At 36.2% G+C, this 545,405-nt stretch overlaps 32 protein-coding genes, 1 long non-coding RNA gene and 2 other non-coding genes across 55 annotated transcripts; 18 read left to right on the top strand and 17 right to left on the bottom strand.

The window, feature by feature from the left end:
* Positions 1 to 41,935: 41,935 nt before the first annotated feature.
* LOC149374962 (uncharacterized) lies at positions 41,936 to 44,362 on the top strand. Its single transcript, XM_089590700.1, has 2 exons — positions 41,936 to 42,197; positions 42,451 to 44,362. Exon 2 carries the CDS (start codon positions 42,563 to 42,565, stop codon positions 44,192 to 44,194), a length of 1,632 nt encoding a protein of 543 aa, XP_089446826.1. The 5' UTR covers positions 41,936 to 42,197; positions 42,451 to 42,562; the 3' UTR covers positions 44,195 to 44,362.
* Positions 44,363 to 52,835: 8,473 nt separating this feature from the next.
* Positions 52,836 to 95,619, top strand: LOC106641967 (uncharacterized). The gene is made up of 15 exons (XM_089591658.1): positions 52,836 to 53,112; positions 53,451 to 53,584; positions 53,869 to 54,007; positions 54,442 to 54,692; positions 55,337 to 55,436; positions 86,435 to 86,474; positions 86,541 to 86,708; positions 86,763 to 86,862; positions 90,952 to 91,366; positions 92,015 to 92,364; positions 92,716 to 93,160; positions 93,337 to 93,595; positions 93,675 to 93,860; positions 93,937 to 94,078; positions 94,169 to 95,619. The coding sequence occupies exons 1-15, from the start codon at positions 52,865 to 52,867 to the stop codon at positions 94,399 to 94,401; spliced, it is 3,210 nt and encodes a 1,069-aa protein (XP_089447784.1). The 5' UTR covers positions 52,836 to 52,864; the 3' UTR covers positions 94,402 to 95,619.
* Positions 57,269 to 61,135, bottom strand: sud1 (Prolyl 3-hydroxylase sud1). The gene is made up of 3 exons (XM_089591659.1): positions 60,565 to 61,135; positions 60,279 to 60,424; positions 57,269 to 60,197 (listed from the first exon to the last, which is right to left on the bottom strand). The coding sequence occupies exon 3, from the start codon at positions 60,172 to 60,174 to the stop codon at positions 57,610 to 57,612; it is 2,565 nt and encodes an 854-aa protein (XP_089447785.1). The 5' UTR covers positions 60,175 to 60,197; positions 60,279 to 60,424; positions 60,565 to 61,135; the 3' UTR covers positions 57,269 to 57,609.
* Positions 95,620 to 96,847: 1,228 nt separating the features above from the next.
* Positions 96,848 to 99,270, bottom strand: LOC106641948 (LHFPL tetraspan subfamily member 2 protein). Its single transcript, XM_014356543.2, has 4 exons — positions 98,981 to 99,270; positions 97,883 to 98,158; positions 97,427 to 97,540; positions 96,848 to 97,244 (listed from the first exon to the last, which is right to left on the bottom strand). The coding sequence occupies exons 1-4, from the start codon at positions 99,108 to 99,110 to the stop codon at positions 97,102 to 97,104; spliced, it is 663 nt and encodes a 220-aa protein (XP_014212029.2). The 5' UTR covers positions 99,111 to 99,270; the 3' UTR covers positions 96,848 to 97,101.
* An 11,998-nt stretch (positions 99,271 to 111,268) lies between these two features.
* LOC106641950 (uncharacterized) lies at positions 111,269 to 113,575 on the top strand. The gene is made up of 7 exons (XM_014356545.2): positions 111,269 to 111,832; positions 111,908 to 112,100; positions 112,191 to 112,239; positions 112,317 to 112,687; positions 112,767 to 112,835; positions 112,910 to 113,013; positions 113,120 to 113,575. Exons 2-7 carry the CDS (start codon positions 112,053 to 112,055, stop codon positions 113,298 to 113,300), a joined length of 822 nt encoding a protein of 273 aa, XP_014212031.2. The 5' UTR covers positions 111,269 to 111,832; positions 111,908 to 112,052; the 3' UTR covers positions 113,301 to 113,575.
* Positions 113,576 to 113,861: 286 nt separating this feature from the next.
* Positions 113,862 to 115,364, top strand: LOC106641932 (putative gamma-glutamylcyclotransferase CG2811). 3 transcript variants are annotated; one of them, XM_014356517.2, is made up of 4 exons: positions 113,862 to 114,370; positions 114,646 to 114,795; positions 114,961 to 115,082; positions 115,272 to 115,363. In XM_014356517.2, exons 1-4 carry the CDS (start codon positions 114,161 to 114,163, stop codon positions 115,306 to 115,308), a joined length of 519 nt encoding a protein of 172 aa, XP_014212003.2. In that variant the 5' UTR covers positions 113,862 to 114,160; the 3' UTR covers positions 115,309 to 115,363. The 3 variants fall into 3 exon arrangements, 2 of the variants coding, with proteins under 2 accessions (XP_014212003.2, XP_014212002.2); XR_016292950.1 differs by having other exon boundaries at positions 113,863 to 114,370; positions 114,961 to 115,200; positions 115,272 to 115,331; XM_014356516.2 differs by having other exon boundaries at positions 113,863 to 114,370; positions 114,961 to 115,364.
* A 506-nt stretch (positions 115,365 to 115,870) lies between these two features.
* Positions 115,871 to 118,847, bottom strand: LOC106641933 (protein CDV3 homolog). 2 transcript variants are annotated; one of them, XM_089591256.1, is made up of 3 exons: positions 118,372 to 118,847; positions 117,358 to 117,761; positions 115,871 to 117,222 (listed from the first exon to the last, which is right to left on the bottom strand). In XM_089591256.1, exons 1-3 carry the CDS (start codon positions 118,558 to 118,560, stop codon positions 117,084 to 117,086), a joined length of 732 nt encoding a protein of 243 aa, XP_089447382.1. In that variant the 5' UTR covers positions 118,561 to 118,847; the 3' UTR covers positions 115,871 to 117,083. The 2 variants fall into 2 exon arrangements, with proteins under 2 accessions (XP_089447382.1, XP_014212004.1); XM_014356518.2 differs by having other exon boundaries at positions 117,358 to 117,764; positions 118,378 to 118,843.
* A 1,138-nt stretch (positions 118,848 to 119,985) lies between these two features.
* Positions 119,986 to 132,886, top strand: Pdk (pyruvate dehydrogenase kinase). Of its 3 annotated transcripts, none has more exons than XM_014356599.3 (7): positions 119,986 to 120,558; positions 128,867 to 129,074; positions 129,153 to 129,337; positions 129,983 to 130,147; positions 130,382 to 130,551; positions 130,624 to 130,848; positions 130,937 to 132,886. In XM_014356599.3, exons 1-7 carry the CDS (start codon positions 120,456 to 120,458, stop codon positions 131,123 to 131,125), a joined length of 1,245 nt encoding a protein of 414 aa, XP_014212085.2. In that variant the 5' UTR covers positions 119,986 to 120,455; the 3' UTR covers positions 131,126 to 132,886. The 3 variants fall into 3 exon arrangements, with proteins under 3 accessions (XP_014212085.2, XP_089447419.1, XP_089447420.1); XM_089591293.1 differs by having other exon boundaries at positions 130,358 to 130,551; XM_089591294.1 differs by having other exon boundaries at positions 129,983 to 130,152; positions 130,375 to 130,551.
* A 403-nt stretch (positions 132,887 to 133,289) lies between these two features.
* Positions 133,290 to 136,035, top strand: LOC106641924 (uncharacterized). 2 transcript variants are annotated; one of them, XM_089591303.1, is made up of 5 exons: positions 133,290 to 133,425; positions 133,974 to 134,412; positions 134,752 to 135,257; positions 135,326 to 135,659; positions 135,721 to 135,871. In XM_089591303.1, the coding sequence occupies exons 1-5, from the start codon at positions 133,399 to 133,401 to the stop codon at positions 135,786 to 135,788; spliced, it is 1,374 nt and encodes a 457-aa protein (XP_089447429.1). In that variant the 5' UTR covers positions 133,290 to 133,398; the 3' UTR covers positions 135,789 to 135,871. The 2 variants fall into 2 exon arrangements, with proteins under 2 accessions (XP_089447429.1, XP_089447428.1); XM_089591302.1 differs by having other exon boundaries at positions 133,292 to 133,425; positions 135,326 to 136,035.
* A 406-nt stretch (positions 136,036 to 136,441) lies between these two features.
* On the bottom strand, positions 136,442 to 139,055 carry Sil1 (Sil1 nucleotide exchange factor). 4 transcript variants are annotated; one of them, XM_014356537.2, is made up of 5 exons: positions 139,013 to 139,055; positions 138,588 to 138,757; positions 138,118 to 138,404; positions 137,776 to 138,038; positions 136,442 to 137,705 (listed from the first exon to the last, which is right to left on the bottom strand). In XM_014356537.2, exons 2-5 carry the CDS (start codon positions 138,706 to 138,708, stop codon positions 136,973 to 136,975), a joined length of 1,404 nt encoding a protein of 467 aa, XP_014212023.2. In that variant the 5' UTR covers positions 138,709 to 138,757; positions 139,013 to 139,055; the 3' UTR covers positions 136,442 to 136,972. The 4 variants fall into 4 exon arrangements, with proteins under 4 accessions (XP_014212023.2, XP_089447246.1, XP_089447245.1 ...); XM_089591120.1 differs by having other exon boundaries at positions 138,588 to 138,771; positions 139,013 to 139,044; XM_089591119.1 differs by lacking the exon at positions 139,013 to 139,055 and adding an exon at positions 138,896 to 138,958 and having other exon boundaries at positions 138,588 to 138,771.
* A 3,840-nt stretch (positions 139,056 to 142,895) lies between these two features.
* Positions 142,896 to 148,838, top strand: LOC106641939 (uncharacterized). Of its 4 annotated transcripts, none has more exons than XM_014356525.2 (8): positions 142,896 to 143,142; positions 145,169 to 145,318; positions 146,048 to 146,184; positions 146,281 to 146,401; positions 146,465 to 147,473; positions 147,712 to 147,955; positions 148,216 to 148,452; positions 148,527 to 148,838. In XM_014356525.2, the coding sequence occupies exons 1-8, from the start codon at positions 143,060 to 143,062 to the stop codon at positions 148,598 to 148,600; spliced, it is 2,055 nt and encodes a 684-aa protein (XP_014212011.2). In that variant the 5' UTR covers positions 142,896 to 143,059; the 3' UTR covers positions 148,601 to 148,838. The 4 variants fall into 4 exon arrangements, with proteins under 4 accessions (XP_014212011.2, XP_014212012.2, XP_014212013.2 ...); XM_014356526.2 differs by lacking the exon at positions 142,896 to 143,142 and adding an exon at positions 143,384 to 143,469; XM_014356527.2 differs by lacking the exon at positions 142,896 to 143,142 and adding an exon at positions 143,456 to 143,506.
* Positions 148,839 to 149,473: 635 nt separating this feature from the next.
* On the bottom strand, positions 149,474 to 152,445 carry Srp72 (signal recognition particle 72). Its single transcript, XM_089591011.1, has 9 exons — positions 152,365 to 152,445; positions 152,199 to 152,295; positions 151,962 to 152,079; positions 151,622 to 151,877; positions 151,049 to 151,528; positions 150,612 to 150,974; positions 150,221 to 150,525; positions 149,930 to 150,136; positions 149,474 to 149,801 (listed from the first exon to the last, which is right to left on the bottom strand). Exons 1-9 carry the CDS (start codon positions 152,395 to 152,397, stop codon positions 149,669 to 149,671), a joined length of 1,992 nt encoding a protein of 663 aa, XP_089447137.1. The 5' UTR covers positions 152,398 to 152,445; the 3' UTR covers positions 149,474 to 149,668.
* Positions 152,446 to 161,681: 9,236 nt separating this feature from the next.
* On the top strand, positions 161,682 to 164,763 carry LOC106641936 (cytochrome P450 4C1-like). The gene is made up of 11 exons (XM_089591027.1): positions 161,682 to 161,798; positions 161,887 to 161,977; positions 162,052 to 162,237; positions 162,342 to 162,438; positions 162,726 to 162,825; positions 162,988 to 163,090; positions 163,148 to 163,254; positions 163,364 to 163,432; positions 163,524 to 163,692; positions 163,772 to 163,951; positions 164,031 to 164,763. Exons 4-11 carry the CDS (start codon positions 162,350 to 162,352, stop codon positions 164,195 to 164,197), a joined length of 984 nt encoding a protein of 327 aa, XP_089447153.1. The 5' UTR covers positions 161,682 to 161,798; positions 161,887 to 161,977; positions 162,052 to 162,237; positions 162,342 to 162,349; the 3' UTR covers positions 164,198 to 164,763.
* A 13,159-nt stretch (positions 164,764 to 177,922) lies between these two features.
* Positions 177,923 to 272,295, bottom strand: LOC106641977 (disintegrin and metalloproteinase domain-containing protein 10). The gene is made up of 17 exons (XM_089590750.1): positions 272,116 to 272,295; positions 262,993 to 263,140; positions 247,405 to 247,523; positions 209,718 to 209,961; positions 208,230 to 208,370; positions 206,412 to 206,608; positions 202,314 to 202,454; positions 196,579 to 196,703; positions 192,309 to 192,437; positions 191,319 to 191,487; positions 188,928 to 189,097; positions 186,974 to 187,141; positions 186,078 to 186,205; positions 183,940 to 184,189; positions 180,886 to 181,110; positions 179,485 to 180,164; positions 177,923 to 178,875 (listed from the first exon to the last, which is right to left on the bottom strand). The coding sequence occupies exons 1-17, from the start codon at positions 272,201 to 272,203 to the stop codon at positions 178,368 to 178,370; spliced, it is 3,630 nt and encodes a 1,209-aa protein (XP_089446876.1). The 5' UTR covers positions 272,204 to 272,295; the 3' UTR covers positions 177,923 to 178,367.
* Positions 272,296 to 289,025: 16,730 nt separating this feature from the next.
* TRNAV-UAC (transfer RNA valine (anticodon UAC)) lies at positions 289,026 to 289,098 on the bottom strand. Its single transcript has one exon. It is a non-coding gene; the product is annotated as a tRNA-Val (tRNA).
* A 3,263-nt stretch (positions 289,099 to 292,361) lies between these two features.
* Positions 292,362 to 295,779, bottom strand: abs (ATP-dependent RNA helicase abstrakt). Its single transcript, XM_014356534.2, has 10 exons — positions 295,460 to 295,779; positions 295,129 to 295,390; positions 294,705 to 295,050; positions 294,483 to 294,616; positions 294,246 to 294,402; positions 294,009 to 294,171; positions 293,630 to 293,930; positions 293,402 to 293,551; positions 293,139 to 293,321; positions 292,362 to 293,053 (listed from the first exon to the last, which is right to left on the bottom strand). Exons 1-10 carry the CDS (start codon positions 295,496 to 295,498, stop codon positions 292,917 to 292,919), a joined length of 1,872 nt encoding a protein of 623 aa, XP_014212020.2. The 5' UTR covers positions 295,499 to 295,779; the 3' UTR covers positions 292,362 to 292,916.
* A 322-nt stretch (positions 295,780 to 296,101) lies between these two features.
* TRNAE-CUC (transfer RNA glutamic acid (anticodon CUC)) lies at positions 296,102 to 296,173 on the bottom strand. Its single transcript has one exon. It is a non-coding gene; the product is annotated as a tRNA-Glu (tRNA).
* An 886-nt stretch (positions 296,174 to 297,059) lies between these two features.
* LOC106641957 (uncharacterized) lies at positions 297,060 to 301,486 on the bottom strand. Of its 2 annotated transcripts, none has more exons than XM_089591541.1 (4): positions 301,151 to 301,486; positions 297,823 to 301,074; positions 297,545 to 297,750; positions 297,060 to 297,470 (listed from the first exon to the last, which is right to left on the bottom strand). In XM_089591541.1, the coding sequence occupies exons 2-4, from the start codon at positions 300,921 to 300,923 to the stop codon at positions 297,106 to 297,108; spliced, it is 3,672 nt and encodes a 1,223-aa protein (XP_089447667.1). In that variant the 5' UTR covers positions 300,924 to 301,074; positions 301,151 to 301,486; the 3' UTR covers positions 297,060 to 297,105. The 2 variants fall into 2 exon arrangements, with proteins under 2 accessions (XP_089447667.1, XP_089447666.1); XM_089591540.1 differs by having other exon boundaries at positions 301,161 to 301,486.
* Positions 301,487 to 304,439: 2,953 nt separating this feature from the next.
* On the top strand, positions 304,440 to 307,808 carry LOC106641941 (armadillo-like helical domain-containing protein 3). Its single transcript, XM_089591552.1, has 2 exons — positions 304,440 to 305,077; positions 305,187 to 307,808. Exon 2 carries the CDS (start codon positions 305,205 to 305,207, stop codon positions 307,221 to 307,223), a length of 2,019 nt encoding a protein of 672 aa, XP_089447678.1. The 5' UTR covers positions 304,440 to 305,077; positions 305,187 to 305,204; the 3' UTR covers positions 307,224 to 307,808.
* Positions 307,809 to 309,810: 2,002 nt separating this feature from the next.
* Positions 309,811 to 312,938, top strand: LOC106641954 (serine/threonine-protein kinase pelle-like). Of its 2 annotated transcripts, none has more exons than XM_014356548.2 (4): positions 309,811 to 310,090; positions 310,207 to 310,638; positions 310,700 to 311,142; positions 311,693 to 312,938. In XM_014356548.2, the coding sequence occupies exons 1-4, from the start codon at positions 309,994 to 309,996 to the stop codon at positions 312,035 to 312,037; spliced, it is 1,317 nt and encodes a 438-aa protein (XP_014212034.2). In that variant the 5' UTR covers positions 309,811 to 309,993; the 3' UTR covers positions 312,038 to 312,938. The 2 variants fall into 2 exon arrangements, with proteins under 2 accessions (XP_014212034.2, XP_089447348.1); XM_089591222.1 differs by having other exon boundaries at positions 310,700 to 311,146; positions 311,697 to 312,938.
* A 2,595-nt stretch (positions 312,939 to 315,533) lies between these two features.
* Chchd2 (Coiled-coil-helix-coiled-coil-helix domain containing 2) lies at positions 315,534 to 318,065 on the top strand. Of its 3 annotated transcripts, XM_014356535.2 has the most exons (4): positions 315,535 to 315,725; positions 315,806 to 315,851; positions 316,344 to 316,726; positions 317,827 to 318,065. In XM_014356535.2, exons 2-4 carry the CDS (start codon positions 315,811 to 315,813, stop codon positions 317,838 to 317,840), a joined length of 438 nt encoding a protein of 145 aa, XP_014212021.1. In that variant the 5' UTR covers positions 315,535 to 315,725; positions 315,806 to 315,810; the 3' UTR covers positions 317,841 to 318,065. The 3 variants fall into 3 exon arrangements, with proteins under 3 accessions (XP_014212022.2, XP_014212021.1, XP_089447263.1); XM_014356536.2 differs by lacking the exon at positions 317,827 to 318,065 and having other exon boundaries at positions 315,534 to 315,725; positions 315,789 to 315,851; positions 316,344 to 316,743; XM_089591137.1 differs by lacking the exon at positions 317,827 to 318,065 and having other exon boundaries at positions 316,344 to 316,743.
* Positions 318,066 to 319,163: 1,098 nt separating this feature from the next.
* On the top strand, positions 319,164 to 321,398 carry Uxs (UDP-xylose synthase). Its single transcript, XM_014356506.3, has 5 exons — positions 319,164 to 319,398; positions 319,488 to 320,060; positions 320,157 to 320,270; positions 320,395 to 320,715; positions 320,824 to 321,398. Exons 1-5 carry the CDS (start codon positions 319,341 to 319,343, stop codon positions 321,090 to 321,092), a joined length of 1,335 nt encoding a protein of 444 aa, XP_014211992.2. The 5' UTR covers positions 319,164 to 319,340; the 3' UTR covers positions 321,093 to 321,398.
* Positions 321,399 to 352,644: 31,246 nt separating this feature from the next.
* Lop1 (long wavelength sensitive opsin 1) lies at positions 352,645 to 359,848 on the bottom strand. Of its 2 annotated transcripts, none has more exons than XM_014356540.3 (6): positions 359,657 to 359,848; positions 354,822 to 355,153; positions 354,462 to 354,709; positions 354,138 to 354,393; positions 353,886 to 354,052; positions 352,645 to 353,784 (listed from the first exon to the last, which is right to left on the bottom strand). In XM_014356540.3, exons 2-6 carry the CDS (start codon positions 355,140 to 355,142, stop codon positions 353,646 to 353,648), a joined length of 1,131 nt encoding a protein of 376 aa, XP_014212026.2. In that variant the 5' UTR covers positions 355,143 to 355,153; positions 359,657 to 359,848; the 3' UTR covers positions 352,645 to 353,645. The 2 variants fall into 2 exon arrangements, with proteins under 2 accessions (XP_014212026.2, XP_089447887.1); XM_089591761.1 differs by lacking the exon at positions 359,657 to 359,848 and adding an exon at positions 359,438 to 359,553.
* On the top strand, positions 359,490 to 369,702 carry LOC149374961 (uncharacterized). Its single transcript, XM_089590749.1, has 4 exons — positions 359,490 to 359,509; positions 359,644 to 359,927; positions 362,230 to 362,323; positions 365,704 to 369,702. Exons 1-4 carry the CDS (start codon positions 359,490 to 359,492, stop codon positions 369,686 to 369,688), a joined length of 4,383 nt encoding a protein of 1,460 aa, XP_089446875.1. The 3' UTR covers positions 369,689 to 369,702.
* Positions 369,703 to 373,543: 3,841 nt separating this feature from the next.
* Positions 373,544 to 376,164, bottom strand: LOC111643694 (rhodopsin-like). The gene is made up of 8 exons (XM_089591580.1): positions 375,798 to 376,164; positions 375,325 to 375,563; positions 375,147 to 375,253; positions 374,606 to 374,712; positions 374,365 to 374,512; positions 374,172 to 374,285; positions 373,920 to 374,086; positions 373,544 to 373,854 (listed from the first exon to the last, which is right to left on the bottom strand). The coding sequence occupies exons 1-8, from the start codon at positions 376,052 to 376,054 to the stop codon at positions 373,719 to 373,721; spliced, it is 1,275 nt and encodes a 424-aa protein (XP_089447706.1). The 5' UTR covers positions 376,055 to 376,164; the 3' UTR covers positions 373,544 to 373,718.
* A 1,903-nt stretch (positions 376,165 to 378,067) lies between these two features.
* LOC106641927 (COMM domain-containing protein 2) lies at positions 378,068 to 379,447 on the bottom strand. Its single transcript, XM_014356508.2, has 5 exons — positions 379,278 to 379,447; positions 379,106 to 379,183; positions 378,718 to 378,800; positions 378,481 to 378,654; positions 378,068 to 378,394 (listed from the first exon to the last, which is right to left on the bottom strand). Exons 1-5 carry the CDS (start codon positions 379,342 to 379,344, stop codon positions 378,188 to 378,190), a joined length of 609 nt encoding a protein of 202 aa, XP_014211994.2. The 5' UTR covers positions 379,345 to 379,447; the 3' UTR covers positions 378,068 to 378,187.
* A 106-nt stretch (positions 379,448 to 379,553) lies between these two features.
* Positions 379,554 to 380,473, top strand: LOC106641928 (MRN complex-interacting protein). Its single transcript, XM_014356509.2, has 3 exons — positions 379,554 to 379,718; positions 379,798 to 379,866; positions 379,988 to 380,473. Exons 1-3 carry the CDS (start codon positions 379,668 to 379,670, stop codon positions 380,471 to 380,473), a joined length of 606 nt encoding a protein of 201 aa, XP_014211995.2. The 5' UTR covers positions 379,554 to 379,667.
* Positions 380,474 to 381,631: 1,158 nt separating this feature from the next.
* On the bottom strand, positions 381,632 to 445,755 carry Sulf1 (Extracellular sulfatase Sulf1). Its single transcript, XM_089591268.1, has 16 exons — positions 445,043 to 445,755; positions 408,188 to 408,651; positions 406,192 to 406,431; positions 402,774 to 403,095; positions 395,720 to 395,870; positions 394,885 to 395,060; positions 394,574 to 394,684; positions 393,570 to 393,835; positions 392,383 to 392,754; positions 390,304 to 390,530; positions 389,882 to 390,052; positions 388,708 to 389,304; positions 384,563 to 385,352; positions 382,438 to 382,635; positions 382,261 to 382,354; positions 381,632 to 382,178 (listed from the first exon to the last, which is right to left on the bottom strand). The coding sequence occupies exons 2-16, from the start codon at positions 408,492 to 408,494 to the stop codon at positions 382,088 to 382,090; spliced, it is 4,113 nt and encodes a 1,370-aa protein (XP_089447394.1). The 5' UTR covers positions 408,495 to 408,651; positions 445,043 to 445,755; the 3' UTR covers positions 381,632 to 382,087.
* On the top strand, positions 386,312 to 387,736 carry LOC149374960 (uncharacterized). Its single transcript, XR_016292951.1, has 3 exons — positions 386,312 to 386,585; positions 386,675 to 386,970; positions 387,616 to 387,736. It is a non-coding gene; the product is annotated as an uncharacterized LOC149374960 (long non-coding RNA).
* On the bottom strand, positions 445,046 to 453,870 carry LOC106641955 (uncharacterized). The gene is made up of 8 exons (XM_089590748.1): positions 453,702 to 453,870; positions 452,895 to 453,135; positions 452,592 to 452,698; positions 452,381 to 452,494; positions 451,388 to 451,453; positions 451,223 to 451,301; positions 445,732 to 445,845; positions 445,046 to 445,202 (listed from the first exon to the last, which is right to left on the bottom strand). Exons 1-8 carry the CDS (start codon positions 453,772 to 453,774, stop codon positions 445,046 to 445,048), a joined length of 951 nt encoding a protein of 316 aa, XP_089446874.1. The 5' UTR covers positions 453,775 to 453,870.
* A 2,021-nt stretch (positions 453,871 to 455,891) lies between these two features.
* Positions 455,892 to 462,971, top strand: LOC106641930 (ecto-NOX disulfide-thiol exchanger 2). 2 transcript variants are annotated; one of them, XM_014356513.2, is made up of 10 exons: positions 455,892 to 456,026; positions 457,403 to 457,652; positions 457,725 to 458,296; positions 458,387 to 458,604; positions 458,687 to 458,881; positions 458,953 to 459,136; positions 460,298 to 460,404; positions 461,805 to 461,999; positions 462,120 to 462,435; positions 462,510 to 462,971. In XM_014356513.2, exons 1-10 carry the CDS (start codon positions 455,969 to 455,971, stop codon positions 462,725 to 462,727), a joined length of 2,313 nt encoding a protein of 770 aa, XP_014211999.2. In that variant the 5' UTR covers positions 455,892 to 455,968; the 3' UTR covers positions 462,728 to 462,971. The 2 variants fall into 2 exon arrangements, with proteins under 2 accessions (XP_014211999.2, XP_014211998.2); XM_014356512.2 differs by lacking the exon at positions 455,892 to 456,026 and adding an exon at positions 456,836 to 457,001.
* On the bottom strand, positions 462,880 to 464,118 carry LOC106641931 (N-acetyltransferase 9-like protein). Of its 2 annotated transcripts, none has more exons than XM_014356515.2 (6): positions 463,907 to 464,118; positions 463,727 to 463,836; positions 463,590 to 463,646; positions 463,380 to 463,520; positions 463,231 to 463,325; positions 462,880 to 463,146 (listed from the first exon to the last, which is right to left on the bottom strand). In XM_014356515.2, exons 1-6 carry the CDS (start codon positions 463,981 to 463,983, stop codon positions 463,030 to 463,032), a joined length of 597 nt encoding a protein of 198 aa, XP_014212001.2. In that variant the 5' UTR covers positions 463,984 to 464,118; the 3' UTR covers positions 462,880 to 463,029. The 2 variants fall into 2 exon arrangements, with proteins under 2 accessions (XP_014212001.2, XP_089447093.1); XM_089590967.1 differs by having other exon boundaries at positions 463,380 to 463,460.
* A 2,977-nt stretch (positions 464,119 to 467,095) lies between these two features.
* Positions 467,096 to 468,326, bottom strand: LOC106641956 (uncharacterized). The gene is made up of 3 exons (XM_089591442.1): positions 468,240 to 468,326; positions 467,763 to 468,041; positions 467,096 to 467,626 (listed from the first exon to the last, which is right to left on the bottom strand). Exons 2-3 carry the CDS (start codon positions 467,940 to 467,942, stop codon positions 467,189 to 467,191), a joined length of 618 nt encoding a protein of 205 aa, XP_089447568.1. The 5' UTR covers positions 467,943 to 468,041; positions 468,240 to 468,326; the 3' UTR covers positions 467,096 to 467,188.
* A 2,826-nt stretch (positions 468,327 to 471,152) lies between these two features.
* On the top strand, positions 471,153 to 477,640 carry LOC106641980 (mucolipin-3). Its single transcript, XM_014356600.2, has 4 exons — positions 471,153 to 471,903; positions 472,040 to 472,429; positions 472,629 to 472,914; positions 474,071 to 477,640. The coding sequence occupies exons 2-4, from the start codon at positions 472,290 to 472,292 to the stop codon at positions 475,568 to 475,570; spliced, it is 1,926 nt and encodes a 641-aa protein (XP_014212086.2). The 5' UTR covers positions 471,153 to 471,903; positions 472,040 to 472,289; the 3' UTR covers positions 475,571 to 477,640.
* An 11,274-nt stretch (positions 477,641 to 488,914) lies between these two features.
* Ktl (BTB/POZ domain-containing protein Ktl) lies at positions 488,915 to 521,622 on the top strand. Of its 2 annotated transcripts, none has more exons than XM_089591032.1 (3): positions 488,915 to 489,386; positions 494,253 to 494,766; positions 520,099 to 521,622. In XM_089591032.1, exons 1-2 carry the CDS (start codon positions 489,045 to 489,047, stop codon positions 494,637 to 494,639), a joined length of 729 nt encoding a protein of 242 aa, XP_089447158.1. In that variant the 5' UTR covers positions 488,915 to 489,044; the 3' UTR covers positions 494,640 to 494,766; positions 520,099 to 521,622. The 2 variants fall into 2 exon arrangements, with proteins under 2 accessions (XP_089447158.1, XP_089447157.1); XM_089591031.1 differs by having other exon boundaries at positions 494,250 to 494,766.
* Positions 521,623 to 545,405: the final 23,783 nt, after the last annotated feature.

The raw sequence follows: 545,405 nt of genomic DNA, 5'->3' as shown, positions 1-545,405 counted from the left end.
TTTCTCTTGGTTCTATCTACCCAAGTAGCTGGGAAATAAATGAGCGAGGGGGACTTGAACTTTCGCGCTGTACTGCTTGCTGCACGGGTGGGGAGGAAAATAAATCGACATCCCAGGGGTGTCAAAGGTTTGAATGGTGGGGCCCTTTTTCGAGAAGGCACTCGCGTCAACTTTTTTTTTTTTTTTTTTTTTTTTTTCCTTCCAATGGAACCGCGAAAATTCGCAGGTGGAGAGTAATTTTTTTTGCAAGCTCAATGTCGCAAAAACTGCGGGACTGTAGGATTATCGCAACCGGCCGAAACAGAACAACGATCGAGTACCTACGTTCCATATACATATAATACATGTAGTACGGGATGAACAAACCAGAGGAGGGGAAAAAACACGAGCTCTCCGTTGAAATGTCTGACGAGCTTGCACATCGCTTTCATGTATAGATGCAATAAAATTATAAAATACATTTTATGCTTTTGTTCAGCGACGCGCGTTATAATACCTGCAATGGACCGCAAGAGCTAAATGTTGGTACACAGGTGTTGCAGGATATCATCTTTTCGAAGCGAGTCGCAAAATATATGTAAGTATATATTATTTACACCCACGCCAAAAAAAAATTACGTAATTATAAACAAGCCCAAGTTTTTCAGCCCAGCAAGTCAGGAATTGCCTAGATGTCAAGGTCGTTGTCGGGGATCGAGATTCACCCGCAAGGTAAAACTAGTGTACTCGAAGTGTACCTTGAAGTGTTCCATTTTGCGCACCAGGAGTCGCAGGATCAAAGAAGGAAAATACTTTGTCTTCCTCCCTCAAGCTCTCTCTTCCTCCTTTTATGTATCCTTATTTATCTCTTTCTGCTTACAAATACACTCGTTCATTCTGTCTGTAAATGTACGTACAAAAGTTTCATTCGCGTTCCTTTCGGACTGTTTGAGGAATACAATAAACATACATTTGTTTATTCAGATTATCTTGTGCTTTTATCAAACTACCGGAATCTACGCGATAACGAAGCCTTTTTTCAAAGTCTATTGACCTCGTCACTTGTAGAGAACTACACGTAGGTCTAGGATCATGTCAGTTCATATATAGATTCTTATCGATGTGGAATTCCCATACTTTAGAGACCATTAATATATGTGGACACCATAGTTGACAGCCCGTACTATCTACACATCAATATACGACCGTCCACTGCAGTTACGGAGTTACGATTTTTCGAAATCGTTTGAGTCTGACGTAAAAAAAAAAAAAAAACTGGTTCATCACTCGAGGCTATAGATTATGTATGATTTACGAATAACGAAAGACACCGATTTATGAGTCATCGTCGCTCGGCTGGTGCTTCTCGAGGAAAAGTTTTCGAATGTACTTTGCTTACGGTCGAATAATTGAACTTCTTAAAGACACGCCACCGATCACGACTTGTTTATCATACAATATTCGTTGTACTCGAGGAAAAACTTGGTGAGCCAATTTTTCTTGCACCTTTCACCGCAACTCAGTCAAGACTTTAAATTTTCGTTTATTTTTTCATTACAACAACAAATGATGGACGCTCAGCTAAAGAACTGCATCCACCATTGTTGAAAACGTTTCGAGCTTATTATCGATCATTTGTTTAATTTTTGTGCAACAACATCGGACGCGTTACCCTTTCAATCGAATCATCCTTAGTCATAATTCATCACTGCAGTAAATACACGTGTACGAGGACAATGAAAACATGCATATCCTTTGGCATTGGCGCACCAAAATAAATTATTTATTTTACATCATATGGACACGTACGCGCTTCAAGTTGGTCGAACGCCGAGTAATCGCACTCCTCAAATCCGATTGCTCTATTACCAGCTTTATGGTATATGATGTAGGTATGTTCTTGCATTGAAACTCAAAGTTCATGGGATATTCGTAACTTCCACACGTTTGCAATCACGTGATCCACACGAAAATCTCACCCGACCCAAATACCACAGCATTCACAGGTTCCATTCCTCAAGAATGGCTTGCAATTTTCTCGGAAACGCGGGACGCAACCCCATTCATATTGTCCGTACACAGCATTGTTTTCTCCCTTTCTCAAAAACTCGATTGGCGGAGTACTTGCAAATCCATTGGATATACACTTATACACATACACTCACCAGGGGGTATGTATAGTTTTCCTTCTCGCGCTGCTCGCCGATCTTCCCCATCCATCCCGAACGATTGTGTTACACAAGCTGTAAATGTGTGCTCGTGCACCTTCTGACGTATAAATATACATCCATCGCCATGACTCCATACAGCTGGTTATTTTACTTACTCGGGATTGCGTCCGTGTTCTATTGTTCGAGGGAGGGGGGGACTCGGAGGTGAGGCTACTTTACTCTCAAAAGAAAAAAAAGAGGAAGGGGGCCTTGAGTAAGATTTCATGAAGGAGAAGGATGTGATTTTTTTTTCCTTCCTATGAATTGAAAAGGAGTCAATTTTGACGAAAGTGTTTTTAGGGGGAAGGGGAGGACTAAGGCGTGTAATTACTCGAAAACCTATTAGTATTCAATGTTGGATCCAGCATCGACACTTGCCCAAGCTTCGAAGGGATAAAAAAAATCATTAAAAAAAAGAATAAATAAACATATACCAAGCCAAGCTATAAAAAAATACACCAGTATTATCTCACTGGAATCATCAGGCCCCCCCCCCCTATTTCTATACACGCGTAACCTTACGTCAAGTTGTTTCCATGTAAACCAATAGTATACATGTATTTATTATAAATGCCTCCACAAACGGAGAGTCCAACTCGATTATTTCTTCTTCTTAATACTTCCCTCTCGTGCCTATATCGTACCCTCTCATCGCATGTATACACGCGCAAGGACACGCGTGTCCTGCCAACACGAGAGTAGCCTTCGCGCGACATATATCTCGACCAGCGAGAGGCTCATCGGGGCGTTCACCCCGTTCGGGGTCTAGACGGGCCTATAAATATTTATTTTTCGGCTCTTGATTCTTTTTTTTTTTTTTTTTTTTTTTTTTGACACATTCGCCTTCCCGTATAAATAGATGCACGCGTGTGTCCCGAGTTTGAGCCATCGTTATAATACACACACATGCCGCGCAGTGCGAATTGATGGAAATGTATATATGGACGTGCGAATGGAATTTCGTCCCTCAAAACGATACTTTCCACGCAGACGGCAGTAAAATACACCGAGACGTTTTTCGGAAAAAAGGTTTTTTTTCTTCTTATTTAGGATACCTTCTCTTTGACGACTCTCGCCTATATGTACGATCCATTAAACTATCGCAATGGAAAAAAAAAAAAAAACGACTCTGACATCCAGACACACGTGTGAGATCGCTGTATAAATATATACGGTGTAAGTGCGTATTGTAAAAAAAAAAAAAAAAAAAAAATACCTTCCAACCCTGCACACGCGTTACGCAACCTCGGAGAAATAATTACAAACGAAGCATTATCGCGCTCTATTATTCGCAATTACCGTCTAGTCGGCGCTGGTAATTAATATATATTTCGATCCCCACCACCTCGAGTATTACCATGTACGGCACCATCGCAAAAAAAAAAAAAAAAAAAAAAAAAATGTTCCGGACCGAAAAAAAAACAGAGAAGCACTCGAACAAGAGAGAGACAAAAACAAGGAGGCACAAAATTTATTCCGATTACATCAGGTGTTTAATATCGCCGGTGAGCGGAGCGCTGTAGGAAAATCTTATGGTATACTTTATCCTGCCTCCTCGCGATGACGGGCTGCTTTTGTGCTCCTTTCACAATACCGAGAGAGAGGAAAAAAAAAAGGAAGCGTACGGGCAGAAGCAAAAAAAAAAAAAAAAAAATCTTTGGCACGTGCGACCAAGTCACTGACGCGTCCGTGGGAAAATTGAAAAATCAGCGCCGGACCGATTAGGACGGGAAAAAGACTAATTGCCGATAGGGCCCCGCTAATTAGGGGCCGCCGGGAATCGTTGCTCGTCGTCCGAGCGCAATTTAACGAACAAACCGCCTTTCTCCCCATGCCGATTGCTGATCTATCTATAATATACGTACATGTATAAATGCTTGTGTATACCAATGCTCTACACAGCTCCTAATTGGACTGTTTCCGTCGTTCGCGAATTCGAAAGCGCACAAAGTTTCTTGCCCTGTGACAAATCAATTGCTCTTTCTCTTCCTTTGTCGATTGATCCTGGTACCATTTTGATGCCTCATTTGCCAACCAGCGACAAAGTGCCTTGCAGTGTATGGTTATTATGTGCAGCGAACTGTTTGGCAACAGTGGCCGTTTGGTTTATACAGAGGAAATACTTAATATGATGCGAGGAGAAAAAATATTTGTGTAAGTACACCAAGTGGCAAAAAACCGAGTGCTAAAACGTTTCGAGCTAATCATCGGTGTGTGTATACGCCGCGCGAGAGCCGAAAGTGAAAAAGTTTTTACAACGCTATACGGGAGACAGGTCGCCGTTGCGAAAGGAAGAGAGAGAGAGAGAGAGAGAGAGGAAAGGAGCGCTGTAATAAAAGTGGCGGTGATCTTTTCCTATAGCCACTTGATCACGGCCTCGGACAGCCAAGTGGTATTCATCTGGATTTATTCTACAAAAAAACCCAAGTGTTTTTGGGACAAAGTTTTTTTTTTTTTTTTTACATTGGTTTCCACAAAAACGTGGGAAAACTCTTTGGTTTTTTAAAGCATTGGTACTTTACCTTTCGAAATTTAATACAATCTTTTAACAAAAGAAAACTGTAATTCTTACTACTCGTAGATATAAATTGATATGTAAAATGGTTTTTTTCGCGACAATCAGAATAACAACAATGTGTGGAGAAAAATTACTTACGCTTTGTCACGTGCGTTAATTTCAGCGAAAATCGGTTTTTTTTTTTTTGTGTATTCTTGCATCACAGAACATTAAAATGATTTTTTTCCCCTTAAACCGGCATCTGCTGTGTAGTTTTCGTTTCGCCCTATAAAGCTCGTGCCCCTCCTTTGATCTCTTTGTGAGCGAGATAGCTACCGATTGCCGTCCCTTTTCCCCCTCTGTCCCTTTCTTGTACTCTTCGAAAGAAAAAAAAAAAAACTTTGGTTTGGTCTCCTGCTGAGCAGTGGTTTTGGTCGAGTATGGCGCCAACTTCGTCTGGTCAATCCGACACTGTATATCCTAGGTTTTCCGGACCAAGGATCTTTTTTAAAGATCTCCCCTTTCTTGCCTCTTTGAACCAAAATTTTTTTTTTTATAGGCAATAAAACGATTTTTTCCCATGAAACTTTTAACTTTTTGGGGGAACGTGTAAGGTAGAAAAAAAGTTGTACTTCAAACAAATTGTTTCAACTTTTCTTCGAAACATACTCGTGTGAAATGTCAATTCACAACTTTATGGTCAAAAACAAATTTTAATGGTAAACTTGGTGGGAATTTCATTCTAAAAATCACTAAAAAAATGTACATTTTATACGTCGTCTATGCTTGGGATGCTATAACAACGAGTAAAGTGCCAACCGGTTTTTTTTTTCGCGCGGCAAAGTGTTTCTAATGATTTGACTCGAGCTAGTCGCAAGGGAGTTACGTGCTCTGAGACGTTCCTTCGATTTCTAAGATGACTAGGCGACATTTCGACAATCCAGCAAAACGAAGTGGACAGTCACGCGGAAACTGCGTGTTGTGTTCTCCCATACCCTGGCCAATGGACTTGGCTTTCGAATCGACGATGTTTTTCCTCTCGTCCTTCGTTGCATGTCCCGTCCCAAGAGATTGATTGTCACGTGACTTTAGCTTTTTTATTCGTCGTGTCACTGGTCAGGACTGGTCACATGGTTTATTTCGCGAGTTTTTGTAAAAAAAAAAAAACAAAAAAAAAAAAAACAACAGGAATATATTGCAGCAACGTTTGAAATGAGATGCTTTTTCAACGCATCTTTAGTTTTTTCTAAAATCAACAGACAAAAACTCTTAATGTAAGCTAAGAACTTGACACTGTATAATTTTACAATACCCCTATGACAACGCAACATAAAACTACGTATATAAGCAATTGTAAGTGTATAGTCACAATAATAATAACTACATCGCTCGAAGAGCGTCCAACACGACCAGTTTTTTTATAAAAAAATTTGGTGCAAAAATGTCCCAGAAAAAAATGTCATTTTAGCTGTGTCGATACTTTACGAGATTGAGAAAGCCAGAGATCAACAATACATTGCGTGAAAAATTGTATCGCAGCCCATGCATGTTGTATAAATTAATGTTACAGTTTTGCAGATATTAAGGAGGTACATCGTCGAGGTCTCGCGTTGAAAACCAAAAATTCTCAATGTCATCTCCACTGCGTTTGATTGACGTGTACGTGACATAAGCACACGAAACGTTCGGCTGATCGATAAACACTTTATCAGCCATTCATATCCCAAGGACGAACTATAAACTCCGTTCCGCGCGATTGCAAATAATTTTACGACACTAGTGGACATATTGCTCATGCAAAACGAGTATAGTTTTTTTTTTTTTTTTTTTCATTCGATTGATCTTGGCTTTTTACCCTGAGACGAGTGTACCTATACTACCTATTGTCCATCACCTGCGAAGGAAGATTTCGCACCCCGACATAACCGATGATCGAAAGCTCGCAACCTGCAGCACCTTTATAGTTACATGTGCAATAAACACCAAGCGACTAATGGCGCGCGACAGTTTAACAACTCAATTTATCCGTACGCTTTTTATTGTCATTATTACACACCTATCCGCGCATGTATTTGCGAAACGCTCGTAAAAGTGCAGCTATACGAGAGAAAATACCTCGCTGCGCGATCCTTGCAGCCACCACCTGTATTATATTGTACGGTAAAATGAAAAAAAAAAAAAAAAAAAAAAAAAAAAAAGCATAGATACGCGAGTATACAGCGGCCAATTCGACACGCAACGTAAATTCGCTTCTCGCGTTGTACGCGATAGCTTTGCCCTTAGTCTAATTAATAAGCGATCAGAGGCGCGAGAAGTAACTTTTTTTTTTTTTTTTTTTTTTTTTTTTTTCTTTTTTCTTTTCGTCACTGCCGAGCTCTTTCACTTCCGCACCTGCACGTAGCCTATTAAATTTATATCCGTAGAGCGACGAGTGGAAAGTGCATCCAACGTATAAGTGGGTATACAAAGAGGGAGGATAAAATATATATACGCACAAACGCATAATCGGAAGGAAGGAAGGGAACGCGCTATGAGTTGGCCCATGCGAGCGGGACGATGAGCATCTGTTGAGCTATATTGGTTTGATGCGCGCGGATTCCTCTTCGTTTGTTCCGCGCACTGGCTTTTTTCTTCTTTCCTGTCTACGCGGTGTGTAAGCTCATGCCCATGTATACTTACGAGACCATTCGCCAAGAAGCCACGGCGTCGAGTGTATATGTGTATATACCTTTGTACAGGCATATAATACATACCTATATACCAGAGCCAAGCTTTTTCCTTCCAACACTTTGCAGTCCCGTGTACCTACGTGTAAATATATATATATATATATATACGGAGGAGGGTGTTGTACCGTTACCCGGTTCCGTGGTATGTATAGGCGGACCTGACGCTCTTTTCTGGAATATCATCACACCGATGTGCGAGCTATACAAGGGCTGACGTTTCTCCTCTTCCTCCTCGTTCCCTCTGCGGCTGTACCACCCTCCTTTGCTCTAACGCCGACTGCGCGCGTGTAATTTATTTTTCAATACTAGTACACCACCTTCCCTTGCCTCGCCGATCGTGTCTTTTTAGACGTGACCGCGCTCTGTACTCGAGCTTCTTGTGTTTTAACGTAGGTGTTTCTTTTTTTTTTTTTTTTTTTTTTTTTTTCAAAGGGTTGTCGTCTTACCTATATTTATGGATTCAAAGGATTAAAAGCTTCCTTTCCTCGCCTGCTCTCTAAAGAGTTGAAGTATAATCGCTGCTAAATACATATACCACCACCGTCGTTTTTTCTTCCTTAAATTTTAAATTTTCTTTGTTACTGCGTTTATTTTTCATCTCAGATTTCTATGTTTTTACTGATTCAATTTTAGGAACTACAAATTCTGAGTTTGGCAAAAAAAAGACGTCAGAACGATGAGAGCGAAAAGATTTGCAGTATGATTGAGCAATTTTAACCACGATGTTACCAAAACAAAACAAAAAATATGTTTTTTCTTCGCTAAAATTTATTCCCAATATCGACACCTTCATTGCTATTAACGCATTTCACGACTAAAAACCGTGCTCAGTGAATTTCAATTTTATCGCTTTATACATATATGCCCTTTAATTAGCGATTGCGATGGAAAAAAACCCCGTCGCTATACCTTTGCTGGTGATTTTTTTTTTGTCTGCGAAAAAGTGAAAAACAAGTTATTCGGGCTCGGCTCGTGCGCTGTTAAAATATTCAAATAGTTTTTTATGCGCTTATCGCGTCACTCGAGCAAAAATTATGCCGGCAAAAAAAAAGGAGGAAAAGAAGAATTTTCATATATAGGGTATTATACGTATACTCGCCTCTGGATCTTTATGAGAAAATAAAGTAAAAGAAAATTTTTATTCCAACTAGCCGTGTTTGCTTGAACAATTTTAGAATGCGTGCAACATTTGTAAATTCGTGTTAGACGGAAAAAGAAAAGAAAATAAAAAACTTATGAGCATACTAATAAGATAAATGAAAAGACTTGCAGAGAGACTCGATGGGAGTGTTTCCTTTTCAATATTCATCGTATTATTTGACGAAATTGTAGCAGTGATTTTGTGAATATTTTTTCGAAAGAAAATATTGAATACAATTCAAAGAATCGTACCCATCAAAAGAAAAACAAAGACACCTCGATCTAAATGGCCCCTGTGGTATATACCATTCTTACAGATTATTTTAATTGATTATACTATTTTATAAAAATAATAGTACGCGGCTACAATATTCCTTTGCAAAAGAAAGAAAATGTAAGAGTCATCTCCCTAGAAATATTAAAAAATAAAGGACGATCAAAACCTCGAACTTGACACAGCTTAAGCCAGACATGCCTCGGTCGATCGAGATTTTCGTTGAAGAAGAAGAAGAAGAAAAAGAATATTCAAGCTCAATACCATCGGAAAACATTATTCTCTCGATACGGTGTTGGCACACACGCTGACTTGGCTCTCTCTAACGCGCTTCCATTCACTTTCTCATCCAACTCAACACAATATCACACTCACGTGTGCGACGATTGTACTTATTTTTCTCCTTCTTCATCATCAATAAATGATTGTGTTTGGAAAAAAAAAAACTTTACTCAAAAGCAACCTCGTCTCTGATGACATCCGAACAAACATATCATATACGACGCTATTGTCCGAACGAGGAGTGATACCTCGTATGTGCAAGTCAACTGCAAGCTTCACCCTCGCATAAAAGAGAGGATGATGGCCCTGCCCAAATTTCAGCATATCCCAAAAAATGAAGGGACGAGGAGCCTCGAGTATACTCCCAACCAGTTCGGATTCTCACCGCACGCAAAAATAACCGAGTCACTGGACAAGTACAATTTGGCAAATCCCCTCGTTCGTTTTCTCTCTCTGATGCTTACCTTTTCCAGCAGCGGCGTGTGAAAGGATGCGTCCATCTCTCCTCTCGTTTGACTCTCGGGTTGCCAAAGAAAAAAAAAATATATATATATTCCTTGCACACGCACATATACAAGCGCGTTTGATAAGAAGAAGAAGAAGAAGGAGAAGAAGAAAAAGGAAAGCCATAAGAGCGCCACGAGGCGTGGGAGCGAGAAGGAGAGATTGATAAACGGGGAAGAGAGAAGTGCATCGATTGGCCAGCCACCTGTTGCTCGAGGCGAGCCGATTGGCCAGCAGCTTGTGGCTATACAATACATTATATACACATAGTGTGCTGCTTACCATGTATTAGGTTACATCGGAGCCTCTTACACACGTATACGCGTGTGGGTAACACGAAACGAGTGAGTGTGTGTGCGTCTACTAGGTGAGGATGAGGAGATCGAGAATGATCGACGACGTGACGTTAGAGAGGACCCTGCAACGGGATGTTCAAGGACGATTTTTCCGATCGACGTGTGTGATGTACGACGACAGAGTATATTTGAGAGCGGCGGGCTATACTTGATAAAATTTCATTTGGCGAACTTGATTGATACTTACCATTTTGCTTTCCCATCTGAATGGCCTTGATGGATTTTTCCGACAATTTTCTCAAGGATCTTTTCGAAGATTTAGACAATATACCTAATGATATATATATCTCGACCTTATCGTTGATTTGAGCGAATCAAATTGCCACTCGGGCTTTTTGTACATCATCAAAACGACGACTTCATCTGATATCTGTAATACAATTGAAAGAAATGAAAAAAAAAAAAAAAAAGCTAATGAAATTAGTAAAGTTTCCAGGAAATGTAATTTTTTTTTTATTATGCCATTGGTATATTCATCAGAATGAAATCTGCAACCTAATCGCCACGAGCACTTCGATTCACTTATGACGAATGATCTCGCGCAAAAACAACTTTTTCTCTACAAGCCTCGAATTCATTTTTTGCCCACCCTGTACTTTTTCACCAGGAAAAGACGACCACTCGTGTCTCCATGAGCATTAACTTTTTTTTTTGCATTCCCCCACCAAGCAAATCGGCAAACCTGATGCAACGAGCGTAAAAATAAACAAAACGCGCGTATTTTTTGCTTTACCCTCGCGCAAATTGTCACTCACGATTGCCGATCTAAAATTATACATAGCCGATTGAGTTTCGCAAGTGCATCGCGCAAGATATAGTTTATCGAAAACTCGCGGTCCCTTGGACGGTAGATAACCTGCGCGTTATCCATTTGCATCCGACACCTCGGCATTCCTCCGTGTACGGATGGATCGAGCGGCAGAAATGTTACGACCAAACGGCGTCGGGCAATAAGTCACCTTGCAGCGTTGACACCGAACGCGAGAGGAAAAAATCGGTCCGATGGCTGCTGCCGATCATTAAAACAAGAGCCGCAAAAAACCGGCAGGGAAGGCTAACAGGATCGAGAATACGGTGTATATGTGTGCTCTATGCAAAAAGTCCGTATCACCACAGCTAAATACCTATACACGAGCTTACGGTACATCGAAAGATTTCGCCATCGCTCGGCGGACTCCTCAGACACTTCAATGGCACGCGAGCGTCCATACGACCAAGGCTCCTCGATACTCTGCCGATTTTCTTTTTTTTTTTTTTTTTCTTCCTCCCTCAATTGTTGTATACCCGTATCTGCTTATGTAATAGAGATGAGCCTCTGCAGCGTCCGTGAGAGAAAAAAATTACCGATCGCTTTTCGCTCCCGTGCGTTTGGATCTGCCGGTAGATCGAGGCATGAGCCGATCTGCTCTGTTTTGCCATATCGTATACTCAGTTTTGCGACTGAAAAAAAGAAAAACAAACCATTGATAACGATTGATAATGAATGAACAAACTAGAAGCATGAGTAGTCGAGAAAAGGCCCACAGCTTCGAAAGATCGGCAACGTCATCGGCAGCGTTCAGGAACATCATACCGATCGCATAATTACCATACGTGTGCGTGTAATCTGGCCCTTCTCTCCGTACCAACCACCCATCGACGAAACCCATTTTTAGCGAGCAACAGCGTATACACACATAGACAGGGGTACCTAGGTATAATGTGCCCGTGCACCGCAGCATTTGAAAAAAAAGGCATTTGTAAGTGCAGAGAGGGTTCACTTGGCGCGATATATATATAGGTACACGCGCGCACGCATTACATTAGGAACAAGCACGCGCGAGTGAATAACGAGGAGTCGCTGTGTGTTGTAGGTATACCTAGAGTCGCGGAGGCGCGCTTATTGCAACGCGAGTGTAAGTAGTGTACACACACGTACAGGTGGGTTTCGCGAAGGTAGGCGCGCGTACGTATACATATACGAGAGGAGGGCACTTCCGCATTCGCCTTGGATCGTCGCAAACTGATATACCTATACGTATACTCACAGTGCCGAGGATGTGTGTTTTCTTGTTGGTGGGCATGCAGAGTCCTGCCGTCCTGGAGCCCTTTCCCTCCTGTGTACAGTCGCCGTGGGATGCACTCTCGCTCTTTTTCGTTCCACACCGAGCTTTGTCTTCTTCGAATTTCCGCGCCTATACTGCACAACATACACGTACATTCATGGTCACTCGGTGTGATTATTTTCTGTTTCATTGCACATTTTTTTTCATCTTTAACGATGGGCTACTTGTATAATTATATTCTCACCAAATTTTTCATCAATTAAATTGTGGCCAAAAAATATTACGCAAAACTGTATACATTACCACATGCTTCTTGTTCTGAAAGACAATCGGCAGTAGATTCATTTGAAACTTTTACGCTACACAAGGTAAGCGCATCTCTCTTCCTGTGTGGCACAATGTGTGTTATTATTACCTTAATGTTCGTAAAATAGTAGTATATTACATAAATGTTGGAAACGAACAACTTTCAAGAGTATCAAATCTATAATGTTTCGTATTTCCTCGGAAGCAAAGTCGCGAAAAATCTAACCGGAAGCCAAGATACACCATAATAGGAGTAAATAAGGCAACGCGTTAAAAAACGCACATACAAAATCAAAAATACAAGAATTTTGTAAAAACGTTAATTTGACGTTTCGTTAAACTTCAAACGAAATTCAAGAGACCACAAAAATACACCGCAACGAAACCTCCCTCCGTACAGGTACGCGCACGGTGAAACGAAAAAAGCGCGTATCTAATCTGTCCGTCGGCCGTTCGCCCGAGCATATCGAATATGCATCAACAAATCATTGTCGGAGAACATCATCTCCCCCACCCACCTCCTCTTTTCCTGCTCCTCTCGAAGAGGAGATATAAGCGCGTGTACCGTTAGCTCGACGCTACCGCGACGTTTTGTTTAGGCTCCATCTCGTCTCCTTCAGGACGGGCTGTGTATGTGCGGGATGTGTACAGGGAGGCGCGGGAGATCGAAGGCCCAGATAGCCCCGGCGGGGGAAAAAGATATCAACGGCACTCGCTGTGTGTGCAAATAAGAAGGGGAAAAATCATGGGTTTTGCCGTCGTCCGATGCGTGTGCGGGCAGGTCCGTTAAAACAAAATGTATATGAGCTAGTTGTCGAAAATTGAAGGAAAAAACGTTTCCATATGATCTTTTTTTCGATTAACCGAATCGCTCGGTGTACGTTTTTTCAGTGCCATAGTGTGTGTACATCATATTATATGTATACGATGAAACCATTGAAACAAAAAGAGTCCGAAAAGACGCGTGGCATTAGAGAAATAGCGGAAGAGAAATAAAAAAAGAGAAAGGCAATGGCAGGGTGTACACAATAGAGAGGTAAAATAATAATAAAATGAGAGAAGACGAAGACTGAGTGATGGGGAGAATAATGGGAGATTTATACGTGTAGGTGTACAGGCTTCTTGTGTGTGAATCTTAGAGCTTCGACATCAAACAATACACCGATCCGCCTTGCACGTACAGTCCCATGTTATATTTATGTGTACTAAAAGATTCGAAAAAATCAAGTTTGCCATCGTCTTTTGATAAGCTTTGGCGAAGCTTTTATTACCTCTTACGTGTTGAAAAAACAATTTACTTTCTTTTTCATGCAAAGGATCCAAACAACACACTACCCGATGTTGAATCATTCGTTGGTGGCATTGTTCAAAGGACCGAGTAATTTTTCCCCCAGAAATGTCACACTTGTAAAGCACAAGCTAACATTTATCGTCCTTCGAGATTCTCCCAACACCTAACGAAAAGGTATACTGTCCCGTTTTTTTTTTTAATTTCCATCCCATATCCACCGTAAAGGTTGAATATGAAATGATCGAGCGGTGCAACTACAGCGAGTACGGCTCTATTGTACCATAAAGTGTCAATTGTTTTCCTTTCATATATTTATATAAGCGCGAGTGCGTTATTTACAGGGTGCTATAAATTTCACGAGCACCGGCTTACCGATGCGTGCGTTACGTGTATACTCTCGCGTACACTTTTACCCTCGTTGTAAAAGTCTCCATACCTCTCCTCCTTTTTTGGAAAGTTGCTTCCGCGCGAGGGTCAATTGGGTTGTCGAATTTACTATAATCATGTGTAAGAAACTAATTTCGCGTATCTAGCAAAAAAAAGTGTGTACCAGTGTATTGGATCGCGGTACGGGTACACGGACGCGTGCCCGCGTGGAAAAAAAATGATTGAACAATAATTTTCCAAGTTGTCGCAAGTGTATAATAACCAAGTACAACATAATATAATGAATATGTCTCTCGGGAGCGCTTCGGTAGATTCCAAGCGGTCCGCTGCATATACTTAAGCGCTCGCAATGAACGCGATGAAGCTGGAATATCAAACCCCCTCCTCCTCTTAGTGCGTGCAACTGCATTCTCGATGTTGTGATTTGAAAAATTCATCAAATAAAATCACTATATCACCGGACACGCGTATAAGTTTGCCTCGTGATTGCTTCACCCTCTAAGTATGCGCCGATTGTAAATAATGAAAAATTTTCCTCGGTAATCGAATATAAGTACTACATGCACCTGTTTATAGTTCGAATTCCTCGATACTGTTTGCCTAAAAATTGTTGGAGAAGACGTTAGCGTTTTGATACATGATACTGGTGTACGCAACAGTTGCGAAAAACATATAATCGATTTTTAATGCATTTCCAACGAGTTCCAACGATTATCGATCTCGTAAACTAATCCATAATTGCATTTTTCCCAGTGCAACTTTCCCATAAATGGCGAACAACGAAGAAAAAAAAAAAAAAAAAAAAAAAAAAAAAAGTTTAATTAGCGCGCATACCCGTCCATTGCTCCGTTAACCGGCAACAATGAGAATAAGCCGCTTGTGTACACATTATAGAGGAGGACCAGTTCCTACAAGAGTATATATGTATAGCGCAATAACTTGTTCCTCGCCGATATAGTTACGTACATGTATAGTCTATACCGAGGGTACATGGAAAAATACCTTCATCGATCATTCGGAACCTCGCGATGGCAATTATCCCGTTCTCGTACTGTATATGTACGTAGGTGAGAATGTATATGTACTGTACGCGTTCAAATTGCGTATACGAAACAAGCACACCTACATAATATAATGTTGTAGCCCTCTTTCTCTCTCTCTCTCGGGCGATCATAAGCACAGCATAATGGACTTCCTATAGACCCGATTCGTATATCCATCTTGCATTTGCATGTATAAGCTACCGGGTACACGCGCTATCATGGACTTACGTAAGGGTCGGGCAAACGTAAGGGAATAGGAGAAAAAAGCCGAAGGTATAACCAAGAGGGAAATTGAAAAATCAAACGCCCGGACGCTTTTCGTGCGAGATAGATCTGATGGGGTTGCGTCGTTGGCACGCGAGTGTTACGAGTGTAGTGTTATGTGTTCCTCTGTGTGGAGTTAGCGTGCGTCGGAATCGAGGGAAAAAAAAGGCTTGATCGACACGCTGAGCCATTTTTTTTGCGCCCAAGTCACGATTTTTTGGCGTTTATTTTTCAAGGCTGATCGGTAATGAAGATGGTTTTCTTTTTTTTGAAAATCGGTAAGGATATTGTAGACAAGATTACTTATTTGCATTAGAAAAAAACCTTTTTTTTTTTTAATCATTGTAGAAATAAAATTAAATAGCACATAAAGATATTAGCGAGCTGGTATGAGGAAGCAAGAATAAAAAGTATATTCATACAGTCCCGAATCATTAAAATCCAAAGATGGAATTCGGAGATATGATAACGACAGCATAAATTAATACGTATACTGTACATATCGAATGGATGACTATTAACTTTTGTCTTGAATTTACTTGCACTCTCTGGGATGACCAATTCCGATATGAAAAAATATTTGCACGTAATTTCATCAAAATTTATGCCCCTGGGCCCCTTTTACTTTGAATTTCTCTTAACTTCTACGGTTGGTCGTAGATTTTATTAAAAAAATGCTTTGCAAGCATAATGCAGGGGTGATCTTGCTTTTTGCCAGTTACAAAAAAACTCGTCCCTCCCAGAAGTTGAAATTCAAATACCCAACCCCAATATTTGCAACCATCCAACAAAAAGCCACCGAAACGGGGCTCCATCGTATAAAGAGTCCAACTTCGGACTAATAATGTATTCGTCTCGCCATCCCGCGCATTTGCAAAGTTACAACAGGAGCGCGCTTTGAGCGCCGAGAAAAGTGAATTATCACTCGTGCGTGATCTGAGAAGCAAAGATGTTTGCTTTCATGGCGCACGTCAACAATAAAAAATAGTAGTAAAATGCCCAATACGTATACGTCCTCCTCTTATTAATGAACTCTGTGGCCTCAAGCTGTATCGCAATCATGTTTGACATGGTCATTTTTTTTTTTTTGTTTTTTTCTATTTTCATGCTTTTTAAATATTATTTTCAAGTTTAAAACGATGATGGTCCATTAGCCATACTTGTTACCTATAGTTTCCAAACACCTTGAGATATGGGTGGTTCATCAATGAAGTTATACCCACGTGCAGTGGTTAAATTGAAAAAAAATGACTTGACAGATCCTCGTGGCACACGAGAAGGAGCGATTATTCCTGCATTTTCGAGGTAATAAAAAACTGCGTAAAATTACGTTAGGTTACCTGAACCTATAACTCTCGATTTCCATCAGCTAAAATAACGCTCTGATTCAATTTTAATTAAGACGCAACGCTACACACCGACATATTCTTGTTAACCAATGTACCTATACTTGTAAATCGCGAGAAAAAAAATTTTAACCAGCCGTTCACAAAAGCAACTTTTGTACAAGTTTTCACGTGTCCCTACACCCATACATAATACTCGATATACAAGCAGTTGAAAAAGCACGGCTCCTCAAGCTTGACGCTCGTACAATTTAGCGCACATATTATATATAAAACAGTGCAGGGGTAACACGCATATATACATCATATGATCGGCCAAACATAAGAGCGACTTTCCCCCTACATGGCGAGGACATATTAAAAGTCAAACTGCGTGTATATTACGTATACGCGCTGTGTACCGTGGAAGCAGCGACAGGTGCCCCAGCCAACCGCGCATGTATACCTATACGCGTTCTCTATAGAGTAGAACACCGGCATTACGTAGGAATGCCACACCGTAAACAGTTAGGATCTCCCTTTATGTGCCGGCTGCATAGGTATACCTGTATACATCACCTACCCAAGCTCAAGAGGGAAGAAAAGAAAGAGACACACGGGCCACCTCCTTCTCTCTCTCTTTGCCATTCATTTCTCCTCGTTGTACGTATATTATATAGGTACCTACTCGGCCGTCCACCGAGAGGCCAAGTACCGCTTGGATCTGCTCGTGGTGCATTACATTACCCACGTATAGTGTATGGCGCGGTGCGAGGAAAACCTCACCGCAGCCTCCGTATATATATACACGTGAGGCCCAATGGGTGTATATGTATACCCATACCACCATTGTGACGGCCTTTTTCCAACCGATCGGCCGATGGAAAAATTTTAGCGTCTCGCATAGCTTTTACCATCGAAGCTGTGCTATATATATTTCATCCTGCTCCGGAAGATCACGGGCTTTTGCTCCATTGTTCGTGTATTTCCATACGATTGGGGCCGAAAATGGCTTGGCTCCTATAATTGGTGAGAGGAAACAAGCTGTTACTAACTCGCAGCTTCGCTATCTCGCAAGTAGTACTTATAAGTACGTACTCACACGACACCATTACTCGAGCGCATGTACATATTATATACATATAATATTAATAAGCATCCTCCGTTAGGCCCCATCACGCACGTACGGGTAATTACACTCTCGTATACGTACGTTGTGCATGTATCCCATGCAGGGAGTACCATTATGCATGTGTATGTATTGTCCATTGCAAGCTGCCAACGGGAACTTTTGCAAAGCTCCAATGTTTTGTTACGTAGCTATATTATCCTTGTTTTTACGTCACCGCTCGGGGCCCCGAACTATCGATCGATCGACACGTTTTTTTCATTGCTTTGGCGCTCTTGTATATATACATACACCTACTGCTGCGTTGCTATCTCGAAATTAATGTGTTGTGTGCGGTATAGTGATATTTCATGCGCGAAGAAAATTAATTGCTTCTGTAGCTCGGTTTTGCTTTTTTTTTTTCCCCCATCTATCGACGTAGTGTTTTGATCGATAAAACTACGGGCCGTCGTTGCGTAATTATTTGGGTGGTTGTAATTTATTTTAATGATGGTAACAGCTTTTGTCGGCCAGCGCAATTTAGACAACTTACGGGGAGTGTGTGTATAAATATATATTATAGGTTCGCACGTAATACATTGAACGGAGAGCGAAACCATACTGATTTGTATGTGCGTGCATGTTATATGTGGATGGGTTTGCGAATCAGACCTTGGATTTCGGGCACATCGGTGCAGAGAAGCTATCGAAAGAATCTTTTTTTCCTTTCCATAGCGTCTCTGCAATTTTAATTTGCCAGATAATTAAATCCAAAAGACCGATTTCGGCTGTACACTGTATGCCACTCCTGAGAGATAAATAATTTGTGCGCTTAATCGTTACCTTCGTCAGGATCAAATCACGTGATTTCCCTGATAAACCAACAACACCTCGTAGCTTATGAATCTTTCTGAATAAAATTAATTGATGTGCTTGTAAATAAAATAGCATACAAAAAAAAGTAAGTAAAAAATTTCGAGTCCAGTTGATGCAATATTGTCTTGGCTGAACCATCGATCGGTATAGTAATCCAATCCATGATACGATAATAGTGGTACACGCAAAAGCAAACTCGTACTCGGTATCTCGACTAAAGAGTTTTTTTTCCAAAAAAAGAGTGCAAAGGTAAACTTTACCCAGCTTAGAAGACGCCACACCTCCGCATAGGTACACCAGCTCGACACAAAGGGAGCACCTGTCTCTGTCGGTCTCCATCTGCTCGTTTCGTCGAAACCCTGTGTATATATTATATAACATGTATAATATATATATGTGTGTACCCTTACCTCCCAAGCTTCGCCCAAGGAACAATGAAACGATTCCCCTTCCTTATTCTGCTCCCTTTTCTTTACCCCGTAAATTTGAGCATAATCACGCAGTCACTTGTACAAGCGCGCTGTAAAACAAGGACTCATCTACAGGCCCTTTCGGCAGCAGTTATTTCCTTCGTCCCCCTCGACATACCTACCTATATACAATACCGGGGTGTATCGATTTTTTTAAATTTATTTCTTACCACCAAAACATACAGTTATTACAAGTTTTTTTGTTTTTTTTAACTTTAGCCCATGTGATATCGCTCGATCGAGTGAGTATACTTACCACAGCTAAAACTCCCTGAAATACAAATCACAGAGCGACCAAGCAAATATGTAAAACCAGCCGATCGAGGCGATAATAAAATCAACACGTAAGCCCCGAGCCCTTGGAAAAATCAAACAGTCGCACCATCGCGGGGGAACGGAAATCGACGTGTTTTCACACAGTATGCGCGGTACTTACACAGGTGACAGAGTATAAATAATGACAGTACCTGTATGCTCCGATTTAACGGCACCACCTGCTTTCTCTTTTCAAATGGTTAAGTAGGTGCACCGTGCAACAATCCCACCCTCGTTACGGTGATTCCTTCGATCGCCGTGCCTATACACGCGTGCTTTGAAAATGCAAATGATCCTTTATACACGTGTGTACGTATAGGTACCTACTGCGTAACTTTACGAGCTCGGCGGTGCATATTATAAGTTCGTGCATCAAAGGGAAACAAATGTGCAATGGGTAGTCGTACACGCACGGGCTTCCACCCTTCGATGAAAAAAAAGACGCAGTACATGTGTGCAGGTTTTCGAATATCAATGTCATACTCGAGAAATAATGTACGTCCAAAGCTCGGCGTTTACCGATCATCAACTTGAAATATTTCACGCAGAAAAGTTACAAGGTGTTTTGATTAAATGATGGGGACTGACCAGTGTGGAGGCATTTGTTTTGATGAGGTAAGAAAAAAAATATGAGCAGCTTTTTGTAGGACGATAAGCAAAGCGTCGCTCATTCGAGTGGGATTACGTAAGCCGCGTTTGGTTATGCCGATCGGCGAACTGTTGGACTCAAAAGCACGCGTGAGATGTCAACTGTCTGTCTGACGTTAGATTTCGTTTTTGAATTCAGCAACTGATTTTTCTTCTCTCCCTCTCTTTGTTGAATTTATTCTCGGGTAACGATATAACATGTACGTACAAAATTGAGTGCTTTGTCTCTTTGTGGAGTCTTTACAAACTCACGAGCTACTGTCGTTTGATGATAAAACTTTGCGACTACAAAGTAAGATTAATGTTATACCTACTGAATAGTATTTTTTTCCTTCCGGGTGGCGGGTAAATAAATTAGTTTCCCGTTTATTTCGTTTTGTTCGATAGGTCACGAATTTCGAGCTGGTGATTAAATTTCTTTTTTTACACAGTATTCATCCATACGGAATATTGACATGAAGCTTAAATAAAATATATACTATGTCAAGGCCAGGCGAAAATAATGGGTTGGAGGACACAAAAAAAAATATTATTGCTTCTATAAAATTGAAGAAAAAAATTATTTCCGAGTCAAGTGTTTCTTCATAGTTTGTCCTTTCTTTAATTGAGCAGGTGCTGTAATTTTTATATATAAATTGATGGAAGATCACAGATCGACAGGGGAATATTCACTAAATTTGGACGTACAAAAGACACTCTGCCCACGTGCAAGACAAATTATCGACGCGACAACTCTCGAGTGGCCAAAAATCTCGAGGATGACGGATGCTCGCTGATTTTTTCATCTTTAACGTCTTTTGTGTCGCAGGTATATAGTCACACACGTCCACGGGCAAAAGTAAAAAATCATCAAAAAGCAAGTAACCGCGGTGGAGAGCAGCAACGAGGCGAGTCGCATTTAAATTTCCAATGTCGCTTGTGCTCGGACAGTCGCCACCGAGTCGGTATATAATTTTCGCGATTGTACCGTGTCATCTTTCGACGAAAACAATCGTCGATGCTGATTCCCCGACAACTTTTGCTTTCCGCTTGATTTACGAGGCGAGGGGCCAGAAATCAGCGATGGATGTATACCGTTTGCTCTGCGAAGGAAAAAATCAAAATATGACGCGACGAGAATTAAATTCAGTACTCATCGTGGTGCTACTTACGACGGTTTTTAAAATTTTTTTTTGTTTTTTCTATTGGATCCATAAACGGCGAACTAGAAGAGCAGCCCTAATTTACGTCTGGCACATCGACGTGTTAATTCAATCTTGTTTTCAAAGCTCATGGTATACGCGACGCAAAAGAAGAAATACTTTTGCAACGTAAGACGAAGTAAGAAAAAAAGAGCTTCTACGTATGAAGTAGAAAAAAAAAAAAAAGAAACGAGTCCCGCTTTCAAATCGCATAATTAGCGTCGTTGGAACAATTTATTTAAAGCGGGTAGTATTTTTCTTTTTTTTTTAATCTTTCCATCGTCCCATTCAGGCCAAGGATGCGACCTCGCGTTACATACATACGGACTAAAACTCGTTAAACGGATCTTTTTCTTTTATTTATGGTATATTTATGTGTGAGTGTATGTACCTTATTAACGACGCAAGTACTTCCCTGTAGCTCTGTAATTACGGCTCAAGTATATATATACAGATAAACATAGCAACACTATAATATATATATATATATTTATTATAATCATACACCATCACTTTGTGGTGGTGAAAGAGGAAATGACGTTGAATTGTACGGGGGAAACCATACTGTTACAATTTGTTTAATTTACTCCTTCTTATTCGATTAGATTCAACGTCTCATCATTCATAACGCTTGTTCTTTTCCAAAAAAAAGGAAGGAAAAAAAAAAAAAAAAAAAAAAAGAAATATCTCACCACCCGCACATTTTCTGAAAGGAAAAAGCCAGCAATCCCCACCGAAAACTCGTCCATTATTGGCAATCTCCCGTCTCCCGCGCGCCGTAATTATCGAGTTCCGTTGCTCTCCTCCCCGTATCCTCCTTGTTTTCGGTTGTATAGGCTTTTCTCCCGCGCGACGCTTCATTTCTTTCCATCCCGGGATTTTCGCATCCTGCGCGTATAATTTGCCACGCGAACACGTAAAATAGAGGCTAAGCACATCGCCCGTCAGTCTATCCTTCCGCGAGCGGGCAGGGGGAGAGCCAAGGGAGATTAGAATCCATGGGAAAACAATCGCCGAGGGAGACCGAGGGTAAGGGTATATATATATATATAATTTATACGTTGTGTACACGAGACCGCGAGCATTCCTGTGGGAAGCAGAGGCGCGCTTTTGCACAATTTTAATGTATTGTTGCCTCGTTACATTCGCGGGAATCGGGAATATCGTCTCGAGTTTTGTACGTGGTACGCGGTCAAATCCAATGGGAATCGGTGATTTTGAGCTGCGTGCGAGTAATTAATCGGCTGCGTGCGAGCTATACGATCGGCGGAGGAGGGTGTTATTGTGTTTCATGTAGTTTATACACTGCATGCTTGTTCTTGCCACTAGAGATTAAAGATAATGATATAAATATATTGATGCACATACGAGCAACTTTGGTAATTAGCTTTAATTACTGCAGTATATAGTGAGTGGGGGACCTGCTGTTTTAGAAATTCGATCTATGGTTTTCCATCGATGGATTCAAAAAAGTTTATCATACAGCTCTCACACAGGATTTTAACATTTCATGGGGCACAAATACTTTTTTTTTTTTTTTTTCTTTTCAAAGCAAATCTTTACGCAACTGCGTCCGATAAGTTGCGTAAAATAATTTAAAACAAAGTTCGGCATTTTCTCCATTCCATACAGATCGGAGGTATATGAGGCATTAAAACCTTACCCGATTAACCAAACACAAGGAAAGTATACGCGTGTACACGAGTTGGATTCATTTGCAAACAGTGGGGCTTTGCGAAACTTTCGAATTTTTCCTGCTCACGCGTTTCCCGGGTTTGCGTGGCGCGGCTCGCGTTGGAGCGCGGAAAAATAACTTCGTACAAAACATATTAGGATAATCTTGCGAGAAAAAGCAATTTTTTCATTTTAATTTACCCATAAAAATTAAATATCAGATCTGATCGTATACCGAATCCTCGTGTACAATACGTACGTACCAGCAATAACTTGTTACATTTTGCTCCACCAATGGATATATCGGTCTTATTTATCTGTACTTGCGCGTACTACTGGTAATCCGGGCCAGATTTATAACACACTCATACATATACCATACACGTATATATATGAGAGTCGCGTGCAAGGTCCGCCGGTGTTGTTGTATCTTTCCACGGTCGTATGGAATCGTACACGGAGAAAAGAAACGGAAGATCGGAAAACAAGAGCAACTTTCCAGCTAAAGCCGCGAGTGTGTTGTACGTGTGTGTGTGCGCGGCCTAGGAAATTCCTCGGCGGAAATCCGGTGGGGCTCGCGGGAGAGAGCGAAAGAAAAAGTTTCCCCCCTCCCGTCTTGTATACGGCTTTCTTCGTCTTTTTGGTGCTTGTTCTTTTCCTCGGTGATGATTATACACACCGGCGCTGGAGTGTTGGGTGCACAGTGTATACGAGCGGTTTCGCGGAAAATTTTCCTCTCATCGGAAATTTTCTTTGGAGCATCCTTTTGGGTTTAGGAAAAGGAGAGCGATTTTTTTCAAAATTATGATGCAAATATACGGTAAGAAAACGTTGAAAAGTTACCTCACTCGTGTTGTCGAGTTTTCCCGTACTCTCAGAAACACACGTGAAAGATGAAAAGGTGTGTCTCTGAAAAGTTTTTTTTTTTTTACCGATTCCAAAGAGCTTTTCACTCGATTTTTTTCTACAGAATCTCTCGTGCAATACGATCGTTCGAGAGAAAAAGCAGAAAGTCGCTTCACTCTCCGCGCAAAGGAAAGGTGTCATCTATACATAGAAGAAAATCGTCTACAGAAGACAGAAAAGAAAAAAAAATACAAAGAGTATCGTACGAGAGTTTTTAAAATAACGGCAATCACGCATCGTTTGTATGATAGGTATATACACGGTGTACCACGTGCATCTCGACGTGCATGGAATTTTTTCTAAATTACCGCTCTGGATCGCGAAAACAACGAGCTTCGTGCTCCAATTGGAAGTGTTTCTTATGCGAGTCTCGTTGAGAAACATAATTTTCATTATCTCTCCTGGACAGAATGTCATCTGTCACTCGTTAATCTATAGAGACATTTTTACGTGATTGCACTACACTGTACGAGCAATCAACATCGTCAGTAATCGTTGGTTTTCTTTCTTACCGATTTCTTTTTTCCTGAAAACATTATCATCACGATTCTTGTACAAATAGTGATTTGGAGATAAAAAGGTGTACCAGTTCAAAAAAACTGCAAACAAGATACATTTTTTGTTATTTATATCTGGGATTAATTGGCTACACGTATTGAGACTGCCCTCTTTTTTTGATGATAAAAATGCCTCTTGGAAAGCTCGGCCGATTTCGTACCTTTTTCCTTTCAAAAGCGACGAAACATCAAATTAAATGACGAAAATGAGGTCACTGTGATTCGGTGCAGTGAAAACCCTCGATTGTCCACCGATTCGGCTCGAACCGGTACAAAGAAACAGGAATTTCCTTGACAAACAGCCGATTTCCCGAGACCCACGAAACTGAAATCCGGTTACTCGATACGCGCGCGCGCGCTCGCCCAATGTAATCCTATACAACGAAGAACAAACAGCTTTCTACATGACTCGCACTCGCGTCACGAAAAAAAAAAAACCCAAAGCAACCACACCACTCCGGTCTCCCTCTCAGTCCTCCTCATTCTCCACACAAAGTATCGACGATTCCTCGACACGCAAACGCGATCATCGGCATCCCTCTCGATAATCGACTCCCCCCCCCCCTTCCTCCCGCGAGACTCGTATGTCCGGTTTTTCGAGCGCTCCTCGCTGCGCTTACGTAAGAAAAATATACCCGACCATTCATCCGTCCGCCGTAAAGCTGTTTCTCGAGACATCTTGGAATCTCAGCGTAGTGGACATATATGTGTACCCACTGCTGCCGATGTCGCACGTTACCGATCCTTACCGATCTATGGGCCCTACCGCCGATCCCCCCCGAGGGATAGCAAAGCCGAGCGCGTGGGAGATGGAGAATATACTTTTACGAGCCGATTGTGAATGATAAAGTGACATAGCCGAGGGTTGCGATGTTTTCTCGCGCGCGCGGGCTGTTTCGTTTCATCGATAAGGACGAATTTTATCAATATTCGTCTCGGGATTTGTTCGACTCCGCAAGATTTACGGTACTACGTGCGGAGAGCACTTTTATCCGATCTGCGTTATATTTGTCCCGTGACGTTTGATTTGTTGGGCTACTGTGCAGATCGAGATGAAAAATTTCTCAGATCGAATGGAGATATCGATATCAATGCAATATTGGAAAAACGGCAATCGGTTTAATCATTATCGGGCTTGTCTTGCTCCTCCGTATACGAAGCAGCTCGAACTTGTGCATTTTTCGACAGGACACCTGTTCACCCGTACATTGACGGATAAAACGGCTTTGATCGGTATATAGGCGCCACTAAACCGCAGCCGCGTAAAATACACAACAGAGAGGGTGACACTTGTATGTGAGTTTACACCTGTCCTCCTCTTCTTTCTTTCGCGTCTTTGATACGATGAACGTGGAATCTTCGTCTCGAACAGCTTCGCATACTGATGCAATAAAAGCTTGGCTCGAAAAAACATTTCAAACTCGAGATGCACGTAAAACTTTGAAAGCTTCGTACGCTAATATAACGATGATGGTCGCAAAAATCCAACCCATTTAATGCTCGGCGAGGCGTATTAACGTCATAATATAATATCCTCGTGTAACATACAGGTGCGCGGCGTATCTCAAAAGCCCATTTTGATTCGTATGCCACATCGTTGCCTAGTTACTTGCAATAAAAGTCCTCTCCATTCGTTCGCTAACGGGACACGCGGTAGATATACATACCTATGTGATGCGAAAATTTCGATCAGCCGGCTTATATTGGTTTCCGAGATGTGGGCACATTTACCTTGATAGACAACGCAAATGCTACCCGAGGTGGAACGTTGGAAAGTCACGAGTTTAGTCAATTAAATTGCTCTCAAAGACTTCAACGACTGTACATGGAGAAACAAGCTTTTAAGGTGATACCGGCGATTTTGACGAAACGTCTGTATTTGCAATTTACTCATTAACTTTTCAACGCCGATTATCTTGTTTCCTCCGCTCCTCATTGATTGTAAATTTCACCTCCAACGGCAGCAACGATAAATGTATACATATATGCCAAAGTATCCTCATTACAGTACCCAAGTCGCAGCCAGGATTTTCTATCTCCCGAGCGCTATGGATCACCATAGGAATTGTTCTCTCAGATATCGAGGAAGAGCAAGTGGTGGTCATTTTTCGGGTGTTTAAAGCTTCCTGATGCAAGTGGTGCGAGTCGAAAATACTTTGTACATCATCATCACATACAAGGTACAGTTAGCGAAGAACAATCGTTTTCATCGAAATTCAATAGCGTATTGTGTTTACTGCCTTTACGCCACCATACATGTACGTGCTCTTACTCCCTTTCTTGCAACCATGGCAGGGAAAATAATATGTACCTGTACGTTACTATTGCCCAAAGAAAACGGAGGAAAAGAGTCGGTTTTACCCGTGTAAGTATACACCAAATCGTCCCACCGATAAAACATATAACACTACATTCGTTCGCGTGCTTGTTTTTTATTATTTATTATTTTTTTTTTTACTGTAAACCTTATCAGGAGCTCGCGTTTTTTCGCTTTCCGTCTCCGTATGTAATAAATATGTGTACATGTAAGTATTATACAGTACATACACCAGAGAGAATATTATTTTCTCTATCTGCCGGTCGTATCGAAACCGAGATAAGGAAGACGCGTCTGCGTATCGGTGAACGGGAGATTGCGCGCGCGTTACCGATCCATTTTTCTTCTTCTCCTCCTTGACTCGCGCGAACATGTATACGTAAGGTGTATAAAAATATTGAACAACTGGAGGAAACGGGGATGAATCAAATTAGCCGGTCTCTCGGGAAGAAAGTCCGCGGGAACGAGACCGATCGGCGGAGAGGGCGCGTCCTCGGCTACCGATAAGAAGAAGAAAACGAACCGTGAGAGACGAGAGAAAGAGGGACCATCAGGGAAAAGAAAAAAAGAACACGAACGAGAATTACTCCACGTATATTATATCTCTCGCGAGAGGGAGAGTGGGGAAGAAATGAGAGGAGAGATCGGTAGGTATACATATATATACGTATACATAAAAGAGGAGAGGAGGAAGAAGCAGCCACGTGTACCTATATATATATACACGAGACACGAAAGAGAGAAGGATGAAGCAGCAGCGACCGGCATGGGCCTTATATACTTATATATACACCAGCAGCAGAGTCGCTGACCCGCTCGGAACGTTGACTCCGCGCTCTTTCTCTTGCAACCGTAGATTATTCCCGTGTACAGGTATATACGCCTCTCCTCCTCGGTTTGATATACCCCCTCCCCCCCCTCTCTCTCACTCTTTCCTCCGTTCTCATCGCGGTGTATACATGTACACGCACCAGGCTCTCTTTTCTAAGCTCGTGTACAGGATACTTATGTATAGCTTTCGCGGCGTTGTGCTCTAGGTGCACGTCCCTTTCTTTCTGGGTCCGCGTTTGATCTCGAAAGCCACCGCGGAGCAGAACGCGGAACGGATACAACCATGGACGGTGAAAAATCGCTACATTGCGCTCCCTATACGTCTTTCCTCGCTTTTTCCTTTTCCTACGGCTACGTGTATAAACTTACTCTTTTGTGCCTTTCGCATTGGATTTGCAGTGTCTATGTGTGTATGACAGGTTGGCTCGCTGTGTTCGAGAGTTTTGTACGTATACCGTTGTACTCGAGAAATCGAGGGTCTTGTTTGAACTTTGATTGCCAAAAAAAAAAAAAAAAAAAAAAGAAATGTGTTTAGGGTGAATCAAGTTGTCAACGATGTCGTTTTTTTGTTTTTCTCGCATTAAAACAAACGCATGCACGTTTTTTCATTTTAAGGGGGTATTATGTCATGGGCCGACCAGACGCAGTGAACATTAACGCCAAGTGAAAAAAAAAACACTCCGAATATCTCAGTTGCAGCATCGAGCGCGCGGGATTTCTTCTTCTTTTTTTTTTTTTTTTTAACGAGCAGCGCCACACTACCATGCACGGATATCGAATGGTACATATATATATACCCGTGCACGTAAAACACGGATAATTATCGCCATGCCAGCGTGGAAAGAGATAGGAAGAGCCGGTTTCGTCGTTCATTCCGCTTCGAACGGATTACATTCCCCCCCCCCTTTCATACACTCGTGAAAAGCCCGTGAGAGCTTGGGATTAAAAGTCACGTATATACGTGGGCCTATGCTGCTGAAAACGGTCCCAATGAGCTCTGATACGCGTATTAATATAACCCTTTCCGAGATCCACCGAGAGAGAGTGTATACCCTTGCGTTTGGAAATTCGATTTACCGTATTCACTGTGATGGATTTGCATGAATATCGAATCTTCAAGGAAAGGTTTTTGCGCGCCAGATGTTCGGGTGCCTTTTTGCACTTTCGATCTTTCTCTTAACAATGTTCTCCAACGCATCCTCCACGACAGTCTTTTTGTACTTTTTTTTGGGACTTTTATTCCTTTGTATTTATCTAGTATGTCCTTGATCTTGATGACCAATTCAAACTTTTTCACTACTTTTGCAAATAAAAACGTTTACAATCGTTTTTGTGACTAAAAAACTCTTGGGATTAAATTTGATGAAACCATAATCGCATACAGCAAAAAAAAAAAAAAAAAAAAAATTGCTATCCAATTAGTATCGATTTCGATGAAACCACGCAGTAAGCGATACAGACTATTGTTCAAAGTGAAATAGTAACTGCCACAACCATAAAAGACCCATTTATCAATAGTTGTACGTATACCGATTATTATCCACGAAAGCTTTTACACCCATCTGTGAGAGCAAAAAAAAAAAAAAAAAAAAGGACGCACATACGCGTGGCTTGAGGAACCAAAAGAAGCAATTCCCACGTGACCCAAACGGAAAAAAAAAAACATTGAAAAGTATACCCACACAAGACGTATCGCCGTCATCTCCAACCCACGCAACGCGTACCTAACACACAACATCGTCCCACATACACATCCGTACTCCAAAAAGCTCTTGCCAGCTCTCACGCGGTCGGTCGAGAATACACTTAAAATCAAAGCCGTCACAATATTGTACACAAGGTGTATACGAGTAGGTACAGCTCGAAGCCCGAGTCGGCCGATCGGAAGATCGGCAAGGCAAGCCAAAGTACAAGACACCGCGCATGAGAATTCACGTACATCTACGCGCTCCTGTCTTTATATCATTGTTATTACCTCGGAGAGATGTTATTACGCGCGTGCGTGTCGAGAAGACGGAGCTTTTTATCTCCCGCCTATCTCTGAGGACCGAGTTGCCCGCGCGTACACACTCACACACCGCTCGGGAGATCTCTGGGTTTGATAAATAAAAAAAAAAGGCCCGCTTGCTTTTGCGCACTTGGGTACGTGCCTGCGTGTGTTGTACGTCAAGTTGGCGTAGTTTTTCGAGCTTTTTTTGGCGAAGATGTATGTACAAAGACGCGCTCTTTGACGAGGAAAGTTTTCCGAGTGTCTCTCTCTCTCTCTCTCGGGTAATTGTGTTCGGTAATGGTGCAATCAATTTTTTGCCCCTCCCCCCCCCCTTTCATCGAGAAGAAAGTATATGTAGTTTTCGATAAGAGAAAACACTGAAGGTTCCTCGCGTGTTTGTACAGGTAAGCACTTACGTGTGCCGCGCCTCCACAAGGAAACAATTTTTAGTTCGTTAATGCAATCAAATGAGTCTCGATTGATTACATATGCGCTTCGGTAATTGGATAGCTTTGGTTAAACAAGAGCTTTCACGTTGGATTTTCTGAAATGTACAAAAATACCAGAATTGCGACGCTTCGCAGTGAAATTTTCATGAAATTGACGAAAAATTGCGCGGAAGCTTGATTACACTATTCTCACACCTGCACACGAAATAACCTACAATGCCATTATCTCTCTCTACGTGTGTGCAATCTACTCGCGTCCCGGTATAATAATGTGGAAAATCAACCTAAAAAAAAGTAAGAAAAACAAAATCCCAGACACACTGAGGCGCGAAAAATATAAAAGCGACCAAGAATACGAGTACACAGAAGGAGCGGAGGACAACAGGAGTCGGGTATAACTCGCGCGCCAGTGTCACATAAATTGCGGCTAATAGCTCGGGAGCGAGAGAGGCACATACCTACGCGTGTGTTGGTATACATAATTGCGCCGGTTCTCAAGATTAGGCTGCACACACCGCCACAGGTGAGAAAATGGCCAAGGGTATATATATATACATTTCTCTCTGCATTTACGTACACACACGTTGCGCTGTGAAATTTCGTGCTTGCAGCTGCTGTGCCAAGGATTTACCGATGATACGGAGTAATGACTTTGGGTAATGGCTTTTTGGCTTTTTTTTTTTTTTTTTTTTACAAGAGAGAAAAGTGTGCACCCCATGCGAGGCAAGATGAGTCTATACGGTACAGATGGTGCGCACAACCGTCGAGGTTGACGTGGGCATTGCGAATTATTTTTACAAGACAGGGAAAACAATTTCACAAAGCTGCGTCTCCGATGGATTCCCACAGGTTGGTATGAAAAAAAAAAAAGAAACACAATCCTTCTTTGCCTCTCTGAAAAATAGTTGAAGAGCAGTCTCGTCGACGATGGGAGGAGAAGAAGAAAAAAAGCAGATCGCACACCTAACGGGGCATCGAAGCGAGACATGTACACCTTATTATACCCGTCTGTGTACAGCTAGTTCGTCGCGACGATGTTTTTGTTACCTTTTTTTTTTTTTTTTTTCGTTTCATCGCTTAGTCATCAGCATTGCAGATAAGTACACGGATATGGCCCGTACTTTTCTTCTTGCGCTCGTTATCTGCGCCTCCTCCTCCCTTTGGCGCGCACCGCACCTATGCGTGATGAACCGCGTGGGTGTTATTTTTCCACGGCTCGAGAGACACGTGCGGTTTGAGATTTCGTTGAGATTTTCAGTGACGCGAAGGTGAGGCTTTTAATTTTCATACAAAATGATAGTTTTCAGGAGTGCAAGGTGACACGTATGGAGTTACCAAAATGTTGGGAGCACGTACAGACGTAGAAACTGTTGGTGCAGTTTACGAATAACAATGCGCGCACGTTTTCTCGCTGGAGATTTGGGAAAGTGAAAGAAAGAGAAGAAAAAAAAAAAAAAAAAAAAAAAACGACACCATTGAATTGAAGGGAAAATGCCATCATTGAAGTAAATGGAGGAAAAAGGCAAAGAAATACTTTTTTTTTAAAGAATCATGTATTTTGGATTGTTTCTCTTTTTTTTCCTTCCACGACTTTTGTACGTGGGCGTTCACTAAGTAAAAAATATAAAGAAATCTTGAGAATACCATACTACTGTACCGTTGATAGAAAATTTAAAAAAATAGTGAAAACGATACTGGGAAGCTCAAGAAAATTTTAATTCAAAAAGTACACACTCACATTTTGGCGAAAATTCGCTCATTTTAAAAAGAAAATGAAACCAATTATAAAGACACTAGGATGATCATAATGACAGTAAAAAAAATGTTAGCAAGGAAAACTATACCCTTACAGCCATCATCGAAGGTTAAAAAAATAGAAAAAATCGTGCAAATGAAATAGTACCCGCTCCTCAAAAGCTAACGTAAAAGGAGCCAATGAGAGAACTTTGGTAGCTGATAAAGCAGAGATGTGCACAGGTACATGGGGAAAGAAAAATCGTATGCAGAAAATCATAGGAAAAAAAAAGAAATCATACTCGAATGAAGCCGAGTCACTTTATTATGAAAGGATATGATAAACTTAAATTCTAATCAATAAAAAAAAAATTCGTAAATATAAACATATAAATGAATGTATACGTTCACTGAGCGCACGCCCTTTCGGATACATATACCTCGCGAGCACCGCAGCTCGGTGTCTTTCACCTCACGCTCTCGCTGGAATTTAATTATTTCCGCCATTAAAGCACCGGCAATCAGCGCTCTTTCTGCGGTTTTCTGCGGCTCCCGCGAAACAGCCTCCTTTTCTCTCTTTATTTTTTCTAAGCGCAGCTACACGCGCTGCATCAGTCACCGTGGAAAGTGTTATTTTTCCTGAAAGTAAATTAAATGGTCTTTTTTTTTTTTACTTCCACGGCTCTGATTAAAGTATGTATTATAGTGTCGAATAGCTGTGTTGTCTCCCTACGGTTCATTAATTTAGTTTTTTTTTGTCTCTTTTGCTTTTCTTATCTTCTGGCACTCACTGATTTGTGGGCGTTGTTCGTTGACACTACGGAGTAAAAGTCCATACTTGCCTGCAAAAAAATTTTAAGGAATGATTACAAATCCTATAGTAATTTTTTTTTTTTTTTTTTTTTTTACAATGTCATTATTATGCTTGTAGTAAGAAAATTTTGTAACTATAGATGTACTAGTATTTCAATTGGATTTTTTTCTGTATGTTTTAAAAAGTTTTCAACACATTTTAATATTTATGTATAAGTGTGTATTTACCAAAAAACTGAATTTAAATATTTTTAATAAAGCATCTGGCTAGTGACTTGCTATGTACTTAATTAAATATGATACTCTAATAAGTGCTATAAATTAAAATTGGTAGATTAGATATTTTTTTCATATCCAAGAAAGTAATGAAACTAAAATAAATATGAAAAAAAAATTCATCTGTCTTCCACAAGAAATGTAATCTCCTCTCACTTACTACGATCGAGTGCTTTATAAAACATAAAATACAATTGATTTTCTCCACTGTTATTTTAATAATAATTTATTTAATAAGAAACATTTCGAGAAGAAAATTGTATTAGTACTAAAAGTTGCAATAAAAAAAAAAAAAACAAGAAAACCTCCAAATTTTTACTTTTTTTTGCGATAAAAAATGTTCCGACTCTTATCATATAAGAATTTCTTCGAAGCAATCATTGCTGGATAACAAAGGCATCTACCATGTCGCTCGAGTTGCTCGCCTGAAGCACGTTCATACTGCGAGATGTCAGCCTCTGTATCTGATATTGCCCCCAGCACCGATGATTTTCTGCAGCAGTAAGTACCCCAGTCAAAATACAAAATTCAAATGTACGCTTCGATATTCTTTACACAATATGCAAACAAAAATTAATATCAAACAAAATTTTACAGCTGTAAATGTGTTTAAGAAGGGCTGAATTGCTCTGCCAAAAAGTGTATAAATTTTATAGAAATTCTGATTTGACTTGAAACCGAAAAATAAGCATAATCTCCTATTGTACAGTAGAACGCCTTGTAGAATGAAAGATTGGCTGGTTCATCAAAAAAGGCTGGCCAAAGTGCTTAAATGAAGTAGGACAAGGATGTACGTAGTTAAAGAATAACAAAGCGACTGTAAGGGTAATTGATCTATTTGTGCCCAAGAACAATTTTTTAAAACGAATTTTGTTCCTGAAGTAATGAATTTTGAATTCGCGTGGGTTATAATTTATTCTGATGAAATGTGACGGCTCACCTTTTATTCTACAAGTTTTGAAATAAGAGGCTATTCGCTAAATCTCTCATTTAAAAGCCCGGAATTTTTTTTACTTTATACATTTTTTGCCGGGATTAGCCAAAAGTGATAGTTTTCTTCCCACGCGAGTGAATAAGAAAGCCCACTTCCTGACTCTACTACTTGTAATCGTATATCAAACAAACAGTATACATGCATGCATAATTAATAAGTATATATTCGCAGACGCGTTGTTTATTCGCCGTTATTCGATGAGTATAATCTCAAATTTATGTTTAACCAGTTACTTTTTATGTAATGCATAAATTATTCTTACAAAAAGATATGTGCAAGTCACTACTTCTATTTGGAACGTTTTTTGATGTTTTTAGATGATTTATTGTGTACTTGTACATCAGTAGATTGCACTTATTCATTTTTTTTCTCTCAAAGTATTACAAACCTTTTGTTTTCCAAAAAATCCACGAAATATCATACAATGAATAAACAATATGTTCAATACGTTGCAAGGATGTAAATTTATTTTTTAAATAATATTATCAGAAGTTAATCAATAAAAACTATTTTAACTTTTGGAGAAAAATAAAGACCTTTATACAAAAAGTTAACAATCATAATTATAATTTAATTGTTATGTACTGTATACTCGCAAAATAGGGAAAAAAAGGTCCTCAGCTACTTCTCGTATCGGCACGAGAGATCAACAATGAAAGAGCTGATTCTCGCAAGTTTCAACGCAACTTCCGTACGAGATGATCTGTAGCAACTTAATGACTGTCTTTCACTTTTTTCTGTCTTTTTTTCAAAACGTTTTGAGAAAAAATGCACGACCCACCCTTTCCAGAAAAATCTCCAATAACCAGCCTGCTTCCAATCCACTCTATAAAAATCCCCCCCCCCCCTAAAAAAAAAAAAAAAAAAAAAAAAAAAATCTCTCATGAGCAGTGGACCGACGTTACCAAAAATGCCAAAACCACAGCCGCCCACCCAATAACCGAGTCCCCGCGGCATGGCAACCTATAAAAAGCTCCCCACCTCGTCGATAAGGGCAACGGCGGTACATACAACCGTCGCATAGGTGAGACAGGGGCGCGCGAATAAAAAAAAAAAGGTCACTAGCCGGCTTGATAGCACTCGGCCTAGTGTTGCCTGCGTGCGCAACTCGCGGGACCAGCATCCGCGAGGTTGGAGCGAGAGATGACGATCTCTCAGTGACCAGACGAAGAGGACGTGCAGTGCCGTGGGTACTGCATTGTGTATATATGTTCAAAGAGGAGAAGTAAGGTTGGAAAAGGGAGGAGGGAGGGCCCCGGAGGCAAGAGGAGGAGGAGGGACGCGTGTATACCTATACATATGTAAAAATATACCCGCCAACAACACACCGTGTGTACACCTATGTTATATATAGGTATACATATATATATATACCCGAGAGAGTTCCTCAGTTGCCGGCCAGCATCCCATGCAAGCGCCGATGATTACCCGCTCGTGCGTACCTACACATACACCTGCATCCCCCTAATCGGTAAATAAAGTCTCCTTCCTCGGTTCACCGCCGCTTTCTTGCGCCCCTTTTTCTTTTCCCTCCTTTGTTATTTACCTCGGCTCGTTGCCGCGGTGCAGCGAACTTGCAGTTGGCCCGGCCTTGCCGTGCGAGACTCGAGTGCGCGGGATGAAACAATAATGTAGTGCCCGAGTGCTCGTATACAGGGCGAGATGAAGGAAAAATCGCCAATCTCAAAGTGGACGGGCTTTGGTGTGCCGGAGGTATCGTCGCCCGATGGAAAACGCAGTGCCGGAAGAACAAGAGTGAAGGTACGCGTCTACATATATAATACACGGCGCGAGCCCATGTACTTAGTTGCCAAACGCGTGCACTCTTTGCTCTCGCGATCCTTTGAAAAAAAAAAAAAAAAAAAAAAAAAAAGAGAGAGGGGCTGCACGTTCAGGGACTCTCTCTCTCTCTCTCTCATATAGTTTGCTCCTCCGGCGTCGTCGTAATGATGTCTCCTCGCGCAACAGAGCTTGCGCGGTGTGCACTGCTTGTTACATGTACCCCCGAAAAGTACACGCGGTCGCATTGCAGTGGCATATCGTGTGCGCTCACGAGCTTTCGGAGCTTTTCATTTTTTTTTTTTTTTTGTATTTCATTGTACGTAAAAACATTGTAGAAGTGATGGGTAACGTAGGCGTGCGAATATGACGATAGTGTACAACTGGAGAGATGAAAGAATTTTTTTTTTTTTTCCCGTGGGAAAAGGGTATTTTTTTATTTAAACGATGACATATGGTGCTTCGAGGGTAAAGAACCGCAAATAGTCTGTTGAATGAAGTGTCAGTGGCTTACAGGTCGGTGTACAATCCAGCACATTTTGAACCTCATTTAGCAAAAGTGCCCTCGACGCGTGCACCGGCTACACGATTCATGGATAATCTAGTATATTTTGCTTGGTATTGTTAATTCGAACGAGGCACAAGTACCTTAGAGTGGCTACAGAAATATATGCGGCAACGAATAGTGGGCACATATTAGTAAAACAAACAGTACCTTGATACCATGGAAAAAAAAATTGTAAACCGAATTGTCGAAAAGGAAAAAAAGTCTAATACGATTGCACATATGTGAATAGTGACTGCAAGATGTTGTCAATTTTAACGGCTGAGGTAACGCGCAGTGCCTACTTGAGTTCGCACTAGGTATCGGGTGTCAACTGCACACGCGCGTCATACCTTCTCGCAATTTAACTCCAGAAATTCCAGTTGCAGTTTTTTTAATCTTCGATCGAGATACTAATAAGAAAAGGAAAAAAAAATTTTTGTTTTTTATAAAGATTCCACAATTGGGATTCCCGTGACCCATTGTCGCAAGCAATAAATTCTTATCCCATTAATTCGAGAGTTACATATATCACACACGCATTGTGTCTTACCCACTGGGCTTTTTCTACTTAAAGAGGCGCGCGCGCGCTCTCGTCTGACCAATCACGATCATAACATACTCATGTTCCGCAATGTTTTTTTTTTTTTTTTTTTTTTCTACCTTCGTAAGTAATCTTTATCAATGTGCTCTTTCAGTTGCTTATTAAACGCTTTGTTTCCTTTTCCGGGTATCGGAGTGTGCACCGCGCGGGTGTACCATATTATACCGTTGTGGGTGTCTTGATGTTTTTACGCGCTCTTCACCCTCCCCTAGAGCGTATAAATACTGGGTTTGTCGCGCTATCGATGCACGAGATCTGCTTTCGTTTCCCCAGTTATTAAACATAGTAAACCGTACAAATGAATGAGTTACAGTTTTTTTTACGTACGTATGGAGTATTGACTTGCAAGATTAATCGTAGAGGTGCATCGCAATTATTGATGTTCCGATTTGTACCTAATAGGCAATACAATCATCGAAACTCACTCAACTGGCTCACTTTAATGCCACAACACTTTTTTTTCCACGAACACTTGATATCTCGTCCTACTTAGTGTCCATATCATACTGTACATCATCCACATATACTCTCAACAAACGGATCGTTTTACCAAAAAGGAGAACCTAAGGGAAAAAAATCGTTTTCCCAGTTCTTGCACTTGCTCACCACAAAATAAACACGAGAAGGCAGGTAAAAAGAAAAATTTTTAAAAAAATGAATCGAGCGCATGTGACACGGGGAGTCAAGTAGTGAAGCCCAGCAACGGCTTAGCAAAGGCTCGTCGCGGTTTTCAAGTAGTACATATGTATTATGTTGCTGCATCTATTGTAAAAAAGAGGAAAAAAAAGTAAGAGTCACAAGCTGACAAGTACACTCGCAGCTCTAGACGCGACGGTAATATACATGGATATACACACACACACGTGTGTGTGTGTGTGTGTGTGTTTGCAAGCAATAATAAAAGCTGCCTTTTGCCGTGCTGATGTCGCGCAATAAGAGATGTACACACGTATATGTATAAAGCGCGGGCGTCGACGCGTTGTCAGCCGTACATAATATGCGAGTCGTCACTGCACTTGTACATGCATACATAATACGGCGACGCGAAGCTTCTGTATATTATATACCTCTCCATTGGACCATTCAGTCCTTTGTTATATTGTTGTATAAGTACTGACTGTTTATTTTTTTTTCTCCAAAGACGCGCTTTTCTGTCTTTTAGTGAACCGGTTACTTTGAATAAGTGTGACTTTCACTGTTGAGAGTAAAGTCATTAAAATTAGATTAAAAAAAAAAAAAAAAAAAAAAAACAGAGCCACTCTGGAAATGTAGACCAAAAGCTGGTTATTAATTTTATTTTTTCTTCATCCAAGTACGTCAAGGTATACTTCTATACTATGCGTATCTGTACGTGGTCTCGAAAAATCAGCCGATCAATTGAGCGCATGCACTTGCGGCGTATGCTATGTGTTATATGCGCGTTGTACGACAACTCGAGAATAATATGCTAATGGAGATATACCAATCGCGCACAAGAGGGGCAATTTAGGGCTCGTTACACTCGCGCCTCGGCCTTTGTTTGGATTGTGGGTGTATATAGTACGGAATTATCATCAAGAGAGCTGAAAAGACCTGAATCTGATAGTTTTATGGAAAAAGATCGGTATTTTTTAATTTTTTATTTGATGCATAAATATTACCCAATATATAGCATATGTAGGTGAAAATCATGTTTAATTCAGATTAATCCACTTGTATCATATAAATAAAACTTTCTGTCGTCTTAAACTCTTTAATACACCTTCAATCAAAGCACTCGCGTTTTCTTGCCTAAGTAAGCTTTCGAAGTTTTCATACAAACTATGATTTTATCATTCTGGTAAAGAGAGCACGGTGTAAGATATACGTGAAGTTATTTGTGTAGTAATTATAGTAATCATTACTGAATAGTGCCATATGGTCGATTTTATTAAACCATGTAAGTAGAATATCTATACTTTTAGAGGTAAATTTTCGGGTGAAAAACGAATTGTCAACTTGCCGCAAACAGCACCAATCACGTCAACTTTTTATTATCTATCTATGAAATTTTTTGCGGCTGGTTTATAAATAACTATATGGCTCTGCTTACTTTAAGTAGTAATAATTATTTTGATCAGCGCCATCTAGCGGTATTTTTTTTTCGCCAAAAGTGGCCTCTAAAATTCTGAAACCGAGCATTAGCGCTTAGAGCCATTTAACTAATTATAAACCAGCCGCAACTCATCTCGTAGCTACAAAATTAAAAAATAACAATACGTGTGTTTTTGGCGGCAAGTTAACAATCTATTTTCTACCAAAAATCGACCTCCTTTGTATTTATACTTTTGAAGATAAATTTTTGAGTATAAAATGTATTGTTTACTTGCCGCCAAAAACACATGTATTGTTATTTTTTCATTTTATAGCTACGAGATAAGTTGCGGCTGGTTTATAATTGGCTAAATGGCTCTAAGCGCTAATGCTCGGTTTCAGAATTTTAGAGGCCACTTTTGGCGAAAAAAAAAATACCGCTAGATGGCGCTGATCAAAATAATTGTTTCTACTTAAAGTAAGTAGAGCCATTTAATCAATTATAAACCAGCCGCAACTAATTTGGTAGGTAGATAATAACAAGTTGGCATTTTTTGTAATATTTGCGGCAAGTTAACAATTTATATTCTACCCGAAAATCGACCTCCAAAATCATAAATATTCTACTTATCTTATATAGCTTATAAAATTGACTACTTAGTAGTGATTACTATAAGTACTACTATTTTACTATTACTACTATTAATGATATTTGTTCATTCAAGGGTGCCTTATGTAGGGGGGGGGCAAGAATCAAGATGACAATTGCATTGCACACACGTTTAATTGATTGACAAGAGATATCACGTTGTATTTAACCTGTTGTTATTATCTATGAGTAACGTGTTTGAATAAAGCAAATATAATATGAGCATGATAATGTTGATGGGTATATCCCTGCATGCCATAGCAAACGTTTACTTCAAACTAAACATACTTATTTAAACACTACTGTTGTGATGATAATTAGGAAATCAAAAATATCACGAGGTACCACACGAATTTATGTACTTTAAAAGAATGCAATGAAATTGTATTCATAAAATTCAAAAATGTTTTTTTTCCGAAAAGTTCATGATTTCAAGTAGTATATCTTAAGGAAGTTACCAAGTTTTAGTCGTATAAATGTGTGTTAAGGACAATTAATGTTACTTAAAAAGCCATCTGTTTACTATAATTATTAAATTATCTTCCGATATTAGTAAGAATTACATATATGACATGTTTGTGTGTACACTTGTTACCAAAAAAAAAAAAAAACAACAAGAAACTTATACAAACTTTGGATAATCATCCATCAATATGTTTTCTTTGATTTTTTTCTAGAATATGAGAAATCGTGCGTGTTATTATCGGGTACATTTAACTTCAATGAGTTGAACTTTTTTCCTTGTATTAATTCATGCAAATATACTAACGATTACATGGCTCTACTGTAATTATTACAATTATTACAATTTACAGTAGAGCCATGTAATCGATTATAAACAAGCCACAACTAATTACATAGGTATTAAATAAAAAGTTAACGTTGGTTGTACTATTTGCGGCAAGTTTACAATTTATCTTTTACCTTAAATCTACTTCCAAAAGTATAAATATATAGGTCAATTTTCGGGTAAAAGATATATTGTAAACTTGCCGCACATAGCATAAACAATCTTAAATTTTTATTTTATATCTATTAAATTAGTTGCGGCTGGTTTATAATTGACTAAATGGCTCTACTATAAGTTACAGTAATAATTAAATGGATCAGCGCCATCTAGCGTTGGGGATTTTTGAACTAAAAAGTGGCCCTAAACTTTTGACCCACAGCATTAGCGCTTAGAGCCATTTAATCAATTATAAACCAGCCGCAACTCATCTTGTAGCTATAAAATAAAAATTTAACTGTACATGTGTTTTTGGCGGCAAATTTACAATCTATTTTCTACAAAAAATCGACTTCCTATGTATTTATACTTTTAAAGATAAATTTTCGAGTAAAAGATAAATTGTTAACTTGCCGCCAAAAACACATGTATCGTTATTTTTTTATTTTATAGCTACGACATGAGTTGCGGCTGGTTTATAATTGATTAAATGGCTTTAAGCGCTAATGCTGTGGGTCAAAAGTTTAGGGCCACTTTTTAGTTCAGAAATCCCTAACGCTAGATGGCGCTGATCCAATTAATTATTGCTATAACTCACAGTAGAGCCATTTAATCAATTATAAACCAGCCGCAACTGATCTTATGGATAGACAATAAAAAGTTGACATTGTTTATGCTTTGTGCGGCAAGTTTACAATATATTCTTTACCCAAAAATCTACCTCCAAAAGTATAGATATTCTACTCATATGGTTTCAGAAAATCGATCATACGACACTACTTACTACTTAGTGATTACTACAGTTACCACACACAACTTCACGTAAGTATATCTTACACCGTGACCGTGCTCTCTTCACCAGATTATACCAGAATGATAAAATCAGAGGCTGTAATTAGATGTATTATAGGCTACAGTAGGCTAGCGCCCTGCGCCCGCCGTTTCGAGGTATCGAGAAAATCGAGATTCGAGCTTCAACATGCAGTATATAGTGTAAGTTAATTTTTATTATTACGTGTGAAGGTGTGAATAAGTATGTATTATACATCATTCTTGTGTATTGGTGTGCTTCGATTTTACTAAAGTTTGATGGGCTAATCACTCAATTTTGTTGACTCAATCATTCATTTCTTACGCTCAATGTTTAACGAAGTATCGTTAAAGTCAATCAATTTGCCTTGTCTCTGAATCATGTAAGCAACAACAACACCAAAAAATTTCTGAGAGGAAGTGTGACCGAGGACGTTCATCTGTGTTGTACAGGAGTATTAAAAAAGTGTTTTATTGCATCGTTGTCATGAAAATTGTTTACACCTTGTCGTTTCTTAGTCCGATTTTGGTGATAATTATGGTGAATGTACATGTAACCTCAAACTGATAAGCTTCTTGTGTCAAGATAACAGAACACGTGACAATAATGTGTTAGAACGAAGTTTGCATAGGTGCCTATTAATGAAACAATTGTTCAAACTCCCACTGAGTGATAGAGTAATGAGACGTAGAATTAAATACAAGTTTTTCAAACAAACGTTTTTCATTTCCTACAAAGCAAAGTAACAGTGAATTATTATTACCTAAACTGTAACTTATCTGTGAGAGCAGTGAATTGTGTTTTGTTTTTTGAAGTAATTAAGAAATTTCCTTGGTTTATTTTTGTTGATTTGATTCTGGAAAAGACCTTTTTGTTGTGCTTGAATGTGGTATCTACAATTTTCCAATTAAGATACGATAATTTCGAGATTATATGCATCCAAGTACGTAAATCCAAGTTCATTTTATGATGTCAAACAATTACCAACTTTAAATTGAAGTAACGGAAGTGGGCCTTGATCGATGGATGTAGTAAAAATTGGTAAGGCTTATTTTATATGTCAATACATCAAGCACTAAATAAATAAAATGTTCTCAATTCTTATTATTTGTGCTGATTTATAAATACCTGACTGATAATTTTGAACTTAACTGTTTGACTGGGAATCCTTTTATAAGTTTGAAGCTCAGATTGAATCTCACAACCGCGTTTTTTAAATAAATTTTAATATCGTCCTATTCTCTCTGACCATTAAATATAAATATAAAACTTTATTTAATACTTTTCATTTCAGTCATTAGATCAAGAGGTTCAAAAATCAGGTGCATTGAATTGAGATCAACTACATAGTATCTTTGTAGTATCATTTTGACAAGAAGAAATCTCAAAAGAAGAAGAAAAGTAAAATGGAGTCAAACGAGCATACTGATTCTGAATTAGGTGATTTCAAGTGTGAATTCTGTGAACGTTCATATGATAGTCAGCGCAAGATGGATATCCACTTGGTAGAAATACATGCTAACTTGAAGCCTTTCAAGTGTGAAAGTTGTCCTAAAAGATATACGAAAAGGTATCACCTCAAACGTCATATGCTCAACCATACTGGCAACCGTCCTTTTGTATGCGAGGTGTGCCACAAGACTTTTGTACTAAGACACCTTTTAAACTTGCACATGCTTGTACATAATCTCGACAATACCTACAAATGCAAAGAATGCGGAAGAATTTTTCATCAAAAAGCGTATTTACAAAGGCACAGTCGTATACACCTTAGCAACCGTCCTCATAAATGTACTCTGTGCCCCAAATCTTTTATTCTTAAAACTAGTCTTGAATTACACATGCGCATGCATAACAATGATCGACCCTACAAGTGTAAGCACTGTGAAAAAAGTTTTATTCAAAAACGCCATGTCGAACATCATGAGATTACCATGCACTCTACTGAACGTCCTCATAAGTGCAATCAATGTAACAAGAGTTTTGCATTGATATACAGTCTCATAGTACACATGCGTTCACATACGGGTGAACGTCCTTATGCGTGTGACATGTGCCCAAAAGCTTTTGCTCGAAGATATAGTCTAACGAAGCACAAGTATACTCACACTGACCAGAAACCTCATCAGTGCCAAGTATGTGGAAAACTTTTTGCCATAAAGTATAATCTTGTGGCGCATTTAAAAACACACGAGCGTCGTTATAAGTGTGAAGATTGTCCTAGTGTTTTTACCGAAAGATCTCTTTTCTTGAAGCATATGCATATACACAGCAACAAACACTTGTGCGAAGAATGTGGAAGATCTTTTTCTAAAGAATATAATTTAAAAAATCACAAATGTTCGTACCCAGGGAAGAAGCGTCATTTCGATTGTATCGAATGTGGAGCTTCTTTTAAACGGAAATCTCTTCTCACACAGCATATGCGCACTCATAATGATGAAGATGCCATAGATGAACTCGCAGAGCCTATATTCGATCATACTGATGAGGGGAATGAGGAGACAAACTTTACAGAAGGTTGGCCTCTTAATACTGATGAGGATGTCATGGATGCAGAGTTGAAAGAGAATACACTACCTTATACTAACGTGGATGTAAAACCCAAAAAGAATACGTTTTCTTATACATACGAGGGAGACGTAGTTCCGGAGTTTGATGTGGGTGTGAAAATCAAAGAGGATTTACATCCATACACTGACGAGGGTAACGTAAATGCGAAGTTTGCAGAATATGCACTTCCTTGCACTATCAAGAGGGAAGTGGATGCGGAGCTGGCAGAAAATGAACTTCCTTACATTGTTGAGGGTGACGTGGTTGCGGAGCTGGCAGAAGATGGGCCTCCTTATACCCTCGAGAGTATTATGCAAGCGGGGTTCACTGAAGACGTGTTTTCTGTCAAAAGTGTCCTCGATAATGATGTAGTTTTGCTTGAAAATCCAACAACTGATGACAGCACCTTCGTACATGTACTTGAGGGCGTTCCTTTGAATTCAGCGTATACCGTGGGACGCATTTGTGTGCATCCTCAAAAGTAATATTGAGACTATCCAGAAACGCTGTGCCTTATACCGTATCGTATACTTAATGTGTATTAGTGATTTCCTAATTTTTATTAGATGCAATTTTGCTTATGTTCCTTAAAAACTACATCCTAAACTGATTTGAATAATTTTTCAGTAGTAAGATTGTTGTTGTTTTTTCGTGTAGACCAAAGTTTTTTACAATAATTTTTGTGAAATCATTTATCTCAAGATCTTTATTATTAAAACTTTGTATTAAAATACTGTTAAGAGAAGAAATTTTTAAATAATTGATTTATGCAGATAGAAACTTATTATGAAAAACTTTATATCTCAGAAAAAGTAGTACTTTTTTCGTGACGAAACCTGATGTCTATTTACTTAGCATCTATATCACAGTGATAATTTGTCATTACTTGATGACACTTGTTCTTATTGTACAATATTTGTGCAGATACTTGTCTAATTTTCGTTCAATTTAACTTTGTAAACGGTCAATGATATTTTCTATGCCAAAAAAAACAGAGTGTGTTATAACTAGTTTTTCTTTAAAAAGTTTCAAATTTTTTAAACTTAGTCTTAGTGTAAAAATTTATAGTCAATGATACAACAAAAGGTTACATTTAAAATAACTAATGTATTTGCTTGGACATGAAGTCTGAAGTTACAAATGTTTTTGTAAAAATTAAAAAGTAGAGTAATATTTATTGACTAGATATTGTATTCCATCATTGGCTATAACTCGTTAAGTAAATTTTTATAATTTTTTTGTTGTCTTAAATTTGGAGTTCCCTAGTGAAAGACATACATTTGATTTATGTGTTTCATTTTTACTGATGATTGTTGACAGCCAAAATTATTAAGTTTTAATGGAGATGAGGATAATTTTTATAAAAAACCGTAACTTTAAGTGTTACAAATTTTATTATAACCCTTACACGCTTAATAATTTATTGTAAAATAAGGAGATAAAATTCATATCACCTCATTTTCTAAGAATCGAGAACTTTTACGTAAAAAAACACTTTAATGTAATTATGTTAAATAAAATTGTAATAATTTTATAAAAAACCTGTTTGTATATTTTCTTCAAATTTCTTTGATTATCCATCTCTAAGGAAATTTTGCACTATTATTAATTTGCATTTGTCGAATGGATACTTACTTCCTATTACATATTTTTTTGTAAACAAAAATTGATCGTATGTTCTCCTCCCTCTTACTTATTACTCAGGTATACTTAATCATTCTGGAGATAAAATCAAATACAAAAGCGCCCTTTCATACGGAAATGATTTACAAGACTCGCGTGTTTCGCTAACACGTATTTTTTCCATAAACCTTGCCATAAAAAGTAATTCATGCGGGAAAGTAAAACAAAGCGTGGAACAAGAAGAAAAAAAAAATTACCACCTATACTGAGCCAGAGGAAAATCGAATAAAAGCTGTGCAGGGCAAGCATTATCAGGAAAAAGGGAAAGCCTATCTATATTGGCGTAGAACAAACAGCAGAATCTCGTACGTATACATATTATACAATTCGACAGTAGTCGCTCGTTTAATGGTTTCGTGTAAATACACGCAAATCGTTATCTCGAGACAAAGAGATGGTATGGGCTTTGTTTTCGTACAATGGAGAGTAATGCGGAGAATCTCTCGCTTTCAGTCCCAAACAATTACAATAAACTTGTAAAGCTTTGGGCTACTCTGTTTTGTCTTAGTATTTTTTTTTTTTATCAGCGATACGTGTGTTAAATAAGGGGAAAACTTGACCGCGATTTTTAGAAAATCATTTTTTTGATTCGCTTATTTAATTTATCAAAAAAAAAAAGTAGGTCAATTTGAGCGGTAGCTTTGGAACAGGAAGAATTTTCCTGCGACAATGAACCGATTCCTCGAACGACCGGTCACCAATATAGAGTGTATGTATTATATAACGAAAAACTCCAAAAAAAGACGTCAAAGCCCATAGAGGCATCAAACACAAGCTTCACTTTGATCACGTCCGTTCGAGCGAACCACGACACGCTACTTTGCGATGCTTCGTATTATTTTTAGTATAGAAAAACGGTGGGACAAAAAAAGTAGGTTGTCGCAAAAATCGTTCCCGTAGGAAGTACGAAGTAAGTCCCACCTTTTAACCCTATTAATTAATTACACATATGAAAAAATCAGCTCGAGCGCGCCGTTACAGGTACTTGTATACGCATAGGCAAATAAGATCGAGTATACTTGTATACGACACCCACCCACCTGTATCGAGGATAAAAAAACAAACAAAAAAAAAGAAAAAACTTTCGCGCTGCGTATAAAGTTGTACTTATCACTGTCGCGTATCTCTAGCACAGTAGTGTCAAGCTGAAGGTCGCCGAGATTACGAGAAAAAAAACGAGTACGTATGTAGTGTAGGTATGTATTATGTGTACATACACCGAGGGATCGGCGCCTTATCACCGCGCGACGATGCCGTAAGAGCACCTCGGGACACTCTCGGTAGAGTCGAGTGGTGACTTTTTTTTCCCCACTTTTAGTGTCGATCGCGTACGGTAAGGTGTGGTGTGCTCTTTTTTTTTTTTTTTTTTTTTTTTTCTCGTCACGATTAGTGGTGATTGAAACGTGTGCCAAAGTGGTTCGTGATTCGTTTCGGTGGGGGATCGATTGGTAAACGGTGAGAATATTATGTTTATGGATAAAGTAGGCGATAGCAGCGCAGGTGTGAGGGGTGAGGCTTTATGAGCTAGATCGGTCGATTTGAGCCTATATATGTGTATAATGTAATGTTGACGCCGTTTTTTTTATGTGCTGGTTGCCGGTATGTGTGTATTGCAATATTGAACGAGGAAATAAGTTTCTTTCGTAGAAAAAGAGTGTCTGGAAAATTTGATTTCTAAAAAATAAAAGTTTGGTTCACCTGCACCCATTTTCCATGTAATTTGTATTGTGTACATGTAGACAGATTTCTCCATGTAATTAAATAGTTCGCTGCCATGAAATCTACACTTTTTCATTACAGTTGTGGATATAGTATATTTATTTTGGCAAATTTTGTTACTACTATCGTTATTTATTGTAAAGTGATAGATGTTTACGTTACACGATAAACATGGACGTCATTAACATTTTCTATGAAAAAAAAAAAAAAAAATGCATGTACAACCATACCGATTTAAAAGTGGCTAACGATTTAAAAAAGCGCTTCTAAATAACATTAGCTTACATTCATCGTTTACATAAGTAAATTTCACATTATTTTATCAACCGATATTTTAACGCGTAAGTACACACAGAACTCAAATCATCGTCATCGGCCTCACCGATTTTTTTACAAACACTTTAGACAAAACTCTAATCCCTTGTCGCTAAAAACCGGTACTGAAAATCGACTTATCGACTTGGGTATACACTTACTCATTTACCGATGCATCTCAGCCTTATGTGCTAAAAAAAAAAAAAAAAAAAAAAAAAAAAAAAAAAAAAAAAAAAAAGCACAGCTTAACATCCCGGCATCCGCCTTCACTCGAGAATCAAACCGATTTCCGCTCGAAAGCAGCAATGCACACGCCGGCTCTTTCTGCACCCTCCTCAATTGCAATGTATATACCGTAACAGAACATGAGGTCCTTTTAAAGGCCAAGCTGCTGCAATCGAGACGGTCAGTCGCCGCTCCACCTTCGAATAGCGAAGATACTCACAATCTGTCACGCTCACGTGCGTTTTTCATGTGATGTTGATCTTACAACTCATATATGCAGTACTCAACCATCGCACACTTATACGTAAGAATAACTGATATTTTGTTTGCTTGGTATACACATTTATATATAGTTGCGGGGGAGTGACGTCCGCCGAAGCGTGAGGACAACACAACAATCCACAACACACGTTCTGATATATATATACGTAAAGCTTGATCACTTATATATATTTTCTCTCTACATATGTATACTCCCTTCCCATTTTCATATCCTCAGTATATATACTCCGTTTCTCTCTCTCTCTTTTAGCGCTGCTCCTCCGTCCCGATGTCGAACGCTCGCGCGCGTAAGTCCACCTCAGTGTTCAATCCGCCGCGCTGACGTGATACCGATATTTTTATACTTAATGCGCAGATCGGTTAGTTTTATTTTACCCAAATTTTTTTTTTATATTTGTAAGTAAAGCATCATTTCTCGTTGACCGAGATATTATCGTTAATTTTTCAAAGCATCTCTGACGATACGATCGTCCATGCGATGTAGTACGGAACTTTCGTGCGTCCAATTGTGCCGGTTACACACGCGTATGTTATAATGTGCTTACACGCCATACAGATATTAAGCCCACATGTATAAACAGTGTAATGTATATAATTGGCTATTCATTCGCAGTGATAATTGTTATGTAGACCGAAGTAAGTGGGTAATACGCGAATCGCGGAAGTAAACATTTGCACTCCGCAGCACACGCCTCGTGTACAAGTGTATCTTTGAACCGAATGATCGATCGTCTTGATGCTGTTTTCGGACAAACGTTACATGTAAGTTTGTATTTATTTAAAAAACGCTGTTTTTACAACATTACAACGCGGTAAAACTAAATTTCAATAATATTCTGAAAACGTTATGAAATTATTGAAAATGTACGGTATTTTTTTTTAATCAAAAATCATTTTTGTTAAAGTATACCGTGCGGCATTAATTTTCTTCTGATTGGTCGCCTACATAGGTGTTATCATTTGAATGAAAGCACCTTAATTTATGATAATTTTCATCAACAATTAAACTTAATTCTATTAATTTGCATAACATATAGAGATTTCTAAACATATAGAACACGTCAAGATCTATCGTGGCCATGCACGAATTGAAAATTAACGTAAAATCAATTGAAAAATGATTTTTTGGTGAAAAAATCGGCCAACCTTGTGACTATTTTTACAATGTTTGTACAACGTTATTGCAACATCAATTTACAACTTCTCATATCTGTACGAATGACTTTATGAAAAGGTTGTGTGGTGTTATGGATACATATACACGTGCACACGTGTTGCAGTTGGACGGATATACGTGTTAACGCGCGGGGAAAATGTTCTAATAATAGTGTGTCCCGACTCGTGGAATTATTGATCCACAGGTTGTGTGTCACCAATAAAATCTGTGGGGATATAGCCCGCGAGTTGTTACAACTAAACGATCGACATTTACGACTGATCGACCTTTGCTCGTGTCTTTGTCGATCACGAAAGATCGGAGTGACTTTGATCATTTGTTTTTGAGTATACGTGGTTACTTTTTTTTTTTTTTTTTTTTTTTTTTTTTTTTTTTTTTTTTTTATATATAAGTATGATGGAAAGTAGTTCAAGTGTAAATGCGTTCGACCATTGGGTACAAGTGGTTGAAGCATTGCGGTAAATTGAGAAACAACCACAAAGTGTGCCCTACCTGTCACGGACTGTATCTACTGAAGGAAACGTGAAAACACAATAGCGGTGAATTTTTGTGCATTTCAAAAAAAAAAAAATTTCACTTTCTTCTTGTCAATATATCTCGTGCTCTTTCATCCAGAAATATTATTCACGAAACGATCTACATTCATCGTAAGAAAATTCATAATTTGAGTGAAATCCAAGCTTTCTACACTTCGCCTAGAACTTTCATTTAAATCGTTTTCTATTTCAAAGGAAATTTTTTTTTTTTTTTTCTTTCAACTGATACGCCAAGTGCTTCACTGTCACGTGAGGACCGGTTTCTAAATATTCGTGCTTTGGTTTCGCGATTGAGTTAAATAAATAAAGTTAATTTTCAACGAATAAGTAAAAAAAATGTCTAAATTGATTAATTGATCCACGTCATGCTTGAATGGTCGACTTTCTTATATATTCTGCTTGCATGAAAAAAAACATTTTTTTTTTTTTAAATTAAATTTCTCAGAGTTAGGTATGAGGATTCAAATAATTTCTCTTAATAATCACGAAAAATAATTTCTCATTCAACTGTTTTCGAAACAATTTTCTTCCTCAATTTATCGCCATGAAATGAAGGTGAAAAAAAAAAAAAAAAAAAAAAACATTTTTCATGTCCATCATTTGCTCTAAAAAGAAAAAGATGATACTTGAAATGATAATCTTAAGCCGGAGCATCTCTAATAAGCACTCCAACGCGAATAAAAAAAGAAAAGGGAAAAAAAGTCCAGACGGGCGTTACTCTCGAGTACACCTACATACTTTGCACTCCATCACAACCATAAATAAACACACCGCTCGCAAGCTCATCTTCTTTTCTCTTCCGCCTCTGTGACTATATACACAGCCGTTCTCGGGGCCGCCGACACCGCCCATATCAACCGCTCAATTCATAATGACCTCCCGAGGAAAAAAAAAGGAGACCCCCATCGCTTCCTACTTCCCTCTCCCCTTCTTCTGTGCGGAACATGGTCTTTTTATTTTATTTTTTTTTTTTTTTTATCGCGCTTTTCGCATCCCCGGATGCCGAGGACCATCACATAAATAATCCATACGCCATCGTTCCTTCTTTCGTCATCTTTTCCGCGACATTCATCGCCAAATGATAGCTCAACGATTACAATTACTCCTTTATTTCTCACGGAGCGTTTTTCCTACGATCCTACTAATGATTTTTCTGCAGTTTCATAGCTGGAAAAATCGCCTGTCAACTGTATATAGGTATCTTAAAAATGTTGATCCAAAATATGTATTTTTTTTTTTTTTTTCATTAAAATTTTATGGATATATACATGTGCGTACGTAGGTATACAATTGACTGATGTATTACATCCGTTACGGCCTACTTGCCTTTAAATTTAGGTAGCTTATCGGCACGTAAATATATATATATATTATATACGTACACGTATAGATCGAAAATTGACTGCGTGACGTACGTTAATCGAATAATCAATATCCTCGGTTAACTCATTCACCACAAGTTTTTGTACGATTCACATTGTTTATTCCCTAATTTGTGACGGAGGCAAGGTACTCTCGTTTATCTATAAAAGAGAAGCCTATAATGTATTTTTGTAACATGTATTTTTAAGTACAAAAGGTACGCCTGCTTTTTTCAATTGTCACAATGAATTTGCAGAACGAGGCCCTTGACCCACTTTGACGTGATCAATGTATTTTTTGTTGGATCATCTGCCCATTAACTGTGCTGTTAGTTATACCGCGTGGACGTGCCCAATGAAGGTTATTTTATTTATAAATGCCAAATAAAAAGCAAAATCTTATATGTTGCTGTCTGTGAACAATCCACATACAAATGACTTTGTATTTAACCAGCACCTAATGTCCATATTAGAGAGACGCATGCACATTGAGTATCGAATGGGAATTTACAATGGATGGTTAATCAATTATCGCCTCCTCACGAGGGATTCACGATGAGTGCATGGCAGGCGTTGCGAGATTAGTTGCTAGTATCGTAGCTGTTTAGCATTAGGTGTGTCGATGATATGTAACGTTGAGGAGAAAAAATTTCTTTTCATTCAATCCCACGTGAAAAAAAAAAGAACTAAAAGCTTTCTGAGATCTTGAAAAGACAAATTTTAAAATGTGATGATTAAAAAATCTTTTGCAGTTACATTTCAATGAAAAAATAGTCAGTGAAATTGAAAACGATGAATATAAAATAAACAAACTTCCTTTTGTACAATGGGTAATTCCAATAAAAGAATCAGCAAACACACAAATTTTTTGAATCTTGTATTATTTAAGAAAATTGGTTTACAAAATATTACAAAGATCTTTGAAATCTCTCTCACAACTGTGGTTTTTGTTTTCAATGACCAAGTAATACAACTTTTTGGGACAATTCGTTCACTCGCTTCATACTTCTGTTAGAGCTCACCCTAATTTACAAATGTTTTTTATGCGAAAAAATAAAACCTTTGATAAAAAAACCCCATGAATTATCAGACCCGAATCTATTTGTACATATCACTGATGGTTAAATAGACAAATTTCATAAAAAAATTAACAAGCGCGTGGTGTGAATAATCACATGTAAACATAACGAACAGCCCACCTATTTCCACACACATTCCTATTGCTAAAGAAAAAGAAAAAAAAAAAAATTTCTCCCATTCACCGTGTCCAACTGCACTTGTTATTAAACACCGATGGTCGAAAATTCGCATACGTTCGTCAACCTGCACGTCCCAAAAGAGTAGATGGGCCATTCTTGCACCCGAGCTTGCCAATACCAGCACAATAAAACCCCTCTCTCGCGGACCCAAGGGCATAAATATCCTCATTAAAAGCGAGCGAGCGAGAGAAAGAGGAAGCCGAAGCGGGCAATTAAGCTCGATTACAAGCTCACTCCGGCGTTTGCGTATGAAATGGCTCGTATACGTGTATACATACATGTAAATATGCGTGTTGCAGCCACTCGAGAGATGAATCAACACCGAGGACGAGCATCATCCCGCGCGGCATTCCGGGGCTCATCTCGGGATTAACAGTCCGGATCTACGCCTAAAACTGCGGTGGAGGAATATATTGGCGAACCAACGGGGAGCACGATGAGGAGGCGCAAGCACAAAGCTCCATCTCTTTGATTGAAAAAAAAAAAAAAAAAAAAAAAAAAAAAAAACGGCACGATAAAGCCGTCCGCGGTCACCGGAGGAATCACGGGGGCGAGCGTTAAAAAAATATCGAGGAGGAGGGGGAGGGGCGACGACACGATGATGGAGCCGTTGGTGCGGGTGTCCGAGTGCGCGCGCCCGAGGATCGAGATAGTGCGGGTGCCGTCGACGGAGCGCGCCGGTTTCCGGCCCCTCGACGGTGTACAGCTGAGGGCGGCTTACAGCCACGTGCGCGTCGGCACCTACTGCCCCGAGCCCCAACGGCCGATTGCCAAGCCTGAAACCGGCGCCACGAGGAGGACCGAGTCCAAACCGCCCGTCGAGCTCCAGGCGCGCAAATACAAAAAGTACTTACACTTTCATTGCCAGTGCCAATAATAATAATAATAATAAGGGGTTTTGTGCTTTTTTTGGAAAAAGGTGACGACAGTGGATGCTCGAACAAAGAGATGCGCGTGCAACTACATTTTAGACCATACATTGATTAACGCTACGCGCACAGAAGCAAAAATATCATGTGTAAACTTGTTTGTGCTCCAAACAAGTGTTAATTAAGGCATTCGGGTCTTTGGGGAAGATAATCGAGGGTCCACGTGTGCAATTTCACTGTAAAAGGCACAAAATCCTCAATTTAATCATCACTCGAGTGTAAATATCCATGGCATAAATATATTGTTATCCATAGAAACTTGGGACCAGTGTCGAGACTGCTTAGACGTCGCCACCACGCGACGAGCCTTGCGACGAAATCCTGTGATAACATATACAGCGTGAACAAGACGCACAGCTTCTTCGATTGGAAACACGGCCACGATCAAGGTAGACCACTGCATTTTTTTTTTTTTTTCCTCCTCCTACGTGTTTACCCGACTCATGTACGCATTGATATGTCATGCGCTTTGATTTGCGTATAGATGAAGCGCATAAATATAATTTCCAGAGAATCTCTATTCTTTTGTTTCTCCGGCCTTGTCCAGTAATCATTCGTCAAGTTATTCGATCACGCATGGTTACTTTTTTTTCAACAAATCGAATCAACTCAACTAAAGTTAGTTGTAACAATAGTAATCAATATGATGTATTAATGATAATCCGTGTTGCAGGTCGACTGAGCAGTAGCTTGGACTGGCGAGTTGGCCGTAGCATAGACAAAATAAACTCGAGTAATTTGGAGTACCGGAAGGCTTCGCGTAGCGCCGAGCATCTCTCCAGGAGTGGTACCCTTCAGACTTCGAGCACCAAGTACATTTTTTACATCTCTCTTTTGTTCACTCGCTCATGTATACATCAAAAGCCATTTATCGTCTCCTTAACGTTCATATATCGTATATAATTATATGGCACACGCTCGTTGGTTTACCTATTTCAGTTTTTTAATTATTTGTTACATTATACATTTTCACATGTATTTTACGGATGTTATTTCGGTGTTTGGAGTCATGGAATTGCACCCATTGCTGTTATAAATACACATAATAAATAGCAAAACGATCGATTGTTGGCATTTTATCAAAAACTATCATTATACATGTAGTGTACCTAAATATAAGTTCTTACATCACGTGAGAGTATAACTATAATGTTTATTTTTTAATTTTCATCCGAAAAAGTTAAGAAACAAAAAAATGATTCGATAAAAACCCTTACAAAAATCACACGTTCGCAAAATTCCGCAGGTCGAAAATCGTGTCTCTCCTTAAACGCCTGTCCCCGCGTTTACCCCGACCAAACGGCAAAGGATCGCTCCCCTCGTCCCCGAGCATATGTCCTTGGGTCCAAGTCGAGTACACGAGCAACGGCGTCGACGCTCGGGACGGCCAATCGCAGCCACATACCCAACTGGAGAACGACTACAGCTTCCAGCGCGAGCTTCAGCTCAACGAGATGCGCAAGAGGGCCATCAAAGCCAACGACTCGGCCAAAGTGAGTGATTTTACATTCACGTCCCTTGTTTTTTTTTTTTTTTTTTTTTTTTTCTTTGCAAAATAATGTATTATTTTGTGTCTTTCACTATATAGTCAGGGTAGACAGTTTCCATCGGGCTGTGAGTAGTGGACCGAAAAAAAAGAGGGTTCGGTTTCGGGATACGGATGAAAGGGTACAAAGTATTGGTCGAAGCTCGTGAATTTGCATGGATATTGTACAACCCCCTTTTTTTATTCACTGCCGTGGAGTTGAAAACAGTCGCGGGACTAGATGGTCCCATATTTATTATTAGCTTGCAAACACCCTTTGACACGCAAATTTACTTGGGCACTGCCGATTTTTCCACTCCTCTGCTGAGTCGAAAATTTACTTTTGGCGAAGCGAAAAAAAAACAGCTTTGCAAATCCGATGAATTCATTACTATCAAATCAATGGCAATTTGTGACAAACTCAAACTGATGGTCACTATTTTCTCTTTTGGCCAAATAATATGTACCCGTAACCCCTAATACACGTTAAAATATATTTTAACAAAAAAAAGAGTGCAATATTGCACGGTAATCTCCATGAGAGCATGTAACTTGTACCTGAACTTATCGCGTATGAATTATGATAATTTTTCATTTTTTTTTCCGCAGAAAGAAGCAGCGAGCGACGCAAAGATGGTAACGAAAGATAAGAAAATTCTACGCGCTTGTTCGCCGCCAAATGTACAGATACGGGATTTGAATCAAAACCTGCGAGCGTAAGCCAAAATCAATAAATTTTACCTTTACACAGAGTATATTATAATATATACATGTACACATACGTAAAGGCTTTTTTTTTCGTTTTCATGTTTTTGCTACCACGTAATTTTACGTGCACGTGTATAAACATTTTCCGTGTACATGTACCTGCTACCAGTATTTTTTTTTTCTCGTGACACCCTCTTTATTATTTATAGATTGCGTATGAAGCTATAAGACTAACAAGAAATAAAGTGCCTACCTATATTTGCATATAATATACAACATTGTTTTTTTACTAATCCAAATGTCGTAGCTTAGAGTAACCCAATTAGTTTTTAGTAGATTTTTCCAAGTTATTTTTAAATTGCATTTGTAATTTTCGTAGAAAACTTGTAAATACACAAAAATACTAACAAGTGTTGTAAATATACGAAATCAGCATGCAATGAATTTCGCAAAAATACAAATTTTAAAACAATAATACTACTTACGTGAGAATAATACATTTGATCATCCGATAAAGTCAGTCTAAACAGGAACCCATGAGATGCATGGAACAAAGTATCGAAAAAAAAAAAAAAAATGTATTTAAAAAAAAAACTCGGAATTATAACTTAAAAGTATACAATACAACGATTAGTTAAGATATTTGAAATAAGTAGATAAAACCTTATGAAAATTAGACAACGTATGTGTAGAACGAAAGAACAATGTTTCAAATGTTGATGGATACAATTATTGCTTATTGATTCGGCCGTTGCATATATTGCAAAAATATTAATGATGATGTCTCTCCCAACATTATAAATACCATGTATGAAACCAGTTAGAGAAATCTATAGTTTTAATAGCAGCACATGCATGTATGTATTAATTTATTGTATCGGCAAAATTGCGGCAAATGGTCGACGATCGGCCCCTCGTGACCCTCGTCCTCCATTCATAAAACGTAATATATATTACGCTGGCAGCTTCGGGGGCTTTTGCCGGCTGATCAATGAAAACGACAACGTGCGTGCGCAAGCTCTTCCGGCTTCGCTATCCAAGCGTGCACGCATTTTTTTTTTTTTTTTTTTTTCCTTGCCTCCTCTCGTGCAGGGTCTGAATCGATGCTGCATCGTACCGGATGTTCACGTGTGTAACACATCTGTACAGAGAAGGTGAGCAACTTCTGGTACACTGCGACATTTCTTACACCATACTGTGCACTACGATTTTTTTGAGCCGAATTTTTTCTTTTGTCGCTGAATGTGCGCCAAGGACGATCGAGCTTTCATTCGACCTACAAATGATTCTTTTTTTCCTTTTAAATATTATTTATGGACTAAGAGTTGCTCTTAAAACAAAAAGATATACACCATAAGTTAATTCAGGTCACCTGTATTTCTAGCGTGAGCTAACCGGTTTACGCGCGTCACGGGATTACCTTATTTTTCCCGCAGAAAACGTGTCCATTTGTTTACATAAAAAATCGCGCGGACGCCTCTACTTTCAACAATGTAAAGTAGGACAGCGTTTCTAGTTAATAAACGCCACGAGTAGGTATTCGATGTTGGGTCGCGTCCAACTATAAACACCAATATCGGTTTTCCATTCGATGGGCTTATTATTGAATTTTAATATTTGTATGAGCGCGTGTGACTTTTCATTTGTTCCAGAGATTAGATAGAAATTGTTTTTGTACCTGTTTATTGGCTCTTTCTTTCTCGTCAAACACATCGTACATTTTTAAAATCAATTGTATATTTTTTTTTATTTGACGTAACTTTGTTACGTCTATAAACTACGAAAGTTAATTTAAAAAAGAAATGCTCGACAACAAATTTATGTTACTAATCACAAATACTGAAAATTTTTATTTAAGTAAAATCTACCTTACGTACAACAGCTTAATGATAAGTATTCAAAAGTGATTTTTCGCTACTTTTAAATAAATTACATCAAATCGTCTTTTTTCCAATTATACACAGCGTTAAATTTCTTACAAAATTATATAACAAATAATCAACAATCCTGAATATTCACTAATATTTAAAAATTTTTTGCAATTAATAATTCACTGCTCTTTACAAACTTGTTGAATGTGTCACTTTTTTTTTACATTGAACGTAAAACATGCAAACAGTTATTATTATTATTTAAACAATATTTAAGACAAAAAATCTTGAATCTCGTATAAAAGAAATTTTATTCCTCATTGCTCTCGCAGTCGGCATCTTCACCATCTACGGGTTGATCAGCTGCATTGAAGGCGTTCTTCTCGTGATAGGTAATCACCAGATTGTAAAATTCGTGGCTAGCATAGTGATTAATGTACTTTTGTACGTGACAGATGTCCTTTTCTTTGTACACGATACTGAGGTAGTTAGGTTTCATGGGTACACTGATCAAAATGGCTTTTTTGGAATCCTTCTCTTGCGGATCGATGTAGTACACGTACTGCTTTTCGGCTCCCATCAGTGGATTGAACGGCATCATCACTTCCAAAGAACATTTTGGCAAATCTTTTGGATCAACTTTTAAACAAGTTCGGGTGTTTTTGGTATTTTCAATCTCTCTCTTAACAATGTCCTCGTATGGATCCGCCGTGAGAATCTCAAACTCACCACATTTCTTGTCCTTTTTTGGACCGAGACTTCCTTTTTCTATTTCTGCGTATTCATTCAGTATTCCATTGATAACCGATTCAAACTTTTCTTTTTCGTTGTTAAACTTCTCCACTACCTTCTCGCAACTCTCCATCATCTCCAAGTCATCGCTATCAGCTTCGATCAAACTGATATTTTCAAAGGCTTGATTGGCCTTTTCTAGTTCGAATTCATAGTTGAAAATAAACTTGTAGAACTCCTCCCTATCAGCGATCAAATCTCTAAAGGTATCTTTAAACGGAAGCACAACCTTTTTATTTCTGATCATGTACATGAGGATCTCATAATTTTTTACAGACTTTTCAACTTTGAGAGTTGCACCGCGCTTGACCAATGGGTTAGTATAATCATCTTCTTCGTCAGTAACTTTTTTTGTGGTTTCCTGATTCTCGTTTGCAGGCTCATCATTGTTGAATTTTTTATCGGCGTCATTCAAAGACTTGTCAATAGCAGAATGGTTTTCGATGTCATTTTGGCTCTCTTTGCTGGTAGAAGCAGAAATGGTCTCATCGACTTCTGTAGACGACGGCTTAGAGCTACTAGGAGTATCTATGTTTAATTGTTCAGAAAGTTTACTGGTTCCGTTTTCACTATATGTTCGATTTGAAAGGTAAGGATCAAGTTTTTGTTTTTTGGCTTCAGAGGGCCCGTCCTCGTCCTCGTCTGAAGTATCGACACTGGCTTTATTATTTACACGTGAAATACTGTCGCGAGATCTTGATGGACCAGCATTTCGATTGCTATTGCTACAGCAAGGTTGATTTACATCCTCTGTATCCTCATAAAAATCCTCCACGTCGTATTCACTGTCCATATAATCGTCTATACTAGTACTTTCATGGGTATCGTCCGACTCACTGGGAGCTTTGTCATCACTGCTGCTTTGATCGATAAGTGAATAAGAGCCTTTTGACCATTTCTGCAGCTCTACGTTTATCTTTGGTGTTGAATTATTGTCTGGTAATATATCGCACTCTGTGTACCAGTGAAGCAAAGTGAGGAAAGTCTTTGACTTGAGGAAATTAATGAAACTCCTGAGAACGTTGGGTAAACTGTCAATGTCGGCCACTTCATAATTTCGAATATCAGGTGGTCCTACTCTAGTCCACTTTATATTCTCGTCTCTGACGTCGTCGCTCAGTGCCAAGTACTGATCTGTTTGTAAAAAGTTCGATAACAATGCAACAGAGCTTTCATCGAGTTCTTTGTTAATCTCATGTCCAACGGTTCTACTAAGATAATTTTTGTCCAACCAAAAATCCAAAAACGTGTATTGATTCCACAGAGATTCAAAGTACAGCTTTGGACTGGGCCTTTTTGGCCTACTTATAGTTTCAGGCAGAGGTCCGTGAAACCAGCCGTTGATACTCCATCTACTTTTATCTTTTGTGAGAACTTCCAGTACTTGATGATAAGAATTGTTAACTACCTCGAAAAACACTAGTGAGTTGTATGCAGGTGTTAATTTTTTGACTACGTTTCTGGGCAAGCCATTTTCATCTGTATCAAAAAGAGCTAATTGACCGCCGTATTCATCCTTCCAGTCTTCACTTAAATAAAAAATAAAAGCAATTCTGCGATCCTCGTTGTTGTCATCGTGACAGAGAAGATAATCACAATCGTGATACCAAGAACTGGACATGGATAACTTGTTGCTCAATTCAATTTTGGTATTGTTTTGCATCCACTGTGAAAGTTCCGTTAAAAATGTATCACGCAATGCTTTTACACACGGACTATCCATGCTTACAAAATCCCCCGTTTGTTTAAACTGATACAGATCCATATTAGCCTTTGAGGTATTCATCTGCTTCAATTCTGCCTTTAATTCTTGAATGAACTTATTATCGTTTAAAAAATTAAAGATCCTGCAGACACGAAATGGTTTGGCTATGACTTCTAAATTCTCTGTTTTGTCTGAGATCCCGGCATGCCAGTGTTTATTGAAAGATTTCTGCAATTCAATGCTGTTTACATGATCTGAGATGAGTGAAACTGTGTGTGGTTTTGCGCCTGCTGTTACCACCTGATCTTGTGTAATTTGATTTTCCATATCTATTGTAACTGTTGCTCCTTTGATGTATAAAAATGGATAATAGCCCATCAAATGCTAATCCGTTTATTATGCTGTACAAAAATAATTAAAAAAAAAACTTAATTGGAATTTTGTACATTAGTTAAAAAATATAAAAACAAATTTTACGATACCTTGGATAAAAAAGTCTTGTTGTCCAATAAAATCAGTCTGTAAGGCTTTCATATCTTATGGATTCTTCAACCCCTGTGTGGACAGTAAAGTTGAAGTTTCACACCCACCTCCGGTACTACTATTGATTATTACAGCATGCAGTTAACTGAAAACACATAACACGAGGTTTCGCAAAATAATCCTTTTAATTATGTAAACATATGATTTTCTTAGCTAAAAAATAATTCACCAAATCAATAATTAAACGAATAAACTTGTAACGAAATAAACGTAGGAAAAACTTACGCACAACGCGCACGAGAACAATCTGTTATCTGAGAAAGGAGGTGCAGACCGGCGCACGTGGTCGCAAAATTTCTGATTCTCTCTCTAACCACCACCATCAGTATACTTGTAACTATTAAACTAATTTGTAACAGTATATATATAAACACAGATCAGCAGCTGGTGCAGGAAAACTCGACCTTTACATCACGTGCGCATATTATTACTGGAACAAACTTTGGCCAATTCCTATTATTTTATTAACTATTCATTGGGGAGCAGCGCAATATATCTTTTGCAGAGCCGGTTTTCGCGTGGACGCGCGTGCTCGTGCCATTGCAGGTGCCTCTGTGCCGTTGCCTCTGCTCTTGTTGCCCGGCGGTCGATGCAGTGGCGTGTAGGAAATAAAAAAAAACAAAACGTGCGAATGATAATAATGATAATGGTAACCAACCAAACACACGGGGATCAGGGTGGAGAGGAGAGGGCACCGGTGAGTGTGTGGTTAATGATTGCGATATTTCCTCAGCTGCCATTCGTAGGAGGGCGTATTGTTGTTACATCGGCGACAAAATAAATAACAATACATGCAACCTTTATTGTGTAAAATTACGGAGCAGCAGAAGCCAATCCTACGAATGTCCGTCATGGCTGTCGTCTGCTATTTTGAGAGAAGGCGGCGACGTGAGCGCTATAGGGTGGGAGCTTTGAAAAGTAGGCAAAAACGCGCCTTTGATTTGAATTGGAAAAGATAATTGTTGATTTATCATTTATGACAGTCACGTTGTGTACACGTCACTATTTTAGTTTTTACTAGTATTGCGTCATTTTTCGTTGGTTTTATTTGTAAATAAATACTTTTTTATTACAAAATCAAAGTATTATTCAATTTTTAACGTTATTTCATAATCAGAACGGGCTACGCCACATTTCACTTTATTGATTAATATTAATGTTCTTCATATTGTTAGAGATAAATTTTCAAGTAATTTACAACCGTTACGTTTTATCGAACAGTTTTTAAGATGTACATATCATAAAATATAATTTACAATTTTTATCTACAAATTTTTATCACAATTGCAGTTTAGATACATTTTTGTACTTTGCACTGACAAACTCGTCAGCTTTAAAAATAAAATCGTCGGGTCATCTTTTATGTGGCGATGAAACAGTCATTGCTTCTAAAAATAAAAATAAAAATATACTTGCGTGGCCGAAACAATGCGCGATTCGTCAACGAAATTAATGGGGCGTACGAACAATGAAAAAAAAAAAATTGAAGCATCCACGTGATTTAAGAAAATTAACGAGCCCACACGAATTATTGGCGTTCATCGGTGCAAATAATCGTTTGGTTATTATCTGGAGTAACATGATCCTTACAGCTTGCACTAAATCAAATTTATGTCTGTCCTTCATCCTCTGTTATAGTTAAATATTTTTATTTGTACTTGTGTACGTTTAAAATACAATCATAAAAAAAAACCACGAATCGTTGAATTCTAAATAAAAAACATTACACGGAGTCTCACTCAATCCTCTTTTTTTTTTTTTTTTGCTTCTACGAACGAACAAACTTCATGTTACGCAGCAATAGTGTTTCTCACAAACATCAATCAAAAATTCAGCACAAAGGCCTCCCTTTGCTCCTTTCAAATTTATTACAGCCTCGAAGAGCGAATTCCGCAACAACTGACGCTTTCCTTCGCATAAAAGCGTTTACGACGCGTACGCAGGAATCTCCCGCTCACCGTAGAGTTCGAATAACAATAATAGATTAGACAAAAATATAGTTTCTCCAACGAAATGACTGTGCTCTGCACGAAAGCGGCTTATTCGACCTCCTATACTATATTTACACTTTTAGAGGTAGATTTTTGGGTAAAAGATAAATTGTAAACTTGCCGCACATAGCATAAACAATGTTAACTTTTTATTGGCTATCCATAAGATCAGTTGCGGCTGGTTTATAATTAATTAAATGGCTCTACTTACTTTAAGTAGTAACAATTATTTTGATCAGCGCCATCTAGCGGTATTTTTTTTTCGCCAAAAGTGGCTCTAAAATTCTGAAACCGAGCATTAGCGCTTAAAGCCATTTAGCCAATTATAAACCAGCCGCAACTCATCTCGTAGCTATAAAATGGAAAAATAACAATACATGTGTTTTTGGCGGCAAGTTAACAATCTATTTTCTACCAAAAATCGACCTCCTTTGTATTTATACTTTTGAAGATAAATTTTTAAGTAGAAAATAGATTGTTAACTTGCCGCCAAAAACACATGTATCGTTATTTTTTCACTTTATAGCTTCAAGATGAGTTGCGGCTGGTTTATAATTTGCTAAATGGCTCTAAGCGCTAGTGCTCGGTTTCAGAATTTTAGAGGCCACTTTTGGCGAAAAAAAAAATACCGCTAGATGGCGCTGATCAAAATAATTATTACTACTTGAAGTAAGTAGAGCCATTTAATCAATTATAAACCAGCCGCAACTAATTTGGTAGGTAGATAATAACAAGTTAGCATTTTTTGTAATATTTGCGGCAAGTTTACCATTTATATTTAATCCGAAAATCGACCTCCAAAATCATAAATATTCTACTTATCTTATATAGCTTATAAAATTGACTACTTAGTAGTGATTACTATAAGTACTACTATTTTACTATAACTACTATTAATGATTTTTGTTTATACAAAGGTGTCTTATGTAGGGGGGGGGGCAAGGATCAAGATGACAATTGCATTGCACACACGTTTAATTGATTGACAAGAGATATCTTACGTTATATTTAACCTGTTGTTATTTTCTATAAGTAATGTGTTTGAATAAAGCAAATATAATATTAGTGTGATAATGTTTTTGTGTCGCTCTGTGAAAAATAATGTTGATGGGTATATCCCTGCATGCCATAGCAAACGTTTACTTCAAACTAAACATACTTATTTAAACACTATACTGTTGTGATGATAATTTGGAAATGAAAAACATCACGAGGCACCACACGAATTAATGTACTTTAAAAGGATGCAATGAAATTGTATTCATAAAATTCAAAAATGTTTTTTTTCCGAAAAGTTCATGATTTCAAGTAGTACATCTTAAGGAAGTTACCAAGTTTTAGTCGTATAAATGTGTGTTAAGGGCAATGACTGTTACTTAAAAAGCCATCTGTTTACTATAATTATTAAATCATCTTCCGATATTAGTAAGAATTACATATATGACATGTTTTTGTGTGCACTTGTTACCAAAAAAAAAAAAAAAAAAACAACAAGAAACTTATACAAACTTTGGATAATCATCTATCAATATGTTTTCTTTGATTTTTTTCTAGAATATGAGAAACCGTGCGTGTTATTATCGGGTACATTTAACTTCAATGAGTTGAACTTTTTTCCTTGTATTAATTCATGCAAATATACTAACGATTACATGGCTCTACTGTAATTATTACAATTATTACAATTTACAGTAGAGCCATGTAATCGATTATAAACAAGCCACAACTAAATACATAGGTATTAAATAAAAAGTTAACGTTGTTTGTACTATTTGCGGCAAGTTTACAATTTATCTTTTACCTTAAATCTACTTCCAAAAGTATAAATATATAGGTCAATTTTTGGGTAAAAGATATATTGTAAACTTGCCGCACATAGCATAAACAATCTTAAATTTTTATTTTATATCTATTAGATTAGTTGCGGATGGTTTATAATTGACTAAATGGCTCTGCTATAAGTTACACTAATAATTAAATGGATCAGCGCCATCTAGCGTTGGGGATTTTTGAACTAAAAAGTGGCCTTAAACTTTTGACCCACAGCATTAGCGCTTAGAGCCATTTAGCCAATTATAAACCAGCCGCAACCTAATTTGTAGGCTATAAAATAAAAAAATAACAGTACATGTGTTTTTGGCGGCAAGTAAACACTTATCTTTGACTCGAAAATTTATCTTCAAAAGTATAAATACCTAGGAGGTCAATTTTTGGTAGAAAATAAATTGTTAACTTGCCGCCAAAAACACATATACCGTTATTTTTTCATTTTACAGCTACAAGATGAGTTGCGGCTGGTTTATAATTGGCCAAATGGCTCTAAGCGCTAATGCTCGGTTTCAGAATTTTAGAGGCCACTTTTGGCGAAAAAAAAATACCGCTAGATGGCGCTGATCAAAATAATTATTACTATAACTTATAGTAGAGCCATTTAATTAATTATAAACCAGCCGCAACTGATGTCATAGACATAAAATGTAAAATTAACATTTTTTGCACTATTTGCGGCAAGTTTACAATTTATCTTTTTCCAAAAATTTACCTCTAAAAGCATAAATATATAGGAGGTCGAAGAAGCCGCTCTTGTGCAGTGCACGACCGTGTCATTGGAGAAACTATATTTTTATATAATCTATTATTGTTATTCGAATGCTACGGTGAGTGGGAGATGCCTGCGTACGCGTCGTTAACGCTTTCATCCGTTTGAATGCACGGGTGCGAGAGAGATGATTCATCTCAGATGAAGGATCACTCGTCCTCTCTCTCTTGCACTCGCGCTTAAAAATGGATTGCAGATTGCTATTGACATAATGTCTGAACGCACCTTTAGGGGTACTTTTTAGTTAGATATCAGAAACGTGAGATGGCGCTAATTGTAAATTAAATCGAGCTGCGGGCTGCGGGTGCCGGCGGGCGTCCATGAAACCAAAAAAAAAACAAAAAATCTCGCAGCAGCAGTCAGTACGCCACAGGCAATATGGCAGTCTAGCAGCAGCCTTCAAGCGTCATCGTCGTCGTCACTGGGGCACACCCCCTGATGGGCCCTCTCTCTAAATTATCAAGTGTTTATTCGTAAATAATTGACACGAAAGCTCATCCTTGATCCTTTACTAACTACCAGTTGAGTGTTTTTTATTGTCTCTACGTGAATACGCGATATAACCCCAATTACGCTATTTTTGCTCTTCCGCGCGAAAAGGAGCAAAATAGCTAGGATGCATTGCGAGAGCCTCGTGTCCGTGTGAATAATAAGGAATAGAGAGGACGTGAGTCGACGTCCGTCAGGACGACTAGGACGTGGAACCGTGCACGAATAGTTCATTGCACTTAAATCATTTCGGAGCGACACGTGAGTACAGTTATTGCATTGTGCATAATATACACTTGTATATAAATAGTTTGTCTCTGCATATATTATATTGAGTAATAAGTGTGGGATCATTGCACGCATGTCTCCTTTCTCTTTTAGTACTTGCTATCCTTCTGTTCCCACCTTTTTTCTTTTTTTATTCGTTCAATGATGGCACATATGTTTTACGAGAATGAGACCCCATCTCCAGGACTTATTTATCAACACACAATTCTATATAACCTGCGAACGACGAAATGTCAATGAGAAAATCTCTAGTGTACTTAGAATGTGTGTCGTCCTTTCCCAGGCTCTCTTTTTCTCTCCCAGTCGCCGTCTGACTTTTAACGTGTCTTTTGACCCGTTATATCCTACATATATGTATATACCCGTACACGTTATAATAATGCACTTGCTCCGAACGAAGCGACGACGTTTATGATTCTTATAAAACGGAGATAGATGGGTATCGTGGACCACATGCATTACTCACCAAAAGAAATAACGGCATCTTATTTCTTGATTCGTTTGATTGAGCGCAGCGATTGCACATCTTATACGTGTTGTTTTTATTACTGTACCATGTAACGTCGTCCCTGCATCTCCCACGCGCAAAGTATATTACGTGTACACCCAACTATGCAATGTATATAGTAACCAGCCTCAACCTAGACCTCTCAAATGTAAATGAAGTAGTACTTATTTAAAAATATATTTGTGAACTCACATTTGTTGTCTCTATCATATGGTCTGACGTATCGATACATATACAAGTACCGCGTGCTCGTTATTGCGACATGTAAACAACAACTGAGAGGTGAGTCCAACTCGTACATCAGCTGGGGGAGGTTGTTGCCTCCTCTACTTACTTACCTAACAATCACTGCTGCAATTAATACGGTAGTTCAAGGGTTTGGCTCGTGTTGTTACATCAGTGCACGTATACTTTTTATGTATAGATGTAACGACGGTGAGGCAGACCACGTACAGTAATATATATGGCCAATAAGGTCGATTATAATGGCACTTGAATAAAAAAAAAATAGTGTAAAACTATGTGATGTGTACCTATTAGATTCGTCCGCTGAACGTTGTACAATCTCGCACTCCCACTCACCTGTTAGTATTACATATGATGTAAATCTCGCAAATTAGTCGACACTAGTGCAACACATACCCGTGCCAGAAAATAATTGCCAAGACTCAAATATTGCTTGAAAGCTCCGAGTATAAAAAAATAACTTGGAAAACTTTAATCAATAGATTAATTAGCTAATCATTACTTTGTTTCATCCTTACATACGACACCAGTCCATTGTTTTTGTTTGTTCCTCATCGCCTCTGCGCTTAGATCTTCGTAACTTGTTGAAGTTTTTCGAGGAAAAAAACCAATGGTTACCATCTAATATGTACATAGCAAAGAAAGGATCATCCTCTTGTTCTTACGTTGTACTCCTCGCCTCCTCTTTTTTTCTCTCTCTTTCGACTTGGCCTTGAACGGTACGTACCCAAAATATATACCTATTTCTCGAGATGCGCGCGCTCGCTATTCACCTGAGCTAGAGAGAAAGTTTGCACATGTACCTACGTATAATATATAATATGTTCCCGTTCTCCAATGCTTCGCCAATAGTGCAAACACGCACACAAATCCGCAACTAGACACAAAATATGAGTGCTCTTATTGCATCGAGCGATTGGCCGAACCTTTTTCTGCTCTTCCTCTTCTTCCTCTTCTCTTCTCTCTCGACAGTCCTTCAAAATTATCGCAAAGGCGAGCTACACGTTGGCAAGAGTGCAGCTATTATACTTTCAGCGGATTTTAGGTGTTGGAACGTGAAGAACACGCTGGGGAGTTCGCATATCTTGCGTCGTCGTGGTGAGCTCCTTTGCCGATCTCAATTTCGGAGGAACAGATTTTTGCCGATCGCGAGATCTCTTGTGCATATGGAGAAGGCTTATTTACTTTGAAATTAAAAACGACGTTGTCGACTGGTTTGTTTTTTTAGACGATGGTATCGGTTTTTTATTCCTTTTTTTTTCTGTCCCTGAAACGACAAAGAATGAAAAAACCAGTCATTGTAAGACGAAAAATCGATTCGATGCTGAAAAAAAAGGTACAGCTACGTCGTTCGGAATTTACATCACGGTTTTTGTTTAAAAACTCTATAATGAATGTGTATAGCTTGGTAAGTTATGCTTAATCGATTTAGGAAGCTTTTTTTGTATTCCATTCTCAATAATTTCACAATCAATGCCTTGCCGATTTAAATCGTAAAAAATATTACTGGGCGACGTCTTCCTTGTAGTGATTCAATACATGCGAACAATCGTGCCTTGGAGATATGAAGCTTTTTTAATATCTTTTTTCCTCTCCGCAGGTGAAATTTGCAATACGCATCCACCTCCAACCCGCACTGTTGTAGCTATCCACACGCGTACGAAAAAAAAAAAAACGAACACAGAGTCATACTTATCGATCCTTTTGTTTCTTCGATTCTGCATAATGTAGGATGTGAGTGCGTATAGCGTGTATGCTTCCAAACTACCATTCCTTCTCTTGTATAGGTACACGACGACGCGTTATAGCCTTGCACTTTGGCAGAAATATTTTGCCCCGAAGTATATGTATGTATGTATTCATAGCAATCGATAGTAACGCGCCGAGCTCCCGTGGAAACGCAGCTGTTATCGTCGTCAGTTTACACGCGAGCACAGGTACGGGGTGGTGCTTGGTATATATGAATGATGGTGTCAGTTGTACTTTGAAGTGTGGCAACGCGTGGGTAATTTCGACATTATTTAAGGCGTTTGGAACCTCATACAGAGCAATAACAACGAGTGAATATATAGTGCAGACCATGAGGTACTTATTTACGGAGCCATCTTCTGATTTTGATTTTTGTTAATGTGCTTTTTTATCAATCTTAATTTAAAACAGAGAGGAGAATTTGTTTGACACGTAAATAAATTCGTTTTTTTTTGTCGAATATACATACCAAGCGATGGATGAAGATCGTGGCTTACAAACGTTTTAATTCATGATTAAAAAGGTTTTTTTTTCTTCTTTCTATTGACCTTCTCACGCGAGTTCACTAAATTGTAAGAGCTGAAATATCATACCACCTTGAAACAGTAAAAAAAATTCCACGCGCTCGTGCATTATTTTTTATTCCCCCAGTAAGTATATACGTGCACCATCAGCGTAAGCTCATTTTTCACTTCAAACTTACCTCACGCTTAATTTCAAAGCTCACATGTAATGATGATTCTTACAACGTATAGAAAATCCATATACAGAAGCACAAAAGAACCTCCATGTACTAACGGAAGGCACGCGTTTGCTGAAAAGAGTGCGATACGAGTCATTTGCGCTGTGGCATCACGGAAAATATATGAAATCCAGCCGATGTAATCTCTACGCCAACCCAATCATTTTTTTTTTTTTTTTCTGAAAAAAAACAATGGCTCTGAAAAAGAGATCCTTTTTTTCATCCTACGCTTCGCGAAAGAGAGTAAGGAACAAAAGGTCGTATCGACCGGATGGCGGAGGGGCGCGTTTGCGGACTCAATTGTCGTCTGCGTGGCCGCCGGCCGGTTAGCATAACAATGATCCGCGGCACGGGTCTGCTGCCGGTATACATATGTATAACAGGGCACAGCTGGCATCGTTCGCCACTGCACGTGTATGTATATGTAACCTGGTGGGTTAGCGAGCGAGACTCTCCTGCATTTTTTTTACACGAGGTGAGATATCGGCATCCGATTCATACATAGATCGTCGCGAATTTCGACGATAACGGGAACTGCAGCTCTCTCTTTCTCCTTTCGATGCGAGATTCGTTTGTATAATGGCTCTATGAGGCTACTAATGCGTGCGATCGGTTACTCTATGCATTCAGAAAATTGGGAATTCTGGATCATTAGTGTATAAGTTATTGTTTTTCAACCCGAAAACAACAATTTAGTTCATTATTAACGTGGTTCGTAGTGCAGTAGGTCCATTTAATTTTAACTTTTTTATCGATCGATGATTAATAATATATAATACGAGTGACCTGAAGAGGAGACGATAGAGTCTTGAATAAATTAATACTTTTTTTCGCTTGTGCTAATATTAATTATTAATATTAATTATAATACTATAATATATGTGTATAAGTTCACGCTTGAATTACAACGTGATACTTGTGGAATTGTTTTTTCGTGTAATTTAATAGTAATTTTGAAAAAGTTTATTAAGTTCGATTTTCAATGAAAACTGGTTATGTAATTAATTATTTTTTTTCAAATCAAAAATTTTGTATACCACTTTGATTAATTCTTAAATTTAATAGTATCTTGATATTTAATTGATGAATTTCTCGCGCTGAGAAAAAATTTTGCTTTGGTAAAAAAATGTTTTGTCTTTGACAATTTCTGTCTGGCAGTAACAAACATTGTGGCCATCTCTAAATGCGAAAATAACTTGCAACCTGGTACAATACATTAAAGTAATGGACACTCTCTTTTTACATTTGACTTCCATTGAGATAGATAATTCGTTACACTCACAGTAAGTGATATATCAGTTTCAGCTGGACAAAAGAAATTCCAGACCACCATTACCGCACTTGCCTTTTAATAAAAGAAAATTTACTACCAACCGTACAGCTTCTGATTCAAGAAGTAATTAAGCAGGTACACATGAGAGTCAGGAGTGGAGTTTTGTCTAATTTATAAATTTATAAAAAATAGTGTAAACAACGAAAAATTATTATTACCAAGCATTCATTAGTTTAATTTGAGGACCAGAAAGAACAGACGTGATGGTATAATCAATACAGTAAGAGTTTCATGAATCGTATAATAACGCAAGTTCTGGACTTTGTAGGCTCCATACATCTGTAGTCGAATACAGTTTTGGCGTGCAAATCTCGATAAGAAAGTTGCATTAAAAGTTCGGTTAAAGAAAGCAATTGTATACATTTAGGATTGTCCGGAAAAATTTTTCCCCCTCTGCTTTACTTTTGCTACAATTGAAGTACCAAACAAATTCACTAGCTATTAGAAAGAAATTTTTTCAAATGTCAAAATCAAACAATGATACACGCGACAGTTCCCAAAAAAACAATGAGGAGCAAATCAATGTGACCTACAAAGCAGAGCCGGCAGCAGAAATATGGTCGAACGTAACAAGGATGCCTTAAGCTAATTGCCCACTTCCGAGCTTACGGTATCCAAAAAGTCAATCGGGGAACTTTAACGGGATCCCCGTCAGTGTAGCAGCAACGAATCGAGTCTCCGCTCCTTTATGACTGGGCCGCTCAACAGCAAGTCACAATTTCGTTAATCGAAGATGGAAAAATAAACGATGTACCATCAGCTTAACCATCCATTAGCATAAGCACATGTCAGATAACCCTCTCTCAAGACGGTCTAGTTATCTAAGCTCTCTCCAACTTGACGTTCCGTAGTGCAATTCTCCCGAGTTCGTATGTAAGGCTCTGTATATTTTAGCAGCGCACGCTCGCACATAGGTATCCCCCGGTAAGTTCCTTACTTACTTACTTACTTGCTTAATAAGCGATGGTAGTTAGACCATCGTCGGCGGACATATATTGTGTATTGTATGGAATGAGGAGAAGTCGAGCCCTCCAGCAACCAGACGTATAGTCTAAGAGTAGATTATTAGAGTCACTCACATTACTTACTATTCGTACAGTTCATCGTATTTTTTTTTTTTTTTCAAGATATCAATAAATTTAAAATATGCTCGAATTAATCGTGTAACAAACAAAGTAAAAGCCTGTTAAATAGATGATGATGTATAGCATGCTGAACCTTATAACTCATTATTGGTTTACTGGCGCGTGCATACGTGAAATCGTGCCAAAAGGTCTCCAGACGGAAGCTCTGAAAAGTAAAAGAGAAAAAAATTTAAGTACAGGTATCCCGTTCGCTATCTAGCGCCATTGTTTTCTCTCCCAACACACACGTCCATTAACTCGAGCGCTGATCCGATCCATATATGTATACAACAGTAACCCAAACGATCGGAAACCCTGATTTGTTAGTCCGCGTGTGTATTTCAATAATAATAACACCCCCTCCACAAGCGCAGACTCCGATAAACAGGTTTCTCCTTTTATCAACCTTTAAAAATAAGAACTCCCTCGCAACTCCTCTGTATTGCTTGTACACGTGGCCATCGGACAAACGGAGCGCCCGTGTGCATAATTTACTGTACGTATATTGTATACTTCAAAGTAAAACTGCAACGCGTGGGCATGGCCGGCAAATGGTAGCAGCTGATGGTAACTCCCCCTGGCGCACTGATTCGCTTTTTCCTTCCTTTTTCGGAAATCTGGTTCTCTCTCTCTCTCTCTCTCTCTCTCTCTCTCTCTCTCTGTCTTGTCTTTCTATCCGTTAATCTCGCGTGTTTCCCTCTCCGACTGTCTTTTTTACTACTTCCCCCTCGAGTATATACATTCCCGTTAATTCCTCTTTACGTTACCGATCTCTCACCGGTCGGTTGCTTGCCTTGGTACTCGACTCGCGTTTGAGCGAAATAATGGCTCTCTTATGCGTGGCGAGGGTTTAAAAGAAAAAAAGATCGTGCGCCAACTGCTCATCCGTATGCGTGGCTCATCTCTTTTCTATAATTATTGGAGCTTGCAGCTTCATTACGTGATCCAGTTGGCACTTTCTCGGGCAAAAAGATTAACGATCGGTCGAGATTTATATGCGGTTGAAGGGAAACAAACACGAGTAGGAGGAGCGAGAAAAAAAATTAGCACGTGCGACCGCATGTATTATCAACGTGTGAAGGTGATTGAAATCTTACATACAAGCGCTGGGTGAAGCAAATGTTTTTTCGACTGTTGGATGAAACAGTTACAACTACTATAGTATATTTTTCTTTTCAACGATGTACAAGTATATATTGATCAAGCTTTGATGTTTGAATTTTCTTGCTCTCCAATAGCAATTAAAATTTTATCATATAATAAATAAAATCTTACAGTTTCAAAATTTTATTGAAATCAGAGAAGTAAAATCATATGATGAAAAATTTTTTTTTAACGTTGCACTAATTACTATTTCATTGAAGTGTTAAGAAACATTAATAGTAATTTTTATCAGATAACAAATACGAGGTTAAAATTTTTTAGGTATTAATAAATATATTTTAGTAAATTTTTAATACAAAGTTAGGTACAAATAACTTTTTATTTATGGTAAATCTATTCTACATTATTAGCGTGATATACAATGGTTTCTCTATATTTATAAAAATATTCTGCAATAAACTGCTACTTTTTTGTCAATTCATAAAACTTTTATTTCCGTTGAGTTTATGTTACCAGCTATATAAAGCTAAAGTAATAATAGTGGTGTAAATCAATCATAAACTGCAAAAATTAACCTACAAAACGTAACTCCGTACTTGTAAAGTCAGTTCATCTAAATAATGAATTTTCTGAAGGTATACTTGCGTAACATTGCATTGTTCGTTTCATGGACGCACTTTCGCAATCCACGTTCGATCTCCCTCTTGTTTCGAACAGGGATGGTTAGTCACTTCTTTAGAAAGATGATGTACATAAATTTTTTAATTATTCGTTTAAAAAACAAAACTGGTTAGCCATGGCAGTTTGAGTTAATATCAATTTTGTGTTACAGTCTCACTTGGCTTAAAACTTAAAAATACAGTCACATACAATTATATCAGGTCAGGATGTATTTATAATTGCAATATTGATTATCGCCTTGAAACGCGAGTTTAAACGTACATTTAAGTATTGTTTTCGTTAATTGAAACGTAAAATACCAATTTTTTGTTGTAGTAAATTCGTAACTATCTGCTCGACTATCTGCATGTACCGTGTGCTATATACTGCCTCTGCTGCTTGTTTACGCACGAGTAAAATCGTACACGACGATCATCTTACCTGTTGGCAACCCAACCACCTAGTGGTGGTGATTTGCGGTGAGAGATTCATATGACAGCGTCCAGTTGATTTCCTGAAACGCATTTCATACTACATCTTTCAACCCTTTTTCTTCTGCATTTTTTAAATATTGCCACTTACATGATTGATTAATATACTTTCGTACACAAAAAAGAATTATTGTACGAAACATCTTTCATACGTAAGAATTAGAACGGTCATAGAATCAAACATATTTTTACAATGATTAAACTGCAGTCGTTTTAATTCAGACAAAATACTTGACATATAATTTAAAAGGTACTAAAATTACAAATTAAACAATTACAGATTCTGGGTAGTAAGAAAGTTGAAATACACTATTTCGCATCAACAATTTCACTTGCATATATATGTATCTAGACATTTACATTGTAATTAGTACAAACACAATTGGTCTGAAAATTCGAGTTCCCATAACAACTGAGAAAAGTCAAAGAAAGAAAAAAAAATCTTATTTCCCACAAATAAAACGAATCTTCATAGTTTCAAAGGCCACAGCAAGGATACCTTTAATCACACGCACCAGAAAGACTCATGACTCCAAGCAGCCATTAAAATGAAAAAAAAAATAAATAAATAAAAAAAAAATATCGTGAATGTAACGTGAAGCGACACATCATTTCGCAATACTACTTTTTCTTATTCTCAGATTTCGTACTCCATAAACGGTCCACGGCAGCTGTTCGCGCTTCAAAATTCACGCGACCCACGCCTGCGATCTCTCTTCCGTTCATTTTTCATCTCAAACGACGTATCGATTCATGGCCCTGTCTCGCATACATATATTCGCGTATTTATGTACCCACACCAGAACAGAGAAAGAGAAAAGATGCAACCTACTCAATTACGTCTGCGTATTTTTATTTCGTCGTCGTTACTCTCGGTATCTATACTCCATTAAAAGTGTGTGTGTGTGTGTGTGTGTGTGTGTGTGTGTGTGTGTGTGTGTGTGTGTGTGTACATGTTTTCGCATTATATATGCCACAAGGGCGTACGCGCCACGCACTCCCACTCGATCGTGCGGTCTCTTTTTTTTACCTGACACTGCTGCCGTGCTGGCCACTGTGTGCATGTCTCGAGTGTTGTTTTTCTCTATTCCTTCGAGAGCTGCCTGTCGCAGTCGTAGACGCGATCTCGGTGAGAAAACCTTCATTCACTGGTCGGCGCGTTGGTTTTGGAATTTGATACCACACGTGTTCCGAAAAACAGTTATTGCACTCCATTTCTAGTAGGTATATACACTCGTTTGGAGAGAATACGTGTGTTATTCTGTTGTTAGGGTACGATGTGCGTGGGAGCAGAACGTGCCATTGAGGCATTTACTCACCGAACTTGATTCTCACTCGTTGCTTTTTTCGAGAGAGTGAGTATAAGTGTAGGTATATGGAATCCTGGTGCACTGCTCTTTAAAATAAAAGAAACAAAGCTCCTTGTGTCATTAGGACCTCGATTAGGACTGTATTCTAGATCAGGCTGGTGTGTGACATGAAAATGTACAAAGTCGAGATTTTTTTACCAAGTGTAAGTATGGCATGTATCTAGATTCACAATTCAACAATTTAGTGAATAGTTATAATCAATTGTCTATTGGTGGATTTTCACTTTTTTAATTTAAAAAGCTCTCAGTGCTTGTAGTGACATTAAATGTTTTGTTGAAGTATCCAGCATACGTTTTTACACACTCGCCCAATGTAATGTATAAAAATTTATAACTTACTCCTATGTGTTTTTTTTAATGGATGTATGCTTGAAATACTTTGTGTTAAGGAGGACGCACTAGAAATATATTATTAAGGAGTGATTTCATTGATGTTATAATTATATTTTCATTTCAGACTATTATCAAGCTAACGGTTAGTTTTCTATATCCCAAAGATACCACTTTTATTTTAGTTACAGTTTTAAAACAATGGTATTTTTAGTAACCACAAAAAACATGGCTTTCCATATGAAAGATTCAAGCTACGTTTATTACGTATGGTTAAAAAACATTTGTCATTCGCTCTAGGTATAAAAAAAGAGCATAGTTTTAAAACTGCGTAACATTACAACAACGTAACAATAACATAAAATACGCAAACAATGCATATAATTATGTAGACATGATATTAATGTTGCCATTGCTCAGATTCTAGTGTAAAGAGAGGGAAAAAAAGGAAAAATTAAGGGAGAGGGAATCCCGAACGTTAATTCGCTTTTGGCGACAGTGGGAACAAGAAAAAAAAGAGAAAGAGCTGACGAGTCAGTGGAAAGGATTAAAAGATAAAAAAGAAAGAAAGAGGTGAAGGGGATAGGCTCGCGCGGTTCAAATGTCAAGAGGGTTTTATTTGGCGTTTAAATATAGAAACTTGGGAGTTCACCGGGTGTCACTTACCTCGCGCTACACCACCACGGCTCTCTGTTTCTATCTCCAGAGTGCATGAGGGACCGACCACAGGGAAATGCTACTCGCACATATCTCGCATCCGCCAAGTTCGGGAAACGCGTCCCTCCACAGCCAAGTCCGCGAAGGAAGTTCTTCTTTGCACTTCTACTGTTTCGCTCGCTTTCTCCAAAACACCGTAGCGTCTCGTTATTTTACACCTGTTCGCTTTGAACCTGTCTTACCTTCTTCACCCTTTCTTTACTCGCAAAAGTCCAAACGTGACGAAACGCCATTTAGATTGTGGGAATGGCCACCATACACCAGTTGGGAACGCAACGGGGCTATTTTTGGGACCCAGAGTATAAAGATGATTCTCGTGAAGAAACATTTCTATATCTAGTGCATCATCGTAACAAGTACCAAATGATAAAAACACACAATTCACGCTACTAAGATCGTCGATAATCATTACAAGGTATACACGCGCAAATTTTCAATCAAGATTCTCGGTAACTTGTAAATCAAGTACCCCCCCCCCCCCCCGTAATCGGATGAAATTAGAAAAAGCATCGTTGCGCGGAATTGAGTTGTTTTTACGTTATGGGATTGCACGCCGTTTATATAATAACGCGTTGCGTTGTTGGGATTCTCGAGATTGCTCGTACACCCATGAAGTTCTACTCGATAAATAAACAAAAGTACATGTTGCATACACTCGGATGCTATGGTGATAATAACCGTAAATTACAGTGCCCAATGGTTCAGTGTTTCTTGCAGCTCGAAAAATAAAAAGTAAATTTATTCAAAAACGCAGCATAGCATATGGTGCGTTAATTTTTTTCATTTTCTTCCGAGAACTACGCGCACAATGTGTATGCTCACATAGTATGATAAAAGGAGCATGTGTAAGGTATAAGAGCGCGTTCGTAGCGCGAGTCAGTGTCCAGCGGAGGGTTTTGAAGCAATAACGGTACGTCAGCGAGCAAAGGAACGCACTCGCTCGCGCATATATTGTACAACGTAAAGTACACGGTCCCTCTCTTCCTCTCTCTTTTCTCCTCCGCGGATGAGTGTACCTGCAGGTGTCGATATACGCTATATGCGCCGTGGAGGTTCTCGATGCTTCCACCGAGTAGGTATCCATACGCTACAATAATAATGACAAAGTGACTACTGTTATACATATGTATCAATGAGTCTTTGGGCACATGTTGCCGCTTGAATTTTTTTTCTTTTTTTTCATCCTCATTCTCGGGCGCGTTTTACCATTGACGTGCCGTTTGCGTTTCAACGACGGGATATGTCAAGATTTATGTAGCGATTTGCTAAAGCCGTCGACGCTTGATGATCGGCGAAGATGAGGGTGATTGATTTCACGCTGTCGAGCCTGACGTGGTTGCGTAATGGGAGCAATTTCCAAGCGTGCATGAATTGCGTTACGCACACACGTCTAGCAATGATGCTCGTACAAACATGCGAGGAGGAAGGAATTTAGGTGTGTTTGAGTATAAGTAACAGCCATGCAACATTTGTTTTACATTGTGAACTGAACCACGATTTAAACATTTGTTTCTCTAAAAATTTGACACGAAGCCTTTGACTGACTTGATATTATCAATTGAACTACTATAATAACTTGATAAATAATTAACTAAAAATGCAAGCTACGTTTTACCGTCAAGTTGGTTGCTTGTAAGAACAGCAGCTATACCAAACTATTCTTAATCATTATTCATGAAAATTTCTTCCATGCGGAATAAATAATTTACAAGCACAAAAAATGCGTTCACTCAGTACGAGCACGTTACTTTTGCTTACCCGTGCAAAATCAATAGTATTTACACACAATGGGCGGAATCTTAAAGACTCATTGGACTTGCGCGATCTCGACTCTCGACAAAGAATAACTATACCGTAAACCAATTCAGCCCACCAAATTCCAATAGTCAGTAACGCACAACGCGATCGTCGCGTTAATTACTCCCTCCGATATAGTAACCAAACTCACCTAAATAATAACCTTTTGCGTGCATCCAGCAACCATACTTACACAGTTATCGACGAGAGTAGAAAAAACTACACTTATGGATGCCCACGCCATCGCCGCGAGCAGCAATATCAATGACAGCTGGTTCTCGCTAAATAACCCCCCCCCTCCCCCACACAGACACATGTGTACGTAATACACCCAACAACTAAACCGCATGGAAAGCCGAAGCCGAGAAAGGCCGCGGCAAGTGCAGCGATCATCGGTATGCGCGTACCGATTTCTCTCTCTCTCTCTCTCTTTCTATCTCTCTGCCGCAACAACTGCTGTTGTCGGTGTCTTCCTTATCCGAACCGCTCATCGTAACGACCGAGTACATATTGCATACGTGTGTACCAACACGCGCTCACGGTACATGTGGTGCAGCGGACCGGCTCAATTACCGCATTGCGCGCCGATTGGGAATCCGGTTTTAAAATTGTACACGTAACACTTGCGGCCCAACGGCAACGTATCGCTAATATATATTTATACTTACCACCGACTTGCCGCATATATTATGGGCTCTACACTAGTAGCGCTACTAAAGTTCTCCTTATTTTTTTCTAACGCCCCGATCTATTTTTTTTCTCTCTCCACTGCACCCCGTAGGGAATAGAGACACGCGCACTCGTCGATGTTGCTCGGGGTTTGTTTGGCAAATCCGTGCGTGAGCTGAAAAATTTATAAGAACCTTCTTTTGAGCGGATTACGTGTACCTATACCTTGCGTATACCGGTCGTTGCGAGCATTTGCGAAAGCACCGGTAATTAACGCGAGTTTTACAGCATATACTGTTTGGTTGATGTTGTAACTATATACGTACAGGTACACTTTTTTTCTCTCTCTCTCTGATAAAGTTAGTTCACGTGGACGTCGACAGTGTGTTATTTTAAACAATCGGTAAGAGTTCATCTTATTTTTCAATGGAGCATTTGCCCAATTGTTTTCGTGTTGGTTGAAACAATCGAGAACAATTACACGTATGTATGCCAAAGCCAATTTCGACACGTTGCGGTTTGAATTTATGGACTTTTAAAAATTAACGAGGTAATTTTTACAGGCAGTATAATTAAGTGGTACCCATTTAATTAAAACCGTTTCAATTGCTCCGATGTACACGACTTTTCGATACTTAATAAATTGGCTGGAGATCTCGGTAGCGATAACTCGATGGGAGAAAAAAAAGGTAAAATGAATGCCTGAGAGAGTTAAAGTTTTTCAATAATTTTGCTGCCCGCTTAACGGGAGAACGGACGAGTAGTCGGCCAAATTTATTCCCGACGAGAACCGGTTGCACTTGACTCTTCCTTCTCGATTTCTGAATTTACGGTTGAAAGTACTTGGACGTTATCGCCTGGTATACACTTCAGAGACAACAGTTATATCAATTGTGAAAAAACGGTGTTCCCTGTGGGACAATTCAAATTCATCAATTTACCTTCCACACGCCCAACGAGTCGGAAGCTGCAAAAAAAAATATCGATCAAATCCCACTCGCAATTGTTCGTCTCCTCTTTGGTTCTACCGCGCGTACATCATAAACATATACTTGAATAATCAACTCGACGGCCTCATTACGACGCCGTTAATTCAGCTCCGCGCTCTTATTATAATTGACCGGCTCTATGGCTCTCCTGCGCCAGTTCTCTCTTCCATATTATATATCTTTGGCTTCTATGCGGACGGGAATGCATAACAACTTTTCTTTTTTGTTGTTGTTCCATAGAAATCAGCACAAAAATATATTACTCACAAGGATGCACCACTTACATAGTGTACTTAATACCATATCTAACGAAGTCGGTCGGACGAGCTTACCCCGGGACGATGATTATCGCGATCGTCTTTCTCCCTGTCATCTTTGCGCTTAATACGGTGTAATCATGCATTGCGGCTATAGTGTTGCAAGAGGCGGGTAGAGAGAGATGCCGCAAAAGGAGAAACAGAATCGCGCCAGAGAAGGAGAAAAAGAGGAGCATTTTCTGCATTCCCAGACGGCGGGTTTTATTCTTTTCGCGCTTGATCCTTTCTTTCTTCTTCACTTTTGGCGATCCCGTAATCTCAGGGAGTGTGTATGCTTTACGAGTTTTCTCGGAGAGCACGCCACTTCTTTTCAAAGACTTCGTGAGGTTGTGTACTTTTTTTTTCTCTCTCTCTGTATAGTTTATTTTCTTTCTCGCGAGAGCTTTTAATGGTAGAGGTTTCCCTTTGTCCGGTTCGTTGCTTGAGCAATGTTGTTGTACGACAGAGTTAATCAACGCCTTGAGATCTCTTTTTCCTGATTTAGTGATCTGTTTTACGTATGTCTTAGAGATTTTTTGATCTTCAGCGCGAATAAAGAAACTCTTTTTATTAGACTTATCTGTTGTAAGTATAAAACTGCTCGAGAATAGTTCATTAAAATTCATCCGGTCGAGTTAGCAAAGGCGATTGGATCGAGAAATTTGTTGAAGATACAAACAAATGTTAGAGACATCACTTTGCATTGAATTTACAATTCCTAGTAGTCGAGATGTTCAGATAAAATTTAGTCTCTTGATGTGAAGCTTGATATGAAACTAACATTTTTGTCAACTTGTAGTTCTTACAAACAGTTGAATTTTGTCAAACATCGATGAATAGTGAAGAAAAATTATTTTTTTCTATAAAGATTAGATATGGTTACAGCTTAGTTTTCGCGACACGTAAATTGATGCGTCCTGAAATTCACACTTTTGATGTTAAGTTACAGGTACAAGGGTGTAGATGACATATAATGCCTGAAGTAAATCATAGAGACCTAGTTACGATCACACTCCTTGAAATTAGTTTATTAAGTTCTCATTTAAAAGTATATGTGTATACATAAAATGAAATTGTACCAGTTATGTGTATGCACTTTGACGATGATATACCCTCGTGGGGAGACATGAATATAAACTGACAATACACACCCCATACGCAAGTCCTGTAAACGTATGAACCATCCGCCCAAACCCACAAAACGGAAAACAACGTTTCCCCCCTGCTAAATCGGTATCTTCGAAAATAACCATATGTACACTTTCGGATTTCACCCAGATTTTTCGACTCCGAGTTTTTTTAAAAACCCTTTACCCTCGCGGGAGAAAGTATAGCGCGAGCGCCAAGCAACACAGCCGTAAATCGTGTAAAAACGAGGAGCGCAGCGCCTGCTTCCGGGCACATAACATGTCCTATTTTTGGACGCGACCGCCTGGAATTTCCGTGGCTGTCGTCCCTCCCTTTTCCTTACGATTGACGAAGACGCGCACACAGAGGAGGGCCATCGTCCTCTTGTACCTACACGAGTGCGCTGTACTTTTATGAGGTGCATCCGAGAGAAGAGCAAAAAGAATTGCTGTGATGACAGGAGGGGCTGTTGTTTTCCTCCCCTCGAGCGCAGTAATGTTGATGCTGGGTGTAAATAGGTGAGCGTTGTATTTATGACGTGTTGAAGGATTAGAGAGTCGGTAAAGGTTGTGTGCTGTACGAGACCTAGAAAAAAAAAAGAAAACCATCGTATAGCTTGAGAATTCAATGAAGTAGTATTCAAGTGTGTGAATTCGGTCGATGGACGATGTATAGAGATAATGATAATAAGGATGTGGAAAGATAAATAATTCGGGAACGTGGATGCGTGCAAAGAAACCAACCAATGGTACAAATAAAAAAAAGAAGTACCTATAAAAAATTTCTCACGGGAAAAAAGGGAGCAATCTTGGTGTGTATTCACATACGTACCCCTTACGGCACGGCCGATCGAATGTAGACAAAAACAAAACAATCAACACTAGAGAAGGTACAATATTACAATAAAAGAGACAGTAATGACTCATCTCTATAGTGTAATATGATGTATACGGTGTCCCTCTTTTTCTCTTGTACATCTCGAGAGAACAAGATAGCACTGCACACGTGTGGTAAAATGATAGTACTTATAGTGAATAGGTATAAAGAAAGTAGAGAGAGAGCGCGAAAAATGCCTAACGGATTAGCAGCTCGTAACCACCACACAACACACACACTATGCGGGGTCATCAACATTGCGGCGTCTCTTACTCTGTAGTCTGTACAGCGGCGGTACATGGTAACCCACACATGAGAGTGTACATAGGTTCGTGCATATACATTGTACAAATGCACGCCTGCTGTTGCTATAGCTTCTTTTGGCAGGTTAAAAGCTCCGTCAACCCGCACGTATAATGTATCAGAGACACGTATGTCGGAACATTTGCGCCAATCGAGATTTCACATGGTTGTATAGTAAATCCACGTATATCTGGCGCAACGCTCATCAGAAAAAATTCTCGTAGAGCTCGAGTAACTTTTGACCAACAGGAAGAAAGAAAATCAAAGCAATGTACACTCTTATCACCGATTTCCGAAACAAGTTTCAAAATCTTTTGTATCATATACACCAGAGATCGGTATGTCAAAAGTAACCTGCGTTCTCGTATGTATACAAGAGAAGGGGAGGGGGGACGATGATGATGATGATGATAGGCACCGGCTCGCTTGGCGGTTAAATATACACGTGTGCGCGCTCGCGCGTTCCCAAAATACGTGGCGTGCGTGCACCGCCGACGAGACCCAACAGCAGAGCGGTAGGTACGCTACCTCGTCTTCGACGCCGAGAAATCGGTCGAGCCAAGAGAGTCTCGAAGTTTATGCTGCTGAGGTACCTTCAGTGTCTGGTGTACTCGCCACTGCCGCGGGCACGGATATATTATTTCGAGGGGCCGCGCACCGTGCGATTTTCTCCCGACTGTACTTACCGATTGCAGCGGTTTGTGTGCGTATCGTCTCAGTGCGGGGCTGTGATTTATCTTTTTTCCCTACTCTATCTGTCCCCAAAGGGGTTCTGGTGTGTCCTAGAGGACGAATCGACGCACTTTTTGCGCCATCGTGAAAATTGGTGTTTCCCGCAATCTGCACTTAGTGGTTGGACGTAAATTTAGATCGGTGGCGATCGAAAAGGCAGAGCGGTGTTTTGCATTTTTCCTCGAAACGCGACTCTTGTAAATATGGTCGTGTACTTCCTGCCTCGTTAATATTCGCTGAGATTCGCGAACTATACAGACTCTATATTGCTTTTCATCTGCAATGTTGATTTTCAAGTGAAAAAATCGCGACCGATCCGCAACCGATCTTTACGTATACATAACCCAAGGGAAATTAAGACTCGTCTATTTTTGACTCCCAATAAAACGCAACATCCAAATCTCACGTGAAAAGAAAAAGAGAAAATTATTTTTATCATCAACACACGTAATTTCCTCCAATTAACCCCAAAGAGACAAACAATGTGCAAATGCAAGTCGGCAGCAGCAGTAGTCCACTGACCTCCTCCCGATATAACGCGACGCGGGTCGTGTGTCTCTAAAAATAACAATACTGGAAATAATCGTAAAATCCGACCGTTCCATGCACACACACGCGTATACAAGAGATTCAGATCGTTACTTTTAATTATAGAATAAGCATCGAGAGAGAGAGAGAGCGTGAGTCTTTATCGCCGGCACGCGCGCCCGATCATCCGCCCACCCACTTATCGTCTTTCGTCGGCCGCAGTACCACTGCAGACATCGGCGAGAAACAAAAAGAGCCCCGAGAGTAGTCACCCTTGGCCCTTTGGTTCGCACGTTGCAGTCGTGAACTCTCATCGACAGGTCTCGGGCTCGGAAAAGTATAAAAGAAAAGCCTGCGCTTCTCTATGTAGCTTGGCTCGTCCGACCGATCGCGCATCACGTTACAATCGCGTGAGCATCTCTTTCTCGTATAGTTGTACATTTTTACCGATCATACATAATTGACGGTATGCCGTTGAAAATCGAGAGTGGCAGCTACGACGTGAACAGGAGGAACAAACGGCCAGACGGTGGTGGCGGCGCGCCCAGCAAAAAGCTCTCCAGGTTCTCGGTCTGGAAGCTACACTGGCGCCGCAGGTATACGACAGATCACATAATTACTCACCATTGCTTGTCTTTACGCGTGTGATGTGTTGTTTTTTTCTTCTTCTCCCACTACTTTTGAAAAAATACTCGCTGTTGTTGCGCGCGTTGTCTCTTTCTTACATGTATGCGTGTGTTTTGTTTTGGCTCCGATCTAAGTAACACGCATGCGATCGGCTGTACAAGAAAGGTAGAAAGAGAATGACGACTGGCAGTGGCAGCACGCCATTGAAGCTTGAGGGATCGTGCAGTTTTTTTTCTGGCACGAGTGTGACTCCGCAGCTTTTTAGAGTGTGTTCAGGGTTGCAGCGTCGCCATGTGCCGCGACAGTGCTTTCGAGTTGATCGTCATGGTTTTGGTAAAGCTCAGTGGAATCGAGCTTCGCGTCGTTTTCAGGAAAAAGTGAGTGCACCTCTCCTAGAGGGGTAATTGTGGGATTGTTGGGAGTTTTTGCCGATCGCGAGGCTTGTGATCGCTAAAAACAATTCCACTCCGCGATCAAAGTAGAACGCGAGGAGCCACGATCTTTTTTTTCCCTCGCAGCGGTACTCGATCTGAATACGTGAATATTCAATCGGCCTCATTGAAACACCCACTTTTTAAATCGGTATTATGGCTGGGAAATCGTCGAGCGAAATACGACCTTTTTTTTATTGTGTCTCACGTTTCATCGTAGTGATTTTGTTCCAATAACTTTTCTCCAAAGTGTGGGTACTTTATTTTTTTAATTCATTCGAAAAAAAAAAAAAAAAAAATCATTAGGCTCCCAAGTGGATGAGCACGCGTTTATATGATAAAGCTCGGGTTTCTTTCCATACGAGCCACATTGTAAACTCTTTGATTAAAGAGAGAACTCATTTTTAGTAACTCGCCCTCAACTCAACAAAAAAAGATCCCATGCAAAAAAAACTATACATCGAAAAGATAATAAGATTCTCCGCTCCCACGACTCGCAGCAAAAGCATCAAGAAAATCGGATAAAAAAAAATTCCCCTAAAGGTAGAGATATCATTCTCCATCTGTATATCCCCAACATTGCACGCAGTACTATTTTTAAGCTAACTCCTCTTCACACGCACGTGTGTATGTACATACACCCGCATTTATATATATTTTATTTATCTACACGTACGACGCACACACGTATTATATGCATACCCACCAGCACGCTACTATAATATATAAGCAAACAAGCGCGAGCGCACTTAATTAATTTATTGTATGGATTCCGATGTATGCAATGTATATACATATATTCCTCTAGCTGTACATTGTGTGTAACATTTTTAGCATTGTACTTTTTCTTTTTTTTTTCTTTTTTTTTTTTTTTTTTTTTACATAGCAATAATAACAATACCACTCGAAAATAATAATGTGCACATTATTATTATTATTATTATTATTATTATTATTATTACTATTATTTATACGCTGTATGCGCTACGCTATACCTCGCATAATAGTATACGTACAAAATTTATGCGTACATGCAACAAATAAAGTGTAACGTGATTGAATATAAAAAGGCACGTGATTTTTGTTGTTGTTAACAATTAACAATTTTAACGATGTCAACGAAGAGAAGAGAGGTGACAAACGCTCAGGAAAAAACCGCGTAACGAGACTTGTTATCATCGTGTATACTTTAGATCAATGAATATGAATGTTATGTAATAATATGTATTTGTGAAATACCATGTTCTTATGGTTTTTGACGCGTAAGTGCATCGCTTATCTCTTCATTAAACTTCTAACAATTGACAAGTAATTAATATTCACTCTAAAAATCAAGCTTTTGTGACCGCTCACTTGTAGTCTACTATATAGATTATCCGGTGAAAAAAACTGGGCTATGAGCAAGGCCAAATTTATAGAAAAAAAAAAAAAATCTGAATATCCCGATTCACACCCATTGTTGTTCTTTTTGAAATATACATGTATCGATTTTACGTGACATTGTAGTTTTGACGGACACTCGGTTTCGCGAACCATTCGTATGAATTTTTTCGGCGAGGTATTCAGTCTGACAACTGATCCACCCCAAACACGATAATCTCCAGTATTATATTCACCTACAAAGTAAACTCTTTTTGTTAACATTCATGAAATATTTTTTTCGGCAAATTCGTTTGTACATTGCTACTTGATGAAACGTGTATTTTAAAGGCATTTTTAATATCACGGTGATACGAATAATCACAGATGGTCGCGGATGGTCGGATTGTTTTCAGTATACTTAATGACCAAAAGGCAATGATTTTTTCCTGGGTGTTTCAAGTACTGAAAGGTAGAGAAAACCTCGAACTCCCCGCGTGCATCATATATACAGAACAACCGCTGCATGCCAGTAAGCGAGTAGCAAAACGTAAAAACATGAAAACGAAAAGGATCGAAGCAAAAACAACAACAAAACCCGTCTTATCTGGACACACAGTGCGCACGAGGATCGCGGGAGCTCGGAGGAGCGACGCGCGGCCGCGAGGCCCAACAGCGTTAGCACCACCGGGGCAGCGGCCGACTCCAGCGTAGGCAGGCGCGAGGTCGCGGGCCTCCTCAATCGGCCCGACAGCCCTGGCGCTTCCCTGCCCCGCACCAGCCGGCGCTCCAGGCCGCACTCACTGGCCGTCCAGCCGCTCAACTACCAGCGCCTCGACCCGGACCAGCAGCTCCTTTGCGAGCACCAGCGCCAGGTCTTAGCGTCCGATAGGGTGCCGCCACCGCCACCGAGGGTTAATATCGTCGTGGCCCCGGGCTCGGGCAAGAGAGGGCCGGATCCTGGCGGCAAGCATCCAAGCATGACCAGTCAAGAGAGCATCGGCAGCTGCAGCCTCGACGTCGAGAAATCCGCCTCCGACCGATCAGGTTGGCAGATTTTCTCTCTCTATTCAACCCTCCGCCCTAGAAGCAACGCACCCCTTTTTTTCGGGTCTCCGCCACGCACGTCCTTCATTTTTTATCACTACATCCTTGATTTTTTGCGTTTATCACGTGTCCAAACTCCACACGTTCTGGTATTACAATCAACATACATGCGATTAGTTGTTTTTTTTTTTTTTTTTTTTTTTTTTTTTTTTTTTTTTTCATAACAACATGTTTGGTATTTTTATTTTCGGACATTTTTTATAAACAATTTATTGACACGTTTGACCCTTAAACATCCCTTTTCGTCGTTACTTTTTGATTACCGATTACTTTGAAACGATGATTTTTCAAGTATTATATCTGCGGGGATAAGAAAGATTAGGATTACTTGTCCATGTCTCAGAAAAGAGATCATTTCCGATAGGTATACTTGCTCCTTTAACTTTAAGAGAAAATACTCTGTAATTTTTAGTTGAGCCACTTTTAATTGATTTACATGCAGGTATGTTTGAAAATAAAAGTATATACGTATAGAGCCATCGATGGTCTCGTTGTACTGTTTGGCCATGAAAAAAATACCCAACAATCCCTATGCACAACCAAAAGATAATATAAAAGCCAACCCAAAGGTTGATTGACTCCGCAAGCTCGGCGAATGTTTGTTTTTGATTTAATACGCTTTGTACACATGATTTTCGTGTGGGAGAGTGGAAAACGCCGAGTCGGTGAGATGGAATTATAAATATACACGCTGTATACCCGAAAAAAAAAGAAAAAAAAAACGAGGATAAGGATCCTCTTCTTCCCCCATTCCAGCAGTGGTGTACACGTGCGACCATTGGTTGTGGAAAAATGCACACACAACACCGCATCACATCCAAAAGCTATTCTCGGCAATATCTCGCTCCTCTCTTTCATCTCCTCTTTCCCGTGTGTACCCACATCCCCTGTACTTGCAAAGCACGCGCATTTAACAAAGTCAGAGATACTTGATACACGCGGGAGATGCCGGACTGGTGAAAATATGTGTGTGTGTATATGTGCAAGCTCCTCCTCGCGTATAAGTACGCGCGGGCGCGCGTGATAAAACGGAACCAAAAGCAGGCGCCGATGAATCAGCAGCCCGATCGTCGAGTGCTTTCTCCCTTCTCCTCCCGAATTGCTGCATCGTCTTTGAGCGCGTGTGTAGTCAGTCGCTCGCACGATTCGCTCCACGCGACACGTCCTCTTGAGCAATGACATTGTCATCGCTGAGTCAGTATAATATATTAAAAAAAGGGACAACAGTGTGTACGGGAGGGGGATGATAATGTCTCGGTGTAATTGCTGCTGATGAGTTTTCGTGCATGGAATGAACGAAAAAAGTTGAGGGTGGCACGCGATTGTTGTTGATGGTCTATGCAGTAAAAAGGTGCTTGCCATGCCGCTGTCGCCTCATGTCCGCAGAGGCATTTCTTGAATTTTATTAGGCGGGGAAAATCAATACGAGAAAATTTTGCCTCACCGCGGAGACATCGTCGGGGCTGAGATGGTATGTTTTTCTTACGATACTCACTGTTTTTTTTTTTTTTTTTCCTATCAAGCTCTGTTATAAATTATTCGATTATTTTAAGTGGCTCGTAATGTCAATTACGCGTATACTTACGCGTGTAAATCGAATTTATATGTGTACATTTTTTTGCTACAAAATTCCGTAATAGTTGATTGTTGGTTAGGTCTAGCTGAACAGCCAAATCGATCTATATTATCAATTGTTTCAGCAGATCTATTAAATTGGCTATTTTTTTATGTCTCAAACAAAAAAAGGAAAACAATGCGAGGAGAGTGTTGTTGAAGGACCCAGAGGTACTATTTTACGAGCTCATTTTCAACATGACATTTTTTATATTAAAAAACACAAAGCTTAACACCCTTTCTTTTTATTGTGTGCCATTACTGGCCATTTACGTCCTCATACTTTCTCGCATCGTCTATATTTTGGAACTTGATCAGATTGATGAGTGAGTAAGTTGATCAGATTATTTTTTGAAAAATATTATCGACATTACTGTAACGTATGCCGTAAAAAAAAAAAAAGAAACTTACCACGAAAGATTGGCATTGAGCGTTGGTGCCATAAAACACGCTTACAATTGTACTAACCGGCCCAGTCAGTCAACTTGCAACAATAAACGGTAGTTAATAAAGATTTAAATCGCACCATTAAGGATGTAAAGTATACACCAGAGACTTTGCACCTCGCGTGCTTAATCTCCTTTCGTCTCGTTCAAACGCAAAAAAATTCTAAAATTAAGACGGCACACAAGTCAAGGGAGGGACGAAGAGTGAGTTAAATAGTCATTATATATACAAAGGGTGAGATATGGTGTGTATACATATGTATACGTACACATACGGAATGCCAGACGTACGCGCGTACAAAAGTTATTCTCGGATGCCCTTCTCTGGCGACATTTTTAAAAGCACGGGGACACTTATATTCCAAAGCCGTGGAGAAATTTACCCTCTCCTTCCTGCCCCTTGTTGTTTTTTCTCTTTTATCGCTTGTTCCGTCTTTGGAGCCGAAAAACATCTAAAATAAAAATAACAACGCGTACGCATACTGAGGATAACCCCACCTTTCTGTACTGTTGTTTATTTATTTATTTATTTTTTTTTTTTTTGCCTTTTTCTCATAAGTTTGTCTTATTCTCGTGTTCTGGGAGTCCATATAGATGTAGGAGCAACCCCAGATATACAAGTGCGAGATCGAGTTTTATGTTTTTCTGAAGTAGTGTAGTTAATACGGTCCCAATTGGCCACGATAGATAGGATATCTTTTTTTTCGAGTGTGCAAGTGAATGAGGCATCCATAAATTGCCAGAAAACTGATCAAAAAGGAACTTGAACCTGATAACTGCATAGTATTCAATTAATCTTTGTATCACCAATTGAACGCATTCAAATGTTTTTCATCGCTCAAGTAAAAATTTGATGAAAATAATAAAAATTAAAATGCTAAAAACGCTCAAAAGGAGTCTTGAGATTTTCTGAATGCTCATACTGTTCTCATAGTTTCGGGAAACGAGAAGACGATTGCATTAATTATTTTTTTTTTCAGCCATCATCTGTTTACCATCACGCGAGTACAAAGAGATGGTACAATATGGTTTGCATGCGTATATATACCCAAAGGGGATAAGGAGGAAGAAAGAGAAATCGCGATGGATCTTTCGATGATTTCGCGGTGATGTGGCGCACAGCTTTTCGTTAGGGAATCCTGCTGTTGGTTGTTAGTATATATACGTAGTATATACGTACAATCCATACACATACACTGGGCCTTTTTAGTAGTTCAGGTATAGAAAGCGACAGCGGAAAGCGCACGGCGGTGCTGCTCCTTTCGTAACTGTGGTCTAGGTCTTTGTGTTTGTTGATAGTAATCGAGTAAGTAATTGCTGCTTTTCTTCTTCCTCCCCCCCCTATTTTTTTTCTTACTCAAACTAGAAAACTGTAATAGTAGTACATAAAGTATGTATCTATGAGTAAATATATTATAATGTATAGGTACACCTGTTTCAAATTGATTGGCCGCTCATTGTTTTCATTGTCGATTTTTTTAGAAAATGCCTCTCTTGTCACTCGAGTAATTTTTCTCAAGTTAAGCAGTTAGACGATTCAAAAAATTGACATTCACATGTAAAACAAATCATCAAAAAGTTACTATTGATAGCTACGCTTAACGAGGTGTCTCCAAATACGTCTCCAATCTCTATACAGTTTTATATACTCGATTGCTTACATTTCATGTATGTATAATATGCTTCCTGATGAGACACTCAACTGATGTGATGATCGTTTTTCCATTTTATTTAAACATGTTTTTTTTTTTTTTTTGTTTTTTTAAACATTGGTACAAAGTTCCTGTAAAACAAAAAGAAAGAATCAGTAAAAACTAGGTCACTCAAGCTCTTATTCTTATTCTTCTTCTTTCTTTTCGCCCCAACTCAGCAGTCTCTCCTTTTCCATTGATCGTGCAAAATGTCCCCGTTAAACGGTCGAAAAAATTAAAAAAAAAAAAAAAAAAAAAAAAAATCCTCAAAATTTCAGATGTAAACGCGGGCTCTCTGTCGGAGCGTACGCTGCACAGCCTGGCCCTGTCCGCGTGCAACGGCCACGACTCGAGCCTCGTCATAAGCGGCGCGGAGCCGGCGATCCGCGTCACCCAAGCCTGCGGCGAGCACCTCGCGAGCAATGGCCACGGCAGTGCCGTCGAGCCAACCGCCACAGAGCCCACGAGCGTCGCCGACAACGGTAGCACGGAGCAGCTGACGAGGATAGACGCTTGCACCGAGAGCTGTACGTCGTCGTCGAAGAAGCCGAGCTATTTGGGCCTCGCTTGCAGTATAAGCGGATACAGCGGCATCACGAGGTACGACAGCAAATTACGCGAGGGATTCCGCTCGAGGGACAGCAGTCCCGGTGCCAGGCTCATCATCAGGGACACCAGTCCGGCCGGTTTCAGGTGACTTTCAACGTTTTTTTTGTTTTTCCTTTGAGTTGATACATTTTTTTTTTTTTTTTTTTTTTTGGTACATCATGCAGTTGATGGTCTTTAAGTCGAAAAAGACACACTTACTCTTTGAAATGACGCTACGGATACTCAAACCTTTTGTTTTTTTACGCGTGACATTCCTAAAGGTTTTTTGTTTTTTTTTTTTCCACGCCTCTGTATGTAAGTATTTCGGTTCACGTTGCACGTCGAGCTCCCAGACCGATAACTCTAAATCGACCAAACTGCGCTAATCGTTTTTCTTTTATCATTAAAGAAAAATAACTTTTTTTCCTTCAGTTTATTTTTAGAAACCTTACCCACTCTTCGGTGTTGAACTACTTATCACGCGTAGAAAGAAAAAAAAAATAAAAAGCTCACGTCGCACTTGCAGTGTATGTTGTTTTTATTTTTTATCAAAAACATGTGGGTATTATACCATAACACTGGCGTACCAACATGGTTTTTTCTTCATCTCATTCACTTGTAACGATTATTCTTCTTGTCGTGATCTTGTCCATAAGTCTTTTTTTTCCATAAACACCTATGATTTTCCACTTGATGAAAATCAAAGTTTTTTCCCTTCCTAAACGATCCTTTAACGAGAAAACATTCCAACAGATCTCAAGACCCCAATCAGAGCCTGACCGCACAACCAAAGAGCCAGTCCATATCGCCCTTAGCGATGGATCGCCAGTGCAACGGTCTCGCCAATGGCGTGCGCGACGCCAAGTGCAGCAGCAAGTACCTAGACTCCAGGACCGCCAGTCCGTACTCCTCGGACGGCTACTCGGAGGTCGACCGGGGCATCGCTACCGGCAGGGACGAGTCCATTCTCGATCCCGTGCACACCAGCTCGCCCATCCGGAAGGTCGCCGGTGGAGCCGGCAACCCCGTAGCTGCGCGCATCGCCTCCTACAACCAGCAGAACAACTCATTTCTGTCGACCTCATCGCCAAAGTGCTTCAACGGTGAGCAAAGGTGTCCCCCCCCCCCCCCGACTGTTTTGAACGACATTCCACTTGATCACCCCAAAAAATTCAAGATAGATTACAAAAAAATGTTACACCAAATAGAATAAAAAAATAATAAAGATAATCTTCATAGATATGTGACCAAATCATTAGTAGGTATATGCGTATACGGACGGTGCTCGAGAATTTATAAACACTTGGCATGAGTATACATATGTACACACAAAACGCGATAACAGCCAAACAATACATCTGTCTCGCTCCGCGCCGACACTGGCGCCCCTTATCTCTCCGTCACCTCTCTCTCTCGGATAAACGTTAAACGTACAACACGATATTTACTTTCAGTTTCGCATACGTCGCACAACAGCTCGTCCGGCGTATTGAACGGCAGCTCCTCGCTGGACCAAGACGCCAGCCTCTGTATCCTGAACGCGAGCTCCGGCAGCGAAAAGTCCTTCATCCAGCAACGCGTCGAGCGCCTCTACGGACCAGGTGCTCTTGCCCAAGGGTTTTACAAGCGCGGCGGCTCGCCCCGAACCAACGGCAGCAAGCTCGCGGCTCTTAATGCCAGTTACGGCGTCGACAAGTCCATCATCGGTAACAATAATCATAATAACAACAACAACGACACGTCCGTTGTAGACGAGGCGACGTTGCGGGACGAAGAGGAGTCGCTCAGGAGCCTGCCTGTGCTCAGACACCTGCGCCCCGAGTTTCGGGCTCAGCTTCCCGTTGTCAGTCCGAGGAGGCCGACCGACGGCACCGAGCAGGTTGTCAAGCCTTTGAAGAGGTAAGTAATATTGTTCTTTTTGTTACTTCGCTCCTAAAAACGCATACGGCGTGTACATACCTACTCGTTTTTAAAAGCAACATCGATCTCGTGTGGTTACTATTTTATTTCGATTTCTCACTACTATACCGATCATTCACACTCATACTAGTTGTTTGCATACTCCAAACTTTTAGAATCTCGATTTCGTCTCAAAAGACCGATACCAAAGAAAATAAAGAAAACGCGGTAAAGCAGAAAAACGAGCCAGTTACGAACGGCACAAATATGTCACCCAGCATCGTGAATGACGCAAATCAACAGCAGCAGCCTGCTGTACCAGAAGTTGTGCATGCTACGAAGTCTGATGTGCTATCGCAAAACAATGGAAACGCTCGAAACGACATGCCAGAACGGAGTGAGGATCAAGAAAAGGATGGCCATTATTACGTGAATGTATGCTCAATTGAAAATATTTGGAATGGAAAAATCGTGATATAACTTGTGTCCTGACGAATTGTCTCAACTTTTTCAGTTACTCAACAGAGAAAAGAGTAGACTGTTGGCGATGTCACAGCAAGCACAAGACGAACTCGACAGTTGCACTGAACTCGGTATTTCAGAGGACGTTGCAGGCAAACTGAGGTCTGCCATTGGAAAAACTGGACTACTGACTGGACAGAGAATGCATCAGTTCGAGGGTCTATGTCAATTGAATATCGTTAGTAATTTTACTTTCATAAATCAAGGACGAAATTTGAATATTGTATGATTATTAGACAATTACTCTTTTGTAGAACAAAGTGCCTCACGAACAGTTTCCAACAACCAATGAAGATCTTGCTGGTTTTTGGGATATGGTCATGTTACAAGTTGATCAAATCGATGGCATGTACGCAGGTATTGAAGCCATGAGAAAATCAGGATGGCAAGAGGTAAGTCCAAATCATTAAATGACTTTCTGTTCAAAAAGAATTTGTAATAACTCAATTTCTTGTAACGAAAAACAGGTACCAGACAGGCCAGCAGTACCAGAGCTAAGATCAGTGCCTTCAACGCCACAGAATGGCACTTCCGCGAGACGACGTCAGACTCCGGCCTCGAAAGCAAAGTCAAGCATGGATACCGAGGCAGCACGCAAGGCGCGCGAAGCTCGAGAGCAGAATCGCCGTCAAATGCTCGAAGAGAGAAGACGCGCGATGCGTGCGAACGCCAGCAAATCTACGGACAATGCCATCGAAATTTTCGCTCCCGAAACGTAACAGCAATAGAAATTAACTCTACGCGGTAAAGATAGTTTTTTGGTCTTGGATGCATGTTGATTCAAAGCTTGTGGAGTTGTCGATTCGAGGTATCTGTAATGAAGTTATGTATTATTCTAAAAAATGCGATTTCTTCAGTTTACAGATTGGATAAGCGTGAGTGAATCAATGGTAATATTTAATGACGTTAAGCTTCGCAAAACATCGATTTGTGTGAGGCAGCAGAAAATCGAGCGTAAAATTTTTTTAAAGATTATAGGAACCTTTTTTTCAAGTAAATTTCGCCAACGATAGAAGAAAAATATTTTTCATAAATTTGTGGTGATTTTATTGTAACACTTGGTTTAATCAAACGTGCGTGTACGCGCTGCTAGATAAAATTTCTTTTTTATTAAAGCTGGCTATTTTACCACGTTGAAGTTGAAATAAAATCTTGTAGTATTATACGGAAGCTTGTAGTCGCTACAACTCACATAATACGTTCAGAGCTTGCAATGTGATCGTGCAAGCCCGATGTTCATGCTATCTTGCAATTACATGAAAGCGGATATTTCAATAAAGTAATAAACATAGAGCTCATGAGCGAGATTGTATCTTACAAGTCTCAGTTTTTTAATTTTAAAATTTTTTTATCAACAAAACTGGAAAGTTACACTGCTGGAACGCTATTTTTTTACGAGTCTCCACAGTTTGTTGTCATCAGCGCCATCTAGCGGACGATTATTTTCAAGAAATCTCATGCCTCCGAAACCCTATATTTCGCCTGATGTGATTGAGTACGTTCTATGTTTGTTATTGTTTTTTTAGTGATCGGCAGTGCGGGTGAAATTTTCTATACTTAACTAAAAATTTATAGTTTCTACAATATACAACAATTGCAATATAACCTCAATCTTAAGGATAAACATAGATTGTTTCTTCGTTAAACACATGCTTTTTCCTATCTTTGCTCCAGAAACTAGGTTATTTTTTACAATTAATTAATGTCTTATATTGGAAATTGATGTTTTTTTATCCATGTGTCATTTTTCTCCCTCTTTTTTACTTCAAACATGCTGAGGTGATTTTACACTTCCAAGATAGAATGAATATTGTACTCATTGAGTGGCATCTACAAGCTTCCATGACTAGCATACAATTTTTGTAAACTCACAAATATTGCATTATTTTCGACATTATGAATGAATGTGTAAATACAGAAAAAAAAAACAAGAAAAATGCGATAAACGCGACAAATCACACATAAAATAATACTCTGGTGCATTGTAATTGTAAATATTCATTCCATAGGCATTTGACAACTGCATTAGAGCTTGTTTTTGTTTTGAGGTTGTCCACTTGGGTGAATTCCTACTATTTTTTATTACGTTTTAAATGTAAAACTACCGACGTACATGTATGTAAAACACGCAATATCCATACCCACACGTACATTAGATATAGATACGACAAGGTTCTTACTTTTTTACTGTCAGTCATATGCGTAATTAAATTAATACTTTAATAATACTCAGCTGGTGATTGATATAATGCGTGAGGCACCTTTTATGGTGCCACCCCCGATTAAAGAGATAACGTATCATTTCTGACGGAAAAAAATGAAAATAAATCAGTTTTGTGTGTCTAAAATTGTTGAAAGTTACGGAACAATTTGGCCTTGAACTCTGTGCAAATGTGAAAATGAGTTGAAAATTGTATATATACAAATCACGAGTGTAATAGGCAATGTAGACCATATTTTTTCCCAACTAGTTTTCTGATTAGATTTTAACAAGTTTTTTTGACAATTAATCATTATCGTTTACATTTTATCCTTTTTACGGCTAATTGTTTTTTTTATTTTTTTTTATTTACTTTTATCAAGCAGTGCTTTTAATTAACGCTTGAATTTTATTTTTTTCTTTCGATGATTAACGAAATAACGAATCTGCGTACAACACGGTAGACTTACGTACAAAACAGATCTTGTTTATAAATTTAACGAGAGCCGAGGGAACGAGGCTTCATGGAGCCTTGAAAAATTTTTTTGATCGAGCAACTAGCTTGCTTCTTGTCTTTTTTTTTTCTTTCAACATACAATTGTATGATTATTCATTAAAAAAAAAAATCAAGTGAATATTAGATCTTGCCGAGGCACACATGGTCGCACGACGCGCGATAAATTATTTGTAAAAAAACACTGTATTGCATAATTTGTAATAAATTTTCGATCGGCATTAACCAAACCCTTCATTGTTATTTTTTACACTTTCATTACCTTGTCTTTTATCAAATTATTACCACAAATACTGAATGATGACATTTTTATATAATTATATTTATTGGGCATATAAAAATTTACGAAACAAAAAATTACTCAGTAAGTATTTAAGTAGATACACGTACAGTCCTCAAATACATTTCGATCACGTCTCGAGTATATGCAATGAGATTCTTACCAACTAGATGTACACTTTTATTATTGATAAATACAAAAATCCGTTGACAGATCGCCAAAGCACGAAAAAAATAGGTATTTTTAACGCGCACGTGGGTGGCACAGTACTAATATATACGCTGCGATACGCATCTCTGTGGATGGCACTTGGAATTCGTTCTAGGAATGGGCTGACTGGTTCTTCCCGTTGATAACGACTTAAGATAAAAGGCCTGCAGATTCGCCCTTTTTTTTTTTTTTTTTTTTTTTATAACAAATTTGTCTCAGACGAGACAAATGAGACTCTTGCCTTCGTTCACTTTGTCTTGAACTTTGTTACTTGCCGTCGACTTCTCGGCTTGGCCGCTGAGTATTGCACACACAAACGTCAGTAGGATACCGCAAACGGCACTGTAGAACGCCCAGCCTGAAATTTTTATCTTATTATATTGTTAATTAGGGACTCTTAGCAGCATCGCTTGATTGATGTGGTACAAGGTTTGAAGTTTAAAAAGCGTAGAGTAAAAAAGCTGCACGAAAGAGTTGGTGTAATTATGCGATTGAAAGATCGATCGGCAAAGGGAAAAAATAAAACCATAGTGTACGCACCCAAGGAGCAATCGGCAAGATAAAACGCATCTGCCTCTGCGCCGCATATTCTCTGGACTCTTTCGGCGCCCCATCCGGCGAGATACAATATCATCCCGAGTAAATAAATTACTCCTGAAACATGAAACAAACAAGCGATTCAGTATTCACATTTACTACAATCCACCCTTGTTGCATACAAAAAAAAAAAAATTTTATTTGCTTCAAGTTTTTATCGTTTTTGTTTTCAGTGAATATAATCTGTCAAGTTTACATATTTTGTCGACGTTTTCGCACCTTTTCAATGCAAAACGATATGAGATTCTAGAGTAAACGAGTAATTAATGAGACAGTAATTCAGTACTCATTCTCAACCCTGGTGCACGTAAAAACAAAATATAGGAGCGTAATTACACTTTCGTGTTTTTCAGAATTTGACATAATAATTAAGAAAAAAAAAAAAAAAAAAAAAATTACCAGCAACACCCTGAGCAAGCCCGGCGAGATTAAAAATACTCTTGCGACCGACGCTCTGAACGCAACAACCGAGCAGGGCGGCTACGATCGTGATGCCCATTACAGCGAGTCCAAGGTCCATGAAGACGAGCGCGGCTTTCCAACAGACCGGAAAAACCGACGGGTCTGTCGCGAAACCCTCGACGTTGAAATTGCCGCAGTGCTTGTGCCCGTACAGCCACGTACACCTGTTGTAGATGCCTACGGTAGGCGAGTAGTGCTCCGTGCCATTGTTTGCTGTAAAGTCAAAGGAGAAAATGGTGAATTTTTATGTGTATTTACACTATGTCTTTTTTTTTTTTTAATTTGCGATTATGATCAATTAAATCCTCACATATCGTTGTGCCTCTGAAGCAGTAGAATATTGAAGAGGAGCTTAACTAAATTACTAAATCAGCCATTCCAAATTATCCCTTATTAATATATCATTGCATTTATTTTATTTTATTTTATTTTTTTCGCGTAGATAGCTTGCTGATGCGCCTATACTAACGAAAAAATATTTGTGTAAAATAAATAAATGATATAAACAATCAGACTTTGGCACATTTATTTTAAAAAACTTAAAATTATTCTTTTTTTGAGTTATGATTTGCTTACAATTGAATGTATTGTTCGTATAAAAAAATTTTTTTTTTAATTACTGCTTACAACACAATGTTAAACAAAATTTTTTACAACATAAACAATACATTGAAATTGAGAGTTAAAAATTATTTGGAAAAAAAAACCAGCCAAAACATTTTAAAAAGTATTTATAATGTATCAGTTTAAATACTTCACAATAAGCTTGAGAATTTGAAATGTTTTGCACTCATCTGTTTTAAAAAATTAAAAAATTTAAATTACTGTATTGTGAATAGTAAATAAAATGGACTTCTATCCATCTTCGCAGTTTCCGATTGAGCATCGCAAAAATATATTTTTATAAAGCCAACCATATCCCACCGATGGTGTCGTACACCCATTTTTCAGAAGTAAATGGGTACATCTGCGTGAATGAATGAAAAAAAAAAAATAAATAAATAAAAATTAACTCATAGCTCACAGTTTACGTACCCGTATTGGTCCTTCTCGGCGGACCAACGAGCCATCGAGGCGTTATGACGGCCGACAGGACGGCCGTGAACGCCAGCAAGGACAGCAGCGTCCAGCAGAGGCTGCGACTCGTCACTATAACGTAGCACATCCTCGATTTGAGTATCAGTTATAGCTGCTCCTTCTTTTTTTTATCTCGTCCTGTTCCTCGCCTCCTTCTTTTAATTTTAGTTGACCAACATCCTTCAGCTTCCTCGCATATACACTTTCTCAGCAGGGCTTCACTGGCATCTCATGTTTATTTTTTTTTTTAATTTTATCTGAAAAATTTTCGTAGATTTTACATTTATTTGTATAAAAGGTACAGTACAGAATTTTAATCATTGTTTTGGTTTTATGGAATATAATGTATGTCTGATTAAAAACTGTTTTTGATCAATAGTAGGAGCTGTATGGCTGATTACTTGACAAATACTAAAAAAATTCATGGAGGTCAATTTTCAAGTAAAAGATACATCATATACTTGCCGCAAATAGCACAGACAACGTTAACTTTTTATTGTATATCCACACAGTTAGTTGCGGCTGGTTTATAATTGATTATATGGCTCTACTGTAAGTTGTAATAATTATTTGGATCAGCGCCATCTAGCGTTGGGGATTTTTGAACAAAAAGTGGCCCTAAACTTTTGACCCACAGCGTTAGCGCTTAGAGCCATTTAGCTAATTATAAACCAGCCGCAACTCATTTTGAAGCTATAAAATAAAAAAATAACAGTACATGTGTTTTTGGCGGCAAGTTAACAGTTTATCTTTTACTCGAAAATTTATCTTCAAAAGTAAAAGTACGTAGAAGGTCGATTTTTTTGTAGAAAATAGATTGTTAACTTGCCGCCAAAAACACATGTATCGTTATTTTTTTATTTTATAGCTTCAAGATGAGTTGCGGCTGGTTTATAATTTGCTAAATGGCTCTAAGCGCTAGTGCTCGGTTTCAGAATTTTAGAGGCCACTTTTGGCGAAAAAAAAAATACCGCTAGATGGCGCTGATCAAAATAATTATTACTACTTGAAGTAAGTAGAGCCATATTATTAACTATAAACCAGCCGCAACTGATATAATATATAGATAGTAACAAGTTGGCATTTTTTGTAATATTTGCGGCAAGTTTACCATTTACATTTTACCCGAAAATCGACCTCCAAAATCATAAATATTCTACTTATCTTATATAGCTTATAAATTTGACTACTTAGTAGTGATTACTATAAGTACTACTATTTTACTATTACTACTATTAATGATTTTTGTTTATACAAGGGTGTCTTATGTAGGGGGGGGGGCAAGGATCAAGATGACAATTCATTGCACACACGTTTAATTGATTGACAAGAGATATCTTACGTTATATTTAACCTGTTGTTATTTTCTATAAGTAATGTGTTTGAATAAAGCAAATATAATATTAGTGTGATAATGTTTTTGTGTAGCTCTGTGAAAAATAATGTTGATGGGTATATCCCTGCATGCCATAGCAAACGTTTACTTCAAACTAAACATACTTATTTAAACACTATACTGTTGTGATGATAATTTGGAAATGAAAAACATCACGAGGCACCACACGAATTAATGTACTTGAAAAGAATGCAATGAAATTATATTAATAAAATTCAAAAATGTTTTTTTTCCGAAAAGTTCATGATTTCAAGTAGTACATCTTAAGGAAGTTACCAAGTTTTAGTCGTATAAATGTGTGTCGAGGGCAATGACTGTCACTTAAAAAGCTATATATTTACTATAATTATTAAATTAACTTCCGATAATAGTAAGAATTAGATATGTATGACATGTACGTGTGTACACTTGTTACCAAAAAAAAAAAAAAAACAACAAGAAACTTATACAAACTTTGGATCATCATCCATCAATATGTTTTCTTTGATTTTTTTCTAGAATATGAGAAATCGTGCGTGTTATTATCGGGTACATTTAACTTCAATGAGTTGAACTTTTTTCCTTGTATTAATTCATGCAAATATACTGACGATTACATGGCTCTACTGTGATTATTACAATTTACAGTAGAGCCATGTAATCAATTATAAACAAGCCGCAACTATTTGTATTTATATCAAATAAAAATGTTACGTTGTTTGTGCGATTTGCGGCAAATTTACAATTTATCTTTTACCTAAAATCTACTTCCAAAAGTATAAATATATAGGTCAATTTGTGAGTAAAAGATAAATTGTAAACTTGCCGCACATAGCATAAACAATCTTAAATTTTTATTTAATATCTTTTAGATCAGTTGCGGCTGGTTTATAATTGAATAAATGGCTCTAATATAAGTTAAAGTAATAATTATTTGGACCAGCGCCATCTAGCGTTGGGGATTTTTGAACTAAAAAGTGGCCCTAAACTTTTGACCCACAGCATTAGCGCTTAGAGCCATTTAACCAATTATAAACCAGCCGCAACTTAATGTGTAGGCTATAAAATAAAAAAATAACAATACGTCTGTTTTTGGCGGCAAGTTAACAATTATTTTTTTACCAAAAATCGACCTCCTTTGTATTTATACTTTTGAAGATCAATTTTCGAGTAAAAAATAAATTGTTAACTTGCCGCCAAGAACACATGTATTGTTATTTTTTTATTTTATAGCTACAAGATAAGTTGCGGCTGGTTTATAATTGGTTAAATGGCTTCAAGCGCTAATGCTATGGGTCAAAAGTTTAGAGCCACTTTTTAGTTCAAAAATCTCCAACGCTAGATGGCGCTGACCCGAATAATTATTACTATAACTTATAGTAGAGCCATTTAGTCAATTATAAACCAGCCGCAACTAATCTTATGGATAGACAATAAAAAGTTGACATTGTTTGCTCTATTTGCGGCAAGCCTTCTACCCGTGTATTTTAGATGTATAACATTTACACGCCTAGGTGGAGTTAAGGCAATCGAGCAACTTTAACGCGCTCGAGACACATACTTACATTCATACATACACTCGGAGAACTGTCGCTTGACGCTTCTCAAAGAGACACATCTGCATGCTCTTCACATTCATCTCTTTTCCATATCGTACCATTCTTTTTCCCCTGTCTCCCTCTCTTCTCACAACACTGAGTTTTTATTTTTTTGTTCCGTCACGTCGCGTCTTTTCTCATTCATATGTGCACCTCGTACTTATATGGCACGGCACGTCGCACGTCTCGCGACACATACGCATCTACAGGTACAAAAATGACCACGTGCGAGAAAATTGCAGCGAGAGAGAAGCACTCGATACTTATATTATAAAAGAGAAAAATTATACTTGCATTTATATTTTATGCTTTCTTTTTTTAAATTTTCCATTGGCAAAATATACTCTTGTAAATTAGTCCTGCCGACGGTGCAACGTTTAATGCACATGTATATGCGTGTGCACACGCGTTTATTTACGTAATTTGTATGTGCATATATACCGAAGCTAACACTCTCATCGTATTATATTACGCGTGACATGAATGCCTGTCGGCGATACGCTTAATTTGTCCGGCATAAGTATATACGTATATACATTGCCATAAGTCGCTCTTGTCATTTTTTGTAATGGCACCAAGGGGTTATAGTGGGAGTTTTTATTTATTTATTTATTGATTGAAAAAAATTTTTATCATTAAAAGTTTGTCAGAATATTCCAACTATTGTAATGATTGCCAAAAATTACTAAAATTTGATACTTTCTAGAATGTATTTTAGTGGAATTAAAAAAAAATCTCACAATAGTTTAACTTAAATTTTATCAAATTATCAACACAAAAAAAATAGTATAATAAAAATAGTAGCATATTAAAATTTTTAAAAAAATGATGCAGAAAATTTAAGATCGAATTTTTGGATTACCACGTTGTCTTTATGTTTATGCATATATTTATAAATCTACAATATACGGTGGAGTAGATAATATGTAACATATATCGTATTTTCAACATCTGCCCTCTAGAACATCTGCCGTGTGGTATAGTTTTTAGGGTATACGTATAGCATCAAGTGTAATAAATTTTGAGAGAGACTAAATGGTTTACTTGATTTTACAATTTTTTTTTAATTTTTTTTAAAGATGACCCATTTGGGCTTATACCACGTAACTGGTGCAAATTGAAAAATCGATGTTTAAGTGATACAAACGTTTCACTTTTAACAATTACGTATGCCACAGTATACGTATATACATACTAGTGAAAATGTGAACGAAATTGGGAAAAAAAAATCATACATAGTCATAAAGTGAAGCATATATAACGTTTTTCTCACTCGATCCAGCAGCTATTAGTAAATTCCACGAAAATGACCGCGAATCTCCTGCACAAAGATATATAATCCTTATAGAGATCTATGTAATAATAATAATAATAATAATATACACGTAAGTGCAAAATATAATCTATGCATACTGCACCGTATCAAGTGAAGGGAGAATAGGCTAATCGAGAGCGATTTTATCGGGATGATTTATCACGATCGCCGCTCACAACTCGGGCTCTCATATATACCGTGGGCAACTGGACATTCCGGATTCGTCCGTTGCTGTAGGTGTACGGGCTTCGCTCCATTTTAGCGCTCCACGTTGTACTTGTACATCACGTACCTATGCTCTTTACTTTTTTGGAACTCTATATCACAGCCACTTGCACCTTCTCTGTTTTTATTGCTTGGTATTTTTTTTACGCTCGTATACTTGATGCGCCCAGTTTGACGCTTGGAGCGACTGCTTGCAAGTTTTCTTTGTTTTTTTTTTTTTTTTTTTTTTTTTTTCTTCTCCTCACGTGCACGGACTTTGTTAAACGTGTACCTATGTATAATGTACCCGCTTGGCCGGGGATGGGGTGTCGTCAATTGCGAGCGACAAATCGTCGCGGTTCATTAAGTCGTAACTCTATACGCTGTGCAGTAGAAAAGGAGCAGAGAGGCTTACCTCGTTTCAATTGATAATACCTGTATGTAATGCCAGACACGCGTATAGGTGCAAGGGGATGGACGATCGTGTTCCAGGTGTACGTTTAATTTCATCGGTATGGTTCGCTATAAAATCAAGGGTGACGCGGATATCGAGTCTATTATTATTATTACTATTTTATTTATTTTTTTCGCGTTGCGAGTGGATCGCTATAATGGCACTTTTTGAGGTAGGGAACAAATTGCACAGCTGTACCATGAGTGCATGTAAGTTTATCTCTTTTGGTTTTTACTTTTTGACGATACAATTACGTTAGATCGATCAAGCTAATCAATTTTGGGACCATGAAAGTTTTTTCTTTTGTTTTTCTTTGGTTCGACTTTGATTTTTACGTATTAATTTTAGTTGTAAATATTATTGTGATGAATTACCAAGGGATAACCGTACCTACTGTGTCACTTTACACGCAAGATTAATTTTTATTTACGCCCCTTTGGCCAGAAGAGAGAAAGAGATCGTATAGTAAACCAAGTAATCGCGGATTTTCGGCATAGATGGCTCAAGTAAAAAGAAACGAACAAAGCTGACTCCATAAACGCTTTGTCTGGGTGTAAGGAAACAAAAGGTGTTTTTGTACAAGTAAGGACTAAATCTCATTTTGATTTCCGGTCACGAGCGCTCCTGCACATCATAGGTGCACGTGCACGCACTGCATACAATTTATGTTACGCATCGATGTCCATACGTGCGCGTACTTATGTGCATTTATGGGTATCCATGATTCCGTATCACCTATATGTATGGCACACGTGCAGTGAGTCATGGTGACCGACGCGCCCACCGTACACACATAACACGTATACCTATCTATTCCAGCAAGGAGCATGAGGAGGAAAAATAACGTGTATTTAAGAAAACTTCGAGGATAGGGTAAATTAATCAATTTACAGGTGGTACCTATACTTATTAAACTGGTCGAGATTGTTTTATAAACAAATTGAAATAAAAAATACCAATTTTTTACAAACAAATTAAAGAGAGCACATGGTACTTTGTTTCTTCGATTCAACATACCTCGCGTTTGAAAAATCCTTTGTCGAGATGTTTTTATTCCCGAGAAGCATGACTCTAGAGAAAAAAAAGGAGTATCATGCTCTCTGTCGACTTGAACGTATGAAAAACATTTGATAAACATTTTTCCTCTAGTTTGTTTTAGAATTTTTTTTTTTTTTTTTTTTTTTTTTTTTGCTCCTTCCATAGACAATATTACGAAACTCCCACAGGCACGCGAGCTTATACTCTGTGGACACCGTCTGCACACACATATCGTGACGCATCTTAATCCAATTAGAAGTACACGCACGACACACCATGCATGTGCTTTCACCCGACTGGAATTTCCAGCGCAACAAAGAGCTCGGTTGTGTGCAGCCGTACAAAAGTATAGATATAGGCCATTATACTTTATCACGGCGTCTATTGGCCCATGGGATGTATGTACATAGTGTGCACGGGATCTGAAAAAGGAGGCTTTTCGATCTATATCCCAAGCACATTATACTTACACACCGCATGATTCGTTGGGTGACGAATCGTGGATATATTACATCTATATATACCTACAGTCAGGGAGATTAAAAGTGTATGCGTGCGTACACACACACATCGAGGGATGACGTAACCCAATAACCATGAATGTTCACAAAGTGAGCACAAGGGGAGAACATATATATATATGTGCTTTTACGCTATAGCGAGGGTTTGCCACAATATCTCGGACCCGCTTGGGTTGTATGGTTTCCAAGGGAAAAGCTCCCGATCGTATGCGACTCGTGACAAAAGATCAACATTTTGATGCCCACATTCGTTTTTATAAATAAGTATATCTCACGAGTTAAGGACACAACGCCAAACTCGATGCCGAGCGAAAAACTAAAGTTTCGCTTAAGTAGCAGAGCCACGATGCACCCAAACGATGGATCAAGCTTTTACAGAGATCTATGGGACATTTAGCTCTGCATAAACGTAAAGTTGCTGCAGGGCCTTGCGAGCTTCAAAGCTCGCGTTTCACTATGATACTTGTAGGTACACAGCGTGTATTTGCAGTGCACGTGCAGCGAATAGAAAAAGAAGAGAAAGGGTGTGTACCTATAAATGCGCTCTCAGGAAGAGAAATAGCGAAAAGAAGAGGCACAGCGCATGCATAAACGAGAGAGAGAGAGAGGGGGGGCTTGCTCTGAAAATAAAAGCTTGCTCGCAAGCCTATAGGTATTATAATAGTGGCCAAGCCCTGTTACTCTCTGCCCACAGTGCCCCGATGAAGGAGTCACTGACACTATGTGTATATGTATAGGTGTAGGTATATAATCGTAGCTGATGAGTCCTCGCACACGCCACACACTGCTTACAGAGATACGGATTACGCGACGCCACGCCAAAAGATTATCATGTACATGAAAAGCTACAATAGAGAGGAGTAGGCGCAGAGCACTCTGATGGTCCGAGCGAGATGGGGAAAACAAAAGTTTACACGTTTCTCCTCTACCTAACTATATTGGAAATGTACTTATTAAGGGTAGCGCCGAAAAGTGCCTAAAAACACAAGCAAATAACTGTCCAGAGGGTAAAGATAACTACCCTCGGAACAATAATTATAATCTTTTCGCCACAAGTGCCATTTAATTACACAAATCGGTACAATCGTATACGCAGTCTCTTTTTTTTATACGTGGGGTCTAATGGTGTTCATCTCAGCTAAGACTTTGATACGATCATATACGTCTCGCCATACGTCTTCCTCTCGCCCTTTTTTTTCACTTGATCCTCGATTGTTCGCATAACATGGCATCGATGTAAGTATACGAATCATTGGATTGTTACTTTTCGGCTCTGTGATCGGTGTATATATATATTATATAGACAAAGGGCTGCGTACCCGTCAATTCGTTAAATACTGAAAAATCTCGAAATACTGAAAAACATTTTAAGTCCAGCGAAAGATTTTAAAAGAAGCATGAAAGTAGTATAATTTTATTAAAGATAGCGCTTATCGAAATAACAACATAACATATGCACAGAAATTTATATATATTAGAAGAGGTGGCTCGAATGAAGCTGCATTTTAATTTGGACGTGATAAGCGTGACCCGCGAAGTGCATAAACGTACGAGAGGTATACATATAAATACGCGTACAAGAGAGCGCCCACGCGTCCGCGGAATCTCTTCCTCTCTGTATATTTTCTCTCTTTTCGCGACTTGTCCGCTCTTTCTCTGCACTTCCGGTTACTTCTACTCAGTTTACAATCACGTCAAATACAATCTTGCTTTTATTCATACGAATGGCTACGAAAATAGTTTTACTCTCACGTGATCCCTGATTTTGCGACGATTTCCCTCGTCACTCGATTTTTTTTCTCCTTCTTTTATTAATTACACGCAGTTCTGTCAAACGGTGCGTTTTTACTTCTTCTATCGTAGATCTCAGTGCTATCGATAACAATTATTTATAAAAACTAATGCTTACTTTAAAAAAATTCAGTTTAAGCTTTGCTTCAAAAAAACAAATCTTTTTCTCGCTAGACTCATTGTTTTGTTTTTTTTTCTTAATCTCAAAATATTATTTGTTACCTCTACCAACGCACATCGTTGAACATGTACGCATTGACTTTTTTCTCCTTCAAACGATAAAAGTCCACCATACACGTGACTATTGACTTTCAGCTTTTACATGTACGCGTCATTTACACTTTGCCACGATAAATCAGCGCAAGCGTATATGTGTGGCCCATTTCCTCCTCCTACGGGTGCTATGTAATCACAGTACACCATCATCCCCTGTCCCTCACTTTTTATTCTACTCATGCATAAACATCACAGTTTTCATCCCAACCGCTCCTTTCATGCAATAGTTTCGGTTTAGTATATGCACTGCACTGTGCCAATTTTTGGGGCGCTCTTTAAGACAAGTGTCGTTGCTGCTTTGCCTTATATTCGTTAGGAAGGGGAAAAAATCGATTACTCAATCTTCTTCATAATTACTAGCGTGAACCGCGTACTCGAGTGAGGAGTAGTGTTCGTTTACGTGCGAGTTTCAAGAGACGCGTCGACGAGCCCTTGAAAACTCTTCGAAAGGCTCTTTCACGAGGGCCGGAGTGATAAATCGTGTCTTTGAAACGCCAAGATGATACATTTTATTGTATATCACACGCCTTTTTCGAAACTACAGTCGGTCCCTCCGGCTCTCCCCACTTATCACGTTTACCCCCAAAAAAGTAAGAATCAAATGAAATATCATGCACGCACTCGAGTGTCGAGTTTTTCCCTTCTGGTGTGTGCATCGCGTAATATACGTATACTGAGATCCACATAATTTTCATGGCTCGACTGAAGAATGAGCGCAGTATCATATTGCGTGAAAAATTTTTCCAATTTTTTTTTACAGCTTATAAGATATTTTAGTTCTGGATTGCATGTACAAAAAGATGTAGGTTACGAGAATGATAAGAAAAATTTGCGATGTTTATTTCATTTAGTCGTGTGTCGTGGCCATCAACTCTAATCGTCTCGTAATAAAATCGTTTTCGGCTATTTTGGACTGTTATTTCTCGTACGATATCAATATCATATTCAAATAATATTATCCAAATTGGTCGTATTTCAAGAAGCGTATAAATATAAAGCCAATAGCGTGTTTACAGCGCGTCTCAGGATCTATCGACGTGAATGTGGCCTTTTATTATCTACTAATATATGTATAATATATGGTAATGGCGCATCGTCAATTTAATAGTGGTGGTGAATTTTAATGTGGAACTTTGTAACTGCCCATCTCAGTATATAGCGTAACTAATTTTTAATATAATATAAGACCAGAAGGTGAAATCCATGAAAATCCGTTGCAACATTGATAAATTAAAAAATGGCAACAAAAAAAAAGTCCCAGTGTATTCATCGGAATGTCGTATTTATACGATAAAGGATTTAGTGATCCAGATAAGCCAAAGGATCGAAATTACAGTCAAACGAGCCATCACAATGGGCAGAATAATTTTTTTTCTTTTCTTTTCCGATCCCACGGATTAAGCCGTCGAGTCGAATTCTCCGCTCCGATCCCCTTCCGCACGGATGATTCGAGGAGAAAAATCGAGCAACGACCACGTAGCTGCTCCCAAATCCAGCCCGCGCCCCTCGAAAAAATCGAGAGAGAGGAGAGAGGTGTGTTTCTCTTGATCGGTATGAATCAAAATGATAATTGCAACGTGACAGGCAGGTACGCGCGGAATCCAAAAAAGAGAAAGAGAGCGGGAAGCGGCGGCTACGTCAAAATGCCGAGGGAGATGCATAATTCATGGAAAAAATCGGGATGATAAAGAAAAGAGAGGAGAGGATATTATACTATATATCGTTCACGTAAACATGCGTCGTTTTGACGTGGTCCGCCCTCCGTGTGTACGTATAGGTATATGCGCGCATACGCAAGAGAACCGTAAATTAATGTAATCGCGATGCGAAGTGCGGAGCCGGAGACGAGAGACGCTTTACTATTCAGAAAGTCGGAGCCACACGCGAGCTTTGCACCCAGACGTGTCATAGTTTTTTTTTTTTTTTTTTTTTTTGTCTCTTTTTACGCATTAGTTCTGTCCATCGGAGTATGGCTTTTACTCTTGTTAAATTGTCGATCGACTTTTATATCATGGTGTATGAAAATTTAAAGAAAATTTTTAAAATCTCTTTTAAACGTAATTTATGACGAGTTCCAGCTGATTGTGGAACTAATGTGTTGTCAAACAATTCATTGGTGAAAAATATACACCCACATGTAGCCAGGCTTCAACGGGTTCTCTGTAGTTCGAAGTTGATCGGTAACTTTAATTTCCAGTAAATCATAAAAAAATAAAAATCTAATGTAGTTTGCATGGTGTGGGTGCAAACTTTTTTTGTTGATTGAAAGAAAAGAATTTAATAAATAAAATGAAATACACTTACCCCAGATAAGGGTCAATTTCGTCGATGATTTCTCAAAGAGCCGCAACATTAAAAAAAAAAAAAAAAAAAAAAAGAAAAAGAAAAAGAAGACTCTCGAGTTACAGCTTCTTTTGCGATATCACCCAACCGAAAGTATGTGATAGACAAAAAGCGAACGCACACAATGAAAACAAGTCAAACTGGCGACGATACCACGCTACAAGTGGACGCCACCTTGCATTGTTCACGTGCGTGGGGTAGAGCGGCGCGAGCCGGCACGTCCGGTGTTCGGAGCAAAACTGCGGACCGAGGAAAGACAAGCGCTCCGTTTCTTCTTTCGTTGGGCGGGTAAAGGGGAGGAGGAGGAGGCCCCCTGCCATATGGTGCCTGTACGGTGTGTCCGCGCGCTGTCTCGGCGCGTTTAATGAAGGACTTTCCTTGATCGGTCGCCGATAATGCGTGGGATGCCCGAGGGTGTTGGAAAATGCTACTTGCGTGTGTAAAAATACTAAATTTTGCAAAGCATGCATGTGTTTTTCCATTGTTATTTTTAGGTGGTTTTTTGGCGGTTGCTTTCCGATTTTTGCCGATCTTTACCGATTTTTTTTTATCAATAACGGACAACTTGATTATGTTTAACGTACAATTTATTAGAAAATAAAAAAATTTACGTTTTCATGTACTACTTTTGATGATTTAATTTACGAGATGAAGCGATAATTATTGATTGCCGCAGCTGACACAAATCGCGTATGTATCCTTTTATCATCGCGTATGAGTTCTGCGTAGACTTTCAATATTCAGGTCAAAAATATTTTGTCGTCAAGGGTACATGTTTTAAATAGTTTTTTGTGTTTTTTTCGTCAGTGCAACATTAAAAAGGAGATACTAGTTAATGTCCAATCTGCCATGGACGTAAGTATTAATTTGCCTTGCCGTCCCAAATCGGCACCGAATGTTTTAGAAGTATTATAAAAACTTCAAATATGAACTGAGAATTTTTTTTCAAAAGTCTCTACAATGTTTCCAAAAAGGTTTTTAAAACATTTGAAGCGACAGCTGCTCTTTTTTGACTGTGAAACTCCTTTTAATCACTTACACGTTAATTTATATAATTGTTGCCTTACCTATTTACATAAAAATTAACGTCTGAGGAATCTAAATGGGATTGACAGTCTAAAAAAGCAGTAAATAAAAACTACGATCTTTTCTTTCAGACAATTAAAAATTGCATTTTATTGGTTGCCCAGATTTTTTTTTGCATTTATTGCAAATTTAAAAAATTCCCACCTGCAAATCATGTATGCTGCCATTACCGAATTCTCTAAACCTCAATTGGCGCGTAAAATCTGTCAAACAATAAACACTCGCCAACCAAACCATTGTGGTAATATTTTGCTCACCAATTCAATCTTCCATTTTTTCCCCACTGACCGCTATAGCTCGCAAAAGTAGTAGATTTATGTTAAAAACAGTTTAAACCTATAGTGCGGCGCACCCAAAGTATACAGATTCATCGGAGAAACGGCACATCGATAAAAGTCAACTCTGTCCCCGTACATCCCCACCCTCTTTGTTTACATTCGGCGAGGCTTACGGAAAACTCAAGTTTCCATACCTACACAGACCCAAGTCGTTAGCAACCAAAACTTCCACGGCCACCAGTTGGTGTACAACACATTGGTAACAGTAATTAAAGCCTCATTTTCTTCGACAATCCGCGAACGCATCCGCAAATAACGAAAGTTGTGTTGTAATTTATCAATTTTTCTCGTTAAACTTGTATCATTGAGCGCGGCGCGTACGTCACAATGTGCCGCCGATGAGTGAAAATACGGTGAATCAATACGTGGTGTATACATTGCCCCGAAATCGTTGAGATAATGCATCGGCGCCCCGAGTGAACATAGACAGCGACAATGAGCATGAGAACGAGCGATAAACGTAGAGAGCAGGTATGGTATTATTACATAGTCGACTCTTGATGCGTTCACCGTATATGTCCCTCAACGTTACACCTCTCGTTACAGAATAACTGATAACACTCTCGGATTACCCACTGACACGTGTATAATAATAATAAACCGCTCGAGCCCGATTTTCACTCAATCTCACTTCTGAAGTTACACGCGCCGTCTTACGCACTTGTACCCAGCAAGTCTGACTAACGTCAATATGGCATCCCGTTGGATCTTTGCTATTGTTGTTGTGCTCTCTATTCTGGTAAGTCCTTTGTTTTAATTTTATCACTGTGGACAATCAAATATTCGTTTTTTTTTGGTTTTTTTTGGTTTTTTTTGTTCAATTTTGCAGAATTCCGATGGGCTGTACTTGAAGCAAACTGTCCCGACTCATCGAACCAGTAAGTGTTATATTTACATTTGGTTGTTTTTTTTTTCTCCCCCCAACGGTTCGGTAACGAAATTTTATACGATCAAGGCGAGGACAACAGCCCGAAAATGGTCCAACTGAGTCCAGCGGGATACAAGCACTTGATGGCATCGCTGTTTGGAAAATCATCCTCCAAACCGAGACCCGATGTAACGTTCGCTCCGAAGCCCCCGTCGGGCGTGGAACGGAGCGAGGATGAAGCCCCGACCGAGTTGGAACCAAGAGCGGACGATCCAGAATTGGAGTACGAGGAAAAAACGGATCATCCGGTGAATTCGACTCTGGAGCCGATCATGGGCGCGGATTGCGACGACCAGACGTTATGCGAAGCGAGTTCGGTGATAAATTATCCCGACGAGGTTGTCCAGTCCGCGTTGAGGAAGAACAGACACCTCATGCTCATGCCTGCCAATGACATTGTGAGTTTTTGCTTTTTTTTTTTTTTCCACCTATACACATGTCAAAAATTTCTCACAATGTTGTGTTTACCTTACACAGATTCGCAGCGGCATGAGCTTGCAAGCTTTTACCGATAATCCGGATGAGATTTCGCTGTGCAATAAAATCGTAAGTTACATGAACTATTTAGCTTGGAATATACGTATCAAACAATTTCATTAATGATATCAATTGTGTTTCAGGAGAGAATCGTGTACCCGCGCGCGGCGAAAAATATTTACAACAAATGGCAGTTTGTGATTAACACCAAGTACTTTAGACAGGGAATAAGAGTCGAGCTATGCACGTAAGTTATGTTTTTTTTTTTTATTCATGACCATTTAAAAACACGTGGTCGTATGGATATTGGGCATAACATTGTTTTTTTTTTTTTTGTTTTTTTTTTGTTGCAGTGACACGGAAAGTCCATGCAGATTTCTCGATTCATTACCGGTGGGTTACAAATCCAAATGTCGACAAAACTTCATCTACAGACAACTACTGACGTTGAACGGTGCAAATTTAGAGATGGTAGCTCACCGAGTTCCCGTCAGCTGTAGTTGTTACTGCAGTGCTTCGCGAGGAAAAAAATAATTATGAAGAAAAAAAATTTTTTTTTGTTAATATGTAAATATAAATATAAATTGTAGAGAATAAGAATAATAGAAACTGCAGGCAATATGCAGTTGTATTCGCTCCGAACGTAATATGAATTTTCGTACATATAGCTCTTACGTTTATGTAGTAAGTTTTGTAAATATCTTTTTTGTGCAAAGAAATTGTTAATTATGTTACGATGATTTTTAACGCAGAACAACTCTGTTCAAATGTAATCCCACGATGAACTATCAAAAAGATTAATAAATTAATTTTTTTCGCACAAAAACAAAGTGGACACGTTTCTGTTTTGTACCACATTACGTATAATTTTCCATATCTTTTTAAGAAATTATAAATGCGTTTGCAATTTATTTTTTGTAATACGAAGGTCGGAAGGTACGAATAGAAACTTCCTGCGCCTCCTAGCGTTGATCGATTGAACGTTGTATCGTGCCGATTAGCCGATAACGATAAATCCTACACCTAACATGTGTAAATGTGTTAGCTATCCGTTCATTTCGTGTTAAAGTGTTTTTCATATAAACATTACGAGGTATGTTTTCGTACGTTTAACAAACAAATAAATCAGATAAGAAAAGTTCACTGTTAACTTTCGTATTTTTCAATGACATCATCACCACGTCTTATCCATACGCTCGTCGAGAAAAGAATTAATTTATACAAGAGAGATTTAACAACGCGTCGATTAAACAAATCACGTGACGCGAATAAATCAACCTGAACCTCGAACCGGCACGTATATAAATATAGACCTTTGATAGGCCGCAACATATACACTTTAACGCCTGCTCCTCCCACACTGTCAGTTGTTTGTCACTCGTCGTGTGGCCAACATGTACGAAAATCTGTTCAAGAGCCCGTTGCAGCGTGTATTTGTTTACGGCACATTGAAACGCGGCGAGCCGAATCATAGTTTATTGACCAGTGCGGAAAAGGGTTACTCGAAGTTTTTGGGCCTCGGAAAAACGCTGCTCAAGTATCCTTTGGTTATCGCTACGAAGTACAACATTCCGTTTCTGCTGAAGAGGCCGGGAGTCGGTAATGTGAGTTTTTTCTTCTTTTACGGATAATAAGTATGTACAAGCAGCTTTTAAGTACAAGTAACTTTGGTTCCTTCGATGTTGCGGTTAATGTAGAGCAAATTGTGGCGCGGTCATACAGAGAACGCAGCTTTTTTTTAAAACATCAATCCACTTGCACGACTTTAAAATAGCCTGAAGTAATTTACAATTTTTAATTGTGGACACTTGTGTGTTTCGGTGAATCTTCATTTAAAAAATCTTCTAACGAAGAGACTGACTAATTTCACCATTTTTAGCAAATAATTGGAGAAGTTTATGATGTGGACTCAAAGATGTTGAAGAGCTTGGACGAATTGGAAGAACACCCGAATTTTTACGTTCGAACTGAGGAAGACGTCTTGCTCGCATCGGAAAACGGTCTCAAAAAGGGGGCGAATTTCGAAGATGTAAGTTTTTTCATGTCATTATTTACTTCACATTTTGATGCTTCTGCTAATCAAATACAAAATGGATCTTAAATCCTTTTGTTTGTTTATAAATGGTATTATAAAATATTGCATCATATTAAAAATTTTGTGGTATGATAAAATTTTCTTTCATTTTTCTCGTAGATTGGGTCACAAACAAAAACATGGATTTACATACTGCCTAGTTTTCGTGAATCACTACTAGAGCTACCCATGTACTCGTCTTACAGCAACGAAGGAAGTCACGGTCTTAAATACCACGAAAGGTATCTGCGAGATCCATCTTTTAACCATCGATGTGAAGTGTCGGCATCAATATAATTTTCAATATTAAAAATCTCAATCAAATTCGCACAAAAATTCAGTGTCGTTTTTCTTATTCAAGTAATGAAACTCATCAATCGAAATCATAAACCAAACATAGCTTGAGTTATTAAATACATTTTTTTTTTTAGTGATTCTGAATATGTGAAACCTGAGGATGTACAATAAGACAGAAACAAAAAATACTGAACGAGAACGTTTTAATGTAAAATATTGGGTTGTAAATAGACGAATAAAAAGACTAAGTTTACACTTGTTTTTTTACCCTTTTATTTATTTATTTTTTTTATTATTATTAAGATGTTAAGTTGTCGTCGTATGTACTACTCACGATTCGTAAAAACGCATACATATAATCGATCTCCCTTTATCAAAGTGGCAATTTTTATTTTTTAAATTTTTTCTTTCAACTCGTAAGTGTGGCGTTAAAATTACGAACCCCGCTCTGTAACAAAAGGCGCATCTTGCAACACACAAACTTTTTTATTTTTGTTCAATATTAGTATACTCATTGTATACAACATTTGTATAATTAGTAGTTCGACAGTTCTTAGCGCGTTGACCACGTCGAGTAAATAATTTACAAACTATAATATGACAACGACTTGAGGAAGGACTCGGTAAAAAAAATTTATCTAAAACTCACTAAAGGATATATATATATATATCGAATGTTATATCGTCTATCCGATAAAAAAGAGTAAATGTGCTGTATAGACGTATGTAACTCTTTTTTATGAGATAACAATTAGTTTAATTTAAACATTGAGAAGTCATACAAAAGTTTGCGAAAAAATCTTAGCAAAACCCGTCCGCTCGTAAATGCACAGCGACAATCTCGTTGCAAAAAAGTCGGATAAGTATCATTGCATGAAATCCACATTTGAAATAATACGTACTTGAACAATTTGCTCATTTTGTTCTTTCTTTCCTTTATTTTTGTTTTTTATTTCGTTTAACTCTATACAGTTGCTTTTTTGCTCGAGATGATCCCAATGAGGCACTATACGCGCACAAAGATTTACAATGTTGAAATGCTTGTGTATCAGGCAGTTCTTCAACAAACTTGATTTTTTTCTTAGGAATTTACAAATAATCACAATTTTTTTCATCTTGCACTGTACAAAAACTCATTTCGGCTACCTAATCAGAAACTTAACCCTCACTTAGCACCTCAACAGTTCTTTTTTTCTTTTCCTAATCATCCTTCCTCTTCTTTACTTGCTCCTGTTTCTCCTTACTGTGAATGAAGAAAAAAAACAAAGGTACTAACCTAACAAACATAATCAAACAAGCATCAACAAAAGCATACACACGTTACTTTTTCTTTTTTATATATGTATATATATATAAATTGTCCTTATATTTTCATCATTTTCGTCAGCACTTCTCTTTCCTTCGACAATGATAATAATATTGTTTGCTTTTACTTTGACTTTTAAACACTGTTTGCGTTAACGGCACCGCTCCGAAGCCCAGCCTCGGAATCTCGCTGTAATTCAAGATGATAGAATATTTTTTACAGAGATTTTTTATTACTTAACTATTAAAGACTTTTGCTTTCGTTGACAAATGCAATGACTTCGCTCTTTTTTTAGATATAATTTCGTGAGCGACATATCGCACAAACGTAAATAGATTTCTTCTAAGTATATACTTTTATTTATCAAAACTCGCGACATATTTTGATACGATTTGTAATAGTACTAGCAATTTTCTCACCGACTTTCGAGAGAAAATTGAAAACATCCAACGATTGAGTAGCGAATTTTCAAAAAGAGAGTTAAAGAAAAAAAATTGTCAATAAATATATGTATATGTATGCACAAACGGTATGCAATTATTTAGCCTAAAAGTATGTGTCTATGGCGCAGCTGGGCCACGAAACGGAGCGAGGCGGTAACGTATATGGTTATCGATCGATTAGACGGTATTTGTTGCTTTCAGCTTTGATCTTGCGATAGCGCCCCGTATTTGTTTCCTAACGACAATTTAGGAGCTTGGTCCTGAGCTTCTGGCGTATTGTAAGTTCGAGTGCCCCCTCGATTACGAACTTCTTCAAAATTTCCTTCATCCTTTTTCCTAAATAAAGAGAAAAAACTAATGTTATTATTTGTCCAATAATGATTTCACAATAGAATTTGATTAGATTTCATGCAAAACATAAACAAATGTTTACAGTCGTAAGACTTGACAATTATTCGTACAATGACTTACTTTTTGCCCCATACTCCAGCCACATCGTTTGTTGCAGGCTTGGCATTTAATGTTGGGAAGTATTCTTCACTGTTGATGTCAGGAGCTACATTCTTTGCTCTGTGGCGACGCAGTGGAGCATCGGGTTGTGGGTTCCTGAGGCCTGGTGGTCTGTAAACACCACCAACTACCTTGGAAGATTGTTGTGCTGGTTCGGGTTCTGGTGCTGGAGGTGGTGGATTATCAGTCTTTTTCCATGGACCAGAATTCTTATTGAGCTCTCCTGACTCCTGATCGGAAGCGTTTTCTCCAGTTCCTCTATCATCATCGACGTCTCGGTCATTTGTCTCGCTCACAGTGAGGTTTCCAATTTTCAGACCCGAGTAATCCTTCTTTTCCTCCTTGAATTCCTTCCACTCGTCTTCCTCCTAAAATCACATATTTTTGTTCTCATGTGGTAAATCTTATGAAAACAATACGTTAATAAGACATCAACGAAAGAAGAAATTGCCCAACGAGGAGTAGAGTTTCAACTAGACATTAGAATATTTTGCAAAAAAAACTAGGAGAGCAAAGGCCTCAAGGATGTGCAAAGCAGTATGCACGTAACAGCTGCCAATCCGGGGGGGCGAGCCGCCTCGGACTACTCCCGGACAGTCCGACAACATAAATAATCCGCAGTAGCGAGAGCCATGCGTTACATAATTCCCGGCTTTCCCCCGGACTGGTTAACCGTTCCTCAGCTTGGAGGAATTCTTCCTTGGAACAAATGATCGAACCTGGAGGTGTGGTGCTAGAAAAGGAGCGCACACGAAAGAAGTTCTTGCAAAGCAAACGAATCGAGGGGGAAAGGAGGAGTGACGTTTGCTAGAGTATAATGCAAACATGGCAGCGGCGTACTTTTCACGTGGACTATGGATGAGGGAGAGCCCCAAAGAGGTGCGAAGAGTTTGGAACTCTTTGGGGGTTAAACGCACACGGGGAGGTTGGTAAGTGTGCGTAAACCGTATACCTGTGGGTGAGTAGCAGCCTTACCCTTACCTCGATCTGCTGATTGTCGTCGTTGCCTTCGGAATTTTCCGGCTTCTCTTTGGGCTTGGGCTTCTCGAGGGTCTTCTTGCCAGTCTCCTCAAGCTTGCGAGCTATCTCATCGGTCGTCGTGAACTTTTTTCCCTTTGCTTTTTTGCGATCTTTTTTCGCAAAGAAATCGTCCAGGTCTGCCATGGTTGCTTTGTTGCTATTTACTACCTGCTACTGCTGCTGCTGTACTCGTGGACTCACTTAACCTGCTGCTGCTGTGCTGCGGCGCGCCGTCGTCGTGTCTCGCACGCGCACGTCGTACAATGTTAACTAAGTAACACTAGAACTGCCCCGTAAAGGAAGGTAGTAAGCTGAGTAAGTACGGTAAAAAGGCACTCCTTGATTTGTCCCGGCTATTCCTTGCCTTGCGCTCAAGATGCTAAAGCACGACACGACACGAGGCCGCCGTGAACGAGAGCTGCAAGCTATACAAGCAGATAGTCCGGGAGCCAGGGTACTTTTCGTAGCCGATGGAGGTCCATGGTTGCACCAAAGTTTTTTTTATGTATTTTGATGCGCTGAATCCGATTTTCGAAGGTGCTTGGCTGTAAAGTTGGCCGATTAATTGTTATAAACATTTTTTACAAACAAATAAGAAATTTTCATTTTTTTGACATAAAAAAATTTTTTTTAGATTCATTGGCCAATTTTAAGACAAAAAGTATTCTTGTCATTTTTTCGTAAAACCCTTCGTTTACAAGTAAAAAATTCACGAAGTTTCGAAAAACAGGGTTTTTCACGAAATTCGACCATACGTTGCACATTCATTAATGCATATTTTTTAATCCAACACGGCTTAAAACTTTCGTATAATATAGTACTACAATAATATGGAATGAGCAATGTATGATTTGAATTGGATTTTTATCTAGCAATGCCTCATCGTTAGGTCTATTGCGCGCTTACGCGGTAAGTACGTACTGGAGACCACGCATGAGAGTTCATTATGTTTATTTATAAAGAGCTGCATTTAAACTTTCTTCCAATATTTTCACTCCTTATTTAAATGTCTAAGGATGCACATCATAAAAATTGTTAGGTAGCATATTGTTAAACAATTTGTTTAAACAAAAATTTTTTTTATTTTTGAAAAAAAATTTTTTTTATTTATCTATCATGTTTTTAGCAACAAGAATCTAATAAATGCATAAATAATTCCCAATAACCCAAATATTTGCGTTATCTACAATTTGTACATTTTACAACATGAAGCATTTAGGTGACATATTAACTTAAATTAACTGAATTCTTAGTCTCAGTTTATCATTTGCATTGCATAAACTTGTTTTACTATACTTACCCTTTTTCCTTTTTCCAAACCAAGCCCCGCTAGATGGCATCGCAAACGTAGCTATATAATCCGGCTGGTATAGGGCTGGTCATTGTGGAATCTACTCAAGATAACATACGTGTAACCAACACATGGTAAGGATTTGTATGGTAATTGTTAAAAATTAGTACTAGTTTTCGACACGGCTACATTTGTCATTGTGGCAGCTGCTTCTCTCTCAACTCTCAATCCCTTCTGCTCTCCAACACAAATATACACAAGCAGAAGCCTCCGTATAACTGTCTTCTGAACGTCGTTTCTCTCGGCGAGCTCTCGTTTCAGTCTGTCTTCGGCTTTATCCGAACCAATAGTCATATAAAAACACGACGCGCTGCAATTAAGTACATTATCATCTCGCATTTTTTATAGGGCTCGTCCCCTCGTCCTTCTCCTCTCCTGTTTTGCGGGATAATTTTTATAGCTGCAACTGTCTAACAAGTTCTTGTACCTATCTATTGTTCGAAAGAATAAGCCTTAGAGAGCAAGTGTGTCAGCCGTTGACAAATTAGGGCCAACAAACAAAAAAAGAACACCAGTACACATAGGTATATCTAGACAAAAATCGGCTTTTCCGAGGAGGTGGTTTTAATGTGCGGCTCGACGAGTGTTTATAACCTGAAGCAATTGAACCATCAAAGTTCCGTGGCACTGGCGAAGGCTATAGTCCAGGTAAACGGCCAGCACCAGCTGAAGCAGCAGCTTTGCAAAAATGAAGCTCACCCAGAGGTGCCTCGGCAACATGGTCAAGATGCTCGACTTTTACTCCCAGTTCAACCCTTCGCCCCTCTCGATCAAGCAGTTTATCGATTTTGGTAAGTCCTTGCTTCTCCTCCTCCTCCTCCTCCTCGACCTTTCGTCGCTCCAGGTGACGATTTTCATTGCACACATTACAATCACCTTTAATTTCTTTAATTTAATTTAATTTTTTTCTTTGATTCTAATATAGCGATCTGTACGTGTATCTAAACAATAGCATTGATTGTTGTTTTATTTAAAAAATTTCGTCCCCTCCATCCCTTGACGAAACTGTTATTGGCGTTGACGAAACCTTGACCAAAACAAGAGGATTTTCTCTATACCTGTACAGGTGATTCACTCCACTTTCTCCGCCAACTCACGCCTTACACAGTTTAGTGAAAAGACAACTACAAGGTTACGGATTTTCTCTTTCCCTAGGGTGTGATTTTCGATAAGTCAAGTTTTCACTTTCGAAACTTCTCATAGATAGGTGAAAATACAAATTCATTTCATGAGTAGGATTCCTTTACTGGAAAAGTTATGGTGGTTAATAAAAGAGTTTTGAAACACCATAAATATACCCTAGACAATGAAACTGTAGATCTTTATTTTTTCGCATCGTAAAGTAGTTACGAAAAAAAAAGTGTCACAAATACATACTGTATACGTAATAACATTACTGTAGTCTCTGCGCGAGATACTTACCTATATACATTATCAAGATAAGTACGTACAGAAGGTCCTTATCGATTATTATGTAGTGGTACGGAAAGTGGCGCATCATTGGATATCAAAATAGCGAGGTTCAGTCTTGTAATGTACAACATGACATGTTAGAGGAAGGAAATTGCAAAGTTTTTTCTTGTTTCGCGAAGAATTTTTTTTTGTAGCGTGTGTAGGTAGTTGAGATCGATTTTTTAAAAACAAAAATACTCAATGTTGCATAATTTAAAATGATGAAATCGTTTGAGTTACTTACAGCTAATATTTTTAAACACTTATATATGTATAACATATTTTTTTATTCGTTGGGTGTGATTGGTTTGTTCGGCGGGCTTTGCAAAAAACCAAATTCACCTAGTTGTAATAATATTTAAATAAGTTGACTATGTAAAAACAATGTAAAAAACATTTACACAAAGTGGATATTACATAGGTAAAGTATGGTACGTACGTTTGCGAAGACGAAAAAGTGAGGGGAAAATTGTAAGCATGATATGGTTTTATTTTTGTTAAAAAAATAAATAAAATAAAGAAAATCACGTAGATGGTCGTGTGAGTAAATTTATAAACTTTCTATTGCGCAATTGTTATGCGGAACAAATTAATCGCGGTATCACGTTGAAGCCGTACCGACGAATTATTTATCTCGTAGACATAAATACGAGCACCCGATTAGAAAAAAAAAAAAATTCACCTCTTTATTTACTTAATTCTCATAGCCACGTGGCTTTCACTTGATAACTCGAATTTTTTTTTTTTTTTTTTTTTTTTTTTATTAACTAGTAAATCTAACTAAAAAATTTGCCAGACGCAAAAAAAAAGATTTTGGGTTCGTTTTTTTCAGTTTTTTTTATCAATCTTTATAAAAATCAAATGAAAACTTGTGAAATACGCTTTGCTCTGTTTTCGAGACGTCGGGGAAAATTAAAAAAACAAATACACTCAGGTTTCATTGTAGAGTCCACTGGTCGTAAGCTTCGTAACGTATAGTGCATTACGAAATAAAACTGGCTACCTGAAAAAGTCAGTTGCGCAGATGTTATGATGTTACCCTATACACCAGGTATGATTTCATCGTCACAAACGATACTCCGCAACGTCACTTGCGCACGTGCGTAAATTTCTTCTGTATCACGCCCCTCTGGACCTCTGTATACACACGATGTAAACAATAACGACAACAGCACTGTAGGTGTTGTGTATACATTTGGGGTATCTATTTGAAAATACGGCCCAGACACCGGAAATCCTATATACTTTGCTTTTGTGCGGTCGGTTTTATCTGACGACCTCTCCTTCTACCCTCTCCAAAGAGAAGACGATAACATTTATCAACAATACTCTGAGTAGGTACATTTACCTCATGAAAATCAATGTGTTGTACAGTAAAAATGACCTCACGACTTTATTTGGTAAGTTCCAGTTGCTTATACGTTTCCAACCGTGCAGATGATGGTCGGTAGGTGCAATCTGAGTAAATAAAAATATCGCTGTGGATACCCTTGGACTGAAAAAAAAAAAAAAAACTTTATCGATGATTCTTACGTCCACGAGACTGCACACTCGTTTATATTTTCACACTTAATTCGTATACCTTAAAAAACAAAAAAAGAGCCTTCAGATAACAATGTGAAAAAAAAAAATTGAACAACATCATCAGATTGTCCACGTCACTGAATCATTGTGTACTTGAACAAAATATCGTGCCACAAAATATTCTGGAATCTAACGAAGCTCGCGTCTCTCCTCCTAGCGATACATCTCCCGGCAAGCTATGCATGTCTAATTACTTGAGGCTTTTTTTTGCGCAGACGGCAAAAACACTTCCATAAATTCAATGCTGCGGCGGGAGTTTACGTAACCGTTACTTGAAACCCGCCGCCGCTCCGTACGAACAAAGGTAAACTCGCGGAAATCGCGCCGTGTACGCGTGCACGATCATCCGCTTCGTCTCCGGTTGCTCACAAATAATTAAAAAAAAACCTGCGATCGAGGCTGTCTCTTTCTAATTATTGTGCATCGCGGGATCAAAACATCAACGGGACTGTCAATGTTATCGTACTCGAACGAGTTTATAAACGACAATTCGATTCAGCCATGAGAATGTTTTTCTCTGGTTATCTGTACCGTTGAGAATACTCGCGAGCTTGAGTCTCGAGAGAAATCTAGTAGCATACGAATGCCAGTTGTATGAGTAATATACTTGGTTTTTTTTTTTTTTTTTTTTTTTTTTTTTTTATTTCAGGCCTGTAATTGACACTTTTTTCAATTTTATTAATTACTTTTTTACTCATTCCGATGGAATATGATACTTCACAGGGGGTATGAATATTTTAAATACGTGCTTATTATTTATTTATTTTTTTTTTTTTCGTCAACGATGAAAAATCTTACAAGAACGACCGAAAGAAGAACCACAACATTACTGATAAATGTAGTCTAAGAGTCAATAGATCACAAAAAGAATTCAGCTGTTTACTACTGGTTGCTTCGATTGTTTATATTTTGGAGATATTAAATCGCGGGTTCTCCATTGCGAATAACCTACTTTGTAAATGATTTTTCTTGAAAAAGGTCAGAAAGATACCGCAAAAACGTAAATTTTTTTTCCAAAGTAGAAAAAAAAAACAATAGCTATAGATATTGATGCAGTTGTATCCGCAATCCACTGAAAGTATTTGGTTCATTGCCAAACTATACCATTTCAAAATGTATATTGTATTGAATTTTTGTTGACGATCCAAGTCATCTTTCACGCGTATATACCTGTAAAATAAGTATACGGAGCACGTAATAATCGATACGAGACTCGAGGATCCAACCTCACAACGAAGAACAACAGGAACTACGTTTACTTGGCTTTTATCTCAAATATTACGTCCGAGGGTATGTCTGCCCGAGTTTGTCGAAAACAATGGAAAACGCGATAAATCGCAGCGTATGTGTACTATAATTTACGATGAACATACGGTATCCGCTTAGTCAACGTTCGTTCAATTCTTTGATAAACAAGGCATCGATTATTATTATTATTATTATTATTATTATTATTATTATTATTATTATTATTATTATTATTATTATTATTTATGTCTACGAATTGTTTTTTTAATTCAACTGTTTTTTCCGTCAAGGACATCGAATTGTATTGCTTTTTACTCAGAGACTGACAGTGCGCGTAATGTTTACCGATCGCCTACATACGTATATATAATATATATGTAACGACACGCGCAGATGTTAATCAGGTTTTCGCGTATAAGCACTTGCGCATACGTTTCAATGGATTATTACGACTTGTTTTGTACCTGAAAAACGTGAGTCATCGCGTACAACTATACTCGCGATTAACTTTTGACATGAAAATAATCGAAGCTAACGAACTTTAATGACTACAATAAAAAACCATACCTATACTAATTGATTCTCGTAAAAAGTATGGATACTCTTTTTTCAATGAGTCATTGTCAATTGAATTTTATTTTAAAAAGCTTCGAAAGTCGACAAACAGTAGTACAGCAAACTATACTTGTAAAAAGCGCGCACAAAGCCCAACGACGTACCCATACTTTGTTATTTTTTCTCGACAGTCGGAATCGCAAGACACTCGGAGGCATGGCTTATTAACCCACGGATACGAATGAAGCGAGCCCACAAAAGTCAAGCACCGATTGGCGGAGCGTATATCGGGCCGATAGCAATGCTTTCGAGAATTTTTTCATAAGTACGTATACACTTAAAATACGTATGACTCGAGTCTCTTGGGAGTCTCTTTCTGCGTATGTGATATTCGGCTTATCTAGGAAGGGTGTTCGTATTTTCGTATTTGCCAGAGATAGGATCAAACCGCGGAAACATTGATCAATGAGGTCAACACGTGCGAGTAACTTTTGTTTTTTCGATAACATGAATTTTACTTACTTCATCAAGTGTTTGTCTACGGTATTTTGCAACTTTTGTTCGGAAAAAAATCACATAAATGCAAAATTAACGAAAATAATATGTGTATCTATAATAAATTTTTTTTTATGATTTTTTTTCTTTACCAACACTGAAAGGCTCATTCACTATTTTCCATTACCTATCAGTACATGGTCCTTTTTTATTTTATTCCGTACTCGCCCGTCACCATATTTAATAGATTATGATATCTGATGTGGAGTAAAGTAATAGTTGGTATAATGACTGTGTAAAAATAAAATGGAAAAACCCCATGAAACGGTATAAAAAACCTTATGCTTTGTTATCGATCAATGGGCTTCAAATATATGCGGATGATAATATTGTGTATTAAAAGTTATAAAATATACATCGATTATAAAATTCATCACATTGTTTTAAAGTGTGCTTGAAATATTAATATTTGGATAATCAATTCAACTTCTTGTTGAAATAACAAAAATTTTTTGTATACTTTTTTCTCCAAATAATTTCTTCAAAAAAATTAACTGTGAACAAAATATTATCTACCATCTATTATTTTTGAATATAAATTGTGGATGGATGTAATTGGAATTGGATTGACGTAAAAACCAGATACTGTAGGTTCGTTGACTCTGTAATTAAATTTTTCGTATTTTTACGAAACCTTTCTCGCGTCTGTAAGATAAGTCAAACAGAAACTGTTATGTATTAAATTTATCATTTCAAATTGTGTACGAAAAAAAAAAAAAAAAAAAAATCAATACAAATACACAATAGGTGGTACATAGTTTAGTCTGTAAATATAGATCCCGCAATAACACTTCCGTGTAAGACATGAGGTGTTGAAGAAATGCGTGTAAAAGGCGATGATGTTAGTTTGAGGCACAAAAGTAAAATTAACGTTGCTTATTAAATTTTTTTAAGTACATAATTTTTTTTTTTTTTTTTTAATTTTATTTTACGATCGATTTGAACCTTAAAAAATTTGATTTTAAAAGACACGTAATTTGATTAATTGAAGCTTTTTTAAAAATAAATGCGTGTGCTATTGGTATTTAAAAAGTTTACATGTTTTTTGTGTGTATTACACAACATATAAATAAAATATAGGTCATTGATTCGTAATAATCAACTACGCAACAACTAAACAAGTATAGGTAGCTACGTGATAGTAAAATTTTGTGCGAACCAATTGAATTAGAATTTATTTATTTATTTTTGCCATACTACTTGCATACGTCTACATGCAGTTATTTTAAGAAGTGCATGCGGATACGTTGAGTTTACAGAGTCTTGAATTGCGCACGAATTATTTTTGTCGGTTTTATTGGATATACGCTGCTGGTATGTGTTTTTAGTAGATATCGCTCGTCATCATCACTTTTGATTGACGTCAATAAAATAGATTCTTCGTAGATACATGATTTTTTACGTTTCTTTTCAAATTAAAGTTTAATTTTTTTTATACAGTCACAAATTTTATGCTATATTGGAATGACTATGACAATAATAAAATATATAATATTTTTAAATTACTGTATTTATTAATTAATAGTATTTTATGTAAACAAGAATGATTCATTTTTAGATATTTTTTAAGTAGCAGTTTAACCGACGTGCTATTAGAAGTATTTAATAGAATGTAATGATGTAACGTTGGTAATTTGATTTGTTAATACACGAAACATCAAATAATTTTTTATGAAAATTAAAAGTATATACCCAGAAACACATACAGCTTATACGTATAAATAATTAGTAAAAAAATTCTCCGTCATTTTATTTTTTTAAATTATTTACCAATAATTAGAGAGTCACCTAAACAATTGACTGTAACTGGCAATCATAAGAACCATACCATTTATTTATTTGGATTTTTTTTTTTATTTTTTCATAATTTTATATCATTAAAGAATTATCCGTATCACTCCATCAACTGCACAATTTCACGCGAAGGTCGCACGTGTAGTCTGCATTATACTTTTTAATGACAATTACAAGCTTTTCCATTAAATGCATTAAATGTGCGTTCCCAATAACAATGACGACGACGCCGATGGCTGATACATTTACACATGACTATGAAAAAAAAAAAAAAAAAAAAAAAAAAAAAGATTAAAATACTGAGAGACCTTTTGACCACGCCATACAATTCAGAGCACAATATGGCCTCTTCTGCTAAACGGAAAAAAATAATTATGTTATTCTAAAACCACAACGCATTCGAGAATAGAAAGTAGTCTCTATATTCGATCGATTTATATCTTCTGGAAACCATAACTCGCAATTTATCTCTGCAAGGATTACGCAACAACCTTCCAACGTTATTGCCATTTAATTAAAAAAAAAAAAAAAAAAAAACAATATTGATAGTCGTAAGGGAATAAAAGCACTTTGAAAATTGATTGAAAATTGTGTAGTGATCCAAAAATAAAAATAAACACTTGGATAAATTAATCATCCAATCCTTCGTCATTTGACGGCTGGTTTCGTTTCTCTTCTGTACTCCCTTGTTCTCTTCGCGCAGATAACTACTAGATTAGCTGTCCTCTGTACTTTATTCAAGATGCATGTGCACACGAATGTGCTTTCTATATATACGTCTCACTCGTGTACGTACTCCATTTTGTCCATCGTTTCAATTTGTTCATCAACGAAGTTATTTTCTGAGCTGTGATAGAAATATCTGTATACATTCTGTCATAACATTTCCGCATTATGAGAGGCATGTTGTATGGTTTGCGGTTTTCTTGATTTCGCACACGAAAAAAAAATTAAGTGTTAACACAATCAACTCGTTACGACGACAAACAGATAAGAACGTAATTTTGAATTTAAGTCTATTTATCAACCTAATGTTAATTATTTCTATCAGTATACATATTCGTATTGTAAAATATTTCTCTTTTAATTGTCTAATCACCTAAACTTACATTTATAAACATTCCAAAGATTTTAATTATAAATAAAATATCTGGTGTAAAGTTTAAACATCACTGTTTTATCACGAAAGAGCAATCATTATTTTTTAAATCTATTTAAATAAAAAATTAGGTGATACGTTTTAATGAAAATTATTTTTTCGTAAAGTAAACAATATTAGAAAAATTATTACTCAAGCCAAACAAGATTAACTTAATTTGCTTTTTTTAATAAAATGTATAAATTACCACTTACACGTGTAATAAGTATAGTTATTTCGTATTATATTTATACGTCTTGAAAAAAAATTTAATAAAATAAAATAAAAATACATGTACACTTCCAGATTAATAAATTTAAAGTATTAACGTGATTTAAGTTTGTAATTATTATACATTTCCATGTTCATACAATTGAATTTCTATTGTAAATTCTTAAAATTGTTACAAAATCGACGAACCGCACATTTGTACAGTTTTTGTACAGTTCGAATTTTTTTATTAGAAAACTGTATTTTAAGGTGATTCAGAGCCTCGGATTTTAAATATAAAGAAATGTCACCGCTAAAAATGAAATTAAACATACGCAGATACGACGTGGTATATTAGTTTTAGTGATACATTCATATGCATTTATTTTTCATTTTTATAAAATAAGTTTACATCGAGGATTAAAGCTAAATTATTTTTTATCACTTACAACTAATTGGAGCAAATTGTGGAAAATAGTATCGTTGTAACCCTTGTGTATGATGTAAAAAAAAAAAAGAAAAGATGATAAACTTGTACTCGAATCGAATTTTCCCCATTTCAGGACTTAGTGCATGCCAGAGAAAGTCTTTCATTTTCCTGAGAAAAGAACTTCCTGTTCGCCTGGCTAATATCATGAAGGAGATCCATCTTTTGCCGGAGAACCTCCTACGCATGCCTAGCGTTGGAATTGTAAATAATTTGTACGCCACTTCTTTCGAAGAGATTATACGCTTTGAAAAGGCCGACGTTAGCGAGAGCACCTTGGACAGGTGAGTTGGTAATGTTTATTTACATTCTTCCTTTTTAAATGTCAAAAAAATCACGCGCACACGAATTTTCGATTACAGATTTTGCGAGGCTCTAGTTAAAATTAGAAACCGACACACTGACGTAGTTCAGACAATGGCTCAGGGAGTCCTAGAGTTGAAAGAATCTCACGACGTGGACGCGCAAACGGAGAACAGCATCCAATATTTTCTCGACAGATTTTACATGTCTCGGATCTCGATAAGAATGCTCATTAATCAGCACAGTAAGTAACATTCACGCCGTTAACTGAATTTGTTTTTCTCTGTTACGTAATAAAATTGAAAGTACAAACATTTTGAATTATTTTTGTTTTTATTTTAGCGTAGGAATTTTTTTCTTTTTAAAACATTTATTGCAGCGGTTGTTAAAAAATAAAAATAAAATTTCCGTCTATCTTTCGTGCACGAGTCAGTAATTGACTGTACTGTACACTCTAGCACGTAGGGCACGTAAAGTATATTGGTTTCAATTGAATGATGAGCAAATACAAGTGCGGAACTGTTGAGTCTATTAAACTAAATGAGCGAGTGATTGCGCAACTTTTCCGACTCGATTTTCACTCGAAACTTGCAAATTTTTTCTGTACCATAAAAAAAAAAATTCATTATTTACTTGACGCTCAAAAATTATTGGTATGTTTTTATAAATTGTACCGAAATTCATAACGTCAAAAAATAAAAAAATAAAAAAACTCATTTGCAGTAACGATAAAAAATATCCAAGCAACGTATGATAGTAACTGCGATACTATTGTTTTCGATGCATTCTTATCAAACAAATAAAACGAACGGCTCAAATTATTTTGAAGAAGTGCCAAAAAAAAAAAAAAAAATATTTAAAAATTCGTTTGGTTTTTAATTTGTTCCAGCATTGTTGTTTGGTGGCGTACTGAACGACAACAACATGCAAATCGGTTGCATCGATCCGAGCTGTAACGTCATCGGAGTCATCAAAGATGCCTACGAGAACGCCCGCTTCCTCTGCGACCAGTACTACATGGCCAGTCCTGACCTCGTGGTCAACCAACACAATGGCAAGTCTGCTTTTAAATAAAGCCATGCGTTGATTGCGATAATTAGTATTCCTTTTGTCAAAATGTTGTTTAGCATGACCTGAAAAAAAAGAGACCATCCATTCTAAAAAATGTATACTATTCAGGTTTCTGAATGATATTTAAACGTGTGGAGACCACAGCTATTAATTATCGTTGAATTTTTTTCATCTACGACTGCGGTTTTTATAGAATCTACGTTTTTTTGTCTTGTAGATCCTGGTGATGTAAAGATAGTTTACGTGCCTAGTCATTTGTATCACATGCTTTTCGAGCTGTTTAAAAACAGTATGCGAGCGGTGATGGAGCATTGCGGTTCCGATGCCGATAACTACCCGCCATTGGTGGTCACTGTTGTTCGTGGTAAAGAAGACGTATGCGTGAAGGTACGTTTTCTCAAACATATTTTCATAGTATAAAACAAGATATAAAAAATTTAAACAACATTTAATTTCCAGATGTCCGATTTGGGTGGTGGTATTCCCCGTTCACAGATAGATCACTTGTTTAAGTACATGTACAGCACAGCACCCCAGCCCAGTAAGTCTGACGCTCACACGGTGCCACTTGCTGGGTATGGCTACGGTCTTCCATTGTCGCGATTGTATGCGCGATATTTTCATGGCGATTTGGTTTTGCTCAGTTGTGAAGGCTACGGCACAGACGCTGTCATTTATTTGAAGGTAATTTTATTTTGTTGAAGCGTTGATTTACTTATTTATTTATATATTTTGTAACTTTTCTGCAATTGATAAATTTGTGTATTTTTAGGCTCTGTCGAACGAAGCTAACGAATTACTTCCAATATACAACAAAACCTCATCAAAGTTTTACAAAACTCCTCTGCCAGTTGCCGACTGGAGTAGCCAATGCGGAAACAGCATGGCAACTAGACAAATGAACATGAGCCCAAATCAGGGTCATAGGCTACCGAACGGCCTAAAAGCAAGCCAGTGCTAGCGAAGCGCCATTGATCTTGTTGATCATTGACTGACTGATACGTATTTAATCCATGCATGTGTTAGAAATTTTTTATATTCTATTATTCGGAGTTTTTAATATATAATTCTCCTGGTTTATGTCACAGCATTGAAATTTCACGAGTATAACGATTCGTTGTACATGCTTTTATTCTACTTTTATCGACTGAACTTCTTTTTTGAAAAATTGAATTTCAGCTCAGTAAATCATGTTATTTTCTACCTTGTACATCCAAAACATACCACTATTTTTCATTTATAAAAATTCACGATGATTTGAAATTTTCATATAATTTAAATATATTTCAAAGTAAAATGTAATGTCGTTATTTTCAAGTAAGTGTTAGTAGCTATTTTGTGTTAACTGTTGGTATTATCGCCGACGAAAAATCATTGTCATTGTTCTTGTAATTTAAGAAAGATGAAACCACTTGCGATTGGTGGATTATAACAAACATGTAATAATTAATCACTGTGATTGTAAGATGTTTATTCATGTTGAAAAATGCTGTCTGCAACCTTGCATAGGTAATTTTATGTAAATTATCTGTTTTGATGATTGATTTATACATGTATAAGAGAATACAATTTTATTTTTTACTTTTATTAATTATAACAATGCATCTTTTTATTTCACATTTAATAGATAAAAAACAATAAGAAAACAAATTTCCCTCAGCAAGATTTTACAACTTATTTTAGTATTTATATGTTCTAATTTATTAATTTATATTTATTTGCTTATCTAATCAAATCTGCATAAAAATTCTTCAAACCCTTAGAAAAATCTAAGTTCTTATGAAATAACTCGAATTTACTCATGTCCTTTCACTTACTGCAGATTATTGCACTATTTATTGTCCCAGTTTTTGTTAAATATTTAATTTAGTTAAAAACATACAATCATTTCGTTTATTTATTGAGAGTTTAAAATTGCTTTTATAAATATATGGCAGCGATCTTCAATAAATAAAAATCATTATTTTACTACAGTATCAAGTACATTTTTAGGGGTTATTTTGCCTAACGTACATCATAAAAATTAATTAGACTGATCGGAAATTCGACAAAACATCGTGATTCGTTAATTAATTTTTTGCACTATACAAAACTTTTACAAAATAATTTAGCACAAAATTTAACTATATTAAAGTGATGGAATCGTTAAAAGTATTCTGACAGAATATGCGTACTAAATAGACATTTAAAATAAACTATCGCTCTGGAAGCGATTATTGACGATTAAAAATAATTTTAGCTTTAAAAATTAAACACGTACTTCTTATGATGTAAATCCAAGCGTATCGTTTCGGATTACTGACAACTGATACACAATTATCAGAAAAGTAAAAAAATTGTGACACGCTGAGATGAAAGCGTTACTTACCGATTTATCATAATGCGCACTTTCTTAGTGTTCACGTAGTCTATAATTATATAGATCTGTTCCTAAACGAAATAACAAAAATCACAAAATCATATGTATGTTTAGTGAATTATATTTTTACGTAAGTTCAATAAATATTTTTTTTTTACACAAAATGTTCTTCGTGCTTAATGTGTAAATGTACGATTTCTCTATTTATATCCAAACTTATAATTAAATTACAAATCGATACATAAACAAAAATGTTTTTTATAATTTGATACATAGCTTCTCCGAAAAATCTTCGACAAAATTAGATTGCGCCTTACTTAATACTGTTTTATTTCCTTCTTCATACCGATTGCTACCTCAGAACTTCTCGTTTTTTTTTTTTTTTTTTTTTTTTTGTTTTTTTTTACTTTTATTTCAAATATATTTCGAATTTCAATGAAGTGTCATTATTGGTAAATTAGTTCTGTAAACAAAGAACGTTGTTTAAAATATGCTTGACTATAAACACATACTCTATTGTTATTTCTAAAAAATAGCTCTTATATATACTAATGTGTTTCTATACTATACTGATAAAGTCTACTCAAGAAATGTAGATACACCTGAGGCCCAAACACAGATAAAAAAGATAAGCCACCATAACAACAAGTGTAAACGGTGATAAACTTCAACGCTGGCTTATCGCATTGCACTTACCTTTCGTATAATATAGTTTATATTTTTGCTCAGTAGTCGTAAGCATATTTTTAAGTTAGAAGAAACAAAAATATACTTATAAAAGTATATTGGTATTTTTCTTTATGTTTCGTGTAAATAAAATTAATAAAAATACAACAGAGTATTGACAAAGCATTAATATTAACAGTTGATATTCAATGACGTCAGAATCTCTTTCGCAAAAGGTATTTTTTTATTTTATGACTTTTAATGCAAATAAGATCAAACTACTTATTCGTTTTATAAGTTGTATGAAACTAAAAATTTATTAACATCAATTGTCTAATGAGCATGCAGTTATTTTTTTATTTATTTCAAACACATATTTGAGTTATTTTCTAACCTCCAATTAACTTCAATGAACACGAATCACATAATTTTAATTTTCTTTTTGACATTTTTTCCGAATTAAGATGTGTCTTTTTAGACGTGTGTAACTGTGTACATGCATATACATACATATATTATATACACACAACTGCTGTAACAGCAAGCTCACACTTTCCAACTTGTTTTAATCCAATGATAAAATATAGATACCTTATTAATGTTTAGTAGTTAAATTCAGTAAAAAATAAAATGAAAATTCAAAACGTTTTGTTTTTCATGCTTAAAAACAAAAAATACTTTAGTTTTTTAAATACAGTTTATTAGTAGTATGTTAAAACTCACATATTTATGTTGTAGTAGTACTGTATATATTAATACTTGAATGAATATATAATATTTTTAGTGGTTCGACGATTTTGAAAAACACACAACCAAAGGTGATAATGAGAAAATTTTTAATTCATTGGAAACCATTTTAGTACCAAGTGCTTATGACAAAGAAGGTAATGGCTTGTTGCATTACACCGCGAAAACAAACAACAAGTCCATACTGGTTCATTTGTTGTCGGTTGGTTGCGATGTAAACATTCAAAATCAGAAGAGAGAATCGCCCCTTGTGATAGCGATACTTTCCAATAACGCAGAAATCGTAGAAATACTTTTGGACGCGGGAGCCGATCACGTAAATACCAATTTTTATGGTAACTTTGGCCCACTGCATTTTGCCGCCGAGAGGGGCTACGCCGAAATTATCAAACTACTTTTGAAAGCCGGAGCGGACGTGAAAGCTGTCAATGTCGGACGACGTACGGCTTTGCATATGGCAATTGCAACAGAATACAGTACAGTAGTTTTTCAAATTCTTATTATCCTTATATTCATTTATAGCCGTAGATCATAATAAACTTTCAATTTTAATTGTGGACAAATTTTTGTTAGGGATGATTATGAACTATTATTAAAAATCAATTTCATAATTTTCACAACTTTTTTACGTGTATAGAGTATACTTCATAGTGGGAAAAATCGATATTAGCAAACAACAAAATTGTGTACTTCTTTTGAGTAATTTTAACGGTCACTGCATGATATATGCCCTTTAAAGTGACGAGTTAATTCAAAGTCATCAAGAAACGTTTTCCTACGTCATTCTCATGTCATCGATGAATTTTCATTCCCAGAGGATGACTCGACTTGCCGCTCGGAGGCCGTCAGGGCGCTGATCCACGCCGGTTCGGATGTGAACGCGAAAGACGATTCAGACGAGACTCCGCTTCACTGCGCCGTCAATTACGACCGAAGCGACGTTCTGGAACTGCTGTTGGACGCGGGTGCTGACATCCAAGTGCCGGATTGCCCATGTCCACCTTTACACCTAGCGATAGAGAGGAACAAGCCACATTTGGCCAAACGACTCGTCGAAGTTGGCACCAACGTCAACAACTGGAGGGACCAAGAGGCCAGGACATTTCTACACTTGGCCGTGGCTTCGGCGAAGCCCGCGATGGTGAAACTTCTTTTGGAGGCCGGAGCCTCCGTCGACGTCTGCGACAAAGACGATCTCGATCCGCTCTGTTACGGATTAAAGACGCGCAGCGCTGACCTGAACAAACAGATGTCCTCGAGGTTCAACAAAGGCCGGCACGACGACTGCGACCACGACATTGAAACTCTTTACCCCAACCTTGTAAGTGTTCATTTTAATTTTGATTTGTGGATGGTTGTTTTTTTATCAAATGTCCCGATCTCCCGTAGCTTCACGATCAGACGGAGTGCACGAGGTTGCTGCTGAAACACGGGAAAAACATCAACCGAGTGAACAAGAGAGGCCTGACAGCTCTGCTCGTAGCTGTCCAGGACTGCAATCACAGCGACGTGGTGCGTTTTTTGTTGGAGAACGGGGCAACTTTCGACCCCAACCACCCGATCGTACGGGACGTCATATTGAGCGAAAACGGTTCCTCGGTTCCTTACCTCCTGTTGCGACACGCGGCTCTGTTCGAAGCGCAAAATCCAAAGGGTGGATCATTGAACTTCGAGGTCAGAAGAGCTTTGAACGGGTATCGGTTGGGGAAGCATCGCGAGAAGTGTAAGCAGGAGTTGGAGTCGATGAAAAACTCGTGGATCTACGGCTCAGTTTCGTTTTTCAGTGTACTCCTTCGGGACAAAGATATCGGACCGTACGTCCGAGACGAGCAGCTCGACAAGGCCTTCGTGAAGCAGTTTGCCGAGAAGAAATTTCCAATTTATTGCGATTTGTTGGTGGAAAGGTTCGACAGGTTGATGGAGATGCGAAGGGGCAACGCGAATAATAATTGTACTGTTATGTGAAAAATTTTTACTTTACATTTTTTTTTGTGTATCATAAGATTCATTAAATTGTTGTTACTTTTATTCTTTAAGCAAAGTTTTTCCTTTTTTTATCGTTATCAATATTCTTAACTGTATGGCATAAGTTGAATTACAAGTGGAAATGAAACTAAATGATCACAGTGTCATTTTAAAATTAGATCACTCGAAAAACCCTTTAATTTTTGTTTTTGAAAAATATTTCAACGGAAAAGAGGCGAATGATTCACCTTAACCACAAGGATCTAACAACGGATCCTTAATTCTTGACCTATTATTGATCAAGGCACGTGGCCCTAACTTCAAGCACCAGGTCATAATACCGGATTTTTTAATTCGGAGATTGAAAAAGCTTTGGAAGAACGTTATTTAGTATAAAACGAAAGGACAAAAATATCGATCACGAGCAGCTCAACAAGGCTTTCGTGAAGCAGTTTAGCGACGTTTATTAGTGGAACGGTTCAATAGGTTGATAAATTTGCGAAAATTCAAGGTTCAAGTAAGACCAAGTTAACAGCATACTTGAAAAATCACTTTCCTTTTTCTTCACAATGAATGTTTACAAGAAGATTTGTTTAACTATTTAATAGTATCAATTTGTACAAAGATCTATTTTTATAAAATTATGTCCAATAATTTAAGCAGTCTTATTGAGTAATAATTTTGATTTTAAACGTACAAGTCACTAATCAACTCGTCATTGTTAAAGCAAACCTTATCAAAACTTTTAATGTTGAAAAGAAACAGGCATTGCATGTTTAATCGCATTATGGGTAAAAAGAAATTAAATAAATAAAATAAATTTCACCTCAAAAAAGATAATCCTCCATCAACTATTTTAAAAATGTGGGAAAAAGATCTAAAAGATTTCACTTTAAAGCCACATATCAAAACAGGTAATAAATATTATTTGCTTTCAGTCAGTCCAGCAGACTAGGAAACTAACATTTTATAAATGCAATTTCAACAAAAATGATCGTAAAAACTCTTCTGTGTCGGTCAATGGTATATGTACAATGAATATTATAAACACCGTGGATTGCTTAATGGCTGCTACAATTCATCGTGTAATTCTTCACCAAGTAAGACTTTTTGCACCTTTTGCAGCATTTCCTGGTTGTGATAACTTAAATTTGTACCGTCTTCGCCTTTGACAGGGAAATCGTGATATAGAACAAGCATCTTTTGAATTTCAGTCAAAAGATCCTTTTTTTTAAGAGCAAGCTCTTCTTTACAAAGTTCGCTTAAAGTTAACATACTATCATATATAACTTTGTGAAAATCATCAATTCCAGATTTCACTCGTAAACTCCTTAGTGCTAGATCTACTAAATTTTCGCAGTATTTTTGCTTGACAATATTGTTCTCAAAATCAATTAAGTCATACTCGTTTGTTCTTTGTATCCTTTGCTGCTCATCTCGAATTGCATCTTTTCTTTCAATGGCCAAATCATTTACTAAATTCATTACTCTGATTTGTACTTGAGAATTTCCGTCCATTAAAATTTCCCCAAATATCTCAAAGCCTCCGTTGTTAACAAAACTCTTCTGTGCGGCAGGGAATTGACGTATCAGAGCTCCAAGAGCAAATAAACATCTAGATTTTATTGTAGCCTTGCTATTATTTATCGTTAGCATGTACAATATTTTCTGAACAAAATCATTTTCTAGTGCCTTTAACTGAACTTTTGGATTTGACTGGACTGCAGTACCCAATAATCTTAAAGCTTCAGCCTTTATGTCAGTATTCGTACTGTTTAAAGACGGAGAAACTACCTTCATCATCCTGAAAATAAGTATTTCCAAATATAGAAAAATTTTTTAAGTAATTTCGTAAGAATCTTAAAAGTACATACCCTCCCATATCTGCAAACAATCGTGCATTATCAATTTGATGTAGAAGGTACTCCATATCATTTAGGATACCCAGTATATCATCGATTTTTTCTGTCTCAAGATTTTCTGATGTAATAGTTTCTTTGTAAGGCTGAAATTGTTCAAATAAACTTGTAAGTACTTCAGCATCAGTGGAGATGTTCATACTTAAACTCTCTAGCTGTTCTTTCAATTCTGAATAACTTCTGTACTCTTTTTGTACAGCTGAATGAACTTGTTCATTCTAAAAAAAGAATACAACGTAATCATTAGATAGGTCTAGGAAAAAAAATTTTTTTTAATGCAGCAAATGTTAAACTTACCGCAGTTTGTATTAGCTCATCTGCCTCATCTGATTTTATTTTCTTCAACATGGCCTTTAATTCATCTAAAGGTACTTTTGTTTTCTCACTTTGTGCATCCTTTGTTGCTTCTTGCACGTCTTCATCCCTTACTGACTTTTCTGGGTGCAATGTCAAAGAGTTTTTTTTACCATCTCTATGTATGTTTTTTGAACTTGCATCCTTTTCATTTTCATCCAGCAATTTTGCTTCTACTACTCCAGATTGTAAATTATGCCGGATGTGTAGGCCAGGAGGGATGGGAGTTCCTGAAAAGTGAAAAAAAATGATGCAATCGTGAAAGGTATCAAAATGTAACTAGAACAAAAATATTTTATGTTAAATGTTATATCCTTATGGAGATTAAAAAAAACAAATTGGTATCCGGATTTTTCGCAGATCTTTGAATAGATTACGACTTGTTAGACAAATGCGATTTAAAAAGAACTCACCTTTTGGCACAATCTGCCATTCCTTGGTAGGAATGAAAACAGTGTCGTTGATTTTCGTATCAGTGGCAATAGCGAAGCTGCAAATCGCGAGGTAACTCAATGTAAAATGCCAATACGTCATATTCGCAGGTGAAAGCTGTGCTTGAACGAGATCTACGCTGCTCAAAACTCTGAAAACAGAGCACTAGAGAAACTATAGAATATTTAATAGTATAAGTACTTGTCGTTTGCTACAAGCGAACTGGTACTGATAGATTAACTTTATACGTATAAATAAGTGTTAGCCGGCTTGAGAAAAACTGATTTACCATATTCATTCATTAAGTCTTACGTGGTCTTTCCCGACTGGTAAGAGTCGTGAGTATGAGGAAGAGGTAATGAGGTATGTACCTATATATATGAGGGTAGGCTCGTATATATATTACCTTTTACGATGTGCTCATATATATTTACATTTTAAGTACTCTCAGCTCTCAGCTGCAACATGTGCAACTCCCGCGGCACTCTACACTTCTTACATTTCATCAGATTGCGTGATTTCGATGATTAAGGGTGTATTCCGCAAATGCTGCCAGCAGTTAAGTTACGTAGGTCGTGGTAACGCCGCATGGTCGGGCAGCGCTAGCGTCAACCTGTACTAACTGTCGGTGGGTTCCGCATGTCAACAAAGTTTGTACAAACTTTGAACAAACTTTGATATTTTTTACTGTTTTCGCTCCCATGCCATCTGATATTTCGGAGTTTGTTGACATGCGGAACCCACCGACAGTTAGTGCAGGTTGACGCTAGCGCTACCCGACCATGCGGCGTTACCACGACCTACGTAACTTAACTGCTGGCAGCATTTGCGGAATACACCCATAGTCCGCAGGCTAAGTATACGTCCTTAACCGCCTTTTTCACTAACGTTTAGAATAATGATTGAGACAATCAATGATTGTATCATGAGTTTTTGTATAAAGTTCAATTTATACAAATAAGTTGGTAAATATAGGCACACATGATTAATATTTAAACATTTTAAGCTGTATAAATATATAACATAGATTCCAAATATGCATTATTACCGCTGGAATATGCTAACAAAACCAAATATCCGTCTTTCTCACCCAGCAAAATAATAGGTATCTGTATAATCCTGTATCAATTTATTGCACACATGCGAAATGTTCAATGACAGTAAACAATGACATAATTTCAAACTTTACTTTTAACTCTTCATTTCACACGTAATTTTACAATGCAATTGATAAATTATTATTCATACAAAAGTATTAATATTCTTATAGGAGGTCGATTTTCAGGCAAAAGATTATTTGTAAACTTGCCGTAAACAGCACAGCCAATGTCAACTTTTTATTTTCTATCTACACAACTAGTTGCGGCTGGTTTTAGCGTTTCAGATTTCTAAACTAAAAAGTGGCCCTAAAATTCTGAAGGAAAGCTTCAGATATTTTAGGCCCTAGAGCCATGTTGTCAATTATAAACCAGCCGCAACTTATTTGACAGATACAAAATAAAAATTCAACATTTTCTGTGCTGTTTGCGGCAAGTTTACAATTTATCTATTACTCGAAAGTATAAATATATAGGAGGTCAATATTCGTATGAAACATACACTGCAAACTTGCCGCAAGTAGCACAATCATCGTTAATTATTTATTTTGTATCTATTTCAAGAGTTGCGGCTGGTTTATAAGTGACTAAATGGCTCTAGGGCTAAGCTGCCTAAAGCTCTCCTTCAGAATTTCAGAAGCAATTTTTGGCCAAAAAAATCACGACCGCTAGATGGCGCTGATCCTAATGATTATAACTACTTATAGTAGAGCCATTTAATCAATTATAAACCAGCCGCAACTAATTTCGTAGATACAAAATAAATAGTTAAAGATAATTGTGCTACTTGCGGCAAGTTTGCAGTGTATGTTTTATACGAATATCAACCTCATATATATTTATACTTTTGGGTAATAGATAAATTGTAAACTTGCCGCAAGTAGCACAAACATCGTTAATTATTTATTTTGTATCTATTTCAAGAGTTGCGGCTGGTTTATAAGTGACTAAATGGCTCTAGGGCTAAGCTGCCTAAAGCTCTCCTTCAGAATTTCAGAAGCAATTTTTGGCCAAAAAAATCACGACCGCTAGATGGCGCTGATCCAAATGATTATTACTATACTTATACTAGAGCCATTTAATCAATTATAAACCAGCCGCAACTAATTTGATAAATACAAAATAAAAAGTGAACATTGTTTGTGCTGTTTGCGGCAAGTTTACAATTTATCTTTCACCTGAAAGTATAAATATATAGGAAGTCAATATTCGTGTAAAAAATGCATTGTAAACTTGCCGCAAACAGCACAAACAATGTTCACTTTTTATTTTGTATTTATCAAATTAGTTGCGGCTGGTTTATAATTGATTAAATGGCTCTAGTATAAGTATAGTAATAATCATTTGGATCAGCGCCATCTAGCGGTCGTGATTTTTTTGGCCAAAAATTGCTTCTGAAATTCTGAAGGAGAGCTTTAGGCAGCTTAGCCCTAGAGCCATTTAGTCACTTATAAACCAGCCGCAACTCTTGAAATAGATACAAAATAAATAATTAACGATGTTTGTGCTACTTGCGGCAAGTTTACAATTTATCTATTACCCAAAAGTATAAATATATATGAGGTTGATATTCGTATAAAACATACACTGCAAACTTGCCGCAAGTAGCACAATTATCTTTAACTATTTATTTTGTATCTACGAAATTAGTTGCGGCTGGTTTATAATTGATTAAATGGCTCTACTATAAGTAGTTATAATCATTAGGATCAGCGCCATCTAGCGGTCGTGATTTTTTTGGCCAAAAATTGCTTCTGAAATTCTGAAGGAGAGCTTTAGGCAGCTTAGCCCTAGAGCCATTTAGTCACTTATAAACCAGCCGCAACTCTTGAAATAGATACAAAATAAATAATTAACGATGATTGTGCTACTTGCGGCAAGTTTGCAGTGTATGTTTCATACGAATATTGACCTCCTATATATTTATACTTTCGAGTAATAGATAAATTGTAAACTTGCCGCAAACAGCACAGAAAATGTTGAATTTTTATTTTGTATCTGTCAAATAAGTTGCGGCTGGTTTATAATTGACAACATGGCTCTAGGGCCTAAAATATCTGAAGCTTTCCTTCAGAATTTTAGGGCCACTTTTTAGTTTAGAAATCTGAAACGCTAAAACCAGCCGCAACTAGTTGTGTAGATAGAAAATAAAAAGTTGACATTGGCTGTGCTGTTTACGGCAAGTTTACAAATAATCTTTTGCCTGAAAATCGACCTCCTATAAGAATATTAATACTTTTGTATGAATAATAATTTATCAATTGCATTGTAAAATTACGTGTGAAATGAAGAGTTAAAAGTAAAGTTTGAAATTATGTCATTGTTTACTGTCATTGAACATTTCGCATGTGTGCAATAAATTGATACAGGATTATACAGATACCTATTATTTTGCTGGGTGAGAAAGACGGATATTTGGTTTTGTTAGCATATTCCAGCGGTAATAATGCATATTTGGAATCTATGTTATATATTTATACAGCTTAAAATGTTTAAATATTAATCATGTGTGCCTATATTTACCAACTTATTTGTATAAATTGAACTTTATACAAAAACTCATGATACAATCATTGATTGTCTCAATCATTATTCTAAACGTTAGTGAAAAAGGCGGTTAAGGACGTATACTTAGCCTGCGGACTATGGGTGTATTCCGCAAATGCTGCCAGCAGTTAAGTTACGTAGGTCGTGGTAACGCCGCATGGTCGGGTAGCGCTAGCGTCAACCTGCACTAACTGTCGGTGGGTTCCGCATGTCAACAAACTCCGAAATATCAGATGGCATGGGAGCGAAAACAGTAAAAAATATCAAAGTTTGTTCAAAGTTTGTACAAACTTTGTTGACATGCGGAACCCACCGACAGTTAGTACAGGTTGACGCTAGCGCTGCCCGACCATGCGGCGTTACCACGACCTACGTAACTTAACTGCTGGCAGCATTTGTGGAATACACCCTAAAATTGAAATCATGTACATCAGCGCCATCTAGCCTTTTCAATTTCGAACTAAAAAGTACTCCTACATACTTACGGTAAGTAACTTACCTACTTTTCACAAAAAACCGAGAACCGAGACAATTAATACCGCTAGATGGCGCTGATCTACCCAAACGCACACATATATACATATAGCCAAAGCCATCAACTATATGTATAGCCTAAGCTATTATAGCCTTAGCCTCCACCTCCAGTAAAGCTAAAGCATATCATCCATAGTCCATGGAAGATTAGGGAATCTGGGGAATATACACGACATCTTTTAGATCTTAGCTAAGAATTGGACGTTTCAATGGTATTTGGTTGCCTTGTTCTCAACCCGTTCGTACGAGTAAGTTATCACGCGAAAAAGAGTTAAATGAGCCTTCACGACAGCTTATTCGCTGAGGATGCGGAGGACGATGTGAAGCACTTTTTGGAGAGTAGCGAACAGCGCAAGAGGTGCGTTTTGAACCTTCGTTTTAACATAGACATATAATATCATTGTAAGTACAGTAATTCAAGTATCTCGTAGCTAATAGGTCATCAATTCATGCTACGTACGGTCTATCATTCGTGTTATTTCATTTTTACAAGCTCAAAATACGTTTACCTGATTTTATTTTATTTTTTTTATCAATGTCTAAAAAATAGCTTTGTTACTGTAGTAATTGTACTTGAGAGTTCATGCGCCTAATGTTAATTCTCTTTGAAAAAATACATTTTATTTCACAACTTGCTATGCTTACAAATTCAGATGAACTTGGAGATAAACCCAAAACAAATCAAGTATGTTTTTCTTAGTTGCAAAGATGAACCTAACCTTGTAGGTATTCTTTTTTTCTTTTTACTTGTGCTCGTGTGTACATTTTCTCATGCACTTTTCAAGAGGAATTTCGCCAATTGTTTGATGTTTTTTGTATAGAAAGGAGGCTAAAAATGCTCTTCAATTTCACGAGAAACGATTAATCGTGTGGATGTTGCGTCTCGAGTATATAGAACTGCTCGCGGTTAGATTATTTTTATGCTGTGGATTCAAAACACAAGTACTTTGTTTAGTTCAGGAAGGTACACGCCCGTGGCCCTGGTGATATTTCTGATTCGCTTTCAAGCTCGTACAAGTTCATGTGACAGTAAGTTACGTTAAAAAGTTTTTATATTCACGTAAAAATTCGTCTTAAGTAATGAAAGTTAAATAATTTTAATTGAAGGACAATTTTTATAGCAATTTTGTCAACAATTCAAATGCATTCAATCGTTTAACTTAGTCACTTGGTAATTACTTAACTGTTTACGTAGGTATGGTGTGAGTTAATAACAACAAAATGTAAATAATTTTGAGAATCTTCTTGAACAGAAATGAGAAAATTAGAAATTTTTTGTTCTATTATTAGCCAAGTTCAAAATCTACAAAAAGTTTGCACAATGATGTTAATTGTTAATTATTTTAATTGGATAACTTGTAATAAACGCAGCTTAACACGAAGTACTTACCCATGATCTATATTTTACTAAAAAAAAATCATGTAACACAATCAGTTAAAAAATCGAGCACCTGCTTAGCAGAAAATTTGAAATTACAAACCTCATTTGTTTCGAAATATTGTATAACACGTAAATAAAAAATTAATCGATTTTTGTTGAATATTGAACGCAAAAGATCATGAGTACCTTTAACGTTCTATGTTACACTAAAAAACATTGCAAAATACATAGACAGCTGCACATAATCTCATTGGAGCATTCATTTTGCAAGTGTAGAAGAGAAGGGTATAAAAACAGAGGTGATAGGGAAAAGAAAAAAATATGTTACGTGTAAGACTTCGTAATAGATCAAAGCGCACACACGCGGGATATCCCGTCGAAAGTGAAAGTTGTGCTCTTTCACCGTCCGCGTGTGCTGTACTTATATGATCTCTTTGTTACATAAAAATAATACTTATTGGGTTCTGAGTTCTGACCTCCGTTGAGGAAGTCTGTAAAGTGCGCGAAAGGCCATCATCTCAGAAGTTGTCATCACCTGAAGGCCACGAATAAAATTTTTCAAGCAGAACACAAGCCCTTTCTGGTAGTTGTTTCTAATTCAATTATTGTTGCTCTGTTTGGCTATTTTTATTGTTGGAGAAAAAGAAAAAAACTGTTTTTAATTTCATTTGTGGCAACTGAAATAATAGTTTTCGTACCTGGTGGCGCATGTCGCCAGGGCAAGCACGAGACCCGAGAGACTCCTTGTGCTTGTCCCTAGTTGGATGCGCACCAGGTGTGAACCCTATTTTTCCTACCAAGAGCACACCCGACCCTCAAATACGCCCAAGGTATAGGAAAATTTAATTTTATGTGAATGTAGGTAAAAGAAAAATCGTTTTTGTTGCACGTCAAAATTGAAAAACAAATCATTTTATTTATTGTGTGACGAAAACAAACAAAAAAAGAAAAAGATTCTCGTGTGTATTTTACTTCTTAAACAATCTTTCTTCTTACATTTCAGGGTACTGATTTTTCCACCAGTCAACAATTATCGGCGCTTTCTTATTCATCAACTGGTACAGGATCGCTTTGGTGATTTGCTACAAACGTTTTCGATTGGCCAAGGTATTGACCGCAGGACCGTCGTTTGCTACAAGTCTGATTTTATTGGGTAGACAACTCTTTTTTATGCATATGTATATTTGCCAAAAAGCCAAACCTGCTGGATTAATCCCGTGTATATATAAATGTATGTGCACATATTATCATGTGCATCTAATTTCCACAGAGTAGGTGTACACGTGCACTTTCCAACCGAAGCAGTAGTAAATAATTTTACTTTTGTATACTACATAAGAATGAGATTCCATGTATTGTCGGTAGCTTTAAGATAAAGACTAAATACATGTTTATACATTGAGATTTATTGCGTACTTGACCTGTTCTATGCCTTCAAGTAAATAACAGAGTTGTTTATTTCTGATCATATTTATTAAAGTTAATTTTCTTATTTCCGTAGAATTTGATGATTAGGTCATCTTTCCCGGCATCTCTCAGACATTTCATCCATCGAGTCACTACAGTGCTCATCAAGTAATATTTTATAAGAAAATTCTACTTGTACCATGCTAACAAGCAATTTTTCGTTTAAATTTTCCACTAGGGTAACATTTTAAAGCACCTCTGTAATCGCTAATATTCTATATCTTTAAAGTAACTTGGTTTTGGTTGGATTGGCTAGTGTTCTCCTTTGTTTCTTTCCAGTTCCTTGCTGTTCCTTTCCCATACTTTGATCGCTAAATCATAATTAATCTCTTAGTACGTAAGTAAATCCATTTGGCTTTGTAATTGAGTTTCAACCCAGACTTCACTCGGGCAATACACCAGTACTTTTTTCCAGGACACCACCACAACTCGATGGTATTACATTGCAAAGAGGAAACAATATCGTCCGTAAAATCTATTGCACTATGGGAATTGAAAGCCAGTGTTCGCCCATGGCGTCACCAGAGCACAACATTCAGCGACCAAAACAAGGTATGCCAGTATCGCAATTTACCTGTCGTTTTGTAAAAAAAACTAGTTTTATGAAAAATTTATTTATTTATTTATTTTTTTCTTTAATTTTACCAGTGAAGACATCTCCTTCGGTGGAAATATACGTGCCACCAGCCTTAAGACGAACTAAAGTGGAAAAATCACCAGCTCGACCAACATCGGTCGAACTTACACCAACTACGGAAACTTCCGTAAAGTAAGTTTGATTTTCGTCACGCACCATTGATTGCTAGTAAACCCATTTTCCTTTTCATTTCAGATCAAATCGACAAAAGCGACCTGATCGCGCGGTGTACGTTCCTCGACATCGCCGTAGTATAGCGGAAACAGACAGCAGCAATGTTTCCGCTACCGAGACACACTCGAAGTCGTCGTCGAAAGAACAGTCCCGCGTTTCAAAGCGTCCGATCGAGCGGGTGCCACCCGTACAAAAGACGTACGAAGAAATTCAAGTTTCTACTGCAGAAAAAATGAAGCCTGCAGCAGAACCGATTGCAATTTGCCGGTATTCTAAGGTCGAACAAGAGACGGTGGCACCAGTTGGAGCTATTAACGTTACAGTTGATGAGACAGCGATTTTGGAATCATTAATGGACGAGATGGAGTCCGAGCTAGCCTCGACAATTAGTACATCTTTGCTAGAAACCAGGAATGAGCAAAAAATCGTGAACAATAATGCAAAAACTGAGATCGAGGTAGAACATATGAATGTGGGAACTAAGGAGGCTGATGTTGTCGAGGCAGTGGCTTTGACAGACAGTGAAAAAAAGGTCGTTAACCACGTGATTAAAAAGAAACTTCCTCACCATTATGCAACCGACACGCGAAATCTGAGAAAATCGGCAGATTCGGATGCTCAGTCGCATGTTAGTGCCGGAACTCGATCTGGTCCATTATCTATAAAATCGGATAGTAGTGAAATAAAAAGTGAAACTGTGAAACATGAGCAGAATTTGGTAGCACCTAAAATTGAATCTTGTGATGATAGTTCCAATGACGAAGTTGTCAAAAAACCATTGGTCTCAAAAGTGTTGATTATTTCAACGGCTGATGATTTAGAAGATAATCCGCAAGAGTCTAATAAGAATGAGCAAGAAATCGCATCACCCATGACTCCACCTGAAAAGAAGGTCAAAAAGATTGAACGGCCAAAAAGTAAGCCAGAACCTCCACCTGCACCACCCGTTAAAATTGATCGTGATGAGTGTGACTGGGACAGTTTGTTTGACGATAATGGCGACTGCCTTGACCCTATGCTGATAGAAGAGGTGAGTCGGTATACTTGTGCTAGACAATAAACGTGTTCTTTTTTTTTTACAGTTCGATTTAAATCACATTTAAATTTATAATTCAATACGATCTAAAAATAAATCAAGTCGTGATAGGGGTATTTTATGCTTCCACAGTTCAATATTAAATTTTTTTTCAAACACTTGATTTTTACGTTAAGCTAAGTGACAAATTATATATTTTTTTTTTATAACTAATAATATGTATACTCTTTAGTTAACATCGTCAGTTGGAGAAGTGGTAATCGAGAAGCCGCGAAGTATCAGTTGGAAATCGCTCCCCCGACCCGTGGAAGTATCGAGCGACGAGTTTGCTCATGTGCTAGAGATTTACAATTTCCCTTCAGACTATAAAACAAGCGATTTAACAATGGTATTCAGTCCCTTTAGAGATGATGGTTTCGAGCTTAAATGGGTCGACGATACTCACTGTCTTGCCGTGTTTAGCAGTCCTCTTGTCGGTAAGTACGAATTTAAGTTTTTACTATAGCACTTTGAGTAGGTATTACATTTATTATAAAATCAAAAATTGTAAATCCTCATACTTTTTTTTATAACTATTATAATTTTTGTTTTATATGAAGTTATCAACGTTAAAAACTTGGAAGTATTTACACAAACTTATTCATTTGTAACGAGATAAATCAATGATTCTGTTTATATCCATCCACCCATTACCTATACACTTCTAATTTTTGCCAACTAAAATTTTACTCATCAGCTGCTGAAGTATTAGCATCAAACCATCCATTTGTAAAAACGAGACCTTTAAGCCAAGCCACTGCTCTCAGTAAAACGAAAGCTCGTAGAAGCTTTGAGTACCTTCAGCCTTACAGAACGCGACCGGAAACCTGCGCTGCTCTAGCGCGACGTCTAGTCACAAAATCACTAGGAGTCACACTCGCGACGGCGAAACAAGAACGCGAGCACGAGAAAATCATTCTGCGCGAAGCCAAAGGTACGTTGTTATCAATAATTATTATTATTTTAATTTATTTATTTCATCTCATTCGATTGTGCGTTTTATTTTAGAAAAAAGGAGGCTTGCAATAAAACAAAGTGAAGAGATCTGGGAAGGCATTATCACGCCCAAGTCAACGACGTAGATATTTTTCAAAAATATCATTACTATCATGCTGAAGTGCGTTGTTATATATGAGCGTATGTGCCTTGTAATGAAAGACTCAGAAGTATGAAAGCAAGTATTTCGTAATATACTTGTATAAATTAGACTGTTTTCGTAAACATTGTTAACATGTATTAATTGTAAATTTGTTTTAAGTGATCCTGAACTGAAAAGGCTGTATACATGCATATGAAAGTTGATAAAATGTGTTTTTACAATTACTGTTAGTTGCTTCGTTTGAATCGACAATTTTTAGATCCTTAAGTATATTTAGCATAAACAAAAAATGCATCATGTAATCTCTTAGATAGTTAGCAAAACTATTTTGACTATTTTACAAAGTACGTTGTACCTCAGAATAATTTTTTTAATATTAAAAAGTTGTGATTAGTGTTTAAGACAATTAATGGTAGACAATAAAAAATTATCTTGAATTAGCCATTGCTAGTACAGATTGCTAATGGAGTTATTTTAAGGTCGTGATTATTTTAATAAGAAAAAACTGTTACTCATAAGATTATCTATCAGTGAATAATGACTCGGTGATTATTTACGCACAATATCCTAGGTATGATTAGAGAAATTTATGATCACAAGTACATGAATCAACATTATGGATTGTAATATTTTCCTAATACTCAGAGCGAAATGAAAAATGTTAGTTTGTGCATATTTTTGTATACTTTATGATTAAAAAATCGTGCAACGAAAGGACCCCTAGTCATTACTTCAGAGAAGTGTGTTACCTATATTCTACGTTATTTTATGGTATATCTGAGAGAGGAAGAGAAATAAAACGTAGTATAGAATACTTAATGAAATAAAATGCTTTATTTCAAAATTATTTTGTTTTTTCATTTGCAACAGTAATTAAGTTGTTTTTCATTATAAAAAGTCCATGACAATATACACCTTTACAGCTCTTGATTAGTTGTCATTGCACATTGTTCTGCAATTGTATAATAATGGTACAAATCCGGCAGCGACATTTCACAACGTGTTAACAATGAACTCACTTGTGAATAAGTATACTTTCGTACATTTTCGATTACCATTTGCCACCTTTTTTCTTCTTTTTCTGATGTACCTTCCTCTGCTGCTGTCTAGGACCTGCTGGTTCTGCAGCTGGACTTTGCCGAGGGTTTGGAGATGGCTTGGAAGCTGACATTTTTGTGATATCACTGAAATTTTAACATTGAATTTCAATTTATTCCACAAAAAATAAAAATTGTCAAGAATTTCGTAAAATTGATAAAATGAGGAATTTGTACAGTTTTTTTTGCATCAAATTAATTTAAAAATTGCTTACAACTGATCGCTTGCTCCTGTGGCAGCTCCCTGAGTTCCTTTCATGGCAACATCGCGATTCCTCCTATCTCGTTTCTTTCTATATCCAGTACGTTCGTGTTTGGGTAGCCACCTTTCTGGATCTAAAGGTACACTAGGGTCGTAATTTTTTGGTAATTTACCTTTACGCTTCTTCCTTTTGCGCTTTTTTTCCATAACTTCGGGCTTTCTAAACAGGTACAAACAATACTTATAAAATTACACTTATCAAAAATAATAGTAAAGTTACGATTTAACATTTTTTCAAGCATACCCTGGTGACGCTTCAACTTTCTTCTTTATGACTTTTGTTCCAATGACCCAATTACTACTTTCCAAGGCATCAATATCCGTCGATTCAGCCAAATTGTGTAGCGAAGGCAACCTCTTGGACAGGCTATGTGCTTTTGCTGGATCAAACTCAGCATAGGCAATGATCAGCTGGGCTAACGTCTTGGTATCCGAAGGCGAAGCCAGCAAAAGCTCCTCCAAACTCGCAGCTGCAACTGCAACTTCTCCGCCTCGCAAATGGAAGTCTGCAGCTTGACGCCACAGTTTTCCAAGACTACCTGTATTTTCCTTAAAAAAAAATTCACGGTATTTTTAGTTTTCATAGTTCTACTGTAATTAAAAACCGGATGTTGCCAATTGTGTTCGCGAAATACCTTATTTTTCTTGTAATAGTTGACAGCATTCTTGAGAACAGCAGAAGCCTTGATTCTATTATTATTAGCCATGTGCAAAGTGACAAGTGTACTAACGATTCCGGGCAACGATTTTTCTTTTTCTCTCAAATTCTCTAGTATCTTAATGGCATCTTCTCTTTCTTCATTACTTAAAAGTAATTGCACACAAGCCAATTTCAAAGGAAGATAATGTTCGTCCTTAGCCTGCTCGTCGAGCAATTTAACAGCTTCCTTAGCCTTTCCTTCTTTGGCCAGTTGTACAGCTTGCACAGTTACGGTTTCTATCATCATATCAGGATAATCTTGAATAAACTTCTTACAAAAGGACTGACATTGTTCCCCCTGAAACGTATTTCATTCAGCATGTAAGAATTAGGTTTTAAAAACAAATTATTAAATTTACATCATGTACATACCTGATTTGTATAAAGTGCCAACAAACACTGATTGTAGCCAATGCTCTTTCTCTGCCTAGAAGTTAACTTGTATTCCAAGCCTTCCTGCGTGGCATTTTTCATTCTTTTCTTGCTGTCAAACACATTCTGATCTTTATTCAAGGTTGCAATGTTGTTACTCGCTACAGCAACCAGAGCAATATCATCAGGCCTTTTCTTCAGAGCAGCAGTGTACAAGGCTTGAGCCTCTTTTTCCTTGCTTTGCATTTGCAAACAATAGCCAAGCTGAACTCTGATGATACCAAGCTCATCTTCGACTTCCTCTTCCGTCATGCCTTCCTCCTCTAAAGATTCACGACACATTTTCTCTGCAGTACGCAGCTTTTTCTCGGCCTTTGCCAAGTTTGATTTGTCCCCATTAGTGATCGTCGCTATAAGCTGGCATGCAGCATTGTAGGTCAACTCATAGGTATGCTCTCTTAAAGATGGAACATCTACTTGCTGTGAAACATACATTCCATCCAATAACATAGGACAGTAATGGTAGCAAAACGATATCTATACAGAATAAAATTGACACTAAATAGCACTTACAGAATCTTCGTATGCTAAATGGACTAGCACAGCAGCTAGATTCGTTTCTCTCTCATCTTCATACTCGTCATTGGAGTTCTTAATGATATCACGATAGACAGCAAAACACTCCTCATATCTCTCCAAGCGATAAAGCACTTGAGCTTTGAGCTCCTTAACTTTTAAAGATAAATTTTGTATGCTTTCGATGATTTTAAGAGCATCTGCAACTTTGTTCAGACGATAGAGACAGTAAGCTTTCTCAAACTCGAGATTTCTGAAACAAAGTACCTCAAAATGACATACCTGTGTACAGAGAACAATTTAGTTAGAAATCAAATGGGAAAATAGAAAAACCAACGGTAGCAATTTGGGAAACTTGTTGATGAGTTGCAAGGCGTCATTGAACTTGGACAGCTGTATGAAACTGACAACCTTGCAGTGGAGGGCTGCTTCGTTGTCCTGCGAGAGACCGAGTACTGTAGATAAAAAGCAAACGATTGATCGGTGACAGAAAATTCAATAAATAAAAAACTAAACATCTGGCAACAATATGTGGGCATGTGGCCGAGTGCACGTTAACATACACGACACTTACTTCGGTTAGCGGTTTTGAGGGCTCGCTCGTACTCGGCGTTCTGGCCTTGCTTGTGCAGCTCCGCAAAGAGATTGTTCATGCTGCTCTCCTTCGACTCCTTTGCAGTCATTATTAATATATTTTATGAGTCAACAAATGATTTTTTTTTTCTTCAACTGTTACTCACTCTTTTTGGATCTTCTGTCAGACGACAGAACATTGTACAGTACCATCTGTTTACTTTAAGAGGATATATTTGCGTTTACGTCTATACCTACATACAGTCATACACAGTGATTTTATATATATTAGCGCTACCTCGCGCGGCTGATTTTGAACTAAAAAGTACCCTTATTCAGCCCTTATCCATTAATCCCTTAATCCCTTACACATGTACCCTTAAAACTTAAAATAATTTATTATGTTCCCGAAAATCGACCTCCTATATATATTATACTTTTGGAGATAGATTTTCAGATAAGAGATAGATTGTAAATTTGCCGCAAATAATGCAAACAATGTTAATTTTACATTTTATGTCTCTAAAATTAGTTGCGGCTGGTTTATAATTGACTAAATGGCTCTACTATATATAAATAGTAATAATTATTTGGATTAGCGCCATCTAGCGTTGGGGATTTTTGAACTAAAAAGTGGCTCTAAACTTTTGACCCATAGCATTAGCGCTTAAAGCCATTTAACTAATCATAAACCAGCCGCAACTTATCGTGTAGCTATAAAATAAAAAAATAATTATATGTGTGTTTTTGGCGGCAAGTTAACAATCTATTTTTTACTCAAAAATTGATCTTCAAAAGTATAAACACGAAGGAGATCGATTTTTAGTAGAAAATAAATTGTTAACTTGCCGCCAAAAACACATGTGTCGTTATTTTTTTATTTAATAGCAGCAACATTAGTTGCGGCTGGTTTATAATTGGCTAAATGGCTCTAAACGCTAATGCTATGGGTCAAAAGTTTAGGGCCACTTTTTAGTTCAGAAATCCCCAACGCTAGATGGCGCTTATCCAAATAATTATTACTATAACTTATAGTTGTGCCATTTAATCAATTATAAACCAGCCGCAACTAATCTTACAGACATAAAACATAAAATAAACGTTGTTTGTACTATTTGCGGCAAGTTTATAACCTATTTTTTACCCAAAAATTTACCTATATATTTATACTTTTGGAAGTAGATTTTAGGTGAAAGATAAATTGTAAACTTTCCGCAAATAGCACATACAACGTTAACTTTTTATTTGATACGTATGCAATTAGTTGCGGCTTGTTTATAATCGATTATATGGCTCTACTGTAAATTGTAATAATTACAGTAGAGCCGTGTAATCGTTAGTATATTTGCATAAATTAATACAAGGAAAAAAGTTCAACTCATTAAAGTTTAATATACCAGATAATAACACGCACGATTTCTCATATTCTAGAAAAAAATCAAAGAAAACTTATTGATGGATGATTATCCAAAGTTTGTATAAGTTTCTTGTTGTTTTTTTTTTTTTTTTTTTTGGTAACAAGTGTACACACGTACATGTCATATATGTAAATCTTACTATTATCAGAAGATAATTTAATAATTATAGTAAACAAATGGCTTTTTAAGTAACATTAATTGTCCTTAACACACATTTATACGACTAAAACTTAGTAACTTCCTTAAGATATACTACTTGAAATCATGAACTTTTCAAGAAAAAAAACATTCTTGAATTTTATTAATATAATTTCATTGCATCCTTTTAAAGTACACTAATTCGTGTGGTACCTCGTGATATTTTTCATTTCCTAATTATCATCACAACAGTATAGTGTTTAAATAAGTATGTTTAGTTTGAAGTAAACGTTTGCTATGGCATGCAAACATACCCATCAATATAATTTTTCTCAGGGCTACGCAAAACCATTGTATATTATATTTGCTTTATTCAAACACGTTACTTATAGATAATAACAACAGGTTAAATACAACGTAAGATATCTCTTGTCAATCAATTAAACGTGTGTGCAATGCAATTGTCATCTTGATCCTTGCCCCCCCCCCCCTATACATAAGGCACCCTTGTATAAACAAAAATCATTAATAGTAGTAATAGTAAAATAGTAGTACTTGTAGTAATCACTACTAAGTAGTCAAATTTATAAGCTATATAAGATAAGTAGAATATTTATGATTTTGGAGGTCGATTTTCGGGTAAAATATAAATGGTAAACTTGCCGCAAATATTACAAAAAATGCCAACTTGTTACTATCTATATATTGTATCAGTTGCGGCTGGTTTATAGTTAATAATATGGCTCTACTTACTTCAAGTAGAAATAATTATTTTGATCAGCGCCATCTAGCGGTATTTTTTTTTTCGCCAAAAGTGGCCTCTAAAATTCTGAAACCGAGCACTAGCGCTTAGAGCCATTTAGCGAATTATAAACCAGCCGCAACTCATCTTGAAGCTATAAAGTGAAAAAATAACGATACATGTGTTTTTGGCGGCAAGTTAACAATCTATTTTCTACCAAAAAATCGACCTTCTATCGGTTTCAGAATTTTAGAGGCCACTTTTGGCGAAAAAAAAAATACCGCTAGATGGCGCTGATCAAAATAATTATTACTACTTGAAGTAACAAATATGCAGAAAACTATGACATTATTGTAATCGTTGAAACATGGCTTACTCATAAAGAAAATTTTAACTTAAAAAATTTTAATGTCGCTAGGAACGACAGAGAGGACAAGACTGGGGGTGGAGTGGCGATCTTCGTCAGGGACACCCTCGTTTTCAGCCGTATTAACTTAAACATTAACACCAGCAGCTTGGAAATCGAATCTATTCTGTTCGACACGACCCTTGGAGAGGTGCTGATTGTCGCCTGCTACAGGCCACCCACCCAAGGTAAAAACTTATCCCCCGAAGAGATATCGGGTCTCTCCGCTGTGGCCACTGGACACGGGGGGGCTCTGATCCTCGGCGACTTTAATTCACACCACCCCCTTTGGGGAAGTGAAAAAACGTGCGCTAATGGCCGGACACTCGTCGACAACCTGGACTTGGAGGAGCTCTTTATCCTGAATAACTCAGATCACACCCACTTTTACTTCCACGGAAATACTTTAAAATACTCGTGCATAGACCTCTCTTTTATATCAATGAATCTCGCGCTGTCTACTAATTGGTCAGTCTTAGACGACCCCTGGGGAAGTAACCACTTCCCAATTGAGATCAATATTAACGCATCACCCGTGCACACATACAAATTAAAATATAAACATAATCTAAGCAAATTAAACTGGCAAGAATTCACCGATAAATTAAACGATTCAAATTCTACTTTTACAAATTTAAACTTTACAAACCTAAATGCTATTTCAAGATACCAATTGTTAACTAATTTCATCAATCAAACCATAGTAGAATCCTCCAACAAACATAAACTGTCAAACCTCAACAACCATCAGCCCTATAAGACCAAAGAAAACAGTATACCAAAAAAACCACACAACCTCTGGTGGAACGGGGACTGCGAGAAAGCCTTGAGAGTGCGCAGAGCGACATACAAGTCTTTGAAATACAAATGTGACTTGAACTCGTTTGTCAATTATAAGAGGATACTTGCGGAGACCAGGAGGACCATAAAGGAAACCAAAAAATCTTCTTTTAGAGGCTTCTGTGAATCAATAAACAGAACCACGCCAATTTCGGCCGTATGGAAAAAGATTAAAATCTTTAAAAATGGCTTAAATAGGCCAAATTTTTCAGAAGGCAATAAATCCTTCCTTACAAATGCAAATAATTGCTTCTCAAGCCTGTGCCAGAGTAAGAAACTCTCACACGAGGCTTTTGAAATCGGGGACTATGACCATGTACAAACCAACGAGTCTTCACTCTTGAGAGAACCTTTTAGGTTTGAGGAATTAACCTCGGCAATCGAGTCAACCAAACCGGACTCAGCACCCGGGGCTGACAAGATTACATACGGTATCATAAAGGTTTTACCAGAATGTATTAAAAGAGTCATATTGGACGTATTTAACGACTTCTTCCACCTAGGGATTTACCCAAAAGAGTGGAGGGAGTATTTAATAATGTTCATTCCAAAGAAAAATAACAAAGCACGACCAATTGCTCTGGCTTCCAGCCTCCTCAAAATCTTTGAAAAACTTGTAAACTACCGTTTAACATGGTACCTGGAACACAATGACCTTCTATCAAAGACCCAGTTTGGTTTCCGCAAGGGAAAATCATGCATAGACAACCTCACTATATTGACAAACGACATACACCAAAGCTTTTTCAGGGGAGAGAAGCTTGTGGCTCTTTTCCTTGACATAAAGGGAGCGTTCGACAGCGTGATCCCAGATCTGCTCCTGGGGGATCTCGCAGACCTCAATTTACCACCAGAATATCTAAAATTTTTCAAAATGCTAACTTACAATAGACAGATAGTCCCTATAAATCTTCCAAACAACAACTCCTCTCACAATGTCACCATAGGCCTTCCCCAGGGCTGTATCTCAAGCCCCCTACTCTTTACAATATATACTAACTTTTTGGACCAACTCATAAACGGTCCTTTTAAGCTGCTCAAATTCGCAGATGACTTTGTAATATACGCTTCAAGTAATGACGCTAAACAATTAGTCTCACTCTTTCAATTGAAAATAAATGAACTACACCAAGCATTAAACTACAAAAACTTAATCCTCGAACCAGGTAAATGCAAACTTATGATTTTTAGCGCGAAAAACATAAAAAAACTACTTGAATACTCGGTAAAAATAAACAACTACGAAATATACCCATCTAAGGAGGTAAAATTTCTGGGGGTGCATTTTGATAAACAGCTAAATTGGGGAGCTCATATAAAATACCTAAAGGATAATTGCATACTCCCGATCAGTATTCTGAAATGTCTTAGAGGCGTGTACTGGGGATCGGACCCCGAGATACTCCTGATGCTATATAAATCTATGATTCGGTCTAAACTGGAGTATGCTAGTTTTTTAATTTCACCAATCAAGGTCACTCATAGGAGCTCTTTGCAAAAAATTCAGAATACAGCCGTGAGGCTGGCCCTCGGCTACCAAAGTAGTACCCCCATAAACGTACTCACAGCCGAATCAAAAGTTCCATATCTTACCCATAGAATCGAATTTTTATGCTATAAATACATCTTGAAACAATTGTCCTATAGGAACAACATCATAATAGACAGCATAGAATCAACGCATGAAATCGCAGAGCACCCACTGCACAAACACAACTTTGAAAAGTCTCTCTTAATCACCTGCTACGGGAAATCCTGGCCAGAAAACGGCCTTATCATACAACACAACAAATACCAAAAATTCTTAACTTCATACTGGACCAACTTCACAAAATTCGATATCGACCTAAATTATGGCAAAAAAATCGGAGCTTCTCCAAGCCCAGTGATTCATTTTAAAAACACCTTTCAAAACTGTGAAACTCAGTTCATTGACATATATACTGATGGGTCTAGATCGCTCGACGACGGCGGGTGCGCCGTCGGTTTTGCGGTCTGGAGCCAACTAGAATTCTTTAGGACAGCAAAAAAAATTTCGAATATGGCTTCTATTTATACGGCTGAGTGTCTGGCGATTATGAGTGCTCTTGAGGGAATCCTCGAGTGGTCAAATCTTAATCCTTTCGAGGATAGAGGGTTTAGAGTCTTCTCGGACTCCAGGAGTGCCCTGGAAGCCTTGAGCTTCTTACGCGGTCTCGACTGGGAGTCCCCCTTGCTGGTCCAGCTAAAAGGCATACTATTAGCACTAAAAGAAAAGAACATCCAAGTCAAGCTCTTTTGGATCCCATCGCACGTGGGAATAGCTGGAAATGAGAATGCCGATACGATGGCAAAAACGGCTGCCACGAGTGGTGCCCTGGCGGTGGTCGACATTCCGTACTCCGACTTAGTATCTAAATACAAAATAATCTGTGATAATAACAATAAAAATCAATTCTTAGACCAGAGCACAGAAAAAGGAGTGCAATATTTTTGTAACTACTTCACTGAATCAAAAAATTCGTGGTTCAATAAATTCAATATCCCTAGAAGAGCAATAACCACAATAAACAGACTAAGGAGCAACCACACTTCACTAAATCACCAACTGTATAAATACAAAATAGTTAATAGTGATAAATGTAAATGTGGAAGGGATCAGGACACTCCGGAACACATCTTTTGGCAATGCGAACTCTTCGAAGACGAAAGGAAAATAATGCTTCGCAGACTACATGAAACCCGAGGCCCTGGCCCCTTCTCCATAGCATCACTACTCTCCAACCTAAATATTATAACAGCACACATTATCTCAGACTTTATTATGAACATAGACATCTACATTTAAAACATACAACAGTCTAAAATAATACAGTACTTAAAATTATCTGAGCACAGAATTTGATTGACAGTTTGTAAAAATCACCACCGAACAATTAGTATATAAACAAAGCTCCTTTTAAATACGATTTAAGAAACCCGCACTCTGTAAACCCATAACTGAACTGTAAATTCGAAGTATATTACTCCACGTATGCTATGTATTTTACTCGCTCTGTATTCTGGCTGTGTAACATATGTTTTATGCCAATAAAAATCATTTTAACTAACTACTTGAAGTAAGTAGAGCCATATTATTAACTATAAACCAGCCGCAACTAATTTGGTAGGTAGATAATAACAAGTTGTCATTTTTTGTAATGTTTGCGGCAAGTTTACAGTTTATATTCTACCCGAAAATTGACCTCCAAAATCATAAATATTCTACTTATCTTATATAGCTTATAAAATTGACTACTTAGTAGTGATTACTATAAGTACTACTATTTTACTATTACTACTATTAATGATTTTTGTTTATACAAGGGTGTCTTATGTAGGGGGGGGGCAAGGATCAAGATGACAATTGCATTGCACACACGTTTAATTGACACATTGACAAGAGATATCTTACGTTGTATTTAACCTGTTGTTATTATCTGTGAGTAACGTGTTTGAATAAAGCAAATATAATATTAGTATGATAATGGTTTTGCGTAGCTCTGAGAAAAATTATGTTGATGGGTATGTTTGCATGCCATAGCAAACGTTTACTTCAAACTAAATAACATACATATTTAAACACTACTGTTGTGATGATAATTAGGAAATGAAAAACATCACGAGGCACCTCACGAATTAATGTACTTTAAAAGGATGCAATGAAATTATATTTATAAAATTCAAGAATATTTTTAATGAGAAATATTATATGAGAAATTTTGCGTGTTATCATCGGGTATATATAACTTCATTGAGTTGAACTTTTTTCCTTGTATTAATTTATGCATATACTCGCAACACAAAAAATTCCATTCATTTATTGAGACAGTTTTTAAATTTATTTTGACTTTAAAATTAGTAAAACTGGTTACTGCAAATATGTAGGAAAATAAAGTGTAGTTGAAAAGCTCAGCGTATAAAAAATTTTAAAAAAAGACTAACAGGTTTCTTCTAAGACGTTTTACGAGCTACGTAATAATTTATTGATTAAATACTAAAAAAAAAATTTTAATAGTGTTAAAAATATATTATAAATATAAATAAATTAAAAAAGCTGTGGGTCAGAGATACTAATTTTGTCATGGGTATCGAAGTAGTCAAGAAACTCATCCACATACTTGGGCATGGCTATTTTTTTACATACTTTAGCAGTAATAAAATTTTATTTTAAAATGTAATTGTGCTAATTTTTTTTTTTTCAAGTATTTATAACATGGTGTTAACAGAAAAAGTAATACATTATAATCTATTACAAAATATACTTAAAAATCAAATCATGAAGTGTCAATGTAACTGAAAAAATGATATAAATATTTAACTTAATACTTTATAATAAAAACCCTCTAAAAATATTTTACACCATTTGTTTAGTGCCAAAAATGTTGTCAAGTAGTGTGTTTTAACTTACAAGTAGTGATGAAAAAAAAAAAAAAAAAAAAAAAATGTTTTCAGCAAAAATTTTGCATTATTTTTTCAGAAAAATTTGTCTATACATGGTGAAGATTCTATGAAATAATTGTGCCTAACTCTGCCGATTCACGTGCATTCGACGTATACAAAATGTGTTTAAACAGTATGACATGGGAAAAAGTTGATTCACAGAAAATTATGTCGTGAACCGCGAGTGCAATAATGCATATTCATGCCGATTATCATTATCGTACCTGTAAGCCCAACATAAAGTTTGAATTACCGACCACTTTTCGAAATCATGCAAAAATTTTTCATGTACCATGGTTCCGAAGATACTTTAATGTAGTGTATATTCTGATGTTATGGTAGATGCCATTGGTTATTAAAATTCCAGAAAATTATAAATTACCTTTTCCTTCACAATCTCTTCGATACAATACCGAATAAAAAGGATAAGAGTTGAACATCATTAATTTCTCTGACTTCATTCTGAATCCAATGTGATTCTGCAAACTTTTAATTTTGGTATTTATTGAAAGGGCTCAACGAGTAAGTAGAAGATTCTAAATATGTATGTACTTTGAAATGATAATGTAGTATTTTAAAAGTGTAAATTAGAGAGGTGTAAACTTTCATTTATGGTCACGTACAGGAAGCTTAAATTAAAATAATTACTTTTCTACTTTTTAGTTCAGTTAGTAAAACTTGGTTACAAACACTTTTAAAAAAATTCAAATTGATTTTTAATTAAACTATCAAAGCATATAATATTATATTACAAGTTTACATAAACAATACATGTAATTAATTTTTAATAATGAAAAAATATATTTTATCTACACGTTGGATCTTATTTTTAAAAAGTTTTAACTTATTCCAATTTAATGTTATAAAAAAAAAAAAAAAAAAAATTTATGAACACAATGCGCAATGATTAGTATTCGGTAAATTTCTTGTAGTTTTATTAATCTACATGACGCGCGAATCTTTCCTTGGTATAATCACCAGCTGAGTAATAAGAAATTGTTGCGCAAGTGATGACGATCAGTTGGAATATACATTTTCATCACTAAGAGTCAGTAGTTTCCTCAGTTTCGTTGAGTAACCATATGAAGAGCGCATTTTTAAAAGAGAACCTATCCTAAATTTTAGAAAATAGATTTCGTTGGGTTCCTTTAATGTAAATTATTTCGTGTGAAATTCAAATAAATGTCCCAGTGATATTTTTTATTCCTAAAGTCTTATTTTACTGTTGAAATAAGTATTAAAATGATTACCACAGCTTTGACAGTGTTATTTTTGGTAACTTTAGTGTTTTACGTTGTTACACATTGTAATCGAAAAGGTCGTCTATTAAGAAGAATACCAGGGCTGATCGATTACCCCATCGTTGGCAATATATGGACGTTTAATTTTAACAATATGCGTTAGTTAACTATCACTACTATATTATTATTAGCGTTATAAAAAAATATATTAGTTCATGAAAATTTTTTTTTCAACTACACTGTAGACGATCTCTGGGTGAAAGGTCGACAAGTCGTCAAGGATTATTATCCAATTACTCGATTTTGGTTTTTACATACTGCTTTAATCAGTGTCCTTCACCCTGACGATTTAGAGGTATAGTATTTTTTATTAATAAAACTGATGAATATGTTAATTGAAACTATATATATCTAATGTTTTCAATTATTAAAATTAATCTTAGATTCTGCTCTCTAGTCAAAAAGCTATTGAAAAATATTATGTTTACTGGTATCTCCACTCTTGGTTGAAAACTGGCTTACTAACGAGTACAGGTAAAAAAAAAAAAAAAATATCTATGCTCAAGTAATTTTGAAAGCATTTACTGAATTCATTTGCTTGTTAATAGGTGAAAAGTGGCGAGAGAGAAGAAAAATCCTGACACCTGCATTCCACTTTAACATTTTGAAAAAATATATTGAAATAACAAAGGAACAAGGAGAAAAGTTCATTGACGAGCTCAAGAGCCAGGGACAAGAAACTGTGAAAAGCCTTATTCCATTTTTTTCGGACATAACTCTGAAAATTATCTGTGGTAAGATCATAGGAATTACTTAAATCGTGATTTTTTTTTTATGAAACTACGTATTATAATTTATGAAATTTATTACTCAAATTGTTTGACATTTTTACTTGCAGAAGCATCTATGGGAGTTGATTTAGATAAAATGAACCAGGAAAAAGTTGAAAAATACAAACAAGCAATACATGATATGGGGAAAATTGTGCTTTATAGGTATATATTTATTAAATGGTGCTTCAATTAAAACTTTTCAATTTTTAAAAATATTTTACGATACAAGAGTTTGAAACACAATTTTTTTACTGAAACAGTAATTAAATTTTTTGAGTTGAGGATGTGTAACCAATCATTAATACCATGGCTGAATTTGATTTTAACATATACTTTTTTTCAACAAAATCAGAATACTTTCTTCTCTCTTGACTTCGAGTGTTTGAAAATGCGTAATCTTAACTACTTCATTGTGGAACGTAAAAGATTTTATTTATAACATTTTGCAGAGCGATGAGACCTTATATCGTAAATATTATTTTTCCTCACACGGCAATGGGAAAATTAAGTTCGAAATCTCTTGACGTACTCCACGAGTTCACAGATGAGGTAATTCATTTATATAGATTTTCAATCGATAAATCATTAAAAAAAAAATTTACAATATGAAATGGAAAAATCATTTAAAAATACATTCCTGATCTTAATTTTAATCAGTTTTTGTAACTATTTATGTAAAAGATTTTACAATACTTTTTAAAATTTCTACAGGTCATAAAGGAACGAAAAAAATATCACGAAAGCACAGGAAATAAGTTTTTAGATGAACACACTTACGAAGTGGAAGACACTGTATTAAATGACATTCACATGGGTAACAGCATTTATGTGCAACATTTTGTACTCATTTGTATAATTTAAAAAATTTTAGGTCACAAAAAAAGATTGGCTATGCTCGATTTGCTCTTGGCAGCTGAAAAAAAAGGTTTGATAGATGATACCGGAATAAAAGAAGAAGTGGATACTTTCACGTTCAAAGTAAATATTTTAAATGATTAACGTGCAAAACATCGTTTGGATTAGAACTGATTGTAGCTTAAAATTTTAATCAAGTGTCCGTTTGAACGATTAATATATATTTCATTAGGGTCACGATACCACGGCGATGGCCATGACTTTTATAGTGGTGCAATTGGCTGAAAACAAGGAAGCACAAGTAACTACACTCATTTCTTTCCGTTTTCTCGTACATTTGGATTAAAATTGCAGAAAAACCTTACATCGATAAAAATGATGATTTATTCCAGGACAAAGCCAGACTGGAAGTGACCGAGATCATGAACAACTCCAGTGGCAAGCTGGGAATGGCGGAAATCCAGAAAATGGAGTACTTGGAATGTTGTATCAAAGAAGCCTTGAGGCTGTACCCTCCAGTAGCCACAGTCGGAAGATACATATATGACGAATTACAATTAAGTAAAATTTGAAGTTTCATCTATTTTTCGAAGTCCATCTCTTATAAAAGTGCAATGTATAATAGTTTTTTCTCTATTAGAACATGCTCTTTTGCCAACCGACTCACACATAATGATTCATTTTTGGGATACCCATAGAGATCCGAATTTCTGGCCTGATCCTGAAAAGTTCGATCCTACGAGATTTACCCCTGAAAATTCTCGAAATCGACATCCTTTTTCTTATTTACCTTTCAGTGCTGGGCCTCGCAACTGCATAGGTTTTTTATTTTTATTGTTATTTGTTTACTGAAAAATACAATGTATTGTTTTTTTAATGTTCATTTAATCGATTTTCAGGTCAAAAGTTTGCCATGATGGAACTGAAGTTACTAACGGCCCGAATTTTGTACGACTTTTACCTCGAGCCAGTTGATCGAACGGCTGACATGAAACTTATCGCTGATATGATATTGCGACCGCTCGATCCCGTTCACACAAAATTTATTAAAATAAAAAAAACCTAACACTTCTTGTGTTTTTCAGCAATTTTTTGATAGAGTTCCTCATTCATAAAGTGGCTTTATTTTGGTCTAAAAAAATTTGTAATGGCAAATTCATAACGGCTACTTAGTAAAATTATTCGTTTTTAGTTAAAAAAGTTTAGAAAGAACAACTAATATAAATGTTGAAATGGTTCTGACTGTGGACGTTGAAACGAGAAGTTCAAATTAATTTGTATTAAAAAATACTCGCCGTAATGTTTCTGTAAGTTTTTCATTTGTTTCTTTTCCCACTGCGTTGAAAGAAGAAATTTTCTGCCGAAGAGAAAATACTATCTCTCGGCACGAGAATAGCAGAGTTGGTAAAAAATCATGTACAACCGGGAGAAAACAAAGAAAGCCTCAGATCACGTTCTTGTTACCCTCGGCTTCATCTCCGGTGTCAAACTTTTCTGTGATCTGAGACATTTTGTATTTTTCCTCCCTAGTATAGGAGCGGAACATAAAATTTTAATAAATCAATTACAGTGAGTGATATGGCGATCAATATGTATTATTTGTCATGCGGCATTTATAAGGCCATAAAATAACAAAAAAGATTTCATTTAAATAGGAACCACCCCACATTCAAAATCAAAAATTAGGATAGTAAATTTACTTAGATTATTTATGCTTGATAGATGGATTCAGACAGATAACGTGCCGTCACAGTAAGCAAAAGTACGGCGTCTTCATAGGCAATTTATTAACAGATGCTTCACTTTTAAAAGCTCCTTAAGAGGCCTTAAAAAAAAAAAAAAAAAAAAAAAAAAAAAACAAAAATGATAGAATGAAAAATAATAAAAGCCTCGATGATACTTGAAAGAAACTGAAGCAAAGACAAGTGAAGAGGTGCTAAGGAGGACAAGAAAGAATCGAGCTTGTTGTGTACATGCATTAAGAAAGCAGGGAGTAAAGAGTCAGAGCGAGGGAAGGAGTCTTCATCGATAAATCAACGTCAAAGTTTCCCCTGTAGGTATATACAAATGCAATGTACGTACACAAAAAAAAAAAAGTTTCTCGCCAACGTACTTATACAAGCTATTCTTCTTTATCTCTTTATGCATAGTATTTCTTCAATATTTGCAAAAATACTCGCAAGCCATATACAACAACCCCCTTTTTTTTATCTCGATGCATCTCTACGACTGAGCTTTTTATTCTGCACGTAGCTCCGTCTTTTCTCGTTGTTATTTTAAGGATATATACTCGTAGGAAAAATAATTATCATAGCACGTACTGTATATCTTGTAATCTTTTAAAATATAATTTTTTTTTAAAGCTCAATTCAATGGTTGAGCATTCATATTACATCAACGTGTTTTTGGACGTGTGTATATTATTCTGTTGTATTGATGTTCTCTCAAAAAACTTAGGTATCAATTATTCACTCAAGTTTTCAGACGATAAACAATTTTTTTCATATCTTTTCGTAAAAAATGTCTTTACTTCACAGATAGAGCGATATTTAAAGAAAAATTTTTTTAAGGGAAAAAAATAGTTATAAAGCTCGAAATAATTTGTTTTTTGTTGAAAACGTAAAAGAAATGTTGACGTTTATAAGTATATTATATTGTAAAATATTTCAACGTCCAACAGTACGTATCACTGAGCTATAGACTGGTAATCTGATACCACTTCGTCATGAAGATAATTTCTGCTATTTTTGTACTTTTCACTGTTTATGTAAGTATTAATTTTCATTGTGATAAACAGTAAGTAATTTCATCGTAGATACAGTAATTTTTACTGTTTGCCCCTCATATAAATTACTGTCTTGCAATCAAATGGTGAAAAAAATTTTTCCAGAATCAAAAAAACACTATAATTTTGGCAATTGTTTTTTTTTTTTTTTTCTTCAGTACACGTGACATTTAACGTCGGTCTATTGAGTTAAGTGGGGGCATACTCGAGTCATGTTTTTTTTCTTCACACACCAGGCATATAATATACAGAGACAGGCAAGCGCTCAAAGGTAATTTATCAATGCACGTACTCGAAAGCTCCCATTCATTAAAATTACCCACCCAAATGAATGACGTACTCGAAAAGTCGAGTTTTCCAGGATGTGCATACAAATAACCAGAATCAGCTCATGTATACATCATTTTCTCTGGTATACTTCACATTTTCTCACTCTCTCTCTCTCTCATTCACTCCCTCATTATGAACTCACCTATCAACACCACCAAATATTTCTGAAATTCGTTTTCACCGGTGTATTAATTTGCCTCCGGACTGTGAGTACAATATCCTGCAATGCTTTGTACGAAGCAAGTTCTCCCAAATTGACGCGTAAGACGTACGTAGATAACATACCTGCAGGTGTTGTGTGTGCATTGCAGCGAGTCAACGTATGTAGGACGAGAGAAGGGAGTCGTCGTAATGGCAGCAGCAGCAGTAATAGTAAAGGAGGGGTCAGTATGTATTATTCATGGCAGTGAGGGAGGGAGGGAGGGAGAGATGAAATCCCAGCAAGCAAGCTGGTCGATATAACTAGAATTTGCATTTCAAGACGCATTGGCTCTGGTGTGCAAGGATCGAGAAGGTTACACCCCTTATATACCCTTAGTCAGTACCAAACTGACATACACACACAATCGTACCTACACGGGGTGCTGCTGTCTTGGCATATGCATACGCTCAAATCCAATTTTCCGACCAAGTGTACCTATACCCTACTGGACGCCTACGGCTATCCAGTCGACTCACCTGTTAACTCGTGCTATGCCCTTATTTTCCTGGAAGAAACAAGGTACCGGTGAATTAATTATTCTTTACTCCCGCGATGAGGGCGAATTTCCTCCCCAAGAGCAGCTTTTAGCTCGTCTTGATGGCGCAAAGAGCCGTATATATTTGTGAATGGTAATTCAGAAGTCGGCCAACTTCTTCTTTAGCTGATGCTGTGTTTTTCAGCCCTTTTTTTAGCAGTTTTTTTTTTTTTGTTACAGCTGGAATCTCCGACTGCTGCTTCTTTCCTTGATCCAATTGCTCTCCGCGAAAAGGATTATCAAGATTTCAAGGGAAAACAATGCACTCCCCCCCCACTTTGCCATTCATTTCTTGGTTTTTATTCGTATGCAAAACAAAGAGACCAAAGTATTAGGAAAAATCAAGAAAGTAATTCTTTTTTTTGTAAAATAATTTACATACGCATTTGTTTATTTTAATATAATACTACACATTGTCAGATAAGAATATTTTCTATTAAATATGATTCTTCATTTTCTTACCGTAGGAAAAAAATAGAAGAGCCAATTTACGATTTTTTGACGTCTAGTGAAATAGTCATATCCGTAAAATTGTATCATGTGTTTGGAATGACAAATTTTGGTGCATAAATTACGTTTTATAATTAATCTCGATTTTATTGCTTTCTTTAAAAATTCCTTATTGAATTTTATTATTTAAAATACTTAGTACCTTGTGTTAGGTTAGGTGATGATTATTATCAAAATATCCAAGTGGAAACCATTAAGTTATTATCACCCTACAATTATTTTCCTTTTCAGACAAGTTTTCTTCCCTTAGTAGCTCAAAAAAAAAAAAAAAAAATAAAATAAAAATAAGTATGATTGACCTAAAACTTGTAACGCTACTCATAATTGGATATTAAATTGTTTTCAACAATATGCTTCTTTTTTTTCTTAATTTCAGAAAGCAATATAAAAATGTGCCATTGGTTTCAACGTTTTTACGAAAATCTCAGTGCGAATGACCACTCGGATCGGCACAAGGATTGAAAAGCAGATCGAGGTAAGGCGTGTTATTCTTTCTTAGCAAAAAATGATTGCACCGTAGAATACTTAGGAAAAAAAAGAGAGAGTAAAAAAAAAGAAAATCGATAGTTTTTAATTTTTAAACACCAAGTTACACGTCATTCGAGAAGAGTAAGCTCTGCTTCGCATCGTCGAACACACTCTTTTCACGTCTTCTTGGCATTGTGGTCTCGTTCCTCATTTACTTTTCTCGCCGTGTTCGCTCGTTCAAGAGGGTGTACGCCGCTCGTTCGTTCGTCTCGGAGACCCATAATTTTTCTCCTCGACGTTCGATTTATCTGTATAAACTTACGAGCAAGACACTTTTAAAGCCAGAGCAATCGATGCCACTGCATGTTGAACTTTGTAAGCTGGAGGCTAATTAAACCACTCCTCTTTTTTATTTCTTTTTGGCCGTACGTTAGTTTTTATTGTTCACGCTATTTTTTGCGTTTATGTATTAAAAAAAAAAAAAAAAAAAGAAAATTTAATACTAAAACTCGTAAAAATAATTTTTTTTTACTGATGATAATTTGACTTTTTCGAAACATGGTGAAGTAAAAAATGTATTCATTGTATAAAAAATGATTAATTAAATTGAGAAATTATTGTAACTGCTTCCATATTTACTTATGAATATTTTTATAATGCATTATTGTATGAGCTTATCACACTACCAAAAAAAATTTTATTAAAATTTTTGCTCATTTTTTTATCTCAACATACGCATATAAGTAAATGTTTTTTTTATTTAATTTTTTTTCATTCTTACTGTGGTAAGAACATTATAAGACTGAAAAATACAATGCATGCAATTTTTTAAATTGAATTATTATTTTATTCATTTAAAGTTTTATCGAAGCTTACATTGGTAAATGTGTTTTTAATTTCACAAACGATAAGTACGACATATGCCATTTAACTGACTGTTAGAATTTAAACATGACTTCTGGCACACATGAATCTTATCTGCAGAATATAATGACAGTAAACAGTTTTTTTTTAGATACTCAAAAACAAATGAAATGCACCCATTGGTATATAATTCGTGTTTCCACAGGACATGGTCAATACAATTCCATATCATTTAAAACCAAATACAGCTTTTTTAGGTATTAAAAAATAAAATATTGTCACTCTAGATGATTTTTTTGTACCACATTATTTTAATTTAATGCATTTCATTTTTTTCCGAGTTTAGTCTTTCAAATAATATTTTTCGACAATACCTCAATGAGAGCTTGCTCGATATTTTAACTCTTCGAGACCGAAAATAAAGTCTAAATTAAATAACCAAATCTATACCATAAATTGAGTTCATAAAAATACCACACCAAAAAATACATCAATGAAAAAAAAAAAAAAAAACTTTGCTTAAATTAATTGTTAGAAATGTCATAAAATGTCACTTTTTTATTTGCTTTCTTGACACAAAAAATTGGATGTATATATAGGTGTTATTTTCCTGCGTCAATGGATCTTCGAAGGGCAAGACATCCTCTCTTGAACTGACCCACGTGTCCAAAGTTTATTTTTGTCGAAGAAGCCCCAAAATGGCTTGACGGTGCATGTGCGACATGAGACTGCGGTATCGGATGAAGCTCTTTTGGCACACCGAGCAAGTGTAGGGTCGCTCGCCGGTGTGGATGTAAGTGTGGTACGAAAGGTCGCTCGCTCGGGTGAAGCTCTTCGAGCACATGGAGCACCGATGAGGTCGCTCGCCGGTGTGGACGCGCTTGTGGTACGAAAGATCGCTCGACCGGAAGAAGCTCTTTGAGCACACGGAGCAACGATGAGGTCGCTCGCCGGTGTGGACACGCTTGTGCACGGACAAGCTGCTGCTCTGGGCAAAGGCTTTCGAGCAATCGGGGCACTTGTAAGGTCGCTCGTCGCTGTGGGTGCGCATGTGTCTTTTGAGACAACTGTTGTCGCTGAAGTTCCAGGGGCACAAGGTACAACGGAAGGGCTTCTCACCCGTGTGGATGCGCGCGTGTCTCGTGAGATCGCTATTCCTGGTGAATGCACGCGAACATTCGGCGCAACGATGCAGAGGCACGCTGGTGGGGATCGGGCCGCTCGACGAATCCACAGAGCAAAAATGGGATGACGAGCCACTTGAGCTTGCAAGACCGATGCTCTGGTCAAGAGTTTGCTGTCCATGGCGTATGGCGCTGGAATCGTAGAGTTGCCCATCTTGATGGATGCTTATGTGTTTTTTCAGATTGCTCGATGAGTCGAAGTCTCGTTGGCTCGTGGAGCACTTGAGGGGCCGGTCATCGGTGTGGAGTCGCGATTGTCTCTTGAGGTTGCTGGTATCGTTGGAGGCTCGTTGGCACGTGGAGCACTCGTGGAGCCCCTGCCCCACGTGTAGGGTACTCATGTGACTTGACAGATATTTAAAATCGGTAAAAGCTCGTTGGCACACGCTGCAGCTTTGCTTTTGACCCTCAGCCATGCTGGTTGATATACTTTGTTTGCCGGTTCTCCTAGTTTTTTTTTTTTTTTTACTGTTTAGTTGCACAAGTGCTCTTTTGTGTCAAGGACGAGGTCTATTAGTTTGAATAATCTTTTTGCTGCGGAAATTAAACAACCATTACTTTATCGAAAACGTGAGTAGACTATCTACAAAAGTGAAAAAATTGATTTAATAACGCTAATATATGGTAAAGTTAACGTGAGAAAACTCGTATGCAAATTATCAATTTAGGTTGATCTAATTATTCGTTCGTATGAGTTATCCAGACAAAAATAATTTTTATCTTAAAAAATTGTCTTAAAAACTTGTCGATAGAATGGCTTGAGGATTGGTTAACCTTGAGATTGTAATTCTTCGTGAACAGTTGGTATCATCTTTCTATTTTCGAAAAAGTTTAGCTTTAAGGGTTTCTAGCGTCAATGTACATTTTTAGAAATTTCATGAATCCTCGAAAAGTTGTTAACAACGTTGAGATGCTTCATTGTAAAAAGTTTCAAATAGTTTTCAGATACCTACTCTCTAATTTTTGAACTTTTGCAAATGTTAAAAGAACCATAAGTTTAAGCAGTAAAAGAATTATTACGTTTTATCACCTTCGATATGTTTGCTACTATTGTTCTCAGCACATGTGTTAACGTAGTTAGGTATTCATATTGGCCTCTCCTCACATAGTGTTTGTACTATTACACCCAAAGTAATACTTTTTGTAAGGGTAACAATCTTTTCGATAATGAAATAAAGAAAACGGGATACTTTCATGCATTGGTATAGGTACAAAAAATTTTACCTTGTGATAATTTGAGGATTGCTGTCGTGAATGCCGTAATGGCCGTTGGCTCCGAAGATTCAGCGATAATATGTTCCTGTAGAATTTCACTTTTTAGGTATCACTTGAGTGAAATGAATTTTAACTTGTGCAATTTTATGGAATACCTCAGCAACAATTAAAATACCCAAGCCCATACTTTTTATATACGATTTTGAAAACTGCGATCTGCATTTGTAAGTGAGCACAAAGCGAATACTTGAACTCCAACTTTCATAAAATGTAGTTCTCTAAGTATTTTAAATTAGTAGTTAGCGACAAAAAATGTCGTTAATTGGATTTCAATCTATTTTTCCAGGCAGTGATTATTTTCCAATTACCTTATCACATACTAAAACGTTTTTTATTATTAAAATTCAAAGTATGACGACGCGTAAAAGATATTAGGTGTTTCCAAAGACAAAAAGATTTTAAATTAATTAAATTTCTCAACATATTTGTACAATTTTACCAGTGTACTAACATCGCATAAGTATTGAAAGAATTTTAAAAAGTAAGTTAAAAGCAGTTTTTTTCCATTTTGACTAAAACTTTGTTGATAAAAAAAAAAAAAAAAAAAAAACCTCGTTGCTCAGGAAATTAGTCTTTAGCCCAACAAATTTATGAACGATGGTGATAATTATTAATATGGCTATTGCCATTGTTAATACAATTACAGTATCAATTTTGAGTATCTAGATTCAGATGGTCAATCCTCTATGCGTGCTGTTCCATATTCCTTACACCTAACATATTATATTATCGGTATATGTTTCGTTAGATACGTACACTACATTTAAATATAATGTACTCATGCATTTTTCTAGAGTTGGAGCTAAAATTCGTCCGAAAATGAACGACTTTAATTTCAAGAAATTTAATGAAAAAGTAAAGGTGTCAAAAAAAAAATCTTTGAATTAGATTGGTATATTTTATTATCGGAGAGTTATCGAAAGTCAAGTTCTAAAAATCGTGGTTTCAGGCACGTACTACTGTTACGTAGTATTTTTTTGCATATAATATACCAAAGCAAAAAATTTCGGACTTTATGAGAAAATCATTTCACATTAACAATAAAAATAATTTTTTAGATGAGAAGGGATAGGTGAATAAGGTATAAAATGTTTTGAAATAAAATACAGTTCATCCTAGAGTTTATTAGTACATTGGTATATACATAGTACAGGAATGTTACAGCCATCGTTAGCGATATTTACACACAAGTCTTGTGTAAAAATACAGCAGTCACCATTTTTTTTTTTTTTTTTGTTATTCCTAAATACGTCAATAATGAACTTTAATCTGGCTAAATATTTCTCGCGATTTCCAACCCAACTTTTCTATCCTTGTTTTTTGTTTGTCGGCTCGAAACAAAAAAAAGACACAAATGCAATTCTTTAATACAGTTGAAAACCAAAAGCAAAAAAAAATTATTTCTAAAACATCGACGTAACATCGATTAATGGATCGCTGCTAGAGCTACGCAGGAGGACACTTTGTCTTCACAAGGGGAGATTCTCCTCTCGAATATAAGTTGGCTTTGTAATTAGTATTCAAATAATTTCCGATTTTTTACTCTTAGCTCCAAAAATCGGCAATTTTTCTCAGACTCAGGGTTAAGAAACAAACAAGTCGATTACGAGTACAGTTTGAACGCTGGATAAAAACAAATTCAGACGGAAGATTCGTCATGTCCGCTACTACGAAATATTCACACACGGAAATCAATGCAATGGAAGACGTAACAGTATACATTATCATTATTATTATTTTTCGTTCAAGTATATAAGAGCACATAAAAACGGAATCTTATTCCTCGAAACTCTAGAACAATAACTACATCTTCCCGGCCAAACGGTTTGGCTCGACGCACCAACGCCAACCAAATGTTCACTTAATCTCTCGTGGGCCTGAAGTAAAAGTGTTAAAAAAAAACCCCTCTGAATAATCGTGTATACACATATCCTAAAACAAGCTTCGAAGAACGGCAACGGCAACGACAACAACTCATCGAGTGGAAAAAAAAAAAAAAAAAAAAAACGCCGCACCATACGTTCCGAGCGCACATCATGCGCGGCTTATATATGACCCCGAGGAGCCATTTCGCTCGCTCGCTCGAGCCGTAAAAACGCTAAAAATTGCGCGCTTGCGCGTAATATACGTATCTACTACTTGATATACATCATCCGCGTTCGACGCTTGCACTTATCGAGCCCATGAGAGATTAATAAATAAAACCGGGGCGCTGGCTCGTTTTTATCCATTTATTACGAGAACGTATGTATATATTATACTATCCGTACACACTCATAAAAGCGTACGCGCGCATATGTACACATGAGAAATCGAATTCTTTTTTTCTCTTTCCCCGTTTTAAAAATAAAATAAGCGATCATCACGACTCATATGACCTAACATTATTGTAATTGTTAATCATTAATTTACAGAGTATTGCATCGGAGCTGGGGGGCAGTACCTGCGAGTGTGTGTGACGTGGACGCTTTTTTTTATTAGGTATACCTACAAGTGGGAGCTCTTTAGGTTTTTTGTCCAAGAAAATGGAAATCGATCGAGGGTCCGTGTCCACCACTCGCATACTTAGCACTTCCACCTTGCATAATTCTTTGTTTGGTTTTCTCATTTTCTAATTTTTTTTTTTTTTTTTTTTTTTTTTTCGCGCAGTGAGAGCTTGGCAGGACACGAGAACTCGTAATGGCCCGAGACGACTGTCGTTTCGTATTACAACGCACAATTGACTAACAATACAGAAATGAATAAAATATATGCCTTCACTACCGTCTACAGCACCAATTTTTTTCATTAATTCCATGGAACAATATACATAGAAACGAAGTCGTTTGGCAAGACGGGCCTTTTAAAGTTTACGCGTTTACGTAGTTTTACGTACATCGTATATATACATACACAATAGAGACAAATAGTCATTGGTCGTTAATTATGAAAGTGAAACTGAAAAGTTGCAGTACTACTTCGCAGCGTCTACGATACACACGGGACATTAAATGCTATGGGTATATTCTCTCGTAACAAAGGACGCCTGGAGCTTTCGTAGTATCCTCATTGTAAGCGTTGCAAAATTATCATATTGTAATTATTAGAATAACAATGTAATATCAATAATCATAATAATAGTGAAAATAACGAGGGCAACAGTATAATACATAATCAAGTTACAATGTGTATAGAGGAATGATGATGATAATTGTCGAAACTGAATCGACATCGGATCAATTCGGTGATGTAAAAATATGAGGATTAATTAATCCTGAAATGCAAGGGGAAAAAAGGGGGTAACGAACAAAAAAAACTAAACTCTCGTTCGTAATTTTTATTGCCATGCAATAAGTATTTTCCCAACAGGGTATATTATGGACTCTTGGGCTCATCCATCCGACGCGAGAACACTTTTTGTTTCATTATAATCTTTATTTTTATCCTAGTATTTTGCTCTCCTTCTATTAACTTTTCATTTCGTCCCTACGTTTCGTACAGATGTACAACGATATATTTACACAATCATCACAAAAATATTCGTAACTCGAGATATATATATGTACTCCCCGTATTCTCATTACACTGTTTATATATGTATATATATGTATGTATATATATAATATGCGCACCGACACACGTGCGTGCGTGTGTACACGATTCAATATATATAATATATGTATATGTATCTAATCGTAAAATCTCGACACATGTATACAGCCGCAAAACGCGTAGGTACACGTATATGCAACCTTGTAAGATACCTACTATAATTATAACGATAACAATAATTATTGTAATAATAATAAAATGATAATAATGATGACAGACCTCGCGCGCCCATGGCCTATAGGCGGGCTGTTTATTCCCCTCGGCTACGTCTGTATGCCCTAAACACGCGCGATCTCATCCCCCTCCCCCAAAATTGCATACATATATATATGTACGGGCTCGACGTGTATCCCTCTGGCTCTGCCTCGATTCAAGTTTAGTTTGCTCATATATTTACATGCAAGAGCCGTGCCGTAATCTACATCGCTGCCTCTGAATTATTGTATCCATACGAACGTCCGTCTTTTGGGATGCCAACCCCGACTGTACACCCACTCTCTCTCTCTCTCTCTTTCTGTGTGTACAATGTGTATAGTATAATGTTAGAAACCCTGTGATAGCTCGTGTTGAGCGAGTGTGAATCCGCGAGTGCCCCTCCCCAATTTTGTGTGCTCGTACAAGCTGTGTGGTATGGATACACTGATCGGATTAACATCCTGTTCCTGCGAATTCGTGTACGTGCATGAGAGAGTTTTTACCCGATTGTACGATTCAATCGCGAGGGAAAGTGAGCTTAGAATTGTTCGATTCGTCGTATTATTGTATACGTATGAACAATTTTTCTTTAAATTGTATTTTTACGAAATATTTATGCAAGGTTTTTTTTACTTTCTTGTTCATTTGGAAAAAGGTGACGCACATTTTTAGAGATAAAAATTATGGCAAAAATGTTTTTTCTGTCGCTTTAACAGAGAAAAATAAACGTAACGTCGGCCTCATCTGTGCTGGTGTAGATGAATATGCAAATGTTGAGTACAGGGTGCGAGGAGACGAATGCGTACGTACAAAGGCGTGAATTTTAATTTCATTTTTAAATCCATGTGTATCCGTAGGCAGGGGTGTGTGCAATTATTCTATAGAGTAAAATTACATGTAAAGCATTGTTTTGCGGTGATTTTTCCTCACCTCCAAGCATCTTTGAGATAATACGTTAAAAAAATTTCTTTATATTTAAATGTATATACAATTTTTCAAATATTTTGACACTCTTGCTTCTTCACTTGTGCTTTTTCTGAAAAAATTTTGTCAAGTAATAAAAGATAAGATGTCAAAAAATGCATTATTTACATTGGTCTAATTATCACCCAAACGTTATAAAAGCTCTATTCGTTGGACGCGCTTGTCTCCATCTCTACAGCTCGAAAAATCAAACCAGAATCATCTCAAGGAAACAACGACCAAATCAATGCACCACCTTCAGTCATCGACGAAGTAACGAGTACAAACATAGACGCGTGCACTTGCTTACTTTAGATTGTAATTGATCACGTTTGATCAGGGGGGAAGGGGCACAAAATAGATTACAAGGCTTAAAAAGGCGATATCCAATGGGTGCGGTGCTATATACATACAGTTCCCTCGCGCAATCGATTGAAACCATCTACTGCGGCGTAAAGATAAAAATTCCAATTTTCCGTCCTCCCGTAGTAACACCCCTCGCCTCGTTGTTTCCCGTCTCCATTCGATTGTTTCGACTCGCCGGGGTGTACGTTACACGAGGATTGTTACTTAATGGAGGCAAAGAGGACGGGCTGGCAAGTGCAGTGGAGCATCCGCGCGACCGAATCCTCCTGCCGGCTAATGTGCCCGCACACCCCTGATTCCTTTGCCGATAATCTCCCTCGGATTCGCTCTCGCGTCCCGTGTGTTATTGCGACGCGGTGTACCAGCTATACAGTGACACGGCCGTGTAGGTATAAGTGCTTTTCCAGTCGATTGCACTGTAATCCAGGTGTTTCTCGATACTATTACAACATCAAAGGGTTGGATACTTGCCACAGATAATTTATGGCTTGACTACGTGAAAATAACTAAGCAGTTTGGTGATCAAATAAATTAAATCAATAATTTGTTATTTCATTTGTACTCGAGTAATTTTTCATAATTAGTCAATTATATTTTCATTATGTTAATTTAAATAAGTTTAAAACCATGTGAAGGGCCCGATTACGTTTTTCGAGAGTGTAGAGAGAGATTCTTTAAACGAAATCGATGCAGTCTCGAATCTAAAGTATTTTTGTCACGCGTGAAATCGAAAAACGATATTTATCACCCGTTCAAATGGTGATAAGTCATAACCATCTGAAAACCTTGGGAAATCGATTCTTTATTTACGGTCGATTAAAAAGTGTACTCTCGATTTAAAAGTTACCCAAGAAAACTTCCATTCCACCAACTCGTGGGTAAATCGGTCCACGGAAAGGTCTAAATTAGCTAATAAAATATTTATTTTGTGAGTGTATGATACAAAAAAAGAATAAAAAATGTATAAAACCCACCGAAGCTCGTCCTCTCGTAAAAGTATCGAAAAGGTCACGCGGACTTGACAAAAAAGAAGCCGAAGCTAAGTTATCGGGTAAGTATTTATCGAGCTTCGACTTTGCCAAAGAAGCCATGGCTAGTGGATAAAAAGCGCGCTTGCGATTTAAAAGAAAAGAAAAAAAAAAAAAAAAATTAACGACAGGGAGGGAATGTCTACAAGACGTGAAAAGAGTCAGTTTATCAAGTTTCTTTTCATTCAACCGAAAGAGAGAAAGAGCCAGAGGGCAGACGTTCTTCGTTTTTTCTTTATTTTTTTTTTAGAGGGAGCGGGGGTTGGGGGTAAACAAAAGACGTAGAGGCCATCCAAAGTACAAATGAAAAAGTTCTGCGCGCGCGTGCCTACAGTCCTGAGGGTGGCTGTTCTCTTTCGTAGGAACATCACCTTATTTTGTATTTACTTTTTCGCCACTCCGAGCCCGTTTTTTCCCATGCTTTTACCTGCAGAGAGCGCACGAGGCCTGCAGGAGAAAAAAAAAAGAACAAAAAAAAAAAGAAACAAACAAAATACAAAAATCACAGCAAACCTTAGACATCGTATGTACAAAGAGAGCGCGAAACTCACACCGCTGCCTTTTGTTTCCTTACACGTGACGTGAGTGCACTCGGCAGTATTTCTCCCTTTATTAGTTTCATTCGTATCTACAACGAGTCTAGGGGAGCTTAGTTTCGATCGATCACTTGACTAAGTACACGCACCGCAATCGACGGAGATTCCCGTAAATCGGCTGTCACGTTTATGTACAATTCATCTTCTATTCTGAAATCGCGGTAGTTTGGATCGTAAAAATTAAATTGGCAAAATTCGGTATCACTGGAAAAAAAAGCTCGTTCATCAATCACTGGTCATCTTATATAATAAACGACAATCCAAACAACCGCGGGCTACAAGCTTACAACTAATGCGATATCACGACGTGGTTCTCACCGGGCTCCTGTGGCCCTCGACGCCGATCACGTGTCCGAGAACAAAAACTCGCTCTCGGACAGCAGGACCTCGAGGTCCGAGGGCACGGTGTGCAGGTCCGAGTTGGCCGGCTCGCCGATGCAAGACGCTTGGCTGAGCTTCGAGGAGGCCCGATTAGGCTTCGACTTGCGCTTGCGCTCCTTGGCCACCGCCGCGCTCCCCTTGCTGCTCTTGATTTTCTTGCCCTCGGCGAGGGTCCGCACGAGCACGCCCGTCCTCGGGGCCGCTGTTGGTTGCTGCTGGTTCGAGCTCCTCGTGGCCGGCACCTGGCCCACCTTGTCGGCTTTGCGCAGCTTCACCGTGAACTTGAACGGCGGCTTGTACAGCACCTGCAGCCGGGCCCTGTCGGTCCGCGGGTTCGCCGGCTGCGGGGCGCTTCCTCCGACGTTTATCGTCGCCGCGGCTGCCGCCACCGCGCTGGTGGTGTCGTTGCGCGCCAGGTTGCCGACGCTCCGCGACTTTGAGCCCGTCAGCCTCCTCAAGGGCGTCACTTGCCTGCTTGGGGACCAAAACGGGGGTGGATGAAAAAACAAAGTGGGTCTCTTTCAACGACGGTCGGCTTGGAATTTGAAAAGTTTTTCTTTTTAATGACGTTTTATTGAAATTCGAAGGGAAGCTTTTTACGATATGCGCGTTTGAAGAGCACTGCCACGTGTCTTCGTAACCGGTGGAGTTTATTTACGACAGTTTGGAAATTTTTCATTCACAACGCGCCGTTAAACGGACATTAAAACGTAACGCTCCTAATTCGTGACGCTACAAGTAGGTGACGTGCACACGCTTTTCCGCGTCACGGGTTTTATACTTTGCATGTACTCGAGACACTTGAATCCCATTACTCTTCCATTGACATGGTTTTCAACTTTACTGTACGGAGCGACGTTTCAACTACATATACGGTATACTCGAAAGCGATTATACAAACGTCACGTTTTTTAAGGGGATGTAACATTCGTTTCGTAAAAAAAGGTACCTTATTTATGGAAAATCATGGTCATTCGAGTGAGTCCCATGAAAATAGGTAAAACATTATTAGCTTGAAAGTGGGAGGTTTACCCGGATAAAAGGACATTTTATTCAGCTGTGGAAAAAAAGGGCACTCACCGTCCATTGCTCCGACCGGTCTGTGGAACGGGCCTCCCCGCCAGTCCCCCGGTAGAAACGACGGCAGGATTCGCCTGGAGGTTCACGGGGTTGCTCTTGCTCTTGGGCAACCCAACGGCAGTGGAGGCAGCAGCGTTAGCCACAGCAGTGGCGGTCTTTGGCGCGTCGACGCGACAGTGGGAGGCAAGCAGCCACGAGCGCACTTTGGTCTTGGGATCGGCTCCGGCGACGGTACCGATGACCACTGGGGCCGGCACCGGGTTGTTAGCCGCGGGAAGCGCCACAGGCATCGACGCCGGAACCGTCGGCCCACTTGCCACTGCCACCGGGACCGCTTCGTTGGTCTTCTCGGCTTGGGCTGCCGAGTAGTCGATCACCTCCTTTTTTTTGCGCAACTGCTGGGCCACCTGCTGTTGCTGCTGGCTGTTTGACTTTTTCTTGTCGGCCGGGGCTTTTTCCGGCTTGTCCTTCGCATTGCGCTTCATGAACTGCTGGAGCGCGGAGGACGACGACTGCGGCGGCGGGGCAGGCTTGCTCGTCGTCGCGTCGAGGACGGGAGGCGAGGAGACCTCGGGCACGACGGCCGAGCCCACCTGCCGTGCTTTCCGGGAAATCTCGTCCGGGGGTTGGACGCCCGCCTGCTGAGCCACGGCCGCGGCTACCACGCGCTTTCGTTTTACCTGATGGGAGGATTTTCTTAAATAAATAAATTGACAGATCTCTCGATTCCATATATATTGTATATACCGATCCTATGCACCGAACGATCATTACTCGTATACCACACGTCGCACACAAGTATCAATAAATTAACAATACATCGGCATCGAGTGGCCGTTGAGTTGTTCGGTGCACGGAGTAGCACCTGATACTAAGCTGAATAACTAAAGACGATCGATCGGCCGGAGGCTTACCCCTATACCGATCAATAATCCAGGGATATAACGAGCACGAATCGAGCGACGATGCAGGGAAGATGATAGCGGATCATACTATACGCGTAGAGAGATCGACCGTGTATACCCCAATAAAGTATTTATTGAAACAAAAATAAACACACACACCCATCCACGTTGGGGCGGATTAAAAACAACCACGTAACATCTGCCCATCAATCGCCGGTGGGAAGGGAGGGGAGCTAAGACCTTTCATCAACTTTGCCACCCGGGAAAGCTCGGTTAAGCTCCATCTCGGGAATATGTATTGTGTTCCTTCGGAGCTGCCGTCCCGGCGAATTACTTTCCGCGCAGCTAGATTCGACGATATACCAGGGGGGGAGTCAAGTTAAAGCAAGCGAAAAAAAAAGGGGGGGGGACGAGATAAAGCTGGATTATCGCTTCCATCGTCGGAAGGACGGCGAGTGGAAAAACAAGGGGAAAAATGTATAAGACTCTTGCTCACCTTGGCCGCCTTGTCGTGGGCGTCGTTCTTACGCTTGGGCCGGCGACGCTTCTCCCGAACTTTCTTGCTGAGGGGCAGCTTCGCCCTCACCGCCGGTGGATGCACCGTCACGCCCTCCGCACCCTCCGGTGGCAGCCTCACCGTCTCCGTCGTCGAGCTGTGGATTATCGTCACCGACTTGAGCTTCTTGCCCTCCCGTTTCGGCAACAATCTCACGACGATCGCCTGCGAAAGACACACGTCATCATCGTCCACGTGGCATATACTATTGTTTGTTTTTTTTTTTTTTTTTTTTTTTTTTTTTATTGGGCCATTGGAGTTTCAATTGGGCGTGGGGAGTAGGCCGGTTGGATTTCACGGTAAATCGGAAAAAACTTTTCCACGTAAGGGATCGCCTATAGCCGATATACATCACCTCCGAGGGGCTCGATTGAACTTTGCTCATTGTTTTTGTGATTCAACATCGGCGGGAAAAACCCGACAAACCTGATTCATGTGTACGGGTAATTGAATGCTCCAGGTGGTCGTGTTGGCGATACAAAATATCGGATGGGAAAACCGTTTTCTTTTTTTTTTTTCAAACTTTTAATGGGCTTTCATTATCGCGCGAACTATATGTGCATTCAACGAGCGAGCTCCTCCGGTTTTGCGCGTAATATCGAAAAAACTTGTATAATCGGCGCGATAAAGTTGCGGAAACGAAAAAAAAGATCCGAGGTTCAATGGTACATAATGACGGGGATCAATTATGAAAATTACACTTTTCACGAGTTACGCGTCGAGGAGGCCGCTGCGCGAAACTTTGTACATACTTTCTAATTAAAAGATGAATTCCCCCCCCCCCCCCCTCACGGATCTTGGGAAACCATCTTTCGCCGCGAGTATTAAATATAAGTAAATTAAAGTTTGAAACTTTAGTGTACACGTATATACATATATATGTATATGTACGGATCGTCAGGCTCGCGTTTGACCCACTTTGAAGGAGTCACAAGGGGGGAAGGGGACAAGGATATACTTATTTCCCGTAATATACCGGGGATGGCAATTACTCGTTTACACAATTTTCGCAACTGCGCCGCATTTTCATCGAATTATCAAACTTGTCCCGCAAGTTGTGCACCCCATAGTCATTTATTCAAATACTTCGGGGGGGAGGGGGGGACTCCTGGAAATAAAAAAAAGTATACCTACCTACCTACAAAAGTTGACGTTATTTTCAAGTTTGAGAGTAATGGAAAAAATAATAAGTAGCTCCTATATAAAAAAAAAAAAAAAAAAAAAAAAAAGAGACATCAACATAAACGTCGAGTGGGATATGCTTGCTGTATACGTACGAGGAGGCAGTAAGGAAGAAGAGAGCTAAGGAAAAATCCTTTTAAATCTGACGGTCTTTCTTTCCACTATTTACTCAAGGAAAATGATACTTTTTTACGGGGAAAATGTTTCTTTGCTAGCTTATTCATTCCTCCAAGCACCGAGTTTTATATTACTTTCGCAAACTACCACTACCCCTTTTAGCGTATAACGAGGCAGTCGGGGATGATAGGGGGGGGGGTAAGCACCAGAAGAACAGGCAGGCAGGCAGGCGTCTTATGAATACAGTGGCCTCTCCGTTCCCGCGTCTGCCTGACAATTCAAGAACTTGCATTATTATTACAAATTACAGTGGAGGGAAAAGGGAGAAGGAGAGAGGAGCCCGAGGAAGAGGGTGCATTTACGCGGGACTGTTATAATAAGTTGAGCAAACGCTCGCTTGAACATCCTCTGTGTATACAAGTATATATATACACACGAGCGCGCGGTGGCTCGGTCGGCTAGGTCGGGGATTGGCACGCGGGAGACCGTGGTTCAATTCCCGGCCAGTGCGACTTTTATGGGCAAAGTACCTCTGTGTCTTTCACATGTGCTTTTTCACCACGCAATGCTCCTCGAGGAGGGTTTAGGCGACCTTCTCGCAGCAAATTTGCCTAATTCCCCCTACCCCCCTCCCAGTGATGGGGAGGCCTCCCATCCCTTTCCTTGTCCCTTTCCCAAGTGCTAAGTGCCCATAGTAGTGCCCTTATTAAAAAGGAGCCGGACGTAGAGCACTATAATATAAAAAAAAAAAAAAAAAATATATATACACACACACACAAATAAGCAGCTTTTGTACATGTAGCGAATCCTACGTTTACTCGGGATCTCGCGAAGCTGTGGATTTTACTCTTTTATTATTACGTACGTTAATTTTGCGGTTTAACTTACTATCAGAATTATTATTAACGTCTATGCACTTCTTCTTTCCCTTTTTACGTCGACGCTGCAAATAAAGCGTTAAGTGATATAAAAAAAGTTGTTGGTTGCGGCTCATTTGCATTTAACTTGAATGGATTTGCTTTTTTTTTTCTCTCTCTCTTTTATTTTGCTTTCTCCGGAATATTTGTCTTCGTGCCGGTTTGTTGCAAGTAAGAGTACCTACTTAGGAATGTTATTCTCAACTAGACAAATTGAGTTACGAAACTGCGGGAATACACTTGCTCAGAGTGCAATTTCAATATGGTCTTGCAGTTAAAAGCTTGGGTTTCAAGTAAACTTGATTGTTTAAATATCGAAAGAGTATATTCGAATTACATATACTTAAAAATTTGTTGAATGACATAAAAAGGATTTTGAGCTCTTTCGTTGAATTTTCTTTGACTTTGTAATGATGATTAATATTTAATAAATAATAATTAAAAAAAAAGTTTTTAGGCACATTCCTTGTAAGTAGAGAGAAAGAGATCATTATTTTTATCACAAGGAGCGAATGGTGTTATATTTGGTTAAGTTATATCAGATATACATCACCACTTTTACCAAAAGCACATAAACATATATATATATATATATATATATATATATATATACACGTAGAGGTAAAATCGTAATAATTTTTAGATTTGACGTGTCTTCAACCACAAAATATATCTTTTATTTTATTGACACACCCCAATAATAAAACCACTTTTTATACGTAAAATCCCCCAGTATGGTATGTAGTATCGAAAAGGAAAAAAAAGGCAATGTACTCACCACCAGAGTAAGAAGAGCGATGAGCACCAACGAGCTGACGTACCAGTGCTCGTACATCCATCGCTTGAAGGTGGCCAGATTCTCGTCGGACAAGAGCAGCTTCCTAAGCGTGGCGAGCGGCCCGCTGGGGTCGACCTCCCGACAGCGCTGGTACACGTCGCAGTAGCCGATGTAGTCGTTGCAGGGCGTCCCCGGCTTAGCGAACATGTCCGGAATGTCGTAGGGCGGCGAGTTCCAATCGAACGACGACCTGCAAACATGTACACGGAACATGACGCGACGTTTGCCGGGCTCTCCCCTCTTTCAACTTTACACTTCCCAAGGCGGATTCACAACTGTAAGGTTTGCACATCCAGCCCCAATACATACTTCATAGCTGAGAGGTACGTCGAATTCCATGGCTTTTGTACGGAGCAGTCCTTCGACCGATTCTCGAAATTGCCTATACCCGAGACAGAGAGCGCATATTCAAAGGGGAAGCTGTGTGCACACAAGAGTATCGAAAGAGCTTTGGGCGAAGGTAGACGTAATACCACATGGACACGGAGAAACTACTCAAAACACAAATCGAGATATTTGGTTCGACGCTTCCATTCCTTTGTTTTTTTCGTTCGTTGCGTATAGAGGAAAATAATAATCAGCGCTCGGCCTTTATTGTCCGGGCCATTGTAGTCCCCTAATGAAACGTCATTGTCCGAAACTTGGAAACAGAGTTGGCCGCTCCATCCGAACGCGAATCACGCGAATGACAATATAAACCTGGCCCTTGGGCGCAAAAAATGTCCTTTTCATCCGATTTACCATCGGGGGTGGAAACAAACAAAAAGCTTCGACCGAGCGAGTAAACTTTTTCCCTTTTTTTGTTACCGCAAACAAAACAAAAAAAACAGCCACGGTGGGTGGAAGGCACTCGCGTGGTTTTTCACGCGCTACCGGTTCACCGAAAATCGCCTCTCCGGCGATGCGAGAGAAGCCAATCGTCGCTTTTGGACTTTGAAAAACATTTGGACGCCCAACTCGGATGCAGTAGGGGGGGGGGGGGGAAGGACTCAGGAGGGAGTTCCTTCGGCCGGAAGAACCGATCGATCGGCTGACTTTTCCCCCCTTTGAATACAAAAATATCCGGCGCGCATCCCACCTCTTTTCCCACGACCGGGCAATCGACGCCTGCGCTCCCCTGATGCATGTGTGTGTACCTTACACGTGGCCATCTCCGTTTCACAAAACCCAGGGGAGTGAGTATTTCTCCCCTTCCTCTGTGCTCGAAAACGGAAGGCAACTTTGTCTCCTCCTCCTCCTTGCGGACAAAATCCGGACTTGGCGAATTTATTTGATTATAGGACCCAGAGACGAGAGCAAGACTGCAGGTAAGCGGGGAGGAAATCGCATTTGACGAGGCGGAGGAGTAGGAGGATATAAGTACGTCCAAGCCTTTCGGTGCACACTGTCTGTCTGTCTGTCTGTCTGTGGGAGTCTTAATCAGGTTACGTCCAAGTGCAGCAAGTTCAGCGGGGGCGAGCTTTGTGACGGTCCTCCTTGCGCGGAGAATTCGATTAAATTGACGCAAGTCCTACTCACTTCTGGAAATCATGCGACTCGACGAGCGTCTTTCTCCCCCCCCCCTTTTTCGTCCAGAATTCCATGAGAGCCACTCGACTTTTTTTCTTTTCTTTTTCCTCCTTATACCTCCCAACTCGCGCGTATTTTCTGATGGGCGTGTATGAATCACCCGTGCGCTTACGACTGATTTATCTCGCGGATTTGGGCAATTCACCGGCACGAGGGTTTATGAAGAACCTTCCCCGCTCTATGTTTTTTTTTTTTTTTTTTTTTTTATCGCGCCTCGTTGTTTAGGTCTAACTTATGTTTGTCCGTTTGTTTCTTCAAGCTTTTCCTTCCAGTCCTCCGACTCGTATAGCTCATGGTTAGTGCATATGTATACAGTGACCCGAGCTTGCAGCCTCTTCCCCCTACACGCGCGATAAGCCAATCTAATGCGACGAGCAACGTCGCTTCTCGGGCGTGACGCCTTCGTGTCTCTTATTTATGGTGGTGACCGTGTATACACGCCTTTTTTTTTGTTTTCGTCCTTTAGGATTTGTTATTCAAAATGGAAAGAAACAAAAAAAAAAACTCACAGGCACGGCTGATTCTCTCCGGGCACGCGACAGCAGAGCTCGCAGGCCTTGGTGGGCGGGTCGTCGGGCAGGGGGATGCACTGGCAGGACTCGAGTCCGTAGGCGAGGCAGATGCTACCTGTGCACTCCTGCGAACGTAAAAAGAGAGAAAAGAGTTAGCGTGATTATACGAAAAGAGAGGGGGGGAGGGCGCGTTTAAACTTTCAGAGGGTTTGCGGCTGTCTGGCGGGCCACGGTTTGCGCGATTGCGAATTTAACGGGGGCTTTGGTCTCTCCGGATTCTAGGGGTGAGAGCGAGTTTTCGAGAGTTGACTGCTCTGCGTGTTGTTACAGTGTTGGGCAAGGACTACTTGTACGCTATACAGCTTTACGCAAGATATTGTTGATGATGTATCAGTTATACCTTTAACATCAACGGGACGTCCCTACATCCCAACGCGTAAAATAATATTGTAACGCGAAAAGCAAAAGTAAAATGGATAAAAAATATAATGCCATTGGGTGCAGCAGAGATAAAAATCCATTACATGTATTCCAAGATGGTTGTGCCCCCAGTGTAGTTACAATAAAATACGCGATTCAAATTTTTATATTTTAAAAAAATAAAGGAGGATTAGCCATTACTCCTATTGGGTTGACGAGCAATTAGCCACGCTCGATGTTTCGAACAAAAACCATGGATGCACGCTTTCGCGCATTGATGATCACATCACCGGCGGCACGGAAACCCGTCAGGCGTCGGAGCTTTAAATTTTCGCGATGTATAGATATCATACGCGGCAAACAGCAAAGCGCGAGCGATTAACGAGTCACTGTATGTATGTGCATGTACACAATGTGTATACACGTATATGTATGTATGGGTGGAAGCACCGGAGCGTGCAATAACGACTTACCCCCATGAAGCAAACGAGCTCTTTGTTGCAGATGGTCTTGTTGGGCTTGTTGATCGAGGGGGGACAGTACGGGGTACGTCCGTCGCAAAAACTCGCGTCCCGACAGCCGTTGTCCTCGCGGCACTTCTCCCCGAACTTCAGTCTGCAGTCGGTCGTGCAGCACGGGCCCTGTGAACAATTAAAAAGCGAGACGCCGCTGGTTACTCCTCGTTTCGCTGTGATCGATCGGTTGAACAGGTGGTGCCCTTGTGTTTTTTCTTTGACGCTCTTTCGGACTAATTGCTCGTGAAGACACGTGCATCGACAAGTTTTTTTTTTTTTTTTTTTTTTTTTTTCCAAAAGATTGAAGATTGTATTGTTCTTTTTTTTTTCAGTGAATCAAACGAAAGGGATTGTTCAAAATATTTTACAAAAAAAAAAAACAAAAAAAAAAAAAAAAAAAAAAAACAAAAAAAAAAAAAAACATTTTTATTGATATTTGACATAGGTGTTTCGTAAAAAGTGGAATTTTCCATCAATAATTAGTATCTTGTACATGGAAATGCAAAGGAAACTCCTTAACAACTTTAACTTTTATAATTCCGTTGGATTTGACCTACAAAAAACTTTACGTTTCAGTTTTTATAAAATACAACACCATCACAACATTTTTTTTTTGCTTCTTTTGTTTAAAAAAAGTGAGAAAAAATATTCTTAGTGAGTAAATTATTGCAGATTGAATAGTATCTATTTAAATAAATGTATTTCGCAATTTTCGGATAAGCTTACAAATGTGTAATACAATTTCTACTTGTACGAATAAAAAATTCAATGTAACTAAATGATAAAAAAATACAAAACAAAATAAAACGAAAAAAAAAGTATAATAAAAAAGAGAATTTGTTGAAATTCAACATAATGTACACATTTACTGTAAACATTTTGAACTTATGGATAGATAAAATATCAATTTTGTTTCTATACCGAGAGGGGGTGGAAAAATAAATATAAAAATAAAAAGACAACGCTGTAAAAGTGTACAACAGGATAAATTTTGTATTCATAGCAGTATTTTGTATCCGATGGCCTTTACAATTTGCAAAAAAACTAACTGGAAATACCATGTAATCAAATTATATTTTCTCAAGTATTTACATCACTGTAAAAATTTTACTATTCAACAAATGTAATAATTTATTCAGCCAGCAGGACACCCCTTGTCCTTATTGATTCATACACGAAGGCTCAAAAAACCTCTTCTATCCAATTTTCACAAATAAAACCAAATCCATCGCTACACCAGGAATTTCGAACACCATAATTCTATTAATACGGACCTTTTCTTTCAATAAACCAAAGTACAAACGAATGAATGAATAAAATACGCAACCCCCCTCCCCGTTCTCCCAGAGTTTGCCTAATACACCTGCAAATACCGAGCCAGCCGAGCGTGCTCCGGTCGCATGTACATTTTTTCTTGCGCGCAGTCGAGCACACTTGGCTCGCCTCTACCCGCATGCTCGTTCACCATGCGATGATTTACGCACCCATGATTCGCACGCCATGCGTCTCCCTTTCCCTGCTATTACATTAAACGTATCGCCCGCCAGCTGGAGCAAGAACATTATTATTACTATTGTACGCGGTCGCTCGTAAAATGTCAACCCACCCGTTACTTACTCCGGTAAAAAACACGAACAAACGATGGACTCGACCACGAATAAGCAAGTCTCGCGTTTAGTAAGAAAGGAATAAATATAATTGTACGAGTTTCGCGAGGGTTTTCCTTCCTCGGTCGGCAAAAAGTAAAGCCGAACAAGCGGTCGCGTCGATACCAATCGTCCCTGAGGTGGACGAGGGGAGAAAAACCGAAGATACAATTTCCCAGTTCGAGCGACACAGCTCCTTGCCTCAAAATAACGATCTGGAAATAAATCAGTTGCCCAGCCCACACATACAGGTGGAAAAAGCTCACCTGGCTGGGACTGCAAATCGAGCCGGGGGTGAGGGTGCAGGGCACCTCCTCGGCGGGTGGGTAGCGCCGTTGGGGGAAGCAGCACGAGTCCCGACAGTCCTCCTCCCAGCCGCAGTCGCACTCCTCGCCGTCCTCGACCACGCCGTTACCGCACAGCGAGGCTTGTGGCTCTGTTAAAAAAATAAAGATATATATTCAAGCTTTTTTTTTTTTACGATTGTTACCAACTTGGGGCGTTTTTGCAAGATAATGGTGGAAACGCAAGAATGTGATTGGTATACAAGTTTGTTGTAAAAAGGAATCGAGGACACGTTAAAGTTGCATTGCTTTCTCAAGTGATCAAATAAATCCTTCGATTGCAATTTCATCCATCAGTAATGCAACTGTTGCTACTTTTACTTTAGCCAAGTCTATTTTCTCAAGCATAAATATTTTGCCCGAGGCACAACACGTACGTACCTACATGTGATTTCAAAGTAATGTTGTTTTTTTTTAACGATACAATTTTAACAGTATTGATTTCCTTGATTAGCCAAGATACTCGATTAACACGAAAAATCACTTCATGCCATCGCACAAGCTACTACGATACGTTGAGCTCATTTCGATTCCAAGTCTCGTCCAGCAAACAGACCGTGTCTATCCCAGGAGGGAAAAGGCGACCCCACGACGCAGCGAATGCAACCTCAGCGAAACTCGGAAAGACGACCACCTGCATCCGTCTTTCTCCCCCATCGATTTATAAAATTCTCGCGCAAGTAAGGTAAGAAGGAACGACAAAAGTCGACAGCATAGGTGCCAGTGCTTGTCACATTCGCATACACGATGCATAAAAGAGTACAGAGATGGAGCGAGCAGTTCTCGTCGCCCCTGAATCTCGAAAGAAAAGGAGACGAGGACCACACGTGCAGGCACCGAGAGCAAACCTGGCAGGCAACAACGCCGGATCATTGAAAAAGACGTTGGTATATATAACACCTATATATACGTATACCGTTGAGTTTCTTGCTTGCTCAATCTCGACCCTTCCCACCCGTATTCCGTTTAGGCTGTGTGTACCCATATAGGTAAACTCTCGCTACGTTTATTTTAAGAATGGATGAGACGAGGGGGGGAAAAATATGGGTGGGCGCGTGTGTTTATACATGACGACGTGACGGGGCAAATAAACGCGAATCGGGTAAATAAAAATGTAAGCGAATCGAATGAGCGCGCAAATATTTGCACCGCTGCTTAATCGTGACTGCCGTTTTCGTTTTGCTTGTCATACATATAATCATGGTGAGGAGATGTAATACAATGGCAGAGCTCATTGTGTCTTATTTTCTATTTTTTTTTTTTTTTTTTTTTTTTTTTTTCCATATTTTACTACAATCGTTTACTAAGTTTGGTATTTATACAAATGCTGTTTTACGAGGAATATTTCGATTGGCTGGGATGCATTGCTTCGAGAGGAATCGCAATTATCATTTGGATTGTGTTAAAATCAATTATTTCTTTTCATGAAAAACATTTCTCAACTAATATCGTCTGGCAAATCCCCTTACGAGAAATCGACTCTTTTCTCCTTATGAAAAAGAAAAATTATTTTCAAAGCAGAGAAATAAGAAAACTCGCCATTAGTAAAGACCGACCCGAATATACTTGTTTCCTTGGTCCATACAATGTATACGTTTCCGGTACACCGTTGTAGATCCTTAATATTATATTTTTCCTACAAAACAAATAACAAAAAACACGTTTGTTGAAAACTATTGTGGAAAAAAATCCCACTTCCTGCAACCATAATACTACAAATTCGTACAAGAAAATGGAAAGAATTGCAACCACGTCCATATGTGCCATGGCACACACACACTCCCCTTTCCACCAATCCAGCGATAACAACGGCACTGCTCGGAGCAAAGGGTGTATGCACATATATACACACGTGTGTGTGTACACAAGGGCACACAGAAGAGCATCAGCATCAACAACAACAACAACAACAACAGCGTAATAGTACACGTGTATACACATAAGGTATAGCGCTCGCTCGGGTCATGGGCTATTTGTCGAAATAAACTCGCACAATCAGGACTGCACAATGGAGCCTCCCAACTGCTGCCCGTGTAGAGGTACCGTTAGTTCCAAGTGTAGTGGCAGAGGCAGTGGGCCATTTCTGCGTGTGCTAGCTCCAGCTCAGACAAACGCGTGTACGACGACGACCACGCTCCGCAATGCCGTAACTGTGTCCGAACGCCATACGGGTGTGTACACGTATACTGTCGAGAGTACACACGCACACACGCATGCAAAGTCGTACGCTTGGAATGAAAGTCAAGTAAACACGAGAATGTGACACATGTGGGTGAGAGAGAGAGATCCTGTAATGTACGTGTGTATACGTACCGGTGAAGCAGCCCTTGGGCGAGCGAGCCTTGGTGTTGAGCACAGGGTTGATGGCGGTCAGGCTGCATGGGCTAAAGCGATTATTGTTGCGCTTGTCGCCGCTCGTCGCACGGGCGAACATTATGAAATTGCCGTCCTCGCCGCCAGGCGTGCACTGCTCCGGGTCGTGCTGAAACGTACGGTAAAACGGCCCGCATTAAGAAGCATCCAACTCTCGCGTTTATTATATACGCTACGGATGATACAGTTTGGGGTGTAGTCACCGCTCGGGTGGGGGTTTAATAACTCGTTGTCTCAGCACCCATACCCGGTCCCGCACGAGTGTGTACTTGTATACTCTGTAAATTTAATGGTTTCTCGTACGAGCTTCGTTTCATTGCATTTTTTTTTGTTCTTTCTTAACGCGCTTATCACGCGCACGCACTGCTATGGCGCGCGGAACGAGCTCTTTCACGACAATGGCTGCTATTTCGTCCTATTGCGAAGATTTTCCGCTCCAGCGGGGGCCGTTGGCTTTTTCTTCCACTTCCTCGTCCTCTACTGCCACTTGTACTTACCTACGTGTTACCATCGGCGTCTCGCTGGAGATTTCTCAGGAGCGGGCGGTTGAGTGTGCGTCTGACCAAACGCGGGCTCGTACTACTTTAAAGTGCTCGTTTGTGCGCCCAAGGGATTTCTTTTATTATTTTTTTCCTTTCCTTACAATAGTTTCTTGCATTGTTTACTTTTTCATTGTTTTTGTGTATAAAAATGAGACGAATGATGTTAACAAACTTGCAGGCAAGTGAGATTGAACGCACGTCTGACCGAACTCGGACTCGTACTACTTAAAAGTGTTCATATGTGCAAACGGCTTCATTTTTAATTTGTTTATTTGTTTGTTATTTATTAACTATTTATCTTCTTATTACAATATTTACACAGAGGCAGTGCTGAATTTGTTATTGTTTTTATGCATGAAAATGAGATAAAAGATGCATACAAACTTACAGGCGAGCCAAAATTGTGTCCGATCTCGTGGGCGAGGGTCACGTGCGAGACCGCGGGTGGCACGTGCTTGCCGTAGTTGAGCAGCGTTACCAGGCCGGTGTTCAGGGATTTCATGCTGCCACGGTAGTGCTGGAATCAGGAAGAATTTTCTTATTTTTGTTATTATTGGATGCGAGTTTGTGGTTTGGAATCGATTTGTTGTTAAAATGCGTTTAGTAACCAAGGCAATGGAGCAAAAGTACGGTTATTGGATTTGATTTCGAGGTAGTGGATTTGTCTTTGACAGAAATATTGGAGGCTACATTGGGAACAAGAAGTTTGTACGAGCGTCGATTTGTTCGACACAGAGATTAAAACATGGTTGGAAACTTTGTAGTGAACATATATTATGTTGAAAATAATTTTTAATCATGTATAATGTTATAAGCTGTTATTTTGGACTCCTAATATATACTTTTTCGCTATAGAAACTTTGGGTGTCGTAGCCAAATCAGTACAGTCTTAGAATCTTGCCATGGACATACATGAGATCCAATCACATTCTTCTCTGACTGTCTATCACAAAATTGTCACATTGGCAATCCATTAAAAATGACCAAAAATTAGTATTCTGATAAATGCAGAGGTCCATTATTTTTTTAAATTTTATTTTATTTTATTTTTTTTTGTTACCAAAGTACAAAGCATTTTTTCATCATGAATGAAAAAAATCAACAATTTACGAAAATACAAATCTCAACTCTAGTCTTTTGATAAAGTATACTCTTACGAATGAAAGTAAAATGAAAAGTTACCCAATTGGCATCCACCCACGCGTTAACCCATATACCAATGTACAGCTGCACGCACGTACGAAAAAAAAGAGAGCAAACATGAAAAGGCTGACCGAGAGCAGCCGTTTGCTCGCCGAGCACAGGGGGGAAGGGTTAATTAAGAGCCCTCGTCCTGTGGCCTACTTCTCACCGACAAGTACAAGCACAGACACATGCCGATTGACGCCGCTCTATTCACTCCCCTGTTCTTTCTTCCGCTGCTCGATTCAGCGAGCGCGTACGTGTGTTTGCTCATCCGTGTCCTAACGAAAGAGAGAACAGAAGTCGTACAGACCCATGTCCACCTGCCACTGGCGATGCTCAACTCGTGTATAGGTATGGTAGCCGAAGTCGACGTTTACTGCCGCTATAGAGCTTTAATTCATGCATACATACATATACATGCGCTGCAAGCGTGGAAGCGGAAAGGAAAAAAAGCCAGAGTCGTAAAAAGGAGGGCGATGCGCAAAGAAGACTCGAACGCCCTGTTGAGCGGAATAACACCAACAGCAGCCAAGTGTTGGCAATTCTTTTCCCGCCACCCTTTTGCTTTTCTCGCTCTCGTGCATATAATACCATACCCGCGCGCATGTGGAAAAAAGAGCACATAAGCCTCGTTTGCTCTAATGCTCCCAACCAACCCCCCGTCCATTTTCTCGCTTTTCTCCTTTTTGCCCCGCTCTCCGGAGCTTTTCGATTGGCTTCCCTCCTATCTTTCTTTCTTTCTGGCTACCGGCTCTCTATCTCTCTCTCTCGATTGAGCTCTGCTGCAGCACCTCCGCCACCGCCTTTATTCATCTCCCCTTCTTCTTCTCCTCTCTGTATGCGCTTGTGCGCAAATCCACGCCTTTTTTTTTTTTTTTTTTTTTTTCTTCTCACTCCGGGAGAGTAGTGCTGATGCACGCCGCGCTTTTTGCCCCCCGCTTCCACTCTCGCGCACCTCTTTTTCTTCTTTTTTACACCCAAAGCGCGCCCATTCAATTCTTCTCTTTCGTTCTTCCTTTCTACCTCTTCCCCCCCCCTTCTTTTCTAATGATGAAATATACCACCGGACTACCCCCTACCCCAAACCCTTAGCCTCGTGTACGCAAGCACTTTTGGCCGAGTGCACATCAGACTTTAAAATTTCGTCGGCGGCAGCTGTTCTCAGCTTTTGAGTACATATATATGTACACCTAAGCGCTTGTGCCCTTTTTTCTTCTTCTTCTTTTTCTACCTTCCGTTGTCTGCGTATGCGAGTTTGAGGGAAAATGGGTCGGATTTCTCGGTGAAATTTCACGAATTAGCAAACCTCCCTCGAGGATCACGTATATATGTACCGTCGTTCTTCTCTGTTTTGTTCGATTGGCACCCATTTCCCTGGGATAAACTGGCGCGTGTTTTTATCAAATTTGTAGAAAGCCATGTTCGCCCGAAGGGTAGCTTTTCCAGGGTATATACGCGGTGTAGCTCCCGAGTGCTAAATGATGTAGGAAAGAAAAGGCACACCAGAAAATGCACTCGGGCACGTTTAACCGTGAAATATTGAGATGGACTTTTTTTTTTTTTTTTTTTCTTCGTCTTCTTTCTACCGCTGAATTCAAAAAAATTACGAAATACCGTCGCAACCATGACATGGCTTTGGCAAAAATGCATATTTCTCGCAACCAGAAATTCTCGCAGCTAACGGAGAAGACCAGAGATACATACGGAATACCCGAGGGCAGGGTAGGGTAAATCCCCACGCGTCTGAAACAGCGGAATCAGAACCCGTCCAAAATTAGACGAGGGGGCCGCGAATCCCGCGGGGAACCGCGAACGAGGTGTATCGTAGACTAACCAATTTAAAATTAACCCAAAGCGTCCCTGCATCTTTTCCGATAAGGGCAAAAGCGAGCTCGCGAAAGACGAAGAATATCGCGGTGCTGCGTGGGCTCACTCGCGCGGCACAAAAGAGTAAACTTGGAAGGGCGAGAGTATGTTGTTGTTGTTGCCAAAGTTCCTCGGGCATCAAACCGCACTTTGGGCGACTTTGCGCGCCACTGGCACACTGCGGAACCAGCGGAACAAGTTTATTAGAGTTTTACTTGCAAAAAGCTGGCGGGCTCCGGTGCATGCACACTGTGCGCGCACATCTGGTGCACTCGTATATGTAAATATTCTAAAGTCAATATGGACTTTGCTTGCGTACCCACGTACATTTGGGAGGTACAGAAGACGGGTGAGGGGAAAAAATATTATTGTTTAGCAAAATCACCGCTTGGCTTTGTAGTTTTGGGATTTCAAAGGGAGGGAGAGGAGACAGTCGTGTGGCTGAAAGTTTTTACCTCGTGCACTCGACACAGTTTGCAGAAAAACGCGAAAGAAAAACAACGGCGAATCGACAATAGCGTCAATTAAAACTTTGTCCCAAGCATGTAAAGAATAAAAAATAATAAATGAAAAAAAAAAAAAGAAAAAAGGTTAACAAAGCCGGTGTTCACTACGGGGGGGGGGGGGGGCAATACCATAATTGCAGGATGGGACGGCGGTGACGGAAAAAGTTCGTCACGCTTCGGTCGTAATAACTTTTTCGTACCACCGAGTGGGAAAAAAAAGCGAGCATAATCATCATCATCGCGCCGCGGAAAAAACGAACAAATCGCCGAAAATCGTCGCGTTAATTAACTACGAGCAAGTCTATGTTTAATTTTAGAAATTTTTATATTTTTTCGGCAACCCTCTCCCGCCCACACGAGGAGGGGAAAAAAAACCTTGGGACGTTGATAACTGCGAGCTAATTAGATTGAAACTCGCGGCGAGTGTAGCCTTAAAACCCGCATCAAAGGGGCGCTCGTGTTTGGCGTTTCATTCGTTACAGCAATTTAACAAACCAAAAGCTGCTCGCAAACTGGTTAATTAACTCGTGATGATGATAATTCGCTTTTTGTCCCCCCTGACCCTGCCTCGATCTGCTGGACGGTGGAAAACAACAGTCCCTCATTAAAACACGGCAAACTTTGATCCTCTGGGGCGCAAAAACTTTCCCGCAACTCATAAATAAACGTAAGAAAGGCCCCGGGAAAAAAAAGAGACGTCGTGCGTCATTTATCAGTCCAGCTCGACAAACCGAATTTGCAAAGTGTCTAAGTATACTTTGAAGGATCGCGAGCGCTCCGGCGAAGGGAGAGGACAGAGGAGGAGGAGAATGGCACTGCGGAAAGGATGTCTACTATTTATCAGGGCGCGCGTGTCTCTGGAACGGCCTCCAGGGAGTCTGACCTAGTTTCTCTTCTCGTCGGCGAGTCGATGCACCTGGCTTCTCTTCTTCGGAAAATAAATATGGCGCGGGAGGGAAGGAGGAGGAGGAGGAGGAGAAAAATAAGCCGGAAGCAAAGTGATTCGTAAGCTGCTTTGAATAAGGCGGGGTGACGAGGAGACAAGTTGATGGGCGGAAACGTCGTCGGATAAAAGGGAAGGAGGAGGGAAAAAAGACTCACCCCGTTCTTTTCGCATACTCCGCCGGCGTTCTTGAGGTCTCCGGTCCAGGCCAATCCCAGCGTGCCCATCTCAAAGTCCCGGTACGTGAACATGTACGCCAAGCAGAACGCGTCGTAGTCCTCCTCTGTAATCAAGAAAGAGAAGGTTATTTTTTTTCCTAGTGTCGCTTCTTTTTTTTTTTTATTTATTTTTATTATTGTTAGCAGTGTTAGCTGTGTTTATGTGGGTTATTTTGTCCGTATAAAATACTTATGCATAAATTGAATTATCAATTCGTTTGATGTAGTTATGAAGGAGCAAATTGATCGGGTCATTACTACTATTGTTTACAAAGTGGTACCTGATTGATGGACCAGGCTACTCTGTAACCCATCCAATTAAACCAACAAACACGTACTCAAAGTAGAGAAAAAAGAAATCGAACGATGGAATAAATAAGATCCGCAGAGGGGGACAGATGTTCGTCCCCCCCGGCTGTAATACATGCAAATGAAGCCTGCTCTTGTGTTTCATGAATTGCAACGAAGGGTATTACTTAATTTTTTTTCCAATCGTAAAAAATCGATGGGGAGATTGAAAAAAAAAAAAAAACATCGCAACGACCTTTGCAATTCATGATTTCTCTCGCCAACTGTTTGCCAAAAAGGAGACCAAGAGGTTCCCCCCTTCTGGCATGGAAATCACCGATTACTTCTCGAAGCCTTAAAAAAAAAAGAAATAAATAAATCCTCGCACACTTGTGGGCTGAAAATTTGTGAGTCAAAAATGATCGGTGACATTAAATTTTTACACTGCCCCCGACCCCCCATTATTTTTCACGAGCACAGCCATAGAAATCGTCCAGCGTCCATCATTATTTTCCAAAACCTCCGTTTCCACAAAAGCCAGCCCCTTCGAAACGACACGCGTGCAGGTAACGGCGTATCGTATACGCACACCCAATAAAATAAACGTCCACCGTTACCCTATACACCTCCTTTCTTTTCTCTCTAAAAACCCAGTCCCCGAGCGACTTTCCTCCACGTCATAAAATCCCATTATCGCAATTTCAGCAGAGCTCTCGTCACCTAATCCGCTGAAACCCCTCCGAATAATCTCCCATTTCTTCGTCTCTCACTGGCTAACGCGGCCGTCTCCGTTTCCGTATAATATATTTTCCGAAAACTGGCGTATCAGCAGCAGCAATGTCGACAGGAGCTCTGAGCGAAATATTCAAATTTCAGTCCAGAGGCCAATAGTAGAGCGCTCAGGGTGTGCCTACTGAATTGTATATATGTATACGTACACCCATACACGTGCAGGTAAGCCGATCGCCCCGCTTATGTAATTTTAAACGCTCTTCCGCAGAGGCCTACATGTATATTACCGACGTGCACAAGGTCGATGTGTGTCTTTGGCATACAGAGATAGGAAGGGGGAAAAGAAGTGGGAAAGGGAGAAAAAAAATCAAGCCACCCCTGGGAAATATCGGGGAAGGACAGAGAGGGAGAGAGAAAGAGTGGTCGTTTCGTGGCTCTGTCTAGTCAGCTGGGTGTATACCGAAGGGGGATGAGATACCGCGAAAAGGCGGCGGCAGCCAACTTATTCCATTTCGAAGTTTTGTGGACGGTGCCTCCCTCTATTCCCCTACCCACCCTCTTCCTTGCTCCGCGGCTACTGCTGCTTATATTACCTGCCGTGCTGTGTGTATATATATGGGCTACTGTTGGCTGCCCGGTCAGCCGTCAATAATGAGAAATGTTTGCCGCCGGGGAATGCGGTCCCACCACAGGCCTCCTCCTCCTCATCCTCTGTTCCTTCCTCTGCGGCTCTCTTAACTTGCCTTTCTCTCTTCTCTTTCTTAGTTGGCTGTGGTGAATACTCTTTTTTGCGGCTTCGTTGAAATACGCGGGTTATTTTCGACCCCTTCCCCCCCCCTCTCCTTTTTTACGAGAGTTATGGCGAGTTTTTGTGCTTATGGCTGAATGCGAGTGTTATTTCTGCTAAAGCTCCTTTATGACGGAGTTTGAGATTAAAAATATTGGGCAATGGAATGGTTTTTGATGATATGTATTCAAAAATGTAGATTATTTGCTCCACGCATTCATGAAGGTGCCTCTGTTATGTCAAAATTCATTTTTGAGTAGTACCAGCCGATTTTGGTCAGCCACTCATCAAGAACTTGTTTAAAAATCAAAAGACCATTTATAGTTTGTTTTAATTGGGTTGTGAATATTAAATAACATTATTTAAGAGTCCATATGATGTCGAAATGCATTTGTTAAGTAGTACAAACCGTTTTTAGTCAGACAAGTCTATTCAGAGCATGTTTGAAAACCATTTTTTTTTTAACGTTATCGTTGATTTTTTTTACTGTGTGTGTTATTTTAAATTCCCATATGATAGCTAGAAGCATTTACTTACGTATAGTAACTTAGTATAAGTCGATACTTAGTAAGTTAGTTAGTATAAGTCGATTTCGAGCAGAAATCTATATTCAATGCAAGTTTGAAAGTCTTGAAAGTTTATTAATTGTTGTGCAGAAATGCTTCATTAGCTGCTTAATGCCAAGATGAGTTTTTAAGTAGTACAAGCTGATTTTAGTCTGACGCATTCATTTAGGACAATTTAAACATTTTACCTTTTGATATTTACTTATGCGAATTATTTCGGCATGTATTACGGTGAGGCACGTTTTCAAGTAGTATGATCCGCTTTTCGTCAGGCGCATTAGTATTATGACTCTTTTAAAAACAAAACGACTTGTGGTATGTTTTTAAACCTAAGTTTACATGTTCAATTAATTTAATTTTAATATGTACAGGTTTATTTGAGTTCCTAAGGGTTTGTACGTCGTCAATTGCGATGAAGCACATTTCAAAAAGGTAAAGTTGACTTTACGTAAGTTTTCGATGTATCGTTTACCTATACAATGTTTTTTTAATGACGGCAGTGAATTTTTAAGTAGTACTAGCCGAATTTGGTCAGACGGATTGATTAAAAACAACGAATTACATATTAGCGAGAAAAAAATTTGTTGAATAATGAGCTTATCAATCCCGTAAAAAATCAGTAAGCTTTGAAAAAGTATTGAAATAAAAATTTTTAGATTAAAAGAAAGTACACTTGTGTTTTATATTACTCGTTGTTCCCTGAGGAATCATAACACTGCTCTAAATGACAAAAATCGTTTTACAGCAGCTATTATTGTTTCATTTATTAAGACTCGATACCAATTCCAGAATCATGAGTAGATTTCTTTTTAAATACAATTTGTTAATTAACATATTTACTGTGTCTTGTTATCTTGTATAGCCAAAAGCACGGGCTCATTCATAAATGTAACCACTTGCCTGTAGTCAAGCAAACAAGACCTTTTTATTCATACAAACCGACTCTATATTATACAGAGGAGCAGACGTTTTAATGCACACAAACACACACACACTCGGCCAAAAGTAGATAAAGAACCCCCCCTTCCTGTACCTTGATTCACTGCACATTTCTCAGCCCTTCGCTGTCTTTGTTTCGACCATTACAAAGAAAAAAAAAGAATAAACTGTAACACACCCTCACACATGTAGACGCCCGACCCACAAAAGAATGAAAGCTAGACGGACCAAGCCTGTATAGAGAGCACACAACGTCTGCCTTACGATTTTTCTCCCCCGCTTTGAGCTCCTACACGCTGTACACACCACACTATTGCCTCCGAGCTCGCATTCCGGTCACGTTTGCAATACAAGCTCGGAACTCCTCGGCAGCAGCCAGCCCTTTGGCGAATATCCCCGTGTGCTTTGCGCGCGAGAGCTCTCTCTCTCTCTCTCTCTCTCTCTTCTCGCGTCGCATACGTTGCAGCCAGACGGTTCGGCTCTTGCGGCTATTCAATCGGATTTCGCCGGGGGAGCGCGAGAGGTAATAACGGACTGACAGTCGCCTCGTGCCCCCGGGGCTTGGAAAACACTGGGAAAACAAACAATATTTTTTCATACGCGCACAATCGATTTTTTTTTTTTTTTTTTTTTTTTTTTTGAACCATAAAATAAAAAGCTCGTGCGACTCGCGGTTGTGGTATTACTCGCAGAGACTGAGTATGACACGCAAAGTTGCGACGGAGTCTGTGAAATCGTAAATTATGGCACGTCATGAATTATACGGGAGTAGGGAATAATGTATAACTAGATCGCGTACGGTTTTGCAAACGCGACAGTGCGGAGTTAGAAGGTGTGGAGGGGGTGGGGGAAGGTTGGAAAAGGGATGGTTAAATGTTACCGAAGATGAGGCTGAGGAGAAATAAACGGGATGTGGCCGCGTCATGAATGATAAACGGGACGAAAGAGCGGGATCAGCAAGTGGTAACAAATTCGTCGGAGAGAGCTGGTGCTTCTTTAATCGACCTTTCGTATTTTCTACAAATGAACGGGGATCAATGGGTTCTCGAGACTTAGGACAAATGTTTGGTTTTTTTTAGTTTTTCGAGATACATAAACAAAAAAAGTTTAAAAAAGTACTGAGTAAAAAAAAAAAGCAAAATTAAAGTCACACAAAATTTCCCATTATTGATACTAATACCAGAACCCATTACTTGAATCAATTAAAATAATTTTACATTAAACAAACGCTGTAAACCAAGCTTTATTTTGTTGATAGAAGCCAAACCTCTGAAAAGATCCTCTCTTATCTAGTACACACTCCAATGACGCCAAGACGTATCAGTAGTAAGATCAACGCTCGGTCAGCCCCAGCTACCACACACGCCATAGTCGTTAGAAATATTTAACAATTGATAAATTAGACACCAGCTCTGTTATTTTGATAAAATTTAAACCTCTGAAAAGATCCTTTCTCATCTAGTGTACATTCCAACAGCTCCCGAGACGTATCAGTGGTAAGATCAACGCTCGGTCAGCCCGAGCTACCATACACGCCATGGTCGTTAAAACTATTTATCAAGCGATAAATTAGACACATCAGTTCTATTATGTTATCCTCTAAAAAGATTCCCTCTCATCTGGCACGCATTCCAATAACCCCAAGACGTATCAGTAGTGAGATCAACGCTTGGTCAGACCCCGTTATGATACGAACATGGTCGTTAAAACTATTTGTCCAGCGATAAATTAGACATCAGCGCCACTACTCCTCGTTAACGATATGCTGTACACTCGTGCATAAATTCGACTGGCCTGTCCATACACAATACCACAGTTAGCGAGGATTGGGGCGAGGGGAGCATTATAAGCGCATTATTCGAATAACACGCTACACCGCTCGGCTGAAATAACGAACGGGCCGAGCCCCTCGTCCGCCTATTACCAGCATTGTTGCTCTCGGAGATCTAAAATCTGGCAGTTAATTATAAGGTGGTGGCCAGTGGGAACCTTCTATACCTGTATACGTTGTACAGTGCGTTGTATGTATAAGGTACTGGTATGATATAAACCTGTTCTGCTCACGCTACTACACGTGCAAACGGGATCTCGGACTTAGAATTTCAGTACAGTACGGCCTTCGGGACCCACCCTGGCATTCGCTGTGGAGGAGCTCTCGCGTAGCAGCTAAAAGCTAAGCAAAGCTCAAGGGTCGAGTATTCGAACTATTTGAATTGCGCGTCCGAGGCATCTCGCGCACGTGTGGGTGCACGTGTATATAGGTGTATTCGAGCGCAGGCACTCCTGCATACATAATACACGGCGCGAACTGCACTGAAGCTGAAAGCGTGGGTGTGTGTGGGTACATGTACAACTACACTCACCGGAAAAGAGCTCGAGGTATTTTTCGACGCCGTAGTTGCCGGGAAATCGGTAGTTCGGGTCCCGCAGAGCGTCACCGCTGTGCACCTTGACTCGCTTTATCATGAAGCTGATGTTGTCCGGTCGCCCGTCTTGATTAAAGTCTGAAAACAAAGGTGGAACTTTATTGAATCGCAATTTTGTAGCGCTGTTGCCTGGTGGGCCGAAAAAATATCGTACGGGCGTGGGGTACACGCGATAATCGGTTCTTGATGAAATTCAAAGGTGAAGGGCTCTTTTGGTAAAAGTTAAATTTTTGTGGCGCCCCTGGGAGAGCAATTCGTAAAGTACTTTTAATGCTTGTATATCGGTCTAATTTATACGACGGGCAGAGCAGTGGTAGCAGAGAGAGTAGTGCGGTCCCCGGCTCTGCAATTAGAAGTAACACGTGGTAATTAAATTTTTTAAACGCCGCAAATTTATCGCACGGGCGCACTGCACGTTTTGTAATTAAAACGAAAATCGGTCGATGTTTTCTTTTGTTTGCTCGAGAAGTAAATTACAGAGCGCGCGCGTGTGTAGCGCGCTACTGTACTTTTATTTGTTTTCCTGATTGAGGCAAAATTAAATTTGCAACGGAAGCTCATGAACATAACGAAGTTCGTCGTAATTTTCCGACTGCAAGTATACAATCGATTCGTCGAGGCCAGAGCTTTTCACGGATTCGTATTTTTATCTCGCCATGAGTTTGGAATAATTAATTTTTAACTCCACAATTTTCGGTAGTATACCTTAATCGGTTGATTAGAACTATCGACCGATTTCAATGTTAAAAATAAAACCTCACCACCTCCCGGACTGTAATAAATTAAACAAAAAAGGATCTGCGTCTAATTTGTCCTTCCCAACCTTTCTCTACGACTCCTTTTCCTTCTACTAACAGGCAAGTCCTAAGACTTAAAAACTCGATCCGAGACCTGATCCGTCAACGCCGGGGGCCGAGCAAAGTTCCCGAAAACTTTCTCTCTCCTTTGCCTCCGCAGTCGGAGATAAGTCGCTTCTCAAATCAACGAACAGATGTACGTACAAGAGACAAAGAGTCTTTGACAAGTCCGAAACACTGCCGTAGATTGAAGGGGCGGGGGAAGAGCCGCAGTACACGAGACTTAGCTTTGGGCCAGTAGTGCAGTGCCGGTGGAACGGGATCGAGTTAAGGGGTAAACTAGTTAGCCGACGCTGCGGGCCAATCGCGAGCGAGCGCTTTCCCATCGAGTCCGAGGAACTTGGTTCCGCTAATTGTCCCGCTCGATTTTCCGGAGCGGTGGCGTCCGTCGTCGCTAGCTTCGCCGCAATTAATCCCCCCCCCCCCCGCCCCCATCGCTTAACCTAGGGCCTTTTTTTTTGGCTTATTATCTCTACCCGATTACCCCGGGATGATTCTGTTCTTTTTTTTTTTTCCTTCCCCTCCATTTCTGTGCCTCAGCCATATCGGCTCTCGCTTGGCTGCATCGCTATACCTCCGTTCATTTGATATGGAAAGCGCATCGGGGGAGGGATGAAAAAAAAAAAAAAAAAAAAAAATTTGACTAGCGAAACGTGTCGTATTTTAAATTTATGCACTCGAAGGGGCACAAATGGCCCGTTTGTGAAAGTAATATCTGCGTTTATTAGGGAAATAAAAGAGAGAGTTTCCTCGTCCCGTGGCTCCGAAAAATATTATTCCTCCGCCGCGAGAATCGTGAGATTTAATTCACGATTTTCGTGGAATATCGCTCGTTCGCGTTTATGGGAGGAAGGGGTGAATTGTGCTCGCTCGAATCATTGAAATATTGAAGCATCGACGGTTTTTACAATCTACAACTTCTCGGAGGTACGAATAAATATTTCCAACCAATACATATATATAGGCAAGAATATTCCGATCGCGTTTCTCCCTTCAACACGACGTCCTTAGTGGGGAGACGTACCATCTCGATTTTTAATGGATAAAGTTGCTATCACAAAAGTGAATTTCTCTGATCTGATTCCACGTGAAACTCGAACTAACTATACTCTCGACGGATCCGAATCTTCTTCTCCGTGAGAAAGGGATGTACTGTATTTGATTACAGATTGAGTTTACTTATTACTTTTGAGATGGTAATTTTTTCTTCTAAACTTTAGCGTCAGAAGGAAGTACATAATATTTGTGTAGAATTTTCAAAAGTTCCATGAAACGCATGCATTAGTGAATAGTGCATGATTAATTTTGAGCGTTTGAGGGCACTGAAGGGTCATCCTTGATGAATGAGTAAACACTTACGTGCAGGACCTGCCTTGATTATTCCACCATTTCCCGTCTCGACATGCACCAATGTCCATACGTATGCAAACACGCTTAGCCTAAAGTGGACACCTAATGGCAGTGCCCACAAAAATCCCTCACGCCAATGATTTTAGTTTTTACCATCACGCAAGTTCTTCCAAAAGCATATGGTTACCCAACTCAGCGACTAAGTGACGGCGTTACACGAACCACGTCCGATTTTCCCTTATTTTCCCAGTGGACGCGGCGGCGAACTTTTCTCGACACGCGCCAAAACCGCCAAGGCGCGTGATACATTTATCTGCAAACGCGCGGCATAAATAACCAAGATTTATTGACGCTTTTCACATTAGACTACGCGCGCTCGTTCACCCCGAAAGTCCGGAATCGATGCTCGGCTCCCGAGAGGAAAGTCATCGGCAGAAGGGGAAAATCATTACTCCTAGGAAGAGCTGACCCCCTTCCGGATCAACGTAAGACCTTAAGCCGATTTCGTACCCCGAGCGACTGCGAGATTTCGTTGCGTCTCGGTTGATAGAGCGCGCGGTTAAGTGCGTGTGGGCGAGTGGGTTACTGAGGGTTATGGAGATTGCGCTCGCAGGATCGTCTTTTTTTACGATGAATATTTGACTGATCTCTCTACTGGAAAATTTTCAAGTATGCAACCACTTGGTGAAAATATTTTACTTTTCGAGTACGCATGAATTTCAATGTACGAATAGGTGGTAAAAAAATGATGTCATTCTATTTTATTTATTTTTACTCTTTGTTAAACTTCAAATCGTTTAAAGTGATTTATTTTCACTGCTATACGTGTATTCATACAATCGTAACTTTAAATCATGAGTTTATAATTGTTTTCAATTATAGAAACTAGGGGAAAATTATTATTAATGAAATTCAGATTGTCCTCGAAAATTCGTGAACAAAAAAATGTCAAATCAGTCTTGGGATTGTGTGTTTGGATTAAAAAAAAAAACCAATGCAAATATCGATTTTTCCAAATTGTAGTAAAACTCTATCGTACAAAAGCATCATCCACGTGTCGTTCCAAAAAAGTGATGACTCGATTAATTTTGTTTTTTCGGCTCCTGCAGGCAAAAGACAATCGTTACACGCCTCGATTATTCGACGCGCGTCCGTGTTTATATGTACACAAGCACCGGCATTTACGTAACCATCGTTCGGAAGATGCACGACTGCGTTGTACAATACTTTACCCTTATCTTAATTGAGTTTTACGAACGACGGAACTCGGGTAACCCATCGAGGCGCGAAATTGCGCGTCAATCAATTTCCGTTAACGTTTTCGCTGTAAAGTTTTATAAATTCAGCGCTTGTCAATTAACGCGAGTGTCCACGATACACGGTCGCGTGTCCGCGAATTAAACGCGACAGCGTTGTTGAACACGTCACAATCCGGACTCCTTTGTCCGATGCGTTTGAGCTTCGACGGGAAAATTCAATGCATATATATGTACACATCAAACAACACATTGCGTTGATAATTTTGCGATAGGAAATTCACCACGCATTTTACCCTTTCTGCGAAAGGAACCTCATAATGTAAGTATATCATCTCGAGAGGGCGATTCCCACTTAATCCTTCCTATGCATACATACACAAGCTTAACGACAGCCTGTTATACAGAGCGTCAAGAGCTGGGAGGGGGATCGAAAAGTCGTAACCACCACGGAACGGAGTCGATTTGCATTTTCAAAAGGCCACCCCCCCAGAGGTTAGTTAAAGTCCTTCCAAAGGACACCAAAGTATATACGTGTACATGTAGAGAGAGAGAGAGAGATGGCGTAATACCGGTGTGCTTGTAGATCTCGTTGACTTTCTGCACGTGCCTGGTCATAACTTCGATGCAGGCCTCCTCCGTGCCGTATCGCGCGAAGAACTGATGGTCCGCCTGGAGATACAGCATGCAGGTCGTCTTGCGTGGGTCCACCGTGTCGCGTTTGTTTAGGTGCCTCGCGTGACGCTCCTGCTGGTGCTCCTGGTATATCCTGCAACAAACAGTTTTTATTTTTTTTATTTATTTTTTTTTTTTTTACATATTGTGTACCTATAATGTAGAGTGTGGGACTTTTTTTTATTGTTTAGGGTCGCTTTTCGAGTGGCCGCGTATTTTTTCGATCGCTTCGCGGCGATTTGCAAAAGCCTCGAAACTCGCTGATTTTGTTGTTTCGGTACACAAACGCCTGTTTGCGTATTTTCTTTTTGCACGTTTTAGGAGGAGGGATCGGCGCATAGAGTGTTGGTAGTTTCGAGCGCTGGTCGGGTGGCTTTTTTTCATTTTATTTTATTTTTTTCATTCAACGACGCCACGCTCGTTATTTTGTTGTTTTCTTTGATTACTGACCGTACGGTATGGGGGGTTGGGGGGCAAAAACACTCGGAATTGCAAATTAAATTTGATTCGGTGGTTGTTTGCGACCGGGTGGGCGAATAACTACCGTTTGGGGAATCCCGAATTTGTTTTGCGACAACTGCGTCCTGTGTACAACGGGTCTGACGGTAATGTTTTAATTTGAAATTAGCGACAAAGTGATTTACACCGTGAGAATGAATTACTTTGCGAGTATTGCACGAGGAGAGGATTTTTTTTACGCTGAGCTTCTCGTTACCTTCCAAAATACTTGAACTTTCGTTCTGGTGGTTTTTTTTCTTTTTTTAAATCTCATCTCGTCTCTTGAAGTATCGTTACATCCGTGAAAAATTGACCCAGATGAGATTTCATGAAGATTATTAGTGTTAACAAGTCTCACTTCGCAATTTGACGTAATTCAACGGATATGACTTTTTTTTGCAATTAAATGTCAAAACATCTAAAACGATACTCTTTTCAGATGATAATTACGCACTTTTTAATACTTACAAATATATTTTATAAGATTAAAAAAAAAAGTTTTACTCACTATACACAGAATACTAGAATATATTTTATTGTTAAGAATTTTCGCAAAACCACCCACCAAATACCTGTGAAATCCCAAGAATGCTAGAAATATCAAAATTACCGAAAATTTTCGGTTTTCACAATCATCGAGACGAGATGGAATTTCGGTTAATCTCGTCCCTGAAATTTTTGTATACGCATGAACTGTACGTATGAATTCCATTTCGACGCATATTTCGCACACACGGGTATACTGTGTGTCGTGTCTGTACAGCTTTCGTATTTTCAAGGTATTTGTTTCAGCATAGCTACGCACTTTATTTTTCAAAGGAATTCATTATTAAATTTGTGTTTTCATTACAGATTTAGATTTTAAAAACATAGTCCATCAAATTTCACACAGCGATTGACTATTAATTAAAATTTTATTCTGCCAACAAGCAAGAGCTTTCAATGAGAAAAATTAATTTACCGATGAGGATACATTTATTTGCCCCACAATAGATAAAATAAACTCTACGCAAAATGTTAACGTGTTCAAAGGGATCAACTCGATTTTTGGAGGAAAAAGGTAATTATATTTTAGATAGGAGTAGTCCGAAAATGTATACCCTGATTCTCCTCAGCCGACGGTATCTATAGATCTCCAGCTTTGGATCAGCGAAGGGAGGGGCGAAATATCTTGGGTGAAATCTTCACTTCGGGAGGATCAAAAGGGTAAAAGCAGCTCCACGTACCTTTCGAGATTATCGCGCTGCACTTCCGGGAGCTCGGTGAACTCCTTCGAGTAGAATCCGCCGTGCGATTGGACCTCATTGTCCAGCAAGTGTTCGTAGAGCGGCTCCGAGGTATCGTTCGACGATCCGGGCCTGTGAAGACAAAGTTAAGGTTATACATACACAAGCGCGGAGATCCATGGGTGAACGAGTAATTTTGTACAAAACCCTATTCTGCAGAGATAAGGTATAATATAACTTTCTTTCAGTGGACCTTTTATTCCCTTTGTTCCCTGGTATCATTTCTTAATTCGATTAAGCGATAAAAGAAGCCGAGGGAAACGAAGAAAATGTAATTTCCGCTTTTTGTGCGGTTCGGGAAGCTGAGCGCTTCTTACTTTAAATGTATACATTGTCGCGGAAAATCAGAATCCAGGAGGGACGCTGTGGTATAATTTTTTTTAATATTTATGAAATTCATAACACCGATGGAGGAAATCATTTACGATTTATGAATAATGCATTTTCTTTAATTCAGGAATTTTATTTTTTTACATTAACCATACAGCTCTTTTTATGTGGAATAATGAGAAGATATTATACTCTAAAGAATTAATCAAGTTAAAATTAAGTGCAATCAGTTGAATTTTGAGATAAGAAAGCTCCCGAAAAAAATTACTATATTGCATGAATCAAATAAAAAAATCACTTATCATCAAAATAAATAAGCTCAATAAGTTAAAACTCACATAGATACTCTAGAAGTGAAAAAAGTCTGTTTGGGTATATATTCTCATTACAAGCAAAACTAATAACTACTTTTCATCTACGTACCTATAGAGTACATTTTTTACATATTCGTGTCTAAGTGACTTTTAGTTCATTGATTAACAAGAAAAATAAAAGATCTAGTATCCGATTTTTTAAAACTTTTTTTATGGTACAACACCTTTGATGAATAAATTAACGTTTTCTACCATTGAAAAATAAAATGTTCCTCTTTCATCGAGCCCATGGCAATAAAATAAATCTACATTTACTTTTGATACTTCGAACATTTGAAGTTTAACACTTGCATCGATTAAATTCCACACGCATCAGTTCTTTTTTGTCGTATGTTCAATAATCATTTTTGTTAAAAATGGCGAGAGTGATTTCGAATACCACTCACCTCCAATCCAGCTAAAAATTCGTACGGAAGGATTTTTTGACGTTTATGGGCATTGAAATTGGTGCAAAATTTTTGAATACCTACAGGTCGCTCCAAAAAAAACGTACCGATATTCTGGCAAAATTTTCTTTTCAAGCATCATCCGCAAACGCGTCATTTAATATAAAAAAGAAAACTCCTACACATTTATTTAAAAAAAAATAAAGGCGAGTGTATTCATTATCTACATCCAAAAAATGCCCAAAAAAATTAAACCCAATGAAAAAGCATCATTGTTCCTATTTCCCGAATAACGATAGCTCAAAAACGATAAGACAGTGGCATCTCACCTCTGCAACGACTCCCGAAGTCTGCCATTCTTGAGATCCTGGCTGGCGCAGCGCAGCGGCTGGCTCGGCTTCTCGACATCGGACTTGCGATAGGCTATGGTGTGGTAGTACGGCGAGGTGTCGTCTTCGTCGCTCGAGTATCTGCTGGACGGCTCGATGTAGTACTCGTCGAGGCTCGTCACCACGCTGCCGTCCAGCAGACCGTCCTCCGTCACGACGGCCTGGACCGACGCGTTCTCGTCCTCTGTAACATTTCAAGGATATGCGTTCCGTTAAACGACTGTACGTGACCACTTTTTTTAGTCGAGATTTATTTTTTACCCTCATAACTCGTGAGTGCAACTAAATAAAGCTGTAATGAATCGTCAGAGTACGAGTAGAGACAATAGATGGAATTGATAATTAGAGAGTGGCCCATGTAAATCAATAATGGCACGTCATCAATGCGAGTTGAATCTAATAGCGGATCCAAGCGAATATCACATCAAAGTGCGAATGGAAGAGTTATCCTATTAATGTCCCGTCAGGCTCTGTTTCGAAGAATCGAAACAATGAATGTAAAAATCGATTGCACCGCGTAACACGACGTAGTTCCCATTGATTTTTGCGCGAGTATGGCAGTGCAAAACCGAAATACGAAACGATGGGCTACGCGAAAATCTCTCGTGGAACGTCACTGACGTTGCCAATCCGATTGCCTTTTTCCACGTTTGGTGAACGTAAACGTTTAGAGAGCAATCAATAGAGCTGCGGTAATGACGTCAAAAAATATTTTTGGTAAAATATCGTCGGAGAGAAAAGTTCCGTAAGTGTGTGTGCTATACAGTACATGATGCGATGTAATTTGTAAATATAATTTATATACTGCAAACATTTTTTCCAACTCCATGTATCGCAAGAAAGTACCAAGAAATAAAAAAATAAAAGAAAGCTTTGCATGATTAGGGTTACTGTTATATACATGATATATATGGAATATGCTTCAATCCTAGTGACTGTTATTTTAAACAAGAATTTGTCCTCAAAAAATTCAAAAAATCCAATGAACGTGATGTGGTTAACTACTCATACTATACAAAAAATTTGTAATATTTTAAAACTAAAACCAAGACATGTAAGGCTAAAATATTTAACAATAATAAAATATAAAAACATAATTTTAATCTCTAATATTTTATTCATTAACGATTACGCAAATAACAATACCCAAAAGTTTCTCCATCAAATGCAAACCATCAAATTTTTATTACAATGTCGTCAATGTCCGATAAAATTTTATAAGCGAGAAAAATAAAAATACATGGCTAACAACGATGATGTGATAAACAAATAAACGTAATATACCCACACATCGAAAATAAATAAGGTTCCACGAGAAGGAGGAGGAAGAGGATTACCATCATCAATTTATTGCCCAGTAGTGCGCGTCATAGTACGCCCACCTTTTTGGAAAGCCAATTTGACTAAATTAGACGGGGGCTTAAGTTTGTCCTTAAGTAAGTGGATATATATTAATGTATTTTATGCTATCTCACGTAAAATAAACACAGAGCGTTTAATCCCCCCGTGAATTAACTCGGGTTATACATTACGTAGTAGGTATACCGTATTCGGGCTCAAACAATGTAAGATTTATTAATGAACCCGCAGGCACTGTGCCAAGATACCAACTGTGTGCTCACTCATCTATTACATAAATATGATGATGAACTTTTTTTTTCCATCAAAATATTTTACCATCCAATAAAGTATACGTATCATATAGATGTCCTTCCCGACTCTCCTTGTATCCTTGCGATCTACTCGGTCCGTCTTCATACCTCCCGCTTACTTCTCCCGTTATATCTACGAGCTCATACAATCAAGGACAAAGGTGGCTTTAACTATCCTTACATAGATAGTAACGGCAAAATTAATACCAAGAGCTATGGGCAAATATATATGTATGTATGCCAAATATAAAATAGCCACGTAATGCCACTAATGCCTTCGCGCGTGAGCGCTCCGTCGACGCGAACGCCGTGATTAATTTCATGTGGCGTCGAAGGGAGAATTCGAGGATGCGGACGAAGGAGAACGTGTACCATTGTCAGGCCGGATTATTGGCTGGGGTGGTGTAATATAATGGGGAAAGTCGCGCGCGCGTGGAGCCATTGTCATCTGGAAAGGCCCAAGTGGAGGCGCTAATTTCGTTTGCCCCCCTCCCTCACGCGTTTGGCTACTATACGTGCGTTGGGGGTGAAATGGAAATCGTGTATAAGGTTTAATTTGCGAGACCCCAGAGACTTCGAGAAGGGGGAGGGTGGTGCCTTCAATTAGGGTGAGATTAGCGATTAAGTCGCTTTTGTTTGCGAGTCATTGATTTCGTTTGGGGGGAATTATAGTGGGGTAATGAGGAAGAAGGGATGCTCGTTTTTCACGCAACTAATGATATTTTCCGTCGGTGACAAGTACACAACGTAAATATCTTTACGAGACACTGTTTGCTTTTGTATCCTACAAAGTTCGAGAGGATCGATGTTGTTCAACGCGAAGATTTTTTTTTTTTCAGGGATTACATTCTCCCTTCGAAGCGAGCGATTCAGAGTTATGTGGAGGAAAAAAAAAAAAACAAATGCATTTTTGTCGATAAAAGTGAGGAGTAATTGGCAAAAAAAAGCATCCGTTGGGGATTTTCGCAAGCTCGCAGAAGTTTCAATGCTGATTCGGATTTTTTTTTTCTTATTATTTAATCAAGATTCATCGAAACAATGTTCTTTTTTTTGGAAAAATATTAAAAAAATTATAATAAAAACCGATCCTAGCTGTAGTGTAAAGATACAAACAATGTACATGCCATGTAAAAAATGACGGAAAATGGAATTTCTTTCATAATGTTGAGTTGATTTTATCCTCTACACATAAGTAAATTTTCCACCGCCTACTATATTTCTTTGTTGCTAAATAAATAAAATTGATTGAAGAGTCATCCGAGTACTTTGACCCTCCAGAAACATCGTACGAAATAACCCAATGCAATGCTAACACATAAAACTCGTGCCGAGGTCAAAGTATTTTAAATAAATGAGTTATCTCCAAAACGTAAATTTAAAAAAAATCAATGAAACCGTACACATGTCCGAAGTAACAGTTGCATATAGACTCTATAATGGAACATTTTTTTCCAAGCTCATGCTCATTTTTCATAAACGAGCGCGACAAAAGCACGCAAATGAGCGTACAGCAAACAATATACGTATATATTATACACTAAAAGCTCACTATAAAACAAGAGGACGGGGAGAACAAAAAAAAAGAGCCCAAGCATGCTATAGCGAATTTTTCATTAGACGCATTAACAGGGCACTCGAGAAGAGCAGCAGGAAAATCTCCGTCCCGTTCGGGAGGAGGGGGGAAAAAAAGAAGGCAAAACCTGAGCACTACGTGCTGGCGCTTAAAAATTACGTTTCCCCGGCAGGAAGGAGGAAGGCGAGTCGTGAAATTAATACGCCTTAAGGCGGTGGGGCGCATCTGATAATCCGTACTCCCCAAAGGGGGGGGGGGCTTTCTTTTTCCCTCCTCGGCAGGCGCGAGCAGCGGGACTTAATTGGAATCTCCCCTCGAAATTCCGCATCACCGGCAGTATATAGTCCAAAAGTTATTTGCACAATGGGGGAACGGCATAATCTCGGCGCAGTTTTAAGTGACTTAGCTGTTCCTTCTTCTACTTCTACTTTGTCTCTTTGCGAGGGGGGGGGGGGAGGAGGGTTCCTCCTCTGCTCGGCAAAGATTTCCCGTAACTGCGGGGAGAGGAAGCCAAGGCTTGCCACCACTACCACCACCACGACGATCACCAGCAGCTTTTGTCTTATTCCAATTGTCGCGCTTTTGTCGCTCGAGCGCGCGTGTGTACGCGACGAGTTTTTCCCGAACGAGAAATCATTCCGCCGAATTTGAGGCTTTTTGTCTGGGTAATGCCGAACGCCCGACTAAAGTTACTACAGTCTCCGTAATGGGGAATCGAAGGCCTTTGTCTTGGCGAACGAGTCGATCACTCGCGGGGGATCCGCAAATATAATCGAGCCAGCCGCGTACCGCAACAAAAAAAAAGTACTTGAGATATTTACATTCGTCATTATTGTACAAAACCATAGAAAAAAAAAAAAAAAAACAACGAGAAGCCGCGAACAAAAAAGGCTTGTATTATTTACTTTCGTTCCCTCTCCCGCAGAGGAAAGCAAATTCAATTGCACTTGCGTATCAAAAGGGGAAAAGAATACGTATACGCAAAGAGGAGGAAAAAAAATGGCCACACGGAAGAGGAGAAGGGTGGGTACAGTACCACCGAGCGAGTGAAGGAAAAATTGAATAAAGCGAGCTCGGCCCGTGTTTATATATGTACAGAGGTAGGGTACTGCTTCGTGCAACATTGATACACAAGCGAAAAGTACACACCGGGTAAGGTATACATACGCAGCTCCAAGAAAGAAAGAAAGAAAGAAAGAAAGGTATCACAATGGCGGCTCGGGTTGTTCTCCTTTGAAGGAATACCTCCGCGAGTAACAAGCGAGCGCACAGAAGGTAGGAGGAGGGCGGGAAAAAAAAAAAATAAAATAAGGAGCTCCAAGATAATTTCCAGCGGCTCCTGATGTGTATTCGGGCCACGTGTCGGGGCATTAATTCAGCTTTGGGGGGTAAGGGAGCGATCGACTGAATTATCGCGATCCGTCCTATCAATTACGCCGAGGAACCGGTCAGCGCTCGTCCGCCCCCGTATTTCATCCGGGCCACCTGCGTCAGCTCCCACCGGGATCTATGGGGTTGAAAGACCCGAGCTTCCGCTGGAAAAGAAAAAGAAAAGGCGGCAGAGGCGTCTGGAAAATCTTGGTGCGCGCGTAAGTGCATTCGAAGCCTTGCGAATTATATAAGTACACTATATATACATATATACCTCGCAGTGGATATAGGAGAGAGCACCTATTCGTTTGCTCGAGGTTCGTGCGCGCGCCACCGGTATCATCTACCTTAGGTATGGATTCGACGACTTGTTTAACCCGAAAAGACACCGCTCGAATATAGATGAGGCACACGCGCTTTCGCCGGGGAGAGTGGCCGCACATAGATCCTGTGTCAACCTTCGGGAGGGGGGGGGTGAGTTATATATATATATATGTTACCCCACCTAAGAGAAGACACGCGCGTCGGCTGCGTTTTCGTGGATATTATTGCGTGCATGTGAGGGGTTGGTGTACGCGGTGGAGGTTGGGAGGGTATTTTTCTTCCGACGAGCGATAGGAATTGGATGTAGCGCGACGGCGCTATTGGGAGGATGATTTGTGCGTCTCACTGCTCTCCTAACTTATGGCCGCGCGTCCTCTCATGGGGGATCTCTAGGGGGTTATTTCGGAATATTGTGAAGCATCGTTGCGTCACTCGAATAGATAGAACTTTTCCGATGTTCCATATGTTTGGTGGTGTGCATATTACGTTCAGTTTTATTACTTCGTTCACTGCTGTCTCGGAGAAATGGGATTGTTAGGGGCTCGCTTTGAATGAATTAACTATCCTAGTGAGTATCAATTTTGATACGCAACGAAATTTCTCATGCATATAAAGGTAGGTATAAAAAAATACTCCTAAAAAGTTTTGTCACCAATAAAATGAACCTGCTAGATCCATAACATTTTTTTTTCCCTGTTGTTGCTAATTTCCATATTGAAATTTCCATATTTTTTACGATTGTACGAGCTTTATGGAATATCTTGGCTCGAGAACGGCGTAAGGGCAGGAAAACGTGATACCACAATATACATCCACTGCAAGTGCAATGCCAAAAGACTAGCAACAGTGTTGGGATGTAAGTGTACGTAAGAGTGAAGGCCTTTGGCTACATATTTGATAATATTCACCACTTATTATCGCTAAAGCGTTTTTTATTTTTTTATCTTTACAACACTGTGTAGCTATATTCGATGACTCATGAGATTTTAAAGGCTTTAATTCAGAAATGAAACACGTAGTTATTCCCCCAAGTACTAATTAATTCACACGAGAATTTCGTTGACTGGAGTGACAGAGTATTTTTTTATCAAAGTGAGAGATCTATCGTACAATTTTTGTTCCTCCCCCCACTTGGAAGGAAAGTACGTAGCTTCCGATAAAACTTTGGAAAATGATTTCTGGCATATATAAATATATCCTATGATGGAAGAAAGTTCCTATAAAACGACCCTACGGCCATTTAATTAATTTTCGATATCGTGCCTATAGCTGGGCCACAGTTGAACAATAAAGTTCGATCCTTGGGTCGTTCAAAAACAGTATTTTCGATCGAAAAGAAATCTCGTTCGGTTCGGTGCTTCCAATCGAATTTTTACATCCATTTGAGCAGAGGAGGCCATCCAATCTCAATTTTCATGGAAATCCAGTGGCTCAACTTTTAATGCGAAGTACCGAGTCAAAAATTTTTTCCTTCCCCCGGGAACGACCCCAACCCAAGGCACTCTTCAACCCAGCACATCGTAAAATATCGACTAAAACGTCCCTTGCGGCGATTCAAGGGCCCCAAAGGTACGTAGCAGAAACCATACGCTAAAACTTCCTCAAAACCCCTTCACTCCTCCCCTGTGTCAGTACGGATTATCATTCAACCGAGGACCCAAAAAGCCCTTTGAGCCTCGACGCTCGTACTGCCAAACCCTCAAAGCTCCCGTGTACGCGCGAAAAAATTAAACAAAATTCCAGAAGCCCCCTCGCCAACATTTTACTACATAATCATTCATGTATTCGATCCCAAGCGCAACGGGGGGCAGCCAACTCGGAGGGGTGGGAGGGACGCTCGCGCGATAAAGTGCGCAATAAAGCGGAAAAAGGTTGAAAGGGACAAGAGAGCGAGAGAGAGCTCTGATAATACTCCGGGGGGGAGGGGGGGGGGGGAGAAAAACGAGGGAAAAACTAGCAGACAGCCGGGTGTAAGGGAAAAGGCAGGGGCATCTATGTAGAGGTAGCTGGTTCTCTGCTCATGACGTATAGGGAGGAGGAGGGAAAAAACTGGAGAAATGGATGTAAAAGGGCAGGTAGGTGGGTGGGCGCCATAATGAAATATAAACCCCATGAAATCTGCAGGCGGACGCTGACGGCTCTTTGTTTTACCCAACAGGGAAGAAGGCCAGACCGTGGCCAACCATGGGAAACAGACGCTCGGCTGTGGTACAGCAGCGGCGTATATGTATGTACATCGGAGTCGCAGGGATGGGGTCGACGCGGTGGGCCATCATCGCGGCGCGCAGACAAAACTGCTGGGGCGCGGCTCTCGATTTCCTTTTTTTTTTTTTTTTTTTTTTTTTTTTTTCTTTCTACCCACCACCACTGCACGAAGCTACTTTCGTTCCCTCTCTCTCTCTCTCTTTCTCTGTTTTGCTTTTTTTCATCTCTAGCTTGCCATTTCTAAAGATGAGCTTGTTGGACTCGTTTTTTGAACGTATATACGTGGCTGCAGTGGAGGAGGTGGGCGCAAGCGACGTTGAAACTTTCATGGCGTTTCGAAGGGGGTTCCTGAGAATCACGGCATTCGCTATTGTGTATAAGACTCCTTTGCTGTCTGCGAGACGTATGTGTTTTTTTTTTTTTTTTTTTTTTTTGTTTTTTTTGCAAAAATAAAAAAAAGAGAAATCTTTCTTGTTGAAAAGGATGCGGTTAATAATAAAATGAAAAAAAAAAAAAAAAAGATTGAGGAGCTCGTTTGGTTTCAATTTTTTTGTTTGTTTTTCAATAATGGTATAGAATCATGACTACACTTTATTCGAGTGGTTTGTTGATTCTGAAACTGAGAAAAAACATGATTCGACAAAGAAAATTGTCAATTTTATGAGCTAATTGAAAAATTCTCCAAATTTCTTTGCTTCACTAATTTAGTACAAAAATGTACAGCATCTCGTTGGAGATTAAAAATTATCAAATATTGAATACCATATTGAAGTATGAAAAAAACTAAAAAATCCACTTAAAATTAAATTTGAAACGGCAGAAGATACCTAACTTGAACTACAAATGAAAAATTCAAACATCTTAACCTTGTTTAAAACACGCTTTTTTGGATGGACAATTACACCTTGTCTTTTTAGCGGCTAAAAAACATCTGACAGACAAAAAAAAAAAAAAAAAAAAAAAAAAAAGAATTAGAGGGAAAATTTCGCACGAGTCACCTTAGAAAAACTACATGCAAAGGCGTTTCTCGAAACAAGATCAATCGCGACGTAGCTTCCTCGTATATAGTATGCACAGCACGAAGAGAGAAAGTCGCCCCGAAGTGACAACAATGTTGGAGCTTTGTGACTATGATCGTGGAATTCCTTATGTCTCGTGACCCGTGAAAAAGTGTCTCTAATAAAAATTCAGTCGTAATTTCCAGCCCAATAATGTGAAAAAGTATATCTTTGAGTCTAGATTACTTTTAACCATCCAATAAAATATATCAGGGCTTAATTGATAACGTTAAATATTCAAAGTATGCTCGAGCAGTAGAGGAACACTAGGAATTTTCCACCCCTGGTTCGCGTCAAATGAACATTTTCGTAAATTCTCCAACCTACCATAAAAATTCAACTTTCATTTACGAAAAAGGAAAAGAAGAAAAAAAAAAAAAAAAAAAAAAAAAGGAATTCCAACCCAACTCAGAGGTCAATTGAACTCGGGAGAGAAAATTATGTTCCCCCCGATTTATAGGCCAATCGATTCCTCGGCCTCGGCTGAGAGCGCTTCTTCCTTAATTTTTTTTTTCCCTCCGCCATTCACGGATAAGTTATTTTACAGCGTTTCTTCGGTCCGACGATCTTATCCTTGTAATTAACAGCGTATAGAGCCATTATATCTTAGCCCGCAGATCCCACTGGAGTCAACAAATCCTCTAAATGGTCCATCCACCTATGGGAAAAAAGCTCCTTCATGCAAAAACACCTGCACAATCAAATCGACAAAAGTGGAATTCCAAGGCACGTCGTCTCGCTTTGTTCCACGGCCAAAGTGACAGTAGCGAAACTTGAAAATCGCACAAAAGACACCCGAAACTCGCCCCTCTCACCCACGCATACCCGAAAACCCATACGCAAACCGTACCCATCACGAGAACGAGAATTGCATTGATTCGAAATTACACGATATCCGACGTAACTTTGTCCCACCGAGGAGAAGTCGTACCATCTCTCCCGCTTACACATACCGCACACGTAGCCTCCCTAACAGAGTAGAAAGGATCTTTTGGTCGTCATAGTCGTCTACTCTCCTCTTTGGGAATGGAGTACAGAGGGTGACGACGTTGCGAGCGAGGGGTGGAAATTCGCCGACTTCCCCGTAACTACACATGCACAGCCACCTAGGGCACGCGATAAGAGAGAGAGAGAGAGAGCCAAGGGAAGTCGAGGGGCACATATATATTATTGGAAAGGGGGAGAGAATCGAATATTGAATATCGAATGTGCAAAGGGGGAAAGGAAGAGCGCCTACTTTGGAGGAGGAATAAGCGACGCTTACAAACGATGGGGACATAATACCTGGCTCGAATTGAACCTGCGGAGTCTTTTTTCTTCTTACCCCCTCGTATACTCGTGGAATTCTTTGATATATCCAAATTGCGGCAAGTGCACCCAAAAAGAAAATTAACAGGGAATAGTATTGTACGTATACATATAAGTATGTACTCATCTCACAGTCCCAAGCAATAATCCGCACGTTAGCTATAGAGTGTCGTCAGCACACCTTCCACCGAAAATTCCACTCCTGAATCTCGTTCGATAAGCAAATAAGCGCTTGATGTTAAAACAAGAGGCCAAGTGTACGGTATTGGGAACACGGCAAAGCGGATTATACGTTAAAAGAACTCCTCCGGTCTGTCCGACACTAAACTCGTAACAAGGACGAGGTCCTCCCGGAGCCTATGTACACGTGCGGCTTCCAGTTGTAACACCTACAATTTGCTGTGCGAAGTGATTGTCGATCATTTTTTTTTTTTTTTTCGAGACTTTGGTCGTACTCCAACAAACGAGGGTTGGTTGGATCGGGAAGAAAAAGATTCACCGTCCGACTCGAGGCTGTACTTATACACAGTCTATATTCCCTCGAGAGCGACAAGGAAGCCGTACAGCTCGCGTTTTCCGGCTCTAATCAGAGTTCGCCCGCTAATGACCCCATAACTTACCACCACACGGGTGATCCGGAGGTAGGAAATGCCCCCGAAAACGCGGACTCGCTCCCGGCTTGGCTGCATCGCTCCCGAGGGAGTTGGTATAAACAGTCGGTGGAATCGCGTCGTTGCCGAGGGGAGAAAAGCTTGTCTTCCAAGTTTGTTTGTTTGTTGGTACTCGCTTGGAATGGACGATCGTTCGAATGAAAGCACTTGTACGAAAAAATGGCACACCATTTTAATTTTACGTCAAAGTGCGAGAGGGAGGCTTTTAATGGAGCGTCATTACGACGACGAGGGTGCCTTTTGGCAAAGTGACCAAGTTATGATTCTTCAACCACGCCGCTGAGCACAAAGTGACCTCAAAATCGGATTTTAAAGGGTAGAAAAAAAAAAAAGAAGATCCCAACGAAACCTCGGACGCAACGCATTAATCCAAACGGAAGGGAAATGCTGCGAGAGAGACTATATACGTTGCGCCGTTTGAATTCCATTAGTCTGGTCTGGAGGGCCGGGGCGAAGGGGGTATGTGGACGCACAAGGTATATATACGCGCGAGTAGCGTCAAAAGCTTCATTTCACGTACTAATAACTCCGTCTGGAATATATCACATTATCATGCCCCGTTTGCAACACACACACACACGCCGTACCTTACTACGCTTTCGCATAGACGCACATATACACGCGGGCGAGCGAATCGCGGTCACCGAAGCGTGCGGATTACGATTTTCTCCGCACCTCGGATGTGCACACGTATGGAGATTCATACATACGCAGAGAACAGCGATTCAGCGCTAACCGATGAATTTACACGCAAACGCTCATATGGGTAATCGACCGAACCCTCCGCGATGTCCCTCCACGTCAGACGTATGTGCAGGTGTGTTCCTAAAAACCAGATGGGCACATAAGCGCAGTTGTTTACGCTGTACTCCCAGATTGTAATTTTTACAAGCACCTGTTGTAGCCATTGTGACGTGTTATATATGATATTATACACACGTGGAAAGAAAAGCTCGAGAGAAAAAGGGGGCAATCGTGGTAGAGCCCGAGAGAGATGAATCGGTGGGGCGTGAGGTGGCACATATTATACATATATTACAACTCAAAGTTGAAACTCGGTTTGATTTCGCGTTATCAGTTTTCACGCTCGTGCGCTTACGTGTACACGCGCGTACAATGTGTAAACGCTTACGGAGACTTGTACGAGGAGGAAGAGGACAAGGGGAAGAAACCACGTACCTATCTTTGGCCCGCGAGCGATTTGACGGATTTGCCGGGTGCAGTACCCAGTGCCTGCTGTATATACACCTCCACCACTATTGTGCACGTTGCCTGGCCTAATTGAAATCCCTCTCTCCTCTTGCTCGTGTACATACGGAGGGGAGAGAAATTGCCGGTACCCACTGCGGGCTTACACGTATATCCGCGCACACACAGCTGTCGCTCTCTCGAACCGCGCTACACCAGCGACTATTACTCCAAAGTGGCGCCGACTGTGTATTTGCGAGAGTATGTGTGTGTACGTGCGTGTATATATACACCCCTACACGATTCTCCTCGTCAACTTTGAAAATTAACCTTTGCCATTGGCACCCTTCCTTCTTCTCCTGCTCCTTACTCTGCAGGGCCGTGTATAACAAAGCCGACGGCTCGGAACTTTCGTTGTACAACTGTCTGACGGCACATATATGTATATATTGCCGCTGGTATATAGACGGGAAGATCGAAAAACGCGCCGAGTCGAGGAAAGCGCGACCCGAAACCACGGCTCCGAGCACTTTAACGAGCTCTTTCCTCTTCTTCCCTACATACACCTACACTGCTCTTCCACCGAAGCTGCCCTCTTTGAGGATTTTCTGCGACTCTTGACGAGGTACGAGTGGAGTCACCAATGAAATTTGCCAATGCCGTGTAATTTCTTTGCTTCTATCCAGCCTCCCCCCCCATCCTCAACCCTTGCGACCTTTTTCTCCCTGCCTCTGTTTAATATTAAATGTCCTTTCGGAGCGCGAGTCCTGGGAAGAGAGAAATTATTACGTTCTGGGTTTAATTTCACCGCGTCCACGGCCATTGTTTCCGATGGGAATATTTTGTTTCTCGACTTTCATTTTGATTATGGAACTGGAAATGCTTTTGGTATCTTCTGTACAACCTTGGGATGTACAATTCGAATAATCAGGGACAACCACCATCGAGTCATTTTGGAAATATTTAAAACGTCAAAGGTAAAACGTATTACCACATCATCTTATCGTCCTATTTTCATTGTTGCCTAGGGCGTGTTTCTGTACAATAATGGAACAAAAAGAATGAAACCCAATAACGTTTCGAGCTACCTAAATTTCTCTCTTGATTGAAAAGACTTTTGAAAGCAGTCAATTCGAGTGAGTGGATAAACTTAATTGCGAGGATAAATGGAAAGCCGTATCGTTTCCACTAAAACAATATGGCCCAATTTGATTACGTCGAAGCCAAAATATATAGAGAAATTAAAAATCTATAAGCAAATCCTCATTGATCCGTCCAATTTGCAGATGCACTGAGTTTTCAATCGAAATACATCTCGGGGAACAAAAAAATCAGGCATCCTTGAATCAAAAATTTATCAAATTTAAGATTTACGGTACCTCTTCCTCCAATGCTTAAGAAAAAAAAAAAAAAAAAAAAAAATACAGGTAGACATAGCTATACGCAACCGCACAGTTATTCTTGGCACGTCGTGTCCAGGTTATAGAACAGAAATCACGGACGTAGTGCTGCCGAAGCAAGGGCCTGCCCCTATGATACAGGACACGTGCCTGAGAAAGGATGTATATGTGAACGGGGATGGAGACACACATGGTCCCGGAGGCGCTCTCTCTTTCTCGGAAGTTGGTACGGGTGCCCCTGCCAGCCCACTCTCTCTCTCTCTCTCTCCGAAAACTAACTTGTTATCAAGTTGAGAGGCATTATGCAATTAACCGGAAGTACCCAACTGCCGCGAACGAGGCGCCTAATTGCGGTAGCATCAATTTTGCGATCGCGTGTGCCCTCCCTCTCTCTCTCTATTCCCCCACCCTCTTTCTATTTCCGTTGTAGGTGTACTACACCCGGGATAAAGTTGTTGTTGTTGTTGTAGTGGTTGCGGCGCGTCAAGCGCCATTTCTCGAACTTTAAACATCAAAACTCGTAATGGCTGTTTAGTAGATTACGCGGGCTCTTGTGTGGTGTGTGCTCAGCCCACGTTGGCTGTTCGTGCCTATACAGATACATCCTTATATATACACCCCCACCCCCTACTTTCACACTTGGGAGAGGGGTTGTCTTCATTGTGTATTTTCGGTTGAGCACGACCAAGTGCAAGGAGACCGGGTTTGTGTGTGTGTGTGTGTGTGAACTGCAGTAGCCAAGGACATCGGCATTCGTGCGAAGACAGGGTGGCACTGGGTTATAATAATATAGTACACGTGTGCATTGTACGGGCACTTAGACAAGGGGAAACTGCTTCGATAAATTAACCATTATCCGATGTCTCCGCGGGCGCTGGTCCATGTGCGTGTTGGTGTTAAGATTATTATTATGCAGTGATGTATGTGCATCTACGCGTGTGCACCCCTTCCAACCCCTTGTACCCGAATTTTCTCCAAATAACTTGTTCCTGACCTTTGCTACCAACTGTATATATATATATACACACGTATATGCACGTTTATCCGTACACCATTCATCCTTGGGTCGGATTTACCGTGAGGAATTCGTTCCTCCAAAGTTGCTCGGTGAATTCGTGAATGTTTGCTCGATCTTGAGCGAAATTATAGAGGGGCTTTGGAGAACTCGTATATACCTGCCAACGCACGACTGATGATGCCAATTTCGATTGTTGACTCCTATTACAATTCGCTTGTAAAAGTCTTTATTGAATTATAAAAATAATTAAATCACCCTCAGGACCTTGTTGGTGCTGGGAGGTGAAATCAGCGTCATCCTTGTGTGACATAAGTGTAAGAGTACGTACACGGGCGAACAAAGAGGAAATACAGCATCGTCCTTCGATTTGGTGAAAATCGTCCTTCAAACTGGGAATAGCTCGAATGGCCAAGCCAATCAAATGGAGTTCACTCAAGTTTGCTTTAACCGTTTTACCATCGGTGCCGAGGGCTCGAAAGGTACATCGCACAAGTGCTCGCTTACGGGCATAGTCACGGTTCGGAAGCCCTATGGAAACGGGGATAGTTAATCAAACGGGCTTGAGACAGGTTGTAGAAAACTTTCCTCTAGTACAAGAGGTTCTTCCGCAACGTGCATTCAGGCTGAGAAATTAAAAACAGGGGTTCTACCAAATCAAAGCAGAGATTGCATACAAAGAAATCGATATCTAGATAGTTGGTGATCGGATGATCTTACTTATGATACGTTCGGAAATTCCAACCATCCTTAGAAAGAGCTTGTACATTATCTTTGCGTAAAAGTACGTGATTCGCATAAAGACTGAAAAGGGCGTCATCTGGTCCACACTGAAAAGAGAAGTGGAGAAGAGGCTGCATCTTTTGAGAAAAAAAAAAAAGCTGTCAGAGGGTACATAAACCACTTCCATACGTTTTTTGTCAGCAATGCCGAGGGTTCTCAGCACCGTAAAAGTCAAGTCTTCAAAAGATTTTCAGCGATGCTTAACGTATAAGTCTCGACTAACGAGAATTGGTTGTTCAAGGGGTGAGAGAAGAAAAAAAAGGTGGATGAATAACTAAAAAGCCCTGACATTTATTGCTAGTTTCAAGAAAAACCACTGCCTAATAACTGCATAGTCATATACTGTCTCCATCTAGCACAGTCACAATTATATTGTGTTCCACTTAAACTCGTCACTAGAGTCTCGCAAAACTGTTCCACCAAGGACTCACACTTTAAGCATAAGCATCGGTATGTATTAGTATCAAAGAGAGTCAAAATCAGGTGGCTAGCTGCTGCCCACTAGTACAGAAAAAGCCCCAACTACGGCAGAAGTAGCAGTGATAAATTATCATAATGGGCCGGAGAGGGAGGGAGGGATGCAGCTCGTTTATAACCCCCCCCGTAGCTGCTTGTCTCTCCATCTCTCGGCCTATGGCCTTGCTCCTCCTCTTCTCTCGCGCTGCAACACAGAGAAAAAGAGACTTGGCGTCGTCGTCGTCCTTCCCACCCTCCCCCCCAGTCATCGTAAGTTTCTCTCTGTTTGCCGGACTTCCGGTGCGGTGCCGCGATAAAATTTCACAGGCTCTACAACGACGCGGCGCATACCTTGTGTATCAAGCCCCCCCCTCCCAGGACTCCCTGCGCTTTGCTTTATGGCTTCGAGCTATCAGCATCATACTGCCGGCTCATGCTCGGCAGTAATTACGTTCTCTCTTTCTCGAAAGTTGCTCGAGGCAAGGGCGTGAGAGTAGAGAAAGGCTCTCTTGGGCGGACGTATAAATTAAGGCGTTGCTTGTCTGCTCGCGCCTCGGGGCCCGAGGGGGACTGGGGTGGAAGAAAGAAAGCTATACTTGTATATATACAACCGCACCGCGAATCAAGATTCTCACTGCCAAGTAGTTCGAGTCAACCACTTGATCAGACCAACGTGCGTTGTAGCGCATTAGGCCGTAATGAAATGCACCGGAAAGAGATGCTTTTTATTTTTTTATTTTTGCACATAACGTGTACGCGTGTCCAAAATGCAAAGGTTGGGAGCGTTTAATTTAAATTTAATTTGTCATTCGGTTCGAGAGGTTGAGAGACGCGTGTATATACTCATCGCGTGAGCAGAATATTTACGTAGGTTTGATGATTTGCTTTTTGCAATTTCGCGAATTGGAGCGTGATGCGAATAACGATGTATAAACGAATGCTACGCAAGAGATGAGCATAAATATTTATAACGATTAATTGGCCGTTTGTTATTTTAAATTATAAATTTGCTACTCCAAAAGTGAGTCGAACGAACGACTACGACACGTTCATTATTTGTTATTCATAACGAAATTCAATTCGTTTCGTTTACGTTTGCTCACGGCAACGTTGGATGAATGCTAATGGCTTTTTTTCAAAGATTTTGATCGAAGTAAAGATAACTTGTTTACTTGTAAGCGAGCTGAAATACCATTTCCTTTTTTTTTTTTTTACTCGATGTATGAATTCAAAGGTTAAGGGTTTAATATGGATTTGGACGAACAGAGCTCTGATTAAAAAAATTTTAATTGAAAGGAGGGTAACTAATGGAAAATGAAAAACAATAAGGTATTTGCGAGCTCATTTCGTAGGGAAGGGAAACAAAGTGAAAAAATATCGAAACGGGGGAAAAAAAACGGAAGGAGCATCTGCACCATCAGGTATACTTTTTGCTTGGAAAACATCATCGGATTCCCCTCGATGGACGTAGAAGCACAAAGCTTCGACGGATCGAAGAAGAAGCACGCCTCGCGCGCCAGCTTATCTCAAACTATTTTCTTGGCAAAAAGAGAAACGAAGGGGGTAAAGAGCAAAAATATAACGAAAGAGAGAAGAGGAGCTAAATCGTTTTCATTCACGGCTAAATCTTGAGGGGCGCCCGTCGACGTGGAAGAGGTAGTTTCCCAGCACGTGTCGGGAAAAGTGTTGGGACACACACTTTGATTTTTCCCACGTCTTCGAGCTCGACAAGTATTTCTTGTCCCTCCTTTCTTCCCCGCTCGTATACGTCGGAGCGTTAAAGTGACTTCTTTCCTCGAAGAAATTCGCGCGCTCGTTTCGAGACGCGACAACTTTTCTCCGCGCATTACCCCGGAAAATTGCACGATAGTCGAGGGGGACGCGCACACGTTCGAAGGCCAGCCGCACACCATCCCGTTCCACCGAGAGAGAGCTAGTTTCGTTTGTTTGTTTGCTCTCGGGGAAAGTTGGGCGGCGGAGAAGGATACGAGGGGGAGAAATGATTACTTGAGGAGAGCGCGCGACCCATTTTTTCGCGAACGAGATTTCTCGAGTGCAATCGCTTGTTCTTGCGGTCGTACAATACGTGTGTGAGGGGATATAGGGCATTAGGGTGTAATTTTTGGAGCAAAGCCGGGTGTTTGAGTTTCTCTCTCGAGGTTTCCCTTTGCTTCGGGGGAAACGGAAAAGAGGGAGGAACATTGATTCCGCCGACGCGTATAAATGTAGCCTTTACTTGGGTATTTCGCGAAAAATGGTGCGGTAAAATTACAATTGGTCCTGGGTTTTTCCTCGAATCTCGCGCAACGGAGTTTGATGGAGCATCGTTTGATTGAACTCTGAAAGTAAATGTTGCATCACGTTGAGTTTTAATTCTGAATAATTTTTTTTCTTTTCTTCATGTGAATTTTCGATGGATTTTCGAAGACTTTTTGGTGAAATTTTTCACAGACTAAATGGCCAACACAAAGTTTTTTTATCCTACAAAATATTTTTTGATACATGTATTTACTCTTCCGCGATAATCTACGGCAACATTTACGTACAAAAGCCCCCACCGTATCATCCCCATGCGTATATATACTTTAGCAAACATACCGATGTAGCGTTTTTTATATTTTACGCCGAAAAATAACTCGAGCTCAAAAAAACTCGTCGCTCGTTTGTTTGGATTACACGATCGGCTTAACAAAAATCCACTCTTCTGCGAATACGAAATTGACTGCGCTCGCACACGGAATTTCCAGGGCGTCTGGACGTCAAATCAGTTCAGCTCTCGCGTCCTCCCTTCTGAAAGCTTATTTGCGATTTTTCCCAACCCCCAATTTACGACGCGATACTCGGAAGGGGGTCACAAATTTAGAACAATCGGTATTGCGCAATTTCACGGCAGCCAATCCTCGACTCGAAATCCTGGATTTGGCCCGTCGTAAAATGGCCCTTTTACGCATACGAACAGACAGCCGTCACTCCTTTTTGTCTCGCGTGTCTTGCGACGAGCTGGCTTTTGTTTCTGCACCCTTCGCCACTGAACCGAAGGGACACGGTGCTGGTGAAAGCCGAGAGGGCAGGAAAAAACGCGCGCGCGTCGGAAAAATTTACGACTTCATCAAATCGATTGTCCGAGACGTGACTATAAATTTCCCGATGGAGCGCCCTCCTTTTTTCCTCCGTGTGTATGACACTCGTGCGATTTCCCGCTGCTGCAATTGCACTTGAATCCCCGTCCAGTTCTCGCGCGATGCTTGAAAATCGAGCGACGTCAATGGAACAGAACTCTCGACGTGATGCGCGCTTTCTGGCTGACTTGTACTCCGCGTTTGCAGATTTTTTTTTTTTTTCTTTTTTTCTCTTTTTTTTGTTGACCACCGGTTTTGAGGGGATTGACGTCGTATACGGAAGTTTTTGGTTCGCACTCGAAGTCAGTCATCCATGTAAATCGAGTACACCAGAAAGGGCCGGTAGTTGCGGTAAACAAAAAAAATTGTTCACCGTAAATCATCTGTGTTGGACAGGTTATCTGCTTCGAAAAAAATTAAGGTCAAACTATTGTAACAATAATATACTCAGTGAGGCATAAAAATTCCAAGGCATTCTATCGTCATGGGTAGGCATCGTTTATTTTTCTCTATTCTCGTTTCATGTGCTGACTCTCATGAAAAACGGTATAAAAAAGTTTTGAGCAATCGCCAAACCATCGCTGTACCAAGTTTTGATCGATCAAGCGAGAATATCCGATTTCCGCAAACACAATATTTTCATCCCCGATGCGATGGACTACAACAAAATTATGCGGATAAAACATCGAAAACAGAAGATCCTTGTCTCTCTTCCTCCGCAGCGAGAAGTTGGTTCTTCTTCTTCTTTGGAGAGGTGGATTTTGCAATTCCCATTTCGGAATATGAGATTTCATGCTAATTGAACGCCCTGGCCCCTGCTTTACCTTCATTGCCAATAAACATCGTCAATTTGAAATTCAGATGAGCCACCCTCTCGTCTTCTTACTCTCGACTCTTTTTTTTTTTTTTTTTTTTTTTTTGCCCTCATACTCTCCCACTTCTTTCCCCCCCCCCCCAGTTTTAATTGTTTGTTGGCTGTACTCGCAAAAACATCGACTCGACCTCTGCATATTTATTTTCGACAAACCACCCTGTAACGTGGGATTGATCAGCTCGAATGGCAATGATAGTGACATCTACTGATCGGCACAATGGACGTTTTAGCTCGTTTGTACCAAGTACCAAACCCCGAAACTTTTCGACGTCTGAAATCCAGATAGGATCGTCATAAAAGTCGTCAACGTCTACAAAGTCCAGGTATCCATCCTCGTGCACGAGCGCGATGCCGCAGTTATACGCGATGCTCTCGCGTGACTATTGCGGCAGTAAGTAATGTAAAGGGGAAAAAGCGATGGCACATGGCTCGGCACGCAAATACCGAGCAAATACCATATACCGCGTATACGACTACGAGCCCCCAAAGGATCTACACGTAATTGCAGAGAACTGGTTGGTATGTATACATGTACCACAGAGGGTTGATGGCACAGAGGGACTCCAGTACGTATACCCAGTCAACGAGGGAGAGGAGAAAATTGCTCCTCCGTCTTTTTCTCGAATAAGAAAGGAGAGAGAGAGAGGGGGGGATGAGGGAGGTAATCAGCTAGCTTATCAGCTCGAAAGCTTGTTTGTGCGAATTAGACGCGCTTGCCTTACCCGACAGACACGCCAGGCGTACAGGTACATGCGGCTGTATACACATATACCCTTGGATCCGTATATACCGGCAGTACCTATAGATACTCTTTGTTTCCTCTCGACTTGGGGATCCAACCCTATACACACGTACAGAGGGCGAATCTAGTTTGCTGGGCGTGTACACACAATACCACCAGCTGGAGTTGAGCTTTGTGTGGGTGTACGCGCGAGAGCAGTAGGGTAATGAGCAGCGGTGGTCGTGGCGGGAGATGATGAATTTTGTGAGCCGGAAAGTTTCGAGCGCCGTCGGAAAAATTAATTTTATTGCGCTCGAATCGCGCGCCATCAGGGAGTGCGAGTTGTCGGAGGAGGCGTGCTCGAAACTGCTTTGTCGAGTGTTCGGAACCGGGAAGGGGGGGCTTTTCTTTTTCTCTCTCTCTCTCTCTCTCTTTTCCTCCTGCGTGAATTACGACGAGAAGTTTCGCGTGGAAATATGATAACTGTAATGCGCTGCGCGATGCTAATGTGAAGCAAAAATTAATTAATTTCGGGGTGCCCGTGTGTTGCATATATACATTCGGCTTGTTACTTTTCTCGTTGTCGTGATAGGCGTTATCGTAGCTCGTGATTTAAAATAAGTTTTTTTTTTTGTTTTGTTTTTTTCAGGGACGATTACAATTTTCTTCCATTTTTTTTTTTTTTTTTTCAATATTCACTCAAACTAGTTATTAAACTCTTTTGTAGCGAATTTGGAAAAGTCATCAGACCACAAACACGCGAGACCGTGAAACTATTATTTATCACCGTTGGAGCTTCCAGCCGATAACTCCAACATGTAATTATAAAAATTATTTCGTCAAAGTGCATCGAACCGCTCAAGGTATGAGAGTCACGATCGACCGCATCGATATCTATACATTTGTATTAAAATACACCGTGCACAGTTACACTGCGCGTGACATGCAATTTCTCAACCCGCGCAATCGGAGCCTCAGTCGAGGTAGCCAGCCGATATCGAATATCAGCCCTTTCCCCTCTGACTTTGCCGTACATCGGATCGCGCACTCGACACCCGAGAGCGCGTGTGCACGTATATACACCGGAGACGCGACGCAATTTTCACGTAAATTCACACGCGTGATCCTCGTTACACCTGATTTATTTATTACATCGATGCATCGCACGAGTCGTATATGGAAAAAAGTATTTCCCTTATTTCAAGTCATGGACCTCGTCATCTCCATCGCTGGCACAATCAAGTAAAAATTACCGAAATATTACCAACTCACAGCTTTGGGATGGTAACTTTTTTTTTTCTCTCAACGTGTCGCTACGGTGGTCAATATAAATCGCTTCTAGCTCTACGACGATGAACCATCATCAGCACAAACGTAGTATCAGCAAACAATCCAACGACGAGGACTCATGAATAAGTCATTCGAAAAAAACTGAAAAACGAGAACCTAAGGGTATGTAGTTAGCAGAGTGGGGCGAAACAAATAAAAAAAAAATAAAAAAAAGTCAAAGCAAAATCGCTGCGCCGAATTGCCATTTGTCATTCGCATTTGAAACGAGGAATCGGGGATGCCTCGCACGCAAGGCATAAACCGACTCCCTCTACATACATATGTATCTCTCAACTCCCCGAGTCCCAAAAAAAAAAAAAAAAAAAAAAAAAAAATCAGTTCGTAAAAAAAATCCACTCCCTGCAATCCCGCTCAAACGTGCAAACGCAAGCGTGTATCCTCCATACAGTGCATATGAAAAAAAATTATTAAAAAAACCGTCTGCCCCCAGAGGCAAATTTCGGCAAAAAGCACGAGAGCCAAGCGGAAATTAGAAAAACACGATGTCTCTGTATACAGCGTATACACGTATACGCGTATTATATCATACCCTCGCGTTATTTGAAAGAGTATCCACCCTGAAAGGACTCTTTCTCTCCTTTCGGGCGCATGTCCTTTTGCCAGGAATTTTTCATTTTTCCTCACTCGCGTCTGCACGTACGCATACATCCAACCCGTGCATGGGCATAACGTAAGAGCCGACTAAATCTTTTCTCGAGCTATATACGGGTCTCGGGAGAAAAGCGTCGCCGTTGCAGGACTTCTGGCATGTATATATACGTACATCGTACACATACGTAAGAAGGAAAAAAGATGAGAGAGAATTGGTACACATGTATATGCGCGATCGAGAAAAAAAAGGCGCACAGAGAGCTCGGCACAAAGCTAGCTAGCAGCAGCAGCGACCAAAAGGACGAGAAGGAGGAGGAGGAGGAGGTCGAGCCATCCCCGAGGCATTCGACAAATCTGCATATCGTGAAATGGAATCGTTCCTCCGTCGCTGTGGCTCTACTGATACGTGGAAATACCTTTTGCGCTCGTCGTCGGCTTGTACATATACCACTGGCCTCGACTTACGTGAAGGAAAAAAAAAAAAAAAAATACTACATACGTGCAAGGACGAAAGCGCGTGTTACGCTGAAAGAGTCAGCGGATGAGTTTTCGAAAATACGAGTGCGCGATAAGTGCAGCTGTGGGATATAAAAACGAGCCCGATGCAGTCGGGATACCGCGGACGAAGCCATTTGTAATAAATTTTGACGAGAGAGCAGCTGCGAGAGTTCATATTATATACGCTCGAGCGCATGCACGGGAGATAAAGTGCGTGCACTGTATTCCTGCTTCTCGTGAGATGATATACCTGTATGTGGGTGTATGCTCGTGAGCTATTTGCCAAATTTCGTTTTTACAGGATTGCGGTTTTCTTGGCTATTGTGTACAGGTTTTCATGACCTTTTTGAACTGAAGCAGAAAAGAGACATTAGCTTTCATTGCTATTTACAACACGTGGGGTGGGTTTTTTTACAAGATTAGCTTTTTAATTATACACGTAAGTAAACGTTACTTTTATCGCGCTGCCGATTCAATAAGATCACACGGTAGTTTGGAGAGCACTTTGAATATCTATGAAACGTCGCTTTGGCGAAACGTTACAGTCTTTAGCTACGACAGCTCCACGTTTATCCGATAAAGCCACTGCGACAGTCGATCACTAACTATCGAACGAAAGGAATGAAATCGACATACAGAAAGTCTATATATACATAATAGTCTTACAGTATATAGAAATAAAATCACTCGAGAACAATTAAAAATAAAACTATGGATTAGGAGCTTCGACACGTGCATGAGGAAGTGGTAAAAGGAGAAGAGGTGTAAGTAATTTAGTTCGCGGAGGCACGACATCAGGGAACAGAGGATGAAAGTTGACGTTTTTAAACCAAAAAACGAAAAAAGTAAGAGATAAACAGTTGAAATAAAAAAAAAATCATGAGACGCATCACCTCTCGAGACTCGTGTATCGAAAATTGAGCAGTGAATTGTTTTGTCGTGCAGCCCTTCCATTGGGAAAACCAATTTCATTGTGTAACACATTCCAGTCCAAAATAAACTTAACACACTGGTATACATGAATTATATAGTAATAATCACAAAGGGACAATGGCTCATTCAATATACACTCATGAATTCAAAAGCTGCGATTCCGAGGAATCGCTAATTGCAGCGAGCCCTCGACGAGCAAAACGTTTGAAGTGACGCTCGCGCCCAGGCAATGGGAAGCTGCGTACACCAATAACCAGCGAGAGAGAGCCTGACAGTCCGCTTTCCTCGAAACCCCAGTTGTAGGTATATACACGTATTGGTGCACTAGTGGGTCGAGCGCACAGAGTGGCGCCTGTAGGCAAGAGAGCTAATCCAATTTTTCGCCTGTAAACGCTCGAAAAATACTCGAAGGGGGAACTAAGGATGGCAAGGAAAGTCAATTACGCGCAGGAGCAAGAGAGAAGGGAAATATATAACAAGAAAGTTATACGGGATTACCGCATTTTGTGCATTTTTCTTTGCTAGTGGCTGCCAAAGGAAAAAAAAAAAAAAAAAAAAAAAAAAAAGACTGCAGATACGGAAAATGGAATTTTCCGAATGAAGGGCTAGTGAAGCTGCGAATAAATATGTATGTGTAGCAAGGAATCACGCGGAAGAAGAGGGAGAGATAGAGGGAGGCTCGTCGCACAATGCCTCTATAATTGCAATTTCGAACGAGCCGATCGATACCAGATATCGATGAAACGTTTCCATCGGAGCCTCATTCCTTTCTCTCTCTTCAGCGCTGTGTTGCCCCCCCCTCCCTAATCCTTTTGCCATCCTCCATTTTTTTTATCCTCTTCCCTTCCTTTCCTATTGTACCCTTAAATATTTTATTGTTCAATTCCAATGCACCACTGGATACTCCGATGATCGTTTATTTTAAGCTTTCAAGACAGACGAGCCGGAAGGCTTTTTTAATTACGCATTTTTCATTTTTGCGTGTTTTCACGCTCTCCCGCATCACTGCTCGCACAGGGAAGGGGGGGGGAGATATATTAATTTGCCCATTGCTTTTGAATCTTCGTCCACGTGTTGCTACGAACACTGCGTGCGCCCTCGGTTGTTTTGCGACGATTTCATCGCCGGCAGGTTGCCCGATATCGGATTTCAATTTCGTGTGCCCTTTCGAGCTATTTTATCGCCCGTATGTGTAAAATACTTTGTGTTGGGTACTGATGCGCTCGTTTGCTCAAGGTATTCCGGAGAAATGTGAAGTATGGAAATTTTTTTTTGTATTCGAAGAGATAACTTTTGAGTGAGCTGTACGATTTTTGGGAGAGCTTGACTATGGGATTATTCTTGTTATTTGGGCTAAAGGCCTTTCGTGAGGTAACAAGAGTACGGTTACATTTTTGTAATTTTGGGGGGCATCGCAAATAGATGGAACTCAAAGTTCTTTACATTCAGCGTTTGACTCGTGATATTGTGGGGACATCACATTTTTTACATCTTTGTCCAGGTATTTTTATGATTGCCATCTCAGAGTAATAGCCCAAGTAAAAAGGCACAAGTTAACATGAGTTTTACAATAAATAAAAGTAATAAAAAAAAAAAAAAAAAAATTGGTTGTGGAACAAAAAAGTTGTAGAGAATTAATAAATTTATTTACTGCAAGTGTTTTTTATGTTATATGGTTGGTTCTCGGGATCCATCATAATAAGAAATAAGTAACAATGTGTCATTTTCATTACTCTCTTCAGATAGTAACATGAGAATTTTACTACTGGTGATTCATGTGCACAAGTGAACCAGTTTTAAAAATAATGCAATTGTAACTTCAAATTTAAGAAATTCTTAAAACGTACTCACTTCAACAAGTTTTGTTCGAGAAGTTTGAGCGACTATCGTTATAGCACTACTATTAGGAAAATATTCGAAGAGCATATTTTTAGTGAATAATTTCGTTATTAATATTTCCAAGGTATCAGACAAAAAAAAAAAAAGATATTTTTTCTCACTTTAGCAGCTGATTTGACTCATTGTCCAAAAAATAACTTACCTGTAACATAAAACAAAATAATATTTATTAGTACCAACAGCAAATGCAACTATTTGATCTACAAACTAAGGAATGATACAATATCTGGTGGAAAAAAGAAAAAAAAAAGAAATAAATCAAACAACAAGCTCTCAAAGCACGAAACTAAAACCACATTTCAATCAATCGACATATGTATTCCCCCTCTACCGCATTACCCGAGCTCGTTCATTCCCAACCGGAACCCCCGAGACTGCACGCCGGCATGAACAGCAGCAGCAGCGCACTGACGTTTCCCCAAGATTAGCTTTCAGCTTATAATATCCGCTCGCGCGTGTATACATACATATATAATATACGAAGGGAAAGGAGGAGAAGGCGAAGGGGGTACAAGCGAGAGACGACTGGGTGCACACCACCAGCGACCGTATACTATTTGCGACCTGGTACGGTGGTGGCTCGTGCAAAAGCTGACGCGGTTATGAATGTCGAAATGAGTTGGCCGGACTCCAAAGGGCGAGCCATGGCGTATCTCGCGACGACTACACGCAAGGCGTTTCCGCGACAGTGTGTCCGAGAGCTAGTCTCTCTTTATACGTGCGTATTGTTGCACTGTTGTGTGGAAGCAGGGTGCCGACAAAGAAGAACCGTGGGTGGGTATTTAGACGCGGCGGGGCTTTTCGTTGGCAAACCAGTTGGTTTGATCGGTCGACCCGAGCCATGGGAAAACGTATGCGAGCCCTCTGCGAGTGTTTTAAAAGATTATGATGTACACCCTTGGCAATGGAAGAGAATACTGAACTGTGCAGAAGGTATTGATGCGTATTGTTGCGTCGGACCATCATGTTTATGGGCTTTTTTAAATAAATGGAAAAATTGAGATGAGGTGCTGTATTTCAAGGAAAAAAGAAAATCGAAGGATTATTCTCTCGAAAGGACATTTATACATGTACAAGGTACACAGAGCCATTTGGAAGGATGAAAGAAATATTTTTGATACTCGTATTTCGTTTTATACCTTTTAACTTACAGTTGACCAAAAAAAGCTTACATCTTTTATTCCATTCTTAGTTGAAAGATAACGAAACTGTTTAATATTTAAAGTTATACGTATTATAGTTACAAATAATGCACACATGCTTCATAGTACAAAAGCGGTAACTAAAAAATAGATTTCATTTTTCATTTTTTAGATCAGCATTGAACAATTTTTGAAAGTTTTTTAGAAAGTTGTAATATTTATGAGGAAAAGTGTTTCCTTGTAGTAAATGTATAGAAAATAATTAATCACGTGAAAATTACTCAAACCTATGCATTTATTAACCCTATATGGAAAATGCAGTTTTTTTTGTACCCTTAAGACAGTGAAGAAAATAAAAATTTTCCGCGCACCATTGCAAAAAGGTTTTTATTTTTTAATCAAAGAGTACTTTTACTTTCTCGCAAAGCTCCTTCCATACAAGATACCCGCTTCGTGCGATAATATCACACGCACACAGTACGATTTAATCCTCCTCATTCGTACGGAATGCAAATGTCCCTCGGAGCATTATGTTATTTAACTTTCTGCCCAGCTCGGCGCCAGACTAATCCCTCAAAGAAGAAGCGGACTACCGCATACACGCACGCACGTGGACACATTAAATTTTAGTGTACAATTTCATATAAGAATTTCTATAGCGTGAAAAGGCTAATTTGCAAAAAAAAAAAAAAAAAATACGCGGGCCTTCCGAACGAATTAAATTCAACGCCTGCTCAAAGGTCCAGCTGCTGTCCTTTTTTTCGTCCTTTTTATTTCACGTTATGACTCTCCTTTCTCAATTACACGTACGCGCGTACGGAGCCTCGGTTTCACCAAATTCAGCGCACAGTCGTATTAACGCCCACTCGGCTGTTGGCGCGCTCGTGGACTTTAATCCCCTTTCTGGTGCGCGAAACACGAGAGAGAGAGAGAGGAATACAGGGAGAATATGAACCGGCGCACTCGTATTATGTACACCTGCGGTTTCTAAGGTCTTTTCACGCGTGCTTTGTTATGCGAATGTTGGGATTAGGAGAGTGTGCACTTACATTTGTTTGTGAATTATTGGTTTCGTCTCTTCGTGCAATTTAATGAGATAGCAGGAGTACGTGTGGTCTTTTTCTTTTCTTTTTTTTTAATTTTTCATTGGGGACTTTATGTTTCAAGATTGGTCATTTCATGGGAAAAAGAACTTCTGTTAGCGTCGGAGACTTAGTTTCTCGGGGACCCTCATCTTAAACAAACTGCTGTCAGAACGTAAACAAACGTTAACCTGAGATTTGTTAAGAAAAAAATGATTCAGAATTGAAAATCGCAATAGTTTTTAAATTTAAATATTCGTCGAAAATTAAAAAAAAAACCTTGATTCTACGTTGCATAGATATAACAGTCCCTCACAAACCCTCCAATTTCAATTGAAAATACTTTTCAATTTAGCTGACCTCGTGCTTCCCGAAAATAAAAAAATAAAAATTAATTTTTTTCACTCAGTACTACAAAACCATTATGAAGGTGGTGGGTAAGTATGTAATGAATGCGGTGACATTTTTCAATATTAACTTTTACTACTTTATTTTGTTAAAAGCATATCTGCAAAAAAAATGTTGTACTATTGGTATGTCGAGGATAGGCGAAGACCTCTAAAACTACAACACGTATACAGAGATTAAAAAAAAAATCTATAAACTGAGCTGGTTTCTCTTGTTCACGTTACGACGAAAAAGTTCTTAAATGCCACCTAATAATGGGACTGTTGGCGGAATAAAACTAACTCGACCCGTTAATTGAAAAAAAAAAAAAAAAAAAATTAACCCCGAGAAAAAGTTGGCAGTATAACAGTATACAATTTTCTCCTCGCCAAACTCGATCGCAAAGATAAACACGCAACAACGACCCGATTAAATTGCCGTAGTGTACAAGCGACTGGGAGAGCTTAATTAAGCAAACAATCTCAAACTCCGTTGATTTGCCTTCGTAGAGCCATAATCAAAAGACGACGATTACAAACTTGAAGATTTCGAAACAATGACTGCAAGAACCCCGGCTCGCTCCCAAACTCGTTTTATCGTCTCCGATCAAGTGAGCATTCATTATACACCCGCTCCTTCATTTACAAACTCGAGCCGAGTTTACAAAGTATATAAAAGCTGCCCAAGGAACTTTTGCACAATCAGTAGTGCTTTATTTTGTATCCCATTGAAGGGCGGGTTATTAAGCTGCCGGCGGGCCGAGGTATCGCGTTCATCCGCAATTGCGTGTAAAGCGACCCCCCGTCCGGGAGTTGTACTCTCGGGGACCCAAGGATAAAAATGTCTCTCGAGCTCGTCAGTGCCCACTTTGAGATCTACTCTTCCCTCCCGGAGGAACAACTATCGTCTTACAGACGGTATGTTTCTAATTTTCCGAGTCAGTCGAGCTTTTCGGCACAAGAGCTTGCAAGCTCGATTGAAACCATGGTTGAGAAAATTGCCGTCGTAAAAGATATAAGCTCGTAAAGCGCCTCTCTCTGATCGACGTATGCGTATATATACGTATGCTCCGGAGGTTGCAAGCAATTTTATGCGCGAGGGAACACTGGCATGATTTACGGAGCGTCGGGTTATCGCGTTCCCAACGTCGGAGGGCTCGAGTTTCTACGCATTATTGTACGCGCTTACTATTGTTTTTCTAAAAAAACATTTTCACCAAGCTACCCTGGGCCCGTTAATATCGGGATAAAAGGTATTTTACGCGTGAGCTGAACTAATCGTACGCACGAGATCCACGCGATGATAAAATTTGGGAGTAATTTTTTTGCCCTTGAAAGCTCGTTCGTAAAGTGCGGCTGTTGGAAAAATCGACAATCCTATCGGGCAAACGAGCACACGGGCTCAAACCTCGAAAAGCGCAAATCGGAGCACAAACGCGTACGGGACAAAGGGCACGGGATCAAGCGACGGCACTCTCGGCACAAACTGGCCGAACAAAGGCGTGGGGGTACACCCGCAGTCGCGGAGAGACAAAAGAAGAAGAGCTTTCGTGGAGCGAGTGCCAGCTAGCTTTCGCCCATTCGGCGCTGAGTGTAAAAATATTTGGCACCGGGGAGGAACCGCAACTATTTCCTTTCAAGTCACGTAAATCAGGGGAAGATTAAATCCGATGAGGAATGTTTGGCAATTCGCGGCGTGTCATCGATCAGCCGGTCTGTGCGTGCCTGTCCGTCTCTCCGCAGCGTGTACACGTGGTGGCCATACATCGACTGCAAGTAGAAAGAGTCGGCGTATGGTCAGACGTGCCGGAAGACGGTGGAAACAGAGAGAAGGGCAGGCTCTGCGGCCGTGGGTTTGTTATTTCTCTTATTATTTGTGCCAGTGGAATGCAACTGTCTATCTCTCTTTCACCTGAGTGAGCTTTTTTCCTTTTTTTTGGTTTATCGAACCTTAAAGCTTGCCTTTTTCTCCTCGTTTCGTCCGACCGAGGTTCAACTTTTTTTTTTCTTTTCGAGAAAATTGCATTGTCGCAAGCCCGGGTGTAATTCATTGGCGTGTCTCGGTGGTTTGCGCGATTGGGCTTTTCGACAAAATATGAGTTCGGTTTGGAGTATAGTCTCGAAAAAAAAAAAAACAATAGCGAGTGAATTCGTGATTGTTGCGACATTGTTTCACTTACGAATTCGCGTACAATACACTCGTCACTCTCAACTTTTTTTTTTTTTTTTTAGGAGAGCGAAAGCCTTTGAAAGGTAAAAGAAAAAAGGGGTGTTTTGCATTTTTGAAAATAAAACGAACTAGAGCGAGAATTCAATTTCCCGGTTTTCCCGCGTCTACATCCCTTTTAGTTGAGAATGCATTGCGAATTTCATCCCTCAGCATTTCCGTGCGCGCGTTCTATTTTTACCTTCGATTAAACATGAATTTTACGAGGCTTCGGCATTTGAAAACGGGAAAAAAGCCCCGCGGATCGACAACTCAATTATTCAACTTCATTTTCCTCTCTGCCTCTTTTCATTTTCGCGTTTCGGCCGGCGATGAGAAATAAAAATGGAAACGCCATTACGGCGGATCGATTGATTCCCTCCCCCTTCTCTCTCCCTTTCTCTCCGTGTGTGTATAATAGCCTCGAGCTTTAATCTCATTATTGAAAGCTCCGCGGATGAATTATTGCGCTTCCTGCCTACTGTTTCCCGTCGCATCCGTTCCTCTCCAGCCATCCGAAAAATAACACGTAAAATCCAAACTCTCTTAAATCACGTCACCCACTGACTCTCTTTATTTATTTTTCGAGCACGAGTCTCACGTTCCTCTTTAATTCCAACAATGCGACGCAAGTTGCGGGGGAGGTCGTAAAAAAAAAAAAAAAAAAAAAAAAAAATTAAAACTCCCTCGAAGCCGAAAGAAAAGGCAAGGACTCGAGTAGAAAAAATGAAAGAAACAAGCAAACGAGACCGTTTTTAATTGACTCCCGCGGGCAAGTGAAAAGCAACAGATCCCAGCGACCCGCGATAAAAGACGCATTGTATTTTGAAGCCCGCGTTGGTCAACTCCAATGTGTTTCTTTGCCCCGCAATAAAAAAAAAGGTCAACAGCATGACAACCTACAACTTCAGCAAAAGGGTCGGACTTTTTCCCCGAAAGAAAAATAAAGACCCTTACGCTCCTCCGTTTGGCCGATGTAATAAATTAATTTAATTTCTCCTATGACGGCAGGAGTCGCGTTTCCAGTACCTGCTATGTACTCGGCTTCTTTTTCTCCCGTTCTCTATTTAGAAAAAAAAGAAAAGAAAAAACAAAAAGAAAAGGGTACACAGATGAAAGAGACGAGAGTAAAAAAAGAAAAAGGACCGGCGGGTCGGAAAAGTCTCGAGCTCGCGCGCGTGGAATATTTAAAGCTCGTTTCCTACTCGACTCGGCTCTCCGTGCGTACACAGATACCTACCGCTGCACTACATACAGCCGAATGTTTCTCGTTTATACGGAAAAAAGGCAGAGGAGGAAAACAAACATGGACCTCGGCAGAGGAGAGTCTCGACAGAAGTGAAACTCCACATGTGTATATATATATATGTGGCATGTTACAAAAAAAAAAAAAAACTGTTTGATGCGAGAAATTTCTTGTTTTATTCCAGCAGAGTCAAAGATTTTGAAATGCTTGTCATGAAAAAACGGCAGTGAACTGGAAATTCGGTCACTTGGAAAAAGTTTCGAGAGGAGGAGGAGAAACAAGGGGGCATTAAATTTCGGTGTGACGTCGCGTCCGCAACAATGGATCGGTCCGAGAAGTACAGTTGCACGGGCCGACACCGTATTCGCAATCAAGCGTCCCATTATACGACGATATCTCCTTCAATGAGAGCGAATCACGTTGAAATCGCCGTGTGTCCAAAGAGAGGAGGTGCCGTGCAGGAGGTATAGTTAGCCTCGTTCGCGCTGACCTGCACCGCGAGAACCGCAAATTAGCTTTACGAAGGAGCGGTGCATGGGAGGAGGTGGAGGAACGACACAGATACTCTAGCTTCGTTTCCGTGTTCTGGACTTGAGGACTAGAATGTTGAACTGTCGTGCGGCAGCGGCCGATGGATGGATAATCGAGAAAACGACCCGTCGGCCGGCTTAGTTTCCAGTACGTGGTTCGCTACTTGGAGTCTCTTGTTTTAGTTTGGCGAAATATACGTAGGAATCCGTTTGAATGGTTGTAGGATTGGTCGTGTACGCGATAAAACTGGGATATATTTCGATTTATTTTATTGCAATTTTTATTGGATAAGGTATGCAATATTCCAATGTTAAACCAATATATTGATTTGAATGTTATTTGCGTAATGGGTGAATGAATAAGATTTTCTTTTGTAACGTCATTTGATTCAACTCGTTTTTCAGGTATACGTTTCACATTTCAATCAATTTCTAAATCGAACTCGGTACCATTAAATTACACGTCAATCGCTTCCACCAACCTTTGAAAGGCCCGTGTAACTCTAGTACTCGGAGTTTTTTTTTTTTTTTTTTCAACTCCACCTTTTTCCCTTATTTTTTTCCCCTAGTCCGTGATAGGGTATTTCTTTTTTTTTTTTTTTTTTTTTTCGGCGAACAAGCGCACTCTTTTCCTGTTTTACACTCTTCGGGAATTGCATTGTCGTGTGCGCGGCTTGGAAGCTTGCCGAAATTCAGCGAGTGATGGAGTGCGGAGAACGAAAAGAGGACGAGACAAGAGAAATAGAGAAAACGAAGGTGCGAACTGAGACTAATTTCTGGGCAATCGCTCTTTGGATAATTAACTTTTTAATTGAATGTTTTTCGAAATAATTCAACACTGCGAGAGTCATCCTTTTTTTCCCCTTTATTTTAATAAGGCGAGTAGTTTTTTGGGAATTGACGGACTTGAGCACTCGTAGATGGAATTTTTTTTTTTTTTAACTTATACCACTGTAATTAACATAATCTTTTTATAAAAAAATTTGAAACTAAAAAAATGAAAGAAAAACAGTTTCAGACAAATAGTGCGCAAAAATGTTGGAACATTTACAAAACAATTACGTCCAAGTCTGGGAATTGAGTAAACGACGTTTCATATTTTGCACTTGATAAGTAGGTACTTGCCCATTAAATCGTGCACATTATTCCAATTGGACTCATTGAAATCAATAAAAAGCCAAGTATTCGTAAAAAAAAATAATGCGAAAGCGTAACAATAAATGATGAATCAAATCACTCGATCGATGCATGATTTAAAAGCAGCATCCATCAGAGTAACCATAACATATAGGCTTGCTCAACGAGTTCGTGCTCGATACGAAAAAAATATTTAATTTTTGACGATTAAAAGTCTTGAACAATCAACGAGGTTTTAATCATTAACCGAAGATCCAAGAGTAACGAGATGAGAAAAAAAAAAAATTCCACAGTATTGCCCAATCGTCCAACTCGACCTTTATATTTGCCCTCCCGAGAAAACTCTCCAGGTATATTATTGCTCTTCATAATCACTCGGCGCACTATAATCGCCTTATTAAAAGTGCCGATCGTTCCTTTCTCCCCCACCACGGTAATTCTTCTCCGTCACCGTAGAACCGAGTCTTTCTTTTCCATCAATTCCGATGGTCCGCCGACAGATGCATTCCGCTGCACATCAATTTCTTTTCCAATACTCGCTCTCTCGACGTCTCGGCGGTACTTTTTTAATTTCAAGTGAACGCGCGAGAAATACGGCCAAGGGAGAAGAAGAAAAGAAAAAAATAATCACCAAAGCTCCACAAAGAGAGAGAGAGAGAGAGAGGGAGGGAGGGAGGAATGAAAGACAGAGGGAGAGAGCTCCCCTTGTTTTTTTAATTGCCTTTTCATGACGACAAAAGCTACAATAGCCCGCGCTTACCCTCGAGATGACTCTTGCAAATGCAATAACAACATCAAACGCGCGTCCAAGGACTGCAATTCCTCAGCAAGAAACCGAGACGCGGGCACGGCAGAGATGAGTTTTCTTACAATATCACCGTGAAAGAGCCAAGAGGTCCTCACGACGTACAATTGTAAGGAGACCCTGTTGTAGGACTGTTATATGTAGTGAGGGCGAGGGAGAGAGAGAATTGAATCGCCGCGTGCTGGTCCGGTATGATAAATTAATTCGATTCCTTTGACGATAAGAAAGCTGGTGGGCCGAGAAAATGACGGTCTTACTCGACCTCTTAACTTTTCCTCCTTTGAGTGGAGTGAGAACAAAAATAACGAAGAAAAAGTGCGGAGGAAGCGCGCGTAAGAGCCTCAAGTGCGCGGGCGCGCCCGGAATATTTATAACCTTCGTTTCCCATGTACTTCTTTCCTGACTGTGATGTATAGTGAACGCCAGCTGTGCCGAAAAAAATAAAAGGAATTTCACTCTTTTTTTTTTTTTTTTTTTTTTTTTTTTTTTTTTTTTTTTTTTTCGAGCTGTAAGTACACGGAAATAATTAAATTAATACAGTTGGCTTCACTATGAATGATAGTTAATTTTTCATACTTTTAGATACAACGAACAATTTTTTTTCCATCAACTGAAAATTAGTTACAGCTACGAATTTCTTGTTGATTTTTTTTCTTGTGTCCATCCTATATTAATTCAATTAAAAATTTTAATTTCTCAATCAATGTGTGATAAAATTTGTTTGGTATGGTAACAATTCTCCAGAGGACATTATTCTGGTTGAGGTTTTTGATAAGAGTTTTTTTTTACAAATTTTGTTAACTCAGCATATTGTTCTGAATTTTATGTTTGTATTGTACATAATATTATACGTAGGTATGTTGCAATCGACGATTCAAGGAGTACCACGTGAATTAATTAACAAAACTTTACACCCCTGAAACAATTTTCTATTTCGCCGTTCCAAATAAAATGTAACAAAGCAACTTTTATATTAAAAAAAAATTATCAAACTACATTGGAAATTCACCAGAGTACACGGGAATCCAAAGAACTTTTGAGCATTTCGGGAAAACTTCCTGCGAAATTGATGATCAAAGAGCGAAGTTTGAGAGACCATTAAATTAAAGGTATATGAAGAGAAAAAGTCCGTTAGTTATAGTCCACGAAAGCCAAGAAAAATTTATCTCCCTCCCTCCCTTCTCTTGTGTTTTCTTGTTTTATCCGCCATTCAACTTTCCCCCCCCCCCGGCGAACAACTTTGGTACAAAAACACTCGACTTTGGCAATAATTTCGTACACTAACACCGAACGACATTAGACATCGGCGCGAAAGTGACCGTGTATCAACACCGAGCAATCCTGTTCCGAAAACCTATCCCACGAGATATCGCAATCGAGATAAGCATCGGCTCCTCGAAAATTGACAACCCTTTCCCACTCGCAAAATAAGCAACACCATAGGCGAGCTTAAACAGAGGCAGAGATAGCGCGAAAGCGAACAAGGAGCGAAATCTCGTAACGGAGCATGTGTCACGCGAGAGTGACGCTCCGAGGATCCGCGACGAGGGAGATGATGGATTTCCCGCGTGAGGAGAGGAGAAAGGCCCCCCCCCCACTGCGCGGCAGCCCTGCAACTCCGGGCTAATGAAGCGACCTGAGCGCCTGCCTGTATTATATACACGTGCCACCCTCGCTTTAACCCTGTTTTCCATTAGCTCTCTGTGCACACACGGCGCAAGGGCGGAGAGACAAAGAGGATGAGCGCTCGACTGCAATCTCGACTTTCAGCGCAGAGTGCCTGCTGATGCTCTGCAGTTGTATACCGGTTGGTTGCATCATGTGATGCAGGTTTGTAAGAAGGTGCTCCGATGGGGGAGAGCTATATGGAGTACACAGGTATAATGTACCTGATGTGCACGCATTTACTCTATAAATGAGTAGTACCGAGGAGATGGATGCATAGTACGCCCGAAGAGCTTTTTTCTGCTTTTTTCCTTGTTATCGTCCTTCCGTTGGCTTGTTTAGCGCTCGACACGGTCATTTGTCAAACATAAAGACTCGCAGGATCGATTTATCTTCGTTATTATCTTTATTATCTTTCAGGGTGTTTTTTTTTTTTTTTTTTTTTTTTTTTTTTTTTTTTTTTTTTTTTTTTTTTTTTCGAGAAATTCATGGTAACTATTAATTTTAATTTTGGATTTTAATGACTAAGTTGTATGTTACGTATTATTCAACTGGTTGGAAAAAGCTGTGCGTTCTAAAGTTTTTAACTTTGCATTTTCTGAAAATTACTAATCGTAATTATTCCCAACATACGATAAACAGCATAATTTTAGCAAATACCAAAAGTTGCACAAAATTATACGGAAATACATTAAACACATTAGTGATGTATGTTACAGATTGTGGAAATATAAGGAGAAAAAATTTTTTGGTGTATTTTATACTTAAAACTTTACATACAGTTATTGTAACTAGTTGAACTCGTAACAGTAAACCAACATTCAAAAAGTATAAAATTACAATTTCTACATGGGTAATATTTTTTCTCGACTTATTTAAATTGTATAAGTAAGTTTAAAGTGCCAAAATCAGCTTTATCATGTAACTTTGCCATGGCCTGATGCCTAACACATGTTACAAAACTTATACCGCATCACGTTGGAAATATTTCCAGTCAATGCTCTAGACCAAGCAGAAAACAAGAGGAGTTGCCAAGATGCACTCGTAAGAAAAAGTCATTTACGTACGAAATCTCTCTTGTATGTTTTCATACAAATATTTGTAAGGTTTTTTACGAGCTTTTTTGCAAAATTCACCACGAAAAACTGACGGTATTTCTAAGAGTGCTGAGTTAGCCTCGAAAGATTATCAGACAGACGGTACAAGGTAGAATATAATGCTTTGATCCTGCATAAAATGCCCATAATGAACGGGAACGCATTTGGCAAAGATCCCAGCGCGACTCTCACACCTACACTCGCGCACACGTTTGCTTCTTCAATCAGAAAATTACCAACGCCTATGCAAAGCGGGAAAAAAAGCTCTTTCACGCGGGCGCATACATACATACATACATACGTATATACTAGCACTTACGTAAATATGCGCGCGACCACGAAAAAGCTTTCCGGAGAAGCATCAGAGAGAAACAGAGCCAAAGCCCTCGAGCTGTTATCGCTTTTTTTTTTATCCTCTTCTTCTTTCATCCAAAGCCACGTTAGCAGAGAGCAAAGACTATCCGGTCGCGTTCTCGCGTGTGCTCAGACCCTCGAAGTATGTGTCTAGGCCACCGCGAGCTCCCACCGCTCTCTTTTCCACTTTCTTGAGGTTAAATGGAAATTTCTCGTGCTTCACGAGTACGAAAAAAAAAACAGAAAAAAACGCGAGAGAGTTGGTACTCAAACACATACACACATATACATACATATCTAGTACAGCGTGTATTAATTTTTAATGAGGTATCGGCTAAGCGAATTTACAAGTCCGATAAGCCAACTCTCTGCTCTCTCGTTCCGAGTGCGGGCGCGAAATAATATGAAATAATAAGACGGAGCCCCAAATGCGCTCGGCTGCGTTTAATAATCTAGCCCCTCTCGTTTTTTCCCTCCTCTTTATAAGCTCCTTTCATGCGAGTGACCCGCCTTTCGCGTCCATCCCCGACCTTCTTCCATATACACTTTGATGAAAGGAGTTTACGATTTTGCTGTGCTTTTTCAAACTAAGTAGTGAAATTAAATAAATACGGAGCGATGACGATTGGTTCGTTTGGAGTGCAAAAATAGTGTCTGTAACTTTTTTAATGTGTATGGGGTCGATGGAAAAATTTAGGTTGGAGAATTAATTATCTGAATAATAAGTACTTGTGTGAATTGTTTTCATAGAGGTGCTCGAGCAATCAAGCGGTTGTTTCAACATTACGTATGAAGCCCACACAGAGCTATACTACGTACACTTGAATAATTTAAGGCCTTAGATTGACTTCAATATTTGCATACTCTATTAAAAATTTTTTTTACAGCAAAGAGTTCGGGATGAATTTTTTAGCACTGCTGTGTTGTACATTTACCACGTGGAAGGAAAAAGTGGGGGTGAAATATAAATTGATGAAATTTTACTTACCGAGTATTGTGCCGGTGTACGAGTGGCTCGTGTCGAAGTTGATGGGGCCGTCAGTTCCCTCGAAAACTGCATCGTTTGAAAACAAATTGGAATCGCGCACCAAACGCATCGTCCATTGCCTGAAAGTGAAAAAAAAAAAAAAATCAGAGAAAATAAAGCATGAATACATTCAGTTTTGATTCAGTAAAAAATTTACATAAATATCGAATTACAAAACATTAAAGGGGCATGGAAATACATGTTTGGTTTTTATTGAGTTACGAAGAATCGGAATGAAAACTGAACTCGAGGAAACATTATTGTTCTCGGTACTGGGAAAAAAATCACTTTTACAACGTAGGTATACTTATTTTTTTAAAGCAAAACATTATATACAGTCCCGTGGATGGTTGCAGGATGTAATATTTATTTCCACGCAAAGTTAATGAGAACCATTAGCATTAATTATACACATAAATTATTCAGTGAATTATTAATACAATGCTCAGCTATATATACATGTGTACGTATATGTATAACTCGTAGTCAGGTAATAACTAATTGCGCATAAATTAGAAAAAAGAGTTGCGCACTTATGTGCCGAGGTAGAACCATTAGAGCTTGACTTACTTTACTTTTTAGATCATTTTAATAGTTTCACGTACAAGATTCACGTAGATAATACCCTGCACGTATTGTTCAGCATTGATGCCTTTATTTTTACAACATAAAAATTTACATTTACATTTTTCATCAGTTATTTAAAAATAAAATTTATAAAAATGATTTCGCCAAAAGTTTTAGTTACACACTTTTCGTAATCTTATAAATGTATTATTAATTGTAGACTCGAGCTCGCTCGAGCCTCTTGAAACTATTGCGTAACATAATCCTAATAATGATAATATCAACGTTTGTCGACACAATTGAACAATACACCTTTCGATGCTGAATTCTGATTACTCAGTTCGACTTTGTGGAAAAAAGAAAAAAAATTACCGCACGAACATCAAATTTCAAAATCACAAAAGGCCCGACTCTTCCGGAAACCCTTTGAAACGTCGAGGCATTATCGATGCAAAAACACCACCCCGAGGCAACCTCACCGCGACCCAAATCATCCCTCAGTTTCCTCGAAATCCCCAATTTTCCGCGACTTTACATCCAAAGCCGCGAAGACCTTCCCCCGCTAATCCGCGTAATCCTCCGATCGAGCGTCCGTAATCCCGCAAACATCGCCGAATAATCAAAAGTGGATCAGTCGCGCTTCGCAAAGTCAAGGTTTTCCGGAGAACGGGGAAAAGAAAAAAAAACAAGGGATAACCACGCGTTCCTCGACTTTCGCGGCTTAGTCTTGTACCTACACACAAACATACACATACTCGCGCGGATAAGCACAAAGGGATCCCGCGTAGGCCGGAAAAGTAGAAAAAGAGACAATCGTCGTGCGATACCGAAGCGTCCGTGACCCGACTACGCGCGGAGCGCTTGCCAATACACGAGCAGCACGAAATCAGGGATTGTTAAGTAGTGCCAAGTTGAAGTTCACACTGTACAAGTACGTACGAGCCCGCGAAGCCGTACACGTGAGGAGAGTTGGCCGAAGAATGGCTTCGGGTCTATATAATGTGCCGAACGCGTGTCACGCGCAACCCGTCCATCATCAACGCGAGACTCTCTTACTTACCTTCGGGCAAAAGTACGTACACGAGTTTCGCTTCCTCTCCCCGTCTTTTCCTCCCATTCTCGAGCGTAGGCGCCAGAGATTAAACTCCTCTCGACTCTTTGCAATGGGATTACGCGTCGTCTCTAGTCGGAACTATGCCGTACATGCATGCTCATGTTATACCCTGGCCCCGTTTTCTCCGTCTTTTCGTCGCAGTAGCAGCTCTCGTCCCCAAGTCGTCGCTTAATTTTCAACTTCCCCGCCTTTGTGCCCCCATCCACTTTTCGCTGCAACATACTTTTTCCCTCCGCAAAAAAGAACAAAGAAGAGAGGAGCTTAAGACGCTGCAAGTGTCTTTCACTCGGCCTCGTTAGGCCTCTCTTTCGCGTCTCTTTTGGAGAAGCTTGCACCGCGTGCTCGAAAAAAAAAAAATGCAAAAGTACTTACTCCCCCCGTTTAACGTGCTGTTTGCACGTGTGCAATTGCGCTTGAGTAAATTTACAGCGGCGACGCGGCCGTGTATTACATTGTACGCGCATTAAGCTCGTCAAGGCGACCCTGACTCGTGGATCACCTTTGAATTTGCAACAGCGAAGGAAAAGAAAAAAAAAATCCAAAAGCTCGGATCATCCCTATACGTACAGCTGGGATTTAGCGATTCGCGGAAGCCTTTTTTTCCTTTTCATCCACCGATGCTGGAATCGATTGTCTCCTCCTCGCGACTCGTATAAGCTCTAGAGACTTTGCTCGCTTTTTTTTTTGTTTTTGTTATATAGACACTCCGTCGAGGAAGCGAGTGTGCGTCACGATCCACCCGCACTGTCTTATTGTTTGATTTGATTCCCTTGTTTATCTCGGAGATTTCACGGAAAAATACGGAATTATTTTGCCATCACGGGGGTCGAGGGAAAAAAAGCTCTCATCGCGGCAGATAGACTGTTGACACGATAATCAACGTGTATAAGGAGAAAAGCGAGTATACGTATAAGGCCAATCGATACGATATTTCGATATTGTCCGTAAATCAAATAAAATGAAAAAATAAAGTATACCCGGACGTATACATGATGTTGTACGCTGCGGAGGCTGTAAGGACGGGAAATTTGACTGCAGCACATTACGCCGAATCTGAATTATTCTCGAACAAACAATAGACGCGCGCGTGAGCAATAGGCAATTTGCACACGTTTGTTTTTTTTTTGTTTTTTGTTTTTTTACTCTCTCTCGCTTTGAGCAAAAATAAACAATTACAAGTTACGAAACAACTGTACGCCCGAGGGGGCACGAGAGGAAAAAAAAAAAGAGAGAGAGAAGAGCCAGCCAGCAACTCCAGTAGCTGTGAGCTCGTTACGGCACATGCGATAAATTAATTATGAATGCGAAGGTATGCGCGTATCGCGTGCGATCGCTCAATTATAAACTCCTAATTGAAGCTCTCCGTCGGGAGTTGCACTCGTGCGCGCTCATTAAAAAAAATAAAATAAAAAAACAATACTATTTGTACAGTCATCGTGCACGGATAAAAGTGTTCAATCTGTGCGCAAGAGATGAAAAAAAAAAAAAAAAAAAAACAAAGCATACATAAACAGCAGAGAGAGTGCGATTTTTCTCACGTCCGTCACTCGTATCGGACGACTCGCCTGGAAAGACCTAATGCAGCGCCGTGCTTTGCTGAATCCCCTTTATATTTTTCTTTGCGCTCATCCACCAGCCGGAGAAAGAGAGCTTTCCACCGTTTTCAGAAAGAAATACGGTTATCTCGCGAGCTTATGAAACAAGCCGCACTGATCCCTCCCACCACCTCCGTAATCGCCGGAGAGCACTTTCCTGTGTCTGTACGAAACGCGCGCGCGCGTGTGTGTGTATATTATACGTTTTATAGCAGGACGTGGGATGTGATTTTTTTTGTTTTAGTTTTCTCCGTATACTCGCTGGCCTTTTGCTCTCTATCTCGGCGGGGACCCTCTGATTTTTCATTTATGTTTTTGACCCTTTGCTCATATAGCTGCTCTCGGTGTTATTGTCGACTTTCCCCTGGACTCCCGTCGGGATAAATGGCTTGGTAAACGATTGCGGGGTTAAATAGTGAAAAGCTCGGATAACAAATTGCTACTGCGAATACGAGGGTAGACTTATGGATTTGTGATTTAGATGTGCTCGGGATTCATTTGGAATTTTAATGGATTTGATAATTATTTTTTAAATATGGCTTGGTATTGTTGACGATTTGGAGTTTTTAAGAGTTACCTGAAGATTTGAAAAATGATAAGTTAGAGGTTGAATAGGTTCCACTTCTTTTTTTTTTTTACATGAAACGTAGATTTTTTTATTTTTATTCATGAAATTACGTGTCCAAGCATAAGTTTTTTTTTTCATAGAAGGTACATTAATTCACTTTTTACGACGCAGCAGGCACATCTTCACTGTAAATTATTGTTATCTTCGCCAAAAAAAGCTCGTGTCTGGTTGACGTTTCATTACATTTTCGTTTGAAATTACGAAGAAAATAAAGTATTTTCATTTCAAGATTGAATTAATATCATGTTTCGTATATATGGTCGTACTTTTACTCAATATTCAGTAGTACAAAAAACATTACTTTATTAATTTATAACGTTTTATTAATAACGTTTTTTAAATATACTACGTCAACCATGATAAATTAACCTTTTTTTTTTTTTTTATGGACAGAACTTATTGAGATATATTTTTTGTCAAAGTACATTACAATTTAAGGTATTTAAAATATTGTCTTTTTATTAATAAATATTTTACTTCAGAAAAAGGATTCAACTCCAAAAACCTTAAAGTTTCGGATACTTTACTTTTGTTTCAATTAACCATCAAGTATTTTGTATAAAAACTAAACTTTCTAAACTTGTCCAAAAATTGGTGAAACCTTTTTCATGAGATTTTAATGTTTTAATAAAAAATAAAAACATGTTTATTGTATGCATTACTATGTTTTTCGGTAAAGTAAATTTAAAAAATGCAAATACTACTTTATTTAGTAAATTTCGTGATAGGTACTACTTTTTAAAATGACGTAATTTTGTACTATAAAATCATACAATATCGTTGCCTATTTAATTAAGGAAACCTTGTAGCAGCAAACAATTTGCATGAGATATAATATCAAATTACGTAAGTGAAAAAAAAAAAAAAAAGAAAAAGAAATTAAATTCATCACAAGTAATTAAAATTAAAAAGAAAATCATCCTACAAAAAGTTCCCAACCGAGTAGTAATGCAGTCCAAGTTAAGAAACCTTCCCTTTGCTAGCCACATTCCCTTTCACCCACTCGAATAATCAGCGAATCGTGCACTCTTCGCGAACAAAATGATAAAAATAAAATTTAAAAAAAATAGTCAAAGAAAACCAGAGGGAGAGAGAGACCTCAAAGGCGAGCCGATGTTCAATATCGGACCGGAGAGGGCCAGAATAGGCAAACAGATCGATGAATCAGCAGCTCACAGCAACAGACTATACACCGCAGCGACAACACCGTGCCGCGCAAAGAGCACATATAATACGCTCTCTCTCTCTCTCTCTCTCTCTCTCTCTCTCTGCTACCTCGTACGATATACCCACTATGGGTGCGCGGAAACCACGAAAAAAGCGACCTCGTTTTTCTCATTAGCCCAGTCGTGTCACTTCAAAGCTCCCACGTATATGCATATACACGCCTACTCTACCTGCTCGTTTTTTTTTCCTCCCCCCTTACTCGTTGCAGCGCCGCGGACTTTTGCATTATACCACCCGGCAGCGGATTTTCGTTCAATTTTCCGGTGTGTCATTTCGCGCGTCCGCATCTCCTCCAGCCGCCCGAGCATTATATTTTACTATAACCCGCGGGAAAACCGCCGTCGGCCCGATTGTACACGCGAAAGGCAAACGCAAACGAGATTACGCCCAGCGCGCTCTTTCCCTTTTTTTTCGGGTTTGCCAATTTTTCAATGTCAATTTCGATTTCCACCTACAGGCGCGCGTGTGCATTATGCAGGAAATACGGCGTGAAATTGCGAAACATCGCGTGTACATATACATATATGTATACGTGTAGACGTGACTCTTTTTCCCTACATCCATCACATGACGTTTCGTTCCGATCTATTTCTCACGAGCACCGATCAAGTAAATCCCCGCGCGCGTCACTTACAATACACCCACGGAATATTAGCTGTTGGTGCTGCTATCGCGGATTTTCGTGTACTCGCGGAGATGCGTCGGCCAGATACGGGGGCGGTCAATTTGGCGCGCGTCGACATTTATTTGGATATCTCTCTCTCTCTCTTTTCTCCCGATAGGGGGGGGACCCGTTACTCGCCCCGTATGGGTACTTTTACAGACAAAGCGGATTTCGCTCGGAATGTAGCACGGGGCTCGCGTGCGAGACCATTCGTTTGAATGCGAGATTAGACTTTGTCTGCACGCGCTCGATTGAATAAAAACACTTACGAGTGTGAGAATGTATTTTCACGCAAAAATAAAGGCGAGATAATACATGTATACACCTACACTCCTAGTGGGTCAGTTTGGCGGTACCCCGCGGTGTCTGAAGCGCCTAATTGGAGTTGAGTAAAATTAATGGCTAGATTGAGTACAACGTGACGTTTGTTAACTAAGTAGGTATATGGATGAGAAAAATGATAGAGACGGAGATGTTTCATTTTTGAAGGACCGGCACACGAGAGGGAGATCCCGTGTCTCGAATAATTGATGAGAATAAATGAGAAGGGCTGTCGAGGACTGTACGAGAACTCGGTCGCTAACTTTGTGGGTCGGAACGAGGAGAGATACACCGCTACCGTAACGATGTCATCTTGCTCACTTGGAAGTATGGTTTTTTTCTTTCATATGTTATCTTTCAAACAAATTTTCTGCTTTAATTCTCGAGAAACTTGTGCTTATATTCTATAGAGAAAAAAAAAAAAAAAAAAAAATGTATGTACCATAATGAAGTAACACGTTTGTAAGGTATTTATTGTCATTTGTATACAAATTTGTACACAATATTGAAACAATTCATTACCAGATCGACCTTTGTTTTACAAACAATGTTATTTAATACACTTGTATTTTTAAACGAAAATAATATGCTAAAAACAAATAAAAGCTTATCATTAACTGAATCTCGTGATACTAAAACAAACAAACCATTTTTTATTTTTTCAATTATTCTGTTAACAACAGAGCGCTCAACGGAGCTACAGTGGATGACTATTTTTCCAAACACTGGTCCATGACGTATATACACCGCGTACTCCGACCCACGACCACAATATACACTGAACACGAGGGTATATACAGAAGCTACTATAGCACACCACACATCCATCACCGACGTTTTATCCTCTCTCCCGGTGTCCCTGCATAAACGCGAGATCAGAGCGTCAATTTAAACATCATCCCCATTAGCCCGGCAATGCAGGAGCACTCCACCACACCCCCCGGCCCACGGCCCTTTTGCTCTCTTCCATTGTGCCGACACAATCAGACACGCGAACCAAACCACGCATACACCTTGGTCCTTTGATCTCGGCCTCCATTTCCCTCCTGTCTGTCTGCTGTGCCAACACCCCTGCGCCTCGCCGAATCGCCGTAGAAAGGGCTGTCTCGCTCACTCGCCGTGCAGGTTCGATTGTGCGAATTGCTCGTTAAAAAAAACTAACTTTGGCTGATGGATACATAGGTGACCTTTTTTTTTTTTTTTTCTTTTTAATCCACCAGCTCCTCGTTGGTAATAATTTCGCGAGTGACGTTGACGGCACGGTAGCCCCAATGTATATTTACAAAGGCGCTAATCATGGCTACTGCTGCAGAGTGAATTTGATCCGACATTCATATATACACCCCCTGTGGTATTGTATCAACTGAAAATTTTGATCGATCCTTGGTATAAATATATACACAGAGTTAATTTAGCAAGCCAATCTGCTAAAAGCCGCGTTTCGCCTCGAGACAGCGATAATCGTGAGTGACGTGTTGTTATTACTATTATTTTCTTTTTTTCTTTTTTTTTTTTTTTTTTTTTTAGGAATATTAGGAGTATGGTCGGCGTTTTTAACTTTGCACTCGACGCGTAGACAGGAATGATTTTTTGCAAAAGATTATTCCCTGTGGCGGGTCCAAATATCTTTTTTTTTTAAGCACATCAAAAGGGGTGGTTCATAAATTTTAACGAACGATTAAAATTCGATTAATTCAATTGAACCCCTCCCTCGGTTAATAATTTATTTTTCACCGACTCGATTCATTCGCTTGCAGAACCTCCCCTGTGGCGAGTGAATTTTTAAAGCTCCTCCTGCCCATCCCGAGTGCGCCTAATTGTATTTTTAAGCAGCAGCAGGTAGGTACAGTCGACCGCTCGTATAAAATTCTAGTAAAGCACGTGCCCGAAAAAAAAAAAAAAAAAAAATTGGAGAAGCAAGGCTTTACACGTGTATAACGAGAAAGGGATAAAAGAGAACGGGTGTGTACATGGGAGAAACGGGGGAGGCGGAGGACTCGTGTACATCGGAATTCCGTGTACATATAGTGCAAAATTTCAGCGGGTCCCGACACCTCGGATGTACAGCTCGTGCAAAACTCTCCTCCTCCCAACTGCCTTTTCAAAGCACGTCGTAGAGATTTTCATCCACAATGAGGTTAAACGCAATATATATTCCGCTGTACGTACGTATATTTATAAAGCCTCTCCCCCTTTCACTTTTGCAAGCTCCGGGTCTTTACCGTCGAGCTGCTAATTTTCCCTACCGTCGGCTCTCTTTTTGCGTTCCTGTATACCTACACTTTATGCATAGGTGTTCTTTCTATACACATTCCATTATTCGTGATATCGATTATCGTTGGGGTATTTATCCGGAAAAACTGACCCTTTTTCTCGTGCATGAAAATTATTATTCTCTAGTCAGACTTTTATGTAAATGATAATCATTCATTTGAAGCAATGATGAATATGAGTGCTAATTTTTTTTAAGATGAATTTACTATCTTGTCATGGTTCAACAAAACGGAGGTGAGACTGAAACGATAGAAAATGCACTTCTCTGATGCACACCCCCGTATACAGCTGTTCAATAGCCGCTATACCTGCATGAATTATAAACCCACACAATTGAAAAGATGTAAAAAGAAAATTCACATAATATTATTCATCCCAGCTCTCTACGTATACGATAGCACCAATGGAGGCGTATGAGCGATATATTTCAACCCACCCCCAATATACGGTACAATATGAACACAGAAAGTGCATTACCCGCAGTTTCGATCCACGTAAAAATTTCCACGCCTGTCTCCCTCGCGCACATATTTTTGCGTGTGCCTTATCCAAGTGTAGCCGCATATTCACACCCTCCTGCAAGCGTTGCAGTCCACGTATGTGTAAGATAAAAAGAAAAAAAGTATCCCCTGCACTCCAGCCCGACACGCATGGAGATACTCACTACGCACACGTGAACTTATTCCCGGTTGGAGTTAACGACGTGCGCTACTCCTCGTGCCCCCCTACGTGCGCGTATATGAAAAACATACCGCCCCGGGAAAACCACATCCACCCCCCTCGATGATTATTTTTCCCTTTTCATTCCACACCCCTCTCCCCTCCCCGCTCTCTTTTCCCGCGTCCTTATTCGCGTCGGGGGCCAAGTTTAGCCGTGTTTTCTCGAGCGCGGCCCATTTGCGATCACGCCCCCGTGGACCCGCTGCCGCCGTTGTTGCGACGCACCTGGGCGTGTAACGATGACACTTCCTCCGTGTTCTAGTGTCTACTTTGGACGACTCTCGCTGTGGGAATAAAAAACGCGAGTTAGTTTTGTCCCGACATTCCTTACCCCGAAATAAAACAGTACACGCACCGTGTCCGACGACAACGCGACCCTCGTCGGCGGCGGTACAGGAGAACCACGAGACTGCGTATGTATGTGCGTGCGGACAAAAAGCTCGCGCGGCGGGGCCTTTGTGTGTACCGCGGACTCGGCGTAACGGGACGCGTAACGAGGCCCTTTGAGAGATTACTTGGGTATCGCGCGTATAATTTAATATTTCCGCCCGGCGAGCAGATTTTCCTCGTCTCTCTCTATCTAGGCTCTTTCTCTCCCCCCACGGCCTTTCCAACGAGGAGGAGCTTCTGCATCTCGTGAGAGTGGATTTTGGATTTCGTTTTCATAGAAACTCATGCCGACGGGACGACGTTTAATTGCGAGAGGCGCTGCCATTATTTTCGAGTGGCGCCTACTATAGGTTGTACATCTCTCGCTCTCCGATTGGATTTCGTTGTTGCGCGATCTTTGCCGATTTTCGCGTCGAGGAGGCCAAGGTATCGTTATCGCGAGTATCGATGATGTTTTCGCAGCTGATGTACATAATTATACACGCCAATGGAAGCTTTGGGAGAGTAAAATTAAAAAAAAAAAAAAAAAACTCGATAAGCCCAGCTCGAGCGGTCCTTTGATGAACTTTTTTTAATTGTATCGGGATTTTGTGGGAGGGAAAAAAAAAGACCGTACGAGCCATCGAAGAGAGAGAGAGAGGGAGGTATAAAAAAAAAAAGAGCTGCACGAAGCAGCGCGACAAATTGGCAATCTTTTCAATTACAAGAATTTAATTATCGGCTGCTGCACCTCGACGTCGCGAACTTAATTATCTCGCGCGTGAGGGGTGTACCTATACACACACGCGCGCGCGCGTCGTTCGATCTCGAAGCGGCACCTCGGGCTCTTAATTAAACGCATTATTTGTCTCATCTCACTTTTGCTCGGCTTTCCGACACTTCTTTACCTCGGCTCGGCTTCGCACCTATACATACACAGCGCGGCTCCTCCACGAGGTGTAGGTATATACATGTATGTATGTATGGAGCGCGAATAAATTTTCCCGGCTTTCGCGTCGCGGGGGATTTACGCCACAGCGACGAGAGAGAAGGAGAGAGCCAATAAAGTATTCCCTGTGGTGTTTGCGTGCGTACACGGAGCAAAAAAAAAAAATAAATAAAGAGAGAGGAGGGGAGATAGGAGCGATCGAGTCGAAAGACATATTCGCTCGACCGGCGGTGAGGTGAAAGACGGGGGACACACACACACAATGGCTTGATTGACCGGCTGATCGATCGGCTTATTTTATGGGGCCCTGAGTTATTGCGCGAGGTGAAAGCTTATATACCGAGGGACAGAGGGAGAAACATCACGCGCCTCGTAAAGCCTCGTGTACCGTTCGACGAAAGGCTCGCTACACTCCGCGGTGTGGAGCCGCGGAAGTGAATTTTGATTACCTCGAGTATCCAGGGTCGAGAAACCTGGCTCCATTGTTTTTTTTTTTTTTTTTTTTTTTTGTAAGATGCGTGCGTTTGGCGAAAAACTCCTTTGCATCGGTATTCAACAAGTTGCCAAAGAAACAATATACCATCCTCGCCAAGTTTTACCATTACCCGGAGATAATGATACATTATAAATATATAGCGCAACGCAAGTCGAATCGTAGGAGAGCATCGTTAGTTCACTCGAGTATTCGAACAACGGACCCTTTGTATACTTATACCTGTACATTTGTGTCCCTGATGTATAGGTAGAAAATAAAAAATCGGAATAGTCGAGGGAGGGTTAAAAGGAAGAGGAAGAAGAAGAGAAAACGCCTACGCGACAAAGAATCGGAGAGACAGAGGGAGATGCACGAGTACGCGAGAGAGCGATAAGTAAACCCGAGCGCTGCATTTTCTTTCATAACAAGACTTTTCTTCTCACAAGAACTTTAAAGGAAACGAAAGTGTCCCCGCGGCAGTGGGATACAGAGGTTCCGGATTTCCACGGATAGGCTGTATGTACCACCTGTACCCTACATGCACCAGTACACGAACATATATAGTTGTGTACACGCGAAAAGTAGAGCACGCGTCGTCGACCTTACATATGTAGGCGCACACGTAGGTAGACGTGTATATGTATATATCTACACATCGGGACATATGAGAGAACAAAAGGTGTGGCACCTGTGTATAGGCATAGAGAGAACACACGCGAGTATGTGTAAGTACGGGAAGAAAGGTACAGGGGGTGGTAAGTATAGAGGCGCACCCTCTCTCTCTCTATATATATTTCAAATGCTGCCGGCGAAATCGAAGACGAAACGTAGGAACGGAAGGGCGACAAATGCTTACTGCTGGTGCTACGGACGTCGTCGCCATCGGGAAAATCCATAGCGAGTCTAGTTACGTACGACGTACGTGTACACAGGGGTTGCACTTCTACCCGAAGAAGGAGATGGATGGAGGTCGCTTGTAGAGCTTTATTGTGCACGACTATACGTGCGAATGGGAAGAGACACAATTAGCTAGGAATTTACGCTTTTCCCCGATAAAACGAATCCTGGTAAACCCGATAATTGAAGGCTCCTGCAGTAAGAGGCATCTTGCTTATTCATACGCATGTCTGTATACAAATTATACTCTAAAAGATAATATACTGTATTCTTATGATTCTATTACAAGCAGACAAACAAAAAAAATGTAAACAACGAAAGTTTGATAAGCAGTAATGAGCAGTGATAAAAAAAAAAAATTTTCTTAAAACAAACAAGAAAATCATGTTAAACAATGATAAGCAGTAGTAATTAAATTTGTGATAAACGCTAATGGCCAGTAATACACGTTTAAATGTTAAGTGATGGTAATTCAATGTTGTAATGGACAGTGAGCGATAGATTGGATAAGATTTTATAAACGATGATTAAGTGGTTTATTGGTAATAGATATGTATAAAAGGTGATTAATTCGTATGATTAGCGATGAAAACAGTTGTTTTGTTTCACAAGCATTGACAAATGACGACAAGCTGTTAATGGATTACAAGTAAACTAATGATGATACGCTGTAATAAGCTAATAGTAAAAATAATCGAAATTGATGATGCAATCCAAAGTACTTGAGTAACCTATCAAACTCATTGACAAAAATTCATAGTATATCTCACTTCCTGATTTACCCGCATCAGAGAATGGGTAATGGGTTAAGTAATTTAATATATATTTACACGTTGGGGAAAAAAATGTGTACCTTCACGATCGACCTCATCACCGCTAGCTCACCCCTAAAACGCAATCTCAAACAAAAACAATCAACAACCCACCTTTGACACCTTTCGGCTGACTTAACCGCAAGCACACATTGTACTTTTTTTCCCCCACAAACGACTCTAGTTTAACACTGCAATTCCGCTTCCTCGTGTACCTACCGATACATGGGTGACCCAAACTCTGTCTTTGTCCGATGCTTGTATACACACACACACTCGGGAGGAGGCGACAAAACAAAGTGGAAATTTACACGTCGACGCCCGAGAGCTGAGCCGCGTGGGACTCTCGTTGGTTATTGTTGTTGTTTTTTTCCACCGTATATATCCATCAGCTCGCCACCACAACGGATGCACGTGTATATATATGCACGCTTCGAGGATTTTCATACGTATATACACGCCCGTCAGCCGATAATGGGACCTGCACGCGCTGCGAGCTTTATGCGCTTTTCGATCGCCCCCCCCCCACCCCCTTACCCCCTAATTATTGTCAAAGCCGGGAATCCGACGCTTCTTTGACGTGTTTTCCTTTTTCCTTCATTCTGTTCGGTGCGCCGGATGAGCCGAAAGTCAATTAGGGAATTAGCACTCGAGGCACCGCGTATGCTGGTGGGAATAAATTCGCGGGCGTCGGCGCGTGACGCGATCGAGACCGAAGCGAGAGGAAACTCTTTGATCTGACATTCTACCACTACTGCGTCGGTGTATGTATAAGTAGTACGCGAGACATCACCAAAGAGTCGAATACTACTCGTACTGTTGCTGATGCCGATGCTCTTTGTGGCTCTTCGGGATGAATGGACTCGAATTGGCTGCGCCGTTTCCAAATATTTGTCTCTCGAGCTCTATGTATATATACACACATATTCATTTGTTATGTAATTTCTCGTTTTACGCCGTGTATTCCTTTTCCGAACAAAGAGCACCGCACGCGAACGAGAAACAGCGCGAAATGCGACTCGTGGCGATAATTGAACAAAATGATGAATAATGGCTTAAATGTACGGATACTTTTTTTTTTTTTTTTTTTTCAATCACCACGCGTTAATATGTTGGGCTGGATAATGTTTTTTTACCACGACTTGTAACCCGTTGCTGGAGAAAAGCAACCGCAATGTGTATTGTATTTTGAAGAAAATATCGAAATATTGGAAAAAAGTAAGTACTCATATTGCCTGGAAACAATCATATTTCGAAGTATCGAAGAAACTCATCGTACCCGAATCTGGCAATAGTATATTGCCAATATGCGATGCAAACGATGGATTGCACTCGCAGGTAATGTAAAATCCTCAAGGAAAGAGGAATAAAAAATATACCGCCCAACTATTTTCCGCGGAGCTGCTCCTTTAGGGGTATTAAAGCTGCAAAACAACAACAACAAGAAGAACCACCAACGCCGACTCCTCCATCAACCCGATTAATCCTACGAGCTCTTAGCGCGCGAGTCCGACAACCTAAAAAAGGCAACGCAGCTTTTCTCATTTTCCTCGTGGAGCACGATTCCCGCAAAGTATTCCACGGGCGCTAAAAGTTCGAAAGCTCGGTACGCGCGCGAGAGAAGGAGGAGACGGACTATCTCTCTCTCTACGCGATAAAACTCGAAGATCGGCTTCGGATGAGCGAGTGTACTATCTTCTTCGGAGCCCGTGCCTCGCCTCGACCGCACATGCAGTCGATTTTGCTAATGAGGCCCAATCGAGTTGCGGTCCAAGTTCCCCGGACGTGACTGGACGACTACTTACCCCCTCCCCCCACCTCGTTTCTTTTCCCCCCGTACTTTTCCGACCGACATGTTGACCGAACTTCGGAGACCAAAGTTTCGGGGCTGCATTCTCTATCTTATAGGTACGTATATAGGCTGTGTGGCGCTCGACGGAGGGACTCTCATCAAACGTACATATAGACCTCCGGAGTTAGAGGGTTGACTCCGTTAGGTACTTGTGTGCTTTTTTTTCCTATCGCCGCTAAACTTGGTACGGGACGCTACTTGCTCCGCCGGACGACTTAACTGCTTGTTTTTATTTTGCGCTTGGCTTTCCCAGAGATAGTTAAAAAAATTTGATTGTTCGCGGGGGAGGAGGGGACGGTGCCTGCGAGGGGAATCGCTTACAGGAGTTTGGAACACGGCTAATCGCCGCTCCAAAGCGACGTCTTTGGGTTGTATTCGGCGGGATGGAGGCTTAACTTTGTAACTCCTTGGGGATTATACGCGTTGGGGAAGCTTCGGTGTCGTTTAAGCCTTTTTCTTTGTGTACGTATAAATGTATACACTTATTACAGGATGAAAACATCTTTGTAGCTTATTAGAGATGGAGATCGATGGAAAATCAATTGGCTGCAGTGTACGTAGTATTTATGTAAAATAAGGCTTACTTACGTTTATTCATGCCGATCACAAAGACTTCCTCATGATTAAAGATATCAGAGGATTTTAATCAAATTAAATTTATGTAGCCAAATCCGAGTTCTGTTAATAACAAATTACGTGTATTTTTTTTCCAATCGTGCCGAGTTATTGCAATCAGTATTGTGACGCTCATACTTTTGGATTTATACGTAATAGTTTCTGCTTCATTTTTTTTGAATCATTTTAGTAGCAAATCACAGCACAGAACAATTTTATTTTCAAAGGCTGTGGCATTAACGTTTTAACGAGAGTTATCTTTCTGAGTTGAGAAAAAAATTATTGCAAAAATTTTTTCTAGTGATAAACGACAAAATTTCCGATTGCAACCAAAAACACAAGGACATCAGGAAAAAAAAAGGTCATAGTACGGGGGCCCGACATGTCAGGGAGCAGGACTGCAATGGAACGTACCTATACACATACGTGATGTATGAAGCTGTACATGTATACACGGGGGTAATACTCACTTGTCGAGGGCGCGGACTCGCAGGATAAGCGGCTGATCCTTCGCGAGCCACGAAGCGTCACGGCGCACTCGATCTCGGTGTCGGCGCAGCACGGATGCATCGTACCAGGCCGGCTCGTAGTGTAGGATGTACGAGCTGCGAATGATCCCTGCAAAAAAAAAAAAACGTAACGTTTCATTGAATTCTGCTGATGGATGAAAATTATTACTATTATTATTGCAATTGGAATATTTTCTCAAGCGTAGTATTAATTGATCTATGATGTGTATGATGTGTTTCAAATCGTAATTTATCTTTTTTAATGGAACGTGCGTGTAAGATTATTTCTCACAAATGGAAGGTCATAGTATTTTTGATAATAGTACCAATTTAAAATATAATAATTCAAAAGACAATAATTTTTTCCTTAAATCTATGTAAGATTGTGTGATTACCAGATAAATAAAATGACACAGGACAAGGCTTATGTGTGAATACTTGAAAACGAACTCTAATTACCATTATTATTAATTTATTAAAAAACTATTTTTGTACTTTAAAATATACTACCTTGTTGGCCTAAATGTCAAAAATAATTTAAACAAACCGTTTTTTTTTTCAGTACCGTGATGAATTAACATTCCACAATAAAGTCATAGATTTTCAAAAACAAAAATTGCCCATGTCATAAATATTAAAGAAAACTTCAAGTGATTAGATCGAGTGATTAAAAATTTCTTTTGATTCATGTGCCAAATATATAAAAACAACTCTCATCTAGTTAAGTTCTTACCTCGGTTCTTACATGTGTTTTTACAATATTAAGTAAATTATTTATTGTAACAATTGTTTTTTTTTTCCTACCAATATTTAATTGAAGGTAAAGATGTCAAATAAATATATTTTGTTTGTATAGAGAATCACACTGAATAATTATCTTATGGAAGTAAACAGCCGAGGCCTCTTTTATACGATACACATGAATTAAATGCACCCTCGCACGTATATGACATTAGTAGGCAATTAGTTATATGGAGGATCATTCCACATTTGTTTTTTGCAAAATGTGTGTTTCATCTTTTCAAAAGCATGGCTTTGTCGTACCGCTAAATTATCATCGCGAATTCACATTAAACACAACTGGGACCATCATAATTCGAGCTGCTTACATTATTCACTCAAACGTAACCGCGAGTATAATACGTTTCAATTTCGAATACCCCGCATATACTGCACTTTGACGACATGAAATGCCCCTCCCATGGATGCGTTTTGTTGTGGCGCTCGTGTTGTGATTTGACGCTGAATAATTGAAGAATATATATGTACCACTTGCTCGTTTGACCGCGACTGCTGCTCGGCGCATATAGTATTATACATGGTACGCGGCATTCGTTTCGTAACGCCTTTATATTCCCTTTCCGCGTGATTCAGGGCTCATAACCGGGGAACTTTTCCACCCTTGAAATGAGACTTTTTTGAATTCAGTACCCACTTTCGCGCTTGAGCGTTTATTAACATCGAAACGGTCCCGTAATTTTAACGTGGAACAATATATGATTATGCGCTGACAAAAGTCATCGAGATTTAATTTTTCATCAACATCTTGCAAATCACAAATTCAATTCAGTACAAAAGTTGAATAATAATCACGGGTGTAAACGTTCTCCCATCTGCGCGATAAATTTCCAACTTTCATAAATATTTCCCAGCTCGAAGATTACCCGAAGACTCGTGATTTATCCGCGATTTGTTTCTCGCTGTATTTATTACCACGGAAGGAAAAAAAAAAAAAGAAAAAAAAAATCGACGCTTGATTCATGGAACTCCCGATAAATCGCGATCAATGGCTCGTGAAATTTTTCTTTCTTTTATCGCCCAACTCCACGCGCGCGCCTTACCCATCGCTCGAGACACGAATAGCCAAAATCATCGCGTGTAACGTATTGCCTCCCTCTCGTCTCTCATATACATTGTCCGATTCCCCGACGTCGCACACACCAATAGCCGGCACCCACGACAGCTAGCCCCCTAATTCTCTTTCTCGACGCGGGGGTCGCGTAATTTTCATCTCGCCGCGCGCACACTGATTCATGAAGTGCGTAACGGGTGCGGTGAGACCCGAGCGGTAACTTTTCCGAGCACCGCCGGGCCGTCAGCTTTTTCAATGAATACATTATATAAAATAACGCGCGTATACGCGCACACGAGCGCTGGGGTTTGCGCGAAAAGTTTTTTCGCTCGCGGGGCTGTGTGCGTATGTACTTACGGACAGGCTCGAAAACGGCGTGCATGGAGTGCTCTATATGTGCAGTGCGAGAACGCCACGCCCGCGAAAAGTGTGCGCTTATGGGCGGTGTGTTATGTGCACGACGGGTGCGATAAGCATCGGTGCGTTGTTTGTGATACGTGAACTATGAGCGCGCAGTTTCGCAGTTTTGTTTTTAAAGGTAATTTTTTTTTTTTTTTCTTTTTTTGGGCGGGGGAGGAAGGGGGGAACGCGTTTTTCCTTACGCCCGGTTGTGGTTTACAATGCTCCTATCGAGAGCAAAGAGAAAGGTGTTAACGCGGAAATCGATTTTCTTTGTGTTGTTCATTTATAATGGGTGCGCGCGTGAATTTATATACACTCGTCAATTCATTACTATTTTTTTTTACTAATGTACCTAATATAACCAGTGATTGGTAGGATATACATTTTTACTATCATTATTGTTACATAGTGTAAAAAGAAATGATTCCGAGTAAGTGTAAAATATTAATACTTCTTTCACTTTTCACATTCATTTCTCTTGATTCGAAAATTATAATATTCAAAATGAAAACTACCATACTCCGTGTCCTTAAAGATCATTTCCAGTGTCATTTCACGGCGCGAATAACGTTACGTATGAACCCAAAACATAATAAATGACGCAGCTCATAAATAATCAGCAACACCGTAGCCCTGAAAACGCTAGCAGAACATTGCGCCTCAATTTTTCACTTTAGATATGCAAAGCAACGTACACGCATATACGGTAGCAGCCGTTGCCGCGATTTATCGCTCAGGAGGAAATTTTCAGCCAACTCGGCGAATTTGTATACGTTTGTACACCCTTTCCGTTCCGACTTTACAGGACAGGTATAGACTGTATACATTGTATCTCTATCTACATACTTGGACTGCTTGCGGTTGACGCGAGTTGGTTGTTATGCAAGCGAGAAAGTTACCGAAAATTAGGGTAATCTTGATGGCTGTTATTCAATCTGCATTTAGAGGTGCATTTAGCTAGCCAATAATCAAATGGAAAAACCGAGGAATGAGGTTGGCACAGCTTGATCCTGCTGCTGGTATATGTATACAGAAGTACACTGCGGTTTGGTTGCAATGAACTTTCCGGATTTATCAAAGATTTGGACAATATTATACCAACAAGAAAATGAGAGAAACGTAAACAAAGGGTCTGGGTAAAATTTTAGTTGGGGAGACACAGGTACAACATTTTATTTGGTTGGTTCGTCTATTACTGTTAGGGATGTATGGGTAGAATTTAATGTTGATATGTATATCATTCAGTTTTTTTATAACGATTAATAATCAAAGTCTAGTTGGGAAATTAAGATGGGATTTAAAAAAATATTTTTCAATCCCTTTTTATTATGTGTTGGGTGTGTAAAAAATTGGCTACTTAAAATGTTTATTCATTGCCTAAAATCAAATAGTTCTCACTGAGATATTTGTTAAAACTACACTAGATGGTGAATTAAATCTGAACATTGGCTTCTGCATTTTGTTAAATCCATATCGCATTAAATTTATTCTATTTAAAATGAGTAATTGTCACGTGACTAAATTTTTTGTTTGCGTTGCATGATTAGTTAAGGCAGATCACGTGGGTTGAATTGTATAGTAGGATTTGTAATGAAATGAGTTTACAATGTGAAAATGATCTAGTGGTACACTGTACCACTTGTATGTCCTATTTAAAGAAACAACTCGACAAACAATAGTATTTGATTAAAGTTAACATTGAATGAACTTATACGTGACGTATACTTTAATTTTGCAATTATTCAGTACTCCTAGTGTAAGCCAGATCAAATTTTATTAAAACAGTTATTTATTCGTTTATTTACATTGTGGTGTTTAAATTGAAAATTACGAAAGATTAAAAAGCTTTTACTAGTTTATAAAGATTAAAAGAGCGGAAAAATGTAAGCAAAACTTTGTATCTCTTTAGGTATGGTGGTATATGCGTGTTGGTTTATATAACATTAGATCGCGCCAAGTGCGTTCAAACATAACTAGTATTATTAAAAAGAGAAAATTAGTTGGTAGATTGGATTTTTGTTTAACAAGTTGATCACTTCAAAAAGATTTTAAAATTATTTCGCTTGTATTTTTTATTCTCAATGTACACTTCCCACACCTACATGCGTCACCCGGGTTGGCCAAGACTACGTACACGGTCCCTCGAATTTGCCAGATTTGTATCTGACATTCGCTCGAAACGTGAATCTGACAACGCCAGGACATTGTAGGTAACCGTACTCTAAACTTGTGGGGGTATCGAGCCCAAGACAGAAGAAAATCAGCATAACTAAATCGAGCGAGAAAAGGTAGACACAGCCTACACCGACAGCTCGACGTTGTCGGATAGCACGAAAAAAAATCTTGCTTCTTCGTTGGATCGTACAATAGGTAAGTACCCGTGTTTGTACACGGGAGGCTAGGGAAAAAAAAAAAAAAAAAAAACCTCTTCGAAACATGCATTCACGGAGACGGAGAATAAAATGCTAACACACGATTCCCGTTATCACGGGTACACACATTACTACTGACGTACAGACAACGCCGCCGTGGGAATTAACACCTAAAACCTACCGGAGCGACTTTTTGTCTTCGCTCGTGTAAATCATGAAAGTCCTGGCCCTCCAACCCCACTTTTTCTCTCGTTCCGTAGCTCTCGGGCACAAGAAAAACCGAGAACGACAAAAAGCTTGAAATTGTACGATTAGAAACTGTTACGCCGAAGAGGTTTTTAACGGTGGAAAAAAAAAACCAACAAGTTTTATGTATTTCGACTAGCAGACCTTTTTTTTTGTTATTGTGTAAAATGTATAGGTAACCAGTAAAATATTCAGTAATAATTTCATGCTCGTTAATTATTATAAAAAAACATTTATTATACTCGATTTTAAATACTACACAAGATTTATCGGTGGTGCCATTGAAATTAATTAAAAAAAATAACTTTTTTGCTCCCTTTGAAAAAGTAAATGCATTCCGATCAAAAAAAAAAAAAAAAAAAAAAAACAATTGATACTTAAATACGTTCTCATTAAACATGAAACCACTCGATCGGATCGTAATTAAAATCTCTAAAAACTCGCGATTCTCATCGATGCTTGGTTCATCCTTTACCTGCACATTGATAGTATATTTAAAGCTTTTAAAAATACGAGTTTGAAATCAAGGGAAATATTCAACTTTCCAGCAGCTTACAGCTTAAAATTTCAATTTCAACGAGTACGAAAAAAAAAAGAAAAAAAAATTACTAATTTTCCCGAGTGCCCGAAAGTTCTCTAGCGCGTATCGTTAATCCAGAGAGCTCCTCTGCGCACTCGAAAACCTCGCGAACGGTGGTGGGAAAAAAAAAAAAAAAAAAACGTCAACGAGTCTGACACACCACGGATTCATTCTCGCGCAGATTTCCGCCAGGACACGCACGTGTGTGCAACGTCCTGCACCTAGATTCCCGTACACAAATGTATGTCGTGCGAGAGTTTGCAGGTTTTTCCCATCCGTGGTGCGGTACACGCAAAGCGTCCTATATATACATCGAGTGGAGTACAAAGCTAATTGCTTGGCTCTCTCTCGGGACGAGAAAGAAAGAGCGAAAGAATAAGGAAAGCGCGTAGGAGGGACTCGCGTATAAGTTCAAGAGCGCCCGTCAATTATGCCGAGTGCATGCGCCGTTCGAGAGGACAACGCACTTTCACGAGAGAGGGGGATCTGGAAAACGCGCTGACGCAAGATAGCCGAACAAAGAGACGGCGCGAGATTTTTTTTCTCCCTCTTGTATCCTGTGTGTCGTGTGCCTCTCCTTTCTCTGTTGTCGATCTCCGTGCGCGTGTATACATGTGTGTGTGTGTGTGTGTGTGTGCTATTGTGACATACCGCGTTCGTCAAGGAGGACTTTTTTAAACGGCTCTTTTTTTTTCTCGTGTGGTATTAAAATTCAAAAAACTTGGTTTTTCTTTCGAGCAACTAGTTCCTTTGATGTTCCAATGCATGTCAGCGTAGTAATGAGAGATTAATTTTTCTCACTATACACACGTGACTAATTATAATTTAAATGCAGGTGTGCTTTGAAATTTTTTTAAGCAGTTCCTTTGAAAACGTGTTCAAGTGCGCCGCACTTTTGACTCGTTTTTTCGCGACTTTGTTGGAAACTGGTATTTTTCACAAAGGTATAATGACGAACCCCTCAAAATAATTGTAAGTGGAGCTTGTGAACAAAAATCCACGAAAATCGAATACACTTTTCGTCGTGGCGAATTGCGCGATCGCCTCGGAACATTGTGTTTCACTTACAACGAAGACTGTACGGTAAAAGGTGTGTTACGAGAGTGCTCGTAATACAAGGAAGACAATCGAAAAATCATTCACGAGAGAGAGGGTGGGGGGCCTCAAAATTCATATAAATTGATCGACGGGATACGTAGGTTTGTAACATTTCTATACGTGGCTGTATCTGCGAGACCGTCGCAGTGAGTGATCTTTCGGCCAATCATGATAAATCATCGGGTATTCGTATCGCGTAGAAAGTAGGGCATGGTTATTACAGACGCCGCGGTAATCATTAAAAGTCTGTTGGGGCCCATGAGCGCTATGTTATTAGACGAGTGCTTTTGCGCGAAATTATCGTGAAACGAGTCGTCAAAGTTTTTTTTTTCCTCTCTTTCTTTTTCTGATGGTCGCAGAAAACGAGATGAAACTGCGAAAGACGGAGAAAGATGCTTGGAAAAATGAAAGGTTACAGGCATCCCGGTTATCTCCAAACTATTTCTCGTGTTACGCCGGAGTTGTGATCATTTTTATGATTGCGAGTGCCTGCAGTGGAGCAAGAAAAAGAAAACGCTGACACAATTCGCACAATAATTAATGCCAGATGCTACTTTACGAAATGTTACGCAAGTGCTTTCGGAATAACGGCATTGGGGAATGAAAAATGGTGTTCGTCGTTGCTGTCGTCGATTCGTCACTTTGTACCGTATTGAGAGGAAATAAGCGCGTTCGGATTTTTTTCATCGCGATTCAATTATTCTTGTAAGTGAATAAATACAAATTTTCAACGGAAAGAGAGGCGTTTCACATAGACCAATACAAGTGCGCATCAAGAGCAATTGCATTAAAAAAATATCTTTTTCAGGGTACACTTAACGAAGATTTTCAATTGACACATGACTTCAGAAACGTAGGACATAAGCGCGTATACGTCTGAGTGTAAAACATTGAGAAATTTTTTATTGTATTTCACATTATGGTTCTGTAAGCAAATTTTTCTTTTTTTCTGTTATTGAAGTTACTATTTTGGAGAAAATTTAAATGAAAAATTAATCGCAAAAACCATTGATAAAAGGATCACCAAGACAATTTTATACCAATTTAGACAAGGGCTTGAAAAAATATACATGCCACGTTTAACTAATTGAATATTCACAAATCTTTTCATTTCATTTCAAATGTTCGCCCCAAATATGTGTCCAAAAAAAAGTAAATTGTTTTTATTTCCAGTCGCTCCAATTCCACATTTGTTGTTGTATTGTTCGTTCAAAAAAGAAAGAAATAGAAAAAAAAAAAAAAAAAAAACTCAAAGCCAGGGAGCGAAACGAGAAAAATTCAATTCGTACCTAATTAATGTTACAAGAAACTTAGCGCCTTCCCTCGCGAGTCCAACACAATGATACTTCCCCCCAACAATGCGCTAGACCTTCACGCGCTCTCGCAGAAACAACAACAATAACAACGACAATAACACAAAAAACACGAGCCAATAAAACCAAAGCTGCGGGCGAATCGCCGAGTAAGTCTCGCTGATCCCTCTCCTGAGAACGAGTTTTGTTCCGCAGGCATTTGGGCATCCTTATTAATCTTCTTCTCGTTCTTCCTTTCTCTCTACTCCTGGCGTACTGTATAACGTTGACACGCGTGAATCATCGTCAGCATCACACACACACACACACTTGTTTCCCAGGAGACTTTAAACGTAAGAAGGAAAAAAAAAAAAACCGCGTACTAATGATGAGGACCGAATACCGTTGTTGTCGCACGCCAATGTAACGAGCCCGCGTGCATAGGTGTACACGTAAAGCTTCTCAATTAGAGATCGGGAAATAGCGCGCGCGTGCGAGTATTTTCAGAGGTGACATTTTCCTTGACGCCGATCGCGCGATAAACGAGTGCGGGAGCCTTGACGCGAGCTCTATTAGGTGCAGGCTAGTGGCTTTTTTTCTTCTTATTTCTCTATCTCTTTTTTTTTTTTTTTTTTTTTTTTTGTTCTCCGCCGAGTTGACCTTACGATTTCGAGCGTTAATTTAAATTTATGTACCTTTGTTTCTCTCTCTCTCTCTCTTTCTCTCGCTATTATCTCTCCCGCGAGCGTGATATCTCGGCGTAATTGTGGATGATTTTATCCGCGCTGGCCCAAGGTTTGCTTTTGTACCATTGTTTTAGCTGATGCTGGTGCACTTGTGTTTAAAAATAATCCATTGACAAATGATGACTCGTCATTTTTTCCAAAATTTTACTCGCTACAGTTCAACTTATCTTCCCCTGTACTTTACATTACAGTTTGTCGATGGAACTGAGAAAAAGTACTTATTCGAGCTCATTTCAGTGATGTATTAAAAAATAATAATAAATAAATAAATTGCCACTCCCAGACGAGCACATCTCGCTCGGTAAGTATCAATTTTACATGACGTCTTACTAAAAAAAAACTGTAGGTACATTGTTTCCAATTCAAGTTTACCCTGTCGTTTGTTATTTTTTTATTTTTTTTTTCTGAATTTTTTTTCCCCCAACCCCTGCTATCGATACTAGCTCAGCTAAAAACTTGAGTCTAACAACGCGACACAATATCCAATGCCTCATACCTCGGCCCGGTGCGATGGGCTGCAGGGGCAGGCCTTCGACGAGGGCGAGCCAGCAGAGTAGCAGCGCGGTAGGCAGGACGGGGTGCATGTTAGCGGCGCATTGGCCCGCACCACCACCACCACTGTCACCAATGACTCCTCCAGCTCCAGCTCTAGAGCCCGAGGAGCTTGATCCGCGCTCGCCTCGACGCTACCTGCACTGCCTGACCATCTTCCTTCTCCTCCTCCTCCTCTTCTTTATCGTCTTTCCGGACACCACCACCACCTCCTCCTCCTCCTCCTCCTCGTCAACTTCTCGTGTCTTTTCCACCAGCACTGGCATCACCCACACAGTACAGCGCGTGTGAGTATCGCCGCGCGACTACGACATTGCGATAGTCATCGTCGCGGACACAATAGACAAATCACATACACGCGCGCACTAAACTCGCCTTTCTATAATTATACTTTCGCGGGTACGGGGGTGGGTGGAGGTAGCCCACTATTTGTCGTCACAGAGTATCATCGACGACGATTAACAGCCGCGTGGTCGCGGTCATCGGTGTCCTTGCGCTGCGGCACCACCACCACCACCACCGCGTCCTCTCCTCTCCTCGCGGCTGAAGATGCTCCTCGGACGCAGTGGCACATACCGGTGAGAACTTCTGGCCATCGATGCGGCTCCTTTCGCACTCCTGAAAGCAAAAAAAAAAAAGAGACGCGCTTAAACAACATTGTACGACATTTATACAAGACAAAATAAGAGACGGAGAGTGCAAATGTGTGTGATTGGGCACAGTCGACCTCTCTCACCGAGAGTTGCGCGGCGGGTTACGGTCAGCCATTATAATAAATACATCATTATACAATATTTTCTCTCCAAGGCGTACCTAATATTATGTGTGTACAGGCGCGAGAGAAAGGAGTCCTGTAGCTCCTCTCTTTTTGCGGTTGAGCGCGCGTACACGCGAGAGGGAGTTAGATGATATTATTGCCTCTGCTCCTCGGAGACTCTCGAGTCGTATATACATACCTCCCCCTCGCCAAAGGACCCATACTGTTATGTGTATATTATATATTATATACACGCGAGTACCTCTCTCTCTCATCTCTGGAGAGCAAAAGAAGCATCAGCATCGGTGCATGTGTATACATACGATCTATAATGCACAAGAGTCATGTATATATACATGTATATATACCGATCTCTCTTAGGAATGTAATCTCGATTGCCATGCCTCCTATTATACACCTGAGGATAATGAGTCCTGGGGACGGGGGACCGGGATGGGAGGGGGGGGGGGTAGAAAAAAAGCACTTATTATATGTATATAGTACAATGATGGTGATGAGCGAGGGAGATATGGTTTCTTTTGTTTTCATAACGGATCGCCGATCGCGTTATCCCAACTTTGCTGCCGTGTGCGATGATGGAAGGATGTGAACTTGAACTACGTATACCATCACTGGGTATATATAGGTACATACGTGTGTACAGCTGTATGTACGTGCTCACCGCAAAGACCGCGTACTGCGATCGCGATGTAACGATACACAACACGTATATACCCACGCAGTACACGCCGAGCGCTCCGGTATATATTTATAAGTGGTGCGCAGATTTTGTAAGGTGCGTTATTCCCTCTATACTCCTGTGTTATAAATATGCGTGCGCGAACAATGCGCTGCATTACGTTGGATTGGTATTGCGGCGTGTAGTTGGTTTTTTTTTTCCACATATACTAGCACACGGCTCGATGATCTTCACATAAAGAATTTTGTTGCGATCATCATCAAGTGCACAGGATTTTAATACGATTTTGCAGAGTTTCGTTTATTTATTACCAACGCGTAATTAGAGGAGAAAAAAATGTACGTGAAATGCAAAGAAGAAGAAAAAAAAAAAAGAGTTAACTGCAGCTGCAATGTGATGTGGTACAATAATCGTAATTGCCGTGCATCGAGCGATGATTTCATCTTTTTTTTCTGCTTTTAGTTCTAAACTCTTTTTTTTTTGTTTTGCCGTTAAAAAATCTTAATCGTTTTACAGCTCTATTACAGGCTCTGCGATTGGTGATGGTTGTATTCGGTAAATTGCCCCGTTAGCGTTTTGAAATAAATTTTATGGTTCATACTATTTCCAAACGTGCCTGAAAACTTTTTATCGTAAGGAACGTTTTGTTTGAAAAATAGAATTTTGCTGGCGAATCAATATCGCGAACGAAATAGCTCAACAAACAATAATTTGTTTGTTAATTGATTAAGTACTTTTGCTCTTATCGCAATCGAAATCCAATAATAGTATACATTATCGGCGCACGGGAGGACGAATCAAATTAATGGTTCGATTGATTTAATAATGCTTTGCTCGACGATAGCCGATGATGATAAAATTTTTAATTTCTTTGCAATTAAAGTGAATTGTAGTTCATACACGCATAATTGATTGTCTATTTAATTTTGACTTATACGGGTATACAGGTAAACTCAGTTCATTATGTTAAATGAATAAAAGTTTTTATTGAAAGGCTTTTTTTCTCTCTCTCTCTCCTTCCATTCATCCGCTAAATGTGTTTTGTGTGGAAACTTTAACTTTCCGTTTGTACAATCAACTGAAAATTAAACATCATACGTCACAACTCGCAATTCAGGAGCGCAAAAAGCACTTAAAAAATTAGAAACTTTTTTTTTTTTTTTTTTTATTCAATCTGGAAAAAGCATTTTTCCAGCTTATTGAGTTCAAACTGTCTCGGAAATTTCAGGTCCCACTGTAAATACACGCCTAACGCAATTCCTTTGAAAAAACAGAGAAATCCTGGAAAAAAGGGTGGGTTTTTAAAGTAAACATCGAAAAGGTGAGACCGAATCCACGGAGCCAATGGAGAAGAAAAAAAAATCATAACAACTCACATAAAAAAAAAAAAAAAAAAAAAAAAATCATCATCCCACAGTGGATCGAGGACTGCATTACCTAAATTATTTTCCGTGGCTTGCAACGTAATGCTCGCGAAAGCTCAAAGCTCGATGGCCAGCTCGAGTACATAAAACCGCATAAAACGCGCGCACGCGAAAGTTTTATTGAACTTCCCTCGGCTCTTTATTTTTTCTACGCGCCCCGGAGTTTTGCCTTGTTCCCTCTTTATCCCACTTTCTCTCTATCTCTATTTTGCCTCGTTTCGCCGGCTAACGTATACGGGTAGCGGCTAGATTTACGCGTATTAAAGTGTAATAGCCGGAGAAGAGAGAAAAAGGGAAAAAATTTACGTACGCCGACAGATGATAAATCTTGAAAGTAGCCATGTAAAGTTAAGAGTCCCTCCCCACACCCCCCGGTTGTTCTGGATCTTTTTTTTTCTTCCGCATCCGCGTGTGAGAAATTTGCAATATCGCGAGAGGATGAGGGTATCGCAGCTGGGACTAATAAAATGTCTTTTCTTTCAATTCGGAAAAAGGCGAGGTATTCTTGTGAATAATTGCAATAAGCGTCTAAAGACTAAAGTGACGAATAACTTACTTAAAGTAATTTATATTAAAATATAGGAAATAGAGGGCTCAGGATGGTTAAACTTTTATATTATTCTGTATGAAATATCGAAAGTCAATAGCATAGAATTCGTTCAATATTGAACTTATGAAATACTTTGGTTATCCATACGCTGGTTGTTTGGTTTTTTTTTTTTTTTTTTTTTTATCATATTAATTTTAAATTTTATAATTTTAAAATAATAAAATTTTATTATTTAAACATTTTATACAAGTATTAGACTAATAGTTTTCTTGTGATTTTTTACTATTTTTATTGTTGCTATTATTATTCATGAATAAATATCTCGTTCACATCAAACAAAAAGGAGGCGAAAGGATTCGATGACGCTCTATTTTCAATATATTACAGGAGAAACAATAATGAATCGATTTCACAATTTTATGTGTTAATCTGTTTTCGTCCTCAGATTTTAATTTTATGCAATTACATATTATTATCGAGAATAAAGACGCGTTAAGTACTCTTGAACGATTTATCGATCTTGATTTTTATCATGTTATCTATTAAACAGTACATACTATTCTAATACCTTATGGTTCCGTAGCGTAGTGGTAATCACGTCTGCTGAACACCCAGAAGGTTGCACGATCAAGACTACATTGTTTATATTTATTTGTTGCGATTGAATCTCGACACATTCCTTGCGCGTGATAAAGGAATTACCTGATTAAGTCATCTTTCCATTTAATCACAAAAGATTTTATGAGATATCCATAGAGGTATAAGAATAGAGGGGAAAAGCGCTATACTAGCCCATTAGCGGCAGCGACAGCATAACTAAGTGTAACGGGGCATCTGTCCTTGTTGCCAAAGCCACGTTATTGGCTACTTCTTCGTCCTGAATCCTACAGTTGATTCAATCTCATGTATGACTCGACCAATAACATAACTGCCAGACAAAGACAGATGCCTCGTTACGTAGCGAATTCTGCTGTCGCATATCACGCCCCCTTTTCTCCTCTATTCTTATACCTCTATGGAGATATCTTATGAAACAAAAAAAAATCGTTAAAGCGTGTAATTAAATATGTATGATTTGTTTGTGCAATGTGATTATTAATTTATCATCCACATAAAAATAATTTGTCTAATAAGAGAATCGAAAAATAAAGAAAATTAATTTCTTTAGAGACATTTCATTAGATTAGAAGTATCTTTTTCAATCACTTTGAAACAATGCATTATTCATTCACAGTGCAATAATAATCTTGGATGAATATTAATACATCATTGAAACATTGAATTCTCAATCAACTTAATTCTCATCGGCGTGAATTTGTACCCTCATTGAAAAATAATGAGTTTGCGATTTATTATAGAGACAACCACTCTATAATATAAATTAATTAGATTCACCCGATAATTGCGCACTTTCTATTATTATCGTCATTATTATTACTCGTCAATTTAAACATTACTTGCGACACACTGAAGAGAAAAAAGTTTAAAAAAAAAGAAAAAGATTATTAGAAATGTGTCGAAGCGCATACACTTCTGTCTCGGAATTTCGGAGTGCAAAGTAAAGAAAAAAAAAAAAAAAAAAAAGTGAAATTCATCGATAACCATCGAACAAATAAGTGGGCACGTGGGTGGTTTCCGGAATGTACACCGGACCTCCATCCGCGGAGCAAAAACGAGTCGATCTCTATCGGCGCAAAGACACCGTCCAATACCGGTTTCGTCTTCGAAGAAATGTACCACTATCCGACCTTAATGAGTCGAAAATGTACACAAAAGAATTGCTTTTTTTTTTTTTCACGACCCCTGACTCTTTTTCTCTTTATCTCCTTGTACGATGTTTCTGAAATTATCAGCGAGGAAAAGTTTAGCGATCTATTTTTAGACGTGTAACTTATACACGCTTTGGACAGATTTACGTGTACTTAACATGCAAAACAGATACATGCCGTTGGTGCTTGTTTACCGAGATCTTGAAAAAAAGAAAAAAAAAAAAAAAAATTCGAATTGATAGTCAGTATCTCTCTACTAATAAGGCAGTATTCACGGTCTGACGAGAAAAATTAAAAGTTGGACAAATAAGTATATGTTTGGATAAGACCTGAAGATGAAGATCTGCTAAAAATGAAAAAAAATGTATACATGACACAGTAAACACGCGCTGTTGCGTAGAAAAGCGAGGAGCAAAGAAACAGAAAAAAAAGGAAGAGATCGGGGAGGTGTCAAAATACACATGCTTGCTTCATCCGAGAGTTTTCCATGGCTCAATTAGAAAAAAAAAAAAAAAAAAGTGGTCATAAAAAGATAACGACAGTCATGTTCTCGTGTAGCCGGATGGAATAGCCAGGCGTAACCTGCGACTTTCGAGTAATGGATACGCACAACGTATATATCGAGGTATATATACTCGCGACGACCCTCTCTCGCGCGCGGTTTGTTTCGAGTTGGAAAGAAAAAGGAAAAAAAGGATTTAAAGCAAGTATATACGTCTTGGTTGTTGTATGGCAACGATGACCTACACTGGTAAAGTGCCTAAAGTAGGAAAGGAGGAAAAAAAAATAGAGGAGCGTGTCCGGCGCATCGGTGCGTAACGCACGTGAACGCGCTGGTACCCACTCGGTGGTTGCGGCGGAAGTTGGAGCGAGCTGGAGGAGGATGTTGTAACACGCGCGTGTAAGTATATGTATATAATAAGTACGCGCACGGAGTGAAATTCGTAATTCGCCAGCGGGTACGCTGTATAGGTGCCTGTATAATGTAAGATTGACAGGCCGTGATTGAAGGAGAGAGGGAGCAAGGTCTAGATGGTTGATGCGATGGCGGGCGCTGTTAGCTAATACGACGCTCGTAGCGATTGGAGTGGCTGTTTTTTTTTTTTTTTTTTTTTTTTTTTTCCAAAGCCAAATAGAGTTGAGAGTTTTCTGTTCGGGCTTTTTTTATTTTTCATGTACTTACTTCAGAGAGAATGCTGATGATTACAAAAAAGTATGAGGTTCACAAACACTCTCCGTAGAGAGAAAATGGTATACATCGAAATGGCACAAAAGTGACTATTTTTGCATCGGCGTGACTGTTGACAATCACATCACTCAGTCAGCAAAGGTCTAAATAATTTTCAGTACTTTTTCCACACCTCTCACTCTCTATTTATGACCAAATATCGTATTTTTCGACATTTCTGTATCAAAACTCCAAGTGCCATTTTTCAACCCAGCAAAGTTCATGGTCCTCCAAGCAAATACATCGCAATCAGCAAGGTCGTTTTCCTTTTTATTTTTTCCATTCCAACGCACACACTCTTCTCGTTTTCTCTATATACATGACACACATGACTCCCTTACGTAAGTTGCATTACAATATGAGAGAAAGAATAAAAAACTGCGCACGCACACGCGATTTTCCAGAGCGAGATGTACGCCTAAAGTATTTTTAATTGCGGCAAAAACGTGCGAAACTCAAGCCAAAGCTGATGTAGTATGTACCTATACATAGGTACCTGCGGTATTATATTTTCGAGAGGGAGAATCAGGCCAACCGAGCGAGTCTGCCTGCGTAACGAAACATATATATATATATATATATACACACATCACCCACCATCAACCTCATCATGGGTTGTACATAGGTGTACCCACTGCGCTAGTATACATGCATGCAACGGAGTGCCGATTTCTCTCTCTCGGCGTGCGGCCACGTTATACTTTTTGTTGTTGCTGCCTGTATTTTAAGTATTTGGGGCGAGACAAAACGCACACGAGACTGCGTATACACTATTCACAGTATTCACACAAAGCTGAGCGCTAATGAATATGTACACCACGATAAGCACACCGGCCCCGTGAATTGCGCCGACCATTCGTTTGCCGCTGCATCGAGGATATACATACCACGAGTGTATACTTACCGTCATTTCGGTCACTCGCCTGTATAGGTATTATATTATAATAGTGTGTACGCACGCACGCCCAGCTTTTTGTTTATCTCCTTTCCTTTGTTACGCGTCGCTTAATTGTGTATACCCCGGTATACCCCACACCGCGTGTACATACACATTATTTATTTACGCACGCCTAAATCATTGTACGCCCTGCAATGTGCGCGCAAGTTTTTCCTCTCGTCGCCATATGGTATATATTTTTGTATTGTCTCTTTTACCCGTTAGTGGGGTATTTTTCTTTGTTGCGCGAGACTTGCCGATACTTAATATTCGCCCATAAAAACTTGCGCGGTGTGTAATAATGCCGTACACGTATGCACGTTATAATATGGTGGCCTAGAATTTTTTCGTTGCTCAAGAAAGGAGGGACTCTGTAGGCTATTTTTGCTCCTTTTTGTTTTCTTCGAGCGACTTGACTGTTGCAAGCTTTTTTCAGAAAAATCCTGCAGTCACCGATGCTTTTTCATTATTCGCGTTTCAGAAATTGTTGTATGCTCGGTGAGGCCTTTTGTAGAAAAACCTATTGAGTGGCCGATTTTTTATGCAAATATCCAAGTGTAAAGCAACAATAACAATGGTACACTAATGACACTCGGAAGTCATTGATGAGCTTGTATACCAAAGTAATAATTGCGTGTTAAAAATATTATACCGCGACGATACCAATATATATATACCATCGACGAATGCATAATCAGGACTCCTCGTTTATCAAATACATACTATGCGCGTGCTCGATAATAAATACAAGCTTCTATACGTGGAAATGTATTTATATTTTGCCGTGACTCACGCACGCGTGTGTGTTTATTTTTCTATGTGTGCAATTGTACTTTCAAGGTACGAAAAAAAAAAAAAAAAAAAAAATTAATAGCACGCAATACGCCGTCATTATTCCATACGAAGCCACGACGACGATGCAAACGCAAACAACGTCTCTTCAACGCGCGCATTGCTTATTACGTTATCTATATGTTTGTACGTGCTGACGAGCGCGAAACGAAAGATTAATGACGAATCGTATAGGTTGCGTTGGACGAACAAAAATCATCATTAACCACGCGTTTGTGCAAAAAACTTTTTCAATCGAAAACTGCAAAAGCTTGAGCGACGGATACTTTTTGATTAAAGACCCGTACGTTCGAGCGTACGTTTCATTAACGACGAGCAAAAGTTGCGTACTGAAGCCAAAAGAGAGAGCGATGGGGAATAAAATCGTAAAATATCAACGCAACACTGAAACGGGTAAATTATGTATTGCCGTGCAAAGAAAAGAGGGGGTTGGGGTGATAAAACCGAATCCTCGAAATCGACCAATGAATCCGACCCAATTAAAAGGCCCGAGAGCGCGTGGAAAGAAGCGCCGGCATCATAATGTATTCCGAAACGAGGATGCGCGCAATATCACATAAAGCCAAAGAGAGAGAGAGGGGGGGGGGCAACGACGGCAATACAACAAACGCCGAGGGGCGAAATCAATATTTATCGACCGCGGAGCCTCGTTATAATTATTATTTACTCGTATCGTTTTTAAGGCAAATACGAGCATCATGACCTCGGGGTTGCTACTCGACCACCACCGCCACCACCGGAGCCCATACATAGAGAGGGAGAGCGCGGAACGTTTCAATCGCAACATACACTCCATAATTACCCCGCGCTCGCCCCCTCGTTTCGACTGTTGTGCATATATATGTGTATGTATGTATGCACGTGCGTGCCTGATTGTTGTTACAGCAATTGGCGCGGTGCAGGATCCGATGTGTGTTTATGAATGTATATATAGGCACAGGAGTAACCAGAGCCTCGCGAAACAGGCGCTAATAAGGTGGTGCGCGATTTCGTTAGACGTCCGCGTGTAGGTATATACTTCCCCGATGGTGTATCGCCTCCTCCTCTCCTCTCTATATTGTGTCGAAATGTTTCGATACCGTGTACCACCTATGTATATATGTACCCACACCAACCGAAGGCTAACGCTTTTCGCTTTGCCAATTGATCATTAAGTCCGACGCGGTCGGGTCTCTGCCGTCTGTCTTTGTGAGGCTGGATTTTTTTTTTTTCTTCGACTTTCTGTTGTTTCAACCCGCGTGGTGTGCCATTGTTTTGACGTTTCTCTCTCTCTCTCTCAGGTATAAATCGGCACGTGTTTGCCATTGACGATTTTGAAAGATTCCTCGTTTCCGGTTGATGAATAAAAAAGGGGCTTAAACACAAACAGTTTACATACACCTATTATGCAGGCACTAGTCTGCCGATTTTGTTTATAAAGGTGATTTTTACTTAAAAAAAAAAAAACAATTAACTTTAACCGAGGGTTCTTGGCTATTGTTAGCAATAAAAAGCTCCGATGGTTGTATTACTTTTGGCGCATAGCCCTTCGCTGCTTCCGAAAAACAAAATTGTAAACTATATATAGTTGCTCAACGAGTCAACGCTCAAAGGCACCAGACCACTCGTAAACTGTACACAGAAGTATAACGTTTCCCGAGAGTCAAGGTAGCGAGCGAGATTCGCTCTCAACCCTTAAAAAAGAAAGTAGGTGCTTGGAGCTCATACATTTTTTCACCCTCGTATACATGTATATGCACACCACGCACGAGTTACCCACTTGTTATTCAGCTAATTTTCGGGAGAGCGGGCCCATTCCCTTTTTCACGTGTCCGACACCGCGTCCGTGGTGTCTCCCCGACTCCTTGATTTTCCCCTTTGCTCGCTTATGCATTCAAGACACCGACGCAAATGACGAACGGTACCTCCGCGGGAGGAAGAGGACAGTTTTTTTCCCTCCCCCACTCTCACTTCACTTCCTCCTTCCACTTTCCTTCTTCTTCTTCTTCTTCTTCCTCCCGACAAAAGTTTAAGCGCCTGCTCCACCGCGACAAAGCTCCCCCCCCCTTACTCGGGGCAAAGAAACTTTTTGGATTACAGCGTGTGGAAGCAGCTGTTCTTCGCGCACTTGGGAGACAAAAGGGGGAAAAGCCGGAAATCACGCGGAAAAAGGGCACACGTATAGGGTGGCGACTCGAATAAATTTCCCCTACACGCATTTTCGCCGTTCGTCTATATATTTTATATACGTTATGTTCATACCATTCTCGAGTACTCGCGCACGAGCGTGTATTATACATCGAGCATCATATTATCACTCGAAGCACTTGCGTGAAAGTGAAGCGAGTACGATGTATATTATATTAATTTATTGTGCGACGGCCAGCGAGACGTGAAATATATATTTTAAATCACTGCCATATGTTGTATACCGTCGACGGGGACTGCGTACCCGCGGATGGGACTATTTTTTTTTTTTTTGCTGCTGTTGGCGCGAGAAAATGTTTTAATGAACTGCTGCAAAGTGTGATGGCGTTGCGTCTCGACGCGCCCCCGTGGGGTGTCGTTATACACGTGTTTGTCGTAATGTTAAATGTACACACTGAAAATGAAATTGACAAGGAAGACAGCGGGTGCACATAAGTTTCCTCGGACCATTTTTCGTTATTTGTTTACGTTTGATTAGAGAGAAACGGAAAGATATACTCGTTAGCCTTGAGAAGATTGCTTTTGCAAGTCGAGGGGAGGTATATAGATGTGGTAACTTTTTACACACGAGAGAGATCACCCCGGACGGGGGGAAATAATTTATTCCGTATCCCGTTTATGCGTGCACGTATGCACACATACCCTTGATTATCATGTCTATTTTAAGATACAGCTTCGCGAGATCTCGTATCAAGTGGAATTTCGCGTTTATCCTTTTATTCGAGTTTATTTTAAACGAGAAGGATATCGCACGGAGTTCTGCCATTTCGTAAAATTAGTAAAAACGTCATTTGAAGACTAGTTGTTTTTTTTTACAGTGCTTGCATACATGCAAATTTAATTTTCAAACACAACAAAACCATGAAACTGGTTTGATGAAACAAGCCCCAGTACAGAGAGAGATAGAGCGGAGGGATTTTTAACAAACATTTATAATAATTCCAAAATAATTACTCTGTACACTCGAGGTCAATATGCGTGCGTATTATGCGATAACGATATCGATACCACAATTATAGGTGTATGCATGTGCACTGCGAGCACGAGAAATTTTCACGTATAGGGTATATCCACGAAGGCTTACACAGCGCGCACATGAGCCGGCAACAGTGAAATCGTTAATTAATTACGCTATTCAGCCTTTACCGTTTGCAATTATAGATGCGATTTTAATTTTCAGCCTCGTCAGACAATGTGTCCCGTTTCTTTCGAGTTGAAACTCACCGTCAAGATCCCCGACATCGAGAGAAAAAAAAATGAATTACTAATAAGAAGTTTGACAGGTAGATCTGAAAAAAAAAAAACCCGCATACATTAGAATACAATTAACTCGCCGGAGCCGAAGTTCAAGTTTCTTTTTTACACACCATGAGTCACAAGGTCAAAGACCCCCGACGAGTGAAAAAAAAAAAAAAAACCTCATCGTCTCTATTTTTCGTTCCTTACTTATATTTATACTGCACGTATACACATTACCCGTATGAAACGTTGTACCTCCAAACGAACTACTTTGCGAGTCGAAGACACGAGGAAGAAAGAAAAAAAAAAAAAAAAAAAAAAAAAAAGCTGTTACCCGCATTCGCTTTACACAACTATCTGCTCTCACCTCTCGGGCACCGAGCGAATTTACATCACCGATTGTAAAATCGCGAGAGATCGCTCGGCAAAGCATGAAATAATCGCCCGAGAGTGGGTATACTCTTTTTTGTTTTGTTTTTTCATCCTCTCCTTATTATTGCATCGTTACATGTATACGAAGCAACGAACTCTGCTCACCGCCGCCGCAGGAGAGTGGGGACCGAGCACGAAATCTTAACGACAAATCGGCAGTTATATACATACGAGCCAAGCGTTTCATCAGGCCTCAGCGCACCCACTCCTCCTCCTCCTTTCCCCGGCGTCGACGTCGTCGAAATAATCCTCCGCTCACGTTCTCCAAACCGCGCTCTGCTACCGATCTCGGCTACCGGCTCTTTACCGATCTCTCTCCCTCCCAACTCCACCAGCACGTACATGTTATTATGAAGTACTGTGCATTTGAGAAATAAAAAAAAAAAAAAAAAAAAAGAGTATCCCGGCAATGGGTGGACAGGAGGCTCGAAGACGACGCTGTTGCCGAAGCCAATAGGTTCGGCATGATTCACCGATCTGTATCCGGCAAACGATGGCTGTACAGTATAATACGCCATACTGCCGTGGTGGCACCATACACGTATATACATACAGCAGCCCGTGACGCCAACGGCCCCCAGGTATATAGATCCTGCCTACCTTACGCTCTCCCTCTCTCTCGTTCTTTCCTTCGACGAGGACGACGGCGACTTATCTCTTTCTTTCTCTCTGCAAGATATTCTCCTTCCGATACGGCAGTAAACGTGTGTATACGTACATTTACGTGCACTGCGTACACACGATGCAAAAACAAAAAACAAAAAGAGTCTGCAGATGTCTTTGGGTTTTCGTACAGATGGGCCACTCAAAAAACATCGGTTCCATCTCCCTTGAGAGAGCATCAGTCGATCCAAAGGACCCGCACGCAAGATTCCCCGATCTCGGTACATATTGTAGTAGCACTATGCGCTTTTATTCATCGCCGTCATCATCGCCGCCTCGATTCACCTACTCGTCCGCCTACTCGTGCATTCCATCCTTTCTCTTTCTCTGTTTTCTTCTGTTTTCCCCCCTCGATTCTCATCCGATTCGATTCCTCTTTTACCACATACTCCTTTCATGTACATGTGTTCATTATACGTGTGTACTATCGCGACGCAGCGGCAACGAGGATACATTTGGAACAGGACATTGATGTACACCTGTATACATGTATATAATGCGTAACATTTAAAGGGATTTAAAGGGAATGAACTTGTATACTTATTTACACACATTCCCATCAGGGACGGAGATGATTTTTTTTATGATGATACACAACGGGCTCTTTTCAATACGTCACTGTGTGTGCATTTTTAAACGACACCAAAAAGGGGAGAGAGAGTGAGCGCCCACAAACAGAGATACCAATACACCACACAATAACACACGTGGGGGGCGCATACAGAAACGTTTTTACAAAGGACTTGTACTGCAGAGAAGGAGAGACAGAGAGAGGGTCGCTGCAGGATCAGGAGTCTCGCGAAAGGACACGGCAACAGTTTATACATGTATACGTTAAACGTAGACACACACTGCACAGGTATACATATAATGACAGAAAGAGAGAAAGAGTGAGAGGGCAACGTGCCGTGCAACACCACCCGCGCAAGGTTACAGCAGAGAGTGTGCGGCGTGAATGTATATACACATACATACATATATATTCATATACGTGTGTAAAGTACAATATATGTATATACACAGAGGGGGAGAGAAACAGGGAGCACCTAACCTCTCCCGTGTGGTGTCCTTTTATATATATTTTGTGGTGGGTATATACAATGTACATTATAATATGTGCTGTAGATATACACCGCTCTCTTTTTAAACGTATTATTATCCTTCTTTCACTACATATTGTATAATTATGCACTGAGAAAAAAAAAATAATATAAATATGTTCACAGGACGTCCCTGTGGGCCTATATATAATTACCTGCCAAACTGTTCACTTGTTTACTATTTCCCTCTTTCTCTAAGCGCTCCGATCCTTATTACTTATATATTTCGGAGTCGCAGTAGCAGACGGCGTCTGCGGAAAAGGAGCATCAGTGATGCAGGCATCAGCGGCCGGACCAATAACACTGTGCATCACGCCACACGGTAAAACAAACGCGACCAACGAGAACCATTTAAATAAATATATCGTATTCCGCGGATTAAATAATATTCGCGAGAGTGGACACACGCTATTACCGTAAGAAACGAAACGTTGAAAAATATCACCCGACGCGCGCTCCCCAAGCTACGGCTCAGGAGACACTGACTTTACCGCAAACTGTTGGCGAACAACTGCACGCGTTCTCTCTCCGCATATATATATAACACGTTTGTTGTATATATACACATATCCCGTAACATATAGGTATACCCACGTATATACATATGATGTACCTATAGGTATATAGGTGGGTATAGACTCGGGGTAGTGTACATGCCGCGAATAAGAGAGAGAGCGCGCGCGCGCGGCGCTGCTTGGAGCGGCGGCGAACAGGTCGCGATCAGCGCGCGCCGCCGCGAATGAGGACAACGACTTGCCGCCCCCCTCCACCCCACCCCTCCCACCACCTTTTCCATCACATCCTTGGCTCTCCTACTTCTGTGTATATATGTATACACGTATACGTCAAACGCTGCTCCTGTGATGCCTTTAACTCCTTTTCCCTTCGAACCCCTCATACCTATATGTATATATATATATATTATTGTATGCGTGTCTACCATATAATTATTATATGCCATGCTGCATGTGATGCATAATAATATATTATGTACTACAAGCTTACTTTACACATGCACTGCAACAATACCAGTATTCATTTCAGTACAGAGTAGACAATACATAGAGGAATCCTGTATTTTGGGCCCAATATGATGATGTGCACTATCATGAGGGGGGAGAAGGTGGCGGTGGTACTTTACTTTTGTACAATGGAATTGAGAAACTGGACCCTATAATATTTACATAAATGTGATGTATTGTATATCGAGTAAATTTTTTTTTAGGGAGAGCGAAGCGATGATGATGGGATATATATATATATACATACATACACCAGCGAGGATGCAGATGTTGCAATTGCTCCTCCTCCACCCTGCTCTCATGCAGTCGCGTCTCTACTGTTGTTGCTCGTTTTTGGAGCTCCAAACGAAAGAGAGATGAACCCCCCTTTACAAATATACGTATGAATACAGGTACGCGCGGATGGACCAAAGTTATATAGTGCACGGACTGGATGTACGTATAAGCAGATATATGAGAGAGGGAGAGAAAGAAATAAGAGGAAGGAAGGAGCATCAGCAGGTAAACGACCCCGCGCGCGTGTGCCTCTATGCATCATCATATCCTTCTCTCTTTCGTCTCATCCTTGCACGTATTGTAATGGACTTTTTACAATGTGCGCCCTCGTGCAAGAGTACACTTATACGTAGTTACAGCATGTGTGTGTGCAATAATAATTCACACAGGGGAGGTGTTTCTCGATGCGTATAAGTACGTGGTGTCGTTTTGGAGTAAGAAATAATAATGGACCTACAGGCGGTGGATGAGGCCCGGTTTTTTCGGGGGTTCGGACGGAGAAGGGGTATAAGTTGCCGAACGAGAAATCGGCTTTGGTGGAGTATCTCGTGTACGTGTACTTCGATGGACTTTAAGGCGATCCGATCGAGAATTCGGTGCGTGTTTTTCAGATGACGCGATAGAGTCCAAGAGAGGGGGCGTTTGGGGAGGAGATGTTGATGGAGGAGCGGGTAAGTTTTTCAACCGATTTTTCGAATTTCAAACCATACATTGGACCTTATTTCGGCGCGACCATTTCGAACGATCTAGTACGACTATCTAATATCTTTCGAACCGATTTTCCATGGAGACGCTTTTGATCCGTTACATGAATATATTATTACTTTCGTGAACAGATTGGAAGAACGAGTCTTTTACATTTGAAATTCATAAATGAGAGTATTCCATTCGGTTGACGATTAAATTAACGATATGTAATTTCGTTTCATTAATTTACCTGTAAATAAATTTCGATACGATTGTTAATCAATATCAACCAAGGAGGCATAATTTTATGAATAAACGGTAACGGTACAACTTTTTATCACCAAAGCTCAGTTGGAAAAATCGATTTTACGCACTATTTTACATAAATGTCGCGTAAAATTGAAAAAAGTAAATCATACAATTAAAACTGTAATCATGAGTAGTTATGTTATACCTGAGAAGCATTACTCTATACTACATCTACTTCTCCTCCGCCGCTCATTGCAACACAAAACAACCTTCCTTTCGATAAATGTACTTGATTCCAAATTAGAATTACACCGCGACATGTAAGTGAGATTCTTTTTAAAAAAAAACTAAATCTTCAACGTTATACGTTTATTGAAACTCGAAAAATGTAACTGTTAAAAGTAATTATTACAGTTTTAACGAAGAATCTTAAGCTCATTTGTGCAGTATTAAATTGCGAGCTGTATTGCGGGGTTAAGAAAGGGAAAAAAGTACATAATCTGATTACGTTTCCGCTCAAGTCCATACTCGGAATAAAAGAGACTCACAACAATTGTTCATCCCTCTTGTGTATATATATATATATATATATATATATATATATATATATACGTAATAAAGCAAAGTACCTGTAGTATCTTCATGCATAGTGGGTAAAAGCGAAAGATATACGGAAATTTTTGTATTTTGTATGAAATAAAAAACTTTTTTTCTAATATTTCCATCAGCAACACCTAAAAATACAACGAAGTTAAAAAACAAGTGTGAAAACAAAAAAAAAATGGTTTCGGCCGGGATCGAACCGGCGGCCTTCTGCGTGTAAAGCAGACGTGATAACCACTACACTACGAAACCAGGTGGCCCACATTGGCTAAGATAACCGTATTGTACTCTCGAAAAATCGTTCGGGCACGTAAGGTACATATAATTGCGCTTTTACTCTCGATAACGCAATAAAATTTCGTAAACGAAGAATCGATAAATCACCGCGTACAGCTCACGAGTGCGTGTATACGTATAGCGTCATCGAGTCAACATCCTCCCATTTACTGCCTACTTTTTATGTAAATATGCAAGACGCCGTTACATTTTTCTTCTTACATGCCAAGAGAGACGTTTCTTCATAAATAATAATGATGCACGAGAAAAAAAAAAAAAAGAAAAAAAAAACGAAATTTCAACATACCGTTACATATTTCACGTACACATCATCAATAGCAGCTACCGATACATATTACGCTTCGAACGCAGCTTCCGATTGACTCACCGGTTTGAGTTATCAGTGCTAGAGCACATTTTTATGATCGCCTCGTATCATTCGGACGTAAATATTGACAAATTTTACAACAGCCCCCTTAAAAAGGAACGAATCGAGCGACTGTAATACCAAAGGCAATAAAAACCAAAAGCGCGTATGAAATGCTGTATGAATGTAACACACACGCGTCCGATAATTGGAGCCAATTGAATCGCGCAATATTCTACATCTGTACAAGGAAAAAAAAAAAAAAAAAAAAAAAAAAAAAAAAAAAAAGATTAAGTGAGATCGATTACTCATTATGATATTTACTCTTTCGCTCTTCTACACAGGTATAATAAACAACTACTCTCTACGTTGCATCACGCTTGCGTATACACACATTATAGGTACGTGTTACATGCCCACGCCTATATGATGTAATATATAGACGTAGAGTTATTATATCGCAGTACTACAAGTATATTGTAGGTCTCTCGAAAGTTTTAAGCGCTCGATTTTACAACCTGGAAAAACTTGGGTCTCCAGCAGCGCGCGGGGGGAAATAACAAAAACTTTTCTAATCCGATCGTTTACCCTCTTGTACTACTGCTACCCATCAGGTGTATACGTACGTATATGTAATAGGTATATATATATATATATATATATGTATTATACACCTTTATACCTGTACAGGCAGGTGTAAGTACGTAAAAGGAGACCAAGAGAAAATTGAAAAAAGCATGGCAATCAAAGTTTTTCCCGGCTGCCCCCATGCGTGTACTCGCCTACACGTGTCTGTTGTAAATACACGACGCTAGTGCATGTAAGTAGATCTGTGCTGGTACATTGTAAGTGACCTGTACGGGTATACAACTATACTTTTTTCATTGCGCTCGAACGAGTAGATAGACTCGTTCAACTTGTATACATCCATACGCTATACATCTACTTACTTACCTACTATGCGTACGTTTTGATAAAAAATACTTATATTGTATAATATGCAAGGCTCGCAATATTGCGGAGGAGGAAGGTATAATAGTACACTTTCGTACACCGGATGGAGGCTAAAGGTCCTTTGCTCACGTGCCATCGCAATCGGTAAAAGAAATATACCTACAGGATACATACACGTATACAATATGCGCTTATTATTATCGTAGGTGTACACGATTACGACGTTATTGCATCTTTGCACACGTATACCACACGATCTATATGTATATAAGGTATAAGACTTTATACTTATTGCCGGCTAATAGGTTTACCAGATACATAATATATATATATATATATGTATGTATTGAGCTCTTGCGTTCATTCTTACGAGGGTATACACATATTATAGCACCAAAATCGTGAGGCTCGGGAAAAATCGGTTTCGCGTGCGCGCTCGCGACCATGTGTATACATTGGAATCGAGGATACCGTGTTAATTGCACGTGTTTTTGAGATTTCGGCCTCCTTTCGCTTTATTACGCTGCGACGGTAGTAGCATACGTACATATTGTATATATATAGGTATTATGTATATTTATACGTGATCTACGAGTAACTTACAATCTGTCTCTCTGTTGTGGGGCTGGTTTGTGCGGATCTCATCGATATTAATCAAAGTTACGTTTTTTTTTCCCAAGGGTTTTTATGATGTACGTTATTGGTTGTGTTTTTGAGGAGAAATCAATCAACCGATTTTTCGACCAACGTACACACCTATTTGCCGTGTATGGACTTGAAAACTAATGGGTCGTCCAACCCCCGCAAAAACCTACGTCTATCAATCATTTGTGATTTAAAAAGAAAAAAATAATAATGATAAAAGAAACCGTCCGGATCCATGCAACTGCTGCATTATACTTTAAAAGACATACAACAACCTGAACCCGACGACCAAACAGATTCTCGTTAAAAAAAGGGGGCGGGAAACAAAAAATATCTCTCCACGCGACAACTCTCGATAACAGCCACTATACACACCCACGACGACGTAACGCCTTCGTCCAACTTTTCTTTTGAAAAAATCTTTCTCTCTTGAAAGTTGAGGGCCTCTCGGGCAAATTGACGCCAAGAGCTTCGCACGCCTCGCAGCTACTCCTTCGTTGTTTTTTTTTTTTTTTTTTTTTTCCTTCGTCCATCACTGCTGCATACAATGTACTTACAGGAACCTTCGCAGACAGACGTATACGGACAAATAACAAGCCATCGGGGCAGATTTCGCGGGTCAGCGAAAGCGCCCCTTTTTCCTCTCTTATTTTTTCCCCCTCCCTTACCTTTACGACGCATCGCAGCGCTTTGTGCGGACTCTGCAACTGCACCTCGAATCTTTTCTCCTTTCTCTCGACACTTCCTCTTGTTTAGTTTTTTCTTTTCTTTTTCATTCATTCTGGAAAGAGGAACAAAAAAAATGACTTTTTTACATCTCAAGGACAAAAGGAGCCATCAACCCCTCACGTGCCCGTCCATATTCTCACTTACACCTTGTGCGCGTACATTATACATTCACGAGAATCTCAGATGAAAGTCGAACAACAGTCTCGATGCAGAAGAGGAAAAAAAAAAAAAACAAAGAGATGCGACAATGCAGCGGCGCGTCCGTGAATTAGTCACCTTTTACCGCTCCTGATGCTGTTACACCTATACGGCTCTGATGTGGCCTTTTTCCTTTTCCGCGCTTCCTGGACCATTCGAGCGAGCGCCCCGACTTTTTGGCGTCGAGATGCGAGCAAACGGAGTATTAAATTAATTGGCGCGCTTCGCTTTGACGAAATTGGAGTGCCTTGCGGGAAGAGTCATGGTATACTGTTAAGAGTACACGGGGCAGGATGAGTCATTTTTTTTTTTTTTTTTTTTTATTTTTATTAGGACCGGGGAGCCTTTGATCTAAAGATGCGTTTGTTTGCGAAAGAATGACGTGAAAGATTTTTTTATTTACAATTTATGTACAATTTTTTTTTTTTTTCATTTGCTCAAAGAAAAATACCATGCATATTGTTTATATCTTACATTGCAAAGTGCTCACTCGAGCTGCGTTCTTGAAAATCTTGGGAGCATTAAAAAGGACTTGTTTATCGTTAAAACGTCAAATTACATGAAAAATGTGTCATTGATAATTTACGGGTTCTTTAATTAACGTCAGTGTGTTTTGTTATTTTGAACAAATACTTTCAAGCAATAAAAATCGAATTTATAAAAAAGATCGAGTCTTGGTCTACCAAATCTACATGTGATTGGTTGCATTGAACCAACTCTTTTTTTGGCAAATCATATTATGTACAATTTCTAGAGTATTAACGAAAAAATCCAAGGGTAGAAATTAGTGTTTTTGTAGTCTAAAGCGAATAAACAAATGTAAATTCTTGTTGAAATATGCATCAACAAGTTTTTTTAAGAATAATCATAAGTTTATAAATTCTCTGATGAAAAAAAGACCTTAATAATCTGCAGCGTTACTCGCCAAATAATCGCGACGACCGATGTTCGACGCCTGTTTGTTCTGAATAGCCTCTAGCTTTGGACACTCTGTGATTCTGTGGCCAAGACCACCGCAGTAACTGCATCCTTGTTCGTCTGAAAAAAAACATTGTACGTTCATAAAGTACGCCGTCGGTGTGTTGTAAAATTTTTGAAAAACATATGAAGGATAAATTATTACCTCCAACATTGAGGTACTTTTCGTTTTCTGAGCACAATTCCTGTAGGAACGGAGGTATTTTCTGTTTTGCTTCTCTGAGCAAGTGTTTCAAGTCCAGAAGAACGGATTCGTCATTGGCCTTATTTATGAACGTCGTCGCTATACCCGTACGCCCAGAACGACCAGTTCTACCAATTCTGTGGACTGCAGAATCAAACATAACGTTTATTTTATTTCAAATATCGACACTATGGGTAAAAAAAGTACTTGTCAATGTAAGTTACCGTAATTTTCCACGTCATCTGGCATGTCGTAATTTATAACGTGTTGGATGTTAATAAAATCCAAACCCTTGGAAGCTACATCTGTGGCTACCAAAACGTCTTTTTTCCCAGCTCTAAATGCATCCACAGATCGCGATCTTTCTTCCTGATCTGGAGTAAAACAGTAATTTGTATTTGCATAAGGCTATTGTGTTTGTACTTAAATGCCCAAACAAACAAAAATCATACCCTTTCCACCATGAATGGCCACTGCCTCGACACCCTTTAATAATAGATATTCATGAATAGCATCAACGTCTTGCTTTTTCTCGGCAAATATAAGAACTGGAGGAGATGTTTTCTTCAAACACTCCAAAAGATACACAATCTTGGCTTCTTGTTTTACATACTCGACTTCTTGGATAACATTCATGGAAGCAGCTCCAGCTCGTCCAACGTTAATCGTCACAGGTTTCACAAGTGCAGAACGAGCAAAATTCTGAATTTTCTTCGGCATAGTAGCAGAGAATAAAAGTGTTTGCCTCTGACCCTATGGATGAAAGGAAATTTTTTGGTTTCGCTTCGAGTAAGTTTAAAAAAAATGGAAGTTTTTCGAATTTCTGCTCACTTTAAAGTATGAAAATATTGTACGAACATCCTCTTCAAAACCCATATCAATCATCCGATCGGCTTCATCCATACACAGATATCTGCAAACACTAAGTTTCACCATTTTTTTATCCAACATATCCATGAGTCGACCAGGAGTTGCAACCATTATATGAACTCCCCTGTAAAAATAAATTTTGCCATGAGTATGAATTATCATAAAAAATTAATAAAAGAAAGAAAAAGTTATCATTACCTGTTAATTATATCTAAACACTCTGATACTGGTACTCCACCAATAGCAAGACAACTTCGAATTTCAGGGCAGCGAGCTTGCCTCAGAGTATTTGTGTAGTGTTGTATAATTTCGTATGTTTGCTTTGCCAACTCTCTGGATGGACATATAATTAATCCTGAAATAACAGTAAAGTATATTAAGTTTTGGAAGTACAAACTTATGTCAGTTGCTGAGATAAACTGCTCTCCTGATTACCATAAGGTCCTTCATTCCTGCCAAAAGGTAAGGCAACTTCTTGTTCCAAACAAAACATTATGATAGGCAGTACAAAAACTAACGTCTTACCACTACCAGTGAATGCAATTCCTATAATATCTCTTCCAGCTAATCTATAAAAAAGAAATAAGTGTAACAGTAATTAGTAATCTCACACATTGTAACTAACATAACTAAAAACCGGCACAATAAGTAACTTACACTGCCGGTATGCCTTGTATTTGTATGGGTGTTGGCTTTTTGATTCCCTTCTCGTCTAAACCAGACAGAATGCACTTGTGAAACTTCATTTCCTTGAAACTACGTAGTGGAGGAGGAACATCATCTCCTTCGACTGTGATGCCAAATCTTCTTCTTACCCTATCATGCCTTGCTTCACTTAGAGCAAGTACGACTCTTGGAGGCTTCCAACTGGTTTTAATAGGATCTGTGTACTCAATACCTTTGGCTAACTCTGCCACACCCATCAAAGCTTTGTTCTCAGCAACACTTTCCAATATTTTTTCTTCTTCCTTTAATTGTTTTTCCATAGCACTTTCTTTTTTAGCTATTGACAAAAATACATGAGTTAACACATTATTTTTAAGACTATTATTTATATAAAAACTTAATTTTCAAATCATACCTTCAGCTAATTTTTTCAACTCATTATGTTGATCCAAAAGAGAAATATTAGACTTTCTGCCCCATATCTGTCCATCAACATCATCGCCATCATCTTTTTCATTTTCACTGCTACTTTTTCCAGTCCAACCATCTTCTTTGAGCTGCCCTAAACGTCCTAATTTCATTAATTGTTGCTTTTTTCTTTCTTTCACAGGAACATAAGGCACGTAATCATCATCCGACTCAGAATCATTACTTCCATTCGCTTCTCTTCTGTATCTCTGCAATAATTTTAATTAATATTGCACCGTTTGAATGAAAAATATTCTAAATTGTCACAAAATAATTACCTTAACTGGTATAAGAGATTTCTCTTTGTTGTTACTCATTGTACTTGGTGTATCAGAAAACCATTCAATGATAGTCTGAACTTACGAGTTATGAAAAATCACTGCACATGAAACATTTGATTGTAATGGTACACAAAGAAAAACTAACCCCCACTTCACTTGTTGTTTACACTTGAACATTTCACATAAAATAATAATACTGAGTAATATCTTAATTAATTTCGTACTAATATTAACATTCGTGCCGCTAAATTTATGTATTATGTTCGTGTCAGTGTTGTGTCACGAGGTTTGGAATGGTGTATGCGCGGTGGAACTGGTGGAAGTCCATCGGATACGAAAACCCCCCTATACTTATAGCTGCCATATACTAAGAGTTTTAGGGGTATAGGGGTACTTTTTAACTCGAAATCAGCAACGCGAGATGGCGCTGATTTTGCCCCATTTGCAACAAAGAAATGAACATCCTACTATTACTATATGCTGACAACAAAATAGACACTCTAGTGCACCGACAACAATGTGGACATTCTACTTGACCGACGACCAACAACTTAACATCAGTTGAGATTCTGCTCTATCGGTATGTTATTGGCTGTCAGCAAGAAATAACTCTTGTTGCGTAAGCAAAATTTACAAAAATTCCGGTACCGGGAATCGAACCCGAGCCTCCTGGGTGAGAGCCAGGTATCCTAGCCACTAGACCATACCGGAGTACGATTGCGTAAGTTCACAAAAAACTACTTGACGAAAAAATGTTTTTAAATCGTATGTAAATTCAAATAGGTTAAAATAATTTTATGCCAACATTTCCATAAAGTAAATTCATTCATTAGAATATTTTCATTGCAAAATTCATTATAAAATTAACGAAGAAGCATAGTCACTTAAATAAAATCTTTTTCTTACTAATTTAAGATATTTTGTGTTAAGAAAAAAATTAGAATGCTTAAAAGTGAAAATTTTTAAAACATTACAAGCACGTATTGGGCAATAAAAAAAATTGATTTTGAGATAAATCAATACCATTATTAGTTATGAAATAGACAGTGTATATTAAAAAAATATTTTATTGGTCAAAAATGTTTATCAAAACAAAATCTAGATTCTTACATTATTGACATGTGTACTCTGATAAAATTGTCAAGTCTTTATTGTACATTGTTTAACTATCCTTACTTAATACGCGTACTTAATTATTTTAATAAGAACAACTAAATTAAAAAATACTCTCACGAACGAAATAAACGAATCTTGAGCTTTTGAAGCTAAAATACATTTTTCAGAGATTTCAAAAATGTTACGTTTAATATGTTCGTACATTAAAAGTTTTATGTCTTGTATGTTATAAAGTTAATTTTCAAAAAATATACTTGTTTTATTTTGAATTTCTACAACTTTAACATTACGATGTTTCGACATTAAGTTCTTAACATAACATACGTAGTGTGTATGTACATTTGTAAAGTTATAAGTGTACTTACATGTAAAAAATTCTGATATGGATAAATGTTAGTTGAATTAAAGTTTTTTGAAAATTACATTCAACATTGAAATCAAAACAGATTAATTATTAAAAATGAATTTTTTAAACTGCTTGGCACATTGCAAGAATCATTTTTGTTCAGAGTTAAAAGTTTAAAAATTTAAGATGTTAATACTGCAGCACTTTCAGCACAGTAGGCTTTAAACATTCGTAACTGTAATTTGCTGACTGATTTTGTAATATTTTGTGATAAATCAATTGGTTCTTGGATACACATTGGTGAGTCCAGCCGAAAAAATTCGATTTTCTCTTCTTTAACTTGTTTTTTGTAAAAGCTCATTTCGTCTGGTAACTCATCGATTTCAGAAAAATTACTCTTCTTCATTACTTTTCCAAGGAAAGGACAAGCCACGTCTGATATGTAATTAAATTCCGAATAGTATGTGAAGAATCCGCGAAGAAGTTCTACGGTTGATAAGTTTGTGTCTTTAACAGAAATTTGTTCACAAACTCCAGTTTCCCAACCTGAATGAAAATTCAATATTAAAATCTTGTAATTTCTTTAAAACTTTAGAAATGGCTGCTTTAACAAGTCTTACCTGCTACAAGATGTGATTTACTTTTTTGTTGAATCAATTGCTGTACACTAGGTAAAATTTCTTGAACTTGTAAATAAAAAATGGCAAACCAAGAAAGAGCAAAATTGTTGATTCCCTTGCGCCCTGAGAATAATTTACACAGAGCAGACCATTTTTTTAAATAGAGAATCATTTTGCGACACGACAAACAGGCTTGAACGTAATAACTGAAAGAAACGATACATTTCATTAATTTAAATCGTACTTTGAGTATGTACAATTTATGATAGTAAAATTACCCAAGTATTTTGGACTTTTCCACACTCAACCCATTAATAAATGAAATATCACAATTAAGATTAGTAGATCTGTGATTCAATTTAATAATTGGTACTCGGGTGTTGTGGATAATACTGGTAATTTTCCAAGTGTCTTCATGTCTAAAAAAGCACTCCTGAACTGTTGACAATTCATTTTCATTGTCTTCTTTGGATTTGAGTGTTTCATATTCATTCTTGCAATCTACGTAAACATCTAAATCACTGTTTTGAAAACTCAGGTGAGAAATTCGTGAACCAAATAAGTAAGCTTTGGCTTGAGGATATCTTGACTGTACAACTTTTTCTACATTTTGCAAAATTTGCTCTTCAACGTGTTTCCCATCAAAAGCTGCTTTCTCTGATTCTTCTATAAATTGTTCTAAAGTTTCTTCAGTCTTGGTCAAAAGTTGTCTCACTTCGCTACTCATTTCAGGAACTGTAAAATCACGAGTTTTCAAACAATATTCGTGCGCGCGTTTGGTGTAGTGTGTTTTGTGGTAGTCTGATTTTGCATACCAATAACTTGAGCATGAAATACACCAGTCAAACTGTAACGATTGATTTTTTATCAATCTTTTTTCAACTTCTGTCAAATGTTTGATATCTTCCAAGTGTCTAGCATAATCATATTCGTAATCATATGTTTTACCACATAAGTAACAATCAAATTTGGCAATGTAATACCAAAGATTTTCAAACATGTTGTAAAATAATTTGATTATCTCATCTGCAGATTTTTTAAAAAATTGGTACTTGTTGACGTGAACATCCGAGACAATGTGATTTTTAAGATTTGTTTCGCAATTTTCTATTTTAATATCACAGGCGTAACACTTGACCCATTTATCTGAATATTCATACATATATTCTCTTGCAAGTTCTAAATCACTAAGCTGTTCACGATAATTTTCAAAATACCGATCATTATCTTCTATATCTTGCACATTTTTTTCATGTTCTTCTGTGCGCAAATGTTCATACAAAAGTTGTAGATCACTAGAAACTTCTAAGCCACACGGAATGCAGCACCTCTCTGTTTTATAGGGAAAAGTTAAGCTTATACTTAATTCTAGATTTTTCATTTTTTCATCATTTACTGTGAAAATGTTTTCACCCCCTCTTTCAATACAAATTTGGACATATCTCGGACTGAAGTTCATAAAATCTTTATTTTTCAGTCGTATAGCGGAACTTGTTTTACTTTGGTTTTTTTGATTATGATTATTAACAGGAACTCTAGGTCTTTGTTGATGATTATGTACATGATTTACATTATTCTGCGCGTAATTGTAGGGATGAGAAGGCATAAAATGGGCATTCTTATAATTTGTATCATAACACTGTGGCATCATTGGATAATGAGGTACATTTATATTACCCATTAGCGGCGTGTTTGGCATTCTACACATATTTGTGTTGTTAAGATGTGCCAAGTCATTTGTGAAAAAATTACTTTTAAATCCGTTTTGATGCTGAACATAAATATGATCAAGAAATGCCTTGTCATCAAAAAAATTTGTCCCATGAGTTGGGCAGTAAAAAATAATTTTTTTGAACGATTGGATGCTTGCATTTGCATAATACTCTTGTTTTTTGTAAGCGTGATAATCAGATGTCAAGTGATGAATCATCGAGATGTCATTTGGAATATTTATCCTACAAAGGGAACAGGTGTATGCTTGTTTATTTTTCATCACCACTCTGCCATCCGGCATTATGTGCTTTAATTCAATGGGCTCATCGTTCTGATGCTGTGGGTCAAAAATATGCATCCCTGCCCCACTTAGTTCGGTGAATGCCATCTGGCATTTAAGGCATGCAATCATTTCATTATTGTCAATGCTGATAAATTTGATATGTTTATCTTTCAATAAAATAATTAAAGACTCCATTCTGAATTTATGAATAAAATCAGAGTTAAAATGTATAAATAACAAATTTTCGTTCATAAACTTAATGTTACAAATAAAACACACGTAATATGAACCAAGAAAATTGACTTGCGGTGCTACCGGTTGTTGAGGAACTACTGGCGCAATGCCACCGAGTACTTTGTCGTTAATTTGGTTTTTTTGTGCTATTGATTGAAAAATATTTTGCAAATAGTTCAAATATTTGCCAAATTCTTGATTATACATGTTACTAGCATTGTACGCTCTTGAAAAATTAACAAGATTAGGATGGTATAAACTAGAGTTAAGATGCTGTAAATTAATGATTGTACCATTGCTTGGACATCGTACAATGATCAATCTTTTTTGGTGCACAGCATCTCTCAAATGTTTTTCTAAATCATCCACGTTTTTGATAAGAAAATCGCATATCAAGCAAAATATCTGTTTCATATTATCTTTGACTAAAAAATGTAGAATATCAGTAACTTGACTAATTTTTTGGCTTAAATGAAACATCATATGATAATGCAGAGCCACATCAGATTTCACAACATCCTGACACTTGTAGCAAGTAAAGAGGAAATTACTGCTTTTAACTGTGTCGCTTTCTGACCTAACAGTCGTGATATTTCCTTCTACTTTGTTATTGCTCTCCTTGCAATTTAAGTTGTCCAAAAGATTGCCGCTCTGAATCGTTTTGTCATTTGATTGAAGAATAGAAATGTTTTTACTGCTTTCTTTGGTATTGTCAGGAAGACTGTTACAATGATCTCCATTGCCGTTCTCTTGTTGATCACTATTTGTATCATAATCATTCAAATAAACCAAATCTTCAGCTGAATCGGGTATGAACTTTTTTTTCTTGGTAAGGTGCTTCTTGCCAGTAAGATGTTCTACAACATGATTCCAATTCGCACGTACAGGAATGTCACAACAGCAAATAGTACACCTGAACTCTTTGCTGTTATTGGCAATGATGCCATTGTTAATAAGCTCTACGCACCTTTTCTCGTCAATTTTTAAATTTTTCAATGACACGTGACTCTCCAGCTCTCGTAGGTGCTCAAGATCACCAGTAACGTGAAAGAATGTCTCGTCTTTTCTGTCAACGTCGACTTCGCAGACAAAGCAGTAAAAACCTTTGCCACTCCGGCAGATGCGGTTTTTCACGAGGTCGGTGTACATTTTTATTCAAAGTGCTTTTGAACCCTTCAATACAGCTCCTATACTTACTTTCACTTGTCAACAAAATCCGCTCCTTGTTACAAGATATTGTTATGCATCAGAATAAATCAAGCATGTGTTCCGAGATATTGCATTGTCCAAACTGTGCATGCTGTTGGGTGAACAGGTTCACGTGTTATTAATTTATTTTTGTATGAAAATAAGATAAAAATGAGTCAACAACGTACTTATACTTACGGAGTTGCATTTACCAACAATTTAGATGCTGACGTGGTGTACGTGTTGTACAAACAAATAACAATTATAAATAAATCTACTTTGTCACTTTGACATTATGAACTTGAAGAGTTTGGCGATGTGCACACTTGATTCATCAGCTTTTTTACTTCGGTGATATATTTACTTGCTAGCTTCTTAAGTACATTGCGAAAGAAAATAAATGAAAAACAAACGAATTTTTTTTTTTTTTTTTAACTTCTTGGCAACATCGGCATCAGGAGTCGATTTCAGCCAAATCCCATTCTTTGCTGCTCGTTCAATGCTCTGGCTTCCGGTCGGGTCGTTACAACACTTACCTATAGCCGTGCCAGCAGAGGAACCGTGCACATGTTTTCTATTGGCTGGCGGCTTGTAGGCTCGGCTCGCGGGGAGAGGTAAGGGGAGATCAGTGAGGGAGACATGAGAATCCAAATGTGTGCATCGGTGATGATGGAGGATGGAGATGGAGGTTGTAGGTAAGTATTATGGAAATCTTAGCTTGAACTGAAAATACACTTGTATGTACACGCCGGCTAGTGCATGACTGCATATGTGCATTGTTATTTATTCATTGTGTATAGGTACACATACACCTGTATTCTGGATTGAAAGAAAAGAACATTCAAATACTGTATACTTACAAGGGCCGCAAATGCTGCCAGAGCACGTAGGTGACGTATAGGACAGGTCGTGGTATCGCCGCAAACTGTCGGTGCCCGGTGGGTGCCAAGTAGAATATCCATACTTTTGGAGGTAGATTTTCGGGTAGAAGATAAATTATAAACTTGCCGCAAACAGCACAAATAACGTCAACTTTTTGATGTCTACCCACAAAATTAGTTGCGGCTGGTTTATGATTGACTAAATGGCTCTACCGTAAATAGTTATAATTATTTGGATCAGCGCCATCTAGCGTTGCGGATTTCTGAACTAAAAAGTGGCCCTAAACTTTTGACCCACAGCATTAGCGCTTAGAGCCATTTAGCCAATTATAAACCAGCCGCAACTCATTTTATAGCTATAAAATGAAAAAATAACGATATATGTGTTTTTGGCGGCAAGTTACTAATCTATCTTTTACTCGAAAATTCATTTTCAAAAGTATAAATACATAAAAGGTCGATTTTTTGGTAGAAAATAGATTGTTAACTTGCCGCCAAAAACACATGTATCGTTATTTTTTTCATTTTATAGCTACAAAATAAGTTGCGGCTGGTTTATAATTGGCTAAATGGCTCTAAGTGCTAATGCTGTGGGTCAAAAGTTTAGGGCCACTTTTTAGTTCAAAAATCCCCAACGCTAGATGGCGCTGATCCAAATAATTGCTACTATAACTTATAGTAGAGCCATTTAATCAATTATAAACCAGCCGCAACTAATTTAATAGATAGAAAATAAAAATTTGACGTGACTAATGCTGTTTGCGGCAAGTTTACAATCTAATTTTTACCTGCAAATCGACCTCCAAAACCATAAATGTTCTACTTATCTTATTCGGCTTATAAAATCGACTACTTAGTAGTGAATCACTACTAGTGATTACTATAAGTACTACTATTTTACTATTACTACTATTAATGATTTTTGTTTATACAAGGGTGCCTTATGTAGGGGAGGGGGGACAAGGATCAAGATGACAATTGCATTGCACACACGTTTAATTGATTGACAAGAGATATCTTACGTTGTATTTAACCTGTTGTTATTATCTATGAGTAACGTGTTTGAATAAAGCAAATATAATATTAGTATGATAATGATTTTGCGTAGCTCTGAGAAAAATTATGTTGATGGGTATGTTTGCATGCCATAGCAAACGTTTACTTCAAACTAAACATACTTATTTAAACACTACTGTTGTGATGATAATTAGGAAATGAAAAATATCACGAGGCACCACACGAATTAATGTACTTTAAAAGAATGCAATGAAATTATATTAATAAAATTCAAGAATGTTTTTTTTCCGAAAAGTTCATGATTTCAAGTAGTATATCTTAAGGAAGTTACCAAGTTTTAGTCGTATAAATGTGTGTCAAGGGCAATTACTGTTACTTAAAAAGCTATCTGTTTACTATAATTATTAAATTACCTTCCGATATTAGTAAGAATTACATATATGACATGTACGTGTGTACACTTGTTACCAAAAAAAAAACTACAAGAAACTTATACAAGCTTTAGATCATCATCCATCAATATGTTTTCTTTGATTTTTTTCTAGCATATGAGAAATCGTGCGTGTTATCATCGGGTATATTTAACTTCAATGAGTTGAACTTTTTTCCTTGTATTAATTCATGCAAATATACTAACGTTTACATGGCTCTACTGTAATTATTACAATTTACAGTAGAGCCATGTAATCAATTATAAACAAGCCGCAACTAATTGTATACGTATTAAATAAAAAGTTAACGTTGTATGTGTTATTTGCGGCAAATTTACAATTTATCTTTCACCTAAAATCTACTTCCAAAAGTATAAATATATAGGTAAATTTTTGGGTAAAAAATAGATTGTAAACTTTTCGCAAACAGTACAGACAACGTTGATTTTATGTTTTATGTCTGTAAGATCAGTTGCGGCTGGTTTATAATTGACTAAATGGCTCTACCATAAGTTATAGCAATAATTATTTGGATCAGCGCCATCTAGCGTTGGGGATTTTTGAACTAAAAAGTGGCCCTAAACTTTTGACCCACAGCATTAGCGCTTAGAGCCATTTAGCCAATTATAAACCAGCCGCAACTCATCTTGTAGCTATAAAATGAAAAAATAACGATACATGTGTTTTTGGCGGCAAGTTAACAATCTATCTTTTACTCGAAAATTTATCTTCAAAAGTATAAATACATAGGAAGTCGATTTTTTGGTAGAAAATAGATTGTTTACTTGCCGCCAAAAACACATATATCGTTATTTTTTTATTTTATAGCAACATGATGAGTTGCGGCTGGTTTATAATTGGCTAAATGGCTCTAAGCGCTAATGCTGTGGGTCAAAAGTTTAGGGCCACTTTTTAGTTCAGAAATCCGCAACGCTAGATGGCGCTGATCCAAATAATTATAACTATTTACGGTAGAGCCATTTAGTCAATCATAAACCAGCCGCAACTAATTTTGTGGGTAGACATCAAAAAGTTGACGTCATTTGTGCTATTTGCGGCAAGTTTATAATTTATCTTCTACCCGAAAATCTACCTCCAAAAGTATGGATATTCTACTTATATAATTTAATAAAATCGGCCATACGGCACTACTTACCTACTATAATTACTACACATAACTTCACGTATATCTTACACCGTGCTCTCTTTACCAGAATGATAAAAAACACCTTTTTTGTGAGAAAAAAGATGATGCGAAAAACAAATGTATTATAATTGTCGAGGGTCGAGGGTCGAAGGTGGTGGTGCTTTTCGATTTTCACGCCTAACCTAACATGATACTCCTCTCTCGCAAGTAGTGCAATGTCAAAAGAGTGTGTCAACTTTTCCGCTGCAATTTTCACTGTGTCTCCAGTACCTATCTTGTGTTCTTCATTTTTTAAATTTTGTTAAAATATATTTACATTTTTAGCTTCTCAAATGCATTAATACACAACCATTCACTGTTTGTGCAATTGCCAATAGCCTTTTTTTAAATATAATCTATAAGTTTACAAATAAAAAAAGGAGGTTTGCATTCTCTCTTTAAAGCCCATGTACATATACTTAATTATGGACAACCTATAGTACGATTATGATGATGATGACTCAAGAAACTACTTAATTTGTATTCTGCTTGTAAGGACGCATTCCATAATTGATGTAACCAGCTTTGTTTCATGGGTGCCACACAAGGCATGTAAGTTTTCAGACAGGAAGAATGCCTAACTGCAGTTTGGTTTGTTAAGTAAGTAGAACATTTAAATTTGTAGTGACTGTAAATGTACTCACCTGTTTGTTGACTCATTTTTTTGGTTTTAAGATACTGCAAGGCTATTTTTCTATTATTGTTACAGTTTTGAAGTCGTACAACGATGGCTACGAGGAAGCGAAGCGAGTCTGGTGCCAAGCGCCAGTACCGAGGCAAATTTTACACCATGTACGAGAGCCTGTTCAGAGGCGAGGAGCTGACTGTTAGCAACCCCAACTACTGGAACGAGCTGTTCCTGATCAAGCCTATTGTGTCACACATAGATAGCGAAATACTCAAGTTGAACGAGGAGATGTTCTGCCAGTGCAAGAGGAACCTCAATCTTCTAGTGTCGCATTGCATCGACGCCCTGGGGGATGAAAACGCCTACAGAATAGTTTACTCCATGCAGACCCTGTCGGCTGTACTGTTTGCGCTTTACAAGAAGGCCAATCAGAACGACAAGAGCTTTGATTTCATAGACGTTACCTTTGGAGATGAGAATGTTGAAGAGAGGATGACTGTGTTTATACAGCACAGCAACATCTTTTTGAATGGTGAATACTCCGCGACCCTCAAGTCCATGTATTTAAAACTGTTTTTGATCATTGCCACTGGACTGGATAACATCAACCAAAACATGCTTCTGGATTTTGTCATGAGTAGCAGTGTGTTTGAATCTCTGATACAGCTGCTGCGGGAAACTGCTGCAAGAAACGAGCATGGGTACAACGTAGTTTTGATCCTTACTCTTCTTGTCAACTACAGGAAACATGAGAGTGCGAATCCTTTTATAGTGAAATTGTCGATTTTAGATGATGAACTTGCCTTGAATGGATATGGGCAAGTTATTTCAAGTTCACTGTCAACGTTTTGTAGACAGTTTGATCAACTCAAGCCTGATGTTCAAGTGTCTTGGCTTTCATCTCTGACAAATATGATTGGTAATATTTTTGTCGGCGAAGAGGAGGCAAAGAGCCAGCAAATTCGAGAAAATAATGCTCTGCTGCTTGCTCTCTACGAGGCGACTCATCTCAATAGAAACTTCGTTACTACTTTGGCCTACACACAGAGTGACACAAGTTCCCCGCCATCACCGAACAATACACTGAATGCCAATCAAAAGCTTTTGGGATTTCAAGCTCCGGACGTCACAACTCAGCCGGTAAATTTGTTGGCTGTCTTTTTTCAGTACTGTTCTATCGTGATTCAAGCAACAAAAACGGAAAAAGTCATTCACAATGTTAAACTGTGTTTCCTGATCATGAGTTGCATTTCCGAAGACCAATACGCCAATAGTTTGATGCACGACGCCAATCTCGCGTTTAGGGTTCAGCTGCATAAGATGCCAATGCATCACAGAAAAAGTAACAACAAAATTGTATCTGCCCAACCGTTAGCTGCAACGCTGTTAGATCTCCTTGTGGAATTTATAACTTCGCACATGATGAAAAAATTTCCCCTTGAACTTTATCACCATTGTATAGGGATTTTGTTGAGAATACTGTGTTATCAGAAACGCTGTCGCGTCAGATTATCTTATCAGTGGATAAACTTGTGGACCGTGCTTATAAATCTTTTAAAATTTTTATCCTCGCATGAAAGCTACTTTGTTAAAAAAATGGACATTTTTTCTTTGGCCACTAAAGTTGTTAACATACTGAATATATTCGTGACTTACGGTGATATGTTTCTCTCGTCTTACAACACTTATGATGAACTCTTTTACGAAATCATAAGAATGAAATTAATATTCATAAATCTCAATACAATGGGCATCAGGTACTCAACCAATGAATCTTACGAGTATAAGGAGAGTGCACTTAAATTGACCAATTCATTGGTCAATATACGTGACATTTTGAATCACTTTTCGCCAAAAATAAGCGAATGGCTGGCCAAGGAAAATATTTCCACACCGTCGGAACAGCAAATTATGGACGTGATAAATGAAAACTACAACAGCTTGACTTTGAAATTACTAGACAACTTGGATCAATTTGAAAGGTACTCTGAAAATCCAAAGCATTTTGAATTCTTTAGTAGTTTAGTAAGGAGTATTATTTCAACTACACGCACTTCTATCGACATTAACACATTGGATGTTGAAACTATTCTCAAAGAGTACTGCAATAGTTCCTGAAATTGAGATGATTGCTCCGTGGATAGTAATCACTTTTATCCAGTGTCTTGTCAAATAAATTGTTGAATATTCTAGCAGCTTTCATGAAGTTTTGAAAAGGAAGTTGAAATTGTTTTATTTAATTTAATTTTTCGTACAATAAAAAATTAAAAAATAACGAAAAGAACGTGAAATGATGGTAAGCTGATATGATATTTTTGTACTGTTACTATTTTTCAAATACGCATCATTTTCATGTTCACAGAACACAATTAATAAAAATACTTAACTTTTGTCTATCAAAAACAAAAAAAGCAGTTGTTGAGAATTTTAATTACTTGAAAGACAAAAATTATGTTATAGCTTTTGTTTATGCTTGTTGTTAATGAATTTTTCATCATGTATCCAATGTAGAAAACAAAAATGTAAAAATTGACAAAGTACAAATATTAAGGGATGTGTAAATCACTTGAAACCACTTGAATTATATAAACAGTAAAAAGGCTGATGTGATGTTTGAGCATTCGTCCGATATATTATAAAAATGTTGTATGTTAAATGGACTTATCACAACTGAATAAAATAAATGAAAAGCTCTGAAATTTACTTGTTTCCAATATTATTTGATTCATACCATATTTGAATAAGTTGTTTTTTATTTAATTATATTTGAATTCTGAGATACCTATAGTGGATATAATAATAGACCTATTGTTGTTCAGAAAATTTTCAAAAATGCTGGTGTACATACTTACCTTGTTATAAAAAGGTCGATCAAAGTTGATTTTAAAAAATTCAATCGCGTTTCCAATAATGAATTTTAATGCCACAAAACTCAATTGGAGCCAATTGATTATATATGGACGCTGATTCAAAGCGATTAAAATTAATGGTTAAAAAAACAATATTAAACAAAATCTTTTTTGGTCAGAAGTTTACATTACTTTATACCGGTTTACATTATTAAAATACCGCAATATTGGATGAGAAATGTCTAAATGCGGTTGAAGAACGTTGCAATGACGGAGCTTGGGACACCCAGGACCTGCGGCGGATTTGGAGGCAGGCACTTTGCCGATTCCACTAAAACAAACCGTGTCGAAAACTATAATCTTATGAAGTACATAGGTAAAACCAAATTTCAATTGACTTTAATGAGCTTTTCGGTCTATTTCGGTCAAGACAATTGTTTTTAATCGAATTTCATTACATCTAGTTTTGAAATATATTTTTTTTATGTCATACATACGTGTGCCAAGTGGCTCGTTAACGAAATGACTTTAATAGAAAAAAGTGGCATTGAAGTTTATCGATTTGAATCGGCAATTTGGATCGAATCAAATCAATCGACTTTAATGGAATTAAATGAAATGGCGACACTCTTATACTATAATTTAACTTGATTATTATCTTTGTTGGCAAATTATAATTTTTTTTCCTTCTTTTTTACCTATAAACTGAAGTAACAACACGCGTTAGGAAGATTAATATATGCAAACAAATGCCGTTTGATAAAATCGACTTACTTATGAAATACTGCAGTAGTAGAAGAATACCGAACTTTTATTCAAGAAAAACTTTGACAATAAGCTATTTTTCGTTTTTCTTTACGAAATGAAATATTGAAATGAATATAGAACTACAAATAGAGTTAAAAAATTGTGCAAAACGCATATTAATTAAGATGGCAAAAAATTTTTTTTTTTTAATCATCAATAAATTGGATAAAATTAAATTATTCGAAATTTTTATTTAAGTCGATTAAAGAAGTAAAATAGTAAAAATTGCTATCCAAGTCGACCGAATTGATCCGGCCCAAAGTGCCAATTCAAACCGATAATATGTAATGCCATTTATTATTTAAACCGATTAAAAATGTAATTGTTTAAAAGACCAAACCCTCTGTGACGATTGTATTTATTCAAGCTTTTTTTTACAACCTTTTATTGTAAGAATTTTAAACTTTAATAAAGTTCATGTTTATAGGACCATTATTTATCCATTAAGGGTCATGCATGTACTTTGAAAATTTGTTGCTCGAATCAACCAGGAGTGGATAAATCAACTTGAAATTTGGTCAGATGGCAGATATAACTGCATCAAGATTGTAGTAAAACAGTTCATTTGATTTTTCGTTACTGTGACCCAACGACATAACAATCTTTATTTAACAACCCAGTAGTAACAGAGTCTTAATAATCTGGGAAGAAAAAAAATCAATACACATTTAGTAAGTTATTTCTTAGTATATGTAAAGTTTATAATAAGTACTAGAATTGCATACATGCGTCTTTTTTGATTTTGATTAAATAAATACTACGAAAGTAATCATGACAAATTCTTATCATCAGCCGTACGAGAGTGAGAGATCATCGTTTCTCAAGTGCCATTTTCCACGGCAAGGTTTGAATTATTTTTTTAAATTTATAAATAGTAGTATTATTTGAAATCCATTCACTATTGCTGTATACTTTACACGTTATAACTGTCCCCCCGGTTATCACATATTATCTTTAGCTCTATCAATTTGTTGCCCACCTTTTAATGATCTAGTATTTCCTCGTATTTGAATTTACTTGATAGTTATATTTTCGTCTGTGTGTACATCTGTTTATTTGTGTACAACACCAGCAGTTGCGATACGAATATTATAGTGTCAACAATGACACCTTTAAATTAATTCGTTATTCAACAGTACAGGCACATTTCGTATATACACGTGCTCCCGAGTAAAAGAAGTATACACGATAAAAGTGCAAGAAATTTTAATTAAATTTTTTTTCTTCCAACAATGAGTCGTTTTATTTATATCTACGAACTGCCATACGCCACACGAACGAAACTATGTGAACTATTGAATCTAAACAGCAAGTGGAGAAAACTTGCCGGTACGTATAATATTACATATATACTTTTTGTTTTAATTTCAACTGTTCTTGTAAGTATATGTCGTATAATGTATATACATATATATAGACTTTATCATCGATCCGAATTCGTATAGGTGATTACATGAAACTCGAAGATGAGACGATAAAAAAGTTGGAGAAAGGAGACAACCCCGCGGACGAGCTACTAACATTGTGGGGTAATTTCAATCACGAAATATTGGAATTATACATTTTGTTGTACCAAATGGAAGACTACCGGCTAATGGTGTTCTTGCAGCCATTTGTCGAGGACCAATACCACGCGCTGATGTACCTAAGGAAAGACAAATCCACGGAAACGTCCACTGAAGTGACACGCGTGAAAACCTCGACGAAAGCGACGAAGCATCGAAATGACACGTCGAGCCAATCGCGCGAGCCAACGTCCAAGCCGTTGTTTTCGAGCTCGTTGCCGCAAATTCCGTTCGACGAGGTGGTTTCAGCGACCGACAACTGGAACCAAGACAACTTTTTGGGCAAAGGAGGATTCGCGTTTGTTTTCAAAGGTAAAAAAATACACATCACCCTAACAACTACATGCGTGTACCCAATCGATTTCCCTTACAGGTATGTGGAAAAACACCGAGGTGGCCGTAAAAAAGCTTCACCGAAAAAATTCCTCCAGTAGCGCCAAGCTGTACGAGCTGCAGTTGGAACAAATGTTCCGCGAGATCGAGTTGTTGAACTCGTTGCAGCACGAGAACGTATTGTCGCTGTACGCATACAGTATGGACGGCGCGGAGCCGTGTCTCGTTTACCAGTACATGAAAAACGGCTCGTTGAGCGACAGGTTGCACTTGGCGGGCGGTAGCAGGCCCCTCAACTGGCCCCAGCGGGAAAACATAGCCAAGGGGATAGCTCGGGGTCTGCAGTACCTCCACACGGCTCGCCCGAGGCCTTTGATCCACGGGGACATCAAGAGCGCCAATATTTTGCTCACCAAGCACTTTGACCCGAAAATCGGGGACTTTGGGCTCGCGAGGAAAGGCTCCGCTCACGCTTCTGTCAAAGTACGTGTATACATATACCTACATACCGTATTTTTGCATGTGTACCAGTATCGTGTAGTTTTAAGGGGTTCCAACAAAACTTTTCAACATTTTTCTTGGGTTTTACGACGCATACATGTTTTAAGGACCACACGTAAAACGCGAGAAAATTAAGCTCGTTGAAAAAATGTTTTTTCTTAACATAGTGGAATTTTTTTGATAAGGATTAGTCTTTATTCGATGTTTTTTAAGGAAAAATAACAAATTTTAGTCGTCCAATTGGCACTTTGAAAAATGTCCATAAGAACTTTAATTTTAATGTATCTCGAGATTTAACAAAATTTTATAATAAAATCACCTCTAGGAATGCTCTACTTAATATTTTTATGGCACGTGACAATGAAACTAGAATTTAATAATTTATTTCATAAAAGATACACTCGATAAAGTTTTTATCAATTTTTGGTACTTTAACAATAATTAACTTGGGAGTTGCACTGGAATCATCGCTTCAAGTGTGATTAATTTTATTAATTTAACGACTGTGATGATACAAAAGTTTATTTCGTAGGTAGACAAAATCCAAGGGACGAGATCTTATCTGCCCAAAGACTATATACACACCAAGACTTTGTCTACGAAAATCGATACGTACAGTTACGGCATAGTATTGCTGGAACTGGCGACTGCCATTGCTGCTTATAACAAAATGAAATTGAAAGGCGAATCCTTGAAAAATTACGTCGACAGTTTTGGGGACAAATTAGAAGACATTTGTAAATTGAAAGATAAAAACGCCGGCGAAAAAGGTCGTGACATATTCATGTTTCTGATACTGTACGGGAAGTGGTGCTCGCAAGAGTACGAAGAGCAGAGACCAGAAATGACGACCGTTTATGAAGCCATGGCCAAATAATAGATGCACAACAATTATTGTTTGTATCTATCGATTTTACAGCTCGCACTTGCACTACACATACACATTCATCATTATATACTAGTTTTTGACTTGCTACGTACTATATTCAAAGAGATATGTGTATAAATTAGTTTAAACGATACCGATAAAATGTCAACGTTATTTAAGTCCCAAATTATATTTTGGAACTGCATATTTTTACATGTAAAGCAGGATATTTCAAACAGTGTCAGATATTTTATGCCACTCTAGTGAATGTTTCTCTAGATTGATTTTTTCTAGACAAATGCTTCACTTTATTACATATAAAAATTACTTATCGATAAATTGACGCTAAGAAAACGATTGTTTTCATGAGGTGAGGGGTAAAGAGTAAACAAAAAATTACTCAACTCGAAAAAAAAACGATTTACGTGTTGGCAATAAGCCAATGATTTTATATATAGGTAACTATATATGTATTTTTAAAATATACAACTGTACTTTTTATAGTAAGAATCAATCAAGTAAATATTTTCATTGATTTGATTTATATTATTTTGTAAATTTTTACAATTTACTATGTAAGAAAAATTGTTGATGATAAAAACATTTTTAAAATATGATATAAATACATACTTGTAGCATACACAGTCTAGGGCTTGAGCCATGGCATTGAACTATCTGAAAACTTAAGTTTTAACAATATATAAATAAATAATAAAAATTGAGGCTTTTTTTTAATCAAGGAAAATCTTTTTTAACGATTTTGATTTCCGGTTTTTCTGTAATATAATGTAACTAACTTTTTTTTATTTGCCATAAAGTCTATAATGTTGCTAATATAGTATCCCACTCGTGCGTTCAAAGTATGGAATTAACTTCTGAAATTTTTTTTAGATACAGCGATTTAAGTTTCAAAAACGATGTATTTCTTATTTTCATCTGAGAACAAATAATTACATTACATAACTATTCATAAAAAATTGCATTTTTTCATCCTTTACAATACTATATCTTTCGTACATTATACAAATTTTATTTGCCTATAAATTTCATATTTTATTTGTCTTTAGTTATATAAAATAAATCGTATACATTTATCATTCTAAATAGGTACTTTTCAGTTTTGTTGGGTTACTTTCAACTATTTTAAAAAAAATTCCAATACATTGCAGATAAAAAAAGGAACAAGAAGTAATTTATTTTCCTGCTGAATTTGAGTGGAAATAAAAAAAGATACAGAAGGTCAATAATATAAAAATATTACTATGTTCACATACAGATTAGGTTGAAAATGATGATGCTATACTAGAGTTTTAAATTTTTACCAAAATGAGAACTGCCAAACGTGCCACCCATCACCTCGATCACTTCAATTTTCGTCGTCATGTTAAATTTAAGGAAAACTTGGTGTTAAGAGCAATAAATCCTAATGGATAAATGTATTGTGTGGATGAAACTGTGCATATAAATTAATTATAATATTGTACTACATTTCCGAAACTGCATAACATTTTGGAAAATACTTTATATTTTTTAAATAATTTTAATACGTCACATAATCTCTTGCAAATGCTATCAAGGTAACTTTGTGATTGATTCTTTTGAGTCTTACCAAATATTTTCAATAAATTTAAACTATAAAACGAATTTGTAAAAAAATCATAGTAGGCGCACAAATTTCAATTACCATTGAATTGGATACCTAATAGGATTCAAATTATAAAGGTTTTATCGCAATTAACTTAAACATGTAATTCTTGTAAAATAATTTATTTGTAGAAAAATAGATTTTACTTTTATACATAATACATAGCATTAAATTTAACATACTCGTGATTTAAAAAAATTATTTACAACATAACATCACCTTTTATACAAAGTTTCGAACGAATAGTAAATATGTTCGTCACATCGCCATGTTTGAGACAGTAGTCGTACAATTTCATAAAGTAAGTCACAGCATTGGATCCAGTATTACTTAATATTTTACATGTATTGCTTAAATTGATGACTTTTTCTTCGACAACCCTTAGATACGTAGTTTTGTCGTCTTTGTCATCGAACCAAAGATCAAACAAATCTTTAAAAGTTTTCGAGGCACTAGATTTGGCTCCTTGCAAGATGTGACATATGTCAATCAAAGGAACGCCATTTTCGTTGATAATTCTTAGATAACGTGTTTTATTTCCTTCGTTGTCGAACCAAAGTTCGCACAAATTTCTAAATGCATTTGGAGTTTGTAGACCTGAGCCACTTAGAATTTTCGACATGTCGGATAAATTCACTCCTTCGTTGTTCAACATTTTCAAACATAACTTTTTGTTTTTATACTTACCAAACCAAATATCGTACAGTTGTTCAAAGATACTCACTGTATATGGTTTTGTTCTTTTTAAAAAGTCAAAAATTGTTAGTAAGCTAACATTATATTTTTCACAAGTTAACAAGTAATCTGATTTATTTCCTTTTTCATCAAAAAAAAATTTTAGCACAGCTTGAAAAGTGTCTGAATTTTGTTCTGTCCTGTTAAAAAAATCATAAATATTTGACGCACTAATTCCGTATTTTTCAATGGCTTTCAAATATTCTGTTTTTTTTCCTCTATCGTCGAACCACAAGTTGTATAAAATTAAAAAATCTTGGACAATATTTTGACAGCTTTTTTCAAAATTCTAGAGATTTTTGTTAAACTAATATCATTTTCAAGAAGAGTTTCCACATAACTGATTTTTTCTCTCCTTTTTCATCAAACCAAAGATTATATAAATTTTTTAAACTTTTTCCAGCATTTGTACCTTTATTCACAAGTAGGTATTGTAAAAATGTCTACTATTCCAAGACCATTTTTTTTAATGTTTGCAAATAAAATGATTCGTTTGCATGTTCGTCAAACAAAAAATCGTACAAATCTTTGTAAGACTTGACTACAAATCATCTAAATCATTCTGGGTCCGTACCATATACATCGGCCTATGTTATAACATAGGGCCTGCAAAGCAAAAAAAGTTATATGGTACGGACCCAGGCTGATTGGCGGAATGATTAGCGAAGGAAACAAAAGAAATGGAACAAAAATAAAATGATTGGAACGAACTAACCGAACGGACTGTATTATAGGGAACAAGGGAACATTAGTATGAACGAAGTTGCAGATGCGACGATTGCGGAATTCAATATCCAGCCATTTATATTAATTGATCGAAATTTTGTAAGTATTTTTATACATATTTTGATTGCGCGTCAAACGTGCAATGACATCTGTGAAAATAAATTGATTTGACTTACAATAATAAGGTTATATTATATATATAATAGCTAAAAATTACAGTATAAATGTATTATTTTGATACCCAAATTTTGATGTGATATATCTTAAAAAGGCGGTCTTAAACGAAAAATTGCTTTTACAATTATTTTTTTGATTTTTACGCGCAATCGTTTGAATCCAAGATAAACAAGATAGCTTTCAAAAAAATAATTTTGAACGCCAAGTTCTTGAACTTGAATTGACTCAGACGCAACACGCAACCCAACGCAACCATATGACATCGCTTTTTTTAGTTTGTCGAAAGTTAATAGACAAAGACGTTGTCTTTCTCAAATTCAAGCATAGATAATTCTACTTCAACTATTGTTGAATCCAATAAAACATTTCTTTTACACAGTTAACAAGGGAACTTCGAGTAAAACTGCACTAAATGTACGGAAACTTGCTTTATTAAAATTCTATTAATTTTTTGTCCAAGTTTTAACCTATTTATAGTTCTGATTAATTTTTAGTTAAAATGCCACGACGTGGTCGAGCATCTGGACCTCCTCCAAGGACGTACGTAACACTCTTCTTTTAAACCTTTGTTATAAAAAAATTTTTCTTGCTTGCTATACACGTGATATCTTAAATACACGTGATTTCCATATCTTGGGAAATACTCTTTACATCATGCTTATGCAATTCGTCAGCTAAACTACGTACCAAATGCTATTTCATTTTAATATGTAGTCGATAAAAGTGACTCAACTGCCAAAATTTGCTATTACATTGTGTATGATTTTTTACTTGAGAAATTATGCAACTTTTATTTGTCTTGATAAAATAAAAATGAGTCACCTAATCGCAATTTACTATGCAATAATAAGTAATTTTTCATTGAATTCATATTTTATTTTTTTTTTTTAACTATTGAAAGTGTACATAAAAACATTATAGCAAAAGAAGAAAAACAACACATTAATATTTATTTCTGTTAACTTCTTACCATTTGTGTTTATGTGTGTGTTAATTAATGATGATTATAAGATGATCTAAATAATTTTCCAGGGTCAGGCAACCTGCCGCTTCTATGCAGCGAACCTCAGCACCAGCTAAATATGCACCAGCTCCAACTTCAGTTGCACCACCGGCAATGGCTCAACCTCAGCAGCCATCATTAATGGGCCAAATGGCTGCAACTGCTGGTGGTGTTGCCATTGGTTCTGCTGTAGGTCACACCATTGGCCATGCTATGACTGGAATGTTTAGTGGAGGATCTAATGAAGCACCAGCTTCATCAGCTGTGGCATCTCCTAGTTCAAACTCTGCACAACCTGCTGGAGCTTGTGCTTGGGAAATAAAGCAATTTTTAGAGTGTGCTCAAAATCAATATGAATTGTCATCATGCGAAGAATTGAATCAACTTCTTCGTCAATGCAAAGCTAGCAATGGTAGGCTAATTGTTTAAAGTTCTGAATATTACATACTTGTCTTTAGTTCCAAAATTTGTTTTAAAAGGACTTTACGTCTACTGATAACTAATCTAACCATCGAAATTGGTTCAAGCGATATCAATAGTCACGCTTATGCCAACTCCAAGAAGAGCCATTAGGTGTATCGATTATCTATTCGTGTTTACTCAAAGCAACTCAAAGTATCTGTATCTGTGGTCTAGTACCATGTATAGACATACGTGTTACATTTATTTCAGATTAAAGTAATAGTTATTTCTATTTCATCTATAATCCAACTTTATGAATACGTTAAGAATTACTTGCCTTTGTAGCATTTTATTTGATTTATTAATCATTTCTTGTCTTCATACCTTGTTTACAGTTCGTTTAAGAATAACATTTAAAAGCACTTGAAACAATTTTCATGGCCAGATTCGTTTATCAGAGCACTCGTAAATTCTGTTACACCAACAAATATACTCCTAACAAATAAGCACTAAAATTCTGTAATTCAGAAATGTTCTTCAGATATTGATTGGATTGAAAAATAGCTAAAAATTTATTCAATTGGCTATTAAAATTTTGTAACGAGTTTGCCAAAGGTTTTTCAAGAATAGTGAAAGTGTAAAGGTACAATACTTTTATTCAAAATATTATGGAAACCAACAGTTGGATAGAAAAAAGTTTAATGGGAAGTTATATGAAACAAACAAATTTAATGTACTTTATCCCACGTGTAAAAATGTCACTGAGAAAAAAAAGCACAAGTCAAGGGTATCGAGTTTAACGATTCATTATAAATTCACACAACTTTTGTATTTAACTTTATTTTTTATCCAACAATCGGTCTACAAGATATTTTTGATAAACTTACTTTACATTTGCACTTTCAATGTTGTCACGAAACACAGCACAAACCAGCTATTTCAAACTACGTGAGTCAATTTGTTGAATTTTTGCTATTTTTTGGACTAATCCAAATCTGGAAGGTTTTTTTTAGGATAAAAGTCTTATTTATTTGTGTAGTATGTGGTTTTGTATTTTGTAAAACCTATATGATTGCAATGACGTTATTTAACTATAAACTTTTTTTTCAGGTTTAGCAATGTAAAGATTGAAAGGAAGATTAGTCGAATATACTTACCAATTGTTAAATAGTACTGAGTTCCAGAATAAATAATGAAATAAAAACTTTCTGGTATTATTCATTTGAATATTTTGTTTACTACTTATTTCTTTTTGCTAATGCTAAAATTTATCATCTGCAAACATAATTTTTGTTATATCCTGTAGTATTTGTGTGATTGAAAAATTATTAAATAAATACTAAAATAAAGCACTAAATGTATTTATTTTGATCTATTTAATGTACACTTGGACATAAATCGATGTATCAGATACTCCTTAGTCCGTGGCATACTCTTGCACGTTTGAAATGTGTCACAAATACATTAATTTGATAATTATTTATTAATTAAGCTAGTCACGCAAGTCTAATAGTTTCTTTCACATGTTTTATAATAAAAATAGTGTTTAGTTATTTTAAATAATTAAAACGTCAAAAACGTAATTTTTGCAAATAATTTTTTATTGATTTATTTTTAAAAAAAAAATGAAGCTTTGTTAAGTCCTTAAAGGCTTTTACAGCTTCAAAATGATGAATATGTAAAGGCAGACGAAGTAGCGGTCGCGGCAGTACTTAAGTAGTGTTTCTTATGCCTACTGATGTACTGACTACTCGGTAATTTTACAAGTAATGTGTTCTGCAAAAGCTACCTGTAATCGTTGAGCGGCCTTACTGTCGACCTGTAAGTACTAACTATACTGTTGATGGGTTTTACTGCTATAAACAAATTCAAAATTTCCGTGATAAGACTCAATTTTCCCTGAGATATTTTGGAATTTGTTGACAAATATGTAAATTTAAGTATTTAGAATTGAATGATTTTTATACTTAAGTTACATAGCCATTTCAATTGAAATGGAAGGTTTACATCGATGACATCGTTTCGATGACTTCAATGACTTCGAAGTCCTTCGAAGGTCCTTTGCCACCTTTGGCTTTCGAGATTTTCGAGAAAGTGAATACTGCTAGATGGCGCTGGCTGCAATTAACAATTCCTTGTTAACCCTCTGTAACTAACAACACTGTATATTTTTATTGTTAATTTTATAAATTATTCTTATGCATATATGTACAGTGCATATACTGTGTAAATGGCGATATGTATTTACAAAAGCCAATAAATACCTACTTAAACTTAAATTTAAAGACTCTATATTCTCTCAAAATTTCGTTAGATGCTTTATTGTAGACCTATAGAATGTCCATCTGAAATAGGTTCATCTTTGGATTCTTTGGAGAATATTACCTCCAAAATCACTATGAACATTTTTCCAACAATGTATATTTCAGCGTAAGTATAAAATAAAAATATGCTGTTCCAACAACACTCGTAATCTTGAAGTTGTTGTCGCGTGTGTAGGTATAGCTGTCATACGCAGGTTATATCAATGATAAGTGAGCGTTCGATTTACCTTTTAATCTGTAAATAATGCCGTGAGTCTCGAGTTTAATAATAAATAGCACTCATGTTTTGTGCAAAACGTCATGACCATTCAACGAAAAATGAAGCAAATAATTTTTTTGCTCATTGCCGTAATTTTAGGTGAGTACTGTTTTTAAACTTTCTCTCATTGCACGACTACTTACAAGTATCGATTGTTTTGTTAAAAAAAAATATTTTTTTTTTTCTAGTTTTAGGAATTTACAAGACTTTGGTAGGGTCCGAAGGTAACGATAACGCATTGCCCAGCTTTCGTGACAGGTTGTCGATCGATAGTATCAACAGTGCGCTAAAAAAAGCCGCTGATGTCAGGGCAGAAGGTACCTTGTCTGACATAAGAAATCTTCAGGAGGCCAAAACTAGGATCCGAGAGCTTGAAGAAAAGCTCAAGCGTTTCGAGACAAGACTTGAAAACCAAATGCCCAAAAATTATCCTATGGTCAAGTTCTTAAATTACAGAAGTAGAAAGCGTATACTGATCACCGGTGGTGCTGGTTTTGTGGGTTCGCATTTGGTTGATCATTTGATGCTGGCTGGACACGAGGTCATTGTTCTTGACAATTTTTTCACCGGCAGAAAGAGAAATGTCGAACACTGGATTGGCCATGAAAACTTCGAGCTTGTTCACCATGATGTCGTTAGGCCTTTGTACGTTGAGGTAGATGAAATCTATCATCTGGCCAGTCCTGCCAGCCCACCGCATTACATGTTGAATCCTGTTAAGACTATAAAAACTAATACGTTAGGAACAATAAATATGTTGGGTAAGTGATTTTGCACAATTAATCAGAAAGACTTAAGGGGTAGTTAGATTATTACTTTATAGCTTAAGTTCAACTATTATGTTACCACAATTTTAGGTCTTGCCAAACGTGTTGGTGCCAAGGTTTTGATAGCAAGTACTTCTGAAGTGTACGGTGATCCAGATGAGCATCCTCAATCTGAAACGTATTGGGGTCATGTGAATCCAATAGGTAAATATAACAAATACATTTTAATACCCTACGCTATTAAATCGTTATTTTTTATATGTTTGTAATTAATGCACGCAGAAATTATTTTTAGCCTTGTAAAAAAAAATTCGTTATTTATTTTAAGGCCCAAGAGCGTGTTATGATGAAGGAAAGCGTGTTGCAGAAACATTAAGTTATGCTTATCAGCATCAAGAGAACGTTTCTGTTCGTGTCGCGCGTATTTTCAACACTTATGGGCCTAGGATGCACATGAATGATGGTCGTGTGGTTTCAAACTTTATTCTTCAAGCATTGCAAAACCATTCTATAACAATATATGGCGATGGCAAGCAAACCAGATCGTTCCAGTACGTTTCAGATCTGGTTGATGGGCTAGTTGCTTTGATGGCCTCGAATTTCAGCCAGCCCATCAACATTGGTAATCCAACTGAACATACAATCGAAGGTATTGATAAAATATCATTAACAGTCAATGATTTTTTTTTAGAGTTAAAAAATCAGAAATATAGTTTCATGTATGAACAGTTTTCAAGCTATCTTAATTTATTTATAGAATTTGCACAAATAATAAAAGATCTGGTTGGAGGAACAAGTAAGATAGTTGAACTAGCTGCTGTTGAAGACGATCCTCATCGTCGAAAACCAGATATATCTAGAGCTAAAAAGTATCTTAATTGGGAGCCAAAAGTCCCACTAAATGAAGGACTGAAAAAAACAATAGCTTATTTCACGAAAGAATTACAGAGATCGAAGTACGCAACATCGGACAATGATTTCAGACCACCATACAATAATGATCATGATATAATTGAACAATTATAGTTTACTGGTCAAACACTTACTGTTGTGATTTAAAATGTATGAACATAAAAGACTATCTTGTAAATACGTTCAAGTTATTAGTCCGTACAAAACTCAATAAAAATATCATTCTGCCTGTATTTATTTAAGTGAAAAAAGATATTCAAAGAGTTTTAGAAAACCAAGAAAATCTTCATGTGATGGTGAAAAAATCTGTAGTATAAGTATGTGTTGTTTGGTGAAACAAAAGTTTAATGTGTGTAATTGAGAAATGAGAGTGATGGTTGTATAACTAAACGATTTTAATATTAACTTTGTATTATAAATCACGAGAGTGTAAATGATTTTATATTTATGTTGTGACAGTTATTGTTATTCACTTGTATAGTTTATAAGATCAATTTTTACTTTTTTGTAAAAAATCCTACTAAATATATGAATAAAAAGTATTGATTTCTAAGAAAAAGCTGCCATATTTTTTTAATGTCATATTGCCATATGTATTTTTTTTTTAAGCAAACATTTTTCAAGCTGTTCACAGTAATTTGATTTAATTTATGTATTAGATAGTGAATTTATTTAATGTAAAAATTAAATATTTCTTACAAATAATTTGATTATAAAATTCGTTCGAAACGCTAAAATTAAAATCAAATATAATGTTTCAAGTGTGGAGTAAATTCTTTTTTTTTTAATTAGTAATCATACAACAGTTTTTTCACGTTATTTGTGTATTTACTGGTATCGTATAACTTAAGGTTTTGTTTTTGCCTTAATAATATTATGGTTTACTGCACTTCATATTATTTATTACATAAATCATTGATGTTAAATGAGAAAGCATCCGATAGCAAAACAGAAAATAATTTTCTGTTAAGAATTTTCACTCCATCAATGTGCTAGTTGTAAATTCATACCTTGGTTACTTTGGTAACCTGTTAATTTTTAAATACATTCTCCACAAAAAATAATACCCAAAAATATTTGTATTACCAACTGAAATTTGCAATTCGTAATTTCTACTTCTTTCTGAGAAATATCCTCATGTTATGTTCTTTGGGGATTTTGCGATATATACTCGACTGTGCCAATTATTTTTTTTTAAACGTTAAACCCCATGAAAATTAGGATGTACTATAAAGTAAAACAAGAATTTCTCAGTAATTACCAGTCAATTACCAGTCAATTGCATTGACCAATGCAAATTGAGATTTTGTCTTCTTTTTATGTAAACCGTCGTACCTTCCTCTGTACCAAAGTCCTCGTGGGTTCCACCTCTCGCTCAATCCATCTTATTTTTTAAGGGATTTCCTATTTGACACTTTTTTCCCAAGCGTCGAAATAAGGAATTATATTTCCATAGCGCCAGATACATTAAAAATTAAAATATTAATATCAAAAATCGAGAGTTATAGTATTAAGTAAATAATTTTTCGTTTCCTACTTGGGCCGTAAAATAGCCCCGATTACGATGGTGCTTCTGAGATGAAAACTACTATTATTTTCGTAGACTACAGTATTTAACATTTTATTTAATAAATAACGCCAATCACCTTGCTTCAAGCTACACTATAGTTTAACCATATTTTCAAAGGAGCTTGACAATCGAGACAGGGTGATCGATATTTTCCCCTATTTTTAAATAATCCATTTCACTTATCGACCAACTATGTGTTACATCCAAGCATCCACGCTTGCAAAAGAAAAGCTTTTGGATTTTGTTGGGTGGGTGACCCGTTGATAGATCCACAATTAAGATCTCATCTAATCCCACTTGGATGTGCCATTAATTGTCACCTATATCGACCTTCGCAATTGTTTTGACGTGCTAGAACTCTCGGTATTAAATTTTTAAGCTTTTGGTTCGCGTGTCCTTCTTACTGTAATTACAAATTCTTCATGACGGTTTATAAGTACATTTAATTTGGCCTAAAACGATTTTTTTTACACCTGGTGCGGTTAAAAATCTTACAAATTAAGATTCCAGAGGTCAAAATAGAAATCTAAAAAACCTTTACATGCAGCGATCTCCTCCTCCCATCTACTCGACTAAATACCAGAATAAATATTTATGATATTTTTAAAATTTTTTTAAAAGACACCCCCCAGATCTGTATTGAACCCTAACTATAGTTACATCATACGTGGCAGTATTTGATAACTTAATTATATCTTGAGTTCAAGGTTCTTACAAGAACATAACTTTTGCATAAAGCATTATCTTAATCGACAATAATATATGCTCAATAGAGGACCAGTGATTAAATAATCAAAAACCTCGACTGCGATATTTAAATTGTTTTTTTTTTTTTCCTAAGTATTGAAATGTTACATTGGAAAATCTTGAAAACATGAGAAATGCGTTAGAAAAGAAAAACGATGCGAAACGAAATTGATTAAAAATTAATTTCCTCCCTTCGGTGCGAGCGGGGGAGCCAAGAGACGCGGGAGGGATCCACAGCGTGTATATTCGTGGATCTTTTTCGAGTGGCCGAGATAAGGCCCCACGAGCCTACCTCGATAATTGCAAGCTCCGCATTTGGTGCAGGGTCACTCGATACTTTCAAAATGTTCTCGCAACGAGTCCCCTTGGACCATCATTAGCTGAGAGAGCACTATATAAGTCTTTTTGGGTATATAAGCCGCGAAATTTGCCCACACTGGCCAGTCTCGATTTTTGATACCTGGTCCAGTGGTCCCATCAGGCAAGTCGTACGTATATCCATACAGTACCGTTTTCGTTTGTGGCCGGCTTAGTGAGTAAACCGGCCGGTACAATAAAAAAAAAAAATCAATCAAATCTCATAACCAGCTCACAAGTGTACTTACCCGGGAAATTTAACTAACATTTTACTGACCCCCCGGTTCAGATTTTAAAGATCAAACAACCTTTCCGCAGAAGTAACATCATTTTTTTTACTTTTTTACTTTTACCTACTGTATTAGACGACTTTCGTTCTGTCTCAACTTTCTTCTCAGTCTCAAAAAAATTTAATAATTTTTTTAAATTAAACTTCGGATAAAGCATGTATAAGAGCTCTTGAAAAAAAACAAAAAAAACAAAAACAAATTAAAGAGTAGAAACTTTTAGAACGCGTGAAAAAATTTATAAAAAATTTTATTTTTTTGCTTTTACTACCAAGTCTTGAGAGGGATTGTATTTGAAGGTAAAAATTGCAATGCTGACCGTTAATATTTTTATAAAAAATATCACGGACATATAAGTTGCTGACAAACCGAATGGACTAGTAACTGTTCCATACAACCTATCATTCCTAAATATGACCCAGTACAGATTTTCATTCCATTAGAGTACTCCCTTCATAAGATCATTCTAAGAGTTCATATATTTTATAATAATTAGTTACAAGTTCCAAAGACCAGATAATACTGATTCATTCCTGTGATTAAACAAAAAGAATTTTTTTTGTGGATAAAAAGTATTTCATTTTTTAAATTTGACCTAATAAATCACTAAGCGTTAGCAAAATTATAAAAAATAGTCTAATAAATTATACATCCTTTTATTTTATTTTTATTGGTGTGTAAGTATTTTAATTCAGTATACGATTTAAAAAGAATGATTTTCAGAAAATTAAGGGTTAGTACTCAACAACTCGTTGGGTGCTAAAAGGTCAAAGGCTGATTAAAAAAACCGCAGTTTTGAAATTTAAAAAATCTGTTTTAAAAAATTACTACTTTTCATGAAGCAAAAAACTTTTGTTTCAAATTTTTTAATTAATTGTTTGTTCTGGAAATAAATTTAAAAGTTGCAGTGATATAAGTTGTAACTGCTGTTACTGCAAGATAACTTACATCATACCTATCGTTGCATTGTCAGATAAATATTACTTAAATGATTATTATGCAACTTTACTTTTTTTACTTACTACATGACTATACTTTTTGTGAGATAAGATAAAGCTATCAATCATTACGTTTTCTGATTAATGGTACTATTGACAGCAATTGTTATATAACTTCATTTGCTTGCTGCAGTATCAAGTGAAACTTTGATATAACTATATCTTTTGCAATACTATCCAATCAAACTGAAAAATATAAAAAAGACACCTTTTTACGAAATGAACAGCTATCTTGCTGAAAGTCTCTTTTTTTATCATCTGTCTCAAAAATATAACTTTCAATGCAATTTATTTTATATTGTTAAATAATTAAAGTTTCACTTTTCGAATTTTATCCGACTTATTAGCATTCTTACGATTTAATTGCTATATGTATTTGAATAATAACATCAATTTATAAATTTTTTGTTGAGATATGGTCTGCAAAGTACTGTAAATGTATAAAATAATGTTTTAAACCTAATGTTTTTAATGAAAAAATATGTACAAATGTTACATTACTCAATATTTTCCTAATTTTTTTGTAAAAACTCTTTTTCAAATGAGTAGTAAGAAAATTAAAAAAATTTAGAGACTAGTTCAAGTAAGCTTTTTTAAAAAATATACACAATTGAGTTTTTGTTCATCCATCACACATAGTAAATTTTAATAATCAAATTACTCTTCAACAATATAGATTTGTATAACATATACGTATACAATAACTGTGCCACTTTTTTTTTTTTTTTTTTTTTTTTTTTCAACGTATTAGCATGTTATACTTTTTGTGAAATGAAACAACGAAGAACGTATGTTAAAGTTTTTGTGCCATCTGTACATAGTCAACAGAACAAACCGTTGCTTAATTTATAATTAGCATCAGCTTTGGAGTGTTATTTTCAAGCTCAAAACACCAAACTTTCAACAGACTGTGGGCAGATCGTAAAAAAACTTTTGCCATTCAAGAAGGGGTGGAGACTAGAATCAAAGTTAAAGCAACACTAATGAAAAATGTAGTGGAAGCGTACTTTAACAAGAAATAAACAACTTATACAATTTAATTTATTTACTTGAAAATATAATTTTGGCTAAAAAATATGTTGTATTTTTTCAGGTTGTTACTCTGCAAAATTGCGATTTTTTTTCGAAAATCATCAAGAATGTGTCGTAAATTGATCATAGCAGTTTTGTTAATCGGATTGAGCTGTGAGTAGAGATAATTTTTTTGATAATTTATTTTTATTTAAACTTCAATATTGGATGATAAGATGTCTACTTATCCATTCGTTACAATAGAGCTTTTTGTTTCATTTGCTTATACAGCAATATGATAAATTATTTAACGATTTATTCATTGTTATAAATTTTTCAAAGTTAAATATTTTATTGGGAACCTATTTTTATATGAATGTAACATATGTGAAAGAAAAAAAGTTACAAACATTAATTTTTGAAATTAAAAAAAATTGCGCAATCAAATAATACAGTTGTAAAAGATTAAATTAATTCAGAGTTTGTGTCATTTTTATATTTCAGTAAACTACTGTCTCGCAAGTGCATATAGGGTAAGAAATTGTGTATTTAATTTACATGACATGTATTTACTTACCAAACTTAATTTTTTTTTTTTTTTTTTTTTTTATGTACACGCCTTTCTTACAATTTACTTATAATTTTTACGTGCTTTTTTTATATATTTATTACATGGTACTTAACTGATATTGAATATTTTACGACAAAAATCTATTATATAATATAAAAGTGATCTCAAACAACCTTGACTCACAATAAAAATTAAAATTTTTAGGACAGCTCTATAGTTTTTCCGGGAGAAACTAAATCTCACTTTTATTCAACACACCCAACTCGACCTCCCGGTATTCGAACTTCACCTTCACCGACTACTGAATCATTCGAAAGTTGTAATTCCCAATGCCCGGTAAATATTTGTTTTATATTTCCACTGGTTTAATTATTTTTACTTGATACTGTAACTAATGGTAAAAACATTTGCTAAAAGTTTGGTTAATTTTAATTACTTATGTAGAAAACAGCTGAGTACAATCCAGTGTGTGGTACAGACAATAGGATGTACAACAATCCATCACATTTAACGTGCGAAAGAATATGTCGATCATCAGGTGAGTAATGAAAAGAACACGTGTGTATATTTATAATTTGTTCGTACCATACAATATTTTTATTATTGTATTTAATCATCCAGGTTTACAACTAAAGAATGTTGGTCGATGCATAGATCCTCGAGTTCAGTCGGTTTAGTTTCAGTTTATGAAACAAATACAACGTACATATCGAACTGAAATTTAATTTTAAAATGAATGTAAAGTGCGTATTTCTGTAAAATAATGAATCTTGTAAAAAAATGTGACCAAATTCCTGCACATATTAAAAGTTTTTCACAAAAAGTATTTATTTATTACATTTTTCCCCAGTAGAACTTAATTAAAAAATTATAAAGACTTCACCAAGCATTAGTTTTCATTTAAGTCGAAAATGTTTAGTCAATGTGATGTTATGTCATACCGAATAAAGGAAACGTTTATGCAGTAAGTTAAAATATTTAATGTGAGGTTTACATACATGGTATCAGTAAAAAAATACTAGTATTCAATTTTTAACTATATAGTTTGGTAATATAAGAGTATTTAACATTTTTATACTACGAGTTTAATAAAAAATGTACGATGTGCCAAAGTTTACCATTTCTAGAGCACGATTTTACAACATCGCAAAGCTGGCGATTAACATTAATCAATATAATTTATTGTCACTTTATGTATGAAAGCATCAGAAATTCTTGAGAAATTTTTAAATCAACACATTGAACTTAATTAATCTTTAAATTTTGAAAAAGGTAATTTTAATAGAGATATCACAATTTTTTATTTAAATGTATCCTTTATCGAACGGAGCCATTTACACTACAGGCAAATAATGTAAATAACGCTAATGCTACCAATAAAATTGAGACTTGAAGATGTTTTGCGATGTGTGCACACAAGGTTCGTCAATGTTAAAAAGCACAACTTTGGTAAATAATCGCTTATTAGGCCAAAACAGGTTAAAGAATTTCATACCAATTAAACTAAGAATTTTTCATTCATGACTAAAATTGATTTTTATCAATTGAAGACTATGACAATAATTTCAATTGTGGTAGAACATATGCATTTTAAATTCCACTTCGATCATAAAAGAAACACGTGTACTTATTCTGTTTTGATTCACAACATCCGAAGATCAAGGAAAAAGACAACCACTCGTATGAATCATGTTTACGTCAGTGCAGTATTATTGAGTTTATAAATAGGGAAATATGTCTCTCAATTAGAATACTTATTTTTCCTAGCTCGGCGTTTTTTTCAACGTATTGATGTTTACTGTGCTAGACGACAACCACTTATTTTTTTAGCTACACAGCAGTAGAGTTAATTAGTTTTTTTTTCTGGGAGGCATTAAACACTCTGCATAAACTTGGCTCATAATTTTTCAGGTTTCCTGGAGAAAGAAAAAAATTAAACGTGTTAAAAATTTAAAAAACATTTTTTTTCAACCAAAAACTTTACCAGCCTTCATTTATGAATAAGTATTTACTACTGAAAATCATGAACTATAAGTTGTATGATTGCAGTTGACCTTGAATTCTGTAGTTTACTCAAAGCCCCACTTAATGTTACTAAGATCCGGTGTGGGGCGAGACAAAAAAATTTGATAAATTCAAACTGTTTTACTATACTATCTGAAAATGAAGACTATTGCAGAAATAAGGTCGTATATTTTTATCACTATGGTCGCTCCAAGTGATTCGGCTATTCTTTTCAACATTATCCACCTGACGAATAAAAATCACCAGTACAAAGTGGGAAGATTTATTATGCCACCTAATAAAAATATCAAAGTATTACAATAAGGTTTCTTTACCTTCTTTTTGTAGATAATTAAAAAAGTAATTAATACTGGAGAGAAAAACACCCATACTCTTTTTTTTGACATAATAAAAATAGTAGATCGCTAACTTTTTTTTTAATAGAAAAAATCTCCTTTATTATCAAAAAAAGGCAAAATATAGTACAGTTAAGTGCATGTAAATATGGAATAAAAACATCAATATTTATTATTTAATTAATTAAAAAGATAAAATATTAATTTGGCTATAAAAAATGTTGCACTCGCCAACGTTGTCAATGTGCAAAAACCCGATTTTTCTTTCAAGAAACATTAAGGGTTTCATTATTAAAAAAAAAAAAAAAAAAAAAGTATATTGAAACAAGAATGTTCCGTAAACTGGTTGTAGCTGTTTTATTAATTGGATGGAGCTGTAAGTAAAATTTTTTTGATAATTTATTTCAGTTTAAATTTCAAGAACTAAACCAATCATAAGACTTTGTACTTAATTACTTTTAAAATCAAAGAAAAGTAAATTAACTACGTCTATTTGCTGTCAGACATACTTTAAGGTATTACTCCATTCAACTTTCCATGTAATTTGTATGTGCTGCAGAATAATAAATGTTTTTTGTAAAAATTAAAAATTTTTTAAAAATTGTTCATAGTTACCTTACACATAAATTAATACCTTATACAGTATTTATATGGAAGACTCTGGTACTTTAGGTTTTTAAAAATTGTTGTAGATTTTCAAGGTTACATGTATTATTTAACTATAACTTTATTGTTTTAAATAAAACATCCATTAAGGATCAAAGTTTTTTCATTAATTTTTTTATCAAAATAAATGATAATCTAGTAATTAAATTATAAAATATTTTTCAAATCTACGTTTGTATCATTATTATTTTTCAGTAAATAGCCGTCTTACAAACGCACTGGAGGTGAGAAATCATACATTCAATTTACATGATACGTAGTGGCTTGAGAAATTTTATATTTTTTCATAAGTATATATTTTTATTACAATTTAATGAAAATTTTTACGGATTTTCAAATGTAAAGTGGCATGGCAGCAGAAAGACGTGTTTGCTGAATCGATGCGATACAATAGACATGATTTTATTTTTCATACTCCCTCTTCTTGGTTTAACGAATTTTTAATTCAAGCTGTTGAATTTGGGCTCAAATTCTGAATATCGTAGATTTTTCTAATTGGCTAAATTACCGTTCAATATATAGTAGTTGACATTTATAAATAAAAGTAAAGAAGAAATTCATTTAAAAATAAAAAATAAAAAATAAGAATAATTAATAGAACACGATGTCAGAAATAATATGACCGTACCAAAATTGTTAAAACTAAAATGCACATCATAAAAAGCATTGTTTCTGAATTATCTTTTCAAAAAAGGCCTACTATGTTCTATTGCCAAACTTGATTATTTTTAAATTTTATTGTTACAGCTTATAAAAATATTATTTTGTTCAAACATATAATTTTGTAACAATAATGTAATCATATTTGAGCTTTGCAGAAAATCATTGCGTATTTCTCTACTTTTTGAGAAGATAATTAATAAACAAATAATTTACAATACTCAAACTGGCATCACATTTTCAAATTTTTTTTCAAGTTAATTTTTATTTGAGATATTTTTCACTTGACAAATGAAATTGCCCATTCAAGGACAAAGATCTATTATGGAATATGAGAAAGACATTTTAATTTTGACCAATAAATTAAATTTTTCAGGCCGAATCTATAGAATTTCCAAGCGAAGCTAATCCGCAATATTATCCACCGAAAACAACTCCTAGTCCAGTTACAACTCCATCACATGCTCATGAAAGTTTCGAGAAGTGTTATGCTAATTGCCCGGTAAATGTTTATTTTTACAGTTTAATTGATTGAATCATTTTAATTTAAAATCGTCTTTTATAAAAAAATATTTGAAAACAGTTTGGTTGATTTTTATTATTTTTGTAGAAAACAGCTGAGTATAATCCAGTTTGTGGAACAGACAACAAAATGTATAATAATCCATCATATTTAGCGTGCGAAAGAGAATGTAGATCAATTAAGTAATAAAATAACATATGTGAATATTTAAAATATAATTTGTACCTAACAAAATTTTTTTTTGTACTGAATTATCTAGGTGTACAAGTAAAAAATGTTGGTCGATGCCCGAGTTCCTAAGTGTCGTATATTTTTTTTAAATATATGAAGTCAATAAAATGTACCCATTAAACTAAATGTTTATTTAAGAATTGATGTAAAGTGTATATTCCTGTAAAGTACTGAACCTTGTAAGAAAATGTAACTAAATTTTCGGACATATTAAAGATTTTTCACTCAACGTCTTTATTTATTAATTATACATTTTTTGTAAGAATTTTATTTGAACAATTTTTAGTCTGCACCTAGCATTGGTTTTTGTTTAAGTAAAAATGTTAAGTTAATGTCATATTATGTCATTAATAAAAAAATAGGGTATTATATTAATGTATTTAGTATAAAGTTTACCAGTGAAGTGCCAATATAACATCACTCAGCTTGAATTCGTTAATATGCTTTGTTTATATATGAGTATTAAACAGAATAACACTACGAGTGAATTAAAAAACAATTGTAAATGGTGGATGAAAATTGTACAAGTATGATGCGTAAAAGAGTAATTAAAAGTTGACCTATTTTAGTTCTGGATCTTACAAATTCGCAAGGTTAACAATTTATTTAAAAGAATACATTTCATTTGTTGCTGTATGAAGCTTCAAAAATTTTTCAAAAAAATTTTAGTATAATTTATTAAATTTATATTTGATTAATTTTTACTTTCTTTTTATTATCCTTGATCAAAAGATTACTTCTATGAAGATATGATAACTTTTTAGCAGAAAAAAATTTCTTAATATTCATTTAAATATATCCTTCATTAAACAAGATTTTAACCGCTTTATAGAATATAATGAGGCAACACGTATGCCTTTTTTCACATCACAATTGATTTTACTAAAAAAAAAAAAAAAAAAAAAAAAAAGATTAATTTCTTTGAAAAGTGAAGAAAGACCAAAAACTCTTATTTCATTGAAAAGTGGCTTAAAAAAAAGTTTATTACAATGATAGTATATTCTTTCATAAATACTTATAATAAGTTTATGTTAAATTTATCTTTTTCCTTCCTTTTACAATAATTAATCAATTTTGAATATTTTCACTGTGAAATGTAAAAAAGACAAAGCTTATAATTTATCAACGAACTCTTATTCAAAATGTATTTTCCTGAAAAAAATTAAAAATGTTGCAAACAAAAAAAGGTCAGATGGTTAAGCCCTTCATCTAATGATCACTAAAAAGATATTTGCGAGATTTTCAAATCGACTGGTAAGTATTAACTTTTGAATGGTAGAGAAAAATAAATTTAGTTTAGAGATCTGGTAGGGACTCAGGGACTTTTCAGTTAGAAAGAACTGACAAAAGTTTTTCGTATGTATTTCCTTGCTGAAGACGATTTTTGATGGTGTGTCAAGGTCTAGACGGACAATCGTGTGTTATTAACAAATCAAAAATTGTTTTCGGGATTTTTAGCTTATTTTGAACAAAAATTTTTATATATAGTACATTCCTGAATCCAATACTTTGACGCTTAAAAAAATTGCAAAGTATAAGAAAAAATATATATTTTTTCGAATTTTTGATAGCCACTACATAAAGCCAGATTAATAATTTTCTTCCTAAATCCTCTCAAACTAGTAGTCTAACAAAGTATTTTTTGATTACGTAAGATCTACTGGTTTTCTTCTATTTTTTTTATCCATCCAGCTTGGGTATTTTAATGTGGCCGTACAGTCTCTGCGCAACATGGTACATTATAGAATTTAAGGTTTTTCATCTAGACAGTTTCATTTTGTTTTTAATGAATTTAATATATGAGGAATTCTCCTTTCATTTTGCTTACGTTTAACGTTGTCATCGTCTAAGATGTACTATAACATAACTTAAAATTTTACTCACTGAATCTTAAAACAATAATTCGTTTGTAGGTGAATTTTTTTGCAGTATTTTTGTATTTTCCAGAAAATTTTTTCCATGTAAGCAACAAAACTGAGGTTACGTACCAGCCCATGTTAATCACATAATTTTGATTTTTATAACTCTTATTAAAGTGATCTATTAAAAAATACCGAATAAATTCATACAAGTTCAATGTATTTTAGATTATCAAGATAAATTGATACCATCACGATTTATTAATCGTACTTCTGCATTTTGTTATTACTCCCAAACCTCCTTAAAAACGTTTTTTGACGAATTATGATTATTTTTCATCAATTCAAGGCTAAATCAATAATTTTTACCGTGAAACAATATTTTGTATGCATAAAAAATTCTACCTTAATCATAAGTGTTCTTTTTGTTTTGATTCACAAGTGAATAAAACCAAAACATTCATTTATTTGTATGATACATGTTTACTACAGTGCGGTATTATTGAGTTTAAAAATAACAAAAGATGTTTGTGAGTTAATATATATATATATATATATATATATATATATATATATATATATATATATATATACACATATATATCTATATATATAATATTAGGGTTGCTATTTTTCAATCTTTGAGAGACTCCTCAAATTCTGTATAATATGTTCAGCTTCAGAAAGCGGTGTTACTATGTGCTTACACTTGTTTCATTAAAAGTATTTAAATTAAAAGCATTATAATATTTCTTAGCAAATAAAAATGAATAACGTAAAATTTAAACATCTCTCATTCATAAATAAGTATATACTGCTGAATTTTATAAATTATGAGTATTAAAATATCCTATTTAGCTTAGATCGTACCTGACTAGTACTGACTTTTAAATTTCTTCATACAGTTTTATTTAAATACATCTAGTAAATATATATTGCAAATTGAAATATACGTGCGTCTGTTATTTCCACTGATTCATACCGTCAAAACACACGTCAAATCTTAATATTTACTACATTTTTTACCATCTCTTGTCTTTTTTCTCCAATAATTAAGTCATACGCAACTATCGGCATGTGGGTATTCAGCTATTCGCTACATGCATGTAATGAAATAATACCTAAAAAATAGCAAATTTGTGCTCCTTCACTGTCTTTTACTGATCCCAGTTAGATAGCATCTTATGTAGGCTTAGTCAAAAATAAAAATTCCAGTGAATCAATTATTAACAAAATGGGTAGTGTTTAAGCATAACGTTAACGAATTACCTTTAAAATTGAATAATTAGGCTATTCTCTCAAACATCATGCCCCTGAAAATTAAAAATTACGAGTGTAAGTACAGCATGAAAAACTCAGATGCTGCCCAATAATTACTATAACATTTTATTCAATTAAAAAAAAAATGTATTTCTATGTAAGTGACGGTTAAAATAATGGTAAAATCTGCTCGTTGTTGTACATAAGTCATGTTTTTACGTATGATTCCAAAATAGGTGCTAGAAAGAAAGATAAATAGCTTATATTTAACATAATAGGTATAAGTAGTGTGTCTTTTGCTTCTACGATAAAAGGAAGGCAAAGAAGAATTGAATTTATACGTATTTAAATGCAAAATAAAAACGTCAATGTTTATTATTTGTTTAGTTAAAAAGATAAGATAATAATTTGACTATATAATATGTTGCATTCTTCCAGGATATTACTTGCTAAAGTTCGGCTTGTTTTTTGAGAGACATTGAAAATTTGTCTGTAAAAAATATACATCAGATTAAGAATGTTTTTTAAACTAGTTGCAGCTGTATTGTTAGTCGGATGGAGCTGTAAGTATTCATTTTTTTTTTTTTATTGATAACTAATGTTAGAATTTTACGAATTTAACTCGTTATTGTATTAAATACTTCATTACTTTTAAAATTAAGGATACGCGATTTAATTTACGTATCTGTTAGGATACAGCTTTAATTTTGTTTTCGTAATAATTCAAAGTTATTTCTCGGAATTGTTTGATGCAAAAGGTAACATAATGATATTGATTTTTATTTATTATTTTCAACTTAATCGTTATAATACTTATAATAAGTAGTGTAATTCATTGACTGATTTTTGATGATAACTTAAGAGTTAATTGTATGTCCTATAGTCCTCATTTTGCCTTAAACACTATAAATCAAAATACTTTAATGCATGCAAATATATGTTCATATGGCAATGCTTCTGCCATGGAAGACAAAACAATTTAGCCTTTTGTTGAAACCCAGCAACTAGTATTTTTTGTCAGAAAATAGCAAGCTATTTTTGTATCGAACAGATGTATCAAAGCCATTATATTCTGTATTGGCTCTTCATCGTATATTTAACGAAATACGATGTATGGCTGTATAATCTTAAAAACAAATACTCAGATTTCAAAAAATTTTTATAGGTTTTTTACAGTTTCATATTTTTTTGAAACCTTTATTTCTCTGAATAAAATTAAATTTAAATGTGAATATACATATAAGTTTTTTACAATAAATGGAGTGAAAATCCACCCAAAAAATTCAAAAACATTATTTTAATCCAAGTTTGTGTCATTACTATATTTCAGTGAACAGCCGCCTTACCAACGCACAAGAGGTCAGAAATCGTATCATAAATTTACGCAATACATAATTACTAGAGAAGTTACATTTATCTATGAGTATATTTTTTCGACTTATTAAAAATTTTCACATATTTTCACATGGAAAATGATGCTGGATATACATTACATGCTTTACATGGATCTAGCTCCATCCAACTTCATTAAATGACGACGAAAGTTTCCAGCAGTGTTTTGATAATTGCCCGGTAAAAATTTATTTTTATGTTTTAATAGATTATATTACGATTATTTAACACAGTATTTTGAAAAAAAAATCTGGCATCTTGGAAAGAGTTTGGTTGGTTTTTATTATTTTTTTTTTTCTTTTCTAGAAATCAGTCGTCTATGATCCAGTGTGTGGATCGGACCACAGAATGTATAATAGTACTACATATTTAGACTGTGCAAAATTATGTAAACCACGTAAGTAATAAAACAACAGATGTGAATACTTTTAGTGTACCTTTTATCCAATAAAACTTTAATCTTTGTATTTAATTTTGTAGGTGTGCAAATAAGAAATTATGGTCAATGCTAGAGCCCTTAAGCCTCAAGAAAGTGGATTATATTTCAATTTAAAATAAAAGATACTTATCCAATTACGTATGATGTAAAACTTTATATGAAGAGAATTTTCTTGTAAAATAAAGAACTTAGTAAAAAAAATGCAATAAAGTTCTTGCATACATTAAAATTTCCCATAAACAGTATTTATTTGTTCATTATATCGTTTCTCTTAAGAATTACTTACAAAGTTATTAAAAATGCACTTACTATTAGGTTTCAATAAAGGCAAATATATTTAGTTACTGTCATTTTATGTCATTAGTTTATTTGAACGTTAAGAATGTATGTAATGTGAAGTTTACCTGTGTTCTCTATATTTATTTGAAAGAAGCCTTTATTGAACCATGTCTTGAACGCTTGAGGTATCTACCATGAATAGCGCTTGTGCTACGAAAATGAAATTCATATTTTAAAATGTCTTGCCATGTGTGCACCCAAGGCATTCATTATTTACCTGATGTGGTTGAACATGTACATCAATGGTGTAAAATTACCAATTAGAACGAACAACTGATTTCAAAATTTCTGTCATAATTTATGCAGTGTTGGAAAAAAGAATTAGCTTTAAAAAAAATTCTGCGTACCATCAAAGTAAAAAAAGCAGCTTTAAAAAAATGCATTATATTGAAAACATTACTCAACGTAAATATTTCTCATTAGTTTATATTAGATTTGCTTGCTTTTTCCATTTTACAATGATAAATTGTTTTTGTACATCTTAAATTAAAATGAAAAAATGCTCAAGTTCATGACACGTCATGAAACATAAATTTAAGATGCATTTTTTTTAATGAAATTAAAAACTCGCAAATAGAAACAAAAAAGAAGAAACTGTTTATTTAGAAAAGAAATAAGTCCCTTCATTTATTTATGTTATTTTTGAGCGAGTCAGTTTTCTATTGTTAACAAGTTGTGATTATTATACAATCCAACGTATACATTTTATTAACTATCTAAATTATTAACTATCCAAAAGAAGTGAAGTACAATTCCTTCACGTAAAAAGTTGTAAAAATTACGAAACTGATTTTTAATAAGCATTCAACGTTAATTTCATTTAAAAAAAAATTATAAGATTGTTTCCAAAAATTTATGAAATTGTTTCCAATGAATTAAAAATTTTCTCATAATCGTCTTTGGTTATGTATTTTTAAAAATTGTCGAACCACTAAAAATATTATATTCATTCAAGTATTAATATACAGCACTAGTACAACACATGTGAGTTTTAACATACTACTAATAAACCGTATTCAAAGAGCTACAGTTGAATTTTTTGATTTTTTAAGCATGTTGTAATAATATTGAAAAATTCTACTAAAAGAGAAAAATCAACTACGTTTTGAATTTTTATTTTATTTTTTTCTGATTTTAACTACTGAACATCAAATATTTTATCATTGGATTAAAACAAGTTGAAAAGTGTGAGTTTGCTGTTACAGCAGTTGTGTGTTGTATATGTATGTATGTTTGTACACATGTTTGAAAAGACATCTTAATTCGAAAAAAATGTCAAAGAAAAATAATTTACCAATAATGACCCTTCATTGAAATTTGAAATATATTTAAAATAAAAGTAAAAAAAAAAACGAAAAGTTTTGGGGTAGCAACTGGTATGAAAGAAGGAAATAAAACTGCTAATCAGTGTGCCTACTTGTAATAAAATTAGACAAACTTTTGATTTGCGTAAAAATATATTTTTATTAAAATAATAACTTCTTACATACACACTTTTACAAAAAGTTTATAAAAATTTTCGTATTATCGGTAATCAATCTAGTCATATCCGTGATATATGTTTCTACAGTTTTATCTCTACGCATGCATTAACATAGTTTTTCAACTATACTAATATATTCATAAAAGCAGTTTGTTAAAACAACTATACAAGGCACGTATATTTTGGTATCGATTTATTTGAACAATTATCAAAACGTCAAAATTAGAATTGATTATTAATAAACGATTCTTTTTGGAAAACGTGCATTTACATGTACCTGTACACGGTACTTAAGTCTTAATTTCTATGGTGTAATATATATTTATATCATAAGTATTAAAATATACATCACATAAGTAAGTCACTAAAAAACACCATAAGAAATTCCATTAAATTAAATCGTTTAACTACTACCCAATTTTACTGATAAATTTAGTCCTTTAGGACTTTGTCGTTATTTAGTTACACTAGACTCGGTCAAAAAGTAACAGTTTGATTCTCTGAACACTTTTAAGAGCGATAAAAAAAACACTACCAATATAGATTTAAATTATTGCACTCCCTCATGATTATCTCATTGATATCATTCAGCAGATCGTTCGTTTCTTGTAGCATCTGTTGATTTGGCACTGCTGCAAACGTTCCATATTGACAGCTTGACTGATTATTAAGTCTATTTTCGTTAGAGCTGTAACTGAAACATAAATAATGACACAAATTATTCACTATAAATATAATTGCATATGTACCATTAATTTTTATCCGATCGAAAATATTTTTGTTGAACATATATTTACCTTGCCCAGCTATTGCTCGTGTTTGAGGAATCGGTTGGCAAATTATAAGCAATGTGGTAACCATGTGTTGCTAAATTGGCGGTGTCTGGATTCTCTTTTTGCAACTCGATCGGGTTGTACTGCTGTTGTTGCGATGTTTGTTGCTTTTCGAGCGAGCTTGGTGCAGGTTGTTTTTGGGACAAAAGCACCGGATGTGCATCCAACTCAGAGTCTTTTTTGCTCGCCTTTTTTAACAAATAGCGACGGTTTTGGTACCACGTCGTTGTCTCACGCTCCGTCAAACCCAACTTTTTTGCTAAATCGTGACGAGCCGTTGATGACAAATAATTTGATTTTGCAAACTCTCGTTGCAGAATACTTTTTTGCTGACAGGTTATCGCCGTTCTATTTCCTGTAGATCACAAGAGAATAATACGTAAACACTAATGCATTTATTTTTTACACTCTTGGATCTTAGACTACATCGAACTGCGAATCCATTGAACAAAATATTCATACTCGAGTTTTTGCGTGATCTCATATACAAAATGGTCCCTTAAAAACAAATCTACCGGAAAAAAATTGGGCAAGCGTGGATTCGCGTTTAGAGGACCAGTTTGCACAGATACGACTCGAACTGTTTAACGAAATTTACAATTATAAAATAAGGACGCTTACTTCTTTTTTGTAACGTTTTGGAGTCACAGGCGTTTATTTTCATGTTAACGCTAGGCATTTCGCTTGATTTTTTACACTTTTTATACTCAAACACGACGAATGAAAATTCAGCGAGTAATGGCACTAAACTACCAGAGGTTTTCCTAACTGATACACAACTTGTGGTTAGTAAACTCAGACTATGTGTTCCTGGGCCCTCGACTCGCATATTTATTCACTAACGCTTTCACCGAGTGTGCGATTATAAGTCAATTATGATTCGACGTTAGTGGAAACGAAAAGCTTACCCTTGCCCTCAAATACCTACAGTGTCAGAAAGTCGCATTTTTCTATTCCCTGAAAAACCTGCGTTCCAAGGGAAAGTCTGTAGGTTTAGCTGAAGTTCTCCACTTTCAATGCCGTCTTATCTTTGCGCATGGCTGACATTTCTCTCTTTGTAGAATTGATGGCAATTTGGGCTGCACGCGCAAACTGTTCTGACTCACGAGAAAATCTGAAGCATCCAAATGGTAAATTTGTTGTATCTTTTCGAAATCATCGAAATTAAAAAATTTATAAATATTTGAAAAATTATCCGCATATATGTGAAATAGGTAGAGTTAGAAAAAATGCTGAATAATCGTAATTAACAATTTTAAGGCGCAATCTAATTTTGGGCGAAGATTTTTCGGAGAAGCTATGTATCAAATTATGAAAAACATTTTTGTTTATGTATCGATATGTAGCTTAATTGTAAGTTTGGATATAAATAGAGAAATCGTACATTTACAAATTAAGCACAGAGAACATTTCGTGTAAAAAAAAAATATTTATTGAACATTACGTAAAAATGTAATTCACTTAACTTACATATGATTTTGTGATTTTTGTTATTTCGTTTAAGAACAGATCTATATAATTATAGATTACGTGAACAATAAGAAAGTGCGCATTATGATCAATCGATAAGTAACGCTTTCATCTTAAAGCGTGTCACAATTTTTTTACTTTTCTGATAATTGTGTATTAGTTGTCAGTAATCCGAAACGATACGCTTGAATTTTTATCATAAGAAGTGCGTGTTTAATTTTCATAAAAAAATTGTGATACGCTTTGAGATGAAAGCGTTACTTACCGATTGATCATAATGCGCACTTTTCATGCTACCTATTTCACATATATGCGGATAATTTTTCAAATATTTATAAATTTTTTAATTTCGATGATTTCGAAAAGATACAACAAATTTACCATTTGGATGCTTCAGATTTTCTCGTGAGTCAGAACAGTTTGCGCGTGCAGCCCAAATTGCCATCAATTCTACAAAGAGAGAAATGTCAGCCATGCGCAAAGATAAGACGGCATTGAAAGTGGAGAACTTCAGCTAAACCTACAGACTTTCCCTTGGAACGCAGGTTTTTCAGGGAATAGAAAAATGCGACTTTCTGACACTGTAGGTATTTGAGGGCAAGGGTAAGCTTTTCGTTTCCACTAACGTCGAATCATAATTGACTTATAATCGCACACTCGGTGAAAGCGTTAGTGAATAAATATGCGAGTCGAGGGCCCAGGAACACATAGTCTGAGTTTACTAACCACAAGTTGTGTATCAGTTAGGAAAACCTCTGGTAGTTTAGTGCCATTACTCGCTGAATTTTCATTCGTCGTGTTTGAGTATAAAAAGTGTAAAAAATCAAGCGAAATGCCTAGCGTTAACATGAAAATAAACGCCTGTGACTCCAAAACGTTACAAAAAAGAAGTAAGCGTCCTTATTTTATAATTGTAAATTTCGTTAAACAGTTCGAGTCGTATCTGTGCAAACTGGTCCTCTAAACGCGAATCCACGCTTGCCCAATTTTTTTCCGGTAGATTTGTTTTTAAGGGACCATTTTGTATATGAGATCACGCAAAAACTCGAGTATGAATATTTTGTTCAATGGATTCGCAGTTCGATGTAGTCTAAGATCCAAGAGTGTAAAAAATAAATGCATTAGTGTTTACGTATTATTCTCTTGTGATCTACAGGAAATAGAACGGCGATAACCTGTCAGCAAAAAAGTATTCTGCAACGAGAGTTTGCAAAATCAAATTATTTGTCATCAACGGCTCGTCACGATTTAGCAAAAAAGTTGGGTTTGACGGAGCGTGAGACAACGACGTGGTACCAAAACCGTCGCTATTTGTTAAAAAAGGCGAGCAAAAAAGACTCTGAGTTGGATGCACATCCGGTGCTTTTGTCCCAAAAACAACCTGCACCAAGCTCGCTCGAAAAGCAACAAACATCGCAACAACAGCAGTACAACCCGATCGAGTTGCAAAAAGAGAATCCAGACACCGCCAATTTAGCAACACATGGTTACCACATTGCTTATAATTTGCCAACCGATTCCTCAAACACGAGCAATAGCTGGGCAAGGTAAATATATGTTCAACAAAAATATTTTCGATCGGATAAAAATTAATGGTACATATGCAATTATATTTATAGTGAATAATTTGTGTCATTATTTATGTTTCAGTTACAGCTCTAACGAAAATAGACTTAATAATCAGTCAAGCTGTCAATATGGAACGTTTGCAGCAGTGCCAAATCAACAGATGCTACAAGAAACGAACGATCTGCTGAATGATATCAATGAGATAATCATGAGGGAGTGCAATAATTTAAATCTATATTGGTAGTGTTTTTTTTATCGCTCTTAAAAGTGTTCAGAGAATCAAACTGTTACTTTTTGACCGAGTCTAGTGTAACTAAATAACGACAAAGTCCTAAAGGACTAAATTTATCAGTAAAATTGGGTAGTAGTTAAACGATTTAATTTAATGGAATTTCTTATGGTGTTTTTTAGTGACTTACTTATGTGATGTATATTTTAATACTTATGATATAAATATATATTACACCATAGAAATTAAGACTTAAGTACCGTGTACAGGTACATGTAAATGCACGTTTTCCAAAAAGAATCGTTTATTAATAATCAATTCTAATTTTGACGTTTTGATAATTGTTCAAATAAATCGATACCAAAATATACGTGCCTTGTATAGTTGTTTTAACAAACTGCTTTTATGAATATATTAGTATAGTTGAAAAACTATGTTAATGCATGCGTAGAGATAAAACTGTAGAAACATATATCACGGATATGACTAGATTGATTACCGATAATACGAAAATTTTTATAAACTTTTTGTAAAAGTGTGTATGTAAGAAGTTATTATTTTAATAAAAATATATTTTTACGCAAATCAAAAGTTTGTCTAATTTTATTACAAGTAGGCACACTGATTAGCAGTTTTATTTCCTTCTTTCATACCAGTTGCTACCCCAAAACTTTTCGTTTTTTTTTTTACTTTTATTTTAAATATATTTCAAATTTCAATGAAGGGTCATTATTGGTAAATTATTTTTCTTTGACATTTTTTTCGAATTAAGATGTCTTTTCAAACATGTGTACAAACATACATACATATACAACACACAACTGCTGTAACAGCAAACTCACACTTTTCAACTTGTTTTAATCCAATGATAAAATATTTGATGTTCAGTAGTTAAAATCAGAAAAAAATAAAATAAAAATTCAAAACGTAGTTGATTTTTCTCTTTTAGTAGAATTTTTCAATATTATTACAACATGCTTAAAAAATCAAAAAATTCAACTGTAGCTCTTTGAATACGGTTTATTAGTAGTATGTTAAAACTCACATGTGTTGTACTAGTGCTGTATATTAATACTTGAATGAATATAATATTTTTAGTGGTTCGACAATTTTTAAAAATACATAACCAAAGACGATTATGAGAAAATTTTTAATTCATTGGAAACAATTTCATAAATTTTTGGAAACAATCTTATAATTTTTTTTTAAATGAAATTAACGTTGAATGCTTATTAAAAATCAGTTTCGTAATTTTTACAACTTTTTACGTGAAGGAATTGTACTTCACTTCTTTTGGATAGTTAATAATTTAGATAGTTAATAAAATGTATACGTTGGATTGTATAATAATCACAACTTGTTAACAATAGAAAACTGACTCGCTCAAAAATAACATAAATAAATGAAGGGACTTATTTCTTTTCTAAATAAACAGTTTCTTCTTTTTTGTTTCTATTTGCGAGTTTTTAATTTCATTAAAAAAAATGCATCTTAAATTTATGTTTCATGACGTGTCATGAACTTGAGCATTTTTTCATTTTAATTTAAGATGTACAAAAACAATTTATCATTGTAAAATGGAAAAAGCAAGCAAATCTAATATAAACTAATGAGAAATATTTACGTTGAGTAATGTTTTCAATATAATGCATTTTTTTAAAGCTGCTTTTTTTACTTTGATGGTACGCAGAATTTTTTTTAAAGCTAATTCTTTTTTCCAACACTGCATAAATTATGACAGAAATTTTGAAATCAGTTGTTCGTTCTAATTGGTAATTTTACACCATTGATGTACATGTTCAACCACATCAGGTAAATAATGAATGCCTTGGGTGCACACATGGCAAGACATTTTAAAATATGAATTTCATTTTCGTAGCACAAGCGCTATTCATGGTAGATACCTCAAGCGTTCAAGACATGGTTCAATAAAGGCTTCTTTCAAATAAATATAGAGAACACAGGTAAACTTCACATTACATACATTCTTAACGTTCAAATAAACTAATGACATAAAATGACAGTAACTAAATATATTTGCCTTTATTGAAACCTAATAGTAAGTGCATTTTTAATAACTTTGTAAGTAATTCTTAAGAGAAACGATATAATGAACAAATAAATACTGTTTATGGGAAATTTTAATGTATGCAAGAACTTTATTGCATTTTTTTTACTAAGTTCTTTATTTTACAAGAAAATTCTCTTCATATAAAGTTTTACATCATACGTAATTGGATAAGTATCTTTTATTTTAAATTGAAATATAATCCACTTTCTTGAGGCTTAAGGGCTCTAGCATTGACCATAATTTCTTATTTGCACACCTACAAAATTAAATACAAAGATTAAAGTTTTATTGGATAAAAGGTACACTAAAAGTATTCACATCTGTTGTTTTATTACTTACGTGGTTTACATAATTTTGCACAGTCTAAATATGTAGTACTATTATACATTCTGTGGTCCGATCCACACACTGGATCATAGACGACTGATTTCTAGAAAAGAAAAAAAAAAATAATAAAAACCAACCAAACTCTTTCCAAGATGCCAGATTTTTTTTTCAAAATACTGTGTTAAATAATCGTAATATAATCTATTAAAACATAAAAATAAATTTTTACCGGGCAATTATCAAAACACTGCTGGAAACTTTCGTCGTCATTTAATGAAGTTGGATGGAGCTAGATCCATGTAAAGCATGTAATGTATATCCAGCATCATTTTCCATGTGAAAATATGTGAAAATTTTTAATAAGTCGAAAAAATATACTCATAGATAAATGTAACTTCTCTAGTAATTATGTATTGCGTAAATTTATGATACGATTTCTGACCTCTTGTGCGTTGGTAAGGCGGCTGTTCACTGAAATATAGTAATGACACAAACTTGGATTAAAATAATGTTTTTGAATTTTTTGGGTGGATTTTCACTCCATTTATTGTAAAAAACTTATATGTATATTCACATTTAAATTTAATTTTATTCAGAGAAATAAAGGTTTCAAAAAAATATGAAACTGTAAAAAACCTATAAAAATTTTTTGAAATCTGAGTATTTGTTTTTAAGATTATACAGCCATACATCGTATTTCGTTAAATATACGATGAAGAGCCAATACAGAATATAATGGCTTTGATACATCTGTTCGATACAAAAATAGCTTGCTATTTTCTGACAAAAAATACTAGTTGCTGGGTTTCAACAAAAGGCTAAATTGTTTTGTCTTCCATGGCAGAAGCATTGCCATATGAACATATATTTGCATGCATTAAAGTATTTTGATTTATAGTGTTTAAGGCAAAATGAGGACTATAGGACATACAATTAACTCTTAAGTTATCATCAAAAATCAGTCAATGAATTACACTACTTATTATAAGTATTATAACGATTAAGTTGAAAATAATAAATAAAAATCAATATCATTATGTTACCTTTTGCATCAAACAATTCCGAGAAATAACTTTGAATTATTACGAAAACAAAATTAAAGCTGTATCCTAACAGATACGTAAATTAAATCGCGTATCCTTAATTTTAAAAGTAATGAAGTATTTAATACAATAACGAGTTAAATTCGTAAAATTCTAACATTAGTTATCAATAAAAAAAAAAAAATGAATACTTACAGCTCCATCCGACTAACAATACAGCTGCAACTAGTTTAAAAAACATTCTTAATCTGATGTATATTTTTTACAGACAAATTTTCAATGTCTCTCAAAAAACAAGCCGAACTTTAGCAAGTAATATCCTGGAAGAATGCAACATATTATATAGTCAAATTATTATCTTATCTTTTTAACTAAACAAATAATAAACATTGACGTTTTTATTTTGCATTTAAATACGTATAAATTCAATTCTTCTTTGCCTTCCTTTTATCGTAGAAGCAAAAGACACACTACTTATACCTATTATGTTAAATATAAGCTATTTATCTTTCTTTCTAGCACCTATTTTGGAATCATACGTAAAAACATGACTTATGTACAACAACGAGCAGATTTTACCATTATTTTAACCGTCACTTACATAGAAATACATTTTTTTTTTAATTGAATAAAATGTTAAGTTAAAAAGAATTTAGGATAATAAACCCCTGAAAATGTACTTGATTCTGTTGTAAAATAATGATTTTTATTTATTGAAGATTGCTGTCATATAATTATGAAAGTAATTTTAAACACTCGATAATTAAATGAATTGTATGTATTTTAATTAACTTTAAAAATTTAACAAAAATTTGAACAATAAAAAGTGCAATAATCTGCAGTTAGTGAACGGACACGAGTAAATTCTAGTTATTTCTTAAGAACTTAGATTTTTCTAAAGGTTTTAAGAGTTTTTATGTAGATTTGATAAGTAAATAAGTTATAATAAATAAATTAGTACACACATATATATATTTACATGTATATATATATATATACTAAAATAAGCCATAAAATCCTGGTTAGGGAAATTTATGTTACTATTGTTTTTTATCCATCAAATGTGAAATATAAAGATACATTATTATAATTAAAAAAAGTAAAAAGTACAATTATATTGTCTCTTACGTGTATAAATCAATCATCAGAACAGATAATTTATATAAAATTACCTATTTACGATAATACCAACAATTGACACGAAACAGTTACGAACACTTATATAAAATTAACGATATTACATTTTACTTCGAAATATTTTTATGTATGAAACTATCATGAATTTTTCCCATATATATAAAATAGTTGTATGTTTAAGACATAAAATGCGGTAAATAACATGATTTTTTGAGCATGAAAATATTCAATGCCAATTTTATATCTTTTTGTAACGATACATGGCAAAAGTTATCTTGGTGATAGCTATCTTGATTTACTAGACTCTTGAGGAGGTTGTTTGAAAAAAATGTTTCGACAGATATTTCAAAAATTTTCCTACTTTTTCATTCTTATGTCCTCTATAACATATTAAAATTTTAGATGCCAGCCACTCGATTTTATAAAAATTCAATTCTAAACGTGAAGCTGTTTTAAAAACTTCATCTCGAAATGGTTATTCCTAACAATAACTTGAAAACAACTTTTAATGAATTAGTTAAAAATTAAGTTAAGACTTTTTTGTTGAACAAAATTTATCTTTATGCACGAGATAAGGACAAACAAAGTCCTAGTCTGTTATTTAACCATACATAGTAGTTTTGAAATCATAAATTTACCAAGCTAAGGTAGCACGTATTTGTCAATTGATGATTTAAATTTTACACATTTTTTATTGGATATTTTCTTATTTTGGCAAAAATAGTTATATGTATAATTTTTATATATAACTTTATACGTACCAGTATTACTTTTTTATACAATTGATTCTTTCGTGTACCTACTGATTTTTTTGGGTAATGAAGATCATTCTATTTGTTTCACATTAAGAATTTTTTATTTCTAACTATAATTATTTTTTATCATTTCAAGGCTAAATTAATGATTTTTTCCGTGAAACAATATTTTTTATGCATATAAAACTCTACTTTAATCATAAGTATACTTTTTGTTTTGATTCACAACAAGTTGAGAAAACAGAAAAATTTATTTATTTGCATTACACATATTTAGTCAGTTTATAAATAGAATAAGCTGTTTCTGAGCTAAAAAGTATATTTTTTTTCTGATGTACACACCAGAGGGTTGTTAATTTTCTGATTTTTGAGTCTCTTTAAACAGCGTTATGGAAAAACGTAAGTACAGCATGAAAAACTCAGATGCAGCCCAATAATTACTAAAACATTTGATTCAATTAAAAAAAAAATGTATTTCTATGAATGAGACGGTTAAAATAATGGTAAAATCTGCTCGTTGTTGTACATAAGTCATGTTTTTACGTATGATTCCAAAATTGGTGCTGGAAAGAAAGATATATAGCTTATATTTAACATAATAGGTATAAGTAGTGTTGTCTTTTGCTTCTACGATAAAAGGAAGGCAAAGAAGAATTGAATTTATACGTATTTAAATGCAAAATAAAAACGTCAATGTTTATTATTTGTTTAGTTAAAAAGATAAGATAATGATTTGACTATATAATATGTTGCATTCTTCCAGGATATTACTTGCTAAAGTTCGGCTTGTTTTTTGAGAGACATTGAAAATTTGTCTGTAAAAAATATACATCAGATTAAGAATGTTTTTTAAACTAGTTCTAGCTGTATTGTTAGTCGGATGGAGCTGTAAGTATTCATTTTTTTTTTTTTTATTGATAACTAATGTTAGAATTTTAAGAATTTAACTCATTATTACATTTAATACCTTAGTAATTATAAAATTAAGGATACGCGATTTAATTATGGCTCTTGGCTGTATCACATACTCTTACCTAGGATATCTACGTAATAATTAGTTTTGGTACAGCGTTTTGTTTTATGTGTTGTCACGGCAAAACGATTAGTTTTGTTTTTGCAATAATGTGAAGAAATTTTTCTGAATGTTTGATGTTAAAGTTAACAGAATAACATAAATTTTGGTTATTATTTTGAACACAATTGTTAGTATACATATGTATAATAACAATCACATATGGTGGCGAGGATTTCTAATTCAATTTAAATGTGAATATATAATTATAAGTTTTTTTAACGAAATAAGTAAAAATCCAATTACATAATTTTTTAATGTTATTTGAATCTAAGTTTGCAATATTATTAATTTTCAGTTAACAGTCATCTTACAAACGCACAGGAGGTCAAAAATCTTATGTTTAATTTACACGATACTCGTTATGAAATATATAAGTATAAATTTCTCATACAATTCACTTTTTTTTACGAATAATCTAATATACTGGTTCATGAAAAATGATGCTGAACGTTTATGGATCTATATCCATCATAGAATGTACGAAAGGCAAAATTAAATCTCGACTCACGTAAATAAAAATTTTTAGGTAGATACTCCCGAAATTCCGGATGAACCTGTACGGAAAAATTATCCGCAAACCACTCAGACGATGACTACACCCTCATTGGATGATAACGAAAATTTCTTAGACTGTTTCAGCAGTTGCCCCGTAAAATTTATTTTAATAATCGCTTGCATAGTGCTTTGCAAAAAAAGTATTGAATACGAGTTTGGTTGATTTTTATTATTTTTTTTGTAGAAAACAGCTGAGTATAATCCGCTTTGTGGAACCGACAATAGGATTTACGATAATCCATCATATTTAAACTGCGATAGAATATGTAGTACTTGTAAGTAATATGTATATCTTTATAAATAACGCAATTAGAATACCTGAAATATAATTTGTACGCAACAAAATTTTTATTTTTCTGTTGAACTGTGTAGATTTGGTAGTACTGTACCAAGGTCAATGCGAGGAGAATTAAGTGTGATTGATTTTATTATGATGTATTTAATCAATTGAGCGAGCATTTGCGTTTAAGTGAAAGTTAGTTTTAAGAATTCATTTAAAGTGCATACGTCTGTAAAACAGTGAACCTTTGAATAAAATATAATTAAATTCTTCCATATATTGAAAGTTACAATATGTGTAAATTTATTTCCGAAAATTTTAAAAAGCTTCTGAAAATAAAGTTCTAAAAAATTTAACTCACATTTTATAAAAATAAAATTAAGCTTATCGTATTCAGTAGGGTGAGAACGCTACAAGGTAAGTTTAAGAAACTAATGAAGGTTATCTAGTTGTATTTCGAAAGCTCAATGATAAACGGCAATATAAGAAGTAGTGGGACTACGAAATTAAAATATTATTGTTGACGTACGTATATAATAACTTGCAAAAATAATATTGCTCTTTAATTAGCAATTTAAAAAACTATATGTTTTTTCCTATCAAACTTTATAAAAGTTTTGGATTACAATTGTTTCTTATATTTTCTTTGGACTAACACCAGTAAAAATTCGATTTTTCTCATCGGCGTAAACACTTCTATTAATCAATTAATTAAATTCTGTAAAATATTAATGCTACGAGACACTGCATACTACAACAAAGTATGCGGTGTTTTTCTAAGGAATAAAAATAATTTTAAGTAAGAATCTTGTATGAATAAAAATGTGTACGGCTGGTTGGATGCGCACCAGGTGCGAAGAGTATTTTTACCACTGAGGGTGCAGTAATTGTCCAAAAATAAAAAAAACGCCTACAGTAGGAAAAAGATTTTTTTTATTAACTATAAAATACTTTCTGATAAGCTAAAAAAATTTTTGTAAGAATCTTATCTCGCATACTTCTGGGATGTTGTATATTTTAAGTTATTTTGCAACTCATTAAAGTCTGCTTTTTGACTGAAAAAAATTAAAACGAATTTAAAAAGCTATTCCAGGGTTCTCTTAGGAAAAATTCTTACCTATCAGAAACAGAAATTTTGAATAACGATTTGTGATTCTCTACATTATTTTTTATCTTTATTAATATTTTGTTCTCATAACTTTTATTTTCTAATAATTTTTTTTGTGTACCAAACATGTATTGGTATTTATCAGACAATGAAGCAATACAGCTGTGATGTTGCTTTAAACTACGCATGCAGCGAGCACTTATCAATATGGAATTAATGATACTTAATTGTTTCTTTGAGGATTAAAATAATACATTAGGCACTTTTAGAAAATACTTCTGCTGGCAGTTCGATCGCTTGTTGAGTAGATATCGGTAAGAATACCAATATTTTGTTAATCTATAAAAATAATACTACACCTATTTTGTAAATTTATATTGTAACATTTTTAAAACGTATTACAACAGTATCTAAACTTTAGTAAAACCAACTAATATTTTTAAAACTTTGTGTACCGCGTAAATAATACTAAAAATGTAATGTAATTTTTTTAAAGTACTTCTAACGACTTGCCACATGCAACAAAATTTTGTTAATATTAAAAAAAATTTGTGAAGAGCTCCATGAAATTGAATCATGTTTTTCTCGTAGTTATAGTTTTGAAGTGTGGGAAAATTATAAGGTAAATTTGTTGATAATAGAAATAATGATTAAAATTTTTTTACACGCTATTTAAATTTTAAAACATTTTCCGTAGCGTTAGGTCTGGATGCAGCTAGAAATATGTAGTAACGTAGCTTTCAAGCAATAAATAGTGTAAAAAGTTTGAAAAATCACAATATTCATATTGAAACAGAAAAAAGGTTTTTTTTTTAATTACTCAGATTTCAAAAATATTCTAAATTTCCAGGTAGTCGTGCATGATTATCTGTAGGTTATGTTAAAATAACTGAATCAGATGCATATACCTTAAATCATAACATAACATAACATAGAATATTTTAATCATCTGTAACATGCTTTTATTTCCTCATAGAGATAGCTTTGTTGCGTGAAAAATAAAAAAATTGCTAGAAACATGTTTCCTGAAGTTTAGAATCGAATTACTACTCTGATAAAAATGTTCGTTTGTGTAATCAGTTATGTATCTCAGAACTCCTTTAAACGATTTTAATCCAACAAGGCTAAGTTTTTTTTCTTTTGAGATTTTTATCATCTTAGAAAAAAGTTTACATTTTACCGTCAAAGTACGATTTTTAATTTTTTAATTTTTTTTAAACCAATTTTTTTTCGTTATTTTTCAATGTTTTAACATGTTTTGGCATAATTTAGGGTGTTTGAAGTAATTATGTATGATGTATGAGTGCTTATGGGTGTACATGTGGGGCTTGCGTAGAAAAATCCTATTAAGTAATTAAAAATTATGTATGAATTGGAAAAAAAAATGTTAACGATAAGCAGTAACTTAAGTCTATGTACTCTAATTAAAAATCTCAGTCTCTGGTAAAAAATAAAAAAATAAAAAGAAAAAAGGATTTTTCAGGGAGAAATATGAAATAATATAAAAAATAAAAAATTTCTCAAAATAAATTTTAAAAACATTGTACCTGTACCTAGTTATTGACTATCTATTTTTTTTTCTTTTTTTTTTTTTTTTTTTTTTCAATTTTTGTATATTATGCATCATTTTTTCAGTAAGACCTAATCCATTAATTATCAACCGAACAAAACTTACTTTATAATTTAAAAAATTTTTTAAATTTTTTTCTTTGCAGAAGAGAGCTTTCAAAACAAATTACTATCCTCCTTGAATTACAAGACCACTACGCAGTTATCTTGAAAGAACTCGTTACAAGGACAATAGAGTTATCACTAAATCCACTAAAACCTAACTGGTTAACAACGTCTGCGACAAAACGTTCAATATGAGTAGCAGGTGTCTTTACTATTGCGATAGATGCAAAAATATCATCACGTCGGATAAAGATTTCATGGAACACAAAAATTTCCATAGTGGAGAAAGACCAGTTTACTGTACCACGTGCTCTCAAGTTTTCTTCCAAGTTGGCAGTGATACGAAACACATTGGATGCCCTGGACCAATACCAAGGAAACAGCGTCATAATGTACGCCGTAAACTTTTTTAGTGATTTTTCGAGCTACAAACGCCTGTACAACATCATCGGCATCAGACCTTCAATCTAAATATGTCTGAACGGAAAAAATCATCATTGGATGATCAAGCCTATTGAAATGTCAAAGAACATATTTAAAAATAAAGTAAAACATTATCCTTAACATTTTTAATGCATTAGAAGGTTTATCTGATATAAAAGTATCCAACCAGGAGTCTATTTACAAGTATTATTGTATTTATCAAGTCAGATAAACTTGTTTTTTTTTGCTTGAATGAAATTTATACACCTACAATCAGAATTCGCTGTTTGAAAATAACGAATAATTCATCAACTGTTATTTTTAAATAATAAATAAGAATTTAAATAAGCGAAGAGAGCTAGGTTTTTTTAGCACTTTGAATGCATACGTAATTTATTGTAACTTACAAAATTGAATTACAGATAAAATTTGGTATGATTCGTTAACATTAGCAGACTGTATTCGTGTGTAACCTTTTTAGAATTAGGACATACGTCATACAGTGTAAAATTACGCAAAATATAAAAAAATTAAATGCCCAACACGATAAACCGAAGGCACCCACCGTACTTCCATTAACGGCTACAGACACTACAACTTGAGTTGTGGTGAGACCCAAGTTGCATTATCGTTTCGAACGATAAGACTTCTGAGCAATTAATGTATAATTTTATTAATAACATTAGTTTGCGTCTGCATATCGGGACTGTCAACGTCGTTTTTTTTTTTTATTGTGATTTAATTGAGTTTCGTAAAACTTTTGCATAATATTAGTTCCAAAACTAACGCATATTATAATGATATGTGGCTCGGCCGATCGCGTGGGCTAATAGATCACAGATTTCCAGTGCAGAAGTGACATTTTCTCGCTGCAAACAACTCCGTCAACCATCCGATAAATATTTACAAATCACATCCAAATTGCAGGTACATTTTGTAACATGCGTCAATTCGACCCGACTTTTCTCCATATCTGGTATTGAACCCAATTTTTCCATTATTTTTACTATATCATATACCAAAAATTAGAATAATCTTAGTCCAGTTCCAAATTTTTTTCACGCCAACGGCCCGGAAAATCGCGTACAATCCACGGCCGAAAGTAAAAAAGCCTCGGCTTATCCAATTATCATCCAAGGCTTTGCCTACGACAACAATACTCAAACAATCGGAGACTTTTTTCACTTTTCCGGCCTTGGGTCGTAATATGCTATTTCGTTGTTTCAAAATTAGCTCATAACATTTATTTTTTAGTTAAAATTTAAAAATTTTACCGTGAATAAATAAGAATCATTTTTTAATCGAGTTTTTGAATTTTTAAAAATCATGAGCACTATAATCGCAAAGTAGAGATGAACAACCGATTTATGCATTGGTTTTGTCGTTGTCGGTGAGCGTTGTAACACCAGATGTGGTCGATTGGGCATCCCCTCCGGGCGCTGATTCGCCAGTGCAAGCCAGGGACGGAAATTTTTGGAATAGAGCTGCTCTGTACTTGGGATGGCTAAGTGCAAAGAAAGAAAATTTTACATCATAAATACAAAGAAAATGATTTTGAAAAAAAAAAAAAAAAAAAAAAAAAAAACTTTTGTCAAGGGTATTTACCTAATACCGTAGACAATCGGATTGTAAACGGCATTTGCTTTGGCAAACACTGAGCCCCAAATGGTAAATAAAGGTGTCAACTTAGCAAGCTGGAAAATACCAGCGTAATTTATGACAAGATACGGAGTCCAGGCCATGAACCACAAAGATATCGTCATTAGAGCAACCTAAGGGGGAAAAAATGACCACGAAAAAATGTATTCAAATTCAATGTTAATTTTCAATGCCTGGTAGTTAAAAACAATGACAAACCTTGGCGAGCTTATTCTCTGCGCTCTGATCGTTATTACCCTGCCTGAGCGAGGCGACGTTCATTTTCTTGGCCTGTTCTCGCATGGTTTTCTCGTGAGCGGACACAGCCTTCAGAATGAAATAGTAGCTGTAGATGATCATGAAAAGTGGCAGAAAGTATACAAAGAAGCTGTAGGCTACGATGTACGATCGTGATAACCAGTCCTGGGTGAAATAATCCGTACCACATGCCGTGAGATTACCCTCGGGTACGTATCTAAAGGCAAACAAAGGTGATAATTGAGGGTGCGGCTTTTTAGCTAAAAAAACGTGATCGATTATTACCGATTCCAACCGAACATTGGAGCAAAGGTCCAGATCGAGCAGAACAGCCATATTCCAACGATACGAATAAGAGCACCGGTGATGGACAGAGGCTTGGCCGATAAACCTTTGACGATCACGTTGTACCTGTCAAAGGCAATCATACACATCGACCAGATCGAACTGCATCCGAAGATGGAGCCGCACAGGGCATAAACTTCGCACATCAGTGGACCGAACACCCACGTTTCATAGTAACAGTTGATTACCTAGAAAATTAAATTTTCTCGCTGCTGTATATTTTTATCCGATAATTAAATTTCTCAATAAAACTACAACGTTAGAGTAACAACAGTGGTTAATAAATATTATGAAAATTACCATTGGCGGTGACATGGTGAGCATCATGCAAAAGTCGGAGAACGCAAGATTTATGACAAAGAGATTGCTGGGGGTGCGAAGACTCTTGGTACTGACGAAGATGTAGACAACCATGCCGTTGCCGGAGATGGAAACGACACCAAGGCAGAAAATAACGAAACCAAGGATGCCATACCAGAGGGGATTCATAGGTGGGAATTGATACCAGTATGGATCGACCATGTAGTGGATTTCAGGAGGCGCCTTGTCGACCACAGTTTGATTGTTGAAACCTAACATTGACCTCTGGGCCATGAACACTGGCCCTGTGAGTGTACCCATCTTTATTGGTTCTGAAATATTGTTGGAGTCACATTAATTTTAAATTATGAACAAAAGTATTGAAAATATACAAGTGAAAAATTAATTTGACATAGTCTTTATCTATAGTAGTCCAACGTTAACATGTGTACAAAAAAGAATTTTAAATATGTATGGTAATATGAATAATAATAATAATAATAATAATAATAATAATAATAATAATAATAATAATAATAATAATAATAAAAAAATACTTATATGAGGTCAAACAATCCAACGGTAAGTTAATTTTTTGTGTATAGTACAGTGTCCGTGATACATTTCTTGTAATTATTCTAGTGATGCCAAAAATTTATTTCTAATAAATAGTTACATGAAAGTAAAAATATTTATATAATATGAATAATACGACTTATGGATGAGTAATTGAGTACAATCTCATTTTATTTACATAACTATTCTTGTTCCACTTAATATTGATTTTTCAAGAGCTTTCTATTAATAGAACTGACGAAGGTTGAACTTAAATAAACCTTGGATGTATTGTGGGTACATACGTATCTATGCATCCATGCACACTTTTTCAAGATACGTACGTCATTCATTCTAATGCCGTATTATCTAACCCAGATTTTACAGGATACTTTTTGAAAGGTTTCTTCTAAACGGTTTTTCTGCTGTTTTCATAATGTTTTGATCATATCATCGATACATCTTACTTGTGTTGTATTTAAATAACCAATGGGATTAAACTTGTATACGTCGTAGTAAATTATACTTTCCTCATTATAATTAATAAAATTTTTGATATATTAAATTATGTTAAAGAAACATTCCATTGGAATATTTCCTATACGATATAAAAAAATATATTCACTCCACACTTACACTAATTTAAAATTAAGAATGAGGCTCGATGTACACAGATATAGTGTCAAGTTATCTTTTCATTCCTGGAAACTTACTCTAAACAGAAATGCTATCAAACACACGTATGAAAATACAAATCAAACACTTTATCTGGTTATTTAGCAATCTGGGGTCGACAAAAGATATGAATAGAGAGCGATTTTATTTAAATATTTTTTTAGTGTCATTTTCTTTGAAAAGATCGCTCTCTTTAGTAATTGATATCATCAGACACAACCACTAGCTATATATGCGATTATTTTTTAAATAGGTAGTTGATACAGTAATTCTTTTTAGGAAAAAAATAATTTCTCGTACCGTATATCTGATAAATTCTTTAAAAAAATCATGTTTTCCGTGTATATATATATATAATATAAAACCCCGCTGTAAATCTAAGTATATAAAATTTTTACGTACACAAGCATGTGGTTAAAACTTTTTTCTTTACAAAATGAATAATAGCAATGGTAATAAGCATTCCAAAAATTATAAAAACCATCAATTATTTACCAATTTTTCAATCAGCTCTACCAAATCGAACACTATAAAAACAAAAAATATTGATTAAAGGTAAAAGGCAAAGTATTCATATTACAAATTCTACACGAATAAAAGAGTGTTAAAAATATAATAACATATCTTTTGGCAATAGTAGGAGGTTGAACAGCTGGTAAATGGTCAAATTAATTTTATATCACATAATGCGATTGTAATGTGATTTGTCACCATGTAGAGATTTGAAATACGTACGAAGATTATTGTCAACTGTGTGAGTACAAAAAATTCGACTTATTAAATATTTTTATCATAGGCTTGTATACTTATGTAAATATACATATTTTTTAGCACACTTAAGAAATATACTTTATGTTACTTTTTATGTAATAGTAAGACAAAACAAAAATTTTGTGAGTTTAGAGTAATTATTATATAGAAAAAAGCAAAAATATTTGTGCATGAAAAACAAAAAACTAAAAAATAATTATTAATTATTTTGTTTTATTTTAAGTAATTAGAATTTAATAAAAATTTTGATTTGTTACAATTTATAAAACAACATATTTTCTTAATTTCACTTTTTTATCAAAAAAATTGAGTGGAATGAAATATTTCATATCTCAAACTGATTTTGGTGGAGATTTGAGATAAAAAAAACAAAAATATTATAGATTATATTTTTTTCTATGTTTAAGAAGAAAAAAAATTTATTTTTAAAAATAAAAAAAAAAACAAGAATCAATACTATTTAACAGTTTAATTTTGGTTTGAATAAATAAAATTTAATATTTCTTTTATATTCTAACATTCTCAAAAATTAAATCTAAATATTTAAAAGCTTTGTTCATTTTGATCTATAGAAACCCTATGCTAGCAATGAATAATCGAAATCCAAAGAAGCCTGGCTGGATCCAAATAATCAAAGAGAATTCGGATATCTAACTTATTACAAACATGCATAACAAATATCCGATTTAAAAAAAAATTATAGTTATAAGTCCTTTGAAGAGAAGAAAATTTTTTACTTTGGAAATATGGAATATGGAAACTAGGTAAAGTTAGGTAATAGATTTAAACAATTTTTTAATTTATTGTGTGCAGATCACTAAAAAACTTTTTCACTTTTTTTCCTGTCAAAGTAAGTAGAAAACATTTTAAGTAATTTTTTCTTTAGTTTCTTAGGTATAATAAAAATATAAATATCAAAAACTAACATTCGTAATTTAGAAAGTTTTCATCCAAAAAATGGAATTGAGAGAAAAATTATTCTATAATTTTTTGAAAAAAATATGATTGTATCAACACAGAAATAATTTTTTATTTTTATAATATTTCTACTGTGACCTATGTTTAAAATTTCGAAGTTAATTATGTATCTGAGATAATCGTTGCACAATTATATGATGATATGTGAAAAACCGAATGGTTTACATGGGTTTGACAAAATTACGTATACATGAGGGCGTCCATTATTTCTTAAATTTTATTGTTTAGTCATATACTCACTGAAATCTATTTATTGTAGCGGCAAATAAAAATTCTTATCGAAAAAAAAAATTAAATTAACACGAGGTGCTAGACGCATTTTGATGTTCTATTCAAATAACAAGATTTTCATCGATTTTTACTCAATCGATTTTAACCGTTCCAGTAGCTTTTAAATCGATTAAAAATAATAAATCACATTAAGTTGAAGTAGAATTATCTATTAAATCACTGATGAATTTTTTTCGGTAAAAAAAATTTAAAAAAAATTCGGTGTAAAAAATTTTACAGATTTTGGAATTTTTACTAACATATTATAGTTTATTGATTTTTAAGTGGGTTAAAAGTAATTGGAAAACAATTTTTTTTTTAATTATTAAAAATGTCATTTATTTTAAGTAGGAAATAAAAATCACTGGGCGATATATGTCAATTGAATTTTTATTTGGGTGTCATTTTTAGGATTTACATTTTAAGCTACAATAAATAGATTACAGTGGTTATTTAATTTAATAATAAAATTTGAATAATGACAGAGGTATACTAATAAACATAAACTTTTTTTACATTGGTGTTAAGAAATGCACTTAAAAAGTTAATTAAAATTAAGCCACATAGCGATTTATTGATGGCGAGGTAGAAAATATATATTGATGATTAGGTTGAGAATATGATGAATAATATTCTAAATCAATATTAATAAATTTTCTTTCTATTTTTAATATGAATCGTTCGGTTTTATTAAGGTTGCTGGTACCTTTGGAGCTTTACTATCATCTTGCGTACTATTAATTTATGTTACGTGAAAAAAAAATCACGTAAAAAATATTAATTTTTATTTAACAAATATTACGCGAGCTATAAAATTATTCCTAGCTGTAAATGGCAATGGACATTAAATTTCAATATCGTATGTAGCATTGATTTTTCAGATGATTTTCATTGAATCCGATAAAACCATACTTACAACGTTGTAATACACTAATTTTGCAATCTTTAAACATGTAAATTAATAATCACCAAGTTTAATTTATTTTTCAATCAATTTGTTGCATTAAGTTTGTTTTCAGTGTCATCGTGGCTTTAATTTGGTGAACCGAACAGCATTTAGTGCTCACGGCATCGTTATTATTTTTGTAAAATTAAATTTACCGTCGACAAATAGTATCCCACCACAAAATTATCGTCAAACTGGACGCACCAACCGAAAAATACCGTAAGTAGCCAATTAAAATCGTTAAAAAAAACCTATTACTGACTTCAGTCAACCACACACCTATACTGGCATACGTTCCTCATCGTAGGCAACAAACGAGCTGGCATTTCAAAAAACCCAATTTTCAACTTCGATTGCCAGTAATATAGTTGGTCAAACCATCGTGAAGACAAAAGACTTAAAACTTCACCAAAAAACTCACGTAAATAGTCGTCCAATGAAGTACACCGTAATCAAACCTACGTCGTTTCGGAATGCCACCTCTGCTCGTTGGGTACTTGGTAATTTTATCTTAAACCACATCACCACAATTGAATGAGGAAAAAAAAAAAAAAAAAAAAAAGCAGAGAATCTACTAAATTATCATACAGGTGTACTATAAACAATAACTCGTGTTGTTTGCACTAGTGCAGTTGCCCACCTCGAGGCTCTCGCCGGTCGGTGGTCCGAACGAAGGCCCGCCTCAACTCAGGCTGTTCTTAACCAGGTAAGCCAAGCTGCGTCCGGTAGTCACGACACACTCGTCCCGATGAATGTCGATGCGTGCCCGCACCACTGGATGCAGCTCGCTCGAGCGCTCGTGGCCGACGAAAAAGTGCACCAGAGCGCCCCGACCGAGCCTCCTAATATACCCTTAGTCCCTCCCCCCCAAGTATTCACCGGCTGTTGGGATCGTTGTCGTCAGATCCGACGTAAGTCGGCAAACAGTCTTAAGGAGGCAATTTTATTCGATTAGAGCGGATCCGAGGAATACCTTGGCTTACCTTGAATTTCCCTTGCCTCTTCGTCCCTCCTCCTCGGTTTTCTTTGGATTTCTCAACTACGTATTGTGTAGGCACACAGAAGCCCTACGAAGGCGAGCTCTTCGAGAAGGTAAGTAATCGCCGCGTCTTCAAGTTGTCACGGCCCAGGCCGTGGCCGTCGTCGCCCTGTCATCGACTTGTTCGCAAATGTTTTCGCGCTTGGAATACACGAGCATGCGAAAGCTCCACTGTATACCTATTACCTGGTTTTGTTGATTTCTATGCTATTGGTGAGGTCAACTATATTTTGGTTCCTTCACCATTATACACGAACAAATTTAAAGCTGAGTTTACGGACTTACGGGGAGTTTCTTGTCACTCGAAACCGGGAGATTATCGGATTTTTATTTTGACCTGTGGGAGTTGGGGAGATGTTGGTATCGATTATCGCGGAAGTTCTGGCCATTAGAGTGTGCCATTGCCGAAACTAACGTTTTTCGGGATTCGATTAGAATTAATTGAGGAATTGTGTGTAATGATTTTCTCAAAATATAGAGAAGTAAGTGAAACCTTCAACTAGGATTATTCAGAGTATCGGACAACTGTGTGAATTTTTCCAATATTTTTTACTACAATTTTTTTTCAATTATAAATTGAATGTCATGAATAAAAAAATTTGTGGTTGAATATATTTCAAAAATTTACTCAGTTTCCTGATGCTCTGAATAGGTATTGTTGAAAGTTCTACTGCTTTCTCTGAATTTTCAGAAAATCATTGAAACACCTTGACTAAAAAATTGTAAGGAAAAAAAGCTTTATCGTGGGCTAGCTGAAACAAATAACAATACATATGTAAATTTTATCAACTTTATATCTTTATACAACTTAGCATTTACAAATGCATGGATTATTAAAAAAATATAAATAATAATCTCTAGACACACCTTTAAAAGTTTGGAAGACAAAAATTTGAATTAAAATAAATTTTTTTAAATTATTCCTTAGCATCATATCTACTAGATTTATTACAACACAAAACTTTTTATTTAATAAAATTTTTTATATTCATTAACGTTCGATACGAACTGTGAGAGAATTGTAACCAAAGAGAAATCCCTTACATTATGGCACTATGAAATAAATATCAGCATTAATTAAACTATTTATTATCTTAAAAATGTCGATGTAACCATATTATAGCTACAATTACTTCTTGAATAATTTATCTGCGAGTTAAAAAAAATTCGTGGGCCAAATTCTAATGAAACGTTATGTAAAAAAATGTAATGTTTATGTAAAAAAATAAAATGTCTGGTCGAACAAACTGACATAATAATGTATTCCTCACAAATAAGTCCCTATCGATATTGTTCAGTCTGTTATTAATATTATGGTTTCATTGACGTATGGCCTTTTTTTTTAATTTTAAAAATATTAGATTTATGAACATTATTTTCTTCTAATTTAATCAAATATTAGCTCTTAATTTATGTTCGTAATATTGATCTCTACACATATTGTGTTCCACTCTTGCTAGTTAGTATGCTGTAAGTAATAGTTAACAGTTAATATTAAATTGTTGTTGTTGCAAGTTTCTGGATTTAAAAATTTTTTTTTCCTGAACTTGAAAGTTATTTTGAGATTTTTATCCTACTACTTTCTAGGTCGAGTACTGAGACTGCCTTAGGATTACAGTCCATTTACGTCAACAACGTCAATGTCAAGCATAAATATATTTAAAATAATAAGTTTTTGCATGCGTGAGTAGTATATTACAAAATTTGTGATGTAAAACACAATTTTGTTGTTGGATTAATTTAATCATGCTATTAAACTTATGAATCGAAGTTAAATTTACATAAACTAAATAAATTAAAAATTAATTCTGAAATTTAAGTAGTTGATAAAGAAATTGTTTAATAAAACGAGTTGTCACGTACGATAGCTGAAGATGTCGCAGGAAATAAGTATTTCATAGTATCTTTTAAGCCTCTTAGTTGTAGAAACCGTACTAAGGCTCAGAAACAAAATTAATGTAATCACCTTGAGTTTTTAAGACCAAAAATTCGCTAATTAAAATTGCCTTTTGCATTTTTGGATATTCGTAAAAGTAAAGCTAGTTAAAAAATTCTTATTAATTCAATCAACAAGTGAGAAAAAAATGAATTATACTGAAAATTGCACATAAAAGTCATTTTCTTTTTTTGGCGTTTTTTTAAATCTTTGGATGATTACTGCTTCTTCAGTATAGGAAAAATTCTCTTTGCACCTGGTACACATCCAGTCATGGCAAGCACAAGGAGTCCCTCAGGTCTGATGCTGGCCATGGCGACATGCGCCACAAGGTACGAAAGCAACTATTTTCTATAAATAAAATTTAATAAATATACCTTTAAGTTATAATTATTCCAATATCAAATAACGAACTAATATCTATAAATCTCTCATTTTTGACAGTGTTATACTTTACTAATTAGTGCTTCGAAGATTTTTAACACTATTTTCAAATAAGTCAAATAATTGAAAATCTACTAAGTTATCAGGAATTTTCTTAGACAAATCTTCAAAAACACCAGCAACACTTTATATACGATTTAAAATAATATTTGTTGATCTTCGTATGGTGCCATCGGGAGGACGAGTGGCTTGGCAACCTCTCATTTTGTAATTTTTGGTACAAAGACTGTTGAAGATGAAAGAAGCACCCAACAACGGTAATGGTAGGATGTACGGCAATTCATGCATTGATGACGCATCCAATTCAAGATTAAAATCCAGTAGCAGTTGGCAGCCCCATTAGAATATTTTATATTTTTTGAAGGTTTAGAGAAGGCGTAAATAAATTTAAATCCATTAGGGGGCAACGTGGTCAATTATCAAATAATTTTGAATGAAAAAGTAGTGTAAAATATTGGTTAACAATAACCCTCAAATTCTGAAATAAGCTGAATGTAAATAAACATATTCAGAATAGTCAGAATAAACATCCAGCATTTTTTGTTGTTTTTTATTTAACTTTTTTTTGCAAACTATTGGAGCAAATAGATTCAGACCAATATATATGATTGTTCGGGTAAATGTTTGTCCGGTCATGCAAATTCAAACAAACCCAAGCGAAAATTAAGTTTGTGAATAAATAGTTATAAGTGATGAAAACCGATGATAAGAAATAATCAAGTCCAAATTGGAAACTGAGAAGAGAGTCGAATAACTGTCATTGTTAATCATTACTTGTTATTTTTATTTATTTATTTTTTTCCTCATAAGTGACCGATATATAGAAAGGTATATACAAAAAATAAAAACTAATAATAACTATTACAACTAACTGAAACTTGTAGTTTATATTACAAACTGTTTATTATTAATTATTTTAAAAAATTTTGAGCAACTCATAAAAATTTCTACAAATTATTACTTATTGTTCATGTAATTGATTTGTTGTGCCGTATTTTAATACGGTAATAAAACTAAATTCTTCGATTTAGTTTTCACAAAAAAATTTTTTTCAAATGATTGATAATATTTATTAGAGAGATAATATATTATTAGAGTCTTAATCTGGACTTTATTATTTGTTATTATTAGCTTTTATATTTTTTATTTTTCCTTATAAACAATGAAATAAAAGAGATAATATTCGCTTGGGAATGAACGAGTAACATAGTCACATAACATGTAATAATGTATCCATTTATGCATGCTCTGCGTCGTGGCAATAACTGATAACCTGACCCCCCCCCCCAGTTTTTTAACGTCTCTTGGATGCTACACAAAAAATAAAAAATACGATGAAATACAACAATAATAATTACACTTGAATCTTTTAGTTTTTATAATTTATTAGTGAATAAATTTAGAAGAAAAAAGTTCACAACGTGGACTAAATTTCCCTTCACTGAAATATACCAATACTGTAACGTAATCGACACCATTAAATATCCAAGAAGTCATACATATCGTTATAACATTTATTTTATGAAACTTATTGTTATGGTACTTATCGTACATGATAAATATATAAATAACAGCAATCGTTAACTATTTACCTTTGCATTTGCATTGAGATTAGAAGCAGTTTTTTTTTAAATAAAAATTATAATATATATATGCTGTTTAGTTCCGCATTCCATAGTATAGACACATAATAGGCTGAGCGTAATTCCATACCTGCAACCTGCAACAGAGCCTTTTCTCGAATAGCAATAAAATTTTCGTGTTAAGACCCTAATTCTCATAGTGTCAGATAATATACAGAAGTGTCACAGGTCACAGGTTTAATCTCAACTTTGCAAGTTCACAATAAATAAACTAGTGTTAAACTATGTAACTTTACCTCTTAACTAGGAAAATAAAATCACTCTGTACTTAATATTGTTTGTTATGAACACGTACACGTATTCACATTTAGAGTTTTTTTAGAATTAGGTTAGAAATTCACGTATAAAATACAATTATCTATTTTTCGTAAATTGATTCAAGTTATTCTTTACAGTGTCTTCAAAGCTCATCTAAGCAGTATGTAAGGTGTGACCTAAAGTTTTGTAAACAATATACATGAGAAATTGCATTTTTTTCAACTAATTTAACAAAATATCTTGAATGGCAAAATGGAATCAAATAGAAAAAGAAAACACTCTGGTGCTGACGAAGCAAATTTACCTAAAAAATCATGTAAAAAACTGCCAATTCGTCAAAGTGAATATTCGTCAAAAGAGTGCACCAATAATGTTGTGGATACTGCAGTGTCAAAATCAGCAAGTGTGGAATGCCTGGGTAATTCAGAAAATGGAGTTACAGGTGACAAAACTCATTATAAGTACACTTCTAGCATAATAAAAAAATATACAGATCACTATTGTAACCACTTGATTGACCTAATGTACAAATTAGATGTGGCAACATTGTGTCACGTTAGACAACTCATACATAAAGACAAATATCCTTTATTATCAGTATTGTACAATCATAGTATTATTGGGAAATTCAACGATATTGCCATTCAGCATGAAAATGAATCTATTTTTATAAAAGTTCTATACCAAGATGTCTTTATAAACAGAGAAATAAATTTTGTCAATTTGTTTTCCACAAAAGATACAATTTTTGACATTAATCAATACTTTAATAGTTTTGTCAAATATTCGATCACAGAGACTGAAAGTGATTCATTACATCAAGTAAAATATTTGATCATTTACACCAATCTTGACTTAAATCTCACTGAATGTAGTACGTTGGAGCAAAAAACCACTGGAGTGTCTTGTACAGTAGAAATGAGAAATATTTCAAAGGATTGTGATGATATTTTAAACCATTTCTTAGATGTATGTGATGATACAAACAATCATGGATTCTATCAATTCTCAAGATGCAAAGAAACAAAAAACTATCTTTTAAATTATTTACATTTGACATCAGCCATTAAAAAAATTATTGATGAAAATAATATTTTAGAAAAATTTGAACGTAAGATAAAAAAGTTGTTCATAAAAAAGTTTTTGCTTGTAGTTGGGCAACCTAACAGAGAAAAATTAAAAAGTTACATTTGTAATGAAATGAAACAAACTCAAACTAGTTATACAAAATTACAAAAAAAAATTCTCAACAGTTCTATTGATGTTAGAAATTTTGAACGTATGCTTCTTTACGAATATCATTTACTTTTGTCTATAGTACATGATATGTTTTTGCATGAAAAAATATCTTTTGTTAATTACCAAAGCAACAGTGTATCTAATGTTATTGCTGTTTGTTACAAAGATGAAATAACTTATGTTAAAACGCTTGATCTAAGTGATAGTATTGAAGATATATTTCCTAACAAACGTAAAAAGAATGACTCTAGGATTAAGAAGCTGTTAAATATTTTTGCTGCTGAAAAGAGAGAAAATGATAGCATAAAGATAAAAAATTTTATTGCATTTGCAAACCAAAGTTTGAATATAAGTGAAGAAAACGAATTAAAGAACAGTGAAACAAAAAGTCATTCTGTATTTCAATGTGAAAAGATAAAAGATCCAGAAAATTATAAAATTCTTAATTATTTTTCATCTTTTTCAACGCAAAGTCTTTACCAATTCCCCTTAGAAAAGAACAAAAAATTAATAGACTCATTAGAATTCACTCCAGCTTTGAAAGTCACTGATAAGCAGTCAACCAAAGAAGTATTCTTGGATAAATTAATATTTGCGAGTGACCAACCATCAAACGAAAAATTATGTCAGATGGTCAAAAAAGCTGTCAATAAATCTGAAGTTCCTTACAATTATGACGAGTTAAAGGAGTTAGTGTTGAGATGGTTAGAATCTTATGAATTTGGTTCCATTACAAAAAAATTGATGCAACAAATTCTTTATGACATCCAATCAGACAGATCTACTTACAATGTCCATAAGTATCAAAATAATAAAGAAATTATAAAATTTGGTAAAATTGTAGTATCAACAAAAAGTATAGAAAACAGACATTGGTACTATAAATTTATGAAATACATAACATATGGAGAAGGAAAACAATATTTGAATGTTTTTAAAAATGAAAGTGTTAAACTGAGCAATATATCACACATTATAGGAAGCTCAAATGCCAATGCTGTAGTTGCGTTAAAACGTTTATATGATATCTGCTTCGATGAGGATGGTAATAAAACATACTTTTTACAAGTGTTTGAACAGAATTCCGTTAATTTAAACAATTTAAGCAATATGTTATCACATTCTAAAGAAAATGCAGCCAGTATCTTAAAAGATTTTTATTATTTATTGTTTGATAAAAGTGGAAATTTATCAAAGTACTCAAAATCCTTAGCACGTGAAAATATAAAAATCACTTTATTTACTTCTATGTTAAGCAGAAGAGGTACTGCATGCGTTGAAGATTTTAAGAAACTTTATTACATACTTTTTGATGAGGAGGGAAATAAAACCAATTATTTAGCAACTTTACAAAAACATAAAATAGATTTAAGCGTCATAGGTGCTATCTTACCCATCCTTAAATCTCTAGAAATAAAAGACAGATTTATTGATTTATACAATGTTTTGTTTGATCAAAAGGGCAATAAAACACAGAAGCTTGCATCTCTTGAATCACATGGAATTCATTTACGTCAAATTGGTGGTATGTTAGAAAAAACTGGAAAAAATGGTTTTAACCTATTACATGACTTGTTATTTGACGAAAATGGCCAAGCTTCTTTTTATTTGCAAACATTAAAAAAACACCATATCTCATTAAGTACTATGTCAACCATTATAATTGGATCTAAAAAAAAATTTAAAGAAACTTTTATAAGCTTATTTAATTTATGGTTTGATAAGAACGGGGATAAGACAATGATTTTAAAAACATTAGAGAAGGAAGGAATAACATTAAGTACGATTTCCTCTATTATACATAACAGTGCCCAGCGTTGCTCGACAATTTTTTTAGATTTATATTATGTTTTGTTTGATGAGCATGGAAATAAAACACAATATTTAAAAACTATAGAAGCAAACAAAATTAAATTAAGAGCTTTGCTTCAAATTTTGAGATGGTCTGGAATGTACGCAGCTACTTCTTTCAAAGAACTTTATAATTTATGGTTTGACAAAGATGGACGCAAAACAAAATATTTAAATGGCATTAATTTAGAATTTTTTACCGACATTTTGAGAGACAGTGGATTTAGGGCAGCAAAATCATATAAAGAATTGTACGATCTTTGTATAAACACAATGGGAAATAAAACGCGATATGTTAAAATGTTGCAAAAAAACGGTATAAGTATGGTCATTTTTCGTAATATGTTGTTAGGATCTGGTCCACTAGCTGCTGAAAATTTTAAAAAATTATATAATTTACTTTTGGATGAAGAGGGAAGAAAAACGCATTATTTGAAAACTTTAGAAGCACACAACATAGATTTGAAAACGATTTCCATGATTTTGTTGCGCACTAAAAATTTCGTGGTGAAAAAATTCAAAGATTTATTTTATCTTATATTCGATGAAGCTGGAAATAAGTCCATCCGTTTTGAAAAGCTAGAACGCAGTGGAATAGGCTTTTCTGTTTCATCAAAAATTTTGGAAAAATCAGGAATGTCAGCTCCAAAAGCGTTTGCTGAACTTTGCAGTCTTTTTCTTGATGAACAAGGAAATAAATCTCATTACATAAAAACTTTCGAAAAAAATGGATGTTCGATAGATTTTCTTTTAAAAATTTTGCAGGGTAAAACATCTCACTCCCCTAAAATAATTATTGACTTGTATACATTGTTTTTTGACCAAGACGGTAACAAAAAACAAATTTTAACAGTATTCGAAGGCTCTGGAATTTCTTTCAAAGTTATGTTGAATTTTTTAACATATTCTACTAAAATTGATACGCATATTATTGAAGGATTAACAAAATTTCTATTTCATGAAATAGTTGGTCGAACGCGACTTGAAATTATAAGGGGAACAGGCATAGAAGTGAACAAATTTCTCAATTTGATGAAAAAAGCTGGCACAAAAAAGTTTGATGCTTTGACAAACCTTTACGATCTTTGGTTTGACAAAGAAGGAAATCCTACGAAGTACATCACCACTTTACAAAAGCATGGAGTCAATTTTCCAAGTTTTTGTTATACTTTCCGCTCATCTTCTGACGTAGTCAAGTCATATAAAGATTTGTACGATTTTTTTTTCGACGAACATGGAAATGAATCAGTTTATTTGCAAAGATTAAAAAAAAATGGTCTTGGAATATCAAACATCATTACTATACTTCCTGACAAAGGTACACATGCTGGTGAAAACTTAAAGAATTTGTACGATCTTTGGTTCGATGGAAAAGGTGAAAAAACCATCTATTTGGAAACTCTTCTTGAAAATAATATAACTTTAGATAAATTATCTAAATTTCTAAAAAAAAGTCGTATAAATATCGTTAAGGACTTTTTAATTATGTACAATCTATGGTTCGACGATAGAGGAAAAAAAACAGAATATTTGAAAGCCATTGAAGAATACGGAATTAGTGTGTCAAATATTTATGATTTTTTTAACAGGACAGAACAAAATTCAGACACTTTTCAAGCTGTGCTAAAATTTTTTTTTGATGAAAAAGGAAATAAATCAGATTACCTGTTAACTTGTGAAAAATATAATGTTAGCTTACTAACAATTTTTGACTTTTTAAAAAGAACAAAACCATATACAGTGAGTATCTTTGAACAACTGTACGATATTTGGTTTGGTAAGTATAAAAACAAAAAGTTATGTTTGAAAATGTTGAACAACGAAGGAGTGAATTTATCCGACATGTCGAAAATTCTAAGTGGCTCAGGTCTACAAACTCCAAATGCATTTAGAAATTTGTGCGAACTTTGGTTCGACAACGAAGGAAATAAAACACGTTATCTAAGAATTATCAACGAAAATGGCGTTCCTTTGATTGACATATGTCACATCTTGCAAGGAGCCAAATCTAGTGCCTCGAAAACTTTTAAAGATTTGTTTGATCTTTGGTTCGATGACAAAGACGACAAAACTACGTATCTAAGGGTTGTCGAAGAAAAAGTCATCAATTTAAGCAATACATGTAAAATATTAAGTAATACTGGATCCAATGCTGTGACTTACTTTATGAAATTGTACGACTACTGTTTCAAACATGGCGACGTGACGAACATATTTACTATTCGTTCGAAACTTTGTATAAAAGGTGATGTTATGTTGTAAATAATTTTTTTAAATCACGAGTATGTTAAATTTAATGCTATGTATTATGTATAAAAGTAAAGCCTATTTTTCTACAAATAAATTATTTTACAAGAGTTATATGTTTAAGTTAATTGTGATAAAACCTTTATAATTTGAATCCTATTAGGTATCCAATTCAATGGTAATTGAAATTTGTGCGCCTACTATGATTTTTTTTACAAATTCGTTTTATAGTTTAAATTTATTGAAAATATTTGGTAAGACTCAAAAGAATCAATCACAAAGTTACCTTGATAGCATTTGCAAGAGATTATGTGACGTATTAAAATTATTTAAAAAATATAAAGTATTTTCCAAAATGTTATGCAGTTTCGGAAATGTAGTACAATATTATAATTAATTTATATGCACAGTTTCATCCACACAATACATTTATCCATTAGGATTTATTGCTCTTAACACCAAGTTTTCCTTAAATTTAACATGACGACGAAAATTGAAGTGATCGAGGTGAATGGTGGCACGTTTGGCAGTTCTCATTTTGGTAAAAATTTAAAACTCTAGTATAGCATCATCATTTTCAACCTAATCTGTATGTGAACATAGTAATATTTTTATATTATTGACCTTCTGTATCTTTTTTTATTTCCACTCAAATTCAGCAGGAAAATAAATTACTTCTTGTTCCTTTTTTTATCTGCAATGTATTGGAATTTTTTTAAAAATAGTTGAACGTAACCCAACCAAACAAAAAAAACCTCTTTATGGCATTTAAAAAAAATTTAGTTACATTATATAACAGAAAAACCGGAAATCAAGTTTGAAATTGTTAAAAAAGATTTTTCCTAATTAAAAAAAAAGGCTTCATGATTATCAATTATTTATATATTATTAAAAACTTAAATTTTCGGATAGTCCCATGCCGTGGTCCAAGCACTAGACTGTGTATACTACAAGTGTATTTTTATATTATATTTTTAAAATGTTTAAGTACCTATAAACAGAAAGTCATTAGTTATCTTGGCAGCGCTTGTGAATTTTTTACTGGGTCGTAAAATAAAGAAATTGTTACATTGTAAATGTATTGTATACAGCCCGAAAGATAATTAATTTAAATGTAGTTAAAGAAAAGACTGATTTTCAATAATTTTTTATCACCAACAAATTTTCTTTCATAGTGAATGGATCGTGTAAGTATTTACAAAATAATGTCATTCAAACCAATTAAAATATTTACTTGATTGATTCTTACTATAATTAGTACAGTTGTATATTTTAAAAATACATATATAGTTACCTATATATAAAATCATTGGCTTATTGCCAACACGTAAATCGTTTTTTTTTCGAGTTGAGTAATTTTTTGTTTACTCTTTACCCCTCACCTCATGAAAACAATCGTTTTCTTGGCGTCAATTTATCGATAAGTAATTTTTATACACAATAAAGAAGCATTTGTCTAGGAAAAATCAATCTAGAGAAACATTCACTAGAGTGGCATAAAATGTCTGACACTGTTTGAAATATCCTGCTTTACATGTAAAAATATGTAGTTCCAAAAAATAATTTGGAATATAATTAGTAATTATCTCTAAACTTCGTCTAAGAGGTGACGTGACATTGTAAAAAATTTTGCATGATTGTAAATATTTTTATACTAAAATTTTTTGTAATAAATCTTAAAAACACAACTTCAGAAATAAAATAATAAATTTTTCAAGATAGATATGTTTTAATTATTTATAAAACCTTTTTAAGAATTTTTTGGCTCCTACAGTGTTTGAGTTTTGAATTCGTAACGTATTGAAGCTTGAACGAGATCTGTTGTATCAAAAAGTAATTAGAATTGATAAATAATGCATTATTCAAGAAATTCTCATGTATACAACGAATTTAAAACAGACTTTATTTATATCAAAAGTAAGTTTTTAAAAGTTATGCGGAATTTTGATCAGTTTTTCAATTTTTACATAGAACGACGCTTTTTATCAAGTCTCTCGTGTGATTAAAAATACGCTATAATATAATAATTGAATAGATTGATAAGGTTTAACAAAAAAGTTGATTATGTGATACAAAAAACATGATAAATTATAAATTATTATGAGAAATTGATTACAAGTGGTTATTATGCACATTGTTTTATCACAAAATAATCAAAAAATCATATTTAAAATTTTATTATGATCAGAACGTGTAGTATTTTACATAAGGAAATCCACAAAAAATGTCCTGTTTTTGTCCCAGATTTTTAAATAAAAATTTTTTTGAGGCACTCCCTTGAAACCAGACATATTTTACTTGCATGTTACTTGCAATGTCATGTATTATGAGGGAAAAATTATGAACACGGATTTCAGTGGAAGCGACATCGTTTTTCCGCAAATTTACATGCTATTATACCTAAGCACATCATCTACATAGATATAATTTTAATATTTAAATCACAGCAAAACGGTGTCACTTCCTCTGAAAGCCAAGTTCATAATTTTTTTCTCATAGTACATGGTATTACGAGCAAGATAAGTCCCATCTTAAGGATATGCCTAAAAAAAATTTTAGATAAAAATCGAGTACAAAAACGAAAATTATTGTTTCCAGGGTGTCAAGCTATAACAGATAATTATAAAGAATCCTCTAGAATAAATAAAGAAAGTAAAAAAAACAAATACTATTTTTAAAGAATTTTTTTATTTGCAGCGGCATATTTTAACCCGAATTCTTCACTTGGCTCACTTTGCAGGACATGCAATCCTAGATATTCCTAGTAAAATTGTAAGATATTTATGTATAAGGCTGCCTATCTAGGTGGTATGGTATCAGCTCTCCACTGCAACGACTCGCATACAGTGAATTACAAATAAGTACAATAAACTCTGATTTAATCCAATTGATTCAATGATGCCATCCCAAATTTTAAGAACCAGCTAAGCATTTATTCCCGAATTTAATGTTAATATTATTCGTCGTGTGATTAGTTGAGACTGCTCACTGTGACTGATAATTTACACATATACTAGAATTATTATTATTTTTTTAATTTAATCACTTGTTTTTTCTTGTATATACTATTATTATTATTTTTTAAATTTAATGACTTGTTTTTCTTAAAAAATAAGCAAACAACGTGTATCTACATATTGAAGTCTGGGTATTAGCACGCAAAGCACTGAGGGTGTACATGATTCGTCTAGTAATTTGAAATTTTTTATAACTCAACGTTTTATTTTCTTACAATATAATGTGTTTAACAATCATTGAATTTTTTTATATGAGTATCCTAATCTAAAATTGTAATTAAATTTTTTTTTATTTTTCAACTAAATCAATTATTTTATTTTAACCACTAACACAAACCCATTTCTCTACGATCCAATGCATGTAGTCGGACTATTAATTAGTAAAAAAGGTATGGTTAATAAAAAAGTTAGTAAAACTCAATTCAGTTACTTTCCAAATTTAATTGAATTTACCAATATATTTTTGTTATTTTACAACGATTAATAAAAAGATATTACCTAATAAAAATACTTATTTTGATAAATTTTTAAAGTTTTTCAGATTATAAAAAATTTTGTAGAATGAGGTGAAGTAATTTTTGCTTTATTAAAAAAAAAAGAATTTTAAATTTGTTTAATTGGTCTCAAATACAATTAATACGACATGAAAACGTAGATTTTTAATTTATTCAATATGTTGTACATATTTATATACTATATTATTACATATAAAATTATATTATATTATGATTATTATTGTACGATATATTATATAATTGTAAATTATTTGCATGTAAATCGGACAACTTACAACTTAAAATAACACAAATATTATTTTTATAAAAATTTTTGTCGATAAAACAATTGAAAAAAAATTGTTGCCATTGTAAATAAATGACAACTTTACTCGTTATAAGGTGTAAGTAGTGAGCTAATTTTTTTCATAGCGCAATATTGATACAATGTTATTTCTACTAATTCCTAAAATTTTATAAAAAAAAATATTTTTTGCTCATGTATAAGCTAAATCTATCAGTTGACCAGGATGATTACGCTTTGCTAGCATTAGAAGTGGCATCTGCAGCTGGGGCTGAGGCAGCTTTTTTCTCAGCCGGTTTCTCTTCATCCTCTCCCAAGTGCAAACAAGGACATCGTGCTTTCAATCCTATTCTGTACTTTGGATGGCTGAAAAAGTAAATTGTTTTTGTCTGAAGAGTCCGAAAAAATTATTTAAAACTACTTGTGTGTACCTGCATGCATAAACGACTGGATTGTAACAGGCGTTGGTCTTGGCAAAAAGCGAAGCCCATATGGTAGCCAGAGGTGTTACGAATCGTTTTGCAAATATTCCCATGTAATTGGTAACTAAGTACGGCGTCCACGCCATAAACCATAAAGATATAGTAGTGAGAGCAACCTGTTGACGAAAGGTTTAATACATTGTGGTCCACGTATTGGCTCAACTGAATGATGTACTTATGTACGAAATATAATTAATGTACCTTTGCCAATTTTGCTTCTGCGCTTACACCACCGCTTTGTTCCCCAGAACGTAGCGAAGCAACGCCCATCTTCTTTGCCTGTTCCCGCATTCCTTTTTCATGGGCTGCCACTGCCTGGTGAAAGAAAAAAAAGGTACGTGATTATTTAAATTACAATACACGTAATTTTTATGTTTAAAAAATTTTAACGCACCGAAACTATGTGATAATAGCAGAAAATTATTGAAAATAGCGGTGTATAGTATACAAATATAGAATACACGAGTATGTAAGATTTTCCGAACCAGTCGTCGGAAACGTAATCCGTACCACATGACGTCATATTTCCCTCGGGAACATATCTATAAACAATCGTCATAAGCTTGTAATTACATTTATTTATTTTATTATTATTATTATAATTTTTTTTTTTTTCATGAAATCTGCTCAATAACCTGTTCCAACCAAACAGAGGAAGAACAGCCCACAACAGTCCATGAAGCCAAATAATAACCACTTGTATAATAGCTCTTGGTATAGTTAATGGTTTTGCTGCCATACCCTGAAACATTTTTACATCTCTTTTTTTCATGACAGTCGTACGAGTTAATTGTTTTCAATTAATAATTTTTTTCATATTCAGGAATCCCATGCAAAAATTTATTTGTACTATAATAATCGCATTCAGGGCCACATTTCAAAATTTCAGATACTTGAGCTTCAAACTTTTCAGGAAGTTAATTATTTATTTAACGAGTACCTTTATGGAAAAATGAGTATTTTACTGATTACAATGAGAAAAAATTTTTAAGAGCTTGCTGAATCCAAAGGACAATGTTTTGAACATATAATTGAAAAACAGCATTAAGTAGTATAATTTCACCATTATTTAGTGGTAGCAAGTATACGTGGAATATAAATACTTTACTATACTACCGACATGTTTACTGTACATATAAATATGAATTAAAATGACTGCATTAAAAAAAAACTTACCTTGACAATGACATTGTATCTGTCGTAAGCGATTGCTGTCATCGTCCATATAGAAGCTCCACCACATAACGAACCAATCAAAGCTTCAATGTCACACATCAACGGCCCTAAAATTTAATTTTTTTCTTATTTAAAATTATGCATCTATTTTTACTAGTTATAAAAACATTATTCTCACCTAATATCCATGTTTCGTAGTAGCAATTGATGACCATTGGCGGGGACATGGCTATCATCATTACAAAATCTGAGAATGCCAAATTTATCACGAGCACGTTGCTCGGTGATCTCAGTGCGGGTGTCAATACGAAAATATAAACGACTGCCAAATTACCACACCAACCGAGCATTCCAATAAATATCATGACAATACCTAATACTTTATGCCAAAGGGGTAGAAGAGGCGGAAATCCATACCTTGAACAAAAATGTCTTTTCATCACTTCTGTTCATCAAAAAAATGTTGGACAATAGGTTTCAACTTCCTACCTCTATCTTTTTGCACGTATATTTAAACTAAGGAAAAAACTTTTTTTAAAAGCTTCAAGATTCATGCGTATGGTAAAAAAAAAAAGAAAAAAGAAAAAAAAAAAAACTCGTTTTCAACTGACTCAAAGTAGAAATTACGCCACCCAAAAGCAATAAAGGTACCAGTGCTCGCCAACGCGATCAAGCATATCGGGTGGCACTTTGTCGACGACGGTCTGATTGTTGTAGGAGCGCATGATTTGCCGAGCAAAGTGTGGCCCCATGGTCGTGGCGACGTGAGCCACTGCGTTGCTGACGAGTTCCGTGGACGACAGGGTGGCCGATGACATCGTTGCCGACAACAGAGCCGATGCAGTGCCATTCACAGACGCTGATGCCATCACCGCGTGATGATCCATCTCGTGCGGACAAACGCACATAACCGAACTGCGACAGTTTCACTTTTTTTTTTATGTTTACTAGATTACTTTTCGATGCTGGAAAGACTCGGGCTTTCGCGGTTTGTAAGAGCAGCTCGATCGCGTTGCGATACGAACGAGTCGCGGTCGGTACAATGACGATTTCGCAAATTAGCTTTTTATATGAGCTTAGCCGCCGTCGTTTTAAATTCGATTATTCGATAAAATATTCAAATGAAGCCTGAATTTTTCAAGGTGCGCTGACACTGAACGAAGCTCGGAGATCGGGCCTCCACGTCTCGGCCAATTTGTCAAGTGCGCTTATGCATCCGCGGTGATTGTCGCGCGCACTTGAATGCCCCAAGCTCATTATTTTCATAATCGATGCTTCTTTCGAAAATGCGATTTGCACGTGGGTAGGTGAGCTGAAAACTACTTCTTGGCTGGACTATCCCATCGCAAGCTCACCGTACATTTTGAGGAATATCGCATTTTTCTCGAAGACAACTTTTAATTTTTTTCAAATTCAGGTATATGTACCGTGCAAAGTGGGCCTCCTGCAGGCTTCATTCACCAACCCCGTGTTCACAACAGTTGAGCATTTATTTTTGCAAATTTTTCTTTCATTTTCCAACTTGTACTTCATTCAAAGAGTTACTTACGATTTTTTACTCAAGCAAAGTCTCAAGTTTGATACGATTAAGAATATATTTATACATATTTATTCAGAAAATTTCGAAAAATTCCCCGCAAGTATCATATATACAACTCCTTATTGCATAAATTTTCGAATTTCTATAAGTCTGATTTTCTACCTTGGTGATATCTTTATCGCTAAGAACATATTTCTGTACTTCTAGTTGATAATTTTATTCTATGCTTTTTTATAGTTAAATTTGCAAATTTCTCGTGTTTTCAATGTTCCTTAAAATAATATGACTTTAACTCTTTCAACTGATCTCTACATCTTGACTGCTTCGATGTACTTGAAAAATTATAATTGATTAAGTTAATTATACTTGATACTTTCAATTTTTGATCAATTAGTGTAAATTCTTCCCAATCCTTATACCGTTTTAATTGTCTTCAGTATTTTGCAGTATAACTGCCTGTCTTTCAAGCGTGCATTTTTGTCTCTTGTCGCTTTTATTCTCCACATGTATTTCTTTCTAATTCTTTTTTTTTTATGTATTCGTTGATAAGCCCTTACGTAAGCGTCTCAGTATATTTTTAAGATCAAAATTACCATTGATTTTTCTTATTCGTTTTATATTTTCTACTCTGTTTCGATAAATATTTTTTGTGACATTGAGAATGAAGTACTTGTTGACATCTAATTATTTTGGCCAATCTCGATCATAGTTCTTTCCAAGGGAAAATTAAATTAGTGAATAATTACTGATGAGTTATAAAAACCGATAGTAAGAAATAATGAGATTTAGAAGAAAATTTAATAATTATCATTATTAGTTATTATTCGTTATTTTATTTTTTTTTAATTTTCGTCATAAGTAAAAAGGTAAAAATAAATAACACGAGATAACCATTATAGAAATATAATTAATTGAAACTTACAGTTTATAATATTTACTATTTATTATTAATTACTTAAAATTTTTTTTGCAACTGATAAAAATGTAGAAAAATTATTCCTAATGATTTATAAAAATGATTTATTGCCGTTATATAACAGGACAAAAATAAATTTTTATATTTAATTTAAAAAAAAATAAAAACCAATTATATTTAATAGGAAGATAAATATCATAGTTTTAATTATGAACTTTATTATTTGTTATTTTTTTTCATCGATAATTAAATTAATGAGATAATAAATGGCAGATAAAGGACGTAAAACTAATTTGAATTTTTTTTTTAAATAAAAAGTTGTATGTATTCTCTATACTTTTCTTTCAAACCCGACTCAACTACTTGAATCTAATCAAAACCGGGAAAAATATATCGTTTTAAGATGAGTTTTTCGGTAAAAATTTCTGACAGATATCAAACCCACTGTATAAAAGCATAGTTGGTTTCAAATTTTATTTAATTTGATTATTTTACATAAGTAAATTGTGTAAACTTTTTTTTTTTAATTTTCTTAATAGATATTTTGTATATGATTAAAAAAAAACTTGATGTAAAGTATGAACTTCAATTAATGGTTCTGGCCATGTTTCTAATATGCCTTCCATTTCCTTCACGTATAGCAGTTTCTAATTCTTGAATGAGATGCATCAGATTATTTGGATCTGTTTGTAGTAGAACATGTTCAATTTTGTCAGAGTTTGAAGTATTTTTCAACGACAAATCTAAAGTTACTAACGGTACGACTTGTTGCTGCATTGATCTTGATGCAATCTAAATATGTATAATAATTATAAAAATAATGTGATTCCCCATTTCTTTTCTAGTCAAAAGATATTTATTTGTAATTTGTTAATTACCTGAGTTTCAAATCTCCATTCTAAATTATGATATTGCGGTAATTTCATTTCAAAGTTAGAAAGAACATCAGTCAATTCTTGTTTTTTTACGGAATAAACCTTGTACAATAAGATCTCTTGCTCTTCTGAAAAGCCTACGTCGAGAACAGTTTCTTTGAAATCATCTTTTTCAAGCTGTAAAAAAATGTTGTTCACATTAAAAATACAACAAAAAAAAGGAATGTTCTCAACTTTTACCTTGGCCTTGGAACATTCTACTATAAAGTTTACAAGAGCTTCCACAGAGTTCCTTATGATTTGTGGCTCCACTTGTAATTTTTCTGTATTTACCAATAAAATTTGTTATTAGTTAAAATTAAATTGATATGAAATTGTTCTAAAAAAGTAAAAATATTTTTTATTTATTACGTTTCATGTTCAATGGCATATTACTTATAATAAGTAAAATACAGTTCTCCTGCAACTTTAGTTTAACAAATTTCTATTGTCTACCAGAAATTTATTTTACAATGCATTGATCAATAAAACTTATTTATGTTACGATTACTTATCAGAATGAAGTGTTAACTACTTTTCAAACTTTAAATGTCCCAACATCAACTACAGTGTTTTGTAAAGTACATACGTGCAGCGGCACTGTACAGCTTCATATTTGGTCCTTTTTGTAGATAATCGAGCATCAGCTTACAAAAATCTTGCAGAACTAAAAGTTTCACGAAAAAAAATGAAATTATTTAGCGTTGAGGTCTGTTGAAAACATAAACATTCATCAGTTGAAAGGTTATGTTCTGCACTACCTTGAGTAGATTGCTTGGTAAGGAAGACCAAACGCTCCTTAAGTTCACCACTTAATTCTAATGTCATCGTGATGTGTGTATTGTTATTTTATGGGATCACTTGGAGTTAACTGAATGTTAAAAATGACTAACTTTAATATGACAGCTTCGAATCACTAAACGTCGTAAACACAAACGTTGACGTATTAATATATATGCATATGTAAATATAGTTAGTGTCAACAGCTGATATTAGCAGACGACACTGGGAGCATCCGCGCTTTGGCGGTATATAAAGGCGCGGGAGTCGAAAATCATTTTCTTCTGTATAATTTTGTTTACTTTACTTTGTACATACGATACGTATTAGTTGACTATTTTGCGTTAGTTTAATAATTTCAACACAAAAAAATGCCGCAAGAAGCGTGGGTGCTAAAGTGTTACTCTTGTAATAAATTTCAGGTGAATCAAGAAGTCTCTTATTCTGCACCAATGAAAGGAGTGTTGATTGTTAATGTCGTTTTATTTAAATTTTATATAGGTTCAACTCAAGAAAAAGGCAAAAAAGTGGCAATGCAAAGTTTGCGGAGCAAAGCAAGATCTGATGACCGTAAGTAAGGCTGTAAACTTTATTTACATTTTCATAACCAAAGTTCTCAAGATTATGAGAATCAAAGTAACATAAAATTATTTGTTAGAAGATTGATACTTCGATACTTTTTTCTTTACAGATTTTTTACCAAGGATCACCTAGTGATTGTAGAGTGAATGTTCAAAAAATCAATGCCGTGGAGGGAGAAAAGCAGGACAAGTTACTAGAACAGTCAAGTTTTCCAAATCAAAGTTGCAGAGAATACACAAGTGTTTCCCAAAGTTCAAAAAATTGTGATGACTTTTTGTGTGGTAATGACGAAGACTTTGACGATGAAGTCATGTCAGAACTAGATCAAAGATGTAATGAAGTTGAAGAAACTTATTCTCAAGAAATAATTCAATCACAAGAATGTGAAGAAAGTTATGAAAGTGATACATTAGAATGTGAGCAGCAATACTGTGAAAATGTAAATAATGTTGAGATTGACCAAAAAGAAAACATCATCCATACAAACTTGAGTGATTTCAAAGATGATAGTTGTGTTTCCATGGATCAAAAACAAGAAGTAAAATGTAATATTTTTGAAACTAATGGAGATTTCGATGAATCTCTTGATTTTTGATAGTTAAATTTTTGTAGGAATACGGATAAGTGATATAAAGTTGTATAAATTTAAATATTTTCAATGATTATTTTTTTTTATTTTACGTAATAAAAACAGTACAATCATTATTGAGAGAATAAAACGATAAAAAAAAGTTTTTGGTAATTCTGAAGCATTTTTTTTGCCTATAATACTACAATCTAATACATTTTCGAAAAATACAAATAATACAACTGACACTTTTGGTTACACACTCGGGGGGTAAATACATACATTAAATCTTTAGCAGTAAAAAGTTAAAATAATTTCTCTGACTTTTAATTAATGTTGGAGTTATATTTAGTTAGGATAATCTTTTTTTTTCCAAGCATATGTTGCTCGCCTATTACACTTGACTCAATACAATAATAAAATAATTTAACAGTAATGCATAAATATTTTTTAACAATGCTTTATCTTCGTCTAATGAACAGCACATTTGTGTATAATAAAAGAGACATTAATGTAATTTTGTGTGTTAATCGGTTTTTTTAAGAACCAAAAGTACAAGAAAATGAGTTATCTGATACCAATGTAACTTGGTTGGCAGTGGTGGATTGTATAATTATCTCAACCCACTGTAAATATTCCCATTCAACGAAATTTTTTTTCATTGTTTTGACACACCAGTGAATTATAATACTTGAGTCCAATTAATTACGTTGCACTAAAAATTGCGCTTTTCAGTAGATTTATTTTTTCCCACTAAATAAGAGTATTTTTGGTCCAACCAAATAGAGAATTCGTAAAGTAATGTTAATTGGCAGCAGGAAGCTGTATTTTTTATTTATATTATACAGCAATGGGCAGCATTAAATGCTTATTTTACTCTTTGAAACGATTCTTTAAACTAAGATTTTACTTCCTTGCATTCTTGATTGTCAAGATAGTTTGCAAAAGTTGCCGTATATATTTTACGAATTGCCTAATTAAATTAAAATATAAATAAGTTAAATTATATATTAAAAATCTTTTCAATAAATAAAAATTTGCCCATCTCTGCACGTTGATGCTTAAAAAAACGCATTGAACCTTATTAATTATATCACGCGCAGAAAAATCAAAGAATTACAAGATAAAAAAAAAAAAAAAAAAATAAAAAAAAAAATCATTGAATTGTCGAATAAATATAAGAAAAAAAAAAAATTACATACAAGTATCGATTGCTAAAAGAAGTATCAGAACCAGCTGTAAATTAACCACAGTGTACACTATGGACTAAATGCCACGTATCAGTATTTGTTTACTAATTTTTACTTCCGATAAAGATTGAATAAGTTTTTTTAAGCAGTAATTTTCATTTTCACGAGCTCACGTACATTGTCTACCTAAGGATTACAAAAATCATATAGAAACGCCCTCGATTGTTTAGCTTGTTTATCGCGATTGGCAAAAAGCTCTTGTGATTTTTGCAAAAACTCGCGCTTTATTTTCTAAATCAATCGTAAAGCAAACATTAAATAAAGACCAGTGTTTCACCGACGATTATCTATATGTATACTTGCAACGGAAGTGAAACAAAATCGACGATTACTTCAGATATTGGGTATAATAACGTATATATATATATAGATCTGCAGTTGGAACAGTCGTCTACGCGTGATGTCGGTGCCGCCTCAGGACGGGTGTGTTCTCGTGACTTCTCCTGTTGCTTTGCCAGCTCCGGGAGTGCCGATTCCAAGAGCTGAAATTAAAAAAAATGAAAAAAAAATAAAAATTTAATACTGAATTATTATAATTAAACATTTATTGAAGGTATGTATTACTTGTACGGCCACTTCTTGCTTCGCCTTCTGTGCTGAGAATAAAGTAGTTCGCTGTCGCTGTATATTTGCAAAGCTGACGGGACAAACATCTCATCTGAATGAAAAATCATTAGAGGTCAATGGGTAGTGTTTGCAGTTTTGATATTAAATCAATAATATATATATTTTTATGATTACCAAACGTGTCGGAGTACTTCCTCTTCGACATGGATCGTGGCTGTTGCTGCTGGATTTGTTCTCTGGTGACCTCCTTGGCGCTGCCTACCGTGCAGTCTTGCGTGCCTCGGCAACGTTTCAGGTGCTCCAGTTGATCGTGAAGATATGACTTTTCAAGCGCCGTCAGCGAAGACGCTCTGTTCCATTGCTCGAAAGGATCTACGCGTGTGAAAATAATCGAAAAACATCAGTTGAAAAGGTAGCTTACATAAGTACAACTCTCGTGTATAATCTAAGCAAAAATTATCTCATTTATTTAATTAATTATTTTAAAAAAAGGTAACAAAAAAACAGCAACTAATAATAAATCGTAAAGTCCAGTTTTAAAACTGGAATAATAATCATCTTTTAAATAGTTATCATTAATTGTTTTTTTTTTTCTCTGTGAAAATTAAATTGAAACAAGTGATTTTATTCCGTTGTTAAATAACGATGATACATAATTTTTATTAACAATTAAGTGTAATTTATAGAAATTTTTATCAGTTACTTAAAAATTTTACATGGCTTGATAACTAACAATAACATTATAAACTATAACTTTTAATTAGTTATAATGCATAGGAGTTATTATCCGTTTTTATTTATTTTTTTTTTCAATTTCAAAAACGTCAATTATGAGAAGAAAAAAAAGTAATATTTACTAACTGTAACAGTTATTAAATTCTATTTCAAATCTTCATTAAGGGCTGTATTATTTCTAACTATCAGTTATTATCTTTAGTTATTCGCTATAATTTTTGCTTGGGTAAATGTACCATTGCCATTCGGATCAAAACAACAACTGCCCTTACTAAAATTCCCTGAAGAAATCCCTACAAAAAATCATATATAACGTCTAGCAGAAGTTATTGGTTAACACCTGTTTAAAACAAAATTTTTTTCAACACTTTTTGGCCTTGATGAATTACTTTTTTATAACAACTGTAAAACTGAGTTACTCTAGTATTTAATGTAAGTTATATTATTATAATTATTATTATTTACAAAAAACAAAATGAGAAACTGTAATTATGTAAATTTTAGATTAATTACTCAATTTTTTCGTATTTATACAAGGACTATACTTGGTGTCCGAAAATTTTTTGTACTAGGATGTTCACGCAAACATAGGGCTAGGATACCTAAAATAATTTTTAAGTCATTCGTTACAGGAATTTCTGTAGTAAGTCCCAGAAATAGCTGCTTTCGCATATGGATGATACTCTTAAAATGGCTTATTAAATAAAAATTTTTCAGTTTTCAAATTCGAATTGAACTTAAAATTTTTTTTGTTCCGTATAATTACTTGCGAGTACATCCAAAACCAGTATCTAAAATGAATTAATTGCAAAACATTTGTATAGAAGTTACGCAGAATTTTTTTGCGGTGGAGGGGGCTTCATTCATTTAGTTTGGTAGCATTTTAGCAAAACATTGCAAACTATTTATTAAAAAAAAAAAAAATTCATTAAATGTTTGAAAAGGCAACCTTAAAGTAAAGATTAGAGTTATCATAATTGCACAAAAAAAATTTATTCAAATAACTATAGTTTTTATCATTACAAATATTTTTTTGGTTTTTAAATAAATTTAAACTTAAAAATAATCAACATTAATTAAACTTTTTTTCTAATATTAATGTGATACTAGTAACACATTTTCTCACATTAACAATTAATTAATTTTTGTACCAAATTATAATTATTTGATTAATAAAAACAATTGTAAACATTTTTCTAGCAATAATGTTTAGTTTTTTTATTATAAAAAATCGGTGTCGATCGTCGTTGACTATCGAGCTACTCCGTCTTAAAATCAATGATTTCAATGCATCAACTTGTTTATTTAAATTTTCAAAGTTCTTATCAAATTAATTTAAAAAAAAATTATTTTTTCTCTTTTGCTATAGTGTAACTACCTGGATAATCAATAATGAATTGAATTATTTGCCCAGTATGGTAGTGCCCACAAAAGATTATACATTTAAAAAAAATATTTTATTCAACCTTCTGTTTGTATGTAATTGCAGAAATTTCAGATGACACATGCGAGCATTTAATTTACTGGAGATGGCAATGGAAAAAGCAAACAGTTAATTACATACCGATCCTGAGATTGTAGTAGGTGACGAGTCCCGTGGTGAACTCGCAGTAGAGAAAGTTGTGGGTGGTGTTGATGGTGCGTAAACACGAGTAGGTGTTGTTGTTGGCGTTCATGCAGAAACAAAACGGACCGGCGCTCCAGAGGGGCGCAGTGCGCCAGTGATCGTTATCGTGCTCAAAACAGTTCATCTTTTCGGTCAGGCAGTCCTTCTCGAGCTTCGCTTTTTTCCTCAACTTGCGTTCCTTTTTGCGCAGCCGTTCCTCCTTCAACCGGCGCTTCTCCTCCTTGGCCGCCTCCAACTCGTCCTTCGCACTGTCGTAGGGATCCGGCTCGCAGAAGCACTTGTGCTGACGCTCTTGCGTCATTGTCGTCGTGGTCGCTGCTGGGGTTGTCTTCTCGGGACTCTGGTGGGGTTCTGGGAACCTACGCTTCTCCGTGCCCTCCATCCCCGGACCATACTCCTTCCGAGCCTGATGGTGACTCACCGAACTGCTAACCACTGGTTTGGTTCGCTGGGCTGGTCTCGGTGGTTTTCTCGAGTTGGAATTCCACGGCCAGTTTTCGTTGTCATTATTATCGAGGTTTAACTCCAGAGTCGTCCCCAGGGTCGTCGTTGATGCTCTTGTCGTTGTCTTGGTCGTGCTAGTAGATGCGTAAGTACTGGTGGTTTCAGGGCTCGTGGGCTCGGAGAAGTTTTCGGTGCTCTGACCTTCACGTCGAAGGAGGGAATTGTCCGACGACTCCTCGGTGCTACTTCCGAAAACGTGTTCCGATATCGTACTCGTTGACACCTTGGACATGAGTTAACGGTATGTTATTTATTACCCAAGTGACGTAATGGGATTCCACGTGCCCCGTTGACGAGTTGTGCGTGGATTGTTCATTTGGACAACCATCGGAGGTTTACGTAAACATGTTACCGTGGAAGTTTTCCAAATTTTGATGATTACACGTGGACGTGTCCACAAGAAATCCACGTGGAATTTTATGAATTCGGTAAAATTTCACTCGGATACGTTTACGATAAACTACGATGGTTGACTACGTAAATTCCACGTGGAACCCACCATCAGGGTACTGGGGTTGTAACATTATTTAACATAAGAAAATCATTTTAGAAAGTAAAATAATAAATAATTTAAAACTGATAACTATTAACTATATCGTTCTGAAATTTGTAGCGTATAATAGTTCGATAATATATAATACAGTCTCAAATCTGCACTTTATTAATTTTTCAAAAAAAATATAATCAACGATAGTTAAAGAAATAACATTTTTTTAGCATGTTTTACTAAGCAATATACTTGAGTTAGTCTTTTTACTTAATAATTTTTTTAAATAATTTTTTAAAATTCGAATTCAAACTTTAGTATTTAGCTGCACGATTTAATAGAAATGTGTACCTCTATCTATTGGTCTAGTAAAAAATATAAATGTATATTATCACTAGTTCGGAGATGTTCAGAGTCATTTTACATACTTCCTGAAATTAATCTATATTAATGAGTTCTAACTAAAATTGATTTGTCTGCAAAGCATATCAGGGGTCTGATTCAGTGTTTCGATAAACTGAAGATCGGAGAGAAACATACACCCACGCTCAAGTCTTTATCTCTTTCTGCCTGGGCTTCAGCAGCTCAATAGGTCTAAGTGAGCAGTCTATTCTTGTTATATATGTCTATGGCTGCCTTCGTTGTTCTCTCTGCTCCACTCTTTGTAATATATCTACCGCGGGTCGAGAATAGTACGAAGGCCCTTGTGCTGTGTGCATATTGAGTATATTTTTGCGTGTGAATACTTCACCAGAGGTTACCGCGCTACAATATACAAAGAAAAAAAAAGTATATTTGCATATTGTAGAACAGTTATACGTAAAAGAAGGTGTGTAAATATTAATACTAGAAAAACTATTTTTTAAGTAGTGACTAAAATAAGTATACTTTTTGTAAAAACACTAGAGTTTGTGGTGTGCTCCGAAATCGAGAAAACACGTGCACTGTGTAAAACTAGTGCTCTAGACGGTGAGTTCGTTTACTGCGTATATCTTTACATTTGAACGTAAAAAAACGATTATTTACATTAGTAATTAATTTTGTTTTTTCATTTGTAGAGAAAAAATGGAGATTGTATCATTACGGAGATGCCAAGATAAACTGGTCTATGTAATGGAGTAAAATATAGTCATGCTCTAATAGATACCAAGTTTATTTTTCACACCTTTGCTACAAAATCAACAAAGGAACAAGATTAACATGGAGTCAATTAAATACAAATTAAGAAATAATTGGGACATTATCTATGAACAAAATATTGGGACGTTATATGACATGAATTCAATTATTATCGGCACAGAGAAACAAAGAAGCAAAAGAAAATATAAACCTAAGTTCAGAGGATAGTATTCAAGTAAGTGTTAGTATTGCTATATTCTAGATGTACGTGTAAGATACTGTAATGTAAGTATACTTTCAAGCGAAAATTATATCATTAATTAATTTATTTATACAGAAAAATGAAAAATAAAAACTAATAATAAGAAATAATAAAGTCCAAATTTGAGACTAAAATAATATTTATTTTTCTAATTAATATCATCAGTTATTTTACTTTTTTTTTTTTATGAAAATTTAATCAAAAAATTTAGTTTTATTCCCTTATTAAATCACAGCAACGAATCATTTTTATGAACAAATAGTAATATTTTGTAGAAACTTGTATTAGTTGCTCAAAAATTTTAAAACAATTAATAGTAAATAATCCATATTATAAACTATAAGTTGCAGTTAATTATTCTTTATAATATTATCAGTTTTGATTTTTTATATGCACCTTTCTAAATATTACTTATAACCAACAAAAAAATTCTAATAGCCATTAAATAATGACAGTTATTTAATACTCTTCTTAATCTCAAATGTGGACTATTATTTTTATCATTAATTATTCACTAATTTAATTTTCGTTTGGGTTACTAACATTTTTTTTTAAATTTTTTTATTTATGTGCACAACAATAGGCTCATGCCTTAAATGGTCACTCAACGTGTTTCAGATTGTTCGAAAAATGCAGTGAGGCAAGGATGGCTTATTGAATTAACTATACTTGAAATAGTCAGATTTAGCATGTAGCCCGTTAATAAAATTATACCAGAAAAAACAATTTATGTAAACTACAAGCAATAAAAACAGAATTTTTGTTAATGTATAGTTCTTTGCATTAAAATTTCGTGTTCACCAAACCCCGTTTTTGGGAGTAATGTGGAATAGGTTACATAAAAATTTATAATTTAAAATGATGACAGGAATAATAATTTTATCATCTCTTTCTTTAAAAAAAAAAACTTACAGAAATTTATGTTTATGAGAAAATTATCTTGAAAAACATTTACGTGAGTAAATACTTCCTTTCAAAATTTAATTTTTGCTATCTTACTTCATTTTTCATTATTTTTTATTTTTTTAAACACTGTATGTATCTCCGTATTTTATAAAAGGATTCATGTGAGACTTTTTATATAAGTAACTCTCAACTTATACAAATAATAGAAAAATTTGATTATTTTCTCTGTTATCTTAAATGGATTGAAAATATACCTTAAGTCTCCCACAAATTCTCTTACCTCCTCATTTATATATCCTACAACAGTTCCCTTTTATTTCCAAGCAAAAATGATCTTATTTCTTTAATTATTTATAAAAAAATAATAACTAATAATAAATAATAACAGATGAATAAAATTCATCCGTAAACTAGTTCTAATCAGGTTATTTATTATTACTTTTTTTTCGTGAAAATTAAACAGGAAAATATGATTTTATTCCATCAGTCAATAATGACAGTAAGTAATTTTTACGAAATATTAAAAATATTTTACAGAATATTTTTATTAATTCCTTGAAAATTTTTATATTAATTCATTACTAATAATAGAGATTATAAGCTATAACTTTCAATTGGTTGTAATTCGTAACAGTTATTATCAGTTTTAATTAATTATAATTCATAGAATAAGTTTTTGTTTTTTTACCCTCCAAAATTTTTTTTTTTTTTATACAAAAAAAAATTATAACTAATAATTACTAGTAACAAAATTTATTAAAATATATTCTCTTATGATTTCTAAAAATTATAAAGTTCACCAACCTGCACCTCCATGCGGTCGTCCCGCCCGAGTGCATCGGTTGGCAGAGCCTCGGTCACAGGTGGCTCGGGAGCCACCTCGTCGTGCACACTATTGGTCAGCAGAGTAATGTTTTTACGCCTGTGGTGATGATGATTTTTCCTGCGGCGCTCCGTCTCGGCGGTAGGGGGCACTCCTGGCATTCCGTCGACGCTCTCGCGGTTCCTCTGGCGCCGACCGTTTTTCTTGGGTCTGGCGGTGACGACGGGGGGCACCAGGTCCTCAGTTTTCTCAAAATCAGGTGGCAGCACGTCCTCGAGCCGAGCCGTTGAAGGGACCCTAGTACTCCCGAGCTCCGGAAGCTGCGAGCTGGCCACAGGCCAAGTGGAAGATGTCTCGGTCGTGGTACTGGTACTAGTGCTGGTGGTGGTCTTGTCGTGCTTACGGTGATGGCGGGCCGTGTGGTTGTGACCCACGGTCAGGCTGTTCTTGGAATGATGGTGCTGGTGCTGCCTGTGCTGGGAGCCAGGGATCACTGGTTCCTGCTGTGGAGGCTCCTGCTCCTTGTCAGCGATGCTCGGCTGTTGGGGTCGTTTGAGCATCAGATGACGCCGGATTTCCTGAAATTCAATGAAAATAGCATTTTATCAGATCTCCTCCAAGGTAGGCGGCGTGTTCCTTTCATTGAACGTGTTAAGAATCATTAATTTTTTCGATTTATTATTTTGATCAACATTTAATAACTGTAATTATTAACTATTATCATTTTTTTTTCGTTCTGAACATAATCTCAGAAAGTAATTTAAAAAAAAAATAAAAACTGATAATAACTGTAACGAATTATAATTATTTTAGAACTGTTGATGGAAAGATTTACAAGTAATACATGTGTTGGATCAATGGTAAATATTGTAGTCTCTAATCTCGACTTTGTTAATGAGTATTAGTCTTTATTTACTTTTTTTTTTATAAATAATTGATAATAATTAAATTAATAAAAATTCAAGCAAAATTCCATGAGATCTTGAGAAAAAAAGACACGATTCTCAGAGCTGCACCAATAACTTGCCTATCAAACATATACTCTTTCGACTTTATTATAATTTAAAAACTTCGAAGTGTGCGTTTTGGTGATTTTATTGGTATGTTATAGCAACTTTAAAATATGTATTTTCTTGTCAGCTCGTTTACACGTACTTTAAGAGTCTCCAGTTGCATCCTCATACTGCGAATTTGCTGCTCGATCTCTTTTCTGGATATCCGCCACTCGGTTGGGTCCTTGTAAACCGATTGGCTGCAGTTGACATTACCACGAGGCATCACCGAGCACTTGGGCGTAAAGTGTTTGTCCGGATTTGAATGCTTTGCCTATAATGTTTACTTTGAGTAACGTTATTCGTTTTTTTTTTTTTTTTTTTTTTTTCAATGCTATAAGTTGCATGTGAAAAAATAATAATTTTCACAAAACTTATTTTTGCACTAGGTATGTATACAGATATTCTTATTGTTACTACACGCAATGCTGTGAATGGTAAATTGCAAGAGAAGTAGGCAAAAAGTGATAGATTTTTTCTCTACAGGATACAGGAGAAAAATATTGAAATGTGAAAAAAAGTCACCTTGAGATCGTCGAGCTCCTCTTCGATGCTTTTCATGATTTTAGTCACGTCTTCGATACTATCATTCTTCGTAGTTGTACTTCTGCGTATTCGACGATGCCTAGCCATCACGTCGTCAACGTTCAAGGGGCTACCGATAAGGCCTTCTAGGGTTTCAGGATCAAAATCGTCCGATACGTAGTGCGAAGTTTCTTCTTTCCACTCTTCGATTGGGACGTCTCGCTTACCTAATAATAAAAAAAAAAAAAAAAAAAAAAAACCATAGTCAAGTAGAAAAAACCAACAATCTCGCAGAATCTCATAAAAGTGTATAAATAATTAGAATTATATATATTTTTCTACGTTACATTAAATCTATTGAATTCAGTATTCCTTATTTTATTTTAATGTTCATTTTATTTAATTCTCATTAATATTTTATGTTGTTTTATTTAATTACTTTTCATTTTTTTATATTAGCGTTTTTTCTTTAAATTTTTTTCTTTTTCCATCATTCGTTTTTAAACCACTGCGTAAAACGAATAATTAAATACCTCCTTGCAGTATTTTAAGTCAAACTTATGAAAAACTTACGAAAAACACATAGTATTAACCACAATAGTATTCGTTAAATTTAAGTATTATAATGTATCATACAATATACTTGGTGGCTAACAATAAGTAAATAAATAAATATTAATTATTTCTCTTGAAACTTTATGTTTCAATCATGAAACAATGTGACTAGTTTTTCACGATAAAGCACAAACATGTGCTAAATTTAAATTCGCGATAATCATTCGGTTCTGGCATACATTGATATTAATATCGTAAATAGCGGTGTTACGCGTCTGACTTCCTGAAGCTGAGGCGCGATAAGATTTTTCTAATCAACGTACTTAAATGCAGTTAATGGACTGCAAATAAGTTATTCATGCTCTTGAATATATTATACGGTGAAAGTGGCTTTTAATCTGTCGTATTGCTGTTTGTATTATTTTATACAAGTATTTTAAGTGGATATAATGTTTTTTAAACTATTTAAAATCACATCGTTAAAACCACAAAAAATAAAGTGTGATAGTTCTTTCGATACTAAAATAATAGAAATACCATAAAGTAGTGTTGTAAATAAATTGTATCCAATATAAAAGGTGTACTACGATTAATTTTTTGAATTGGCGTATTGCTTATAAATACGTATATCATTTGTGTAGTTGAAATTACTTTTTGTTAGATTAGGTGTATTGAGTACAATTCATAATCCTATGATTTACTATTATTTTTGAGCAAATTTATTTAAACAATATAAGTAAGACGATAGAAAAAGTACTAATTTCAACTGCTGCTCAATTATCTTTTAACTTTAGTAAAAAAAAAAATAATTATCTAGGAAATTTTTTAATATTTATAGGATTTAGTTTATTTTAGAATCTAAAAGCTCTATTTTTATGAGCGTGCATATCTATCACCAAAGAAAATTTTATAACTCAATTTTCAAATGTTACCGATAATTAAAAAAAAAAAAACTACTCGTTTACAGTTTTTTCAGTATTAAAAAAAACAAGTACACAATTTTTTTAACCTTGTATACTGAAAAATATTCATTAATTAATTGTTCTATTTATTTGTCAGCGTACCCCACAGTGTATTATACATTTACCATTTTGAAAAATTCTCTTCATGTCAAAAGTTTATTCTTCGCATACTTATTACAATTTTTTTTTTTTTATCAATTCTTGTGTTCGTTTCAATAAGCAAAAACTCAGTTCAGTTGAGTTTATGAAGACAAAAAAAATTTAATAATTAATTAACATTATAAAAATTCCAAGTAATCTTTACTCATTCGCAAAATTATTAAGTACGATTTTTTAATTGTATTAAATATCTTAACAATTATTTATTGAAAATGAACCGAAAATTTTGTTTAAATCTAAGAAGCTTGTAAAAACAGCTGAAACTGTTTTAATCGATTAGTATTTATTTTTTGTTTTATTATTATTTTTTTTTTTAACCAAATTTAAAAAGATTCTGAGGCATTGTTTGCGTATTTTAATACACGGACGCACGGTTGTAAATATATTACAAAAAAAATCTCACCTCTTCTGGGCGCAATCGCCTGCACCTGGCCGTAGGGACCAGTGAACCGGCTCTCTTTTCCAAACACGAAACGATGGCCATCGTAATCGTTGGCTTCGAGCCTCGTGTAAACAACACCACTGGGCGTGAAACAGGCGCACTTTTTCCAGGCAGTGCGAAGGGGTTGCGGCAGCTGTACCTCCTGGTGGTCGGTGCCCGATGCCCGGCACTTGTGTCGGCGCCAGCGTTGGCCGTCTTTCTCGCATCTCCACTTTTGTCCAGGAAGACAGTCCGTTTGGGCCGCAGCGCGAGAACATTCAAACGCCAGTCGCGAATGTTTCGATGACGACTGTAGCCCGTTGTCCAGTCGAGGCTCGTTGTCGATACCAATTTCTGTTGACAAAATTCAATGTAATTAATTTAATAAATTTGATAAAACGTCATTTTTTGGCATCAAACTAATCTAGATTTGAAACTTATAAAAAATTAAACATAAGAACCCCAAAATTCATGAAAATTACGGTCAAAGCTTCCTTAATAATTTAATATTAAAAATATGGACAGAAAAAAAAAACATTCAAAAGGAAAAATATAGAGATGCTGTAATTAACTTTGAAAACTTGAATAAATTAGTTTTTAGAACCCTTATAAAAAAATGAAATTTTAAGAAACTAAAAAAAATGTGAGTATAATTGTTACAATTTATTTAGTAATAAGTAAAAATATCAATAATAAACATAGAGTTTGGAAAAAAGTAAGAGTGTAAAGCAATTGTAATTATATGTTAAAAATTGTAAATAAACGTAAAAAAATTTATACTTACGTAAATAAAATAATTTTCGAAACAAAAACGACAATATATCTTTTTATTTATATAGTTTTTGTTTTTGAATTCTGTTAAATGTGTTTCAAATACTATTTTTTTAAATATTTTTTGTAAGAATAATACCTTTTTAACATTTTCTTCTACATTTTTCTTTTATTTAGGCTTGGAATTTAAAAAAGGACGAAAATTAAATTAAAATATTTGGGAATTTTTTTTTGTTACATTTATTTCTTTCAACCATGATGCCTTGTTTTATTTCGTTTTTTTTTTTTTTTTTTTTTTTTTTTAGTGTACTTACTTTTAGCCTTTTACTACTATTACATATTATTACATCTTTCACTATTATTATGTTTTATATATTAACAACAACAACCATACTCACCAGGATTCTCAAAGGCCAAATCTTCAAACTCATCATCGTCCGAAAAATCCTGATCACTATCCAATTCTCCGTCCCTCTTGACCAAAGAGTCCTCGGTGTCGATGATATCAGCCTCTTCGTCGTTACCACCCGCATCTAGTTTAGCTTGTTTCCGTGCCTCCCGAGCTTTGGCCTCGGCAATCGATTCTGGAGTCTCACGCCTACCCGACGACTCGATCAAAAACGTGTCTGGCCACTTGAACTTGGAACGTCGACCCGGCTTGTTGCTGTAAAAAGCGATTATATATTGTTTTTCTTTTTTTTTTTTTTTTTTAATTAAAAAAAAAATGTAGAAAAAAATATTTGTTTATCAATTGAGCAATACTTAAAAAAAATTAATTGACATGCTAACAAAATTGGATAGAAATACTTGTTTAGTTAAGGTGGTTTAAGTTTAACATGAATTTTTTCTTTTTATGCACGCTTCATAAATACTGTTAACTATAAAAAAGAATTGGATACATCTTGTGAAATTTAATTTCCATTCAAAATCAATTTCTTACAGTTTGTCTGACACCTCAGAAGATGTTGGATATGGTTATCGTTGAAAAGTTGTTAAAACGTCATACATAAAAAATTAAAAGCAATTGCTTACCCAAAAATGCTAGTTTTCGCATAAATCGTAAACCTTTTCATGTAAACGATTTCTCTTAACTCATTACGCACATAATACCAATAGTTAATCATGATCATATTTTAAATTGTGAATGATTTTTTTAAGCGTTAAAAAATTATATAAATTAAGTTTTTAGACTACGGCTCGAGTCCTTTTCTACGATAAACAACATCCAAGCATATACGATACAACAAGCTTAAACAAAAAAATGTTTAGTCTGTAAAAAAACAAAAAAAAAAAAAAACCTTCACCCTCCAAAACCATTAAACTGATGTGATCCCAATCGTACCAAATCTTCGTCAGATTTATCTCATAGACGAAGCGAAAATAAAAAAAAAAAAACACTCACTTGAAGAAGAGCTTTTTGAAGGAACGACCGTCCATTCTCGGCGGCGTCTCGACGCCAGCGATATCCAGGAAGGTCGGTGCCAGGTCGATGTTCAAAACTATGTCGTCTACTCTGCAACGTTGCTAAATATAAAGACTATTCGCCCGTTGGTGTACGCATAAATACATACACGTAATGGTGAAAGGGTGTTGCTGGATAGAAGGAAAGTCGACGGTATAAACGACATTGGGAAAGCCAGTGGAAAAGCACGAAAAAAAAAAAAAAAAAAAAAAAAAAAAGATACGGGGGGGACAAGCGATGTAGAGACTTACACGGATCCTGGCTCGATGCCCGGGCCCCGGACGAGGAAGGGCACACGCACGTCGAACTCGAACGGGAAGCTCTTGCCCTTTATCAGACCAAATTGACCCAGATGATAGCCATGGTCCGATGTGTAAATAACGTACGTGTTGTCCAGCTCCCCGAGATTCTTCAACTCTTGGTAGATCTGAAACATTTGATATTATCTGTGCATTTGCTTTTGGCAAACGTTTGAAAAATGTTGCGAGAAAAAAGTGTGATTAGTGAAAAATCAGAATGATGACAACTTAAGCAAGAAGACGATATACATTACGGGACCACCCATGAAGGGCCGTGGCCGATCTACATTCCCGGATTGGTTAAACAATTTGTGTGATGAGTGTTTATTTTTGTGTCTATCATTATTTTTGTTTTCGTTGTTATTTTGACAAAGTGAACCTCACGAGGTTATCGTTAAGACCTACGAAATGTTCATTGCTCACTATTACTTAAATATTTAGTAATAATTAGTTCTTGTGTGTTCTTAGTAATAATTATAATTCATCGTAATATACTTACATTTTTTAACTTATTTATTCGTCTTACCAACCATGTTAGTATAAATAAATAATAAATATAAATTAACTACTTAATTAAATATTATTAAAAATACTAAATAAAATAAAATTATTTACTCAAGTTATCTGAATTGATAAATATATGTGCTACAACGACGTATTTGAAAATACAAAATAAGATGATTCAGTAAAAATGACTCAATAAAATTGCATCAATTGTTGCAGGTGAAGATACAGCGCGTGATAACTAGTTTATAGTATCAATTTCTATATATAATTACATACGCACCCTCTCGACGGCGGCGTCGACGCTCTGCAGCGTTTGTAGTCGTTTCGTCATGAGAAGATTGGTAAATTGTTTGTGTATCGGCTGCATCTTCTGCGTCACTTGTAAGATCCACTGCTTGTCCGGATTTGGTGCGTAATCATATGCCGGTGTACTGAAATATAATCAAACGAGTACATACTAGTTATTACTCTAAAATACTTCTTTGGGACTGTTCATCTTGTTCCAAAATATTTTAAATCTTATCTCGAAAATTTTTGTTAATGATCATCCATCGAGAGATCGAGATACCTTTGAACAATTTCTGTGATAAACGGAATTTTGGAAATGTGACTATTTCTTTGAAACTCAAACGTAAAATGTATACACGTTCACAATCCGCGTTTGACTAATTACATACTTCTTAATTTACGTACATTTTACATAAAAATTTTCAAAATACTTTATTCCAATTACTTAATGTATAATAGAGGAAATTTTTATACGAATTAATCTGTAAATTCGTTAAGAACAATCACTATTAAACTCCATATTTAGTTAGATTTGCGGTAAATTATTTAAATAAAATATATTTGTTCGATTGGCAAATTTTTTGACAAATCTTGGTCATCCCGAAATTTTTGAGACAAATTTAGACCAATAGAGACCCTTTTAAATGTTTTTGTGGGCTTTCACCCATCACCCAATAATTTACGTCCATTTAATCTTTCCAAGATTTACCTCCCATTAAAGTTACCCCCTTGGATTCCCTAAAATTATGTTAAAGAAGCAAGTACGGCTTCCACTGCGGTGCAAGATCCTTAAGCTCAATCTTGGAGCTTATAGTTGTTTTTGAAATGCGTCGAGGAAATACAATTCCGAAGAAAACGCCCATCCGACAGACAAATACGTATAGTTTGCTTCGAAACTACAACCCCCTACATCTGCAATTCCAACTTTGCTCGTGCAAGAGTAGGTAATGTTCAACACGCGATACGTACATTGGGTAAACTATCGTACACTCGCATTGTTCCACTTCGTCTCGAGCTGTATTCTCGCTGTTCTCGGTTCCCTCGCTCCTCCTTTCTTATCTCTATTTCGGGTTAATTGCGCGGCACTCCATAACGATCCCCGTGCCTAGATTGGGGGTGCTTATGGTAGGTTGTCGAAAACCAATGGTCTTTTCAGGCTTGTATTTATTTTTACTCTCTTTCTGCCATTAAGGTGTATTATTTTCCTAAATTTTTTGGCTGCTTTGGTCAACGTTGATCCGCCAATGACAAATTTTTGAAAGAGAGCGAGAAAGTGTTGGTTCCAGGCAAATAACGTCCTTTTAAAGGGCAACTAGAGTTGCATTCAATTTTTGTTAAACTCTGAATGGTGTTATATTTTGTAAAAGAGTGACGATTTAAAATAGTGCAACATTTATGCATCATAGGTTAAAGATATTTAAATTATAAATATATTGGGGAAGATTTTTGTAATTTTTAATAATTTTTAATACGACTCTAAAGCTCACAAATTTTATTGTGAAATATTTATAGTTACTATGTTTCGTGACTTACAGTAGGTTTGTGTATCTAAAAAAAAAAAAAAAAAATTGTGTTAAAATCCCTCTAACAAGACAAAGTTTTTACTCAAAAATGTTGTGTATTTTGAAAAATATTAAAAATAGTAATTACTGTTTTATCTATTTATACATGAAATTAAATGGAGCTAAAAATTGTAAGCCATGAAGGTTTACTTGTAAATGAGCGTTTGTACAATTAAAATTTGCACAGCGGAATAAATTACACCCATAGTACATATACGAAAGTACAGCCCAAGGCGACGAGATTTATCCACCTGTGCAGAAACGTATAGAGAAGCACATGAATAAGAGTATAATATACACACAGACGATTCATAAGCCGAGACTCGCCGAGTCCAATAACCCACGGCTCGATGTGAGGTTTTCCTGAACAAACAGCAATCCGTCATTTGAATCTCTACGTATACACAAGCTGTGTACTTAGTCGTCTCTCGCGCGCATATTTCACACGTTTGAAGTGGTGACGGATAAAAAGCGACTCGACTGGCGTATACTTACGTAACACAGCGCCACCAAAGTAGCTGCAGCTGTCCTGTTCGGGCTGCAAGTATTAGTATTTTCGTAGTAGCCACTTTTTCATTTTTCTTTGGGTTCCCTTCACCTTTCTCCCGACGATATGCGTAAGTTTCACCACTTGTGGATTACGCGTGCGTGTGTCCGTTGATAAATGCCGAACAAATTTGTTACTTTCTCAGCAGGCACGGGAGTATGGAAAAATCGGGTCAAATTTTGCGTCGTTTGAATTTTGAAAGTTGCATGGAAATTTTGTTCTCGGAAGGAAACGCCTGTTTTCAATAATTTTGGTCGGCGCTTGTGTGTGATGTAAATACTTGAAATACCTAGTTAGGATATTACGCGTCTGGATACATTTTTCAGCGATTTTTTCGCCATGATAGCACAATGGAATATTATATATAGAACCGTTGAAATTACTGACATTTTTGGCAATCATTTATATTTGATTTGTTAATTTTGTAACTTTACATGCACTTGAAAATTACACAAAGGCACAACCACTATAAAGTTTACTTTCAATTTATTAAATTTCATTAAATGTTTATAAATTTCCATAAGTAAGGTAATTGAATTTAATAATTAACTTGTAAATATAAAAATAAAAAAGTCTTATATTATTAAATTTATAATTATTTGACTGTCAAAAAAAAAAAAAATTCCAATTTTAAATACAATTATCTAATAAACTATAATTCATAGAAAAATAATCGAATTTATGAACATTTCTAACACGAGTTTTAATTAAATGCAATAACTAAGTAAAATTTCATGTCAAAATTGATTAAACGTCATCAAAATATTAATTTATATTTAAAAAATTTATTGTATATTTAGAAAATGAACTTACAAAATGTAAATTTAATTTCATTGAAATTCTTCAGTTAAGATGTATAAAAATTAATGTCCACGTGAAATAGTCGTAACTCAAAAGAAGAAAAAAATGTTCTTCGTACTTAAAGCGATAATATAATGTACTTTTCGCTGCTGTGCCCTCTCGTACGTCAACATTTTCAAAGTATTTATTCTCCTATACAATACATTCTCACCCTCTTTGCGCTGCTTTCTCTCAATTTTTTAGGTTTGTCCGACTTTTCGTCATATTTTTGTTCTGTTTTTCATTTTCTCAGCCATTTCTTTTTGCTGCAATTCTCGTTATTTCGCTTGTGTGCAAGGCTTATTGACGTGGTACTCGAGCGCAATTTTTTTTTTTCATTTAAGTTCCCTTTCTTTACTCTATTTCTTTTTTTTAAAACTCATACACGAGACTTTGGGAGCCAGAAACGAGTTGGCCGAGCCAACTTATTCGTGAATTCTTGATCTTGATAACTTCAAGAAAAAAATAGTTATATTTAAAAAAATTTTAATAATAAAACGATGAATCTCGTTTTTTACAACATACGTGCTGTTAAAAATCAGGTTTGTTCTGAATTGTCGCGTACGTAAAAAAAATACGATGTAGGTATTTCGATAATAGCATTTTTGTTGAACTCTAAGTACTATGTTAATAAAATATTTTAAAAAATGCCTAAATAAGTTTAATTATTCAATAAGTTTTTGGATAAATTAAAAAAACTGATTGGATTGGTAAGAGAAGTTTCTAACATTCGCTTCTTTGTCCAATAAAAATTATTATCAAAATTTGTTGTGTTATTTAAATTAATTAAAAAATCTTATTTTCAGAGTGGAACATAAATACATTTATAACTGATAATTTTGGAGTTCTAATGATAGTCATAAAAATACACAGTATAAATTCTGAAAGATTCATGCGAGACTTGTTTTAATTCCACATTGACCCAAAACTGCGCGCAGTAATGAAAGTCTTAATTTACAAACGAATGGATAGTCATAAAAATCTGAAATAATAAAACCTAATTTTGAAACGTTAGGTGAAACCTCAAATTCCGATTTCGAAGACAACAGCAGCATGCACTCTATATTTCATTGAATTAACTCAAAGCTGTGGTAAACAGATGTATAGCTAGTGAAGCATAATTGGAGAGCTTCATGACAAAAATTAGAATCTTCATGCAGATAGAAGTACTCGTTCAATCGTACACTTCAAAGTCTGAGCCAACATACGTGCACATCGCACCGCAAGCTCGAAACATAATCGCCAATGTGGTAAGTGTAATGATAATATATACAATATATAAGTATAAAATATACCATAAACACTACAGGCTCGTGATCGTTTGCTCTGATTAACGATTATTGTCACCGCAAGGTTGCACACGTTCTTTTGAGAGAAAAGGAAAAGCTGACAATCGCGTGTTTGTAAGTAATATGTTAGCTATGGAGCTGAAGAGGTACAAGGGAGGTATGGGGCAAGCTTTATTACTTACGATACAGTTTTGTCTCTAAAAGCTTAATTTATCATCTGTTATAAAAAGAAAGTAACTGTTGCTGCTTATACTTATGAATGGACAGTAATTGAAGAATTTTAAATAATTTTTATTTGTATGCTTTATTCATATTCAATGTAAAATTATTTGTTCTGTTGATAATTTCACTTAACTAGAACGTTGCAATTAAATGTTGTGCTTTTATTTATTGTTATATTTTAATTAATATTTAAAATATGAAATTATTTCAATTTATTTTATTTTGAATGAACTAATAAAAATTGGAAAAAAAGCAATTCAATTATATTTTTTGAATTACAATACTACAAACAAAAAATTTAACTATTAAAAAAAAATCATTAATACAATTTCTTTATAGCTCCAATAATTAGAAACATATTTGCATTTTATAAAACACATAACAATTAACCATCGATTACATTAATGTTTTAAAAAATTAATTAAAACATTTCATTTGACCCATGCAGTAGAAATATTTGTGGTTTAAGAAAAAAAATTTAAACAAATCATTGATGACATTAGTGTTGTAAAACGTATTTCAAATAAGTAAACCAAATACAAATATATTTCGTACGAACTTGATTAATACATTTGTAATAAATGACAATTAAACTAAAGCATAGATACTTATAAGCATCTAACTTTTGTAATAATCCATAGTCCCTATTCAAATCTCAAACCTGTTGACTTAAGTAGATAATTGTATTTCTCTTATAGGATTGTAATATGCCATTCCTCAGAGGTATTAGATATTTTACAAAAAAATTTTACCATACTCCTAATTACGATGGTGGTACTCGGTGTATACAGCTTGTACGCAGTTTTTAATTAATATACATCGCTCAGAGTACGAGTGTATAGGGAGAAAAGGAAAAAGAAAGAGAAATAATCACTCAGTCACGCGTACGTGTGCCTCGACGACCAACAGACTCCCCCTTCTCTACCTCATACTCTAACAATGTACTCCTCCTCGTCGTCGCCAGAGCGTCTGGCAAAACCACCAAGACAACGGATCGTTTTCCATCGGCGCACCGCTAGATTTTTCGTTCCTTTTTTTTCTCAAACCCACACCAATGTATATGTATAGAGTAACACACGCACTAGGCGCACTTGACTATAGCTCAAGGATTTTATGTTGTACCTGCATTCGTATATACTTATATTCGTTGGGAAGGCCTTCGACGTGGATGAGGTAAGTTACGAGGCTTACCACTGTCACGCACTAAAGATGCATAACTACATGTACCCTCTACGGCTCTGCTTTCATATTTTTGCCCCTGCATTGTTTTGTCAACTGACACCTCGAAGACTATCAATTTTCATGTTTTTTTTTTTTTTTTTTTTTTTTTTTTTTTTTTTTTTCTCTCAAGTCTTTTTTCTTCATAGACGCAATACTGTTAACTTATTTTGTGCATTTGAATTTAAATGTGATTATACGAGTAGTGTCCATATCATGAGTCACTTTGATGCACAAAAAATGAATAATGGTTCGTTCGCCAGCATGGGTATGATAAATCATGGGTGGCTCTCCTGTATGTGGCTCACCTCTTTTGAAATTTATCGTTGTTCCGCTGAATTTAATATTAATAGGTCTTTGATTCTCACAAGATCCTGCTTCTATACAATATCCATACAGTTTTTACATAAAGTTTATTGGGTAAACTGTTGAAAATCAATTAAGTACGAAGAGAAAAGTTTTGTTTATAATTAAACATACATTTCATGTACACTGTGTTTTAAACGGATTTTATGTTAATAATATTCAAGTTTTATGTAATATTGCCCAAGTCGCACAAATACTTAACAAAAATTTTATATATGTTTGGAGGAATTACTTTATGCAAGAGAATTCATAAAAATTTTATAAATAAAAAACCAATTATTCCTAATGTTTGCGTAAAAAACGTGAATCAAAATATCAAGTAGCTCTCTCTTCGCGTGTAACTGATACTTTTATCAAGTTTTATTGAAACAAATGATATCCTCTTAGATGTACAAGGTGTGGTAACATCAATTTTATCAAATAATACATTAGTTAAAAGCAATAGTAACATTAAAAGATTCAGAAAATAAGCCCACCATGAAAAAAAATGATGAAAATTTCACTTGTACGTACGAAAACGATTTTTTTAAAACAAGATTATATATTTCAATATAAACATATCTTTTAAAAAAAATCTACGATTGACAGTTCGAGTTAGGTTCTTGTATTAAAATGGAAAAACATCGAAACGATTAAAAAATAAAATCTTTGGCCAACTAAAGTGTCTTTTCGAGCGTTATTAATTAACAAATTTTATTAATTATTGAAATGACCAGTGAGTGCCCTGGATTGTGTGTCGATTGGCGCTTGCATTATTTTATTTATTTTATTAATAAATAAATCGACCAGTAAGCTATCTTAAAGACCAACATTCTTCGACCAGTTTTAAATCGATACGACAGGCTCTATTTTTAAGTAAAAAAAAAAGATGAAAAAAAAAAAGATAGCATCGTCATTTAATTGGTGAACACTAGATAAGGAGGAGAGAAAAGGCTGAGTAAAGCCGAATTGCTGAGAAGAGGAGTATATATGTATGTAATGGATATATATGGAATGACTCACTGATGGGTGGTGATGTTGAAGAACAGGTCGGAGAACTGGGGTGCCGAGTCCTCGGGTCCATGGGGCGCGGGAAAGCTGGCCACCAGCATGACGGGCTTGCGGGCGAAATTGTGCTTGCTCTGCCTGAGGAAGGCGACGCTGTCGTTGGCTATCAGATCCGGATAATAGTCCTTGTTGTACTCGAAGCCGTGCTTTATCTTCTTCCCGTTCATGTTGACGCTGTAGTTGTAGTAGCGCGAGTTCATGATTAGGCCACCCCATTCGCGCCAACCCGGTGGTATGTACGAGCCGTTGTACTTGTTCAGGTACTTGCCGAAGTAACCTGCAATCAGCCATCGACCATATTGTTATTATTCTTGTGTTAATCTTGGGAAAAAATTAAAATTTTGTGGACAAGAAAATTATCAAAAGAGATCGTTAATTGGATCAAGGGGTTGATTTTTCAAAGTTCCAAGTCACCGGACTTTGATGCACTTTTATGCACTTTTATCTAATTGGCTTTTCTAATTATGCTATTAGTAGCGGAATCGAGGGAATCTTGTAATCAGTTTTTAACCTACTTCTAGGTCAGTTAAAAATATTTATGTAGGAAACATTTTTTATGGGTGAAAATGCAACGTAGTATAAACGCGTTACTCTCATTTTTTTTTAAATTATTTTGTTTTTGCAAGTACAGATCAGTTTAGATCAGTTCAATTTCTCCATCCATCGATGACCTGTCTTTCACTGTACTCGTGCGTATTATGTTTATTTAATTTTTCAGACGATTAACTCTGAAGTGAAAACTGTCAAATACGTGGTGGGCTGTTTTGTTTACTTTTTGATGAAAATTATAAATAAAAATTTTTTAATAAAAAATATCCACAACAATATAATCGTAAGATTTGATTAGTTGGATGAAAATATAAAATATGTCCAGTTAACAAAAGTGAGGGTTTTTAATGGTCTACATTGTGATAAAAAAATAATTCGGTGAGCCCCGATTTTGTCAATTATACATCTAATCGAAAATCACCATCTTTGTTTGGATTTATAAAATTTCTAAACATTTTTTTTCAATATGTCAGCTCTAACATCGAAAGTGGTTTATAATATACTTATTGCTCAAGTACTTTAATAAACATTACGGTTGAATTTTAATGGCAAAAAGCCCTTGGTTTTTGAACACTCGTTATCAACTAAAGTTAAAAGAACAAGACTACATTAAATAATTAAAGTATCATGATCGCAAGAAAAACATCGCTAATTAACGAACTTTGGGTAAGTCGACAATAATCCATCGAAAACCTTTCGTAAGCTTTCGTGCACGAAGCCACAATGTCACAGACTCGCTCCAAATCGACAAAAAGCACGCGAATCGTACATATACAGAGGATAAATTAGCGGCGATGCATGACAAGTGAGTAATGCGAGATAAGAGCCAGCCAAGCCACGACGAAGTAAATATAATTGAGCCCCCGCAGATGCGACGATTCACTTTCTCGAGCCAGACGATACCAATAATACCAGCAGATTCAAGGGAAGGGGGGGTGATAGTTGTTTTTTATTTTTCGCTCATGCAAAGGAGAGAAAGCCTCCGACGTATACGTATGTAATACTTGATTATTAGACCAACTGGGTGTGCGTGGTGTGTTGGCGGCAGCGCGATAAGGGTGAAATTGATATTTACGAGGCAGGCGGCCTATTTTAGGCCATTGTGCTCGTACACGAGTATGCCTATTACGTACGTACACAGTGGTGGGGTAGCTGTTGAATTGCAGCTCGATATATATATATATATATATATATATATATATATATACGTACCGACCAACTTGGTCGAAAAGTCAGCCTCTGTACCTCATGTGTATACGTATCGCGGATTGCGCACGCGTGTGTGTGGGTGACCCGAGCGCGTGTAGCAAACTTCAACATTGTTACTCCCCCCTTCTTGCCCTGCCGGGTATGTTGTCTAAAGCCAGGTCGTGCTTTTTCGTTTCATAAATCCAACGTGGCAACACTTTTTATTGCCCCTTTTTCATCCTCTGGGGAATCAATTTTTGCTTCTTTGCGCCAAGCTTTACACGTCTTCTACTTCGTCTTCATTAATTTCAGCTCGCGTGTTCTTTTTCCTCGTCTTTCTCACGGTGCGGGCTAAAGTATTTTATACCTCAAGTTTATAAGCCGACTTTTGCCGTGACCCCGACGTGGTTGTACTTTTGTATTATTTTTTACGGATTCCGTGCCGATTCTTATTTATAACGGTTTGCGAGTGAAAGATACAGAGATTCGGGGGAATCCCAATTGCGCAAAGTCAAAGATCGCTTTGGGAAAGCGCATGATAGTTACGATTGGCCGGTGCACCGTTTCCGGGGTGAAGTTTCAGAACTGGGTTAGGGGCTGTTGTAAAATTTGATTGCTTAGTCAGATCTGGCACGAGGCCCTCTGCGTATTTCGGGAAACTGTGCATTGTTGATCGATCCCGTGCAACGTCGGAATGTACTACAATTTAGTGCGAACAAACATCATTTCGCGCGTTTTCCAAAAAGTGCTGTACATATAGATACTTTTGTCGACCTCGTTATGAAATATTCAAGCTGTTGGGTTCGTTTATTACCGGAATACTGATTTTTTTAGTGAAATTTGTCAAGTATTCTACGTTTTTAATTAGGTTCGATAATCTGGTTTCAATTGGTCTTTAATTGAATTGACATTTTGCTTTGAGAGATAAAAAAACGAGCTATATATTTATGCAGTATGTAGGTAGTTCAGTTAAATGAATGAAATAAATTTTACGTAAGTACGTGCCAGTTGGCTCTGGTCTGTCTTTTATGATTTTAAATGCAAAGATTCACAAGTGGCTCGGGTGATGGACTCAAAGTATCATTATCCAAGATTTAGTAGTAAGCCTTTGGCAGTACAAGTGTCGTTACAGTAGTGCTTATCAAAAAAGCATTTTCTTTTTCTTTTACACTTTCTAAATGATCGTCACTTTAAAACTAGAGAAAATAGTGTAATTAATACTTTAAATTACGCTATTCTTAGACGTCAAGAAACGTTTGATTTATGAAATAATCTAAAGTCAGCGTTAAAAAAAAGAGTTATAAACGAAATACTGTTGAAAGTTGTTTTGATGAAAAGTAAAAGTAGAATAAATTGGATGAAATAAAAATTTTGAGCGTAAAAATATTCTGAAAATTATTTTTAAATATGCAACATTTTATTCAGTTAAATTTTTTTTTTTTTAATTCCCAATTCTATCTTGAGGCCACATTAATTGGATCGAGCACACAATGGTACACATATATCTTACGTCAATATAAATAACTAAAAAAAAAAAAAAAAAAAAAAAATTGAGGAAAATTTCAAAATTCATTGATAAAAGTAACAGCTCATTTTAGTGTAAACGCTGTACACAATGCACTGATACAATACTAACCAGTACGGTAGCCGGCGTTGCTGAGGTAGGTAGCGAAGCTATGCGGTTCGTGCTCGCGTTGCCACTGGGGACTGCTGCAGTTGTCATTGTTGGTAAAGACCTCGTGGTTGTGAACGTAGCGGCCGGTGAGCAAGGAACTACGGCTTGGACAGCACATCGGCGTCGTCACGTATGCGTGGCGTAGCTCCGCGCCCTCGTCCCTTATTCGGCGTAGGACGTTCGGCATAAAGTTCAGGGAGCCTTAAACGTGGACAAATGAGAAACACTTTTTTTTTTTTTTTTTCATGTCATGTGGTGGAATTTTTATGCATATAATGTAAAGTTGAGTTGTACGTGGACTTGCGATGGCTACTCGTTCGAAGAATTATCTACTACGCGGTTTTTTCTTTGATTTTTTTTCCTTTTATTTTTGCGGTACTCTATGGGGCAAAATAAACCAGTGATTCCGAATGTCAAAAAGGTTTCTTGGATTTTCAGGTACATAAATATAGATACGTCTTTTTTTAAGTGTATTTTAGAGTACCTGAAGTTCTACAAAAAACACCAGGTCTGAGTGTCCAAAAATCAGTAGTATGTTTTTCTTTAGCACAGCTTTAACATACAGATTTTTATCTTTCACATACTTCTATGAGTAATAAAGTGAGTTGGTGGTATTATTTTTTTCAAATATTTGAATTTTTTTACTGTATTTTCCACCAATCTCAAAAACTGATCTCAGTTTTTTTAAACTGCAGGATCATAAAAAAAAAAAAAAAAAAAACTGCAGGATCATAAAAAAAAACCAGTAATAATGTTATAAACCAATGAATTTCATATTCTTTGAATTATTTAAAAATATAATATTGTTTCTACAAATTTTTTCTCAAGCCATTTGGTTGTTTAATCAAAAATATTGATGATTTCTAACATTCTTGGGATTTTAGAAAATTGTTTAATCAAGACCACAGGGCTTACAAATAAATTACTTTAAACGTTTTTTTTTTTTTTTTTTTTTTTTTTTTGACACAACAAATCGTGAAAAAAAAAATTAGAAAAATTAGAATTAAATTTTAAAAATTTGTGAAAGTAGCATAAAATATTTTAATCATGTTTATGATAATTTGTCATCTATAAATTTTTTTTAAACTATCAAAATCATCTGGAAAATAAAAATATCTGCTCCAAAGGTATAATCAAACAAAATTTTTCAACCTAAAAATGCTTGATATGACAAACTAACAAATTTCTCTTTTTAATATTCCTATTTTACAAATTAATTTACTGAAGCGCTATTATTTGTTGTTCAGTGATTAATAAAAAAAATAAAATAAAAAAAATTCAACGTATCAAATCGTAACAGTATAATACGGTAGCAAAATTATATATAGAGTTATAGAAATTACAAGACGAAAGTCCGTATAAAAATTACGTTAACGTTAAATAAAATTATTCCTTTGTAGAACTGTACTTTATAATGGCATATTTCAAACATAAAATACGTACGATTTTATAGATTTTATGGGATAATGTTAAGAGACGTAGGTATGTAACTATCAATGCATCACACAGTTTTATAGATATTTCGAAGTAATTTTTGTATCAAAAACGGTGAAGGACAGAAATTATAAAAAATATGTAAAAATTGATCAGAATAAGTTTAATAGTAAGGTCATGGGGTTCATCATATAACAAACTAATAAAATTTATATAATGACGGACATTAAGAGAAATCAAAACTAATTTATCTTTAAACATCGTGAAGTGTAAATGTACTTTTAGCTCGAAAGATCACTAAATCCCACACTTTTCGAGACATCTGTGCAAAACGTGTTATGCATTTACAATTTCACTTCTCTAGCACAACTCCTATAAAAAATAGCTATAAAAAAAGTATCGTAAAATTTTCCACTATTTTTTAGGCCGACAATACTCGGTACAGCATTTTTTTAGGTCCAATTTTTAGGCTAACCATGAGTCGTTGATGGATAAAAAAAAAAAAAAAAAGAGTCAGACTAACCAAGCTCAACATCCTGATCGTCCGTGAGAATGAGCACAATGTTGGGCTTCCTTTCCCTCTGGAGATAGGGCAAGTACGGCGTGTTAGCCTGCGTCCCGGCACCCGTGACTCCGGAGCCAGGAGCGGCCGGTCTCCCGTGATAGCTCCCCGGAGGCTTGCGCTGGCCGGCGCCTCCACCGAAGGCCTCCTCGATCGGCAAATCAGCAGGTTCGGCACGCTTGCCGCTTCCGGGCTCCAGACTCAGGAGCAGCAACAGCAGGGCCGTCGTCGTTCTCGTTGTCACCGTCAGCCATTGTCGGCGGCCCATCGTTTAGTGGCCGGAAGGACGCTTTCCTCCCTCGCCCGGAGACGTGCCCTTTGTGCCCACGCTGTCGTCGTCGTCGTTGTTGATGACGCAGCTGCCTGGTCGCCCACTGTGTTTTTATTGCCTTGGCTAGCCGTGCCACCTCATCGCGACCCGAGCCCTGGATCGAGGTAAAAGGGAACAGTTGGATGATATCGTGTTTGAAAAACAAAAAAAAACATACATTTCTGATATTTCATTTTTCAATTAAAACTCAACAAGTTTTTGGTTCACATGTTTTGTTCATTTTTTAAAAGGTTTTTCTTGATTTTTGAACAAAGTTTAAATTCAGTATAATTATGTATAGGATTTAGATCAAATTTACACTTATTCATCAATATCTCGTGTAAATAGTATTTCACAATGTCTATATGTACAATATTGTAAAATTACATGACATCCTTAATACTTAAACACATCGTTAAATTGTTTATAAATTAATTTTATTTCAAATGAAGGCCAATAAAATCCGTTTACTTTCGTTATGATAAAATAACTTTTGATGGTGCAAAACGACAATTTTACGTGAAAAAAACAACTCTTGTTTAACGAATTGTTTCACCAACAAATTGCGAAGTTTCAAGGGATGATTTTACTCTATTGTATGGCTGTAATAATTCTCCTCTGTTTTTTGAAAAATCTTTTCTATGGATACAAAAATAGTGTTAGGTGTACACATTTCATATTTCCAGAAACAAAGCTCGCAACGTGAGTACCTGTAGATACATGTACACACAAACATTCGGGAAAAATAGAGAGGGTATGGGCTATAAGCAGGAGGCTCGTTAAAAAGATGTGCGCATACCGGGACCTCCCTTCGGTATATATTTTATGAGGCGCAAGTGATCGCGGTGAAATAAAACAAACCAGACGAAGAAAGCCGTAAAGGCGAAAAGTTTCAGAGATATTGCTTTTCTGCTTCTGAAGAATGCGAATAAAAGTTGACTTGTAAAAAAAGTGGGAAACACCAACTGCGTAATTATGACTCGTAAATAAGTTTTCGAAGAGCCAAATTCGGTTGTTTTATATTTTGACAAGAATAAGAAAGTTTATTTAGAAATAAAACAACTTTTAAGATCACTTTTATTTCGAAAACACATGTCTACAAAATGAATCCAGCAACCAAATTGACGAATAAAAGTTCATATACTTTGTACTCTGATTTTGCTCACTATTGTCTTTTTTTTGCACATTTTTATCGTTGTGTTCAACACATGTTCATTCGATTTATCTCAAATATCTGGGTACAACATTGTGAAGTACGTGCGTTTTGTACTTGTGTAAAAATTTCTGTTATTTCCGTAGTAGGGTATATTTTTTGGTTGTATTTCTACCAAAGTATTTCTCAGTTAAAATTAATAATGAATATTTCTAATTACATGTTCATGAGGACGTAATCCGAAGACGATTTTTCTTTAAAGATACTAAGTATAAGAAAACCATAAATTAAAATTTCATTGAACTCTAAGAGACCACTGTAGTAAGTAAAAAAAAAGTTTTCTTTCTATGATGGGTAAAAAAATTGAAAACTTTAGAACAAAATTAAATATATTATTTTATTAATTGATGCTTCTACGAGAGTAATGATATTCTTCTCTTTCATGATAATCAAATAGAATTAGCCTGTACAAGTACTAAATAAATGTCTCAAGTAATGTTTATCTTGTTTACTTAGAATTGCTTGCGAAGAATGCTCGTGTGATATAATAATTAGAAACAAATAAATAGTGTCAATTACGCGAGAGAGACCGCATTCGACGAATCGATAAATAACAAAACTGGAATGTTATAATGACAGTCTTTAGTGTACACATCGTTACGTGTGAGCCTGTGCGTTCATATTACATTCTCGCAACATTATTATCCGTACGTGTTCTACGCAAATTATTGTACAAGCATAACATTATTTAAACAAACCTTCTCGACTGTTGAACTGCTTATACAACAAGACGTCAACCAGCGTGTCTCTACGACTATTAAAAAAATGTAGATCCACAATCAACATAAGTAATTGTAGATGAAAAATATATCTGTTTACAAATTCGTCCTCGAAAGTTAGTGAAAAGCCATATATTATATGTACGCACCAAAGCAATAATATTAATAATTTCTCAGACTATGATTTATCGCTTTAAGTTGGTAACTGCATTAAAAAAATTCATCTGGATTGTTCTTCGTTTTTTATTTTTAGATGCATAACTGAGTTTACTTAACAATAGTGCTTATAATCATTACAGTGACTCGTGAGGTGGTTCGGTTTAACCAAGCAGGAAAGCGTACGATAGTGTGTAGGAGAGTTTAAAAAGTATCAAAGAAAAATGTCAAACGAAATTTTTGAGAACTAAAGCTTCGGAGAAACGCCCCTTTTACTCACGGATCAGTATATTATGTGCACGACTCCTTTGACCCGAATAATCCCACCTCGAAATTCAAGCGCGGAAGGAAAAAAAATCAACGCCACCTCCAGCTCTCGTGAACGAACGGTTTTTTTCTGTTCCACACCCTAAAAAGGACGTAACTGTGGTGCGTTTCACACAAAAGAGTGATGACACGAAGAGAAAAAAACGAATTTACGCCATACAAAGCTTTGGGAAATTCGTTTCTTCGCTGAGCGGAAAAAAACGATAGTTCGCTTCTGTGTGTCTTTTTTACGAATGCAAACGCGTAAATTTCATTCGAGGGAAACAGTTAGAGCTAGAAATAAAAAACGAGATCGTATGCATCCCTGAGCCATTTTGCTAAAAATACTCACTTGAGAGTACTTAAGAGATAAACATTTTTTTTCCCACTATCGATATGTGAATGTTTTCTTTCAAGGTATTCTTAAGAATGTGAAAAAACTCATAAACATATAAAATGTGAGGGACCACAAACTTTTTCAAAGTATTCGTGGTATTTTTATAGCATTTTACGCTGACATTATAAAAGTTTTATCAAATTTTGGTACAATAAATGAATTTTCTTTTATTTTTTAAAATACTTTTTAGAGTCATCTTTGAGTAAACTTCATCTGAATTGTTTTGTAAAAAAACTTTCAGGTTTAAACGATTTTTTTTTCTCTCAACTTTGCAGTAATTTAACTAAACAACTGTAACATGGCTCTTAAACAAGAATGATTTTACCTTAAAATTCAAAAAAATTAACGTATTACATAAAGTAACGTATATCAAGGTAACAGCACCAAGTAACAACCCCTATTACTAAATATATGGGCTATTTACTGTTACTGCATTGTTTGTACCATAAAATTGAATACACTATGTTATTTTATCTTTAGAATCAAAATAGTTCCAACAAAGTTGAAAGAATCACATTGGACTTTTGTAAGCTTTTTCCCAATCATAATTTATTGTGAATTTATTGTCAATACCCAAATAGCATCTCGTGAAATAGTTAAAGCTCATCCATAAGTCCAATTCATCGTACATTTATATTGAATTCATTAAAATACAGCTAAGAACTTAATTTTGAAGGATTTCTATTGACCAATCATGCGAGGATAGATAACGAAAGTAACAACTTTATCGTTACAACGGTTGAACGCGCAGTGCAGGATATAATATACATATGAATATTCCAACGATTTCATTTGCACGAGCCGATAATAAAAATACACGTCAATACACGTACATACATTCCGTTCGGTTTTTAAAATCACACATACATCTCCCGACACTCATATAAAATACGTTATCACTTGCCTGAAGAAATTTGCATGAAACATCGATTGGCACTTAGCGAAACATATTACCCCCGCAGCTGTAAGTAAGGAGTCATTGAGCAAGTGCGAGAAACGCTATATATTCCAAGTCGTATTTTAAAATCAACGTTCGTATAACAGGACAACAGCTTCGTTGTGTGGATGTATACGCATGTATACGTATTTTAAATCATTGCAATCAGTGTCTCGTTTTTTGTAATTTTTATTGCATGCATGTCGAGATCTATGAGTAGGTACACGATATCAGCATTCGATTGGTGATGAAATCGAGTGTGAAAAAACGTATGTGATATCTATTATTAAACACAAAACAGTTGGTTAAGATAATTGTTGATAATTTCTATTTTAAGCTATTAGGATGTTTTTTTTTTTCGTTCTGTATATTTTGTTTTTTTGGAGAGATGACTTTACAGCTCTCAAATATAATTTTTTTTTTAACCATCTTAGAAATCTGTTTTATTCTGTGAACAACCGAAATTCCACCAACTGGGTAAACATATAAAAAAAAAATTTCACATAACTATTTTACACGATCTTACACTGCGTGTGCAAATATTTCAACTTTGAGTGAGAAGTAGTTGTTTAGGGTAATACTGAGAAAATTGTATTTACACTTACATGATACGCTCGTAAGACTTTTTTTTTATAGTGAATGACAACATAACTATACTGTGCATCTCGATATAAGTCTTAGCAGCTATGCTCTTATTACCAGTAGTATAAGGTAAAAGTACCAGTTAATGTAAATTCTTTTTCAGTTGTTGAAACAGCTTACTTCTTGTATAAAAATTAAAAAATTTTGTTCTAAAAAAATTGATCCAATACAATAAAAGCAGTATTTACTTTGATCGATAAAAATAATACTTAATCGTGTCCTAGTCTTTAAACCTTATGTTCCATGTTGTCTGACGTACACGATGTATATATAAATATGCATAAATTCGTGAAAAAAAAACTTCACTAAAAATCGTTCCTACACCGGTACTTTTACCTCAATTTCTTCATTGACAGATTTAGAATGTCTTAGCTAGGTAAGTATGCCAAAGTGTCCCAGATAGACGTTCATACCATTGATCTGTAATTTTTTTTTTCTTTTGAACTAGAACTCGACTAACTTTCGCAGGCATCCGTCAACTATACAAACAATTCTTTGCGAATTCGTCAACTATGACACGCATTGTTCTCCCTAGATTATTACTGCCAAATTCAATCGACGTACCCCTACCAGCCATCATCAAAATCTCGATCGTAACCGATAATCTCCGAAGAAGAAAACTCAGGTGAAACGCAAATTATTCCTCGCCCTAAAAATTACCATGTCAAGTACGAGTAATAATTATTACACACGTATAACCTCATTCGCAGGGTCATGGCCCACGCCACGCTATCACCGGGGCACTTTACACTTTCCGGTGCTACCCACGCGCGAAGAGACAGACAACACATTTAGGCCCACCCACGAGGGACAAACGTGCTTCTTGTGCATGCATATTGTGCCAGCCAAGCCAGGATGGAAATCGCCTTCTTCGTCTTTAATCAGCGCCAATTTCGACCGCCCAACTCTTTTGTGCTACAATATAATATTAGCACCATTGCGTCTCGGGCACGCGTACGATTACTCGTTGATGCATGTGATATACACAAGCACGATGATGATATATATTATGATCCCTGATTTATCTCACGTGCGTGGTGTATCAGAGCATAGTCGAGTGATGCCAAGCATCAATTGGAGTAATGCACAATGTAAATGACACGTGTGGGTGTTGTGATTAGCCCTCGTTTGTACTGTTGTATACATGTATGTTTCACATCTCGGTTGTTGGCACCGCACGCCTACCGAGTGTGATTCGACTCTCGTTATGCGTCTCGTGTGTTGGAAAGTGATTACGTGTTTGATAATCATTTTAAAATCATTATAATAGATAACTACAAGAATATGATTGAGACTTTTTTTTAATCCTTGAATAATTTTTTTTTTTTTTTTTTTGATAATAGGCCCTTTCGTCGAACTCTCCACATCGAGTAATGACAGTATAGCTCATTACCAACAAAATTGGTCCTAAACGGTAAATGTACCCAGTATTATTTTTCTTTTACATTTCAGAAAAATATCATCCATTATATACAATTTACACCTATCAATCCAAAAAACCTACGTATAAATGATTTGTTTGTAATTTTAGGGTAACTATGCTTTTACCATTTATTCGAGTTTAATTAACGTGACGTTTCTTGACGGATTAACTTTGACATGAATCTGTAAGGAGTAAATTGGTATTTATTCATGTATTTTTTCGATTGGCTTATTTTTACACACAAGTATATCAGGATAAAATCGTTATAAAAAAAAAATTTTTAATTTCAAAGAATTTTGTCCTCCAACGTTTTTAGTAATTCTATCCATCAGAGCGAGAGAGGCAACGACCGGGTTGTGCAACCATTACTGTTAGAGTCATTCATCATCTCCTAATCTCTTTGGCGCATCTCTTACAAGTGTAAAAACTATATACCTACCTCCATTTTAATGACGGATAATTAATTGCAAGCTAAAAAAAATTGCAAAACCCGTTACGAAACATTACGTTGGATGTGTGTGAAATTTTATATAAGTCGTTGTGTGATTATGATATTCCATGAACTTTTTCTCTACTTGCTGAAGAAAAGTTTACCCATCATTAGGTCAAAGTAAGAAATTCTCTCAAAAAAAAAAAAAAAAAAAACGGTGAAATGGTTCAGACTGAAAAAATGTATTGTGTTTTGGTATGGAAAAAAAAAAAAAAAAAAAAAAAATATCATCCCATACAAAACGACATTCACCGAAAATGCTAGCGCTTGCGAAACAATCGCATGCGTGCGGACAGTATGGATTGAAAAAACGTGGGCGTGTACAATAAAGCGGCGTGTCGAATTATAATACCGCACGGCCGCATTGATCTTAGGGAAAAGACTATTATAAGCGTGTTCGAGCGATTTATTGCCCATCGATGCAATACTTTTTTTTCTCTCAAGGTGGAGGGGATAAGCGCCTTTTAGCTGCCGATGGTGGTTTTAAAGTGAGAAATCAAAGAAGCTGTCTGGAGAGGCTTGTAAATTAAGTGTGTGGTAAAGTTGAGAGTTACGCGTGTTGGATAGGAAGAGACACACCAGAGCACCTATTCCCATACTCTTTAACTATTTTTTTTGTTAGGGTTTTTCAACGATTTGATGTTTTTTGTCGTATTTCGAGTACCCCGTGAGAGTGAAATACGAGGCAGGAGGCGAGAGGTGCTTGAACTGTTTTTTTTTTTTTTTTTCATAATAAGCCTGGCAAATCTCATCGAGTAAAGTAAGTAATATGTGAATACGACGCCACCGCATTTTTTAGCTTTTCAATACTCCACAGTTTTCAATACTCACAGATTTATCCACGAAGCAAAAGTTTAGTTAGGTTTTTTCGAATAACTGATAAAATTTAAGCGATATCCAATTTGGATTAAAGATAAATTCAGTTTATCAATCATAATTTACAAAACCAAACACTGGTCGTCAGATAAATGTAAGTATGTAGCTTATTCGATATAAAGTATGATTTTTTATTATACATATTTGGCATAATTTAAAAAGGGTTACATCCATACAAAAACACAACCAACTGTTATTGCTCCCGGAGTAATAAAAATTTCTAGACAATCAGTCACACGCAGTTGAAGTCACTTTGTTAATAAAATTAGTAATGTAATATAAAAAATTAATATGTAATACGAAGTCGAATTTAGAAGAAAATATTTAATTAAATCAGAAAACTATATAAAATTTTGATAAAAAAATGTTTGCTATTGTAGTTATGTATAGTACACAGTAAATTGTTGTAACCCAAACTCTAAAAAGGTTTCCGCAGTGGGTGGAACACACTTTGTAACTAAAATAATATTAACTATAATTTAATAAAAATATTACGCCATCAGATATATACCAACATAAATTCATACAAATGCGTTGTATTAGTTCAACTTGAAGCTTCAAATAAAATAAAAATAATAGTTAATGTACAACAACTTACAATGTACGTATTTTTAAAAATATTTTTTGTTATAAATTTTTTTAAATGGTAAAATTCAGTATAAGTTTTTTATAATTCAAAATTTACTAACAACCATGTATACGTGTTGAAAAAGTTTTACTAATTTTTGCGATCACGATTCTATAAATTTATTAATAATGCATCCAGTTCACTACCTTGTAAAGTTTCGTTTACATTAAAAAAAAATTTTATAACTTTAATTTTTAATTTATTCTTTGTGTATTTTTTTCCTACAAAATTACTCAATTAGATGTAAATTTCGCGTAAAGGTGTTTTTATTTTTTTTTTCTGACAGTGTTATTAGACATTTAATTACTATTGTAAAAAATTTTTTAATAAAATTTATTACATGCTATGCTCACAAAAAATTTTTTTTTGCTAAATAGTTGGTAATCAGTTTATTTACATATCACAATTTTCAATATATATTTTAGTTCATATACAAAGATAAAATACATTAAAAAGTAATATTGAAATTTGTATATTTCTAACAATTAAAATTAGAGACATTGTATTTTATTCTAATTTAATACAAAAAAAATTATTAAATTAAATATAAACTATTAATAAAAATGTAATTACATTTTAATATTTTTCTAACGGAGGTATCGCTCGAAAAATCAGCTTCCTAGAGTATTATGTGCGTCGTGCGCGGAAAAGCGCACATCAGATAAGTAAAAGCCGCGCAAGCTTCGCATTGTTTTTTCCTAGTTTTACTCTCCGAAATGCCATTTATCCAACGCACCTCATCCGACCGAGAATGAGACAGGGAAAAAAAGCCCTATCACTATGCGTGTCGACTCGACTTACACACCTCGTTTCACTTCAGCTTAGCGTTTATCCATGCATGCGTAGCCATGGGGAAAGATCGTCCAAGATCAGCATCTGTCGTCCGAGATCCTCTTACCTATTTCACTTTACACCTCCTCAGGCATCTTCTTGTTCGTTTCTTTTCCTCCTAATGGTGCAGCTCAACGCGTATACGAGCTAGCCACGTATGCGTGCGAAAGTCGTGAATATGGTGGAGTACTTTGGACTCTTTTCTCACGAAATGATGCCCAATGAGACTAGTATCATGTGAGAACGTGTTTGTGAAAGGTGAGAGGACAAATAAATGTGCAAAGGTTGCTCCAATCGCAATGCATGAATAATCGACTATGACGCGATAAACGGTACATGGTTTATTGTTCCTTCGTATAGGCGGACGATTGGACATTGTATTTTTAATGTTTACCGTGGAACGAATTTGATTTGATTTTTCACTGGACCCAAAACTAGAAAAAACAAAATTTATTTTTCAAAACTTTATTTTAATACATAATTTCACATCGATAGAACACAATAATCGTTTTTTACTGTTTTTTTTCTCATAATACTCTATGTTTGAATAAAGTTTCAGATTATCTTACAAGAGATTTTATTAGTAAAAAAAGTTTGGTTTTTTTTTTTTTTTTTTTTTTACAAAAAATCGAGATATCGCCTTTTCGAAGCTATAAATCGAGAAGGTACCTTATTTCATCAATATAATAAAATAACCGTATGTATCTTTCCCAGTAAATTTTATTAATAAGAGAACAATCACGGGTATAACACTCAGTGATTCAATCAGAGGATCAATCACAGCCATTTTCCCTACAGATAGCTTGTACCGAGATGTCATGATATTACTATAGTATTTAGAGAGGATTCCGAATGTATCGATGCAAAAACAGAAGGATAACAGTACCATGCACTCAGCGATGCTTTGTCGCATAACCTGATCAATGTGACAACTTTAGCGACTCGCTTCCATATGGTATCACACGTTTATTCGAGCATTCGAATGTGTATATATTCTGCAAATCTTTCAATCGATCGAATAACCGATGAAACGTCAATTATCATTTTCATTCTATTTCTAACTTTGCGAGCGCCAGGGGCTAAAATATACTTGGTCTTGCGTTGCTGAAAGTGAAGCACTTTACGAGTATTACCAAAATAAAACATTACAACCACTGAGTCACTTAGTCACTCCACGATTTTCATTCATTGACCAATTTTATAAATACATTTAAGCGGAAAGTTTTTAATTTCTCGAGGAAACAATGTTTTTGAGCACAATATGCGTACAACAATATAAACCTACTTAATGAGGAAACGCTTGCTTTGGGCCTTTTTTGCATCAATTCCTCCAATTAACAAGCCTTGTTGTCCCCAATTTTAGGTAAGTGAGTCGTGCGATATTGCACGAGTATCTTGACATTTTTCTGAAACTCCAACGTCTTTCGTATAAAATCACGCAATTTATATTTATATTTATCAGACTTATCAAACTCATCGTAATTCACAAACCGTGCAATAGTCGTATAATACTGAATATTTAATATTTTGTATTAACAATACATTCAAAAAAACCTTGAAGTATAAATATTTTTATGCATAAAAAAAAAAAAGCCTCAAATAGTGTACAACCGACGCTGCCATTTCGTTCCTGTATATATGTATCACGTAGACCTGGGCACAAGTATACATACACATACCCACGACCCGCAAAGCCCAACGATCCAATATCCTGCGCCAGGGGCGCGCAATATATGTATACACCTACCGCGTGTAAGCACACGTATACCCGCATATAAGGCCAAAGAAAAGCAAGGTGCTCGTCAAAAGGGAAAAAAGAGTAGCTCTGATGCTGTTGCCGCGGGAGCACAGGCGATGTATAGATAGCCCTCGTTTGGTGTTGGATGATGTAGAGGAGAGCCGTAGTTATCACGCCATCCGGGAAATCGGCAACGAGTACCTATACCTACAGATAAAAGCACACAGGGTAACACGAGAAGCCAACCAGCCCAGGGGCATCGGATTATTGATGGATCACTTTGATATTTTATCTCAGCTGTTAGATATAAGTTTGTATATGTAGGTGGTGTGCGAGATGGGGAAAAATAATGCGAGAGAGATAGGCCATAAGAGCGACCATCGGCGAGCCAAGGAGGAAATCGGCGCGACGTTTGTGGAGACTGCCTGGCGGCGCTTTGTGCCCGTGAAAGCGCGACCCACGCGCAGAGACGACGCGAGGAGTATATATTTATACGATAGGACGGGAAAGAAAGGATGTGTAAAGTATACAGGCATCTGTATAGGCACACATGAGCGAATACATATTGGCCATAGGTGAACGAGCGTTCGTGTGTTGGTCGATCGGTTGGTTCGATAAAGATTTTTGTACGAAATGATTCGTGAGCTGGGAAAAGTTGCTCCGTTCAATTACACGCTGGTGCGGACAGCGGTCGATGTCGGGGTGTAGATTGTTATGATTGTTAGGGCTCGGTCTCGTTACGTTTACGTGCCATTTTATCGCATCGACGTGCCCTTTTTTTAATACTTTGATTTTTTTTTTCGTCTCGATTGAATTGGTGTTTCACTTTAACGTTTAAGATAATATAGGATACGTGAAAGTAATTTTTTTTTTTTTTTTTTTTTTTTTTTTTGCAGATGCCAGTATTTTAATTGTTCTTGCATCAGCTAAAGATTTTTTTGAGAAACTTGAAATTAATTTGCGGTGTTTTCGTCTGCAAAAAAAATCCTGTGGATTTAAAGTGTTATGCTAGATAATATTGATAGAAAATCAATGCGGTATTGCATGACTGCATCTATTTTACGATACAAACGTTTTCAAAACTATCAAAAAATCATTGAATTCTGCTTTTATTGATATAGAGATGTATGTGCATGCGAGATGTGGTAAAAATAAAAAGAGTTTAAATTTCTTGAAAAAAATTGTATTTATTCATCTGCATAGATATTATCCCCTTCAAAATATTTCCCATTTGATATTATGTACTTGACACTTGAAATTTAGCGCTAACTAATAAATTTTCGTGAGATCTGAACCTCTCTCCGTACAATGAAATTGATAATAGAGAAAATAATACACCTTCGGAGCTAGTAATAGAAGTATAATTGTTGATTAATTATTCTTTTTCCCTAAAATATAAAAAACTCGATCAAAATTAATTTAGCTTAAATACTTGTAATTATTACTCTAAAAAGCCCTTCACTCATCGAAAAAGCAATAAATATAACGACGGTACTTTTTATATGACTAAAACTTTTTTTCAGCCTATTTACATGCCCAATGAAACATGTCCAAACTTGGAGACGTACATACAAAACGCCAAAGACACCAAAATCGGTCCATCCGCAATCCCCACAAAAAAACCCCCCAGCCACAACGATGACACACCGCAAAAGGATACAAAACTCAGGTCAAGCTGGCAAATCTCAAAAGCCTGTAGTATACCAAAGACACATTGCACGAGAGCGAGCACAGACCGCGAGCGAGTCGGACGCGTGTTGTGTATATATTTATAATGTATCGTCCCTTTGATGTGCACTTAGGTTAATGCAGTGGTTTGCGGCGGCACTTCTGTTTAGGCAGTATCCAAACGCCTCTCCGTCGCTCGCGCTTTGGCACATAAGCCACATCTTTCTAACGAGACGCGGAAAAAATATCAGCCCAACCGTGGCTACGTGAATCGTTTATGCACAGTTCACGTGTATTATAAAGTTAGTTGTAGTATTTAAGGTTTCAAAGGGGATGCGTTTGTCGTAGCCGAGGGAGGGAAATTATTTGCCGATTGCGTTTCCAAGGGGATTTGGTGAGGAATTTTGTCATCAAAATTGTCCACCGAGCTCCAACTTTCGTTGGTCTACCGAGAAATACCTAAGGTATGTTTCAATATTCCGCTGTTAATCGACGGGCAAGTGATTGCCGGTGATTGGATAAACCCGGTGAGGGGGATTGATCGATCGGATTTTAATTATCGACCGGATAGGCGGAGCTCTATTAAACCTCCATTAAACGTCATAAATAAATCAGTGGGGGGGGGGCAGTCCAAAATAGTTACAAGTTCGCGCTGTATACAAATGATGTTTCTTGCTCGCGAGTGTAACCGGTTTTATCCGATGGTATACAGATAAGGATAAGCTCGCTCTAGCGAAGTTTACGCTTTTCTCGCCTATGATTTAACTATTCGAGACGAGTTGTTGCCTCGGCCATTAGTCACTCGTTACCTACACGAGACTTTCACCACCGAATTACTCTTGGACAGACGTGGTTATGCTTTTTTTTTTTTTTTTTTTTTTGCACTTTTTCGACTGAACAATGGTCGAACGGCACCATCGCCTTTTTGTCCCCTACGAGGTGTTTTAATTCACCCAAGTTGCGAGAAAAGTTTAATGCGAAAAGTTTTGTGGCCGCTGAATAATTGTTCCCAAAGGTATTTTAACAATTTTCCGGGATGAGTTCTCACTGGGGTCTGAAATTGATGTTGGCTTGCACGTACGTAACGCCAGAAAGGGCGAAATTAGCAAGTTTTTGGCTTTTACAGGCCATTTTATTCGAACTGGACGTACTACAATGGGTTTTAATTCCATGAATTATGGAAAAGAGTCCTCTGGAGGATACATAAATATTCTATATGTTTAATATTTTATCAGTATGAAATATTTTAATATTGGAATCGTAGCCAAAATTAGGAATGCATTTTGAAATGAATTTACGGATTTTTGCTTGGACCTCTTTCATCGCTGCTGTCGTGAAAAGAAAGTTCTAAATTGTGAGGGCTAAAGAAAGCGTTTTACTACTATACATCAGAATTTCTACGTTTTATTAAGAACAGCACTGTTGAAACTCAATTGAGTCAGTTAGTTAATTTATATTTTATTGAATTTATAGAACAAACAATTACTGTACTTCCATATCTTCAAAAAACACTTTCATCTCGAATTTTTCATGATTAAAATACTGCTAAAAGTCTTTGTGGCATTTACTGAGCCACGTACAAAAATAATACCAGAAGGACTAGCTTAAGTTTATTCATCAACAAAATATAAGTCCAAGACATAGTGTTTAAAGTTGTCTCGAACAATTTTTTTTTTTTTTTTTTTTTTTAAGAAACAGAGTATGCATAGAGTGAGGCAAATTCGCAAGAGTCTTTAAACTATTGGAGCAGAAAAAATCGGCATAAGGGTCTTACTTGTTTGAGGAAGATATCAGGAGCATGAGAAAAAAGAAATGTAAGTCTGTGGGCATTGGGACAGAAAATAAGCTATCAGAAGGGAAGGAGCATGAAAATAATATAAAATGGAGCACCGTATGGGCACATAGAGCGAAGAGTAGAGGAGAGAGCCAAACAAGGAGATCAAAAAGAAAAAGGAAAAAAAAGACTCGAGTAAGAGGATAAGGAGGAAGGAGAAAAGTTAAAAGACTTGAAGAATCAGATCGTCGTTTTATGCTTGTTTGCTCTACTTGTTCTCTGGAGAGTGTATGTATATAAGCTTATACTTGTACGACCGGCAAAGACAATATGTATAGGTGTATCTCAACTCTACGTCATTTTAAATGTTTGCCGTCACTGCTGTTTCGGTGAACTTTACGTTTATAAGATGGTCGCTATACTACTACCTACTTTTTGATATGAATTTACGTTGCAATCTTAATTTGGATTACAGAATCGGTGTACAGTTATGGGTTCACAAATAAATAATGTCATACATAGTTTTGAAGAACATAATATAAATTCTACCAAAGAAAAAGTAGTCACAGAATTTCTATTCATTAATATATTTCATGATTGTTTAATACTACTCGTTGGTCCAGTTTCGTACTTTCATTGTAGGTAACCATCAAAGTTTAAAGTAATTATTAAAATCTCATTTTGTATGTAATAAGTTTTTTTTCAATCAAATGATTACTCCTAAAGAGTATATGAATCGCATTCGTTTTATTTTTTTTGGATGATCTGTCAGATGAATTTGTATGCCCATTGTATTACTGGATCCGATCTTTATTTTGCAAACGTCTCATGTATTTTCTGTACGTTTTGTGTCTATGCTTAACTTTTTCAATTATAAAAAAATTAAACAAAAAATGATAAAATAAAAATCAAGTTTCCTCTCGTCGTAAACCATTGGTTGATACCTTTTTTGTTTACGCTCGCAGCTTAAATAATGATGCAATGAATACGTAACAACTATTTTTGTAACGATTCAGTGGTGTCAAAACGTAACCAATACACCTTGTCATTATAAATAACTTGCTGAAAAGCCCAATGGCACTCGACTCTAATTGCAATTCACAATAAACTAGCTTACAGCAACTATTAAACTTATCGGATTCTTTTGTAATAAAGGCCGATATATCAATCGATTGTAAAAGACTTATACTGAGCTAAGGATGAAAGAAACCTATCCTACAATCACTGTAGATATAAATATTCGAGAAATCGACCATTTGTCATTAAGATCGCAATCCCTTTGAGCATCAGTGGTTACCAAGCCCCTCTTTTTGTTCGCTTCATTTGAGAAACGTCGTCGCCGATCGGCTTTGCTCCTTTTTTTTGGCGCTTTCTTGATCCTCTTAAAATGCATTTGGGTAATATTTTATAGCTATATGCATGAAAATGTGGCCACGTACAGGTACAGGACGCAGGCTGCTCTTACAAGAAGAGGCACTAGCTTTTTCGTCTCTCGTTGTTGGTAGGATATAAGTAGGCAAAAAAAAGAAGAGAGCTCAGTCGGCCTCCGAAAAGGGGACAGAAATTCGTCCCCTATCATCCTTCATGAGCCAGTAATATTAAGCAAGCGAGCCCTGCATGGGGAACACCTTTGCGAGCCTTTGTATATAAAATGTGCCTCCTCTTTATGTGCCTCGATTTCTCTCTCACTCTCGCTCGTCAACTTGCATAGGTATAGATTCACATACATTCATGGCTATATATACGACGGCAGAATGCTGCAGCTGGCTTCTTCCCCTTTTGGAGTATTGACAAAACACGAGAGATTTATTTTCTCGCGATGCAGTACAGATATATACCACTGTACGTAGCAATGCGCTCGTGTATACGTACGTACCCAATACAGTAATACTTATGTACATGCAAGTGCCTAAAAGCCCAGCCTTGGGTGAGTATAGTGGCCTGAGCACCCAGTTTCAATGTAGGTACGCTTATGCACACATGTGCCATGCATGCAAAGCTCGACCGTATATGCTCTGACCTCTGACAGTATGTGCCATGTCACTGCTGCTGTGCATATTATGCAGTCATATCGATCTCAAATAGGGTGAGAGAGATGAAAAAGATGTGTGTAACGTGGGCGAGAGAGAAGGGTACGTGTGAGAGGTGTGAGGAGAATCACACCGTATGCGTGAATGACTTCCAAATCGCCTCGTTCCATGGACCGCAGCTCCTTTTGAGATACCGGAAATTTTTTTTAATTACAGAAAACAAATTTTTGAACAATTTTTTAGAGTTATTTCCAGAGTTCTTTTCGTGGAAGTGGTCCAGTTGAGCGGATAATTTTAACTTAATACATGATACCATAGTCATAATAATGTTGTAGATAACAAAACATTTATGTTTAAAATATACCTTTTTCTCAATATTAGTAAACCTGACAAATTAATTTTCTATTGGATTATCACTTAATGTAAAATTGTTAAATTTGAAATCAAATTCTCGAAACTGGTCGTTTTTTCGTTTTAAGCTCCACGTGTTACATTTTTTGAAAGTAAAATCCATAAATATAAAATATAACAAAAACTTTTGAGCTTTAATCAACATATTTACAAACTGTAAAAGTATCTGATGATGATCTAAAATTCAAACAAGACCGCGTTTATATATGGCTTCGCTCTGCTTATACCGTTAACGACACTTTATTGAACACACTGTTCTAATTATTACGAAGTTAAAACTGAACCTTATTTTTGTTACAGTATACGTTATAGTTACATGAAAAATGTAGCATAGAGTTAATAAAATATTTAACATAGCAAAATACTTGGTTAACATGTGTGGTCATAAGGTCTTACAAAAAATAAATTATTTTGAGAATAAAAATTTTCTTGTTTCATGGCGTATGCAAAGAGCTCCAACGGACATTCAGAAGCTTGCATAGGTATTAAATGTACGTATGCTTATGAAAAAATATTGCATAAAATACGTGTATTATGAAAAGTACTGAAATATTATTTTTTCTGTTCTGTAGCACAATTTAGCAAAATCAGAAAAAAGGATTTTTCAATGATTTTTTTTTAATGTCTGAAATGTCACTGAAAATTCATTCTTTGTACCAAAAATTTTTTTTTTAATTCCATACATACATTTTTTTAAAGCGACTGTTTGGAAATTTTTTTTTTATTTTTTTTTTGCTAACTAAGGCAAAAAATTGAAAAAAACCTAAAAAATTCATTTTGACAGACTACATCTATCATGAGTGGCTTAAATAACTGAAATATGATTTTTTCTGATCTTTACCATCTCTTTAAAAAGTCAGAAAAAATTTTCGGTAATAGAAAAAATGCATGTCTTGCGAATAAAATTTTTTTCCAGTGTACTATCTAAAAAAAAGATATTTTCTAGAATTTTTTAAATATCTCTAACGTCTCCAAAAATTCAAATTATGCTCCAATAATTTTTAAAAATATTTTGTATATTTTTTTATTTAAAAGCCACGTTTTGGAAATTTTTCAGATTTTTTTTTACGAACTAAGGCCAGAAAGGTGAAAAAAAACCTGAAAAACACATTTTGACAAATTACATCTACCATGAGTGGCTTAAATAACTGAAATATAATTTTTTCTGATTTGTACCATCACTTTGAAATATCAGAAAAAATTTTCGGTACTTAAAAAAAATGCATATCTTTAAAAAAATTTTTTTGTTGTACCACCTAAAAAAAAGTACTTTCTAGAATTTTTTTGAATATCTAAAACATCTGAAAATTTATTGTATTTTACACCAATATTTTTAAAAATATTTCTTATGTTGATTTATTTTTATGCGACTTTTAAAAAATTTTTTTTAGATTTTTTTTCTTACTAATGCAAAAAAATTGAAAAAAAACCTGAAAAATTCATTTTGACAGACTACATCTATCATGAGTGGCTTAAATAACTAAAATATTTTTTCTAACCTGTAGCATCACTTCAAAAAATCAGAAAAAATTTTCGGTAATAGAAGAAAATGCATGTCATGCAAAAAAAAATTTTTTCGTTGTATCACATAAAAAAAAGTATTTTCTAGAATTTTTTTTTAAATCTCAGACGTCTCTAAAAATTTATATTTTGCATCAATAGTTTTTAAAAATATTTCGTATATTGATTTATTTTCACGCGACATTGAAAAAATTTTTTTAAAGATTTTTTTCTTTCTTACTAAGGTAAAGAAATTGAAAAAAACCTGAAAAATTCATTTTGACAGACTAAATCTACCAGGAGTGGCTTAAATAACTGAAATATAATTTCTTCTGATTTGTACCCTCCCTCAAAAAAATCAGAAAAATTTTTGGTAATAGAAAAAAATGCATGTTTTCCAAAAAAAATTTTGTTGTTGTACCACCTCAAAAATGTACTTTCTAGAATTTTTTTGAATATCTCAAACATCTCTGAAAATTCATATTTTACACCAATAATTTAAAAAAATATTTTGTATGGTCATTTATTTTTATACGACTTTGAAAAAATTTTTTGTAGATTTTTTTCTTTTCTTACTAAGGTAAAAAAATTGAAAAAAACCTGAAAAATTCATTTTGACAAACTAAATCTACCATGAGTGGCTTAAATAACTGTAATATAATTTTTCTTATTTGTACCATCACTTTAAAAAATCAGAAAAAATTTTTAGTAATAGAAAAAAATGCGTATTTTGCAAAAAAAAATTTTTTTGTGCTACTTAAACAAAATTGTTTAAAAATTTTTTTTTTAATATCTTAAACGTCTCCAAAAATTTAAATTTTGCACCAATAATTAAAAAAAATTTCTGTATATTTTTTAATTCAAAAGCGCTTTATTTTTAATTCTTTTTATTTTATTTTTTTGCTAACTAAGGCAATAAAAACCTTGAAAAATACATTTTAACAGATGACCTCTACCATGAGTAATTTGAAAAATTGAAATTTGATTTTACGGCATACCTGTAGCTCCACTGCAAAAAATCAGGAATGTTTTCGGTAATAGAATAAAGTGCGTGTTTTGCAAAAGTAATTTTTTTCGTTATACCAATTGAAAAAAGATTTTTTCTGGAATTTTTTAAATACTTTGATCGCCTCTGAAAATTCGGATTTTGTGGCCATGATTTAAAAAAAATATTGTACACTTTTTATTCAAACATGCAATTTTATAAATATGTTAAAAAATTTTTTTGCTTACTAAGCCGTGAAAAAAAAACAAAAAAAACTGAAAAATACAGTTTGACAACTCACACCTACTAAAAATGGTCTAGAGACCTGAATTTCAGCATAAAAGTATCTTTTTACACTACTTTTCAATCCACAAAGTTAAAGTCAAAAAATCGCTTTGTTAATTATTACCTTTATTACCCGGCTAGACCATTTGAGGTCTCAAAAAAGTTGATACAAAACCATATAATATAGTAAAGTTAGAAAATTAATGCTTAACTCTAAACATCGGGCAAAGGAAAATTTTTTAAATTATCGCGCAACTTTTGCATATAAATACATTTTAACCTGTTTTTTCAATCTTGTGGAAACAATACATTGTTTTTGTGTATGATCTCGATGGATGCGTTCAGAAAAAAATGTTTTACAATATTTAAACAGTGTTTTAACTACTTGAAATCCAATGGATTGTTTCAAAACGCTCACAAGGTGTGGACAAACGGAGTTTTTATTAAATATCCCATACATTTTAAATTCATTTTATGATAGCTATGAATAACATAAAATTACGTTGAAACATGTACAGATAATGACAAAAATTAAGCCCAAATAAATTAAATGAATCAATCTTTGAAAAAAATACAAGAAAACTCTTGGTGCATTCAATGTAATTTTTGTGAACTCGATTTACAGTCAGTTTTTCCAAACAATTACCATAATTAATTCTTGAAATGAAGCTGGAAATATGTCTTGAATTTTTCATTATTACCCATATTGCGTTAGAACGTTTTTTTGTAAAATATTTGTATTGAAGTTGAATGAAATGGAATGTATTATTTTGTAAGTTAAAAATTTAATTGTATGGTTAGAAGTAAATTGAACTTGGTTATACTACTCCTGGATTTGCCTGTTTTTCAAACTTGCCACTCCCGCTTCATGTATCTTACGGGGGGGCTAAGATAAAAACTATAGACAAGGGAAGCATGAAAGGCATTGAAAGGTGCACGCACTTACATACGTAGATATGAACATTATATATATATTATACACGGAAGGTTCGGTAAAGTTGCAGGGGTCGAATAAAGTGGTGCTCGCACACGCGTACCGATCTAACCGCATTCCGTGGCTCGTCGTCGTCGTCGACGGCTGTATCGACAGCAGCACTCGCCACCGGGCCCCTCTTTCTCTCTCTCTCCCTTTTTCTTTGCACGTTATGTACCTCTCCGTAGTGAAGTAAGACACGTTGATCGTCCATGAGTACCATGAGCAACAACCTGCTGGTACTCGGTGATGGCTGGAAAAATGCTTTTCCCACGGAGAAAGACAGAGACCCAGCGTACAGACTCCCACGCGCGAGGTCGTGTCTTTTTTGCGTGTCTTTGGGCGGATACATATCGAATCGAATGCGCCGCGGGTAACGAGTCGTTTGGTCGGAAGACGGAGTCGATTCAGAAAATTCTATTTATCAAGTATACGAGTTTCCAAACTACCAGCTCTCTGTCTATAGACAGTGTGAGCACTAACTTAACATACACAATATACCTTCGTAAAATTAATGTGAAAGTGAAAGTTTTTTATATGATAGCGTACTGCCGAAAGTCAGATCAATAGTATGCCCATGTTTGTAACTTGAAAATAAATTTTTTCCATTCATCTACAAAGTGAGTATGAATTTTGGCAGGTAAAATATTTTAATTAAAAACTGATTGAAATTTTACGACTTACGACACATGAAACTCCAAAGTCAGGTTGGTTTGCAACTTACCTGCAACAAAAAATAGGAAAAAAGATTAAATCTGCAATTGTAAAGTAAATAATATACATAAAAATGTAGCAGTTTATTTTATACATGGTTATTAAAAGCCGAGTTAACTGAGCTGTTTGTTAAATCGGTATAGTGTTTGGTATGCTCCCACAAACGCTTCCGCTCAATCTACTCCACAACGCTTGTCGCTGTCATCGTCACATACACATGCACAGCAAGGGTAGCTTTTACCCTCTCCCTATAGCTTTTGTAAACGCACGTGCACCCCTTGTGCCCAATACAATTTCGACTCTGCTGTCTAAAATAGTTGGGTATGTGCTCTCACTCCATCATCCCTGCCGTGCACGCAATTTAAACACATGCAATTTCGCATGTCCGATGAGGAATTTTTGCGCAAGTAAGGGATGAGTATTTCAGCGATTTTTTTTCTTCGATTACACCTACCCGTATTGGTATATAGCACTTCGCTCTCCAGTCTCCAGTTTCCACGTTTCCCTCCTGTCAGTCAATCGAATCGAGCGCGTTACGTTAACGGCTCCTCACTCAACTGTTTCTGGCTGGATTGAGGTGACGGCTGCAGATGACAAAGGACACACGTGCATTTGTACAGTATCCGTAATGGAACTTTGATCGACGCTTGGGATAATTTTAGGCACCTACTGTCAACTATGTTTATCCCATGGCGAGGCAAATTGTATGTACAGGGTGATGCAGGACCATGCGAGAGAACAGTAATAGGACACTCGATGAAGACAAGGGGGTGGTGTCCCCCGGTCGAAATGATTGAGGTTCGGATTCGCGTTTAACTAGAGTGTTTGTGTACCCTTGAACCTGTGACGATGATTTCATCTTTGTACACGTGTGGATCGATCGAAATCAATCGGTTTTTTATATCGAGTATTTACTTAGGTTAATTGACGGGTGCGTGGTGAATTGCATTTGGAAAAGCCATTGTGCGCTCGCATCGAGCGGCTATTATTGCAAAACAAAACTGCCATTGTTGGTCGTTAGTGTAATCACCAGTTTTTCAATAACATCGAAGACTCGACCTTTGCTGACGTTCAGTTGTTGCTACGCGCTCTTTGGTATTTTCAACATATTATACCCAGAATTTACTCAACCTTTTTTTTTTCATACGAAATCGATCAGTTTCTATATATTATAAGCATGTACCTTTAGCTCCTGATTTGTTCTATACTACCAATAGAAAAGATTTCACAATGTTTTTTCATCGTCAATCTAAACCATAACCTTTTCTTATGCCAATTATTTATTTTCCCATTTCCCAATGAGGGGTACAGCTATTACTGACTGTACGCCACTGTAAAAAAAAAAAAATAAAAAAAAAGAGTATAATAATAATAATAATAATAATAATAATAATAATAATAATAATAATAATAATAATAATGGTGGTGGTGATGAGTGAGAGTGACTACTGTGAAAATGGCATCTTTTCAACAACAATTTCAAATAAACTAAATGTATAATGACGACGTAAGAGCATGGTTGAAAAAAAAAAAAAACAATTTTTCATGTCTAATGTTTTGACCTTTCGGCCAAAACTTCTTATTTATTACCTTAATTATTTGAAAACACGCGACTACCAGAAACTTTCTCGTACCTTTAGTAAAACTCCTCAGCATTAATGACTCGTGCGTGTGTATCTTTATGAAATTGGAACTCAAAGAGGCCAGAAACAGGAAAAAAATGCCTTTACGTAAAATAATTTTTTCTCTTCGAACAAAAGAGGGACTTATCTACGCTTGACCCAGATCTTATACAAATTCAATGTCTTTTTTCCCACCCATAAATGTAAGCTGTTTAACGGAACAACTTATACTGTGACGTGTGGAGCAAGTGATTTTAATATAGTGTTTGTTACGTAAAAGCCACTTGTCAAGTAAGTGCAAAATTTTTAATGTTAGAAAACACCTTCTTTCAAAAAAAAGATTAAGGAAGCCAGGTGACTTTGATGTTATCTACCGAAACACGTCAAGTCTGTTTTTTATAAACTCATATCTTGTGTATAAACTTTAATTTCTTGGTCTGGTTGGTTCAGAAGGCTCTAGTAAAACACCTTTTTTTAAGAAAAAAAGCTTAGTGATATTAAAAAACTAAAACCATAATTAGATTATTTTTTCTCTATTAAAATAATGGTCTAGTAAAGGCAAGTCACGCACGTAAGCTTAATTAGCAGTTTCCAAATCAATTTAAAGCATTTGACGAAAATTATGATATAAATGAAAATATATGTAATGGCTCGTTCAATTGCTGGTAAGAAGAATGTGTTTTTTAACTAACTATTTAATTTCACTAAAATTTCAATCTAATAAATAATATGAATTGATCAGGAATCAGTAAATTGAAAACTACTATTTTTTTTACTTACAATGAAATGATCTTTGCTTAGTATCAAAAACTGTTGAAACATTTGTAGTATAAAAATCTATACTTGCATCTACTAAGATTACAACTGTAAATCACAATGAAAATATTGTAAAACATATAAATACACGTGCAAAATATATGTTTGTAAAAGTGCCGCGAGCCAATGTTTTTCGGCTGCACAGTAGTGACAGCATAATTATAGAGCCGAGCGCATGGAGACTCTCGATGCGTGAGACCATGATGGAACGACTCGTGACTGAAATCCCCTGCGGGCCTTCGATCGTCCAGTGCTGATGCCCATGTATTATTACATGGGTGTATTGACGTGGGTAGTGGGTACGTGTAGGTTCGTCCTCGTGTGACACCAACGGCAGTTTTATACCCTGTGTGCATTGTGCACGTATCTACAGATGGACAAATACAAGTTGACTCTCTTTTTCCGCCTCTCAAGAGAACGAGAGATAATTTATTGGATCGTTCGCTTTTTACACGAGGGAAACAAGTGCGCTGGCCATACAGGAGGAAGAAGCCTTCCATCCTCCTCTGCTTGTACTTCTTCCTCTTTTTCCTTGCCTCTTCTGACTTCTCGGATGTACGGAAGAAAACTTTCTCGAGCCACGGGATAAGATCTTAAATTATTATCATTGGCTGGCGGTGGTGGAGTTGCAGCTGATTTATGGCTCGATGATTATTTTTTTTATTGCACGTGCAAGCGTGTATATGTAGGTAACACATAGAGCAATATAAAAATCCTTGTGATTGATAATTCTCGTTAATAAATTACGTATTTTCATAAAAAAAAAGTTTTTATAAATTTAGTTTTTCGTATAATATTTATGAAAATTAAGTGACTCGTCGTAAATAAATTACAAGTTGATAACTTTGACAAACAAAATCGTTTCGTTATTGTCTCGAGTTCTCTCGAAATTTAAGATAATATCGCGTCGAGATTGAGTTGACGATATACAAACATGAAAGACCTATTAAATCTCGATATTATTATCTTTACAAGATTTCCTTCGCAAATTATATTTTTAGTCTTCGTCTAAAATTTTTAAACTATATAAAAGACAATATTCATTTCAATTACTTAAATTTATTCGTTAGAAAGGACTAAACAATTCAAATAATTCCCATTCAATTTTCAGCTGTAAAATAATGTCACTTACATCTCTGTGCTTATGATACCTACATCTATTTATTCGATCAATCTATCTTCCTTTATACTTACAAATAAATTATAAATTACACATCACATAGGTCAAAGTTTTTCAATTTTTTCTTACAAAATCAAACTTTACTTGTCGAAAGAAAATTCTCGACCATTTTTGTTTTTTCAATCCTAATGCAACTACTTTTTTTCTGCCTCTTTAAATGATCCAAAAAAAGTTACTAAAAAAAAAAAAGAAAAAGACAATCACTCAAAAAGTTAGAAGCTCGTAAATACAATTTTCCAAACCGCAAATTAACAGTCTGTCAGAGCTGATGAAGTCAACTGACAGTCGGAGCAAGTGGAATAAAAATAATTTCAAAAATGGCACGAGACTCGTAACCACTACCACGCCCGAAATAGCATCGGCCCTTTAACGCTTTGGGCAACCTTCTATACTTACCAAGTGCACCTATTTCCAGGCGTTTAAAGAAATTTCGTTGTTCGTTTATTGTCTTGTCATGGTTCTACCGTCCGGTTTATTTTCGTATCAACTGAGTTATAAATTAAGGGACATCTACGTAGGGGCTCTCCCTTGAAAGCGCTTGGCTCTGCGTGGCATTCACGTATCTATGTGCACAAGACTCGTATGTAGTGTGTAGAAGTAGGAAATTGTAGTATTACGTGTTTTGTGGAAAAAATAGTCAGATGTTTACAATTGTTGGAGTCATTTTGTTGGACACAAAAATGTCAAGCCTTCAGCAATGCCTTCTATTTCAGTTGCTCCTTAATGAATCAGCTAGCAATCATATCGTTGGAACGCAACGGATTATTGTTGTGCATGAACTGGAATGGTCGTAGTAACTTCTTCCTTCTGATTTTGAAAATAAACTGTACGTACATTTTTTAAAACGTAATTCTATCATTGAAGTTAGCATCATGTGTAAAGCTGAAATCCTGCTAAAAAAAATCTGTAGGAATCACCTCTTTCTTTACTAGTACTCTTATGTGACGATGATGATGAATTATTTTTTTCCATCATTTGAATTAGCATTTTTACAGATTTTTCACGTCAACTAAATAGAACGTTGAACCATCAAACGTATGTTTACAGAGTTAAGAAGGATAAAAAGTTTATAACCATATGAGTAAATTTTTCTTTTGAATTTTGAACAACGTACAGGTTTTTATTCATACATAAAAATATTTTTAACGTGATAAAATATAAAAATTAATATTTTATACGATAAACTTCTTATAGTTGTAGTTGTATTCCTTTAATAAAAAAATGTTAAAAACGTGTTGGGACAGTTTTATACTTAAGAACGTTTAAAAAACATTTTTCGAACATTTTGTGCTGTTATTATAAGTTTTTCAACTAAGTAATACTGTTATTTATTGTGGAGATGTAAGTGAAATAAATTACGTATTAAATTATACACTAAGTAGTTGAGTTGTTCCATAAACTATTGTGTTTTAAACGAGAAACTGCTTCTGACGTGCTACTAAGCCTGTGTCTATTGTCTTGAGTGTTATTTTTATATTTTATTCTAAATATTTATGAAGACGATATGGTATTTTTTTTTTTGTCAAATAATAAATGTTACTTTTATGTGACTCTGATAAATGTTATAATTTGGAAATTCATATGTATGATGGCTTGAATGAAAAAATTGAAATACGAATCGTATCCATTTTAAAAAATTTCGTTAATTACTACTGCAGTGCAAATGAGTTTTAACGATTGAAAACAAGTTGTATCATCGTATCATTGTACTGTGTTTCAGGAAGGTCTCTATGCTGGTAAAATGAAGCAGCAAACGAGTCTACGTGTAAGAACGTTGACCTCCAATCAATGAATAATTGATATGACCAGAAATCCAGTCACGTCGATCGCTGCATCTACAAACAGTACCACGACTTCATCATATCACCCTTCAGCGCAAAGATAGTCATAAAACAAGCGCATTCAATCACACAAACATCATAAAGAACACGGCAAGGGTCATACAAGCGCTTCTCCGAGTCAACGTGTGGGCAAAATAAAGAATCGATGAAAGAGTTGGAGTAGGGAAAGACGCACTGATGTAAAAATGTCAGTGAACTCGCCACTGTACACGAGATGATTTATACAACAGTTGTAGCTATACTTGGCGAATCAAGTGCTCGAAAGTATGTACATTGAAAGATTCTCGCGCAAAGCTGTGTTGGCGAAAGGATTTTTCTCTTATGCCTTACAAAGATTTTTTTTTTTTCCCCGACTTTTATAGATATTTCTGTACGTACATACCTATAATATAAGTGTTACAGCATGTAGTACTTTAACGCGAGATTTAAGGGATATGGAACTTTCTGTTGGTTGGAAAGCTTTTAAAACTCAATTTTTTTGATAAAATTATGACTGATTAATGAGAAATTTTGTCATATTTAAAAAAAATTTGACTCTCCTGTCTTTATTTTTTTTTTATTCTTTTTTTTTTCTTTAAATGTTTTTCTCATCTGCTTCAATTTGATGGACCCTCTGTTTATACGTCTTGAGTCTATTCTCAAAAATACTCTAGCCCTACCTATCCCATCCTCTAAGAATAAACCACCTGACAACTTGAGCAAATGATATTTTAAAAATTTTTTTTCTAGTTTGTAACTATAGTCCACTTTTTTGAGCAAATCTTTTTTTTTCAATGTTATCTTTGAACTTTACTCACTGCGTTCTAAAAGCAACAACTTCATCCCTTCGAGCACAGCAACCAAACTTAGTATTGGAATTGAATTACTTTGAATTTTATTCCAATAAACAAATGGGGTTACTTTGATACTTTTAATAAGAGAAACTAAATAAATAAACAGATGAATAAATAAAAATAAAAAAATTTCAGCAATGGTTGTACAGGAGGACATTAGGAACTCGTAAAACATTAAATACGAAGTGAAATCAGGTTTATCAATACACCAAACAGGATGTAGATCGAATACCGAAGAAAAATACTTGCAATTAGACTCAATCAACATTATCAGCATCATCGTGCGTGGCACTTGAAAACCCGCACTACTATCGTCTCGCTCTATATTTAACGCCTTTCCGGGTCTCGATTAGCTAATTTATTCTAATTTTCTTCGGTTCGACTGGAAAAAAATGAGACAGCTCGTTATTTACAAAAGTCAATTTCAAACGTCACACGTGGTAGTACATGCATCAAGCGAACCGAGTGAGATGCATACGTATACACGCAGCGAAGAGCACTTACCAAGTGCGGTGAAATGAGGAGGAAGCTATACAAGCCGCAGTCTCTTGGCTCGTGCAAGGCGCCATGTCGCATTTAGACTAACATATCATCTGAACACGTAAGTACATGTGTATGTGAGAGATTCCATGAAAAATAATTGGTCACATTGTTACTTACATATTATATGTAAATAGTAAAAAATTGCGAATACGATGAGAAATTTTATTAGCAAATAATGTTGAGATTTCATTTTACTTCCCAATCTTATTGAAAAATGTATTTATCGTTGTTTTTTTTTCTATAAAAGCTGGTTAAAATTAAAAATATACAAGTACGTATGTGATATCTGTTGATCAAACGTTAAATTCAATACAAGCTGAAGTACGTGTACTTTATGAGTGCACGTGTTTTCGTTGAAATCGACTACATCCGACAAATGTTGATAAAATATCCATGACTTTCAATCCAATTATTTCATTTTGACAAGGTTTATTTGAAAACTCAGTTAATTTGTTTTTTAATAAATTATTTCAATACAACTGTCTTATTTGTTGTAAAAAGATATTTATAAAATAAAATTATACTTTTGCTAATTAAAACTCTGTCCAAAAAAAAGAAAAATTGATAAAAAAAAGTTATGATAGTATGAGTCAATCAAACTTGAAAAATAACTGAAAAAAATCGACACGAAATTTTTGGGTATAAAATTAAAGGGAATGCATGAATAATTTTATTTAAATTTTTGTGGTATGTATAGTGTTTTCAACAGTAAAGTACATAATATTGTTGAGTCTTTGGAATATTTTATTTTGATATTTTGAGAAAATGTAAAAAGTGTACCACCAATAGTCTCAGGTATCAATTATGTAACATCATGTTAAAAAAAAAATACTATTTTGAAATTCCCTAAAAATTAAAATCCAATCATTTTTAAAGGACAGAAAAGCGTAATTATTAGTAGAATTGTTGGTACATAGTCACTAAACTATGCAAGCTACTCGATGTGTATGCATATGATATAACTATGCATACTTGCGCATACAGTACTATTGACTTGGCAATCGTATTTCTTTCTTTTTCTTCAAGTACCGAGTGTAAAAACAGAAAGAGTGTCTATAGTTCTTGAGAAAAATGTTATATGAATTGAAAACAAAGTAAAAATGATTTTTCTACAGATACATGGTACATCAATGTTTAATTTTTAGAGTGAAATACGTAAAACATATATGTAAAAAAGATTTCTGAACCGATAGATTTCATATATATCACTCGAAAAAATAGTTTTATTTCTTTTTCTTTGAAAAATAGTCATTGCTATATCTGCTTTACGCCTTTTTTCCAGAGTAATAAAAATTTAGTTAAAAAATTCTAAGATAGGTTGAGTGCATTTATTATATTTTTAATTAGAACTATTACAGGCCTAATCTCTTTATTTAAATTGTTATATTTTTGGTTTTTGACCAAACTATCAACTTTCTCAGACAAGTTATCATTTTCCGTCTACCAATTGTCAAAATAAAAAATTTAATGTAAATTCAATCTCATACGATTAAGTATCTGCATTTGACAAGGACTAGCAGACTAATAACCAAAAAATTGGGAAAAAATTCAATTAAGCAACACGTCTAATCTTGTCAAACGAAAATTGAGACGAACAATGAAACCCATCCATATGAAGAATCATTGCTGATTTCTTCTCTTTCGACCAACTTTTATAGAAATGCCAATAGCACTACCTACAATCGAATATAAATCCAATAACTGGAGAGGATGAGCTATACGTACAGCGACCAACTTCCATTTCTCGGATAACATAATTTAATCGATGTGACGTTTATTCTAACAGTTCGCTATCGATCTTATGTCTACATGAGTACAAATCCAACAAACTCTTTGACCTGAAAAATGATCAAAGCAACAATTTACTACGATGTCCATTGTGCTTTTGATTTTTATAAGTATTAAGATAGCTAACGGATTTATTGCGTCTATCATCTATCTATTTTAATAATACGATTGATTTTTTATGGGCAACGACTTTACATTACAATATGTAGGCTCATCTATCGGTAATAGAATAAAAATAAAGTCAACTCGAGTTGGCAAATGAAATCAAAACTGAAAAAGACATAAAGTGACTAGATAGAGCTGGAGTGGCTGGAAAAAAACGCCTGTTTGAAAAAGCTATCACTCAAAAATAAATTATTTATCAACTCGACGAGTGGAAAAGAGGAGGTGAAAGAGAAAGAGCGGAGCACATCAATCTTCGTTAAAGTGGTTCGAGGTACGTGGGGGGGAAGGGGGCGACGCACCGTTTCGTTTTTCCATTAGATCTCCCCGGGCCACGCGCGCACCAGCCCCCACTCGGTTTTGCGCTTGTACACCCATACGCGCCACAGAAGTTGGGTCAACCCCCCTCGGCATGCGTAATTATCGCTTCCGCGCGCTGCCTCGCGCTTCTCTATAAATAGCGCCGATCTGTATATCAATTACGCTTAATTGTAGATTGGCGCGTCGTTTCAGTGCTTATGGCGCTTTGATCATTTTTTCCTTGTGCTTTTTCGGCTTATTGCGATATTTAGTTTAAGGGGGATCGAGAATCCGGGTGGTGGACTGACCGTCGGTATAGTAGGATGAAATGGCGTGTTTCAAAAGGTATTCGATATTTAGTGGGTTAGACGCTATTGGAATACGTTACGGTAGATCGTTTGTTTCTCTGATGATATTGACGGTATTTTATTTTGTAGAGCTTTATTTACAGTACTTGTATACTAGCTGCTGAATATTCTCTCAACTATCGCATTAGGATACTTTGATAGATTTTTTTTTTTTTAATCGTAATCACAATTTTTTTTTTTATACCTACGCTTTAACAGAGTCAAATGAGTTTTCTGTGAAGTTTTAAAGGCGTTCGTCCGATGTTTTTCTAATATCTCGAATAAAAAATGTAGGACATTTTATATACATCTTCTTTTGGTGTATTTTTAGCTTGACAGAATATTCTTTAAGATAACTTTTAAATGCCCTGTAATTTTCAAATTAGTTATTTTATTTCAAATCATTACCAATGCACATAAAAACAAAATAAAAAAGAAATCCAATAGAATCCTTGCTACGCAATTAACCAAGCGAATATTAATATGAGTCAATTGACCTATAAGGTATCGAAGAAATTTGTGAGCATAGGTTATCTAATATTCAATAATATCTGTTGAATTTTTTTTGGCTTAAGGTGTGCATTAAAAGTTTATCGCTGTTTTCAAACTTTAGGTAATCAACACGCAGTGTCACTTGTTTTGTATATTATACTTGCGAGTGTACAAAAACTACGTGATGAAAATCGATGGAGCGTAAATTGAGAAACATTTATTTAATATAACAAATGATTTTGTCAAAGGACTTTACAGAACAAATATTGTCATATACAAAGTATCAGAAATTTTTTACTATACATTATTACATTGACAATGACGTACATGTTTAGATTACAAAGATCTCTAACAAATATTTTGGTATTATTTTGCTTTTAACCATCACGTTTTATCTCTTGCATTAAACATTTTTTTCTCAAGTCCCAAATTTTCAGTGTAAAATCATTGATCTTTGCAAAATTCATGATTACTAAAACTTTTCTACACATTACATGAAATCTACCGGGGATACTGCTTGAGACGTGATAAAAAAAAAAAATTAATAATAACTCTCGACATAAATTTAAATTAGAAAGAAAAAAAAAGTCCAAAAACCGTGCCCTAGGATGCACTAAAAATACCACGTGCGAACTCGACAGTTCACCGCAGCCCCGCGAACATTAATCGCATCCCTGTACAAATACTTACTTACAAAAGCCTCACAAGTCCGAGAAAGAGAGAGAGAGAGGAAGAGGTGCAATACACAGGTATATAGTGAACGCAGCCCCCTGAATCCAAGTCCCCTCTCATTCTCGTTTCGCATGTATTGGGGGGTATACCTATAAAACAGACGCCAAAATCGCAATGGCAAAAGCCGAGCGCGCCAAACCAAAGTCCCACTGGCGCCGGGCTAACGCGCCTATGTGCATGTATATACATATATATATACGTGTACACCGGTGCATATAATAGGGAAAAAAGGCGGAAACGAGTACAAGAGGGATCCTCGTCTGTTGGCTCTTCTCGACTCGACGCCTTGCACGAACACCTACACACCCACGTGCCGAAGTGTTTATAGAAAAAGCGACGCGTGCGAAGTATGCCAGGCATGCGTGCCTCTTCCGGCCGGCAGATTACTTGCATAATTCCCATGGTTCCAATAATTTTCGGCAGGGCCGTTTGGTCTACGAATGCCCCAAAAGGCACGTAGTAGAGATGATCAAACTCTCGGGTCTTTTATCGCCGTAATAAAACCGAGAATGAGGGAGCATAAAATTGTTTGCGCCTCCTCCCTTAGGATCGTTAAATGAGGTGTTTGAGACTATCCACACACGATTGCGTTGGTAAAAATGACGCGAGACCAAACACGCGTGTAATACGTTGTAAAATATGACTTGGATGAAATCTCATCACCTACGACGAGAGAGATATGCTGGCGCGCAATGACCTGCTCCCGCATACATACGCGTATACCTTCGAAGAATGGACGGACTCTCGTGAATGGGACAATAATTTTACACCCCGTCTTTTGGGAGGGCAGTCGTCGACCAACACCTAATACAACGAGTATTTTAAACCCTACAAGCCGACGCGGTGGTGCCCGTTGCGTTAACTCGAGAGTCGAGCATTGTTAGGTTGTACTTTGTTGCCAAGAGACGGGTCCCACGTAGGTATGCGCCTTGGCATCTGAGAGGGATGTGTATCGATTTTCGCACGAGTGATGTGCGTGTATGTACGCCAGAGACTCGCTGTCACTGCCAAACAGATGTGTGTGCGTGTGTGTGTATGTGTGTGCTTAATACATGCCGGTTGGCAATTTAATTGTGTGAGAAAGTCGTAAGTGATGGTTGACGAAGGAACGAGTGGCTTTTTTATTAGGGATCGAGCGTTGAAATTTCAAACGTTGAGTATCTCTGATTTCAATGTGATTGTTGCATTGTAATTTTGAAATTTTTTCAAAAAACTTTTCATTTTTTGTGGACGCTTGCATCTACTCAACTCAACTCTAGATCTACTCCAAATCAGTACGACTCAGTAATTCAAAAAGCCCATCGAGAACCAACCATTTGTCGGAAGAGGCTAGAATAATCGTTGGCAAAGATCACCCTATGCATTTCTCGAGGAAATAAAAAAGAACAGAATGAAATCGAAACGAGAATTGTAACTTGGTCGTAAAAAAATATATTTATTTACGTGCAACTGGTTCTCGATGGACTTATATTCATCGTGGAAATTCCATCACTTATAATCTCATCTGTACACACTTCAAGATTCTTTCACTTTTATTTATTTCATAAAATACTTATGCAAAGTAATTTTAGAAAGCTTTCAAAATTTTTTTTGTATAGAATACAAAGAAGTAAACAAGAATTATACACTTGTTTACTTCACTGAGTAGAAAAATAAAATTACAAATGGAATGGATGAAATTTTTACGTACTCATGTGCATACTTTAAATAAAATCATAATATTCAAGTTATGGTACCCTCCAGAAATGCTCAAAGGCATATTTTTTTTTTATACGTGTTAGCATTAAATTACATGGTAATTTAGCCAAGTAAATTCGAGGCGTTTAGCTACTAGTAAGTATACACAAGGCGTACACTGTAATTACCTCAGTATGTAAATTGAGGTATAATTTTGGCTGATAGCATAATTTAAGATGGACAGAGAAAAAAAAAAAAAAAAAAAAAAAAAAAAAGTACCAGCTTGGGAGCTCGTAAAAATTGGTTGAAACTCCTGGAATTATACATCTTTTTAACTTGCACGCTATTTCAAAAAATTTCTCAGCTCGAAAAAAAACCAGTTAACATACACCAAACATCATAATAAGACTTGGGGGTAAAATAAAATTTAAGTATTCTATACATTTTAAATATATTTACGTATACTATTTAAAGATTTATTACTTCCAACAGAGAGAAACAAAAATTAAAAGACAGACCCTGAGACTTTGGGATAGTTCTTACCACAAAATAAAAAAAAACTAAGGGATATTATGAACTCCAGTTTTGATTTGCTACAAATCATACGTAAATTTGGGCACGGATATTTTTTCAACTGTTTTACAATATAAATATTTGCTAAAAATATAATGCACTGATTGTGCTACAAAACACCTTTTTAATTACTTTTTGCAAAAACAATGTGAAACAAACAACAAAAAACAATTTAGAGAAAATAGCATCAAATTATTTAAATGATTGATTTAAAACATCTTACAATAATTTTTAATACGTGGAATATACTAGAAAAAATGTGTATCTCTCAGAACAAAATTTTCTCAGTGTTGTATTGTAAATAGTTATGAATAAAAAAGTGTTCAGCAAAAAGAATGTATTTTTTTCACGAAATACATTTTTTTAGTGTTTAAAAATTCATAAAATAATTAAAATTAAGTCTGATTATTCACATATTAATTTAAATATTTATCAGATTGACAGAGAGTGACACTCTTCGTATAAAAGAACACGTGATTGCTCCTCCAAGTACATCGCTGTAGTGTATCAAAGAGAGCCGTGACTTCTCGTGTATAACAGACATTAAATCGGCTTATTCATCCATCCCATTCTCGAAGACGAGCAACGACAGCTGAGTGGAAAAGAGAGCTAATATTAAGATCATCTCGATTTTTTATCAAGTAGTCTTTAGAAAAACTTGAGCTCTTTGGCCTTCCGTGGCTTTCTTTCAGAAATGAATGTTCTTTTATTGGACTTGATTGTTTATTGACAGGGAAAAAAAAATTTTCATCGGAGCCTGAACGGTACTACCTATGTCCAAAGTACCCCACTTAAGATGGAGCAGTTTAAAAAAAAAAAAAGTTTAATGTAATAAAAATACCTGTTTTTTTAAATAGAAAAGTACATGAGATTTTCGAACAGTTACTTGGGAATCAATTTTCAATGACGATCCACTGTCATATTACGAATTATATAATACTTAGTATGTATACATTATACCAACAATGCCATACTATATGGCAAAATGTTGATGAGATAGAAAACGATAATGATTTCGATGAATTAGATACATATTAAGAAGATTATAATATTCACTGGAGTTGTTTGGTATAAAAAAAAGTGAGTAGAACAACGATTACACTTGTTTATTTATTAAAAAAAATTTTTTTTAATTTAATGCGATAAAATGTAACAGTAAAAAAAATTTACAAAGTGTGTAGTATATTACGTTTATTACTAAATAAAAATTACTATATTTTAAATTAATCGTATTAAAAATTTTTTTATGATTTTGTATGATAAAAAATCAGTTTGATAAACTACTGACAAAAAAGAGTTGTTCTGAGATCTAAAATCTGATGAGATGGAATCTCGAAAGGCAATAATCCATAGTAGAGGTTACGTAAATTACGGTTTTAACCATACTTATACAATTTTAAAAATCTGAAAATATCAGGGTATAAGTATATCCTAACCCGGAAAAACCTTTGAATATCGAAATTTTTATATGAATTCCTGGAGTTGTGGTATTAATAAAAAAAAAAAAAAAAATCAGTTACGTTATTTTAGATTGTTTTCTAGTAAAATAGCAACATTTTTTTTGTAAGTCTAAATAAGTAAACCAAATACTCTATTTTTTACAATCTCTGGCTATTATTAAACAACATTTTTGTATCCTTCAAGAAACAACATCCTTTAAGAAACAAAATGTTTAAAGGAGTATATATTTAAGTTTAAAAAAAAAAGTTTACCCGTAACTCGTTATGCAGTAGTACACACAATACAAAAAATTTGTTTTTAAACGCTTTGGATCTATTGTACCATTATTATACGTGCCCAAACACATTGTGTAGGTTTATTTTGTATAATTTTATAATGTCAAAATAATACTTTTTTAAATCAAAATTGATAAATAATTTTTAAGGCCATTTTTTACTACTATTACAAAATTGAATAAATTTACAGTAGTAGAAAATCATAATTGTATAAACACACATTTTGTATGCAATCGTTTACTTTGATTTTGCAATTTTTGGAAATTTTTAAATATTATTGAAGACGTCAAAAAAATTCTCTGAAAATTTAATTACATTTAATGAGTTATTATTTTTATACACGAATTTTTTAAATTCTTGATCACATATTATTATTAAAAAAAAAAAAAAAAAAAAAAAGAAAAAAAAAAAAAAAAAAAATTAAATTAAGAGTATCTGCAAGTAGTTCCAGCAATATTACAGAGCTCAACGTTTCTGGAAAAATTTTATATCAAACAAGTTAAAAACATTTCTGTCAAGAATATTCCAAAAGGTATTTTTACTGTCCTACTCAACAGTATCCCTTAGTGAAAAAAGAAAAAGACTATGAAAAAAAAAAAAAGAAAAAATAGCTGAAAAAAGAAATGCTTTTGTCTTGCAAGAACTAGATATTTAACGAAAACGATAATGTTTTGAAATAAATGCTACAATAGACAGATTAAAAATAGATTATTTTTCAGGATATTGATCAGTAAACATGTTACGTATGCCTCCAAATTTTGATGAATAATTTATTAATCTGTTTTGTATTTATTTTTATTTTAAAAAATGTTAACAATGAGACTAGATGTTTGAATGACTGAGATTAAATGTTTTTCTAAAATGATACGAATGCGCATTTCCGTTGTCGAAAAATTTTGAATGACAATATCAACTTGTAAAAAAATTTCGAACAAAACAATTACCACTCCGAATTTCCAAACTCCACGGTCCTTATCCGCAAGTTATTCACACGTGACATTCAACACTATTTGTTAAATTTGCAAAATCTCATCACGCACCCAATAAAATCGCAATCCATCACCGCTCTTCTGCGCTCCGATTTCAACACATGTCTTACAAACACACATTGAAATAAACAAATACAGGATCGATGGAGAGAGAGAAAAAAAAAGACCGATCGACTCACCCATTAATTCATCAGCGAGGGGGTGGGCGCGCGCTGAAAATCACCCGACCTTCGCCCGTCACTCCGCTCTTTCTGCCGATGCAGTCTCTTCTTCTTCTTGTCTCCTTTAGCCTCCTTGTCCCTGCAACCTGCTTTTGCCTCGCTCGTCCACCGGCTTGCACTTTTACCGTATATTCGTATTACCTTTTCTTGGTATATACATGTAGGAGTATATGTCTATAATCCGCTTGTGTCCACCACCGACAAGCTCACGCCTCCAAAGCCGGCGAACGGTGCAGAGGGAGAGGATAGCCGATCCTGTGAGTACGTACTAACGAGCGCGGCTTATCTCATTTTTTTTGTTTTAATTTTTTTTTTTTTTTTTTTTATTGCTACTTGTACGTATATTATCCAAAGCAAACTACGTTAAAAGTACTTTGGATCAACTGCACTTCCTGGCAAGGAAATGATGAACAAAAAATCCTTTGACTACAGAGTCACTGTCAACACTAGTGTAATTTGAAAAAGGTGGTCTAATGTCGCGCGTTAAAAATCGGAAGGAAAACAAAAATGCAGCAAAAATGAGCACGTGAACGCGCGGGCGAAACACGAGGAGAAAGGGAAGAAGAAGAAGAAGAAGAAGAAGAAGAAGAAGAAAAAAAAATGATCCACTGCAGTGATAGAAATCGCGAGAGTTGGGAGCGCCTAACCAGACAGAACTCGGAGATGCTGCCTCGGCGACGCTCGCGACGGCACTGCCTGCGAAGCTGGTGGAGCGCGCGACTCCACGCCGCTGCTGCTGCTGATTCTCTCCTTCTCTTTCTCTGCATCTTCCTATATTTATGTGCGTGCGTTACCTATTGTTGTACCTATCTTGCCTCCCTCCTGCAACTTTTTTCGATCCTCATCGGTGATACTTTGTCAGTATGCACCTTTTGTACCTACTTCCCTTAGGCGTATTTCACGGTTTTTGGTACATTAGGTTTGTACACGCATCGTAAGAAACTGTAAGACTTTCAGGGAGGTCGTTGGGTAAAATATTCAATTTTCATGCCGTGTTAATCAATAAAATTTTCACTAAAGTGACACCAGTATGCTCGTAATTGTCATCCGGTCGTTCGGTAGCTTTGGTTGGGAGAAAATCGGTAAGTTAGTAAGTACGGACTGTACTTGATCGTTAATGTATCGTAATTTTTCTCGTCTTATAAAAATCATCAACTTCGAACAGGTAAAAAGTTTAAGTGACAAATTTGATGGTATCTTTTTCTATAGATCGGTAGCGAGCGGGATGTGTATTTTTTGTCTGGATAGAGAGCAGTAACTTGAACACGTGAACAGACGAGAAGAAAATTTTTTATTTTTCTACAGGCCCCGAAAGGAATTTTTTATAAATTTTTTGCGAGATTTTTGCTCCGTTAAAAAATGTAGTGTTGGTTTAAACTTTTTAGTATCCGGTATAAAAATATTTAAAAACTTTCTACGCTTAAACGAATAGAGGTTGTATCGGCCCTTGGAATCGGTACGTGATCTTGTCACAAAAATCGGTAATTAATAATAACAGAGTGGGAAAATCATATTCCGTAATTATAAGTGATTTTTCGCGCGTAGTTAGTTTCCCGGACAAATGGCGCAAGAAATCAAAATTCTAAGCTACCCCAGATCATGTTAAAAATACCGATAATATTCAATAATATTATTGCTCACGTTTAAAAACCAATCCAATTACAAACTTACTATTGTTACAATCTCTGGAGGAACGGATGGACTTCGGCTCGAATCAATTTCCAACTCTGCAGAATAAATACTTCCTGCACCCCTCGATCCCAGCCAAACTTGTTCTCGAGACGCTCGCAAGTTTTCCCTCGACAATGCACGCACGTTCACATCTCAAAGTTTCGCACTCGATGATATTTTTTCCTTCGGCTATCGTGTGTTTTCTTTATCCGTGCAGCCGAGATACGGTGTGGAGCTTAGGACGAAAAATTTCACGAAAGTCCAAAGTTTTGCATACGCGAAGTAGCATTAATGGAATATGTATGCCCACGAAATGTAATGTACTGTACGGACGATGCTCCGGCAGAGTTGGAGGGTTGCGTTCGCGAAGTACGAAGGCGGTAAAATATGACAGTGATTTTAGGAAAAGAAGCTGCGGGATATTTCTTCCGCACAGGGGAAGGAAAGTTCTACTTTTTCTTTCCAATTTTATACTCGCTAATATTGGTATACTTTTACTTGCCAAGAGGGCACTATTGGCAAAAGATGCGGAAGTTACTATGGCGATTTCTTAATTGATCGGTCATGCTTTGACAGCATTATTAATTTATTATAAAAAATATATAAGCTTTGGTTTGAAAATTACAAGTTACGAATATCTAATTTTTATCTAAAATTATCGAAGAAATACTGTACATGTAGTTTTTCCCTTTTTCCACTCAAACGAGCAGTTGGCCAAATTCATGAGAAAAACTACGCTTTTAAAATTAATACACAATCGATACATTTATTACTAAGAAAAAAAAAAAAAAAATTATTGTAATCTGTTGGCGAAAGTTGTATTTTTCTGAATTATAGTAAATCGAGGTAACCATCTCGTTGATTAATCTCGATAATTCCTTTTTTTCTCGATAATTGGTGTAAGAACTACCGATATAGTTAAAAAAGTCAGCAAAAATCAGCTATAAATTTACATTTTTTTCTTACAATCGCTAAAAATTATGAAAAGTTGAAGTATGGTCACAGGGATTTTATTTGGTGGGTCAAATGAATGTGGTTACGACTAAAACGACATTCGCAACGATAGAAGTGAATCACGAGAGAACCGATTTAATCCTCCCCGCTAAACACAGATAAGCTAATAATAAACCGCAGATTGATCTCATCGGTTGGAAACGCGTGATCATCGACACAGATAAAATACGATCGCCCGAAAAATTCATAGCGCAAACACGAGGGAAAGGAAGCGTCGCAAAGCCATACGCGCGAAATTTGCAATAACAGTCCAGTGGTATGGAGAGCGCGGTATTAATAACTTTTTAATAACAGCCGCGCGAAGAGCCGCGGCGGGCGAAGCGTTTCGAATTGCACACGAGCGCGTCAAAGGCGCTAAAGAGACGGACAGGGTGCCCATCACTTGAATCATTAACGCGCTCACAAAACACAAATATACGTGCTTCTTATAATGTACGTCCCCATAATATACGTACCCTGCAGAGTGTATATTTATGTATAGTTGTGCGAACTACCTCGGTTGGAGAGGAAAAGAGCCGAAGGAAGGGAGGTGAAACAGCTGCTTGGATTTTGCATTCGCACAACTCCCCCTACCCCTCTTTGCCACTGTTTATAAAGTACTTTGAGCGCCAATCCAGTCTTCCTCCTCCTCGCCGCCCCGATGCATTCCATCGTTTTACATTTATGACCTGCACAGACACACACACAGAGAGAGAGAGAGAGAGCAAATTCAGCGAATCCCGAGGCGAATTTGCAGAGCCAATGCGTCCTTTATATATGTATACATGGGCAGCTTGGGGGTTCTGGCAAGGTGAGTACTATTAGCGAGGGAATACTCATGTACGGCGAGTCTGCGCTATATATAGGGCCGAGAGGCGCCTCCAGCGTGTCAGAGGAAATTTTTATGGCACTAATATTTTCTTTGGCTATTTTACCTCTTCTACACTTTACGAGTTACGAGAGGCGTATGGAATGTTGGTGTCGAGATTCTTGTTACCTTTAAAAAGTGTTTAATTTATAGCTCACGGTTAAACGCGATTGGGTGTCCATATATGTGTGCATATGGTCACTGTTAATCGCGGCTGTTAGTTGTGTTTTATATTTTATTTATGCAACTGATTTGAAGAGGCAATTGGAAACTCGGTTATATGTTTATATCAAGAACAATGATTCAAAGTGTTATTTTTTTGAATAAACAATTTTTTTTAAACGCGTTTCGCGCGATTTTATTCTTTAGTATGCATATCCTACAAAACTCCAAAAGAAGAAAATTCTGTTTACATTTTTTCACTGATTGTTTCGTTTTGTAAACGTACTTTCCACATATTATTTGTGCAATCTTACAGGTAACATATCTTTCTGAGTACATCACTAATATTATACATAAGTAAAAATAATTATTTAAAAAGCTTTTTTTTCGATCAAAATGATGTGTTATAAGTCATAATAATTATAAAATAATGAAAGCACAACCATTTATTCCGTACTATTGAATTTTAACGTACCATTATTATTTAAATAACTATACCCAATACATTTTTATTTTTTATTTTTTTTAGAAAACAAAGCCTGGCCAACTCACCATCAGCGTCTTCTCCGTTTTCCTCTCAATCGACACGTGAGAAAAGCCACGTACAACAAAAAACATCTTACCGTTCGCCTTTGTGTTGCGAAGGTTGTTCTTGGCACCAACAATGTGTGTGAATAAAAATAAATGTACACACACACACACATGCATATATACGCAAGTACGTGTACTATAAGTGCACACTATAAGACGTTCAGTATTTATCATCTTCCTCGTACTTATGTAACCTACACTTTTCTCATAGTCTTTTAACGTAGATGTGAATTCACTAAGCTCTCGAAGATTCATACGAGATAAACAAAGTGCCTCCAGTTTTCTGATTGTGTCTATGACTATAAAAATAATGGTTCATTGTACAAAGGCTAAATTTTTTGTAATGTTTTGATTTTAATTTAATTTTTATAATGATTACAAACAAATAAAATCTTATATACGTGATAAAAAAAAATTAATAAATAAAACCAAAACTAGTGAATTTTTTCTAAATTTCAAGAAAAATTCTTTACCTATTTCAGACGGTAGAAACGTGATTTTTGCACAAAAAATGTGTATCTTGTGTCGACCCTACAATTTTTTTCGATATTACACCAAAAATGTCTGAGACCTTAGGCTTGCAAGTAAGGAATAGTTATAACGTAAATTAGATACTACATTACGTAGATTATATTATATAGACTCCTTTTATAAATGTAACTTATGCTCGTATCCAAAATACTGTAGAAACGTAAGAAAAGAATTGTAACAATAAAAATTTTATTTTAAATAAATCATGTTACGATCATTATTGTAAAATATATCATTCTTTTCAAACAAAAATATCAACTGTTTGAAAACAATATAATTGTTTGAAATCAAAAATATAATTTTATAAATGATTTAATGTTTTATTTAAATATTTTCTTATTACTTTTTTTTTATCGATGTTATTACTCTAGATGATGAAAGGCATTGCTGAATAGTAAATGCTGCGAATAGTTTATGTTAAATGATGTATTAAATTCATAAAGCGTAGAAAATTAAGAAGCTAAGTATTTTTTTGTATTAATATAATAGTTTAGCTAAATAACGTTTTACAACGACATGGTATATGAAAAAATGGCATATAATTTTAAGGATATATATATATATATACCAGTCATAGTTAATCATTAAGAAGAATTTAAAATATTGGAAAAAAATGTTAACGTAAAACACTATCTTTCATATTAAGCCTCACGATAATTTCTGATCTTTTTTTTTTTTTATTTTTATTTTATTTATTTATTTTTTTTTCAATATTATAAATACAAACCTAATTAAGTGAAAAATTATTAACGGATGTATATTTTGAGGTATTATTATATTTTTTAAATATAATTTAAATTTCATTAACAGACTATATCATAAAATTTTGCGCTTATCATTCAATGGTTATCGACCCTTTTAGCGCGTTTTTATTATGAAAATAAATATTTTTGTTACAGCTCATCAGAAATTAACAGAGTAATTAAAAAAAAACAGATTCGATTTGGCTGAAGCTGGGGCTCGAATCATAAGCGGAACATTTGATGGTAGGTATAGTCAGTTATTAAAATTTGACTTAATTAAAATTATAAATCATCGAGACTCAACAGGCGTAAAATCATAGAATATTTAATTTTTTTAATCTAATGATTTTATTTTTATGATTTACTTAAGAAATATTTAATAAATAAAAAACATTACTGTTGTACTAAATAAAGTAAAAAAATTTTTCGATGAATCAACTTTTCTGAAAGGATACTCAAATGTTTGAATTTATTTTTATAAAGTTTGTAAAAAAATGTCACAGGATCCCTCGTGGCTCACCGAATGTGGATTACGAAATTTTTGTGCATGAAAGCATCGGCGGCACTTCGCACACACACCTGACGGTTGGATCGTGTTCTTGACTCAATTCTTCACCGATGTTCATCATCATATTTCCAAATTTGCACTTCATTCCAACTAAAAAAATTTTTTTCACGTTTGTATGATCACTGGATCGTCATTTTAACTTACCAATAATGTTTCATTCTGTTCAATGTTTGTACCTGATACTCCCCTGGAATTTTTTCTACGAGTTATTGGAGAGCTTTTCACTTTGTCGTAGTCCTCCTCTGAAATTGAATCGAATATCGAGTTTCAGAAAAGAAATGTATCGCTCACAGATCAATTTTATAGTGCACTCATAGTATTGTATTTTCATACTCACGACATTTGTATTCATAGCTACAGGTTTGAGACGGCAACTGATGTGCAAGGAAAACAGGTGGACAATTTTCATGAAGTTCGAACGATCGTCTTAATTCAATTCCACAATGTACTGTTCTGCAAATTATCTCCAGTTCTTGAACTATAAAAATTATAGTACATTATTTACCAAACTGGAATACTTTCAATTTTCATACTCTATGCATTTTTTTTTTTTTTTTTTTTTTTTTTTTTTTTTTTTTTTTTTTTTTTTTTTTAGTCAAAAACTACGAATTTTTGCCACAAATATCAAAGATTAAATACTAAGCTATTGTAAAATGCGAATTGTATATTATTTTCGATAAATTTTCATTAGAAATAGATACATGTAATGATTGTTTTTAGAACCTAAAAAATGTCTTTAAACTGATAAAATCTGTATTCAAATATTTTTAGTATTTTTAATAGAATACCTGGAATTTCTACAAAAATAAAGATATGAACGTTTTAGCCTATTTATTTAAAATATTTATCAAAAAATGTATCAAAAATATACGTGTCAGATATATTTTTACTATAGCCATACATCATTTTTGCGTGCAGGTTTCAAGTCTAAAAAATTTTGTAACCAATTTTGTCAATATTTTATTAAGATTTAAGATGATAGCAAGGGTTACTTTTACAATTTTAAGACTTGGGATACAAAATCTTGGCTTTGTAGACTACATAGAAGCGATTTAAAAACTAAAAGCTAAAGAAAATTGGACAGATAACAGGCACTATGACGTATGTATGTAATATTGCTTAAATAATCACAGCAAAAAAAGGATTTGTAAAATAAAAATAAAAATTACCAGTTAAAGTTTTGGAACACATGCACACGTGTCGGTCATTGGGATAAAATACTTCTCCGTATTTGTATAAGGTTCCATTAAATTCACACATTTCTATCTCTCCATTGTCCTTGGCTGGAAATATTGCAAAAATTTTTGTTTTTCTAATGTCATTCTAATTTTTGAGTGAGAAATATCAGGTAGGTACGTTGTTAAAATAAGTGATACTTACGACAAACCACTTTTCCTTCACAGCAAGAGTCCACTTGATGTCTATAGAAACAACCTTCATTCACGAAAATACGTGGACAATCAACCTGAGTGCACGAAAACATGGCACTGAAAATCATACCAATCGTTGTTGAAATTACCCTTGATTATTTAACTATTTAATTTCCAATTAGAATTTTTGGACTTTTGTTTTAGGACATAAATTAATTATAAATTTCTAATGAAAATTTTTCAAAAAGATTTTTGTCCAAAGTATTTTATAAAAATATATTCGAAAGCTAAGAATTCGATCTTGGATACTTACATGCCTTTCGGTCCTTTTACGCAAGCACAATTCTCGTCACAAGGCCCTGAGCGATCTTTATCAAGCAGTGATTTTCCGATATCATATTCACGACCATTCACGTGGCATTTATTTTTTGACCTTCTCCTCAGATGCGTACAGTCGTAACTGACTGCGCAACAGTCACCATCCATGATATTTGGCTTGCATCCAAGCTCCTCATAATATCTTATGGGACCTTTGCACTTACTTTTGTCACAATCTAACAAAGAACTTTTTTTTAAATTTTTTATTTCAAGCAACAATTTGTACAAAGTATATATATATTCATAACAAATAAGTTGAATATCCTCGATTGAATAATTTTAATATAACGATGAAAACAAAAATGTTTCGAAAAAACCTGCACAGGTATCTTTTTAAACATTTATTGAGTATAACATCAATTAACCAGAAAAAAATTTTTTATTACTTACGAGCATGATTAATACTGCAGTGCTGATAAAATAATTTTTTATAGTTACGTAATTTATATATTGTGCAGATTATAGTTTCGATCAAATATATTAAGAAACGAGGCCACTTTGACTTGCCCGTATAAAAATTATCACTTTTCTGTACTAATTTTATTTTTACTTTTATATTTTATATTTATATTTTCACCGTATCACATTTTTATGCGTTGATTAATGTAATTTTTAGATTGTAACACCACTGAAATTTCTTATAAAATCAAAATATGATTTCGCCTATGGAACAATGTCACGGGAACAATAAGAAAAAAAAAAAAAAAAAAAAGAAGAATAAACACTGCACATCATTATTTACCTTGGGCAGAAACAATAAAGATAAATAAGCAAAGGAGGCCGCTTATAAGGGCCAGATTTGTGCGTCGCAACATTTCGTTTTACAAGTTTCAAAAGTAGCTTCGAGTATTCATTATTTGTAACGATAAGACGGAGAGTATAGAAACAGACTTGATTCACGTATAGTATGAATCTTAGTGTGGCTCATTGTGCCTACTTCGCTTATATATAAAAAATAAGGTGCGTTCGATCGGGCACAAGGTGGGAGATACAAAAGGAAGCCGATTGGCTCCTAAAGATTTTTCCTGTTGTTTTTAAATCGTCACGTGATGGCTGATCAATTTTCTTTTTTTTTTTTTTGCGAGTAATCTGATGATCAATACGCTGTTCAGATGCTGCGAAGAACACGAAGCGATAAATGTGATTTAATTAAAAATACCGATCTATCGATTGATAACCCCAAGTATCTCATTTTGATATGACATCTTTTTTAGTTGTGTACCATCACGAACATTTATCCATTAATTTTTGCGTGCAATAAAATTTAAAAAATTCTTCCTGTGGATTATACATGGATTGTTGCTTGCTTCCTTGTGGAAGATGTTTTGTAAAGGTGGAAAAACAAGTTTCGTCTGCGCAATCGTGTACGTCTAAACGCACCTATATACACTTTGAATCTAATTATTCAGGTTTTGAATAAAACTATAAGCTATTATGTGACGTTCAGTTAAGTTTATTGTTGAAACTCCATTACAGCTGTTTGGGTACACTGTATACCTTTCCCAAACGAATAATCCACAGTTACTCGGTACAAATTTGTGCTACGTTCCTTATTTTTTAGTTCCGTTAATTATTTTACATAAACAAATATTAAAAAACATCAATTTATAACAAAAGAATACGAGCAGATACGCTCCTATCAGTAAATGTACCACAAAATTGGAAGGTGGATTCTTTAAATTTAATTGAATTCTGTAGCTTTCCGTAATACTTTAATTTATTAATACCTATTTTTTCCAAAAGATTTAATCATTTAAAACGTCAATCAAAACTACTATGACTACATTTGATCAAATATTTAGCGTGATTTAAATTGTTTAAATTATTATTATTATTATTATACACACTCTATGGTTATCGTTTATCCTTGAACTAACCGATCCACTATAGTTCGTCTTATACCTATATTGTTTTTTACATGTACGGTACTCCATAAACTAACAACTCCTCTTTTATCATGTTTCTTTTGTTGTTTTTCACCACATTTTCGTTCGTTTTCAAACGCCACATTTATTTCTAAAACTTTTAAGCGTTTACAAGTAAAAATCTATGTATAAAATTTCAAAGAAAGTACTCGTTATTCTGCCCAAGGAAAAACTTTTTTGATAACTTTTGATATAAGGCCTGTTTAATAAAGTTATCTATGAAATTAGGATCATAGTTGGTTGTAATAGCTACCCATTTGATAATTTTAAGTTTATTGTTGGATTAGTTAAGTTTGACATGTTTCGTGTGCTGCAAAAGTCACAAGTAGCTTCTTTTATATTGACATACAGATATTTTCATACTACGATGTAGCATATACTCATACCACAAACTTTATATTACCGCCAATTATGTGAAATTAAAAAAAAAAAGTTCTTAACGTAAATGCCACGTACTGTTGATGAATAAGTAACGATTGAAAACCTCTTTTATTATAAAAACATATTTGTCTTGTATCAGGATTGCAATAAAAGTATGAAATATAATACGTTAAGCACAATTATATTTCACACTATCTTTACCCAAGTACAATTTTTTCTCTTGCTGTCTCTTTTTTAAGAGAATAATTAAGTAAAACATCATTATTTTTCGAAACATTTGCACAGCGCAAAAATTACCGGAAACTATAAACTTTTTCAGTTTACAATCAGCGCCATCTCGCGTTAAAAATTTTGAACTAAAAAGTACCCTAAAAATTCTCAGAAAATTCTCCGCCAGGCGGCGCTAGTATTGTTTTTAATTTTTTTTTTTTTTTAACTCGGGTCAAACTGGGCCGATCTGCACCCATCTCAGTGCCGTATTACGGATCACTGGGGGCCAGGTCCGGCACCAGGTTGCGGCCAAGGTGATTAGCAAGTGGCAACCAAGCTTGGCCCAATATTTCGCCCACTTTCAATTTCCGTTCGGAGGGCTCTCCCATTTCCGGACTGTATATATATAATAAAAGTATAAACTGTACAACCACTAGTCGTCGTTACTGCCATCGTCATCGCTTATCTATAATATTCTAAATAATAAGTCGAGATGGCCTACAATTTTCCAGGAATTCCTGGAGCTACTATCTCTGCCATGGGGCCCATGGGTAAGTGTTACATTACAAGCGTCTCATCTTATTCACATCGGTATTTCATATTCTACACACACGATGTGTAGATACTCTGCACTTTATTGATCCCACAATTCCCTTTTCTCTCCTTCTACTGTCTCTTATTACTTTTCGTATACTATTATTTATGCTTACTCTTACATGTGTAAATATCTGCCTATAATACATATAAATAATATGATGGACTTGACTTAAGACTACTTATACAGCATACACTTAAGCACATTATGTTTAATTACAACGTATCCAATTGTTTAAATGATATCTGCATGTGTGAGAAATGGCGAGTAAGTACTACGAATTGAATTGAATCCTGTTCTCACTTATAAATGACAAACGTTTTGTTTATATGCATTAGAGTGATAAGGCGTTCCCTCTTTGTTTATATCGGTGTAGCAGACGGCATCAATTAGAATGTAAATATGTATATATACACATTCTGACGTATATATAGGTATATATAAATCGATAAATTGTATTCTGTCAGATATCGTATTATTGAAATGATATGTCAAGTGGTGTGGCGTCTGCTCTGCAGCTCGAGCCTCGAAGCTTGCGTTACGTATAGACACACACTTTTGCACATGTATTTATTTATTTAAATTCCTCCTTCTCTCGCTTAACATTGTTATTTATTTCACGAGAGAGTGAGGAGAGAGGCCGTGCTATTTTTAGCAAGTTTTTCTCTCTCCGGAGTCCGGACGCTCCCTCTGCGCAGTACTTCGCAGACTTCTCAAGCTCGGCTATCTATATATGTACGCGGAGTTCAGTACATCCCATCGCGTACAGCAATACTTAGCGTTTCTAATTTTTTTTTTTACGTATTCGCATTTTTCCACTTTGCGCTGCTCGTTGTCGGGATGTTGTACGGACTCGATTGTTGCCTATTAGACGAGAACTTGTCTCGCAAAATAATTGCCAAAGATGTGCGACTTGCTTCCCTGTTATCGAGTAAGTGTTTTACTTGCTCATTTATTTTGGATGCAATACCTGTAATGTGAGTCGTTGTGCGCGACATTATGTAAAACCCACTTCTGAAATGCAAACTGTAACTTGCAAAAATTGCAACATTAGATTCCCCCATTTCAAGCCATTGTATAAAATGTAAAAGATTTTAGAGACCACAAACAAGACAAATATTTTATTTTGAATTTCACTTATAGGAAAAATTTTTGTATCAATCAAAACCAGTTGAAATTTTTTTATTTTTAAATTAAACAGTGAACTTGCAAGGTAAATGAAATGAATTTTTATATTGGCCATGTTTCTGAACATGTTTCAATTAAAATCTTTTGAAAATATTATTTGAAGAAAATAAAAAATTTGAGGCTTACACAATTTTTTCACCACAGGCATGGGGCACATGGGACCACTCGCTCCCATTCCCGGAGCACAAAACTTCATAGAACTGGCTAGTCAAGGATTTTCACCTTTGCCTCCACCTATGTCACTACCTGGTATGAACGATTCACCGCTTGAGTTCAACGCTAATAAAAATCAACCCTGTGTTCGTGAAAGTACAGAAGATAACGATAGGAGAAGTAATAAGAATGAAAACAGAAGAGATCGTGACGGTAGAGACAGCCGTGATATTGGCAGAAGGTATTATAATCTGTTAATTTCTAAAGTAAGAATAAACTCTCGTTATGTACCAATACAAATTTATCCATGCAGGTCAAGAGGAGATCGTGACAGACGAGATAGAGACAGAAGAGATGAAAGGCTTGACAGGGATCGCAGGGAGGACAGACGATCTAACGACCCGGAAAACATGATTTCATCTACAAACAGTAGTAATCTCAGCAGCAACAGTAGCCAAGTAAGTTCAACATCAAATCCAACGGCAAATAGTACTCCAAACCTTGGACCTCCATTGGAAGCATCTGCGGGAGTTTGGGGTATGGGTTTAGGTTACCCAATGATGGGAATGGGACCCATGGGCACAGTTGGACCTCTAATGGGAGACATACCTCTTGGCCCTCATATGGGACATGCTCATGGCTTTGGACCCATGGGGATGGGCATGATTTCTCATGAAGGGCCCATGATGGGACCCCCAATATTGAGTCCAGGGCAAATTATGAGCGAAGCTGCCATAATCAACGGAACGTTACCGCAACCTGCCATGCAGGGTACCAAAGAAATTATTCACTGCAAAAGCTGCACGCTGTTTCCACCAAACCCCAACGCTCCGTCCCCAACGACGAGAGAAAGACCACCTGGATGTAGGACGATATTCGTTGGAGGTTTGCACCTTAACTTATTTTCATTTGGCTACTTCGTATGTAATATTTGTCAAGTATTTTAATTGAATGTGCCAAAATTTTGTTTCCCAGGACTACCAGAAGTCATAACCGAAAGTATTATTCAAGAAATATTCGAGCGCTGCGGTGAAATAACGACATTGAGGCTATCAAAAAAGAATTTTTGTCACATTCGTTTTGCAATAGAAAGTAGTGTTGATGCGGCAATTTATTTGTCTGGCTATCGAGTGCGCATAGGGTCAAATGGGGAGCCTTCACATACCGGTAGATTACATGTAGATTTTGCTCAGGTAATATCGTGTGCATTTAATTTATGTTACTCGTCTCAATCAATCATATAGTTACTTTACTTATACAAAAATTATTTTTCAGGCCCGAGACGATCAGTACGAATGGGAATGTAGGCAGCGTCAATTGCAACGAGAGCAAAGACACAGAGAACGAGTCGAAAAGGAAAGGCAAAGACCACCATCTAGTCCGCCACCGGTGGTTCATTATAACGATCACGAAGCTTCAAATATATGCGAAAAAATAAAACAGGACGACACATTTATGAAAGCTGTGCAAGTGTGTAAAATCATATTGAATTAACATCTCAATCGTAATAATTGCATTACCAATCACATCTTAAATTATAGATCGTTATTACGTGGCTTGAACGTGGAGATTGTACAAAACGGAACGCCAATACCTTTTACTCAATGATTCAGTCAACAAACTCTCATGTCCGACGACTTCTGACAGAAAAAGTCACGTACGAAGAAGAGCTTCAAAAGGCCAAAGAACTAATGCAGGGCAGGATGCAGGGATTGCTCATTCAGTGTGAGTTTTAAGATATAACTTTAAAAAAAATACATTAGGTCGAAGCCGTGTATTCAAAATTCTTTAATCGACTGTTAATAAGTATATCTGCATTTCTGTTGCTTATGTTTTGGTAAGTGGAGCCTTTTGCAAAGGTTTCAACAACTATCTGTGAAACGTGCAAGGAAAATTATTGAGCTTCATTTGCATTTTTGATTCATCATTCAAGTGCTACCATATTCTTAGACAAGTGAGATTGAGAGGCAGCATTTTTCATACGTGGGATCTTCTTTCAATTAATCATGAATAACGAAAATTCAAATTTAATTGTTTCAAAAGATAAATTACAAAGTCTTTCTCAAGAGTTATATTATTTGAATGGAATAAATTAAAAAACTTGATTTTCGAATATTTATGGAGCAAATAAAAAATGCTGGTAAAAAAACACACTTTTGAGACAGATTTTAAAAGTTGAATGTAACTCATTTGTCGCCTATTCTTGAGCTTTAAAAATGTCTCTGTTAAAATTGAACAACTAGAGGATTTGGAGAGAAAAAGGTGGGTGAAGAATGCTGACTTTTTATTTTATGATTAAAGTACTCCAGGTCCAATGGTGTTTTCAGATAATTATACATTATGCTACTAATAGAGCCATAGTATGTCAACAAAAGTATAGACAAATGCATGCTTAATTACAAATTTATTTAATTGGTGTTTGGGCAACACAGCCACAGCCGAGGCTGAGGGGTCGGAGTACAAAAACTTTTTCTTCTCTTATTTAGAATTTGGTGTCTTTAATCGAAGCAGTAAAATTAACCCCTGTATTAATAATTTGCTCACGAAAAGTGGCATTGGAGTTTCACAGCGCAATTGCGTTGAAAAAGGAAAGTCTCTTTTTTTCAAAGTCCGATGATAACAACCCATCAAAAGCTGATGTTTGTGTAACACTTGTTTATAACGATGATTCTGTCGCGAATGAATGAGAATCGTAAGGTGAGATACAGTGAGATTATAAAAAGGTGAAATAGTAAAGGATTAAAAAAAAAAAAAAAAAAAAAATTAATTAATATGATGAAGTACATACATGAAAATCGTAAGTGAAACAATTTAGGGTATACAACAGGGATTTGTTGTGTTTTTTGTATGCGACATACCGACACCCGTGTCAATTTCAACACTCAGTCAATCAAATTGGACGGGTGTTTACTGCCGCCAGCCACAAGAAGGTTTGGGATCACTTCACCAAGGCACAGCGAAAGAACATTGAGATGTGGAAGAAACAGTCCTTGGTATGTATTTGCTAACTCCATGTGAATAGAGACACTAGATGATGTTGACCTCCCCAATTTTTTAATTTTTTTTTTCTTCCTTTGAAATCTCGACGACACATATTCGCAAAAAATTTTTCTTCGATATTCACTAAAAGCGCAAATCGTAATCACAATGGCAGTCTGTAAAATTGACAATCGCGTGTTTCGAGATCAATTTTTAAGAAAATTTCAATTGTTTTTGGAACCCAAAAAGTATGTTCGTTTGTATTATGATTTTGCTTCGAAAATAATAACAACTTGAACGTGAACGTCGTAATTTATCATCGAATTAAATTTATCGGGATCTTACAATTATTAATTAATAATTAAGTTTTTTTTTACCCTTTATGGTCCCAATTTGAAACAAAAAAATTTTCGAAAATTTAGAATTGAGACTTGTATATCATTCCAATTCTCGGAAAATCTGTAATATTTGTACGACAATAAACAATACAAAATGTCTTATTTACATAGTCACAAACATTATCGCTTTAAAAAAATCGTAACTCGGGCTTGACGAGGAATTAGAGCCAAATTTAAAGAGGTAAGTGATACAAGTTCAAAACAGGAATCGAAAAAGGAAGCAAATACGTTTTTTGATTTAATGAAATGAGTATGGTCAGACACATCATCGCGGCAAATCGTCTATTTAATTGGCTGTAGACACTTAAGACGCAAAGGTAAACCATCAAAATAAGAATAGAGCTTTCGGTCGAATTGTGAATGTTTTATGGGTCACACAGATAAGAAATAGTTAAGTTATAATATAAATAAAAGAAAAAAAATAATAATTAAGAAAAATAGCACAGCATTCATCTGCAGCAATCTATCATATTTATATAGTCTTATCTCTTTTTTCTTGCATGACTATTTACTTTGTTCTTTTCTGATATAACTGTCTCCTGAATCTTATTCTTTCTTTGGCTTTTTGGATACAGTAACAATAGATCTTGCATACTTCTTAATCCAGATACTCTGCGGATAGAGGTAAGATGTGCGTTAGGTGAAAGAGGAGAGAGTTAAGACTCAAACGCTAGCACAAACGTTTATGTGTTTTATAAGTTTTCGCTTTTATCATTGATATTATTTATTTAATAATGATTATCATTTTTATTTCATCTGCAATGAATTCGAAAATCAGAATCATTTATTGATTTCGAACGATATTTGATTGACTGATAATACTACTACTATAATTATAATTATTTTTATTTTCGTGACATTTTAGAATTAATAATTTTTTTATCTTAAAGAGCCACCAGTACGGTCAATTTGAAAATTTTACGTTTGATTATCAATAAAAAAAGCATGTTGACAATTGTCAATTTTTCTGAGTCATGAAACTAGAATTTTTTTCCTCATGACAAACTTGATAACAGGAAATCAAATCCATCCAATTGGAAGCGTCTGCAATGGAAGGAGAAGATGAAATGGAAGTTTCTGACTTGGAAGATGAACCTCAGCGGAAAAAAGTTCGCAACGATCAAATGGTCAATGAAGACGCCGAAAGACTGCAATCGGTGAAAGAAGAGAATGACAGTTTGCGGTGTCAATTGGAGGCATATAAAAATGAGGTGATTCTTCATCTAAGTAGATGTTAAAGGTTTATTCCTGATCTTGATTGATGGGTTTGAGACATGTTGGCAATTTTGTGCTTCTCAATTAAAGCTTTCAAATTCTTATTGCACTTGCAGGTAGATCTGTTGAAATCTGAAACAAAAGTAGAAGTCGAAGCCAAAGAAAAACAAATGAAAATGTTACAACAAACGTTCAAAGGAATGCAAGAGCAGCTAATGCAGTCGAGAAAGCAACAGGCTCAGGATGATCAAAAAATCAAAGATTTAATGGTTAAGCTAAATTTCGCGAAAAAAGAACAACCTGAAGAAAGCGAAGTCATTACGTTAGATAAGGACGACGATGACGATATCAATGATGAACAGGGTACGCCAAAGCCGGTCGTTACATCGCCTGGATCAGTTCAAATCACTCAAAAAGATGCTAAATTGATTGGTAACTTTATTACTGACTTTGAATGAGATGAATATTAAATAACGCGTGTCTTTGATGTTATACATTTTTTACAGGACTAATCGCAACGTTCTTACATATCCATCCCTTTGGTGCGAGTCTGGACTATGTCTACTATTACCTACAAAAAATGGAACCAGGACTTCGAATCAACGAAGTTGAATCTCTAATGCAGCGATTCCCACTAGTGTTTAAGCAGGAATTGTCGGGAATTGGCGCAAACATGGAGAGGCGCTGGCAGTTTTCTGGTTTTAATATTTCTTCAAGTTTTTAAACAAGTCATCACTTAGTTGTTATTTTATATGTAAACAAATTGTTGTGATCTATACATAGCTTTGTCATAATTTCAAAGTAATGGTTGTCATAGAACTTTTGTCTTAAGCGTTTTAAACTTTTGGAACAATTTTTTTTTTTTATGCTGTGAAATTATTGTTTGTTAATTTTTTTTATCCAGCCTACAATTTTTAGTAAGGTTGCCATTATAAACGTTGTTTTTATTAAAAAATAAACTTTTTACTTTATTCTTTTACACGCGTCCTTGCTCCTATGTACAAACTATATTATAAATAGTTGATCTCATGCATAATTATCATCACTTGTCATTCCTGCTGTTTCTACAACGAGACGATCATACCAATCATTGCTAACTTGTTTTTCTACAGTCACTTCTTGAAAAACTTGACTTTTTGAAGTCTGAATATGATATGAAAGCATAATTAATGACAAATAGATTGGACTTGATTTTCAAGATTATACACAAAACGAAGGCAACGTTACCTCAACAAATCCTAACTTATTAAACATTTTGAGACTTTTTTGATTATCCATAGAAATTTTTGCTGTGTATTTTTGGATATTCAAATTTTCAATACCTGAAAAAAATCTTTTTTTAAATAGTTCAAAACATTTTCAAGCAAAATAATTACCATATCGCATCATCAAAACAACAGATTCCCATCCTAATCCTTTTCCTCGATTGCTAAGTTCAGCAATCATAATTTCAATCTCTGCAAAATTTTCGTTGTCAGGATCATTAAGGTAAAAATTGGTGTCACCTATCATAGCACCTGTTATTTACAAAAACAATTTAATTTCATGGTTGATTGTAGCCAAAGTAAAACAAACAGCAAATATACCTATTTCATCTGCAGTTTTTTCAAATAGATGCTTGTTTAAAATGATAAATGTGCATTCTGTAACAGAAAGCAAATATAGGCTACAATGAAATCTTATGTTCGGTAATTTTGGGTGTAAATAATCACTGAGGTTTAACTGTCTTTATCTTCAAACCAGTTTTGTTGCATTTTGTATTCTTCGTCTAAAGTAAGGGGCTCGGATGCAGTTAGACGTTGCAATTCATGAGATTCCATCCATTCGTGGTACCTTATAAACATAATTTCTTATTTATTTAACACAAAATCTATACTTATTATTTTCTTAAAAGTCCAGTAACCTCCGAACATGATGTTCCTTGTAAGGAACAAGGATAACATTATTTCCAATTATTCTTGTTGATTTATTAATCTTCATTTTAATTCAATAGTCTTTTCACTCCGAATATAACTTTTTAAAATAAAAGATATAATATACTTATACGTTTAGTACACATAGGCATAGAAAAATATAATAACACTTTGCTGTCAGTGTCAGTGTCAGTCTCAGGGTGTATTCCGCAAATGCTGCCAGCAGTTAAGTTACGTAGGTCGTGGTAACGCCGCATGGTCGGGTAGCGCTAGCGTCAACCTGTACTAACTGTCGGTGGGTTCCGCATGTCAACAAACTCCGAAATATCAGATGGCATGGAAGCGAAAACAGTAAAAAATATCAAAGTTTGTTGACATGCGGAACCCACCGACAGTTAGTACAGGTTGACGCTAGCGCTACCCGACCATGCGGCGTTACCACGACCTACGTAACTTAACTGCTGGCAGCATTTGCGGAATACACCCATAGTCCGCAGGCTAAGTATACGTCCTTAACCGCCTTTTTCACTAACGTTTAGAATAATGATTGAGACAATCAATGATTGTATCATGAGTTTTTGTATAAAGTTCAATTTATACAAATAAGTTGGTAAATATAGGCACACATGATTAATATTTAAACATTTTAAGCTGTATAAATATATAACATAGATTCCAAATATGCATTATTACCGCTGGAATATGCTAACAAAACCAAATATCCGTCTTTCTCACCCAGCAAAATAATAGGTATCTGTATAATCCTGTATGAATTTATTGCACACATGCGAAATGTTCAATGACAGTAAACAATGACATAATTTCAAACTTTACTTTTAACTCTTCATTTCACACGTAATTTTACAATGCAATTGATAAATTATTATTCATACAAAAGTATTAATATTCTTATAGGAGGTCGATTTTCAGGCAAAAGATTATTTGTAAACTTGCCGTAAACAGCACAGCCAATGTAAATTTTTTATTTTCTATCTACACAACTAGTTGCGGCTGGTTTTAGCGTTTCAGATTTCTAAACTAAAAAGTGGCCCTAAAATTCTGAAGGAAAGCTTTAGATATTTTAGGCCCTAGAGCCATGTTGTCAATTATAAACCAGCCGCAACTTATTTGACAGATACAAAATGAAAATTCAACATTTTCTGTGCTGTTTGCGGCAAGTTTACAATTTATCTATTACTCGAAAGTATAAATATATAGGAGGTCAATATTCGTATAAAACATACACTGCAAACTTGCCGCAAGTAGCACAAACATCGTTAATTATTTATTTTGTATCTATTTCAAGAGTTGCGGCTGGTTTATAAGTGACTAAATGGCTCTAGGGCTAAGCTGCCTAAAGCTCTCCTTCAGAATTTCAGAAGCAATTTTTGGCCAAAAAAATCACGACCGCTAGATGGCGCTGATCCTAATGATTATGACTACTTATAGTAGAGCCATTTAATCAATTATAAACCAGCCGCAACTAATTTCGTAGATACAAAATAAATAGTTAAAGATAATTGTGCTACTTGCGGCAAGTTTGCAGTGTATGTTTTATACGAATATCAACCTCACATATATTTATACTTTTGGGTAATAGATGAATTGTAAACTTGACGCAAACAGTGCAAACAACTTTAACTTTTTATTTTATATTTATGAAATTAGTTGCGGCTGGTTTATAAGTAATTAAATGGCTCTAGGGCTAAGCTGCCTAAAGCTCTCTTTCAGAATTTCAGAAGCAATTTTTGGCCAAAAAAATCACTACCGCTAGATGGCGCTGATCCAAATAATTATTATTACTTGTAGTAGAGCCATTTAATCAATTATAAACCAGCCGCAACTGATTTTGTAAATACAAAATAAAAAGTTAACATTATTTGTGCTGTTTGCGGCAAGTTTACAATGCATTTATTACACGAATATTGACTTCCTATATATTTATACTTTCGGGTGAAAGATAAATTGTAAACTTGCCGCCAATAGTGCTAACAATGTTCACTTTTTATTTTGTATTTATCAAATTAGTTGCGGCTGGTTTATAATTGATTAAATGGCTCTAGTATAAGTATAGTAATAATCATTTGAATCAGCGCCATCTAGCGGTAGTGATTTTTTTGGCCAAAAATTGCTTCTGAAATTCTGATGGAGAGCTTTAGGCAGCTTAGCCCTAAAGCCGTTTAATCACTTATAAACCAGCCGCAACTATTGAAATAGATACAAAATAAATAATTAACGATGTTTGTGCTGTTTGCGGCAAGTTTACAATTTATCTATCACCCAAAAGTGTAAATATAAGGGAGGTCGATATTGGTGTAAAACATACACTGCAAACTTGCCGCAAGTAGCTCAAACATCGTTAATTATTTATTTTGTATCTATTTCAAAAGTTGCGGCTGGTTTATAAGTGATTAAACGGCTCCAGGGCTAAGCTGCCTAAAGCTCTCCATCAGAATTTCAGAAGCAATTTTTGGCCAAAAAAATCACTACCGCTAGATGGCGCTGATCCAAACGATTATTACTATACTTATACTAGAGCCATTTAATTATTTATAAACCAGCCGCAACTAGTTTAATAAATATTAAATAAAAAGTGAACATTGTTCGCACTATTGGCGGCAAGTTTACAATTTATCTTCCACCCGAAAGTATAAATATATAGGAAGTCAATATTCGTGTAAAAAATGCATTGTAAACTTGCCGCAAACAGCACAAACAATGTTAACTTTTCATTTTGTATTTACAAAATCAGTTGCGGCTGGTTTATAATTGATTAAATGGCTCTAACCCCTGCACTTCAGACGATCGGCTAAGCGATAAATAAGTAAGGTCCCTGTTGTATTGACAAAAGAAGGTCTTCATTATCGACTCTAGATATGCATCACCTCTTGAGCCAACCGCCGGTAGGGCAGGATCTCTGCTGCATCAATGTCTAATAGATGGCGCTGATTCTGAGACGAAAAAATTATCACACACTACTGCAAATGAAATGATAACCGTAGGTATTTAGGTGATTGATTTTTATTGAGTATTCATATTTTCTAGATATTTTCAGATGTCTCTGGTAACTTATGATGATTCAGTGGAATGTCAAACTCATAATTTTTATTTTTTTGTATTTGACAACCGTGAAACAAAAAGAAGGGCAGAGTTTTTAAAAATAAACAGAAAAAGTGCTTTATTATAAATAGATTCTTTTATACAAATGATAAAGAGTGGGATTAATTAATGAATATTATACATGAGTCTTAACAAATGAGATTACAGTGATTTTACTTTTTCGTTATCTTATAGTAATACGGCGAGTACAAAGGGGAGTCCATAAGCCTCTCGTCCATAACCGATCTTTTGCTCACGCCCCCATAAGGATCGTTGTTCGGCGTTGCTGGCTGTGCTACTGATTCTCTCATGGACATAGGTGAATCACAATTCGAGGCACCTTCGCACATTGGTGAATCTACAGCACCGTTGCAGTCTTTCACGAAGGAGGGGTTACTGTTATTGAAAGACAACGATTCCAACTGATGGGTTAAAACCGAGAGATCTGGTTCTGGACAGTCTTCTTCTACATATCCGTTTTCCAAAAACAACACTTTAATTTCGTCAACCTCGTCCTTTAGGTTCTTTATGGCTATAGTCGATTCTTCGAGAAATTGGGTATGTGTCTCCCTCAGAGTTGATATCTCAACCTTATTTTCTGCTATCAGTTCCTGCAAATGTTGATGTATATCTTATTAAAAAAATCCTCCTCACAGTAATGGGGGAGAAAATTGTCAAGACAAACAACAATGACCAGGAGTAAACAATTTTTTGTATGGTTTTTAGTTAAAACACTAAGAAAATCACCTTAAATAGTCTCAGCTCGCTTCTCAGATTGTCAACGAGCTTATGGGCTGCCACTTGATCCTCCTCGTTGCTCTTGCAGAGCAGGAGGTTCGGCATTTTCCAAACTTCCTGTAAATTGGCGATACCCTCGTCTAACGTTGTACCGACCGTCCTAAGATTCTTGAAGTAATCTTCCTCCATTGTCAGAGGGCTAATTGTGTTTGTTGAGTTTCTCTCTTGATCTGACACGATAATTGTACGTAGGTAGTTACCTACGCTTATTTCTTATTGTATCCGCATCTGCGTGTATTGAATTATGCAAAAAAAACAATAACAATAATAAAAATAACAAAGCAACGACAACAATACTGTAAACGTTATCAGGTTGGTTCGGGATTCTCTGTACTTATATATACTTTGTGTGTTTCGAGTACAGTCTACTATAACTTTAGTTTCGTCAGCTTCGTATTATAAGTAATACTTAGTATATATACTTACATCTTACAGTGTACTGTATTGCAGACAATGCAGACTGCTGCACACCAGCACACACCGTAAAAAATACTATAGCAGAGACAGGTGTTCATACTGTACCTATACATAACTATAGTGGCTACAGGACAACAGGACAGGACAGGTAAGTTACATATAGGTATACCTCCTACACGACACACTAAAAACACTAGGTAGGTATATAGTATATACTCCAAAAGTATAAACATACTTATAGATCAATTTTCGGATAAAAGATAAATGGTAAACTTGCCGCCAACAGCATGCACAATGTCAAATTTTTATTTTCTACCTACCAAATTAGTTGCGGCTGGTTTATAGTTAATGATATGGCTCTTCTTACTTTAAGTAGTAATAATTATTTCGATCAGCACCATCTAGCGGTATTTTTTTTTTCGCCAAAAGTGGCCTCTAAAATTCTGAAACCGAGCACTAGCGCTTAGAGCCATTTAACTAATTATAAACCAGCCGCAACTCATATTGTAGCTATAAAATAAAAAAATAACGATATATGTGTTTTTGGCGGCAAGTTAACAATCTATTTTCTACCAAAAATCGACCTCCTATGTATTTATACTTTTGAAGATAAATTTTCGAGTAAAAGATAGATTGTTAACTTGCCGCCAAAAACACATGTATTGTTATTTTTCTATTTTATAGCTACAAGATGAGTTGCGGCTGGTTTATAATTAGTTAAATGGCTCTAAGAGCTAATGCTCGGTTTCAGAATTTTAGAGGCCACTTTTGGCGGAAAAAAAATACCGCTAGATGGCGCTGATTGAAATAATTATTACTACTTAAAGTAAGAAGAGCCATATCATTAACTATAAACCAGCCGCAACTAATTTGGTAGGTAGATAATAACAAGTTGACATTTTTTGTAATATTTGCGGCAAGTTTACAATTTATATTCTACCCGAAAATCGACCTCCAAAATCATAAATATTCTACTTATCTTATATAGCTTATAAAATTGACTACTTAGTTGTGATTACTATAAGTACTACTATTTTACTATTACTACTATTAATGATATTTGTTCATACAAGGGTGCCTTATGTAGGGTGGGGGGGCAAGGATCAAGATGACAATTGCATTGCACACACGTTTAATTGATTGACAAGAGATATCTTACGATGTATTTAACCTGTTGTTATTATCTATGAGTAACGTATTTGAATAAAGCAAATATAATATTAGTATGATAATGATTTTGCGTAGCTCTGAGAAAAATTATGTTGATGGGTATATCCCTGCATGCCATAGCAAACGTTTACTTCAAACTAAACATACTTATTTAAACACTATACTGTTGTGATGATAATTTGGAAATGAAAAACATCACGAGGCACCACACCAATTAATGTACTTTAAAAGGATGCAATGAAATTATATTCATAAAATTCAGAAATGTTTTATTTTCTGAAAAGTTCACGATTTCAAGTAGTATATCTTAAGGAAGTTACCAAGTTTTAGTCGTATAAATGTGTGTCAAGGGCAATTACTGTTACTTAAAAAGCTATCTGTTTACTATAATTATTAAATTACCTTCCGATATTAGTAAGAATTACATATATGACATGTACGTGTGTACACTTGTTACCAAAAAAAAAACTACAAGAAACTTATACAAGCTTTAGATCATCATCCATCAATATGTTTTCTTTGATTTTTTTCTAGCATATGAGAAATCGTGCGTGTTATCATCGGGTATATTTAACTTCAATGAGTTGAACTTTTTTCCTTGTATTAATTCATGCAAATATACTAACGATTACATGGCTCTACTGTAATTATTACAATTTAGAGTAAAGCCATTTAATCGATTATAAACAAGCCGCAACTAATTTTATACGTATTAATTAAAAATTTAACGTTGTCTGTCATATTTGCGGCAAGTTTACAATTAATCTTTTACCTAAAATCTACTTCCAAAAGTATAATTATATAGGTCAATTTTTGGTAAAAAAACAGGTTGTAAACTTGCCGCAAACAATACAAACAACGTTGTTTTCATGTTTTATGTCTGTAAGATCAGTTGCGGCTGGTTTATAATTGACTAAATGGCTCTACCATAAGTTGTAGTAATAATCATCTGGATCAGCGCCATCTAGCGTTGGGGATTTTTGAACTAAAAAGTGGCCCTAAACTTTTGACCCACAGCATTAGCGCTTAGAGCCATTTAACCAATTATAAACCAGCCGCAACTTATTATGTAGCTATGAAATAAAAAAATAACAGTATATGTGTTTTTGGCGGCAAGTTAACAATCTATTTTTCACTCAAAAATTGATCTTCAAAAGTATAAACACGAAAGAGGTCGATTTTTAGTGAAAAATAAATTGTTAACTTGCCGCCAAAAACACATGTACTGTTATTTTTTTATTTTACAGCTACAATATGAGTTGCGGCTGGTTTATAATTGGCTAAATGGCTCTTAGCGCTAGTGCTCGGTTCCAGAATTTTAGAGGCCACTTTTGGCGAAAAAAAAAATACCGCTAGATGGCGCTGATCAAAATAATTATTACTACTTGTAGTAGAGCCATTTAGTCAATTACAAACCAGCCGCAACTAATTTTGTAGTTATAAAATAAAAAGTTGACATTGTCTGTGCTATTTGCGGCAAGTTTAATATTTATCTTTCACCATGTGGCGTTACCACACCTACGTAATTTTGTGCATTTGTACGTGTTTTCATGCACTCATAATTGTTATTGTGCGCCCTTCTGCGTTTTTAAGTAGATTAACTCGACAACCTAATCCCAACCCAACATAATAACATGAATACATATGTAGACATACGCATACATTCCTTGAAGAAATAATAATAAGCCTCTAGCCCCCTTCAACCCTTAACACTTATTTATTAATTCATATACCTCCCATGAGGTCATGACGGAACTTTAAAAAATATACATATATGCATGTACATCCTTGTGAAACAACGCAAGTGCACTGCCAGATAAATTGGAGCCTGTGTGAGGATGAAAAAGTGAAGAGAAGAAAAAACGTTGCGCGCATTTATAGCCATGTTTGCATACTTATATCATAAACAAACCGGAGTCGTTGAATTTGAGCCCATCGGATATTAATAAAGGGGTAAAAAATATGTAGTAATATCTCAGTATGACAGTACTGACAGTGACAAATCAGTGTCGGGAAGCTCGACTGCAGTTTGAATGATAGAACTCAGCATACCTATTGCAAATTGTAACAATTTTTATTTTTTAACTCTGAGGCTGAGGTCTGAGTCTGAGATCAAAAAATCAATGTCATAAGTCATAACTACCACTACAAATACTACACTATTTGCGTACATATATGTCTGATTAGATATCTCTCGTATCGAAAGGTATCGCAACAAAACAACACCTATCAATTCTCGGTATGATTGTTCTTATCACAGTTCACGTGATTGCCTCCGTGTAAATTAATTCCAAGAGCTGATACTTATTATCAAAAGTTATGAAGCAGCGGGCGGACGTAACTTCTCAGTTTACGCTCGGTGGAGGTGGAGGCAACTGCCAACTGTTAACAGAACGTATTTCTTAATCAAACTGCACCTGCAGTCATTGTCGCTGTAGATAGATATGCAGCAAAACTTGATGACCCTGAACATTGACAGCAGCAGCAGCAGCACTACTTTTGCGTAAGTACCTACATATTATTAACACTTATTTTACACTCACTCTTAATTCTTTGTTCATAAGTGAGCAATTGTTTTAACATCACGGCATCCTTTTCTGTAAGACTGTGGCGTTGGTTCTAATTCTATTTATTTTCAGATTCCTGGATGTGATGAACAAACAAGTATTCTCCGACCCACCAGGAACCATCAGCTGTCCAATTGACACGTCGTGGGTTAAAAGTTAGCTCATTGCACTACCCTCATTCTGTGTCAATTACTAGTGCTTTTGTGTACATACATTGTCGAGAGAGAGAGAGAGAGAGAGAGAGAGAAATAGAAATAGAGATATTTCCTTTACATTGATATTGTACGATTATTCCGGCTGAATCATTGAGCTGCTTGTAATAATGGCACAGGAGGACACGAGGAATGCTGAGACGACGAGAGACAATGTCCTCAACAAGAGTTCGTGGAGTGAGGCTACAGAGAGTTGTGAAGAGGACAACAGCTGTCTGCTCGATGCCAACTCCCAACAGACCAAACAAAGGTATACTTTGTGGTTGTAGACTTTTTTAACATGTCCTACAATGGGTACTTGCAATTCGAATCGTAATTTTGAATAAAAAATATCTTGAATTTTACCAAAAAATAATATTTTGCACATCAAGCAGTATTTTTCAGCCCTCCATTGTTCTCGTTGTGGGTCAAATGATTTTTTTTAAATCTTTGCTATCTGATTGTTACAGTAGTGCTGATCAAGGAGCCACGGATCATAATACTCGCCACACCTTGAAGTACATGCAGGATAAGATGCGCAGAAAATTAAGATTCTTTTTTATGAATCCTATTGAAAAATGGCATGCAAAGAGGAGATTTCCATACAAATTTGTCATTCAAGTCATAAAAATATTTTTAGTTACCATACAGTTGTGGCTTTTTGCTCACAATAATTATATGCATGTCAACTATGCCTGGGATAACAGGATTTCTTTTTCACATTTGTTTCTTCGAGGCTGGGATGCAACTCAAGAGGTATGTAATTTTTACACTTTTTACTTTTTTTTTTTTTCTGTGCAGCCCTATTTACCATCATTTTGAAAGATAAAAATACTCTGTCTGCCTACAAGTAAAAAATTAATCGTCATATACAGATAAGAACTTGAATTAGATTGATTATTGAGATATTACACATTTGTCAGGTACATTGTTAGGTATAAGTAACTGACAAGCATGATTGTATTGGAATATTTACAATAGAAATATTTAAGTAGTAAAAATTTTTGTTCAACAAAACTCAAATATGTTATACAATACATATTTTTACCCATACAAATTTTGAATCATGCAACCAAATTTTTATTCCATACAGTTATTGCACGTCAACATCATTATCAAAGCGTAAGCTTTGAACACTAACATACTGCTGCTATTTATTTAATTTCGACATACGTCAAATAAGTTTTTTGACAATAGTAATTGTTAATCTTCATTGAATCTGAAAATTTAAATTCTTTGTACGTTATTTTATTTAAAAGTTATTTTCTGGCTTAGTTTTATTATTTTTAAAATAGCACGTTCAAATTTATCCGCACTATACAAACCCCGTACCTATAGCTAGTTTTGGCCAATGAGAATTCACGTAATTATAAAAAAATGACAATAGGACGGGAATCTTTTGCCTCTCCTGACTATTAAGTGTTACTATTAAGTATTACTATTTCTTAAATACTAAGTCATATTTATAAAAATTAACTACCGTTACACGGCCGAAGAATTACGTTATTACAGTATATTTCCTAACTAGATATTTTAAAACACATTTTTTACTATTCACAGCACATATTTGTCGTACATAAATAGCTTTGATTTCGCAAAATAAATTTTTTTTTTTTATGTCAGAGGTTCTTTTCCCAAGGAAAAAAAAAATATTTATGCCTTCATTGGGAACCCAATCTACGACATAGTCGACGACCCTATGACCGGTGTAGTTTCCGAGATCAATATGCTACCCACTGAACCAACCACCGCTCTCCGACCCCGACATAGTTGAGCAGAGACAAGCTGAACACACTCTCGCTCTCTGTTTGTCATTTTTTGATACTCTCATTAGATTATGCCTCAATCTCACGGCGATTGTTTTTTAAAAACATAAATACTTGCTGGTTGAAACAATATATAATTATTACAGGTACCAGCATACCCACCTGCCACCGGACCTCTCGCTCTTTACAAAAAAGATGAATTTTACGAGACAATAGACTATGCCTTGGACGGATATTACAATCTTAGCAATGCCATCGGATCTTACTCGTACACTGCCGAGAACAATACCGTGGGTCGAGTCATTTTATGCCTGTACCACTATGAGCAGGGAATCATATTCGGCTTCAACGAGAGCTATATTTTCAACAGCAAGATCGACGAGACCTGTTTAAATATAACCAAAGAGGAGAGAAAAGCAGCTGGATCGAAAATTCTGCTGCACCAGAGCGACATTAAAGTAAATTTCTCGGCTCTAGTCAGGGCAGAGCTAAAATTTGCCGTCAAGACTGTGAACCTTAAAGTTGGCGGGTTGTTCTCACCGCCCGACTGCTACAAGTTCAAAATCAAAGTGATCCTCGACAACAAGGACTTTGACGGTCAGATGCTGCTGTCGCTCGACGCGGAGCCGATGCGACTTATCTGTCAAGGCGACACCCAATACATCACGGACAACCAGATCGAGTCGGCCCTGCTGACGGTACTGAATTTGCTGGTTATCGGTATTTGCAGTGTCTCGCTCGGGTTATGCTCGCGCGCTATCTACCGCGCCCAGCTGCTCAGACTGGACACGATGCGCTTCTTCAGGAGCGCTTTCGGCAAGGATCTCAGCCTCGAGGGCAAGTTCGAGTTCCTGAACCTCTGGTATGTGATGATCATCGTCAATGACATCCTGATAATCCTTGGCTCTGCCATCAAGGAACAGATAGAGAAAAAACAGTTTGGCAACGACCATTGGAACATATGCAGTATATTCCTTGGCACGGGCAATCTGCTCGTCTGGTTCGGTGTGCTGCGCTACCTCGGCTTCTTCAAGACATACAACGTAGTCATACTGACCTTAAAGAAGGCCGCTCCAAAGGTTGGGCGATTCCTCATCTGCGCGATCCTCATCTACGCGGGCTTCACCTTCTGCGGCTGGCTCGTTCTCGGGCCCTACCACATGAAGTTCCGTTCACTCGCCACGACCTCCGAGTGTCTGTTTGCCCTCATAAACGGCGACGACATGTTCGCAACCTTTTCCATCACCTCGTTCAAGTCGCCCGTGCTCTGGTGGTACTCGCGCATTTACCTTTACAGCTTCATCTCGCTCTACATCTACGTCGTGCTCAGTCTCTTCATCTCCGTCATCATGGACGCCTACGACACGATCAAACTTTACTACCGGAGTGGGTTTCCCAAGAATGACCTGCAGTCCTTCATCTCGGATTGCACGGACGAGGCCTCAAGCGGCGCCTACATGCGCGACGAGTTGGACGATAACGGAGCTGACTTTGGAGACTTTATCGCGCGCATCTGCTGCTGCTGCGGCCGTGATCGGAAGCCGGCCGGTGCCAGCAGCGCATTCGCCGCATTGTCGAGCTCGAGCAGCAGCAGCGGTTTTACCGGTGACTCGGGACAGGTCGGCTCGAGCTACATATGCATTTGATGGCCCGCGATTTAGCAACTGCCTCCGCTGTTGCAGCGATCGTGGCTTGGCCGTTGGCGGAGGAAGTCTGCGAGGAAACCGGCAACCTCTGTCATCTACGTTTAGACCGTACTATGGCTCGATGGATGAGCGCTCGCTTCCTCGCGGCTCTTAATCGCGGTGTTTTGGGTGAGAAACGATTGTTTTTGGTTTATTGTATTTTTTTATTCGATAACTGCCTCGAACTTTTGAGGCTCCATGTTACCACTGGCAAATTGCCTTGTAGAAAAATATTTTTTTAACAAGTGTGATGTGACCAAAAAATATTGATGTAAATAGATTTATACATATTAATTTTAAATATCGACGCTGACTTGGATTTCGATGTTCATGCAATAGCGATGATGTGTTTTGTCCAATTTAAGGAAAGATAAAAACTTTACGTATTCTATGCGCTTAGAAAATTTAAACCGGTGTAAAAATTGATCTTGCTGGACTGTTGATAATAGCTTTAGAGGTCTTTGGTTACTCGAGAAAATATTTGCTCTCTTTTTCGCATGAAATCCCCTACTTCGGACGTTAACTGCGCCCTCAGTTGGAAAAATTTTCTTTGCTTTTGGTGCGAATCTAACCAGGGCAAGCACAAGGAGTTCCTCAGGCCCTGCTTTCCAGGTCCCTCGGGTTTGCTGCTTGTCCTGGTGACACGCACCACCAGATACGAAAATAATCATTTTTATTGATTGGTTGTCAATTTAGAAGCAACAAATGATTTTTTTAACGTCCCTCTCCTTTATGTGTTTCCAATTGTAATCGCAAAAGTTGGATAATTATTTTATATGTATTTATCACCATATACGCACAGAATATTCCATAAAACTGGTTAAAAACTCTTTATTATGGTGTGTTATTTAAAGTAAGATAGACAATCGATAATATAATGTAAAGAAAAATAAATTATATAACGTTAAATAGTTTGAAAAACGCTTGGAAACTCCTTACGTGTTAGACTTTCCCTAAGTCAACGAGACATTGATCAAATTAAAACATATTCCTTTTAGCTGAATTATTAAATTCGTTGTTTTAATGAAACAATTGAAATTTATTTTATTTTATGAGAAAGGTTTTTTTTTAATTTCTAAAATTACTTATTAAGTACTACGATCGTGGAAGAGACGATGATTGTAAAAAAAATAAGAAAAAGAAACAAAAGCCATATCAATTGTCAACAAATGACGTGTAATAAAGGTATTAATTCATAAATGTATTACTTGCAAGTCACAGTAAATAGTAAATATCAGAGAATATAGAGTATATTTATATTCTCTGATGTTTACTGATACATCTCTATATATATTCTATATTATACGTAAATATGAAATGAAAATATCATTTTGCAAACATAACCTCTTCCTCTGACGTTCTCTTAAATGTAAATATGTATTTATGGAAATTAGACAAGATTTGATAATTTTGTATACGTGATTTCACAACTTGATAGCAATTAGTGTTTCAGAAACATAAGATATACGTAATGTTGTATTACGTTTCTAACATCGTTGGTGAAATTGTTGTCATTACATTTTTACTTCAGTAACAGTTTGAAGCCACTACATGTAATGTTTCAATGTGATACCTACACTCCTCAAAATGGCGAGTTTATTAATTTAAGACACGCAATATGTATTATATGATTCTAATAAATAAGCCTAGGTCCATTGTTATTTATGTATCCCACAATGTATTTTATCATAAAACAATTTTTTGATCCAAGTACTCTATTTATTAAGTGTTATAAACATACTTTAACTTAAAAAATTTTGTATAAAAATATTTTATATATTTATATGTGTCAAAAATATTTTTTGCACTAACAGAGAATATACTTTTTTTCAAACTGTTTTTCAAGCTGATAAAAAATGATTTGTTCTATAAAATAGTTGTAATCAAAATACGAAATATTCAAAATAGTACGTGAATAATATTTATTACATTGCAGCTCTTAAATCATATTGTAAATGTGAAACGGTTTTCTAAAGAGGCCATATACACTAATAGTATTTTTAGCAACCGAATTAAACTCTTCTCAATAATAACCATGTAATTTTTTAATGTGTAACTAATAGTAATAAAATGTGTATATACTTGATTTCAGTTTCGTTGGTTTTCCTTATTTAGTTTTTTTTTTCTAACACCAAGAGTGCAGTGTATGTCAGAGATTTGTTGCTTGTTTTATGTGTGTAGAACAATAAATTTATTGAAAATGTCTTGTGGACTGATTGCATGTGTAAATAAAATATTAAACGCATATGATTGAATGGGCATTTACGTATATATATAAAAACTCACATGTCTAATAAACACCAAATTTTCGCGAAATTTTTTCATGTTTGCATCTAGGTAGTCAATAAAAATTATTGATAGGACGACAGAAACACCGCATCCTGGAATCGAACTTCAAACATCTTTTTTACTGGAATTTTCATATTATTTACCCACAGTCATAATCAATGACAGAGAATCAGAAAGTGAAAAAGGTATGATACAAGGACCGAGACATAAAAGGCTGATTAACAAAAATATATTCATAAAATCAATTAGCTAAAAAATATCCTAATTTTTCTTATGTATTCCAGACTTCGTTTTTTACGTTTACAAAATTATCATTCCCCTGAAAAGTGGGAATAAAGTCATAAATCATTCAAGATAAACTACGAAATTCCTTATTATAATTTTTTCTAAAGATTTTTAAAAAGCATCAATTTTTATTGTTAATTCAAAAAATCATCCTCATAGATAAAATTGACTATCGCCCAGTGCCAATTTTAGTTTGGCATTTTTTAACCGCACTGTATCCCTGCAACTATTGGTCTGTCAACCTTTTCCGATCAAAACCTTTAAAGTACACTCTAATAGGATTGAGAGCTTATTTCGTGGCTAGCTACCTTTCCCCACCTTTCTCTCCGTTTTACGAAATAACGAGATAATCCTTCTTCAGGAAGTTACTTGCATGAGTTTCATATTGTTCGTTGAAAAAGGCGTTGAAAAGCAAATAAGTGAATTGCATATCCAGTAATAATGAGAAGTATATTTATTAAAATTTTTCTGCTGGTTTTACGCTTCAATACTTATTTTTGATACATGTAACATAATACCATCACACATAATAACATCTGGAGCGATATAACCAAGACAATACAATTTTAGATTTGGATAAAAATAACGTGGTTCAATAAGATGAAATTTACATAGAGATAGAGTTTGCGAAACAGAGTAAAAAATACAGACCTATACACTAATTGTGCAACATTTAAACTTGCGTGGTAAATAAATTTTCCGTAGAAAAATTAATTTTTTCTTTCGATACTTATATTTAATAGATGGTTTTAAGCCGGAGTAAGCAGATATATTTTCATTCATAGCTTATCAGTTGATTATCTTATTGGGGCTAATAATTAAGATGATTAACCTTTGAAGGTCATTTATTCTTAGTGCGATTAAATTATAAGAAGGGATTTCGGTATTTATTAGTAAGATGAGGTCGATTCAGTTATTCAAAGATGCTTCATATCAGCACCTGTTTGCGCCTGAATAATGACATGATACATTTTATTGTTTACTATCGTTGCGCCGCATCTGATTCACGTAGACTATTTATTAAAAAGTATAAATTATTTATGTTATTTTATTTTTTGCCACACAGTCCATCAGACCTTGGCATAATACATCTGTTTCAATAAATCTCTCTCTCTTTCTCTTCGTTAGATCACGCATGTTCAATAGCTTCAAAGCTGTCGCCGGTGGCTCGTTTGTCAGAATGTAACTGGCTTTCGTATACTGCGGCCGTGTTGTATTGTACTAGACAAAAGAACCGAGGGGCTGCACACTTTCGGGTTCATGAAAAAAGACTGCAAAAATAATTTAAAAAACCTCAGAATTAGTGTCGAGACTTTCAAACGCGTAATCCATCGGGTGTAAAAAATGTTTTTTGATATTAAAAATTAACAGTGACAAACTAAATGTCCGTTTGATTGATTCTTCATTATTACTCATACTAACTGTTAGCTTTTAATCAATACACCCACAATGGAAAGCCAATAGAGGTGGCTTTTATAATATAATTTTAGTTCATAATATTATCAACAAAATGAGTGTATCACAGAAGTTTATTGTAATACATCTGCTATTTCAGTGTCTACCATTTTTAATTTATAATTTGTCAAAATTCGTTATCAGCAATCACAAAAATGCTAATCCTTGAATTTTTATCATGGACGTATTTTGCGATCAATATTTAATTGTTTGAATAATGCCCAAGATTCAGCAATAAACATTTAACCGAAGTAGTTCGAAAGTTGTTAAGAAAGACATTGATTAAGGAAGAATCCCTCCAAAGTAGGGTTCTTTATTTCCCCTAAAACCTTGTAACTGAGATTCTTATTACCTTGAGTTGTTATTGATTGTACGACTGTAATTTCTGAAATAGACTCGCAAAAGAAGAGTTATTGTTTACTGTGAGACAACTTGTTGTAAGATACAGTACTGCGTGTGCTTTTTTCGCTCAACAGCACAAGGTAGCTGAAAAGGCGAAACAAGACGTAAATACACAGGCGATGATAATAATAATGCACTAAATAATAAAAGAATTTGAGCAAGATTTATATAAAAAGTTTGAATTACCGAAACAAGTTTGTTTGTAATTTTTTGAAGACTCAAAACTTTGATTCAGAGTACACTTGAATAATTTCTTTTTTTTTCTTTTCTTTTTTTTTTTTTTTTTTTTTAACATCGCACATTACTCTCTCAATCCAATGAATCAAACCCCAAATTACGTATCCCGTGATTTATATCCTACTCAGCAAAACGAAACCCCGAAACATTCACAGCCCTAATTTGACCGATGTCCGTTTCCTCTATGGAAAACAATAAAACACACAACCCGCGTGCAATCAATAAAACATCCGACGCGATTGACCAACAAGCAAAGTGACGGGTACAGCTCAGCTGGTACATGCACCCCCCTCCATTAACTACTCGAGCGAAGCGCAGCTATAAATATAACTCATCCCCGTTTCCTCCATGGCGAGTCTACGAGGGCGCGCGTGTTTTCGTACCTCGCTCGAAATAGCACCCTCTCGGAGGATACATCGCTCCCTCTTTCACTCTCTCGAGCCCTCACGGCCGAGAGGGATGGAGACAGTCGAGCGGTAGTAGCTCTCCCTCCCTATGCTCTACCAACAGAAGGGGGAGAGAGAGAGAGAGAGAGCCACCCACAGTAGCGCTAGCAGCAGCGGTTCATCCCTCGCGAACTTTCCCTCAGTCTTGGCCCGGTCGCGCTTAGTACCACGTGCACCCCCTAGTGTACACCGCGGGAGCGAAGCTCTCTCTCCCTTGCACCGCCGTGCGATTGCTCTCGATTTATCTTCAACGTCAAAAGGTGGACCAAAGAGCTCCGTCGAGCAACGCCAGGATCGAGGAATCGCTCGTTGCATCGATCCTGTGGAGCGTACTCTCCTCGACAGCGCCGTCGGCGACCACAGCGGCGACGTCCGACCACACGTTGATACGTACTACTTGCTCTCGTTGCCGAGATCTGGATATATAATCTACGCCAACGCTCCAGTTTTCCGTGCCACTGCCGGAGGATCGACTGCGCACACACACACACACAAAAGTCAGGTAGGTCCTTTGTCATGCCTTCCGTTTTTCAATTTGCCTTTCATCTTCTTCCCCTCCTCGTTTGCTCGAGATGAGGAACGGCGGGCGAAAGAGGAGGGTGACGTTACTTGTTGACTTGTGCCATCCGCGCATGGATACACACTCGTTCTCTCTTACGGCTGCTTTTTTTTATCCCCCTATTTTTCGTCCTTTTCCGGGATTTACTCTTGTTTGTCTCGCAGGCGACGTAGATATTTATGAAAATGCCTTTCCCATGTACCTCGTGTTCCGTTGATGTATTAAAAGAGTGATATCAATTTCCCGGAGGGTGAGTGGCACATTTTCGAAATTGAATCGTTAGAAAGTTTTTTCTTCTTCTTTTTTACTGGAATTTTAGTTCATTCTTATTTGCCCACGTTTCTAAAGTCCATTAGGATTACAGTAGATTACGGGGTAACTCTGGGAGTGGTTTCAACTGTTGCGCTGTAGGGAGCTCGTTAAGCATCGGTAGGGCAAGATCAAGTTCAAGAAGAGAGCGCGTTGATGTATTGACAAAGTTAATTGGGCTGTGGTTGTTTAAGACTCGATTTGACGCTCTGGCGGATATAGTCGTGCTGTCAGCCCCAAGTGCTTCTGTAATCAAAGGAAAAACAAAAATATTGGAAAAACGGATGTTGCTTAGGTTTACTGCTTTTTTTTTTTTTTTTTTTTCACACGAGAATTTTGAGATTAAATGTTCATGTAACTTTAGGGTATACAGCTGGATGCGAGGAGAACCAGAGGGTGGGATCTTTGTAACCACATTATTCAAGTTGCGGTGTACGTCTGTGATAATATTTTTTGAGAAAAAAAAAAAAAAAAATTTAACTTTCAGACATAGCTAATAGTTGACAAATAAATAAAGAACTATTATGAAATGTCGTATATTTACATATACTGAAGAACAAAGAGTCATACAATTTCGTTAAAATCAATTAACATGGTATCTTGTAAACGTTAATTTGCCATTACCGTAAAGCTCCGTTTTATCCTCCAAAGCGAGAGGTAATGTTCCCCATAACTTTGTATCTCACGAGCGCAAACGTAAATAACGTAACTAAAACACGAAAATGCGGCCCAGCTAATCACTATAGTTGAGCACTGTTAGTAATTTGATGGGTGAGAGGGATTATGTTTTTTTTTTTTTTTTTTTTTTTGTGCTCGACAACGTGACAACAGGACTTATCGTGCTGAAGTTAAGCCTCGAAATCAAAGCCTAGTGTGAAATGTGACTTGGCTACCGAGTCTAGAGCAAACAAAGAAAGTAAATACTAAAGTACCCTGTACGTGTACACAGATAATACTGCTAAGCTTTACGGAATAATGTTCTCATGTTATTTTTAAAGGCAAATCAATAGTTTTTAACAACACTATGCAAGTTGGCGATATCGATGATATATTAAAGGTAATTTGATGTTAACCCATGTACAATAGAAATTGTCGTTGGATGTGATAATGTAATCGTCACAAAATACTTTGGTTGATTGTCACTCAACTAAATTTACTTTCGGATAAATTACTCTCTAATGGCAATCAAACTTGTAACAGAGTCAACGTTCTACTTGGAAAACTTTCGTGAGCATCTAGTTGAACTTACTCGGATAATACCATTTCGAACTTCTTTGTAGATGTTCTTGTATCTAAAAATAGTACGTCTATCGAGATAAAATAATTTTTTCACTAAATTTCAAACAATTTTTACTCTGGTGTTTCGTCAAGTACCTTTTTTTAATATTCTTTTATTTACTTCGCTTAACATTATAATTAAGGTAATAGTTATCTTCAGCAGTTTTTTTATCATATCAAACGAAATTTAAAAAAAATTTTTAGTACAATTATGTGACGGGAGATGAAATTGAAACAAATTAATTTTTTTATTGTAAATTTTATATTTAAAGCAAAAATATTGTAAACATTTTGCTCTTCGTGATATTCCTATTTCTATCATATGTTCTTAAAAACTTGGAAAAAAAATGTGGATAAGAGTTTCGCAAATAAGGTACTTCAGATAAAATAAATTTAGATATGAAGTACTGAGACTTTTTTCAAGAAAAGTTTCACAAAAGCAGCCACACGCCACACATTTCTGCATCAAGAATATTACTTTCACATTTTTTAAAATTTCTTTTGCTACTTGAGAAACTTTTAGATACGATCTGGAACATCTAAAGATGTAAAGTTGTTTAACTTTTAAATTTATTCAAGTACAATATTTTTAATTCATATAAAAATGCACACGTTTTTTTATTACAAAATGATATTTTTAGATCGGGTGATTTCCAATAATGAATTCAAGCTATCGATACGTGATGAATAATTTATATTGCGGATCAACGGAGCATTTTATTAAGCTTGAAAGGTCGCAAGGTCGTATCCATAACCGTGGACAGAATAATCAGTCATTCCTTACATATCTGCCATCGAAGGATAGAGATTAATTGATGCTCTATCTTGATGTTAGATACAAGTCAAAATTCCGTGGGAAAAAATTTTTTATTTACTTTTTTTTTTTTTTGTTATTCTGCAAAATATAATTTTTACTCCGAAACATGTTTAAATTTATTGTACTTGGCGAGTATAGCAATCTAATAATTAAAATTAAGAAATTGTATAAAATAGATTTTAAGTAGCCCTTTTCTTAAGACAACGCCGTAATCATATAAAAAAACGCTAGAAACATTTAACTCGGTTAATCAAGAATCTTGTTTTTTTATAATACATGTAAGGTATAGTTGACAGAGAAGAGTAGGAGATCATCAACACAATTTCACTATAAGAATATATATACTATAGTTTAAAGTGAATTACTTTATCAACTTGTATGAGATTTTATTGAAAAAGGTATTAAATTGACTTCAACACCTTAAAAATAGAGGTTAAAAAAAGTTGTGGCATAAAAAATTTTCGATAACAAAATCATTAAAGTGACCCACTATAGGTACATCTACCTTATGAGACCCCTGTTATTTTTTCCTATGCTAAAAACTCAATGTTTATGCTTTTTTTATAAAAAAAAAAAACTTGACCGACGACAAACGTCAAAAATTCTGGCAGGTTCCCGAAACTGTAAAGATACATACAATATTATTTTAACAATGTTCTCAAAACAAGTTTTACGTAGAGGAAACCACATACAAACTGCGATTATCATTGTTTTATGTAATACACATTGTATGCACGTGAACGCGTTCAAAAGGTAAAAAAATAAAATGAATTAGGTGAGTTGGAAACGGAGGTTCCGTCATTAATTCACTCGACTAAAATGAAGTAATATTCGATCGTCGCGGTTGGCCCCCCAAAGGGCAGAAAAGCAATTCACGTCGTTCCGAACAAAGCCAGAAATTTTATTCAGTCTTTAGAATGCGCGATAGTTTTTAAAATTCATTCGCACCGAGGAGAGGCGGAGGGCGGAGTTGCTGCGCGCAGAAATTTACACATACGTGTGCTCGCGTATTTATCAGTGGGCAACTCATGTAGACTGGGTTGAAAAAGCTCGCCCTTGTGCTTAACTCATTTCATGCGGGGCCGAATCAAAGCGGCCACGATTCTTTTCACCGCCCCTCGCGAGTCGGGCATTTTCATGAAGTCAAGGCTCCTACAAAGCTGAATAAAATTGTCGAGTTGGGGCTGAAAATGAGAAAGTGTGTCGAATTAGTGCCGAGAGATTGGCTCCTATACTTTTAATTAGCGTGGAATTCGAGTTTGGCAATTAGTAGATTTTTTCTAATTGTCATCGAAGCGACAAGTTGTAAGAAAACATCTATTATCCTAGTATCATTTTCCTAGAATTTTAATGATTAATCCATTTCATTTTTGTAAAATGTCAATTCCAGTGTTAAATCGAGAAAACTTTTTAAAGTAGATTTATTTATTGTCTTCATTGGTAAGGGATATCTATGCTTTGTAATATTATTTCACCAGCTATCGGTAAAACGGACAAATATTAATCTAACGTACATTCAATTGCTCAACACAAAAAAAATGTGTATATATATATATATATATATATATATATATATATATATATATATATATATATAAATCTTTCTGTTTGTTCAATGCCACATTTTTTTGTGCAAATGAAATAAAACGTTTTATCTATTATTAAACTTTGGAAAACTTTGACGTTGTGAATTTAATCTCTGTGCGCTGTAAGGCAACTAAAACTTGCTCCATACATCATTGGAAGCAAGTTTACTTTGACAATGCAAATAATAGCATTACTTACTAAATAGCCAACTTCCATAGAATTCCACTTCTAGTTATCTGTCGTATCTTTTATACATTATTAGAAGTAGAATGATCATGGTATTTATACCTATCGAAGAAGATTTTGTTGAACATTATAATGACAAATATGAGAACGTTATCTCATTTCAATTAATCACGAGAACGATGATACTTTTTTACAGCAATAACTTTGAGTTATTCATATTATTTTAATTTATGACTTTTTATAAACTATATGGAGAACATAAGCAGTTATATCAATAGTCTGCTCTACACATACAATTTTTTTTTTTTACAGTATTTCAAACATTAATTAAAAACGTAAGAGCTTTAGATTTGGGTAAGAAAAATACATCAGAATATAATAGATTGTATATCTAATATAACGATAAAAAAACTTAGATCCAGAAATACATGAAATTTAATGATGTACAAAAACTGCATATTTTTATAGTTTTAGACATAATATACATTTTCTAAGTAATTTTGAAAATCTACCCTTTGTCAAAAATATTAAAAGCTCCTTTGAGGTTCTTCATTTCTACTGTTTTCAATTTCCAACGAGACCGTGCTGAAACAAAAGATACATTTTTAAGTCATTTTTTAATAAATTTTATCATAAAATTTGTTCTTGTAAATTAAAAACGGCGCAAAATAATACACTACCCCCACTGTTTACAGACACGACTATTTCACACTGATTTATGTCCCGATACTTCGATCAAAATAAACCCGTTTGAAAACTAAAATTCAATTTATTTTCGAATGATACGCACAACCAATGACTTGTCGTGGAATCGAATCGCCTTCTATATATATACACGTATGCACATAACGACTGCATACTGACCTATTTCCTCTTCATACCAAGGTGTACGTAGGTTCGATCAATTTCGGTCGACCGGCGATTGATTCGGCTGATAGGGTTCGCTTTATCCCAACGTGTATATCCGAATCGGAAGTCGAAGGAACCGGCTGCGGGCTCAAGAATCTAGCTCTCGGTCGTACACGTATATACGGCACAGGGCGAGTCTGATGGATGAAGGGGTGTATATAGGGAGGACGGGCCCAGGAGAGGGAAAAGCAGGGCAATCAGCTGCTTTCACCGTGTAGCTTAGCACTTTACGTACACGGCACACTATTCCTTATACACTGTATACTCCCCGCCCTGTGTTTGCCCGTTTCGTTAAAGCGCAAGAGCTGCTATTGTTGTTGTTGTTCCTGTTGCCGTGTGCTTCGGATCAGCATACTTAATCAAAAGAACAAGAGTCAATCTTGGGCTTACACCAACCCTCTAAATTGAAAGCTGTGTTGCTCGCTGAATTTTAAAGCAGCAGGAAAACAGTACGTTTTACATTGACGGGCTTCTCGCGGGTAATCGAATTAAGGCTTATTTGCGATCAACCGATTGTGTTCAATTATGGTAACTTTCCCTCACTAGAAAGCGACGTTTTTAAAACGATGAGAGAAAAAATTGAAAAACCTTTCTGGAAAAGTCAAATTTATACAATCACGCATCATGCTGTAATCAGACTCGGTTGTTCTTATCATTATTTTGTCATCGATTGAAAAGGTCATAATTCAACGATTACCTTATATACTATAGTATTCAAATACTTGAGATTTTTCCCAAATTACAAAGTAGTCTCGACTTTCCAGGTAATTTTTTCAAATTCGTTCATTTCTTGTTCAACGAACACAAAGTCACGTAGAAAGCTAACGAATCTGCATGAAAATTGAATAGAAAAAGTTTTCGTCTTCTCGTGTACGACAATACGGGGATAAGTCGTCCGGTGAAAAATCACAAACTCGCACGTGATTTAACCCATAGGTGGTGATGGAGGAGGGGGATGAAACTTACGGCTGGAAAAATACCGGAGTGGAAAAAAAAATGGATCGATCGGTCGATAATTGAGTTAGCAGGGCGTTAGAACCGATTGACGTGCAGTGATTGGCCGGAAACTACGCATGTTGTACAACAAAAAGGCTCTCGACGAGTCGCAATTGAACATCGTGGTCGTCGATTTTCGCGAGGCGGAGGCTGGTCGTGCAATTTCCGCAGCGCATGGCCATATTTGTATTTACATACACGCGGAGGAAATCGGCAGCTGTCGCCGTATCAGAAATTGCGTAGCATCGGCTATTGCGCTATTTTATAACCCGTTGACTATACATAATTCATGTATGTGTGCACAATGCACGGTTGTACTGTCTACGTATGGTTATAGTCACCGCGTCGCGTGACCATCGATCTCCTTCAGGGTTACGCGAATATCCCCCTAGATACTGCAGCTGTGTATTTATACGCCTTGCTACGGGTGAGCTTTAACACGTCTGTTAATCGAAGGAAATAATAATAGTCGTATGTGGCTTTCTAAAATCTCGTAGTCAAATGAGAAGTGCATTTTTTATGTATGCTCTACAGTTATTTACTTTTTATTATTACCTGCGCTATAGTTGCCTCGTAAATAATTAAATGGTGACGTATTATCGTGAGAATAGTTTACACCACCAAACGTTTTTTTCCAGTATGAAAAATTTTTTTTTTTTTTTTAGTATATGAATAACAAATTTTTACCCAACAAATATTTTTTAACTGTTTGTATTCATATATTATGGTACCATAAATTGGTCGAAATTAAAATATAATATAAGTTAAAGCATAATTATAGACATCCAACAATGATAGTGCCAAGATGAAGTACGTGAGAGTATATACGTATGATACACACAATATTCCTTATTTCATACATTATCTTTTCTGGATTCATAAATTTCACCAGTACAATTCCTCTTAGCCCTTACATGCACCAAATCGATGTTTTTACAAAACATTTCTGAGATTTTCAATGACGCCCCATCGATTTTCATCAAGGTTTTGTGGATAGTATTAGTACACTACAGGTTTAAATATTAAAAATACGTGACATTCTGTATATAAACGTCATGTTAATCACCAAAAACCCAAAATATCAGTTACGTTTTTCACGTGCACCCGAGATCCAAAAAATTTCAACAGATCTATTGTTCGACAAACATTGACCTATGTTTATGATTTATTTCACATCTTGTAGGTCAATCGATATAAGACAATACTACCTTAGGTGAAAACCAAGGGTTTTGCTGGAAGATTAATATTTTATAGTAATCCGCTCTACTTACATAATACCTCGATACACCCTGACAGAGGACTATTTATGTTTAATAGTGTGTCTTTTGTAAAATTATGCTTGGAATAAATCTTGATACCATGTATTAATTTTAACTGTATTAATTAATAAATTAGTTTGTCATTTTTCTTTGGTGATAGTCCGAAAGAGAACAAGGATATTTTTGCCAATCTATTGATTGCAAGATTAGTCGAGATAAATAACCCCAAAAAATTTCTTCAATACAAATGTAATTAAAACATCGAATCTCTATTATGTTTACAGGCCAGTGAAAACAAGAGAATCGGTGAAAAAAGGCAATCATCCTATCTCAAGCTTTCACGATAGTCACCAACGGCGTCGTCACCATAAAGGTCAGACGGGCTGAATAGCACAAGCAGCCAGCAACAGCAGGCAGGGGCATGCCTGACCAGGAAGGCGAGGTGCCGAGCATCGTCGAGCTCAACGTGGGCGGGGTCTTTTACACGACGGCTCTGAGCACGCTGACCCGCGAATCGGACTCCCACCTCGCAGCCATATTCCAGGACAAGCTGAACCTCGAGAAAGATGCCAAGGGCAAGTACTTTTTGGACCGGGATGGCGTGCTGTTCCGCTACGTCCTCGACTATCTGCGCAACCAGGCGCTCGTATTGCCCGAAGGGTTCCGGGAACGCGAACGTCTGAGGCAGGAGGCCGACTTCTACGGACTGGGCAACCTCGTTAAGGCTATACAAGAGCAGGAGTCCGGTCCTACGTCTTTGACGGTATGTTTTCTATTTATAATAGAGATAATATTATTGTTGTCCAGATTACCGGGAATTCCCATTGTGGATAAAACTTTTATAATAAATCATGTGTGGTCCATCCGTGGAATTGCTAAATAGAAGCAATCAATAGCGGATACTATTGAATACTAACTGAATAAACTTTTAAATTGATGTTGTTGAACAACTTCATTTTAAAATGTATGATCTTTGATAGATAAGTATTATATTGTGTATAATAAATGTTTTCACCTTGAGTACTTTATAAAACCAGTAAGTCACCAAGAAACCAAATGAGGATACAAGCAATTGTTAAACAAAATTCAAAATAAACAAGTAAAGAAAGCTGCATTGATATATAGTTACTTTTTCCTACAAAACTTTTGTAATATATCCTCGGCCAGGATTAAAAGAGTTCGGTGGGATGCAGTTATCTCTTTCAAACGGTGAATTTGCTTTTTGCTCCGGTATTTCTCGGCCACAGAAACAAATTCCTTTCTGACCGTCAGATTCTTGGTTAATAGCTTAGAAATGCTTGGAAAGGGCCATAAATATTTTCGCCGCAAAACTCGTAGCAGTCGTAAACAAAATTACCTGTGAGATTTAAATTACGATTGTTTGAGAATTTACAATATTTTTTTATTTTAAAGTTGAAGATTTTCGCGATAGCTAATAAAATTAAGTAAGTAAAAACTCAAGCAGGAATGCAATCGACTGATTAAACTCTTTTATTTTGACACTCGACGTAAAAATTTCACCGCTGTACTCAAACCATAAAAAATGGCGCACCTCATGACTTTGAACTGCAAAGAAGCCCTGTCAAACTCTATGTCTGTGTAACTATACAGAAAACACCCTCTGGTGTTAAACAAACCTCGTAACTTAAGTAAAACACAATAGTATACTTCTATCCGTGGAAACATCTGTAAGCTAAAAATATCATGATTTTAGCATAAAGAAAAACTTGCCCGCTTCAGAAACGATAATACCCAACTGTTGAGCTTTCCATTCACTTGCTCGTAACGGAGACTTTCTTCATAAAATTTTGATCAGATCCTTACATTTCACGCGCTACTCCAAAACGGGCGCCCTTCCAAGCTCCGTAGCCAAGAAAAAAAATAATTTCCAGAGCATATAAATACACGCTTCACTCACCCGCACAGTCTCACCCCTGAGCACAACTATCTGGTTTCCCCATGATTTTCCGCGTACGCGAGCTTCACGGGATTCCATCATCGTATCCCACTCTCGGCGGAAATTGTCCCGTACCCCGGGAAACCTCCTCCGCGACGTGAAACATACACTCGCTGGTCGTCCTAATTTCAAAAGAAAGCTGGTTGCCCGTGCACGGCTGTCGTAAAAAACTTTGCGAAAGCTTTATCCTTCCGCTCCGACGTTAAAGTTCGGAGTGGAGAGGGAATAAAAGCGCAGTTACGGAGTCGGCAACCGTTTGCCTAGAAGGAGTCGCTTGCCGAGCAGTTTGAGGCTCTTTATGACACTCGCTGGTATATACCCGATCGGGACTTTACGAGCACTTGCGCGCAGAATCGGGTATGTTATCATCGCGACAGATGCTGGTGATTCTCAATGCGTTTCTCGAGCTTTTTGTTATCCGAGCGCATATACGCACGATGGCGCTTTTGGGATGCTCGTTTGGATGCCTGACGATTTTATGGAATACCTACCGAATTCCCGATGAAAGCATATCTCGAGGAACTTTTCGCTTGGGGCATGTTTTTGAGGACTCTTATCGCTTTTACGCTGCGCTGAGAATCTCTTGCAACATACACAGTGAAGCAACGCTCACTTAGTTGATTATCTACGAATGATGATGAGCGTTAAATTACAATTTTACAGAAAATCCTGATTATTAATAACATTTCAAACTTAAACAACGCTCATCGGCACACCATATAAAAAAGTATCATTACAGGGAGTCCATCGTGATTCTTGCACACACGTATGTATTTCTGCACAAATTAAATTCAAGGAAAAATACTAAGGCTGTCAATCGGGTATACTATTTATTTATACACTTTTTTTCCTCATAAATATTACAATGGTTCAACCTCAATTCAATTAAAGGAAAAAGCGTCGAAATGCCGCTTTAATAGATTGAATTAAGATCCGTGATTTAATTATTTTTGCTGTGTACATCAAAAAAAAGTTCAAGGGCACGAACTTTAGGCTCTTTGAAACTATTGTAACAAAAACAAAAATACCTCCCTTAAATGTAAGCCATGCGAAGATGCAAAAGAAGAAGAAGAAGTAGAAGAAAAAGGATCAGATTTTCCTTGCACGGGCGAGCATTCGCGTGTTCCGTCGAGATTATTAGGCCAAAGGCGCACTTGAACTACAAGTACTGGCAGCAGTCGTTAGTAAAGTAGGCGAGATTGACGAGGAGGAGCGTCAGGGAGGGGTATATTTGTATGTATGCACACGTATGTATATATAGATCTGTATGTGTACTGATGTGTTTGACTCGAGTGTGCGTGCGAGAGCCGAGCCAAGGACGAGTTAGTACACGTTGTATGGGCAAACTGAAGCCCCTTTGGCTCTGTAACGCGGGCTATCGGACTCTTTATTCAGCCACTCATGTGTATGAATGTACTTGTAAATCACGAGACACGCACGGGTGGATCTGAAGTGCTTTGCCAAGGTTAATTACTCCGGAAACTACGAACTCTGCCCTATCTGCTCGGCTAATCACGGATCCACGCGCTTCCTCCTCCTCGCTTGTCTTTCATTTCCTCTCACGGCCGATTTGTTAATGACGTGCGTTTCGATGCGGATACCATTTTGTGTTATACATCGTTATAATACCTTGTCGCCCGCCAAATTGTTCTAAAAGTCCATAATACTCACAAGATGAGTTTTTGTACTGGAGCTTTTTTCACCAGTACTATGGTGTGTGTGTGTGCATATTTCAAGTCTTTATTGGCATACCCATTGAAACCAAAAAAGGAATCTAATTGGATGATCTGTGCTTGTACAGGCTGTGTGCTCCGTTAATTTAGAATTATTAGACAAAGCCTAAGTGGGCTTTGCATGTTTTACTAATGACCGATAGTAGTTTGCAGACCTATTATAATGCTTATAATCAATAGTATTATTTGCTATTTCCATCAAACGAACCAATAAGAATCGTTTTATCTTAGCTTCCCTCAAAATAATTGGGAAAGGAAACTTTCTACTTTGGACAGGTTTAGTACTTGTATTCCAAATTTAGATAAAGCTTACGCGTAGATAGAATTTTTGGAATTTGTACTAGTATTGTTTTAAATATATAATCGTGGAAACAATTCAGCGTGCATTATGCTAACAGAGTTAATTTTTATTCAGTAGGCATACTCGACCTAATGAGGGCTTAATTATATCGTTATTAAACGGTTTGATGAAAATATAATTTCAAGTTGTATGACTATAAGCTACTGTAGATTAAACTTTCAGTTACGTCATTGGGAGAATGTTAGGTATGCAACAGATTAAATTTTGAGATCGGACATCAACTTACAAACTTTAGTTATCAAAACCAAATTTTTGTATTGCCTGACTTGAGACGGACCTATACTACTTACGCCGATGCTCTAGACATATTAGAGAAATATTACTTTCTCAATAGTTTTAGCTGATATTTAAACATGTAATTGTTTCTGATATTGAATCTCAATTACCGATTAGGATAAAACATTTTCCATAATATTGGAAAATTGTTCATCTAGCCGAAGCTTTTGTAAAAACATTGTATTACAAAATTACAACATTACCCAGATTTAAAAAATACTTAAAATTAACTTCAAAATATTCATTTTATAAGTACTCTAATAAGACGTAAAATAAAATGAAAATTGTTTTTCTTATCCGTATATGTTATTTTAGTTATAAATAAATTTACTCTACAAATCATATACTATACGACGAAACATACGTTAAGATTAATAAACACGCCTCTTATCTCTTTCTCCACTGAGTGTTCTTAAATCACGATTAGGCTACCCCGTAACGCTAATATGATCACATAACCATACATCGAAATCTCTCTTATCAGCTGGCACTTAGCAGTTATCTTTGATTAACGTACGGCTCTAACGGTTATTGCCGAATCAAGTAAATGGGATGTATTGCTTTGCAGTGAGCTATTAAAATTAGTGTTTATCAACAATTATTACAATTTTCAAATGTATGAAATGTTATCACTGTTCCTAAATGAAAAACAGTATGTTCTTTTCAAAATTCAGCCGAAATGTGTTCAATATTAAAAATTTTGACTACTCACCTATTTACATAATTATATATTAAAATTAAAAAAAAAAAAAAAAAAAAAAAACAATTTTATCAATAAGAATAGTTTTTCTTATAAATGTCTTGTTAACTTGGCAAAATATTTAGTTTAGCAACAAAAAATATCAGTCAATTGGATAAAAATACCACTCTTTTGAGGAAACTCAAAACCAAGCTCTGTCACGACTTAAACTTTCTAAATATCTTGTATCTTAAAATTATCAAATTACCAAACAGTTTGAAATGCTGATACCGATTGAGTAAAGACGAGAGCCTGTTTTTAAGTACTGCTACAAATACAATTTAGATGAGAAGCTGTCGGGTATGCATGCCACGATGCCCTTATCAAAGTGCTCATTGGTGAAACCCTCCCTGTACCAATTACTGTATGGAATTTAACTTATTTGTATACTCTTTATTTTAAATAACAGTAACAATACTGCATTGTTGCATACGCACAAGATGAAAAGCAGTAACAATCATGCACCCATAATGTTTTACCCTATATAACATCCTACTTGACTCGTACTGTAATAACAAAATAAAAAAAAATTAAAAAAAACTTTCCAACAGCAGCAGCAGCAGCAGCAGCAGCAAAAGAACGGCTTCATAACGGTGGGCTACCGCGGCAGCTTCGCCTTCGGCCGGGAGGGCCTGTCCGACGTAAAGTTCCGCAAGCTGTCGCGCATCCTGGTCTGCGGCCGAGTGGCCCTCTGCCGGGACGTGTTCGGCGAGACGTTGAACGAGAGCCGCGACCCCGACCACGGCATGTCGGACCGTTACACCTCGCGCTTCTTCCTGAAGCACAGCTTCATCGAGCAGGCCTTCGACATGCTGCACGAGCACGGCTTCCGGCTCGTGGGGAGTTGTGGCTCGGGGACCGCGGGTGGCACGGCCGAGCTCAAGCCCGGCGTTGACCTCGAGGAGAACCGCTGGAATCACTACAACGAGTTTGTTTTTGTGCGCGAATAAGACTCGCGGGGGACTACTGGCGCCCCGAGATACGGAGCTCCCCAGCTGTGCTGCTTTTGTTGTTGCGACGACGATGACGATTACGAAGGGAATAATGAGCACTACCGCACGTCCACGAGATTACGGGGTAAGCATCATTTCTTGTAACTTATACTTGTGCGTGACAGGACATGTTTAAAGAATTTCAGCTAATGAACGCTTTCATAAAGCCCCCGGCATATCAGTTCCCACTTATTTTACTTTAGAGCCAGTACGTGTCTTACGTGCAAAACATTTTTTTTTTTTCCACGATTTACATATTGTAGTTGATGATTTAATTATTGATTCGTGAATGATCTTCAATGTTAGAAAAATAGGAGTGTGGATTATATTTTATACGAGTTTATTATAACAATAACACACTATAAAGTGTTTTAGAATTGCATAAACAGTCACGATTAACACAAGCTCCGTTGTACCTCGAGAAATTGGAAATTTTTTTTTATCGAGCAGCTCAGAGCTACGTACATGTAGTCTTCGAGAAAAAAAAGTGGTCAAGCCGTTCCCTTACAATTAAATCGAGAGAATAAGTATAGGAGGAAGAGTAGGAGTTTGTATATTCTTCGATTAGAGTAGGGTGCGCGAGAGCTTTCCAATCCCCTTTAATTATCTCTATGTTTACCTTCTCCGCCGCTACCGAAACAACTCGCAAAGATAAACTTCGTCCCATACTGTACCGTATATTGTGTACTCCTTGGCTAAGTCCGCTATCGATGTCCCGGATCCTATAGGAGTTGTACATTCAAACGAGTACCAGCTGCGTTTTAGGTGCCACCACAGTTTCGCGTATACTGTATATTATCCAATGATTTATATATTTAACTTACGGGTGTGCATTTATCTTGCTGATGTGTGCAATGAACGGGAATCTCTTATTGTTTCGCTCTGCTTGTTTTGTAAATTCACTTTGCAAACTTGCAGACAAATGCGAGTAGTATTACTTAAACGTGTTTTATCCAATCGTAAGTAAGGTATGATTGTTTTTTTTTATTTTTACCTTGTAAACAACATTTTCTACTTTTGTAAAAACAATTCTTCGTCATGTCAAATTGTCGTGATGTTATGATAAAACGTGCGAATATCGAAGTAGATAGACAATAATTTACGTATTGGTTGAAAGTACTATTACACACACACACAACGACATAGTGCATGATGAGGTAAAAAACCAGGGAGGGGATCCAAGGAAGGACTTTGATTTATATGTAAAGAATATACGTCAACGCCGCTGGAAACAATGTGAAAATAAGATAAAAATACCACTATACCGATCGATCAATAACCTTCTAGCGGATACTCAAACGCATCGTCAATCATTGCAAGTGATCATACTTGTATGGTCACAAAAAAAAAAAAAAAAAAAAAAATGAACGAAAAAAATGACAAGACGAATGAGTCCCATGGATGACACGATAAAGTGTACCAAAGTGTACCTAGTACAAGTACACAGAGTTACGAGGCGAAAAGGGGTGAAAAGCACACACATAGGTATCCACTCACTCCCGTGTCCTTTGAAAAAGCAGTGGGAAGAAAGAAAAGTCGCTGGGGATATTTGCAGCTCGTCGTAGCAGAAAAAGCTACCCATACATGCCTGACCAGTCTAGTCTTGCACTACAGCTCGCTTTCTATCCTTGGAGAGGAAAAGTCTCGTTCTGTATGCACGTCGGTACATCGAAGCTCGTAATTTTCCGTCGACATGTACATGAGTGATTCCTTGAAAAATCGGCTATTTTGTACACGACGTTGAAAAAAAACGTGTCTCTTTTATTTTTGTACCAGTTATGTATTCCATTCATCGTCTTATGTATAGCAAACGAAAGAGATCTTAATAAGTCAATGTTTGACAATGCTTGGCATCAGTAGGGGCTATTGAAATATGTCAAGCTTACGAAGAGATATTGAAAGTAGCCTCGTTGATTTGAAAAATAATGTGGGGAAGAACGGTGTTTAGTACAATAAAAAATTTAGAAATTTCATGCATTTCGGAACAAACTTTACGTTTTGCAAACACGCAGAAGCTGTAAAATTGTGATAAGACCCCCTTATCAAACGTTATTTCAGTTTATTCTTCAATCATGTGGTAAACGATTTTTAACGGAACCACTCGTGTATAAGTAACTGTAGTCGTTGTGGGCAGGGGCAAAAATAGAGCGAAGGGTAAAAAAGGAAAAGCCAAACGAGCGGTGCAGTGCCAAGCAGAGTATAGCTGGAACCGTTGACTGCGTCTTAGTGACACATATCTCTTGCTTTGTGTGTGTGCGCGTGTGTTATACGAGAGCTAAGAACTAAAAGCTAACGCGTGAAAAAGAAGATAGAAGAAGACGAGGCAATATCGATCGCGATACAGGAAGGACGCGCGCGCGCGCACGCACATTTCGGATATTTTTCGTTTTGTTTTCTGTGATACCGTTTATTATGTGCCACAACAACAAAATGACCAAGCAACGAAACCGACAAAGAACTTGTACGGCCACCCCCGGGCCTTGACGTTTAATTTTTTCTGCCTGTCATTACAATTTTTGTTATTCCATTCTTCGTATCTTTGACTTCTCTCTGATGCCAGTGAAGATAAATCGTTGGATTTTCCACTGGAGTTGCAGGAAGCTATTGTAGGGATAAGCAGGAAATAACACTCGTAACGGGAAAACAAAGTGTCAAGGGGGAAAATAAATTCACGGAAAACTTTCTTGGGAAGAAACGGTGCGGAGAAAAAAAAATTAATTGGTTATTTCAAAGCAGCTGTTTACCTTACATTGTGGGCGCTACAGGGATCGCACCAAAGATTCGCGGAACTATGCGAATACGTAATTCACTCGGGGCGACTTTTCTTGTTCTTCTTGGAATCCACTGCTTTCACAGCCGGGGAAACTTCGATCCAAACTAATTCTTGCCCCTCGTTCGCTCGCTTTTTCTCCCCTGTGTGTTTCTAAGGCTATTTTTTTTGTTTTTTCTTCCGAGAAACTGCTGCTGATAGTGAGAAATCGATGGGTCGCTTTTTTCGGAAAATAAGTTGGTCAACAAAGAAAAGCGGAGGAAATCAATTGCACATTCCAAATAGAGATCCATTAGCGTATCTTTTTTGGAAATGGATTAACTGGCAGGAAAAAAAATCTCGTGGGTCTTTTCCTTCGGTTCGCTGAATTTTTGGGGTGTGTGTAAACTTCAGCTACGGCTACGACTACGACGCTGGATTTTGCTGGAAATAAAATTTGTTACAAATTACGACAGAAGAGACCATTTCAAACCGTACACAGCGTCATCGTTACATTTATTGTCCCAAATATTATTCTTGTTAACGAATTCTTATCTTGCCGTTTCGCAAACTCGTTTAAAGATGTGAGTACATGATGTTTCATCCAAGATGTGTTTGCCAAAAGTATAAATAACGTTGCGGAAGAGTCTCAAACTACTTAGCTCAATAGAGCTTACTTTTGTGTAAGTGGGGATTTCGCAAAGTTGTCCCAGAGAATTATCTTGAATTATAGCAATCGCTGCATTATCCGATTTCGCTTGGCAGGGTTGGGGATAACTTCGGTGTCATTCAGTGGTAGTTGTCGCTTGCAACAACCATTTCTTATTTAAGTATTGTCATTTGCTCAGGTAGTGGGCCATTTTTGTGACTGTGTACTGTTTGCCTTTGTTATAAATATTTTTCGAACGGTTTGCTTTTTTTATTATTACTATTGTTATATTTTTTTTTCTTTTTTATAGAAAAGGAATGATAAATTTGATAAAAAAGTTGTTTCAACTATGCTCTTTTTCTCTTTGAGACTAGGAGTGTTATGCGTTATGACGACTTTTGAAGGTATGTATAAGTACTTAGAAAATATGGCATGAAGAAACGTGGCATCTAATGACTGTCTTTTCATGCTTTATAGTATACAAAAAATGAGCTCAACAATTTTTGGACATTTTGAAAATAAGACCTTTGATGTTCCTTTTTACAAAAGTAATTATTCAGCATACGGTAGAAAATTACCAAATCAATTTAATTTTTCCATTGTTACTTTGCAGCATAATATTCTAACTAATTAGAAAAAAAGATGACTAACGTACGGATTTGGAATTTTCTAACTTAACACACTGACTAGCAATAACAAAGACGCAAGCGACTTTTAAAACTTCCCTGAGCCTTTGTAGGCTGATTCAGTGAAAGAAAAGTTCCTTTTTTTTGGCACGCATAGCTTTTTTTATTTTATTTTCTTTCAGTCGCAAGCCCTGCAAGATATCAGGAAAAAAAAAGAAAAAAACAGAGATAGAAAAGACACGGAAGAAAAAAAAATTTGCTCAAAAAGTTGCGGAGGGTCCGGGTGCCTTGCAACAGCAAGAATAGTTATTTTGTCTTCCGAGAAGTAAAGGCGGCAGCAGGTATAAAGAGCCTTAATGCGCGCTCGACGAACACTTGCCAAAACTTCAAAGGGGAAAAAGAGCATTTTTTCTCACGGGCTGAGAAACGAGAAGCTACGAGCTTGGGAAAAAGCTTTATCAGAGGGAGAGAGGAAAACGATGATTCTCTAACCCCTCATGGCTCTTTTGAGTGCTTATTGTTGTTCACTCGGTATGCGCAGAAATAAAGTCCATACAGAGCTCAGCTTTTTCGCTCCACGCAAAAGCTCCTAACGACACTTTTAATCATTTCTGAAACCACGTGACAATAACAACTTAATTACAAAAACATCCTGGTCCTTATGCAATTGTCTCCCTGCAAGATGTTGGCGACAATAAACTGTGCAAACTTGTTTTTAAGAGCCCATAATCACTGAGAGTGTATAACGCGCGTTGTTATGCCGAGGAGAAAAAACAAAGCTTCCTGTCGTCGTCGGATTTACAAAAGCCACGAGGGGAGTGGGAAATGATGAAGGATCGAGTAAACGCGCGAGCAAAGCCGGGTCGTGTGGTAAAAGTGTTTTTGCGTCTTTACGATGTACATTATGGAAAGCTCGAGCTTGCGGTCTTGGAGTCCTCTTGTCGTGGCCAGCTACGCTGCGGACGGCAGGGGGAAGCGCGAGGCGTAAGAACAAAGGGGGTGGTCGGAAAGGTGAGGGGAAAAGAAAAGCGTTGGATTCCCGGGAGCGGGGTAGGAAGGGGGCGCGGAGTGTCTCAGTATCGACAGCAACGGTGGTGTGCTTTTCTCATCGATTCTAGCCTACTTTAACGAAAATAAACGAAAGAACGAACGAGAAAATTAAAAACAACAGAGCGGGTGAGTTTATCAAGTGCTCGGGCAATGGGGAGATAAGGGAGGTGCTCTAATTATTTGCTCCGAAATGCAGTGTCTCTTCCGTACATTTGGGGGGAAAAAAGGAGAACAACGAAAGACTCGATGTCGTATTTTTTTTGTCGGGTCACAGCCAGGTTGTTCGCTTGCGTGCTGGTATGTACCGTACGTATATGGATTCGTACACTCTTTCACATAATCTCTATAATTTTTAGATCCAAGACATGGTTGTCGTCGCGTATTTTTCTATGAACAGTATGGCACTGTTATCTAATATTAGAGACGAGCTCACCGAGCACCTGTTAAATATTATCATGGCCCCGATTTGTCCTTTTTTTTTCTTTCACCATTTTTTTCACTCTTTTTTAAACCCAGCTGCCCTATTTTTCTCTCTTTCTTCTTTTTTTTTTTTTTTTTTAATTACCTCGTGTCGTCTACGTCCACAAAATGAAGAAAAATATCAACTGTGTGTTTACTCGCAAAAGTTGAACAGCGTTGGTACATATTTCTTCCAAACTGCAGTTTATTTCAAAATTCCTGAAAAAATATGTAGCAGATTTTATGTATACGTACAACAAAAGGATTTCGAATTCGCGAGCGTATTCACGTATCACAAACAACTACGAGGCGAAACTTAGCTTTTATTATTAAACTTTTTGTATCAAAATACATTTTTGAGTATAACTTTGTTGCACTTTGTCGCAAGAAAACAATAAATATATTTTTTTTCGTTCAAAATTTTTGGAATAAATGATTTTTCTCCGAATAACAGAAATTTCTAAGAAGTAAAAATATCTTTTTTCTCCCGAAAATATTTCGTAGCATGTTGTAATTATTATGACAGTAACATAATGGTATCTTAAAAATAATGCACACTGAAAAAAAAAACTTTGTCAATCCAAATAAACGTTTATTTGAATACGAATAAAAAATATTTATGTGAATGAAATAAATATTTTATTCAAATGTATATTTAGTTGAATCTAATAAATATCAAGTTATAAAGGAAAAATTTATTCGATAAAAATTAATATAATTTAATTAGAACAAATATTTATTTTATTCCAATAAATGTTTCTTGTATGCATTCAATTAAATGTTTACTTGGATTGACGAAATTTTTTTTCAGAGCACAGTAGTACATTTTTTGGAATAACATTTTTTCAGAATATATAAAATTATAACACAAACAAAGGTATTCCAAATTTTTTTTTAATTTTCTCGAAGTTCTGCAATCGCGTATCCTTTGAAATGCTTTTATTTTTTGGCACATTATTTTTTTACCAAGTGATATTTGAATTACTCGGATTTAATTTCTATTCAATTAATCACTAGCGGTACATAACAATAAACGTATACCACAAAATGTCTTTTATACAGTTACAGCGACCGTCCACGGTAGCTGCGTATAAATTATTTCTCTTATATAATTGAACCCCAAGCGCTTTCACATAAATGATTGAAATAATTGTGCTGTATCATTTTACGGTGGTTATTTTGCTTAGCTACGTACGATGAGGTACATACCCGGGTATGTCCATAAATAAGAGAAAAAAAAAGAAAAAAAAAAAAAAAACGCCACTCGTGCATCACACTCGACGTATAAAAATAAACGCCTAAAAATTTTACGTGCAAGACTCACGCGAAAGAGAAAAGAGGCAAGAATTCGTGGAATTCGTTAAATAGCGTTACCACGACGCGCAAGCGTCTCTGAAAAACTGCACTTGTGCCCGTGCAAGTGGGCAGAAGCTTTTTCTTTTTTTACCCTTCCAGTCCTTTTCTCGGATCTCCGCAGAGTTCTCCAAGCGAGCGAGCCCTACCACTCTCCCCTTCGACTGTTGGTATACGTGTTCACTATCACCAATGCGCTCGCCCTGCACCTCCACCTTCTGTGACGACCTTCCCTAATTATTCCGCTCGGCTGATGACAACTTGGCTGTCACGCTTTTTCATTTAGCGCCGCTCGCTCGGCTGTTTTGCCCCTCCTTTTTTTTTCTCCCCGTCAGCAGCACGCAACACATTCTTCTTTCGTTCTTTTAACGCTACGACGCTTCTATTCAGGTACGAATAGCTGGAAAATCAGTGGGAAACCCTTTTTCTTTTTGCCACGCCTCTCTAATACCGACTACGGGGGCGTTGGTTACATTTGGCTCGGTTAAGGGCTTCTGACCGTGTTTTCGTCTCTTTCTCTTTCGTGTGATGGTAAAAGTTTGATTTTACATGGTTGCGTGTAATGCGTGCGAGGCCAGTAGTAGTGTTTTATTTGTTCGCTATGGCAAAGCGTTGCGTGGCTGTAAAGGGAACTTGAACCTGCCCCACTTTTTGGGGTTCGAAATAGCGAGAAATATGAGAAAGGAAAGAGGACAGAGTTAAAATCAGAAAACAAGCAGAAGTAGTCTGTAGTAGATGGATTTATAAATGACCAGAAATTATGAGCTATACCGTAAATCCTTGAAGTACAAGTATAATGGCCGTGGAAAAGACAAGATAACTGTTTCGGTACTTCTATGATCCATAGATTGATGATTGCTGACAAAACCTCCTCATAAAACCAACTTGTATGGATAACCTTTATCATTATATGACAAAATGTTTTTTCTCATGCAACTTCTATTTTTCAAGGTATATTTGATGAAAACAAGATTTGACATTTACTTTGGTTCAGTGGCGTACCTTTAGATCGAGTTTTTTCTCTACCATGACAGCTGTCACAGATTCTCTTATTCCCTCCAACTCCATTATCGAAGCGAATAGAATTTGATCGTTGAAACTCCAACACTTTCCTTGATACAAGTTTCAGTGTCTTCTTAAGTCATCGCTAGTCACATCTCATGACAAGCTGCCTTTTTCAGATTTTTGCTGCTTATTTTAATTGTTTGGAAGAAAAATTGTATAATATTTGGTATTCGTCATAAATATTTCGTGCAACCATATAGTATTTTTGTCATTAAAATGTGCTTTAGTGATATGTGAATTTAGTCGACAGTTAATAATCGTTGGTTATTTGAAGCGTCTTTTCGAGGAAATAACTAGTCAATCGGTCGAAAAATTTTCCAATACCTACCGAAATGTCTTCACGTGAAATGTTCAATTACATAGCAGCCGATCCCCGAGCCCTTGAGAGTGCAGGCATGTGTACACGATGGGTTTCACGATTAGGGATTATGAACATATATGTAGGAAGGGCAGGTCAACAGATATAGAGTCAGGAAAGTGGAACGCCACGTGTATTCGAGGTGAGGTGGCAGAGTCCTTGCTTGACTATTTTTTTCAAGTGCTGAATAAATTTGTAGCTCAACGTGGGTGCTTTGATCAAGCTTTATTTTTAGGAGCGTCAAGTAAAATGATTGACGTGAAAAAAAGCTAAGGGGAATCAATACGAGAGACGTAGTAATGCAATTTTCGATGTTCGTATACTTGTGGGTATGAAAAAATTTTTAACTTCGTTGAAACTGTCGTCTTTTTTTTTTTTTAATATTTCTGAAACACAGTTCCCAAGTATTTATATAAAGTGAATTTCGTAACTTAACTATAACATTTAAATAATTTAATCTAGTTGATTCTGTATAAAAGATTATTTTTGTTTTTTACTAGCTACATGATATTTAGATGTAAAATATAATAATCAATGTTGCTTTAAGAAAAATATAGAAAAATGATTTTCACTTAAAGAATAATTTATTTCACAGCTAGTTTCTTCAATATATTGAATTTATTATCAAATGAAAAATATTTTACAAATTTCTACGCACGGTAGAAGCAGTATAAAATTGCATGATTCGGTAAAATTTGTCTTTCGCAATCAGATATGAGCTTTTTACATATCCCATACACTGTTGAATTTCCATATTCCAACCGTATACCAGCTATCTTTATGCAGTTCTCCTTTATCTACTTTATACTCGAAAGTAAACTAGCTTCCGTATGAAATAGCTTTATCACATACGAAATTGTAATTGCAGAACTGAATGTTGGCCTTCGTATTGTGTGAGAGTTTTTTATTTTTTGTTCTCTAGGGAAGTGAATGATATTAAAATTTTATTAAAATTTTTGTAAAAGCGCACTTTCTTAATTATAAATCTTTTCAAAATTATTTCCAATTAGGTGTATAACAGAATGTTGTAAAAATAAGAATTTAACGAATTTTATCAAAATAAATTAAAATCAAATTAATAAGCTTATTAACTTATTTCTGGTATTTTTAAGTTCTACATTAGGAATCCAATTATTTGCACTGATTTGTTTGTTAATGGCACAACATTTTTTATCCTGTACACGTAATCTTGATGCGAATATTCAACTAAGATATTTTATCGTAAATGTCATTACCCCTGAAATCAAACGTTAGATCATCACTTTTAAAACACAGAAATGCACTATTAATGAATGTTTTTGGACCGTGAAAAAATACTAATAAATAATTGAAAATGTTTACGTATGGAAATATAATTAATTAGACATTACATTAACCAATAGTACCATGTGCAGTTGAATCAACATCAAGCGTATTAACGTTAAAATATTACTGGTACTCAGAATAACTGTTGATAATAGGGTATGATAAAACTACAACAAAAACAGCCACAACAACGAAATGTTGAATTTTAATGTCTGTAAGGTGGATAATTAAAATATTTTTGATGTATATTTTTTCTTTTAAAAATGAATAAAAAGTGACAGAAATAGAGCACGTTACAGTTTCTTGAACAAGAAAAAGACGTCATAAGCACCATAATTTTAACGCATCGTTTTTACGAAATGGCGTCACCTGCTTCCACTTCCACTCCCAAACTTTGAAAAGCTTTATCTGTGTAAGTTTTTATGTAAGTAAAAAAAATTTAATTATGTATTACATATTTTTACTGTAATGTACCTGACGAATCTAATTAAATCCAAGACTTTGTGCAATATGTAAGTAGCGTTTATTCTAGAACTGGGTGGTATTTCAAATTTTCTTTCAAAATAATTAAATTTCTTTTTACAAGAAAGGCTCCGTTAAAACTTGTTTCAAAATAATTTCAAAAACATTGTGTTTCGATTTATTTTTGCTACCTTTTATCACTCACAAATCAAGCAAACAAAACACGTTCATGACACTTAAAATTAATGAACAGCGTTTCTTTAGATATGTATATAATTATTATTATTATTATTATTATATTTTATGGAGAGTATATTGAGGATTTGTAATTTTTGAGCACTCCAGCCTAAGAGAGAGAGTTGATTATTTTCGATTCTTACGAAAGATTTTCGACGACTATTTCTCAAATAATCTCTTCAATACAATCTCTCCGTGATCACAGTTAAGCTTTTTGTAGATTCGAAAGCATACGTCACATTGTTGTTGATAAAAAAACTCTACGGACTCCAAACCGTATTTCTTATGCGAAACGCGCGCCACATTCATTCGTGAAATCCAACCTTCCTCTCGGCTCATTCGCAATCCGTCTATGCCAACTTCTTCCCGAAACTGTAGATGATGAAACACGACGAGCGTAAAAAGCTCGTATCCTCATTTATCCGCCGATCCTTTATCATGTCTTCCGTCGCTCGAGCCCGTGCTGCGAGGCCAAAGCAGAGAAGCACAAGCGAGCGAGTCATTTTCACGAAAATTGCTGGTGTAGGTGCGACAGCCACCCCATTTAGGAGGAGTAGTGGTTCGGGACTCGGCTTCCTCCTGGTTAATTCATCTTCCATATTTTTTTCATCCTTTTTGGAAGATTAAAAGGAAAAAGCTGCCACTGGCTATACTCCGAGATTGCCGCTTTGAGACCCTCGCCCCGCCAGCCTCCTCAAGTCGTTAGCGATACAGTCAGCCATGAGGTATGGTTAATAATAACTTAGGGGGTTGGATATTTTTGGTTACCGCATGAGACCCAATTCTTGGAATTAAAGATAATTTCTCTGTAATCTCAGTACCGCTGAATATTTTCTTTCAGGGGACAAAATTTAAGTTGGCTCGAGGAAATATATTACATTAAATTGCATAATTTTATTTCATTGTGAATTTTTGTCACATCAGATTTATGAAATTTTTTTTAATTAAGAGAAAATACTTCACAAATTTTTTTATTCAAAGGATTGGGTCGCTCAGTATAGTGTAATACGGCAAACGTCGAATTGGAGCTGAAAAAATAATATATGTAGAATTTGTGCGAAACGGTAAGATTTATTTTTAAATTAGCTTTGTATTTGAGCTGAATCATTATAGTGTTTCTTTAATTATTATTAAATTAGTGCTACGTCATTCATTAGCGATTTTAGATAATAAGGGTTGAAATGGTGCAAGGTCTCTAGAGTCACTTCGACTTGGACTCAGTTACCAACGTACATAATATTAGTTTTAAAAATATTTATAGTTAGTATTTATTTTTTGTATTACTTTGCTTGTACAATCAATAATATTTTCTGGAATAAGGACAAGTTCGACGTTATAAGAACTGAATTAAGAAAAAATTCGAGCACTTACAAAAATAAAATTAATTGCTTTTTTTACACTTCCTTCTTTTTTATTAAAAAAAAAAATGAGTGGAAAATTTTTTCAAGAAAAAGCATCTCTTCAGAGAACACCAAGGTGAATTGAGTTTATATTACAATATTCTAATTAAAAAATCCATTTGTCTCTACTGAAAAAAGAGGAAAAAAAAGTTTCCATCAAGTAAACTACATTTCTTTGGACTGTCCCAAAAAATAAGAATAATATTCTACTGTAAAAAAATAACGAAGCTATAAAACTCCACGACGCATCTTTTATCCAAAACCGATGGCATTAAAGATTAGCCTAGTACCTCTTTCCGTATTCTTTAATCTTTTAATAATTAATGAGGCTCATTGGCGCGTCATGCAATACATTTAGGGATTTTAAGCTGAGCTTAAAGCACTATTTTTTTCGCCATTACTTTTGTTGGCCCCCTAAATTTACGTTATTTTTTTACCATTAAACTTTCCAAGTACTGACGTGAATGTTTTCTATTTTCTCGTATACAAAGCTATCAAATTACATTACATCCTTACCTATACATAAGTTTGTTCACTGTGGTAAAAACAGTGACTGAAATATATAACCAGTTCATCTACATCAGTTCTATAAATGAAAATTTGAATAAAATAAGATTTTAATCGTAATCGTATTTCTTTGGCAAAGAAAAGAAAATTTTAATGACGATTTTAATTGATCAAAGAAATGGAACAAAAGTTTTTTATTCAAATCATTTAATTTCAAAATGGCCATTTACGAAAAATAATTACAACGCATTTTCAGTAATTTATTGAATTTGTTTTAATTCATTCATTCAAATAAATGTCATGAAGAAGCAAATAATGTTTAAAATGAATTAATTGAAGTCAATTAGAATTTCCAATCGCTATCCATCACTTAGTACATAGCCTACGTTAATCAAAAACTGGAGTTCACTGGTAATAGTACGCTGAATGCAGTGCCACCCACCTGGTCTGTGAAAATATACATTTATTCATCAAGTTTTCTAAATAAGTGTTGAACCGTGCTTTGAGCTTGTGTGTGTACTTTTGGACAAGGGGTGAATTTAAAGGCTATACCAAGGAAAGTTTAATTAACGTCGCAGTGCACGTGCTCATATTGAGTACCTGTAGGTATAGGTAAACCATTACGTGTGTAACGTGTCTGTGCACGTGTAGGTACCTATTGTGCGCCGTTTACGTGTATATACATGTATATAGATGTGGAGCAGACAAACGTAAATAATTAAATTAATCGTACTGCCAGGAGATTGCGGGTCGCTGGCGCGCAGGTCACAGCTATTGATTAACGAGCCCACGAGTGTGTCTAGTATTAACTTTCGGATTATTTGATATTGCTGCTCTAGGGATACAGATTCAAAAAAGTGTTATATTTTACATATAATTTTACGCGTAGTGCGCGAGGTTCAACTTAATGTAAAAAAGATATCTCCTAACGCTTGATGCGCAATGTACTATGGTTTGTTTAAGCAGTGGTGCATAAAATTTTTCCTTTATACGTTTTAATTTTTGCACCATGATGCAGGAACCAGCACTTCCAGTTTAAATCTTTTCATATAGATTTTGAGTATCAAGTCGCAAGTTTATTCCTTTACAAATGCGACCGTTAAAAATTTGTTTTGTTCAACAGAACAACCTTCTCGGCGCACTTTTTGTACTTACAATACGAGAACGTATTATATAATATTCAAAAAATCTCATATCACAAGGTCAACGACTTTGGTCTCCATTAAATGTCTCTTTTCCAACCAGATACTCCTGCTCTCACGTACATTTTAATTAAGTTGGATAATACCTGGTATAATGCCCTCAAAACTAGCACCAGTTTTCTCGTAGTAAGCGACTGAACTTTCCACATAAATACTCAAAATAGCTTTCGCTGTATTTGCGTACGAGTACACAAAGTAAATAAGTAGCCTTCAAAGCGAGTTTTGCGTACTTTAGGAAGTATTACCATATTATGGTATTACCAATATGATCATATAATGATGATTACTCAAGCCATATAGAATTTCGGTCCGTAATCTACTATGTCTCACGTGCAAAACTGAGGTATTGTAAACTGCTTTGTAAATATTAAATAATGTTCAACATGATTTATCCAAAGTATGATCGAAAAGTGAAGTTACTTTTTTAATTTCACGTTGAAACTAAAGCCCAGAAAAGACAAGACTGAAAAAACCACGTTAAATTCGATCAAATGCCAATTTTTGCTCAATGTTTTCTTCAATTGCGGGGGTACAGAGCATCAGGAGCTCTGGGAAAGGTTGTTATGCTCTGTTCGCGTATAGCAATACGAAAAAAACAATTCATAGATATTTCACCACGATAGTGTGGTTGCTCTCATATTTTACTTGTGACTAACTTTTAACAACACCACATTCAAGCCTCAGCCTTCATATTTATCGGGTTTGGTCCCCTGTGACTTTTTCCTGTACTTGATACTGAAGAGACTCATGATAAGAGATTAGATTTGAAAAAGCACTGGTATCGGTGTACGATAGTTGAGGGGGACGACTTTAAAGGGAATAACGCAACTGCTGGTGGACAAATACATTTTTTTATAAAAATAAAAAGTCACCTTACTTTCTTATCACATCTCGTATAAATGCTCCATATTACAGTATCTTATAAATTTGCTAGAAAATTTCATCTCACGTTTTATTTGGGCTCTGATGTGCTTACAAAATCGATTCGGGTACAAACGGCTGATATTTTTTTAAGAAACAAAAAAGGCTACACGCTCAATGTTTGATACATTAATTGAAACGTTTGCTCACTTAAAATAAGAGCTGTAGCTCGTTACAAGCGAACACGTACGTTTGAAGAATTAATACGTCACTGCTCGTAATGAGCTGTTTGCTCACGCGAATGTGGGGGAAAAATAGGTTTAAAAAAAAAAAAAAAAAAAAAAGACTTCCACGTACTCAATACGCACACATTACATTGCTCTGAGCATTGAATTTCTGAAGCTACGGTGCTCAAAGAAGATATATGCAGGTACTCTCATATCCGAGTAACGCAAACATCAGTATGGCCGACCGCAGGCAACACGACGTCAGTGTCCACAGGATTGTGGACACACGGTGCATGTAGTATAGCGAAACTGGTGTTGTTGGTGGTGATGTCGCGTTACGGAAAATCTCGCGCTATCTGCCAGCTTCACGGCACAAACAGTTTAACGTCACACGTGTATACGTGGATGTGCACGTAGTCGAGATACCTTATTGCGCCTAGAGTAACACCTTGACAGAGAGTATTCAGTGGAGTGGTATTGCAGCAACATTACTTGACCACTTGGTTTGTCAAATACAAATATCGTGTTAATTTTCAACTATGAAAAAACACATCATTATTCATCGAGACTAGTGTGTTAATTTTCAATAGCCAAACAATAAATTTATTCAATTTCATTAAAATCAGTGTAAAACAGCTTAAACACTTTTATTCTGAATATCTGCATACGTATTCAGAATTTGTATCTTTAAAGCTATACATAACTTTAATAGGAAGATGAATTCTGTCAAAAGATACTAAGGTAAACTTTAATAATCACCGACGCTCAATGCATGGGGAGTGTCGTACTTTGTGACTCGTCTTTTCACTCGATACGATTCCACTTTACCACGTTGCTCCCAAAATTTGATGTAAATGGTATAACGAGCTAACATTTGCTAGACGAGAACTTTCTATATTATGTAGTACCATTTACAGACATTTTCATTTACATTGAAAGCACTAATGTGTTGGAAGTTTCCCTGAGCTAAAGTTACGTATTCAACTTATTTAAGTTTGTACTAACTCAACTTAAAACAACTTTAACACAAATATATGTATGATGATTTGATCATACAAAAATAATGAAATGCTAAAATTAATTGAAAAAATATACCATTTAAAAGCACTAAATCATTAAAAACAATTAATTATTACTTTGACAGTATTAATATGCCAAAGTATCGTTGAAGCTTATAAATACTGATTTTGTTTGAACATTTAATTTTGCCATGATGATTTTCAAGCTTGGCAACGGATTACTGTGTGGATCTCATTACTTTTTAAAAATAATAGTAAAAAAAAAATGATTAACAGCACTTGAACTGGTATTACATTTAAAAATCTCCTTTAAGGGTTGATTTTCACAAGATAAAGTGGTTCAAGTGATTTTTTAATCATCTCCTGAACTAATTTAGAGTACATTAGCCAATTTTAATATTTATTTGGTAAATACAAGTGATCACGAGACATAAAAACAAACGGCGAACGAAAAATAAAGAAACGACAAATATCCGAAGATCATTACAGTTTCTGCTCGATTATCCTTTTTCCCAATCGACAGTACTTATCAACCAGCACTCAGGCAGTACGACATCGGAATATTCCAATGAGTAAGTAATATGCTTGATTCTCGTGAGTGATGACATGCTCTATTTTTTTCTCACAATAAAAAAAAAAAAAAAAAAAAACTCCCAACAAGCACTGTAAGTATCATGAAAAAAAAAAAACTATACGCAGATATGTAAACCGTGCAATGTATGTTTTGAAAACCAAGGCGAGCCCTCGTGCCCTCCGGGCTATAACGCGCGTGCTTTAATATGTGCAACCCTACCCACCCACCCACGGTACAGACTGCGCACACAGGCGCACATATTTTGGTACAGGCATGCATGGCATACAAATGGATGTGTGTGCAGTGTAGGCACGTTGACTCAGGGACGTGGGTCGGGAGCGCCTGCACTAATCCCAGAACTCGCGAGCGAGTATGGGTCAAACGAAGCTTCGAGAAACGAAAATAAAAAAACTCATGCATACATACGCGAGGAGAAACGACTGTGTACGGCGTCACGGTAAATTGAAAGAGTTTAACATGCGCATTTTCAGAGGTAGGTATTGTTGAGCCGCAGGCGCTTGCCGACAGCTACAAGCCCTCATAATCGAATTTCCGGCTTTCGCGTTTTCTGAGATTTCGCGTTACGTTGGAGCGGATTACGGATTGTACTATTTTTTTCTTCATTTTTTTTTCTTTTCCATCAGAAAAGGGGATATAATCCAATTGACCATCGACGTGCGCGTAGCTTTTTTAGCATCATCCAACATTACGAAAAATCGCTTTTGATTATTTTTGGTGTATGAATTTTTTTCCTCTTTTCCCTCATCTCGGTGGATCTGTAAACAACATTTTGAACGGGAAATTTCTGGAAATGGATTCGTAGAGGATTTGTTGTCAATGAAAAGTGTCGAGTCATCATCCGTACTTTTTTACCCTATGCTTTTAACGTCTATCGGTGACAAGGTGCATGAAATCTTACAATATAGTTTTAACCTACATTTTCAGAGTAGCTAAAAGTTTTTTTTAATGAACAAAAATGCGTGTTATTGACAACTGGATTTATGTTTTTATAAAGTTTTTGCAAATTAAAAATGACGGATTTCAAACCAAATTAGGGTGTGCCGTAGCAATTTTTATGTCCATTGATGGCTCGTCTTACCTAATTAGTCTGTTTCTACTTAATTATACAGACGCATATAATAGTTAACAGGCAACAAAAGTTAAAAATTAAAAAAGTGCATTCAAAAGCTGTAATGATATGCTTCCATTATAAAACTAAAAATTAGACAGTAATATTAAGTCGGGGTCTTCGATGGTGTACATTTTAAATACAAAAATGGGTTTTTGTACGATAATAAGCTCATAAGTGGTTGTCAGTTCGATCAATTCAGTTATAAATTGAAATGAAATTAATCACTTGCTCAGTACGTCCAATTTAACATTGTTCCAATGTACTCAGCAGAATAGCGATAAATGTAGAAAACAATTTTTAATAATCCTACCTCAAAGATTCTTTATTTAAAACTAAATTAAATCGCTGTACAAATAAAGTTACTGCGAAGGGCATTGAAATAAAACTTCTAGGTCAAATTTCATGTTAGTGAAACCCATTTAGTGCCATTTTATTAATAACGTCATGCTCTATCGACCCACTTTCTACTCGAAAATAAAAATGTATCCCTCGATGTGAGCTCGTAAGTGATTTTTGCGTAGTGGTTGTCTTGTCTTCAAAGTGACTGGTAATAAATTTTAAGAAATATGACTTATTAATATGAGTATATCGACAAATAATAAAAATACATCCCGGTATCGTTTGACATGCGAATACGTGATTTGATTCATGAATTTTTGAAAAATCATCAAATTCAGGGAAATCATAATCTCCAAGGGTTCATAGAACCAAATCGAATTACCGATATTTCCATCACTGAACCAGCAAACCTGGCTAAATGACAAATTTTGTATCACAACGATAACGCCGTAAAAATATAGGTACACTAAAGCCAAAAGGTAAGGAAGCTAAGAGTAAGGAAAAAGGGGCCTCCACCTCTCAAATAATTCATTTTCAGTGGCACTGAGCACACCTCAGCTTTGCGAAGCAGCGTGCACATTTGCTCTTTATAAAAGCGAAACAGTGGCTGTCGCAGCCCCAAGGAGGCTAACGCCGGATTTTGAAAAGTTCTCCCTTCCCCCACTTGACGCCACACATAATGACCCGAGCCCTAATAAATTCTCGTCGCGGCAGCCGCGGGATAGTAAGTGTACGGGCTTCACGAGCTGCTGAAAGTGCTGAATATTCATGACTCTCGGGGGTCCGTATTGAGGAGCGCTTACACAATGCCTGCGCAGCAGAGAGATCAGCTTCGTAGACGGACACGCTGGTCTACCTTCGCTCGGTATTGATGTACCAATGGCTGATGGTCTCGTTATTTTTTTTTCCCCTTTATTTTTTTTTGCCTGCTAGCTAGCTCTTTGGACACTCCATGACTTTACTCTGGATTTTTGGCTGCACTCGAGAAAATAAGAACGGAAATCCATATCGATCGGGGAAAATTTAATTTGGGATGAAAATAGATTTGACTTTCGGGAGTTGCGATTCTAGCACGTTATGACTGTTCATGGCATGAGAAATTTCAATTATAAAAGAATTATTTTTCGGGCCATTGAAAATTAATTTCTTATGGAGTGAATAGCTGTGGCCCTAGAATAGAAAATAACTCGATTTTGAATGGTTTTTGTCAATTCATCCCTAATAAATGGGCACAGCAACAGATACCCCCCCCCCCCAGACAAACTGGAGCTGTAAAAAAAAAAAAAAAAAAAAATTAAATGCGCGTCATGAATACAATCTAGCTGCAGATATGCCGTACATAATAATGTGTACATAAACCAAGTACTTATCTATATGCCGCATAAATCAAGCCTCGCTGATTTTTCCGTAGTGAATGTGACTCTCGACGCGCTCGCGACCGGAATGATCGAGGGGACTGCAGATTCGTTCGAGAGCCATTATCAAGCAAGCGCCTGGGGCACACCTCTCGAAGCCCCTCGGGAATTTTCCCCCGACCTTTCAACCCGGAAATAAAGCAGTAGCACTATCAATTGTACCCCGCGCATCTATAACGATTTGTGCACACACTGATACATATATATGTATATTGTAGGTAACAGGGCTCGTGGATCTTCTCGCGTACACGTAATATGTGCTAGAACAGACAGTGGGACTTACGGCTCGAGGGCGCACGCATACTGCACTGACGGGTTTCTCCCTCGTACATTCACGTATACAAACAAGCGGGCGTTTATCCAGGTTGACGTGTATATGCCACCTCCGAATCCAAAAGGCATTCACATTCGCGTTCGTACATCCCCCCTTCCCCCCTTCCCCCCCATACGTGGTTGTTGAAAGGAGAGAGAGAGAGGAAAGCTCGAGCTCCTGAAATGCAAATGCAATTTGCGAGCTCATTTGCCACACGTGTGTTGGAAGTACGGACAGAAAGAGATGGAGGGATTAAGCTCGGGAGAGCGAGCGGAATCATAATGCATCTGTAATTCATAGTGTCGTGGGTATACCTACCTGGGTGGCCTCGATTCTTGGGGAGCGTCGCATATTGTGTGCCCACGTATAGCGATTGTAGCAGCGAACGAGAGCTTAGTCTAGACACCAACATCAGCTGGCTCCCTAGGGACGCGCGCCTGCGTGCGCGCGTGCTTGAATTACTGGGGTTGAAGCGAGAAAAAATCGGCTCATCTTCTTCGTTTTAATAGTACGGAAAGGGCTGGTGAGATTTGTTTTATTTGTTTTATCCATAATGTGTGCCTTTACGGTTCTTTTTTTTTTTTTTTGTTTGTTTTCGTGGAGAATAAAAACAAACAACAGTGACAACTATTAGAACAATTGATCAGTTATATTTAGGTGCATATGCAGGATCGAGAAATTTTACCATCACAATGTTAAATGTGTGTTAAATTTTTTTTCTTTCTTAAATTTCTTATCATCACGTGTTAAAAGCTTTGCGTAATCTGATTTTGTCGTGACTTTTTTTCTGTATTGAAGTTCTCATAAGAATACATACCTATATTGTAATGAATTCTGAGAACGTGAAAACTTTTTTGTTTGATCTTTTGTGCTTTTTTCGTTGAAAAGTAGGCTAGCAAACTACAAAACATACGGCAGAGCAAGCAACCTCTGAAAAGTTACTATGACTTTGACAAATTTCATCCTTTCCTGTTTGCCTTTGAAATTCATAAACGGATTGCTGTACTTGCATAGTTCCACGTAACCAAAGGAAGCAATTTTTGTCATCTTATATATATCAATTGGCAAGTCTTCCTTATATCATTTTGTACATTATTTCTTCGTGTAAATTCTTTTTTGCAACAATTTGTTTTATTATGAACTACCGTAACCATTGTTACTCTCTGGTTCATGTAGAGTTATTATGAACTCTCTTGTCTTGTCTTGGAAATTGTTTAAATTATCCAATGATAAATTTGTATCAATTCAGATTATTGGTTTATACGTTTTTTAAATTACTTAATTAATTTATACATTAGTTTTATTGATCTTTTGTAAATGAAGCATTTTAAAGACAGTTATACATAGTAGGAGAGTAAAAATAAAGAGAGATGGAAAAACAAAAGTAAAAAGTGTTAAAATGTCAAAAAAGTAAGAGAAATAATAGTAGTAATAACGACCGGAAGATCATGAGGCGTTGACCGTAATCAGTTATAACGAAGAGCAACGCCTCGGACGTGTCGAGTATAAGTACGGCAACAAGAAAAGGCATACACGGTGCGACAGTCGCCCCACATGCCTGCTCGCCCAAACTAAACTTGATTGGCACCCCAGAAGGGACGCTCAGCTTTTTAGAGCTTTCTCTCGCTTTGACAGGACCGACCTGACATGTATTTGCGACTGCTCCTTTTTTTCCCTATTTTATCAGCGATAATAGAGTTTTTCAGCTGGGATGTTTCAATTTTTTTTTTTCGCCTTAGAAGCCATAAATATTTGGAGCTTGTGGAAAAAAAAAAAAATACATTACTTCGTTCCCGTCTTGCTTCCCTTTTGCGGCGCTAAAAGCGTTAATGACAAATCGCCCTTCAGTGCAGACTTAGTCCACCGGTGGTGCGCTACACTAGCCTTTTCACCCCTTCTCCACCCTATACTTTTCTACGCTGCTGTCACTTTTTCCACTCTCCCTTGTTAAACAATGTCGTGCCATGATATCGGATAATGTGCTCGCTTCCTCTCGGCGGCCGTTCGTTCAGTACTAGCTCGCGTGACTGCAAATAAACCTCCTGTGAAAGAGCTTCCGGGTACGAGCGCAGCGAAATAATGACTTTATTTTCCAGCGTAATTAAAACGAAATTTTCTTTCCTTTCTTTTTCTTTTTTTTTTTTTTTTTTTTTTTTTCTCTCTTTTTTTTCGTGCTGCAATTTCTCTCGGCATTTCATTAATTAGTAGAACTCAGCGGATCGTCGAACTCTGTACGGCAACTCTCTGAATTTCATTTCGAGTGAAATTCCAGACCACCACGTTCACTTCTCTCTCTTTCTTTCTCTCTGCATGTAACTTTTTCTCTCGTTATTGAACGGACTTTTCTGTGGAGACTTTTTCATGAACTCGAGATGCCCACATTTTTCTCATTCCAAAAGTCTGTTCGAGGAACTTGGCTGAAACTCTCCAAAATCAATCGACCAAAAAAGTATTGATGCTAAAACAGTTTTCAATAAGATGTTTTTCATGAATTTTCATCAAACAACTTTTGAAACATACTGCAAATGTTACTAATTTTCGTAATTGAGCATAGTATTAATTAATTTAGTTTTTACAAAATTTTATTTAAAAAGAGGAATTGACAACATAGTGGTGTACTCTTGCATCGTAACATTAAATAAGCATGATACACTGATAGATAATATTGTATTTAAATTGTACTCATTAATTTTTTAACCAGCACTGACAGTTAATAAGTGAAATGTTTGACACTATGACAGTGGTTTGAAAAAAAAAAAGAAAAAATTTAGCGACATTGTTGTCAATCCAAAGTTTTGAATAATTGTTAATAAATCATTAGCCAGTCTCAAGTGATCCTTTCTATCAGTAAAACGAAACGTCATGTCTGCATGATGAAACGTACATTTTATTCAATAAAATGTAATTTATGTAAAAAAAAAAACACAAGTTGTCAATTATTTTCAATGATCTCAAATGATTCTACTTTAATTTTTTTAACAAATTTATTTTATGATGAAAATCTTGATAATTTGTCAAACAATGGCTATTACAAAAATGGGACAGAAAAGTGCTTCTCTTGATTGGAGCTTTTACGGCAGGATCCATTTAATTTGTCATTTACATTCCACACCGAATCCTGCAGAGAAAAAAAAAGGGTGGTACCGTAAACGTATTGCGATCGATTTTCATTTATTTCTCATCCTGAGCAGCCTTTAGTAAAACGACGCGTTTTTATTGCACTAGCGAAGAACAAAAAGCGTCAGTTGATTGCCGTACACGAAAAATTCGCTCGGGTGTGTGCTTGGGTATGAAGAAAAGCGCGTGCATAATGCAGTGCCACCCACTAGGAACGGGGACTCGATAAAAGGCGGGGCACCCATATCACGCGTGTGTTACTTGGCCCGGGCGCAATATGAAAAGCGCACACGCTCTCGCGAAAACTCTTTTCACCCTCGGCGTGCCCGTGTATGTTATACATACACACGATGAATATTCTCACCGAGAGCTTTTGTGAATTCAATGCGTGCACGTGACGCGTCGGCCATACGAATGAATTTGAGATTCGTTAAAAATTGCCTGCCCACGCGTGGTTCTCTTTTACTTACATTCTATATGGATCGTTGCATGAAAAATGCAATACTCGGATGTGTGATTCGATGGAATTTCTAAAATTTAGTGTTTTTTTTTTTTTTTTTTTTTTTTTTTTTTTTTTTTTTTTTTTTTTTTTTTTTTTTTTTTTTTTTTTTTTTTCAAGTTGTGGGTGAGGTTGAAACACACTGGCCATTTTTTAGCCGGACCCATTTAGCGTGCGTGCAAATAATGGTTAAGTATTTTTGAAGTTTGGCATAACGATTCCAGTGCCACCAATGTATGTAGGAAGTTTATGAATATGTTATATTGACAATAACCTGTAATGAAGTAGAATAAAAAAAAAATTTTGCCACAGAAATGACATTTTAGCCACATATAAAGTTTTTGACCTTTTTCTCGAAACATGTATTAAGATAAAAATGGTGTAAATAAATACTTAAAATAAGTTCTCAGATAAACAAACTGGGACACGGAATAATGTGATTTTTGTAAAATGACCCATGTATGCTGCTGTACACGCGCGAAATGTTGACTCCACGTTTTTCGGGCTCGTTAAACGCTCAAAGTGTTCACTGTTCCGCGCCACTGTACTTCGCATTACGTATATAATATACATTGATACATAGCACCAACAAATTTCGTTATATCACGACATACTGTTGCGTTGCCAAGTTTAGTTCGTTCGTCCAAACGACCATTTTTCCGTCCGAAATGTTTCTTTTCTTCTCCGCCAATATTTCGCAAATTTTTTATTCCCATCCTCCATTTCGTAACGGGGCAATTGCCCGTTAAACTTCGCGGACAGCGTAGCCTGTACATATTATATCAAGTTGGTCGCTTTTCATCCACTTGCTCCATCTTTTTGCTAAACCGATATTATTATTGTTTTTTTTTTATCACTAGTGGAAAAGTTTAACGCCAAACTTTGTACGTGAAATCAGAGTACAACACAACAACATACAATTTTTAAACCTGAGCTAATATATCGGTATTACTTGTTCAGGAACTTAATTCTCTGTTGTTTTAAATCAATATTTTTATTACGAACTTTGATCTGCTGCCTTTAAATACCACGTGTGATTTCAATTAAAAGCGGCGCAAGAAAATCATTATTAAAAATTACTTAAACAAATAAAAATTTTTTTTTTTATTTCTCTGTACAGTTTTAGCATAAAAATACGAGAAATAAATACATAAACTTCATGGTTTTAGACAAAAAAATTCATAAAATCATACCGCAAAACATACGTTAGAGAAACTTGGCGTATCTATGAATCTCGCGGTTAACTGTATAGCTAGCCTCTAGACTACAAGGTGTATGTGAAAAATACTCCTCGTCGAGAGCGTAAAAAAGTAGGAAGCAAAATGTATACGTACGTACCTATGCCCAGGGAGTGCCGAGTGTGAAAAATCGAGTTTGCAAGAGTTATTCTACATCAAAATATACGTATGTACGTGCGTGCGAGCACGTCTTCAGAGCTGCAACATCGATTTGCAATCATCTTTACTCGAAGGCGCCTTGTGAAACTCAGACACGCGTGGGCGCCTATCGGGCGTATACAGTATTTCTCTTTTCGCGAAAGAAAAATATTATGTATGCGATGCGTCCATAATGCACATTGACTTGGATGTTAATCGATAGCGTAGTTAAATAAACACTATTATAAATTACTGACAGGAAGAATTGCTTGTCGATAATGAATGCTTCATTAACCATAATTCAAGTTTTACAATCGTCGACAATTAAGACGCTGGCAATAAGGCTATACTTGCGAGATGTACTACAAAAATTTTTGGGCAGTTACCACGAAGTTACGTTCAACTTGCTAATAAGTACTCGAATACTATTTAACGAATCAGGCCCGAATATTTTAGATATTCTACTCGTACTGTTTAGTTATTTACAGTTTTTGTCAAAAGTGAAATGGTGTTCCTGAAAATAATTCTAATCTAAAAGTTAAGATTTCGATCGATTAATTTTTAGAAAGTTAGAAATTTGTTTATACTACCTCGTGCATTTACCTTTCAAAAACATGTGTAGAAAATTTCGAATCGTTAGAAGTTAGTGTTTCTTTGAAACCAACTTTGTTTCAAGAGAATAACTGATCGAGATGCCATAGTTTGTATGAGTTATTGTTTTTTTTTTGCTTTTACGACTAGGCTGTTTGTTCAAAACGTAAAACAAAGCAAATTCATACTATGTGTTCAACCAGTTTATAGTAAATAGTCCAGATTGAAAAAATTGTTCTGTCAACTCGTTGAAAAACTCGAATATATCATGTAAAATACAACAAAAATTGTAAATGTACAGCAAAATATTGGTCAACTAGAATCATGAAACAGAATAAGAACTATACTTTAGTCTCAACCCATATTTTTAAACAGCGTTTTTTTACCAATTTATTGATATATATATTATTTGCTCACAGTCTCTTTTATAATTGTATAATGGATTAATACGGGTCATAATAAAATAAATTAACGACTCATGTATGCAATAATTTATTTTCTGTCACTCACGATGTGCTTATGTTTGTTGCAGGGTGCAAGAGGTAGCCTATCACCTACGCTGCTGGAAGATGAGTCTGCTTTAAGACTGTACGTGCGATCATCAATAAACCTCGCAACGGAAGAATATGGAAGGTGACGGTGTACCGTTGGAGGGAAAGTGGGCGAGCGACCGAGCGAATACTGTTGTACTAAATATATACATTTATTTTATTATCTATTTATAAAACAATGTTACCATACCCTTTTCGTCATCGTCGTCGTCAATCTCGTCTTCAAATGGTTTTAAAGGCTCCAAGCGTGCACTTTATTCCTTTAACTCTGACACGTATATAATTATCGTAATTTGTGTACAAATAAAAAAATATATGTACAAGACGTACACATGCATTAGTTTCTACACTGAGAGGAAAATCTATAAAAAATTATAAGGATATTATATCAAAAATGGATGTTCTGCATCGTAAGTTCTAATTAAGATGCCAAAACAGATAAAGTCTCTGTTTAATGGAATCGTAAAAATGTATGTGCTACAATTGTAATATTTACTATGTTAACTATAATTTTTACTATTTGAACAATAATTTTTTTTTGTTTCAATAATAATTTTTCCATTTTGTCATTTTTAATACAATTTACTATGTAGAGCAGTGTATTTTTTAAAAGAATTTCCCTAAAATTTTTATAGTTTTTCCCTCTCAGTGTGGACCAAATGGTTCGTAAAAATCATATTTATTATAAATAGAAAAAAAAATATTCGTACATCTAATACGTTATTTGCAGTGGCTGTTGGTGACGATTGCGCTATACGTGTTTAAGTAATTACGATGATATTTGAGCTCACAGCCATTGGTACAATCATACGTTAAGTAATATATATTAAAACACACACATTGACTCCTAAAAGCGTGATATAAAAGTAGAAAATCAATCAAATATAACGTATACTATATAATAAATACATGTGTACTTCGCGACATGAGAAAAACGCATATTACGCGTATAGAACTCACAATGCGACGCTTTATCAAATCTGAAACATATATACATGCACTTGGAACTAACCATACTACGATGTTAGCTTTAAAAAGGCCGGAATTTTAAGTCTCGTGAGAATATAAGTGGACGATTTGCGATGCGATCTCCCGTACAGTACAATCATCACAACAATTAGCCGACCATGAAAATGTGCATATACGAATATACATAAATTAATTTATTCTTAACTATACGTTCTATCGTACAACACACTTTGATGGACACAAATTCTATTTCCGTTCGATTAATCAATGATCTTCTTATATATATATACATATATATATATATATGTAAGACAATACAATTAATATTTAAGAGAGAATAAAAAATAATGTTCACCGTTAAAACTATGATGTATATTTTTTCGAGCTGTGCTCGCGATGATGCGGTATGGGCGTTACTTGTATGTTTTAATGCTCGTAGATATGTTATTACTATTATTATTATTATTATTATTATTATTATTACTATTACTATTTATGTGTGTAAAACGAGATAATGGAAAATAAATGGAGAAGGTAACAAAAAAAAATCTGCTGTTAAATATGACGAATGACATTAAAATCAATATCGAAACGCTCCGACCAAAGTAAGCTTACTGACACCACTTAGGCGTAATAGCTGCTTCAACGATTATGCGAGACATCGCGACGTGTCTATATCGCACTCATGTACAGGTATATATAGGTATGTGTGTGCTTTAACTCTGAAACTTTTCCTCCGAGCTCGCTAAGTAATTCGCATCAGGTGCAATACATGTGCATGTAAAGTACGAAATAACTTTATTCCTGCCGATGGATGCTACAGCGTAAAAGGAGGAGTATTTATACCTGTTACACCAAAGGCAGACGGCAAAATCCAAATTCAACGTAAACTTTGTTTTTGCGCGAAATTGTTACTTTCGTTTTGCCCAAAGAGCTCACGGTGCTTCATTTTTAAACTGATTAAAATGGGTATTTTTTTTTTCATCGAGTTTTCCCAGAAAATATAGTTAAAATGTGTATATACTCTGTAAAGGTTGCTGTAAAACAAAAAAAGAGAATCAACACGACACTCGTGCACCAATCAAACTCTACTGTAAACAGATTTTTGTGTGCATTCAGAAATTTCAAAAATCATTATACATTGTTGCACTGCATCATACAGTTTGATGAATAAAACGAAAAAAAAAAGAAAATAAATAAATAAACTAATAATCGATATGCGTCGATAAACGGAGAAAAAATTCATAGTGCTGTTTACGGTAAAGTTGAGATTTTACTACAGATACTGAATTTTTTTCACTACAATTTTTTTTCTCGCTTTACAAAAAATCGTAAAAATAACTACATGCATGAATAAAAAATAAGAATGACTCGGCTACAAAAGACCATCGGAAAACAACAGCAGAAAGAACGAGGATGAGTTGTCGAGACCTCGAAAAAACAAAATAACATCATCGCACGACGAGTACCTTCTCAACGATGCCACGTCCAAATGTATTCGTATAAGAGTGCAGATAGATACGTTCTCGCGCGGTAGGGCTATCGAGTGCACTACACATGGAGCCAACAACAGTGGGGCGCGTTAAAAAAAAAGGAACGGACATTTATCGTCTCTTAACTACTGTTGTACCCATATCGCTCTGGTGTAGGCCATTCTCGGCTCGGTTGTTACATTTTTATTGACACTTTTTTTTAAGTGACACTATCTAGAAAATCGTTAGTAACGTGCATTGCAGCGATGAATTTACGCACATGGATACAGAGTATATAATGGGGTAGTGCGAGCAGTAAGATTTGTGGTGACAATTGGACGCATTAGTGCATAAATACACGTGTTGATAGCATTTTTTGAGCTTCGTATGTTGTTAGGCGTAGTGTATTGCATGCTTCGGGTAGGCATTACATATATGTTATTCGCTTTATGCACAACTTTGGAATATTCGATCAATTTATGGATAATTGAGTAAATAAGCTCGGGTTAATCAAAAGTTCGAAAAATTGACGATGGAGACGCTATTCCGAATTTGTGCCCGTTGTGAATACGCATAGAGTGGAGTACAGGCGAGTATACGCACGCACTTGCTTTACACATGTATGGTACTGAAGAGTTGGTGTAGGCTCAGCTTAGAAGAAGAGCCTCCAGCTAATGAGAGCGTATAAAAGTTTACGTGGGACAGTATATATATATATATATATATATCATGTATATATGGTTATCGATGGTTAACTTCCATTGGTCGGAGGCTCTTCTATCTTGCGCCCTACCCGACTGGCCAGGCCCATACGCGCAGACACAAAAAAGAAAAACGAGGGACAGGGTCATAGTATAGAGGATCTAGGAGTGCGTTACGTTCGATATAAATGTGTACGTGTACCATGTATTGCGGGACAGTTACGATTTTTCATTTGTTTGTGCGTGGATGCAAAAAAAGAGATAAAAAAAGCCATCTAGGAATGTCAAGTGAATAAACAGAGATATGCTTGAGTTGGACTAACGTGGCGTTTATGTTGACGTGTTGTTGCATGTTGATTTGTTGGTAATGTTTTCAATAGTTTACGGGGTTGGACCACGAAAAACACCCAACTTTACTAAAAGTATTGGAGAAGCACGTTGAATAAAAATAAAAATAAGGAAATTTAGGAGTTCTAATAATGGATATCACAATGGTTTGATCTACGTAGCGATAAAGTAGCTTAATAACGGCGATCGATTCACAATAGTGACTATGATCTGATATACGACCCACTTTACAATATAAGTATCGCCATAGATGAACGAAATATGACTACGAAACGAAATAATATTCATGCAGTGAGCACAACTGTATGTGTATGTAAATATCACTATCTCACATGACTACGTAAATTATATACATATATACCTCCGATGATATAATATTATAGAGCTCAGATAATAAATGATAAAAATTATTACAGTACATATTTCACGCTCTCGCTGTTTTTTTTAACTCGCCTGGCACTGCCTTCCTTTCTTCCCTCCTTTCTTCTCTGGTCATTGTTCTTCGAAAGTAAATACCCATTCATCTCTTCTCGGGAAATTAAGCGGGATGTGCGTGTAGTTATTTATTATTCGTGGCTAAAAAGTTTCGCTAAATGATGAAAGACTTGGAATTTTTAATAAAACTTTTGTTTGAAAAAATTGTGGTTAACGTGAGGAAGAAAATAATTAATAAAGTTAGTTGCTTATGAACGTTTTGTATTGCAAATTGGAATTAATTTAATTACCCGAACTGTTTTTTTGACGTAATCTTTAAAATCTGTACTTCACCCACGCTTAGTGACGCTAGAATCTGAACACACTTGCCCATGTTCCAGACTCGTGCAGTGCGAATGGCAGGGAGAAAAAGGAGTTCGCAGGTAAATTATCGTTAAGTGATGTAGTTCACTGGTAGCCTGGTATAGCTCATCGTTAGACCATGATACAGTTAATTACAAACGAAGAGAAAAAAAAAGTAAAAGATAAAGTGCTGAATCGAGAAATACTTTAAACGTAGTTAAAAATAAACATTTTTTTCGCGAAATTGAAATGAAGCTTGTGAAAACGTACATCATACAGCTTTTGTCGTGATAGTTTTATACCAAGAGCGTAGGAGAAACACCGCAAGAGAAGAGAAAAAATTAAACATGCTCCGACTGCCAGGCTGTAATGCATTGGCTGACCAAACTCGACTATTACTACTGTACGCTCTTTGTCGGCACTGTTCTCCTGCCCCTCTTCCGGTGCACTGTTCTTGCCTTGTCCACTTTTTACCCACAGTTGAATTTCAGCCTCTTTCTACGCTCTTTTTTGTAGATGCATGTAGGTAAGTATGTTTCTTCATGGATATACGTGATTAAATATCCTATCTTTCCATACGTGTTCATATACCTACGTACATCGTTATGAAGCTATTTTTCTTAGCTAAACGAGTAACGTTATTTTATCAGCGTTAATATATTCATTTGTGTAAACATTAGTACATAAGAAGCAAAATTCATCGTTCGTCGATAAGCGAGAAACCCTAGGATTATGTTTAAAAATTATAGATTGCGATGATGCAGTGCTTGGGAGATGAAATTTTCTACACACACTTATTGATTTTCATACCAATCCATTCGTTTATTTATCAACAGTTAGCAAAGTCTCTTTCGGAGATAATGTTACTAACAGTTGGTATACATGCTGATTTTGAATATATGTACCCTTTTACATAAGGTTTACCCTTAGTTGTTGGTTACCCACAAATCATGCACTTTCGAATGGATGTTGCACTTATATAGATGAGAAATTGATAGAGCATTTCAATCAAATAGATAGTCCGTTTCTTTTTAAAATTAAAACGAAATCTTATAAACCTTTTTATAAATGTATTATGCCCATAATTATTTACTTGGATTGTAACCTTACAGTACTACGTACGTTCTTTCCATAGAACTACCTAGTAAAGATAAATACGTACAGTAGCGATAGTGAAAATGGGGAGTAAAAGACTTTACACATGCATATATATATATATATATATATATATATATTACTATATTTTTACTGAACTTATTTATTAATGTTATTCAGCATCCACGATTGCCCTACATCCTTATTGCTTAACTCTTAATTATTCTTTGTTTCTGATCTTTTATTGTATAAACTATTGTAACAATTTCCATAATACCTACAATCATTTTTAGAAACGATCGTATGACAATTTTTAGAAATTATTAACGAAAACAGGTAATTTTGAGGTCCCAATTCAAAAATTTTGTATCAAATAAAACTACGACGAATTATTTCAAAGTTGTTTATTTATTAATGAGGTTACTTATTTGTTTATTTGATTTTTACATGTGCTGGAAATCCATCTACATAAAAGAATACATTTTTATTTAAGATAATATTTCATCTCTAGCCAAAAATTTTTTTAGTTGTCAGTTGATTCTGTTTAAGCACAAAGAATAATAAACTTATGCTAACAATACTGTTTTTAAATTATAAATATATTTTTTAACAATAGGTTGTGTGGATTAATTTACAATCTAAATACATATAGTGGATGAAATAAAACAAAATAATAACATTCAATATTACATAAGTAACAATATTACTTAGTAATGATACAATAATAAAATTTTAGTTTAGTATTTCAAATTTTCTATGTTGAGTTTACAAGTCAGAGGGTGAGGATAATGGTTTTATGATTATTTCAGTTATAGAAAAAAAGACATTGACTATTGTCCTAATTATCATATTAAAGTAATAGTGAGGAAATTTCAAAATTTTAGAAATCTGATCATGATTATACGTATTTCCAGCATTCTAAGCTACTTTTGAAACTGTTTTTAGACTAATTCTAAGTGATTAAAGGGGCCTGGTAATAATATTTTTTCTTATAATTTTCTTGTGTGAGAACTCCATATCTGAGATACTTAAAATATTGCACTTATAAGTTTAGATTTAAGTGGTTTACATAAAAAGTATTATTTTTGGGGGAGGTAATAAATAAAGAACATAAAAAGTATCATTTTATATTAAACTAGTGTCTCACGGATTTTAGAAAAGCCATGTAAGAAAACGCTGTTTTCATAATCTGAAAAATGTAAGTTTAGCCGCACATTTTAAAAGAATTAATAGAGAGTAACTATATAAATAAGTTTACAAATATTATAGGTACACTTACGACCCCGTAAGTCTCATAGCCTAAGTCGCAAAATGTCCCTGCAGTTAAAGTACTGGGCTGCATACATCGATACCTCATAATTATAAGCAAAACTTTTGATTTTTCTGACAACTGATACCAATTGCACATATAACTATAAAATCATGTGTTCTGATGTATTATCATGAAATATTGTGAACGACAGATTTTTATTGACAATAAGACATACTTACCTTGCTAAGAACAAATCATCGTTTTCGTTAAAAAGTACTTGCCCTGGCCAATTTAAGACAAACAAAATTCCTAATACGGCAATTAAAAACGTACTTTGTCTGACTAATTCAAAATAGTCGTCAGTTTCGAGCATCTGAAAAATTCGTATGGTGACTGAGTATGTATCATTTGATGGAAAAGTACCTAAATTTGTATGGAACGTCGACTTACACAAATCGGTATTATGCTAAGAAAAACCAGTAATATGAATATAGCCATACCAAATAGGATGTTGAATGTGTTTTCAATTGTCTCTATAAAACTTTTGGTTTTGTTTGATAAGCATAAAATATCATTTTTCATAGAAAGTAGTGAATATCATAGCTATTTATTTCAAGTTTTCTTAATGCCTAGCAGTTAACGGGAGCTAAAGCAACCTCAAAAATTAGATTTATTTCAAAATTTTTTATAATATGATCGTATTATTTAGTTTTGAGTTGGTTTTTGAAAAAATCTAATCAATAATACCTATCTGTGAATAGGTATCGACAAAAACATAGGAAAAGTTGTTTCTTTTTTGCTTGAAACAGTTTTTTTGAGAACTATTATTCGCACCAAGACGTAATTTGAAGCAGCGTCACCTAAGATGAGTTATTAGACCAATTAAATGTGCAAAAATAAATGAGAATTAATTTTTATTCTTTTTTTGAGGCTTATGTTAGATAGGCAATCCTGTTAAGAGGAATACTAGTTTGAATACCTATAATCATTACTAAAAAAAAAAAAAAGTATGAAAAAACTCATTTTTTAATTGATGCGATGAACAAAATTTTTATTGAATGCTTGTCATTTTTTTGATAATATTAACTCACTTATATATAGCCTGTAAATTAACTATTAATTCGTTTATTCAACGATTCCATAAGTTCTTGTACACTTAGTTCGGTCCAGTAAATCACCTAAGGTATACTGCTGCTTTAAATTACGTCTAAAAATGACAAAAGTTTATAAGACTTTGCAGAAAATTAATCATAAATCGAAGCCTCAGGAGTTTTTCTTTTTTTGAAAACAGTAGTAGGCAACTGTTTGAATATGAATAAACGATTCAAGAAGCAACAACATTACTTTCCATACATAACTAAAGTATATAATTTTTTCATTTTTTAATAATAATTATATAAAGATACATTGATGATTTTTTTCATTTTGTGTATCACACAACCAAGATATCTCCTCCTGTTCAGCAGTATCGTAATACATATAGCTTGCATGACATACAGTCTGAATAATCAAGTAATTATTTGCTTTTTTATTTATCTAAAGAAGCAACAAGCGGCAATGACATATCCGGGTATTACTTAAATCAAATCAGATAATGTTTAATTTGAGTAAACTCATTCGATTAGTTATGTATCGAAAATACTTATTCAACTTACGTTCGTATTTTTATCATCGATCACGGTTTATATATATTTTTTATGTATATTTTATGTAAATTTACGTATATAAACTATTTAAATAAATAAAAAATAAATGAACCATGGACTTTGACAGTGCTCTGTAGAAATATCAGATGTATATTAAGTACATTTTCTATTTTCACTTTTATTTAGTTATGTGATAACGGTCAGATAAACAGAATACGATTAAAGGCATGAATTTAATTTTTTTTTTTTTTTTACGAAATTTGAAATTGAATTGTATCAATGTTCATGAGGTCTTAAGAAATAACTATCAGATGTTTACTATGCTTGTTTGAATTAATAAAAATTTGATTTAATTATTTAAAATTACAATGTATGCATACTCAACTCTATACAATCTTGGTGTAGTTTAATTGAAGAAATAAGCATGTTATAAGATTCGTTCTGATCATCTACAAGTTTTGTCGATGCCATTTGAATTCGATACCTAAAAAAAAGTTTACAATCACGATTTTAACGGGTAAAAAGTTGTTTGCTAAATCTCTGACTTAATATAAAATTCTTCGATATCTTACTTGACAACGTTGAAAATTCCAATAATTTGGTGTACAAAAGTTATAAAAGACAAAACAACACTCATTATGGTATAATCAGCTACAGACATAAGCGTCAGACATGCAAAATAATGTACGAAATAATGTTCCTTCGGATCAACAAAAACATTAACCTTTATCAAGGAAAGTCTTGGGCGAGGCTCATTTAATGGAAAAATTAAGTCTAAATATACTGGTATTAACGATGACTGGATAGCCATTATCATACCTACAACGAATAAGGCTGTAAAAATTATTTAATTAATAATTTTCATGGTTTTGTTTTTGTTAGTAGTGATTTAAATTGAGATAATTACACAACATAAGTTTTACCAAGAATAATCCAAAATCTGCATATTTTTTCATAATGGCATCCTCGGTTAAGTCTTCTATAGCCATCCAATTGTGTATTATTTTTTCAAAAAATTTACTTAACTTAAAAAAAAGATTTATAGCTGATTAAATTTTTTATACAGTATACGGATAACTTAACTTCCAACAATAATCTGAGACAAGTACTATTTTGTTATTAAGTATTACGAAGTAATATTCTGCTAGTGTTACCGATAAATACAAGAAAATAATAAAATTTTCAGACCACAGTATGAAATCGTCACCCCAGTGGCTAATCACACCTAAAAACTAAAATATTAATTATAAATATTTTTGTTACATATTAATGTTGAATTACTAATTAGATTGATTCAAATTTATAATACAAATTCATTGGAAAATGTTTTTGTTAGTAAGAAAATAATTAACAAAGAACATTTTTTAACTCCGGGCGTGCGAATTTTAAGTTTGGCCTTATACCAGTTCTAGAATTAGATTTCGATCTTATAAGGGAAATCGTGCCTCTACAAAATGGTGGATTAACATAGGTACAAGTATGGGTATCAAATAAAAAAGCATAATAAGCTATAATGTTATTCTGATTTAAATATGGTAGCTAACACATGAATACTTAATTAAAATACAATTAAAAATGATAAAAGATATAACTTACTTTTCTCAAAATCAAAAAAATTATTAATCGAATTAATATTAAGAAGTACAAAATAATGTCTCTCCTAAATAATCCCCGATTCACAGTAGTTACATTTACAAAATTCCAAATAATTTAAAATAATTAAAAATTTTTTTAGTTAAGTGCTTGTCCTGATTGAATAAGCTGTAAATGTGAACTTATGTTTCTTACTGAGGGCACAGTAAATGTCCAAAGGTAAAAAAACAGCACCCAAAGTAGGAAACAAAAGTGTTCTTACCTAAAGTGCAAAGTGATTCGCCAAGCGCTTTCGCTCGTTGGTACTTTTCACGCTGGTGACGTAATGTACTACTTGGGCACGTTACGTTACAATATAAGTATCAAAAAGTAGCTTACCGCATATATTTGTCCAGATATTAGTACCGATGACACAATAATTATCAATGTCAATTTTTCAAATCTAGGTCGATCATGCCATAAACCGATTGCGATATACATAGACTTAATAACCTTTAGGTATTTACTACCGGAAAAATTATCTAACATTTTCGAATCCATTTTGACATCTAATTTTTCACGCACTAAATTTTTCTTACTAGTTCTCTTACCAAGAGCTCAAACCTCTAGATAATAACTCATTTTTTTTATTGAACCATTTAATCCTATAATAATTACGAGACTATTAAAAAAATAGTGCGTTCATGCGATCGTTTAATGGTGCTTCAATTTGCATTCGTAATATTCGTACACGCGCGTGAGCTTCATCGATGTGTCTATAACTCTCGTGCATTCTAAAAAATACGAAAAAATGCATGGTAGGTGACTATTATAATAATAGTAATAATAATAATAAAAATAAAAATATTAATAATAATAAAAACAAAAATAACAATAATATATCAACTACAAATAATCACAATAATAGTAATAATAATAATAATAATAATAATAATAGTAATAAGGATAATAAAAATAAAAATATTAATAATAATAATAACAATAATAACAATAATATATAAAATACAAATAATCACAACAATAATAGTAATAATAATAATATTCATATTCAGAATGAAAAATAATAACTTTTAAAATTTTATTATGACTTGGACAAGTTAAATACGAGTTTTTGCATTTAAAATTCTTTGAAATAATTTGTAGAGTACGGATCAATTGTACCACGGAATAAGAAGCTTATATCGTATATATAACATACGCAGTCGTATTATTTACTTAAAGTATAAATTTAAAATAAATACAACTTTGTTAATCGGCAATGATGAAGTTCTTCATTCAGAAATTTACATCCTGTCCAAGCTTTAATTTTATAAAAAAAAAAAAAAAAAAATACAAAATCATACTGTAGATGCATACTCACATTTTTTAGTTACTATAATTTTGTTGAAATTAGTCAGAGAAAAGATCCCAAAACGTGAAGATTCAAAGCTGTAAATCTGTTTCAGATAATTACTTGATCATATGATTATTTGAAACAGTCTAAGAGTGTCATTACGTGTAAGCATACATACTTGGGTCACAATCATTTTATGGAATGATTACTTTCTTTTCTCTTAAATTGAATAGTATAGTAATATGGTAGTTGCAAAGGTTTTAGTTTTTTTCCATTTCCTTGGAGAAACCTTGAGGGTTATAGACACATCAATAAAGCGAGTGCGCATATACGAATATTATTCATGCAAATTACATCATAATTAAATTTAATTAGACATATGCGTGAATACAAAATTTTTTATAGTAGTCTTACAATGAAACAACTCAAGCACTTGGTTACGTGGTTACTTTCAAGGAAGATTAAGGACGAAGTTTACAGAAAAAAATGTCTGGAGAAGCATTAGACAATTTAGCATTGGCAAACGATTATGTGTCGCTGATAAGAATTATGAGTACCGTCGTTGGATTGTGGCCTGATAGACCTCTAACAGAAAAAATAATATTGATATCCATTGTTTCAATTATACTAATAGCTGGAGAAGTATATTCGGTAAGCAAATATTTTTGTATTTCATGAATGTTACTACTCATAGTACATGTAGAGAAATAAATCGAAGAATATATCTGATTAAATTTATGTTGCCTAAACAAATACGAGAATTGTATAATTAGTAACAGATCATCTCCACGCTCGTGATTCATGTAAATTATCCTTACGGCAATAATAATTTCAATTTGTAATATCTAGAAAAAAAAAAAGTTTTGTTTAAAACTTGTAGTAATACCAAGTCTAGATCTAAAAAAAAATTAAAATATATATTTCTAGTTAACTTGTTATTGCACTGAATGTTTTTAATTGACTTAAAACTACTTGTTAAAATCTTTTTTTTCTGAATCCTTTTTAAACTTCGATTTTTTCGATTTTTTACAATTGATTTTTTTTAAAGTAGATTTTGAAGCTTTAAATTGTTATTTTAAGATGTATCATGTCAGATAATCTTCAAGATTATAAAATTTTCCAGAAACAAACGTATTGAGAGAGAAATTGTGTTTGTAGCTAAATATTCCTTTGATTAATTTTAATGTAATACAGTCTCTTTTTTGTCAAGATGCACATCACTACTGAAGAAGAAAATTTGGGCTTACTTGCTGTCTTTTTGTACTTACTGTAAATTACTGTCTTTTTTTTTTAATTTAGATTTGATCAATTTTTAAATTTGACTCAAAAAAAAATTTTTTTTTTTCAGTTGTTTATCTTACCAAGCAATAACTAGTTGATAAATAAAAAGTAAAATGAAAAATCAATTATTATTTGAATTTTTTTTTTCTTGTTAGTTTTTTTGTGAATGTTAATGGACTGTTTCTTTTTGCTTTTCTTGAAAAACTTTTTTTTAATAAAAAAATCAGCCGAAAAACTGATTTTTAAAGAAGAACCTTGGCACTCTTACTTTTCAAATTTTTTCCTGGTTGATTTATTATGAATGACACAATCAAATACGTATTTTTTCAGTTATTAGGTATAATAAACCACTGGGGTGGTGATTTCATATTATGGACTGAAAATTTAATTATTTTTATGTATTTAGCAGTAACATTATTACAATATTACTTCATCATACTTAATTATAATAAGGTACTTACATCAGACCATTATTTATTGTTTGATTTATTATTTGAAGACAATTTTAATCATCTATACATTTTGTTTCTTAAAAGGTTCGTAATATTAATGAAAAATTAGTACTCAATTTTTTAACAATTGAATCCGAAATTGAAAAAGCCATTCTTATAGAAAATGGAAACTTTGGATTATATTTGATAAAAATCATGTTGGGTAGTTATCTTACATCAATAAATTTTGTACAAATAGACTATTATGAATAATATTTATTCAATATTGTTTCGTAGGATTATTAGTTGTAGGTATGATATTAGCTATTCAAGCATCGTTAATACCAGTATATTTGGATTTAATTTATCCATTAGATGAGCCCCGAACAAGAATTTCCTTTGTAAAGGTCAATTTTATTGCCGATCCAAATGAAAATTATTATGTACATTACTTTTCGTGTTTGACGCTCATGTCTGTAGCTAATTTTACAACAGTAACGGTTGTTTTTTCTTTTTTAACTTTTGTACATCAAATTATTGGAACCTTCAACATTATCAAGTAAGATATAAATTAACTTTGATATTAAGAGGATAATTCAGTTACTAACTATTTTTTATTTATAAAAATCATAATAATATATTTTTTCAGGTATCGTATACGGATGGCCTCAATAGAACTTGTTGAGAAAAAAAAAGAAGCTTATGAAATGCTTATTTCGTCTATCGAACGACACCAAGACTGTATAGAGTTGAGTATAAGTTTTAATAACTTTCAAATGGAAGTAATTCCAGCCAAAAAGCTACAGAAAATAAGGAATTTTATGACTCAAAGCTTGATTTTCAAAGTCATCTTGTACTATATGTTTACGAGAAACAGTTGTTGGAAAAACGCTGACTTGATTGTTTGTTAGGGGACTTGTGTATGCCACCTCGATACTATTCATTATAAAAAAATCAACTTAAATTCTGTACTTTAATTCAGTGTATTCCAAAAATGTTTCAGAAAAACCATATTATATGGATAGAAACAGCTTATCAAGACATAAAAGGCCTTTACCAGATTTTACACTGGTAATACTTGGGAAAGTACGTATTGGATACAAAGTTGAGAAAAGTATGTTTTCTTTGTCTTGATAAGTTCAATCTCAAGGCAAAATTTTTTGAAATATTTTTGAAATATCCATTATTTGAATAAACTAGGATATTTTGCGCAGTATTTATAAAAATATTTTACAATACGCATATCTCATACTTGCAATTATCGTAATTTTTTACATGCTTAGTATACATTATTACTTTTATAATAGAAGTGTGGTATCGATAGTCTTATACGGTGTGATGTAAAATGCTAGTGCTTTTTGAGGCACCCCCTCGAGATGGGGCTTCCTTTGCTCGCAATATCATGTATCATAAGGAGAAAATAATAAACAAGGATTTCAGTCGAGGTACCGTTTTTTCGCGATTTGCATGCCATTATTACATCTATATGCGTGTCATGGATACGTAGATATAATTTTTTTATGTAAATCACGGAAAAATGGTGTTACCTTCACTGAAACCTGTGTTCACGACTTTTCCCTTACGTAGTACATGACATTGCGAGAAAAATTGGCCCCATTTGGAGGGTACCTCAAAAACTTGTGGTACACAACTCTTATGCTCCGCATAATGCAGCTGTTGCATAAAAAAATAAAGAAAAGAAATAGTATTCAATTGCATACAAATAAAAAAGGAAGATAAATACCTGCGTTTGATGAGAATCTATTCATCCTATTAACTGAGGATTAATTACTGCTAGGTATACATAGTTATACTACACAATGGGTTTAAATTTTATTTATTTTTTTTTAATTAATATCAACAAATTTTTTGAGGTACAAATAGTTAGATTCTATTAATTATTGAATTAAACTATGCCCACTAAAAAGGCTGATGCGTTACGCCCTAAACATTATCACAACGACTTTTATCTCGTATACAATAGTGAAGGGACAATAAGAATTAAATTTATAGTTCTTGTTATATTTTACACGAGTTTAGCTACAAAAAATTAAATTCAAATATTTATCCAATAAAATAAAAAGGCTCACTGACACTATTGAAAACACATTCAACGTCTTATTTGCCATGGCTATGTTTGTGTTATTAATGTTTCTCAGCATCATACCAATCTGCGTGAGTTTGTATTCCACTAATATTTTTCAACCCTATTATTAGCTAATAAATTAATGATTGTTATCCTTGAACTTCAGATGCTTGAAACTGACGACTATTTTGAAATAGCCCGACAAAGTACGTTTCTCATAGCCGTATTAGGAATTTTATTTGTGTTAAATTGGCCAGGACAGTTACTCCTAAATGAGAGCGAAGATTTATTTCTATCAACGTAAATATGTTTAATTGTCGTTAAAAATTAAAAGTTTATATTTTTTATATCTGTTTATCGATGCTTTACTTTTACAGTTACATGGGGGAATGGTATCGATTGTCTAGGGAAACTAAAATTTTGCTTACAATTATGAGATATCGGTGCATGAAGCCTTGTTTTTTCACTGCAGGGACATTTTGCATTTTAAACTATGAGACCTACGGGATGGTAAGTATACGCTGATAAAATTTGTTCACTAATAATGGAGTCAAAAAACCTACGAGTACAAACATTTTTTTATCTTTCAGATTATGAAAACATCGTTTTCGTATATGACCTTTCTACATTCCGTAAGACAGTAATTTATTGTAGTAGTATTACTACTAGGAGATTATTGTAGTCTTACATAGTTTCACGGCTTTGAAAAAAATTTTTGATTGCACTTAAATTGCTTGAACCCGAAATTTAAAGTAAAATAACTGCAAATTGACCAAAAAAAAGTTATGAAAAATTAAAATGAATGTATATCAATTTAGATCATAATCTGAGATTGTCATTTAATCTTTTTGGAAATTGGAAAGGAGGTCAGAGTCACTTAAAAATTTAAGGTGTAGGGGCTTATGCACTTACTCAAAATCGTAAATATTTCTTCAGTGTACTCTGATTATACTTTGTCAGATGTATTTTTCGAAAAGTAACAGGAACTGCTGGACTCCTAATTTATGGTCAAAATAAAACAATATAACTTGAAAATAATTTTACAGTACAGCAAAATAGAGCATAGAATTTTATTATAAGGCCCATTTTGTAAATTATGGAATATTTAATTTAAACTCAAGAGAGAAAAAAATTAATGTTTTCAAGCGATGCAATTCAGCTATAAATATATGAAACATTTGTCTAAATCAAAGACAATGATTAAACGAACAAAATGCGTCCTTAATTTCAGTCTTGGAAAAGTATAGGAGTCCTACATATGGTAGTATTTTAAGAATACTCACAGTTTATGCAATATTTTTTATAATTGGTTGAACTAATAAATTAAATGGTGCTAATTACTGACTAAATTTCCAATAATCATTTGACTGAAGAATCAAAGAATCTACAATAAATTAGAGCGAATGAAAAACCAAAATTTCATTTCTCATTCCTTATTTGCTCTATTGAAAAAAATGTGAAACTATTGCTCTTTATACTCTGACCTCCGAACCAAACATTATTACTAAACTATGCGTTATTTTATGTACATCATGATTAATTGTAATGCTTCTGTTTTTTTTCCACTGATATATGTATTTGAATAATAAATTTCATTGCACAGTTCACTGTTTAAAAAACTCATTGATTATGTAAAAATAATCTTGTGTATCTGAATCTGTTTTTCTTTATAAGGAATTAGGATTTATTTATAGTTTATAAATATTTTTTAAACGTGTTACCCAAAATAAAGGTGTTTTTCTACGTCGTGGACTTCTATCCTTGTAATGACCAAAAATCTGAGGAAACTAACAATTAAGTTAAAAAATACATAAATAATTACATTAAATTCATAAAATTCATAGATTCAATAAAATTCATAGATTTCACGATTATCTGAGCACTAAGCATTTGGAAACCGTAAAATAGACTATCAAAAAACCAAAATTCAAAAGCATTCAATAAGTCAACAAAAAAAAAAAAAGACCTTAGAAGAAGTAAAAAATTCATATGGATTTATTTACGATTTTCTTGGTTGATAATTAATTTTTGAGATGAAAATAAAATGAGAAATAGTAAATATTATGTTTCTAAAAATTAATGGACTTCTGGAATATATAGCTTACATAGTATTGAAATTTTGTAAAAAGCCAGAAAATGAAATCTTAATAAAAATAGAGTAGTTTTTAAGAAAACTTTTGGGAATTAAAAAAGAAATTATAATAACCAAATTATCACTTTCATTTCTCAATCGTAGAAATATCATTTTACAGTCCTCAATTGGGTTCATTTGGCATTGATCGCGTAATTACTTCTCTTTAAAGAGCTTTAAAGCCTCAACCGATTAAAAAGAACAAAGCACGACTATAAGATAATCGCCACCTTTGTAGTACATTCAATTTTTGTGGAGTATACTTTTTTAACGAATAAAAAAGCTTATCTACAATCTTTAAAATCAACATGAAATTTATTCCTGTCATGTCGAGACAGTACAAGTTTCTTATAAATACGAGCATCTCGAGAAAAATTTCAAACTCACCAGCGGACTATATCTGCCATGGCAAAATGGTGGGCATTAGTAAACTCATGCAGTTGTCAGTGGGTTCGATAGTAGAATCACGATCCAACGTGAAATCATCATGTCTTTGATATTTTGAAGTAATGAGGACATGAATCATGTATGTATGATGAAAGCTCTTACAAGTTAGCCCCAGTCAAGCTTAGCTCTACAAAAGTTTTAGATTAGTTGTTCTGAGGTGTGAGCTGAGATAACTAAAAAAAATTGACTACATTTCACTTGAGTGATACATTTCAATAACTGTTTTATAAAAGGGTTGGAAATAAAATGATTAGTATTCTCTTTTGAACTTTGAAGATGAGTAAAAATAATTTAACTGTTATCAGAATATTGTAGTTTTTTTAGGAATGTACAGCCGTATGAAAAATTTTGTGAAAAGGAAACCAAACTGTAGCAATAGAAAAGTATATCTTTTAATTGTTTATCATCTAAAGAGAATAACTTTGTTGTTAATTTAAAAAGAAAATACGAAGGTCAAACCAATGTTGCATTTTTGCTTAATTTACTATAATTTTTAATTGAATACAATCAGCGTGTGTCCATTAATTTAATATTTTACTCATACGAACTTCGAGGTCTCCACTTACAGAAAACAAGCTTTGGCTATAAGATAATCGTTACCTTCGTAACACCTTCAATATGTCGTGAAAAAGTTTTTTAGTGTCAAATCTACCACACCTCGTTGAATAACGTATTTACCTATACGAGCTGTTTTTTAACAAATGAAAACCAAACCCATAATCTCATAAATTAATGAACTTCATTCTTGCCGTTACCCTCAACTATAGGCAATTAATTCTAACACGTGCGTCACCGCAGCAGCAGCAGCAGCGGTCACGTAGTCTGAAATAAATCCGAATTATCTTGGTAGAAAAACGACGGCAAGTGTAGTAGGAAAAAGCGAGGTAGAAATGTAAATATGATAAAACGTAAAACAAGGAAATAAGCACTAGTTTGAAGTTTGTGAAGCAAATAAAAGTTGCTATCTAATTGATTGTCTACAAGCAACAAAAGAAATACCATACCATTTAATCATTTCGTTTAGCTAGATTACATGTTAAAGGTGAACATTTTTTTTCGTTTTACTGATTTTTTACGTTTTAATTTTTTTTATAAGGTTATTTTTTTATACGTTTTAATTAATAAATAAGAATAATACTTGATATCAATCGGTTTATAAGATTTGCTGAACAAAATGACAAAGAAAAATTAGTTATTAAGTCAGGGAATTAAAAAAAAATTGTACCACTGTATTTGTAAATTTAACATTTTATTTTTTCACAACCTTTAAATACAGTAATTTTGAAACAAAAACTAAATAAGAGAAGGACAATGTTGTCTTACATTATCAATTTTTTAAAAAAACAGGCTAATTCATAAAAAGGTTGTAGTAAAATAGTTGTAAGCTGATACTTACGTAATCAGAACCATATGGGTCAAAATAAAAAAATTATATAGTGATTATTACAGTCAAATCCATACAAATCTTTTAGTTTCATTTGATAATTTTACATTTTTTACACCAGAAATCTTGATGTTTGCATAGTCACATCTAAGTACTTTAGTTGGTATAATGCGTAAGAAAAAATTGCATCTTCTTTGCCAATGAAAGAAAATTAAATAAAATATCTTATTGCAATAATATTATTTAGCACAGGAAGAAAGGATATAATATTAAGGAGTAGGTAATATGGAAGCATCATATTATTAAGGGTGAAATAAAGATTCCGATTTAAATTTATATTTATTCATTTGATTTTTGTTAAAATGTAAGCGACTTTGTTATGTCATTGATGAAACTTTATTAGTTATACACATAATTTTGTCTTTTATTTACACCCAGAGTGAATTCTTAGTTGGACTAACTTTTATTCTTCATTAATCATACATTTTTAATGATAAAACTGTCAACGAAACAAAAAATAGATTCATCCATGTTGTTAGCTACAAGTCAAGCTCATGGCTATTTTTAAATAATCTTGATTAAAAGCCTTAAATCGAAAAGTAAAAAATTTTACTCGTGAATTGCAAAAATACTTCATCAGCAGACGTATATATTCATTGAGTTATTCCAATTAAGTGACCTTCTGAGTGTACGAAACAGCATATATCAGTCGTTGAATATTTTAAAATTATTCGCAACAAAACCACAGATGACTTCGAATAGTACCTTTATTCGAATGCGCCGTATACATATATTTACAATATTTTTATTTATTTTATTTTATTTTTTTCATTTTTTCACATTCCAAATACATAACGCAAACAACATCGTGAGTAATTGTAATAGAATTAAATAAAAAAAAATGTTGTTTCGCTTTTCCGAAGAACGAACACCATACGCTCTTGATCATAGGAAGGAAAAGAGATTTTTATATATGTATTTTCTTAGTGGGAAATAAAAAAATTTTATCATCAAAATGTAAGAAGGAAAACAACGTAGCCGTCACGAATGTTAAAACGCATGTCCGTTGAGCTCTGCTTTACAATATTATCAATAATTTAAAAAAATATCGAATAACAAATACGTCTACTATTAATTTTGTGATTGTCAAATATGCTTATTATTGGTTTCGTGACATTTAGACATTTAGGCCTTCGTAGTTACCGATTAGGCATCTCTTGTGTTGAAATTTCCGTTAATTTTCATCCCTCTCTCTTACACTGTATTTCTGCCGATTTGACTAATGAACTATATAAGTACTTCTCTACGCGCAGTAATCGCAAGGAGCCACGCAAACAAACATTTACCAAAAAAATTGATAAAATAACATCCAAACTGAGTATTTAGCAGGACAATGTGTGACGATTTAGTTTGTCGACGTTGCGATAATTTTTTTTTCTTTTTTGTGTCCATCGTTTTTTTTAGCAGCATCGACTAGGAAAATTTCTGCAAAGGCTCTCAAAGGTTAAATGGGAATTAAAAAAATAAAAATCATTATCGATGCGCAACAGTAGACAGGACAAAGTGTATTAACGGGAATCAATAGTTATAATGATAGAAAATAGCGTCAATACAGATATGTATGGGTAATACGATGATGATGGAAAGTAATGGACGCCGACTATGCTTGATACCTACACGATACTCTTGTGATTCTTATTGTTATGATTACGATCATCATACAGTAACGAAGAAATTATGTAAAAATTGTGTATTACATTACATTATTATACGTATATATTCGTATGAAACATTGTACGACCAACGAATTTCTTTCGCTCCTGATTTTCATCATCTAAACGGCGAGTCTTGAAATATTTGTTTCCCTCGTGTAAGTACGTAAAAAATTCGTAAAAAAAGGATAGGGTATTGTTCGCGGAAGCAAACGATAGGTAATAAATACAACTGTTGCGCAGCGATAAGAAACCAAGCGCGCATACTTAGTCGTCAACTTATTAAAGCATCCCATACTTGCGTCAGCCTTAGAAATTAGATTTTTTTTCTCCCCGTTTACTCAATCTCTCTCTCTCATTTTCACGTTTTGCGATACGTATTACACACCAAGTGACCGCTCGTCCCTGACGATAGTCGATCGCGGGTCGTTTCGTCGATTACGGGTGTAACAGGCGTACACGCGCGAGGCTGGCCGGGTGGGGTGCCGGCAAATCAAAAGCGCGCTCGAGCCGGTTGGTATTGATCTGCGCGCTGCTGCTGGAAATAGCTACGAAAACCACGCGAAATTGTACTTTATCGCATCACTTTCGTTCTTGCGATGAATGTTTTAATGCTTTTTTTTTTTTTATTCATAGCTGGATTCTCTTATTTAGGACTTCCACGTGTCCATCGCCAATGGCCGTTTTTTTATGTTTCCATGAGGAAATGCATAGATTGAATGGAAAAACCAACAGTAGAATACCGATCGGCAAGGTTTGCGGATATTACTCTCTTTTGGCTAGAATTAATAGAAAAAGTACCTCGGAATGTATAACCGAGAAAAATCAGGGACAGAAAACTTGCAAGGTTACGCGCTTCCGACCTTAAGATCTGCAGTCGAGAGGACATTGGGGTGATGAAAGCTTCGTTCGTATACCATGACAAATATACACGCAAACAATCATTTTTATTTATTAGTTTTTTTTTTTTTTTTTTTTTTTTTTTTTTTAAATTGACGTAAATTCAAAAACTAGTTGAGTTTAACCCGTTTGTACGTGAAAAAAAAAAAAAAAAAAAAATACATCGGAATAATGAATCGTTAGAACGCAAAAAACGTTAACAATATGGTTGTGTAGGCAATATTATAAAAAAGTTGATAGATATAGTTTAGCATCGTCGTCATCATCTTTAATCATCATCATCATAATTATCATCATTGTCATTGTGATTAATGACGAAAGTTAATAATTGCAATCATAATCATAATAATAGTAATAGTATTATCATATCGTAATATTTATATATATATATGTACACATATCTACTCGTCTTTCTCGCATTTGTACCTGTACAATAAGTCTCAAAATACACGTTCCTCGAAAATTCATCATTACCATTGTATCATAAACATTTTTGCAACATTATTTTTTTTTCATCCCTATCTGCTCTATAGACATTATTTAACGAACTAATTAAGAATAATCATTTCTTTTATGTAGATTCATCGAACTTTGTTTATCATAACGTGAAAAGTTTAAAGTATGTTGTTTTTTTTTATTATTCATTGTTTTTTTAATGTTCATTGAAACAAAAAACTAAACCTTGGCTCGAGAAAATTCAAAATCAAACAACTTGACAAAATTTTGGTTGAGACAAATCTTGGTTTTTCTATTTTTACTCATAGTACGAGAAATAAAATAGTTTGTCTACATTCTCATATTATGGAAACAGAAAGAGAAATGTGTTAACGAAATATCAGAAATATATATGTATCATCACTCTTGAAGCGTAGACGTACTTCTTCGAACGGGGACTTTTTTTTCCTGTCGACTTACAGAAAAATCGGACACGGGAGAAAAATTCATCTCAAACGCTTCACGCACTGCGCGAATTATTTATTTTCTTCCCCTATTCCTCTTTTTGCTTCTGTTCCACTCCCTGCGTTATACGTACGTACTTTTTAGTTTTTTTTTTTTTTTATTTATTTATTTTTTTTGTTTCTGCTATAGCAAGAGAAGGCGGTAATGATAAAGACATCAGAACTTTTTATTCATCATTATTTTTGTCGATGCGTATATTGGAACTTGATGAGTCACCAAAAAATGCGAAAAAAAACTTTTCGTCTCTCGAGGAGTTTTTTTAAACTTTTTTTTTCCTTCTTTGTTAAATGTGTACTTAACTTTAGTAAAAATACTTTATTTTATATTTATATTACTTTTCTCGTTTCTATTGTATGCTTTTATTATTCAATAGGGTATATAGGTATATTATATTCACTTTTCTTTCTTTATTTCTACGTCCCGAAAACCTAATTCTGCCTCTAACAATACGACCCTTGTTTCTTTGTTTGTTGCTTTTTTATTTGTTTACTCATACTCCCGTTATACCTATGTACGCGTTAAATGCTCTCAGCTGCTCTACGTGCATCTTATTCGCAATTTAAATTAAATTGTTGAAGTTTACTTTATCGTTCTGCTTTCGTTCGTTCGTTCACAAACAGTACATAAAGAGTGTACACACACACACACACACAATACGATATACATGTGTAAACCTATCCCGTTGAATTTACAATTTAAGTTTATGTATATGTCTCTCTTTTCATAGTGATTTTTTTTTATCCCTATCTACGAATCTTTTGACGATGCAACGCACTCGTACGTGGATATTTTTATGCATGTATGGATGCGAATGCCACTTTTCTTACATTCTTGAGTGTATATAGAAGTCATAGTTGGTGAAACAGTAGTTCATGTACACTTTCAGAAATCATGTATACACATTTATGTACATGTACGTGCATATACATGTGTGTATACATCATTACCCAATACTTTTGACAATTTACTCTATACGACGCATCGAATTTTTCATGTGTACGTTATGATAATACATTATAATATACTTTGCACCAAACAAATTATTACACGATACACTTATGATGATTTTTGTGTCTCTGTAACTGAATATACATACATATATATATATATATATATATATATATATATATATATATATATATATATATATATATATATATATATATATATTTTTTTTTAATTAATTGAATGACTCTCGCAGCATCTATTTGCTCCTAACTAATATCTATTTTGCATAATTGTCATTTGGTTGCATGATTAAAATGTATTATTTATTTTGTTACTCCTTAAGATTCACTATTGATTCATGTCAGTCTGCAAATTAGTATCCAATTGTCTTTGGACACCCTCAGATAATGTCCTTAGTTGGTTGACTTTGAAAACTGTTTTTCTTTTTGCTAATTTTTTTATTTTTAGTCTTTTTGTATCTCAGCATTTCAGCACATATTAGTCTTATAATAGCACATCTCAATTGTTTTCGTATTGTTTTTGTTTCTTTGTTTTTTTTTCTTCGCTAACCTTAGATTTTTTACTCAGCTCCATCAGTAGTGGTGGTGGATATTTAAACGATTTTTTACCACGTACCCATGTGAACTAGAGGGTAATCAACAGGTAGAGTCAAACAAAATTTTACAAGTCTGAGCTCAGTTACAAAAAAAAAGGTAAACGAATAGACCGATTTTTTTCTTTCTTCTATTATTAAGTCAATCATGTAATAAATTGATTAATTTCACAGGACTACCTAATCGAGGTGCAAATATATAATTATCTTATAAGCAATAAAGTATCAGTTCAAAGTTAATATCGTAATACACATAATTTTGTCATCCAATTTTTTATACACTCAACGCCCTTCTCTCACTGTTATTATTAATCTTTTTGTCCATTTAATTTAATCATTTATCATCTTTCAAATACGACATCTTTTTTTTTCGTTTTTATTCTCATTTTTTTGCGAAAAACAGTGAACAACATATCGTTTGATTTTTTTTTTTTTTTATTATTATTTTTTAAATAATTTTAAGGTATATTTTACGTATATCAGCGTATACATAGATATAACAAGATTTTTGCTCAAATAATTACGCTGGAAAATGCATGGATATGAAAAAAAAGAAATGTTACAGCCAAATATTGGAAAATGATGATACGAGAAAAATTTATGAATCATTAATTTTTTTACGTAAAGAGAAAATAGCTTTATTTTTCATTTTTATTTTGATTCGTTTTTATCTCCCACCTCTTTTTTTCATTAGTACGTCTATAAGAAATTTTTTAAATAATTCAATATATAACCCCTTTTTTCATACTAACAAAACTTTGACGAAACATCTCAACTCTCATCCTTCGGCTAGACTATTTTTGTTTTTCATATTCTCTCTTTAGGAATACATCACAATGTGTTTGTTTTCTTTTGGCTACGATCGACGCGCACAAAGAATTTCGTCAGCTATCTCATATACTTTTCTTTTTGTCTTTGATCCAAAAATAACATTTATTAAACAACAATTGTCATAAATTAGAATTTTTTTTTTTAGTCTCAGCTACTAGATTGTACAAAGAAACCTTAATATCTATAAATTTTTGGAAAAGTTCAACATTTTGTTTTTCTGAGATACTCTCAATGAAAATGACGGATTGATGTTGATAAATACATATATATACATATAAATTTATATATATATAAGTAGATGGATGTGATTTTTCTTCATTTTTTTTCTGTTTTTCAATTTTATGATTTTTTTTTTCTCTCTTAGTTTTTTGTACAGAA

Source organism: Copidosoma floridanum, unplaced genomic scaffold, assembly GCF_036245765.1.
Source record: "Copidosoma floridanum isolate Cflo_tuat_1 unplaced genomic scaffold, Cflo_Japanese_pri ptg000013l, whole genome shotgun sequence".
NCBI classification, from domain to species: Eukaryota; Metazoa; Arthropoda; class Insecta; order Hymenoptera; family Encyrtidae; genus Copidosoma; species Copidosoma floridanum.
Note: the sequence above shows the minus strand (reverse complement) of the source record. Positions and strands in the feature narration are given on the sequence as shown.

Coding starts and splice junctions, on each gene's coding strand:
- Chchd2 (XM_014356536.2), top strand. CDS start 315,811: ATGCCACGACGTGGTCGAGCATCTGGACCTCCTCCAAGGAC. Junction 315,852..316,343: donor TCTGGACCTCCTCCAAGGAC/GTACGTAACACT, acceptor ATAATTTTCCAG/GGTCAGGCAACCTGCCGCTT.
- Pdk (XM_089591293.1), top strand. CDS start 120,456: ATGAAGCTCACCCAGAGGTGCCTCGGCAACATGGTCAAGATGCTCGAC. Junction 120,559..128,866: donor CAAGCAGTTTATCGATTTTG/GTAAGTCCTTGC, acceptor TCCCCATTTCAG/GACTTAGTGCATGCCAGAGA. Junction 130,552..130,623: donor AAGAAGACGTATGCGTGAAG/GTACGTTTTCTC, acceptor TTTAATTTCCAG/ATGTCCGATTTGGGTGGTGG.
- abs (XM_014356534.2), bottom strand. CDS start 295,498: ATGAGTAACAACAAAGAGAAATCTCTTATACCAGTTAAG. Junction 295,391..295,459: donor AATCTCTTATACCAGTTAAG/GTAATTATTTTG, acceptor AAATTATTGCAG/AGATACAGAAGAGAAGCGAA. Junction 294,617..294,704: donor ATACAAGGCATACCGGCAGT/GTAAGTTACTTA, acceptor TCTTTTTTATAG/ATTAGCTGGAAGAGATATTA.
- LOC149374961 (XM_089590749.1), top strand. CDS start 359,490: ATGCCACCTCTGCTCGTTGG. Junction 359,510..359,643: donor ATGCCACCTCTGCTCGTTGG/GTACTTGGTAAT, acceptor TGTTTGCACTAG/TGCAGTTGCCCACCTCGAGG. Junction 362,324..365,703: donor ATGGCGACATGCGCCACAAG/GTACGAAAGCAA, acceptor TAATTACCAAAG/CAACAGTGTATCTAATGTTA.
- LOC106641950 (XM_014356545.2), top strand. CDS start 112,053: ATGGCATCCCGTTGGATCTTTGCTATTGTTGTTGTGCTCTCTATTCTG. Junction 112,101..112,190: donor TTGTTGTGCTCTCTATTCTG/GTAAGTCCTTTG, acceptor TCAATTTTGCAG/AATTCCGATGGGCTGTACTT. Junction 112,836..112,909: donor TTTCGCTGTGCAATAAAATC/GTAAGTTACATG, acceptor ATTGTGTTTCAG/GAGAGAATCGTGTACCCGCG.
- LOC106641956 (XM_089591442.1), bottom strand. CDS start 467,942: ATGGAGGAAGATTACTTCAAGAATCTTAGGACGGTCGGTACAACGTTA. Junction 467,627..467,762: donor GCGAGCTGAGACTATTTAAG/GTGATTTTCTTA, acceptor CAACATTTGCAG/GAACTGATAGCAGAAAATAA.
- Sulf1 (XM_089591268.1), bottom strand. CDS start 408,494: ATGGGCCGCCGACAATGGCTGACGGTGACAACGAGAACGACGACGGCC. Junction 390,053..390,303: donor AGGAGCTCGACGATCTCAAG/GTGACTTTTTTT, acceptor TAAACATTATAG/GCAAAGCATTCAAATCCGGA. Junction 389,305..389,881: donor TGCAACTGGAGACTCTTAAA/GTACGTGTAAAC, acceptor ATTGAATTTCAG/GAAATCCGGCGTCATCTGAT.
- sud1 (XM_089591659.1), bottom strand. CDS start 60,174: ATGGGCTATTATCCATTTTTATACATCAAAGGAGCAACAGTTACAATA.
- LOC106641932 (XM_014356516.2), top strand. CDS start 114,161: ATGTACGAAAATCTGTTCAAGAGCCCGTTGCAGCGTGTATTTGTTTAC. Junction 114,371..114,645: donor AGAGGCCGGGAGTCGGTAAT/GTGAGTTTTTTC, acceptor CACCATTTTTAG/CAAATAATTGGAGAAGTTTA. Junction 114,796..114,960: donor AGGGGGCGAATTTCGAAGAT/GTAAGTTTTTTC, acceptor TTTTTCTCGTAG/ATTGGGTCACAAACAAAAAC.
- LOC106641928 (XM_014356509.2), top strand. CDS start 379,668: ATGCCGCAAGAAGCGTGGGTGCTAAAGTGTTACTCTTGTAATAAATTT. Junction 379,719..379,797: donor ACTCTTGTAATAAATTTCAG/GTGAATCAAGAA, acceptor AATTTTATATAG/GTTCAACTCAAGAAAAAGGC. Junction 379,867..379,987: donor CAAAGCAAGATCTGATGACC/GTAAGTAAGGCT, acceptor TTTTCTTTACAG/ATTTTTTACCAAGGATCACC.
- Lop1 (XM_014356540.3), bottom strand. CDS start 355,142: ATGGGTACACTCACAGGGCCAGTGTTCATGGCCCAGAGGTCAATGTTA. Junction 354,710..354,821: donor TCACCATGTCACCGCCAATG/GTAATTTTCATA, acceptor TTAATTTTCTAG/GTAATCAACTGTTACTATGA. Junction 354,053..354,137: donor CAGAGAATAAGCTCGCCAAG/GTTTGTCATTGT, acceptor TTTCCCCCTTAG/GTTGCTCTAATGACGATATC.
- LOC106641977 (XM_089590750.1), bottom strand. CDS start 272,203: ATGCACCCCGTCCTGCCTACCGCGCTGCTACTCTGCTGGCTCGCCCTC. Junction 187,142..188,927: donor CGATTTGCAGTCCCAGCCAG/GTGAGCTTTTTC, acceptor AATTGTTCACAG/GGCCCGTGCTGCACGACCGA. Junction 181,111..183,939: donor TCGCTCTTCTTACTCTGGTG/GTGAGTACATTG, acceptor TGTCTTTCGCAG/GCGATCGTCGTGAGATTGTT.
- LOC106641939 (XM_014356525.2), top strand. CDS start 143,060: ATGAGCCTTCACGACAGCTTATTCGCTGAGGATGCGGAGGACGATGTG. Junction 145,319..146,047: donor TACAAGTCTGATTTTATTGG/GTAGACAACTCT, acceptor ACTTTTTTCCAG/GACACCACCACAACTCGATG. Junction 146,402..146,464: donor ACTACGGAAACTTCCGTAAA/GTAAGTTTGATT, acceptor TTTTCATTTCAG/ATCAAATCGACAAAAGCGAC.
- LOC111643694 (XM_089591580.1), bottom strand. CDS start 376,054: ATGTGCGTTTGTCCGCACGAGATGGATCATCACGCGGTGATGGCATCA. Junction 374,713..375,146: donor GATACAATGTCATTGTCAAG/GTAAGTTTTTTT, acceptor AAAATGTTTCAG/GGTATGGCAGCAAAACCATT. Junction 374,286..374,364: donor GCTATTATCACATAGTTTCG/GTGCGTTAAAAT, acceptor TTCTTTCACCAG/GCAGTGGCAGCCCATGAAAA.
- Sil1 (XM_089591119.1), bottom strand. Junction 138,039..138,117: donor ATGAGCTAATACAAACTGCG/GTAAGTTTAACA, acceptor TTCTTTTTTTAG/AATGAACAAGTTCATTCAGC. Junction 137,706..137,775: donor TTGTTTGCAGATATGGGAGG/GTATGTACTTTT, acceptor ACTTATTTTCAG/GATGATGAAGGTAGTTTCTC.
- LOC106641941 (XM_089591552.1), top strand. CDS start 305,205: ATGGCTACGAGGAAGCGAAGCGAGTCTGGTGCCAAGCGCCAGTACCGA.
- LOC149374962 (XM_089590700.1), top strand. CDS start 42,563: ATGGAGTCAAACGAGCATACTGATTCTGAATTAGGTGATTTCAAGTGT.
- LOC106641933 (XM_089591256.1), bottom strand. CDS start 118,560: ATGGCAGACCTGGACGATTTCTTTGCGAAAAAAGATCGCAAAAAAGCA. Junction 117,762..118,371: donor ATCAGCAGATCGAGGTAAGG/GTAAGGCTGCTA, acceptor TGATTTTAGGAG/GAAGACGAGTGGAAGGAATT. Junction 117,223..117,357: donor GCTGGAGTATGGGGCAAAAA/GTAAGTCATTGT, acceptor CTCTTTATTTAG/GAAAAAGGATGAAGGAAATT.
- LOC106641967 (XM_089591658.1), top strand. CDS start 52,865: ATGATGGAGCCGTTGGTGCGGGTGTCCGAGTGCGCGCGCCCGAGGATC. Junction 92,365..92,715: donor ATCGCCAAAGTGCTTCAACG/GTGAGCAAAGGT, acceptor ATTTACTTTCAG/TTTCGCATACGTCGCACAAC. Junction 93,861..93,936: donor GTCTATGTCAATTGAATATC/GTTAGTAATTTT, acceptor ACTCTTTTGTAG/AACAAAGTGCCTCACGAACA.
- LOC106641931 (XM_014356515.2), bottom strand. CDS start 463,983: ATGAAGATTAATAAATCAACAAGAATAATTGGAAATAATGTTATCCTT. Junction 463,647..463,726: donor CTGGTTTGAAGATAAAGACA/GTTAAACCTCAG, acceptor TTTCTGTTACAG/AATGCACATTTATCATTTTA. Junction 463,521..463,589: donor AAAAACTGCAGATGAAATAG/GTATATTTGCTG, acceptor TGTAAATAACAG/GTGCTATGATAGGTGACACC.
- Ktl (XM_089591031.1), top strand. CDS start 489,045: ATGCCTGACCAGGAAGGCGAGGTGCCGAGCATCGTCGAGCTCAACGTG. Junction 489,387..494,249: donor CCGGTCCTACGTCTTTGACG/GTATGTTTTCTA, acceptor CAGCAGCAGCAG/CAGCAGCAGCAGCAAAAGAA.
- LOC106641936 (XM_089591027.1), top strand. CDS start 162,350: ATGGGAGTTGATTTAGATAAAATGAACCAGGAAAAAGTTGAAAAATAC. Junction 162,439..162,725: donor GGGAAAATTGTGCTTTATAG/GTATATATTTAT, acceptor AACATTTTGCAG/AGCGATGAGACCTTATATCG. Junction 163,433..163,523: donor CTGAAAACAAGGAAGCACAA/GTAACTACACTC, acceptor GATTTATTCCAG/GACAAAGCCAGACTGGAAGT.
- LOC106641957 (XM_089591541.1), bottom strand. CDS start 300,923: ATGTACACCGACCTCGTGAAAAACCGCATCTGCCGGAGTGGCAAAGGT. Junction 297,751..297,822: donor GAAAAGTCCAAAATACTTGG/GTAATTTTACTA, acceptor CGTTTCTTTCAG/TTATTACGTTCAAGCCTGTT. Junction 297,471..297,544: donor TAAATCACATCTTGTAGCAG/GTAAGACTTGTT, acceptor ATTTTCATTCAG/GTTGGGAAACTGGAGTTTGT.
- LOC106641980 (XM_014356600.2), top strand. CDS start 472,290: ATGGCACAGGAGGACACGAGGAATGCTGAGACGACGAGAGACAATGTC. Junction 472,430..472,628: donor TCCCAACAGACCAAACAAAG/GTATACTTTGTG, acceptor TGATTGTTACAG/TAGTGCTGATCAAGGAGCCA. Junction 472,915..474,070: donor GCTGGGATGCAACTCAAGAG/GTATGTAATTTT, acceptor TAATTATTACAG/GTACCAGCATACCCACCTGC.
- Uxs (XM_014356506.3), top strand. CDS start 319,341: ATGACCATTCAACGAAAAATGAAGCAAATAATTTTTTTGCTCATTGCC. Junction 319,399..319,487: donor GCTCATTGCCGTAATTTTAG/GTGAGTACTGTT, acceptor TTTTTTTTCTAG/TTTTAGGAATTTACAAGACT. Junction 320,271..320,394: donor GGGTCATGTGAATCCAATAG/GTAAATATAACA, acceptor ATTTATTTTAAG/GCCCAAGAGCGTGTTATGAT.
- LOC106641955 (XM_089590748.1), bottom strand. CDS start 453,774: ATGTTGCGACGCACAAATCTGGCCCTTATAAGCGGCCTCCTTTGCTTA. Junction 453,136..453,701: donor CTTTATTGTTTCTGCCCAAG/GTAAATAATGAT, acceptor GTTCTTTGTTAG/ATTGTGACAAAAGTAAGTGC. Junction 452,699..452,894: donor GTAAAAGGACCGAAAGGCAT/GTAAGTATCCAA, acceptor TATGATTTTCAG/TGCCATGTTTTCGTGCACTC.
- LOC106641948 (XM_014356543.2), bottom strand. CDS start 99,110: ATGTGCTACGTTATAGTGACGAGTCGCAGCCTCTGCTGGACGCTGCTG. Junction 97,541..97,882: donor GCTTGCTCAGGGTGTTGCTG/GTAATTTTTTTT, acceptor TTCATGTTTCAG/GAGTAATTTATTTACTCGGG. Junction 97,245..97,426: donor TCTTGCCGATTGCTCCTTGG/GTGCGTACACTA, acceptor TAAAAATTTCAG/GCTGGGCGTTCTACAGTGCC.
- Srp72 (XM_089591011.1), bottom strand. CDS start 152,397: ATGTTCTGTCGTCTGACAGAAGATCCAAAAAGA. Junction 152,296..152,364: donor TGACAGAAGATCCAAAAAGA/GTGAGTAACAGT, acceptor ATGACTGCAAAG/GAGTCGAAGGAGAGCAGCAT. Junction 150,137..150,220: donor AAAGTTGAAGCGTCACCAGG/GTATGCTTGAAA, acceptor GTACCTGTTTAG/AAAGCCCGAAGTTATGGAAA.
- LOC106641954 (XM_014356548.2), top strand. CDS start 309,994: ATGAGTCGTTTTATTTATATCTACGAACTGCCATACGCCACACGAACG. Junction 310,091..310,206: donor CAAGTGGAGAAAACTTGCCG/GTACGTATAATA, acceptor GAATTCGTATAG/GTGATTACATGAAACTCGAA. Junction 310,639..310,699: donor ATTCGCGTTTGTTTTCAAAG/GTAAAAAAATAC, acceptor TTTCCCTTACAG/GTATGTGGAAAAACACCGAG.
- LOC106641924 (XM_089591302.1), top strand. CDS start 133,399: ATGACGTCAGAATCTCTTTCGCAAAAG. Junction 133,426..133,973: donor CAGAATCTCTTTCGCAAAAG/GTATTTTTTTAT, acceptor TAATATTTTTAG/TGGTTCGACGATTTTGAAAA. Junction 135,258..135,325: donor AAACTCTTTACCCCAACCTT/GTAAGTGTTCAT, acceptor GATCTCCCGTAG/CTTCACGATCAGACGGAGTG.
- LOC106641927 (XM_014356508.2), bottom strand. CDS start 379,344: ATGACATTAGAATTAAGTGGTGAACTTAAGGAGCGTTTGGTCTTCCTT. Junction 378,801..379,105: donor GCTGTACAGTGCCGCTGCAC/GTATGTACTTTA, acceptor TGGTAAATACAG/AAAAATTACAAGTGGAGCCA. Junction 378,655..378,717: donor TAGAATGTTCCAAGGCCAAG/GTAAAAGTTGAG, acceptor ATTTTTTTACAG/CTTGAAAAAGATGATTTCAA.
- LOC106641930 (XM_014356512.2), top strand. CDS start 456,911: ATGTTGTACGGACTCGATTGTTGCCTATTAGACGAGAACTTGTCTCGC. Junction 458,605..458,686: donor TACATGTAGATTTTGCTCAG/GTAATATCGTGT, acceptor ATTATTTTTCAG/GCCCGAGACGATCAGTACGA. Junction 459,137..460,297: donor GCAGGGATTGCTCATTCAGT/GTGAGTTTTAAG, acceptor TTCAACACTCAG/TCAATCAAATTGGACGGGTG.